At 37.4% G+C, this 576,716-nt stretch overlaps 2 protein-coding genes across 2 annotated transcripts; one reads left to right on the top strand and one right to left on the bottom strand.

The window, feature by feature from the left end:
• Positions 1-152,646: 152,646 nt before the first annotated feature.
• Positions 152,647-519,600, bottom strand: LOC124166446 (zwei Ig domain protein zig-8-like). Its single transcript, XM_046543976.1, has 6 exons — positions 519,531-519,600; positions 512,780-512,949; positions 383,791-384,001; positions 194,080-194,207; positions 157,635-157,803; positions 152,647-155,202 (listed from the first exon to the last, which is right to left on the bottom strand). Exons 1-6 carry the CDS (start codon positions 519,598-519,600, stop codon positions 155,000-155,002), a joined length of 951 nt encoding a protein of 316 aa, XP_046399932.1. The 3' UTR covers positions 152,647-154,999.
• A 4,742-nt stretch (positions 519,601-524,342) lies between these two features.
• LOC124166444 (piggyBac transposable element-derived protein 4-like) lies at positions 524,343-527,234 on the top strand. Its single transcript, XM_046543975.1, has 3 exons — positions 524,343-524,376; positions 524,490-526,108; positions 527,141-527,234. The coding sequence occupies exons 2-3, from the start codon at positions 524,490-524,492 to the stop codon at positions 527,232-527,234; spliced, it is 1,713 nt and encodes a 570-aa protein (XP_046399931.1). The 5' UTR covers positions 524,343-524,376.
• The last annotated feature ends 49,482 nt before the right edge of the window (positions 527,235-576,716 follow it).

The following is a 576,716-nucleotide window of genomic DNA, read 5'->3' as shown; positions in this document are numbered from 1 at the left end:
TACTCTTGGTGTGGTTATTTTAAATTAACAGCTCGCAGGTACGTTGAGGAAGCTTTTAACAAGCTGCATGATGCATTGAAGGTCAAAATACGACCAGTTGATACATGGTCAAAGATAGACAAGGGTCTACTTAATACACTCTTAAAATTTCTTGTTGATGGCAGGAGTTCTATGAGAAAGAAATGGATTTTAATACGGCAAAAAGAGGCACCTGTATTGTGGACCAAACTGTCGAAAATCTATCCAGTGTGGTGTAATCACATATAATTCAAATTAACTTTCAATATCACTTATCCATCTCTCTACGCTTAGTACTCTCTTTCCGTGCGACTTATTTCATGAAATTTTGAGGAATTTCAATGCCTTAAACGTGCAAAAGAGCCAACATTTCTAAAGCATTTAGCATGTGATGAGCGATTGAGCTAACGTCTCACGCTCTCTTTGGGTACTTTTAAAGTGAATACAAAACATTATTCGTGCATTGATACATCGGTAATTTTAATATGCAGTAATGAAAGCACGCGTCAAATCCGAATTTTCCTGGTAAACCCAATCTTTTATCTCGTTTAATGGCAATATCTGTCGAAAAATGAACAATTTATGAATCTGAGTACGATAAAAAAGTAGTCAAAATGTCATTGATACTTCGAAAAGGTATGCTAAAATTTTATAAGGATCTTTAATTTTAAATGAAAATATCTTTTCTGCCTTTCAATGTTTACATACAATGCCATTTTCTTCCTTAGAAGATCTTAACCAGAACGACTTCCGACCTCCTACTTTTCTTCGTCACAATGAAAAGTCTTCTTCGTGATCATCAATCGCTTTTAGATTCTTTCATTATATTTTATCCAGGTAATTCGGCAGGTGATGTATTTCAGGCCATCTGTAAGTGTTCGCTGAGCGTTCATAAAACTGAACACACTGAATATTTCAACTCCTCTATATTACCGATGAGATGGAAAGCAGAACACCAGAAGAAAGGTTTAAGGAGATATTTTGAAATTCGTAATAGTGATGAATGCAACAGTAGAGTCATTTTTAGGGAAAAGGCCCCAGGAGTCCGTCCATTATTTTTACTGCTAGGATTTCTCGCATTTTTTTCTTCACTTTTAAAACCACAATTCACTGTTATTTCAAAATTCTATGCTCGATGAAATGCTTACTTACTAATACCTACTAAATCTGCTTAAAATTGAGTAGTGTTATTTTTATGTTTTGAAAGACAAGGTAAAATAAATGCCTTCATTTTACTGAAAATTTTGAGAACTGATTTGAAAATCTCAGTCACTGACAAGTATTTTAGTACATGAGGGTCATGAATTGTAAGTACTAGAGGATTAATATAATTTTATCTTTGCATGATGATGTAGAATTTTACTAATTGAGTCAGTGTAAATTATATCACATTTTGACCAGAAATTCTATCCTATATCTATACTCTATATAATTATGTCTAATAACGTAGTTAATCTGTAATCATTCCATTTGTTCGATTGAAAAGTTTTCAATGTAAAATTTCTGGCATTATTGAAGAGTATGGAGATGTACCTGAACTCGCTGTTTACTATTAAATCCTTCCTTTCTTTGATTTTATTGGTTTGGTGATGAAAACACCGGCTACTATGTTTTGCGGAGAATTTGTACTTTATTAAGAGTGATATGTCCTTAGAATATTCTGCTATAGGCTAGTTTTTGACTGATTAATATCTAGAAGTGGCGCATCTTCTAAATGGATTGGTGAATATGATTTGTAGAAGCCATCGGCTAACGGTACCAATTTTTGAGTTTATTTTTAGCGAAATGGATATATTAAAATGGGAAAAATAGGCATGCATAGATCGGAGTCAGTCATATGCCTCAAGTAAGACAGAGTGCTATTTTGGTAAATATCATTTGAAAAATCCGATCCTCATTCATTGAATAAAATATTCATTTTATTCAATATTCATCGTTGGAGTTGATATTTACGTTTGAATTGACATGCATGATCTCTACCAGCAAAGTGCTTCGGTTAATGAGTGTTATTCAAAATTCTAATGATACGTAGAGGTACATCCTTACGAGGAGGTCCTTATAATTCCTCACCGTATCGAATCTACTCCATGTTTAATAAACTCGCGAGCGGGCAAATTGCGATTCGGGGTACTTTAGTAATGAGCGTCAAAATGGTAAATTGAAATACTGCTGCTCTCCAAATTTATCTGTACCTTGGGGCATTTCTCTGTAATCCCATTAATGAATGTTAAATCTTGAGGTTCAGGTCATATTAATCTATAAATATCCTCTGTGACGACGTTTTGGAAATCTTATATCCATTTTCAAAGTTTTTATGTAGTTGTTTAGTGTACAAGTGATGTTTATTGAACCAAGATTATTTAACTACTAAATTAAACAATATGATGCGTAGGTACTTAAAAGGATGTAACTTAGCGTATTGGTAGAATCTTTAATATGTTATTGTTTAGTAAACTAAACAGCGGCATATAAAATCCTTAGAAGTGAAAAATAGCTTGTTAAACGTTGGAACATATATTTTTTCATATAAGAGGGCAAAGCTCAAAATTCAAATTTTATAAAATTTAAAACAAGATTTCAAGAACAAAAGAAATTTATCGTTATCCTTCTTTTTCAGCAGTTCTTTGTTCGTGATTCGCTCCGCCAATTTACAAATTTTCGCTCCACATACATATGTAGAATTTTCCGTGAAATACGTTGAAATACCTATTAAATATTGTTTATTCTCATTTGGAAATTAAAAAATAAACATTTAAATGTGTTTGGAAAATTGATAATATATTTATGTAACTCCGACCACACATCGTTGTTCCCATTGGAATTTTTATATTGTTGTATTACTTCGATGATGATTTTTTTCAAATTCAGGAAACTAGAAAAACATGCAAACTCCATTTCCTTATTCAAATGTAACGCATCCGTTTATTTTCTCGAGTGCTAAATGAGGGACGTTGACGTAAAATGTCATCACGATTTTTTTCGACGAGAGGAAAAGATAAGTCCCAATAACAAAGACAGAGTGGAGCATCAAAACGTCGGCTATGAAAACCCTGACCCGGTGGAGAAACTGCGAAGAACAATTGTAACTTGTACCCCCGGAAAGCTTACGATCCTTACGCGTCGACTTGTGTCGACTGTCGCGAGTCGACACAAGTCGACGCGTGAGTCGCATGAATGGAAAGCACCCATTGGAATTTTTATATTGTTGTATTACTTCGATGATGAATTTGTTTTAAATTCAGGAAACTAGAAAAACATGCACACTCCATTTCCTTATTCAAATGTAACGCATCCGTTTATTTTCTCGAGTGCTAAATAAGGGACATTGACGTAAAATGTCATCACGATTTTTTTCGACGAGAGACAAAAATAAGACCAAAGAGTGGAGCATCAAAACGTAGGCTATGAAAACCCTGTCCCGGTGGACAACCTGCGAAGAACAATTGTAACTTGTTCCCTCGGAAAGCTTACGATCCTTATCCAAGATGAAGAGTCACTCCAACGTTTTAACCAGCGATGCAAATAGAAACTAAGCGAAAGTCAAAACCAGTAAAATTTCATTATCTTCGTTCCCGGGAGAAAAATGTGGAAACAAAACGAATTGGATTTAAACCCGAGGAGCTAAACTCAGGGTTGAAACGAAATCGGAGTCAAAACTAATTCGGGTCGAAACTAAACTAAAACTCTGGGACGAAACGAAACGTAGATAATTTCTCGCCCTGGAGGAACCACGTGCTTCTCCTTCGAACGGTTTAGTTTCGACCCACACGCTGAGTACGAAGTATGGTTGCATAAATTAAGGGTTCGGCCTACCGCCATTAGATGCATGAGACACTCATATTTTTACTACCAATAGGAGAACGGTGAACGCAAACTGAACATTCGTTTTTTATGCTCGATATTTTAATCTCTCTACACGTATGTCAAGCGTATTGGGTTGAAGCTATTCCCTCATATACCCTACACTCAACTTCTGGGATCGAAACCTCACTATGAACAGCGGAGTTTCCATTAATTTAGTTTCGTTCCTAGGAGTAAAGTTTCGTCACGAGTCGAAATTAAACTCCTTAGTTATTGTAATTTCGTGAGAGAACGAAAATAAACCTAGGCCTCGTATTTTCGTTTCCTTCCGAGTCGAAACAAAATATTTTCGTTTCGTTTGATTGGCCATCCCTGGTTTTAACAGGAGCTGAGTCGACAAAACGCTGCATTGAACTCCACATTCGAATAAAGTCAACGTTACAGTCGGGCAAAACGATTCAATGAATTAGACGTACTATTTGAGACGGCATATCATTCGTAAACTAAACCAAAAGAGCATCAGCTTGGCAAGGCCCCCAGCGTGGAACCGCACGCACTCCGCTAGGTGGGGCTGGATTTTTATATTTCATTCGCGGAGCCACAGTTGGAAGCTCAAAAGGTAATATTCGAGAAGTGCAAAGAGACGGTCTGGGAAATGAATAATGCATAGCAGGGAAACGTTTTTTTAAAGTATGACCTCGTAAACCTTAGGGCACAAATTATTCATTGTCATATTTTTTCTCTCTCCAAAGTGAATAAAAATACTCGTAAAAAGCTCAGACGACCGCGACTCACATAACCAGCGACATTATCAAGATTAACTCGACGCTAGGAATGCTGGTGCGGGAGTAAAATATTACCTATCAAGATTTCATAAAAATATACATTTCGGAGAGAGAAGCCACATTAGGACGGGCCCTGAAGATTAATCTGGTTCATTAAATTATTATTAAGCCCTCTCTCATTCAGGATACCTTTCAAATTTTTGCCACTATTTTACCTATACATAGTGTTAGACAGTTCATAATTTAAACTACATCTATAACTCAAAGCTAACCAAATCAGCTTCTAACACCCAATTCTTATTTCAATTAAAATTTCAAACACAACACTCATAGTATATTGTGGGTTAATGGGGTAGAACCATGTCCTACTCTATATTCGAATGTGAACGAAATACTTTCATTTCAATAAAAAAAATATGCAAAGCAAAGATCAAAGCAAAAATATACAGTTTTAAGGAATAACATTCCCTTTAAATATTCAAATGAATATAATGCATACGGTGAGAGAAGACTCGGTACAACGGTAACTAAATTATTACTTGGAAAGGTCGAAGTACTTCAAAGCATATTCATAGTCTTAGGCTGAGGTAGAAAAAAAGATATCGTCATATTATCAGTCCATAATTAGTATATGAGTAATTATAACTCTTATATTTTACATTCAAATTTCTGAAGGGGACGACTACACTATAATTTACATGAACCTCACGACGAACAATGTGCATGGGACCGTTAATATGCCTTAACTACAGTTTTTTCTTGTAATTGTTTCAGTAACTGCGAAAACTATACAAAATCTGTTTAACTAATAGGATTAAAATTTTTAAACTAATTTTTATGCTATTTATATAAATGAAAAATTTGAACTCTCGGAACTATGCGTTTAGGAAACTTATCTTTTCAGAGTTCACTATTTTCTGCAGGAGAGTTGGCTTCTTACATCTATTACTATCAATTACAAAATTATGCCACTCATACTATGCTACTTAACTAAAAATACAAGCACGTAACAATGAATTTTAATATAACTTAGTACATTCCCGGAATCAAGTTTGCAAAAATGTCTCTGACACCCATCGATTGTAAACAGATGCTCTCAAAAAGTACCGAAGTTGAACAACTAATTCCGAACTCGAGTGAGAGCAAATAAAAATCTGCGGACTGACATCAAAAGGGTAGAAATTTTCGCGGATAAAATCTCTCAACAAATCTGCGATGCTTTTGAGTATCCCCATGCTACCCTTCCATCTGCCATATTACACCCATCTCTCGACTGGAGAAACTTCTTCAAAGTAATAATCATAACTTTCCCCTTATCGCCCTTCGTCGTCCCATAGAAACAGCTTCTCCTAAAGGCCCAACAATATTTCTTCTTTTTATCATAATTCTCATTTTCCCATCCGCTAAAGGGAGACGCTTCTAACTCAAGCCTTAAAACCGCACTTCCAATCTTAAAAAAAAATCATTTCGGCACCGTCAAAACTTGGGATCAAACAAATGCTGGTTAAAATCCTCACAGAGAGGGAAAAAATAATAATTTAAATATGCTCGAATAGAAAGGATCTGCAAATTTCAGAGGGAAGACAGGAAAAAAATCATACCATTCCGCAAACCTCCCAGATGATATGCAAATTAATCTTTTTCGCTCTTTTATTTTGAGGACGATTTCTCGAGATAATACTATCGGTCGTATTGGCTTCTTGATATGCTTATATTCCCATAAATCTCAGAAGCAGACCACAGAGAATTTCAGACACTACTCCAAAAGAAAATAATGACATAATTTGGATTAAAATTTCAATGATGTCGGTACACATTCTAAGGATTTAGGCATCAGTTCCACAATCCACTGATATTAACAGCGAATACACTGCCACCATTCCCCGCACCTTTACTGTTTGAAATTCCATTTAAGAGGCTAAAAATACCTTTCCATGTACCTATAGAAATAGTAATAATATAAAGAACAATTAAGCCAGTATAACAAGCATCATTGGATAAAAAGGTGGTCTCAAATCCACATACGATGATGACTCAATCCATAGTGTTTCAAATATTTTTGTAGCGTCTACCAGAAATGATGATAATAACTAGAATATTTAAGCCTGTATAACCAAAATCACTGGGAAGAAAAGTGAATAAAACATGAAACGATTGCAATAAAACATGAAAATATAACGCATTACAACTATTAAACTACTGATAAATACCCAGGGTTTATTCATTCTTTAATTGATTGGTCGCATAAAACTCGAAGATTTGTTCTATTTATAATTTGTCGACCTCGAAATGAAAATTTCACGGAAAAGAATGTTGAAGATGGGAAAATAAAACGCGGATATCCTGATTTTTTTATTAAATACATGATACATATTATGGACTGATTTGATTGAAAAATAAAGATATATTAACCCACGGAAAACTCCTAAATGTTCTAAAAAGCTTTTGGTAATCCTAAAAACATGGTGAATCGCCTTAAAAATCAGAAGAAAGTCAAGCTTTTGATTAAAGGAGCAAGGAAATGCGGTTATACATCAAGCTATCACATGATATGAGTGGGACAAGGGAAATTATAGACGTTGAAAGAGGAATAATGGAAAGTTAAAAGAGGTTTCACAGAGAGGATGATTTTGATAAAGAACCCCTCAGTAAGGAGATAAGGAAACGATTAGCTAGGGTTCTCTGGCGCGAAACGCGGCAAAGCTATTGTGCACAAACGCTGTGTTTAAAGGAGATGAAAAGAACATTGCTTGTGGGATCCTTTGAATGGATTGATGAGTGTGAATAAAATAAATAGAGGGAAGTAGGCGGAAAGGCTGCCAGATATGGTTGGATGAGACGGAAATTCTAGAAAGGAAGACGGGGAACATAGGTAATGAACTTGTAATTGAAAGAGAATGACTATTAGGCCGGCCCTTATTTTTCAGAATTACGAAAAGTTATGTTTTCCTGGTCTCAAAATGATCCAAATGAGGTTTATATTCACGTGTTAAAATTTGGTTACTTTAAAATAACGGCAACCCGTGCCCCAAGGGCCCTAAGTACTAAGGACCCTCGATTGAGTGTTTTGGGGTCAAAAAAGTGCTACTCCTATGTAAAACGTAAAAGTAAAGCCCTAAGGGCCAATTTTCTGTTTGTTTTTGAACTATCTCTAAGCGTTTAGGAGATATCGTCCGTCGTAATGCAATCCCCCCCCCCAGGGCGCCACCCCGCACCGCGGCACCGCTGTGGTATGGCCCGCACCACTTACTACAGACTTCCCCTCAACCCCCTCCCCTCCCTCGGCAAAGACTATGCTCCTGGTGACAAGATGTACATGCTGGTGGTACTGTATTGAATAGGTTGTTCCTCTTGTGTCATGATTAATGTTGTTAAAGCCTATAATGTCAACGCCGTCCTATGTACTTGGTACCGACCCCTTAAACCTTGAATTTTTGCCGCCATATGGCAGCGAATCAATCCAGCAGGCTTTGTTCCAAAGTGCTCTTTATGTACAATATGTTATAAGCATGTGATACAATTGTGACTGTGACTTATAAAGGAATGAAGGGAATGAGCAGCGCTTCCAGGACTCCAACAGTAGATCAAAATATATCAAGAAAGAAGAAACGAGGTAGTCAGTTCACGGATGTAGATCTTTGTGGAGAGATAGTTCTTGTGCATAGTATGCAAAGGATAGATGGTGCTAATTTTTGTAGGATGTAAGGAGAAAAGTGGTGAAATAAATACTTTATCATGCACTTGAAGTTCATTTAAAGACTAGACCAACAAGAAAAAGGCTTGTAATCAAGACTAAATCCAGGCATTGAACTGGTTGGAAAAGAAAGTGAAAATATACTCGGCTCAAATTTACCTACAGTGAGAGAAGTACTGTGTGTTTTCTCTATGACCTAATGGGTTCGAAATTTGTAAGACTTAGTGCGAAAAAAAAACCGTGAGAAATGCGTCTAATCCATGGTACAAAACTAGAATTCCTCTTATTACGGAAAATAAGGCGATTGAAAAGCTAGAAAAATGACGCAAAGAATAGATGAACGTGCAGCGACATAAAGAGAGCGCGAACTACAGTGGAGATGAAGAGAAGAGAATCTTTTGTAACAAAACTTGATGATTTGTTTGACTTTGCGAGGAGCGGTACCATTGAATTTTTGACGCACGAGGAGGAAAGTGTAGGTAATCTCTGGGATAAATGTGCTTGGGCTGAAGAAATAAAGTTCTTACATAAATAAAGAGGAGAACGAAATGCAGTTATTGGTGGAATAGGATTCAATATATTCAAGAAGAAAGGAAAAGATGTGGTTCTCCACTCCTTGAGCTGCATTAGCTTCCAACAGTGAACCGCAGTTCCTAAAAAGACTTGTTAATTACGAAAGTGTTAGCCTGGACATAGCGAAAGCAGCACAAAAGAGGTTTTCAAACCACTTGTGGTACATGAGTGAGGAGTTGGTAGGCTGTCATTCTTTGAAGGATTCATTTCTAGGTGTGAAAAGAAAAACGTGATACGCCGTATGTGGTCATTTGAAGGAAAATATGATCCATCGAAGAAGGCATTCTATATACATAAAGACATGACTAAGGTATCTATGCCAAATTTTGTCACTACTAATTCGAAAAAGCTATTTAATGCATTGTAAATATGCATTGCATTCTTTGATGTCCACATTCCTGAATGGGATGAACATACAAGAACGATTTGCAAATTATTCGGGGTCATCAAGTGGGAAATGATAGTGCAGAGGGAGGGGTGAAACAAATTCAAGATTTTTAGACAGTCGCGTTGAAGGAAGAGGGCTTTCAAAATTTATTACCAAGTGTGACTTTTCATCGCAATACAACCCTTACGTGCGGAAAGCACTTTAATTGCCAAATATGAGATGTCAGTGAAAAATTAGAAATACAATGAAAATGTATTTTATTTTGGTTAATGTACCGAAATTCATGGACAGAGTGAAAATAAATTGAACTCTTGGATTGGAAGTATTGTTCTGGCAATTAAATTATTTATAACGTAAGCACATTTCTTCAGAGACTAGATCTTGCCAGTGGGAGCAAAGACTTTGTAGAGGGAGGAGAGGGGGTGGAGAGGAAGTCTCTTGTAAGTGGTGCGGGCCGTACCTCGGCGGCGCCGCGGTGCGGGGTGGCGCCCTGGGGGGGATTGCATTACGACGGACGATATCTCCTAAACGCTTAGAGATAGTTCAAAAACAAACAGAAAATTGGCCCTTAGGGCTTTACTTTTACGTTTTACATAGGAGTAGCACTTTTTGACCCCAAAACACTCAATTGAGGGTCCTTAGTACTTAGGGCCCTTGGGGCACGGGTTGCCGTTATTTTAAAGTAACCAAATTTTAACACGTGAATATAAACCTCATTTGGATCATTTTGAGACCAGGAAAACATAACTTTTCGCAATTCTGAAAAATAAGGGCCGGCCTAATGACTATTCAAAATATCGAGGATTCTGGAATGTTTTGGTGCTTTGTTTTGCCACTTGTTTTCACGAAAGCATTTTCAATGCAATGCAATATCTGTAATCCTAACTAGCGGTAATACGAAACGGTAAAATAATTAAAAAATGTTGACGGGTAATTCATTTTGCTAAGTCTATCATCACTGTGAAACAAAATCATATGCAGTAGATGACCTTCATTGTAAGTACTTACGCACATACGTCCAGGATAAGAAAAAAAGGCTAACAACAGTTACCGATATATTGAATGCATATTAATGCATGTAATACCGTCTACTAAATATTATCTAAACGATAAAGTAATGTATTAAAATCATGTACTGAAGAATTCTTGAAGATACAAATTAAAGAAATAATCCTATAGATTCAAATGCCAACAACGACAAGCACAAGTGCTTGCCAATAGTAAAGCGAATACGATGATTCTACTTCAAGCCTTAGCTTGACTTCCGAGACATCAGAAGACGTTTTATCGCAATTGCTCGTTTACTAACAATATTATCCGTTTAATCTCGCGGCTTATACAACAGCCACCGATCACATCCACTGGATTTCCGATGGTGGGTCGACCTCTAGACGAGGAGATTAGCTGCATTATATGCGAGATTACGCGTCGAATATGTAGCCGTGAGCAAAAAACGAGTTGAATAACGAATCTGTTTCCAACCTTCGTGGCAATATCAATATATTTATAAGGGCAATAAAAATTAAATGTCTAACTCTGTGATTCCTACCGAAGTTTTGTTTTCCTATATGAGGATATGAAGGACATATATTTTTGTAATTAATAGAATTTCCAATTAATGATACTTAAATCTCATTAAAAACGCAAAAAGGGTTCACAAAAATTAAATAATAATTACATGCATCATAGTGACAGTAATGGGTACCTTCTAAATAACAAGAATCCTCATTTGCACCACTATCATTATAATGATGCATTAATAAAAGTTTCATATAATTATCGCCAGCATCACATTGAAAATATTTGAAAATTGATTTCGAAGCTTAAGTTAATACATGATTCGTAGCAAATCATAGACGTACTAATGAAATCACCTATAATCCTTATTTTCACCATTATGATACGAATAATTTATTTTTGAATTTGTTTGTATTATCCGCATGGGATAACTTGCAAATAATACGCACAAGTTTTTAGCCATTACAGATGCAATTACAAAACTCAAACTCCCGAAAACGACAACAAATATGCACGGTGCAATGAGCACAAGGACTGGTTTCATTAAGTGAATACTGCACTAAATACTGGAGCTTTATCAGCCCACTAGTATAGTAAGATTTTGCCAGCGGAGTTTAAAGGCTCATTCAGCCCTAAATAAAGCGTAGAGTGGAATGGGGACCAAACGTCCTTTATCGCACCCCATTTAACATCAATAAATCTTTCCCTTCGAGGCGTGAGTTATTTTTCGCCATTGGGCCATGAAATATTACCAGAATTAATTAACGATCCATTATATATTGGTTCGTTTCTTCAGAATTCCAAATGCCTTATTTTAACTTACCCCATAATTAAATATCCTAAAACACACCTTACCATACCTATGCGGCCACTCAAACCCCATTACGTTTTTTGGCCTCACCAATAGCCATCCGTTTCAGTCGTGTATCAGATCTGATGTCAAGTTGAACCTTTGCGTATCCTTTTGAACTTGATCTCCGTATTCATGGACGCCCCACTGTTGTCGTCTACCTCTGCGGAAGATTTTTCTCCTACTACCATCCGTGAGGAATCAAGCTTCCGTAGAGTAGGTAAATACTGCAATAGGAGGCTTCACTAAATAGTACTAGCAATCATAATGTGAACTCCGTCCCCGCAACGACATTTAATGCAAATAATTTCGTGATCCTGGGGGAGCACGAAAAAAATTAATCCTGAAATTCCCGATCCATCTACAGAGTACGTGACACAGTTTTAATGATTAAATTAAGTTAAATTAACCGTTCAGTGACTATACAGTATAACTATACCCTAAATTATGTTAATTTTGTATATTTAAAAAAATATTTTTCTTTCCCTTTGATATTTTCTGCATTTGAGCTCAAACACTTTTTAGTTACTTAGGCAACGAATGATATTTTTTTTTAATCTTTAAATTGTTTTTGTAAACTATCATTTTTACTGGTTGGGTAATTCGGTTGTGTGCATAGCTGTTGGCGGGAAGAAATGAAACTTGTTTGTTATATGACTGCAGTGATAAAAGTTGAAGGCAATACATTTTGTTACATTGTAACTTTAATAACGCCAATTTTCTACTTGATGGAACCTTTTGTACTCGTGTTTTTATATCATATTAGTCGATGTACTATTAAAATTGCAAAATATGAAATATTCCTGACATTTCGCACAAAATCAATGTAAAAACCGTAAATGTAGCCCAAAATGTATTCATAAATTATGAAAAAACAAGATATTACATATATAATAAAGAGCCATCGAGTTTATTTACAGGAAAGACTAAAATACAATATATAATTTATGAATTGTGAATGGAGTACCTGAAATACCCAACACAATCGTTCGCGTAAGTTTTCTATGTACAGTCACGGAAGGGTTTAAGTAAATTGTAGCAGGAAAACAAAAGAGATGCTAGATCAAGTAAAAGCAAGAGATAATTAAAATTTTTTGAATGGATCTTAAATTTATAATTAAAAACTTGTTCTTTTTAACATTTTTTCTCAGCTCACTACCTTACATAAATATATATTACCGATTATGAGAGTTTACTGGAAATAGAACGGAGTATTTAGTAAGCCTGAGAGTTATCCCCACGAATTAGATTCGCCAAAAAATACCTTTTTAAAGGATTTACAATGCTCATGTAATCTTAATAATTTAACAAATACTCCTATTAACCCAGTAGGAAAGTCCTAAATTTACGTTTTATTGATTTCGATTAGCTTTTATACGACCGTAGAGATGAATCATCCCCAGACTCCGCCAAAAGCACTGTGTCTTTGCAGAAAAAAAATTTAAAGACCCACCTTAGTCTTGCACGGCACACAGTTGTATCCCAACATCTGGAATTACGTAATTGTGAAAGATAAATTACTTAACAACTTAGTGCATTTGTCTTCTTCAAATCTAGTTGTAACTTCAATCTTAATATTCCTGCCTAATATCAAGGAAAACATGTTTGCTCTTTGTGTGGGTAGACGTGTTATCCTAATTTATGAAGACCCTAACCGGAATTAATCTTTTTCGGAGTGTCAAGTATCAAACCTGGGAAAACGTGAAAAGGGAGATTTTGGCCCCGCAGAGAATTTAATTTTCATACCGTAGAGAGAAAGGGGTAGAGTGGAGGTTGGATCAAACTCAAAAAGGTTTCTGTTTCCGACTAGGAGGCTTTCCCATTTCACCTTTCATCTTCCACCCACCAAGTGGCGTGCTCCTTAAAAACATCTCGTCCCCACTTGCTCCCTCTCCCAACCATTTTAGTGCCTACGAATTACTTTCACCCTTTCGTAGCCAAGAACCGAAAGTTATTTAAGGATGCATTCCATCCGTGCTCATTGAGAGTAATATACTTCAAGCTAGCGAAAGAGACCCGTTGGCTTTTAAACGGGCTGTGAAGGATTAAATATGGGATTTAGATGCGTAGGAAGATTTTCGGGTTGATCGCCGCGTCGTTTCAACTTCATGACGACAGTTTCGCCGGCGTTGCAGCTAGCGTCTTCAGGCACGAAGTGTTTGATGCAGGTTTTTGCCCGTCTTATATAGGCATTGGTTATAAAGGCCAACCCGAAAACCTTGCTACGCATGCTGCACCACCCCGCGAAAGTCTCCATCAACATGGGATTTATATATTGAATTTAAAAAATGTGGTTTCCTGTTGGCTGTTTATTCAGATAAAAGCAGTTTCTCTCTTTTTACGTGTTTCAAATGTATTTTTACGCTTCGTTGCTACGGTCAATATGCATTTTTAACAGTAAGAAAAAATGATATATTTGGAAAAAATTAATTACTTACTAAATATTTAATTACTGGAAACATTTTTCCGTTTACTGATGTAGATTCTCAGCCATATACTTGAATGTAAGTTACTAAAATAAGAAATAGGAAAAACGTCTGTGCAAAATGCAATACATTTAAAGAAAATCACACAGTCTTATGGTTCTTTTTTTTTATACATGTTACATCATTAAAATGGAGCGATGAATTTATCTTAAATGCAAGTTATTTGGAAAACTAAGCGATAAGGCGCCTGTTCTTCGCTTTAATCTCGAGTTTTATGCCATTGCCCTCGTTCTCCTACTCAAATTTGGAATTTATTTGTCGCTAGTATCGCTATCTAACTCAGTTCATGGGAAGTATCTCGGTGTTTGAACTGTGACAAAGTTGCAGCATAAAACTACGGTGGCACGGTTTCCCATAGCTACAATGGCAAATTGTTTACGGAGGCATTAAAGATCTCCGGAGTGCTAATGCCGACTTAAAGTGAAAAGATATTTGCACTCTGCGCGATAGCGTGCTAGTAAGGGTTATTTCGCGGCTTTCTCTCCTCCCGCACTCATCTTGATGTGATATCTCTTCTCTTTCGCGACGCCTGACTTTGAAATTCGCTTTTCATTTGAGAGAGGGAGAGAGAGAAGGTATAGAAACTGTGGAATTGTCAAATGGGGCCGCCATCAACCCCGCGAAGCGTCTTTTCCCCGCTCCCCTTAATGGTGTTTTCACTTCCAGGCCCATTTTACGATTGAAAGTGCCTACGACCTTGGAAGCTTCGCAGCTTCAGCTTGCCGAAGCGAAAGTAGGAGGATATCATTCCAGCAGTTCTCCGCCTCCTCTCCATTACAGAATCGCAGGGTATCCGCTAAAACTAGGAGTTAATACGTTTGGTTATAGGTTTCCTCATTGCCTTTTTTTTATCGTCTTCGGTGTTGCTAGTCTGTAAGAGACAGGATCACGTTTCGTGCTTTGCTAGGCGGATAGAGTCATGTTCTCTCGGTTTAGGCCGCCAAATCTATAAAGAGGATTCGGGATTGGTCAACAAGATTTCATAGATAAGTCTCAGGCCTATCCCTTCACGAAACTTCACTTTTGTTCCTTCCTGGGGGGTATTTTAATCCGCTTTTGGAAAATGCCTAAAGACTGGTGATTTTGACCGGCGATCCATATACTCTCAACATTTGTAAGAGAGTTTTTCTACTGGCGATAAGTGACATTGAAAATATATTACAAATGAATTAGACAAATTACTATCTCACTTTGTGTAAAATTTCTGTCAGTCCCATTTTCAACCATATACCTGAATGTAAGTAATTGAAAGAAGATCAAGATCATTAATCTTAAGTCTCTAATGTATCGCTAGGCGTGTTAAATGTAAGTAGATTGTAATTTACACACAGATTTTAAACAACCTCAATCGATTTTTACGAATTAGCATCGTATAATTAAGTATATATGGGAATTTCGGATTACAACTTCGTTGGCAGCGTGAGTGGTGAACTTTGTAAAACATGCCGATTTACCTGCGAGATTTGTGACGGCAATTTGTAAATCTTGAATGAAAAACCCTTCTTTTAAACATTCGTGTGAGTTATATACGTTTTGGCCATGACGTCTATTCAGAACGGAATATGCTTTCAGATCAGTAACCATTTCGATGACTTTTTCCGTACAATGAAAAAAATACCTATTTCACACTTAAAGTCACAATTATATTAAACATTTTTGCAATATTACATGTTACAATGTTACGATTTCTGTATCCTGTGCTGTTGCTGGTATAACTGGTCTGAGTCAAATGATAATTTCATGTTCAATCTCGTACGTTTTATGAATAACTTCTCACCAATGTGTGTGTGACTGCTTACAGGAGCACTTATTTACACAACATTGAAAATGATGGGCTTCAGTTCTTATTTTCCGATAGATAATAAAGCTAAAACAAAAAACTGGGGAAAACGAATAAAAACACGGAGTCGGCATACAAAAACGCTAACATTAGGGCCAGATGGTCCACAATTAATAATCTTAAACTATACATTAAACTGCCCAAATTAAATTCCTCAACTTCAATCTGGGGGTTAAATCCAGGATCAAGTACGGTGTAATTAACTGAATGTTTAATTTAAGAACCAAGAAATGAACGATCGATTCACCAAAAGTATGAATCAAATACTTCTCATGCAATACGCTGCATCGTATTGAGACTCAGTTCATTAGAATGTCCTACTCAAGTATTTGGTGCATATAAAAGCATAAAATGAATGTTATCGACTACGAAAAGTATTTAGCTCGTGCATAAATTTATTCATATTTATTTGGCCTGTAAAATTTATTTTCATCAGGCGATATGAAGTGCCAATGTATCACGCTTGAAACGGTAACATTTGAACATGAAGATGGCCTGACGGTTGAAACGTATAGTTTAATACCCATTTAAGTATAATTATGTATTAAACTGTAATTGAACTTTCTTCTATCAAATATATTTTCAACGATTGTTTATTTTCGCGTCTGTGGCCCACATTATCAAAGGAAACTAACCCATCTGATTGAAATTCGTTCAAAAGAACTTGTAAAATTTCTCTGGTTCCTGATATTGCATTTAAAAAATCATCATTTATAACATTTTTTTCACCCTTTCCTTGTGGTCAACATACAGTTTGAGTTGTGATATTGGCTTTGATGGGTGATTTTATAGTTCATCAATTATTTTTTGCTGATGGGATGTGTATCCAAAGGGTGAGATCAGAAGATCCTGAATCTTCCGTGCGTGTATCTCTCTATTGATGTTACTTTAATCTCTGTGAGTTGAAACCATCAATTATAATGAATGATGGAGAGTAAAAGTCCCGAATAAAAACATTGGGAGTTCTCACTTCCCTTCAAACCATTATGGATGTCGAAGTAGGGTGTAGGAAAAAGTTTTCAGGTACTTGAGCTCTGAAGATTACCGGCAGTCAATTACGATGGGATTCTTTTCAAGGTTATAGCTGGGGATGACCATGGAAGATTGCTGAAAATGTAAGCTTCGGTCGAGCCATTGAACTTGGATTTTTTTTCAAATACTTTTAGTGGTTTTAATAGAAACTACACAACTTTTGTTATTCAACTTTTTTTTAACCTTTCAATACGGTGCTGATCTAAAAAATGATATGGTTAAAGAGCTTGAAAAAGTTGAGTATAAAAATGTAGATACACTTATGTAACCACAGTGTTTGTTTCGATTTTACATGTTTTATCTTCAAGGCTTATGGAGTTGAAGAATATGAAAAACGACTTTTATAAGTGTAGCCATAGGATGAGAAATTGTATTGTTATTTTTTCAAAATTTGGGGCTTTTGTTGATTTGAAAATCACTCATCCGTTGTGCTGTATCTGTATTTCATTTTCCAACCGTGAGAATTTTTCTTAACCACGATCCCAGCTTAAAATTGTTGCTATTTAACAGAAAAAAATCAACTTCAGCAATAAGAAACTATTCATTAAATAATGTGATGTTTGCCTGTTTTTTTACTTTTTGTTCTGAAGCCTTCTCGTGCTTTAGACTAGTTTACTAGAAAAAATTCATTAACTCTTGATTAACTTTATGGTAGTTCATTATATGTTTTCGTGTATATCACATAATTACTTATGCCCATTCTTTTTACAGAGCGCGACCCGGGTTTCAATGAATTATCATCATCTTCAGGCGCATATTATGATTTTGTTTATCTTATTATTGTTACATAGTTACTTTATTTATTTTAAAACGGACGTCAGAATAGGGGAAAAGCTAGGAATAGGGGAATAGGAGAAAGGATAGGGGAAAAAATAACCGTTGGCTGAAGCAATTTGTTATTTGTTTTGTCATTACCACTAAACAAATTGCTTCAGCCAACAGTTATTCTCAACATTTAATAGACGAACTGATTATAAAATAATAGAGAAGATTGGCAATCGACCAAATGTTTTCGGCGGTCGAGGATAAAAAGAAGCAGTGGTGCACAGTGACGTACCTCGATGCACTTTCTCTGAAAATGGCTCATCATTTACCAAAGGACAAATTCCGCATGGCTTTTAAACCTTATATGTACCACTCTGAGCAGACTGGTTGTTGAATGTACCTAAGGATCAGATAGACGTATTGGATAGATTTGGAGTATATTCATTGAAATGCAGCGATCGCAATGGTGTATGCGTGGGGCGGACAGAAAGACGATTTGAGATCAGTAAGAAAGAACATTTAAGTGTTTACAAAAATAACAAAGATGAAAAAATTATTTTTTCTATACACTTAATATGCAATTGCCATAGCCATAGGAGAGATTTTAAAATTAATATTTTAAAATTTTGCAATGACCGCTATGATTTGAATCCTAGGGAGCAGTTAGAAACTTTAAAAATTATTGAAAGTCAGGACAGTACTGTTATAAATAAATATCTTTACCCATCCTTTTCCCCTATTCTGGCGTCCGTTTTAAAATTCATCAAGTAACTAGGTTACAATTATAAGATAAAAAATCATAATAAGCGCTTAAAGATAATGATAATTCATTGAAACCCGGGTCGCGCCCTGTTAAAAGAAGTGGCATAAGTAATTGTGTGACCAACGAAACGTTGCTTTTGCGCTCTTAAACATATACGAGCGACTGTTTTCAAATAATCCTCTGTTGAGTTCGACCTATGTATTGAATGCAGGATGTTCTCGACTACCTATGTGCCGGAGAAATAATGCATGCGTAAAACTCTCTATTCGATGCGGTATTCCGCATTGCTCAGGATACAGATTTAAAGGTCCTTTTATATGCCTCATTAACGCAAGCCCGAGTAATATCCGATAATTGGGGTGTACATTATAAAACGGGACAGATATCAATTGTTTCACGGTCATAAGCAGATTTTCCTAAGTTGGTGTACATCCAATGGAAGTATGCATCGCTATACCTGTTCAACAGTTAAGTAGGCATGGAAATATGGGTCACAATTCCGTTGTTATAAATGAAAGGGCACTTTATTGGTATCATTGACATCAGTAGCTTGAAATTAACAATACGCTGAATTTCATAATCTTTCTTTTTGTTCCATGTTCTCTATAATTTTGACTTGGAAGTGCTTTTTCGTGCTCAAAATATTTACTATAATTACTATTCCATGTATGTATTTGACATAAAGGAAATCCTTTCCAAATTAAAAATATAAGGTGCGGTGTCAAGACTTTGTCCTTACCTCCATTCTTGAAATGTGTGAGGGATAAGCGAAATATATATATCTATTTTGAGAGAAATATTCTTTGTCCATATTGATTGATACGATGTAACGAATTACTGAAAAGATGACCTACAACAGCATATTTCATGAAAGTGAAGCCCCGTAAACAACACTAGGCTCTTGGTTCAAAATGAAAATATCGCATACTAATTGCGATATCAATTTAAGATGATTTAAGTATTTTTTATATTTAAAATATTTTTTGACTTAATAAATTTTTCTCTTGATCGACAAAATTATCAACCTCGCTACTCCGCTATAGAACGATTGACAAGTTTCCTCTTTCATAAAACAACTTAACAATATCTAGGCGTCGTTTTTGGGCCTCATTGTTTAAGGTTCAAAATAAAAATTTATTGAAGCTGGACGTCATTAAATTGCTTAAGAAAGTGGAAGATTAAAATTATTCCGTTGTTCATTATGAAGCATTTGCACTATATAGAATTAAGTACCTTCAGTAATTTTCTTGGTACTGGTTAAGTTCAATGAATATATTTAATTTTCTCTATTAACGAATATCCTAAGGCAAGTGAAGATATTTTGAGTTTTTTTGAACCAGAAAAAGCTCTTCATTTAACTCGGTAGTTGAGCGAAGTTTTAGGAGTTTAAAATATTTTTCAAAATGAACTAGATGACTCGAATACAGATGTTAATTTTAGTTTCTTATGAAGCAATTATTCTTAAGTGGGTATAGTTTTACAGGCTCTTCAGTAAACTGATGGAATATTTTCCAGAAGCTGCTCGCAAAAATCCGTAATTAAACTAAGAATTGTCCATCATTAATCGTGTGCGAGTATACTGCGTAGGACTTGGAATTCATGGTTGAATAAATATAGTTACCCGAAAATATTTATCAGTGCTGTAGCAATTCATTCGGTAAAATATTGACATTTCCAACGTTACAATCATCATTAAAAGTAATTATTTCCTATTTTTTCCTAGTTCCAAAATGCAGAATTTCCCTTAAATAATAACACAAGAGTGTTGGAAGCGCTCAAGGTTTTACCGAATAAATATTTAATAAATAGACAATGTTTTCAATACGTATTCATTCAGCCATGAACGAAGAAATGCTCTAGAAAGTGTCTCCTAATTTTGGAATTCGATCTGACAGTGGAAATATGGACCCGGTGGTCATCTTGCGAACGCTTTGCGCTTTTCTCATCGGCACACCTGGAAAACCTCTTCTTTTTATATCTTTGAAAATCATCTTGCTTCCCCAATGGTTTCTGTTTTGTATCTTTTATTCCCTAAATATTTTATATCCTACCATCTTTTAGCCCTTTCTAGTCTCATTTTTATGTATACATATAAATAGGTATGGGGAGGTTGGTAGCTTACTGTCAGTGCCAAAGGTATAAAGAATGGAGTTTGAACGCTTAAAAAAACCGTAACCCTTTAATCTTTCTTCATGATCCTGGTACCGTTACTTGGTATGGTATTTTGAGGAGGCTACCGAGAGCTTAGTTAATTTGCGCCATTAGGGAATGGTTGGTAAGGAAGCGTGGAGAGAAACCTGGCGACGGCATTAGCCTAACCTTACCGTAAGGCACCAAGAGGACCACGGCTTAACGTCCCATCCGACGGACAGAACGTTGCGCTTGAAATGTTCTCCACATAGAATCCAATCAGCAATCTAAAAATTCTCTGCCATCGCCGGGATTTGAACCCGAGCCCACGGGGTGGGAAACCAATATTCTAGCCACCACATGAACACGATCCCCGTATATTACTTTTCTTGTAATATTGATTAATTAAATGAATAAGGTTGTAATTTCTTACCCTTCTAGGTTAACATGTATTTGTTCATAAACGAAAAATATTCCGTCTTTTCAAGCCTATCTAAGTAAACCTCAACTTTAAACATTGGTCAAAGTTAATCGAGAATTACTAACCTTGTAAAATTTATATATTCCATGGAGTAGGGCTATTTTCGGCATAATTATTAAGTTTCGTACGTCTCCCGTAATTTAAATATTGTTAATCTAATATTGTGAAACAATATTTTTTAAACAACGGTGCCCGTCCGAGGTTAATTTTGACACTACCGTAATCTTCCGTATCATCGGACATACATTATCAATTGTATATAAATATCCATTGATGCATAGCCGGGTTTTTAGTTTGTGCACAAATATCTATATTTACCTAGAAGGGTAACGATATTTCAACCTTATTAATCGACGTGCTGTATAATAAGCGAACTAATGATACTAATATCGTGAAAATAGCTTAAATGTATGGTTTTTATAAGTGTGTACAAACTCGAGTCTCTGCACTTTAGGTACGGACAGTAGATCGTGTAACTACTGTGGAAGGCTATTGGAATTAAATCCCTGTTTAACCCTCCGGACACCACCAAAATGAAAATCATTCAAGCTTGAAGTACCCATGGGAAAGCAACTGGCCCTATACCCTGAAATGGTGATTATCGGAGACCTGTGACTATGAATGGGATGAGTCCTACTCTTACCTATTTGAACCAACCTTAGGTTGAATCGCAAAGTGAAGTTAGGCATATGGGTGTTTTATGGTATTAGTATTTCACCCTAAAAGTAGGGAAATCTACCGGGTTTAAATCATACTTGATTAATCGTCATCGATGAAAAGGGTTCTATCTCATAATTCAATTAATGCAATTTTGTAGGCAATACATAAAATATTCAAGTAACTTCCGAGAGTTATAAGACCCGTTTTTAACGTGTAACTTATGTCTAAGTATTCATCTCTGTAACTTTGATCCTTAACTACGCCATTCAACTAATACCGTACCACAAAATTCATTTGATGACTAAAAATGGCGTTTAACTTAAGGTATTATTTGTTGTGTATTCATAATGCAAATGTTAGTGAATGTCGCTAGCGAATTGAGTAAAATTTAGAAATCAATAGAAAAAATTAGTTTCTTTATATTTTGGAGGTAATTGAAAGTTAGAAGTTTTTAATTAGTTATAAATACGAAAATGGGTTAAGCGAAAATTGTATGTAATGTATTTTAGATTTTTTCATTCCGCTATTCTCTGTGTGACTTTAGGAAGGCAAACACTCCATTCAATTCCATTATTACTCCTTGAAGATGGATTTATTCTGATGTCTGAAGCGATATGATGTCCGGTCACACATTAACATCTTTTGACTATAATGGTCATCCATCCATCACATTCCATCGCGGTGCTTTAAAGGCGACATTTATTCCTTCGCCTCCGCTGGCACACGTCACAAAAACATTCATTCCAACTTTTCATTAGCCAATCGACTATATTTTCCCCTCCAGCGTTGCCACACCAGAAGCGAGTAAGTGTGCTCGGAACAAATTAATAGGAATCTCACACGTCTTTCCGGTGATAGCCTCTACGGTTCAAAAAATATCGTATCGACCCGCCGCAAACTAGGGCTCAATGGCTGCCCGGGGCTGTGAAACGATTTGAGTTTTTTTAATGATTTTTTTTTCAATTCGGAAATCTAATCAAATTAACTTGTTCACTGGGTCTTTCGTCCTCTTCTCACACTTCGTATAAACGTCCTTCCATATCGAGTTGCCATCAAACTCCTAGAGTGAAAATTGGGGGAGGAAAGAGCTCGGGAAAAAATATTAGGATGGCTGTGGAAAAGATTTGGGTCATTTTTTCCAATGGAGTCGTGCATTCAGTTCAATCGCAATTCATTAAGAGAATTCGGTAGATGGAGGGAAAGTTGAGTGACGGGAAAAAAATTAATCTTCCTCATTCAACAATTCTTTCGTGAGTATTAAATTGGAAAAGGCTTAAGTTTCCGCCCTCTGTTAATCACACTGAATGACTACAGTGCACTTTGTAGGCAGTGATGCACACGGGCAAAGTAATATATTACACCAAGGATAAAGTTCGCCATGAAAGAGTATTTGGCTTAACTGGGATTCGAACCCAGATCTCCCATTTGCCTTCATCAGGTCCTATCAGATCCCATCCTGCAGTCCGCTATGAGGAGATGGCTTAGTGGTGTAATTAGCTTACACGCCTGACCGACAATCGGAAGATCCGGATTCGAATCCCGATTAAGCCAAATCATTTTTCATGGTGAACTTCATCCTTGGTTTATAGAAGTTTGACATCTAGCTGATTTTCTCGTTCAGTGAGATTTACTCATTGAGGTCAGGAGTCGTTCCCAAATATTGTCAACTACGCGGACCTATAAATAGCTGAGACGAGGTGATACGCGGAGGAGTCAGTGATGTCATCAAATCTATGAATGAACAATAGCCAACGAGGTTTGATGAAAAAGTAGTCGATTTCCTTTCTTGTGTCGGTGATTTCCATACATGCTTGGTTCATTCACTCGTTCAGTCAAAATCTTTGACAGAGGGAAGGAATTGCTACATTGAACTCAGAGGTTACAACTAAAATCAGCTGTAACCTCTGAGTTTTGGAAACTAAACCGATGACCTTGAAATTTTGTGCATAGTTACAGAACGTATCAGCAAAAATAAGTAACATAGTATGATTTAACTCTTTCCCGGCGAACAACATGTAAAAACTCCATGGATACCACGGGGGTAAGATTATATAAGAGCGCCGACGTTTAGGATCTTTAATTTTGGGATCGTTTAACTGAAGAGGCTATTGAAATAAGACTGGAGAATAAAAATGTCAACAGAGACACCGGATATTCGATCAGCAGCTCTTGGAACAGAATTCTTAAAAGAATTATGCTTGCCAGAGCTATGTCTACGCTGGTCCACAGTCCTCCACGACAACAATCGGGACTCGACCAATCCAGCTCCTCCTAATGCTGAGCTTCAACGGTCAGTTCAAATTTTCTGTCAGTAGCCGTGAGCATGGGTAGCGAGTCGGTACCCGAAACGTGGGCGCCCTTATATAGTCTTATCCGTGCGGTATCCCGAGAAGAGTTTTTACAAGTAACAAAGTGATCGACGCTTCCGAGAAGGGGATGGTTTCAACCCGGGATTGGAGATTATTTCTCAAAATGTTCCCTAAAATGCATTGAGGACTAAATATTAGGTGTAAATGAGTTTATTTTGGCAAATAAATAGTATTAAAGTTGTTCAAGAATGAAAGCCTAGAAATTTCATGGAAAAAGCCACGTTTTCGAACGGTATAAATGTAAAAATAAGTTAAAAAAAAAACGCTTTTTCAAAAACAGTATAAAATGCACTAAAAAGTTAGCTTTTCATCAGCTGAAGAATAAAGCATGGGTGCAGATTCCGTTTAAGATATAAATATTGTGTGCAAATCCTCACTCACCTATCTGGCTCTCTCATACTAATGTCTAATAGAGCTACGCTTTATTCTACGAGTCACGAACAGCTTCTTTTTTCTGCACTTTAGATTGTTTTTTGGAAGTGTGTGTACTTAAAAAATATTCTTTTGTCGTGTAAATGTTACAATGCTAACAAAACCCCGATGTAATAGACCTATAATTGCAAATAAAAAAGTGTAATGCACTATAGGGACATCGATGGCGTAGCAATATAGGAAAAACCAAAGACATTCCCAGACTCAAATTTTTGGAAAATGGTTTTTCTTCCGCTCAAAACAAATTGACCAAAATATCGAAAAGATTTAACTCCACATAACTTTACCGCAATACGACCCTATATTCATTAAGCACGGCCACTTCCTTGTTATTCCGCGACCTTTGACCCCACCCAATGATGCCGATTAATACCGACTCATACCGACCGTATCACCTCGTCTCAGCTATTTCTAGGTCCCGAGCTGTTGACATTTTTTGGGAACGACTCCTTTCCTCAATGAAAAACTCTGCATGAACGAGTAAATTAGCCATATATCAAATTTACATACACCAAGGATAAAGTTCACCATGAAAAATTGCTTGCCTTAAAAAAATTCGAATCCGGATGTTTTTCCGATTTTCAGTTAGGCGTGTTAGCTAATAACACCGCAAATGAGAACTGACATAAAGCGCTAAGGTATAATAAGATTTTGGAAAACATTCGAGGATGGCTGGAGAAAGAACTGGGTCATTTTTTTCAATTCTCCTTTCCTACTCCAAAAAAATGATTCAGTTGGCCGAGGAAAAAGATGACGCGTGAAATTTAATTCCCCGAATGGCTGGCTTTTCGCAATGTCCCTTTCTTTTTTTATTATATCGAGGGAGAGAAAAGGAAGGAACGAGGTTGGAATGGGCGATTGGGGAATTTGACGCGGAAAGTGGGAATTGGGTGATCGTCGATCCGGGAACTGCGGTTAGTCGGCTGTCAGCGCCCCCCACCCGAATTGGGTGGGGCTAAAGGTCGCGGAATAACAGGGAAGGCGGCGATGTCGAATGAACACGGGGTCACATTGGTGGTGAAGTTATGTGGAGTTAACTCTTTTCGATATTTTGGTCCATTTGTTTTGAGCGGAAATTAAACCATGATCCGAGAATTTTTGTCCCGAAAAATATTTGGTTTTAATTACTATATTACCACTCCCTCGACCTCCCTATACGTAATTACACTTTTTGATTTGCACTTTTTCGCCTATTACATCGGGGTTTATTAAGAATTTTAACATTTAAACGTGCACACATAATGCAAGGTATACAAAAATGAGTTACGGCGAGAAATACTTCCTCTCGCCGCCATTATGTCATAAGTTTAAAGTTAAAAAAAGACGCGAATGGTGCCTCCTAATTTTCTTGAGTTGGAGACTTAATGAGAGGTTTAGTTCGTCAATTCGTTCAGGGATGAATAGCGGGAAAAATTGGAGGTAAATAATCGAGAGGCAGGTTCTTTTGATATATCGATCGCTTTATTTTTCGAGATAACGAAACCATTCACTCAGCACAAGGCTAGATGAACCATATACGTTACTAATTAATGACGAGGGTAATTCGATACCCGTTTAAGCATAGTGTGAGGTATACTTGTAAAATTTTTATACATAACCACTAGGGATGTGCGAGTAATACTTTTCGATCTCGAATCGAGTCTAGTTTGGTTTTCTGATATGAGTTTATTGATCAGGCAATGCAGCAATGCATTCTCCAACATACCCTATTACCATTTATCCAATCTCCTTGTGAACTTTCTATTCTGAATGATTCGTTTGATGTAAAAAGGGAAAGATAATGAGGAAGGTTGATGGTTATTTTCCGTATTAGGGGATGAATGAAAATCAATGTGTCGGGAAACAGTTCCATAATCACAATTGAAATGATTTAACCTCTAGTGATATGTCGTCAATTTAATTAGTGCATAATTTATATATCCAAACTGCTAGGAAGAGCCCTGAGTAAAGGCATTTGCAAAATTTTAATAGAGATTATATACGTATATGAATTGTGTAATATTTGATCCTTTCAAATTCTCATGCAGGAAATCCAACGAGAAAAAGTATGATCTACATGCTCAGGCATCAGGCAGCAGATTATGACGTCTCCATTTTACAGTATTGCCTGCAAAAATTCTTCACTTCGAGCTTGTATGACCGGGAAAGTATTTTCAACTAAAAATGATATGTTTGAATGCCTTGGGAATTTATTAAAATTAATGTCAGCGAATATTATGGGCCTTGAATTTACATGGAATATAAGAGGACGAAGCGAAAGAACTATAGAACTTAGCTTTGTGGACCAAATATTTTTTCTTTATTTCTCATTGCACGTAATCAACCTAGGTAGCTCTTGTTTCGAGAAGTAACGAAACGGAACAAAGATTATAAACGGAAAATAACATCGGAATTACGTAGTACTCAGAAAGGCTAAAAGATGGCATTATTTGAGACGTCAAACGCCGCGAATAACTAGCATTGTCCTCAAAAACCTCAAAGTTACATATGTTCATAGAAATAATGACATTTAAACTTTTTCCATTGGCATTTGAGCAAATCAAGTGGGGCAAAATATTAAAGTATCCCATAAGAAAGTATGAGTGATTCGGCGCTCCACTCCGAATACGCCGCCGATTTGAAAGACCGCCGTGGCTGACGTTAAGATATTCGACGCCCACATTCTGGTTGACTGCTATGTGTACAGCAAGATGAAACTCCCAGGCCAAGACATTAGAACGACTTATCGACTTCAAAAATAGTATTACTACAGGAGTTTCATGATAGCGCCTCCAGTCGTCAGATTTCTGAACATACTGGCCTCGAAAGCTCTGTAACTGAAACGAATTGGTTCGACATTCGTATTCAATTGAAAGAACTTGAGTCCAGCACCAACTACTCGACTCAGCTTGAATTTTTGAGTACTCGCACATCCCTAATAAACAACCTTTATAACGTTCCTTTCTACTCTGGATGAAAGAATTTTGAGTCTGGGAACATCTTTGATTTTCCGAATTTTACCACGTCCTCGATATCGCTATAATAATTAACATTTTTTGCTCCGTATAGTGGTATATTAGTGGTTTTATTAGCTGAGTTATTCCAGGCGGCATCATTTAACGACTGGGTTGCAATTTACTAAAGTATCATCGGAAACTATTCAGAGGACAGTTTAGTAAAATACAGCCAAAATCGACCGACGGTATTAGCTCTATAAAAGGTCTGTTTGTTACGACATATTACCATTGAGGATCTAAGTATTTTCACTTCCAAAAGACGTAACAACGAGTTTTTTTGTTACCAGTGCCTGCAAATTGCGACGCTTTTTGTGAAAGCTAATGGCTCCTACATTAAAATGATCTTAACCTTAAAAAAATTCTGTTTGGCTTTAACTTCTCTTTTCGACAGCACCTTCTCTTGTCTCTGTTATACTATTCTGACATGTTTAGTGAAATATAGGGCAAGAATTGTTTTGGAATAGGGGTCGCCAAATTGCAAGGAAGGCGGCATTGTCGAATGAATATTGGCTCATATTGGTGGTGAAGTTATGTGGAGTGAACTCTCTTCAAGTTTTCGGTTGGTTAATTCGGTTTGTGAGGAAATGAAACCATGGATATTAACTTAAACAAAATAAGCTTTATATGAGATCTAAAAATAATTTAAGAATAATATGGTTTTGTATGCATTATCTGTAATGTGGAGTGAACTCTAAAGGACTTTTTGAGAGGCAATGAAACCATGATAAGAACTTAAAAAAAACGTAATGTAAACGATGATAATAATTTAATAACAATTTGGTGCTTTTCGGGTTTTCAAATTGAAGTATTAGCTCTCGGGTCTTATACCGGGTGAGTTGCTCCATTATCATCGACGTTTCGGCCGGCGACTCTTTGGCCGACAAAAAGAATGCTGGGATGCCAAGGGTTGGACTTATATGCCTCATACACGAAGGTCATTTAATTAATACCGCCCCTTATTTTTTATCAGAGCATATTTATTAATTAGAGCCAGACGTTGGTGACAATATGTATCAACATGCCTTGTCCACATTCTATTTTTCTACGCAGTCCCCATTACGTTCTATGGCTAAATACCAACATTTTGGGGGAGTCTGTATTCCACGGTGGTGAAAGCTCTTGTCTTGTAAGTCGAGCGTGGCTGATCATGGAGCTCTATTTCTGCATCCCCTGAGGCTGTAACTGTCTATACCCATAGTCCAACTGTACTCCTACTAGCTATCACCATGCACTGCACACAAATGTTCATGGATGTTCACCATGGTTTCTTATTCTGCACACAAGAATGCAATAATAGCACGCTGATTTTTAATTGAGTCGTATGTAGAAGCAATTTTGCCGCTGTACTACGGTTCTTCTATCTGCTGGAACGGTACCAAACTTCACCAGTGCGGAGAACAAATATCAAATATGAAGTACCAGCAAGGAAATTGATCTCTGTCTCTCAATGGCTATAAAAAAAATGTGTTTCAAATGGGCCATAAAAGGTACACATGGCATCGAAATAACCCTTATGACTACTAGTGACGAAGGCGAGTTAGGATGGGAATCATTAAGGGAGCGTAGAACAAAATATAAGCTATATTCACTTACGAAAGTCGGAGAAGATTTTTTTCTCAGACGACGTGAAAAGTATTCTTCGTTTACCGTCTTCTATGGTAGACGTGACTACAAAAAGAAAATAAAAGGAAATGTACTTCAAAACAGATAGATTTAAATTTAATTCTTTCCTCGTACTTATTTTTTTCTGAAAAATGTACCCGTTTTTTTCGCGTAAAATCAAGTTGCCCAACTTTATGCACTTAGTATTCCTGTATTTTTCGTTCCAATAACTTAGAGTTTAGATATAAGTAAGCCAAATCTATAATTAAAAGTTTGCAGAAAATGACAATTTTTAATACTACAAAAATTGAAGGATTTGTTTTAAACAACGCTAAATTCGATTATGATCGAACTATTTTACCCCTTCCTCGAAGTCGCTATAATTATTTACGCTTTTTGCTTAACATTTCGGTATACCAGAGCCAAGTCGAAGGGATAAATTGGATAATTGGCAATTTTCTGCTCTAGTTAATGCAAATCAAAACTGTCATTATTGGAAGCAATGGAAAATGGCATCATTAGCTGAGTTATTCCAGGTTGAATCATTTAACGACTGGATTGCAATTTGCTGAAGTATCATTGGGATCTATTCAGAGGATAGGTTTGCAACATACGGCCACAATTGACCGATGGTATTAGCTCTATATAAGGTCTTGTTTATTGCGATGTGGTGCTGTTAGAAATCTGAGAAGTTCCACTTCCAAAAGATATGTATTGACTTTATTGTTACCAGTGCCTGCATATAACGATTATTTTTCTGAAAGCTAACGGCTCCTATATTAGAATGATCTCAATATACTTCTGAAATGTTCTGGTCGTTTATAACTGGTGTTATCGGCAACACATTCTCTTGTTCTTGTGGTATTATTCTTCTGACAGGGATAGTATGTAAATTATCAGGCAAGACTTGCATATTTCGACGATTGGGCAAACATTTGAGGTTTTATTCGAATCCAAGGCATCGTGCATAATATTGAATCCCAATACAATATTTAGTCTGATAATGTGGTACACAAGAAAAAAAGGACGTTATTGGATTACTAGTTTCATTAGGATATTGGAATAAGCGAGTGTAAATCACTTTCGTTGTACAAGCACTAAATGAATTTCTTAACACTTGGGAGGACTCTTAATTATCATTTTCACTGTCCTCCTTTAATCTGTGCAAGCACGTTTATATTCGAGACGAGATTTTGAAATACTACGGCGGTGGTTGATAAAAGCGCAGCGCATAACAATATAAGAGCTAATTTAATGCTTGCGAGTACATATGGTCAGTGATAGCTTTAAGTTTGATTATTAATAAGTAGAAAATCTCCGAGTTAACTCCTTACTTTTCCCATACATTCATTTGGATCCCAATTTCCTACTTTTGCAAGCTTTCCTTGAAGAAAACATAGGGTTGACTGAATTATAGTGTTTTCAGTTCATACCATTATCACTTTCGGTGAAGTAGCATAAAATTTTTATCCCTGATAAGTTTACACATTGCGCAGTAGAAATCATCTTTAAACAGAAACACATGAAGTCTCATACGTTTCACCTCATATTGGCATTGCTATGTTGGAATACGGAGCAGTATGTATTCATGCAGCCTCGAGGACATATAACATTTGAGTAGGTACACGTGTACTTGGACGCATTTCATCATCTCTGAGAACTTTAAATTGAGTTTTTTTTTCGAAAACTGGTACTCCAAGTATAAAAAAGATAATCATTACATTACGGAGGAGCGTAATTGATGAAGAGCAGTACTCGATGTTAGAGTGAAATGAATCAATGGCTGTAATAGTTCCATTTTGACCGACCAAATCGTAGGAAAATGACGCGGGAGTTTGATTAAAGCGCGTTCTCTTGACGTATCGGGCCGAACTGACCGCACAGAAACGAATTGTATTTTTTTCATATTATTCATAAGTATTTGTTTTTTCATTTTTTTTAAACTTTCATCCATTTCGCCTGAAAAATCTCTGCCCGCGTTCCCTTGAGGTGGACACGTTTTGTTACGCCCGGAATAGCAATAAAAGTACTGGAAATATATACGCCGACCAATTATAAACGCATGCATAGTCCCTGCCATGGATCAGTAGTTGAGATTCGAAGCGAAATCGCTCCAAAAAGTCGAGTCCGGAGTCGAGTTACGGAGAGACCGTTTATTTACCGGTGATATTTTGTTAGTTTGTGCCGCCTGAATCACTCGTGAAGGAGAGAGAATTGTAGCTACGCTATCGTTAATCTAGAGGGTAGAAATATGAGTGCTGTCATGAAAATAAAAGGTCCTCGAACTTTTATGAAATGGATCGGACGACCACAAAGCATGAAGGCTGCACTGTCTGAGAATCGAAATGAAAATAAAAGTTTGTGGGATATTTTTTCCTGTTATGTTTTTATTCAATAGTAGCCAACGAAATTCCAAATCTATCGTAAATCAAGACTTACTTGAAAACTAAATAACGATGCTTTTGATTTACTTTCGGGAATTTATAGCTGTTATCGATATACGCCCGAGTATGCAATAGCTACAGCATGTGATGAGATCTCGCGGGTAAAAACTGCACGACGAAAAGTCATTGGTTGATATCGGGATTCGCACTCGGTTCTCACAAATTTGCGCCGAGTTTCCTGCCATTTAAACTACATGACTCCTTCTTCAGCAGGGTTTGTTGACTTTAGATCGTATGATGACTTATCCTGCCATGCATAGAATGCCACAGAGCATAATGTTTGTGTGCATAGCATGGAAACTGTGATTCCAAATCAGTGGAAACAAAAAAAATGAACTTAGAACTCTAATTTTCATATTTCAATCCTGCCTCGTGAGCAGAAGTAAAATTCATTGCATTGCCATGAGGAAATACTCCCCTAGGCTAGGAATTCAACCACGGAAATTTGCTTTCCCGGGCCTCATTGCAGACCACTACCCTATCCAGGTTCTTGATATATCATGATAATTGTACCGAGACTCATTGTACTGGATGTTTGGTACAAGGTTTAAGGCTATTTGTTCGTGGTTACGTTCCTCGTAGAGGATATTTTTTTCTAATGACAATTCATGTGAAATTGAACTCAAGATCGGTCATCATTACTTATAAAATCTGTGCGAACAAGCAAGCGGCTTCTCTTTCCGTAGCCACCCGCTATTGCACGGAAACTGCAAAAATTCCACAGAGGATAAAGTTTTTATGCCAACCTGGCTTCAAATATGGATCTACGAAACTAACGCCACTTGATCTAATTATATGGCCGGGAAACTACGGAAAGATGCGTTGCTGGATTTCCTTGAATAATTCAATACGGTCACCATAAATAATAAATCTAAAAAAAATTATTTCCATAATTAATGAATATCTTATGAATCCATTTTATATTGGTTGAAGTTTTCGCGGGTTATCACGATAAAATTGATTCATGACTATATACTGTATGGTTGTACAAGGAAATTTCCCCTTCAGTGGGGTCGAAACGTCGCACAGTGGGCTAGAATCGAAAAAAGCTGGCCAAAACCTCAAAAACGATCTTTTTGAGCTAGTAAGTTGAAACTTCGCAAGCATATTCTGAAGTAAATTGTGCATAAATTGCTAGATTATTTCTCTCCTATGCCTTCGCGTTAATAATATATTTGAGGCTAAAGCAGAACAAATTTAGCGAAAAACGACCACCTTCCATTTGTTCTGAAAATTGCCAACTTTGTCTTCGTGCAGTGGTTTTATGAAAAGTTTCACTGACAAAAATGTTAAACCATCTTAATTAACACTTCTTTTTCTTGCATTTTGAGGGTTTCCAAAGTTTTTTTTTTCATCATTATCCATAGATTTATTACAAAAGGGCGGAGCTACTATAATTATGCCACTCTGTGGTTCCGGAATCTTAAACAATACACACCCATCACTTCAGGTTTCTCTCCATCCATCCTTTCCTACCCTTCTTTTCACGCGCAGATGACCTAATCCGCCGATAAGCACCTCATAATGTGTTTTCATATGTTTAAAAAAATTATGATTCAACTATTCTGTGCTTCGCCCGTTCTGCCCCATGGAATAATAAAATTGGCCATGCTGTCAATCCTGCTGCCGCTTGTGTCGATTCTCCAGCCACTGGACGAGCAGAATTTTACACGCATCCATGTCCCGGGTGGGAATAACCCTCTGGCGGGACTCGAACCCGTGATCTCTGGATGAGTAGGGGGAGACTTAGTAAGCGATTTAGTGGTCAACAAGGCAGGGTATTTTTTCTTTTTAGAAATATATATTCCTGGTCAGAATAGTGCAAAGGTATTCTGCATACCTTATTATCACTCCCGCGCAAATCCAAACATTCCTTTTAACTCTCACTTCAAATCATTTTCAGTAATTGATGTCATTTAGCCTGACTTTTGCCGGCAAATGTTTACTTAGGTTTCAGCTCCTTAACGAAAAAAGGTAAGACCAAACTGTAGCCGAATAATACACAAAAATCAAACTACTCAAAGTGAGGTGGCAAAATAAAAATGCTGTTGGAGGCTAATCCGAAAATTGATCGGCTAGAATCGATTTTGCTCGATTTTTTCAAAATAAAAAGTTGATTTAGATGTGATCAATAATCCACTGTCATTGTGGTAGGATTTCTTTTGCATTTTCACACCGGAGCCATGAGTTTAGGCTTCCCGATCCGTTACAGATCGATTCCTGGCGTTTTGACGCCGCCGGCAGCGGTAGTCGAGAGGGCGCATACAGGAATTCCCGTCCGTCCTGGCGGTCACTTCGATTTGCCATTAAGCAGCACCCCGCCGCTGACTGCTACCACCTCCCGACCCATCCCTCCTCGGCCACTCTCCGCCCGAGATGCAAGGCCGGTGAGCCGGAACATTAGTGGTTGCCACGCCGTGTCGCAGGCTAGTTGACCTTCTAATACACTTGACTGCGGTGGCTCCGGGAATGGACGTCGATACCCGAAGCTCTCCGCTTCTAATTTCAAGTCTTGCAGAGGGGGAGGGAGGAGGGGATGGTGTTCCCTAATGAATGATCCTTCCCTTCCTTCCCCCCCACAATACAGAGGGCCAGAGTCCAGCAGAATATTGATTGGGCGACAACCGTCGCGTTGCCTCTGGACGCGATCGGACACACACACGGCCGTCGATGGAAGATGCTTGATGGATGGCCGAGCAGATGTCCGTTCGACGCCTGCGTTGATTGCGAGTGTGTATGAGACAGCCCCGGGGCGGAGCCGGGTTCATGCACCAGCGATACGGCTCTAACGGACGATCCGCTGCAGGAGATTAATGCCTTCCGACCTCCCTCACCACGGCGATTAAGAGGTGAACAAGGCAAGGTGTAGGGTTGTCCTCGAGGACTATTGGCTTTGAACGGGGTCTGTGGCACCCTGGGCGGGTTTTGGAAGCTTTTGGAAGGAGTGATAGGGCGGAGACTGTGCTGGAATGTATTTCATTGATCGTGATTGGCAGTGTATAGAACAAAGGGTTTATTCCATTTCCATCGTGCTGTGTCAAAAAATGTTTTGGCATGGTTAATTGGATAAATAATGTGAAGAATTCTCATGATCACCACCGAGTTGGGAGCTGCATTAATGGCAACCTTCCGATTTCCGTCCTCAGGACTATGAATGTCGTGCGAGAATTGACCTGCTTCAAAAATTCAGGTCAAATTGACATTCACTGTGGACAATGGTCGAGTCGGAAGCATTAATGCAGTCCCTAACCCTTAAGCGATCCTGAGAACTCTTCACGCCCATACCGTATACTTTCATTACATAAAAGGTGCATATTTAATTTTTTCCTGATAATAGTACTCTTGCATCCTTCTGCAAAAATGCTACCGCTCAGTAAAAAATCCTGTATTTGTGCTATAGCTTTAATTTACCCGATATTTGTACCGTTATGCGAGTGTTTACGACCTCTGCGGGATCATACAACCTCCATGGGTTGAAAATTTGTCCCACTTTTATAAATACCACTATATTACACTATTCAGTTGCAAAAACTTTTGAATGCCACGAGCCACTCTTCAGAACACCGGTGATATAGAATTGCTGTTAAAACTTCTGATCCTCCGACTGCATGACAGAGTGTTTGCAAGAGGCGGTATGCATAAGATCTTGGATTGTCTCCGTTATCTTAGCTTAGAAGCATCTTCACCAGTTATCAATCCTGAGATCGGTAAGATGCAGTGGCGAAGTGAGGGGGGGTTTTGGGGGATAAAACCCCCCCAAAGCTCAGAGAAATGTTTAAGTTTCATCTTTTTTACTTAATTGGATTGATATTACTAATAGAATTGTGTAATTATTAATAAAATATCCCTCAGAAAGCCGTAAAACTCACCATTTTGAAGCATTTATATTATAATTCCGTAATTTATTAATCTCGCATCTACCGCTTATCCTGATGGGTATTCCATACCCCCACACACTCCGGTATTAGTTGCACCTAAACCCACCCCAGCCTTAATTCCTAGCTGCGCCTCTGGTTAGATGCACCTCTTTACTTAACTCTTTTACTAACTAATATTTAATCCCTATTTAATTCTTCACAACATTCCCTGCTCAAAATTCTCACCCAAGACCTACGTCTCCATTTTACCCGTCCATCTGTCCTTATTTTTTATCAGACTACCGTGTCTCACGATTTGGCCGATTAATCTGTCCTGTCTCCCAACCAAGGTTTTCAAAAGAACTTTCTCCCATTAAATTCTTTAGAGAAATTTCAGATCACTCTCACGATATATCCATTTGACTAATAATTATTAATATTATAATAGGATGGGATTTGTTTATATTAACCCGGCAGTCCACATGCCGCTTAGGGAGATTCAATCTTCACATTTCTTTCTCCGAAATGTAAGCAATCATGACCAATTGTCAAATTTGTTAAGTAAGCCTTTCTTAATTTTATGACTTCAGCCATTGAAATAGTATTCAGTAAAAATAATGAAAAAGGGAATATTCAGAAAGGGCAAAAAGATTAACGGTGGCGGGTATCACGTTAGTTTCACAACGTATTTGACCCAAATGGTAGCGGAAGTTTGAATTAGCCTGCAGCTTACACTAAAAGGCGACTAGTACGGCAAGTAAAGCGGCAGTAATTTAAAATCTACCGCATTACAAGTAAGCATTCGCTACATCTACTCACTGACCCATATTCGATAGATACGGTATTCCGTACTCTGGAGTATCATACGAAAGACTAAAAGTAAAAAATCTGCACTTGCCGACGGACCATGCGCTTCACTTGCTGTTATAATCCCCTATCAGACACGCCAAGTTAGTTCTATAATGGGATCCATAAAAGCATCGGTAATACAAAAATAGGTGAGATGGATAATCCGTATTAAGAGGGAAATATTATACTCCAGATCGGCATATGGTCATCGACTGGTATTGCGGATTGCTGCTAAAATGAATAGGGAACAAGCCTTGAGTGGTCTTCAGCAATATCCATTTATCTGGGTCTATATAACAAAGAGATAATACCTATCAGGCATACAGAAAGAATAAATTCAGTATGACTGAGAACAGGCATTAGTATAATTGTCAATTTCATGTTTACTACGCGGATAAGAATCCTATGCGTTGTACACAGCTCTAAATTCGGACTTATCTCTATACACAATCCGCACACGGATCAGTGTAAAGAAGACGGTTGTATAGAAATAAAATATGGCGCCAGAATATCGAACTATTTATTTAGATACACACCTTACAATAAATATAGCAACAGCTATGGACGCCGTGATAGTAAACATATCTTTTTTTAATTCATAGACAATAAAAGGGATTTGAAAATCAATTTGCACTTCCATCGAAATCGATTGTAACCCTCTGACTATTGATTACATATATATCGACTTTTGGTTTTGAATAAATCGAGCATAATCGATTCTAGCCGATCAATTTTCGGATTATAGCCTCCTACAGCATTTTTATTTTGCCTCCTCGCTTTGCGTAGTTTGATTTTTATGTATACTTCGGCTACAGTTTGGTATTACCTTTTTTCGTTAAGGAGCTGAAACCCGAGTATTTGCCGGCAAAAGTGAGGCTAAATAACAGCAATTGGTGAAAATTATTTGAAGTGAGCGTGAAAAGGAATGTTTGGATTTGCGCAGGAGTGATAATGAGGTATGCAGAATACCTTTGTACTCTTCTGACCACTAATAGATGTTTCTAAAATGAAAAACTACCCTGCCTTGTTGACCACTAAATCGCTCACTAAGAATGGGTAGTGACATCTCAAGTGTGGAACATCGGAGATTCATAGTACTTGTGGGAATCATAAGGATTTTTATAGGTGCACAAGAAGCTGAAATCCAATTTTTTTTAGGTTCTCCCAATCGGATAAAATGAAACCCCATGGCCTGCAATTAATGCCAAATTTCATTCATTCGCCGCTGGCACAACTTTGTGGAAAACATAAACATTCAATGTTTATTTACCCCAACCTATTTGAAAACTTTCTGTGTCATTCTGAAGTGCATTACTCCATAGCAGTTGCACCCTTGAGTAAGGCTACCCAGAGGTTTAACTCCAATTGATGACATATCCATTTTATTTTGCCTACGTATAATAATATGGCATCTAGTAATAACATGAAAATCATTGGAGCTTTCTTCGGATTTTTAAATTGGTGATAGTTAAATGTTTTTATGATTCAATTTGGCTGCTGTTTTCAGAGTAATGTAAAAACTATTTATCTGATTCGACATAATGTTATTTGCTCATGGCCACTTAGCGATGGATAGCATAATAATTTAAAGGCTAGAATGGTGTTAATGCGGGAAACTCAATGCAGTAGCTAAGGCAACGCCATAAATTCCAGGGGCCGCATCGTACGTTGCGCTATCACCATAACTAAGCCTCTACCGCACTGTGCGTCACGGCCGTATTAACCTGTTGTAGATCGTGCTAGGGCCAATTCAAATAGTATGACCCCTTATCGCTCCCCTCTCATTATCGGTGGTGAAAAACTCTGATGCAGGTCAGTTGTTATCTTTATATTTAGTCAACGGTCAAGAAATGGAGTTGATGGTTGGTGAATTAACTCTGTGGAAGTTATACATGATAAAATAAAATCACTTTGTACTCTCTACACAATGTTTAATGTTTTGCGACCGGTTTCGACGTGTTCTACGTCATTTTCAAGCTAGACTACCATCTCCAAACAAGCCAAAGTTCATTTTACACTGCAAGGTTTTGGGAATGTATGAAGGTATTTTCTTCATCAGAGCATTTCGAAGATATTGGAAATTGTCAAATAACCAATAATATTACCTAAGTTCCTGTAGCGCCTGTCAATTTTTTCGCTCTATATAGTCTGCTACCGCCTTTCCGTAACTTTTCCCTCAATATTATGCTAGGTCCTCTCTTGGTATTGAAATATTTATTACTGCCACGTTCTCAATCGCAGAACACTCTTCACAAACATTATTAATGGCAGATATAGATCACGAGCTGAATTCTAAGGCAATCTAAAAACCTTTTTTGGATTTTTTTCCTACCAATTAAATTTGGCATTTGAATTCCGTCTATCTTCGAACAAATTCACTTTTTTCAACTGGTAGATGAACAATAACTTCAAATAAATTTTATCAATTATTTTCGTGGAGATAACAAGTTATGATGATGTAAAGAGCGTGGATGTATATAATTTAGAAGATATCCACGGTTTTCTAATTGATTTATTAATGCCCATTAAGCAATGCTCTTTAAAATCAGTCTTTGACTTGAAAAAACATCAAGACCTCCTTGGCAACAATATAAAATACAATGGCAAAACCTAGGGTCCCCACAGGAGTTTTTAAAGAGACCATGTAGTTCGTTCGTGATTACTTTTATGAACCTATAGCATTTTTGTCTGCCAAATTTTAATGATAAAAAAATATATATATTCTAATAATATTTTCTTTTAATGTAGGTTAAATTATTTTAAGCCTTAGGTCAGTGCTCACAGCTTTAAAAATCAAAATAAGGTAGCAGCTTTTGCTCTTTTTGATTCCTAATCAACGAATGGGTCATTAACGTTGTGCTGGTACCCTTAGGTCCTGATTCACTGCGTCATTCACTCGTTGGAATTTCACGAATCCAAAAGCCTTTTTCATTTTTTGGTGCTCATTTTACTCATTTCATACTAGTTGTTTTTAGCTACTTTTTAGAACACGATGCTTATTCATCATCCCTGCCCAGCGGGCAACAAATTTATGCATGAAAATACTTTTGGTTTGCAATTAAATCGTCAAAAATTCATCTCGATTATTGTGTAATTTCTTTAATTTATATGATTGTGTTACTTCTGTTCAAAATTTAATTCTTGAGGGTGAGGCGCTTTAAATCATTATAATTAGTTAGGGTTGTCATAATAATAGCAAAAGTCATTTTGGTATTACTGAGGTTAATATAGATTTTTAGTTATTTCTTATTTTTCATAAACTGTAAATTTTAACGATAGCTGGGAAGTGTGCAATGATGATTATTAACGTAAACGTCTCAATTTATTGTCTACGTACAGTCTAAAATTTACTTGGCCAGTTCTATTCATTAAGAAAAATTTTATCAATCAATGGATTCAACAATTCTGCATAAATATTTTCATATTCCAAATTGTTATGCGCAAGCCTACCATTGACTGTGGATAACTTAGAAGTTTACATACCTGATTCAAATAATGAAATAAATCGTTAACTTATTAGATTACGCCTCCAAGGAAGGACCAAAACTCAAAACAAATTCTCATTCTATTTTGGTTTAATTTTTTTCTATCCACAGATAAATCTTCCAGCAATTATCCACGTATTATCAATGCATTTTTACAGCTGTTATAATGAGCAGTGGATTTGGAGCGTGACATTTTATTCTCCTTATGCTTTACTCTGTCGCAGTATATACCTTTTTTGCTACCTCACACACGATTGTATGTATTTCGGTAGTGTTTTGTACCTTATGATGACATTTTACATTATGAGGACTTGAGGAAATAATTGTCGCACAGAATAAATGATGTTGAATTACTAATTGTTTGCTCTTCAATCTCAATTGTTCGTAGAACACTAACTTTCGCTTTCTTACCAGCGACCATGAAACAACCATCGAAAAGAATAAAAGTTGAAGGAAATTTTAGTCCCTGTAGAAACGAGTTCGATGATTTAGAGATGGGAATCGAATTGCGAGTATTAAAGATCGAGGGAAGAGGGTGAGAGTAGAATGGGGCGTGAAGTTGAAGTTGAACGTTCCGCGAATTGCATTTTGGGGTAAAATGGGGCAGTGGGGAGACGGTGGCGCCGCCACTACACCCCGGCGAGTGACGAAAGAAATGGGTTTAGGAGGTAAAGGGAAGTGTATGTGCAGGAAAAAAGGAGGTAGGTATAAAAATCGAGAGTGAGAAGACGCTGAATGGTTTTGGGAAGAGAAAGTGTTGAGGGAATCGAGAAAGAGAGGCATAGGTTAAAAGAGAGAGAGAGGAGAATAAGACGAAGAGGGAATGAGAAAGGGAACACTCTCTCTCACAGGACGGCATTAGTAGTTGAGTGGGTCGGAGTAGGTGAAGTGAGTTGGGAGAAGGTACAGATAAGATGGAACTGTAATTGAATGAAAGGGGGGAACGGTCTATAACGGCTGGGCGGGAAGAAGGGAAAAAGTAAGTAGGAGGTGGCGGTAGTGGACGTAGGTGAGAAAAGTGGGTGGAGTCGATGAGTTTTTAAAGGAAAGAGAAGGGGGAATGAGGTGATGGGGGTAGTTTCTGTGGGGTTTGTGCGGGAGAGAGGGCCTAAGGCGAAGATGGTGGTTATGTCCAAGGGTGTGTGGCAAGGGGTGTTGGAGTAAATGGAGGTGGATGGGATAACTGCTTGGTGGACGGTCGTGTGAGTAGTGAGAGACTGGAAATGAGTGGTTCCCGAGATGATTCGGTCCTTCGGAAGAATCCCGCTTTTGGGTCGAAAAGAATCGCCTCTACTTGGTGGGACAAATTGATGTAATTTAGGAAAAGTTTTGACGAATTGAAGACAACAGTTTGTGTGCAGCATCTGGTACTTTTCTGAAATATTCGCTTCCATAATTTTTCTCGGATCATACGTAGACAAAAGAACGACGGCGCAAATGGACGTCTTGACCCGTTAGACGACCTGAGAAAACCTAATACCCTCTAACAGTGCGTGAACGTCGCCCTCCATCCTTAAGTTGGTTACATTCGATAAGAATTCTGAGCTAAGCCATAAAAATGAAATAACACATTTGCATTTTTCCTTAAAGCATTGACAAAATATGATCTCACTTAGACCTTCAGCCTAAATGAGATATGGTGGAGTTCATGCTAAACATGGCTCTGAGGTTAATTCTAACTCTAATGCAGGTTTATGGTACTCGTTCCTATGCCTTAGCCATTTTCTCTGGGTCGTTGAGGATATCCTGAAACTTCAACAGGCTTGGAATTCTGGTTCCATGTGCCAGTTGCCATAGACTTTGCTAATTGACCATTTCATACCCTTAAATTAAGCATCTAAATCACAATCACTGTACAAGTGGGCCTTTTTCTTTCCCAAGGTTCTTAGAGGAAATAATTTTGGTTGCTACTCGGGAATTTATACCTTTGACCCTTCCATCAGCATCCATTTTCTCTACCCACTAAGATACCACTGCCTTGAATGGATATCTACTATATTTTCTGTTGAAGAGGTAGTAGATAATTATTCAATTATTTCCGGGAAGAGCATTGAAAAAAAACGAAATTTGAAGTGCACTGTAGAATTCATCATGCTGCAAACAGAGTAAGACACAAAAGGAACGGATCCTTGAACTCAATCTTTTCAAGACAGGAAGGAACGATTTCGGAAAAGAAGCGAAAGGACAGCCCGTCACCACTGGGGTGGGAGAAGGTAGCTCGGGAAAATAGGTTTGCGAATAGGGTTTTTAGAGGCAGGGGAAAGGGGTCGGGGGTTGAAAGAGTTTTAGCACCGTGGGAAGAAAAAGCGTCGCTGGACGAGAGCGAAAAAAAAGAGTTCACCTTTTTCTCGCTGGGAGGCGGTGCGGACGCAGTGTTAACGCCCTTTTTTCGCGAGCAATGTCATTTTGACGGTGGAGTGTAGACTTGGGGGAGGTTTTGCGATGGGAAAAGTTTCCTCCGTTCTTCTTTAGAGGGTTTTGAAAGTTAAAAACCTCCTTCGAAGCCAATCTCTTCCTCTTAAACCTCACCTTACCCTCTCACCTCCGAAGAGAAAGGGAAAATGCGATCGAGTTATGTTATGAAAATCGCTGGCTTCTATATCTTGGTAATGAGATGATTGTTGGATAGATGGTTTTCATCGTTTTTTCATCTTTATCTTGCGGAAAATTTTATAATACCCCCGTCAAATCCGTTACCTCTTTGTGTCAATGCAGCCGATTTTATTTTTATTAAAAGCCTTATTATTATGTTACACTTTTTGATGACTATATATATTATTATGTTGTATTCTATTTATTTGTACGTCTATAAAATTGGCTTATGTATAAAATCCGAAGATTCAACCATGATGGAGTGGAATTTTTCATTAGGTACAATTGTGGAAAATTGCAAGTACTTATTTCAATATTTCCTTATGTGTTGTAGGACCAATACAATGATTGATTAGCTTCCTTGACTCCCTGTTTTCTCTTAAAATTGAGCTGTTATGGATTCAATGACTTCAACAATTTATCATTTCAGTAATTTCTATTATATTATAGGTATATTAATCAATTCATCAAAAGGAACTTAGATCTTCGGTTTGTCAATACTAACCATACTAAAGACAAGAATATTTGCCCAAGACGACTGAATATATATTTCTGTAAGAATAGGGACGCCGACTTATGAAAAATATTGGGGGGGGCCCAAACCGGGGATCATGCCCCGGGAAATTTTATAAGTAGTGAGTTTTGAGTTTTTTAAGCATTTAAGAAGAATCATATGATAATCATTAGACCCCTGATAATTCGAATATCGATATCTGGACACACCGGGGAAAATCGGCAAGCCTGACACATTTTTTCCTCTCACCCATAACGAATTTTTGAGGAGAATTTTTTTGCCTTTATTAAAAAATTTTCTTTTTATGCTTGCGATTCTGAATCATTTTTGTGAATTTATATTTGTTAAAACAGTTGTGTTGAAAGCTATGAAATTTCAAAGCTTATACTTATCGACTTAACTTTTGAAACGGGTACGGTTTTAAAGTTGATTAAGCTCGCTTATTTTTATTTACTCTTTTTGTTTATCATTTGATGATTGTTAAGTATTTAATAAATAAAATTATTAAAACATTAGTTGATGGTACTGGAGGAGAAAAAACAAGTGAAGACGTTGGGCGAAAGACAACCTCTAACTTTTAAGTGAGCACGAAGGGGAAATTTATTAAGGTATCATCCATCAAATTCCGGAAATAAAATGTAATTTTCGGACCATTTTTGCTCCTAATTTTACAAATAAATATAATTTTAGGCGTAGGTATTTTATTGATATTAATTCTAATGGTAAAATGGATTTTTACCACCTAAGGTGCTGGAGTTCGAATTTTTCCACTTAAATAGTAATTAACAAACTTTTTATCAAGCGTGCGTAGATAGCCTCTCAAATTCTTTCAGAAGTTTATTGATTAAGTTCTGCCACCATGCGAATGATGAAGAATGAAAATGCTCCGGAATAGGTCTTCACTTTGACTAGGTCAAGATGCTTTACTAGCGAGATGATGAATCGCGCGAGTATATTAAGACCATGGAAATATGAAAGGAATGTGAGGAAGGGCTCCAGAGCTTTAAATGAAAACATGGTTACGTCGTGTTTTTCAGATATTACATTTACTTGCGTGGTTGAGGTGGAAATGCTGCAATTCAATATGCCTTTATTCAGAGTAACCCTAAATGAAGCTGAGTCAATTTTCCTAAAAGTGCTGAAGTATATTCCTTTCATTTCTCCGCTTTGCTTTCGGTATTGCTTATGATTGTCTTGGGCAATCGATATGATGGAGTTTAGAGATATATTCCTTCCAAATTCTATCGGCATCTTCTGACTTATGTCCCCAAGTAACATTTAGTTTATTTGGTGCTTGATATGCTGACAGTTAAGTTTTTGTTGAATGTGAATAGTACTGTTGATTTTCATAAATTTCGTAGAAATCAAAGCATTTTATCAGCCGTGAATATTTTTTCCGCAATTTATTCCATGTGAGAGGGGTGATTAAATGCTCAAAAAATCGAAGAAGACCTGCTATTTAAGGTTGAAGTGACTTAACACACTCAATGCTGTAAATAAATTATCAAAACACACCGCCACGTGGAACTATTTTTTTCGATAATATCATAGGCAGTGTGGAGACAAAAATTCTGCTATAAACAAAAGACGCATATGCAATCACTGCAGAAGGCAATGAGACGCTGATCATAATTTCAGGGTATAGCAAAGACGTGGAGACAGATGGCGGGCTAAAAACATAAGGAGACCGGTTCGTTGAATTCTAGGCATCTCTGGTTAGTTTTTCTTTTCAATATTTTGTCCCTCTATATAATTTAAATTTATAGAATTATAAACATTTATAATATTTTCTCCAAATCTCGTGTAAACTAATTGATGACCCAATAATTTCTATACTAGAGCTTCCATTGTCGATCTATTGATAGATACGTCGTAGGCTTGTACGATCATTTATGTAGCGGACGAATATTGAATTCAGGAGCACGTTGATGACGATTTTACGCCATGTATTTTTAACCCCCTATCAAAATGAGAGTGACCCGGAATGTTCGAACATCGAAGCTAAAGTGGCCAAACCTCGCCGCTGAAAATTTCGAGCGCTCTTGTTTAGCAGAGTTATCGGCACGGGAACCTCTCCAAACAGTGCGGAAACGAGGTGAGATGAAATGAAGGGTCAGTCGAGATGATGAGAAGCGATGAGTTCTTGTTTTAAGAGGGTTTTTCTGAGGGTGAGGGAAGGGCTGGAGAGAGAATGGAAGAGGCAGTGGATGATCAGGAAGGGATGGAGTTTTGAAAGATAATGGGCGCAGGGTGAGAGGGAAGGTATGGCCGTAATACGAATCGGTTTGTACCGCGGTCAGATGAGAGAGAGAGAGAAATTGCAGCTTGAATACATACTGTTATTCCCCACTTCTAGAAATATACGTGAGGATGTGTTTATCAAATGCGCTGAATGATAACTGGCTGCAGTCGAGACGTAAATGGGTCAAATGGGAAGGGGGAAATATTCTTAGCTTTTTATAGTTGATATTACCGACCTGTGTGTTACAATGCATAGGTTCCGATGTAAATTCTAAACATATAAATGTTATGCAGCCAAGAGAGAGCATAACGAAGGAAAAATTAGTACCTATTCTCTCGTTTTTATTTGCATAAGATTGTATTTCTCAGTAATGATTTCCTCCTCAAATTATTCGAGGATAGAATTTTGATGACGGCGCGAAATGTTTAGGCATACTTCAATAAAATAAAACTGTTAACATGTTAATAGGGAATTAATGATTACAATTATTGGTTGCAAAAATAATACTTAATTGCCTATTTACCAGGAGAGAGAAGTAGTTGACGATAAGGGAGAAATCATGTTTTTGTGAGATGGAGGAAGCGTGAACTCCTTTTGAGTAGGAAGTTTTACTTTCTTCACTTTAGGTCTCTAGTAACAGTGGTTGTAGCGGTATGAGTAATCTACCCTGGTGGGGCTCCAATACGCGAATATCTACCATCTGTTTGGCAAGCGAGGAATTTTACCTGCCGACACCTCACCAGTAACCGAGAGAAAAATAAATTTTGGTGAGAGCTGTGTGCACCCTATGAGAAAATTAAAAAGATTAAAATGAGAAATGAGAAAAAAGATTAAAAAGAGAAATGAGCTACCCCAATATAAACAAATTCAACATTAGGAAGGGATCAAATGGGAAGGCTGAATATCATGAGTTTTTTTTAGTGGAGACGACTTCGGTGTTACCCTATTTTTCCGATTTTAAGGAGGTACAATTTTCAATAGAATAGCTCAGACAAAGAGGGCTTTCTACAAAAAGAAGAATCTTGTTACAGCTAAGCATATAAGTTTAGAAGTAAGAAAAAAATATGTCGTGATGGTATGCAGTAACTATTTTCACCTAAGTATTGTGACTCCATAACGTTGGCGAAATTATGTCTATGTAGAAAGCTCATAGTCGTATAGAACATTATCTATTGCCATGATTTTATTCTTCTTCAGTAGTGTTATAACCTTAAGGTAAGTACTTTATTTGACGTAAACGTAGTGATTTAATACAATGCTAAATTAGAAGCATTTAATTTCAATCTAAAGCACATGTCTTGTTTTACTATTTTTCCGTTTCTAACAACTAGACGAGAAGTCCTTGCTAGAATATACCTAGGGCGCTAAATATTATTTATGGCCTTTTGTTACCCATGCATGAATTTCAAAGGCCACATTTCTGCTTCCTTGCGCTTCAAAAGAAAGAATTGTTTTATATTTTTCTAAGCGCTTCCGCCTTAGAGGGACTTTTCACACAAATAAACAATACACCGAAGTATATTGGTTAAATAAACGATGCGTGAGAATTTATAAGCAATTTTGTCGAAGATGAAAACTAATCACCTTCACTGCATGTAAACTTTAAATGTATCAGGGCAAGGTTTCCGCAACAATTTTGAATTAGTTACGATATATTTTGCTCAGACTTCTAATTATTCCGGTTGAATAAATTTTCCTTCAGAAAATGACAAACGAATAATCCTATTTGAGGAAAAAGGACCGCGTGGTAAGAAATTCACGAAATATTCATATTCATCTTCATAATCACTCGTCAAAAATCGTCATATTGGCATGATACAGCAGTCCAATCAGTTATCAACTAATATTTTCTCCCCTTCGTATTCCTCCACATCATCGCTTGTTCGATATATTTTTTTCGAAGTCGTCTTTACCCGTAATTGCCATCTACTTCTTCGTAGACGATTATATTCCTTAAGCCATCGTGCCTCAAGGGACGGCCGATTTGTTATTAATATTATCGATTTTTCATTATTTTCATTCAAAATTAATATTATCAGCTAAATTTTACCTTAGAAATTTAGGCGAAGGTCCAACTTTTAAACAAAATATGATATAACTCCAGTGGTAGTATAAAGTTACAAACTTTTTTCAATTCTCACGTAACATGCTTTAGGCAAAATCCCCAAAAAAATCCATTCCTCCCTTGTTATAGTCCAAGGAAAATGACATGCACGCGTAGAAACCACTCGGGGTTTTACCATTGTATGACTACTTGGAGTATAGTAGTTATATATTCCTTGGAGTATGTAACGACTCTTGCTCAACAAGCACTAAACGCATGCCTTTTCGTAAAGGAAAATTTGGTCAACCGGAATAATAAAAATTAACAGTCCTAGCAAAAATTGCTACTACATAGTACATCTAAGATAAATTTTTCGTTACTACACGAACATTGGTAAAAGGAGACAATGGATTATATTACATGTAATATATTTGCGCACGACGTGGTTTGTTGTATGCTGCAGCATTACTTAATCCATTGAGCTCTAAAATAGGTTAATTGGTATTCTAGTAAGTGGAAGGGGATGTTGCGTGTCGTTGAGTGATATTATTGAGGGCATTGGGAGAAGTGTTTTAGATGATTAGACCGGAGGGGGAGTTAAGGATCATGGGTTAGCGTTAATCGTTACCTTCACGCCAAAACTTCAGTTGGTGTATTATTATAAATGAAATAAAAAGATTTAAAAAATAACTTTTTCCAAAAAGGTAAAAAATACTCTATAAAGTAATAAGTAAGCTATTCATCAGTCGAAGAATAAAGCATAGATGCTGAATAGGTTTATCATAAATGATTGTAGAAGAGCCTGATAGATGTGTTAGAAGTGTACGCAATATTATATCTAAACCTAGTGAGCTTCCACAATGTATTCTCCGAGGGATGAAAACCTTATTTTTCACTTTTTAGTGCAATTTCTGCTCTCATTAGAAAAAGGCGTTTTTTTAAACCTTATTTTATTTTTATTTTCAGCTTTTTTGTAGAGAATTATGTAATCGATTAAAGAGGTGTTAAAGAAATTACTGGAAAAAACGCATGACGTTAGTCATGCATTGAGGAAATTGAAAACTATTTGACAATATGGGATCTTAGTTACTTTATTAGAGCACAAAAGAGAAAATTTTCAGATGCTTGACTGCTACTGTATTGACATCAGAAGAAAATAAGTGTGCAAAATTTCAAGCCGATCCGATTCAAGTTGGGTTAAAAATCAATGGAAAGATTCAATTGATGAAACGGACAAAAAAATCGAAGCAAGTTAAAAAATAACGTGTGAAAAAGGCGATTTTTCGGTTTCATCTGCCATAATGTATGTAAAATCTTTCCACAAAGTTATGCAAAAAATGATTTCCTCTATACTATGTAGGTCAGTTGAGAAGATTTGCAATGCGGTTCTCTCTGCGAGATACGTCTCAAGTAGATATCAACTCGCCTCGCAGCAGTGGGCTTGGAGAGCATCCGGGGAGTAAGTTCCACAGCCGTTGTGGTACCATGGTACCATGTGGTACCATGGTGAGCTGTTTTGCTTACTTTGCAATTTCTTACAATTTTAGCAAAAGAAAAATATAAATAGAAAAAATTGAAAAATTATCAAATTTTTGGATAAAACTTTATAATTTAGGCTTAAAAAGTATCTAGAAGATAATACTTGATGAAATTGATTTTTTTATACTCCATGAGGATTGCAAACTACCATCTTCAAGCCAACACGTTACGAAGCCAAAACCAAAAGTGTAGATCGATAGAAAAAACAATTTTTTTGTACTCTTCAATGAAAATTACTTCCACAAAGTCACGGAAGATATTATTTCGAGTATGCTATGCATTGAGAGCTTGGTAGCGTACTGTGAGCTTGGCTGCATAAAGCTTGCGTAGCGTAGAGCTTGGCTGTTGGCTAAGTATCTAGGCTAGTTTTTCAGAACACATCCAAGCAAAAATCCTCGGAGTGCGAGGTAGCCAAGGGAAAGGAACTTGCTCTCATTCCCTTAATGTGTGGCATTTACTTGTCTGTAGCACAGTTCGGAGTGAGCTCTACCCTTACCTATCCAAATCAGCATTTGGGTTGAAGCGTTGAGTGATACCACATATTTACTCTTCATTTACGAACAGTATGCCTCTCGAATACTTGATCGCAGGTTGCATTTATCGCAAGTCGGCGATGATATGCACAGATATTTAATCACCTGCAAGCATAAATCTAGCCTATATCGATATTTTGCCGGCTAACGTAGATTCGCTTGATGGAGTTAAGGTACCTTCAGTTTCAATACTTTTTACGTAAGATGCTTCATTATAAATATTTAGAGAACATTACTGTTTATAAATTTAAGCAATATTGATTTAAAAAAATCGCTGCTGACAATAATTTCGTAATATGAACATGTTACACAACATGCAAGCGACTCCATGGCATTTACAAGAAGAAATTTTAGGATTTTTTCCAGATAACTGTGGCCTTAGCATAGGGTGGTCGTAAGTCGTAAGGGATGTTCGGGGTGAGATTAAAAGATTCGCGCAAATTTGCTCACTGCCAGTTATATCTCTAGCAGCTATCGATTCGTCTTGGAATCGTGCAAAGGAGACATGATAAAATTCCACGCGGCAGGAGCAGTGGAGGGGTATCGGTTTCCTAATGGCAGCGGCAGTTGTGTAGGTGTAGTGGATGCAATCAGTCGTGTCTTTTGGCCCGCCCCACTCCCACTCTCTCTACACGGAACTAATTGGATCACTGGACTCGCCTTGACCCCACCCCTCCACGCTAGTAATCACTGGTTTGGAGAGGGAGGGGAATTGGATGGGAAGACTCGAGGTGGTTAGTCCCTGCAGGCATCGGTGGCAAAAGGTGCCGGAGAGTGTAGGCACGGGATGGAAGGCGGCGGTTTTCTGTGCATCACCAGAGAGAGAAATAAGAATGATGCTCTCAGTAGACACACCAATAAGTGGGATAAATGGAAGGAATGTCTTTCATGTACTGTACACGAACTTTTATTGGGATCCATCATGCTAAACAATTTTGAAAAAGGATATATAATAAATTACCACTATAGGGTAGTTTCCTTCATCAAAGAAAACGAAAGGCATTGATTGCGATTCGTTACCCACCATAAGTGTTTTCATAATACAGTGGACCTTGGTTATAACGGCATCGGCTGTAACGTCAACTCGGGTTTAATGTCACATTTTACACAGACCAGCCAAAATTGAACATTTCATGTTGTACGTAAACCCGTTTATATCGTCGACAAATATTGCGACGCTCGGGTATAGCGTCAAAAATTTTGCGTTTCTTAGGTTGCAAAAGTGCTTCACCGCTTCAACACTCAGCGCGCTTCAAGACGTTTGTTGCACAACGGAGAGAATTTATATTTCTGAAAGGACCGTTCAAAAGAAGATCACAGATTTATTTCGCCAGTAAAGTAAGGTTTTTATTAGGCTATAAAATATTTAATTGTGAATATCAGTTTTTATTAACGTTTTTTATTATATATATTCCAATGTACGAGTAGATAGTAAACAGTGTTGTATATAGCAGAACATTTGCGTCTTTACTTTGTCCTTTCACTCAGATTAAAGGCTGCTTTTTTTATAACGTCACCTGGATATAACGTTAAAAATCTTCTGGTCCCTTTGATGACGTTATAACCAAGTTCCACTGAATACAAATTATTTGGTTTTAGAAATCTCAGTTTAGACGAATGGCAATGGTCACTTTTACCGCATTTGAAAAAGGCCAGATTGGCGCCCATGCGATGCCACTCCACGTGACGCCACAGGGACCTAGTTTCTATACGAGAAGATAGGAGTTTTACATCGTCTGAGATTACCAATGCATGCATGAGGCACAGAGGTCAAGGAAACATGTCTTGGTAATCACCTATTAAAACTGCCTAAGGTCGGAAAGTTTTCTTCGTTTGATAGGGTATTAATAATCCTTTTTGAAGCCAAGCGCTACCTGCTAGCAGCCTGCATCGTATCAGCGCTCAAAGCCTCGCCCCAAGGTCATCTCACTTTGTGACAGCGGGGACCATAATGACGGTACACGGGGTTTTCCCAGCATTCATACTTAGCCGTCGCGTTTTCGCGTGCTTGAAAATTTTCACTTTTCATTTAATCGCGAAAAATGGATATCGTCATTAAAAAATCTAAAAGCGTGAAATACGTACTCCAGGAGTAATAATCTATCGATTTAGCCAATAAAAAAATAATAGGAAACCACCCTATGGGTGAAAGTGAATCAGCAGTTTGGTGGTTTTTTGCCAGTGTTGCGCCCCGATTAGACTTGCAACTCGTAAATTCAATCAAAAAGACGAAGATTTGGGGAGCGGCTTGACTTGACCGAGCCATAAACTTCTTTCTTGAAATCCACCCCTAGAGGTCGAAAAGGTTAACTTTAGGCTCAACAGACGATAGAGTGCGAATAATTCACTATGAGTGTTTTTTCTCGTTGAACTGGTACTTTTATTTCTATATATTATGCTTAATATTTTTGAAGTTGCATAGTATTAACTACTGCCGCTATTGAGCGGGTAGATATTTAAATATTTCGGCAGCACATTAGAGGAAAACGGATACAGCAGTAAGGACATCAGGAAGGGAATTACGTTTGCAACGGAGGCGTTAATGAAGGAGCTTATGAGAAGATCGTTATGTAAGAGCTTATAGAAAAGACTAGTGAAGAGTCTGATCTATAGTATAGTTAACGGTGCTGTAACATGGGCACTTAGGATAGAGCGAGTGCTATGCTGTGAGGGAATGTTGAAAACCGTGTTATAGGGTAGAATGTTGTGTAAAAAAGGGAGGGGAAGGAAGAGAGAATGATTGATTTTTGATAGAATGGAAAGGAGTAGGCCTTATTGCGAGTTTAAGAGGGAAGTGCATAATGGAAGGGAAGATTGCTATAATGCTTCTTTTATAATCCTTGGAAACCTACCGTATTCGGTAAAATACTTTAATTATAAAGCTGTGCGTATACTTATATTAGGATCTCATATGCTTAAATATTTTTGAAACAGGGTAAAATTAACCACAGCAGTATTAGCGTGTAAATTTTATAACTTTAGCCTCATATGATCGGTATAATCGCTTAAGGGAACGTGATATCAACAATTTATTACACCCATTCCTTTCAGCCATCGCTATGTTTTATGAAGCATGTGAAGCCTGTGAATGGTTTACTGTTCTTTATTTTTTTGCTTCAAAGTGAATCGTGCTGACACTATTCTTTGAAAGAAAAAATGGGTTGAATAAAAAATTGTTTTACTTAATTTGTTGTTATTGGGATGACTCCTTTCTCCTTTATTTATATCTCCTTATATATTTATTTATTCTTATATTCTCATATTTCACCAAGCTTAATTTTTTCCCCATTCACTCATACGGTGATGTCAGGGCAAAGTCCTTGCCTGCCGAGCTGAAGGTCACGGATTCCAGTCTTCCAGATTCCTGGATATGTTCCTCATGTGAGTTCCTGAATGTCCATTGCTATTCTTTGAATTCACCTTTTGCAAAGGCCTTTCAGTGCTGTTTTGTGCTGTGCTGTGACCTTTTCGGAGGTGGTGAAGTTGAGTAAACGCCGAAATTAAATTAAAATAAAAAACAGCGAATTACGTACGAAAATTCCATTAGCCAGTACCCTTGGGGTCATTAAAAAATGAACGTACTGATGGCGTGGCATACTCACTCGGTTGATGTACATATGGGAGTCGAGAGTTTGTTAGGTCGCACCGCACTTATAAGTGAAAAATCCTTTTTTTCGAGGCAAGCTTTTCTGTGTTTCCCACTGGGTTTGCAGGCTTGCTTCCTTGCCAGAACGGAATTGGGCTGAGGTTCACGTGCGACGGACTGTACATGAAGTACCCTCCCCGCAACTGTAATGAAGACATTGTCATCATGCAGAAAATATCACCTCTCTCGGCGTTTTAAACTCCAACCTTAACCCTGCGTAGGACGCTTCCAGCTCACTGCGCCCTACGTAGGGTTATAGAGCTCAAAAGCAGTATTCAAGCCTGAAAACGAGCCTTACAATATTACTACGAGCAGGTATGTAAGGCTTACCTCCGACTTCACCGCGCTAAAAGCTTTTTATTGCTACGCAATGAAAAATACTAGCTTCATTCCACACAAAAATGTAATACCACGCATTGGTGGATTAAGGGGGGGGGGAAGGAAGAAAATAAATGCATGTATGACGGTTATATGATTTCACTGCCAGGAGGACGACAATACATAAAATAAGTAAATAGGGCTGGGAATCCAAGTCAGTCTCCATGAAATCGGAAAACGAAATAACTCCTAATACAAGGTAATGGAAATACCCAAAACCCAAATTTTTTTAAGAGCCTGGGGGAGGGGGGCACGTGCCCCCCCCTCAGACTTTTAAAAAATAAAGGAGATTTATGATAATTTATAAACATTTCCATAGGAATAAATTTCATATCAAAATTAAGAGCATTTTTCGTTGAGTAACTGTTGCATTTAGTTTTTAAACCAAATATGAGAAAATCGTTTGCCTGTGAGACCATGGTGCCCCCGCAGAAATAAATCCTGGATCCGTCCTTGATAACGCGGGCTCGGGCTACTTATTTTGCATGATATCAATTGAATCCTGGGGGTTACCTATTCAATATTTCCGAGTTTGGGCTCAATTTCGGATGACTTCATATAATCATCGTATATCATATCATATAGATAGTATTTGACATTCCATCATGATATTACATTTCATAGCTAAACCCTAAAGCTAGTACACTTCAATGTGTCCGTATGTTCCTGTGATATAATGGATCTGTGTTTCCTTAATGATTTTTAGATCATTGCATGCTTTTTGCCGACGTGGAACAGAATTAAATATATATTTCTGTTGATGAGCATGATTTCATGTAGTTTCTGACCCTTGTATGTAAAATGTTAAGTGATAGCAGACAAATAAATTATCCATCTTTACATTATTTTCCAATAAACAATTTTTATATGTAAGTATAATTATAATTAGTTGTATGGAAAATACTTCCCTTGCCGTGTGTTAGGAGTCCTGACGTTTTCCGATTTCATGGAGGCTGACTTGGATTCAAAGCCCCTTTTTACTTATTTTATGTATTATCGTCCTCCAGGAAGTGGGATCATATAACCACCATACATGCATTTATTTCCATATTTTCGGTATGACATGCATCCGTTAAAAGTTTGGAAAAGAAGTGCGTGCAGTGAAAATAACTGGAAATATGCACTCGTGCATTATATATGGTGTATTTATATTGTCTGTGAATCATTACGTATTATCGATACCTCCACTGCAAAAATATTCAGCAATCCACCGCCGATTTAAACTCACTCATCTAGTAGCCCAAAATTACAAATGCTCTCAGCTGACAATATCAGAAACATGAACGCTCACTTCCAATTCTCTAAACTTTGTAGGTGAGCGTTTATGCTCCTGATACTGCCAGCTGAGCGCATTTGTAATTCCGTACTGTTGAGCTACTAAATGAGCCGATTTGATTCGGTGGACGATTATAGATTGTTTGTGCAGTGGTGCTATCGTTATATTTGTAATTATATTGTCGGCGGGCTTTAATAGAAAGGCAGAAGACCAGTCAATGCTATTATTTTTCGAGTTCGACGCTCGCAGTCGCGGTACTGCGACCATATAATTTAAAATGTAAAGGAAAAGTGGCTGCAAATCAACCAAGATCTGAGGTCAACATTGAAACTCAAACCTCAGCAGTTTCGTGTGAAATGAAAAAAGTTAGTAAATAAATTAGTAATGGATAGTTATATTTTGAAATAATGTTACATCTCCGTCTTTAGTTTTTAATGTGATGAAATTGAAATTTCAATTGTAGCAAAAATACTTATAGACAAAATTTATTGACGTAGGCAGCCAACCAGACCCGTCAAATGATCTCAGATGTTGACGTATCAATCTTGTCCACGTGCAAAAATGCCAGAAATAGCTCTTTTCGACATTTGCTCTGGGATCGTGGCTCTTTATCCCACTATCATCATGCATATGGTCCCAGTCCATTGACTCATCCATACTGTGGACATTTTTACCTGTTTCGGCAGATAAGAACGTGTTGCGCACTTTCCTGAGCGCGAGGGTCCAAACTTCGGGTAGTTCTGCTATGGCAACGACAATAGGTAGTCTCCCGGATCTAAAGTTGGTATAAATAGTTACGTATGTCTGGTAACTATAGAGGACACCCATGTTGATTTGCTGTGGGAAAAAAATTGTTTGTTAGCTGGTCGAGGAATGTATAAGATATAGCTGACTTAACCGAAAACAAAGTGTTCCAGCTCATTGATTAAACCTATCTCATAAGAATATCATTTTATAATATTTCTTGGAGATTAGGTCAATGTAAAACAAGTTATAGCCAACGTTTCGATTTAATTTAAATCATCATCAGGGCTATGAAAGAAAAAACATAATAAAAATCAAAATTAATGGTAACTAGGTGTGGCAACACCTTAGTAACATAACATCAATAAATATGTACAAAGTTAAGAGGTATGTCAAATTTTTTTGTGTATTCTATTCTGTTCTTATATGTATATATATGTGCATACTTTAAATTATATAACTGTATAAAAAACGCGATCGTAACATTTTTATGTAAAAATATTGTATAACGTTGTCATCTTTGTATTTTATATTGTTCATGTTTTTTCTTTCATAGCCCTGAGGATGATTTAAAAAAAATCGAAACGTTGGCTATAACTTGTTTTACATTGACCTAAACTCCAAGAAATATTATAAAATGTATTAAACAAGGTCAAGAATAGAAGAGGAAAAAATAATAATAATAATAATTGTATAAGAATATCATGTACTCGTAAGTAAATGGGGTCACACGAGGGAAAAGAAGCCCATTCCTTTAATTTAGTCCTCACGTTCCCGAGAATTTTTTTTTTCAAAATAAACAATCATATGCATTTCATTCGCAGAAAAGAGACGTACAGATAAGTTGACTATTATTAGAAGCCTTTTTGGCATAAAATGCGGGGAATACGGATGCGACTCAATCTAGGTCCATTTGATACTTCCACCCTCAATTCCACCCCCTAGTTGTCTCCTCCCACCCTTCCAACCCCTTCCAAATTTATTACGCCCCCCTGAGTATGCGTGACCTCACCACCGAGTCTACCACGGTCAAGGGAGACGCCCGAACCATGCACTTCGTTTGTTTACCCGTCATCCCGCGCTCCTCCCGCACCCTCCCAGCATGCACCACTCTCGGAGTGGCCTCCTCTTTTATTTCCTCTATCAGACCTCTCCCCATCCGAATTTCTACGACCTTGAAAGCCGTCTCTAAAGGTAAGTGCCGAAAGCCGTTAAAAAAATATAAAAAAAGAAGAAAAATGAAATGCGCGTACTGAGCCTCACTCAGGATTTAACAAAGTTATTAATTTCTCGGGGGAAAGAGGAACTTTACTTATAATAAAAAAATAGTAATTATATTAATGATAATTGTTTAGACATTAAACAATTTGCATTTGTAGTAGTATTTTTAGTAGAAATAAGGAAGATGTATGATAAGTGATTTAATTTACGTACAGAAATAGTTAACATAAAAAAGAAAATACACAAATCCTGTTTATATAGCTACAAATTTGTCATTTCTTTCGGACAAAGAAATTTAGTGAGGTTCTAAGATGATATTCTCCGTGTCCCTATGCAAGATATCTATTCTTAATCGTTCAAACAATACCTCGCCTAGCTCGGCGTATGAGTCTCTGACAGCTCCCAGCCTGATTGAAGTAATATCTCAATGCTCTCTGTTCGTTCGTAGTTTTTGACCAATTTCAGTTGAACACTTACAAGGAACACTAAGTCTTTTCACTTGGCTGCCCTTCTCTACAACGAATAAATAAAAATACCTTCGATCCATGATGATGATCCATGCTTCAACAAATTTTCGTCGTCTTCTGGCCCTATTCCGGTATCATAACTCTTAAAAATGTCCACATTCTCCTTGCAAGAGCCCTAGATAGGCGTATGGCGGGTCGTGTAAGAATACCACCAATTAACGTGAGAGAGAATATAGAAAAATAAGGGAAAAACAACTACATTGCATTACTCTGCCGTAAGAAGAGAAATTTTCTATCGCTCAAAGGCACTCAAATTTGTTACTCCATAAAATTGTAATACTGAAACGTCGAAATTACTAAAATTAATGCAATCACGCAAGTTCTTTCACTTTTAAAACAGGATTTATGGTCAAAATTCATAAACTCAGCCTTTCTTCCTTTATTTTATCCTGTCACCCTCTGGCTATTTAGATTTTATTGCTTGCAACTTAATGTAATTTTTTTGATTTTTGTTTTAAATTTACAAGCACAATTATTGTCTCTAGAATCATATCGTTCAATACAGAACACTAATGGCGATAAAAGTAAATTAATACCTTCAAACTAGAAGTAGGTTCTGAAACCAAGGATGAGTAATTACAGTTTTCTCGTGGAGTGTAAATTGATACGATATTTTAATTGCTGACGGCGGTATAACGAATTTCCAATGGGTTATTTCTAATAAGGTAACACACGTACCTTCGCGGTTGGCTCAGGTATTCATACTTATAATTACTATAATTAAAAGTGCTCATTGTACATAATAAAATTACCCCTGGGCTGTATTTTTTTGTGAAGTACATAAAGATTTCTCTCTCTCATATGGCGTTAACTTAGTTCCGCGAGAACCTTCACGGTTCACTCACGAAGGAGGAAAGTAATAGGCCTAGATATCCACGTGTATCTGCTTGATTCCCATCGAATTGAATTGGAGCAGTGGTACGACCGATACCGTTGGATGCTCCCATGGAGCTCAATGGGATGTGATTCCACAGGGCTAGATCTTTGGTCCTTCAAGCTTCAAATCCCTTGATGCGCAATCCACTGCCGCCGAGAGTAAATTCATCAAACAAGGAGGGAGATCCTCAGCTGCTAGGGCATAACCGCGGCATGCACGTGTGCCATTTGACCTCCCATTGCACGGTGAGTGGCGCGCGTGTCCCAGCGTCGACCAATCAAATGGCGCAATCAGTAATCAAATCTCGGGGAGGTATTTTCCTCGCGAGCTCCCACGGAGCCCAGTCAACAATGCTCCAATTCATTCCCTCACGACTGCGTCGATCATATCGCAAGCTGCAAATCTGAACATCGAGCTAACCACGGCCGTCTGGATCGCAATCAAACCATCTGTCAAGCATACCGGTTTAGAAATTGTGCAGTGGCGAAGATAGATTATAATCGGGGAGGGGGTAACGAGATCGACGTGAGAATAGGATAAGGAAAAAAGTAATAGTTACTATTTGATATTACATGGATAAAAGAAATTCCTTCGTATACTCATAGCGCTTGTATTTTAGGTTTTCTGAAATTAAACCCTCCATTTATAATTCCAAAGTGCTCCCTTAATTTATTTGTAAAATATATTTAATATTTAGAAATAAGGCCCAAAGTATAGTGCATTAACGATTTTTAAATGGCTAGGAAGTACGATAGCTCTGACAGTGGGCAAACAACTTTAAAGTCGCTAAACTTCCTCCTTTACGGAAGGACAAACGATATTTGTTAATTACAAAGTTTCGTTAAAAAGACAGGTTTTGATGATAGTTTATAAGTAACCTCACACCGCTAACCGTTCATACCCGAAAATATAATCGGAGGTGGGGGAGGAGGAAAGAGAGCCCCTATCCGCCTTACATTCACCCATGAAAAAGTGTCACCATCAGATACGTCTGAAGTCGAAGCAGAATCTTTATGTATTCAGAAAATTATAATCAGGATTCAACAAGCAGAAGAGTAGCTTCATTTTAATTTCCCGTCATTTAATGTTTCACACCAGCGTAGTCCTTCTAATACACGTCTTTAATAATTTGTTCAGTTCATCGCATCCATCGCATTGCCGCTTTTCCCTTGCACTTGCACTTTAACGGTTGCGTTCATCACACTTTTAATTTCAAATTAACAAATTGTAATGCTGTAGGTCCTTTCCCCCCGACTTTAATTGAGTTTTTGAGTAGCTTGAGACTGTGAATGCCCCAGATAGGAAATGTTGGCGAAAAGTTTTCCAACCTAAGGTCACTGATGTTCGCCCTGTCGAGAACAAGAACTCTTTCCATCTTTTGGTGACACAAAATGAGGGAAAACTCCTCAAAGACGGATGATACTCGAATTGATTTATTATTTCATACATTGGGTGTATTTTCTCTCCCTTCTTAGATTGATAGACTATTTATTCATTCATTCAAATGTTATGCTGCCACCCGGCAACTGCCTACTTGGGGCAATATGTAATTATAAAAAATAATTGAATGAAATTAATAAATAGTGAAGACAAACGCAAAACCAAATAGAACAATCAACTAAGCAATACATTTGAAAAAAGCTCATAAACGAGTTGTACAAACCAATATTCTGTAATGACTTCCCTTACAATTGACAGGAAAAAAATTGACGGATTAGCTTCGATTGTGGACGAGGTCGGAACACCACACCAGTTGCAATGTAAGAGATAGAGATATGGGTGGCACTGGGAAGTTGTACAATCCACTAATTTAATGCCATGCGTGTGACTTCAGACGCTTATTTTGTCCAGCATCCTCCTTTATTTGTTAAAAATTCTTTTCGCCTGTCGTGCAACTTTCCCTTTTTCCTCTCTCCTCAACAATTCCTCCTCACCTCTCATCAATGACGCCCTATCAATATCAAAATCAAAAATTTAACAGGAAACGTTGCACAAGTTATGAAAGAAATAACGCCTCACTTGTGATATATAACAAAAAAAGTTTCCTGGAGGGGGTGACGGGGTACTTTAATAAGTGCCTCAAATTATGACGCAATATCTGTGAATTTATTCTGAACGAATCCTTTTATTGAATTACGATATTGGGTATGCTTTAACGACCTCCTCTTTACTGTAATGTGCTCCCAATAGAAATCTTGAAATCTTATGCGCAGTTGGAAGGTGTTAAGTTTTGGATTTTGGAAGTGGAAGAAAAGGATCTAATTCCTTACCAATTTGTGGTTGTTTATTGCTCATGACTCAACTCTATTCCTCTATTCCTTCTTCAGGCCACCCATTTCTTTAATTTGATGCTGTAATCCAAGGGAACGGGAAGTTGGACTTACTTAATTACGCGATCCGAGCTAGCAACGAGGGCTTGGATGTGCCTACGTGTATACCACGAGCACACCAGACACGTCTAACTCGATCCGTCCACTTGAGTCATTGCCGCTGGAATTCTCAATCAATTCGCTGCCTCGTGTGGGAAGCGAGATTAAAAAAAAGAAAATGATGCTGTTTTTGAACGACTGGAGAAGGGGATATCTTCTTCTATTTCGTGAGTACGCGGATTCAGCTCTCTCAACGAGCTTTCCGCTACTCACGACTTAGTTTACGCTTCGAGGGCTGAATGTGAATACAGAGTAACTTCACGCACACAAAAATCGATGCCAGAGAAAAGCAAAAATACTTCGTATAAGTCTTACATTTAAATGATGTGAATATGAAAAGCTTACTGGGTAAAGCGGCTGGATGCTGATGCTGGGGTCGCGGACTTAAATGAAGAGTCAACCCTTCGGACGACCCATATTGATATCCTCTAAGTGAGTCGTGTCCCAGGGTAAGACACTGACCTCCTAACCTGAATAGGTGTTTTCATACGGCTGTCACTCTCTTTGAGGTGATCTTTACCCTGGTCTGTCCAAACCAACCTTCGAGTTGAATTAATTTGTGAGCGGACGTTAAAAATGGCATTGAAGGTTGCTCGGGTGCTCTACCGGGTAATCTCCTCCATGAAGGCCGACGCTTCGGGGCACGAGTCGCATTCCATCATCAGGGCTGAATATCGTGGCTTCAAGTTCAAGTTCAAAAATAGTTTACTTCACGAGCCAATATAACATTTTCATAAATTTTGAGACAACAATAACAACATAACAATGGCTCGTGAAGCTGTTATAGGCATGCGCCTCTTCAGCGTTACTGGGGATTTGTCACCGGTACGGGAGTGGTGTTGTCCCGGAATTTGCCCTAAGGAGGTGGGAAACCCGTAAAACCACCGTCAGGCCACCACGGTTCAATAAACTATGTACAAAAACTCAACACAGTAGTCACCAACGTTCCAAGGTAGATAACGTTAGTGACTTAACAATAATGTATACTCTGAATAAATAAATAATAAATAAATAAAATAAATAAATAAATAATTAAAAAATAAATAATAAATTAAATAAATATATCGTGGCTTGGAAAGTGGTCGCTTTATATACCGGTGCTGGGTCTCGTGTTCCCTCTGATTGGTCCCTGGTTTTGGTCGGACGTTATCTTCGTAGGACGGGTTTACAGTTATTGCTAAGGGTGTAACCGCCATCTCTATTGATAATGTTTTCCGATAGCCGGGTTTCTATTGCCTCCTTCGTAATTCTTTCCCAATATTTCTTCTCTCGGGATTTGACCTTCATATCCCTCTACTCATAAACCTACCATTATCGCTCATTATAGGGTACTTAAATGCATAATGACCCCCCCATGACCATGAAGGAGGATATTATCTTGAATATTGTGGAAGAATATTGATTCCATCTGAGGATGGAAAGTTCCGAATTTAGGAAAGGCATAAAAAGATTCATGTAAAAAGGTGCAGTTAATGATTTTAACTGAGCATTATACTTAAGACGCGATACATTTGTTTTTTTTTTAGAAATTTCAGAAACTTGAGAGTTATTGATTAGAATAAAATGGATCCAAAAAGGGACTTCGGGAAAATGATTACGATGGCGTATCTTTTTGTAAGGAAAAGACTTCAACAAGAATTAATGAATAGAATGCGGTAAAAAGAGTTAGCGATGGGTCTTGAGAATTATAAAAAAAAACATTTCTCATGTGGAATCCGGATTCGGTCAAAATATTCATCCCATTAGTAATACTTGTCAATCTTCATCTTTTAAAAAACCTCCCAGTCCGCATTATTTCTCGCTGTTTTTTATTGTCAGCATTGTTATTCCCTGAACTCATTAAATGTATTTTTTTAGAAGTGGAAATGATACCGTCAGTAATTCAAAATATTCTATGACTTTGCCCATAGAAACGGCAGAAAGGACATGTTAAGAATTTCATGAAATTTCCTTCGCTTCTTTGACTTATGTTAAGTTCACCTAGTGGCACAAATTATTAATTTGGTCATTAGTTGGAGAAGAAAGGTCGAAATTGTGCCAGCGCAGCGTTGCAGGCTCAATGATGTCTTCAATAAATGGCCTAGATGGTAAAGTATGATGTTCTTTTGCAGGAAAAAGTAATATGATTGCTACTCTCGCATGACTTGACATGGATACACGGCTTTGAATTTGGAAAAAAAGCTATTATTACCATCGAAGTGCTAACATGCAGACACCACCATGCATTCACAAGCTCCAATCACTCCGTCATCCCGGATGCGTTTTCCTATCCGAGCCATTCATATTGCAGAAAGCTTACTCAGCCGTTCAGTTCACGATGCATTTCGTTATTTTCCATTCCTGGGTATCCAATCCCTACAAATGATTATTATTTAAAATGCACTCCGAACTCTACCTTCGCATCGTGGACAAATTTATCTGACAGCATGTTGCCTCCCGTCAAACATAATTATCTTGTTAAGTTGAATAACTAAACTAATCAATTGATGAAATTACTGTTTTTGATGAGGGAAAAGCAAAATTATGTCAATTATCATCACCATAATTATTAAATCAAGACCGAACTCGGTGTATGCATTAATATTCTCATTTTCAATAATATAAATTTTGTAATTAACCACCTTAATTATACATAAAACTACGTCGTCATGTAAAATGCATAATTTTTTAATTAATGTAAGCTGCCCTAATAGCTTTATTTAAAAGTTTTAACGCATTATTCATCAATTATAGGTTCTCTCTACATTTAATTCGATCGAGAGAAAATTTTCAAAAATTAAAAACTGTTTGATAATGTTAAAAAAATACCTAAGTTATGCGGTATAAGGTACTATATATATTCAGCGGAGAGGTCAACGGTATTTACACTGCGTCAATCCGTGTTGACAACAGTTTCGCCGCAATTCAGCTGGCTTCTTCAGGTCGCTGAATCTTCGCCACGCCGCGAAAACCTACACAAGAAATCATACACAGTTCAAGGCATTAATTTCATATAGCAATGAATTTATATCTGACATGTCGAAATTTGGATCCACTTCAAATAATTATTTCATTAAATTATGTATTCTTAGCTTTTATTACCATCCAAGTATTCTCATGTAGACGCCATTATGCATTCGCAAGCTCCTATCTCTCCGTCATCGCAGTTACGTTTCGCTATCCGAGCCATTCATATTGCAGAAAGCTTATTCAACCGATCAGTTCCCGATACATGTCGTTATTTTCCATTACGAATCATGAAATCCCTAAAAATGATAATTGAGAATAAGATAATGATTATTTTTATTTAAAAGTACCTCAGCCGCGATTGTCTCGGAATATTGAGAGTCTGATAGTAAAGACTATATGAGCCAGTTATGTATTGGGTAGAGCGATCGTCTCGTAATCGCGGTGTCCAGGCTTCAAACCCTGAGTGAAACCTTCGGAGTCCTCCAAATAAAATCCCCTTGCTGCGAGGTGATTCCAGAAAAGGAATTGATCTCGCATCCTCGAGGTGAATGGTTCAGATGCCTTTGGCTTAGTCTGGGACGAGCTCTATCCTTACCATACAAAATCAACCCTCGTGTTAAATTACTTCGGGGGTGAGTGATAGATTATTTTAAAAAAACGCTGGACTTTAAGTCGTTATGCAGAGGAAGTACTGCAGTAATTCATATTGAAATGAGAATAACGGAGAAATGTTTTCTTTACGCCTATATAATTATCTTTTTATCTACTCGATGAATGACACCTTAGTGCCAAAACGCGTCGTGCCAATGAAAATTTTGCAGGAGTTTAAGAAGGTTGTTTATTTTCATTAAGTATGAATTTTCACCAAATGAAAGCCGAAACTATCAATATCTTCGAAAATGACTTTCTTGAAGCTACTCTGAAAAACATCTATTCTTAATCATCTTCTCTGAAGTACCTACATGTATTCAAATCACATGCATCAAGCGCTTTAGGTCTTGCGCTTTGTTTAATTCATGTAAAAGAAAAGCTACACCTTCTGGTCGGTAGTGCCAGTTTTTGACGAGTCGCGCTGCTTTCCTTTTTACTTTATTGAGCAAGGGCGTACCCAGGATCAAAACTGGGGGGGGGGGAAGCCATGGTTGTTCAAGGTGTAGGTAAGGTTTAAGCATGAAAAAGTTGAATGAAATCAACATTTTAAGGAAACGGTAACAGCTCTATATTAGTTTTTAAAATTATTTGCTTGAAAAAATATTATTTTCCTTAAAGACATTTACGGTTTTTGCTTCCAGGGGGGGCAGCTGCCCCCTCCTGCCCCTTGCTGGGTACGCACATGTCATTGAGGTATTATATTTTTGATGCTAATGTATGTAAAGCACAAGTTTTGTACGTGAAAGCATGACAGAATGAAAATAATATAAATAAATTGATTAGGTAAACAGCAAGAGAAAATCAGGTGCCTCATTTGAGTCCCTTGAAATCAAAATAAATTGCTTTTGCGCCGTTTTTTTGGTTTATTTCCCCTTTCGGCGAAGGAAGGCATTCTTGAGGCAAGGAGGAAACCAACCAAATCGCATCTAATTGGTTTGTGTTGAGCGGGAGCATCTGGAGGATTTTGAGGCTTTCTAGTCGGAGCCACATTCATGAATACAGCCATGGGAAAGTGGGCGTCTTAAAGTGCCAATAGACATGGAGTAATCCCTCTTTCGCCAAGGCCGCTCGACAGAAAATTCGCCTCCATTCGTCTCTTGTCTTTCTCCGAACAAAAAAACACGACCAGCCCAATCCTTATCCCGTTTCTTTCCGCATTGATTTTTCCTTCTTACCAATAAGAGGACGACTTTTGCCGTCTTACGGAATTATTTCGGAGAATATGTAGGCGACTAAGGGTATTCTAAGCGTATCTTAAAGTATTTGTAGCAGCATAGGCTGAAGTCAAGTGATGAACTCGGGCTCAAGTGATCTCTTATTTAAGCAAAACTGTTGCAAAAAAATTTAACCAAAAGAAAACATATTTATAAATGAAATGTGAGTGCAATTTTGCACCTCAACACAATAAAAACCTCAAAAATGTTTTTCAATAGGCACGGGGATCCCTTGATAAATCCGTGACTTTTTGAATTTCCTACATTCTTGCTGATATAAAAACAACAATACTCCCGTTAGTTACCATCAATTAGTAAACAGCTGTGAAATTTTAAGCTAGTTCCGTCGGAAAGAAGTGAATTTTGCGTGCTTACTAAATGCAATTCTTTTCGCAATGAAACTGCCACTGAGACCAAGGAAACACATTGTACAATCTAGGGAAACTCTGCAGCATCAATATCAATGGTGAAGAAGTGGTTCACTGAGTTACGCTGTGGTTGTACCAGTTCAAGTGACGTCGAACGTCCAGGACGCCCGAAAGAGGTCGTCACCCTAGAAATCGTGGATAAAACTCATAGAATAGATACTTTGGGATCAAAGAATGAGTGTGTGAGATGACTGATTATGTAGGCATCTCAAATAAGTGAATATATCACATTTTACATATTTATATCAAATATTTGGACATGAAAAAACTATTTACGCGATAGATGCCGCGATTGCTCACCCTCGAGCATAAGCACTATCGTATGACCACTTCAAAGGAGTGATTGGCGATGTTTAGTTGCAATATGAGCGAGTTTTTGCGCCATTTCATAACCTTGGATGAAAAATGGATCCATCACATCACACCAGAAGCCAAAGAGCAATTAAGACCATTGATTTCTTAGGGTGAACGTGCACCAAAGAAGGCTGAGATGGCTATTCTGGCAACGGGGTCACGGCCACAGTTTTATGGGATGCACGCGGTGTCATTTTAATCAAATGCATTGTAAAGGGTAAAGCGATCATCGGAGAATATTATTCGGAACTTTTGGGCAGATTCGATGTCAATTTGAAGGAAGAAAGTCAAGAAGGTAAATCAAGAAGAATATAGTTCTGTTTCATCTAGATGATGCTAGGGTGCTCACGCGTGTAATCATCATAGCAAATATCCATAAATTAGGCAAGGAACTACTACCCCATCATGCTTATTCTACATATTTAGCCCCTCCTGACTACTTTCTGTTTCAAGACACGAAGAAATAGCTAAAGGGTCAGAGATATGGGTCGAATCAAAAGGTTATATCACTGAAACGAACGCTTACTTTTGAGGGCCGAAAGGTATTATTTAGAAGGAATAAAGTATATGGAAAAATGTAAGACTAACAGTATCGCGCTAAAAACAGACTATGTAGAAAAATATTACATCATTTTTACCGACAAAATATATTATATCCAAAAAGTCACGGACTTATCAAACCACCCTCGTATTTAAAATAGCCAACTTGACTAGTTGCAACCCTGCTTCCAACTTTTGCACACTGAAATGTTGACTACATTTTTGACTTAATATTCAAAGTAATATGCAACCTAAGGGGAAAATGTAAGACGTATTTTAAAGCCGGAATATATTTGGGCATTTGCGAAGAAGGTGCAGTGGTTTTCCTTTCGCGATGTTGGCACCAGAGATTCCCAGCCACCTTGTCAGTTTCAGGCAGTTTTTCGCAAACATCCTTCTTATTTTATCGACTTTCCCGTCTATATTTAGAATTTTCACAATATTAACCTTCTAATGAGTGCCATCTCAATAACGTCTTGTCTCAAACAGCTTTCCTAGATCGAAAAAACGTATTTCTCCATAAGATCCCATGTTAAATTTTCCTGATTTTATCGTCAAATACAGTGTGTCCCAAAAAGAATGACCCGATTTTAACTTGTAATAATATTGGAACACCATGTCTATATTTCTCACTCCTACAAATGATAGAATACAAAATATCAATTTAATATACCTATCATGTAAGCAAATGAAAATCAGAATGAAATATTCTTTCTTAATATTTTCATCGAACAAAAGGAAAATTTCAGTTTCAGTTGGGTACAGATCATGTCATTTAAGTTTTTCACTTCAGTAGAACAAAATGGCCCTAATATTTTTTTTCTATATAGAAATTGAATTTTCATTGCTGCAAGGAAGAGAACCTCCTCTTCCGTCTTCCAGAATTATTTCGGCCGATATGAAGGCGACTAAAAGTCATTCAAGTGAACCCTTTCGTGGTTCGATAGACCTACTATTTTGAATATCTCAAAAATTTCTCCACAATATAATGAAGTTATCCTCGGCTCTCTGCACAGAAATTAGTGGGAACCGCATTGCGTATATAAGGGAGGTATAAATATTCTGCTAGGTATGTCCAAAATAAGGAGAAATTATTGAGCAAAAAAAGCCTTGGTCAGTTATAAAACAAAAGCATTTTCATTGTCATTTAAATGAATTTTTTTGTAGTAACTTTACGCGTAAACGCGTTTCAACGTCATATTTTAGCGTGAAAAAATTAGAAGTGTTTTACCTTCTGCAGAATTCAAATTGTTAGTGATAAAAAAATTGGCAGATAATAGAATCCTATGCTGTTGAATATAAACAGGCAAATTCACAGTAAGCATGGCATATTTCTTTAGAACCAATTTCCATGTCACCGTCCTGAAACCACGACGGTGGAATAACATACCCTTACACGCATCTGAAAATTTGACTTTGGCAAAGAACAATAAAATCCAATTAATTATATGCTGCCTAATGTGAAAAATTACGACACTAAAAGCATTTAAAACTATCACAAGAAATGAATAATATAAAGAAAGATTTGGAAAAGAAACTTTAAGTTTTGTTCTCATTCCCTAACATGTGAACTAAAATAATTTGCGATATGAGTTTCATGAACCCAGTTTTCGCGGGTTGAGGTTGAAGAACCTCGTAGTGGACAAAGTTATCACCGCCTTATTCGTTTTTGTCTTATTCGTTTCTTGTGATAAGTTTGAGCGCTTAAATTAACGCAATTTTTTCTCATTAGACATCGTATAAGTAACTAGGCTTTCTTCTCCTAAGCCAAAATAGATTTGTCACTCGATAATGAAAATCCTAAGGAGCTTAGTGCCTCCCGTTACGTTCTTCCGCTTCGAGGCTTCAACCTTGAGGCCAGGGTATGAAAAAAATCATTTTTTTCTTCCGCAGGTACAGCCAGATTATTCCTCCAATCGTCGAGTCATTCGTTTTTTTTTCACGATATCGAAGAAATCAATTGGTTTTCCATTCCGCCACAATCTTCCGAAAATTTTCTCGCCGAGCCGAAGGAGCATTAAGTGTTCCAAATTGATTGATTGGTGAACATGATTGCATTATTCTTTCAGAAACTTGCTGAAATCCTCTCCTGGGCTTTAACTTAATTTTCTCCGTCTATTTAAAAAAACTATATTCGCGTATTTTTTATTGCACCGACATTTTTTTTAGTTTTACGTCCTCTCATACTGCTATAATCTTTTTTCTCATTTGAATTCATTCTGGATTCCAGGTGCATGTATGGAACATTTTACTATATTCCAGGCGATTTAGACATTTTTAATTTAATTAATACTATATTCATTTACTTGCTCATTGGTTCAAACGGAAGGTTGTTTTGGATAGGTAAGGGTATAGCTCAATTTATAATAAACCACAAGCCTGCAGAATTCCCGCATTAAGGAAAGCGGAGGAGTTGTTTTCCCTGTGCCACCTTGATCTTCAATATACGTTTCGAGCCTTTTATGGCTTTTTTGTGATTAGAGGTTTATGTCTGGGGGCTTTTGTATTCTGTCTAAGTATTCTGAACAATTTTATGTGGTTTTAGTTTTATACAAATACTCCCAAACTTCTTTATAATATTATGGTAATGTTAACTACGAAGCATATCCTAAAATCTTCGTGGGAAAATTCATATGGAAGTCACTAGTGAGGAATATGACTAAGGTTAGTCTGCTTGTGATTATCGTTTCGCCGAATTATTAGGATTGGGAAATAAGAAAATATCTCATTTACATTTACTACTTGTAAAATAATATCCAGAATAGGCAATATTTATAAATTATTTAAGTTATAAAATATTTTTATTAAATGATGAAAATTTAAATTGAGGGCCAATCATCATCTAACCTATCAGGCCACTTCACTCCTCGATACTATATGAAAACGCGAAATTAAATCTATTATTTCAAGAGATTCTTCACTAGATGGAAGCTGTTAGAGAATATTAAAAGCATATATCTTTATTTCTTTTAATATCCTGAAAGGGAGGGTGGGGACAGGCATTGCAACGTCATCGTGACGTAAAACAGTGAATTTGAATAGCCGTATATTAATACATGTCAATTACTGCATGATAGAATTCTTTACGAGTGTAATTATCTCATGCCAATAAACCAATGACCGCACTTTGTTCTAGAGTATATGAATTAGACAGATCATGATATCATATTACCTTTTCGTTCGATAAGTACCAGGGGGAGACCCAAAGAGGATTTCTAAATTATGATGAAGGTGGTGAGTAGAAATTATAATGAATGTTACTAAATGATAGTACATAACTTCATTGAATACATAAAGAAGATTTGCTTCTTTCTTCTATTTTTCTACATGTCATTGAAGTAAATTCCTTCTCGTAAAAAATCATTGTAACAAATTCATCATCTCTTCAATATCTATATGCTATAAAAATATCCATATGAATCCAAATTGCGAAGAGTTCGATCAAAAACTGGTATTTCTATGTTTTTTTGCAGTGTTTACGCGCTTTCTGTATTTTTTACTAATTAACATATAGTTTACTGTAGTTCATTGTATTTCGTAAATTCGTTATGTTGTGATATTAAGTATATATTGAGTGTTACAGTAGAACGTGCTCTTAACGCTATTTTGTATTTGAATTGAATAATTTAGAGAATCTGTCAGACTCATAGAAATCCTTTTTATTTTTTTAGTCACTCAGAAAAAAATTCCTGTTCTTTAAAAGTTTAGTTTCATATTGCAACCTACGTACCATGCGCCCGTTTTACTTGAAAGTGGAAATACTGATTATATCTAATCTAGCCAATTGGCAGGTAAAATCTTAGTGAGTAACAAGCGGCATACAAAAAGCATAAGACCTTCCATAGCGACCAAAACAAGGCCGAAGGCCTCTTTTGGGGGGTCTGGGCAAATATACTTATGCTGAGCAAAAGCGAGTGTATAACATATTGTCACGTAGCTATATAGAGCCTCATCAAATATACTTAATCATATTGAATATTATGGAGGCTTTTCAATTGATGAAAAAGTAATGTAGAAATTCTACTCAAATCTAAAAACTTTCAGGAACCCATTTTATTTTCTGAATCGATTTTTACACCACTAAAAACAATATTACATTGATGCATTGCGTCTGGGTTTTATTATTTCACAATAAACGTTTGAAGACATTGAAGCCGTAGCTAGGAGCAACTTACCAGGTCGAGAATTGAACCCGCGACCTTCGGTTTGGCATGCGAGTTCTTTGCCCCTCTACCACTGAAGTCAACAATTTATATCAGGAGGGGTTGGTAAACTACAATTATTTTACTAATTAGTAAAATAAAGTAAAGTACGCGTATTCTAAAAGTAGGCGTTTAAACGCATGATTTCAACGTGGAAAAATTTTAATTCCCACTCCAGAGAATCTGCGATGTACACTTTCGAAATTTATGATTTGGTGATAAATAATTTATTGTTAAATAAATTGGGCGATCAAAGATTCAAGCATATTCGTATCGAAACTGGAAAATTTACATTAATTTCTTTCTTTTTTCGGAACCAATTTCCATTCATGCACCATAGTGAAACCGCGAAGGCGGAATAACATTATTTTCCTCCTTTCTCCGGCCTTCCTTTCCTTCCCTCGAGAAAAGCAAGAGGGGACGCACAGTGGTCCGGATCGCGAAAAAGTTGGACAAAAATCAGATTTTGGTTGGATGTCTTTAAAAATTGCTCTCTATATGTTTTTTGGCGAGCTATTTTTATTTCTGCAGTTATTTTTACGAAAAAACTTTTATTTCATGCAATATCGTGGAACTTTGACTTATTAACGGGCTAATTGTAACGCTGACTGCATAGATAAACGGTAATCATGATAAAATATGAAAATAAATGATAATTAGTTAGAATGAGTTAATGATCTTTCAAAGTACTCAATAAACAAAAAAACGGCTAAAAGTAGGGTTGTTGGGTGCATTGACTAACGTTAAAAAGGTGCGATTTCCAGATTTCGTGAGATTCTTCTGTATGGACTAAAAGTAATTATTAAATAAGTATCAAAATAGTATTTATGTAACTCTTTTATTCTCATAAAAGCATGGATAATTCCTCAGAAATTTACAATTATGTATTATTCAGCATCAGATTCTTCTGAATCCCACCCCTCCTCCTCTTCGCATTCGCTCGAAGAATTTTGAGATTCTTGCAGGACCAAGAGATCACGAACCTCCTGCGGAAGATCTTTAAGGCCCCGGCCCCGGAAGATCTTTAAGGATCTTTAAGATTTTGATTGCGAACTAGCTCGCCATCTTCTCTCGTAGGAATAAAAAAATTTCATGTTTAAAAAATTATTAAGCTCGAGTTTTGCCTCCTCATCTCCGTGTAATCTGAAACAACTCTCCAGATATGCATTTAAATTCCTTTTTCGAGCATCCATGGTTTTCTCTTTTTTCTCCAGTATTTTTTCGTGCAGTTTTCGCCGCGTAATGCCCATGACATTGTTGACAGTCAACAATATAAAACACAGGTTTACAAAAAGCTACACAACAGTCTTCTTTCTAAAAAGGTTAAATATCAAATAGAAGGGAAAATATGGAAAATTAGAGCGCTGCCTCGTCTCAGACCAATTAAAAAAAACGAAAACAAGAAACGGAAATAAATTAAACATAGTATACCTGCTCAATAATCCTTATTTATGTGGTTGTCAGGAACTAATAAATAACTTAATCACAATTTTTTAGTTATCACAACACTATAACTTCTTTTCGAGATCACTGTAAATCACAAAAACTGTAGCCAAAATAGGACTTCGCAATTAGTGATGGGTGTGTTCACATCGACAGAAAAGTTGAAACTGAAGGGTACCAAAATGTTTCGACCGAAATTTGGATGGGGTTAAAAAGAGAAGTAATCTTTACCCATGGAAATGTGGGTATTCCCCAGGATAACTGGTTGGGGTAAGGTTGGACCCCGTAAAGAAAATGTGAAATGTTTGGATTTTGTGCGAAAATGCATACTAGCGGCGGACCTGCAATAAAACCCGTCCAAAAGGAAGCGGGTGGAGGGTAAAGACCTCATCTATTAACACGTGCAGCTTCACTTACAGGTCAGACCGCCCCTAGAAAAGCAATAACCTCAAGTTGGGTGGTGCGCCAAGTGGCAAAATAGCAAGATGACAAAAGATGGCAAAATGTCCCGACTAAAGACCCCTTCCCACTTCCCTGAGGTCCGACACGTGTTCGGGTAACGGGTCTCCTTCGGATTGAAAGAAAGGGAGACAGTTGTGGGTTTTCCCGGTAGCAGTGCATGTAGCCTGTCGTATTTACTTAAATCTATTACCAAATCGCGCTTGAAATCGTTCTGAGAAGCGATCGGAAAAAATATTTTATCTCCTCTCCCAGCGTCCCAACTGCGCTTAACCTAATTCAAATTGTTCCGAAATTATTCTATTGGTCCATATACAGATAAAATTTGGATGATTACAAAGTATAAAATATGTTTTAAAATGCTAAAATTCTTATTTTTGTGATTCTGGCCCATGAAACATTGGGAGACACAATTTACCATGTGCCTACACTGCGCTGATGCTAGCGTGTCGACGTTCACGTCTACTACGGCTAGGCATATAAATCGTTGTCATTCGCAAACTCGCACAGATTTGCAGCTGATTTCTTTACTAATATCTTTATGATACTGTATTTTACTGTCACAAATAGCCGAATCCGCGCAAATCGACGTCACTTTTTTTATAACTCAACATTTATGCGATTTTTTCCGAAAAAAATTACTCCCCTTCAAATAATTCTACAGCAATCATCAACATCTCTAAAAGGTTGAAATATATATATTATAACAGTAAAATGTCTATATTACTATAGTGCAAAGTTAGTTTACGAATATAATTGGCGGCGTAAAGCCAAAAATAAATCTAAAATGCGTAATTTTCGAAAAAACGGAAAAATCAAGTTTCCTTAGAAATAGTGCTACTTTGACGCAATATATCTAAGCTAGCAATTTTTTTTATAAAAAAGTAAGCATGAAAGGCGATACCCCAGACATATTACTGCATAACTTGTATAGTCTAAGCGAGTTTGAAGAAAGTCGAAAAAATGATTTTTGTCCACCTTTTTCCGAATCCGGACCACTGTGGGACGTGCCTATGTCGCTGAATCTGCTCATTATTCAAAATCGGATAACACGGAATTGACGTGTGTGAGTATCTCTACAGCAGTGCCGCGGCGTGGATAAAAAATACACTCCTTCCGGAGATGTTTTATTATCCACCACTTTCCATCGCCATGCTTTGCTTTCCACTCTTCGATTCTGTCCTTCAGTCTTTGATTTATCCATTATTTTCCTCTTTCCTTCTGCAATATGCATCCAGAATCTCCTCCACTCTTGAAAATGCGAATTCTTTCAGAAAAAGAATTGAGCCTCGCAAAAATCCACTACTCCATACTAATGATTTATTATAATCAACACGTTTCGCTGCCCTATAGAATTATCAGGACTCTTACATAGTTGCAATTGCTAGGAGAATTTGTTTTGAATTATTCGTCAAGAATGATTGAGAAATTATTATTAGTAATATAATTTATTGGCCTCAGGTTATTACATAAGATTAGAATGTAGTTTTTAAACAGTTCAAAACTTAGCTTTCAGTTTAAGCTCGTAGTACCTATAATAATTATTTTACATTAGTAACGAAGGAAAATATACAAAAATAAGGCAGAACTCATGTGTACGATGTAACAGCGTTGAAATGGCCACCTGGGTTGGGTTTGTTAGGAATAAATATATTTTTTTCTAAATTTTCGAAGGAATGATGACTATTTGTGGTTTTAGGAGGTTTATTTCATGTTTATGAGGCAGCAGTGGTTGATTATATTAAAAAAATTGTAGATTGATAATGTGGTACACATAGAAAGCTTGATTCAGCTGTATTAACGACATTAGACAATGTTGTTCTATTGGGATATAAGTCACTTAGGTATTGCGGTTTTTAAGATTGGATTGCATGAATCAGGCCATTTTAAAATGTCTTATTGTTTTAATTTCCATCACAAATAGCTGCTTTAAGTTAGGCCGTTTTATATTGATCTTTCTGCAAATTATATATGAGTTAAGAGCGGAAAAAATAATGAGGAGACAAGTTGATTTCGTGCATGGTTAGGTAGTAAATGAAAAAAAGGTTTCATGTTCTATTTTCATGAGTATAGATGGCGTCCTTAAATAAGATTGATTAAAAGATGGGTTCACTAAGGATGGTTTTGTTACAGCATTAAAAAAATGAGGTAATATCTTTGGGTTGCAGTAAAATATTCAAGTTAAAATCTTTGCTTACTTCCAATAAGAAATCAAACGCAGGTATATTTCAGAAACAAAAAATTGTGTTTCGACCACCAGGTGGGAGCATTTGCGTTTATGTCCGTTTTCACTAACCATCGTCCTTCCCTCACCGTTTCATCGGCCAATCAACCCTTAAGTATACACATTTGGGAAAGATTGTTTGGTTTGCAAGAATTAATTTTCCCCCCTGCCATCGAACCTCGCTTCCGAAAAATTGGATAAGTTTCCCCGTGCCCACCTGATCCCAAGACACATTACAACACAATCGCGATGAAAATTGCGAAGCGTATCCTCCAACCTTTTCGGGGAAATTTGTAATCGAACTCACTTGAGAGGAATATTATTAAGTCCCGACTTGCCTACATTATATTCACCAACTGGCGCTTTCCGCTTCGTCGAATGATTATTATTGGCAAATACGAAAATGTATGATTAAAATGTGTTACAAGAGTATATCGCACACGTCATCATGACATAAGTAATTTGTTCTTTGTCGATTTTGAATTATTTAATTGAAAAAATGTGTTATTTCAAGTAATTAAAATGTAAGAATGATTAATAATAAATACATAATGTAGAACTAAACATACGCTTACCATTTCAACGCGAGTTACTTCAGGTAGCCAGAGATACATGAATTTGGACTTCGATAAGGTAATCATCTGTTCATATCAAGTATCGAGTTTTCATTTTCTCAAGCAGAAGAATAACAACGTACTTTATTATCTGCTTGGTACAATCTGATAATGGTGATGTAGAATTACATAATATAAAGATATCATAAAAACCCTAGGATGGGCAGTATCAGAACACACAATAAAGAATAGAAACTCACACTCACTAAATAACTAAATTTTCGGTGGCATTACCACCTTCCTCGGAGTTAGGTAAAAGACTGTAGGTAGAGGGTAAAGGATAGCTGAGGGAAGGGGAAATAGAGGGGAGGTAAGGTCCAAAGAGGGGGGGAAAAGAAGTGGGTTGAGGCAATTAAGGGATTAGCGGTGGATGTTTAAGCCGGGAGGAAGAAATGCTTTGAATAGCCAAATGTAGCTTAATTCAATAGAATTAAGTTTGAGTGGGTGGTCTGTGGGGGGAAGGGAGGCTAAAACTGAAACATTGTAGCAATCATTGAATTGACGCTGATGAGTGGCCGCATGTTTCGCCACTGGGAAGGATGCAAAGTCAGAGGAAGAGCATGATGCTCTGTGGTTATTAATTCTAAGGTTAAGGGGAGTTGAGGATTTGCCTATATAAAAGAAGGGACAGTGCTTGCATTGAATAAGGTAAACTACATTTTTTGAGGTACAGGAGGCCGCAGGAGGTGGTGGTAGGTAGGAGACGAGATGACTGGGGATAGAAGGAGGGGTAAAAATTGGGCAGGTCTTACATCTAGGACGACCGCAGGGCGAAGGTGTGCTAATGGGAGTAGTGGGTGACTTCTGTAAGGGGTTAGTAGAACGGAATAAATTTAAAAGGTTTGCAGGTCGTCTGAATGTGACAGTAGGGGGTTTGGCGAAAAGATTGGCCGTCGACTTATTGTTTTTTAGAATAGGGAAGAGGTCTTTAAGGATAGATTGCAGGGATTGTATTCCAGGAAAGTAAGTGGTGCAGAGGGAAAGGTCTCGTGGTTTGTTTCTATTGCACGGTTCTGGGGGGCATTTGTGTTTGAGAATTTTTTTACGTAGGAGGGACTCTGGGTAGCCTCTCTGGAGGAGGGAACGGTGAAGGTTGTGAAGAAAATTATTTAAGGCATCAGGATTATTACAGATACGGTGGCCTCGAATGGAAAGGGAATAGGGAAGGGAGCGTTTAGTATGGGAAGGATGACAACTGCTGAAATGAAGGTACTGCTGCTTATTCGTGGGTTTTACATGGACAGAGGTGAGAAATTTGTTGTTGACAAGAGAGATATTGACATCAAGGAAGGTAATCTGGGAATTAGAAATGGTTGAGGTGAAAGAAAGAGAGAATGAGGAATTGAGAGTAGCAATAAAATTTTCGAGGGAATCATTACCATGTGGCCATAGGAGGAAAATGTCATCAATAAATCTGAGCCAAAGGAGGGGTTTCAATGGATATTGGGAAAGGAAAATTTGTTCAAAGTGGCCTAGGTAGAGGTTTGCGTAGGAGGGACTGAATCTACTACCCATTGAGCAACCTTTGATCTGTAAATAATGCTTATTATTAAATGAGAACGAATTGTGCGTTAGGACGATATTAGTTAGGTCTAAGAGGAAGTCAGTGCTAGGGGTATGAGGAGTTGGGCGTTGGGAAAGGAAGTGGCGGAGGGAGGAAAGACCTTCAGAATGAGGAATTGATGTGTAAAGAGAAGTGACATCTATGGTGGCCATGGTAATTTGGGTGTCAGGAGGAATTTGGGTGGATTGGAGACGGTCTAGGAAGTTATATGTGTCTTTGATATGGGATGGTAGAGACAAAACTAGTGGCTGGAGGTAATAGTCAATGAAAGCGGATATTCTTTCCGTAGATAGATATTCCTCTTATATTGTACATTGACTGAGGGCAAATTTTGGAAAAAGAATGGACAGCCATCTGAAATGATCAGTGAAAAAGGAGTGGTTTTAAGGCACATGACTACGATATATTATGAGTGATGAACGCTCACTTAAATTTTTAAACAAACTTTAACCCTTCTTCCTTGGAATAACTTTTGATTAGTGGTGCTAGTATTTAAAAAGATATATCATTCGTTGATACAAATTGATTGATATAAGTTGAATAGAATTGATGGTTTGTTATGTGAACCGCAAAACAGCCTATTTCTATGCCATCTTGACTAATGACTGACGCTCTTGTTGAATAATATTTATTATATAAGGAGGTACACGTATTATTATATATCTTTGATTAATTTAACCTTTAGGATTATTTATTTAATGTTTCAATCACGGAATCCGATTCCTTGTGTAGGCTTTCGCGGTGTGGTGAGGATTCGGCAGACTGGTTTTCGGGGTTACTACCGCGTAGATTCATCTCTGCAGACGACAGTATCGCCAGCATTTAAGTTCATTGACCTGAAGAAGCCTGCTGCAATGCCGGCGAAACTATCGTCTTCAGAGATGAATCTACGCGGTAGTAACCCCGAAAACCAGTCTGCTGAACGGAATCCGATTGAAACTATGGAGAAATATTGAATACTTTCCCAAGGTATATAGCATATTTGCGATTTTATCCCTCAAAAAGTCGCTCTTATCAACGGAAGAATCACATTATTAATCATACTTCAGTTTAAATTGTGCCTTTCCACATTATTTCAAGCCGTTATTATGCCTTTATTGGAAGACATTCAGAATATTCAGAATATTCAGAATATACGCATATTCACGAATGTATCATAAAAATGAAACTAAATTCAGGCATTGTATCTCGTTTTCCAAAATGGATATTTTTCTGGATGACTTGAAGGAAGTGATTTATATAATTTTTGATTGTGCATTCCAGCAACGCAAGACGTCGTTCTTTAGAATCGATATCTAATTAAATTTAGCCCCTGCAGGAAATAACTGGGAAAACAAGTTGATTATATTACACGTGCGGAATAAATTGATTATTTAAGTACATGATGCACTAAACATTAGCAGATGATTAGATTACTAAGAATTGATAATGATTCGACCAATTAGCTTTGCAAGCTGATATATATCACTTGATACCATAGGCGTTATGTATAAATATTGCTGACCAATATTATCAAATAGATTCTTCATTTCCTGGTGTTTGATAGTTAATTTAATCTAGGCATTTTATTCAACGTGTTAAAAATGAACACAATGAAAGATGAGTACTTTAATGAATTCAACATGTGCCTCCCTTCATTATTTCGGGTTACCTCCAAGCTTATACATTCTCAATTTTCCTGCAGAAATAATTTTGTTTTGTTAATGTATCTTGCACCTACAATAAATTTGAACTTAGTATTCTGTGAAAAAATATTTTTTTTGCCAAGGGGCCGGTTATAACAACAACAAACAGGTCTTGATCGGAGATTAACCCCTTTTCTTTGACGGTTGTTTAAGCTAACCTTGTTCTGCTTACTCTAATGAGGCTAACCAGAGATCAAAAGACCAGCCACATTGGCCTTATGTTTGGCCGATCAATGCCACAGTCGACCGAGATGGCAAAAATCTAGTTGATAATTGAAATTCTCCTGAAGAAGAATTAGAATATTATTTAGCTTAACCTACCTCTCATCCAACGAAAATCGTTGGAAATACACCCACATTCGAAGAACATATTAATGTTTTTATTTCCCTGATGTCAATTCTGTGTTAGCCAGGAATTGATATTATCTGCATAAACTTGAAGAAAGATAAAGATTCTTCACCATGATCTTCACCATGGAAATGGAAATTCGTTTGAATCTCGCGAGATTCGCCGGGGCAAGCAGCGAATATCACCTCGTAACCATCGTCCATCGTGATGCTTACAGTGTATACATTTCAACCAGGTTCCCCCTGTAGTATTAAGTTCAAGGATTACTTTGGTATTTCGTATTTGCAAAACTTTGATTTCAATTTAAAATGCAAATTGAAATTTTTATTAAACGTGGACATAGAGTGGATTCTTTGATTAGAACGTAGGTATTTCTTAGACTTCAGGATACCTTTTAGTCTATAGAATACGCTATTCGAATCTTGGATTCCTGCTTTTATTTATACTTCATTCGATGCTTCTTCCGATGCTATTGTACCAAAATATTCGAGCTCGCTAACTTTCTTATAGATGTCATAACTTATTTTTATCTCTGTGACATCTGGTGTGCGGTGTCTCCCTATGACCATGTATTTTTTTGGAATTGGCTTACAATCAGGCCAAATTTCTTGGTTTCAATTAGCAGTGCATGTCTTATAATCTGAAGCTCCTTTCACACCAAAGTCTTGGGCAGGACGGACTTCTCCTATACGATACGCATTAAAGGAGACTGTCCATTGAAGCAGACTTATATGTAAACGCATGACGTACCACAGTGTATCTCACACGTCCTTCCCCTGAGCGCGGTATCACCTTTCACCCTTCACTATCGTTGGGATCCATATTTCCAGCCTGTAAGATCCCCCAGAGTTCCCACGGATCGACAGATCCATTTATTCAGATAAATGGCCATGCGGGAGCACTATGTATGTACCTACTCAGCTTGGACTCGCAGTCCGAGCCTCCCTTTCGACCGTTGCTTGGTCTGAATCCACCGAGAAGATGGAGTGCTGACCACAGTGAAAGAAGACTCCTCCTCCTTTTTGCTAAGTGTTCGGGTGGTGTCAACCTCTCCTCCATCCGCGAGGATATCTTCACGATTCGGGGAGAGTCTCCCATTGACGTTGTTGGTGCGAGATGGTCCGTGGGTTGGCATCGGGAGAGAAGTAAAGGTTTTTTTAGAATCGTATAGGGATTTTCTGTGGAGGCGGCAGCTGGACTTTTTCCCACGGTTTCTTTGAGAGAGGTGGGGAAAATACTTGGAGGGCAGGGGTGAAGTGGATGGTGATAGCACTGGGGGTTGGGAGAAGGAAGGAATTGCGGACCTATCCATATTCTCCGATCCAGAAAAGTTTTGATCGAAATGGACCACAAACTTTCAACCCCAATCCCTCATTCCTCAGTGATTTTACCCGAAGGTTGGTTAGGTTAGGTGAAGGTTGAGCTCGTCCTTGACCAAGCCATAGGCGTGTGAATATCACAAAAAGTACCGTAAATGAAAATATAAACTTCGTTGTATTCCACCACTTTATTTTAAGGTACCTAAGGTCCTCAGTTGCCCTGAGGATGATGCCCCTGATGGACATCGAAACGTCGGCGGAGAAGGATTTTATTACCCGGTGGAAAGCCCGAGAACTTTTCATCCAACACCTACGCCGGGAAAATACCCGATTATATTTTACCTACCACTAGTTTTTACCAGGGATGGCAAGTGAGACGAAACGAAAATGTTTAATTTCGACCCGGAGGGAAATAAAAATACGAGACCTGGGTTTAGATTCGTTCCCGCACTAAATTAAAATCACCAGGGAGTTTAATTTCGACCCGCGACGAAACATTACTCCCGGGAACGGAACGAAATTAATCGAAACTCCGCTACTCATAGTTAAGTATCGATCCAAAAAGTTGAGTGGAAGGTATAAGAGAGAATAGTTTCGATCCATTACATTTGACATGCGTGCAGAAAGGTTAAATCATTGAGCTTAATAATCGAATAGCGAGTTTGCGTTCACCGTTCTTTGTTAGTGGTAAAAATACGAGTGCCTCTTGCATCCAATGGAGGTAGGCCGAAACTCCACTTCATTCAACCATACTTAGTACTCGGTGTGTGGGTCGAAACTAAACTGTTTGAAGGTGAAGCACGTGGCCCCTCCGGTGCGAAACGTTATCTGCGTTTCGTATCGCCCCTAGAGTTTTAGTAAGTCTCGACCCGATGCAGTTTTGACTCCGATTTCGTTTCTAGCCTGAGTTTTTCTCCACGGGTTTAGTTCCATTACTTTTCGTTTCTAAATTACACTCCCGGGCAGGGGCGCAGCTAAGAATTAAGGCTTGGGGGGGGGTTCAGGCGCAACTAATACTGGGTGATTGGGGTATTGCATACCTGCCAGGGTTAGCGGGAGGTGCGGTGGCCTTCCGCCGGAAAAAAATAAGATAAATGGTTCAAAATGGTGATTTTTACGGCCTTCTGAGGGATATTTTATTAATCCTCACATTATTCCATAAGCAATATTAATCCCATCAAGTAAAATAGATTAAACTTAAAAATTTCTGTGAGCTCTGGGGGGGTTTTATCCCCCAAACCCCCCCTCGCTGCGCCACTGCTCCCGTGAACGAAACTATTGATATCTACTGGTTTTGACTTTCGTTTCTTTTCATTTGCCATTTGCCATCCCTGGTTTTTACGCATAGGCGTCATCTGAAAATAAAATTGTTGGAATGTAACACAGCATTCCTTTTCATTTACGATAAAATGAAATTCCACAAGGTTTAGCCTGAGACCATAGGTACGCACCAAAATTATTTTAAAAATTATTTAACTGTAAAGAGAATTGTTGCTTATTTTGATATTTATCTTTAAATGTGAGCACAGGGATTTATCTTTCCGATGTCTGAAAGAAAGATTTTAATACTAAATCTCCATTTTGAAATATTTCATGCTTCTTTAATTCACTCAATCAGCTTCAGTCAATTATTGTTCATGGGAAAATATTCTTGTAATAATCGATCCGGAAAATATCTCATTTTATCATTTCTGTTGAACCTGGAAATAAAGTTCCTTCCTTCTTTCAAGCTAAAATATTGGCGAGTCATATACTTATCTCTTGGTGCAGTATCATATTTCTTGATGGCATATTAAGTATAGGATATGTTTGGGAATGGTGCTGGGTTCAAATCTGCGGAATAGCATTTGTACGTTAAAAACAAGTCTCCTATTACTGTGGCTTAAGTATAATCAAAGATCACTGACTGAGGAATGATATTAGGGTCCCAAGTCCTTATATATATCCCTCACATTAATGTAACATTTTGAGTCAAAAACATTTGAATTTTTTTCGAATTTATATTTGAAAATCAGTCGACTACAGCCTCAATATCTGAACTTCGTATATGATGAGAATGCAACTGATGAGGATTAGTTTTAAGTATTCACTGGAACCTAGGTCGTAATGCCTCACGCATCATTTTCCGACATGGAGATAATGTAGTGATGATTAATACGTATAACTATAGTGTACGGTATAATCTATGCGTTCTTTGCCTACTTAAATCATCGCTGTGGAAAATTGCTTGCATGCCTTTAAACTAAAATGCTGAAGTGTAATTTCATATCTACTAGGCCTTAAGGACATACGAGGAATCTAAACATTTGTCAGCAATTGCCAAGGCTACTTTTTGACAGAGTGCTCATTCATGCAACTGCATCTCACGTTGTCTTTTTCATCCTGAATCTTAACCAGATAGCCTTTGCCCCTCGCCTGGATTTGTCTTATAGTATTTGTAAGCGCAGTTTATGTCGCTGGGAAAGTAAGCTTTTAGTCTTATAGGTTTTATATTTATTGCGGCAAAATTGATGCTGAGCTTTATAAATGGACGGCTGATATTTTTTTATACATAGCCAATTCCTTGAACAGTATTCATTCTTTAATTGTAAAGAGGAAGAGGGACGATTTTCCTAAGCAGCAGTGAAATCAAGTATGACCCGCAATTTTGCCTGTATAGAAAGGAACATGGCATAAGAAATGGACTAACCACGTTGCTACCTCTTCAGCAAGGAGCTGACCTGCTAAATCCGGTCCAGTCCTAAAATTCAATCTCCTAAGCAGTGCTTAGGGACGTCTTTAGAATGGAGCCCCTATCGTACCCCTTGAAGTTGGACGCTATTTAACTTGGAATCCTCCTTGGTCATTAGGGTGTAGTTAGCTATAGGGGCTACTGAGGGCAATTACCTCCCACCGGAGTTAAAGATCCTACACCATGACCTAGGCGTAGAGTGACTGTTGCAAAGTGCTTTGCTAATCAATCTTTCTCCCCAGCGTTTTCGCTACTATTTTAATGCAAATAAAATCAGTAAATTCGGCCTCATTAGTTAATTTACATCATAGAAATGCTATTTTGCTGAGAAAGTGCAACTTATATAAATAATGATCAAAATTATATCTCTATGCATACATTCAAATTTTGGCAGTGGAATACCATATATATACTGCTTTACAGATGAGCATACTTTTACGGAGATACAACGGGATATTTGCGTATTGTATGCTGTAATTATGTGAGAATATTTCCAAGCAGCTGAAGTCATTTTTCAATTTCCACTCATTAATCCTTCAGTTTCGACTTAAGTTTCATTTAATTGACCATCAATGAAAAAGTTAATGACAAATTTTATGTAAATATAGATTTAAATCTTTCGAATTTTTGCATCAGTTGATTATATATTTTTAAAAAGTTGTCCCTATTTTTATATATAATGGAAAGAATTATATAGGTTTAAAACTCTCTATTTGTGATAAATGTTTACAGTTAATCCCTAAGGTTCCATATCGATGGCTAAGTTCTAACAACATGTGTCTAAAAAAAGCAACTTTTCAGGAGAGCAAAAAAATTATTAATTTATTGTACTTTTACAATGAAATTAAAAACCAAAAGTTAGTAAAACTGAAAAAAAAAACATTTATTTGAAAACTAATATTTGTTTTTTGCTTGTATTTTATTTTTTTAGTGCCATTACACTTTGGTTAAGAAGTCTCAAACCGGACGAATTTGAGATACACGTTGTTAGAACTTAGCCATCGATTATACAAAGACAAAACCTATCTTGTGTTTATTCAGGATTTTTATCACATTAATTATCTTTAACTATTATCCTATTATAAAGTATTCCCTGTTAAATTTCACCTTGAAAATATAAGTGCATTTTCGAATGACTAAATTGGTATAAAAAATAAAAAACGTACTTCTCTTTGAAGAAAAATTGCGGCTGGGATTTCGTGCAGAGGAATGCGACATAACTTACAGTGATAGCGAAAGATCGCATAAGTTTTACTTGACCTGTCGTACTTTGTCTTAATTTCCGATATATTTATTTAATAATTGAAAACAGGTTATTTTATCACCCTGGAATATTTGCTGGTATTGATCAGGATATGAAGGAAATATCCCTATCAAGATGCATGTGTATCTCAGATTTAATAAATTTTACCCAGAGTCTAGGTATATAGATGAAATACGTGAGATGTAATTAATTCGTAACTGCAGGGTTTATCCGTATGACCTGTACGTTTGAGGAGTATATCACTAGTTTAAATTAAGTAATTGATGAAGCATACGATTTTTACCCAAAACCTGCACCGAGGTAAAAGTTAGAGATGAAATTAATTTTTGCTTATAGTTCCCTGTCTCGGGCGTGACTTCATGGTATCGACTTAACAAAATGAATTGTAAAAGAATTTATAATTCCACATAAATTTAATACTATACGACCGAGCTTTCGAAGTGACACGTTATCACCAGAATAACCAATTGATGACGTGCCATTTCGAAACCTAGGTCGTATACTATTAAATTTATGTGGAATTAAAAGTTTTTTTTTACATTTCTTTACTCTAATTTCAGGGTTTATCTTAATTCTCTAAACATTTGAAGGGTGCGAATCAGTTCAAAATTAGTATTTGGCAACAAAATCATGGAAAAACAGAAATGGTCTTACGGGACCGTCTAGTCCTCGAAAGTCGGCCGGAACCGATTGGCGTTTGGAGCATGTTTCGAGCAAACATTAACAACATTTACCCTCCCATCCGAGTGGTGCTCTACCGTACCATTTCGAGTAGTACAACTGCATTGTCTCTCATTTCCTCGGCTGTGGAGCATTAGCGCCTGGTCGACACCACAAACCCTAGAAATTACACTCTGGGGCCATTGTGTCATTGCTTTGCGGCGTCGGAGCTCAGGCAGCAGGATATTATTTCAAGCGGGAAGCCCATCGCCCGGTCCTTGCGAATGGATCTGTGTGTCTTGCACTTCTGTGGGCCATGCCTACCCTTCATGTATTCAACTCTGTGTTCACAGGACCAGCGGTCGTAGTTAAGGGTTCTGAAGAATTGCTCGCATTAGAAGGCCCGAATGCAAAAGCACTACCAAATTTCTAGCCTAAATTCGAAATAGCTCAGTATTATGAAAAGCCCTCGATTGTTTATGTAAAGTGAGGGTGAGTTAGCCTTAAGTCTAAGATTTTTAAAGGAAAACTATCTGAGAAATATGATAACTCAAAATAGCATAATATGTAAAATGAAAAAAAACTTTGTAAGGTTCACTCATATATTTGAGAAAGCACGGCGTGGATTTCATGACATGATAACAGCCTAACTATGTAACCATGCCATGAAACCCGGGTCGTACTTTATCAAATATGAGAGAGGACCTTAAAAAAATTATTTTTTCAATTTCCGTAATATAAAGGTTTCACAAAGCTAGCCTGAAATAATCATAGAATAGAATATACATTTATTTGTCCTCTGGGTATCACCCTTGGAGCGAAACACATTTTAAGTGATTAGATCACCAATACGCTCATTGGATACATGAAAAACAGGCAGAAGTAGTTACCAAATTGCAATATGATGCAGAAATAAAAAGGAACAGTGGTGTTACGCCAAAATTAGCAGTACCTGAACACACTCTCACTAACTTTTTTCTGATTGAAATATTACTCTGTGTGTTTTTATTACAAGTTACGCCTGCATATTTTCAAATGAATTTTCAATTTGGTTACGAATGTATAAATTAGAAATTTTGTGGCACCAAAATTGATTAAAGTGTCATTTGACTATTTCATCTTTTCCTAACTAATGCCAGAATGGGGCGGCGTTCCGGCATCTTGACACAACTGATAACGAGATAGTTGAGAAACGAGGGTTCATATTTAAAATCATACGTAATATAACAGTTGTATTTTTTTAATCAAACTTTAAATTTGCGATGCATTGAGTAGAGCCACGTGTAATTTATATTTTAATCTATGATTGGAGCCCTAATATTTTAATACTCAGGTAGAGAATCCAAAAATTTAGATACCATAACAAGAAATAATTACTGGTACGGAGTTGTTCGTGGAATTGGATACATGTAAAATAAACCAAGCATTTATTGTGAATAATCCTATGTGAGCCCTATCCAAATTTCACCTGTATACTTACATTGGTGAAGGAGATAGGGCGTGTATTTCTTACGGGGACTTATTACAAAAAGATATAAATTCATATCGATATATCTTCACTAGGAAACGTTAATCATCTAAATAAATCATGTGCATGCATAATTCCTTCTTTTCCTAACATATTGAAAAAAATTTTATCCCCATAACTATGTTAATAGGTCTGAAAAAGGGCTCCATCGAATGCACACTTGGATCGATAATAACTTCGGCTCTAATCAATCGATCCTTTTTATTTAATATTTGTGTAAGATGTCATTTGAGTGACTTCCAGACTTTATAATTATGTTCTTAAACATTTCCCTGCGATAATTAGGAATTCTCTCTCTAAAGTTCTCTATATCTCTCTTAGATGGAAGAGCTTGAGTAGATATTTTCTTCGGTAACATAAAACCTAACTTGGGGAACACATGTGAAATATTTTTGCGGTCTAAAATCACACTCTAAGCTTTATATAACCATGTAAACCCATGAAAGTTATTTTCTGAATTCATGTTAGCGTTGCCTATTTTCAGGTGATAGATAGATTCAGGCCTCTTTAGATGATACCATTTTAACATCTTAAATTATCCTTTATTCGTGCTCGTTATGATTTTCTTTATTTCCTTATCTGGTGATCGCTCGTTTGATAATGGTAGTGAAAATAATGATTTCCGCTGGTAGGCTTGAGCTTGAGGTGTTTCAAAGATTCAACAATTTTAATTTCACTTTGCACTGTCTCATGCACAGGAAGTTGGCTGTTTTTATTAATTCACTAGCTTTCAAGCACTTTACCAAAAAGGGCTATGTTATCGAAGTATTACACTTCAGTCCTTTATTTAGTATGCTCTGAGACATTTATCAGTAATTAACATATTTATTCACTTACTATTCAAAAGCAGCTGAATTAAGCCTTTACGTTTAATACCATACTTAATATTTGAAGCGCTAAAAGATACCTTTATTAATTTTTGTTACTGGAATATCTCCAGCTGTAGTGAAGCAAATCTGTGTTATGCTTTTGAGACAGCGCCTTCATTCTTCTTTGCAACTGATGATTCTGACAGTTCGATATATTATAGGTGTACAAACTGCATTAATGTTAATTATTTGTTTTGTGGTCAGTGTTTTTCGATTAAAACAGTAAGCCATATAAAATATCTGGGTATTTATATCGATGAAAGCAGCAGCTGGTATTATTCTCTGCAACTAAACTCTTTACTTTTGAGAAGGTAAGTCGAACTCGGTGACCCTTAAGCGGTTTTTTTTCCCAGTGTGTTACCTATATTCTAATCAAATACCTGTAATTCTTTGTATCTATCGAAATTTATGGTTGGAATAAATTTATTATTATTACGATTATTATTGTTTTATTATTATTATTATATTCACAAAAAAAGAATATTGAGATAGATCCAAGGAAAGATAGGCAGACGAACTTGTTTTGAAAATGGTAGGAAGTCTGTAAGAGCGTCATCTCTTGGTAACAGAAAGACAAAATTTAGGCCGGCTTGGTTGACAGATATTACGAAAGTTAAGAAAGTGTAAAGTATGGTAGAATTTCATTAGAATTGTAGGTAACACTTAAGGTGGTGTATATGAAAAAAATGACATAAATTAAAAAACAAACAAGATTATTTAAGAATCGATTCATTTCTCTACAAAAAAACAGCTCAAATGAAAGAGCTGACATTGAAAAAAATCTATGTTAGATAATTTTTATTTGATAAGTCCAAATTGGTGATAACTGTGATATCGTATTAGCTTAGTTACAACAAGTAAATCTTTGCAAAAAAGGCATGTTAACATTCTTGTCTTTTCTTTTTGATTTATGTAGTTACAATTTAAAACTTTTTATTTTATTATAAAAAACTGCTATATTCATTAATGCCTTCATGTAAAAATTTATTGTAATGATATTCATTCATAGCCCTAAAAAAGATGTAAAAAATATTTTGAAACGTTGGCAAATAATTTTGCATATCATTCTCAGACCTTTACTCAGAGACATTAATCACAATTCAGAAATATTTTAAGAATTTTATTCGTGTGGTAAGGTGTGCCAATTAAAGGGTAAACATTATTTTAGTGCGAGAAGAATCACGGAGGCGAGGAACACTGACTTGGACTACTGAGATTAAGAAATTAATTATCTGCAGGTATTTGGTATTTGCAGGTAATATTGGGGTTAAAGTAACATTCTGGTTAAAAGGATTTTCACAGGAAAGGACATTCAAGAATTATTCAAGTGAATAGGACCTCTAATGCTCTAACTTCCATAATTTCAAAATATCGTGCAAAATGAGAAACATATACAAAATAGGAGATAATGACACATGAAAAACTTTATGAAAGAGAATAACAGGCTATATTAGCATGTTTAAGGTACCTTCATTACACCGCTTTGCTCGTGATTCTTATGATTCTAACAAAGATAAAAAATATTTCGAATCTGGATCTGGATTGGTTTTCCTTTGTCCGTAAGGAAAGCTTCAGTTTATTCCACAATTTCGGCCTTTCAACATGTCTTTCAGATTTGCGGTCTTTACACAAGATATTATCGTTCTCTTAAAAAAAATAATATATATTTTGTGAAGGTACCATTAGGTTCAAAGTAGCGTTACCGAGAAATCGAAGTGATTAAAAAAGACAGACCAAATCTTATATTTCCTGGGTCCACTCACCTCAAGATCCATGCTTTCTTTTCCTTTTCCAATCTTTTCTTTCTTATTCCTTTCAGCCCTGTAAGGATTACTTACCTCTCCTCCTGAAACGACGGACTCCTTAGGAAGGATGTTCGTTGGTCTCCCCATAAGAAGGATCAATCTTCTTTTCCCAATAAGCTGGAATGTATGAAGCGATTGATTTGCGGATTATTTGACCACCGGTGTCAGGAATTAAATCATCTGGCGATCGATTTGGTGTAAACCCGCATCACTCCACTTCAACCGGTATTTTCAAGATAAATCCTCGGAATATCCTTAGACGTAACTTTGAACTTGTATTTGAACTTGGTCTGCCCTACGGGTGAATAGCCTGAGTTCAACTATGTACAAGACATCATTCACTGGGAAACGACGAGATCGTACCTAACGTTGAACGCTTCCCCTTTCATTCAAATAGTCTAGGCAGATAAACGTAAAGTACCTATCACTCACTTATCAAGAGCTTCAACTTTTTCGTGGGAAAGTATACTCAACTTTAAGAAGGTAAGAAGAGATAGCGATGTACTATATATCTAGGTGGGTACATCATCATCATTAATCAACAATCCTATGATTTGTTTGACGCAGCTCTCCATTCCCATCTCCCATCCGCTAGCCTTTTTATAGCTACGTATTTCTTTTCTTTTACTTCCTTTATAACATCTCCTTCATAACAAGTAACTCATTCGGAACCGTCCTTTACCCTTCATCCACTCCACTTGTCCTTCTACTATTGCATTCATCAGGCCATCATGTCTCGTAATGTGGCCAACTAAGTTGTCCCGTCTTCTGCTTAGGGTTTTTAGGAGACTTCTCTTTTCTCCCACTCTTCTTAGCAGTGCCTCGTTACTTACACGGTCGATCCCATTTTTCTTCATCATTATTCGGTAACACCACATTTCGAATGCTTCCACTCTTGACTTCTCTGCTACTACCAACGTCCAAGCCTCTCTACCTTAGAGAAACATGCTCCATATGTAGCATTTGATTAATTGTTTCCTCACTACTATGATTTAATTGTAGTTTCCGTTTTGTGATATTGGTGCCAGAGATCCCGGCGGCCATCTTGCCAGTTTCAGGCAGTTTTCTCACAAATATCTTTCTTTCTTCATCATGAACTTATACTCTCCGGTACATATTTAGATTCGTCACAAAATTTTACCAATTATCAAGGCCGTCTCATCAACGTCTTATTACAAACAGTTTCTCTACCTAGATAAAGTGTAGTTCTCCATAAGAACCCATGTTTAATTATCTTATTTTACCGCCAAATATCTCAAAAACGGCACTTCACATCAAATTATTGCTACTTTTACCGAGGCGCCCTAACTACCTTAAATGATTGTCGTGGTAAACTAGGTTAGCCGAAACAGCTTGTTAGCCGCCTGCGACGCGTCAAATAATGATATTCTGGAAATGTGGCCAGCGTAGACCACGAAACTTCATATTGAAAACAGTTTGACGCGGCTAAAACGGAAAATATGGAGAGAACTACTTTAATCGCTGATAACTAACTAAATTAATAAATGTATAATTCAAGTTGTGTAATATACATGAAGACGATGATTATGACTATATTCTTTTCATACATTTTAATCTGCTTTCATCAAACAAGAAACGTTATAAGAGGGTGTTATAATTTGAGCATTTCATCTTTGAACGAGAAACGTCGTGAAAAGCTTTTCAAAGACGAAATGGAAAATGGTTCTGCTATCCTCTTGATAGCGTCTCCCGTTCGCTTGGGTGATCAATTAAACGTTTAAGAAATTAAGTTCCATCAGAAATTGCGGTTTGTATTCGAGAGTAATTTGGAAGTGATCATTTTCCTCTCCTTTTGAATTTCTTGCTGTGATTTTAAATCTCGCCGAGACGACAAGACGACAGCGTTTCGGTATCCTCCTAAATTACTTCCTGGTTCGTATTTAATTAAATTGGTATTTCATCTTTTCCGTGTCTCGTTTATTGATGCGATATGTGTGGCAATTCTTACTGATTGGAAGAGACAGGATATAATACACACAGTCTAATAAATGACTCATACCTTTCCTCTGTGTAAGAATATAATATTCTAGCCATGAGGTATTTATTTATTTGTTACTTTTAGCTAACTCTTTATAACAGTAGTGGTGAACTAATTGAGCCCAGAGCTTAAAAATTTCGATTCATATACAATTTACTGATTCCTAGTCCAAACAAAGAATTATAGATACAATCATCAATCAAGTTGGGGCCGAAAATATTTTGCTCACTACCACCAGAATCGACTAAATAAGTAGTACTTAAAATAAAGTTTATAAAATCAAAAAGGAATTTTAAGATTGTGCAAGTCTAGAATTGAAATAGGGATAATAATCTTGGGAGTGGCGAATGAATTCTTTTATTTGGAAAGCAAAAAAAAAAAAACTAGTGTTGGAAGAATCGAGAAAGTAATGACCGCTAAAACAGATCATCCTAAGCGAATACTCCTCTTAAAAAACTTTTATACTTACAACGGGAAATTTAGACATTGAAGTAAGGAAAACATTATCAGAACCATTAGCCATTCAATATGTGTTACCACAGGTTAATGACAAAAAATAAAAGGGTAATTGCCAGTGGAAGCAATAAGGAAGTTATAAGGAGAGAAGGGGAGAAGAAAAGCCTCGCAAAAACCTTAATAAGAAGGAGATATATCCATACCTTGAGGCATGATGACCTGATGATGACAATCGTCGAGGGAGCAGTGGGTGAAAAGAATGGACAAAAAACCTCGAATAAAATATTTGGAGCAAATAAAGACGGAAGTGAAAGAGAATGAACATTTAGATGTGGTAAGTGTAACCGAAAGGAGAATTGAGTGGATAGCTGCACTAAACCAATCTTAGGATTGTTGACGAGAGATGATGTTGACTGCTTGTGTCTGTGGCCATTATCTTTTAGGTCAAAGACTAGCTGTTCAATTAATATACTTCTGGTTCATAGTAATTATTTCCTTGGGAAAAGGAACGAGAATAGAAATGAAGTTTGGTATCTAGAAAAAGCTATGGATACCAGATTAATCGAATTGCTCCCTTATCTTATTTAATTGCCATTAGTGATTGTTATCCCATACAATAAATTCAACGGCCTCATCCCTTTCGCTGATCGGTCGATGACGTATCGAACTCATGAGTAGCGTTTCACCACGTCTGAACTAATCCTCGGTCTTGCGCATGTGCCTACGGTGGTTCAAAGTTGATTACATTCTTGCTAGCGATCCCGTTCCTCTGTGAAGTTTCCTGATTGAGTTAATGAGACACAACTCTAATTACGTCACCAACTGATAAAAAATGGTCAACCGTGACTTTTTTATATCAGTTTAAGCTTATGAGACAATGGATGAATTCTTATTATTTTTTGTCAATTCTTCGCTTCCATATACTGGATACTTTTTATGAGTTACGATTACGCGCTTGAGTTAAGGACACCAATATCGTCAAAGAATGAATTTTTTTCTCTTTGAATCTTCTTGGTAATCCCAGATAATGACTTCCGGGTTAATGCTGTAAGATATTCGTTGCCTCAGTGCGTAAAAAGAAGAACTACGTTTAAAATCAAGGAATTCAATCTCAGGACTCAAGGAATTAGTCTAAACACGGTCTGAGATGTGAAATCTAAGATAAGTTTGACGTATCGCGCACAAGAACCATTTTACGTAACGACATTGGCTGTTGGCATCATGTAGCACAAGACGAACTCTATCATATTTCAATTTTGAATGTTTATAAATTAAGCGGAAATGACCGCAATATTATAAACATATGTTAAAGTCGCAAAGTGTTATTTGCTATTTTGTTCCGGCAAAAAATATTTTTCAACTTAATTAAACTAAATTTGAGCCGTTAAAATTATAATATTTTTAATAAAAAAATTAATGCCCGCGATGGTTTAGTGGTAACACCAATATATAATATCGACGTGAACATAATCCATGAAATTATAAATGCAATTTCTCAGTGGATCTTTTATTATGTTTCCTGTCACCAAGTTCCACCAAGTATAGCTATCCAGCCTTAATTTTATCCGCTACTTAAGCTATTTTTTAGTAAAGCGAAAATAATGGTTGAGCAACTTTTTTTATCCCAGCGGAGGGAGAGAATTTTCAAACGTTGTTCCATTCTTGCTTGAGTACTTTGTGGAGGGCACTTTGTCTAGGAACAGCACTCCAACCGTCGGATGGCACGTTAAGCCTTGGCCCCCTTGGCGCCTTTCGTTAAGGACAGGCCAATTCCGACGCCGAGTTTCTCTCCACCCTTCCTCAGCTATTCTTCCAAGTGGCGCAACCACTTCCTGGCTGATTTAGGGGTTGAAGGCCCTGAAAAGGACCATAATGGCTCTCGGCGGCCGCGGCGGGTGCCTGGGCCGGCATTCCGGGAGTTGCCGGGAAGAGAATAGACGAGATGCTCGGCGGGAGTGATCCCACGTTGTCCCCGTTGTGCGTCACCAATGCTGGCATAGGTGGTGGTCCGTTGTCCGTATTCGTTGTCCAAGTGTAGCAGGTGTCGTAGTCCGGGAGAGAAAATCCAATAAGGCAGGTGTCGCAAGTTGTCTCGGTAGGTAGTCCTCTGATTAAGCAATGGGTTTCCAAACCGGTAAGGTCATTGGCCTAAGCTGTCGGTCACCTCCTCCAAATAAAAAGTCATACCATAAATGCAGAGCCACGTAAAAACCAGTCTTAGAATAACCATCAGACAGTGATGATCCCATTTTCGAGGTGAATATCGATATATGGAGGGATTAATAACATATTAGTGCAAGTCAAAAATCATAGTTTTCATAAAGCTTAATATAAACTTGCAAAGAAGTTGGAACTATGCTGTGGGCTACTAGTATGTGCTGCAGCCTGGTGGTCTCAAGTGTAACTATAATTGGCACTAATGTCTTTCTTGGTAGGTTGACAATTTGGGACCGGTTGTTATTGATATATCAAAATCAGCAAAAATCTACTCACACCAATATGTTTCTCAGCACTCCATATGCTCACATTCCCATGAGAAGGAATACAGTGACACCTCGAGGTAAGAGTGCAAGATATTTGAGATGTGGGCCGTCGAGCGAGCGAAATTTCTCTTTAAAATACGAGCAAAGTTTGAGATACGAAGAATGGCCGAATGTAGTACTGCACGCGGCGAAAAAGGCAAAAGCCAGTGAAGAGAAAAGCTTAGATGTCTTAAAACATCATACAGTATTATTTACGTTAGGTTTAAGTTGCATTAAAGTCACCAAAATGCAAATTCACTGTGTGTAATCAGTTTTTTTCTTTACCTCCTCTTTTATTTCGTTTTTATACTGTACTTGTGATTTACAAATACATTTTTCTTATTAAAACATACGTAACAAATAAAATTGAAAGCATTTTTGGGGATGGAAGGGATTAGAGGCATTTTAATTTATATCAATGGGGAAAATTGCTTAGAGATGCAAGATAATTGACGTACAAGCAACGTCAAGGAACGAATCAAACTCAAATCACGAGGTATCACTGTTACCTTCAGTTCTCAGCAGAACTTAGTGGAATTACTTTTCGTGTATGACTTATCATAATTTCTCTCCTCTCCTATTTCCACTCCGTTAGATTCGTCTCTTAGTATCCATGCAAGGGGTCACCTTAGGAGATCATTCAATCCATCTTGACCTACCATCCCTCCCTCCCCCATTCACCCGCTCTCTCTTCATTACCATTGTGCCCCTCCGGGCTAATTAATCACTTCGAGGACCGAGGAATTGGTGTGCGAGAGTTTTCACCCGCTGGAAGGAAGTTACGCTGCTCAGACATCTCTCCTATTTGCTATGCTTTCCTCAGCGAGCCCTCTAGAACATCTACTTGAACTACCCATATTCCAAGGGCATTGGACATGGCTTATGTTTTTATGCCTCATAGGTTACAGAAAATATTCAACTACATATTTAAACGTCAGATAATATAACCATTCCGGATTCTATTCGGCAACGATGAAACCTAAGAGATAAATTTTATGGGTTAAATAAATTAATACTTTATCCCAAAAATTCAAAACAACACTATAAAAATGCAAGTTTACAAATTGAAATTGCACGATTTATGGTAATGTTGGTAATATTTTGATGGTTCATATGTTGCAGAAAATATTCAGATATTAAAACGGCAGATGCATAAATACATTAATACGGATTATATTTGGCTAAGATTAAATCTGATATATAAATTTTATATGTGATATACTTTAAAAGAAAAATTGTATCCCAAAAAAATGGAGCAACTGCATAAATACGGGTTTTGCAATGTAAAGTGCATAAATCATAGTAATACATATGTTTAAACCTATTCATGTACCTGCCAGTTGTTGGAAAATGGTTTTAAACATTTATTAAATCTTGTTATCATGAAAGTGACATTTTTCTTTTCTCAGTCCGACGTCCTTACCAAGAGTAAAAGAGGAGAAATATGCTATCACCTCTAAGGTTCGTTACGAAGAGTGGTGGATTGACATAGCTGTGATGTAATGAAGAACAGGGGAAACTCACATGGAAGAACAGGGGAACATGGAAGAACAGGAAACATGGAAGAACAGGGGAACAGGGATTTGGAAAATGATCGAAGGTAAAATCTAATTAGGTAGCATAAATAACTAGGAACGAAGTATGAGTCCTTTTTTTATTCACTTCAAGTGTATGTATTTGATTGAACTCAACTTCTTATGGAGGTCGGTTCTCGACTCCGAAATCATAAAAACACATTTTTCATCTATTTTTTAAATTTTTTTTTTTGCATCGTGGACGATATATCATGTTTTAAAGCAAATTTAAGGTAAAGAGAATCTGAATATTTTAATGCATATATTTTATAACTTAAGACTTTTTCCACCCATTTCAGCAGACAACGTGGCCATTTTCACGATACTTGTTTTATTTAATTTCAATGACTACATTTATTGGCTAATTACTCGGAAATTAATTATATTAAGTGACAACCAAAATTTTTGTTCTTATGATGATTTTAGAGGTATAATGAACGTTGAATCAGGTTTTTATTGATACCAACATGTATATTTTATTAAAAATCACCATTTTTCTGTTGCCACAAACAGGAGTTATTCACTAATAAAGAATTTAAGTACCATTTATGTCGGGTTAGATTCAGCATGAATTAATTTCAGGCTTTAGAGAGTTAAATTCAATAAATGAATTGTAAAATTACTTAAATCAAAACTTAAAATTTGCATATAAACAATATTAAAAAAAAATTAATCCTATATTCACCTTTTTATGAGATATTTTCACAACTGTGAGATTCATAATAAATACTTTCGGCAAATATTATTTTTAAAGGCTTTGCATTCATAACCACGTACATCGAGAATAAAAACAGCATAAATATATTTATCTACAAAGAATTTGAGTTATTTAATCCTCATCCTGTACTAGTTAACAATATTTCTAGCTTTTTGATTTGACGGTAACAACTTCAATTGCCTTCCTTTGATAATTATTAATTCAATTGTGATAGCTAATGAATAAACTTGGAGGAAAGTAAAGTTATTATATTTGTCATAATTTAATGGGCAAAACGACTTTTACATCAATTTTAGTCGGAAAAAATATACGGAAAATTTGTCACAAACCACTTTTTTGTTTTCATCAAAATTTATGCTAACACTAATCTGAATTCGGTCGTCAAAAATGACATACCTCCGTGAAATTTACAACATGTTTACATTCAAAATTAATCAATTTCGGCAATAAACGCCTCAAACAATTGATTACGATTAGAAGAGCTTGTAAAAAATAATTTCAGGAAAATATTGCAGAATATTTAGTATAGGAGGCTTTCGGGAAGACTTTTTCATGAAAAAATGATAATTTTATGAAAAATATTGCAGAATATTTGGAAAAAACCAATACTTTTCTAGTTTATGTCAAAATATATGTTAGCACTAATCCGTCTTCGGTCATCCAAAATTATATCCTCACGTACAAATTACAAAGATTTTACATTCAAAATTAATCAATTACGGCAATGAACGCTTTAAGCAATTGCTTACAACTTAAATAATTTTTTAATGATTCCGTGAAAATTAATTCTATTTATTTCCTCAAGTCAATTTCCATGATAGCAGTAGAATCAGGAGGAATGCGTTATGGCCTCAAAGGCTCGTTTCAGAGAGTGTTGGACGAGCATAAGCTGGGATGAGAAGGAAGGGGTGGTAGTAGTTGGCAAGGGGTCTTAAGTACACCTTAAAGGGTTCCAGTCCTCCTATCTCGGGCGTGTCTGTGACCCGCCGGGCGGGTGACGCTCCTCCGGCTCCTTGGGTATTATCCTGTACGGGTTATTAATTACCTCCAGAGCCTTAGCGCGCAGCTCCCTCTACCCCTTCTCCTTGGTCAGTCGTTTTGTGCGACTTGGGTCAACGCTGTTCAAAGGGCAAAAAAAAAAATATTTCTCCCGCATATGTCCCTCAAGATGTTTGCCGCCGGAAATGAGTTCATTCGCCATAGTGAGACCTTTCCTGGATCCTGCTCCTCGTTCGCTTTCGAGTATTATTGTCCTTTCCAAAACCATTGTCGTAACCAGCGGGAGAAAATGGAGTATCGTGTGTGTTTGCTCATATTTTCTTCTTTTGGTGACGTCGGTTGATGCATTGACCTTGTGAATGGAACGTATGCGGAAATATATGATTGATCGAATCATGAACAATAGAGTATTTGCTCACTTTTGGGAGACTCCGTCAGGAATATTAGTAGCAGCACAGAATGCATTAAAACGACTGTGAAGATCATTTTAACGCAGGTAAGTGCTGTATTTCAACTATTAATTAAAGTGGTGTACAAGTTGGCGTCACGAGGCGATAAACCAATGACTGGACTTATGGGAACCAGTGTCAACGAAGCGAAAACAATTCGAGTCAAAAGTTTACACTAAAATATTAGGTGCGAGTTGCTGAATATGACTCCTTGACAATTATAGTGTATTAGTCTTTTTGAAAACCATTTTTGCATGAAGCGCAAACAAGAGAGTAAAGATATCATAATTCATTGCTCTCTCTGAAGTGGTATTCTTTTTCTCTTGCAATGATCCTGTGGATAAAAGGTCGCGGAAAATGTAATGAATTTCATATTTAACAAATTACTCACTTAATTCACTGGCAACACAAAAGTTTTAAACCTAATAGGGTGTACTTTTTTTGCTTAATGATTCAAATTTTTACTCAAATCCTCGAGAGTTAAACCGGCTATATGATAATTTTTTCGCCGATATGAACTACCTCGTATATCACCCCTACTTCTCTTTTAATTATAAGTACCTGCGTATTTTTTCCGCGATAGAGAAAACCTTGATCTGAAATTCGGTAGTGCAGGTAGTTTCTGCAGGATAAATACTCAAAAACCCTACTACTTACTTGGGAAGTAAATTGAAAAAATCGTGAAGGCTAAAGCTAGGGATATTTGGATATGAAGCAAATTTAAGTTTTTGATCAAACCAAAACTCTAAGATAGTGTCATAAAATAGTGCTAAGATATATCTAATAGGATTTGCCGATGATAGGAGAAAAAATCTAATGGGATTTGCTGGCTAGAATATTACGTCTTTTCGTTTTCAACGGATCTTAGAGAAAGTAGTTAAAAATATTTTTATATTACATCAAGAGAGAGCCTCTATGACAAATTGCGTTTCTGTGTGCCGTGATACTATGCTTGAACTTTCATCATATTACAGGACACATAAAATAGTGGCAGCAATATCTTTCCTGCGTAGATGCCTGCGTATTCTCCCTATCGAAAACGGCTTGGACTGGAATTCGACATAAAAAGTCGTTTTTACTGAATAAAGACTTCCAAAAACCCCTATTACTTGGCGAAAAAAGGATAATGAAATGAAATTTAAGGCATAACTTTAAATAAGTGTCCACAAGATCTCACTGAAGGATTTTGTATGAAAAATATACATTTTTTGTCATATTTTACCTCGAAATTTAGGAATGGCCAGTAGCAAAACAGATAAAACACTGACTCAAAATCTCAAGGGATTAAGCAGCTAGAAGATCATCTTTTACTTGGTATTGACGGATACAAGAGAAAGGAGATGGAGACTTTTTTCTTATATTCCAGAAAAAAGGAGCTAACGTATATTCCTTCTATATCAAACTACATTTATAGGCTCCGTAAGATGCTCGAAATTCCCGATATCCCTCCTATGTCTTTTACGTATTTTTCTCGTGACGGAAAACAGCTTGATCTAGAATTCGGCATCCCTTGTGGCACCCCCCTAAAAGCATGTAAAAACCCTCGTCTCTTACCCCATCGCCGATCGATCTGGCGGCTTCGAGTCGTTCGCAGACCTCAAGCATCCTTACCTGTTTCCCCCAAATCCTCCCGCGGGACATAAAATATTCTGTCAACTCGAACGCCCTCCCGTCTTTTCCGGTTTTTTCAAATTTCCCTCTTCCCCCGCCTGGGTGTATGTATATGTATCCCTGACGGTCGCTTTCGCTTTGCCAGCTTCCGAGTTTGAGTACAAAGGGAGCGTGCCGTTTCTTCAAGTTCCCCCTTGACTTGTCCGCTGAGACCGGTCCAAGTTTCCCTGCCCTCGTCAGATAAAATAAAAACGTCTACCGCATTCCTTCTGGTCGGAGAAAGTTCTGAATTGTTTTGTTATCCAGTTTTCAATCGGCTGTATTCTTCACGTACCATATCGAGTACGTTCTAAAGATTAAAAAATATGCCAATAGGACTGGCATTGACTTCGTAATGTTCCACACAGCTTTTATCAACTTTGAGTGAATGATTTAGTAAGTGCCCTAACGGGTTGGATTAAATGAACGTTGAGTGTAAAATAAATACGCATTCATTGCTCTCATAAGCATAACTACTAATTTGAGTAATAACTACCAACGACTACTGCTACCACTCTCATGAACGTAGCTACTAATTTAACTATTCACTAATTTCTGCCAAGAACGGTTGGCTCATCAATAGAAACGCTAGTATTTTAATGTAACTTCTTTCTCATTTTGTTATAACTTTCTTATGGTTCTGCGTAGATAAATTATTATTAGAGTATTTATTGATAACATAATTTAAAATGAGAATAATTGGCATTAAACTTCACGTCGTGGTACGTAATTAATATTTGCGGTGTACGGGAGCACGTCGCAAGTTTTTACGACACAAGTTGATCACTGATGACTTCTGATTGAGTTCCAATCGCTATGAAGCGAAGAATAGAAATTATACAATAGATATATATTTACGAAATAGATAATTTTGTGAAATTCGCGATCTCATATGGAACACAGTCCGTGTTGGGGCTGCGGCTTGGATCCGTCGTCGGTGCCAGGTTCACGGCTGTCATTAGGTCAATTTGGACAGAAGTAGGTTAAGAGCCAAAAAAGAGTTGACGGTATATCAACTGAACCTTGTGTGTAAAAACGCTTAGCCTACTGAAGATGCTTTTTTTCTACAAGTTTTCCTGGCTTATCCATTGAGACATGATGAGATTTGTCAAGGTTACTCAACCCGGCTCAGCTACGCCTAAGGTTGGTTTATTTCCTGGTCAAGTGAGAATTCAATACAAATATTACTTTACTTATGAATTTTAACTATGTGCTGTGACTATGTAAAAAAATTTCGATCGCGCCAACAATTCTCTCTAAAGCGAATTTGTCACTTCTGAAAATTTAGGGTCAAGACGTAAAAATTAATCGTGAAATAATGAGTATGCACCCTAGTGCTTATTAATTTTGGAAGATTAACGGTCTTATCAGCGTCTGAGTCATTCATTGTACTAATTTTCAGCGTCAGAAGCTCACTGGTATTATTAAAGATAGGTTAAACAATATGGAGTGTCTGATGTGGTAGTGATGACAAAAATTGGATAAATATTATGTAATTGACGTCTTTGGAGTGAATTCAGGCTACCAATTCATTATTTAATGATAATAATGACTTTAATTAAAAACAATAATTAAGGCGACCCGAGTTACGAAGTAAGACTTCCATATCAATTAAATCCACTACCGTCACCGTCGTTTTATACCATTAGAATTGATAAAAACTTCTTACCTCCTTTTTATTGGTAATCATCCGCTTTCTTCCTTGAACGGGGTAGAAATATTCGTACTAGAACACCGCTGAACAAAATAGTACTCTCTCCATGTCTACTCGTGCGGAATATGCAAACATGAACTACTCCATCATAAATACATTTTTAAAACTAGCTATTATATTTCTATGAGACGGTTTTATCGAATAGACTAAATAAAAAATTCTTTGGGAATTCCAAAGATAACCGAGAATCGCTGGTTATCAGGAGAGAGTCTTTCGTAGAAACGTACTGCGTAACAGCGATGTCATCAGGAATGCATGGATCAATTATTTAACTTCGGTTTTTGCGTGTGTATTTCTGCACACATTTTGCGGATCAACTTACGAGGCATGGCACCATTGATATCCTATAATTAGTTATTTTTCCGTTTTTGATGGCGCCCTGGGGTAGAATATTTACTGCAAATTACAATTTGCAAATAGAAACTAGGGATGCGGGAAAATGCTATATTTTTGTGCATATTTTACTAATTCCTGCATCAGTTAATGAGACAGGTGTCTAAATTTCCTCATTAATGTCACTTAGGGTGGGCTATTTTTAGTTTGGTATCCGGAAAGTCGCGAATATTGCAGTCGTTTGATGCCTTCCAGAAATTTTTGTCCCAGAAAGGAAAAGAGATATTTTTCCTTCCCGGAATATGGATTCTCAGGATGACTCACGTTGACGCTGCTTCGGCCCGATAAAGAAGAGGTTTCAGTGCAAAGGAAATATTTTTAGTTTTTCTGTTTGCATCCTCCTTTGCCTCTACATTCTAACCATTTTATTAGAGCGTTTGGTCATTAAAATGTTTGCCAATTAATGAAAACCTTAGATACTGGTTAAAGGAAGTGTAGTGAGGTACCAGAATGACCCCTTGCGATAGAAATATGGGATTATTTGTTAAAAATAGATAATTCTAACAATACTGTTAAGTTTTCATTTAACCATTGAAAAAACGGTAATATTTCGTCATTTCTTAACATCCAGTTAACTAAAGATGGAAGTAACTTTACATTATTATGCAACCTATAGAATACTGTTATTACATTACTATTAACATAGACAGTAGAGATCGGCCTTTGGAATAGAATTCTTTCTTGATTACGTAACATAATTAAATCGCTTTGTAAACTTTGGTTGCTCTTTTATTAATGACCATACCCCTAGGTGAAGCGTGAATTTTCTATAGGGGAGGTATTGTTGTTTAAACTGTATTTAGCATAAATGAACTCTCTTCCAGTGAAATTGAAATAATTTAAGTACCCTCCGCAATTATTAATACTCCTTCTATTGTCTTTTTAACATTGGATATCCGCAAAACACGTACTTATTAGCCTATTCTGCGTGATTGTGCCACGAGCGCGACGTGAAATACCAAATGTATGGCATACAAACTCGAAAATTGTGCCTCATAAAAGTGATGTAAGTTCAAATAATGAGTGACAACGATAAGCATAATGAATGCAGCATAAAACAGTGCTTCATCACCATGGGACATCAACAATCCTAGGATTGGTTTAATGCAACTCTCCATATCGTTATCCTATCCACTAATGACGTATTTCTTCTTCCTTTCTGATTACTTGTCCTTTTTCTCTTCCATCAGTTCTTCTACGATTGTTTTCATCATGTCTCATAATGTAGCCAATTAAATTCTTCATTAAGCTGTTCCTCTTTACTTACCCGGTTTTATCCTCACCATCCTTCGGTAGAACCACATTTTAAATGCTTCCACTCTTGACTTCTCCGTTGCTGACAACGTCCAAGTCTCGCTCAGATAGAGAAAAATGCTCCATACTTAGATTCGAATGTATTCTTTCCTCACTTCTCTAATTGTATTTTCAGCTTTAAATAGATTCTTTTTTTGTGGTTACCCCTAATCTTTCGTTATATTCTACTAACTATTTCTCTATTTCTTCATCCATCGTTGGTTAATCGGCTTCATAGATTTTTCTACACTCTCTCCCTTGTTCAAGACTTTATTTTCCTATTTTTTGTTTGTCCTAACCTCCTCTATTTAGCTGCATGCCAATATCTTAGCCATCGACAAGCGGTTAAAATTCAATTCTGGTTTGCCTAATCCAGAATCCGTACCCATTCTGGTTTTGTATGACCACAGAATTTAAACCCATGCACGCTTTTCACCACACGCGCATGCTTCATTCCAATATGGCGTCACAAAATGGTCATACCTTGAGCGCAAGATCAATCTCTGGGATCTGGCATTCCTGAAGTCTGGGGACTGCGGCAATCCAGGAGCTAGGGTATAGTGAGGGGCTGTGAGCATGAGGAGAGGAAGGGTAAGGGTCGCTGTGAGGGTCCATGGGTTGATGGAGACCAAGTGGACGAGGGTTAATTAGCTAGACGGAGATGGAAAGGCGAGTGGGCGACTCATTTGCGATGGCCAAACCTTCTTCCCGATCCCCTCCTAATACCCCCATCTCCGATCCTGTTCTACTCCCCCCCCCCCCCCCAATCCCTGTGTTCACGTCTCCATCGCTATGGTAGTGGTGAACAGTTTGATTGATTCATTCTTTATCGGTCTCAATAAGGAACGAATCATTTGATCCTTTTCTTTTTGAGACCAGATAACACCGTTTTCAATGCCTCTTTGAATACGACATTTTGGTCTTTTTATTCAATCATCACTGCCTTAACCTTGTAGATTATCATCATTCTATTAGGGGTTATTTCAAATTAGTAATAATCCATGCAAATTTTATTTAACCCACTAGATTTCTAAGTTCACCGTGTCATTCTCAAGGGTGAACCTTAAAAAAGTGGGAAAATAACGAAGTCTTTATTATTCCCGTTAATATTTCTACCTTTTTTAATGCATCAGTTTCAGCTTCCTTTGGACATTAATCAACTGGTACACATTCCCCAGAAATTCTGGGTTGCTGGACTCATCTCTTTTGTCCAGCAAAAGAAACGAGTACCAAAAGTCGTTCTTTTTGCGCTTGCTTAGGGCCGTATTCCATAACGTTACTCAAGTCAGGATCCAGGCTCAAACTCAACTCCGTTGCTCTATTTGTATTACGAGTCCCATTGCTTGTTCAGAGGGCACGGTAGATAAGTTCGAACTCGAATTGAATAACCAAGTTCAAAAATATCCTTCATCGTCGCTTCACCATTTTACATGAAATATTTCTCGTGAAAATTCTTTCACGTGTGATATTGTACTGTGATAATTTTATTCTTGATTGGTGAGAGACCACGACTAACAACTTTTAAGGCAAAGGATTTTTTTACCACTGATTATTTCCATAATTACTCTTGCTCAAGTGAGTTTAGTAACAATCAGTGACGAAGGAACAAGCTGAAACTCAAGTCTAAGATCTGAACTACTGAGGTGAAGCAAGGACTTGAGTTTGGCTCCGGAGTACGGCCCGAAGTCTTCAATTTCCCTTTGTATACGAAATTTAGGCCTTTGTTAATGCTTTTTACGGAAAAGTTAAATAACTAGGGACAGGAATTTACCCATGGGAAGTATCTGGTCCTGAATGTGTGGACGTTTCACGCCCGTGGCTTCATAAGGGGTGAGCTTTACCCTAGCCTATAAGTTCTATGTAGTGTTTCTAGTCTTTCATCGTTAAATTTCAATTAAAGTGTAGGACGCAGATAAAAAAAAACATTTTTATCCCCGTTAAAAGAGAGTGAAGGTAAAACCAATGATTTTCCACTAAGTACCATAGTTGGAAGCGTAATCGGCCCTTTTTTGTTCATTATATACATTTAAGACCTCTGCTCTCGAATTAGCAGTAAAATAGTGATCACTACGACTGTGAAATTCTATCATCGGATTTAAACAACGTTCTTTTGCGGGGCCAAGTGGAAACTCGCATTCAATCTTTGCAAACGCATGTCGGTGCATTTTTTGCAGGGTTTGGAAGATTTATGGATGAGAAAGTAAAAGGAAGGTGCTATTTTGCACTCGTCTGACCGCATCTCGCAGAATAAAGTAATCCACGAAATGAAAAAAACACAAAGGAATGCTACGCGGTTCGTCAAAAACTGCTACGGGTGTACAGACAGCGTTACCCAGATGTTAAGCAAATTAGGCTGGGAGACGCTGGAGACTCGGAGGCTGCGCGCTAAGCTTAGATTACTTGACCAATTGAGAATGGATATCTTTAAGAGCGACACGGAGAACGTAATACTAGAGCCCCACTATATTTCCCGGTCCGACAGAAGAGATAAATTAAGAGACATGTTTTGCCAAACGGAAAGATATGGGAATTCGTTTTTTCCACCGAACCATAAAGTTTAATACATGTTAGTCGTAATTTTGTTAGAGTATTTCCTTATTATGTGTAAATGGCTGGTGTATTATACCCCCTGCCTTACAGCTTGCGGAGTAGTATGTAGATATACAATTTACAAAGTAGTATGTAGATGGCCAGATATCCTGGCTCTTTTTCCCGCTGGGGACGGTCATCAGTTATGAGCTCAGCGACGAGGAATGAGACGAGGTTTAGAAGGGCCGGGTGGGTGGCGAAGAACTGACCACTGGGTGATCCGCACGTAATTAGCACTAACTGTGAAATTAGCAAAAAAAGACTCCAACAGAGTAGCGTGGTAAATATCTGAAACCTGTTCTATAAATGAAAGCGTATGGATCACGAAAGCTCCAGCCCCTTATTCGAATTATTTTAATGTTTTACCTATAAATATCATCGCTATATTGGAGCATTCAAATGAATTCTTAGCGTAGCTTGGATTCATATTTTATCCCAATATTTTTTAGGGAATTTAGCGGATATATAGAATATAAATTTATCCCAGAAAATTAAAAATATGCCACAATCTTGTGGACATTTTTTTAAAGAGAAATTATTAATAGAATTGGGAGACAAACTCATCTATGATATCTACTTTTTACCGAGTTTTTCAATTTGCTTCGATAAAAAAAGCAGCAAAACGAGGAAATTTAGTGGCCTTTACTTTGGGATTCGTTTTTTTAACGAAACTACCAGGAACGATACATTTGTAGCATACACTTAGCCAACGCCACCTAAAGTAAAACTTAAGTAAGTTTCACTTTAGGTAGCGTTGACTTAGTGTGGCACGTAGTTTATTCCTTCGCCTCTAAGAGAACGTTGTAGTTCATTAGACCCACACAAGAGGCGCGCCAGTATCGGCCTCGCCTGCGAGTCTACGTACCTGGGACTAATTGGACCCGGAAGGAATGAAAGCTCCCCATAATGTTTCCTTTTTAATCCCCTCCCATTCCCTCCATGATTTACAGAGGCTAGCCCTTTGCGCACTTCATGAAAGATCCTGGTTCTTGGTCTTTGAAAAAAGTCTCTAATTCCCGCTCATCCTTACGACCACTCCCATTAGGGTTCCTTTCTGAATTCTAAGCCCCGTACCTACACCCGATGGAATCAACCCAACGGCCTCTTTCCCTCGTGACATTCGCTTCCTTATAAGTGAAATGATACGCGTCTAAATTTTTGTGTGTAGACAGCCGGATACAGGGGCGTATATAATGAGTAAGCCCAGGTAATCAGGGCCTCTCCAAAATCATGAAAGTAGATTCATAAGTACCGAAGTCTGACTTGGTTTACTGAATCATGCGCAATGGCATTGCCGCAGAATACGTATTTACTTTTAATCATCGTCATCATCTCGCAAAAAAATCCAAAGATTGATGTGACGCAGCTCTGGGCTCAATTCTCCTAGCAGCATTTGTATTTATGCCCGAGTATTTCTTCCCTTCAATGGATATGATACGAGTCTATATTTGTTAATGTAGGTAGCTGAATACACGGACGTAAGTAATGGGTAAGTTCAGGACGTCAGGGCCACCTCCGGATTCATGAAAATAGATTTTTAAGTATCCACGTCTGAAATAATTTCATGAATCATGGACGATGGCATTCATCGACATATATATAATACCCCGCAAGCCACCTAAAAGGCGTATGGCCAGGACACCAGCCGTTTACAAATAAAATTGAAATGCTCTAACGAAGTTGGGACTGGCGTTTATTAGAGTCTTTTATGGTCCGGGGGAAAAACGAATTCCCATATCTTTCCATTCGGAAAAACATCTTTCTTAATTTATCGCTTCCATCGGACCTGGAAGTATAGTGTGGCTCTAATATTATGCTCTCCGTGTCGCTCTTAAAGATATCCATTCACAATTGTTCAAGCAATCTAAGCCTAGCACTCAGCCTCCAAGTCTCCAGCGGCTCCCAGCCTAATTCGCTTTAAATCTGGGTAACGCGGTCTTTACGTCCGTAGCAGTTTATGACAAAACGCGCAGCATTCCTGTGTATTATATTCAGTTCACAGCTTAAGTCTTTCTGCGCCGGATCCCATACGCTCGCTGTATATTCAAGGTGCGGTCGGACAAGTGCGAAATAGCACCTTTCTTTTACTTTCTCATCCGAATATCTTCCCACAATACGCTTGACAAATCCTAATTTCATCAGGGCTATGCCGCAAACATTCCTTATATGTGTTCCCCACATGAGGTTCGAGGTTATCGTAACTCCTCGGTACTTCACTTCGTCTGTTGACTTTATGTTAATACCATCCACAGCATAAACATGGTTATAGTTGGACGAATTCCGCAAGATAAGTACCGATATGCATTTGCTCAGATTAAGTTCGAGACCCCACTCTTTGCTCCACAAATGAACGCTGTTAAAGTCCGATGATAGAATTTCATAGAGTGATCACTAATTTTGCGATAGATGACAGCGTCATCAGCAAATAAACGTATTTATTACTAATGCGGGAGCAGAGATCATTAATGTATATAATGAACAAAAGGGGGCCGATTGCACTTCCTTGGGGAACACCTTAACTTTTCCTACATCATAGCTAATTCCGTCAAGAACTACTTTTTGTTCACGATCACTGGAAAAGTCGGGTATCCAGTTTACCACTGTTTTGTTTAATCCGCATGACTGTAATTTGTATAAAAGTTTGTTCTCATGTACCGTGTCAAAAGCTTTCTTAAAATCTAGAAATAATGCGTCAACTTGTCTTTTCGATTCTCCAGATTTTAGAACATCGTGAAGAAATAGGGCGAGCTGCGTTTCGCATGATCTACCTTTTAGGAATCCGTGCTAACAGTCATGGAGGAAGTTACGACTGCTCAAGAAAGTCATGATATCGCTAACGACGATATGCTCAGGTATCTTACCTTTAATCGATGTGAAATTGGACGTTAGTTGCTTGTGTCATGTCTGTTGCCCTTTTTGAATATGGGTGTAATGCTTGCAATTTTCCAGTCAAGCGGTGACTTTCCTTCGGATAGTGACTTCTTGAATATTATCTCCAAGTAAGGTACGATCTGTGGAGCTAACTCCTTGAGGACACGCGTGGGTTTTCCTTCCGGACCCGGAGATTTACTATTCTTAATCGATTGTAGTTGTGTAGTTATCCCATAACGTTGTATAGATGGCTAGATATTTCTTCCATCGATTCTCACTATATGTGATGCCTAGAGTATCATCATTAGTGTACACTTTCGAAGTGGGAATTTAACGTGTTAGCTATGTCGATAAGGTGAAATGTTTACCATCTTTATCAAATAATGAATCTACGGTTGAATGTTTTCCTTGAAGCTCTCTCGCGTACGGCCAAAAGGATTTCGGATTTTCTTGGAATAATTACTTATCGAGTACTTTTTTCTTGAACTTTCGCATTGCAGTTCGCATTCATATCTTGGTTATTGAGCGTTGTGCAGCGTAACTTTCTTTAGCTTCAAGTTCCTTCGATTTATTACATAACGTAATGGACTCTCTCTACACGTTGTATAGTTTTCTGTTTCTTAAGTTCCCTTTTGACAGCGTAGTTGTAGCAGCGTGGTTCCTTATTATCACATTTCAGTTTTTGCGGAATATTTTCTTGATTCCTTGGCGCAGAATTTCTAAGAAGTGTTTCCACGTTACATCTGTACTTTTGTCCTCCGATTGGCAGAATACGTTGTTACTTCCAATCGTTATCATCAATACTAGTCAACAATCTTCAGATTGGCGCATCTAGGTTTCCGGGTTTTCCTTTCCGTCGATTGATCTTCGTGACTACAGTTTCACCGGTGTTATAGTGGGTATCTTCAGGTTTGATATTCACTTCAGACCTGATTACACCTGCTGCAACGCTGGTGAGACTGTCAACTCGAAGACGTTTCGAGTCGGAGGAGAAAACGTCAATCTTACACTGCCGACTAAACAATCCCGCGGAAACCTCCATCTACAATTTGTGTATTTGAGCAGCAAATCTTAATTTTGGCTTGGCGCAGCCCTCCGCTAGGGTGCCTTGTTTTGCCAGTTATTTTTAGGAGTGAATCGTAATACCCGGCAAAAGTTGCGTATCCGAATGGGTATCACAAATATTCTTGACATTTCCAGCCATGATATCGACGTTTTTAACCAAAAATGTCTCTTTTTTGCGTCATACATTGCGTGCATAGCGTAAAATAAAACAACCTGTCGCGGATTGCCTAGTAGGGTGCCTCGTTTTGCCACTTTTTTTTAGGAGCGAATCGTAATACCCGGCAAAAGTTGCGTACCCGGGTGGGTATTACAAATATGATTTTTTTTCAAAATCGGTTAATATCTTCTGTTCGCCATTTTGTCTTGAAATTTCGAAATTTTTAACGAAAAACGTAAAAAATGAAAATAATTCAAATTTGGTTTTAGCGAGCACTCATTTTTTCCATTTGTGTATAGCAGTGGTCTTTCCTTGATATTTTAGACCAAATACGTCAGCTCTATTCCTTTTAATTATCGAGAAAATGACCTTTTATCGTGTCCCCGAAAGCAGTTTTATGGGTAGGCAACCCGCAGTACACATTCTCATTTTACTCTATGCATGCGAAAAATGACGAGAAAAGGAGATGTTTTTTAGTCAAAAATGTGTAAATCATGTCTGAAGTTGTCAAGGGTAGTCACTAGGAAGATTTTATGCTCTTTTATGCCATCGCCGACCAATTTTACCATATTTTCGAGTGAGGAGATATCACTGGAGATGGAAATTATTATTCGGGATTCATTATGACGGTTTTATGTCCCTCGACGGTCAAATTCACCTCCCCTGCGGTCAGTAAAGGAATTTAATATAGTATGATCAAGCAAATGTAGAGCTCCTCGCTCACCTATCCAGAGAAGCTAGCCATGTGACCCAAATCCAATCACGTGGAGGTGGCTGCACCTTGGGCTCCTCCGCCTCTTCTACCCTACCAACCAGCCAATGTTATGCAGGCCAGTTTATTTGTTCTGAATCGTCACCGTCCGGAAATATTGTGAAAAATTGAGATTTCCATAAATATTTTGGCAGAACTTGCCGTGAAATCAAAGTGGATCTGATAACAACATCCTTGGCGTTATTGCCGCATGCATGGGAAGCCACTTCGGAGACTAACTTCACTGTCCGTTCCACTGCCACTGTGTAGTGGAGATATACGGCAAATGACTATTCTGGCGAAGTATTATCAGGAAGTGACAGTTTTTGAACGATTTCTTCATTTGTTGTATTCCTCACAACTGGTAACACGATAATAGAAACAAAGAAACATCGGTGCTTTCCCAATGAATCATTTCTCCATAATCCATGGCTTCAAAAATGAAATGGGGAACAATTTTGCGCATGATGCCATGATTTAAAAAACTTACTTTGTGATCTATAGCTCTAAGAATTTTAATTTGTGCCTCCGTCAGTCGACGATCACTAATGACTACGAGAAGAATATTTACTGGGAGTGCGGGAAACACTTTTGTTTTGATGGATGAATGAACTAATGCTTGGTGCTTCCTTGGCGATATCTATGAATGGTATCACAGACGTGACGATCATCATCGGCGAACGAAGATTGAGTCCTAATCCAACATTTCATCACTACGTGACCTTTTATATAAATGTTACTATTTCGAAGAGTTTATTGTTAGGTTTCTTATTCTAAATGTATAACCTAAGAACTATGTTAGCTGTGGTCAACCAAGGGGCTTTATTTAGTTTCCCAGGAATCATATTGACTAGCCCTTCTGGAAATATTCCAGACGCAATGGCTTGGGGTATCTCGACTGAATACTTCAGTTCCTTATTAAGGTTTCAAATTTCTTCTGGGCTTTCGTTTGGCAAGTCACAAATTATGAGATGAAATGACAGCACTGGAAGCTTTTCACATTCAGGCAGTTTTGAAATTATGTTTGCTGTGTATTAATACGGGCTGAAAAAATGCGCGGTCAATGTAGGCGGAAAGAAGTTGAAACGGCAACTCAATGAAATGCAGATGGCAAATAGCCCATTGCATAGGTTTTCCCGATATTTCTTCCAATTTTCGCAGGAGACCACCCTTCCAATCCGCATTGGTGATCGTCTCGTCATAGCCAAGAACTATATTGCTTAACGTTATGTCGCAATATTGCTCTTGAACTATAATTCCAGCTTTTAAACCTGCGTTAAGTACAGTAGATTTAATGTTTGCTGCAACCCCCACTTACGCTATATCTCTGGTGAATTATGGCAGTCTTAGTCAAGTCTAATTTGACTATGGACTTTCTTTCTCTTGGTTTGGTGAATGCCACATCGTTAGCGCACTACCCGTCACGGTTTTCCTCATCAACTTGAGTATCCTCTAAGTATTCACTATCATTCCAAAATGACAACTGTTGAATCAGATGATTTGAGTTTAAGCCTCTCATTTATGATTACGTTCAGCCCTTTCTTGCATTTTTTTAACGTAAGAATGCCAATAGTTGTAATTTGGATTATTCTTGGACCTCGCTGTTCCACAAGGAACCGGTACTCTAGGATAGAAACTTTTTTCTTATGACAGACACGATTGGGAAAGTTGGCACATTTGCAGAAGTCTATACATATAAAAAGGTTTCGTCGCCTCCTTAGTAAAAGACTTTTATAAGTCATCCTATGTTTTCTGAAATACCGTTTTACTCTATAGGATTTAATTGTCCAAATTGTTTTCATCATGTAGCGTGAGATGAGTTGAAGTACTCTGGTTTACGTAACTACTAAAATAGACGCTTTTTTCCAAACGGCACATACCTTGGCAGAAACTTCAGTGATATATATCTTCTTACACGAAAATATGGTCAATATAGTCGGCAATGGCATTAGAGAGCATACACTCTCCCTAGTGACTACCCTTGACAACGTCAGACATGATTTACACGTTTTTGACTGAAAAACATCTCCTTTTCTCGTCATTTTTCGCATGCATAGAGTAAAATGAGAATGTGTACTGCGGGTTGCCTACCCATAAAACTGCTTTCGGGGACACGATAAAAGGTTATTTTCTCGATAACTAAAAGGAATAGAGCTGACGTATTTGGTCTAAAATATCAAGGAAAGACCACTGCTATACACAAATGGAAAAAATGAGTGCTCGCTAAAACCAAATTTGAATTATTTTCATTTTTTACGTTTTTCGTTAAAAATTTCGAAATTTCAAGACAAAATGGCGAACAGAAGATATTAACCGATTTTGAAAAAAAAATCATATCTGTATTACCCACCCGGGTACGCAACTTTTGCCGGGTATTACGATTCGCTCCTAAAAAAAAGTGGCAAAACGAGGCACCCTATTCGTGGTTCCAGCCAACTACACGCCAACTACCGGGCGAAAGTAGAATCACTGGTCCGGGTATACTTTTGCGCACGGCTCATTCAGAAAAGGTTCTTCTGAGGAGAAGTAGTGTCGTTTGCTTGCTATGGAGAATATTCCGATGACTTTTTCTCCAAGAAAAGGGAAATCTAACAAGAATTGCTGTGTGCCACAGTGTTCTTCCAAGGCCTGTAGGGACACCGTAGTTCGATTTCGCGAATTTCCAAAGCCAGGCGATGTTTTCTATCGCAGGAATGATTGGGGTGAGATGGAGAAGGTCGATCGACGGAATTTGTGGATCCACTGGCTGAAAATCGGGAAAAAGGTGACGAAGAGCATGCTGGTGTGTTCTTTGCACTTCATAAAGAACGATTATATATTACCGGGTACGTATACATTTTTCTCTTTCACTTTTTTTCTCTTAATTTGTTTCAACGTGGCTGAGATCACGTTGTGAAGTCGATGCGAATGTTAACCTCCTTGTAGTTATCAATGTTTTAACGTGTTCTTTCTCAATAGATTTTCCAGCAAGACATCGATTTTTGAAGAGATCTGCTGTCCTGTCTATGAATTTACCAATATCGTCGATAGAAAAATCTCCAGTTTGAGTACACAGACGGCATGGACGACGACGAGAGCCAATTTAGGTAGGTATTTCAAAGGAATGTATTATTTAATCTTGTAGTTTTCAGCCGTATATTAAAAATCAAAATTCATTGATTAGCAACCATAGTTAAGGCTGAAACTAATGCGAGCATAGGTGGGCCAACTGTCTAACTGGGTAGTAACAAGGAAGTGGTTATTAGCTGTTTTGGTTATAGAGTGCTGAACTTGCTATCTTTCTCGTATTTAGTGGTTGTGGTAGTATATTGGGACACTACATAAGTTTTGATTTTTTCGAATGAATTGTGGTTTGGAAGTGCAGCCTTATTTTTTTACAGATGTTTAAAAACGTTGCCGAAAAATAAAAGTGCATACATCATGCAAAAGGTTGCATTATATCAGCGTGATGTGATGCAGCTATTGAAAAAAATGTATATGGATTTGAAATCTTGCAGTCCACCACCATATTTAGATATTTTAGGTTTACAACTAGAGGCATGTAATTTAGATAAATATGGGAACAGTCAATCTTGAGTTATTGCGTGAGTAACACTAGAGAAATTGTTAGAAAAAATAGCAAATTATGGTATTTATGGTTATTCAAAAATAAAGTTTCCACTAAGGCCATACACTTGGTTGTTTACCTATTGGCCAAATTTCTATGGCATCAACTTATCGGATTGAAAAAATGTCTTCATATATTATATTATCGTTTTATCTCTTATAGTTTGGATAAAGATCAGTTTACATATTACTGTAGAGAACTAAATCTTCAGTCGTTTCTTTGGTCCATCTTAGCTAAGTATTACCAAATTCAGCACTGAAAGATGGTTAGCATTTCATGTGTCTCACAGTAACAAACTCAGTTCTACTTACAAATGATGATCATTGAAAGCTTTTATTAATTTTATGGAATTTATACTTAAAAGTCCCTAATGCGTCATTTACCTTAAACAATGAGGAAGTGGATCAGGAAATTTTTCGTTTTGGCCTCATCTTTTTAGTTGTCTCAATTGCCCGAATTCATAGAGATTCGGAAAGAGTTTTAATGAGGACATTTGTCATTTACGATTCTTCTGTGAGGGATCTTTTCCGTGTTATTGTTTTTTACCAATGCCAAGTACTGTTTTGAATCATTGTAATCTGGTTATTTTTTTACTTAGATCCAAAGTGGAGGGTTTGTGGAGGCAGTTGCTGAGTGCGATGAGGCCGATATCCACCAGATTATTGCGAGCTCCAATGATGAGCCCACTAAAGATTCTTCGATGGAAACTCAAGAGGTTGCAGCTGCTGAGGCCCTGATATCCATTGGAAATGGAGATGTTAGGGGTGTACAATGTAGTATTGGCACTCAATGTGTGAATGAGACAAGGGATTTTGGGTGCCAGGTAACTAGTGGTGACTTTCACTCGACGGTGGCTGATATGATCGGCAGTGAGAGGAACCTATACACGATGACTGGCCTCCATTCCTTTCTGCAATTGGTCAGTTTCGTTACTTTGTTTTCGGAACTTCAGCCTGACAACATGAGGTACTTCTTAAACAACAAGTGCAAAACAATTTTATCGCTCATGAAAATGAAGCTAAACTTATCCTTTGCCGTGCTGGCACATATTTTACACATTGTATGGCAGTATATAATAATATTTTTCATTCCATGGCTTCATCATGTACTTGTATCACATTCTTCCATATCAAGTGTAATTTTATTTGTTTTTGCATTGTTTTGCCTTCCTTAAAAAGGGGATGAATGACATTAGTTCCATGGTGTAACTCGGCTGTTATTGAAGTCTAAATCTAGTTTGAACATTGTTAATCAGCCCAGATAATACCATCGTATAATTGTGGGGAGTTACACCACTTGGACATATTTTACTTATTGTATTGCACTGTATTATATATTTTTTCATTCTGCCTTCATTAATGTACCACAAACTTCCATATCAAGTGTATTTTTTTGCATTATTTTGCCATCCTTATAAAGAAGAATAAATATCATTAATTCCATTTTGCAAACTGGCTGTTATTAAAATCTAAATCTAGTTTGAACATTGTAAATCATCCAAGATATGACTACAACTGTTGGATATTACACTACTTGGGCATATTTTACTTATTGTATTGCTTTGTACTATATTTTTTTTATTCCATGGTTTCATAATGCACTTAAACCACGTACTTCCGCATCAAGTGTACCATGAATGATAATGTTGTCAATGCTAATCATGTCATTTGTGTATTATCTTTGTATACATCTCCCATTTGATGTCTCCGACTTCTTTGGAAAACATATATCGACTGATATAAATTTTGTTATCTTGTTTCATTTAACTCCTTCAAGACCCCAGTTGCTTGCTGTCCATGTCACCAAGGTTACCTCTTTCGCATGTTAGAATGTATTTCTTATGTTCTATATGTAGCTTACTGTGAATGAAATCTTTTCACTCCATACTCCTTTTGAGGGAAGAAGGTACGTATTCCATGCAGGGACAATGGGAGTACATAAAATATATGAATTTCTTTTTATCTGCGCATATTTTCTGAGAAACAGATGCCATTATGGAAAAGCATTGGTCTAACCTTTGGGGGTATAATTGGTCTTAGCTAAAGGGGCTGCTGGTATCTCATGGGTCTGGGGAGGGAGGGGATAAATCCGCCTATGAGTCAGTATGTGGTTGTATTGCTGTCATATATGATGAATTGATGATTTCATACAGGTAGGTTAGTTCTATACATTTTTCAATTTTAATCCTTAATCTAAGTATTTACATGTATAATTGCAGTCATATACGACCAGTGAATTGTTTAGGTAATACCTAACTAACTAATTATCTTTCGGCTTGATTATAGTTTTTAATCGAAGCTGTAACTCCATTTATTATTTTTATTCGAGGCATAGGATAGAGAATTGAAGGATATGTACCAGAGAAAGAGGTCAGTGTAGCCCAAAAAGGTCGTGGTCTATGGTTAAAACAGCTCCTCTTTAAGGTACCTGACAAAAAAGTTTTCTCCATTCAGTTATATCCCAACAAAAACAATTTTAATGTAAATTTAATTTATTTTGAAATTAGTAAGAAGCTTGAAATTTCTCCTTTATGACTGCTTATTTGTTAAATTTCTTTTTTCTTGCATTTTTTGCATTATTATTCATGAATACTAAAGGTTAAATTAATGTAGCATAAAATGATTAACCATTAATAGCTACTAATGTAACTGGGTTGTCTACGAATGGTTTCTACCTATTTCTAAACAATTCCCGCTTTGCGAGAACAATCAAACTTCCGGATCTCGATTTTTTCATCAATTGTTAGGCTAATGAGACCGTTTATTGAAGCGGTTCCTTGGTAAGGCCACTTGTTTGAAGAACAAGAGCCATTATTTTTAATTCACAGCCATTTCCTTGGTGAAGCCCCATAGTGATCACCAAACCCGCGTTTCAAACGCTCTCCCCTTCAAAGATATTTCGTTGGCTGCAATTTCCACCCAAATATCGCACAATTTCTTAGTAGGTCACAAAAACCTTGCTACTCATGTTCCCTAGAATACAATTTAGTCCGAAAACGAAGAACGGTGCCGATATGCGCAATCGAATCCACAGCAGTAAGGAGAATCACGGAGATTGCAATTGAAATATGTTGTTATTCGCGAGAAGTATACCCGGACTGACGGCCATTTTGGATTATGACGTCAGCGACGACAGCGCCGCTAGTGGTGATTTGGTTTCCGAATTGCCTACCCCACAAAAGTGCTTTCGGGTACACGATAAAATGTCATTTTCTCGATAATTAACATCAATATAGCTGAAGTATTCGTTCTTAAATATCAATAAAAATTCAAACTTATTCCCCATTGCAAAAAAGAGAGCTCGCTCAAACAAAATTTGAATTATTTACATTCATAACACTTTTCGTTAGAAAAATCGAAATCTTAAGGCAAAATGGCGAACAGAAGAAATTAACCGATTTAGAAAAAAAGTCATATTTGTAATACCAATCTGGATACGCAACTTTCGCCGGGTATTGCGATTCGCTTCTAAAAAAATGACAAAACGAGGCACCCTACCCTCTTCTCTATTCTCCTATCAGATGTATTTATCACATCTATATATTTATAAATTATTTCACATCCGTCATTACCTGCTCCATATATTTTATTCGGGGTCTTCCTTGTCCAATCTTCCCAACTACTTGTTCCTCGATGGTTATTTGTATCAAACAATGTGTGTCTAATATACAATGGTCATCAAGAAATGTTCCATCAAGTTGTTCCTTCTTCTTCTAAGTGCTTTCGTAAGGCTTCTCTTCAGTCCTGCTCTTCTTTGGACTTCGTCATTGCTCACACAGTCGATTGCTCATTTGATCGTCATCATTATTATGTGACACCACATTTGGAATGCCTCCACCCTTGCTTTCTTCGCTGCTGCGTCAGCTTCCATGCTACTCTGCCATAGTGAAGAATACATATGCAGTTAGTTATGATAAATTACTTTTGCTTACGTGGAAACGTATAGTTGGGATGAAATTTTATACTTTATTTCCAAGTTTATATTTTTTCCTTGTCTGGGCTATTCTATTGATTTCTGTGTTGCTTACCCATTTCTGGTTATTCCGCTTCTTTTTTTTTTCAAACGAAAAATTTCTGTTTTCCTATTGGTCGTTGAGTTGGAAATTGTTAGTCGAGTTGGTAGATGAGACACGGATTACCTTATTCTGGTGGTTACTTTAAGAATTTTTATTTCTCAATTTGAACATTTGACTTTCTTTTCATATATCTCTTTGTGTGTTCTCAGAAATATTGGATACTTCATAAGCATACTCTAAATTTGAGTTCTTAGCTAGATAGTTAGTTAGTTTGACTCTTAGGAATTGCTTCTTTAATTCCATGCTTAAATTTCCTCCTGTGGCCATGTTCTTCTTTTCGTAGAACTTTTGCCTAGCCTGAACTATTCTACGACTCCAATGGATAAAATATTACTCTTATACATAAAGCTACAAAATTAATATCATTAGGTGAATATAAGGGAGGGGTCGGAGAGGGCCCGCCCATTCCTTCCGAACAATAGAATATCTATAGGACATCAGCTGCATATGCTGGTATTGCTGGTGTTAAGGAATAAATTTACCTGTATTGTGAAAATAATTACGACCAGCACTTATAAAATTTGATGAATAATTAAGTAGTGATATTTTCTGGACTTACTGCTTTTTTCAATAATTCAAAATATTTAATTTCGAAGAATGTTTTAAACAACAGATATGACTGGTCGGATAATATCAGACACTGTATTAACTCTAAAAAAGATGTATCTGGATTTGGAGCATGCCATTTTTCGATTGATAATCTTAGTTACACGGTTGTTAAAGTTACTGTTGTTACAAAGTTAAAGTTACTCCATTCTTACTGTTGCGACCGGTTGCTGTCGTACGACACCTTTTAAAAAATTAGCTTTAGCTGTACGGCTTGGTTTAAACCAGTCCAAGCCTACAGTTATGACCTATACTGGTATTGATTTCAATTACGTGTTATTCGATGTTTATTTAAGCACGTTTTACACGTATCAGCATATTTGGCTCTGTATATTGAATAAATTAACTGGAGTTTCGTGTTATTCGTTTCCACGGCTTGTAATTAAAAACCTGTTCATTTTAAACTGTCAGAGGGTATTACTGGAACTGACTAATAGATTAATTATTATACCATTAATAATTAAAAGTAAATTCTGTTATCAAAATTGGCAATTCGGAGGGTTTGCCAAATTTATGGTGGGAATTGTTGAAAGAAACAATCAATACCTGTTTCTTAGTTCAACATACTTCGCGCAAGCGTCTTCTGAAGGCGTGTGCTGGTAGGAGTTAGAGCACAAGCCAATTAACCTTCTATGAGATTTAAATATTAAGGTGTGACTAAGTAAGGTGACTGTGGTCTAGCATTCATTACAGCTATAAATTATTCGGAAAAAAAACAAAATTATATGAGGGGATGAAAACCCAACGGATACAAGTGATATTTTTCTCAACAGAGTTAGGATAAGTTTATTGTTAGAAGATATACACAAAAACTTGGTTTCCAAGGATATAAGTGGGTCTCTGTTTTGTGCTGACATGAAGTGGATAACCAAATGCACTACTAAATATCTCATTGATCTGGTTTCTTTTATTTACCTAATTGCTTCATATAACTCTGTAAAGAGAAAAGAAATCACTTGTACCTCTTGGCTTCTCACCCACTCATATCATTTTGTTCGTCCTAATGACTTTCATATTTTAACGTTTTTATTTGGAGCTGTAAATATAGTGAGGCCCTCAGATAATGCTTTTTTAGTCGCTTTGAAGATATCTGCTCTAATTACCTAAAGCAATCTAGGGCTACATCGAAGCCTACGAGTTCTAAGCGGCTCCCGACCTAAATTGTGTAAAAACTGCGTGATGCTCTCTAGCCGCTCGTAACAGTTTTTTTGGAGATACGCGCAGCTTTCTTTTGTAATACATACATATAATTCATGGATAAAATATGTCCGCCCCTAATCTTTTATGCTGCCGCATTATTAAGATGCACTCTGACGAGTGAAAATTGACATTTCTCTTTTACTCGTTTATTTGAAAGCCTTCCTTGTACGCGCTTCATGAAACCTCTTTAAGTTTTCGTATATTTTGTGTCTGGAGCTATAGTTCAGTCCTAAGAGGACTTCCCTGTCTCTTTGTTGCATCAGATTAATTTTTTAAGTAATCATTCATTATGACTTGAAAACAGACTTCATCTCGAAATTCCGTTCTGGTATATCAGTCCTTTGCTTCCCATACTTTGCTCCTATTTTCGTTGCAGTCAGACCCCTTTTGCACTCAATTTGTGAAGTGATTATAGCTTAATTTCCGAATGGACTTGACCTTATTCATAAAATTTAATATTCCTGTATGAGCCTTGCTCTGAGCACTCCGTATATGATGAAAGGGAATTCTGTGGAAGGCAATTTAGATGAAAATGGCCTTTAAGAGCCATCCTTTGAGTTAGACTATATCCTATGGAGGAAGAAATACATTGATAGATGATGTTGGTGTAATTAAACGGGGCAGCTATACTCAAAATGACTTTTAATTCTACCCGTATGTCATCCTTACTATACTGTCATGATGGTACAAAAGGTATTAGATGTAGCCTACTTTGTAAGTAAGTCCGATGTGAGTGGATGACTACCAACCGGAGTTGCGCACCTTACGACATAGGTGACAATAATCGTGCAAACATTATTTGAATTCTAAGATGTCTTGATGTACGGTCAGGTAAGTTCCGAGTTACATCGCCGAGGTGAATTTCGGACTGAACTCACAGAGCTAAATAAGTCTAAACAACCAAGTCTGAAATTCATCTTAGGGGAAGATAGGTTGGTAGTGTAACTAGTATCATAACTGATCGCCAATTAGGAAAACCGTGTTCTAATGCCGGCATTGTTCTTTGCTGAATTTTACCGTTGGTTATATTTACACTTCTGCGAGCAGTATTTTGGGATCGAATGCATTAAAGGTACACAATTTTTTATCCACTTGTATTCATTTTTGGAGAATCGTACCTACGCACAGTGTCTTATTCTCATTACACCTGAATTTTCGTTGGCCTTGCCGCAAACTTCCTCACTTGAAGACATTGGATTCGCGGCTGACGCCATGAGTAGGACACATTAATTTTTAAATACACCTCTATTATTGCAAAAATGGCCATTTTTTCACTTTAAACATATTCTGAATACATACCAATGAATTAATTCATAATTTCAATACACATATCCGTATATTAAAAGTCAACTTAATTCTCATTATCAGCGCTGCATTCGAAGCTTAAAATCAAATGTGGTTTCACCTAACTAATAACTCGGTTAGGCTTTGAGGAAGATGCTTGGTATTCTGATTTTAAGCCATATTCTTAAAAATTCAATGCATAGGCAAAAATTGAAGAATTGAATTGGGAGACTTTTCCAACGAAACGTCGACCCACACCATGGAGACCCTGACACGGTTGGAAACCCGAGAAGATTTCATCCGTGCTATTCACCGGGAAAAACTCAGATTCTTCATTATCAGTATTATTTCTTCCTGATGGTGATAATAGTAAACCTCTCTTTAGCATTAACTAGGTATCTTCATTGCACTCAGTTCACATTTTCTTATTTCTCGCTCATGATAATTGTCATGTTGAGTAATAATAGTTATTCATATTTTTAATCAAAATATATTTAAATACTTCTACACAAAAGTAAAAAAAATCAGTTGATTGCGTTGGCGATGAACAGCAGTTCTAATCATTATCTATCGCGCACAATGAAAAATACTTCGAAGGTGCTATGCAAGAAGAAGTGTGATTCCTCATTTTTGGTGTAGAAGTGAAGAAAACGCTTTTTTGAGAGTTTCATAGTTTCTGTGAAGGTCTCGTTACGAAATTAAGATTTCCCTAACTGTGCCCTAAGAACTCCCGAACTGTGCCCGAAGAAAAATCCCTTGGGATATTCGGGTAATTACATTCTCTTTTTGTTTTTTTATTCATCTGCCTTCAATATTGTACACGTAAGCCATTAATCACAAGTATTGACTTATATTCAATCATTTATCAATAACAACTGTAAAAAATGTTGTTCATTTCGTATCTAGGTCATTCTAGCTCAATCCAACAATTTGTTTTCCTTAAGGTCTCACAAAAATTTTGGTATGGGTCCTTTTTAACTAAGATTCAATTAATTGAGGCAGTTTATGCTACCAAATAATTGATTCGTTGAGAAAGCAAGGCTCTTCTATTCATCAACATAGTATATCCCTTCTTCGGTCTGTTTCATAGCGTTTTCTGAATCTTTATCCTCTTCTTGCTGTATCCCAACCGAGAAATTCTGGTGATGCCCTCGCTCTTCGGCTAAGCTTCAATTTTTCCCTTCTGACAGCATTTTCTTATTTTTTTAATGGCCAACTAGGAAGGCCGTGCCTACACCATTAGCCAGCGTAATCAAAGATAGTACGTGCTCTCCGTGAAGTCAACTTATACTTTTTTCTTTAAAAGACTTCGTTATGTAATTTTTTTCATCCATTTCAATGAGAGGAAATTGGTTTCTTTTTCTCGGGGCCGTCGAGTGATTTCGCGGCCCTTGCTCGAGCGATGTTCTGACGGTCCGATCCACTCAGAGTCCTCATCTCACGGTTGCTTTTTGCCCGCAGGAGATGAAAAGCTGCCTTGGCGAACGTAATTTGAAGATCGACAGCAAGGGAAAGAAAAAGGAGTAGGTCAGGGACAAAATCAATCGTGACTTTTTTCCAGAGGGGATAGATGGGAATATGGCAGAAATTGAGAGTTAGAAGAGGAGGAAGTGCATCAGATAAGTGTACTTATAGAATATGTTAGAGGGTGTACGAAAAATTGGCTTCATGTGGTGATGACATGATAAATTTAATAAGTTTTCTCGATTAGATAGGCTTCAATTGGTGGGTGAAAAGGAGTTATTGAAGATGAGAGGCCATTTTAATCCTCCAGTTGAAATTTATTGATATCATGCACCGGGGAAATTGTAATGTTTTTAAATGTTAATAAAGGACAAATTTACGGTCGTTACCGGTATTTTGAAACTGAAAAAATCGAACTTTACCGAGAGAGGCGTAATTATGGTGGCGGATGAGGGGCTGCTTCGCCCCACCCCCCCAAAGCCTCAGATAAATTAAAAAAATATTAAAAAATCTTTTACGGATTTTATATATAATAACAGCATCTGCTTAAAGTTAAATATTAAGTGCCGAAATGATATAAAATGCGTTTTCAGGCATTTTATTTTTCAAAATATTTCCTGAACTCTCCGTTTCCTGGGGTGATAGCCCCCATTAACCCCCCTCATCCCCTACCAAAGTATATTCCTAGTTACGTCACTGGTACCGAATACCGCATCATAAATTTAGACCATTACAATAGCTGACGAGGAAATAGCAAAGGAGAGGCCTAGTGCTGAAGGTTAAATAGACAGTTGCGATGAGAAAAGAGAAGATGAACCGAGTAATAGATAGGGAGCTGTGGAGCTCCATATGCCAGAGATTTTATTTAATTAGATAAAAGACGAATACCTTACTCATAACTTAGAAATATAATACGGTGACAAATTGAGCTTAAAGTACTTTTAATAAGACCAGGAAATTAACACAAGAACAATACCACTATTTTATTGCTTATATCTTCTCTGATCAGCTTTACCATTAATCCTTGATTCTCAGCTGCAGTTTTCCGCTTTCCATTATAATATCTTAATTTATTTACTCATCTAATTTTATTTTCTCATCTTATACCCATGCTGTTTTCTTTATTTGGAACTTTGGCCCTCAAAAGAAATGTGTGACACGCGTAAATTTCTCTAAATAATTGTTAAAGCCATTTCATCTAAACTTTGGTTATATTCTTGGTAAACTACATATGTATTTTAATATTAGTCTGAAAATTTCTTGTCTACTTGAATAAATAGAGTCAAAAAGAGAGTAACTCACGGGTAAAAGATAAGACTTGAGGAATTCGTAGGAAGATCTCGGGGGATCTAATTTGGCCAAGCTAAAGGGAGTGTTTATGCATACAGGGAATAACTCCGCAAACGTTGAATTTTGCGCTGGTTTTTGGAGAAAGGGAGTTATTTAAGATAAGAGGTCCTTGTGAATCCCCCAGGTATTAGAGTGGGTGTGTGCAAAATGAGAGGCTTACTTATTCGAACAGGAAAATTTACTTAAATGGGGTCGACTTACTAGTTATAGTGGATTATTAGAATAATTGAGACTGTGTGGGTAGAAGAAAATATATACGTTTATTTATAATGGAATGCAAAGGTCGAAATGAAGATGAATGGAATGACTTACTACTTCTTCTTCTTCTTAAATAAAAACGTCATGGATCATGCCTTATATATTTTATTTACATTATTGACTTGTATATTTTCGGCTTCTTCATATTTTCTTATTTTCCGCATTGTCTTTTCGCATTCATTGCTCATACTGTAACCTTCGATTTTACTTTCTGCCTATTTTCAGCTATAAGTTACACGATTGTGTTTATAATGCCTTTAAGGCCAGAAACCTTCACGGTAATTTAGCGAGGTGAATTTGATAAAGCCTGTTCGTTGATCAATTTGGCAGTACCTATGCTTAAATACTGTTAGCATAATAAAAAAAATAAGAGGTATCAAATAGAAAGAATCTTTTGTCCTATTAAAATTTATCCTTTAACATAGCCACCCAAGTATTCATTTTTATCCGTGAGTTGGTTTTACGCATCGATCACAGGGAATTAAAATAAATAATACACTTGAACAATGATATTTGAATGGAGAATACATCGTGTCAAAAACCGGGTTCTCTCAATAAAATTTACTTTGATATACACACAGTTATTTCCTTCCTCCATAACGCTGGGTGGGTTCCAAAGTTCCGTAGTGTGAAGTCTTCTCTCCAGTATTAGCCGGTAATGAGGGCTAAACAAAGCCATTTCGAGTACCCTACACATCACCCCTAAGTGTGCAACGGAGGGTGTTCTTTAGGGGTTCTAATTTTATTGAGTGCCCATTGAGGAAAAAAAGTAAATTAAAAGTAAAGGCTGCTCGGTAAATAGGGAAGTCTTTTGTCTGCACATCCTCGCCCATGCCTTCATAGCTGTTACGGAGTGCTCATTAGCAATTCACACAATGGTTTTGGGTAATGAAGCAGGTAATCCATGCACGTTACAGAGTAGTTTCCTACTTGACGCTTCCGCCTTTAATGGCGTGCCCGTAATTCTGAGTTTAATGCACTCGTAAAATTCACGCATTACAAGCAATATTTTGAGAAACAATATTTTTTGCCGGTATCTTTTCTAATGAAATTTCGTTTTTTTTTACTATTTTTCATATTTCGATCATGCTAGGTTTTTATTAGGAAAACAACTTTTGAGGAATTAGTGGATATATCATTATTAGTCATCATAGCTTCTTGACAAGTGATTCAATATGTCAAATATTGCCAACGGCGAAATATTAGTCAGAAGAGCCTTTATGGCTTAACTTAGGAATTTTAAGGCTAGGAGACAACTTACAAACCTTGCACCTATGTGTACGAATGTATTTATTTGCGTCCGAAGTATTTTATCTACGAAATAATATTTTTCTAGCCGTTTACATGTTCTAAGACGGCTAATTTGAGAATCTTGGAGCCGCGATAAGGTAGAAGACGTGAACGGTATGAAGGAGCATTTTATAAACTTAAAAGTTTAAACTGAACAATCATTGCGGGAATTCTTCAAAATATCTCCTCCGTAACAGTTTTTCCATACTTCGAGGCTACACTCGCGCAACGTTTCTCATCTGAGTTCATATCTGTCCTGATGCTGATGCGCGAGTCCACCTGGATGCAAACAACAAAATTCAACAGATGCTGGAGCGTCTGTTGAATTGGCTGTGGAGTACTTGAGATTAAAGTACGCAAGAACGTATTTATTTATGTATTTAGTATTTTGTCTTCGAATTACTAATTTTTTTAAATTATTTCAGGCTTTTTTCTAGAATCTTATATACAGTCATTTCTTATATCTTTGATGGAATACATAGATATAAGAAGTGGATACCTTTTATCTTCGGCATAATATTTAAGATATGACTTGAATGCATGGGAGTTAAAAAAAAAACTTCTAAAAGTATGAGCAATACGAGAAACAGAGGATATTCAGAGAGTGATTAAATTTTTAATACGAAAAAGTAATGAAAAGTCTGCAGATATATCTCATTACGCCATAACGTATAGGCGTACTATATAATGCTGACTTTATATTTTATTTACACTTCACCCAGAAGAGAGCCTACTAAAGTTAGTGTTTGTACTAATTAAAGATGCTTCACTTCGTTTCTGACTCTTTGAATGCTTAGGATTCTGGTATGCTTTAACTTATAAGTTCCTTTGTTCATAGCCAATTAACTTTTCTACTTATCTTTCGCCGATGCTTTTGGACATTATTGGTTAAACTTTCACTCAATGCACGATTTTGAGACACGCTTTTCCATTTAAAATCCACAGCATAGGTACCATAAGATTCATTTTATAAGGCTCTTATTTGCATCATTAAATTGAGGATGAAAATATGTGAAATCCTATCATTTGGACGTAGGAATTTCTTCAAATAAACTTCTACCACAATGGTGGAATATAGCGGATACAATACGAGTAAAAAATGTATTTTATCCTTAATAATATTAAAAACTTACAAAAAAATTACTGAAAATCATTCTGCCAAAAATCAATCAAGACTACCATTACGCTTTTCATTCGAATAAAATTTAAAGAAAAATATAAATTGATGCCCCAAATTTTGGCGAGTTTAACTTCGCCATCAGAATCCCAGTTAATTTGCACGATTCATTTCCATGCCAAAAAATTGAGATTGCGACGAGTATTTCACTTCTTTATCATGGAGTGCTCTTTTTCTCGTGAAGTTTCAGGATTTTTTTTAACTGGATGGCGAAGCTGGTAAGAAGCACAATATTTCATTTCATTCTAAATGTTTTTCTCTGGTCTGGTGAAACAGACTATAAGCTGATTACGTCGTAGTTTTTATGACAGAAATATTTTTTAAGACAAAGCCATTGAAAATATTTACGCCATGCCACAAAATTACTCTCTCTATTAATTTATTTCGGAAAAATTGTGGTTCATGGACATTCAATTCTTTAGGCGCAGCACGAATCCCTTCAAAGTTGAACACTTGGCCTTCGGCCACCTTTTTTCACCGCTAAGTCATGAGGTATGTAGTGAGCAATATTTATACCAATCAGCGTAGCAAGTAACTGTATCTGTGAAATAATTAGTGATGAATTTCGGTATTGTTTGAAAAGAGAGGGAGTAATAATTGGTTTGAGCTTCCAATGGAAAAACATTTGGGAATAAAGCAAAACATAGAACCGAATTCTACATACTCGGAAAATTAGTTTGTCAAGCAATCGAAAAATGTACGGCATATCCTCAATTAGTTATCTAAAAAAGGTAGTATTTTGTTTATAATACGCATAAAAGAGTATCAGGAAAAATATTTAAAGAATAATAATAGTTAAATATTTCAAATAACCAATCTTTTCTTACATCTTTAGTAAGTGGTGTTCGGGTTGCCTGCTCGCGAAATTTTCCGATTATTCTCACGGATAGCAAATCCATATAATAAATTAAATATATTTAAAAGTTTATTAGTGTAAAGATGAAATTCATCAATGGTTACAACCTAATTAACCTTAACTACAGATTAGAGTTAGTTTCCAAATTCCACCTGAATTTTCATTACATTTAACTCTGAAGGGTTCTGGCGGCATGGCAGTAGTTATTATTATCATCCGATTTAAAAATCATTTGGATCTGATACCCCGACAACAGGTTGCAGGATATCAGGACTTTTCCGCAAAGACAAAATTTGATCTTAAAAAAAAACTTTTTTCGGGCTACCCAATTGCTTATTTTAAAAATGCAATGTTTTGGGGTGTTCAATAAGAAAAACACTGCGATACACCATGCGGTAGAGAAATTATTAGATGCGATTTTTTGGAGAAAGCAATTCAAGATTTTTTCCCGTGATAGGAGTATAATGTAGCAATCAATGCCAATTACATCCCAATTGTGGATGGATGTAAAGGCAGTACTACGATATAATGAAAATTTATGCGGCAATTTTTGCATAAGGAAGCCGAAAAATATTTTTATACCTGTAAAACATTTGTGGTCACCATAAAGGCTTCTTAAGTATTAAAATAATCTGCTTTGCCTATCTATTCTCAGCACTTTAATAATGACGTGTTTAACAGGGCATGTAGATTATGACTGTGTTCAATGCATGTTAGATGTGATAAAGAAGACAGTCGTATCGCTAAAAAAAAGGTGACTAATACAGGTAAAACACAATGGATTATAACGTTGAGTGTAAAGAGGAAGTTATTGTACTCAGTCATCAAAATAATTTAAGACAAAGGAACTAATTGAACAAAAGTAATTCATTTTAATGCATAATGCATATGCATATTTCAAAGTCATCTTAAATCGCAAGTAAACTAATTAAACATTCTCCCTCAAAATTTCCAATATTATACTTCCATCTTTCTGATTTTAGCCAAGAGAATTATTCATATGTTCAACTGGAGATAAAGTTTGACTCATAATTGTGTAAGAAAGAATTCGATGTTGATATTTTTGTGACAGTGAAAAACGAGTTTTATTCATAATAAGGAAGGTGATTGAGATAATTTGAACTAGATTTTAACTTTGTGGACCGTAATGAGAAAGTTACACTGTTGATTTATGAGAATATTTAAAACCACCTTTGGATATCGGGGTCAAAAACTATTTTAAAGTTTTTGCACGTATTCAAAGTCCATTAAAAAACGAAATATTTTTATAAAAATGAATGGAGCCGAAAATATATTTTTATAATTTATAACTTATTCAAGGTCATCAGAGGAAGTTCCTAAGTATAAAATTAATTTGATTTGACAAATAAATTTAGACTGTCCGGTCATTATTTTAAGGGTGTTAACTTATGTATTGTTATATTATTCATCGTTCCTTCATCTCTTAACCCATTCATTTCTGATTGAACACAGTGGCTACGAGTAACCGAAGTGTATTAGAAGATAATTAATGATTTAATTCTCCTTCTAGAGTGGCCATGAATACGTAAGTGCTACTTTAGTATTTCTTTGTTACGCTACCTCTGATATTTCCAACTTTTACGAAGAAAAGTATTGATATTTTCAAGAGAATAAAATACACGATACACTGGTGGCTAAGGGGTGATTTGATAAAAAAATATTTTGGTGGGGAAAATAAGAGGTTTTATCCCGGTCGAAGGAAAAGGAAGGAACAAGATATGCCGGAGAACTTGAGAGGATGATGTCGAAATGAAATAAAATATTTTTCCCCCAATCTCCCGCAGAGAAGTCGGCTATTATTGAGGCGGATCCGCCGCGCGTTAGAGCCTCTTTTGAGACGTCTTAATCAATAGGAATTCTGCGAAATGAACGCGCGCTGAGCTGAGTGGGTGTGGAACGCTGAGAAGAAGAAACGAAGCTGAACGGGGGGAATGGGCCGCAGTCGATGTCGATAAGGACAGCCCAAGGCTGAGAAGGGGTTGGGGGCGTTATTCTTTGCACGAGATAAGGGCTGTATATAAAAGGTTCGAAGGAATTAGAGCAGCTCTCGAGGGGATGGGAAAAGGAAACTGGGTGAGGCGGTGGAAAAGGATTTTTTTGGGGTTGTCGGATGCCAGGCGTGGTTGAGTCGGAGAAGATTCGTTAAAAACCCTGAGGGTGAAATCTTGAAGATTTGCCGTTCACAGACAGTGAGCTATCGAAAACTGTGTTCCCCACGAATTTATTTCTGCCTCGAATGTCGTTTGTCGGGATCCCTCAAATTGTTGTTTGCCTTTTGGAAATGTTTGTTAATGAAATGTTCATAATAGAATGAGGATGCTCTTGAAATATTTACTAGAATTAGTTTCAGTGTAAACAGGAATTCTTATTCTAAATTAAAAAAATGCTGACGCTTTGGGAGCTTAAGTTCGTTGCACTTAAATTACTTTAATTAGTCTGCAATTTTGGTTTCGAAGCTCACCTCTCACAACTGGAGGAAATAAAACAATTTTTATTCCTATACATGAGACTCAAAATTTCTGGGTACGCCTCATATATTCATCCGGGCGTCTTAAATGATGTAGGATTGTTGGATTCCTTAGAGAACTATTTGTAACTATTCAATCGTCACGCGTTTTACTCCGGCAACTTTTGAGGAATAACATGAGAAATATTTCATTACATTTACATCACATTCATACATTTGAATTAAATTAACGGTGATGCTAATCCTACGTAAAGATCCACAGTTATGTAAATGTTTAGGATGAGATATATATAACGGTGAATCTAGAAGACTCGCCGTTCACAGTCAGTGAGCTATCGAAAACCGTCTCCCTTACAAATTATTTTCTCCGTTGAATGTCGTTTGCCAAGCTTCCACAAATATATGTTTGCCTTTTAGAAATGCCTGTGCCAGTTAATAAAATGAGAATCCGCGTGAAACGCCGACTGGAATTAGTTTTAGTATAAAAAGAAATTCTTATTCCAAATAAAAATGTCCACAATAAATCTCCTTCTTGTTATTTTCTTGTTTGTTAAAGGGTATCGAGAAAATTAACAAATTCGGAATTCAGTGTGATTACAATCATATTTTTCATTTCTCCATATCTATGCCATTAAAGAGTTTAAGATACGCAATTAAATAGTTGAAAAAATAATCTCTGAAGCTCGACCCCATGTATTTTTCTTTTTTTTCGATATCAGATCTTTTTAAATAAAATTAGTGACACCCAAGCTATCAACAGGTATTCTTATATATCGTTCACAGCCTGTGAGTTATATGAATAAAATATGTTTCGCACCAATTTTGCTATATCTCCAATATAATTTTTATGATATCCGTCGTATTAAGTAATTTACAAAAAATTAACGCCTACTTAAATACATAGAAATTTTCTGTGAAGCCTGGCCCTAATTTTATGAGTCAATGCCATACGTAGATAGAGTGGGTTCAGGATTTATCTGGTGCACTTTCTACGTAGACACATTTTAATGAAAAACTGCACTGGTGCACTTTCTGCATCGGCACATTGTAAAGAAAAACTGCCAATTTCTTTCAGCAAAAGAGTTATTGATGGCAGATAACATTAAATCAAAATATATACATTTTCACCAGAAAAAGAAGCCTATTGGAAGTGGCTTAGGTACTTTCGGAAAATACTAGTTCTTTATTTAAATATTATTTTTATGTCAGTGTATACATTCATCATCCCAAATAACCAGTTATTTGAGTTTTGAACCATTCATTAGTATTATTAATTTTCACAGTTAGTCATTAAATTGAGATAGTCATCTTAAATTGAATGCCTAGTTTTTCCTAATTCTTTGATTGCTCCTTCTATATGTGTGTTTCACCTTTTTTTTTTTTGAGAAGATGGCATCTGTCATAAAAAAAGCTTTGCTTCGCTTATCTTTAGTTTTTTGTTAGTATTACTGGATGAGTTTGCTTTTCTAATAGGCTGAGGATTATTTATTTGTGATTGTAGCTTATGTTTTAAAAGCGTAAATAAGGAAACTTCGGCTTGAGTGCGTAAATAAGAATATTATATATCTGCTTCCTTGTTTGTAGCAATGCATAAAAAATGCCGCGTAATTAGTGACATGTTCCCGGCAGGCCGTATTTGTAAGTAAATAAAAAAAGCTGTTTTCCTTACCGTACTTTCCTTACCGCTCACTTTTTTTATGCTAAGGACATCCTCCTAGTTTATAGAGAAGTGTTTTCTCTTCCAGGAACACGTCTTTCCTTTTATACTTATGATTATCTTAGGTAAGCTTGAATCGAATCAATGCGTACCTAAGTCAATCTAGAGAATCAACTTCTTAGTATCCTGCCGCTAAGAATTGAAGGAAATCACACAATTATTTCCTTGCATGAGACTCTAAATTTTTTGGGTACGCCTCATATTGTCTTCGGGGCGTCTTTAATGATGTGCCTTTCCTTACAGAACTTATTTTAACTGACCAAAAGTCACGTATTTGTTTCTGGCAGCTTTGGAGGCATAAAATGAGAGCTTTCTCTTTTCAATCAATAGGTAGGTTTGGGGCATTATAATAGGTAGGTACGCCTTCTTCAATAGATCTCTCTTATATTTATTGTTCCTGCCGTACCTAGAAACGAAGTGAGGCTCTAAGGTGATTTACTCCATGTAACTCGCTGAAATAACCTGTTCACAATAGTTCAAGCAATGTAAGCCTGGAATGACTGAAGAAATATTTTGATGTATGTAATGTATTCCCAGCAAATGGCTTTTACATCTCCTTGTTTCGGATGGGATTTCGTTTAATAGAATTTGTTTTCGGATATCCGCCAAAGCAGATCAATGGAAAGCGTTTTGGAGTAGATTCGGAATGGAATTGGTTATCATGGATTTCCTCTGGATGCTGGATGAAACTCGAGTGTAGTGAGGCTTAGAAAGAACTATGGGAGAAGAAAAACAAGGAAGAATGGAATTCTCGAGAGAATGTAATGCGAACTTTTATTTTTACCGGCTCTTCTCCGAATCTTTCCGTTCTACCATTTGAGGAAGTCAACCATTAACTTATCCCAAATGCACTGTCTCTTTTCAATCGTTTTCGGTCGTTATTTTCTTTCACCCAGTTCCTCCTTCATAGTTTCAGCACACCACTTGATCAAGAATGTGATTGATTTGATGCTTACTCCCATAATAATAATCTTTGTTCTAAAGTATTTCAACCCTGAGATTGGTATGTGACCTGTCGTTCTCCCAAGTCCAAAGACTATATATTCTTGGAGTGCAACTTATCCAAAGTGAATAACAGGAAGGTGTTATTTCCCAAAAAAAGACATCACCTTTAGGGTGATAATTCACAATATTGGAATTAAAGTTGGCGTTAAATTTGAATAAAAATAATAATAATGTAAATAAGAAATAATTTCTTATTTTCACTCTCTCACGGATTTAGCTTAATGGCTGATATTCATTAAACCTGGTAGAGCTCGTGATAAACTAAACTCATGCGTAACGTAAAATAAATAATGTACTTTAAACTACTTCGTTTCTCCCTGTAATTTACCTATCCACAGTGTCATGTAGAAATCTTACCTTTGTGTTGTCCTTCCCAATATCAGCACCTATATATACCAGCTCACATCCTGAATCACTGAGTAGGTTAGGCTTACTTAGTAATTGATTACAACTTTGATTATTTTTATTGGAAAATTTCGCCAGAATATATAAAAAATAAACATTTCTCATTTTAAATTGTCCTTGAAATTTCAACTTAATAATAAATCTAATTTCACCAAAATTTTTACGAATTCCTTGGTCTAGGTGATGGCGGGGTAAAGTCCTAGCCTGCCTCACAAAGGGTCGCAGGCTTAAGTTCCACCTGGGTAGGTTGCCCCTATCTATAGCTATTAATTTATCGAAACTAGAAGATCGAGTGCGTTTGATTCTTAAGCTAAAAAAAACATTGCAAAAGGCCAATGGTTATGTTTCCGGTGGTAAAGGAATAAATAAATGAATATATGGACAAAATTACCAACGGTGGCGGTAGGGTAAAGTCCTCGCCTGCCAATCCGTAGGTCGCGGGTTCGAATCCCGCCTGGGTCGGTGGTCATCCAGGGCATGGATTTTTGTGATGTTCTATTGATAATGTTGCAACCCACGCTATAAAGGCCATTTTGTGCTGTTTGCGGGGAAGTGAGAAATAAATAAATAAATAAAACGGAACAATTTATGTTATATGAGCGCAAATGTTAAACCTGGAGACATTCATTTCAAATAAACAAAACACTATCTGTATTTTTTACGAAATAAATTCACTTTCGTTGTGGATGTAACGGCGATGCTGTGCTGCAGACATTCGCTAATTAAATTCACTGCTGTTTCTATCAATGGAAATTACCTGTTTTTGGTGCATCGAGTGCGCCGTGCCCTCATTGAGGGAAAAGGGTGGAGCGTCCTGAGCGGACTTTCGAAAGGACGAGCAAAAACATGGGTGCCTGTGCCAAGGGCAATCCAAGTAAGAGCAGCGAGTGAAAGGAAGCAGCAGGCATGCAAGTGGGAGGGAAACGTACGAGCGGAAAAAAAGAGTGAAAGTGAACGGAGAAAGGAGTAGGTGTGTTGGAGAGGTCATAGGTGAATGCTGTTGAACCGTTTCAATCTTAAAAAAGAACCAATAATAGCCGGAATCGACGTCGAGTGTCATGAGTAAAATTTATTCGCCTTCAACAATGATGCCGAGGGTTTAAAAATGAATGGCGGCAGTATCCTTATGACGAATAATGATCACTTTATCTCAGCTCTGAACTGACCCGTTACAAAGTTATTACCCTTTGAAAATTGCTGAGTCAGGCCTCCGAGTAAAAAATGAAAAATGACATAATTGCTAATAACTAAGGAACCATGGCCCATAAAGCAATGGTTAGTGTTTTATTTTGAAGAAAATTCATTTATGCACATTTTGACGTAACTTTCAATTATTTTGAAATAATAATAAACAATTAGGACTTGTTTAAACAATAAAAATTTGACAATATTTAGCAATTTATTATGAAAAAAGGCCACCTTTTATTTGCTTTAAAATTTCTGAGTGGGTAGTTTAAATGTTCTTCTTTCAATAAAAAAAATAAAAAAAGGTAGTATTTTTATACTTTTTGAATGAGAAACTTAAACTTTGTTTTTCCACAGATTTATTTTGGTTAAGGTAAATGACGGTAACCACGATCATGAGAAAAAAAGATACAGTGTCCGGCGTGATACGGTGGAAATCTTTGTTATTCAGCTTATTAAAAACACTTGTCTGCTTCCACAGTCTTTTATTTTCACCGACCATGGTTACGGCAACTTGATAATGGCACAAGTTGCCGAAACAATGGCTGGTGAAAATAAAAGAGTACGAGCGTGATGCGCCTTTGCTCTTTTCAATGCAGGTCCACAGAGGGATAGGCGCGATAGGGTTTCTAATTTTAAAATGTAGAAAAAATAAGGCAGGGTCTTATGTAAAAATTTTATTGGAATGTTCAAGTACAAATTGAGGTCAGAGGACCTCTTTAAACACAACATTGGAAGTAATTACACTATCCTCTGTTAAACGCACATGATGACTCATACTTGCGTTTCAACAGGAGACTTGAATGTGGAATCAGCCGCATTTTGATAAAAGTTATCTAAAGAATGCGAGATATTGTTGCAAATGAACAAATGTGTCAGTTTGTGCGCCGTTAACGTCAGGAATATTTAACGTTTTTTTATGCTGTTTTTAAATTATTTAAAAACCAATTTTAGGAAACAATAGCAATATTTAGGAAGTAATATATGCCGTCGCATGTTCTCTGATAAATTCTTTGCATTTTGGTACCTCATTTGTAGAGTTTGGTTGCGTATAAGTTGAGATAAAGGTATCTATACAGTAGAAATAATATAGAAGATGGTAACAGACAAGTGTTTTTAATTAGCTGACGATCATGAGTGTCGACGACACTATAAAAACAAATTTTAAGTTGTTCAAATTTTCTTTTAATTCCACAAATTATTTCCGGAAAGCACCAACTTCATGAATAACGGGGTTCAAACGCATTCTTATGTTTGTTAAAATAAACGTAGTGATATGAATCATGCATCAAATTAATGAGAAATTCATACAGTTTTATATGAAAGCCTGCAAGTGTTCAATGTGGGCACGCGTAAAGACGAATTGCGATTTCTTCCCAAAAGTTGATAAGAGCGTCTTGAGTATCTGTTGCAAGCTCTTTCCAGCCAATGGTGGCGAAAAAATTTGGTGCGCATGCGCATTGCTGCCAACAAACAAAGCTATGTAAGTTTGTCTTTCTTTTTTTGAATAATTTATGTGTTTAATTTATTTATAATTTATGAGTTAAGTGTACTAAATACTATTTAGCATTTTAACCTCAATATTAATTTTGAAATACCCGATACAGATGCACAAAAATAGGGTCCATCTGCTTCCAATTATTTTTTCAAAGTCAGATCAGTCATAAAATTAAAATCACCGTGAAAATTAATGAAAATGTTTTGCAACATTTAGGTACTTCGTTGAACCTCTTTACGACATAATCGCCGTTCCGACTCAGACTTGTTCGTAGTGTGTTATTTTCCCATATCCACACCATATAACATACTTGCCCGTGGTCTCAGCCAGCTCTTTACGCCGTCTTAAGCCGATCTGTGCTAAAATTCAGTCCCTTTATACAGTTTTCGTGTGAGCAAAGAGACGAAAATCAGAGGGAGACAAATCCTAAGTATAAAAATTCTTCCAAAATCACAAGATCCGCTTGCTGAGCAAGATCATCTGTTGACACTTACAGTCTTTCCTAACCCCCTGCATCATTAACGTGTCTACGTCTTGTTTCAAAGATCCGGAGTCATTACGCACATTTCTGTCGGTATGGTATTCGGAGGAGGCGACCGACAGCTGAGGTCATATGCGCCATGAGGAAGGGTACGGAGGAAAGGTTGGAGAGATACCCGGCGTCGGCATTAGCATGCTCTTAACGAAAGGCGCCAAGGGGACCACGGTTTAACGTCCCATAAGACGGACGGAGTGTTGCGCTTGAAATGTCCTCTGCACAACACTCAAGCAGGGCTCTGGTAATCTTTGAAAGTTCTCTGCCACTGCCGGGATTTGAACCCGAGACCGCCGGGTGGGAAGCCAACACTCTAGCCACCACACCAACCCGATCCCCGCACAATGCTGTCATTCATGAAAGTGCCACCGTATACATTACTCACTCGTTGATGAATTCCGTCATCAATGCAAACATTAGGATAAAGAAATCAAACTACACCACACACACAGCTGGTGGGAGGTACTGTTTTAGTAGATATGTTAAATGTGCTCATTGCGCGCTTGGAGCGAATAATGTTTACATTAAGTATTCCTAGAAATACTGCGCTACGTATTTGCGCAGAGATTTATTGTTTTTTTGGTTGTGATTCTAATTTCGCGACCAATGAGACCTTGAAAAAATAAACCACGAATATCAAAATTATTTTTGGGCAAAAATATTGCAAAACTGAAGATGTACGCTAAAAAAATGACCTGCAATATTTTTTATTTATCTCTATATCACTCAAAAATTTTCATCGTTTCCGTAGACCTTTTTGTGGGCGTTTTGCTGCTGTGGGTTTTTTCGCTGAAGGATATTGAACCCTTATCCTCATGTTTTTTCCCGCAAACAGATCTTTGTTACACAAAATTTTCACACATATTTGTTTTTTTTTTTTGACATTTCAAAAATAGTGTATATTGTATATCTTTTGTATTGTAAAGGTTTATATACCATTTTTTAATATGTTTGCATTGACGCTATCGAGGGGTTGGTTGGAAGAGGGGAATTCTTAGTCAGTCTCAACCTCGCCCGAATAAAGGCATATCATTATTATTATTAGACCTGGTATGGATCACCCACGCAAATTAAGGGCGGGTTTAATGAAATCAAAGGTATCAGGTGAGGTTTCATGGGCAATGGATAATAATTTAAAGTAAACCGAAAATGTGTTGTTCCCCACTTCAATAAATTTACCATACTTCTAGTGTTGGCACTTAATAGTTTCATCTTCAGGTACTTAGATGGCTTATTTACGTTCCGAAGCTCGTTGTACGGTGAATTTGGTTGTGCAGAAATATATTCGATTTTAATTCACATGCATGCATGGCTAATTTCCTGTCGTTATACAGTTATTAGCTAAAATACATGTTACCGCTTCATCAAGTGGAAATCTATCAAAAATCCGCTGCTCTGCAGTTTTCATTTCGTAACCTTTGCCGAAATGCATAGTTGAAGGACAACATTAGATCGGAATTTGAAATTTTAGTAAAGAAACCTCTTTAAAAATTCAACTTTGGCTTCTCAACGCAGGAGGCTAAAAAGAGGGAGTGAGTCCTTTCACGAAGAGCAACCCGAAGATTATCATGTCTGATGAGCCCAAGATCGCTGATCATACAAATGCTGAACGGAGCTCATCAGAAAATACCTCGTCGTCATTTTGGAATTTTAGTAAAGAAACCTCTTTGGAACTGAAAATTTGGCTGATCAAATGAAACGCTAGTGAGGTCTGCGTTTTTTTTATTTGTACGTCTTTTTTAGGCATAATCAACCAACCCGGTCAAAAATTTATAAAAACTATAAATATTTGAAAGGAACCTCTACGGATTGTTTACGTTCATTGGAAATGAAACTACAATTGAAATTTGCAAGGGAGAAAGTGAAAGGAGTCGGAATATTTCAGACATCATAGAGGAATGCAGTGAAACTAAGGCCTATTTTAATGCTTACGGAAATAAGGCTATTGAGCAGTCGTGATATACACTCAGGCATTTGCTAAAACGCGTTCAAACAATTCAGCGAGAGGTTAAAATTTTGCACATATGTTTTGCCTCCGCAAAATTTACCGAAAAACATAAAAGGATGATATCTGAAAAATAGTTTGAACAATAGAAGAATTAGTGAAGACATCTTGGTGAAAGTTCCAGAGAGGCTGCTCGAATGAATAACTTGTTTGCTCAATTATTAGCTTGTACTTTGGTAGTATTTCATCATTCCTCCGTAAACAGAGCATATTACAAAGCGATAATTTAAATACCAAAAGTTAATATCATCAAAAACTTTGAAAAATTTAATACTCAAAGCAACCTGCACACCTAAATCATTGCTATAGGCAGTCAAAATGAACAAATATACAATTCAAGTCAAAGAGAGAATACTTTAGTGGAGAAATGGGAGGTTTTTTTTAGTATTTTACATTGGGATGCAGTGGAACCGTTTTAATTATTTAAAATATTAATGACAAAAATGCATAAGTCATGGTAGAAAACTTTCCTGTGTGGTGAAAATATAAAATAAAATTATAGGAGTATTGGAATATGAATGTAAAATTGTTTTATCATTGAAATTTACTGTTTTAAAAGCTTTCTGATAAATATTATTTTGAGATATACAAGGCCAAAGGATGAGGTGAATAACCAATACCGCTCCCTTTCATAATGGAAGATTGGACGTTTTCATTGCCACAGTTTAAGGGGAAAAAGTGAAATCTTTAGAAATCTTGTCCCTGACAGAAATGAGAATCAGCACCTTCAGACCGAGAATGAGACGGCTCGAATAGTTATGGCCGAAGGTCTGCTTTAGGTTTGAATGGAGTTTTATTTTTCTTTAAGCTACTAAGAAACTTCGATGAATCTCTAAGTTACTATGCATGAGAATCATTTTTAAATTTATCAACTTGTGCAATGAAAAGAGAATATCAGCTATACCTCTTTGAATATTAAATATTTATGTCAGGGTATTTGTTCCAGTTGCACCTAAATTCATCTCGAGCTCATGAACTATAACCTTACAAGCAATAGTCTCACGAAATAATTTAGTGCAGCTCTGCTTAGTTCATAGCACAACGCAAGTTTCTAGCACGCTACGAAAGACAACAGTTTAGTCATGACTTTTTATGACGTATTGAAGCCCAAAATTAAATCGATTAAAACTCTTTAACTCCATCCATGCCCTGTTTTCCGGATAAACTCTTTGGTTGGATAATATACCCATTTGCGAGTGTCCAGAATTTACTTTAACAAAGCTGGAAATTTTTCGATTTCCCGCGATGAGCTTAATTGATACCGCGGAATGTAATTTTGCCAAACATGTTGAACTGTTACAATATACTTGGTTCGAGTCATAGCTACAAAGATGCTAACAATTAGTAATGGAGACAATTGGTAAGAGTAAATAATTTGATCTATTAATTTCATCATAGCAGTCGTCGCAAAGAGAGATTTTAATCCTAAAGCCACTGATCCAGCATTTAAGCCTTATCTCAAACGCACTTTATTGCATACATTTTATGCCAAGGAATGTTAATATTTGCAGGAATAGAGTAAAAAATAACTTAGAGAGGTTTTTTAAGATTAAGGCATTCGCAGCCCTCAGTGGGTACGTAATTTTTTAGTAAGCGAAAAAAGAATTAATAGTGTTCAGTCGATTAGCTAAAGATTACCCAGAGATGGATTATATTTTCGTGCGCGGTCGCCATTGTGTAATGTAACAATGAATCCATTTTAACTGTGCTAAAATTAATCCATTATCCATAATGTCTCTACTTAATCATGATGTGTATATTTCTCGGAATATAGGTATACATCTGAAGTTGATATTGTTATAATTGTTCTGTGTATGTATTCAAACTCACCTTATCGTGTCTCTTAAGGGTAAGCAAAAATCCGATTTTATGAGGCGCTCTCATATAATCTTACCCGCGCGTTATCCCGAGAAAAGTTTTTACATGTTGTTCGCCGGGAAAGTGTTAAATCTTACATAAAAATCCGATTGATTGTGGAAACGAGTTTACTTTGTGGAAATTCATTGTTTCAAGATATGAACAGCCGTGTTAAATTTCCATACTTATTATTTATCTAAACCTGTTTTAACGTTAATGCATACGTCATTTTACCCCACCTACCCCTTCCGACAATATTATATATCAGCTAGCTGCTCGTTTTTTAGACATCTCTTGAAAATGACGTATGTATAAAAGTTGAAACTGGTTGAAATAAATAAATCAGTGTGGAAAACTAATAGGGCTTTTTCTGTCTTCGTACCAAGCAATGTTAATCTTTAATATATAAAAGGATTGTGAGAAAGAGAAAAGATTCCATGGGATAGTCTGAGAGGCAGACGTCCTTATCCCTCCCTGATTTCTCTCTCAGACACAGAGATTGAAAGGTATTCAGGGGATGAGGAATAAGGTGAAGTGGCACATCGAATTCTACGAGATTGAAAAGGGGAGGAAGAGAAAGGGTTGATTGGTGAAGGGGGAGCGTTGGGGGATGATATATAAAGGGAGGCCCTTGATGAGGCATTAATCCGAGCCATGAAGCACCACCTCTTGTCCTCTCACACACCCTTGATCTTTAGTTACGCCGCCGGGGGTCAATGTCTTCTTCGTCTGCTGGGGAAGTTTTTACTCTTTTACTCTGATTCCATGGAGTGCATGTTTTTTTCGAGGTCTTAAATCTTTATCCTACATTTCGCCTACACTTTTCCACCCTCTCTTCCACTGTACCATAAAGTGGGGTTACTTGAAACGGCGGGTTAACTTGAAATGATATGGTACTACTTTCGTGTTTAGTTTAGTAACATTTGCCAGTGTACAAATGAGTACTGTGTGCTCTTGCAGTGGATGATTTTTTTGACTCTAGAATACTGCTAAGATTACGCTGAAACGAGACCTTTAAAAATAGGTAAGTGTCAAGTTTTCCCATCATTTCATGTTACTCCGGTTGACGGTACTTTACCTTTGTTTACCCTCCTATGCATCCAAGGTTCCTATGCTTGATTTTTTGTCTATTAATTCCAAAATTTCACCGATTCCTATTCTCATTAAGAGTTTCTATGTAAAAGCGATCACTTAGTGGTGCTCGAGTGCCACTAAATGGACATGCTTGCATGTTAAATTAAATACACGGTTGCATTTTTAAAATACCGAGTAAAATCCTTTTGCCTGCAAGCAGCAACTAAGTAGGGAACATTATCCTTTTAGTTACGCTGCCGGGGGTGAATGTCTTATTTGCCTGCTGGGGAAGATGACCGATTCTCCTCTGATTCCGTCGAGCACATGGTTTTTGCGAACTCTGAGATCTTTTTCATAGATTTTGCCAACGATTTTTCTACTTTTCTGTTATTCTTTCTCTTTTTAAAACTACGTTACATCCACGATTCTTATCCTTGATTTTTTGTCTATCAGTTTCAAAATTTTACTGAATCCTATTCCTATGCTAATGTATGCTATGAATTCTAATGTAAAGTTAATCACTTGATGGTGCTCGGAGGTCATTAAATGGTCAGACTTGCATGTGCAGTATCAAATATTTGAAATATCTCGTCAAATCCTTTCGCTTGTAAGCTGTAAGCAGTGTAGTTTATCCCTTTCGTTGCGCTATTGGACTCGACATCTTTTTCGTCTTTGGGGGAATTTGGTCGCCATTTTCCTCCACTTCCATCTGACTTCCATCTTGTTTTTTCGATCTCTGAGAACTTTCTTCTCTATCGCCTACGCTTTATTTATCCTCTCTATCTTTTAGTATAGTCTTTCTTTTACTTTCGTATGCTTCCACGATTCTTATGCTTGTTTTTCGTCCATTAATTCCTAACATTTACCGAATCCTATTTTTATTTAGATTGCCTTTGTAAAGTTAATCACTTAGTGGTACTTGAAGGTTATCAAATGTTCGTACTTTCATGTTCAATTAAATACATGATTAAACTTAAAAAATACCGATTAAAATCCTTTTGCTTGTAAGCAAGAAGAAAGTTTCCTCATTTATCATATTAGTAACGCTGGCGGCGCTCAATGTCTTCTTTATATGTTGCAGATGTTGGACAGGATTTTCCTCTGATTCCATCGAGTATATTGTTTCTTCGAGCCCTGAAATACTTGTCATATATTTTGCCTAAGTTTTTTCTACCCCTCTGATGTACTTTGTCCATTTTTAACCTCATATACATCCACGGTTCCTATGTTTGATTTTTATTCTACCAATTCCAAACTTTTACCAAATCCTATTCACACGAAGAGTGCCTACGTAAAGTTGATTATTTGGTGGTGGTCGAAGGTCATCAAGGGGTCATACTTGAATTTCCATGTAAACATGTGATCACATTGTAAATATAATGAGTAAAATCCTTTTCCGTGCAAGTTGTTAGTAAGTTGACTATTTTATCCTATTAATTACGCTGGTGGGATCAATTTATTCCACGTCTGGGAGGAAGATGGTCATCATATTCCTCTGATTTTATCAAGGGTTTGGTTTATTCGAGCTCTGAGAGACCTTAAATTTTTTTATCTCTCTCCTGTTCTTCCTCCTTTTTTTTACCTCTTATTCTACCCTTTCTATGCTTGAATTATTTCAAGCGATTCAAAATATATACCTTTTCCGATTCTTTCGGTTCCGATGCTGTTTTTAAAAAGTAATATATTGTTCACTACACAGCGACAGAGAATTACTCAGTAAAGTTATTCCTTCGCAAAATTGGGTGATAAAGGTGATTTTTTCAATTTAAATGACACGTGGGGCTCCACGATGAAGTCGAGATCTGAGATTATTGTCCTCATTAGACAGCAGAAGGACGAAATATTGAAGACTGCCCGGAGAAATAAATCGCAGCCTCTATGGATTTAGGACGCCCAAATGTTGTATAATATACTTGAGTATGTACTGAGAGCTGAAGGTGAATTTATTCGATAGATTGAAACAACTGTCGCATCATCATCTAAATCATCTAAATCTTCGGAGAAAATATATCGTATAAAAAAATGTACATTTTAACATTGGTCACCATGTTGGCAGAATCTTTGTTTCTTTTAATCATACGTATATTTTTCCCATTAATCCTCACATTTATTTGTTTGAGGTACTTCAACATGTCCTTCACATATCTGGGAACTGGTTAGCGTTTATAAATAAAATATCGGCTCTAAGACAACATTTCGTCTACTTTAAATTGCTATTGTGATGTTTGAAACGGCTTAAATAAAGAAGTTAGAATTGCTTACAATGAAATGTACATGAAAAATAAGCAGCCGAACCAATGATATTGAACTTGTTGAAATAAATGACACCAGTGTCTTTTTTCTACGCTGTAAATTCCAAGTCCATATAGGTTGCATGAATATTGAAAAGAGTGGTCAAGAGATAAGATACTAGGAAGTTTTTTCGTTTTTTTTTTATTTCTTCCAACTCCTCCAAGGGTTTCGTCCATTCAATTCTCTCTTGTCTTCTCCTCCTTATCATATTCATACTCCTCTTATTTTCTTCCCTCCCCAGAGCTGGATTTTCCTTCGTAGATATCTCGAGATGATATCTGCTCCTGTCCATATCCGCTGATCCTATCCTCTTTCCCTTGTCTTACACAGTCTGGTCTCTTTTTTCTCTCTCTGCGCAGTATTCCATTGCCTCGGAAGAGCGCTTGCCTCTTGAGAGAATCCCTGTTATCACCGATATTCGCCCCTTTCGCTTTCGTGTTCCGAGCCGAGTTCGTGTGATGGTTTGGTGGGGAAGTGGATTGTCCCTTCTCGAAATTTCATGGCTCTGTGCACCGCCCCTTATCTTACTGGATGGCATTCTGTTCCTAGTATATCTCTAGCAAAACGCGGCAGATTTCTTACCCGTGTGCATTTCTTCACGTTTGTTTGGTAAAATTCCCAGTCAAAATATTGATAGTTTACATACAGATATAAAACATTGAACGCTATCCGAATGGAAATTACATTACATTCCAAACTCAATCACTGATAAATAATCAAAGCCGCCAAAAATATATTAACATATGTGGTTGTTAGAGAAAAAAATCCTTTCCCTAGTTTTCCCCTTTGTGTCCCACACAGCACGATCATTCCCTTGAATAAGTGACTAGCTGTCAGTCACGAAACGTCAGGGCAAAGTCTGATGTACAACGCGGCACACACCCGCATGGCACTTTTTAATCATGATGAGCAACAAAAGCTTAAATCAAGAAATACCAGGCAGAGTGGTTCATTTTATATTCTCTTAGTTCGAAAATTAAACTTAGGCTGCTAAATTATTATTCATGCATTTTTATATGTAATATTTTAGAGATGAAAGAACAAAACACACTTATTACCTCGCCACTTTTATCATGAAAATACAGGCACAAATTTTATGATTACTTAAGTGCATTTGCTCTTGAGAAATGATGTACTTATAAGACCCTTAAAGATCATTTTTGTTCAATATATACGAGTGATTATTCAATAAAATACTCGCATGAACCAACGATTGCCGTACGTCACCATGAGTTGCGGATATCTATAACACGATAACAATCATCGAAATTGAACATTAATAATAATTCCTGTTTCTCATGAATATTTAGTTTTTTCCTAGTTAACTCCGCTAAACTAATTCTATAATTCTAGCAGGTCCGGCTGGACCGAACATTACCAAATACAATCCGAAGATTAGTGTGACGCAGCTCTTCTATCAGTTCTACTAAGTTATATATCACAGTAAGCAAGTAGTTTTTTTCATATCCTTCATTGCCTGCTCAATATGTTTCATCTTCGTTTTACCATTCATTTCGCTCATTTTTTGTTATGCAATGGGGATGGATAAGCAATAAAACATGATAAAATGAAAATAGAGGCGATGAGAAATATGCCTGCTCGGCTATTTCTTTGTCACGTACGGCTCCAATGAAGAAAATGGACGATCACTGCAATATTTACCCTTTAAGGCACTAGATAAAGTAAGAGAGACAATGTGCAAAATGATAGGGTTGCCCGGGACCATTCAAGTTATTTATTCACGATATTCAAGATTTTCGAATGACTAAGTAACAGAGAGGTGCTATTTCGCTCTTGACTGGCCACACCTTGAGTATACAGCAAGGATAAGGGATCTCACGCAGAAATAATAATTTATCCGTGAACTCAGTCAAATGCAAAGATAAGCTTCTTGAATCTTCAAGAACTACTACGGACATAAAGAAAGCGTTAGCCAGAAGTTAAACGAATGACGCTGGTAGCGGCTAGAGACTCGGAGGCTGCACGCCAGACTTAAGGCCGTATCACACTAGCGACTGCGGCCGGCGCTGCGGCTGCGACCGCGACTGCGACTGGCCCGTCGACCAATCAGAGCGAGGCAGTCGACGCATCGACTGCGACTCCGAAGAATAGCCGACCGGCTATTCTTCTGAGTCACAGTCGCAGTCGCAGCCAATCAGAGAGCTCCATTTCAATCTCGCGCGCTTGCGGCAGACGTGTTTGTTTGTTTTGGTTACCGTAGCGAGGGAAGTTCAAGAAGGTTATAAGATAACGCTGAGATAATTTCGGATTTTTAAAGTGAAGGTGGGAGCCCAGTATATTGGATATTGCACCCGAGTACACAGGTGAATGAAAATGAAGTACGTTTTAACATATTTTAGGAACAATTTCAACAATTGCTGCTCTCTATCTATTCTTTGGGCTTTCGTAAACAAACATGTCACAAGTAGGAACGTTCATACGTGCGCATGCGCGATCGTAGCGTCGGCCGCAATGTGTGATGGGGTGCAGTCGCAGCCGCAGCCGAAATCGCGGTCGCAGCGGCGGTCGCAGTCGCTAGTGTGATACGGCCTTTAGATTGTTTGGGCCACTGAGAATAGATATCTTTTAGAGCGACACGGAGAACATCACATTAGAACTACTCTAAATTTTTACAGGACCGTCAGAAACGATAAATTAAGGAATATATTTCGCCGAACGGATAGGTATAAGAATTCTTTTTTTCTCCAGGACAGTAAAGGACTTTAATTTAGTGCTATGTGGAACTTCCTTGAATCTTTCCCTTTTTTCCAAACACCCCCGCTGCAAACCCATTGAGGTAGCTTGCGGGTTGGTATATTAGATGTAAATTTTGTTGTAAGCAGAAATGACATAATAACGGACTCTATGGACAGTCAGAGATTGGTGACCGGCGCAGTCGACCTTTAGGTCTATTCATAAATTAGATGGAAAAAATATGAGTACGACAATTTTATCTCTCCTCTTCTTCCTCTATATCAATATTGGGTAGTAAACTTAGATTATTGCAGACGACGACGTAGTTCACATGGAAATCCGTTACAGTAAAGATTGGAATGAACTAACGAGCGACCTTAATACAATCCAAGCATGGTACGATGCGTGATGGTTAAAGTTAAATTTGATAAAATACGTTGAAATGAAATTTTGATGAAAGCAACTCCCCAGAATATCGTTATTTCATTCAGGGTTCCCTAATAAGAGACTGTGGGATCGATTAACTTTCTCAAATTTAGACTAACTTTTGCTATCGCGAAATAAACATATTCGGGAACGGTAAATTACAGGTCAAGCTAATATTTAATTGGAATTTTTTCATATGAATACTAGGAAAGTGCGGCGATAAAACGAGATAAATGAGGTAAATCTTCAAACCGCCTTTGGAATACGCTGTCAGTGTTTGGGATCCCATTAAATAGGATTAAAAACACAGCTGGAACGTGTAAAGAGAAAAGAGGCCAGGTACGTGAAAAGCCGTTACAATGGTCTTGTTAGTGTAACTGACCTCTTAGATAAACTCGCATGATAATCACTGTGTAACCTTACTCTGAAAACTAGATGGAATCCATTATGTGAATTCCAGAGCAGTTTATTTTCCGACGAAGTTAGCCAAATCTCACGGACGCTAGCATACTTCGGTAGATCAGATCATACAAAAATAAAATAAAAAAAATGACCTTAGAACAGATAAATTTAGAATGTATTGGCGTTTCTTCCGCCTTCGATAAGAGACAATAACGGCACCATTAAAACTAAAAAAAAGGCTAGTTGACTAGTTTCTTACTTATGTATTCCTTAATGCATATTTTGAATTTTCCTATAACATCTAACAGTATGTTTTGCATGCTATAACTTCATTGGTTGATTGCCTCATTAGCAATATAGAGATTAATCCCATAGCCTATTTTTCAGTTTTAGCATGCATGTTGTGTAGTGCCTGTTCGTGGAAGTAAACTTTCATCCCCTGGGATGGTGCTGTGAATGATGTATGTTAGTGATGGTTGCATATAGGTGAGGGTTCGACCCCTGCGAACAACCCTGTATGTAGCTTTCAGGGTAATATGTAGATGTAGGAATTAAGTAGCAAGGTAGCGTAGCTACCCCAACTTAATCCGCAATCAATCGAGGAAGTGGTTCGCACCATAGTCCAAGTATATCGAGGCGAATGAATCCTGCTGGAGTGAGAGGGGTTCGCTGAATGCGTTGGCAGTCTCACGGTTCGCCCGTGTGCCCAAGTGGTCGTTTGAAGATGAGTAGACGAGGCGAGGGTGAGAGGAGTGGTTTTGAAAAGGCCCTATCGGAGCCATTGAGTCGGGCCCTGAGAGTTTAATTAGCGGAGTGAATGACAGAGATTTGGGGAGAGATATTAAAGAGTGAAGATTGGACGGGGTAAGGTGGTGAGTGAATGGAAGGGCATCTTTCGTCGTACGCTGCGGGCGAGGGGCGATGGACGGGTATGGTTAGTTTCATACGCTTGGCACGGCTGGCTCGGTATCTGTGATTTGATGCTTGGACTTGCGTATCGTCCTTTTAACCGTTAAATCACCCGTGTGTATCGAGTGAAATAATAGTGAAAGATGATGCATGCTTCTTGCTCAATTTGTCTCCTTTGATAAAAACTGCAAATGGTAATTTCCACACTTTAGCTATAAAACTATACTTTCATATGAAACTTCACGTTCTATGTCATTTTTAAGGTAGGTTTTCAACAAAGGATGTTAAAACCATGTTGGTAGTTTTTATATTAAATGGTGCAGATTGCCATTTGTAGTTTTTAATCATTGAAGTCTCACATTTCCACCAAGTGAATCCTGAAACGATTTTAGGCGTTGTCTTCTTTGGTTACAAACAGAATTAATCCTTGACGAGCTTATTTGATGGAATTTCTCATTTATTTTTTTATTCTAATGCCACCGAAAACAGGTCTGTATGACCTTTTATATCGAGGTTTTTCAGCATGTTAACAATTTTAACGTGCATAAAAAACTTGTCCTGGATAGGGGTAACCTACCCAGGCGGGACTCGCACCCGCGTACTTTATTTTGGCAGGCGAGACTTTTACCCTGCCACCTCCGAGGTCGGCATGAAATAGTTTATAAAATGATGTCGTATTCCCACAGTTTCATTCTCTCTAACCGGTTCCAATGCTATTGCGTCATTAACTATTCAAGGGGTTATAACATCGACGACTACCATTCTCACATATATATGTACCCTGAACCAGATGAAGGTAGAGGATTGACGCGAAGAGGTTGGGGAGGAAAGCATGTTTAATATGCTCTTAAACAGTGGCGCCGACTCCATGGGGCCTAAGGGGGCACAAGCCCCTCAAAAATTTGTTATGGATGAGAGGAAAAAATGTGTCAGGCTTGTCGATTTTCCCCGGAGTGCTAAGATATCGAGATTCGAGTTATCAGGGTTCCGATGTTGATCATATGACTCTTCTAAAATGCTTAAAAAACTTAAAAATCATACTTATAAAATTTCCCGGGGCAAGATCCTCGGTTAGGGCCCCCCAATATATTTTGTTAGTCGGTATCGCTGCTCTTAAAGGAACTATACGCTCATACCTCCCTCTCCAGACTTTTTCCCTCAATCCACTCCCTTCATCTGGTTCAGGGTATAAATATGTGAGACTGGTGGCCCTTGGTATTTCTACCTCTTGAAAATGACTCAATAGCGTTGAAACCGGTAGAAAAGAATAGAACTGTAAACGAATGAGGCTTATATGTGATCAGATTTCCCATAACAAAGAATAAAAGTGCATGCACTATTCATGCTTGAACAATAAATATAAAAATGATACATGACATAATTTTATTGGCAATTAGAAGGAAAAATATTGCACGCAAAATTATATGATGAGAGTATATGGTAATAATCAGCGGGAAGAGAAATATCACACATAAATTTACAATACCATTATATATTATAATAATGAATTAGATTTTTTCGTCGAAAGTTGTGTGTAACTTACATCCTCCGTTAGTAAAACTTGTTGCCTTCACTTGAACCATCTGCTTAACTAATCGAACAAAATTTCTTTTTGCAAAATTTCGAAGTTTAATGTCGATCTTTCGTACCCAATTGGCATTATTCACTTGTTTTCTTTCGTATAAACTTCACATATATATATATAATGCCTTTCAGATAAAATTGTACTTCTATGTAATTTTACATGTTCTTTATAAATTAGCGTTTTTCTGCGGGCTATGACTTATTTAATTAGATTCCTTTGAACGTTCATTCTCTCCATTTATATGTTATCCGAATATCTCCATCATGGTTCATCAACTTTGTGTGTAGTCTGTTATCATAGCGATACTGTAAATATTCACTTAAACCAATGTACCACATTACTCACTGGCTAACAATGAGTGCGTAAGCTTTGTTCTTTAAGAGTTAATCGATAATAATTTTATGGGTAGTTACAGAGCGTGAATACCGTCTGATTTTAATCTATCGCCTCATCAACAACAGTTCTTGGAAATTTCATTAGAATTGTAGCTCCGGTTGAATGCGGTAGACCGGTCGAGTTTGATTAGATCGGGCGTTCCGGGTACATTAAATCAGACACTGTTTTCTCTCACGAGAAATTAGATCGACGATCGCATAGGCCCTCAAGAGAAACACGACACCAGCAATTCATCAATTCAACGGACGCCTTTCCCGTTTGAATTACGAGAAGCATAAATGCCGGCGTAATTCAAACACGCACGTCACACTTTGGGCGGCCCAGTAATGTGCCTAATTGAATGGATAATCCATAGAACGAAGAGGAATGCTCGCTGAATTAAAAGTAGGAACCCTTCATGATGGAAGTTTGATCCTCTCTAATGGGAGACATTATGCACCAAAGAGTGGTCTGGTCCCTCGGCTAATTAGATGGAATTCGGAACAGCAAAGGAGATGTTTTAGCCTTCCGCTATGATCCCTGCGGATTGATATCCCCATACACCCTTGAGTTATTTTTCCGGCTTACCCTCCAGGCCCTTTTGTTTCCCGAAGCTCAACTTCCAATCTCGGTTTTGATACCCTTAATCGTAAATTATCGTTCCGCCAATTTATACATCTATCATTTTGACTGGCTTCCTGAAACGTTATTGGAAACGCGCGTCGCAGATTGAAAACGATTGGTTTTCATGTATGAGCTTCGAGCCGCAGTCCTGAAATTGATCGCTTCCCTTATTCGTGTTTTCGTTCGGGATACGTGCCGAAGGCGAAATTATTTTTCAATATATGAGTGAACGATATTGCAAATTTATTCTAAAAATTGGAAGAGTAAGGAATATTTTGATTCTGAAGCCCACATGTGGAAGCACAGTACTCTTCGCTCAGTCTGATTTTAGAATGATTCTGAGGAACACTCAAGTGAATAGCTATGATGTAATAATTGAATTTTCTGGTATATTTAATAGACTGAATTTGTGAGAAATTCGAGTTTGGCACTTCTGTAGTGACTGTATTATATCATTAACAGTTTATCTTAATCCACATACTACCCCACAAGCCGCCTAAAAAGGCGTGTGGCAGGGGACACCATAGGACAACAGCCATCTACGCATAAAAAGCGAATTCTCAAACAAAATTACGACTAGCATATATTAAAGCCCTTTATAGTTCGGGGGAAAAACGAATTCTCATATCTATCCGTTCGTTTAAATATCTATCTTACTTTTTCGCTTCAGTCGGACTTGGGGCTCGAAATGTTATCTTCTCCGTATCACCCTTAAAGATATCTATTTTTAATTGCTCAGGCAATCTAAGCCTAAGTCTCCAGCGGCTCCCATCCTTATTCGCTTAACATCCGGGTAACGCTGTCTGTAAGCCCGTAGCAGTTTTAACGTACCAAGCAGCCATCCTTTGTCTTTTCACGCAGCATTTTACCTGGGATCAGGTAGTTATGGTGGCTTAGTTCTTCCCCGCCATTTGTGTCATTACGTTTTCAATGTATTTATCCGAGACCTACCATTGGCGTGTGTGCTATCCACTTCAACCCCAACGACTGTCTTCATTAGGCCATAATTCCACATGATTTGGTCTGTTGAGTCATTCAGTCTCTTTCTCAAGGTGTTCTTCTTACTTTTCATCTTATGTTCATATCACTTCCTCTTTACCGTTATAAGTTTGCATAACATTTAATGTATTTCAATAGAAGGGCAGTACATAAATTAACACGTTTAAGTGTGCACTCGTTTTGCAAAAAAAATAATTCGGGTAATGTTGTCCAAAAAATCTTATGAACACTCATTTCCGTTGCTTGCGGCCCTAAAATTGTATTTATTAAAAGTCCTAAAATTGTTTCATCCCAGAAAGAGCAATATCTCGAGTGTACCTGATAAATATTATTTAAGGAGTAAGTCATTTGTTGTAACAAACAGACCAAGATTAACATTATATAAAAAAGTCTTTCTTTACATGAGGCCGTAGATATTTAATTTACTGCCCGCTATAGTTAAAAAAATACATCCCTAAATAAAATGCTAAGACTTGCCAAAGACTGGCTTTTCTCTCAAGGAATAATTGAAAATTTATTTAGACGACATTTCTTTAGAACACTTATGCAATATTTACTGCATTATTTTGTTTCATACATTTTTGTTATTTGATGGTGGCTTAATTCTGGTCTTACTACCTTGGAGACCACGTAAAGCTCCTTCTATGTGTTATCTTTGTTATTCAGCTGTAAAATCAAAATGTAGAAGTAAATAAATTATTATCATGATAGATAAACTTTTATGATTCATCTTTACATAACAATGTAAAATTCATTCACACGATTCGTGTAACAATTTCACCACATTTTATTATTCTCTCCGTACCTTAGATGCGTGCATCCCAATCTACTTGAGTAAATATCCACTTGAGGAAATGAATTAGCATGAATGAAAGATATTCACTCTTTTAAGTAAAATGTGCAGTGTACTTTACTCGATGGAAGTTTATAAAGAAAAGAAAGGGGGAAAAAAGTTTCATTCATAATGCTGAATCACTGATTTCCAATGAGTAAATGCGAATTTATTTTCCATAATTGATTGTACAGAACATTTAGGGTCCACCGTTTTTAGTAGAATATGAACATTTTTACAATCCAGTCATTTTCGTCTTTAAGAATAATATTTTTCGTCATTGCACCGCTAAGATGCGTCGGATGGGTTTGTATTCACTTCTGACCACCAACCGTTGCTGAAATAATGTTTCGAGGACGGCAAAACTCAAATACATGGAAACAAATCACACTTTGTTCGCCCTCTGTGTACACTTTTTTTTTGAATCATGATCACCAAAATTCTTCTTTAAAATACACAGACTTTTTGTATGAAACTTGAATATTTACTAAAGTCTGTATTTCTCGTGCAATTTAAGTTTTAAAAACATGTTTGGATAACAACACTGACGGGATAATGGCAATATTTTCCAACATGTAACATGAGATTTTAATTCTCCAGTCAAACCAGTTCGCATTTTTTATGACACAGCAAGAAATTTACTCGTCAATTTACTCCAATTTTTTGACATCTTACAAGGGTCGCTAACTTCTCCTTAGATCGTATCTGAGAAAAGAATATTCGCTTTGAATAATGTGACATCTATGAACCTCTGCTTTTTCGATTTTCTTAATTCACCTCGAAGTCACTCGATTGTTAAAAATCTCATTTTCACGGGAACTTTTTTTAGGTACACGTAAGACTCCCGTTTGGGTCATGAGCTTCGTAAAACCTCTCAAAAATCGATTTTAATTACTATAATCGATTATTCACAAATTCTTGCTCATCGATATCAGCATTTACATCGATTTTCCGATACTTAATCTTCGACTACGATCATTCAACCTTACATCACTCGCTCCATAATTAAGCGCTCTCACATTTGCATTTTAGCGTAATCATTCCCTATTTTCTGCACTCAAACATTTCACGCACAATTTAACCAAAAGTGACCCCAGCACAATTTGGCAAGCACAGCTGTACATCAGTCACACTCTTTACTCCACAAATTTCACTCGCACTTCGAATTATTCCAATCGTAACCCTTGCTTCCGTAAAAAATATTCCTTTCAGCTACTGAGGGACGAAATTGATTCAGTTTTATATCGAAGTACTTGTGCCTTCTTCTTTTTTTTATCTAAGCTTCCGTTGAATATTCACGGAAGCACAAAAAGTGTATGCCAATCATGAGTTCTGTTTTATTTTCTCATCAGAAGAATCAGTAGTGTAGCTGTATCAAGAGTTCTCATCAAAATTTCACCTTACAAAGATGATTCTTTGATGTCAGCTGCTGTAGAAAAGGTTTTTGAGCAACCGTAAAGTAATATTATTTGGAACCCATTTGAACTTGCTTGATATCAGATTGATCGAATTTGTCACCTTCACAATTTCAAATCCTCTTTTATTTACAAAGTCCAGTTGCTTTCACCTAGCAGGTCTCGTGGGCTCATGATCATCGAATATTTTCCGAATAATCTTACGTTATCATATCGGGGAAGAGCACCGTTTTAAACACTCGTATTGATTTAAACTGTGAGAGGTGACTTTGAAGTGCTGTATGTCTCAAATAATAACTGAAGACTATCTGGTTTACTTCCAATTTATAGTTGGTACATGCAAATAAATACGTTCAATGGCTTTCCGTCATCTTCTGGCACTGTAGTTTTATGCCTATGGTAATTTACCGGAAGATAAAGGAAAATCCCACAATGTATCCATAACATGCAACTCTAAAATATTGGATGTTTCTAGGATAATCTTCCTTCATTACTCGTATTGAAATTTCTTCCACAGCTTTGACCTTCATGACGATCAAGCATAGCAGAACTCATCCCATTCTCAGAAAGCCCCGTAAGTTGCTACTCATTCGACTACTTACATGTTCGTACTGCCCACATCTTTACGGGCTATTCTTTTCGACCACTTCCCCGTAATATGGCACTCCTCTCGAAGAGGGAATCTCATCTATACGGGGGAAATGCACCTGTTAAAAAAACACACGCGTTCCAATCCCCTCTATACGTGGCACTGCATCGAAGAAGTCTCCAACGACTTCAATGAGAAAGGTCGTTGTAGAAGTTTGCGACCCGTTCAACCTCTTTACACATTCTTCCATCCTGTTGGGCGTTGCACTACCCTTAAGTAAAACTTTCACAGATACGTAGGCTAGACCGCAACGATACAGCGTCCCAGAAATTCAAGCGTTCCGGCTATGCTGCAGGTTCTTGAAAACCGGGACCCATTCCACATGTCCGCATTGTCTATTTCCTTTCGGGCTGTTCCTGTAGATCAGTCCCCTGTTGATATGTACGGCAGCCAGCCGAGCAGTAGTCAGCGGGCGCCCGGGGCCGGACGCTACATGGATAGCGAGGGGACCCAGGGTAAGAGAAGGTGTGCCGACGCGACGGCACCAGCCGCCGTCAGCGCGAGAACCCCCCTCCGCGTCCTGTCGACTAGTGGCACCAAATGTGGTGACAACCCGAGCACCAGTAGCGACCATGGAGGGAATGGTGCTGGTCTGGCGCCTCCGCCGTGGTGCATGGCTGCCGGGTGCTCTCCTGGAGAATTATGTGATAAAAGACATGCGTCATTGAAAATGTTAGCGGTAAATTCGTCAATGAATACATCTGAAGTAAATAGAGATTAAATATACAAAACTTTTTCCAAAAACTGCTGATTAGGTTTATTAGGATTTAGTGCAGAAGAGCCTGGTATGTGAGTAAGGATTGGCACCCACGTTTAATCTCCGAGTAATGAATAGCTTATTTTTTTTGCTAGTTATGCATTGCATATTGTTTTCGGAAAAAGAATGTTTCTTATATTTTATGTTTTCTTCTTTTCAGTAAGAACATGAATGTGGATTTAAATTGTTCTTTAACAGCTTGTGAACAATATTTTAAGGTTTAATGAGAAAAGTCACCGGGGTTGGAATCTTAATCTTCCGTTTGTTTGACTGACGATTTAGCCGTTGCGCCAGATGACATCTGCTAAACTGATGAAGAAAGAAATCACTAATACTTCCCTTGAAGCCATCAAGTTAAATGTTAATTGTCAAAAATTGTGGCTCATATTGCTTCTGAGGGCATGTAGTGTAAGAAGCATAATCATTTGATTCTGACCTGTACTGAAAATTTCAAGCCGATCCGAAACTGGGAAGTGGGTTGAAATCAATTCCAAGATTCCATCGATGAAACACAAAAAAACTAAGCAAGTTAAGAAAAAGCATATAAAAAGTGTCTTAAATCGATTGCTTATCATTTGAGAGAGGCTGGTGTTATCAGATACTTGGCCAGAACTTTGTACCAGGGGGAGCTAGGGTGGAATGTTGCTTGGATAGACTGATATTTTGTGATATAGCGTTTTATTAATATTTTAAGCACTGATATTTATTTTTTAGTCGTTGAATGAAAACATGCAGTTGGAGTTATGGCAGTCACATTGGCAACTGATCGGCATTACTCCATCAGTACTCTACATTTTTTATTCTATGATTCAGAAACCCAAAAAATAATAAGGAAAACAAATAAAGCTGGTAGCGTGTAGCAAAGAACTTCAATAAAAATCATAAGAAAACGGCTGCTATTGCTGAAAGAAAAACACAAAAAGAGACGCAAAAGAAAATGAGCAGGAAACTCTTTGAATCTGACTCAGACACTTCTATTGATGAGAAAAAATTTGTGAAAACGAATCAGAAAGAGAGTTTCTTTCAACGGAAATGGGCAAACAAACCTCTTTCTATTGCAAAGACACCGGAAAAGATGTTCTAGATGGAACACTCCTTAAGGGTATTTATGTGACATGTGCTCCGGAATGTAAAATTAACTTAAGCTTCTAAAATCTCATCAGCTTATCTAAGTATATTGGCAGTGCCCTTAAAATTTTCAGCCCTTTTTTACCATGGAAAGAAATTTTTTTTAAATCATTGACTTCATATTATGTCCATACTTCCATTGAACGTTTTGTAATTTCTTAAATGCAGAATTATTTAATATAATAAACATAAATATTTCAGTTTAACGTTCCTCTGCCATCGAAAATCCTCATATTTCTTATTTTACAAAAGAATTAGTAGAACATGACATTACCGACTGCCATTACCCTAGGGTAGGAGCAACACCGGTCAAAGCTTATTTTGCAGTATTTTTAATTTTATCAACAGCTAAGATTAATTAGGGCTCAATTGAAGTCTGAAATAGGTAAAATATACCATAAGTAAGCGATTCCACACGATTGCGTTCCAAATTTATAGCAAAGTGAAGTTTTATAACCATTTTCCCTTAGGTGACTGTAATTACCCCAGTTCCCTAATTTTAGAGGCTAAGAGGAGGGGTAATAAGCTCTTATAAAAAAAATTTTTTTTAAAAACCAGCCTTTATATTTAGATTACAGGGGATGAGCAACGTTTATATATGACACAAAGCAAAAAAACTCAGTGACCCCGAAAAATCAAAAGTGACGTATTAAAAAAGTCACTATATTTATTAAATTTTCAGTGAATGGTAAGCCCCCTATGTTTCAAAATGCCACCCCTATGCTTTTAAATGCCTACCCCTATGTTAAAAATGCCACCCCCCTATGTTAAAAATGCCACCCCGTACGTTTTATGTAACGGTAAAACAATATTCAAACATTTACAAAACCTTACAATTGTTAATAAATATATGAAGATCATAATTAGCTGTTGTACAGTTTTCACAAATTAAATGTATATGTGAATAAATGAGAAAATTGTAAAGATTCGTGTAGTGTGTACAAAAATGAATATAAATGTTTTGGGGGGCTATAGGTTGACTGGGGGGTGGTTAAAGGAGGGTTGGAGAGAAAAAGTTATATTTTCATGTATTGTCATCGGAAATGAAGAAGTGTGCAAAATTTCAGCGTTTTTGCTTCACAGGAAGTGAGTCAAATTTCAGTTACAAGATTTGTACCAGACAAACAAACAGACAGGTTGGTGAGTTGATATAAAGGCTGGAAAAAAGCTCCCACAGACCATTGAGGATGTGTACTCTGATACTGGCTTCGTTGGCGTTGGATGGCGTGCACGTGTAGAGCCCCGAGTCGGTTGGGATGGCCTTTTGGATGAGCAGCCGACTGGTGGTCGTGGGGCCCTTTTCCGTCACCAGGCTGATACCACCGCGTGGAGAGTCGAAGTTTATCTCCTACAAAATAAAGCATAAAAATCTATGTTTAGGAATAAAATTAGGTACTAATTACCTTATGTTTAACATAAAAAGCATTAAGACTGGTGTATATAAAAATAGTTATTATTATTTTTTACCGTAAATTATCCTTTATTAGCAATAACATAACTTAAATTCGCCTAAAGGTATATATAATATACATACGTAACGAAATTCGTGTTGAATAAATCATTAATCTTAGCTTAGATTCGAAACCCGTTTCTCCTGACTGCCGGTCAGATATGCTACCAGTCTCACCATCTTCTTCCAAATCGAGTTCCAGGCTTTGCATCCGTTTACATGATTGCGTAAAAATTTATTTGTTTTATTCAGTGCTTTTTATTAAGTTGGCCTCAAATTATCTGAAATTAGCGATACCTAATTACTTCAACTTTCTCAAATTTTCAATAAATTACCTCATTATAAATTGTTTTATAGCTTTTAGGAAGCCAATATTCCCTTCCCTCGATGGATCGCAAGAGCCTTACATCTAATACTGTAAACTCTTGTAAAATTGCTATAGGAATTAAGGACTCTGATTGGCGCAATGGTCCAAGCAGTGACCCGGAATGTCTTTGGTCCGTAGTTAGATCTTCAGTCATGGGAATTTTTTCTCAAGAAAATAGATGAGAATTTCACCACCGTTTACGTGGCAGAATTGAAATATACCGTTAGGCGCAGCGTTAGCCCTAGAACTGGGCTAACTCTCAGTGATGGCTTCTTTGAGGCCCATATTTCCTTGCGTTGCCATCCTTGATAGATCATTTGGGCCCAACGCCTAGAATCGTTGAACCTCGGTCAAAGTTCCTTGGGAATTATGCCTGATCCGTGGTCCGATTCAAACGTATTTTCAGTTTGGAAAACATGGCGCATGTTCAAAATGCTAAAAGTTTTCCTTTTCAAAATTTCAATGAATGAATTTCTCATTTATATATATTATACCTGCAAAATAGGGCGACACAAACTTAAACAAGTTATGAGCTCAATGTTCAGAGAACCTATCTCTTACCTCCATGCACGGGCAAAAAAACAGTCGTGAAACATACATTTTGCTTCAATTAAAATTTTTAGTGCCCACTGTTTTACAAACGAATCTAAAGAAAATGCATCTAACATATAAAGTGCAAAAATTTACATGTTATGTTATAATTTTCAACATAATAATGCTGATTTTTGCCATTTAAATAAGTTTCTCACTCCCAGTTTAGTTGGAAAACATTCCTTCTTACTCCATTGATCAGTGTCGTCATTTCATTTTATTTTCCCAATAGTCATAAGAATTTAGTATTTGATAATACGGGAGACATTTGAGTGATCATTAAAAAAAATTAGTTCAGCTATGAGAAATAAGTACACGCGATACCCGATTGTGGTATCCAGTTCAGAAAGACATAATCCATAAAATAAATAAAATACAATGGAAAGCTGTGTAGTTCGTCAAAAACTGCTACAGGCGAAAAAAAAACGTTGCACAGATTTTACGTGAATTATATTGAGAGCCGCCAGAAGCTCGAAGGCTACATACAAAGCTTAGATTGTTTGAGTAATTAAGAATAAATACCTTCCAGAGTGACAGGAAAACATAATCTAAGAGCTCCCAATATTTATAGTTCTCACAGAAATGATAAATAAACGGAGAAATATTACCAAACCGAAGCGAAGTATAGGAATTCGTTTTACCTCCGAATGATAGAGGACTTCAATAAATGCTAATGGTTACTCATTGCGCGCCTCTTCTTCTATTTGTTTTTTTTTAACCACCACTTAGCTGTCCCAACAGCCAAGAGCGTACACAAGGTCAAAACTAGAGGAGGGGAAGCCGTGATCGTTCAAGTTAACACACAGAATAGGTTGAGGAAACCAATATTTCAAGGAAATAATAACATCGCTTTATTAATTTTTGAAATTATTTACTCGAAAAAAATATTTTAATTTTAATTACATGTTTTACACTAATATACCTAACGTTTCTTGGATATAAATGTATCCTTTCTTTTTGAATTAAATTAACTTTTGTTTCTGGGGGGAAGCTACCCCTGCTGCCCCTTCCTGGGTACGCCAATGTAAACGCCCCTCATTGAGACGGCCTGCGAGGAAAAGGGAAGGTATCAATAAAATTTCGTTCACAAAGTCTTTACAGCCTGATAATGGTGGAACTCGTTTGGTAAAATGCTATTGGCAATATCTTTCACAAGGAAGCTGTTTTTTTTGTGACTATCTGACGATTTAAAAAAATTATCAACCCATAGAGACCTTTGGAATGGAGGATCAATAAATAAAATAAGTATTACACAGATACAAAAAATAAAAAAGTATTCACGATGAACGAATGATTTTTTTTACCAGCTTCCAATGCAAAATTTGAAAACGTTTTTGGGTTGATGAACGTTTAGAATGATTCACATCCAGTCTCAAATACGCTCAAATGATGATCCTCAGTGGTAGCCTGCGTAAATAAAACGTTTTCAGGTGCACAAGGGAGCAGTTTTTACTTTTCGCTGTGTTTTTCATTGCACATGAGTAAATATAGGGGTCGGTCCTTTGTGTCATAGTTTATTGCCTGCAATAGAAGGGACATACAATGGGATTCAGGAAGTTGAAATGCAAGTCATGAATTTCGACTTCAATTTTTTTATCCTTTGGATTATTTGAACGCTCTTCGACTTTTTTTTCACAACTATCACCTGCTTTAATCGTTTTTTTTTTTCTATTTCTGGGATCAAAATATCTCCTGCCAATCACCGTGATTTTTTATATTAAGGTAGGTCATTTTTATCGTCTTATTTTCTGTATTTGGGATAAAATTTAATAATCAATGCCCAGCATATTTTCAATATTTTGCTCTTTTTCATTTGAAGCATAAACATTTAAAAATTTTACCGTTATATTTGACCGTTTTTTTGGGTGTTTCGTATTTAAATTTTTATTTACTCACTAACTTTATATTTTTCATGTTGAATTATAATTTGCAGCTTTTTATTCTAAATAAAATATTCTCATAAAAAATTATACTTCCAGGGAAAACGCCTTTCGGTTTGAGCAGGGTTTGAACGGGTGGCACAAGCAAACATGTAGTTTTCAATGCCAATAATGATTCAAAAATGTATCCAATGGTTAAATTAACGTCTGGAAATGAAATAAATTTTACTTTAGGGGAATGATATTTTATTAATAGTCTTGAGGCAATATTTTTCAACCTATCTTGTGGTTAAAATTGGGATAAACTTACACGCATAATACTTAAGCCACTCCTGAAAAAATTTTTCTATTTCTTTGGCTATTGTCATTATTCAGTCTCTGACTTATATTTTTTATGTTCTCTTCATGTAGATAGTATTTTATAGTGCTGGTGTTGAAGTCGTACTTTATTTTAATATTGACATGGATCTTTATGGCACGTTTGGCGTCTTAGCGAAATTAAAGTTTTCATTCCACACTATGGAGTTAAAATACGGAGCTTTCTAATCCTTTCGTACATTTTAAAAATTGCACCGTATTTTTTTAGCAGATAGTAAAAATCCGTTTGCATTCCAGCGTCCTCGGTGTCATCCATTTCGTCATATCCGGAATATAAGTAGAATTTGAAGAGTAGGCATACGAACTAAATCCATTGTCAAGAGGCATTTTCATTCGTATGATTTGAAAGCTTTTATAAATTAATTAACTGATATATGTAGTTGTGTCCTGTCATTGATGAGTGCATCGGATTTCGCATTTGAAAACCCAATTTTACTCATTTCGCTGCCATGTAAAATTGCTTAAAAATTACGGCTTTTGAATGCCATCTGTTATTTCGAGTGCACTTATGATATCCGTGGTCATTCGGGGAGCGAACACAAAGGGATTAATTTCGAACAATGCATGCCAACGATATTAAAATGCTCGGTGGAAAAATGTGTTTCAAAAGGGAGCGATTCTGCATGCGGCCATTTTTTTTCGATTCACACAAATGAATAGCGCCCTTGTTCCCACAAAAGGAACGGTATTCACCCGAAAGAATCATTAGCATAGCAACAAGAAATGAGATAAATTTTGAATCGCGAGCGAAATATTTGCGAAGCGCACGTAGGAACATCGATGGAGGAAAATTTAGGAATTCTAATCATCTCATCGTGTAGACTCTAATACTGCAAATAAAATCGTTATATTCCCAAAAACCATATTAAAAACAAATTGCAGCGTAGGTTTTACCAATGCATGCAACATATTATGCATGCTTAAACAGCACATTAGCATTCTAACTATGATACACCAGATCATATAGTATCCTATTTTGTTTTAAGTAAATTTATTAAAATGTTATATATAATTCTATGTACAACATTAGCCTGCAAAAGAAATAGCATTTATTTATTATTTGACTTGAATGAGTGATTTACTCTTCAAATCTGTGTATTGTTTAACTTCGCGTACAGTTTTCGAGTTTCATATCAATTTGCCATGTGGAGGAAAGGATTTTCAATTTTTTAGGGTTATATACTGCTTGATATCCTTATGAAAAAGGTATCTTCACTTCTACTGGTGGCCATATTTAATGAAATTAAATAACTGCTAGTCATTATGAAAAAGTAGTTCATTTTTCCCAAAACATGGAATTGTGGGCATTTTGATGTTACTTTTGGTTCTGGCCTCAATGCTAGCGTTACAATGGTGAATTAGCACCTTGAAAGCTAAGAGAACTTGTACTTAGATATATATTTCTTTGTTATACTAAAATTCACCTGATAAGAGTGTATAGATAACAGGTAAATCTGGTAAGTTATCTAGGATAATAGCATATGTTTTCGTTCTTTATGCGAAATATTTTCTTATTTCATTCATATAACGTTTTAATATCATTAGTAATTTACTATTATTTACCTGGCATGATTTAAAGCTTATTGGCGATCTTTTACTAAATGTAGGAGTTTCCATAATTCTGAGATGTAATATTTATTCACATTTCACTTCAATTCTATGTTCATCTCACTGCAATATTTAGATTGGTATACCGCGTATTATGCGGCGCATACCTCTATTTTTACCTTTCCAAAGACATTTCATTTTACTCTCCTGTGATCTTTTATTCATCTATTTATTTTTTATTCTTCACCACCCCCGAAAACAGCACAGTAAGGCACATAAAAAAAATTCAACTAACAACAATAGACGAACACTCACACCATCGTAGTAGTTTTTGACGAATAACGCCGCATTCCTTGGTATGTCATTAAGTTCACGGTGGATTAAGTCTTTCTACACTATATCTCATACGCTGTATATTCAAGGCTGCGGCCGGATAAGGGCAAAATAGCACATCTCTTTTACTTATTTGTTCGAAAATCTTTCCCCAGCACGCTTGACAAGTTCTTCAGATCTCTGTCACAAATATTTCATGTATTTGCTCCCCTCGATCGGTTCACATTAGAATAAGACCTGGTCTGATTTCCGACGAAGATGTTCTCATTAGCGTCAAACAACGCGGTGGAAACCTAAAAATAATATCAGCATTTAAAACTCGCTTCTATCAGCATTTAAAAATCGCCTTTGCATGACTAGTAAAGTTAGGGAGGGGGGCTAATCTCCGCCGCCCATGAGGTGAGGAAGCGGGGTTATCCCGTGTATCTAACACAAGTACTAATCTATTTGTCTCCCTTAAGAGATTTCGCCTTCGGATCTCTTAATTATATGACCTAGGTTATCAGAATGTCTTATGGCATAACCTATCCATCAGTCCTTCCCTGGTACATAGTACTCCATACTCCGCTCTCTTCACCTATTTTTACACACTTTGCCTCGTTCCTCACCCTATCCACCATTTCATTTTCAACACACGCGAGTAAAAGAGAGTTTATTCTACTCCTCATTCGTTACGGTTAATGCACTAGTTTATAAAAATACCACACGTCTGACACGCGCAACTTTGGGGAAGGTGTGGGGTTCATCACTGATCCCTTGATTTGCCATCCTCGACGGACCGCGGGGGCCTGGTTATGACCCATTAGCCTTGGTATATTTTCGTGTGATTCAAGGAAATTGAATATCGTAGTGATCAGAAACATGGCAGTGGCACGAGGAGCTTATGGTCGATGGTTCGAATCCCGGAGAATATTTACCCGTGGCACTTATTGCGAATTTCATCACCGCTTTACCATAATATATGCTTGACTTACAGATACCGTACTATACAGGGTGTCCCATTTATCTTGACCACCCGAAATAACTTTTTGTCCAGATGCAAATTCAAAAATGTGTCAAGCAAATGTTCATTATCCGTCAATGGGACATTAATCAGCATAATTGCCTTCCTTGTAGCTTTGTTATTTACAAAGATATGAACAGCGGTATGTCTTTTTTATATGGTACCCTATATTTTTTATCTGGCAATTCATTTCCTCTCCTAAAGACTTATTCAGAAATGTAGCACAGTGGACCATTAACATAAACAGAACGTTATGAAAACATAAGAAACTCGTCCACTTCCTGGAGTTAGCAGTAAACAAATGACAAGCAAGTGAAAACGTAACACAAAAGTCACTTTGAGCCCGGGACCACAACCGCGTCCACGTCTAGGGTGCTATATAAAAAAGACATACCGCTGTTCATATCTTTGTAAATAACAAAGCTACAAGGAAGGCAATTATGCTGATTAATGTCCCCCTGACGGCTAATGAACATTTGCTTGACACATTTTTGTATTTGCATCTGGACAAAAAGTTATTTCGGGTGGTCAAGGTAAATGGGACACCCTGTATACTAATACTTTGTACAATAATGACGAAAATTCAGAGTCTAAGTTCATTCATCGATTCGTCATGAGCGTGGGTTATCCATCTAGTTGGATTTACCAAGAACAAAGAGGTACTTTTAGCTCATTTCATTTAACCGTGATTTTATTCCTCACTTTAACATCCCAGATAGAATCCCCTTTGTGGATTGAAGCGGTAGTAATCTGAATTGGTCATTAATTTGCTTCGGTTCTCGGTACTCTTTGTCATCCCTTTGAAATACGGCTTTCAAATAAAAAAAACACTTTGCGAACTACCGCTGTTCTAAGCACCTTCCCGAACTCGTATATATTGGCGCTAAGAGGTCGCGAAATGATTTCCCCCTGTGAATTCCACTGCGTCATTCACTTGATGAAGTGCTTTTAGCTTTTCCAAATCCAAAAGGAATTCTCAAAGGTCAATTTAATTCCTAGGAAATTTTAAGTGTATGTATGCAGTTGTGTGGGAAATCACCATGCTGACCGAGTGGCATTTGCAACAATTGAAATCCGAGTCCGTAGGGATTGAGTGTGTTACCTTTTTCCGTCCGATGGATGGTGCTGAGGTGCTACTGGAGAGGTAGAGTTCATCCCTGTCCCATTTGACGGCTAAATGGAGTCCGATGGAGTGATTTGTGAGCCGTCTCCTCTTTCCAAGCGAAACGGGACCCAGGGAGTTATGGGCGAGTGATTTCAGCCACCTTCCGGCTTCCGAACGTTTTCTCGATTCCTTCCGGGAATACTATTCCACCATTTTGCTCTCCGTCTCCTACTTATATCAGGTTCGCCAATCTATCCTGTCAAGTCCTCTCTTTTATGAGCGTTATGCAATATGAATGAAGGTCACTTTTATAGAATCTTTTTCTGAATTTAGGCCAACTTCAAAGCGAAATAAAATTTCCAAGCAGAAACATGAAAAGTACCTCAATAGGAGGGTTTCCTATAATTTTTTATTGCCTAAATCGAAAGATTATTACTCCTGGAGTACGCATTTCACGCTCTTTTCAAATGACGATATCTATTTTTCGCGATCAAACGAAATGTGAAAAATTTCATGCGCGCGAAAACGCGACGGCTAAGTAGGAATGATGGGAAAAGTCCATGTGACGTATGTCTGGTTCCCACTGCCGCCTTGTGAGGTAACCTTGAGGCGAGGCTTGAGCGCTGATACGACACAGGCTGCTAGCAGGTTGCAGAGTACCCTGCTAGCAGGTAGTGCTTGGCTTAAATATGGATTATTACTACCTTATCAAACGAAGGAAACTTTCCGACCTTAGACAATTTTAATAAGTGATTATTAAGAGATGTTTCCCTGAGCTCTGTGACTCATGCATGCATTGATAATCTCAGACGATGTAAAACTCATATCCTCTCGAGTAGAAACTACGTCCATGTAACGTCACGTGGAGTGGAATCGCATTGGCGCCAATCTGGCCTTTTTCAAATGAGGTTAAAATTGACCATTGACATTCGTTTAAACATGGTTAGGTATCTAAAACCAAATAATTTGTGTATTATGAAAACCCTAACGGTGGGTAACGAATAGCAATTAATGCATTTCGTTTTCTTTGATGAAGGAAACTACCCTATTAATGTATTGTAATTAGAGAGGTATAAGATTTTCTTGTCAATTACTGTAATTTCCCCAATAATATTGTTCATTGATTAAGCTATTTTCGCCTTTAACGAGGCAGAAATTTGCTTCGGAGGGACCTTGGGCAGGGGCGGTCAAGCTAGGTCGGCTGGTCGGCAATCGCCAAGGCCCCCGAACAGGGCCCCCCCACAACGCTCGCGACTATCGTGAAGCGTTGATAGGAGTTATTTAAAAAGTCAGATTAGTTGAACCAAAATTTTTCTGCAATGATGAAATGCGAAGTTTTCATTGGTTGCATTAGTTTTAGCATACCCTGTGTAAAAATATTCCACAAAAAAATAATAAATAAAATTAAGGTGTCAGAAGATAAAAGAGAATCTGAGAACATAAGTCAGATCCCATGAGAAAATGAGGATTTCATTTTTACTGGTTATTTAACAAGATAAAAAGATCCGTTTACATTATTAATTAGACTGGTCTAAGTTAGTAGAAATTTTTATTGTCTGATAGATTTTTTCCCGATGTCAACGCAAAAAAACTCGGCATTTAAAAGGCACTTAATTCATCAAAATTTAATAAATACACAAAAATTATACTAATAAGACTACAAAAGAATGATGAAAATCAAATGGATCGACCGAGTTAGTAACGAGGAAGTCCTAAGAGGAGTAGGAGAGAAGAGAAGCCTAATGAAAACCTTAATAAGAAGACGGAACAACATTATAGGCCACATCTTGAGACATGATGGCCTGATGAAGACAATCGTCGAAGGGCAAGTGGAAGGCAAGAATGGAATAGGAAGACCTCGAACGAAATATATGGAACAAGTAAAGAGAGATGTGAAAGAGAAGAAATAAGTAGGTGTGAAAAGATTAACTGATAGGAGAATAGAGTGGAGAGCTGCGTCAAACCAATCCTAGGATTGTTGACCAATGATGATGAATAAAACTAATTCTCTTATCTGTTTGCTCATTTTCCATTGGTCTTTATTCAATGAACAGGCACGAATGGCTTCCTTGAATAGCCCGTGAATAGTGATTGGTCGAATCTTGATCTTATCATGGCAAAATAATCTTTACAGTAAGCCGCCGAATCCATGCTAAAACCTTTTTATCGTGTACATTAGAATATTTTCCTTCACTCTCTTATGAGGCATTACTAACATGACTGGTGCTTATTGCTTATCTGACATGTGCATCGAAAATGAGCTGGTGGAGCAGACAACATAGAAAGATAATAATAGTCAATTAGTTGAATTATTGAAAATAAATACTTTGCAGGAAACCGTTCAATCTCAAGCAATTGATTTAATGCGGTCTAGTGCGAAACCAAAAAAGTAAATTGAATCTGAGAGCATATGTTTTCTGTAAACGTTTTGCGCCGTGTTCCATGTAAACCTATATTCACTGCTAAATTACTTGTAAGCAATCGAATATTTTTTTAACTTAAAGGGATATTATGTTTACTGAGAACTAAGAGCTCATCGATTACCTCTGTATTTATTCTGTGGAAATTAATACCATTGAAATTTCCGGTATGTTTCCTCATCATTAGCCAACAATCCTAAGATTGGTTTGACGCAGCTCTCCATTTCTCTCTTCTATCCTCCGACCTTTTCATAGCGACGTATTTCTCTCTTTTACATCCTTTGTAACCTGTCCTATGTAACTCATTTAGGGCCGTCCCTTGCCCTTCTACCCTTCCATTTCTCCTTCTACGATTGATTTCATCAGGCTTTTATGCCTCGTAATGTGGCCAAATAATTAAGCCCGTTTTCTGTTAGGGTTTTTAGGAGACTGCTTTTTTCTTCTATTTTTTTGGTACTCCCTCATTACTTACTTGGTAGATCCATTTTACCTATATCATTCTTTGGTTGTGTATGTATTCTATATTTGTACCACCAAATATGGCAAATTTTGAATGGAAAATGATTTTTGGGAGCCAACCTTTGGCACGCTTGTCTATTTTTATTTATAGTACCCCCAAAACCATGGAGGATGCAGCTTAGAGTTAGTGAGTAAAAATATAGACCTCCTGAATAAAAGTGATCGCAGATTTCTCAATATTATGAAGATATAATTATTCAGTATGCCTCAATTCCTGACTAATTTTACCCGAGGTAGAAACTACAAACCAAGCTAGGCATGATTAACAGCAGAGAAATCGAGCCCCACTTGAATGAACAAGGATGCACAGCGGAGGGTGCCTGCCTCAGCAAATGCATATTTTATCAGCCGCAAAAATTCTCGGTAGTTTTTTCTTATTTCATTGAGGGGTCGTAGTCGCTTGTCAGACGGTGGTCGGGGCCTCGAGGTGTTTTCGGTCGATTTCGGCCGCACAAGCCTTGAGTCACGATACGTTCAGCCCTTGGTGGTCTAAAGATGTGTCCGAGTCGACTTCAGCGAGGTTGAAGTCAAAGAGGCATGCCTCCGTTGAGCATATGGAAGAGGAGGGGGTCGGGATTGAGTCGAGGTATTTTCTGGAGTGGGTGGGAAGAACTTCATTCTGCGTGTGTTGTGCGTGCGGTAAACATGTTCGCGAACGAATTTTCACCTGTATTCCGTGAAGTGTAGTGATAATTCTGCCTATTTTTCCGTTACCGTAACTTATTACTTGAACACAAGGAGTATATTTTCGTTTCCCGGTTGTGATAACTTTATCCTCGGACTTTCGTTTGTGCTGGAGCATATCAAACAGCTGTGTAAGGAGCAACCCATCCCCGGTTACGGCACATCTAAGCTGAGGTAAGTGTACTTTGGAGTATCTTTCGGGCTGTTTCATCCTTTGTTCTTAATGCCGTTAGTCAATTGCATGTGTTGTAGATGATAGGGCTTGTTGAGAATTAATGCCGTAGCTGTTAACGTGTTTTAATGGTAACGTGTAAAATTTTGTGACAGCGTTTATTGTGGAAGTTTTCCGCCTATCTCAAAGTGCTATAACTATGTTGATTTTCCTTTATATACTGACGCCATGTAAGCCAATTCATTAGGGAGACTTCATGAATTACTTTGTGGCTTTGAGAAAATTGAAATGTAGTGTGAAACGAACTTTATCCTTCCCTAATAACCAGAGGTATTATTTGTGCAAAACATTTGGCTATTGTATCATCAATACTATCTAGCGATCTGATCGTTGGATTATTCTTCCTCATAGAATATTCCTCCAAGATCGTCAGAACATTAATGGCTTTGCCTGGTTTCGCTGTTTAGTAGGGCCCTCTTCGCTTCTATAGCGTTAAGGTGTTTTCCCTCGTCCCGTCCCTTCTGCACCTTTCCTCTCCCAGAGGCGTCGTCGGGCTCCAATATTGGCGGCGCCTCTTTCCTTTTCCCTTCCTCTCCTCCCCCTCGCCGGGTGATCGGGCGAATAAGCCACTGGCTTGGTTCCCGGCCCCGAAGCGTTGTACCCTCGAAGGGTTCGCCCTGAACCCTCATACTCTTGTATCATCAATACTATCTGCTGAAGCTGATTACATGTATTGCAGACAGTACATTCGCTGTAGTGAAACCATGGATTACTTGAGTAGTTTTGAGCGGCCATTTAGCACCTGCGTTTAGCGTTGCAGTAGATACGTGAATTCTTTCTTTTATCTTAATTCTGCGAGCTCTCAATGCGTTGGTTTCACTTGTACTTTTTAAACCCTATAGTGTATTCCCATTTTTGCATATCTTGAAATCTGTTTCGGTTATAAAGGTCTGGTTACACGATACATTAACACGTACGGGCTAATTTCTAAATGTAAGAACGCGATAATAAACGCCAAAATGCACCGTGTAACCACCCAACTTGTGCGAATGCCTGCACATAAAATAGAACCTGTTCTATAAGACATGGTCTCCGGCACGGCGCAGTGGCGGATACAGAAAAAACTCAAGGGGGGGCCGCAACATATCTTGAGTTGTCTTTACTTTTATCGTAATAAAAGATGATCAAGTCACAGGCAAAGTATATGAAAATTTTATTTAAAGTGATTATAAACATGTAAAATACAATGCCATCTTATGATATAAAAAATTTACAATTGTGGTTTTGCAATGTTCGGCAATACGGGCGGACCCGCAAGGGGGGGGGGGCGCGCGCCCCCCATCTGTATCCGCCACTGGCACGGCGTTACTTTGTGGAACTGCTTCATATTCATGCCGTACTATTTAAAATAAAGTGTGGAATAGAACAAGTATTTTTACTTTATGAACCTGTTCTAATTTGGTTCATGCATGTGTACATGTTCCGTTCCGGTCCACCAAAACCATTCACGCAGGCGTACATTACTTGTGCGAGTTAATGTACCGTGTAACCAGGCCTTAAGAAGCGTATCTTAAATTGCGTTAAATAGAACACTCAATACGCGGTATGTGAATTGATATTGGTTTGTGATGCATGATCATGTGTGTTGTTTGTGATGTGGATCTTATGGATTAGTTGGTGATGTGATCATATGTTGGATTATTACATTCGGCATCGGATCTGATTGAAGTTAATTACGTGTAATACTGGTCGTAGCCCTGGTGAAATGTAATCTCGGAGCTGCTGACGCGTTTTGTGCTGGCGTTCAATATTTTAGCTCGGGTTGCGGACTGTGAATATCCTTGCCGAAGTGTGATCTCGCTACAGATCCCTCAATTGCCATACCCTGAATCCGCTGTCCCAGGGATAGCACATCTTTGTGATGCATTTATATTGTAATTTCAGCGTTTTGTAACTACCGAAATGGCAATTAAATCGAAACTTCAAACGCGTATATGGTGAAAGGGCTCCATATTAATAATGAAAGACTCTTTGTATCTATCACAAGCATATAAAAATTTCTATTTAATTACCGGTTTCGGCTATTACACCATTATCAAACACTTGATTGGTCTAGCAAATACTTGGCTATTAAACCAGTATCAAATCAAGTATTTGATAATGGTTTAATAGCCGAGTCCGGTAATAAAATAGAAATTGTTATAAACTTGTGGAAGAAGCAAAGTGTCTTTCATTATTAATACTGAAATGGCAATGCGCAACACAACTTATCAAAAATAGGTAATATTGTTGTATCCACATTGTTAACTCCAAACTTAATTTAATGCTATCTACCCCACATTTCGGCCGCTCAGTGGCATTTTCTATGCAATTTCTTGCAAGAGATTTCTATATTTGAAAGACGAGGTAAGCGTTGATAAGAATTTACTGTATGTTTACCCTATATCATTAACTAAAAATTTCCAGAGTACGGCATGAGTCATAGGAGGATTTAAGGGGAAGGGGTTCGTTCCATCTTCCCTCCCCCGAGACGCTTAATATGTTGATATAATTTTTACGGGTTTTTATAGACTGTTGTCCCTACATTCTTTTTTTATTACGGGGCACTGGATCATTTAAGATCTCATCATTTAAGTTCTGAGCCCAAGTGAAGAAGACCGATTTGCCGGTGATTGGGCATTTGCTATTCAGCGCACAAAAAAACCATCGCCCTGGTGGGAAAGGGGGTCGAGACCTGCCTTTATTGTATATTTAATTGAATAATATTTTTTTAATTAATAGAAAAATTTGTACAGTAATTGTTGCATATTATTTTTAGTTTCAAATATAAGAAGAACTTTTGCCTGTAAGACCTTTTGCCCCCAGAAAAAAATCCTGGATCCGCCCTTGGCACGAGTGTCAAGCCATTTAGCGTCACCCAATAAATTATGGCATATCCGCAAGGGAGAGATTTGTCATCTCAATATCGTTTACCGTTTCTTTGTTAAATGTATCTCACCAGAAGCCATTCCCATACATCTGCCGTGTGAAGATTGCTTTCATGAAACCACTGTCTCATCATACTACGCTGGAATTTTTTCCGTCCTTGTGACTTTTACTCGCCAATCTAACCATAGTTCGCTGGTTCGAGTACCGCCTGGGTATCTAGGGCAGGGGCGGATCCAGGATTTCTTTCTGGGTGGGGGGGGGGGGGGCACAAGCAAGGCCGTATCCAAGATTTTGCTCTGGGGGGGGGGGGCAAGGATACCCCGTAATACATCTACATCTACATATAAAACCCTGCGAGCCACCTCTAGGGTGTTTGGCAGGGGGTGAAAAATCACCAATATGCAGCATGCAAGAGGACCGCCACATGCACACCACACGGTCATAGAAATATTACGCACACGTAATACAAAACGAACACAATGATAACTGGACCGTATTAAAATCTTGCATATTTTTTAAGGGTCTGGGGGGGGGGGGGGGGCACGTGCCCCCGTCGGGCATTCTCTGAAAATTCTCTAGCACCTTTGAGATTTGAACCCGAGCTCATGGGGTGGGAAGCCAATACTCAAGCCACCACACCAACCCGATCCCCCTTTTAATGATACATTGATGAAGTACCTGAGAATTTGCGGTTAAGTTAGCCTACAAAAAAATTAATATAGCAGATTAAAATGGTTGGCCGTTGGTGTATAGACGTTCATGCTATGATTCGTGTTTTACTCAATTTGATGTTGATAACTGAAAATGAGCTTTAGAAGTTTGACGCAGTGCATGTCCTCATTAGCGATGTCATTTTCTCGCTATTTCATTTTTACGCTTTGATGAATACTTACACAGCGTCGGGTGCGGGCAGCGATTTCGCTCAATGGAATATCCCGAGTCGTTCGAGTGAAATAGGTCACGAGGCTGGCCTATTTGCTATCTTTGGGAAAACGTGGATGCGATCGAGTCACTAGGGTAAGGGAAAAACGGGCTAGTTCTAGCGGCGCAGTACGTGCCAGCAAAGGCCTTGGCAGAGCTTTCGTTCGAAGCTTGGGCTGATTACTTTCTTATGCGTGAGAAATACCTTCAGGTTTTCATTTATATATTCGTTCCCATGCCGCAATACCCACTTGTACAGCTACAAAATATGAATAAATAAATCAAAACTTAAGAACAAATACAATGCACAGTAATCATCATTAGTTAACAATTCTAAGTTCGATTTGACTTGGATGTCTATCCCTCTCTCTTATCCGCTAATCTTTTCAAAGCCAACCATCAAATCTCTTTACATCCTTTATAATCTGATTTACTATGTAACTTATTCATAACTCGTTTGTTTTCATCAGGCTATCATGTCTCATTATATGGCCAACTACGGTGACTCCTCTTTTCTTTAAGGTTTTTAGAAGACTACTCTTTTCTCCGGTTCTTTTTTGCTATTACTGATTACTTATTGTTAGTCGGAATAACATTAAAAATACTCAAGCAATATGCGCAATTGTGCATAGATGGGGGAATGCCATGAGGAAAGTCAAATAAAATAGAAGATAGTTAGTTATCTTCTGGAAAATATGACATTAAAACATTGGCGAATGCGCCTGAAGAAAGAAGAAAGGAATCAGTATTATCAGGTTACGAGTTCAAAGGGAAAATACTTGAGGGGCCAAGTGAGAGCTTAACTATGGATAATATCGGATGGATTTTATCTGCTCCGATCATATACGTTAACAGATACCACCCTTACACACCTTATCATCGAGGCAGTTCGTCCAAGCATCAACCACAACTACTGGCCTTATGTTGACCATATCTTTGCCTGAGTAGTCCATTCAGGAAATGCTTTCCGACTTCTACACAGGAATCGCATGTAGCCCCGAACAAGCTTCTCATGACTCCTTATCAAAATTCTCTTGATGCTGGGGCCTACATTTTGGATTAGCATTGTTATAACCTGTTTACATAATCGAAGTTTATGATTGAGCAAAGGTCTTCGGCGAACGATTTTATGATTCATGTATCTCCCAAATGGTTTGCAATTTATAAAATCGTTTCAGGCTTGACTTGGTGGAAATACGATATATCCATGATAAAATATGCATAAAAATTTTAATTTTCAAACTTATATATACTTGAGCACAACTAGAATGCTGAGTCATCATCATTAGTCAACGAATCTACGAATGATTTGACGCAGCTGTATATGCATCTATCCTATCCGTTAATCCTTTCATAGCACGCATTAAATCTCTTTTACATCCTGCATAACCTGTTCTATGTAACCCATTCATAACTACTTTGTTTTCATCAGACCATCACGTCTCACTATGTGGCAAACTAAGTTTCCATTATGGTTTTTAGCAGACCTCAGTTTACTCCCGTTCTTTTTACTCTTTCACGTTTCTCACTTTGAAGATGACATAGAGCTAGTGAATGATGATCGGTAGTGGAGTTCTATATTAAAGTGTGAAAATTATCATCTTCATTTGTATTTTTTCATAATTTTTACAAATGGAAACTAATTTCTGGTGTTCAAAGTATTACACACATGTAAATTCCATACTCATTTTTATCTTAACCGACCCGATTTTCGACAGCTAAGGCCACATTCTAGATTAAATCATCAAACGCGACCTCTAACCTCACATTACATAATGGTAAATTGAATGAAATGGCTTTGAGATACCGAAATCCGTAAAAGATAATCCCTAATTAAGAAGTCATTCTTCAAATCGAATGAGTTTGATATGATTTTTGGCAATTCTTTGCTCATGGTCTTTGTCTTCGCCTGCCAAGTTGAAAGAAGGTCGTGGACTCGAGTCCCACGTGGGTAATTCGCCCCTTCCTACGGCAAGGCTGCTTATGATCGACCTACGATATTACTTGTTAGATTCCTCCGCTGTAAAGGCTTTGAATGCGCTGTTTTCGGAGCGGTGAAGATTAGCAGATAACCTGTAAAAGCTGTTGAAAGGCAAAGACATACTCGGAAGAACGACGAAAATCTTACATATTTGGGTTAGGTAGGGTTAGATGTATAAGGATAAGCCAAGTTTACTGAATTTAAAACCTGTAATATTATATTCTTGACAGAACTAATCTCTCCCATATAATTAAATTTAGATGTGCGAGTTTACTTCTCATCCCCAGCTTTTACCTTTCATTCAACATCCCATTTTTTCATTCCTGTTCTCAAAAGCGTTTCTGTTTTTTATCTTTCTTTCACCGTCACTGACGTTTGCTCTGTGTTTATTTTTTTACCGCTGACTTAGATAATATTTTTCTCGCTTTAGGTTTGTTATAAAAGCAAAATGAATGTGTTGTAGTGATTCTTACAAATATACTCCCCATTCTAACTTCCTCTACTTCATTTGGCTAGCTTAGCAACCTAAATGAGCGCAGTAGGAATTATTGCGCGTCACAAATAACCATTCATTTCGTAACTTAAAACTTAACTCAAACGTAAAAATAAAACATTTATATTCTCTCATATTTTTCAACTTTTCCAAAAATGGTGTTTTTTAGTGCACTCATGAGAATTACCTACTAGGAAATTTCTTCAAGCAATTTTATCATATGTTTCATGCAGTTTAATATTCTTTCTTAATATTGCTTTCTTAATATTTGCGTTTTGGGTGAGAAACGTTTTCTTACAAGGTATAAAAACTAGGAAAAAGAGTATAAACTCCATGGGAATGGTTATACATCCGATTTTCTTACAGTTAACCTTTGAAAAAGGAAGCTAGGCTTGGCTTATCTGATTGAATTCACCCCCATTTTCAAATCTTCTAAAAAAACACCTTAGGTACATTCCCTCTTCAATGAGATTCGACAAATAATGCGGATTTTATTTTAGCGAAAGTGGCTTAAAATCGATTTTTCAATATCGAGAGGGATTGAGTGAAAGCAAAGACAGAGGCGTCGTCTGTTTAATGGGATAATAAGCTTGCGATCACCAGCGGAGAAGAACGGATGCTTCAAATCCACTTTATCTACATCCCATGCCTTCGACGCTCGCATAATTCTTTTCCTCTCTTCCATTTCATAAAAACTTCGAAACTGTAAGTGGAAAGTCTATCTCGGCTATGCAGTTACAAACTCGTTCTTTGCTTGATATTTTCGTGCCTTTTGCTTTGAAATTTCTGCTTTAACATGTTACACCTTTGGATGTGAAAAATATGTTTGGCTATTTAGAATTATAGAAATGCGGCATGGACAATGACAGCTGCGAATAAATCAAGGTTGGAGGCTTTTGAAATGTGGATCAAGGTAGAATGATGAAGATCAAATGGATCGATGGAGTAAGTAATGAGGAAGTCTTAAGAAGAGAAGGAGAGAAGAGAAGCCTCATAAAAGCATCGATATGTAGACAGAACAATCTTTTGGGGCCATATTTTGAGACATGATAGCCTGATGAAGAAAATCGTCGAGGGACAAGTAGATGGCCAGAACGGAAAAAGAAGAACTCGAATAAAATATATGGAACAAGTAAAGAAGGATGTGAAAGAGAAGAAATACGTAGCTGTGATGGCCTGATGAAAACATATGAATTATGAAAGAGTTACATAGAACACGTTATAAAGGATGTAAAAGAGATTTAATACGCCGCTATTAAAAGACTGGCTGCTAGGAGAACTGAGTTGAGAGTAGGGTCAAACCAATCTTAGAATTGTTGGCCAATGATGGTGACATATAATTATGATCAGAAAATAGTGATGATTCTCATTATTTTTTTATTGCCTAAATCGAAAGATTATTACTCCTGGAGCACACATTTCACACTTTTAGATTTTTAAATGAATATATCTATTTTCCGCGATTAAATGAAAAGTGAAAAATTTCAAGTGCACGAAATCGCGACGGCTAAGTATGAATGCTGGGAAAACTCCGAGTAGCGTCGTTCTGGTTCCCGCTGCCGCAAGTGAGGTGACCTTGGGGCGAGGCTTTGAGCGCTGATACAACGCAGGATGCTAGCAGGTAGCAGAGTACCCTGCTAGCTGGTAGCGCTTGGCTTAAATAAAGATTATTAATACCTTATCAAACGAAGAAAACTTTCCGACCTTGGGCAGTTTTAATAGGTGATTATTAAGACATGAGCTCTATGCCTCATGCATGCATTGGTAATCTCAGACGATGTAAAACTCCTATCTACCTGCATAGCATCTAGGTCCCTGTGACGTCACGTGGAGTGGCATCGCATGGACTCCGATCGGGCCTTTTTCCAATGAGGTTAAAATTGACCATTAACATTCGTTTAAACTGGGATTTCTAAAACCAAATTATTCGTACATTATGAATACAGTAATGGTGGGTAACGAATCGCAATCGATGCCTATCGTTTTCTTTGATGAAGGAAACTACCCTATTAATAGGGATATTTTTTCCTGAAGTTTGAAATTAAAGTTAAGGCTTATGGTCGAATAAGGTTTACTCGGGTTTCCAATCGGGTAAGAGTGTCCATTTTCTCAACATTTCGTAATGTGACACCATGTCTGAGTGCCTTCTTCCGTGCCGGTCAAAAATAATTCTAATACGGGCAGAAACCCTAATCTTTTTCTAGGGTAATGAGAATTATTCAAGGAGTGTTAAAGTTTGTTGAAGATGCCCTTTAAGCCGTAGAGTGTATTTCAATGCGTATCCCTTTACAGCATTTGGCAGGACGAAAAACCCATTTTTTCGTAACTATGAGAAAAAAGCTTATCGCTGTTTTACAAATCCAAACTGTGATGGACTTGGACGAATTTCATCCTTGGCTTATGAAAGCACTTTCATGAACTGAGATATGATAAAAATGAATTATTTTGCTTCATATGGGGGTCATTAGCATTACAAGCATTGGTATAGTAAAAGCTTAAAGCGTCAATTCATGTGGATTGTATAGTAATGCATAGCCGTCGGTAGGTAATTTTTGCCTGCAAATCTTCTGAGATTTATTATTTAAATGTTAGCTCACAATAATTTTAATTAATATTTTTTTCAATAAAAATCCCTCATTATCCTTTTATTTCCCATTATTTAATGCATCGTTTTTGCGAAAATATATCCTTTATAATGTAAACTTAGTCTCTTGAGTAGAATTCTTGCGATTACTCATTAGTCATTACCCAATTACACTGACTCATCTTTTGATCATTAATCCAGATGCTTACGTAAATGAGTTATGCATTCTTATCCCGTTTTTTCACGTTTAAATAGCACATTTCGTCCATTGTAATTAATGTCGTTGTATGTGTGAATGAGCTACAAATCGAACATTACCCCCTGTTGTTTTGAAGTCGAAGACGTCGCGACGCTGCTGGGTCATATTTAAATGATTCTGTAGAAGGGTGAATTATCATACCTTCACATTGGTTAGACTTGGTGGAGGCAAAATTTTTCTTTCACTGATTTTTTAACCTTGGCCCACTTTATTTGCATATTTCTTATTAGTTTCCCAAATCAAATTTTTATACCTATTGATTTTTGGACAAAATAGGGTTGTAAGCCGCAGTCTCCGCAACCCATAAATTCACTCTTTCACTCGAGCACTTAAATATGGCACAGCTGCGCCACGGGACTTCGGCTTTAATAGATATTCGGCGTAATATTCTATCTGGACCGAATTGACTCCATTATGGCTCGCCCATTCATTATGATGAGAGCTGTGAAAGAAAGATTCCGTTACCTTGAAAGTCGAGTGAAAAATAAAGCAAAGAATTCGTAGTAATGCTTGACAGCCGCGCCACGTGAGGAAAAAACCAAAATCAAGATGCTGTAGAGATTCTAGTCGAATCAGAAGCCTTATAGGCGGGGAAACCTTAAGTACGAGCTGGCTGAAAGACATTCAATAATGTGGGAGTAATTTAATCAATTTCTAGAGGTTGAAATGGGTGAGTTATTTGACGGTGTGGTGGGAATTTTTTTATTTGAAAAATTCTCCTGTATGATTGTTCTCTGTCAAGTCTCTCCCGAAATCAATTTGGGACACAAACAATACCGTCTGGCTTTCTAGAGCTACTCAATTAACTTTGAATGAATTCGAAAATAGGTAAAAGGGAAGTAACTCGTAGAATGTAATCTCATCTCAAATGGCTGTTTGTTATATATTGATGAGCATGGGCGAATGATGATAAATTGTACCGTTTATGCTTTCTACCCGAGAAATCAAGAAATCCAAGTGATTTCTACTGATATTCTGGTACAACTGTATTGCATTATGTTTTTCAGCTCCACAATTATTTTAATATAATACATCTTAAGGTATCATTAGTTTTAGTTAATATGAGGAGTTTTTTTATCAGCTGATATTGGACAGTAATTAGCCAAAATAACACGAAGATGCACTCTCTGCCACTTCCTCTGCTTATTTCCTCTCAGTGAATAAATGTGCTTACAATTAGAAATAAATGTGTGAACGCATATCATCATTATTTTAATAAATTTAGTAATTTTAAAAAATTCCGTAATAATTACTTACTAAGTCAACTATGTCTATAGTGTAGATGCTAAGAATGATTACTTTACAAAATAAAAAATATAATTACTTCGGATTCGAACCCTCCTAAATTTTAGCGCCACCAATGCGCGTGAGACAAACGTGCTGAGCAACGGAGCCGCATCTATGTATGTGTATTTAGTCCAAATATGAATCCAAAGAGAGGAAAAAACCCGTCAAGGAGCCCGAAAGAAAACACTCCCACGACCTAATCTGTGTGTGAACGTGAGTATCCTCAGTGCATTCGATTCCCAAGGGCTTTTGCGCCTGGAGTTTGACCCCTGTCCCTCTAGCCCGGTCGCCCCTACGTCCGTCCTCGTCGGCTTTTGGTGGTGTAAGAGCGAGGGATGCAGGTTACCTCATATGCCAACCTTCCAATCTTTTACCGACCCGACCATATTAGTTACGTGGGGCTCGTGGGTGTCTGCACATATACTATTGGAAACGATAGTACAATACATTTTCTAGTTGCTTGGTGTTTTACGATCTCACATAAAAGACGTTTTTTATCCAAAAGGTACCACAGATGTAATTATCTAGCATAACTATATTTCTTTATTATGTGTCTATTCTCCAAATACCTAAATATTAACTCACAGGTATCTTCAATTTTAGTTTCTTTTCTAGATGTCTATTTTACCATGCAAAATGTTTCATCCGCAGTTGAGTATGAAGACTAGAATATCTAAATTTAAGTTCACGTTATGTCAACCATTAAGTACTCAATCATGCCCAGGTGTGAACTGAGTATGAGCCACCATGCTGTCAGAGAGGGTGAGATGGAAAGCTGTTTGAAGCAGAAGAGATTTCGCAGTCAGGTGGGAAACTGTGTCAAATGAAGCGCAAAGCGAACGGTTTTGAAGCTCAAAAGGGGGGAGGAGTGGTGAGAAGCCTTTTAAAAAGACCGGGCTCTGTGTGGAGGGGCGGCTCCAATCAAGACGAGAAGTCTTAGGCGCTGAAGGTGTGTGTAAGGCGTAGGAGAAGATCAAAGGTAGAAGCTGCGGCAGTGGAAGGCGTTGGGGTTTTAAGGTGGGGTTCTGTGTTGGACCCCCTTTAAGGGAGACCGTGTGGGAGTTTAAAAGGCGTCAAGGACGAGGGTACAGGAGGCGTCAAATGCCGCGGGTAAAGATTTAACCGCACAGCGTCGGTTTTGGAGTAGGCGTCAGGGATCCACGAAAGGGGTTGCGGAAGAATATTGGCTGGCGAGCGAGGAAGAGAGAGGGGGAGGTATCTCGAAACATGGACCCTGGGCGCATTAAGGAGAGAAAACTGGAGTCAGTAGGACGTCGCGAGAGGGTGAGAAAATGGATGGGCAAGGAGGTTGGAGGAAGGAAGGATTAGTGAGGAGTGTGTTGGGTTGGAAAGTTCAAAAGGGCTTGGAGGCAATGCTGCCGTAGCTTGACGGAAAGTTGGGTGAACGGAGGTGGTTTTAGTCTCCGCAAAACGTCGTTTTTCCTCTCTGCCACGATGCTGGTTATGTGGTGGACTGCTGAGGAAACGGAACCTTGAACACATGTTGGGCCGAGAGATGTATTGGTATAAGTTTGCTGATTTTGCGATATCCATTGCTACTCTGCTACTATCCCTCATACACTCAAAAGTAGTTTAAATCTGTCTAGAAATATAATTATACGAGTCATAGTTATATTTGTGACCACCAGGTAGCAGCTCTAGGCACAGTTCCAACTTCTTGGCGAATTGTTATTTAATTATTGAAAAATTAAGATCTTTAACTTTCACCAATATGCTTCAAGTCTTCCACGTAGTTCTCAGCTATTAGCGCGGGCTTTGCTTCCATATTTTCGTTTGTAAATTTCCGTTGGCATTTAAGAGGATCCCTCGATTTGGCAAGTAAAACTGAGCTTAATTAACGAGATATTTCAGAAGTAAGAAATCGGAATACATCCGATAACTTTATCCTTGATGGATCCGATTGGATAATTATAATGAAAGCGTTAGTTCGCATATTATTCCTGAAGTTAAATATTCTAAAGCCATGATATTGCATAATCAGAATTAAGGTATAAGGATAAGTTAACGTTCACTTACTCCCAGGGCCATGTATGTCCTAGTTGACATTTAGCCAAACCAATATTTTCATCCATTTCTTTCAGTCCGTTGCTTCCTGTTCTGAAGCCCCCCTCCATTAACCCGCTCCAAATAAGATTGTAGTTGGTACCACCGTCTCTTTCTTGAACGTCTCTAGTCTTCCTCTCTATTTATCCCTTTCCCTCTGTCTTCGTCCATAAAAGTTTTCTTTTAGAACCTCCTTTATCATACTTCCGTCTTCTTTTTGCAGCACATGGACAAACCGTTTTATTCTTCTGCCCTCAATTTCATCAACGACATCACTCCTACTGCAGAGTTCTCTGATATCCTTATTCAATTTTATTGTCCAAAGATTAAAGGATTTAAAAAAAATTAACTTTTGTTATTAAAATTGCTAATTTTTCCAACTATCCTTACCATTGAAGTTAAGGATCTCAAAGCTGACCTCGAGGTTAGGCTCCTGCGCTGTCACCTTGAGCATCATGGGATTATAATCGACGTATTACAGGTAATAGTTAAGCATATTGATTTTAATACTTAATCATGCACATTTTTAAGCCGATGCGATTGACCGCAGTGTTTGAATAAAGTGCGTGGTGCAACCGGTGTACATTTGAGTGGGAGGAGTTCTTTGGCGAGTCTGAGGGGAGGATGAAAAGGGAAAACTTGAATACAGGATTGGTGAAAGGAAGAAGGTTTGGGAGATACGGAGAGAGGAGGAATAAAGGCTCAGCTTTGCATTTCCTTCTTCCTTCTCGCCTTTGCATGAATAGCCCTGGAGCTAAGTTGTGGCTGCAAAAGGCAAGGCCCAAGGAATAAGAGAAGAATTCCGAGGCAGGGGAAGTCCCAGGGTCTCTTCGAAAGGAAGCGACAAGGTTGAAGGTGTGAGTAGGGCTGGGAGTGGCAAGGGAAGGTGTGAGGGATATTAAAAAAGTAAATACGAATCCTAAAAGCGGAGCCAAGGTCGAAATAAACCCGTTTCTATCTATAGTAGAGGGTGAAAGAGTGGTGAAGTTTAACCACGCCTGGCATATGAAGGGACTGTGGTCAGTGATTCAATGTAGAAAAAAGTTTGGTTAGGAAATCAGTACTCATAAATTCGATTGTGATAGAAACTTTCTCCAATTCCGCGATTGACAGTGGCAAGTAATTTAAAAAGCGGTTTCCTTATGAATTTATTAAAAAATAATTAATTGAATTAAAGCTATGTCAAAATCATTTTTAAGTATATGGTTTCTGAAAAGTAGGAGAGTAAATCTCAATTTAACTTAACCTCATTTAAAGGGCCACTTGCGCTGTTATTGTTTTTCATTTCTCCTGAGGTGTGGTCGATTTAAATAGGTTTTTAACTTCAAACTTTCAGAGTTCATGGAATCAGACTATTTTTGACACTCTCTGTATCTCAAATTCGTCAATTTTGAGCCTAGTATTTCATCAAAGTTACTGCAATTTTTTGTTCCTGATAAATGTAAGCACAGATCTACTGAATAAAATATAAAAATTTAAAGGGTTTGGCGCATTTTAAATAAAGTATTGCGGCGCAAAATGTTCCCTGGGGTCTTTCCTAAATACCCTGAAATATTCGATATGACTGCCTTAGTTTGAAATAAACATTCAGGGGCTAGGATAAAATATCGGCAAAGCAGAAGTATTCAAATCTTTTAAGAAGTCGATGGGTGATAAGAGAAATTCCAGCTTACTCTCCTAAAGCAGTAGCGTGATGTGTATGAGGTCTATTCCAAAAAAAGCAGAACATTTGATTTTAAATCTTTATTATTAGATTTTCAGATTATTCGCCCTTTTCCCTTCAAACAACTCCCCACCCTTATTCCAGCACTTTTCCCAGCGATCTTGCCTCTCCACAAAATAGTCCTGGGTAATATAAGCTTTGATGCTTTTCCGGCGTATTATTTGGGTAAACATTTATCGGGATTGCAACCGAGCTAGAAACTCCACATGTGCCCACGTTTTGTGCACCGAATCGTGGCTTATGTTGAGGGTTGCTGAATGCCGCTATATTTGTTTTTTGGTTGCTATTTCACATTGCAATATCACATCGGAGCTCGAAACGTCGGAAGAAACGGAGATTTTAATCCGGTAGGAATCGCGAGAGAAGTTTTCCCAAAGTCCTGGATAACTTCGTTTGAGATGGCCTTCAAGGTCTTTTAAAGGCATCAACAGTTTTATTACGGCATCATTTCATCACTAATTTTAATTTCGGAAATAAATAAAAAGTCGCAAGGTACCACATGTGGCGAGTAGAAATGAAGAGGGAGGCCATTAACTTGGTTTTTGGCTCAAAACTGACGAATTGTCAACGCAGAATGTGCTAGTGCACTGTTGTGGTATAGGAACCATGAGTTGTCTTGCCAAAAATCTGTAACCGTAGTAACATGTAGTAACACGCTTACCCTGATTCACTGTTACACCTTGGGGCAAGAATTCAAAATGTACAATGCCGTTGAAATCAAAGAAAAGAGATGGCATCACTTTGTCGTTGTCTCGGTACTGATGTGCTATCAAGGACTGTGGATATCTTTTGTAAATCTGCTGTGCGATTCCAATTTTTCACTGCCGCGGTCGTATTTGTATCGGTTTCCAAAAATCCCCGCTGTGTGCTACATGGTCCACTTTTTTCCTCTATTCGGCAGTAGATTGTTTTGCAATAGCGGGTAATAGCATTGAAATGTTGCTGAAAAAGTTGTTGAAAATTTTTCACTGCCGCGGCCGTATTGGTCGTATTTGTATCGGTTTCCAAAAATCCCCGCGGAGCAGCGCTTTGTGCTACATGGTCCACTTTTTTCCTCTATTCGGCAGTAGATTTTTTTGCAATAGCGGGGAATAGCATTGAAAAGGTATTAGTTTAAAATATCCAGTTTTTGGCGTAATTCAGTGGAAATCGTTTTTATTTAACATTTTGTAAGCACTCGTCTATTTCCACACTTCGATATTTTACCTTGAAAATGGCAATATGCACCGAAACCTAGGTCGTGAAAAATATGGAAGTGTAAATTAGTAGCAGTAGTCGTATAGGAGTGCTTTCATTGATAAGTTTGATATATCATATCGTCAAGAATATATATTTCACTTGATTAAAAGTTACTTCCCTTTGAAACTCGGATCGCTTTGCCCGTCAGCGACGCGAATGGCGACTATGTAAACTCATTTAAATGCGCGGTGGGTGACAGAACACAATTAGAACCCGACTTGCGGATTTTCTTCTGCAATATTCGTGCTTATATTTTAAGAAACCTACGATTGGAGGTGAGGAAACCCTGGGCTGCCTTGAATGAAAGCGACGAGGTAAGAAATGGGTATGTGGGAGTTGGAAGCTTAAGAAGTGGAGATGGTACACGTGCTATAAGGGAAAAAAAATTAAAAGACGCTTTAAAAGTGGAGCCAAGGTCGAATAATTCTCTTCTTTTCATCTTTAAGGGAGATTCTGGAGACGTGGGTGGTGATGTAGGCGTGACAGGGAGAGATTTGTTTATTTATTCATTTGCAATAAATCCAAAAACAGTACATGAGACCTTTCACATTGGATTTTTAAACAAATGGTTAAATAATAAAGTGTAATAAGAAACAACAACAAATAAAACGTGATTAAATACACTCAGATATCAAGTAATGCTTCACTTCTATGAACGCCTCCTTCGCTCATTTGTTATTTGGGAAGGGCGGAGAAAGAAAATAGGGATTTAAAGAGGAAGTTTCCTGATGGCGGTCGTAAATAATGAAATTGATGATGTTATATCAACAGAAGGAGCTTTGATGGAATTGTAGGTAAGAGGTAGCGGGTAGGTAAGGGATCTCTGGGTCACAGATAAACGGTAGAGAGGTAGATGGAAAAGAGATGAGTTCTATTTTTTACGGGAAGGGACACGGAGGGAGAACATTGGCATTGATTGACAACATTGACATTGATTGATTCCCAATGTAATGAACGATAATGTGATAGGTATACATAAAAATAAAAATCTGGAGATATACCAATGAATCAATTGCGTGGACGATGTAAGGTCATTGATTTTCCCAGCGTATCTGGTGTAGAAAAGATTATTGGGTTACCCACCGGGTAATTGGCTGCATATCTCTCTTTTTTGGAAATGTGTACAGGAAAGCCTGATAGGCGAGTAAGGATTATCACGCAATAGTATACTCTAAACCTAATCAGTACCCACGCTTCATTATTCGAGTCATGAAAAGTTCATTTCTTTACTTTTTAGTCCATTTTATACGGAAAAAGGAAAAAGCGTGCTTGTTTTATCTTTTATTACTTTACGTTTACTAACTAATTTTAGACGTGAATATCGCAATCGATTAAACCATAGCTATTAAAGAAATTTCTTCCTAAAACTGTATAGCTATCGCCTTCTTAGGAGAAAATTTAAAACTTTTTCCATTTGGAAATTTATCTAATTAATTAGGGCAAAATTGGAAAAAAATTCAAATACTTCATTATTGAATATATTATTATCACCAGAAGCAAGAAAATGTGTCAAATATCAAGCCTATCCGAGAATGGGAAGTGGGTTAAAAAGCCATTACCAGCTTCCATAAATGAACCAGACGGATGAAATAAGTTAAGAACAAGCGCGTAAATACTTCCACATATGGTAATGGTTTCCTATTGTACTGGTTTTTGATTAGCGAGAGACTATTTGTAAAAAGAGATTAGAAAATATTTATTTTTCTTAATAGGACTATTGAACCAAAATTACTTCAGTTCGAGTGAGTTGAATTGAAGTTAGTTTCGAAATACGGACTTCAAATCAAACCTAACTTGAGTCTGAGATCTGAACCACCTAGTTAAAGTGAGTGAGCACTAAGGATTGAATCAAATTTTGGATTACGGCCCTTAATATTTGACTTGGATCTCTTTAAAAGTGGTCACTTCACTGGGGCTCGATGAGGATATCGCCTTATCTGGCATTTAGCCCCCTGTGGTCACGCCAGTCCTACCTTAGGCCAGAACATGAGCCCGAGGTGTAAGAAGACAACCTTGCCGAGCCAGAGTGATCACTTGGATACGGCTGAGAGTGTCAACACGTTAGCGCCCAACTTGACTTGGCCACCGCCGCATGGGGCAGGCCGACCAACCACTCCATCTTACCCTCGGTGTTTGCTGGGGATGAAGGCAGGTGGGCTGGACACGGTGCCACCCAGATGCCCATTGAAAGCATTTTCATGAGGATAACTCGGCTTCGCTTGATGCTTTAGACAAAGGAGACCGCCTAGTTGCATCCTCTTAAAGGCTGATTTCTGTTGCCACTTCCGACACATTTTAATCGGTTTTCAAAAATGTCGACGGCGCGGTGATAGTGTAATGCAATCCACTTTTTCTATATTCTGCAATATAATGTTTGTCATTGCTAGGAATTAACTGGTAATTAATGATAAGGTACCTATTCCTTACACGTCTCATCTTCAGAATCGCTCGTAATTTTTCACTCAATCAGGAGAACGCACAGTGGTCTGAAATCGGAAAAGCCGGACAAAAGTCCAAAATGTTATTTTTTGAGATACAGACTTAAAACTTAGCATACTCATAAATAATAGCTGATTATAGAATTGTGCGCCATTTTACATACATTTTATCCGTTACTGAGATACAGCAGCTCAAACATGACCAATTTTTAAAAAACGCGCGCGATCTCGTTTTTCTCCGAAAATCTTTGAACTTAGGCAGGTGGTGCTGCAGTTGCATGATTTTTATGGAATAAAAACACAATATTCCTTAGATCAGATGCTTTGGCTATGCTGTTCATGAATTTTTAAGATTTTGGTTCACATCTGCATGGTTTTACAACACAAAATGGCGTGCCCATTTTTCGAGTAAAATTTTAAATAAAGTAGACATTATCTTTTGTTTACGAAATATGGTAATCGGGAAATTTACATCACAGTATGAAGTAGATATTTTTTAAGAATACTGCGAAGAAATCTTGGAAAAAAGTTTGCGACCAAGGAAATTAGAGCGATTTTTCGATCGCGCGTCAAGTCTGAGCTACGCGACGCGCGACCCTGAGGCTCGGTAACATCGGTCGATTTTTCAAGTTTTTTCAGAATTAATTCCTGAAAATCGTCATTTGAAGCATGGCACATAGTTAACATTGACCTAAAACACTTACCAGGATAATGGATCTATCGACTCGACCGTTTAACGCATTACTCTAGTGAAGATGGTAAGGATTAGTTTTTTGTCCGAACCATTCTACGTTTAAGAAGTATGCTTCGGATATTGAAGTATTGTTAAGTGATTAAGTCGGCATGCGAAAGAGCAAGAGAAATAAAACTGTTTCTGGGAAAGGTAACAACCTATACTCTTTGTCCCTACCCTCCCTTTTCAATCCTCGCCGAGGAGGGTCGCGCGGAAGGGGGCCTTTTATGACCACGCAATGCCTTTAACGGTATTTAACGGGTCCTTCCACCAGTGTTTTTAATATCGACCTAGGGCATTTTAAACTATATTCACTACGGAAGTTAAATTTTCCAGCAGCTTGCCGCACCACCTACAATAAATGGGTGTACTACCAAGTGATTTAAATACTTTGCCTACAACGCGTTTAGTTTTTACACATAAAATAGGGTGTAAGTGAAAAAATTTCGCAAATTTTTCCGTAGTTAATGATTTTGGACATAATCCTTGTATTGAAGGATAAAACGGTGGCCCAATATTCAAAGTATTTGGTACGATGGATTAAAATTCATCAATAGAACGCTATTGATAAAATTACGTGTCATGTGGATAAAACGTTAAATTTTACAAATTTTGTTTAAAGGTACAATAATAAAACACGCAGACCCCGTTTACATTTACCAAGTCAGCTTGGGCCAATACGGGTAATCAGGAGAGCGTAGATTGTACTCATTTTATGTGCATCGGTCATAAACATTCGTTTTATTTGTTGTACATCTTCAAAGAAACTATTGGGTGTCAATTTCAAGGGAGGAGAGCCAATTAACAAAAGTGTTTCATGCAAGGCTTTTCATGAGATCAGGGGTAGGCTTAATAAGGGGTAGGCTTAAAGCCAAGAGGGAGGAAGGGGGATGTTGTTGGGAAAGAGATGAAGGAGGGGTCCATCAGGGACAGCATTTTGGGGGCGATATTGGCATTGGGATACAGGTCAAGTAGAAATACTTAGCTGTGAAAATTCATCACGTCGTGTCGTTTAAAATGCATAAACTAAGTAAAATCGAATATCCTAATTTTCACAATTTCAAAATTTAATTAGTAACTTTCATCGTAAGTTTGCAACATTTTCGGGTTAAAATCATTCGTGCGACCAGTTTGAACAAGGTGGTTAGTGAATTGATTTATGAATAATATGATTCGCGTCCTCCATGTTTCACACTGAGTTTGTGCTCCTTTAGAATTCTTTTCCCGTTTGCCTCATGTGCACGCCTATTCAATTACAACAGCTGAGCACTTACGCTCCACTTTTACTTAACGCGTCCACTGGGTCATTCGAGATACAAAGCAATACCTTGAATGTGAACCACAGCGAGTGCAAATCATATTTCAATCAATGCACCACCAGCAAAATAATTCCTAAAACGATCAAAATAGGATATTTACTCTAATACGACTGTAATATACGAGAATGGAGGAAAAAAATTGAAAAAAGTTTTATCACCTCTTCAATTGATCTCGTTGCGAACCATTTAGATGGGAAAAATGATTTCTGTATGGAAAATTCACCAATTACGCACCAATTAGTGTGATTCGGTGGGTCGTTATTCTCAAAATCGCATGATTTCTTGATATCGCTGAGAAGTCACCTATTATTGGAAAAGTAAAAGGGACAAAGTAAACCCAGAGAGTAAATAATGAAAACCTTCGGAAATTTCCCTATCGATGGCAACGAATGTTAGAGGTGGTATCCAAAACTTAAGTCGACCCCTATCCCTTGGATCAAATTGCTGTCCTATCCCTCAGAAACCAACGGCCATGAGAGCAAACAATCGAAGCCATGAGATCCGACTTCCAGCCGTCCCTGCGGAGGTTTTTCGGCCCCCTCCCCGACCTCAGAAGATGCCCTCCAAGCAGCCCTCGGCAATATCGGGTTGGCAAAAGGGAGAATGTTGATTGCTTTTCGTTTCGCTTGTTGTGCTTTGGATGTCTTGGGACTAAATACGGTCGCGCAGTTGCTTTCTGTAGCTGATCTGGGTTCAGAGTGGCTTAAGGAGCACAACTGGATTGAAGGCTACGAATATGATGAACATTTTCGTTATCCCGGCTCTTTACACCGTGATTCTGTTTTTAGGCGCCGACATTTTAAATTTTTATTGCTCCAAGCCTTTACGCCCGGAGTATGTTATCAACTTATTTATTTTCCAAATTTTAACTTTTTATCAAGCCAGCGTCAAGTTTTAATTAAATTATTTATTTATTGGTGGGCGTCTGGAGAGTGGTTCCCGTGTAGCTTACCTAATCCTAGGGTTGAGAGGAATCGAGGAGCCCCCTGAATTATTATTTTATTACGATCACTTTGTTCTGGTCGATCCAATCTTTTATATTTTGTTTCGTTAGCATTCCGGATAGAAATTCAAAATGAAAATGGCTTTATAGTTTCAATAGAAAATACTTTCGGCCAACCGGAATGTCAAAACCTGATCGCTCATGACGGGGAAATAATGTTTTAATTTCCGCTAATTCGACTCCTCGCTATTGAATTTTACTAAAATCAATTCTTTTTCTCATAGAAACGGCGAGCAGGACTGGGTATCAAGAAAGAAGAATGACAAAACATGAAGAAAATGTAATTTAATTGTAAAATATCAAATTTGAACAATGTATAATTACAACTAACAATAGAAAATGTGCATCAAAAGCAAACATTGTATCAAATTGGCATGTACTTATGAGTTCATATGCATAAACATTTTAATCTCATCTTCTTTAAAATTTTGTAAGCCTAAGATGGCATGAACATTCATTGCTTTGAGACGTTTTCTTCAACTTAATACTCAATAACTTCCAATACTCAATTTCCCGAATTTCGAACTCATAAAACTTAAGAACCACTAGATGAAGACTACGGCTATGATGTAGTGCCCCATCTTGTTTAAGTTTTGGAAATTTTTGAGTACGATTTTTTGAGACAGTATGAATATTGACTATTCTAGTCTGATGTGTTTTCGACGAAACCCATCATTCAAATACTGAATTTTCCCGAATTTTGACCTGATACTGCGTCAAGGATTCCCAAATTTCATTGAAAATCAACATATTTTCTTTTAAATACATAGTGCTTTCACAACAAAACGTCCGAGATTAGAAACAGTTAATAGGATTTTCCTCAGTATTACAGAATGAAGGAAATGAGATGAAAAATTCACTTCTATAAAAACGAATGGAATAAATGTGTCTAAAATGAATGCACGATATCTCACTAGTTTACGATATATGTTTTGTTAGGGCTATTATTAACCCTTTTATTAAAGGAGATATTAATGATAATTTCCCACAAATACTTATATTTGTCGCATACGACCGGTTTCAATACATTTTGAATTTTTGTCAGAGGTATTGTAAAAAGTAGTTATACCGGTATTTTTAGAAAAATTATAGAATTTGTTAAAATTTACCGCATGAGTCAATTGACTAAGCTTTTAAAATGCCTCTATGATAAGCCTGAGACAACTTTCATCAATTAATTGGAGTCCAAACATAGAAAAGCAGATGATTTAATTCTGCTAATGAATCCCCTCAAGAGTGTCGTTATAGGGATCCATGCTCGTGGGTGATCCTCGGCGGTCTGGTAGGGGTTTAGGTCAGGGATCAGGGTTTTGACTCCATCCCCTCCTCGGAAGGATGTGTACGCTGGAGGTCGTGGGTTAATCCCCCGGGCGGTCGATCTGCGATAATTTGCGGCTCAACCACCTTCGAGAGGGTTGCGAAAGGACCTCCAGCCTGCAGAGGGTGAGGTCAATGCAAATGTCCCTCTACCATTGGTCTCCCATCCGTGCGGTAGGGTCTGCCAAGGACCCTTCACCATTGAGGATGCCGAATGGGGCGGTGGGTTTGACGTACCACCCTCGAATCAGGCACAGTGGCTTATGGCAAGGATTGTGAACGATGCCTTACACTGATCGGATTGCATGGAACCATTACCACGTACCGTAAATCTCGCTTGTAATACAGGGCTGGCCAAAATACAGGCCGAAGAGTATTTGAAATAAAAAATACTGCACCAAATGTATTCGAAATAAAAAAAAAACGCTCAATATTTATATAGAATACAAAATACCGCTCCAAATGTCTTTGAAGTGCAAAATACAAAATATCTTTGACTTGGGTGTTAACAAACTACAAAATAGCATTTTAAATACCTTTTAAAATATAAAATACATACGTATAGAAACTAAGAGATATTGAAAACTATAACATAATAATAATTCCTTTTGATATGTAGTGGATACTTGCAAACATGAAGATAACGATTCTTACGAAAACGAAGTAATTTCTGCAGCATAAGGGAATGAGGGGCAAGAGCACGCATTTTACAGATAAATATAAAAATTATGCATTCAAACAGCAATTTTTATTTACGGTAAAGTATCATAAGAATTATCATGTGAAAGTAGCAAAGAATTATTATGAACGGGTAGGAAAGTACTTTATTTAATACCTACTTTCTACTCTATGCACCATTCTCGCACCACCAGGTTGTATCGAGACAAATTACGTTTCTTCTCATAAATTCTTTTCCTCGAGTCCATTTAAAGAAGTGTACTCAGGGCAATCTCAAAATGAATGAGGAACACTGTAGCATGGAAATTGTATCAGCGCTTACACGATTTCTGAACCAATTCACGTGAAACAGAATCTTGAGGGCTATACAGTTATTTTTTTAACTTCAGCTAAAATTCGTAAGACGTCACAGATTTAGCCAATAGGGGTATTGTTAGTAAGTTCAGTACGTAAATTACGCCTTAAGAGCACCCTAAAATGCGCCTCATCAAATATAAATTATCAGATTGTCAAACTTCATGTATAATATATAAACCAAGGATGTAGTTGGCCATGAAAAAATATTTGGCTTAGCGAAGACGGGATTCAAACCAGGATCTCCCGATCGTCGGTCATATATTCTAGCCAAATACACCATCAAGCCATCTTTTTGGAGCAAACTTCGGGATGGATTTTACCGAACAAGGTGCTGACGTCACAATTCCACCCTCTCCGTGGCACGTGCGACGGAGGTCGTGCTTGTCAAATCACCGTCAGATAAAACCAGCAGTGCTGTCAAATATAATAAATGCATTAAATAATCATACATACGCGTTAGAGAATACGTAAGTTCTGTAGCAGCTGGTATAGAAATTGATGAATTGTCTCTGCGTAAACTTCTTAGTGGCATATTCAATAGAAAGTATAGAATGTCATCATCGGGATTTGAAAAATATTGCTAAATTTCAGACTTTTAAATGCGTTTTATTCGTTGGTATGCATAATACAGCCACATGTCTCTCTTGAGAGCATTAGACCACATCCAAAAACATTGCATGCGCATTAGCGGCGTAAAAACTCAAAGTAAAACTTTGAAATTCTTATGAGTTCCCCGTACACCCAGAAAATAAACATGAAGATATCTAAAAATAAGGTTAAGAGTTGAGGTCCTTATTGGCGGTTTGTAGACGGCTAACTGGGCAAACACTTCAACGGAAAAAACTGTAAAGTATGTGGAATATTGTGCTCAGATCCACCAATAATTGATTTTATAGTGTGTAAAGAATGTAAAACATGGAGGAAAGAACCTTGCACCACATATTCTGGAAAGGGAACGGTCACACGCGAAAACTGTGACTAAGACTCTTGCCCCATTAGGGGATGACACTTGCCCCACATGAGGGGCAAGATTCCTATTTTATTTTTCTCTATACATATTGATGAATCAACGGCAGTTATTTTTTTTGCAGAGGTGGAACAAGCATTGTAGTAAATGTAACAGTGAACAAAATGTGTAAAAATAAAAATTGTTGTTTGAATGCATAATTTTTATATTTGTCTGTGAAATGCGTGCTCTTGCCCCTCATTCCCTTATGCTGCAGAAATTACTTCGTTTTCGTAAGAATCGTTATCTTCATGTTTGCAAGTATCCACTACATATCAAAAGGAATTATTATTATGTTATAGTTTTCAAGATCTCTTAGTTTCTATAAGTATGTATTTTGTATTTTAAAAGGTATTTAAAATGCTATTTTGTAGTTTGTTAATATGAGCATATACGGAAAGATAGAAAAAGAACTTTACTTAATAACGGGTCGATAGTCACTTGACTTCATCAAGTGGGTTTTGGAAGAGGGTGGTAACATGTTTGTGCCACGTGTGTTCGAGTATTTGGTCCATAACTTTCTTAAAAAGCGAAAAAAAACACAATGTCGTTTAAATGGGCGGAAAAGACGGACAAAACGCTCATTCGCCCTCAACAATACTTGAGGTCGTCTTAGTAACCACGATGATATAAGCGTTGAGAGAACGTTTTGAATTGAAGAATTACGTAATGGAGAGAAATATAAAATTAATGACTCATGAACTTGTGAAATATCGCAGATTTTTCGTATTTTATTCCTCACCCTAGGATTGTAGCTCCTCCATTTCTGATTATGAGGGTTTGAACCCAACAAACTACTACCCCACTACGTGTCTTCAGCCCTGCAAAGGGACAAATTCCTTACCTTCCGATTGTGGCTCCAAATCATGGCTGGCGGTGGTTCGGGCGCGAACCTCACGAGGCAGGTTAGGTTGATGGTGCTGCCCTTGTTGATGAAGAGGTCAGCGCTGCCCAGGATCTCCGTGATTGGCTCTTGTGTTCGCGACGGACGATGCGAGACAGGCGCAGGGGTCGACGACCCAACATGGAAAGGAAGAAGAGAATAGATGACGTCAGAAGGCAATGCAGTTTAACACTTTGTGTGCCATGGACGTAATATTACGTCTTTCTATTAAATTTGCTTAGTGTGCGTGAAGCCGTAATATTTCGCCCGTGGTACTTTTCCAGTTTACTGATTAGTGGTTCTGTTTTTTCAAAAATCAACTGTTCGATAAAAAAAGAGTTGACTTTATGTCTTGAGGACGAAAAGTCCTCTGTAGCTACCGGCATCCTCATCAAGGCCACCTTGAGTGAAAAGAACCGTTCGTCGAGGGTGCATTGACCCTTTTTGTCATCCAGGATTTATAATGCTTTGCTTGGAAAAATGCTTTTTTATGATTTGCATGCTTTAAATAGTTCAAATTGAGAGTAATAAAAAAACTATTATGCAGGTTATGGCGGTACATCATATTTTGCAACTTTTTTTATTAAAAAAAACAGTCGGTTTTCATTGTTAAATTATATACTTAAAAATTAGCAATAAATGTTATTCAACTCATTCATAAAGAAGAGAAAAGTCCATTTTTACTGAAATACACATCGATATAAATATCTTTTTGATGCTAATGTTTTAAAAGATGTACGAATTTAGTAAAAATGGCTGTATTTTTCAGTAGGGCTTTAAAATTAGCAGCCGGAACTCAGTGTTAAAGCTGAGGAGATTATGCTTCGAGGAACCACGAAATTGAAAATGAAATCGAGCTGTATGTGAACTTAATTCTTCCACCTTATTGCAACCGTCCAAAATGTCAACATTGGTATATATTATTCCTCCTCAATTCTACCACAGTTTGTGCTTTAGAGTGTCAGATTTCAATGAAACTTTCTGTATGGGTCCACATCCTTGTTAAAATAAATGGCCCACGAGTGTGTTGTGAAAATAATTATGCGTATTATACGACTTTTACCCAAAAAACGTGACTTAGATCATTTTATTCCTCCGTGTATCACGCTTTCAAGTTGTCGTATTAGCATGAGATATGGATTATTTTACGGCTTAGAGTTTTGCGTTAGACATGATGTCTTAATAATTTTTTACATGGTTTTTCATAATTTATCTATATTTAAATGTTTGAAAAGTCGTTTTTTTATTTTTCACAAACAATCTATCTCGTAACTGGCCAAAACTTTTATTTTATAACCTAAACATATTGATCTTTCTATCCCGAAAATAAATTTTGGTAGTAACGTAAAGTGGATGTTCATGATACACTTTAACATTTTCATTTTTTTCTCTCACACGGCCTTCAAGCTCCATATTGGAAAAACATACCGCCAGCTTAGAATGTAAGTCAGTGAATGTGTTAACTGCTCTAGACCATAGTTATATGACCTATAGGTTTATGTATGGAACACCACCGCCGCCCTTCATTTTTAACAATATTATTTACAATATGATTTGACCTTACTGAACCTTATGCGAGAGCTGCACTGAAGATTTGGATTGGACAAGCATCTAGTACAACTTATTTTCAAATTTATTCATGACATTATAGCTAAGCAAAATATTATTCATTTTTTTTGTAAAGGAGAGAAATTTAAACAATTAAAAAAATATTTATTAGTAATATAGTTCTGCCGAAAATTTTAAAACGCTTTGCCTCTGATCGGAGGGTCATGAATTATGATCCAGGGTTATGCGAGTAGAAAAAAATCCTCGTTTTAGGACGTGGCCGAGGGAATGGAATTGTCCCCTATACCTTGAATGTATGAAATTCCTAAGGCTGAAAAAAGAGGATCATTAAGTTGGCCTATGACTACGCTGTCAAACAACGCTAATTTAAATGAGTTTGCAAAAGTCGTTATTCCCTTCGCTGACGGACAAATTGACTCAAGTTTCGCGGGAAAATAAGGCATAATTAGGGATTTAAATCAAAATTTATATGCATGATAATGATATATATCAAATTCTTAGCATTTCAGTGCTATTCCTTGCATTCGCAAATACCTTGATAAAAATATTGGAAAAAAGTGGATCGCATTGCACTCATCACCACGCCGCGGACATTCTTGAAAACCGATTAAAATGCGACCGCAGTGGCAACAGAAATGAGCCTTTTATGGGATAGAATTGGGCCGCCTCTATGCAGTCCCGTTGGTTTGAGCATTCGAGTTTTGGTAGGTAGGCTGTTGGCCTTACATACTCACGTCGCGTCGCCGTGATTCATTCAGTGGACGATACGCGGCGATGGTGAACAGCCGTTAGCGAGACAAGTCGGTGGAATAAGGGGATAGTCAAGCAAGGAAGGCAATTGGGGTAAAAATGCTTGGTGGCATACACTCAAACACGAATATTACAAAAGAGGATCATCAAGTCGGCACAAAAATGTGTTGTCACCAACCGCGCATTTAAATGGGTTACCTAAGTCGCCACTCGCGTCGCTGACGGACAAATTGATTCGAGTTTCACGGGGAAATGGGGCATATTTAGGGGTATTAACCGAAAGGGCATAGCCGGATAAAGAGGGTGAAAAGTCCCCCCTCCCGGATTTTTCCCGTACTTGGGGTATGCGATTTGGGATCAAATAGGACAAACCTCCCCATATTTCCAGCCCGCTATGTGCCCACGAGGGCCGGCTAGATCGAAAATACGATTTTCACTCTTTTTTAAATATCTCGGTCAAGAATGCATATTTTTTAATGCGGTTTGCGGCATTAGAAACCTTATTTAATGGCACATATTTTCAATTTTTTTCAAGAACTTCGGGCCGGAAAAGAAGATATGGCGTCGATTTGAAAATTTCTAATGCAAGTTTTCATAAAATTTTCTTGAGAGGGCCAAAAAGAAAAAACGTTTTGTGGAAGTGTTTTTTAATACCTTTCGGCTGGCGTATTGAAAATATAACTTTTAGGTGGTGGAACATCGCGAAAAATGCGATTGAAAATATGCGAATTTGGCCATTTTGCTCTACGCTCTGACCTTAACACCCATTTTTAGTTATTATAGTATTGTACCGATTAAGGTGCTCACCACAGAGACAGAATGGTATTGATACTGGTTCCAAAAATGCATTCAGGGCCCTTGAAAACGCCCGAGTAAGCTAAAAAGAATTCCCTGCTTCCAACCCCTCCGTCATTCCTTTCAATGAGAATTTATTGAACTTCCTCAATGTCCTTATCAGATATAAATTCATTGAAATTACCTCACCAATGCTAAACTATGTGGATATCATTATAACTTTATGATAGCTGTTTGCTGAAATGAAAAAAATATGGGTTTCAACTTTTTCCCAGTTGGCATACAAATAAAAAAAATCTGTTGAACAGTAACTAGCCGAAAAGATGAATTTTCACCATACAATTTTATATTGACTCCAGGATGTCAATGAAAATCGCTCTTGAAAGGTTATTCGTCATCCTCTGAATATTCATTGATGCATGTTATTACGTTGTCCGTCAAAACAAATGCTAGTTTAAATCTTATTTAATATTACTTAATATAATCAAGGTCTTGCGATTTTATCTTTGTACTTCCCGTAGGATAAATAATAAATTGTTGCTGCTATATGAGCGCAACACCCTATTCTTCTATTCCATTACCACAGTCACAGAAATATCTCATTATGCTGCCCCATACGATGCCATTCGCAGTAATTATATTCTAAATAAAAATTATAGTTCCTTATATTTTAATGATATTTTTCCTTAATACTAACAATACCTACCCGTCTTAATTTAGCCACGAAATCACAATTTATTCAATTCTTTAGTCGTTAACTGAGCTCGCATGCCTTTCAGCGTCGGCATCAGCACGCTTAACTCTAAATCATCTTTTAAATATGACACAACATCCCGAAATCCTCTATCCAGAATCAAAATGTCACCTTTTTTCATGAAATTATTACTGGATATGCCGATTGCTAGATTGATTTTAGAGAATCGGCATCATTTTGATTGGCCAAAAAGGGTCCGGGCATAACAATCACAACCCATCAAGGGTAAAAATAGGGAATGGTTTACAAAGAGGAGCTAGTACTGTTCATGTTTCCGGTTTGGAGTTTAAAAAGAAAAACTATCAGCCCTTGAGTGACTGACCTAATATTCGAATATCTCGCCGACGTTAACACACTAAGTAACTGTGTTAATTAGTCCCATGACAAACCAGTAAAAGTTCGCGGACAATCAGTTCTCTAGAAAAAGGAAGTCACTAAGTTTCGCCGTCAAACTGCGGTTAGATAAATATTCGACTATGTCCACAAATAGACAAATTTTAGAAACATGCAAGGAAATACTTATGCAGTAGATACGGAAAGTGGGAATTTCATTGGTAAAAACCGCTTATCATGTAGATAACCTTTACAGACCACATTTTTGAAAGAAATGATCAACCTCCACCCCCTTCAATCTAGCTTACACGGGAACAGGATGGAGGTAATTTGTAGCAGTATATCCACAAATGAAACAACACTTGCGCGTAGATACAACGCGGGGAAAACTCAAATCGAGCTCATTTTCTTAATCTAAATTCTCACATTCCGGCAGTTTTCAAGGGCCCTGAAGCCATTTTCGGCACCAGTATCAATACAATTCTGTCCCTGTGGTGAGCACCTTAATCGGTACAATACTATAATAACTAAAAATGGGTGTTATGGAGGGTCAGAGCGTAGAGCCAAATGGCCAAAATCGCATATTTTCAATCGCATTTTTCGCGATGTTCCACCACCTAAAAGTTATATTTTCAATACGCCAGCCGAAAGGTATTAAAAAACACTTCCACAAAACGTTTTTTCTTTTTGGCCCTCTCAAGAAAATTTTATGAAAACTTGCATTAGAAATTTTCAAATCGACGCCATATCTTCTTTTCCGGCCCGAAGTTCTTGAAAAAAATTGAAAATATGTGCCATTAAATAAGGTTTCTAATGCCGCAAACCGCATTAAAAAATATGCATTCTTGACCGAGATATTTAAAAAAGAGTGAAAATCGTATTTTCGATCTAGCCGGCCCTCGTGGGCACATAGCGGGCTGGAAATATGGGGAGGTTTGTCCTATTTGATCCCAAATTGCATACCCCAAGTACGGGAAAAATCCGGGAGGGGGGACTTTTCACCCTCTTTATCCGGCTATGCCCTTTATGCACATAATCATGTGCTCTATCAAGTTTATTTCTTTTTAATGCTATTCCTCGCAACGTCAAAGTGTGCTGCAAAGTATTGGAAAAAAGTGGATCGCATTGCACTCATCACCGCGCCGCGGATATTTTTGAAAACCGATTAAAATGCGGCCGAAGTGGTAACAGAAATCAACCTTCAATGGGATGGAATTGGACCTCCTCTTTGCAGTCCCCTTGCACTCAAGTTTGTATGTACTTCCACAATAAATTTAAAGAAAATTTCTCGATTTTTATGTCGTTTCTTTCCTCGATCTTTATAAAAAAAGCAGGCGTTTAGGACTTGCAGCGGCAAAATGAAGGCAATACTAAACATTCTCATGCCAATACCCACTACTGTAAAATTTAACGTGTCCGTTTTGAACTGATTAGAACTTTAATTTCTTATCGATATTGATGTCCTGTCCAAATAAGTTCCAAACAAAATTTTCTGCAGTAAAGACATATAGATATGTACGAGGTGAGTGTTCATGGTGTTTAGCCTTATGCATCATTGCTTGGCTTTTATTCCCCCTTAGTAGTTATTACTTTATTGGAGGATGCGGTTATGCCTTTGAATAGGAGAAACGTTATATAGGTAACACTCTTACTTCACTGCTCTCTTCATATACTTCCATATTCAATGCATGTCCCTGTCAAAATAACTCTACAGGAGACATCATACGTAATTACGCGGAACGCAGGACTCTATAGCTTGTCATATTCATAAAGGTTCGAGGAACGGAATGTCTCGTTAATGCACGTTGTCTCGTAATATCATGACCATTCATAGAGAATCACTCTCTAGCATTCACGCGACAGAGTGATTCATCACGTCTCCTCGTCCATTACATTATGATGTGACGTGCACCCTGCTTATCGGAATGGACGAACGCATTCAGATGTCATCTGTCTCATTTGAATGAATAAAAAAATAATTGGCATGATATAACCTAGTACACGAGTATCTGTAATTAATATCCATCGCGTTTTGTCTTGAAATTTCAATTTCATCGATGTGGAGTAGGAATAAGTCAACTCGCTCGAGTGTCATTATTTTACGCGTGTACCGGTGTATAAATAATAATAATAGTAATAATAAGATAAAATTCAAAATAAAACGCAACAAAACAATAGCAAAAGTAATAATTTTTTAGTAATAGCATTACCACATTTCTTTTCAAGGTAAGAAAAAATTTATTTTTCTCCTTCTATTACTGTGTAACAACTAAATAGGATGTAAATTAACTTAATGTAACGCTAATTTCCTCATAACTACCATAGTTAACCAAAACAAGGTTTATCCGCAACGCTAGGAAGGGAAAAATTAAAGATGCTCATTATCGTTAGAAGTGAAGCATTATTGTATGTACTAATTAATCACTGATAAAAGACAAATACCTTGAAAGATATCATCCCTTGGCCTGATATGTAAGTTTACGCATAATTCCAGTATTTGGGATAGTATTACCATTTATGACTGCGTTTAGGAATAATTTGAAACACTTTTAATTCAATTTTACGTTACACTTTCAATTTAAATTTACATTCATGAATGCATTCAATATTCATATTTCTAATAGTTTGCTCTTGTGCTACAATTTTATAGCGCAAACTGTTCTCCTTTTTGGAATAAAAGGGACCGAGTTAAGATGGAAAAAATGTAATGGTAGCGTGCGTGATTTGAGTAGAAATCCTTCACAACAATAGGTAACTTGCTTTTATTTACCCTTTAGCGCTTTACTTAGCGGTATGTATTATGGTATTTAAAGGCAACCAACAGCTAAGCTCATAAGTAGCCAAATTTTAAGTCGCCAAGGATTAGGGGAGCATGTCTCAACGTCCTATCCGACGGAAGGAGTGCTGTACATGAGGTTCTACTCACTAAGCGTAAGTAGGGAATGGACAGTCACTGAAAAATCTCTACCACTGACGGGATATGAACTAGGAACTGCTGGGTGGGAAGCTAAAGCTCTATCTACCACACAAACGCTATCCCCTTTTAGCTTTAGAAAATGGTGATGTGTTTTGATGAATTTATAAGTAGAAAATAAAGGCAAACACTTGCGGGTGTGATAAGCGAAGCCTTATCAGAAATATTTAAAATAGGATACCTGCTTGTCTCTTCGCTATGCGTTTCAATACACTGCTCGAATTGCAACCAAAGTTAGTACTTAAGTGAGTGGCGCAGCGAGGGGGGGGGGGGTTGGGGGATAAACCCCCCCCCCCCCCCCCCCATAGCTCAGAGAAATTTTAAAGTTTAATCCATTTTACTTAATTGGATTGATATTACTAATATAATAGTGTAAGAATGAATAAAATATCCCTCAGAAAGCCGTAAAACTCACCATTTTGAACCATTTATCTTTAAAATTACGCAATTTATTAATTTCGCACCTACCGCCTATCCTGGTGGGTATACTATACCCCCACACATCCCGGTATTAGTTACTTCTAAACCCCCCCAGCCTTAATTCCTAGCTGCGCCCCTGCGTAGGTGTATCTCATGCTCCCAGACCCCGTGGAGCTACTTCCGGTAGCTTCCGACGCGTCCTTTGCGTAGTTTTCTCACTATTAAAAGTGCGCTCAGCGCCACCTAACACCCATTCCTCGCCCTGTGCTTACTCCCTCTACTTCCGATTACATCCCCATTCATTCTGCCATGTCTGCATCTTTGAGTGCGCTGTGGACGATTTAGTGACATCCAGTTACGATACTGCCTTTTCTCACAACCTCAACGTTCACAAATAAATTGCCCACGAATAACTGTCCGTTCTACCAACCTTGTAATTCCGTCAAATCATGTTTCTTCTTACGTTCCTTCCAGTGACGTCATGACAAAATTAGCCGTGCTAGAATGCAGTTTCCTTAACTTTTTTCAAAGTGAAATATTACTCGGTGTGTTTTTTATTACAAGTTATTATTTACATATATTTTACATTTTTTGGTTCTGGTTACGAATGTATATATTAGAAATTCTGAAGCAGCAAAATTGTTAGAAGTGTTTTTTGACTATTGTTTCTTTTGTTAACCAGTGTCGGAACGGCTTTCCAGCTCGTTCCCGCACCATGACAACACTGACTGCACTCGTAAAAACCATGCATACTTTTTACGATGGCGAATGCCTTGTAACGAATGGTGTTCACACGGACAATTGTATGCTTTCATTTAAAACAGTTTCATTGCTCTTTCATTTGATGCATAATTTATAGCAGTAAAAATGTGTGCAACAAATAGGAGAAAGCGTTAAAAGCAAGCCATTCATTTTGAAGCATTCAGTACCATATTTCGTATTGTGCACTATTTCCTAAAATGAGGCAGATCATTTACAATTTTTCCAACATTCTCGACGATTGAAAGCTACAAAAGCGGCTAATAATGAATAAAAACTTACAAACAGGCGTCGGTCTGATGATTTGTTCATTTGCCTACAAATCCTATGCGACCATGGATTCCAAGTTTCCCCTTCTCTGGGTGCTATCCTTTTCGAGCCGGGTGACCTGATATGTAAGCCCTGAACGGCCATGTTGAGACTGTGTCTGTTGATGAGCCGTGAAATCGTTACTTCCTCATGCTTCAAATTATCTCGGCGTTGTGAGTGCATGGCAAATATTGGGGCCGGCTTACTTTGCCGAAAAGGATCCTGTTCAAATATCCCCGGTGAAAGTTAATTAGGAGGTATTACACACAGTTAGGTAACTTGGAAATCTCCAAACAATAGTCAAAGGGTACATCTACGTCTACGTAATACCTCACCTTACGCCTCATTAGGCGTGTGGCGGGGTTGTTAGAATAACAGCCGTTTGCATGTAAAAATGAAAAGCTCTAATAAAATTACGCTTAGCATTTCTGAAAGTCCTTCTTTTTTCAGGGGGAATACTAATTCCCATACTTATCCGTTCGGCAAAATATCTCTTAATGCATCGTTTTTGTCGAACTTGGAAATATCGCGGGGTTCAAATATGATGTTCTTGTGACACTCATAAATATGTCTATTCTCAATTACTCCAACAATATAAGGTTTGAGAGTCCAAAGCCGTTCCCAGCCTAATTCGTCTAACATCTGTGTACAGCTTTCTGTACGCATTGTTTACGAATCGCGCACCTTTCCTTTGTATCTTATCCAGTTCACGGAGTAAGTCTTTATGAACCGAATTCCAAATACTAGCTGCAAATGTAGGGCGTGGCCGGACGAGTGCGAAATGGTATTTCTCTTTTACTTTCTCATTCGAAAATCTTACCACAATACACTTGATGAATCCTAGCTTCTTTAAAATACGTATATGAGATTTTTTTCCTAATTACTGACGGGGGACCCGCCTAAAAGTTTCCAATGGGTCTAAAAAATGGTATTACCGAAATTCAGTTAAATATGATGAATCAAAGTAATGGCCACGGGATATGATTCCGTATCAGTATGATGTGGCTTGGCCTTGCCTCACTGTGGATTAAGTTTTCCCTAGAAATTAAGGAAATTTCTCGTAGAAACTTAATTACTATGTTACTTAATACGGAATTTGTTATAATTAAGTATTCTTCAAATCAAATTTTAAAATAGCTGATAGATGTTGCGGTATTTAGTATAATCAGCCGCCGTTTCATTGAGTGTTGCATACCATCGCAGTACTCAAAATGGCAAAGCCAAAAAAATCTCAAATTTTGTTTGCAACCGCTTTTCAGAATGCTTATTTTCCTTTTAATCATTTCATGATTAATAAACAGTACATTAATCGGTGTTTTAAAATAATCCTCCACTCATATTATTTGCGTAGCAGTAGTTTTTTTTTGTTTATTTAGGGCATCGACAACAGTGAGGTGACTTCGAATAACATCATACAATGTGCCCACACTTTGGGCTTCATATTCATTTGACGTGGTAGATTTTCGGCACACTATTAATTTTAATATGGTACACTATTTACTTAGTAGCTATCGAGGGTAACTATTAGGTTGTTTACATCACGAATCGTATATGTCGGTGATTTTCGACCAAATTTGAGAAATCGTCTTTATTTGAAAGCAAAACGATAACTCCTAGCCATTTGGTAACAGATGTTACACTTCATGTATTTCAATTTTGTACTCTAGACCTTTAAGATAGCGTTTTCGCTACATACGTCGCATGTCCATGATTAATGGCTCGCTGTGAAGGTCCTGAATAGAAGAGGTTAATTGGTAACGGTTTTACAATATGAAATTTGAACAATAAAATTAATTCGATAAAAAAATTCAAATTTACAAATCAAATTTTGACGAAGTAGCCGCCCATCAGATTTCCCTAATTTTCTTCGTGCTGTAAATACAAACCTACTCTACAAATGTAAAATAAGTTTGGTGTCGCCAATATTTTCTGTGCATTGGCCATTGCGAACAGTAAGCACTAAGCAGGCTTCCCACTTATAATCAGTTGCGTATACCATTTTCTTCTAAGCAGATCTAGAATGCATGAATATAGACCAATTATTTTTTGCAATTTCTTCAGCGTAGGAAAGTCAATGAATTTAATAGGGACAAAAAATAAGCTGTGAAACATCACACCGATAGACCTTAATTAGCAATGAAAATGAATTCATAGATAATTGTACCGACATCTACTATTTTCTGATGTGCGTGCTACAGACACCCTTCCGGTGCTTTGGGATTTACATCTAGCATGCTTTCTTGTTGGCCTAATTTTTGTTGATAGAATAATGGGAGTGTTACTCCTCATTTACGTCTAGGGCACAAATTGTTAAATTCCACGCAGTTTTCTATCAACTAACTAATGAAGCCTCAAGTTTAAAAGCTATCCTTTATTTTTGAATAGATAAGTGTGTTCAATTCGGTCGATATGTTTTCAAATTAAATTAATTCAACGTGACAATGTTTCATTTTCATACTTTGACGGGATAGCTACTTTTCAACTGCTCTGCATTATTCATGCTATACATTGCTGGTGATGTGTACGACCTTTTATTTTCTCAGCAGCTGCAGGCGAAACCGCACGTTACACATAATAAATGAAAGTGCACTTCGTGTATCGACTTTTCAAGGATACATTTAGCTCACACTTTTTACTGCCTCAATATTTTCGAACACGATAATCATGATGGCGATATTGTACTCATCGAAACATGACGTGAAAATTTCAAAGTATGACGTTTGTAGCATAAACTATTCTGTTATTACTGCGAGCGATAAACCTCGTGGGAAAATAAAGAACATATTGTGCGATCTAGTTGGTCTTCGTTAGAGGGCTTTTCGAGTTCATAGTCAATAAAATGTTTTTTGGTACCATAGTTATCGGTAAACAGGGCTAATTTTGCCGTTTAGGTTTGTAGCGATAGTAAAAAATCAAGGGGTAGAGGTGTTCTTGAAAAGTCTCTTTCTCGGAATAGTTCATTTGGAGGGGTACTTTGAACACCGTATTACCAACATATTTCCCGGGGTTTCAGCCCACTTACTATTCCCGTCCTGTTGAAGCCTTAATGGCATCAGCAAGCGACGGTATCGCAAGATATAGCAAGTCCGAATACTTTTGGTTCATGGCGTTCTATTTACCTTTATAATAATATATAATACTCAGAATACTCATTATACTGAGTACATTATGGTTTTTGAATTTACCAAACAAATAATTGTAAAATGCTGTTAAAATGCTGCTATAACAATGCTGATTATTTATCAATTAGTTTTCTCAACATTTCTTTCCGTTGGTTAACTTCAACTTAAGCTTGTCAGAACACGTCACGGCAATTATTAAAGGTAGTTCATTCCATCATCTCAGGATTAACTTAGTAGAAGTTCTTTCCGAATCACGAATCCAATTACAAGCTGATTCAAAGGGAGTTGCAGGTGTAATGACACCCATCCAAATGTTATGAAAATTTTTAATTTTTTTTACTTACATAGTTTTTGTATCTTTTAAAGGAATAAAGGGCGTGTACATGCAAATTCATGGCTACCAGTCCCAAACGCGAGAGAAGCATATTTATTTTAAACGTCAAGTTAGCTATTTATTTCTGCTGTTTCTGTCTAAAATTGTTAAAAATCATCTGTAATTAAATATGAAAATAAATTTTAGACTCCAAAATCCGTAAAAGAATGGCCATATTAAAAAAACTTTGCACGGGATATGGCCCCTCCCTCTCGAGATGTATTCCATACTCCTCAGACCCAGATCATGACCCCCCTCTCTCCAAAGTTATTGCTGACTCCGCCCCTGAATCCAAAAGCAGTAGCGTTACCGGTTGAGATTAGAAAACGTACACACGCCCTTACGTGTTACGGGTTGACGACTGGTGTTTGTTTGCATTAAAATTTAGCGATGGCCTCAAATTATAGTAACTCCAGGCGTAAGATTATGTCGACTTCATTCAAAATGGCATTACTTAGGGACATTATGAGCAAGTAGATGGACAAAAAAAAATTGCCAGCGCCAGGATATTTTTTTTCAAAGCAGCCAATTATTCAAACATAAACCATAGATAGAGGAAATAATAATCGCTTAATTTGAAATTCGTGGACTCTATATGCACCAAAAATTTCTTCTACACTGGCTATATGGAAAAATTTAGCTGTATTAAACGTGCAAAACTTTCATGGTTAAAGTCACAAATTGGATAAATGATATGTGGAAAAAATATAAATTTTCTGCAAATTACGTGGAAAAATATCTATACCATTCATATCCTCTAAAAAAACAAGTAATAATTATTGTAGTTTCTTAGGTCTCAGTCTTCTTTAATCATAGGAACAAAGCTACATTTTAGTAATCTCATCTCTAAATCAAGGTCCACACCACGTGACATTTGGAGTATCCCTGGCAATTAAAGCAGGGCAGAATAGATGCGGAGTTTAATTGATGAATCCCATCCGTATGCATCGCAGGGGATAAAAGTTAGGTGTGAATGGGAATGAATGGTTTTGGGAGGCTCTATATGTGAGACAGGATAAATGGCTTTATTTCTTTTTCGTGCAACCCAGAGAATGAGAAGTGTAAATCGTCGCCATTTAAATTTACTACTCCGTTATTTTTCTTGCAACAGCCATTTAATAGAGATTTTTAGTTCTCATAATCCATAGTCACACCTAAAACCAATACTGTGCTTTCCAAGGAACTATGTCGTTTTTATTTGCTTAAACATCAAACGTAGACAAAAAATTGAAAAAAAATAGCATGATTTTTCCACCTAAATTTAAATTTAGTAGCCTTTTACTTTGATAAAAGTAATAAAAGTAAGCATGGCTATTTGGTTCTAAATAATGCTCACCCATAAGCGGTTTACTAGGAAGAGGAATGATTTTAATAATTTGTAGTGATCCCAGGACTTGTTCATGCGAGTATAAGATAAGTTTATATAAATAATCATAAATTCATACCAACTATTATGATAGCACTTGGTACAAAATCGGCAAAATATATTTGGCATGGTAAAATGAATACTTTAAATTAAACTTAACCACAATTGGCACAAAAATAAACAAATTTCATGTAACGTCGTGAATTCTTAAATAAATTGTATGAACAGTTTTAATGTCACACGAAGTATGACCATACAATTCCTTAAATCTGAAAAATAACACCTACAGAACTGCGGATGAAATACTATCAGTTCAAATCAGGAGTGCGAAGGTACTATCTAGAATTCCCATCTCCGAATCGAGTTCAGACTGCGAGAAATTTTCGAAAATCTCTCGCACCACATCACAATGGGTACGGAGTCGAATTGAGGAATTGTGGACGCATTCAACCCATGCGATGGATTGGAGGCAGAGAGGTTAGGGGAAGGAGGATGGAGAGTGGGGAAATATATAGTCTGCACGTGAAACGCCAATAATTGACTTAATTTCTTCTCGTTATGGTATAGTATTCAGATGAGGCGATATATATCTAAGGTCATATACGCCATAAATAAGGGTGGAAAGAAACCTGGCGTCGGAATTACCCTGCTCCTATTGCAAGGCGCCAAGGGTACCACGGATCAACGTCCCATCCGACGGGAAGGGTGCTTTATATGAAGTGCCCTCCTTTCAAAGCCTAAGCTCTCAAGTAGGGACTGGGCTTTTTGTGAAAAATCTCTGCCGCTGCCGGGATTTGAACCAGGGTGAAAGGCGTGTCAAGCCAAAACTAGAGCCACAAGACCAACCGAATCCTTTTTTCTTCTCGGTAACTCCCAATAAATTGCAAGTATAACATCCACTGTGTTACCTATGGGATACATTAAAAAAGAAAACAATATTTATTTTTATTTTCTCATCATTTGCAGGAAATTTATAGCTTAAAGTGGTACATTTTAAGAAGTACCAAGGTGAAGGAACGCCATTCAGGAGCAAATATTCGGTTTAATTTATGCCCCTAATCCCCAGAAGTCACTACAATGTTCAGCACTGTTAATGAGATATTTAAAAAATGTATTTCTTGCGAAAAATCCACTAAGAAAAGAATCATTCGCCTATACCGGGATTCGAACCCGGATCCCCCGATTTCCGGTCGAGTGCTTTAGCTTTCCGGAATCCGGAAATCGAGAGATCCGGGTTCAAGTCCCAGTCAAGGCGAATGATTTTTTCTTTGAGGATTTTCGCACAATTTGTGCATTGCGGGTGACTTCGTTAATTTATCACTGTGGCTAGCCCCTGTATACTTAGAAAATCAAAATATTTCAGCTACGGTAAGGAGTATGCATGGGTATAGTTTCTTAACTGCCATAGCTTCCCTGTCCTTGCAGCGAGGTCTGGCAGCGAGGAATTCTCGAAAATCTTTCGCAATTACGTCAGAGCAGGAAGATATTATCCATGATTCTTCTACTGGTTTCTATAATTGATCTTGTTTGAGAACTTTGTTACTTATACTCTAGGAGAAGTTTTATGGTAAAATTGGGGTGGTTTTCACAGGAGTTAGTTTTCAACATCTCCTTGAAACTTATGGTATTTTTCACTATATTTTTTTTAATGTGTGTAGTTCCTCTTTTATATTCAATCGTGTTTGTCGTAATTTTTTGAAAGTAGATATGTTATGTTCGTGAAATTATTTTTTCGTTTTCAAAAACTACGAAATGACATCCCTATTAGTGTTATGACTTTTTTAGTTGCATCAGCTCAGGATCATGTTTCAACCTAGCAAAATTCGGAATTCTCTAGTAATTTCGTCATAGAGCAGTGGAGACGAAGTTCAATGAGACCGCATTCAGTTCATTCGATGTATTTCATGCAGAAAGAGTAACGGGGCAGTATGAATGTGGTTTGAGGAGGAATTTGGATCTATATGCGCAATGGTTAATATGTCCTAATTTCTTCTTCGTACACCCTACATGAGCCTCTTACATAATTTATCACTGGCTACACATTAAATTTATCCGAAATTCTCATTTTATAACCATAAATTTAATCAATAATTTCATTCAACTTAATTATACTCGAGCTTTGAGAGAGTATCTACGATATGATTGCGCAATCTCACCCATTTTCATATTGTTTCAGATAATTACAATAGAACATTTTCGTCTAACCTTAATTGTTCAATGTCCTTAAAAATCAAGAGCATTAAATGAAATGTAGAAAAGCTTGGATACCCAAGAAAAGTTATTTTTATACTTATTTACTGCAAAGTGTGTCAAAAAATGTTTGCGTTGCAGTAGCTCAGTTACTAAGGAGTTGTATATGACAAAAAATGCTTAAAATTGTCTCCCCTACCACATCCTTAAGTATTGCCTGAAACACCCTAACGGCCGCTAAACACGGTGAATGATCATGCTAATGATCATGCTGAATTATCACGTGATCATTCACAAGATGATGCGGGCAAAATAGAACATGTTCTAATTTTTACTGAATGGTCATGCGTATGGCAGTTCATTTGCGAATTTTTCCGTTACACACGGCGAATTATTTCATTCGCATGATCATTCTGTATGATCATTCGTATGATCATTCACCGTGTATAGTAGCTTTTACACCTTTTATATGCCATGAACTATGTCAACTGAAGTATCTTACATTCATGATATTATACTTTGCATTTAAAAGTGAATTAGAAGAGTACTAAATAACATCCTCATTAATATTAGACTGTTTTAGAAGTATCATTTCCAGATCAAGTTCCAGCGTACCAACATGGAATTCTCTTGCAATTTCGCCAGAAAGCAGTATAGACGGAGTTCGGCGAGGTACCGTGGCCGCATTAACTTCATTCGATGGATGGCAGGCAGAAAGAGTACGGAGGGGACAGCACGGATACCGTGTGGGGAGAAATGGATGGATGTGGACGCGATACGGGATGCGCTCACTGGATGATGATTGGAGGGGTAAAATAGAGGAGGGATTGTAGCCTTCCCATAATTCCCGTCATTTGATTGCCGCAGCCAGGCAACGCAATCACGCGCCACGTCGTGCAGAAAACATTCCTCATTTGCATCCGCGCGTAACTCACCGAAGAGGCGAGATGCAGGCGCCAGATTGTATCTGCCTTTAAGCGTACCACCCCACACCAACTCAAACACCAAACACCAGGGCATTAGACGTCCTGTTGCCGCTAAACTTCGCCACTAGCCGTGGACGGTCTCATATCCCATCAACTGATGGATCTATGAGGGAACATCATGATCATACTCGAATTTTTGATTTAACATCTTTATTTTTTGGAAAAAAAGCGAGTGTAGAATGCACTGTATGAAAAAGACGACTTTGTACGCAGTCATGCGCACGGGTCTTAATTAACACACACCAAAGGTGAAGTTCGCTGTTGAAAAAATATTTGTCATAGCAGGGATTCGAACCCCGGCGATCGGGAAATCCGGGTTCGAATCCATACCAAGCCAAATATTTTTTTCACAATAAACTTCATCCTTGGTGTATATGATGAATTTTCAGATGTTTCTCCGGCGAATTATGTGCAGAATGACATTTTGAGAACCTAATAGGTCGAATCTTAGGCAGGAATCTAACCGTTGGTGACTTGGGGATCTATATCTGTTGTAGAGACAAACCGCGATAAATCTGCTGAGGAGACCAGTAGCCCATGTGCACCTATCCTTTGGTACTATAATTTTTCAATATACTTAGCTACATTTAATGATGTCTTCCAGTAACCAAGGATAAATTTAACTCCTAGTAACATGTAAACGAAGTATATACCTGATTTATTGAAGAATATGCTTTCTTGATGCGCGCAAAATTACAGAAAAAAAAGGATATGCAACCCGTACAACCCCAAAAAAACCCTCCCCCAGAACATATTTCTGGCTACATGCTTGCTGCTAACGTCTACCTTTGTGCGGCCTCATGTCTCATTACAGATGGATCAAATATCAAACATCGTGATTATGCTCATTATGGTTTTTTCATTTAAGCTATTATTCTTATGAAAGTAAAGAAAAATTAATTTTGGAATGCACAAGCATTCTGCCTGGGTTCTCTACCCGGTAAAGTTTTTCCATGGTCGATGTTTCGATGCTCGACTCTGGCAGATGAAACCTGATTAATTCTCTGATGACAATGCTGGAGTCCAGTACCAAGATATCGGCTATGGAAAACCTGATATGCTGGAGAACCCAATAAACATTCCTGCACATTATTCGCTGGAACAGGCTTCTTAATTCCATTTTTGGACATTGATTTGAAGCCTCAACCCCTCAATTACTTAGCACTGGTTATAGACGTCATTTTACTGCTACACATAGTATAACTAGCTCTATACAGCCTCAAATTCTATAAACTTATGCACGTTGTATCGAACATTATGACGCACACAACATGGCAAAGCATGAAACAAGTTGACTTGTACGCAGTCATGCATGCGGGTACAAACAGGGCAGGAGTTATGCTATAGGCACCTCTCCATCAAGTGCCCCTCCTAACTTGAGTCCCTCCTCACCCACCCCGATTTTTATGATATGGCATAGCCACTTGCATGAGGTAAGGTTCGGAAAAAAAGGAATAAACAGATATATGGCTGACATCCTAAGTTAATGCTTCAATTTTTACGTAGGGAAAACATAGACAATTCAATTTAAAAAAACAGCTTGGAGTAAAACTACATGAAACAGTTTAACTCTGCACATTTAAAGCCCTAGCAAAGAGGGCACCTGCAGGCAGACGGAACCCACATAATAAGTCTGCTGATGGTGGTACCCTTCGAGGCACTTCCAGTACAGATCATTGCTGGTTGCCTAACAGAAGGCGCCCCTTGGACTTAAATGCCCCTAGGCATGTGCATATTTTGCATTATGTTAAATACGGCCCTGGGTGTAAATGTACACCAAGAATTGAATTTGCCATAAAAATATTTGAATTAGCATATATTCAACCCCTCTCTCCCACTAACTACATAGTTAACCCATCAAACAAGATGATGACGCCTCAGGTCCAAAATGTGGCACCATAGCACTATGGCTTTGTACATGTGGCAGGAGATGATCCAGAATTTTTTTCTGGGAGGAGGGCACAAGGGTCAGACAGGTCTTCTTCTATTTGAGATTAAAAACAAAATAAAACAATTACTGCCGAAAATATTTTATTTATTTTGATATGATAGCTATTGACATGAAATTAAATGGTTGAAGCTCTGTAATACACAAAATAAAATGAGGTTATGATATCCGAATAAAAAATATTGTCTGTATATTAAGCATCTGGGGGGCACGTGCCCCCGTGCTCAAATCCCCCTATATCCACCTATCCGTGGTATAACTGGTTAGCATACAGGTATCCATGGGCGGATCCAGGATTTCTTTCTGGGAGGGGCACAAGCACGGCTGTATCCAGGATTTTGTTCAGGGGGGGAGGGCACAAGGATACCTCGTTATACAAAATGAACGAAATGAGAATGGGACCGTATTAAAAATCTAGCATATTTTTAAGGGTCTGGGGGGGGCAAGTGCCCCCCCCCCCTGGATCCGCCTATGCAGGTATCCCTCACTTAGTAATATTGATTTGTTCTTGGATAGTGGTATTATGCAAATTTCCTCTTAAAATTACACTTTTTGCACAATAGACTGTCATTTTATCAAATTCCTGTTAAGCAAGCATTAATAGTACTTGAATAAAGTCGGGAGATCAAATTTGGCTAACACAAATATTTCTCATGGATAATTTCCCCTTTGGTGTGCACTTATCATTATATTTTTGCTTATTTTCACAGAATGGTATCCTAGTAGGTTTTGCACTTGGCTTTTGACTAATGGGCCCTGGGTTCTAATATCAGGTGAAGCCTTTGCATCCTCAAAAACTCAACGCTTGAAATGCAAGATGGTCTAGGGAAGAAGCTGGCCTACCTAACTTGAATGTGTGAATTTCCCTTGCCTATAGCTTAGCATGTAGTGCATTCTAACCTCTCCTATCCCAGGCAACATTGGCTTGAATGAGTGAGTGAACGAGCAATTTTTATGGTAAAAAGGTTGGGCAAAATATTTGAAAAAAAACTATCTCTCTGAAAAGTTTCTTCTGATAGTTTTATAATAGTAAAAATGGGAAAGATTTACTGATAGATGAGGTAGTGCAATTGATTTATCAAATATATAATTGCCTCTTCATCTAGCTAAGAGTAGGGTAGGAGTCCTTATCAGACAGTAATCCATGATCATTATGTGCAGATGCAACATTAACTTTGACTTCTGCAAACCTTACAACTGGTTGCCCAATGAATCAGACAGTGACAATTGTTGACAATGAATTTTTTTATATGCGTTCTTTTTCGGTTCAGAGGTCACATCACTACTGCTCAAATGGTCTTTTTAAATTAGGTACCTACTATTGTAATGTAAATATTTAATGTGCAAGATACTTAGCTATTCAACCTAAAAAGTTATTGTGCCACCCAAGTTATACTTAAGATCTTAATTAACTAAAACTTGAAATTGTCCGAGTATATAATTTAAACCGTCAACAACATTTACCTGCATCTTGATTTTGAAAAATATTTCTCAGCATTGTATTGAAAATGAGCTTGAAATTCAGGGATAAGGTGTCATTGGCCATATAAAACATGTGCCTTGAAAATTTCAGGTGATGCAGTAATTTATATACAAGTAATTTCATTGGAAAAGGAAACATGCTACTATTGGATGAATGGAATTCAACAGTTCAAAATCACTAAACATAAATTGCAAGGAGGTTCAGCATCAATAAATGTCAAATCAAATGCATAGAAACAATTATAATGTCATATTAATATGCCAATATAAGAAGCGAGTTTTTTTACTCTATAAAAATGTTTTTATAAGAAGTTAGCATGATTTAATGGTAGGTAGATTTTCTTCTGTGCTTGCTTTTTTTAAAATAGTAATTAGTAGGTACTTCTAGCTTGATAAAAATTTGCAGGGATAACTGTCTCTGAGGTGAACTATTTTTTTAATTCTACCCATTACCGGTTGCAGCAAAGTCCTATTACTCGCGGGGTTAAGTTTCAGTGATGTGATCTTTCATAGAAAAACTGGCAAATTGAGTAGCAGTGGCACTAGGCAAGGCAGCTATAAGAGGGTAGGACCACAACAACGGTACATTTGGCTCTTCAAAATGTACTGTCATAACATGCGTGGAAATGCTAAAATGGCATTGCTGTTTTGTCATTGACTGAAAATTTACGAGTCCCAACTGCTGCAAGATAGCATTAATGACTGAAGTAATTCCCAACCAAGCGGTCTACAGTCAGGATGATTACCAAACTGCAAAGCAGTAATAGACCATAGGGAATCAGTAAATGGCCCTGGGGGTAATTCTGGCTTCTAGTAGACGCAGTAGCCATGGGAAATGAGGGATTACATCCTCGGATGTTGATTAGGGATGTCCAGGGAGCTTAACATGATTTATTAGAGGAGAAAATGCCCCACATTTTGATCCTTCGTGCCCATTTTGCTCTGAGTTCATGCTTACCAGAGTTAAGCTTAAGGATTTTGATGGCGGAGATATACATAGCGTGGCTGATAACTCCAACAACTTAGTTGCAAAGCTTTTAATTACAGTAGTATGCTTATCACCAGAACATTTTGTGAATAAGATCATTCAATGTAATTTTTTCCCTTTTAAAATCCATGTATCAGTTTTAATGATTTTTGGTTATTATTTTATTTTGGCCTTGACTCTCAAAGCTCTGTCTTATCTGCCCTCAATATGCATTTATGTTTATGACTACACATTAATACACACAGTATACCTAATAGAATTTCTTATACATCTATCCTTTTACACATCAGAATTATTAAATTTTTGCCAAAATTGGATCAAATGACATAATTTAATTGTAAAAAATAATGAAACATAGATTAATTAATTGCGAACAAATGAATTAAAAATGAAGCAAAAACATGGCATGAGCATATGAACGTTACACGTGTCCGTCTGATGATTGAAACGTTCACCCACAGTCTCATTGGTCCATTTTTTATAAGGACAGGCTAAAGCTGATATTTGAGTTTCCTCCACCCTTCCTTTTCTTGCTTTTACCTTCTGGTACAAATGACATAAACTGTCCGTCTTCTACTCAAAATACCATGGCATACTTGCAGTGGAATAGCCAGGATGTTCTTTTGGGGGGGTCCAAAAGCAGGGGTGAAAATTTTTGAAAAACAGGGTACATAATAGAGACTTTTAGGCTAATTTTAACGCCTTTCATTATCAAAATTAATTCATTTATTGAATAAATATATTGTAAATTCATGATTTTTCAATATTTTGTTTTCTTTTATGAAGGAAAATAATTGCATTTTTATATTTTGGGGGAGTCCAGACCAGTATAACACCTCCACCATTACTATAGCAGTCTTTCAGAGAATAGACTTCCAGTCACAAAATGATGCACTACACACTGCTGTAAACTTTGGCCAGGACTGTACTGCGATCAGTTCATCAGAAGTTAGATGATAAGTTAAACTATGGTCTCTCAGCTGTGTATCATTATGAGTAGCTCATACCTAATGTCAGGTTTCTCTCCCACAAGGGCACATTGAGGTCGTCACTTTCAGTAGTGCCTTTGAGACGTGTAATACCTGAAGGTGAATATCAGGTATGCATACAGAAAATTCAGGCTTTTAGATATTCATCAGTTATTTTTAAACATTTTGTTATGAACTGATGGAATAAAAGCTTTTATTATTGAGCCACCTTAAAGATTGTCATATTTTCAATTATTCTAGATAGGAATTAGAGGTGAGGTTAAAATATCACACTTTTTCCAAATTTTTGAAAACTTTATTCCCAATATTGTCTGGCAAAGAGGAGACATCGGAATTCATGAAAGAGGACTCAAGCTATACAAAGTCTTCAACTCAATTATGCAATCTTATCTTCTGTGTTTATGTTAGCATACATATTGAATATCCTTGTTGAATTTGTTGAAGCCTGATTTAGGCAATTTTTAACCTTTAGCAAATCAGTGTAACAAAAGGAGTGCAGGATTTCCTGTATCAAGCCTTACCAGCTGGTATTGAAAGAAGGGGAATGAGTAGTGCAAACTCTTCTTAGTGATTGTGAGATCAGGGATTGAGAATATACTTTCCAAATTAAACCCCACCCTAAAATGTGCCCACTCTCAAGAAAATCCAATTTGGTCTGCACCCCCGAGAGTTTTTTTTTGTAAATATAGGTCTGAGCTGTAGAATTCATGCTCTCATCCTATGATCACTATTACTATCCTACACTATTATTTCTCAAGAGTAATTTGATGTGTTTTGATCTTGCAGAACTGCTTTAAGCCCCAATGAGATGTAGGAGGTTCTGAAACATACTAGTGGCACATCACTTAGGAACACTATTAGCTCTGGGAGAGTTATTGCCTTTCCGCTTATTAGTCAGGAGAATGTATCAGTTTGTTATGGTTCTTGACACAGTGGAAGATCTAAGATCGACCAATGTTTCAAGTTGTTGATGTATGACAAAGTACTCACTGTCCAATTACTGTAATCTTCCCTGCCTCCATGTAGGTCTGCCATGGGTTAAAAAAATATGATGAAATGGATTATCCTGACTTACAGATGTTCAAGCACCATGGGATATAGGTTTGAGTTTATAAACATTTTTTTTACTGGAACTGGAGAGAGAAAAATTGAAAAATTAGTACTTTCCTTACAGTAGTTGAATAGTTTTCCCAAAGCAATCAAAAAGCTTAGTTTACCTGGTGCTTATCAAATGTGAGGTATTATTTTGTCAGGTAATAAATGCTCTCAAAAACAGCCATATCGATGGCTAAGTTTTAACAATGCGTATCTCAAAATTTGGTGGGTCTAAGTTAATACTGCTAATACTGTAAATAAAAAATAAAATTCCAGCAAAGCACTACTATTTGTTTGCAAATTTTGCTTCTTCATCAGTTTTTTATGTATTATTGGTTTTTAATTTCAATTAAAATTATATACAATTAATAAAATAAATCATTGTTTTGCTCTCCTGAAAAGTTGCTATTTTTGAGATGCCTGTTGTTGGAACTTAGCCATCGATATGTATTTGAAACATTGAAATTCTCTATGCATGCTAAGATATTTAGGCTTATTCTATATTATTTTATGTATGTTTGTATGCTAAGATATTTAGTTTTACCTATACGATTTTCCACTAGATTCTTTTTTAAGCTATAGCTATGGCCGTAGGAGTTAACTATGTATATGGCTATAGGAATGATTGTAAATTCAACACACCATGCTGATTGGAATTTACATCCATCCTGATGCATGTGTATCCTCTCCAGTTCCTAATCTGCTAATCTTTGCACAACTTGATGACAGCGCTTAACTTTGTGAGGAGTGTTCCTAGAGGTGTTTAATCAGCTATTTGGAAGTAATTAATTTGCACTCTTCAACATTCATATTTTCTGATGCTCTGGGAGTAATTTTGTTGCTGTATTCTTGAGTGATAAGTGCATCTCGAATTCTGTTTTTAAGGAGAAAAATTTCATGTGATGAGTAGGGTATGATAATTGAATTCATTTACAGTAGAAAACTTACCTTTAATTTATGGATATCTAAAATCCCTTATCCATAATACTTACTTGTTGTACATTTTAATTAATGCACTGTGATAATGGAATTAATTGTATAGTTTCAATTTCTGTTGCCAGTCCTTTATGACAAATTTACTTGCCTTTTTATGTGCCATTTGTCAAGGTAATTTTTGAATGAATAACTTGTCAGATACCTTTTAAATACCTAGTAGCTGTGCATAGCAGTATTTGCAGGTGAAGTGACACCACGTATAATGCTGAATTGCATCATTACTTCATTATGTCACTTAACCAGATTTGAGTTTATTCCCCTTTTTCAATGGTGCATTTTCCTCTAGGACTATTTGGCTGATTATTCTCTTTGCTTGCTTCATCGCATTGTTCTAGGCTACCAAGGTGACAAAACTCCTTCCCTGCCACAAGTTATTGGATTTCTGCATTCCTTTCAGCACCATGTCATGTTCTGCTGACTAATGTTTGAATTTTGTTCATATTGATTTTCAATTTAAACCCAGCAAAATGTACTTTCCATATTACATAATTTGAATCATCTCCAGATTTCCTCTCTGTCTCTGCGGTGATGCCTAAATATTTCATTGCAACATGCTTTTTGTTTCTCTGTGGATATTCACTCTTAGTGTTTTCTTTTTGTATTCACGGATAATGGCCATCGACAGAGGCATAGCCTGGAATTTTGTAAGGGGGAGGGGGAAGGGAGTGTAAAACCAAAGGGGAAAATTTTTGAAAAACATGTTACCAAGCAGAGGGTTCTAAACTAACTTTAACACTTGTTTTTCTTTTCTGTTCTGTTTAAAACTTCATTTTTCTAAGAAATCTTTAGTAAATTCATTATTTTAAAATATTTTGTTTTCTTTTATGAAGCAAACTTACTGTGTTTTCATAATTTGGGGAGGAGGGTGTTCCAGACCCCCTGGATCCCCTTGCTATGCCACCAGTCCTCAAATTTGGAACAATACCATTGCCTTTTTTCTTTCGGCCAGAACCCTGCACTTTTATTGGTGTTTTCTTAGAAACGGGTGATAGAGTAAAATTCACGCTTCATTTAAATGTAGCAGAATAAGATGATGAGACTTAGTAGTGCAGCTTGTAGAGGGAAAATTACCTTCTTCATTTAAAATCCTCCTACGTTGGGTCCAAATGTGTCCTTATTTTTTCTTATGCAGTCTCTTGATGTTAATGTGGCTGTTAAAAAACATTCTCAGTAAAATGATTCCTTAATCCAAGTGAGTTACAATTCCTAGGTTAATTATGAATCTTACACTACTGGTTATATATTTAATTATCTGTTGTACACATTTGAAGTCATTTAGAAAAACATTTATCTGGAAGGGGGAAATAGGGATGTAAGGGAAATAGGGATTAAATTTGCGCAAGTAGGAACTTAGGTTTGGAGCATGCTTCTCCTTGGCATTGACAGAATGAAGGAAGACATTAACAATGGCAGCAGTAGAGAAGTCAGGTTGAAGAGGGTTGGAAAAATTAAAAATCTGGTATTACTTAAGATTATGAAGATCCAATACATTGGTTAAATAAGTAACGAGGAGCCCTTGTGAAAAATTGGCTGTGGAAGTGAGTCTAACTCCTAAACTGCAGTCTCTTAACAAAGCCATGGTAACGGCGTATTACAACTGATTACTGAACGGTCATCTACATCCACATAATTCCCTGCGAGCCACCTCTTGGGTGTTTGGCAGAGGGTGGAAATCACCTGCATGCAGCATGCAAGATGATTCCCACATGCACACCACGGACATGAAAATGTTACACAAACTAGCAAATTATATTTTCACATTCAAGCAAAGGCAAAACATGCCAACTACGCATGAAGGCAATCTGCCTATGAAGCTTGTAAAGGGTCACCACACTGTAAAAGTGTTCGCTCTACAGTGGTGGCGACCAGGGACGCATTCAGGATTTTTTTCTGGGTCACTAGGGTCTGGTAGGCAGATGATTTTCTCATACTTGAGATAAAAAACAATCTACAACAATTACTGAACGAAATATTGTCTTTATTGTAATATGAAAGTTATTACTTTGAAATGAAATGGCTGGGGCCCCTTAATAGGCAAAACAAATCGAACGTAATGATAACCTTAAAAAATATTTTTTCCATTTTTTTAAGCGTCTGGGAGTTACATGCCCCTGTCCCACCCTAAATCCGCCTATAGCGGCGAACGTTCACAATTTGACTTGGCCGCTGACTTCAACAGGCTGTAGATTTATGTAGATGTAATGTGATGCTCTTTTGGCCGGAACCTGGTGTTGTTTGCTCCGAGAGCCATGCATGGAGATGAAACGGTGCGTTGTTGATCGTGAAATTTTGACATCGCTTCGATCTAAACGCGCGCGCTATGCGTGGGTTGGGCCTGTTATTCATGCGTCTGCTCCCTGGCTTGCGTCATATCCGTCAACTATTTTTTTTATAGGACGGCCCCACCCCTCCTGTTTACTGCGCTGGTCACTCATCCCTTCAATCCGTCCATTTTTCATTCGACACAAATTCCTCCAGACGGCGATCCCTCTATGTTTCCTAAAGCCGGATTCGCACCATTATTTTTTTTTCGTCTCTTCCAAGTGATAGCTCCAATGATGGCGGAATCTCCAACAATAGTTCACGGGATGGAAATCTCATCTATTGCTGGTAACATCTGTTAGCCAATCAGAATGTACGACCGCTAACAGCGATTCACTGGACTCGCCGAAATGCCATTTGCAAACGCATCTTCGGCGCGGCAATTACATCGTTAGTGAAATTTATCCATCAAATAGGGTAGTTTCCTTCATCAAAGAAAACGAAATGCACCGATTGCGATTCCTTACCCCCATTAGTGTATTCGTAATATACAAATTATTTGGTTTTAGAAAAGGCCAGATTGGCGCCCGTGCGATTCCACTCCACGTGACGTCACAGGGACCTAGTTTCTGTACGAGTAGATAGGAGTTTTACATTGCCTGAGATAACAAATACATGCATGAGAGCTCAGGGAAACATCTCTTAATAATCACAAATTAAAAATACCTAAGTTCGAAAAGTTTCCTTCGTTTGATAGGGGAATAAAAATCCTTATTTAAGCCAAGCGCTACCTGCTAGCAGCCTGTGTCGTATCAGCGCTCAGGCCTCGCCCCAAGGTCACCGCACACGCAGATAGCTGGAACCAGAAATACGTCACACGGACTTTTCCCATCATTCCTACTTAGCCGTCGCGTTTTCGCGCCCTTGAAGTTTTTCACTTTTTGTTTAATCGCGAAAAATAGATATCGTCATTCGAAAATCTAAGAGCGTGAAATGCGCACTCCAGGAGTAATAATCTTTCGATTTAGGCAATAAAAAATAAAGGGAAACCACCCTATTTTTCTATTTCCCTGTCGAATTAATTTTCTGAGCATTTTCCGATTAAAGTTCATTTTGTTGTTTTTAATTTAAAAACCATTTTAGCATACATATATCGGTTGAAACTACGTGAAACTGAGTGACTTTTTATTTTTCGGCGGTGGCAAAATTCATTCAGTTTGCTCAGGAGGAACTCGGGAGTGTCCTGGAAGATATTTGGACAAAGCTCAGATGGATAAAATAAATGTTCCCCCTCAGCCTTCCTATACTCGGGATATTCCCAGATAAATCTACTAGCCTTCGTTAATTAACTTTGTTTGCGTTCAATTACCATGAATTTACTTTTGAATTGCGGGTTGATCCAGATGGGCGGATTTAGGGGGCATCATTGGGGCACGTACCGCTCCAGACGCTAAAAAAATGGACAGAATTATTTATACAGTTATCATTACGTTAGTTTTGTTTTGTGTATTACAGAGCCTCAGCCTTTTAATTTCATATTAATTAATTTTGTATTAAAATAAAGAGAATATTTAGTACAGTAATTATTTTGTCTCGTTTTTAATCTGAATTAGGAGGAGAAGAGATACCTATGAGATCCTTGTGCCCCTCCCCCCCAAGAAAAAAATCCTGGATTCACCTCTTGTCAACGGTACTGCATACTTAAATTTTTGATGGGTTTGGGAAAGGAATCTGCACGACGCTCTACAAAGAATGAAACCATTGTCTTTTAATCCGTTCCATATTAATTAGGGATGGTCGGATCGGATACCTCGGATCCAAATATCCACGGATATTGCCCTTCATCGGATACATCGGATCCAAAGTCGCGGAAGATATCGGATCTGGATCCGAAATTTTAAATAATAGCTTCAGTGAATGCAACGCCCCATAAGGGTGTAAAGAGTTCCCATTCTATCTTAGAATGCGCCGTCGCATGCGATTCTTGTCCTACTCATGAACCGTTTTGTTTGAGAGCTCTCGCAGAGGTTACGTAGGAGAATTTCATCTGTGGAAAATAAAAAAGGCAAAATACGACTGGCACATAGTGTGACTCTTCCCAAGTGATTGAACACTCATCGAGGGGATCTCAGCGTCAGGAATTGAAAATGCATTTGGATCCGAAAATATCCGATCCGAAAGATCCGGCTCCGAAAATCAAAGATACGATCCGAATCCGGATCCGAAAAAATCCCGGATCCGTCCATCCCTAGCATTAATAATTTAAGCTTTTCATTCATTGCTGATCAACATGAGATACTCTATTGTAACAGTCAATATGTTTACATCTACATCTATGACACCCTGCGACCCAACTCTAAGGGATTTGGCAGGGGGTAACTAATCACCGGCATACAGCATACAAGAGGATTCTTTATACTCACAGCACGCGGACATAAAATATTACTCATAATAACAAAATACATATCCACGTTCATGCGAAGGCAAAAATTTCCAACGTTTATTAATTCGTATTATAAATACATAAAAGGTTAGAAGAATGATATGTGATGCACGTGCAATTAGTCGTCCCAGCGAGTGACTCCATTAATTTTACTGATCGAATCACCATTGCTATACTTAGCAGTATGAGGAAAGAATGGAATTTGAAATTTCTCTGCTTTTCGATCAGTTTCCTTTATTTTCTCCTCGTGATTACGTCACATCGAATACCGTCATAATACCACGGTAAGGGAAGAATATTTTCCACTTCGCAGTGGCGTAACTATAGATGTGGGGTAGATTCCCCCCACAAAGCCTCAGAGGAAAAAAAATATTTAAAACTACTGTCTAGTTTCAACGTATGTTAACTGCATCTCCTAGAAGTTGAATTATAAGTGCCATAATGGTGTACAATATATTTCCATGCATGTCTTTTTCAGAAAATTTACCGGAACCCATTGCCAGAGGGGGATCTCTCTCCCTAGGCCCTCTATCCCACCAAAAGCATATTCCTAGTTACGCCACTGCCACCTCTAATGAGAATGAATCTTCTCCAAACTTACCAACTAAATTTATCCTGTACTTTACGATATTGTAAAGATTCCCATACTAACTCTCCTAACGTACTGGGAACGCTTCACTTTCTATCGACAAAACTCATCAAATCTAGCCACCCTGCGCAGTATTCTATTGATTTCAGATATCAGTCTGACACCATAAGGGCCCCACATGCTAGCAACATACTCAAATGGAGACCGGACTAAAGTCAGGCAGCTATGCTAGTTTTTTAGCGTGGTACTCTCATGCATTGCACGACAATGTTTTTTTTTCTCGATGGAACAGTGTGTAGTATAATTTTTCTCCAGTATTTTTCCTAATTAGTAGTTTTCGCAAAGCACTTGACATAAATGTTGTGGCTGTTTCAGAGGCAGGTTGCTGCCCCCTCTTAATTTTTGGAAAAATTGAAAATATAATAATCTTTAAGGTAATCTTTCTATCGACAAAACTCATCAAATCTAGCCGCCCTGCGCAGTATTCTATTGATTTCAGATATCAGTCCGACATCATATGGGCGCCAGACATAAGTCCTATAACTCCAATATGTCTTTATTTCTCTGGCAAGAGTAACAATAAATGGGTTGTTGAAGAATTCTAAAAGCTTGTCAGTCATCAGACGATTATCGCTAGGGGGTATTGCATACCACCCATGCGCTGCGGAAAGTATTGGGCCGACCAGCGCGGCGCCCCCTACGAAATTAACGACTTTAATCCGATCCTGCATTGTCGCAATTCACGCATGATCCCTTATCATGGCAACCGTTAAAATCGCAACATTTACGAGCAGTTCTACTCAATAAACATCTGTGGAATGATTTTTTGTCAATTTCACCTTCTGAAACCGATACAGTTTTCAGTCACCTGAGCTGCAATATCGCCATGAAAATAGGTCACAGGCTAGGTTGAACATCATTTCTCAGGTAGAACGTCATAATTTCTTCCGCCACACAATTTATAATGCACCTAAGGCCTTAAAGAGATGTGGGGTAACATTTTCTCGGTCTCCAAGAAAATCGATTACCTTTCAAATACCACGTTATTCTAAGGCCTAATCATATCAACGGAGGAAATAATAATGTAAGCTGTTGCCTTTTGTATACATGGATTCATTTAGTTACTTGAGTGAGTGATTTTCGGTATGTTTTTTCTTATCTTACCGTCTGAGAAAAAGTTATCTTGAAAAAGAAATTCCTTTTTGCATTTATTCTCAGCATTTTTCCTATGCAATCAATATTTATTCAACAATACTGAAAAGTTTTAATTTTTCCATGTCTGAGATATCTAGTTCAGCAATCCGTTCTTTCTTTTTCATTTTTATGAACTCAAGAAGAATTACTTAACCTGCTAATAGGTGAAGATATAATTAATTTTAATATTTTAAAGAGGAATAAAAAATAAATCAATGCATAGGCGATTATGGTAATCAATATATTAAACATATATGCACTTAACGTGGGTCAAACTTACAGTAAAACTTATGAAGTGGTGTTCGCTATCGCTCTCCAATTTTATTCTTACATGGCTAATATGCCATGAAAATATCAAGCCTTTCTCGATAATATGTGTCACTTAAAGTACTTTTTCTCTTGACCATTGCATGTCCACAGCAAATTTGCCAGCGGATAATTTTCGTAACGGCAGTGCCACAATTTCCTCGAAAGGAAAAAAAATGAAAACACGTGTGAACCTTTCTTCGCATATTCGACCTCGTGATGATAATACTCACGCGAATTCTAGTACTAGAGTCGTTTATTACCGATGCACATTTTCAGTCGATAAAATCTTTACAGCCACGCGGCGCCTTTTCTACTGCCTCGGGAATAATTTAACAGTACACTTTTAACGTAGTATTGGGGGAAATTACTACCGTTAGCGGCCGTAAAATCATGAAAATGAGAATTGACACCAAGCAAATGTCTGTGGTAATATTTTGCTGCAATTGCACCTTCAAAATAAGTTCAACAGATTCAGGCTTCAATTGGTGGAAGTTAGACATATTTAAATAAATTAAAGATCGTAGCAGTTTTCCACATAATTTAACCCCACTCCATTTTTAACGACACTCGGCCTCTCTTTTTACCCTACCCCCTCCCTTTTTCACTTTTCTCAACCCCCCGTTTTTCTGTGGTTCTACTCACGTGTCTTCATTTCACAGTTATGACTAGAGTCCTCCTTCCAACGTGGGTTCCCCACATCCCGTAGTTGTATCTTTTCCCACTGACTCTACTCTCTACGCCTGTTCCCATCCCCTTCTTCAAAGATGTCAAATCCTCCCCAACCCCCTTTCTCAAGGGTATAAAGGTGATTTTCAAATGTTTTGCAGTGTCTTGTACCAAATGATGGCTCAGTGAGCCGAAAGGCGTTGTACGAAGTAAAATTTCGTGGAAAAGTGCTACGATCTTTTATTTATTTAAATATGCACCTTCTAAAGCTCATTTGGTTTCCCATCAAACAAGTCAACGATGCGATCTCCATTGCCATCATACGAGGTCTCCGGCTATATTGAATATCTCTCGGATAAAACTCTTCATTACTACCGTCACATAATTCATTACACCTTAATGTATGGAGAGGGAACTATACAAAATCGAGGCCTTGGATGATGGAATCGGAGACGTACTACTGCAGGAAAAAATATCTCTGCAGAGTTTACGCTAACAACAGTGGCGCCGACTCCATGGGGCCTGAGAGGGCCCGAGCCCCCCCAAAAATTCGTTACAGATGTGAGGAAAGAATGTGTAAGGCAAGGAATGAGTGTCCAGATATTCGAGTGATCAGGGTTCTAATGCTGATCATATGACTCTTCTAAAATGCTTAAAAACTTAAAATTCACTACTTATAAAATTTACCGGGGCAAGGTCCCCGGTTTGAGCCCCCCCAATATTTTTTGCAAGTCGGCACCCTTGGCTAACAATATCTGTCAGCGAGAATATTGGTTTCCTCTCTAAAAGCATTTTAGTTGTAAAAACTCCTAGCATCACTTCGATTAATAAAAACAAGATCAACATGTAAAATCTTCCTCACGTGCTGCGATTCAAATACCATAAAAACTAATATTTCACTTCTCATCAGTCTTGCACTTAACGTGCCTTACACATTTCCGCTCTTATGTGTTTTGAACCACTGAATATTTTGATGAAGCCGCAAGAACATCTAAAATATCTCCCACACCACTGATCGCTAATTTCATACTTATACACCAGCTAGCCCTCAAGTGATGCCCCGATATTCCAAGCAAGCGTCACTTCTCTTCTGCACGACACCGAATCTTTCACACAACTGTCCGATCCTAGCCCTGTCCCATTGTTTCATTAGCTACTCACGCTTTCAAGCTTATTGGCCCCAACTGCACTTAGAAACAGATGTCGGTAAAATATGCCAACGGTGATTTAAACACATTGCATTGTCCTCTCGTTGCCGTGCAAGTTGGAGATGAAAAATTCCTTGCTTGCCTGCCCTCACTGTTATTTGTGCTAGTCAGCCGAGTGGTAGCGCATGAGTTAATGGACATATCCTATTTAACTCAAATGATAAAATTTTGCCGCATATTTTCTCTCGACCCTTTATTCTCCTCTCTATATGCGCCATTTATCTTGCATTCCGTCAAGGTCGACATATTCACTCACCTGTCGCCTTGTTCGGGCTAAGCCGCGAGTTTTCAGACTCCAGCTTACCAAGCACCAGGCCATTTTCATCGTTAATTCTTCTGTCACACTGTTTATAGTTCCCTGCGAGAATATCGCGATATTTTCGGAGCATTTTTGATGATGACCATCGAGTCGCTGCTCGAAACGTCGACAGCAATGGCCCAACTCACCCGGTGGAAGACGCAAGAGCATTTCTTTCAAGAATGGACGTAGTTTTACCTGAGAGATGTGACGAGCGTGTGCCCTTCGTTGCTCGACGAATTTCCAAACATTTTTGAAACTCGTTTCAAACAGTAGTTAACATTTGTTCGTTATTTGACATTGCTTCATTAATCCTGTTAATGGTTTAGGACGAAAATGATTTGCCTATAAAAAAGCAATGATTTTGATGTACAAAAAGAAAAAATCGCCAATACCATATCAAAAATTAACCTACTATATTTCTATGATAAGGGTGGTTTCCTATTTTTTTTGATTGCCTAAGTCGAAATATTATTACTCCTGGAGTACGTATTTCACGTTCTTAGATTTTTAAATGATGAAATCTATTTTTCGCAATTAAAAGAAAAGTGAACATTTTCAAGCGCGTGAAAACGAGACGGCTAAATATGAGTGCTGGGAAAAGTCCGTGTGACGTCGTTCTAGTTCCAGCTGCCGCCGTGTGAGGCCACCTTGGTGCAAGGCTATGAGCGCCGATACGATGATGCTGGCTGCTAGCAGGTAGCTTAGTGCCCTGCTAGTAGGTAGCGCTTAGCTTAAATAAGGATTATTAATAACCTGTCAAACGAAGGAAACTTTCCGACCATAGGCAATTTTAATAGGTGATTATTAGGAAATGTTTCCCTGAGCCCTGTGCCACATGCATGCATTAGTAATCTCAGACGATGTAAAACTCCTGACTACTCATACAAAATCTAGGTCCCTGTGACGTAACGTGGAGTGGCATCCCATAGGCGCCAATCTGGCCTTTTTCAAATGAGGTTAAAATTGACCATTAACATTCGTCTAAACTGGAATTTATAAAAGCAAATAATTTGTGTATTATGAATACACTAATGGTGGGTAACGAATCGCAATCAATGTCTTTCTTTTTCTTTGATGAAGGAAACTACCGTATTACTGAGGCCGCACCATTATTTTATGATAACCTTATATACTATATCTCTCTCTTCTTACCAACTGAACGTTTAGTGTACTTTTCCACAGAAAAGTCCAATCTTTTGATGAGTGAGAGCATCAGTGATATTTCGGTAATATTTTCTCTTCCCAGAACATTTGAATAAAAGGGAAAACGTTCAACGTTACGTTTAAGGACTTACCGAGGATTTATCTTTCTTATTACGGAGGTTTTTTGGCGGATATTGTTTGCTTGGAGGAGTAATGTAAAGCGCGAAGTCGCTCGCTTATTCAAACACCCTTTTATTATAGGACGCTTCCCTCGTCTCCTCCGTAACACGCGCTTTCGTTCGCATAGGAATATTTTATCCCCGTTCATATCCTCACCTAAGCACAATTTTTGGACCTCTCGCGCGGGTTGCTGTTTCGCAGTTTTTTTTATCTCAACCCCATCCTTAGAGCGCAAGCCTTTAACATCTTTTTTTCTTCCTCCCACTAACCCCCGAGTTCTCCACACAGAGCCCTCCCAGATCCAGAGATCCGTTGTTAACTTCCTCCCCTCTACGGACAAAGCCATGGCAACCATGGAAACATTTCGCTTCAATCATCACCGTGGCAACCTAGCGCTCTCCGGCTCAAAAATCCTGCCACGCGCCAGAATTTTGACCCCTTCCAACTGTTTGCTTTTAGCAAGAGGCTATTTTTGAAGGGCAATAAATCATTGATAAGAGGGCAATAGTGTTTCTTGAGGTTGCAGTAATGAGTATTTTATACATCCATTGCATACATTCGCTGTAGCTGTGTGATATTTAGTTCTCCGGTAATTTATCATAGTTTGTGTCCCCATGACCTGTCTCTGTTAATTTTCGTACTTAAGCGGGTTCATAAGTTCCAAGGTTTATGCATGCCAAAAATGTATCGTAATGTAAATATATTTGGCTAGGACAGAACATGAATATATTAGTCACCGGGTAGGTATGCTAAACATTCATCATCATCGGTCAACAGCCATAGGATTGGTTTGTCGCAGCCCTTCTCTCGATTCTGCTTGCTAGTAATATTTTCATGTTATTGTATTTGTTTATATTTATATCCTTTATAATTCAATATGTTTTCCTGATGCGAGACCTTCCATTGACGTTCTTTCTGTTCACTGGTCCGTCAGTTATTGTTTTCATCGCGTCATTTTTTTTATTGTGTGGGATATTGAAGTGGTGTGATGGAGAAAAATAAATCGATAATGTTCTCATTTCGGGACGAAAGAACTTATGGTTCCAGCTGTACCAAATGACCAGCAGAGCACCTGAATCATTTACGAGATACTAGCTGGATAATGTCAATTTGCGTGAAATTAACGCTTTAGCTATACGTGATTTTGTATGATTTCATTCATTTTATCGAACTATGGCTGAAAATAAAACGATTCGCTCTGATGATGATGGCAGAGAAGGCTATCGAAACGTTGGCAGCAATGTCCATCCTGACCCGGCTGATTTCCCGAGAAGAGTTCATAACCACATACAATAATTCCTTAGGTATTTTCCTATCTAAAAAAATTCATATTGTCATTAGTGGTCTGAGCGTACTGGCGGACAGTTACGATGAAATATAGAAACACTTCGCCTCCAGCCCTCAATATTTCTGGATAGCGCACGATGCTGTCCAGGGATAAATATAATTATTTTAGCAACTACAAGAACTGAAACTGTAAGTATTTCGATCATAAAAATCAAATAATGTGATAGACTGTATGACAGAATTTTTTTTTCACGATTGTAGCATACTGACTTAATTATACTGTAATGCACGTTTTTGAATGTTCTCAGTATTTCTATTAGCATTGTTTTGCATGTTCTTGCTTTACAGAAAGATTGCCTTCACACGTAGGCTACAGATTAGTCCAAAAGCATGTTTCATATGCAGCATACATGTTGCGTAGTGTGGGTAGGAAAACCATCTTCCGAATACTTATAGCCATCTTTCGAATTTCGGTTTATTTTGAAACCTACATCAGGGTACATGTAATTTTTATTGTTGGACCATCAATAAACATTCCATATAGCCCTAATGAAGGTTTAAAAATTAAATTAAATGTTGGAAAATTTTTCAATTTTTTCAAAACCTTTACTTACTCCATGATACCGATTCAATATTGCATATAGAGGTCAGAATAAGGAAAAATGCTATTTATTCTACAATATATATTATTTTGCGAAATTTTTTCGATTTTTATATACTTCCTTGTTTCCTGATACTCCTACCAAAAAGAGCTATGCACTATTAAATTTTTTTCCCTTCAATAACCTCTGCGATGCCGGCATATCTTCTTCTTTTCTACCCGGTCCTTGTCCTACCCATATGGTAGGGGGCGTAGCAGACTCGTGTACCACTACACCCCATCCCAACCCACCCTAATCCTCCGCCATAAAAAAAACATACCTTACCCCAACATGTTCCATGGAGGGCTCGACCCATAAACTCTTTTACCACGCCACCGAGAAATAATAAAAAAGAATTCAACCTGTTAAAACATACGATCCTCTCTCCCTGCTTCGAAACCGCCAAAACTTTTGGGTCGCTTTCTCCCCCATATCCACGGATTCTCCCGAATGTAGTCAAACCCACATAACTCAAATTCCAGGTGCTACCAACACCGGATTGTTGACTCGCTTTTGGAAATGGGGATAAAAGATATAGTTGGAAGTGACTCTGATTCTCGCGTTAGGGCTGGATTTATAACGATTTATTCTTTCTCCACATGCGGCCTAACTATCGCTTATTACCAGCCCTCCCACACTTTGATGGATAAATAACTCGATATTTGAAAAAAAAAAAGGTGAGTGAGGTTTGTTTTATTTGTTTCATAAAATCGTGGAAGCGGGAGTTCCATTCGATAGTTTCAACTTCCGTCAAATCAAAATCCAATGATTTCGGGTGATTGAAGTTTTTAGCTAAAGAATGTTATTTTTTATTTACGTAGCCTCTATAATATGTAAGTTCTTTTCTTCCGGGAAAATTCTTTTGTTATTAATTCCTATATTCAGGCCTATTTTGTCACGCATAGTTTTTTTGGGGCGATGGTGGCCGTGTGGTTAGAATGTTGGTTGTTGATCAAAGAGTACCCGGTTCATATCCCGGATGAAACCGTTGCGTTCTCATCCCTAACAAATATCTTATTACGTTAGTTGGCTTTCGGAACTGTCCCCTAATTCTGAATTTGTTAAGTTCACTCGATTGTTGAATTGAGCAAAACCAGTGTGGAAGTCTTGGTTTGGCAAATGGATTAAAATGATCCATGTGTTGAAAATGTGTGAGTGGAGAGTGAAACGATAAGAATGGTGATTGGTGAAATAGGCAACCGAGATATTCTTGTATTAGTGGGAAAGGAAATAGGCATCATGTTTTGATTAGGAGTGGTGTGACGAACATAATAGGGCTTTTCGTTAGAAAAACCTGTGCATGCCCTCATGAAAAGTGCGGGGTTGCCATCAAGGATATTTCTTCAAATAATAATTTGTTTTATACAGCTATATAGGTAGAAAAAAATAATGCAACCTGGCACGGCCCTTCCTTTCTGCCCCATCATGAAGTAGTTCCATCATGCTTCGCCTGGCACTACTGAAGTAACAGACCAATTTGCTCGGTTAACAAATTGGTCTGTTAAAATTTTTATTAGTTACTATTGATTTCTGTGTCAGTTACTTGGATATTCACGTTAAAAATTTGTAAAAAATAATTTTGAGCAGAAACACAGCATACTGTCTCTAGAAGAATAATAATAATATCGTGATGATCTGGTTCTACTAGTGGAGAACTTTTGAATGCTTTTACTGGTTGATATTCCGCTGGGGGAATTAATTTTTAGACGTCATGGTTTGATACAGCAGATCTCAATACTAAATGATAACTTTTATGCATTTATAAATCAATTTTGTTTTTTTTTTTAAGTGTTCTTCATTTAATCATTTCAGATCTATTGCCAGCCGACGATGATGCTGTCACGGTTCACCCTAAGGCGTTCATTTAACGGCGCCAGCCTCACCTAAAGGTATATAGAATTTTCACTATTTTCAAGGTATCAAAGTACGCAGCTAAATGTTATTTACGTATCACAAGTTGATTAAAACCTTCTCTATTCTAAATATATCAGATATCAAAACTCTTTCTGCCTTAAGGGCACGCTATTTTCATTGTTATTGGTGGGTTAGGTGGGTAACAGACAATCTTCCGTATATTTTACAAGGATTTGTAATCACAGAGCTATTGTAACCATGGAATAACAATGTGGGGTACATCCAACCCCACTCGTCTTACTAACGAAAATGACTTCTCACTATAAATTTCCTTAAATCGTACGGTTTATTATTCCTAACTTTCCTCCTAAGCTACAGGTTGTCGTATATGTACATACTATTCGAGTAAATATTTTCGCCCAGAATCTAACAAATTGCCGAAAATGTTGTGAACAATTTCACAATTTTACATTTCAAAGGTAAAACGTCCATTTCTGCCCACTGGAGTCGAATCATCGCAGAGTGGACTAAAATTGAAAATAGCAGGCCTTACCCACAACGTTTTTATTGAACTAGGAAGTAGAAATATCATAGGAACATTTTCAATCAAATTCTGCATATCTTCCCAGATAAATTTCTTCCCGTTGTTAAACAATACATTTGAGATTAAAGTTGAACAAATTTCGCGAAAAACGACCAACCTCGATTTTTCTGATAAATTCCTAATTTTGCCTCTTGCTTAGTTCCATTAATTCCTTTGTGGTAAAAATTATTGCACCATTTTACTCTTTAGGTATCCGTCTTACATACGGCGGTTTTCGGAAGATTTTGATTTAATTCTAATCATAGATACACAAAATTAAGAAGCCTGTTTTCATCCACTTTTTTACATACAGGTAGAGAGAAAGTTTATTATTTCCGCCGAGTTCCTCAAAGTGACTGATAGACGAAAAGGATAAAGAAAACGAAGATATTAGTTTGTAACAGAAGAGAAGTCAACACTAAAATTAAAATAGGGAAGCACACACTGGTGAAGGTGGATGAATTCTGATATTTGGGAGGCAGTATCAAAATCGACGGGAAAATCAAGAGCGAAATTATCAGCAGAATAGCCCAATCGGAGAAAGCATTCCACCAAAAGAGAGACCTGTTTACAGCGGAAAACTTAAACATGGAAGTAAAGAAACAATTTATAAGAACCTACACTTGCAGTATGCTTCTATACGGAAGGCACGGAAAATGGCAGCCGCGGATGAATCCAGGGTAATACATTGAATACAGAAGAATGATGAGGATGAAATGGATCGACGGAGTTAGTAATGAGGAAGTCATAAGAAGAGTAAGTGAGAAGCCTCATGAAAACCTTAATAAGAAGGCAGAACAACCTTATAGGCCATATCTTGATACATGATGGCCTGATGAAGACAATAATCGAGGGACAATGGATGGCAAGAACGGAAAAGGAAGACCTCGAACAAAATATATGAAACAGGTAAAGATGTGAAAAGACGTAATACGTAGATGTGAAAAAATATCTTATAGCAGAATTGAGTGGAGAGCTGAATCAAATCCTAGGATTGTTGACGGGAGAGGATGATGGTACCTTACCGCAATTTTCTAAAGAATACTGTTTGTGACTGCTTCATCATTAGCATATAGTCAGGGAAATTTTAAAATTCGGGCTGGGTGTCGGAAATGGAAAGTTGTTATGAAACGTGATTATTGAAACTCCCAACTTCAATATTTCCATGAGAAGTGTAAACATTAGTAAAAGAAACACCTTTTAATTGATTTTATTTAAATCCTTATGGTCTCAAATTCTTTTTGAGTCTTAAATTGATAGGGAATAAATTAAAAATCGATGTAAACCAGGCTGAAGCAATTCCTCCCGTCGGAATAAGCCTATCACTAGAGGCACCAATTAGTAAGCGATAGCAAGATCTCAGCGTCAACTTTTGTGATTACATATTAAGATATAAACTGAATGAATTTGTTAATTATATTCTTACAAGATATATTGCATGCTTTATTGCAATCATCGGCACGATTTTTGCTGAAATTAGCTGAGGTATTAATTGCTACACGCAAAAACTAGGTATCCCTGTTGGTCCATTTTTTGAGTGTGTCCACGTGCTTATTCGGTCTGTTGCCCCATGTTGCGTGACCGGGAATCCCAAGGATAAGTGACCAGCTATGCCAACCAAACGTCGAACAACAGACCGTGTACACTGGACACACCCAAAAAACATCATCAACAGCTACAATGACCGGCGAGAGCTCCAACGAAGATAAAATTGGTGTCTCTTCCTTCCAGCGATCTAATATAGACAGGGAAAACTGCTCGTAAGAAGTGACGTGATACGGGAAATCTACATTTCAATCTTGGTCGCACGAGCGGAGGCCTTTCCTAGAGGCTCTTGTTGATATTTACTCGTCCGCGTTTTAAAGTGCGATGTAGTCATTCCAAGTGAAGCGAGTGGAGTGCGAGAAGGTTCCACGTGGCGGAATTTCTCCGTTTCCGAAAAGAAAGAAAAAATGAAATTAATTGCCTGACGGTTGGCCTCGGAGCGTAGCGTGTGTGTACACACACAACCGCTCAGCCGTTTCGCCTCCGCTGCGGGCGGAAGGTCGTGCCTCGTGCCTCGAGATCCCTGCGGTACGGCGGCGGTCGATATCTCTCTCTCTCGAGGTTTTTGCGATAAAGGGAAACTGCCACTGCCGACGTCATTTGCCGTTTTGCGTTCGTTTGCAAGGGGTATGGAGGATGTATGGTATTTGGAGTAGGCGACCGACTGATGCGGTTATTCGAGCGATGAGGAGAGGAAGTTCGAAGAGAAACCCGGCGTCGGCAGGAGCCTGCTCTTATCATTAGGCGCCAAAGTGACCACGGCTTAACGAAGTGCGCTCCATAATGCACTCAAGGAGGTACTGGGCAGCAGTGGCGCAGCGAGGGGGGGGGGTTTTGGGGGTTAAACCCCCCCCCCCCCAGAGCTCAAATAAATTTTTAAGTCCACTCCATTTTACTTATTTAGATTAATATCACTTATAGAATAATGAAGGGATTATAGGTTCCCCTGGCTGGTATTCCATACCCCCTAGCTCCCCAGCATTAGGTGAGCCTAAAACCCCCCCTAGCCTTAATTCCTAGCTGTGCCCCTGCTGGGCAGAGTTTTGTGTAAGTTACCTCCACTCCAAACTCCAGCAGAGGGAGTGGGAGGATGATTTGGGGACACGCTTGGTTGGCGGAACGGGGTAGAATTGACTTCGTTTCTTCCTGTAATGGTATTTGGAGGAGGTGACCGAGAGCTGAGGTTATTTGTGCCATGAGGGAAGGGCTGGTGGAGATATACGTGGCATTAGCCTGCTCTCATCGTATGACGCCAAGGGGACCACGGTTTTACGTCCCATTCGACGGACGGACTGCTGTACTTTGTGTCCTCCGTAATGCACTCAGGGGAAACTGGACAGAGTTCTGTGCAAGTTTTCTTCACACGGAACTCCAAAAGAAGTAGTAAAAGGTTGGACATAAATTCTGTATAAATGACGTGACGAATAAAATATAAACTCCATGGGTTAGAAGGATGATTTGGGGAGATATCTGGGGCCTGATTCTGGTTATTTGTGGCTGTGGCCAACGCGATTTGTCGAAAAGATTGGCGAACGGAGACTGAATTCATATTTTCATTTTCATTCGCCAGCTATTTCACCAGAAAAGCTTCACTTCGTCCCTCTGGCAATGAAAAAGTTATTCTCGTTCTGTCTGGCGAGCATATAGCGAATGTAAACATTCACCAAGAGCAAATTTCGCTAGCGACGACAGTGAAGTTGCTCTAGCGGCTTGGGAAAGAATTGAAGAGAGACCGACTCGTGATTTAATTACAGCCGTACACCATTATTATGCTATGTATGATCTTAGGTTTTCCCGGCGTATCAGTTGCAGAAAAGTTTCTCGGGTTTTCCACCGGTTGATGTCGTCCATGTCTCCCGACGTTTCGATCCGCGACTTGCTGATCATCCTCAGGGGATCTTCCGAATGCCGTTCTTCAAAAAATTTCAGTATGTATACACTCCATCCGAGTTCAGGTGTAACCTGATTGGTTCACGCTTGTTGAGGTTTTCCCGCCATTTTTGTCGTATATAATAGACTTCATTATGAACGGCATTCGGAAGATCCCCTGAGGATGATCAGCAAGTCGCGGATCGAAACGTCGGGAGACATGGACGACATCAACCGGTGGAAAACCCGAGAAACTTTTCTGCAATTATTATGCTATATTTGTATCACAATGAGTTAAATTGTTTTTCAAATGCTTGACATATAACCTGTGTGTTGTTTTACTCGTCTTGTTGTTATACGTGATTAAATAGATGGGATTTAAAGTGGGTTTGCATTTAAATGAACCGCGAAGCTTTTCTCTGGTAAGCGTATTGTGTTATCGTGAGAGTGCTGTTATTCTGAGCATATGTATAAATGTGTTCGATTGAATGGGAAAACTTTTTGTTTCGGTTCTTATCCTCGTGAACGTTTCATTGAAAAAAATAAGAAAGAGACTGACCGAAGTTTTATTATGCAAGAGCATGTCGTATTTATTTGAAGCAGTGGTGTAGTGGATAGCATGGCTATATACCAACCTTAAGTTCATTAGGTCGACTCCTGCTCCTGAGAATATTTGACTGCATTACTTGACTACTCTTCCCTAAAATCTTATTCTTGCCTTACACAAGTTCTTTAGCGTACGATAAGCTGCTTGTCACTTTTTTCCGTAATAAAACCATAGGAAACAGATAGCTCTACTATTTTGTGCCATCTGGGTTAAGTTAAAATAGAAAATATAAACCCATAAGTTTCACCGGAGTGACTTTTGGACTCATTGTTTGCATCTACAAAAAAGATAAAAAAAACAAAGGGAATGGTTTTATGTTCAACTACGGAAAACAACTAATGATTAAACAATGTCGTAAAACACTACTTTATGTGGCAATTTGATAGCCCCACGCAATAAACGAAATATGGCATGACATATTTAAGAAATATGATTTTAACTTACGAACGTGCTTCGCGCTCTTCAATTGCTTCGGACTGCGGAGGCAGTGTGTTCATAACTGAAATTATCTTGTGCCCATTGACTTATGCGTAATTCGTCATTGCTTACGTCACAGTATTTCTCCAGGAGAACGAAGATACCCGAACTGAAGCGAAAAGCAGGGCAAAAAAAAACGAGAATAATCGCAGAGCAAATTTTCGCTTCGCTTCGAGTTGGCCTGGTGAAGCGAAGACCGAGGAGAAAGGAGAAAGAGAATCACCGCCCTGGTCTACGTGTGGAACGGGTAGAATTGATATAATATTTTCTCTTTATGGTATGTGGAGGAGGCGACAGATAGCTAAGGTTATTCTTGTCATGGGGGGTGGAAGGTTGGAGAGAAACCCGGCGTCGCAAATTAGCCTGCTCTTATCGTATGGCGCCAAAGGGATTACGGCTTGACGTCCTATCCCCCAGACGGACTGCTGTTCTTGAAGTGCCCTCCAAAATGCATTCAAGTAGGTACTGGCCAGAGTTGTTTTAATTTCCCTTCATTCAGAGCTCTTGCAGAAAGAGTAGGCTGCAGCTAGTGGCGTAGCCAGGAATTCCGTTCGGGGGGAGGAGGGTCTAAAAAGAGAGGAGAAATAAAAAAAACCGGGTGCTATGTAATGGGTTTTAAACTAATGTTACACTTTTCATAATCGAAAAAACTTTTGTTCAAGAAATATTTTGTAAAGTCATGATTTTTCAATATTTTGTTTTCTTTTATGAAGGAAAATAACGGCGTTTTTACATTTTAGGGGGGTGTCCGGTTCCCCCGGCCCACCCCCTTGGCTACGCCACTGGTTGCAGCGGGGTGATTTAGGCAGTGGTGCCGACACCATAGGGCCTGAGGGGGCCCGAGTCCCCTCAAAAATTCGTTATGGGTGTGAGGAAAAAATGTGTCAGGCTTGTCAATTTTCCTCGGAGTGTCCAGATATCAAGATTCCAGTTATAAGGGTTCTAATGTTGATCATATGACTCTTCTAAAATGCTTAAAAAAACTCAAAACTCACTACCTATAAAATTTCCCGGGGCAAGATGCCCGGTTTGGGCCCCCCAAATATTTTTTGTAAGTCGGCATCCCTGGATTTGGGGAGATATATTTGGTCTAGGTACCCGTGAAACTGGTAAAATCGATTTCATTTCTTATCACAATGGAATTTGGAGAAGGGGACCGTTGACTAAGGTTATTCGTATCATAAGGGAAGGAATAGTGGCGAGACACCTGGAGTGGGCATTAGTCAGCTCTTATCGATAGGTATCAAGGGAATTACGGCTTAACGTCCCATCCAAGGGACGGGCTGCTGAACCTATCTCTGGTCCATATGATGTATATTCCCATATGATGTATTATTAGTTTTTAAAGCACCGGTATTGGCGTATTAAGTCGCCTTCGTACGTGCAATTTCTTGGAAAACCTTTCCATAATGCTAAAACAATTGAAAGAAAAGTCTTCTTTGTAATGTTAAAAGTAAATTACTCATGTAATTTTTAATCGCCCACGTCAGCCTAACAATCGAGGTAATTACTCTTGGAATAATTACCACATGTTATTGAGATATTTTACGCCTAGAAGAATTATTTTAATTCACTCGAAATCCAAATAAACAGTTCAGGTAGTTTCGCGTAGTACAATTGATTGAAATTCTCTCCGTAGAATAACCTATGTTCAGGGTTTTTTTTCGGACTGATTGAGTTCGTTTCATCATTTTTGTTTGCGTATTTTTTACTTGAAAATTTTTCGTTTCCTCTGACTTTGCATTGGTTTTACTGTGTTTTACAGTCCAGGTGAGCGCGGCTTCTCTGTTCATTTTTTGCTCCACGTCTACGCTCTTAAATCAAGTGTGCCCGACGAATGCAAAAGGACTTTAACCCATTGAGTACGTTTGCCGCGGTGTTGCGAGAAATCCACTTCACTTCTTTTGTGGCGGCGTCGATTCCTTTTTTTTAAAGTCCTCTTCGTGACTCTACGTTTTTTTTTAACCATCGAAGGGTTTTCCTATTCAAATTCAACTTGAAAGTTTATTGGTAGGTACTTATCGCATTCGACAGTTTCACCTGGACGTTTCGAAAACCCGGAAATAGGAGTAAGCGAATTCTCTCACTACACAGGCTTAAAATTTGTAGAAAAGCATTGGTACGACTTGAGTTCATGGCAGAAATGTTTAAATGCGATGAATCTGAATGCTAAAACTTGCTTTTTTTGCACATTTGAAGTTAGGGATTTTGTTGTTAGAGGGTTAAAATAGCCTCTGTGAGGGAACTATCTATTTTAGCAAGTCAGGACATAAAGTGAATAACTAAAACCCGTATTTACCGTTGACGAATTCAATACAACAACGCCATTTCGAACATCGAAACAAAGTATTTTTATCGCATTTCACTGCCGGTGTTTCTCTTGTTTAGAAGGAAGTCATTTTAACACGATGAACCTGTAGCTGATAATTGAAAATGGCTAAAACTAAGGAGTAAAGGGAATTATTTTCTGAAGGCGGTCTAAGTAGGTCCTAGCTATAGGCGGAAAACGAACGGATATAAAAGATTTGTAGTATGTGTAATTTAATATCAACTTCTGTAATATAAGCGGTGGTGGGTCAGTTGGTGAAAAAGAGGAAGGGGTAAAACACGTTGCTTTTGTTCTCGAGTAACTTGATATTTCCTTTGGACGCTAATGATCGATGTGCCTGTAACATGAATCTCGCAAGAAACTTGATATCGGGTGACCGGGGCGCTTTAAGTTGTCTCCGAGAGGAGAAAAGGTTCCAAGGGATTGCCCAAGGTATTAAATGAGCTGTTGGGAGGCGGATAGCGGATTTTGGGAAATCGACGTAGTTACCGACCCACTACGCCGAGATTCCGCAATGGTAGTTCCATCTCTCGAGGAAGATTCGCATCATGTGCCTTTTATATTTCGGAGCTGTTAGGTGTTCAAATGAATCGTTCAATTAGTCATTCCTTACTCGAGGCAAAACGCGATTGCACGTTTGAAATGAGTCGTGCCTAAGTGAGCGCACCGTACGCGGTCATTTCCAAATCTTACTACACGTGTTTTTATGAAACGTGTATTTTTATATAATTATGACGTCATCCGGAATTACATAATAACCCCCAGCTAAGCATAAATGCGTGGAAAGGAATTGCCAAGCCAAATTAAACAATCAGATTAATTTTGTACCACAATGTTCCATTGAGCAATGCCGTAAGATAGGGAACGGCATTGAGGTGGCACCAGTCCCTACTGTAGAAGCATGATCTATGCAGCTACTTTTTATTCAACTTCCCATTGCCGGATCGCCTTCACCTCTCGTATACTTGCATGCTTCCGATGACTGATAGATTATCGTTGACATTTCCAGTGATTTCTACTATTTACCTATTTGTATTGCTATTGGAAATTTCAAATTAAATTATAAAGTTAAGTATCAGTTTTCGAATAAAATCTTTTTCAATGTATTTCATTTGATAATTGTTTTCATTTCCCATAGTAATATTGACGCTGGAGGGTCTAAATTTATGTTATTAGCAGCGGCGTATCTAGGGAGTTGGTCCAGGGGGTCCGGACCCCCAACCCCCTAGATAAATAAAAGCACAATTACTTTACTTCATAAAAGATAACAAGGTACGGCAAAATAATGATTTTACAAAAGATTTTTTTGAAAAAGATCTCTTTTTTTCTCTTTCTTTATCGATTATGAAAAACGTTAAAATTACTTTAAAATCCTCTACTAAGTACCCTGTTTTTCAAAAATTTCCCCCCCTGGTTTTGGACCCCAATTCGAACAAAATTTCTGGCTACTACACTTGTTGTAAGGTATAGTTGGCTATTATTTATATGTACTTACTCAGATGGTGAAGTAGCTAAAACTATCTACATTCTTTGCGAGATCTTCCAATGCAATGGGGTATAACTTAGAGCCAAACTTTGAGTTATAGGTAATAACTCTTATGCAGAGGTGTAAATAATTTCTCTCTAATTCTTCGATGATCGTCGGGCTTAATTTGAACATTTTCTATCTGCTGGATAAATTTTTTTAAACCAAGGTAGTTTTACCTTCTGAGGAATCTGCGAATTAGCGTTCGTAGTAGGGAGCCCGAATTCTGCCACCTGACGTCCCTGCCGCATTGTGTCTCTGTGATCTTAACCTGGCAAATACATTTTCACATGAAAATTCATTTTTTGGCACTTTATTGGACCGTTATAGCTTTGAAGATTTTCCACCATCGCAGAGTAAGAATTTCGGTTCTTTATGGCAAAAAGACGTCCTATTAAGTCTTACTTTATTCCACTCCAGTGTCACCGTCCTTTAAAGATTCTCAGCGCTAAATCCAACGTTTTTCAGAATCTCATAACCCTTCCTTCAGCGATTCCTTTAAGGGCTTCATCTTCTCAATCCCTTATGATTTACGCGTGGACTGTCTCATAAAGTTACTCACGTTGGGAGGCACATAACACTGGTTATTTATGCTTGCTAAAGCCATTAAAAGTAATATCAATTTGTTATTTACGTGTTTTTCATAAGCTTCTGATGCAATTAGCATTTTCGCTTCAAAAAATTAAAAAGTGACTATTGGGCGTTGTCTCACTGTCTTACGGTTGAGAAGAATTATGATAGACAAAACTTTTCCTCACATTTTGTGAATAGGTTGTATGGATTTTTTATGAACTTGAATTTATATTCAGTTGCGCATTTATTTTACGGGTTTCAATCCACGAAACTGTGTTTTCTTGCACCAACAAATTTTTTAGCGTCTTCAAGTCGCAGCATCCGTGTCCATTAACAGCTTTTCTGTGAAGTGACTTTGTATATTCCAGTCGTGAACGACTTACTTTTTAGAAGTAAATATTATGATGTAGTTGATAAATATATTGATTTGAGTCGTGAGAGGAATGTTGAGTTCCGTTCTTCTATATGACCTTTTCCAGGGACGCCGACTTACTAAAAATATTGGGGGGGCCCAAACCGGGGATATACCCCGGGAAAGTTTATAAGTAGTGAGTTTTAAGTTTTTTAAGCATTTTAAAAGAGTCATATGATCAAAATGAGAACCCTGATAACACAAACCTCGATATCTGGACACTCCTGGGAAAATCGACAAGCTTGGCACATTTTTTCCTCACACCCATAACGAATTTTTGAGGGGGCTTGGGCCCCCTCAGGCCCCATGGAGTCGGCGCCACTGACCTTTGCATGAGGTAGGTTAATTTGTCGCTACGTGTGCCATTACTTTCATCAAGTTTTCACGAAGGGTACCGATTGAGATTGCATGGCATATCCGGTTTTTTCATCGTGAACAAGGGCTGTGAAGATTTCTAGCGTTTCACATCGGGTAAGATCATCTCTCTTTCAATTTTTCGACGAGCGACTCTTCCGTCGTCCTCAGGGATTCAGGAATCCGATGCCATTCCGTTCTAACATCGGGTGTATGCACAATTTATCGCGGGTAAGATTGGTTGCTCTCCCAAGGTCTATGATTGGTTGTGGATCCCCTAGGACTTTCAGGAGGTCTACTCGAATTACTAGGTAGACGATATCATGAGAGGAAGATGAAAGAAAAAGACTGCAAAATAGTGAGCTTTTAGATATCGTTCTTTCCTAGTAATATATAGAAACAGATGTGCCATCAACTTAATTAATCGCTGCACGCCCTCGGTTGACCGAATTTTTTAATGGTTTCCCTTTTTCCGGCTTTGGTTTGTTGATCCTCGTTTTCCTTTACGGCATACAACTAGTTCCATGCAACAGCATGGATTTCTGTCCACTTTATAATATGTAATACTTTTTGGGTAGTTGGCGTCAACTTGTATGGAGCAATGTATGATCGGTGAGAGTTCTTTCCAGAATCTTATTTCCAAAATGAACGGGCATTCAATTTTTATGCCGTTCAGCGGAGATCCTTTCTAGTAGTTTTTTCTGGCTTAGAAGACTTTTTACTGCATAAATGCAAGTTATTTTAACTGAAATATGAGGTAGAAATCCTGGGCATTTGAGTAAATTTATGTGGCGAAAATAATTGTACTTTTATCACCTTTGCGGAGGTTCTACCAGTTTGTCTCCTTGCAGGCTTTGATCTTTTCATGTTGCATAGATGAATTATTAACGTATTTCTCCGCAATCTGAGGTATAAATCGCAAGCTATATGCTATTCTCAATTAGAGTACGTATATAAGTAGCCCTTGAGTACCTAACTTATCAAACAGCATTGAGCAGGAGAAACTGAGGATTAGCTTAAGTGCATATCTCAGAAAGTTTCTTATCCCTCTTGGGCGAAGATATGGACGGAGTGTAATGGCCGGAGTTGAGCGTCGTCTATTAGCAGTGGGAAGCATATGAGAGTATTCTAGGAGGTTAAGCGGTTGCGATTACGAGATCAGCATCTCTCAGCCGCAAGAAAGATCCCGCGGGGTCGTGTACTGGGGAGGTTGGTGGCCGTGGTAATGACATGGGTTTCGCAAGAATGGCCTTAGTGGCTTCGTTTCTCATTATGATCCCATTTCCCGTACACGGAATGGTCAATTATCGCTTATATTCCTGTAATGAAACGAGGAATGAATATGACCATTTCAAGGAATGGCTTTCGAGTTTTTCAGTGAATATTTCGGCTGTTAGGAACTTAGGATGCATTACCGATTTTTATGCAACTTGTATTTGTAAGGGTTTCATAAATATGTTTAACCGATTCAGGCCAGACATATTTGACACATTGAAATGAAAGTTAGTTGCACTTTTTCACAATTATATAATGCAGACGACGCGTTTTGGCTCACGGATATACATTTGGTTAAATACAAAGTGTTTTATAAATATACGCGGACTTTTTGTTTGTTTTATCAATCGCTAGGTATATATTTTGATAAAGACCATTATTTGGTTTATAATTTGATAATGACCACAGCTTTCACTATGATTCAATAACTTTCACGTTCACCTTTGACTGCCTACGGGTAATGCTTAACTAGGATAGTATGTTTTTATGATGAATCTAATCGTGATTAACAGCCTAAAAACTTATTTTCAAAAGCTGCATAAAAAAGTATTATAAAAATCAAAAGCAACTAAGAGGGGCTTTTTTCTCCGGCAATAGCTTAGTAAGCACGCTCTCCGTCTCATGCGCCACAGTGTGGAGTTAAGACGTCAAAATCTTGTTCGGCAAACGGAGTCTGAGAGTTGCACTAGTAGAATTAGTAGCTTGGTGATATAATTGGTGGCATATCTGACCGGCAATCGGGAGATCCGAGTTCGAATCCTGTTTCAGCCAATTTATTTTTTCGTGGAAGATTTCATCTTGGTGTACCTAAAAATTTCAACAACGTTCTAACTTTGGTAAAAGTTGAAATAACTCGTTATGGTGGGTGCATGGCATACAGAGGAAAGGGAGGATCATAGTGGAGCGGTAGGGATGTTTACATTCATGATGTAGAGCGAAGAATGTTAAGTAATAGGGGAAGGTAGATTAATTGCTAAATCAAAGAATAAAAGTGGATTGGCTTCTCTCTGAATTGAAGAGGGAAGTTCAAAGTAAGAGAGGAGACAGGACTGGGTGATAGTGCACTTCTCAATATATCATGTATATGTATCATTCATGCATGGAGGCCAAGGCCTCCATGTGGGATCTATTTTGGAAAAATCCCTTACAGGACGCTCAGAAGATAAAATCACTATCCCATGATTTTTAGTTTAATTTTTATACCTTAAAATTAGTCATGCTGGTGTCTGCTTACCATTCATTCAGGACAAGTAAGTAATTGAGTATGTTAGCATTACTATTTAGTTCTTATTCTTCTAATTTGCGGCGATATGTGCGCTAAACTATAAACTTCTCAATATTTATCAAGGTGATTCATAATTTTGACCTGCCTTTGTACAGTGAAACTGGAGTACTAATTTTATATAGTGAAAATATCCGAATGCCTATTGAACTTGTAAAAATTAAATAACTCTGAAGCCGGTTTTTCGATTGAATTGCCTTTCTGAAACTAGCCCTTGGCGAATAAACACATTTTCTCCTCCCAGATTTTGCTTACCTGTACATTAATTTTGATTTTTATTTGTAGGTAGCAGATATTTACCTAAAATAATCCCATTAAAGTTTCACGAAGGTGTGCAGGTTTATGACCTCTTTACCTTCCCCTTTACGATGAGCTTGGATATATTAGTGACGGTTGAAGTAGCCTATTTTTTCTCTGGAATTGATGTTTCTAATTAAAAATTCCTGTTTCATAAGCTTTTAGAAAAAATACAGCGGTTGGAAAAAATTGGTGACCCGGAATGAATGCCAGGCACGGTGTCAAGTGTTGTGACTCGAAGACGGAAATAAAAAAAAAGCCTAGGAGTTAACGGCAGAGCCGTAAGAAATGATAGAGTCGTCTAGACAGGAAGCCAGACTCAATTTCCTCGATTTCATTGCCAGCTTAGAGGATTTTTCTTGAGACCTAACGTTGTGCCATGTTTTGAATTTTTATTTTATCATAAACGTTTTTTACAATGGAGCATTGAAGTACAACCGATACTTTGCGGTATTTGCGCGTATTTACTAACAACTGTCGTCTTACTGAGCCTCCGATGAGCAATTCATATCTTTCTCGGCACTGGAATAAGAATTAATATTTTATATCGGTGTTGTTGCAGTGTAGGTATCATAGGCAGGTATCGGTTGGTGCTTGAGGCATGCGTTTCAAGAATGGGAATCAATCGAAATTACATCTTTTGTGAAGATATTTGATTATTAAATTGAGCATAATAATGTGTATTTTGGCATTGGATATTAACTATGTCCGTATAACTATTCTAATCTAACTCATGAAGTTCTATAATGAAGACAACTTTGGGAAGAGTCAGAATTCTTTCCCCAAAAATTTAAACCTATTTATTATAATCAATTTTCTAGTATTATAGAAGATTATTCCGTCAAATTACCGCTGAACCGTACTCTTTTAACAACTAATCAACCGAATAAATTCAGCATTACATGAATGATTATTAGCTAACAATTATTTCATCCAGTATTATGAAAATAGTTACTATGGATATTCTACATTACTTCAAGATAGTAAATAAATAATTTCACAATAAAAATGATGGAAATTAGCGGTATTCACTTTCATTCTACCTATGAAGCTCGTCCTCCCTTAACAGTTCACAATAAGTACTATTGCCTTTAGTTACATTAAAAAAAAAACAAATCCTCCCTAATCTTGCTTATCTAACATTTCTCGCCGTATGACAGCTTTTAGCTCGAGAAGTTTTCTCTCCTCTAACCACGTGCAGCACTTCGTCCTTCATCTCCTTCACCTTTAGCTTCAATATTTTCAATTACTTCCATAATTCATCACAGTGAAATATATTATTTTAAAGCTTTCACGATATATTTGTCAATGGGAATGCCTAGTTATTATGCCTATTTTATCAGTAATCTATTTTTTTCCTACGTCCTCATTTTTTTACCTTTTGCAAACACTGCCAACGTAATGTCTTTCTCACGCGTTACTGCACCATAAAATACGCATTTAAATTGAGACCAACTCGTTTCTCACCTTAGTTCTCATATTTTCACCCTCAATAGCTTCACCGTTTTCCCTCGAAATCCCGCTAAGAGGCAATTTCCTCGTGAGCAGCCCCTTAAAAACCGAAACTTTCCACCGCATTTCCATCTTGAAGATTTATTGAAGACCGTCAGGGCATGTCGCCATGGCAACATCTGGACTGCTTTCCTTAACGACGAAGGGGCGATGGCGGTGAAAACAATGTTCTCACTCACGCTGTTTTTATCTGTTGAAAGAGTTTCGGAAGATGTCTCGCTAAATGTTTTACTATTTCCTTATCATGCCATGAAAATCATTCGATCCTCTAATCACGGAATAGACCTTTAATAGTTGGGTGCTCACTGCTCAATACTCTTTAACTTTTGCGGTTCTACTTGGATGTTACTGCGATAAAGAAAAATAAAATCCGCTTTAATTATTTACCGTGGTTGAGAGGCGTTTAAAATAGATGCCGATGAGCGTAAAAGGATTGAAAAATAATGGAGATACTAAGGGAATATGAAACCTATCACGAAAATAGAGAACATTATTAGGAAAGTTGCGTATATAAGGGAATAATTTGGTGAGGGTGAAGGAAAGTGAATTCACTGCTTTATAAGGCGACAAGATGCATTTTTGTTAATTTTGTCTTCGTTTCATGTACACTTCTATCAACTTGATGAGTAAAATTGATTCACTTGTATTGAAAAAAACCACAGAGTAACATTCCACTTCTAAAAAAATACGGAAAGTGCGTTCTGGCACTGCTTATTTTGACATGACGTCACTGAGTGCAGTATTAGTAGTAAGTGTAGTTTATGCATGTTTTGCATCCTCGCATTTTTGCAATCAATTTAATATGGACGCCTACTGTCTGTAAGTAAGATTCAAGTATGATAGAAGTGAAAGTAAAAGGAATTTGAAAAGGTGATTTCAACTTTCCTCAATCAAAAACTATACTATGGGTGAAGATTTAATACTCCTTTCAATGCTGATAGCAAATTGATTTGCGTAACTATTTTAAAAGTATATGCACCAAGGATGAAGTTTACCGTTTATATAAATTGGGACCAGGACGCGTGGTTGCGTACCAAGTCACTGTTTTCACTAAGTGCTCTGGTATTTTTAATTAATAACTTCAATTGATCGTGTGAGCGGACCACCTAAATATGTTGAAAATCGCAAGTTTTCTGGGCGTAAATGGGTTGAAAAATTTTTTCCCATCCTTACACTTGCATTTTCGCCCCTTTCTTTTCTTTAACCTGACCCATCAGTCTATCCACTGCTGCTCCAGCGCAGTATCTCTATTGAGTCTTCCTTTGTTGGCTTGATTTAGTCTTCACCCTGCCTACGCTGGGAAAGCAGGAGTGTGAGGTTTAGAGAGAGGCTTTCAACGGCTCGCAATCTCACTCACGGCCGTCCCGTGTCCGCGCACCCTACAAATGAGATTTCGTCTCCCGAGGCAGGCGCCTCCGTTAGCACATACCTACCACCCCAACGGAGTGGCGTTTCCTCTCTGGCTATACGCTGCTGAAAGAGATCTGTTTATAAAGAGAACGCTTGCTCTACCAGTCCTCTTCATGTGTATCGAGTATCGAGATTTTTACCTAGTGATTTGCGTCAACGGCTGGTAGCGACATTTTGGAGAAATACTTTCCCTTTTTGATGGACCACAAAAGATTTTGACGTGTTACTCGATAAGTTACTTGTCATGATACTTGTCATTTGGAAATCCCCACGGTATCCATGTGGTTACGGGCCATTCTGAGAAAACAGTTTGATGAATGCATCCCAAAAATATATAAAAAGGATAAATTTAGTTGTAGAATGTACATTTTGGAAAGAGTTATTTGTTGTTTTTGCGTTTAATTTTATGTTAAATGCAAAAAGGGGAGTCTATTAATAGTCATCATCCCCAACACTCATGAATCAGCTCTCCACTCAATTCTCCGATAGGCTAATCAATCAGTACCTGCATAATTATACAGTTCTTCTATTGTAAGAAGACGAAGTTGGTAATATAACCGATCGTCCGCGAAGAATGACTCATCTCTTAACAAAATAATGTCTTTCTACCACATATATTATTTAATCTTGATAGTTTGAAAGTAACAGTGGCATTTATTCTGTTCCAGTGTCCTTGGTCAGCCTGCACGTGAAGAAACTGAAGACTACAAGTTTTAGCGTCGGGGCCAGTTTATAGGGACATTGACGTGACTTAAGGGACTGTGGGGATATATTTATGGGTAACGCGTTTAGTTTTTAAGGGAAATGGTAGTTACAAACCTCTAAGTGCTAAGCATATGGCTGGATCCCCAATGGTGGAGGCCAAACTGCTATGTCGAGTCGAAAAATTAGTAATGAGGAAAAGCCCTTGAAAACTAAGGGTACTCGATGGTTGCTTCGGTGACTGAGAGGAAGTTACTATGTGCCTCGGCTGAATGCATACGGTGCATTTTGGACTACTTCTACCGAGGGAAATTCAGTTGATGTTTAGCCTGGGGGATTAAGGGAGCGGTGGGGATAGTTTTAGATGCTATTGGTCTAGGTTTAAGGTACAGGGCAGGGAATAGACTGGTTTAGGTATTTAAATTCTCAGTGTCAAGCTTCTGGTTGGATCCCCAATGGTAGAAACCAAACTACATGGCCGAGTTGGAAAATTAGTCACGAGAAAAAACCCTTGCAATGTAAGGGGACTCGATGGTCACAAAAGTGACTGAGAGAAAGTTACTATATGCCTTGGCTAAATGCATACGGTGCATTTTGGACTACTTCTACCGAGGGAAATCCAATCTGCTATTAGCCTGAGAAAATATGGGACATTGAGGGATTGTTCAAGTAATGGATGGGAAGTTGTTTGAGGATGAGAGGACAGTTTTAGGGATGATTTGGATTATTTTTAGTGAATAGGGGAAGGGTTTCCAGTTGTTGTTTAGTCTGGGAAATGGAGTGGATGGATCCCCGAAGATGGAGTAAGCCAACTGAGAAAGCACCGAGTTGAAAATCTGAGTAATGGGAACAACCCTTTCAATGTGGAAGGTACTCGAGGGTTGCAAAAGCAACTAAGAGGTAGTTACTCGAATGCCTCGGTGAAATGCATACGGTGCATATATTTTCCCGTTTTTGGCAAATGACTTCCATCGAGGGAAATCCATCTGCTAGCGACTCGTGGGAGCTCGGTGCTTTAGGTGACGGTCATGCTTGTTTGAGGGGTAGTAGGGATAGCTAACTTTGGATTAATATGGTTCTATGGGCTACGAGAGAGTTTTTGGGACTAAAAGAGAAAAGAAAACGACTGCTTTGGGTAATTGGAGGAAGTTGGAAAACCAAGGACGCTATTTTGGTAAGTTACTTTTTTTCTCTCTTCTATTGGAAAAAAATTCCTTATGAGTGCCAATATTGTATTCATATTAAATGGTTATTTTTTATGGGTGCAGCGCGCTGCAACGTTTTCTCTGATTTACCCTACTAGGTTCCATTTGCGTATTGCTATGATATAAATTAGTGTGAATCAATTTTGAGATGTTGAGGGTAAAGAACACTCTCAAGTAATATTTTTTCCAGTTCAAAGGGAAAAAATCGAAAATAAATCATCGAGTTAAAATTAAATTTATTCACATCTGAAGTCAACCTTATAAAAATGTACCCTGTGTACACTCAATGGAGGGAAGTGTTAGGCACGTTAGCCGATGCTCTTTTTGAATTAGAAATGTAAATTTATATTAATTAAAAGGACTAAAAAAGTAATATGAGATGCATTATAAACGACAGATATAATTTATTATAGAAGGAGAGAAAAAGATACAGTCGCGGTCATTAGCGCAAAATGTGTCTGACCTGGGTACTAAGGGGATTAAGTTAGAAATTGAGTAGGCTGCAGAAGTAAGAATTAACAACAGCCAGGCTGCTGCAATAAGGAAGCCAAAGGTTTATTTACGTTGCATGTGTTAAGTTGTGTCATGCATAATATCTTGACTTTCAAATGAAAGGCAGCTTACATTTTTCTTCTTTAACTTCGACTGGAATATCTTATATTCCTAGAATAATAATCGTCGTATGTGTTTTAGTAATTCACCGTATTACACGACGCAATTTAGACTGCGCCTTCGTAAGCTCGTCAGATTGTGCAAGTACGTTCCTCATGTAAAACAGCCTAAAAGTGGCATCATAACGATTTTCCAGTCCCCTTACAAACCTGATCTTGCCCTCGCAGAATTTTTTCCCTTCGCAAATGTGAAAACCGACCTCAGAGTACTCCTACGCAGTATATTAGAGATTATAAGATTTTTTTGTCGATGCCTGTTATAAATTTCTAGGAATCAATTTATTTTCATTACCTGGAGTACGCATTCTGTAGCCACTGCGGAAGGCTTGGGCTAGGAATTGGAAGGAAGTAGTTAGAAGGAGATGCAACAGCGAAGGCGTTGAAGGCTGCAGGTACAGGAGGTTGTAGTGTTACGTAGGCTATTTTGGGATGATAAACCAAGTATGACAAATATATTTTTTCAACTAGAGTATAAATGCTATTTTGAAAAAAAAACGATAGAAACTTTATTGTACGGTGAGAAAAATAATTTGCAATTACATTTCTTACTTCCTTATTCTTATTAACATTCCAATTGAAGTCATATCACGTCAGTTTCAAGATAGTTACGAAACCTTCGGCTCATATTGCTTGAAATAGCATAGGTTTAAAAGTATAAGCATTTAATTTCGAACTTTCTGCGTACTTTTTTCACTTTCCAATAATTAGTTACGGGAGGAAAAACTTAAATATTTTTTCATCGGAAAATAACGTGTAAATAACGTGAAAACACCTGAGGTACTTGGATATTTGAATATCGAATGAACAGAAAAATAATCCAAACAATCGAATAATATCGATCAAAAAGATTTCTGGAAGTGGCCGTATATGCTCAGGTGTATCATACTAAATAACAGTCAAATGTTTTTAAACGATCAGGTAACTTACTTATAAATATTTTTAACTGAACTTAATAATGAAATTTCTATTTGAAAATTCAGGTGAAACAATTGCTTGCTTCCGGGAACGCCTATTTTTTATGATATAGTGTAGCGAAAGATTGATTGTTTTAAGTACCGCACACAATATTGCATGAGCTGATGAGGGAGGATCGTTACTTTAGAATGTTAAGAGAAGGCTGGTGGGGGATCTGATTGTAAAGTGTTGCACTTCCCAGTACGAAAGAGTGGACGCTGAGGGAGGAGTAGTAGGAATTGAGTTGAACGTAGGTTATTGATATATGTTGATATGGAAGAGTATGACGAATGTGAAGTAGATGAAGAGGAAATGGAAGTGCTAGACATGGTTGGTGAGGAGAGAAAACTTCTAGATAAGATACGGAGGAGATATTGAATATGGGTAGGACGAGCACTAAGCGGGGAAGGGTGTGAGATGAGGTTTAGAGCTAGAATATAAAATAGTAGACTTTAATGTTGCTTGAAGGGCGACTTTCCATCTGAGAGGAGACCGTCGACTACCCATCTAATTAATTCCTATGGTGTCTAAGTTGTTGTAATAATTTGAAAGCACTACCTTCCATTTTATCCTCAAAGTATTCAAGTTCTGGAAAAAAACTATTGTGCAGTTTAAAAAGCATCGATTTATCGCTCTTTTGAGTACTTTTTAATGACCATGAGATGAGCACTTTTAAAGTGTTTTCTCATAAAAATTTTCATGTATTAAGTTAAGTAGAAAGTTTGGTCGGTTGCTGTCGCTTGCTTACCCTTGATAGCACATACGGCGATAATCAACAAAGAAAAACGGCTCTCCACTCAGAATATGTTGGAAAATTATTACGGTATCTCTTGCGTATTTGTTCCCGGAATTCTTGGACTTCCACCCGAATTCCCTGTTTCCCTGGGTTTTTAATCCCTAGCTGGTTGATAGCCCAAGCAGTAGGAGGTGGTTTGTGCTACGCGAATAGCCTGGGTCGGAGTTTCCATGCGTCCGACGATATTCGCGCCGTGTTGAACTCCTTCGGCTCCGATGATTTTTATGGCCGCGATGGTTGTAGCCCGGTGGGTGGAACGTGTACGTTTGTTTTTTCATTCTGTTTCCATGAATGGATAACTAAATTTCGTATATCCGGAGGAAAAGGAGGAAATAGAAATAAAAAAATAGCTGGGATGCTCCCCAACTGGTCGAAAATGTGATGTTTCTTTTTTTTAAGGCAGAACGATTTCATTCCAATAATCGCCTTTCTTTTTTTAATTTTTTTTTTATTCTCTCGAGCCGGTTTGTGAGTCGGCGAGGCGTCGTGTTGTATTTGATGGAAACTATATTGGGTTACTTGATGAGGAGGGAATGTATTTCCGCAGTCTGCAGCGGTCCCTGCGATGGTGTTGTGGCCAGCTAATCCTTCCAAATAAGTGGCTCTCTCGATATTCAATATATATCTTTCCACCCTGCTGCCCTTCGGATCGTTTGGAAACGATATTTGTAACGGCTAATTTCTTCACAGGACGATTATCACACGGTTTCAAATCGTGACAAAAATTGCTGTTATTATTCTAGAGATTTGCTTGAATACGCCTGCACAAAAACTTCATGTCAGTTGTATGCTGTTTATTTTCCAGGTTCAAGAGCAATAGCCATTATAGTGGTTCCTACAATCTTTCAGTATTCCGAAACATTTTTAGTGGAATGGTTTCCAGAATATGGCGCGTTTTCGTCCTGGCCCATAGTAGATAGTTTCGAGATATGAAGTGAAACACTTTGCACTTTATACATAAAAATTTATTAAACTACAGTCGACATGTTTCGCTGCACTGCAGCATTATCAAGACTAAACCAAGAAATTAACCATACCAATATAATTACAAAAATGCACACTCGCAAACATTTGAGAAATTGGGGGTGGAAAGGAGGGTTGGGAATTTTAGATAGTATATAATTTTTTTATTTTATAATATTATTTTATAGTTTTATAAGTTTATAATTTTAGATAGTTTCGCCGGCATTGTAGACGACATACTCAGATCAAAGAATTACTAGTGGTTTAGCTGTTGAAGCTATCCAAAAAACAATAATTTCACTCGAGACCAAGGCTACCCAATCAGCAACGTTTGGAAGAGGGTATTGACCAATCAGCGTCCGGCAGGCAGCGGGACAGAGCCATATAAGGCGGCCAAAAACGAGAACTTCTCACCTTCGACCTGAAGACGGGAGCAGGATGGCTCTCGAATCTGTTGTCATCCAAAAACAACCAACGCGGCTGAGGAACCCGAAAATCAGCACTGACCACGGCTAGTTTTGCACACTAGTTTTGATTCTGGGTATGCCCATGTAAGTGCGTGTGTCTCGCCTATCTCCTTCCCTATCGCCTAGTGTACGACTCTCTACTTTGAATGACGATAAACTTGACTGAGGATTATATTTTATTTTTCGTCATTGGGCCTAATCATTTTCCGTGTGTGTCTGCCAAACGACTAATGCTGTACTCGTTTATTGAAATATTCTTGTCTCTTTGATGTTCCTGCGGCAAAATTCTCGATTTAGAAATGGATAAAATTGCAACAAGTGCTCATCGGAATAATTTGTATCTTGGGTGATTAGCGCTAGAAGCCGCTGGTTTACGCTACTATCACTTGAATGTAGAAGTGAGGAAGTTTTAAGTAGTCGCGTAATGCCATCTCATTTCGGCCTATTTTCATGAATAAAAAATTAACGAATATAGACTTTGCATTTTTCTGTGTAAATTGATCATCATGACTAACTTTCTATACAAACGAAAGTCAAGCTGTATCTACCTCTACCATCACAATTCTATCCCGTCTTTATTAATATGGACAAACTCGACCATCACTTGGTTGAAATCTCGGTATATGACTACAAAAGCATACTGGCTACTTTTCCACAGTAATTTGTATATGCCCAACCGCTTTCAGGACTAAAATGGTATTCTATAGGCACTCCATAATCAGGAATCATATTCGCAGGAAATAAATTTCCTTTTTAGGTAGCAGATTATCATCAGGAATTATCTAAAACAACAAATTTAGGTACAAACTACTTGGTGAATAACAGGGTTATTATTACATCCTGTAGAGATAATATGAACTATTATCTTCAGCCACGAATTAAGTTACTAGTTGATACAATTATTTGGATGTAATGGAGGCTTATTATGAGTCTCCTGTGTCCAATACACCTGACTTAAAGACTAAAAAGTCCTTTTTAAGAAGTACGTCCTTAGTATATGTTTAAGCATTTTTACTGTGTTCAGAACTATATTCCGATATGTTGCTAGTGAAGCAAAATTACCATCCGATGAAATATAGGAGGTTAACTGATCAGTTAATCTTTCTTTTTTGAAGGTCACATATTTTTAAGGATTGAAGTATTATGCCGCAAGCATTATTCGGAGAGAATAATACGGATACTTGCATTCGTAAAAACTATCTTGATGCATTACACGAGGTCCGAAAAATCCAAGTGCAAAAATGCTTCGTGTTCCTCGACCGTATTCTTAGTCGGTGGGGAAAATGTATTTATATCTCAGAAAAAGAAATGCTCACATCCTTTTAGCGTCTCCACAGAAACCTCATCTGAATTGAAACGGTTTTCCATTCTCCATGAATTCTTTTTTAAAAGACGGATATTGAAGTCTGCGAGATATAATATGCCTCAGTTCTCAAGATTTTTGAGGCAAAATACGAATTATGTTTTTCTTGGAAGCTGTTACCTTGGAAATATTCCATCTTTCGTTGTGATGTCTTTTTTAAATGAAAATCATAAAATCGAGATTTTTCTAATATAGCGCTTATTCCTTAGAAATCATCCTACCAAAGTGTTTGTATTTTCATTAAAACCATTTTCTTCTATCTTTCCGTCCACACTGCATGTCTAAAACGTTCAGAGATTTTTGATTCAAATTAACGACTAAAAAATGCATGTATGACGTTGTAGCGGTGCATACTTACTTAAAATCTAAATCCTAACAGTAATAAACAGGCTCAAATCCGAAATGACTTCTACACGGTACCAGACGCTTGCTAGATTACACATAATCCGTCGGTCATCGTATTATCCATAGACTCCCCTTTATCTTTACAGTCAGAATGGAAATAAAACTAAATTGACCTATAAGCCAAAGCTAATCTAATCGAAGTATCTTTTTTCTTATGGACTTCTTTTAATTCAGCGTTTTTAACTGTGGCTATGATTTGGCTTCATGCATGATAAAAACAAAGCAATAAGTATCCATAATTTTTGACATATTTTGCAATATTGATAAAAAAACGTGAATGATTACTGTTTTACCTTTAGTGAATTAAAATTTATTTTTATTCCTTTTTGTGTTAACAGTATAGGTACGATTATTTTTTCTGTTTAGTAACAAATCGATTTAGTGCGTAATTTATTCTTTCTCGACAGAATCTAGCATAAAAAAATAGTTATTTTGATGGGGAGGGATATAAGAGACTAATTTGGTTGTGAGACAGCAGAAGCATAAGCTACAGTTGAATCCATTTTAATAATAGCGCAGGAGCATGAAAATGTCTCTTTATATTATGATTGATAAATGACGCCACACACCGCTCTTCATACTGAAGCATTTAAAATCAGATTTTAAGCAGTGATGAACGGCCTCATGTCCGGGAATGACTTATTCTGCTTGGTACCAGGCGCTTTCAAGGTTTAACATAATCCCTCGACCCTCGTATTATCCCCTTTATGTTCGCATTCTGGGGCGGGGAGAAAACCTCCCCCTAAAGGTCAACTAGGACCGAAGAGGTCGTTCCGCCGTCTCTTATCAAGGGTTGATCCTGTCCACTGTACGTATAATACTTGAAAAGGGACTTAATGCTTGGGGTAATTCGAGTTTGTTTTCACGGGTAATAATTTTCACCCAACGGAAACAGAGGCAAATATTTGAGTGGCGCGCGTGGGCACTTGGGAGATGTGATGAAATTCGCTTAGCGTGAGAAGGGTTAGCGGATCAGGTAGTGAGGTTTCAGCGGCGGGTAGGGTTTATAAAGCGAACATGATGGTCGCTCTTGGCTGTAGACGAGTTGAGACAATATTTTTGAGTCCGGGCAGTCTCTATTATCGGGGCTGTTCTTGGTTCGGGTCTTCGGCCTCAATTACTGCCATGGCATTTAAGCGAGGATCTTTTCGAGGTGTCTTAACTGCATTTAACCACGCCATTTAAGCAGCCAGCATATCAGTATTCATAGATTTATTGTATTCGAAACTATTTATTTTTTAATTTAAGTATACCGGGGCAAGCCACGGTGAAAACTTAACGGTGTCACCCGCAATGCACAAATAGTGCGAAAATTATGCAGAGAAAAAAATCACTCGTTTTTATTGGGATTCGACCCAAATTTCGAACGAGTGCTTTAACCTTCGCGTCTGGCTGCCTGTCTGTTTTCGAAAAATACTTGACGAATCAATTAAATGCGTATTTTATTCTCTCTCTATAGAATTTCAAATTACAAAAATAAAGTTATTTTTTATGGGGAGGGATATAAGAGACTAAATTAGTATTTAGCAGACTGGTTTTCGGGGTTGCTACCGGGTAGATTCATCTCTGCAGACATGGAGTCTACAGAGATGAATCTACGCGGTAGTAACCCCGAAAACCAGTGTGCTGAATCCTCACCACACCGCGAAAGCCTACACAAGGACTAATTTGGTAGTATTACAGCAGATGCATAAGGAACGGTTGTATCCATGTTAATTAAAGCACAGAACCATGAAAATGTCTTCTATAAAAATATCAAATTCCTAGTTCATGAATGAATTTGAAATTTTTGATTAATGATGGTCTAGTGGTGATTAATAGAGTGATCAATGGTGAGTTGAATTAATTTGTGTTGAAATTTTTGGAAGCGTGGCGGCCAAGTAGATAGAACGCTTGGCTCACCACTTGGCGACTATTGAGCTTAATGCCGTCACCGGGTTTCTCTCCACCATTCCCTACTTACCCTTCCCTTTAGTACGAATGACCTTAGCTGTTGGATGCCTCCTTCAAATACCGTTTCTCCTGAAAGGAGTTGAAATAATACCATCGTTTGAATTGTTTCATATAATATTCATTCAAATTCATTGCACATAGGGCACGTCAGAGTCGAATGAGGGATAGGAACGATGCGTCACCAATGAAATGGTAAGGAATTTCTTTTTTATGTTGTCGACGCACGTTTGATCTCCCAATTTCTCGCTACCCCCGCGAGTTCTAGTTTTTATTCTACTCGCAACACGGCTCACCTCGTTGGTGATCACCGCGGTGTTAGTTGTTGCGGGAGATTTCATCCCGATGCTCTTTTGCTAATTTAAGTTTCTCGTGACGCGGTAAGCTTTTTCCTCCACTCCAACCAGTGCGGTCGCTTCGAAACCAAGTCTCGCCACTTTTTTTCAGCAGTATCGAAACTTTCTTGAACCTCGCTGGAAATAAATTTGGAGGAAAATATTTCGTTTGCTGCAGAATGAAATCTAGAGCTCGTCCGAGGTGATGCAAGGAATCCTTGGATTGTTGTCTCTCGCATATTTTGTTCTATCATATTTTTTTCTAATTCTTATTACATTACATTCCTGAAATAAACACCAGGGGAAAAAATGAAAAAAAAAATAGCTTGGCTTAGAGAAAATTCGAACCCGCATCTCTCCATTGCCGGTCAGGTATGCTAACAACTACAGCACCAAGCCATCTTTTTCCGAGGTGAATGTCATATTGAGTTTACCGTACAAGGTTTTGACGACTTTAATCCACGATATGGCACAGTAAACGGAAGGCGTGCTTAGTAAGCCAACGCCTGATAGAGAAAACCCGCTCTACGAATACCTTAACTCGCTCTTCTTGAAAATCAGGGAAAATCCGTGGCATAGTATTGAAAATAGCTCTTCTTTTGCTACAAAAATAACTATTAGAAACAGTATTAACGTAAATAATGATCTTATTCATCTCAAATTATACACGTCGTTGTTGTCTCTCTGATTGATCTTGTCCTGTAACTAATCAACAACTCTTGACCCTTGACAACCCTTTTCTTTTAATTTAAATTAGCAATTAATTAATTAAGTATCTTCAACTCATAGTTACTAACTACTGATGTCTGGGTAATCAGCGCGCGTTCAGACTACATGGTCTAGGCTACATACCTCATGCATTTAGTGCAAATCTTCCCCAAGAGATGGAATAACCAACGGGAGAAGCACTGCGTCGTAGGATATTAACTACCGTAATTACGTTGCGTATTCCCTAAAATCGGCCATCCCCTCCCCTCCATCCTCGGTCCCCCCCCCTCTAAAAGCCGTTTTACACGGGGCACATCATTGCGTAATCTGACGTATGAACGAAGGCGAAATCAAAATTGCGTCGTGTAAAGCGGTGAAAAGCTGGAATACATGCAACAATGCGTGGATGCGAGACGGAAAAATAGCACCTGCTCTAATTCCGAGCTCGCATTCTCGCATTTTCAAAAATTTATTTCCAATAGATGTGGAAGTAACTATCGGAAGAAGCTGTGCTACGATGTGTGTTAAACATGCGGTATTAATGGAATTAATGGTATCGCAGCAGCAACTTTTTACACGGAAAGCTGTATGTCTACAGCGTTGAGCACTGAATTTCGTTTGTTCGGTTTTTTAACAAGTAACTTGCTACTCGCGCGCTCCACAGACGAAGAAATTTCGTGAGTGAATTCTTCATTGTGAGTTCTGTGGAAAGCAGAAACGCATTCGTCTGCGCAATGATAATTGCACGCAAGATTGCAAAAGGAATGCATTGCTTACCTGCGCAATGACGTGCCCCGTGTAAAAACGGCCTTCAAGTTTTCCCACTTTTCGAGACCATCCAACAGGCCCCAGACACCTCAGACCATGCAGGGTTCACGTTATCGCGCAGGATTCGCTTTACAAAGTTCATAAAAATTAAGCTGCGAAAGAAAGTATCAAATTACGCGAGAATAGTAGAATCGTATTTCATCCCTCCTCCTCTCTCGCCTTTTTCAGCCTAAATACTTCGGCACTCCCCGTTTCAAGAGGCCAACTCCTGAATGTGTCACTTACTCGACCCAAGATTGACTGGCAGTGACTTTCGGCAGTTGGTATTGTACCTTTATCAGATTGAATTATTAGTAATATGCATATAATTATGAAAAGAATGAGACCAAACATGACGAATTTCTGATATTAACCCCTTCCACTTCGATTAATTTTCAGGATATCGTGCTCCTATTCTCCATTTATTTTTCTGTGGTTCTTTTACAAATGATAGGTACTGAAATGATATTTTTTAAATTTGTAATCGACGTAGAACCGCGAAATAAAATGTGATTATTAAACAGGGAGAGCATAGCTATCGCCACTCGAATAAAATCATTTTAATCCTTCCAATGCATCATGTTTCATGAAAAATGAATTATTGATGTATACTATGAATGCTTTAACATTGTTAAGCTTTCAAAATAATTAAATTGCTCCCCTAAATAGTGCTAAACTTATGAAAATCCGATGACGACATACACTCGTCATTGCACGGTTTGGCATCGCAAGTTCATGACGAGATAGACTCGTCATTACAGCGTAAGGGGTTAATAAAGTATGTAAAATGAGAAAATAGCTGCACCATGAAAAATTATGTACGGAAGTGGAAAGCTTGGAGCTCCTTCGCTCACTGGTTTTGATCAGCAGTTTCAAGTTACCTGAGAACAAAAGGTATTTTTTTCTTTCGTAGTCACTCTCATCTCTCCCCTTCTCTACAGAAGGACTTTAATCGTGCGACCTTCATTTCTGTTCCCCTATTTTTGAACCAGGCTACTCGCATGAGTCACATGGGCTCGTGGGCGGCTTTAGCGGGAGGGGTCACTGGGTCATGATCCCACCAAATTTTATAAATAAAATAATTTTTATAAGTTGAACAGAAAATACATAGGCGTAGGCGAATACATAGTCGTAGGTATGCGGGAAGTTTGAGTTGCATTTATCATAGAACGTAGCACTCCCTACAAAATATTTTACACTGGAGAACGCCCCTCTATCGTGGGGAGGGGGGAATTTCATACTTCCCGGACCCAGGTCCAGTGGCGACGACTCCATGGGGCCTGAAAGGACACGAGCCACCTAAAAAAAAATCGATATCGGTGGAAGGAAAAGATGTGTCAGTCATGTAGATTTTCTTTGGAATGTCAAATCATTGAGAGTCTAGGTTTCTGGGTTCTAATGTTGATTATATGACTCCTCTAAAATGCTAAAAAAAAGTTCAAAACTCGCTAATTATAGAATTTCCCGGAGTAAGACCCCAAGTATTTACCCCCCAATATTTTATTTCAGTCGGCACCCCTGCACAAGTCATGACCCCCCCCCAAACTGGATAGCTGAATCTGTCCCCGCATGGGCTACCACGGCACGGATCTCGGTGGCAACCGAGTTTTTGTGAACGGAGTTTGTGAATTGATCGCATGTTTGTATCACTTAGTAACAACGGAGCAATAAATCCCGTAATTAATGGGTTTACAAGTGCTCCGTTGGTAACGAAGGAAATTTTCGGATGTTGAGGGTGCGATTGAGTGCTCTTTGTTGAAAACACGTTGTCGAACTTCTCAAGAAGTTCGTTTCCACAAGAATCCACAGTTATAGATACGTCCATAAATATCTCTCAAGTCATCGGAGTTCGATGCAATTCTGAATGTTCAGTAACAGCCTTCTACCTTCCAAGCTATTGTATCCATTCTTGCTTGGAGATTCTTAGAAATTGGTGACTCTGAAGTGATTTTGTCATAAAATATGGTTTATTTATAAAAAAATCTAACCTCGGTTATTGAGTTTCCGCTGCATAATAACTCGGGTTGGTGTAAATAGAATTCGGAACCATTTAAGGTGAAGATTCGTACCAATTACTTTTTCTTAAGAGGGCGTACGCCTTTCTCTCATTTGGTCTTTTTGGTACTAATAGCTTACTTTAAATGTACGCTAAGAACTATAAATTTTAAGGATAATTAAGAGTGAACCCTACATAACATTTTCCTGTATCTTTAATGTACAACAAAAGTAATACAACTGAGAGAATAAAAGTCAACTTTCTTAGGAGAGATGCCGTGGAACAGCATAACTAATGATAAACGAAGATAACGCCCGCAGTTTATTAACATAGAACTACACGTGTTTAAAATGTTATTCAATCATCCTTGGGTATTAATAGAAACTAACAAAAATGTCCATTTCTAACAGAAAAATACATACATTAAAAAATAAAGAGGGAAAAGAGGGTTTACGGGTCAGAAGAAATAATGTTGTGGGGGAGGAAATAGGAAAGGGGCGGTTGAAACAAGGAGGGGTATGTAGGGGTTGTTAAAGAAGGGGCTCAGAAACAAAGTTGAGATGCATCATGAAATCAACCAAAAAACTCCGGACTTGCGTCATGTCAGAAAGTAAAAGGTGAGAAAGTGGAGTTACAACAGTACTGTATTACGTCGAGAATAGCGGAGTGACAAACTCATTTTGGTTCAGTAAGTCAAATTTTTTCCGTTTCTTTTTCACAATTTTAATCTATTTTCTTGGAATTGAATGATTCTTGCGTCAAAATTGTATAAAAAATGGTCTTGTTCCATCGGGAGCTTTGCAAAATAGAACTTTTGGTCATGGTTCTCGAAGCACTTTTTGTGTTCCGACACACGAGTGCAGAAGTTTCATCCAGTTTGGCCGACATGCACTCCCTCACACGGGTCACATTTGATTTCATAAACGCCACGCTGACACATAGAGTCGAGAGAGTCCTTGATACTGCTGATTTTTTTTTTTACAAGTTATAGATACTAACTCTATACTTATATCTCGGAAAAGATTTGGCTGCTTGGTATGGAATTTTACACAAATATGGAAGTCTTAACCATTTTTGCTTCTATTAATTAAAAATTTAGTCAATAAATCATTGAATAAGAAAACGAATACACTGGCCATTAAACAAATTTTCTTTTTAAAAATGTTTAAATTAACTTTTTGAAAGTATTTATTAAAGTCCTTTGTTGTTCGTAGGAAATAAGATCTCACATACCTATCTGTTCGGCTGTCGCTCTTAATTTATCGTTCCAGTCGATCCTGGAAATATCGTGAGTTTATAATACGGCGTTCTCCGTGTCGCTCTTAAAGATTATTTTTTGCTCAAGTAATAGAAGAAGCAAGGTATTTTTGAACAGAAAGGTGATTGATACTACTTTCCCTCGTTTCTCCTCGTTTTAATAGAGTTAAATTGATTTCAACGGGAATTAAAAATATGTGTGGTGGTTCAGCAGTGCTACATTTCACCTTACGTAATTGTTTCACGAAGTTGAAGGTTAGATGATGCTAAAAAGCTGTGAGTGCCTTGTTTGGAAGCATCTCTTTGTATAAAATGATAATTTTAACAAGCCAAACATGTTAATGCATGGTGATAGAGATAAAATGTGTCCTCACAGGTCTGTAATGCGCTTGATTTTTATCTGGTATCAATTTTATGATTATTTGATAAAATGTAATGCTTCTCACACCGTAAAATCTGTATGTGGACCTCATAGCTTCCCTAAAGAAAAATATATAACAAGATATGCTTTCTGAAAAACGTTTGGGGAAATAACAGAAATTGTGTCTCGCCCTTTTCAAATCAAATTTCCGGCCCAGGTTCGATGCATGTGGTACACTTGACCCTGTCTTCCGCTTCTTATTTTTTCGTAAGGGACTTCACCTGTTATTCCCTTTCCCAAGTTCCCCAAACCCGTCCGATAGGTGGCTCACAAGCTCTTTGTGTTGTGCTGTGTGTATGTGTGTGCAGAAACCCCATCGAAGCGTACAACTCCTGTGCCTTCCTGCCAAAATCACATCGGAATGTTTTGATGGCATCTTCATCCGATTTTCACGTTGACGGAGGAGAGGAGAAACCCCTTCCTACCACCCCCCAGAACGAACTCATCAAAACTTTTCCATTTGGAAACAACAGTTTTCCTCCAAATTCAATATCCCATCTCACGTACGAAATCGGAGAGCCGTTTTCCGCTTCCACCTCTTGTGATTTTTCTCAGCATCCGCTACCCGTTGCTACGCAACCGTCCAGCCACGTTGAGCGTTATAATAATGCCCGCCCCATACACCAATTCTTCTCCGTCCCTCATATCTCCTTCCGTTCAAATATTTTCCACCCCATATTAATTTGTGCGCCCTGATGGGATCAGATATCTTGGCTGGCACATATATCAAGGTCTATTTGATACCGTTGGGGACGGATTCAGCATCAGATTTGGGAGGGGTGGGGGGGTGTGGGTTATAAACTAGGGTCGGGGAGTACGGAATACCCCCTCGCAAGATAGGGTTCTCCTGTGTAATTGTATTTAATATACCAATTTTTTTAAACGCATTTTTGGACCTAAAATTTCTTTTTTATTCTTAACCACCGATGAAATTGAACAATTTAAGGCATTTAAGAAGTTTAACATTGGAGAAGAATTAAATAGCCTGCAAAAAATATCAAATTAATAAAAATAGAGAATGTATTTGATAAAATTTGGGAGGAGTCATGACCCCTGTGTCAACCCCCAAAAATTCGCCATTGGATACAGCATAGCCTCAATTTGACGGTCTCCAATGGAGTGACTCCCCCCGTCTGTGCGACAGAAGAGGGTTTTCCGGGCCTAAATACTTCTATAGGATGTAGCTCTCAACTGTATCACCTTCGGTTACACGGAATGCCCAGTTGTACGACGCAAAAAGCCTTACCACGGTAAACTATCTTCCCGTTCATCAACTTTAGGTGTGTGACGCTGTGTGTGATGCTGGCATGAATGCCGCGTTTACGGTGTGCTGCCTCTAATCTCGTTTAAGTCAGTAGTCTTCAATCAAGGAATTTTATACAGCCTATCCTAACCCATATGCTCTAATTAAAGCTAATAATCATACTTAATTATGTTTTAAAGTTACTGCTAAGCGGGAGAATATACTTATTCTACCAAAAATAGGGAACTGAGGTTTATTTCCTGTATGTATGCCAAGTAAGAACCCAAACCACATTTATTTCATTTAATTTGTGTTTGTAAGGAATGCCTATTTGTTTCCAAAACTGCAAAATAGATTTCACCATTTCTTTAATTTATATTTTTATTATGTAGATTTGTTTAAAACCCCAAACTATAAAGAGTTGATTAATATCGTTTGTTTTTTGAGTTTTTATTGTAATTAATTGTAAATAGACTTCGAAAGCAATACGTCACACTTGCATGGCGATCTCACTTTTAAGACGCTATTTTTTCGGATAAGGAGCGTGATACAATTGACAATACCCTCTGTTGTGCCAAACTTTCATCTTCTTTAACGTTAAAATCTCATCTTCCCAATAATACTCTTGTCATTTGATTTATTAACTGTCGTCAATTGGATGCAATTCTCACTTTTGACTTGTAGAATAATAAAGCAACTTATCATAACTATACCTAATAACTAACATAACTAATAATAACTAACATGAATCCTCGTTAACTGTTCGCAAATCGACATTAGTTAATAGCTGCTGTAGAGATAGAACTATAGCTCAATGGAATGAATATGTTAGTTTTTATCTTTCGAAATTCCATCATAATAATCAATATACCATCGTAAAAAATATTTCATGCTCGACTCAGGCGGATTAATCATGTCTCGATATTTCAGAATTTCCCTCCATAAATATTTGTCGTTAGCCTCTTGTATATGGCTACACCTGACTTTACAGAATCCGAATTAATAATTTTGCTCGTAGTTATTTGAAAAAATGCTATTTGAAGTCATATTCTGCCAACGAGTAAAATTTAAGAAGATTGAGTTTTGATCTAAATGGTGTGTTCGTTTTTAAGTTCTCTCATGAATCGTTAGCACGCCTAATTCAGGGACAACTTTCTCACACGCCTTGGTTGCTGAAATTGGTATTTTTACATGTATATTACAATTATGGGCAAATGCAAAATAGGGAAGAACATTAACTTTTTTTTTTAGCGAAAAACCTCTGCTCTCGCTCTCCTTCAAATTCATCTCAATTTCAGGCTACATTTTTGTCTTTGCATGGCGATCCCTTCGCGTGTGCTAACAGATAAAGCCACCGCGAGGCAGTTTTTATATCAATATTAAGTGAAAAGATTAATTCCTTGCGATTAATGTTACTTTCAACTCTCTGCTTCCACTTGTAGAGCGTTATCAAGCTATTAATATATGGAAATTTCCGGCTGGTAAATGTCTCTTTAGTTTTGCAGTTATTTTTTCCCTCTGATTTATGATTTCTCATTCAATGCAAGTAATTAGCATAATATCATATTTTATTTGACGCGGAAACAGTTTGTTCCGAGGTTTATAATTCTCTCCTGACATCTTTATGCCCTTTTTACTGTTTTTCCTATGCACCTGGTAGTGTAAATTAATTAGATACGTACAAAAGGTCTTTCGGGATGTTTGATGAAAGTTTTTTTGAGTAGTTGTCGAGGAAAAAGCAAATTTGATGTTATGAATCGTATTTTTATTTCAGAATTTTGAGCGGATTATATGACTATGGGCTGTAAGAGCGTATACCGCGAGAAATGAGATGTTTTGTGTCTTGTTTTACAAACTTTGAAAATCAGTATCAGAATACTAATAAGTAAGGATGTTTATTTTATAGTGGTGGCTCAAGAAAGCGAGTATTATGTTGGAGTATTATTGTAATTGAATACTGGAAATTGATCGTTCAGTATATCGACGTATTAGATAATGGAAATAACGTCTTTTTTACTTTTTGCACAATAAAATGCTTAGTTTTAGGAATCGTGTTCTTCTTCGAGTTTGATTTTTGGTCGTATTCCTCAAATTAATTCAGGGCCCAGGGACTGCTTTAGTTATTTACATAACACTGCGGAGAAAAACGCCAAATTTTCAGCTTTCACTCGGGAAAAATACCGATCCGATTAATTTCGAGTTTTTTCAAGGTGGGTGACCGTCTTACTTTCCTCTACTTGTTCTCACACAATATTTATGGGTATGATTTAAAGGTAATGTTTGAAAAAATACCTGCGCACTTAACATTTTTCGGTTGCGCAAATATTTCTCGATTAAAAGTAAACGCTACACTTGCGAGTGGAAAGGTATTTTGAGTTCGGCACCCGTCATTGTGGGCACACCCTTCAATTTTCAGGGCCCGAAAGTTAACCTTTCATTTACGCAGCGTATCTTTTTATATCTATTTTCATTTTATATTTCGGCTTCTTTTTTTCTTTCTTCCTCACCCACGTGTATCGCCTTCCGTACCCTTTTTCAACCACTCCACCATTTTATTTTCTTTCCCTTTCTCACGCCATTCTCATTTTATAGGAGTTAGTCACGTCATCGACTCCAATGGGACTCCTCCCTACGCCTCACTTCGTTTACTTTGGGTCTTAGCCTGCGTTCACCCCTGCGTTTTACCTCGTCATCGACGTCGCAAAGAAGCCATTAATCAACTTCTATCTGTATCGGTCAGGATAATTTTTTCCAGTCCTTCCATTCAACTGATTACACGTTATTGTTCTGATTCTTATTTCACTGGTTCGATTTTAGGTATTACAGTCGCACGGTTGTATTAGGGGGTAGCTAGTACTTGCTTTATAGTTATCCGGTTGTGGGAAGTACCTTTACATAACTCTGTCTTTTATACTTAATACATTTAAATGTGTACATAGAGGTTATTCACAGAGAATGCATAAGTCAGGGAATTCGATTGAGCATGGGTCGTACTCTGCCAGGCAAAATGAAGAAAGCTCGTGTGATTTCCCGGTGAATCATTTGCGTTAACATCTCTCGTGCCTCTCGTACTCCGTCAAGAAAAATTACAAACTATTAATGAAATTTTATCGCTGTTCTAATCATAACAGGTGGTACTGACTTGGCGTAGTTACTTATTCATTGGCATAATTTCAATATTGGAGCATATTTCGGTTTGCTGATGGCATTTCGATGCCCTGAATTTTTTCAGCAGCTACGCATTTAGCGTAAAATTTATCTTCATTATATTCCGCGCAGAGTGGCGTTACCTCCTAAACAGTAGCATTAGCTATGAAACTGATGGTTCCCAACCTTTTAGTCCTCCTCTATATGTATACATAATTAGTATTGTACCCCCAAAAATGTAACGTGCACATTTTATCACATAATTTAACTACGAGTAGGTGGCACTTTGAGCTATAAATAATTGTATAAATAGAAAATTTGTTTTAAATACCCCACATAAAATGGGGTAGCCGGAAATTTGGCTCGGGGAGTCCAAAACCTGGGGGGGAAAACTTTCACAAATTCATGATTTTTCGATATTTTGTTGCCTTTAATGAAGGAAAGATTTTTTTTATATTTTGAAGGGGCCTGAACCCCCCGGACGACCCCCATCCCTACATAATTGTCCGTATAACATGCACAAATACTTCCTGTTTAAGAGATACATAGTTCCTGGCGTCCGCCATTACCGATTATTTTCCGCGTGCCGACTGGTTCATCGGGTAATCTCAAGAGGTTGGGAACCGCTTTGTGAGGATTAAAAAAACATGTTTACCTTGAAATAGTCTTTGATTATTTGAAAATTATCTTGAAGTAGTCGTGGAAATGCAACTTTTGGCCGCATTCATGAATTCTTCCACTATTACAGCAGGTTTTGCTTTCTCAATAGCTATTTCCAAAGCCTCTCGCCAATTTTGCGTATAATGCATACTATTCAAGGTACCTTTTTCTTGATGAAAGATTCCACGATTCAACTAGCGTGTTGTGGAGAGGTTATTGAATGGAAAATTGAAAGAAAAGCGTTACTTTCCACTCGTCCGGCCGAACCTTGAATATACCGCCAACATAAAGGAACAGCTTTCACATGAATTAAGGAGAGAGCAGCTATAGACTCAGAGGTTGCGTGTTAGACTGAAGTTGCTTGTCCTGGTAAGAACCGCTATCTTCCGTAGCGGCACTGATACATCATATTCGAATCTCACTATGCTTCTGGGATCGACGGAAAGTATATAGGGCAATCGGAAAAATAATGTAATGGTTCCGGACACATTTTAAACGAAAAATAAATTACTTACAGTTTAGGTTTTTATTTTTCGAATTAGTCATCTGAAACAGTTACATTTACTTAATCCATGAAATTATATATGAGCGCTCCTACTAGCTCCACAAGAGATAAAACTGGCGTAGAAAATATTCTACTCCCAATGAAAGGCAACAAGGGAATTGCGGCTTAACGTCCCATCCGACGGACGGAGAGCTGCGCTTGAAGTGCCGTCTTCAAGGTACTCAATCAGGGATCGGGCAGCCTCTGAAAAATCACTGCCACCATATCCCTACACTCTTTCTATACAGGGGCGGATCCAGGATTTTTTCTGGGGGTGGGCACAAGCAAGGCCGTGTCCAGGAATTTGTTCTGGGGGGGGCGGGGCACAAGGATACGTCGTAATACAAAACGAACGCAATGATAATGGGACTTCATTAAAATCTTCCATATTTTTAAGATTCGAGGGAGGGGGCGCGTGCCCCCCCCTCTAGATCCGCCTATGTTTCTATGAATGACTGAAACTGCGTAGATATATTGGCTATATTTATTTTACTCTTGAAATCTTGTTTTAATTTTTATAAATATGAAAGTTTTTGGTTTACTTCTTTTTTACATAAAATTTATTGCAATAAAATGCATAAAATTTTTATATTCGGACTTTTGGAAATCATTTTTCATTTTCAAGACTTTTTATATGAAAATATGGAAGATGTAATGAATGCATAAGCTGATCAACCATTAAAAATTTATTTTACAGTTCCTAAATAAATATCCAAATGTATATATTTTAATTAATACATTTAAAATTATAAAATGAGGCTTGGCAGATTTTTGTTATATACCTTTTTTCGCTTTATTCTGATATATTACCTTCCATTAGTTGGTTTAACCAATATGCTTTTCTTGAATGGTGCTTGAAACTAACGCTTTGACATTGGTAGAATCTGTTAGTTTGACATCAAAGGTGATATTTCTCCTCTTATGCCGTCGTTCACACCTGCTCTTAACGTTTCACAAGTCATACCCGCCCCATTGACTTTGCTGAGGGCCTCAAGAGGCACCCCACGGAGTAAACCTTCACCCATAGGCCCCCCCGTTCCTCCCTCCATATTCCCAACACCTTCCTAACGCGACACCTCACGCAATACTTGGTGCGCCATATAGCACAGTTGGTGGGTAAGCCGACCACCTCCCTGCTGAGCCGATCCAAGTTCGGTATTATCACAGTCAAATGGCAATATAGCCTCAAGCCGCGCGTATAAGTTGACGTTGATTTTTTATAGCAGTAGCTCAAATACAAAATCTCGCTGATACTATCAACTCAACAATGCATAAAGCCCACCGTAATATCAAGTTACGCGTTGCAAAGACCTCACTACGTAGTTCCACGTGGAGTTCATATCCTTCTAAATCCTTGATCGTTTAAATGAATTCCTACAGCCATGCATTCTGTAAAATATTCCTCTTATTTTATCGTATCAGTTGGCCCAAGGAGCATAGTTAGATTCTTAGATGATGATGATGATATCGCAGCGCCATTTTTGTAAAAGGTGTATATCGCAAATTGGTCGCTATTATCAGCTTTTGAACTAACGCGTAGCTCATCCTGTATTACTATTCACTTCATGGGGAAAACCTTTTTGCGGCGGATCCCTATTGATATCAATTGTGTGAAAATGTAATACAAATGCTGGCTTTCGGTAAATCTCTCATCTATATTTATATGTAAAAAATGACGTTTGTTTGTTCGTTCGTTATGCGTTTACATGCGGCTGCACGGACTGCGACGAAAGTTAGTAATTAGGTGCATGTCATGATCTCCAGGGCCGGATTTCCCCAAAGTTACGCTATAGGCATCTCTCCATTGAGCGCCCTTCCCCGATTTTTATGATGAGGCATAGCTGTGGCGTAACTATGGGGGGGGGGGCGGAAGGGGCTAGTTCCCCCCCAAAAGCCTCAGTGAAATTTAAAAGTTATTTAAAACTATTATTTGGTTTTGTCATGTAATAATTGTATCTGCTTAAAGTTAAATCTCTAGTGCCAAAATGATATAAAATGTATTTCCAGGCATGTCATTTTTTTTATTTTCCCGGACCCCGTTGCCTGGGGGTTGCCACCCCAGACCATCCCATACCCCCCCAGAGCCTATCCCTAGTTACGCTACTGAGTCGTAGCCACTCGCATGAGGTAAGGTGCGGAAAAAAAGAATAAACAGATGTATGGCTGATAGAATAAGTTGATGCTTGAATTTTTACGCAAGGAAAACTTAGAAAATTCAACTAAAGAAAAACAGTTTGGAGTAAAACTAGATGAAACCGTTTAACTTTTATGCAACTGTAACACTTTATGAATACCCTTTCCAAAAATAATGACTAGCCTTAAATCTTACAACAAAAAAGAAGAGTGACTAAAAAAAACATTACGTATTGCTGTAACTGAATGAACTGCCGCCCTTGAAGGCGCCCCTTCGACTGCGATGCCCCTAGGTACGTGCCTACTTTGCCTTACGGTAAATCCGGCCCTGATGATCTAGAACCCCGTAATGCAGCTTTTAGATGCGTTTTACGCATCCTCTGCGTCGTTTTCTCATTAGTGTTTGTTACGCCACGTCATACAACTTCTACGTTTGGACATCCTGTCGGATAGGACCTTTTGACACGGTCAGAGGGAAAACATCAAACTCCGGGCATGTGGCCATGTATTCCAAGTTTCAAGTTAAACACTTTTTTGCATTTTCCATCGGAATTCCGTAATTGTAACATAACAGTTTTCAAGAACTATAAATTCTAAGAAATGGGCGCCAAATTATCCACGAACGCAGCCATGCCTGACCGACTTGACTCACATAGTGGAGTTAAAGAAGGTAGAACCCAACTTCAGCATAAGTGTGACGGAGACAATACTGCAAACTGTATCTATAGAGATGGTTTCATTAATTGAATTCATAACTCTTCAATGCTGATCCTCCCTATTTAAAATAAATGGAAATGAGAATAAATGGAATGTCCTGCATTCATTTTTGCGCTGCGGAAATTTTTGGAAACCGCCTATAAAGTGACCCAAGTGTTAGAAGAAATTAACCTTATACGGGATGAACTGGGGCCCCCACTATGTATTTTCCTGGACATTTACTTCCGCACTCTCCTTTGTTTGCGACCGAAACAAATTGCATCTATAAGACTGTCATTTTCACCTGCTGTTAATGTTTTAAATTGCTCCCGTTAACTTTCGTGAGGGCACTGGTCACCCCATGGGGTTCCTCCCTATCGGCCTTGCCCTCAACTCACGCAAAGGTCTTGCGGGGTAAGTCTGCGATTGGTGGATATGGCATAGGGCCGCCCGATGTGAGCCGATCGAAGCTCGGGAATTATTTACGAGGGCCACTTGTTCGTGGCTTGTTGAATGAGGGTTCCGTCTCCCTCCTATCCTCGCGAAAGTAAATGGAAAGAACTTTTTATTAGGTTCCCTCAATAAATACTAGGCGTTAGGTCGTAAATATTAATCTTGTGGAAATAAGATCGGGAACTTTATGGAGTGAGGAGAAGTCCCCTCAATGAATTTTTACCCTCACTCTTTTCCTTCGAATTCCCGGAAGGTCTCGTCTGACCTTCATCTACAGCTACGTCGAAGAGATACCGTGCAAGCCACCACCAGGATGTGTGGCATGGGGTGATGCCACACCAGGCATGCAGAATTGCAGCACTTATCCTGGCCTTAACCTATTTCCTACCAGAAAACGTTCACCTTGCGATTGTGATTATATTTAGGTACGTTGCTCCTTGGGTTAACTTAAGTAATCCGGTGAAATATTTTGGTGATACATTCTTCAAAATGGCCCGCAGCCATCTAGCTTCACGTGGTGGTAACAAGGTAAAAATCTAATGTTGTTCAATGGCTACGAATGACCTCGATAGAGAGAATGAATCTTCAGGGCAAGCATAATTTTTGACGAAAAGTAAAATAACCAATACAATGCCTTTCACTCTTTGCTTCTATGATACATGTATGTTTTTTACGGACAGTAGGTGTTAATTTTGAATTTCCGTTTCGCACCCGTCATTGGGCGTATTTCGACCGGCTTCAAAAATGAAGTAATAAGTGGTTTAATTTGTTGCAAGCTATAATAGAATATTTTTGACAGTTAGATAGCAAAAAGGAATTCGAGCTGTCTTCAAGAGCCTCAAATGCTCAGAGTGGTATGACGTAGCCATATGGCTACGGTGGGCGGAAATGGTGTACTTAGAAACGCGGTCGTTCGCCGGACTCAGGCAAAGCCCTCAACAAAGTGGCGCGCAGGCGGACCAGAAATTAGGAGATGCTACGGACACAAAATTATACCACGCAAGTAAAACTGCTAGTTAGTGACAGAAAAGCTTAGAGTTAGCGTCAAAAGTGATTAGTGCATGAGCTATAACACGTTTTAACGCGTTTAAACGTGTTAATTTTCCCCATTAAGCGTAGTGAGTAGAAAGAGTTTTATTTACTTTAATTCACCATGTAGTTCCTTCACATCTCGACTGATGCAGTTAGAGTGTGCCTGTAATATGCCCTGCCAATTTTAACCAACACATCAAATCGATGCATACCCTTTAAAGAGCTGTTAAACTTGTCGGTTATTGGAGTTCATCTTTTAGTATCACAGTTTGGGTCGAAAAGCTAACTGCGACGGTGGAGTTACAAGATTTTATTACATTTTAAAATGCCTTCAAGTGTGTAAAAATGTATTGGAGCAAGTCACTTATTTCTGCATACGATGGCGATTTTTCGTTTTAATCCTTTTTCGAGTGTATGAAGCCGCTTCTGACGATGAATACTGTAACCATATACGAGAGAGTAACTTAGCAGCAAATCGAAGTATCCTTCTCATTTTACACTGCTATGACCCCACATTCTACATTTTTAAAGGTTTTATATTTTTTGGTACTACTAGACTCCAAGGTATAAAATATTTTACCAGCATGTGAGATAAGTTCTGCCAACATTCTTGAGCTTTCAACGTGTTGCAGTGAGTGAGCTACATCCAAGTTGAAAATTCAATCTTACCTCATATATTTTTGAACGACTGTACATTACTTATTTTAAAAAAATTACTTATCCCTCCCTCTATCTAAATTTTGAAATTGTAACTGATTCCACCTTGTTAATTTGCTTTATTTCAACTACCAACCTATTATGCTGGTAGCCGTGGTAGATCCCTCATTATCTAGGTGTTATAGTAAAAACCAATCGGTATGTGTTCTTATAAACGTTACAACTCGTATGAAAAAATGATTTGATGGTAGTTTACCTAAGAAATCATTTCTGAACCCCTTTTGTAGTTTGATTGAAATGAGAAATGATATTCTGTCCACTGATAATATTTTCTAGGGAATGTCATAGAAACACGGTTAGTATTTAAAAGTAAAAATGCGTAAAGCAAAATGAAATTATTGAATTCTAAATGCTCCATATTTGAATGTTAATTTTTTCACCTAACTTTATTACTTAAATGCACACCTTAGAATGTATCATAGCAAGGGGAGATCATGTTTTTAAATATATTACTAATCTAATATTCAACATATATTAATTAAGCTACGGTTAATGAACATTTCGTAACCAAGTGTCATTAAGGTTCCTTTATTTTAGTTGTCTACTTATTCTCCTTGTTATCCATCTATCGATTTAACGGGAACTATCGCTGCTTTTTGGGCAGATCAATACCGTGATTATGTCAGCTTTACACCCAGCGCACGACTGTTGGACTGGAGACTACTTCTAGAAAAAGCTTAAATAAAAAAAACACCCCTCACTAATCACCCAGCAGTCCCCGACTTCCTGAGAGCAACTGTATTCCGTATCTCTCGTTGGGACGGCAGAGTTCGGCCATTGTTGGACCGATCCTTAGCAACCTGCTGAGCCCGAGAGTTGCAGGAACTTGTCTTCCGCCCGTATGTAGTTGGAGGCAGTTTCTTGGGTAATTAGGAAAGCGTGAACTATGTGGAGCCAATGCAATGCATGTGACAGCAAGAAGTAGGTACCTAAGGTCGGAGAAGACGCAGTAGACTGTGAAGTAACCCCAAGCAACTATTACGAAGAGGCCGAGCTCCGCTTGGCGTACGCTATCAGTGCACATTCCGCTGCAACTTCGAAGCAAGATTTTTTTCTGCTTTTGACCTTCTCCGATGAAGGACTATCCGTATACATTGGCATTGCATTCCAGCCTGCTCTTCCACCTATACAGGTCGGAGTAAAGAGGATGGACTTCGCCAAAATACCCGTGTCATGATGCTAGAATGGCTAAAATCTGGGTTAATTACAGGTTTGTAGGCCGAGAGATGCTCTTCGTTAATCCTATGCAATGCCATCAGAACGATCTGTAAATGAAACCTAATCTTTTCTTAGGCACGACGCTTATATGGAACCTAACACTACTGTTAATAAATACGGCTGCATATGCTTGAGCGTACAGCTTAATGTTGACTGTCATCTGTACCCATTATAATCACAAATATCAATGGCAAGAGATAGTTATGGATTGTTATTTTTTTCATTTTATCCGTTTTCTAATTTATACATCTCAAATGTATCTGATATTTACATTTTGCACTTGCTGATATTTCGGTGTTGGTTCTTTTCTCAAGTGCATGAAATCCCTTTTAAATGAAGTAACCATGTAGGAAAAGAGTGACTTTGCGGCAAATCGAAGTATGGTTCAAAATTTATGCTTTGATGCTCATTCTACATTTTTATAGGTTTAGACTTTTTTCAAAAAATATCCACACTTGGAAGTTATTTATTATCCATGGACTGAAATTGACCACGCTATGGAATATTGACACAAAATCTATGTGTTTATTTTCGGAAATATTAGCATTTTTCGCACCAATGTTATATCCCATTTTTTGTGAAAAATATTTCTCTTTCGTTCAGTAGAGAGAGCGATTATTAGTGATTCTTATATATTTTGCGTTGCCAATGCAGTTAATAAACTCTTAACATTTCATCGATGACGGAATGGTTGTTGGAGTATTTGCCGAATAAAATCACATAAGTATACGAGAACCCTACTATATTTCCAGGCTCGGCAGAAAAAAATAATTAAGAGAGATATTTGGCCGAAAGTATATTTAGAGAAATCCCTTTTTCCTCTGAACAATAAGGGGTTTTAATAATTTCTAGTAGGAACTTCGCTAGAGAATTTACTTATTATTTGTTTAAGGCTGGTGTCCTAACACCCCCCACTTTCCCCCTGCTTTCGGGGTGATATTTTGATATATTTTTAGCAGACTACCTTTTGAAAAATTTTCAGGTACCACTTACTGATTTTGGAGTGAAAAATTGTCTAATTGAAAGAAAAAAAATTATAAGCTTTCGTATGGTCGTTCTACATACTGCTCTTTCTACTGCCATAGAAATTATACATTGATATCATTGAAGTTTTCCCTATCCGTGGGTTTGATTCCCTTTATTTATTTAAAAAAATATTTAAAAAACCTTTAGAAAAGTCATCGAATGAAGCCATGCGATCAGGGAAGTAATGCATATGGCTGATTGTGGTCCCTAGGGATTTCGGGATTAAAGCACGTTATAACTGGTGTAAGCGCGATTATTAAAATAGAGGATCCTCAAGTCGGCCGCATAATGTGCTATCGACGATCGCGTATTTAAAGTGTTTTCAAAATTCTCCACTCTCGTCGCTGACGGACAAATTGATCCGAGTTTCTTGGAGAAATAACGTATAGTTAGCGGGTTTATACCGAAATTTTCATTCATGATGATGTTGTTTTCATAACTTATCGCGCTGCGGACATTTTTGAAAGTCGATTTAAATGCGATTGAAGTGGCTGCAAAAATCACCCTTCTATGGGATGAGCCTCCTCTATGCAGTCCCATGGAGTAAAGGTTAGAACGAGTGATTTTACCTTTTGTATTCAAATTTTTTATTACAATTATCTTTGTAGTCTTTACTTAAGCTATACTTCAATTCTCTGTACAATGACTGCGGTTGTTTGTTTGAAATAATAGTCGAAATTTTATCGTAACCTTTGATGATTTTAAGACACACCGTCCAGGATCAAATGTCAGTGTACTCAAAGAATCTATTTTTATGCTTGTCTATGCTATTAGTTGGTCAGTTACATGTTGATAAATAGAGCTACTCACATAAAATGTTAAATATTTTGAAGCAGTTGATTAATTCGCATCTTTATTAGTCACAGCATACGTCAATTTTTAAAAGTTTTCTTCAGTTTCTCTCTTTTATTAGCGGAACGCCCGAGATTTTCTTAGCTTTTCCATGTTATGACAAGAAGAGTATTAAGAAAAACACGATAGCATCTCCAGTTTTTCCTACAATCTTGAATTTTCTTGGTGGACCTGATGTGAAGAGTTCCTATCCCCATCTATCAAGCGTGAGACAAATGCTTGTCAAATTATCTTGATTTATTACCTTGTTTGTTTAAATCGCTCCTGCACGGCCTGCTTTCCGCAATGACTTGAGTTAATTTTTTCCCACGTGCCTTCGCTTTATCACGGGAGAACATTCCATCAAAGTTAGTCATACCACGAAGGTAGTTTTTACCGTTTCCCTGGTTTCATAATTGTATCAAGAATGATGGTGAATGACGTTGATTTGGGAATAATAAATCCCAGAATTTCCCCTGGCCTTCTTTCATAAATAGAGAGTTATCATGCGAAATCCTTGTTCTTTCTTAGGATATCACAAACAGTGTAATTATGGTGCATGTGATTGATAGTTTCACCGTAAAACTTACGGCTAAAAAAATTTAAACAATAATTAATTATTAATCATTTTTGCGCTATTAGATGACCAATTTTTTAAAATTCCTGTTGTATAAATCATCATTGAATTTTAATGTAATGAATTGAGTGTATTTAGTATGTTCTATTCGATTAGCAATGGATAAATGAGGCTTTTTTCCAATGCCTCTCCATTCAATGTAGGTACCTACATAGACGTTTAGCAATTTCGAGAAGATTTTTACTTTTTTTAATGAAGAATTTCACGGTCGTATTGACGTAAAGAAGTTGTGTTTTTAGGTTCGGAAAATTGGGAAATTTGAATTTATTCTCTATTTTTCTTTTCTTTCCCCACGGCGTAGAAATAAGGCTCGGTACACCAAGTATTGGAGAAGTAAGTGACAAAAGCGTGGGTCAAACCGCGCAATGGGGTCGTTCACTTACACCTGAGAAGACTCTGCGTTAATAACATTACGTAGGTGTAATAGGAGGACAAGTACGTGACGTCATCATCTTTTCTGCCGTTGATTTATGCCGCAAAACCTCGAGAACCAAATTACGGAACAAACAAAAGCATAAAAAACCGTAAATTTCTTTAGTCTATATTATTCGAGCTCCATTAAAACCGGCAATGGAATAAAATAGGCACTACCTTATACATGAGGATCGATACATAGGCCAACGAATAAATTCTTTAAGGATTTTAATCGCAAACAGTTGCATGCTAGTTCCGTATTAAAATATGTTATCAGCCTAATCTCTATTCAAAATAAATTGATGAGAGATCATATGCCTGAGGTAAACGTATACCGCTATCAATTTGTCCCTAAATCATAGCATATTGTTTATATTATTTAGCTCTTTGATAATTAACCAAAAGATATGGTAGTATAATTGTTGTTTTTCCATCCCTTTCAATTATCTCATATCCGAATGTTCTTTTTTAATTATTTTCCTTGTCTTCTGCTACAAGGAGGAAGAAAATGTGAATGCATTCGTATATGCGTTTTAATTGTGGCGTTAAGTCCAGGAGTGTAGTTCACTGCTTAAAAACGCTGTTTAATTATAGGTCAAATATTCAAATATAACCCGTAGGATTTAAGGCATTAAATATTAAATAACCTTAATATATTCAAGCTAATAAGATGAATATTGTCATAGTAGGCGAATTCAAATTTTACCGCTGCCTCAAAAAAATATGAAACTGGCAGTCCTTTTTTCCGTGATATACCCTGGATGAATCAAGGACTAAAATATATAGGCATTTCTCCTCTTGCTTTCCTGTTTTCTTGCCGAGAACTGGGACTGATCGCCTGTATTTCAAGCGCTCTCAATTCGTCCGAAAAATATAAAGGGAAGAGTGAAATCCTGTCCTTGACAGCGCGGGTGGAAATATTTGATGCATTTCGGTAGCTCTTCGCTCCAGGCGGAAGCCATTTTTATCCCCGTCGCCGACAGCAGAAGGGGGACTGTGAAGTAAAGCGGAATGGGAGAGAAACAGTGACTCGCTTATTATATTATTTTTCCCCCCGTATCTTATAATGCCCGCATGGAAACCATTTTACATCGGATTTTAATTAAAATTTAAAGCAATAATTAAGATAAAATTTATTACTTGCCGGTCTAGGTTGCGACGGGGTACAGTTCAGGCCTGTGTTACTTAAGGTCACGGGTTCGAGTCCGGCTTGGGTTGGTTACCTCTAACCAGGGCATGGTTGTTTGTGGTCATGCATTGTTATTTGTTGTATCCCCCGATCGAAGGCTAAAGAGTGCTGTTATCGGGTTGATGAATATAATAATAATAATATAACTTTATTTCACTCATTTGCAATAATTACATCACAACAGAAAACCATTTCAGAATGGTGGATTATATAGGTACCCCTTGTGAAATCGTTTTGGGGATACTATATTACACTGTTTATGCAGGACTGGTGCTATGAGTACGTGACAAATAAATTCATATCGTTGAATTCACTGATTTTTTTCTTATCGTTTGCATTCAATTGTGATATTCCAGTTATGTACATGCACACGATACTAATACATATGAGAACTTACATTTAGAAACGAATAACAATGACATACATACGTGTAATATATAAATAAATAAAATAGAAAAATTATCATACTCTTGTTTAGATTGCCCAAATCTATCTCGTTTAGGACTAAAATTAAATGATATATTGACTAATAAATTATTTTTACTTCAGATGTAGCGAATATAGTATTCGTTAGTGAGGACGTTCGTTGATGTGAAGTTTTTGTTTGTGAGGCGGTTTGTTGATGTGGAGGTTTTGTTTGTGAGGTTTGTTGATGTTAAATGATGATTTGATGATAAAACACAGCTGTGGGCATAAAAATATCTTTGTATCTCCCGGATGGGCAATATCAAGCTGATTTCTTTTAAAGAAACTCTAATAAAATCATCTTAGAGCATCATTGGGCTCCTAGATCCTACAAAAACGATAATATGAGGAAGGTTTTAGCAAATGATTAGCGGAACGAATTCCTTCTCCTCCGAATAACGTAGAACCTTGATAACTTCAAGTTCGAACTAGGGCTATCTTACCTCTCTCACCTTTTTTCATCAGATCGTGTCCGAACAACCCCTGTCACTCTCCTACCTAGGTGGCTAGTGGGATAAAATTTTTATTTATATGAATTTGAGCACTTTTTACAATTTTTTCCTAGAAACTTTTTACAAACTAAAAATCTTATCTGATACCTAAAATGAGCATTTGTGGATTAAGAAAAAAAATTAGCATTATAGAATGGGGCCGACATTAAGCTACTTTCTTGTTTGTTTTTTTGATCTGCACGCACACTCGGTTTCAAATATTATAATCTCGGTTATTCTCTCCAATTAAAATCATGAATAGAATTTTTACTGCGTGATTTTTTCATTTTTATAAATGAGCTTTCTCGTCCAGAGATCCTTTTTGATTGATATAAATGTGGAGGTGCATTGAAGCCGCGTTTCCAAGAGTCGTTGCTCTAACAAAGGGGCAACTTCACCTCAATGGAATAATCCTCTGCATAGTATTTTTTTATGAATCTAGGCTTGTGTATTCCATCATTTTACTTAATTTTTGAAAAAAAATAATAAAAATTGCGTAAAATAAAAGAAGTTTCGAGGGCAAAATTAATTTAAGTTGACAGTTGTTGCGGCAAAAAGAGGTACCTAATAAGTAAAAGAAGTCAGTAAGAGAAGAGAGAGATGGTGGAATACGGAGTTTTGGTACCGTTTTAGTGTTCGCATTAGCTCAATGCTGTAAATAAGGGCTAATTATGTGAGAATATCAATACGTCCATCATTACACTGTAATTGCACAACAGTTAGCGACTATACCAATCATTTCCTCGTATTTGATGGTCCTGTCTTCATTGATACGGCTTCGTCGGCTTGACGGTAGAGTTTTGGGCTAGTTATGCACGTCCCTAGGTCGTCGCGTTCTTCATTGACATCTGGGAGGGAGGAAAGGTAACAGCTTTTCAAGGATTAATTGAAGTACCCAATGTCGACTACCTTCCGAAAACACTTTTTCATTCGTTATTATACAATCTTCTTTCACTTGTTGGCGTTGTAGAAATTGTTATGTTAATGACTGTACTGTATTCCGGATAACAACGCTGCCAAGAACGAATCTCAAAAATCTGCTTCTTAATAAAATATACGGATCGAGACTAAAGGCAGGATCAGTTTTTATCAACTCATATTTTTCAAAATTACTGCAGATATTTTATTTGTCGGGTACGTAATCTAAACTCGCACGAATTTTATGAATAAGTAATTAAATCTGATTAGAATGGAATGATTTTCTTCTGATGATATATGGGCATAAAATTCGGTGCTTCCCTCGAACACCGTCGATAAAATAAAGCGATTTTTTTCGTTACAACTTCGATAAAAGGTTCTTAGTTTATTTTATCAATTAAATTTAGTGTAAAAAGTGTAGGTAGAATTCGAAAGGAAAACTACGATTCAATTACTTTTTCTTGTCTCTTTACGTTTTTTTAAAAGTTTTACTCACCTAATCCGTAGTGCACATCATTTCTGTTCCGACAAGCGGTGTTATTTTCTCCATGCTCCGCAGTCGACCTCGCTTTATCCAGCTCCGCCTATCGGCGCTGCTGTGTGGGTGTGGGTGCGGTCGATATGGACCTCAGAGGGAGCTGAGCACTCCCCCATTCTCTCGCTATCATCTCATCCCGCTCGCGACCTTTCTCGTATCTACAACTTCCATCTCTCACATTCGGGTTTGTGAACTGTGATCTAAAGTGTTGGCGATAACTTCTTGTCAATATTCTGCACTTCCGTCAACGCTTTGCTTTCCTCATCCTTTCACAGTAGTGTGTTCGCGAGGGTCAGATCAGATGTTCGTCTATTGAGGCGTATATCAGATTCTTTTTTTTTGCGCAAAAATAATTATTTTTTAGTGTCAAACGTTAAATGTGCTCTTGGTATGTACCGTGAGTTTGAATACACTGTAGGCACAAACAAAAGTGAAAGTTTTTACGTAGACAGGTGTGTAAAATATTATGGTACAGCACGAAAATGTGATATTAGTATATTCTTGAAGTAAGATCTGATGATTTCCCGGCAAGTATAGTCAAATAGAAGGTTATTCTGGCTTCCGGCCGGGCGGTCTCTCTCCCTTCTACCGACGATTCAGAATTCGAGTCTTGTTCTATCTTCAGCCTTTGATTAGTATATTATTAGTTTACAAATGCCACTGGTGTCATAAAAATATGGAATCTATGACAATAGTATTGAAAGCAAAAGGGATACAGATTTTTCAGCCGTTTCTGTGGGACAACCCACTATTATTCATTAAAGAAAAGGGTGAACTGCTATTGATTTGTAATGTAAACTATGCTTCAGGTTAGTTTGTCCTTCATACATACTACGCCATTAATTCGGTATCATAGATATTAAAAAATGAATATAATGTAGCGAGGAGAACATTTTTCACTGTCTAATTTGCTATTAATGGCACTCTGGTATTAGCATTCTTCATTTACACCAACGCTTTGCTTTCCTCACACTTTTGCAAGGGTATGTCGCAAAAATGTTGGGTCCAAATTCGGACCCAAAGACTGGAGCTGGAACGCGTCCGAAACTTTCGTCCGCCAAAAATTAGTCGATGCGGAATTAACCCGGAAAACAATCATCAATATCATCATCGCGGAAGCCTCCGTAATAATTAAACTCATTGTTTTTTAACAAGCCTTACGCAATGAAGCATAGCTTAAGGTTATTACAGTGAAAAACGTACTTTGAACAATCTCACGTTACGGCCTCTTTACACGGTATATTAACACGCACGGGTTAATGTCTAAATGTATGAACGCGAGAATAAATGCCGAAATGCACCGTGTAACCACCCAACTTGTGCGAATGCATGCACAAAAAATAGAACCTGTTCTAATTAGGTTCATGCATTCGTACACGTTCCATTCTACAATAATCATTCATGCAAACAGACATTAACTCGTACGTGATAATGTATCATGTAAAAAAGCCTTTAGACATGCGGCAGGGGGTCGAGGTTAGTCTCACGATATCTCACTAAGGAGGAAGGGGGGTCCAAAAATTGCCTAAATCACCCCACGGAATAAATGGGCGCCCCCTGATACGAAAATGCGAAACCCCATTGAATGTGTTCATTAATTATCGATTGCATTCTTAATATCAGCTTCTCACATACACCAAAAATATGTTCAATGCATGTTTTTGATCATCGTATTTCTTTGCCGTATGTTTCTATTTCATGCATCGCGATTCGTAAGGACCCAGGGGACTATGAGAGTCCCTGTTGTGGTAATATGTAATTAAAAATATTGTCTGTTTTTTGAGCGGCTGGGAGGGACGTGCCCCATGCCTCCCTAAATCCGCCTATGCCCGTGGGTAAACTCTTCTGGGGATTCCAACCGGGTTAAATTATCCACAGTAGCCAACGTTTCGAGCCTCGAGTCGGGGCTCATTCTCAAGGCGGCTGAATGTATAGCAAATTCAACAGCTCTGAGGATGAGCCCCGAGTTTGAGCTTTAAACGTTGGCTTAAATGGATAATGTAACCCGGTGGGAATCCCGTGAAGAGTTTAACCACAATATTCACCGGTAAAGTATCAAATCATATTTAATATAATTGCCTGTTGATAAATCGATATTATTTTTACCATTCCATTTCTCGGACTTGAGAACGATGTCAGTGAGAAAGACTGTAAACTCGCACCTTACGTAATATAATTTTATCTCTTTCAACTGATGAAAGCGGACATACCTGCGCGAGGTGTCCTATACAAGGAGATGGTTCCACCCAAATGTGCATATGTAAGAAACACATCTGTAGCTTAGTTCGCGGTGACATCTTGGCTTTTTGTTAGCAATATGGTGGAATAAGAGTGTAGCCTCGTGGAATAATAATAGATGGCGCGCTAAATCTGTAGAATCAGAGAGTTTTTAAGCCAAAATAGCGGTGAAAATGTACTTACAATGTTAGATAGATGGTCGTCAATTGTCTACGAATTTATAGGTTTGTATATGGAAGTGCAGCTCACCGTTCTGGATCCCATATGCAAGGATGTGAGATGAGGTGCAATTACACTTACCTGCAACAAAAAAAGCATAAAATTACATTTTTAAAACATTTGACCTCATACTGCTTACATACACCTAAATCAAAACAATTTGTATTATGAAAAATGTTGAACGAGTAAGCAATCGTCACATTGTTAAAACCTTAAAATCTCATTGATAATTTGAAGGTCCCCCCCAAACATTTATTGATTTATAATGTTAACTGCTGCTTCGCATAAAGCTAGGAGGTGCTAGTATAACTAGCGAAACACCGCGTAGAGAACGATAGAACGTTTTTTGCTGTTCAGAGCGCAATAAACCATGGGGCTCGATGAAGAATGTAGGGGTAGGGGAGTATAATTTTGAAAGAAAATTCAAACTATCGTATCGATAATGTTTGTTCAGGCGTTATAAATGGCCTGCTAGCTTTGATACGATGGTGTGATGTCAATCCGCTACTTGAACCTTAATAAAAATATATTTCACTTAAAGGAGCAAGGTCTATGCGGTGGAACTATTCCATGTGTTCTAATGAGTGAAATTCAATTTTATATATTTTTTAAACAAATGAATTAGATGAACAGTTTCGATACATACTATTATAAAGCGAATGGTACTGTGTATCATGCATTCTATTCATCATACACAGTATCGAATCTAGCCGTATCAGTAAACCTTTTTGGGCAAGAGAAATGAATTCGAATGCTCCTAATATATTTCACGAACGATGAAGATCTCTGTGAGAGTTTATCGTCTAAGGTTGGATGTGTAGAGGGTTTTCTTGAATCCTCTTCGTATAGAACTGGAGTTGAATGCAGCTGAGTGATTTTTGATGTCATGCCGTGTGTATTTGCACCAATGGAGTAAAAGCGTGATCTTTGCGCGATCGAAAAAGTTTCTCCCCAGGGATACTCGGCTCAAATGGCTCTCTTGTCGCCTTCCCCCTCCTCTTGGAATTTCCTTGGCGCTGTGTGACTAGGATGCCTGTCGTTGATGATAATTTACTTCGTGCCACCTGAAGTGAGAGAGTGACGATTTAAGAGGGTTTTTCCTTTGTTGCTAAATGTTGGGAGAACTTCCCGCGTCTTATTTTTGAACGGGATCTTGGCTTTTATTGAAAATTTGCATCCACTAAGTACCTTCCTTGTTCAATGGGTGCGTTCTTTACGTTTAAAAGGCTTTTCGGCAACTCAGGAACGTTATCAACGCGCCCTACTTTCAATGGCGAGAACGACACGTGGCTTTTTGCATCCTTATTTCCTCATCTACGTTGCATTTTTTTTTTCTTGTCATTGAGGAGTTTCCATAGCAACTGATCAACGCAAAAGACGCACTTTTCGCATTGACTGAAAAAAAATTAGCTTTCATGGATGACTTCCATTCATTTCCATATTCATCGCAAGTCAGCAGTCCAAAAATTGGCTTGGCGTATACATCCTTTCACCCATTAGATGACCTCACTATATTTTTTAGTTCTTCTCTTTCGTAACCTTAATAGTGTGTCGTATATAATTCATTCAAGGCCCTCGTTTGACTTTCTTTTCGTCCGCTTTTGTATTCTTCATGCCATTATGACTCTTGATGTGGCTGATTTAGTTGTCCCGTCTTATTCTTCCTCATCATTACTGGTCAACAATCCCAAGATTGGTTTGTCGCAGCTATCATTTCAATTCCCCTACCACGAACTCCTTTGAAATCTACGTATTTATTCTCTTTCACATCCTATATTACCTGTTCTCCATACCAGGATTTTTTTCGAGGTCTTTTTTTCCGTTCATGCCGTACATTTGGCCTTCAGCTTTTGTATTCCGCCCTTATTATCCTTAAATATGCCTCTTGATATGGACCATTAAGTAGTTCCAAATTCCTCTCAGCGTCTTTGGGTGACTTCTCTTTTCTCTATCTTCTAAGAACTTTCTTAACATTTTTTTTTCTTCTCAGCACCTTCTCATTGCTCACTCGTTCGAAATTTTCATCGTCCCACAACATTATTATTGAGCAATTCAGTACTTTTTTTTTGAGGAAAAAACCTTGTGCATATTTGGCCATTATATTACCTTCATTACCTAAGAGTAACCTAACAGGTTAACCTAATAGAGAATACAGAAAATTTGGAATGTTGCATGATTTATTTTTACCTATATTTTATTTAAGATCTTTATTGTTCGGGGGAAAACGTATTTAGTAGGTACGAATGAAGTATCATTACGGCAAATATCTCTCTTCTTGTGACGTTGCTGTTTCACTAGGAAATTTTGTAATAAGACGGAAACTGCCTTTGACTCATACTTAATATTCCTTTTAATAATTGATAGTGCGGTTCCAAATATATAACCGAAAATTTCCCGCGGCATATGTTTGAATGGTAAAATGCTCTGTGTGGAGTGCTGTGTCATATGGACGCGGAACGTGGGCCTTGGGAAGAAGAAATAGGGATACAACGAACGCTTTTGAGATGTGGGTGTGGAGAAGGCTGAAGAGAGTGAAGTGGGTGGATAAAGTGAAGAATGAGGAGGTGCTGGAAAGAATTGGGGAGGACGTATCAAGTGAAAGGTAGAATACCAGTTGATGATGATGTGTGAAACCGATAGATGTCCTAATTAATTGCTTAAGCTGATAGACCTAGCCGCCGAATTTCTGTCAGCGGATCCTATATTCATTATCTTAAGCCAGCAATCCTAAGATTGGTTTGATGTAGCTCTCCATTCCGTTCTTCTGTCTACCAACCTTTCCATAGTGATGTATTTATTTTCTTTTACATTCTTTATAACCTTCGTGTTATTTATTCTGAGCCATCCCTTGCCCCTCTTCCTTACACCTGTCCTTCAACGATTATCTTCATCAGGCTATTGTGTTTCATGTTGTGGCTGACTTAGTTGTCACTTCGTTTTTTTCGGTTTTTAGAGGACTTCTCTTTTCTCCCGCTCTTCTCAGCACTTACTCTTTGTTTACTCGATGGATTTATTTTAACTTCATCATTCTTCGGAAGCACCACATTTCGAATGCTTTTACTCTGGACTGTTATGCTGCTGTTTACGTCCAAGATTCGCTCTCATGAATGAAAATAGACCATATGTTATATCTGATGAGTTGCTTTCGTATTTATACTTTTGTATTCTCCTGTGTATGCAGATTCCTTCTTAGTATTTGCTATTATAGTGAATGTTACTTTCTCATTTCGTCCATTTGTGACTCGACTTCCAACGTAGCTGAAGTCATTCACCCCTTCAAGCTTTTGTTATCCAAGAAAAATTGTTTTACTTGTGTCCTTTCTAAATTAAGGTACTCAAATTTTTTACCAACTCAATGCATAAGTTTTGGGTGATCTTTTTTCATGCATAATAGGGTGCGTCATTATCATGAATCTAACATGATATGAGGAGGATTATTTCAGCGTATTTTTGCTATTATCTTCAATATTTAAATGGTAAATATTTAATATCCTTGTATGTGTAGAACATTTAGTTTTTGCTTGTGGTCAACAGTTACCTTTAGGTGACCAGCGTAACAGCCTATGTAAAGTTTTTGAATTTTTAATACAAATCCCAAAAAATGTTTTTATGCTTACCTTAAAAAATCTAAAAATTCCCACACCTAGTAGTGGGCTTTATGCTACCATTCGATATTGAATGAATATTAGTTTTTTATTTTATCATTTAAATTTTTATCCCTGAACTATTGTGACTCATGTATATATACAGCGAATTTTTTCGTTTCTCTAAATCATATTTTGAGCGAAAAAGAAAGCTTTTGACTATAAAATGGGATTAAATTGTCTTTTTTTCCCCTTTCGGTGTTTTAATGTAAAAAGTTACTGAAATGTGGATGAAATTTTGAACTAAATGAACTTTTGGGCGAAAAAGAAAGCTCACGGTTATAAAATGTGATTAAAATGTCTCCTTCCTCCCCTTGTGTTTTTTTATGAAAGAGAACAGTAGTGTGGGATTTGGGTGGGTTGAGAGGGGAAATATCTTGACGTATGCTCCAAGGAGTTACATATTTTTTTGTGAATGGTCGTCATCAGACGTGTTTGCTAGCCATCTCTCCCTTTCTGTTTCCCTCCGTGCAATTCGGGAACATCAAGTCGCTCAATCCCTTAACCCTCCCGGGATTTTATTCCCCTTTCCTTTTCCAAACGACTTCACTCCCCTCTTCTCTCTTCGCGTCCTACCCTGGCCGCCTTTTTCCTCCCTCTTTCGCGCACTCGGAAAATTCGTCACTTGCCATTTCGTACCTCGCCTCCCATAAATTTGTGATAAGGGGATTGTGCTGTGGCACTGCAATGGCAATTCAGTTGAAGTCGTAAATCTAAAGGACAGGGGGTTCAGCCTTAGAAATTCCGCGAAAAACTTCAATAAATTCTGGTTCTAATTATTTTTCTAGTGTGTAGGTTTTAGCATCTAAGTAACTCCATGTCGGATTGAATCTCCCGTAATCCTTACGTACCCCGCGTAAAATTCAAGGCATAATGGGGTATCCATTAGGGTGCTCCGGAAAAAGTCAAGTTAAAAATTCAGTGTCGCCATAGCGCGGAAAAGTTGCGATACGTTAGTAGGTCAATGACTTCACGTCCCATCCTGCAGATGGAATGCTGCAATTGAAGAACCCTCCATATATTACGACGGGAGGGATCAGGGAGACTATGGTACATCACTGCAACCATCGGTATTATAACCAGAGATGGCAATAGAAACTAAAGAAACTCAAAACCAGTAATATTTCAATAGTTTCGTTCCCGGGAGCGAAATGTAGAAACGAAAGGAAATGTATTTAAACTCGGGGTAGAAAGGAAATCCGAGTCAAAACTACATCGGGTCGAAACTAAACTAAAACTCTGGGACGAAACGAAACGTAGATAATGTTTCGCACCGGTGGGACCACGTGCTTCACCTTCGAACAGTTATGTTTCGACCCACACACCGAGTACGAAGTATGGTTGACTGAAAAAGCGGTTCGGTCTACCGCCATTAGTTTCATGGGGCACTCATATTTTTACCACCAACAGAATAACGGTGAACGCAAACTGGCCATTCGGTTTTCAAGTTCGATGCTTTCATCTCTCTACACGCATGTCAAACGTAATGGGTCGCAACTATATACCTCTTATCCCCCTCCACTCAACTTTTGGGATCAAAACGTAACTATGAACAGCAAAGTTTCACTTAATTTAGTTTCGTTTCTGGGAGTAAAGTTTCGTCCCTGGTCGAAACTAAACTCCTTTGTGATGTTAATTTCGTGCGGGAGCGAAAATAAACCTAGACCTCGTATTTTCGTTTCCCTCCGGGTCGAAACAAAATGTTTTCGTTCCGTTTCACTTGCCAACCCTGATTATAAACCGTGCCCAAAGGTTTCCTTCCCTGTGCTCAGTTGTCAAAATTGATCGGGGTACTTATATACATGTGTGGGAAGTAGAATTCTGCTTCATTTACCCTGGTCAACTTTCGGAATTATCACGAATATTGGCTTCATACATTAATTTAATTCTCTTGAGGCTGTTTTTGGAATGCAGCTAAGTTGTTGGCTGGTGAAACTGATGCAAAAATCCAATAGCCCGACGGCATTCCGAAAGGATATTTATACAACTATAGATGCTCGAATTTTAAAGTAATTCATCGTCCGTTTATGACGCCAGTCGCTTAATAGTTGCAAATTATTTTATTACGTTTATAATGTTGGTAATATAAATGTGTTGATAGATGTTTTAAGTGCATGTTTGCGAAGCGAGAAGTGAAAAAGTTTCTGTTTTCGTTGATTTCCTTCCTTGCATTCCGCCATAAGAGCGAAAAACTGAACAAGTGAATGACGTGATGTCATGGAATTGGGGCACGTGACGTCACGGCACCGATCGGTTGCCGGTTTCAGTGTGGTAGGGGAAACCTTCGATCTTTGCTGTTCAGCACGAAACAGAAAGGTGGGAAACAAAAGTGAATCTTGCTGCGTTGGGTTGCCTCAGAGGTGCTCTAACCGAATGTTCATGACGTCATAATCAAGCGGACGAAAAAATGAAAAAGGGAGGCTTCTTTTCATCCATCGCTTACGATCATCGATATTCTGATGACAACGCAATATTGAACAATTAGAAATTTGGAATTTTGTTCCATTAAGCTATTATTTACTCACTTGATTTTTCAAGGTAATCATTTCGATAACCATCATATTAAAGTGAATGCTGGCGATGATGAAAAAATATGAAATAATATGGTGTACAATTTTCTTTCCATTTAATTTGTTGCCACATCAAAAATGTGTTGCAACACTATTATAAATGGGATTTGTACGAATGGAATGTAAAAATATACTGGATTTTCACGTAAAAAGTATACTGAAGATAACTGTTCTTTCATCAATATTATTATCTTGCTTTCCTTAAGTTCATGTTATCCGGTGAAAATTTCTGTGCATTATACTCTTGCACTATATATTAAATATAAGAGTATTCTTTTTTTATCATTATCATGATCGGATAATTTTTAGTGATGTACTATGGGTTGATTTATTTCTATTCCCCATCCTGTAATAGCATATTTTTCATGGTGAATCATATGTTGTTATTTAGTTGACAGATGGTATTCATGATATTTATCAACTGAATGGCCATAAATGACCTCAGGCCGGACTATCTTCTTTTCTTTCTTATCTCCCACGTGGACTGTGCTGGCATTCCGTTACGTTTTTGATTGACATTGCTGAAATTGACTCCGTTAGCTTAAAAGGTTATCCCGAATATACTGTGCCAACAAGTCGCACGGTATGTTCCCTGGATGGAAGCTGGGAGTCAAATGAAATTAAAAGTTGAATGAGGAAAATTCCGGGCCGCTATTATCATTTCGATTTCAGTTCGTTGGGTCGCACGCTTCGCGAGTCTCTTTTTTTCCAATCATCCCCGCAAGCCCTGATTATTGTTTCAAATCCTTATCCCTGGATATGGTTTGTCTTGCCTTAAAATTGTCCTTAATTTGGAGAATAATGCAACGCAAAACTTTATGCCTATTTGCTTGCATCCTTTTATTATCCTCCACTTGTATTTCAGTCCTCTGTTGATTTCGGAAAATATATCGCAGGTAATGAATGACCTCAGCCCGAGCTAATATCTTCCTTACTACTTCGTGGACGAGGTTTTCCTCTCCAAGTATAATAAGTAGAAATTTTGGATGTAAGGAATGATGGCCAAATCTCCTTAGATACGTATTTGTACTCGCAGTTTATGTTTCCATGTGCAGTAGTTGCGTTGAAGTTCTGGGAGGATTTGAATTCTATATATAATACTCGCTATGCTCGCTGGGGGGGCTCTGCCCCCCCTAGGCCCCCCCGAAAAAGGCCTACGGCCTGTTATGCTCGTTGTGGGAGGTCTTACACTTTTTGTTTGCTACTTGTTACTTAAGGATCGTTTACTTTAAAGCTGGCTAGCTTAGGTATAAGCGATATTTCCACTTTCACGTAAAACGAGCGCATGGTACGTAGGCTACAACATGAATGTAAATATTTATAAAGAGAAAAGTTTTTCTGAGGGGCTAAAAAAGTAAAATAAATTTCTACGAGTTTCTTTAACTTATTCAATTCAAATACAAAAAACGTTGAGACCACGTTCCACTGCAACACCCAATGCATACGTAATATCATAGCATAACGACTTTACGAATTACAATGAAAAACACGTTTATTAATTATTTTCCACAAAACTCAACCAAATTCTTGATATACGAATAAGATGTGACAGCTGTTCCCCTTCGTAAGCGAATTACGTAGGGACTGAATATCAATATCTAGAACAAATGCGCCGTAGCATGAATTGGGGCTAGAATGACGAATTTTATCGAAATATTAATGATCCTGATCGCGAATGATTTCACTTCAGTAATACCTCTATTTAAAGTTTTAATGAATCGGGATACACAAATATCTCAGCTTTAATATCCAACGCAATGCGCAATAAATCTGGTGAGTAACGGATCACAGCCTTTGGTGTACAAGGCATTGTGAATGTCAAGATTTCGATAATTTTCACAGTTGAATAACTTAGTCACTCAAGGAAACGTGATTTTCGCAAGACAAATAATTGAATAAGAAATACCTTTATTTGCACTTATCTTCCATATTGTATTATTCACTGCCTATTCACTCCTGCAGCTCACGGATAACATTGTACATTAAAAAGGAAATTAACGGAAAAAAGAACGTGAACAAAAATAAAAAGTTATCACCATCACAAAACACGATAATAAAATCATTTTTACCAACCTATATTATGTAAGACTTGTTTAAAAGTCTTTCTACTACAATCGTGTATCGCCAACAAGATACGAACTATAGTGAACAGCACGAATCATATTTCTAATATGGCATTTAGAGCACTTGTTAACTTTGAAATTAATAACCACCACACTCTCGATGTAATATACCAAAAACAACAACTAATTTCTTACCTTACATTTCTCCGCTTTTGATTTGAATGCGCTTTGATTTAAACAGATGTTTGTTCTTGCGGAAAGAAGACGCAAAGAAATAGAGGTAAATTTTTACAAAAGGTACAATCCGGATTTCGCCTTCAAACCTTCACTTTCCTGTAGTGTTTTTGCCTCCTGATTAACGTGGTGACATTCATTCCTGGCGGAAATCAATAGTTTTCGAGATATTTTAACTTTTATGGATAGCGATTTTCGGGTTCTGCGCATGCGCGCCCATATTGGAATGGCGGTAAATTAGTTTCACGGAACATGTTTGAAATTGTAAACAAGAGAAAAATATCCCTAGTGATGGTCCAATACATAACAAAGTGGGGGGTGGAAGTGGATAAATCACTTTCTGGGCACATGTACGGGCTGGTCAACTAGAAAAAAATATCCTTCGAGCTGGTCCAGTTGGTAAAGCGGGTAAATCACTTTCTGGGCACATGTACGGGCTGGTCAACTAGAAAAAAATATCCTTCGAGCTGGTCCAGTTGGTAAAGTGGGTAAATCACTTTCCGGGCACATGTACGACTTGGTCAACTAGAAAAAAATATCCTTCGAGCTGGTCCAGTTGGTAAAGCGGGTAAATCACTTAGTTTAAATTGGGCGGCATGGTAATGTTTGCGCATGCGCAGAAGGTGAAGTGCGTAAAGTAAAGGGTGAGTAAGTGAAGATCGTAAATGGCCGCGCATGCGCAGAACCCGAAAATCGCTTCCATAAAAGTTAAAATATCTCGAAAACTATTGATTTCCGCCAGGAATGAATGTCACCACGTTAATCAGGAGGCAAAAACACTACAGGAAAGTGAAGGTTTGAAGGCGAAATCCGGATTGTACCTTTTGTAAAATAATACCGAAATAGACACTTCAATTATTACTTTCTTAATTTCCTTCCTTATATTTATCAGTTTTTCGTTTCATTTCCTTTATCTTCTTTCCCAATTTAGCTCCTCTTGTTTGCATAAACAAATATGTTGCTATGATTGTCCGTTTGTATGACTGCCGCGCCGCCATTGGAATTTGGTGGCCATTTTTTGAACTAATCCCTATACTCACTTTTAATTGAATAGACGGATAAATAATTGTAAATTTAGTGTTTTCATAATTTTTCCTGGGGTTTCAGACAATTTAAGAGGGGGTCTTCATTAGACTTTTTGCCGTATCTCGTCTCGTTCACCCCAAACATTTGTATACGTGAATGAATGAATGAATGAGTGGTCGTTAAGGGGCTTCATGTTATATAGATTCATGTTATATAGATAATTCTAATTCTAATAATTCTATAAGTTCATAATTTTGCAAAATTTACATTCTTCATATCAGCACAATCGATGCAGTTGAATAAAAAAGTTAACATTGAATTTTTTTCAACGACTAAATTTATTTAAATGACGAAACTATTTACGCGAACACCATTATTAGTATTCACTGAAAGGAAAGGGGCTGTGGTTGTACTTGGGTGCTTTTGCAGCTAATGATGGCCAAATCTCCGTTGAGCATAATTCCCACTCGTTGGTTGCATCAGTCGAATCCCAGTTCCACATTTCAAAAAAAAATTTTTCACTTCCCCCAAAAAAAGTATACTTCGCCCCCAATTCCATTTCTCATAAATCTCTCCCTTGCATCGATCTCTTGCAGTATTTTACCACCATCCTCAGTAGTCTTATTTATCCCGTCACTAGCCGACGTTACCGAAGGAGACAAAGGGAAAAAACGAGAAAATGTTCATAAATAATAAAATTTGGGGTCAGATGTCTTTCATCTCCTCTCTAATGATTATTTTCTCATTGCGTAGGGCGAGGCTTAGGGTCCCGAATTTAATCTTCAAATGCCCTTTGTCGTTAATCGGATCGTCGGACGTAATTATTTTTCCGTGGAACGCAGTGAGGACATCTTTCGCGAGAGATCTTTTTCGCTTTGTCGTCCATGAAACTCATTTCCCACCTTATTGCCACCTCCGAAAGTTCAGTAGATACTATATTGGAGCCGCCTATAAGATGGCTTAACCCTGATAGTCGTTAATGGCTGTGCCATTAATAGATCTGGCCACAGTGAGCTACTTATATGGAAAGAGAAGGTTATGATCCATAATTTTTGAAGCAATTTTTTCGTCGTCGGAGTAAGTAGTTTTTTGTGAAAAAAAGAAATTGAATATAACGATTTTACGTAAAGAATATGCATTTGATACAATTTTGAAATTGCAGATTAATGCATCGTTCTGCGATTGACTCCTATTGAGGTTCAGTTGTTATATTAGCCCATCTTCCTGCTATCCGAACGCATAAGCCGACACAACAGAATACCCGAAATATGAACTCGACAACTTGTGTTACAGAAACCTGGATTATAACCACAGCTACCATTGCTAACTTTCGGTTTGCAAATATGCAGTTGCTTTCTTCATCATCCTGCGTCGGCAGCAGGGTGGTTCATTGACCACAAAATTGCTCCCTTACGCTGCCATTCTCTTGCAAGTGTAAAACAGTATTGCTCTAAAGTTGCCTTGCACATTTCATGAGTTGGTGTCTTTGTAATACTGTCATTTACTCGTTCACAGAGAACTGCTCTTATAAGGAAAATCAAAGTCATCAGAAGACCTCCTATTTAAATCCCTCATTTCTTTCTCCGCACTTTCTAAATTACAAATGAGCGGATGATGCGTTCATACAAGTGAAGTAATACGTGATATCTGAGTGTATTGAATTCGTGTTTTGTTATTGTTCCTGTTTCTTGTCACAATTCATTATCTAACCATTTTTTTACAAATCCAATGTAAAATTTCTTCTGCACTGTTTTTGGGTGTAATACTTTGCGTCCCATGGACGTAATATTACGTCCTGTTAATCTTTCTGAAGAATGTCATGGACGTAATATTACATATTTCTATTTTATTGACTTTGTTTGCGTGAAGCCATAATAGCTCGCCCGTAAAACTTTCCCAGTTTACTACTTAGTGGTTCTGTTATTTCAAAAATCAACCCCTCGATGGAAAAAAGAGTTCACTTTATGTCATGAGGACGAAAGTTCCTCTGTAGCTACCGGCACCCATATCTTAGCCCACTTCATGTGAAAATTCTTTGGGGGAAAGGACCGTTCGTTGAGGGTGCAGTGACCCTTTTTGTTATCCGGAATTTTGAATGCCTTGCTTGGAACAATGATTTTTTTTACGATTTTCTTGGTTTAAAGAGTTCAAATTGAGCGTAATAAAAATAAATATGCAATTTATGGCTGTACATCATTTGTTACAACTTTTTTATTTTTCAAAACCAGTAGTTTTTCATTGTTAAATTATGTGTTTAGAAGTTAGCTATAAATTTTATTAAACTCATTCATTAACAAGAGAAAAGTTCATTTTTATTGGAATACATATCGTTATAAATATAGTTTTGATGCTAATGTGTTAAAAAATGTATGAATTTGGTAAAAATGGCTGGAATTTTCAGTAGCGATTTTAAATTAGTGACCGGGACTTAAAGTGTTAATGAAATTAAATAAAAAAACCTTTCCAAAGGATGTAAACTCAACCAACGGAGGACGATACATGGATCATTAGGAGGAGGGAGGCCACTCTTTGTTATATCGGAGCCGCTAGAGACTTGGAGGCTGCACGCTCTGCTTAGATTGCTCGAGTAATCCAGAATAGATTTCTCGAGCGACTCGGAGAACATCAACTAAGAATCCAACTACATTTCTGGGTCCGGCAGAAACGATAAATTAAGAGAAGTATTTCGCAGAACGAATAGATAGAGAAATTATTTTTACCCGAAAATTAAAGGACTTGAATAATTGCTAGTCGTAATTTCGCTAGGGAATATCCTCATTGTTTGTAAACGGCTGATATCCCTAGTCCCCCGCCACGCACCTATTGAGGTAGCATGCGAATTAGCAGATGTAGATCTTGAGGCTCGAATGTATTTATTTCATTCCACTGCCAAACGAGGGAAAGTTTTGCGAGTTTTGGATAAGCTTTGGAGAGTTGTAATACTGAATCAAATGATGTCGATGGCTGTGGCTTTGTCCGGGAAAAGCTCTTTCCTCACCAATTCAATAGAGTGGTTTTCTATTTTTTTATTGCCTAAATCGAAGGATTATTACTCCTGAAGTTCGTATTTCACGCTTTTAGATTTTAAAATGACGATGTATATTTTTCACGACTAAATGAAAAGTGAAAATTTTCAAGCGCGCGAAAACGCGACGGCTAAGTATGAATGCTAGGAAAAGCCCGTGTGACAATATTCTGATTCCAGCCGCCGCCGTGTGAGGCCTCCTTGGTTCAAGGCTATTAACACCGATACGATGCAGGCTGCTATCAGGTAGCGCTTGGCTTAAATAATGATTATTAATGCCTTATCAAACGAAGAAAACTTTCCGACCTTAGCCAGTTTTAATAGGTATTTATTAAGACATATTTCCCTGAGCTCTGTGCCTCATGCATGCATTGGTAATCTCAGACGATGCAAAACTTCTGACTGATCTAATAGAATCTAGGTCCCTATGACGTCACGTGGATTGGCATCGCAAGGGCACCAATCCGGCCCTTTTCAAATGAGGAGAAAATTGACCATAAACATTCGTCTTAACTGGGATTTATAAAACCAAATAATTTTTATATTATGAATACGCTAATGGTGGGTAACGAATCGAAATAAATGCCTTTTTTTCTTCGATAAGGAAACTACCCTATCCTATCCCCAGAAAAAATCTCTGTGCGAACCATTCTGGATGATGTAGTGCATTTTTTATACACCATGCCGGCTAAGTACGCATAGCGTTAGTCATTGCACAGTTCTTAATCAAATAGTATGATTTTTTCCCTTACATTTTCAAACACACGCTGTTCAGGTATTTTCGATTTGACTGCCGAATACCAGAGCGAATGTTTCCGCTGAGACATTGAAGGATGGAGTGAGCATTTCCTACCATTTCGTGCGACAAAGCTAACGAAACGCGGGCAGGGGAAGAGACAACACGATTGATTGCAGTGGCGCGACAGCGCTCGGGGTATTTCCTTTTTTCATCCATCTATCCGCCTGAAAAAAGGTCTCTTTTTAATATTTCACTCCGTGGAAACTGCAAGCGCTCATACGCGCAGGGCGTTGCCTGGAGGCAAATGCGACATTGGCTCTGGTGTTTGAGAGCTGAAGCTACGTGGTATTATTGCGAGCAGGTGCGTCGGCACCTTTGCTTTGTTTCTGCATCTTCTCACAGAACGAACGACAGATGTGGATGTCACTGCAGCTGCGACTCGTAAAGTTCAGCATAGTTTGCATTTTTGTTTTCATGAAGGTTATTCAACGACGTACGCATAGAAATCAGAACGTCGGAGGTGGTAATTATTGGGACGACGCGACGGTCGTAGGAATTTTAGGTTACCTCATTAAAGCCTCTCGGGTAACTTCACGGCTGACTTCATCTCCTTCGACATTTCTACACATGTCTTGTCGTCCTTAGAGACTGAGTGTCGTACCTAGAAACTCTGATCTTGTGTACTTTCATATACATCTACATCTACACACTACCCCGCAAGCCTCCTAAAAGGCGTGTGGCAAAGGGTGTTATGACACCAGCCATTAGGTCTCCTCCTGGCGTGGAGCCAGCCTCTGATTGGAAGGTAACACGCAACCCACAAAGTTCTGCTGAAGTATATAGGACCAGACATTCTAGGCACTACACTCAGACCCTGAGGACGACAACAGTTAATTGTGGAAACGTCGGAGGAGATGGAGCAACTGACCCACGAAGTTACCCGAGAGGCCTTCATGAGTATAATCTACTGAGAAAACCTGAAAAACTTTGATTTAGGTAAGGTTAGAGCTATGTTCGTATTGAGTACTGCTGTGAATGGATCTCCTTCTTGTGTCTAAATTAAAATGTCAAAATATTCATCACTGTTATACTGAATTTTTCCTTAACTACCTACTACATTTTTATAGCTAAAGCGCTTTTTTCAAATCGTACGCCCATTATAATTTGGAAATTCCGTTATTGACAAATTTGAAAGAATTCGCTCCAGAAGGTTGACTCCATTGATGTAAAATACAATTTTTGTGCATAGGGATTTGAAAAATAAAAACTCCTATTCTTAAATTGTCACTTCATAGCCGAATACAGTGGCTTTGTAATTCAACCAAAATCTTTTGGCTCTAAGAGAATGAATCTATCCCGCCCAACCGGGAAAATAAATTGTTTTGCCCATGTAATCGCTGATTTTAAACTTAAGCTATTATTTTAAAAAATTTAAGAGCATAGATTATTATGTTTTCGTAAGTAACCCTTTTTCAAATTAAGAAATTTTAACTTCTGATAAAATTTGACGGTCAAAATTGCATTTTAATTTCCTTTAATATGTCACATTTCTCTATTAATTTCAGAGGCTTCAACGAAATTCAGTGAAGTTTTTTGAGAAATACTGTGAACCATAGCCAGAGAACACAGGCGTACTTTTGAAATGTGTAGGTAGAACATTTTCTTAGTTTTTGTTTGACCCTCTCACTAATTATTTTCCTGCTATGGTGTGTGCGATACTTAGTGCGAGGCACGCGAGTTTTGGTGTGAGGCACGTGAAAAATTATATTTCAGCTGTATGTTTTGAACAATTGTTGAGTGTGAAAGTTTTCATCAATTGATTTTCTTGTGAAAATGCTCATTCCGAAGGCTGAAACGTGCAATATTTCATGGACAAAAGTGGAATGCTAGATACCGTCTCTGTCTGAATTTCCCGATAATGGAAAGGATGGACAAATATAGTGTTTAAATTAATAAAAGATCGTAGCACTTTTCCACAAGATTTTTTAATGCGTATAACGCGTTTCGGCTCACTGAGCCATCATATGGCGCGTTGTACGCATTGAAAAATCTTGTGGAAAAGTGCTAAGATCTTTTATTTGTTTAAATATGTCTAACTTCCACCAAATACGAGGGGAAATGAAAAACTCGTTATACCTCACCACCGGACAGTCAGATTCAATAAATCATTCATTGTTACTGCATGCCGCGAATGGAACAATATTGACCTACCACTACGTAAATCATCATCACTCGCCTCCTTCAAAACGGCACTACACGTAAAACTTCTTCGAGAACAACAGCGAGACATGTAACATCGCGGGAACAGTACGAAAGATTCATCAATTATCTCATCCGGCTTCATCTAATTTTCCTTATCTTTACAGGTACTGGGTGACATTTTCCATGTAATTTATTGTATTTCTATACTCAGGTTTACATTAGCTTTCTCAGTAGGTTTTCGCAGGTTTTTCACGCCCCCCTTCTTGTGTGGGCGTTTTCCTGCAGTGGGTTTTTTCCAATAAGGACGACAGTCAATATCCTTAGGTTTTTCCCACGTTCACTAACATCTTTTTACACTTGGTCAATAGTAACTTTGTTAAATTATAATGCTAATTGTTGATTGAAAATGGAACTTCCACTTATTTTTATGTAATTTCTCTGCATGTAATTTCATGAGCAACTTGACAATGTATTTAACTGCATATATTTAATGTTTGACGAGGGGTTAGATGGAAGATGGGACTTTCTAGTCCCAATCTCGCCCAATAAAGACGTATTATTATTATTATTATTATTATTATTGAAGCCTGAATCTGTTGAACCTAAATATAGTGTGCCCATAATATATAAAAGTTATAAAAGTATAATTTCACACATAAATATATTACATTTTTATGTTTTTTTAATGGTTTATTGGAAGGAGAAGAGGCATTGCCCTTTATCTAAATGAAATGATGTGTAATGGAGAGAATGAATAAGTACTGTAGCAGTTAAAATTTTATGTCTCGCAGGTTGAAGAGTGAGTTGAACGACCTTTTTTCACCCCTTTTTTGAAACTTAACATTTAAATAACTCAGTGCTTGGGCGTATATGAAAATAATTCAATGAAGAGTGTGTGCTTCTGGATTTTCACGGAGGATAAAAATTATTTTTGTACAGAATAAATATAATTTAGAGCAAGGGATAAGTGAGTATATCTACCTATGCGTGCACAAGGTTGGCATATGTTAGATGATGTTTTACCATGTGAATCTTTGTTTTCGGAGACCAGAATAAAAATGTGTATGTACACAAGAATACTAAAAAATAAAATAACATTCTTTTGACGATACGTTGCTAGGAGGGAGGGGTTTTGGGAGCTTCAGTCCCTCCCCCCTGAACTTTTTACCTTGTATTGACTTCCTGCCATACATTCCCTTGGGAGACAACTAGTTCAGGGACATGCACTCTCTGACTTTCTCTAAATTATTAAAATTTGCGTACTGAAATCGAGTTGAAATAGAGTTCGGTCGCATATCCAAAGTTTTAATCAAAATCGTATAACACTATCTGCTACCGCTAGTGCCCTAAAGTTAAGGTTCAGAATATCTTGTATGATGTTGGGCACGATATGGTGGAAGTTCTTAATATTATTAAAATAAGACATTGCAATAATATTAAAGTACAGAAACACTCTTAAGTAGGCCGAGCCTTACTAACTATGGCAATATCGGTAAATACCAAAGATAAACATACATTTCAGCACTGGCAAAAAAAATTGTATAGGTTATATTATGAAATTCATGATTTTATGATTCTTGTGATTTGAGAACAAAATATCAATTTAGGCAGCCTGACGAAAAATTGTCACGATTTGCCACCCGCATACTTACCCAAGCACCCAGCAAGTAAAAATAAAATTGCTCCAATCGGTCTGAAAATTGGTTTCTATCATCATCATAGTGACACATCACTTCATTTAAATTCGAACTATTTTGAATAATCGATTATTTTACGCCCACGTGCCTCCAATAATGTGAGACATAGAGGCAATTAGAAACACTTCGGTGATTAAATATTTAGTGCCTCGACAACTTTTCTAATGATTTCAGACAATTTTTAAGGAGACAATTTTATAACTTTTTTCCGTGTCTCGTCTCGTTCACCCCAAACATTTATATCAATTAGCCAGTGAGTCAGTTATTGGTTAGCAGTGAATTTTATGGTGTATAGAGAAACGGGCTCATTTCTATTTAATTATCAGCTGGAACCAGCGTATTTACCGCGAAGTTTCTTGGCTTCTCACTAAAGAAGGTGTAGAACAAATATTGTTATAAAATATTGATGTAAACGAATTATAAATACTATTTTAGTTGTTTCATTATGTACTCACTTAAGCTGTGTTAGTATAGATTATCAATGTAACACAACATGAGCTACACTATATGTAAAGCATAATGTATTATTATTTTGGATGGTAGCCTCAAACAGGTTATCCGTCGTGGCTACCTAACAATTACTCAATTTTGCTATTTTCATGTAATTTATGTGTGGAGCAATAAAATTATTTATTATTATTATTATAAGTAAGTTTATTTATAGACCGAGGTTCAAACAAAAGAAGAAATCTAGTTCCTAATCACCGATTGAGGAGACCGATTACCTTACGTAACGTCTGGAGTGGTATTAAGCGAGTGACAATGGCCTTGAAACTTATTACATAAACAGCAACGATTATTAGAGTAATTGTCTTCTCACACAGAGACAATCACAGGACCAGGATGGAGAGGGACAAAATCAGATGTAACCCAATTGTTTTCCTTCCCCCTTGCACCACCTTATTCCCGGAAAACTTTAATATTTTTCCCTGTTTTACGAGAAGTCACAATGACGCCGTATTGATTCCAGAGATAACTTATAATTAACTTTTGACATTATTTATGCATGATTAAATAACTTATATAATAATTTATCGATTTATAGGGGAAAGCATACTGTATCTTTCTGTGCAACGGGAATTATTTTTTAACGGCACAACACTGAATCGATCCATGTTCAATTCAGTCTCTACAGAGAGAAGTTGGCCAACAACTATTCCGCTGATTTTCCCCTGTCGGTGCTATCTTTCTCCTCGATTACGTTTCTCCAGGGAATTACACCTCGATACAACTCTTTCGGCCTTTCACCATTGCATGTATGTCTATGTGTGATATTTCCCTAAGCGCAACGCTTTTGTCTAAGAAAATTCGTTTGGGGATTTGAGGTTTTGCGGCGATATATAAAAAAATGCGGCGATCCTTATCAGCGGAACAGGAAAAAATTCCCCAATGAATGAATACAAATAAAAATCCTTTTTCAAACGAAAACCAGAAATTGCATCATAGCTTCCCCTGAATAAAAGAAAAGGGGACGACGTAATCAGCGGGGGACATCGATGACGGAATTCTGGCATGAACAAATCTTTCGCTCTCAAATCGGATCTTGATTAATGTACACTCTTCATTCCCGCTTTGTCATCGCTGGAATTGCCTCCGCTGGGGAAAGCTCAATTATTAAGTCCTCGAAATGGATCGGGCGTCGTCATGAAACATATACGATATGCATCAATTGTGTTACTTTTTTGAAGCCACGAACTCCTTATTTACTTACCTTAAGCTATATAGGCGTATTAAATTCCATTGTATATACGTTAATAAAGAATTTAATCCATTAGCGCGATTTTAAATATTGGATAGCAACATCTGCATTACTATAAGCGAAGCTGTCTCAAATTTTCGTGGATGGAAGTGTGTCCGCACGAAGGAGAAATTTGAGTTGTAAATATGAATAATGGGAAGGAGCCGAAGAGAACGAAAATTGGATTTTTATATTTCAAATTTTTCGTCATAAGAGTTGGATGTTGAGTAATCTCAGGTGCTCCCAATATAGTGTTAAGACCGTCTTTGAATCCAGGCAAAAGTTCATTTCAAACCCTACATTTGCTGAGGATACTCATCTCTTTGGTAATTTGTTTTCTTGATGCAATCATATGGCCATCAGGTGCAATTAGTTAATGATATGCAATGGTTAGATGTATGTGGCTGTTTTTAGGACTAATAAATGAATCTCAATGTGGTGGTATCATTAGCAAAGGTAAGTTTTTGTGGCATTTTATTCAAAGTGTACTCCGTTCAAACCGCAGGAGTGTGGCTGATTAATCTTCCTCGGCGTTGTTAGGAGTGAACGGTGAATTTGAACGTCAAAAATTTATTGATTCAAATCGCATCTCGTAACGATTTCCATTCATTATTGCAGTTTGAGTCGGAACGATATAATGTAACAGAATTTAAGAGATAGCCAATTATTGTCCATTCCCGTTTTTTCATTGCTAAAAATTACTTCGTGATTGATACAAATATTTGGGTCGCGAAATGGAATGGGCATCGTGAGAATAAAATTATCCCTATGCGAGAAATTTGTCTACTTATATACGGGTCTGAGATCCGCGAGTTATAAGAATCCGAATGCTATTAGCCACTGTCACATCTGAGTCCTAATTTAAAATTATCCAAAATTTAAGGCTAAAATTGAAAAAGAAAAAACACCTTTGGAGAAGGATTGACTGAAATGAAGCCCTTTTCGGTGGTAGCCAATTATTATTATAAATTCCATGATTGCATTTTGCAAAGGTATAACTTCACATGTTGCCTTTTGGAAGCCGAGTTTCTTGCAAAATGATAACTTTTTCAAATGTCACTACTTGAATAATGTGTTCATGATCCTTTAAATGGAAATGATTCGTATAATGAAGACTAAAATATTGTTACATGCACATCATAATTGACTTAAATAATTTCAGCACGCCTTTTATCAAAAAATCTTATTTACCTCGGTTTTTGAATAAAATGAAAGAGAAAAAATAAGTGTTGGAGCATTCCTTGAAGCTACTAGGAGGGTTTTTTTCCTTATCTTTTCCAATAAATTTATGTCATTTCTGAGAGTTACGTTTGATGAATTGTATTCTTGGATAATTGATATCTTATCCTTGTTTTAGTGGCACAAATAATGTGGTATATCGTTTAGTTAAAGTTTAGCGTTCTATTTCAGATTGCATGCTCAATGATTGATTTTAATGGTAAAGAAGTGCCGTGAGAATCTCGTTGTTATGACTTCTGAAACAGAGAGCCCATATAAATTTTGGGTGGTATATCTTGGAGTAGTTGGAATAAGCGACGAAAAGGCTGTTTTTCATCCGGCTTGTCATAAAATTTTGCTGCAGGGTACAAGTTTTCAGTACCAAAATCCTTTTCTTTCCTTGAAAATTATTAATTTTGAGAAAAATCTTTTGTTATCTAAAATTATTGAAACAATTCGTTCAACGACTGATGAGTGTGTTGATATCCACGGGCTAACTTTGTCAGTCTTTACATTTTTTCGCAATTTTTGTAAAATATTATCAGGTATCTTTCTAAAATTAAAATTTTTGCATGGAAATATTTTATTCTTTAAATCCCGAGGGTCCGATGAACTCAGTACATCTTTTGAGTTCTTTTACCAAACGATTAAAATCAGAACGGAATATTGCTAGTCCTTTGCACGCCTCTCTAATCCTTCATCGTTTGAGGGATAATGCCAGATGTGCTAAAATTCGGACCCCTGACCGAATGGCGAAGAAAACAAAGAATAATTGGAGATTACTACGGTTGGACCGTAAAGCCTTAGAGATTCGAACACGAGACTGCAGTAGCCATCTCATTAAAGGTGCCATTGCATAAATGGATGTTTTTTCTTCTGGTTTTCAAAGCTATAGAGTCCCTACCCTGTTCCCTCCAATCTCCAATGCACCAACTCCATCGCACTGCGATTAGGAAGGCGGAAGAAAATACTCGGTTGAAGTAAGCTGAAGGTAATCCTTTCCTTGAGACTGGAACCCACGCTTTAATGAACATCAGGAAGAGATTATATGCATTGACCCCGAGACAAGTTCGATGACCTCGGGAAGAAATATAGGATGCAAATACTCGCTTTAAAAGTCTTGAAGGGGAAGTATTACTTCCGCTCTGCTGGCCGTTTTTCGTGGAGTATTACCTTTATTAGCAACTAACGCAAACACGTCAGAGTTTCAGGGTATTTAAAGTGGACCGAGTTGTAATTTTATTTATCCCAAATTTGTTGAAAAGCCTATTATAAAGTTTTATATAGGACTTGCAGACCAGCTGGAATTGCTCGCGAAGGATAGTACCCAGAGAAGTGAGGAACTTGGAACTTTGAATTCATGTTCACAACATGATTTTTAGGTGAAAGAACAAAGCTGGTATGATTAAGTTATACATATTGAAAAGCAAAATAATGGAAATAGACAATTTCCGTATACCGAACACGGGATCAGTTTATACCCCGCTACACAAAATGGATCCTTATGTGTGTCCGTACGTGCGTAGACCATAAAAGACATGCGAATGTATACCCCAGCAAACAGGTTTGTACCCAAAGGGTTAATAGTTAAGGGTAGGGTTCTCAGTAATGTTTCCCCATTGAGCATATCAAGAGGTGTGCCTACCAAGCAGGATTTTCAATCACAGTAGTTTTATGACGTAGCATAACAAACGCTAATGTGATAGCAAATAACGCGTCGGACATAATCAGTAGGTAATAGAAGTAACGGCCTTGGGAGCATGAGATTCACCTATGCAATAGCTTGGATTGCAATCCCTCAAGCCGTATGAAAATGCACTTCGGGCAGACAAATAGATATCCTCTTTATGTACATAGATTTCTCATCCGTAGAAAGATGGTTCTTTTTACGCCGGAGATTACATTGCGGGTATTTAGCGCAATTGGAATCACCTCTGTAGGATTAGCGTCCTCCAGCGTAATCAAATTATCTCGAATGGTGAGCAGGGAGGAAACTGGAGTGCAATTTGAAATCTAATGCGAGTCATGAACAATTTTCCGTTGAAACGTAATATCTTTGCCTCATTTTCTGCCTATCCAAAATATCAAGTGGTCTTGGCGAAAGACCTTTCTTGGACCTCGTTATTTTTCTTATTACCACATAATCTGGCGTTATTGAGTGAGGCGCGTTTTAGCGAAAAGGGTTGTGGTAATGATATAGGTGCTATTAGATCTCACGCTGGAAGAGTTATCATGGTGGTATCGTAACGGTTTGAAAAAATAATGGAAATGTACCGTTTTTTTGTTAGTTAATTGTATTTTTTAGTCCATAGTCAGTAAAATGAGCTCTAATTCAGTGACGCCAGACCAGCGACCACGGTTTAAGAACATTACTTCATCATCCATGTGTAACAATCGTTTTATTTGCTATGGATATCATTCATTCCGTGAAAGTCTATGCTGGTACGCTTTAATTTATTAAACTTGTTGTTTGTATCTATTTTGGATCGTTATAGACCGGATTAACCGCATATTTATCGTCAAGTCCTATATAAATTTTGTTTTTTTACTCAAACAATGGCTTAGTTTGAACGGTTATAATTTAAATAATTATGTCCATGGAAGTTGAAAAAATCATAAATTCAAACAAAAAATTTCTCTAAAAATAAAATAAAATATTATTTCGTATCACCAAGGTAGGAGGGCACAGAATCATAGCAGATGGGCCAGCAATAAACATCGAATAATCTTAAGTAAAAATGTTCGGAGGAATGTAGTGATGAGTTTATCATTATCTGAGTGAGAGATGAAAATTGTTGTAAAAATGATATGCAGCATAGGAATCTAGCGTTGGTTACTTGACAACACCTATCAAACCGATCTTATTTGGAATACTTTCACTCAAGCCAAATATATGCCCAAAGTTTGCTTTACCTATCGCGTCAGATCGGAAAGTACTTTCCAGTGGTTCATTAATAAAATGTGATTTTACTGAAAACGATGTTGCTTCCACGACCATATTTTCCTCGGCGTTGCCCAACTGCCGTTACCTAATGATGCTGTGGGCTTATTTAATACCTTATGATCAATATGAGCCAGAGCAATTTTTGTCTTCTGCACATTAGATCAAGACTTGAATGACAAGATAGATTAAATTACATAGATCATGTGATGCAACTTATGTGTCTTTCTTGTGTGACAACGATGATAGCGTTAGTTTTCGTGTTGTTTATTTCAATTGTAAATTTAGTCATATTAAATTATCCTTTACTAGAATTTAAACCGTTAAATAATAGTATATACGGGTTGGAGAAATTCCAGAATACGAGGGAATTTATTTCTGAATATAGTTTGCAAATGTTTTCCATTTCTAAATATGGTACTGAATAATCAAGGTATAATTATGGAATAGACAGCGGTGTACCATTGCGGATGTCACCTGCAAGTGCAGAGAAAAAAGCTCACAGAGCTACTAGTAAAAAGATGGATAAGAGGAAGCAGTGGTTGCTCAATCGGTTGAAAACCTGACTCGAATTTGGGGCCTCCGGCCTCCCATCACGGAATAGGCAATGATTAAAACCTACGGAAAACCCCATGTTCAATGGAACTTCTCCCCATATTCTATGGAACTTCTCCTCATATTCTATGGAACTTCTCCCCATATTCTATGGAACTTCTCCCCATATTCTATGGAACCTTATGGTTTAGTATTTTCACTTATGCTAGGAATCTACGAGTCGTCGATTAATTTTACGTAAGTATCGATTATCGATGGCAGAAATCGCTCGCCTGACAGTCGTTTCGACCTGGCCGATTCCTTTCCTTTCCGTAGAGCGGAGAAAAAAAGATCTAAACTTCTTCTTTTACTCGTCTTTCTCCACGTTCTCCATAAGGGTGAGGCCACTTTCTCTTCGTGGAGTACGATAAGAACGCAATTTCCGAAAAAATAACAGTCGTGACCACTTTGCGGAAGCACTAAGGGCAGCAGTTCGCCCATGAACTCCCACTACACGCGTATTGCTGACGTCATTCCGATCTTTCCTTTCCTGAATCTTCCTCCACACAAATGTCACCGTGGGTGAAGGTAACAGTCAACCTCCTCGTAAAACGATTTCCCCTGGTAGCCATAAATACCGTCCCGTGAGACGTTTTCAATATCATAGTACCCACTAAAAACCTAATATTGATGTAATGCAGCCCTCTATTTCTCGTTTTCCCAATAATTCCAACTGCCGAATGAATAAATGCAACCTTTACAAATAGAATTATCACAAAAAGCGCATACATTTGGTAAAGTTGGTAATGCGCATTTAACGTTGAACAATGTTTAAAGTTGAGTTTTACTTAGAAAGGCATAAAACCGTTAATGTTTTTGCTATGTACTAATATCTGTAGTTAAATGGCAGAGTAAAAAAATCAACCATATTAATGAAAGAGCAATATAAAAAAAAAGCAAAGGTGCCAATATCATGAAAACATAGCTTTAAAGGGCTTATAAAAGCGATTAAACCAGAGTCTCCAAACTTTTGGTGCAGAAAGTAGTGCATTTTTCTTATAAGTTAAATTGAAATTTCATAGCCATCTGTATGGTTTGTAGCATCAGATATGATTTTACGTGAAATGATTGTTCTCAGCTAGGGAATTATTAATTTGCTGAGTAAATTACGCGATCGGCTTTTACACTTCAGATGCCCTCTAAGCTGTGGTCTATATATGAACATAGAGACTTAGTGTTTCGGAACTTGTTCCATAATACCCTTGTGATTAGTAAGGAATTTCAGGCGTCCCCATTGACCTTATAATTCCCTACAATCCTGATGAAAGCTCTCTTTTGTGGTTCCTCTTCTATGTAACATTTCTCATCGTTCGACGGCAAATACCGAATATTGCAAGTTTTCTCTTAGTGGAACGGGAAAAATGTACTTTACACCGTATTTTCCTGGAAATTGTTTTACTCCTTGGGTAAAGTGACGTTAATTCTCTCGAAAAATATTAAATTCACTGCAATGAAAGTTTTCTTAAATGTACCCAGTTGGTTTGGAAGCGCACCTCTTAATAATAAATACCTCTTAGTTAGGTGCCCAGAATATTTTCGCAATTTGTGAAGATATTCCAATATTATATATTAGTAAGTATTCCTAAACGTTAAGTTTCTCTTGGAAGATAAGTACCAATAGTTTATGATAACAGCAAGAATTATTTGTTGTACCCGGCAAGTGTGAGGGCGTTGGAGGTAGTTGGAAGAAGTTCTAAGTAAAATACGGCGATATGCTGAAATATAAAGAGCCATCGCTTTGATGCCGGAGTAAAAATATATAACTCTGTGAATTCGAAGAAGATATTTTACGGTGTTGCATATAAAACCATTATATCAAAAAAATATTTTTTTTATTAAAAAAAATCGAAGTATTGCGGAGACGATATATTCTTAAAGAGAATTTCATTGCAATGAGGTAACTTTTTAATCTCGCTAGAATTCTCTTCAAAGTTCGTGGTGCTAATATTTGAGCATTTGTATTTTTGGTTGCTCTTTAAAAGATGAAATATCACAAATTATCTAAGTTTTCGGGTAAATTATTTGGTTATTTTACGTTTCCGTGAAAATTGTTGCCAAAACTTTTTTCAACGATTGTTTCTAGAAAGAAATAAAGGATATGAACAGACTTTCTTGTTATAGCCGGCCTCGGTGGCGGTTGGGTTAAGTCCTCGCCTGCCAAACCGTAGGCTGTGGATAGGTAGGTGATCCTTATCCAGGGAATGGGTGTTTTTTGTTTTACTTTTTTAATGCTGGAAACCCTCATTGTAGAAAAGCCGTTATGTGCTGTTTACGGGGAAGTTGTTAATAAATAATTCAAAATAAAATATTGCCCACCTCATGCTTTAGTACGCTCAGCATACACGTAGTTTAGCATTAGAATTGGCTTTTATATTTTTGTTTACAATTTAACCGCCCTACAAGGGATAATTTAAATAGCGACCTTAAACAGTTTGCCTGAGTTGAGGTTCAATTTTCTTTGCAAGTTCTAATCTTAGCAGAATCTTGTCACGATTCTCGCTTAATATTTCTCCTCCATAAATGAAGAGTTCTGTTTAGGAGGAGAGGTAAAGATTTAGCTCAAAATAGTTTTCGTATTATTTTTTGACTCAGTCCCGTTTGATTTATTCGTCTGTTATGATTTTCTCTTGTGATAAATTCAGAGCACTCTTACATTAGTGGGACACAATGGCACGTGGGGTAATTCTGTTTTCATCAAAAATAAGGTACGACACAAAACTGGAATATTTGTGTGAACTGCGCTTCGAGCAGAATGATGAATTGTATTTATATGGAGAGGAGAGATCGCGATAAAGTGGTTTATGTCGCTTCGTATGTTGATGGATGAACGCATCAATCGCCGATGCCAAGTTCATGGGGCAAGTGGAAAAGGAATTTCTGTCAAAAGCCAAAGCAGCAAAAATACGGTAAACACGACGAGTCAAGGGTGGTGCCATGAATGTGGACGCTTTCGTTGAGACATAAGTGCTTCCATGCTGCCCTTTAGGATCGGTAACAATAAACACAGAAAACCCCAAAATATGGAAATAAATTGTTGGCAGCAGTATTTTAATATAGTCCTACGAGGTGTGTGAGAAAAGTAATGAGACTGGAAATACTGAGGGAGAACTAGCAATGTTGTGTTAACCGTCCTGTAATGGACCGATCTTTTCATCTCTTCCACTTCCTCAGTGCAAGGTTCAACTCCATACAGCTAACAAATTATTTTTTATAGCGCCATCAGTGAAGTTGTGTTTTTGTTGTATGTTACAAAAAATGGAGCATAGGAAGTGTAGAGTAACGTTGTGTGACAAGTTTGTCTGTATATTACAAATTTGTGCGATAACATGTTCAGGTCGGCTCAAATAGAAAGAAATAAAAGTGAAAGTCACAATGTTTGTATGTCTCGTATGTGATTACAATATAATAGTGCTTTATTATTAATCATAATCAAAGATCTAGAACCCTAAGATTGGTTTGGTACAGCTCTCCACTCAATTCTTCTATCAGCTTATCTTTTCACAACCATGCATTTCTTCTATTTCATATCCTTCTTTACGTGTTCCATATAAATCTTTCAAGGTTTTTCCGTTCTTACCATCTACTTGCCCCCGACAATTGTCGCCATCATGCTATCATGCCTGATGTAATGGCCTACAAGGTTTTTTGTCTTCTTATCTATGTGTTCATGAAGCTTCTCTTCTTTCCTACTCGTCTTAAGACTACCTCTTTACTTCCTTGGTCGATCTATTTGATTTCGTATTACTTATAATATAGTAGCATGTAATAACAATTATTTCGTTGTCCAGTAGCAATAGAAATTCACAATAAATGATCAACTGGCATCGCAGCATCTTATCCGAGGGGGTTATATCCATCGAAAGCTAAGTAAGGTTGAAGACTGTTACCATTGGTAGCCAGTGGGAAGACCTAGATGTGGTCAGAAGTTGGCAATAGTACTGAATGCGGCAAGGGTATGAAAAAGGCTCGGAAAGGATCGCGTGGTCTTGCATCTAACTTATATTTACTCATTCTATTCAGTGCATTCCGAATATTTTCAATTAAAACTGAACTTCTGACGTGTTCCCTTACCGCATCTTCCCCGGACCTATTCTTATGAAATCCGAATGCTTGCAGGTGCATTTTATCACAAATATTACGAAAGAGGATACACAAGTTGGCCTCTAAAAATGTTTTTATCCACCGCGCATTTAAATGAGTTTACAAAAGCCATTCTCGTTTCTGACGGAAAAAAGTTATCCAAGTTTCACGAGAAAAGAAGGTCTATAAAGGCTTTTCATTGGAATTTATGTACAAGATGATGCTATCTATAAAATTCATTACTTTTCAAAGCTATTCGTCGTCATTTCAAACATCATATGGCTAAATATTGGTAAAACACTGGATCGCATTGCACTCGTCTCCGCGCCGCGGACATTTTAGGCAACCAATTGAAGTGCAACCTTAGTGGCAACAGAAACCAACTTCCTTTGGGATGGAATTCGTCCTCCATTATGTAGTCCCCTTGCATTTGATCTCAAGGGCTCTTGGACGTGGCTGTTATGAGAAGAAAATTGAAAAAAATAAGAAATTTTGAAGAAAAATTTATATCCGTGTGAAGATAACATTAAGAATAATTTTTTATATGGAGCGACAGAAAGTTTGACTAGTAATAATAAAGAATTTTTCGTTAAAAGATAGCATATATAGTCTTCAAAAATTCACAAAGGAAATGAAATGAGTTGGCAGAATAGCTATGCTGTTGTTGTGGTTTGAAAAATATCTCTTGGCGATTTCACAGTTAGCTTGCATGAAAGGTCCACGAAAAACATATCTGCACCGTGGAAATTCTTGGCAACCAATTGGAGTGCGACCGAACTGGCAAAAGAAACCAACTGTCTTTGGGATGGAATTGGGCCTCCTATATGCATTTCCCTTGCATTTTTATCTTAAGTGCTCTAGGACGGGACTGTTATGAAAAGGAAACTGAAAAAAATTAATAAATTTAAAACAAAAATGTATGTCCGTCTGAAGACAACATTAAGAATAAATTTGATATGGTGCGGCAGATAGTTTGGATAGTACTAATAAAAAATTTCTCTTCAAAAGATAGCCTCTAGTCTTTGAATTGAAATGAGTTAGGAGAAAACCGATGATATTATTACGTTATGGTTTGAGAAATATTTCTGACGAGTTCATAGTTAGCTTTTATGTAAAGTCTACGAAAAACATAAATACTTTATTATGGATATATATAATATTAACTCATAGGCGAGGTAGCTGTATAGATTTTCATCTCCACAAGTACTCGAAAAAGAACTGCTGTAGACGCACCAACGTTTGGGCCGTTCTTCGTATTGAGTACAAAATTACGAGCGATTCGGAAGATGAGAAATAGAAGGAAAACGTACCTTATCGTTAATAATCAGTACCCAAAGTCCCAATCCTTCAATTTCTTTATTCCTTTGTTGATGAATGCCTCATTAGTCACTGATGTATTGAGGCATTGTAATTGTTTTCGTATGCAAAGTAATTGTTCTTCATTCATTATATGTTCTAAACGAATTATTAATTGAATTAGTTTTTCTGTATCAATGAGTGAATTATATCATATACCTTTTCGGTAGTATATTGCGGAAAAAGATTTACTGCCGCGGTATATTATTACATTTTATGTAACTAGGAATTTTGTATCTTCCGAAATTACGAGTGGCCTTTCAGGACGGTCTCCGACGAACAAGCTTCTTCTATGATTTTATTTGTTCGCTCCATCTGTACGTCGCGTTGGGACTTTCACTTTCATTTCTTTCTAATTGAGTTGACCTGCACATGTTATCGCTTTTAACATCCGCGATCTGTTGTGTTAGTGAGGTTACAAGATGCCCCTATTAATAGCTGGAAAATAATAATGCTGGGCTGATTTTCGCTTGGAAAGTTAGTCACATTGACGTTGCTTTAGAGAAAAGTCCTGGAGGCAGCTGAAACAAATTGGGCATTATTTTCCTCTTTTAAAAATATTGCAGAGCTTTAAAAACGCTAGTAATTTTAATATAACATGTAATTTATCTTCGAGATTTAAGCAAAATATGTAAGTTACATTTGTACTTGCTTTTAGAATCATTATTTTTTTATAACTTGTAATTTTACTTTTGCGTTTAAGAGATAATCATGTTAGTTACAGCTGTACTTGCCTTTTTATTGTCCTAAGCCGTAATGATAATATAAAGCTATTTTGTAAAAGCCGTAGTATTTTCAAAATTCCTATCTGATAAGTCTTGGGAATGCCTGAGAAAAAGACCAGTCATTTTTATTCTACATGTAATTTATCCTGATAAATTAAGCAAAAATCATATTAGATACATTTAAACGTGATTTTAGAATCAATATTTTATAGCATTTTCCATGACCTTTAGTTAGTAGGAACCGTATTATTGTAAGACTAATTAGTACCGAATAAATTTTTTTTCGTATAATCGCAGCAATTCCGTTCATGCACTGGTCGGCATTTTTTTCTTAAAACGGAATTCGGAATAGTAGGTCGCTCTGTCCTTTTCCGGATAAGGGTTCGCGGTTATACCAAAGCAATGGCTTATTTACTGTTAGAATAGCTCTCGGGTGATCGCCAACCGACTTTTATGCTCCTTCTTTCCCGCCCTTTTCCGCCGCATAAAAAGGGCGGGATTTTTCGCGATCAATTGGGCTTAGAAAGGCGTAAATACGGCGAAAGCTCCCTACGGCGGTGGAAGCCTACATTGTGAGGATTGGTGATAGGGAGGCCGAGCAAGGTGTGCCGGTGATGTATGGGAAGGTTTGGGATCTGGAAAGATAGGGGTAAAGAGAGATGGCTAAGTGACGCGAAGAGAGGTTAAAGGGGTCGCGGAGACCCTGGGATATTTCACGACATCCCTTTTGCTTCCAGGACTCGAGATCGGAGGAGAGTTAGGGCTATCTTTTCGGCCCAGAAGAAGAGGCCGAGTAAGAACGTACCCAAGGTCCTTTGCTGCACTTTTATCCGCCATTCGCTACTAACATGTAGTTTTTCAATGATAGAACATGAACTACAAATAGTAGTTTCGATACTTTACTATGAAACTCCGCTACAGACCATGGTAAAGATTCTATTTTCCATACCATACTATTTTCAAGGTCTTTTGGGTTTGGCTCTGTGGTTTTTCAAAATATTGCTACGTGATTCGTGATCGAAGTATATCTAATGGGCTATCGTAAATATACACAAACATGAAATAAGCAGTTAAATAAATAAAATGGAATGTTTTAGCTATTAGTTAAGGGTAAATGAAATCACAGAAAGCCAATTTAAGTCGCTTTGAAAAGGGCCTCTTGCTCGTAATTCAGACAGGTTGTGATAAACATGCATTGAAATGAAATAAGTAGCTTCAGAAATTGAAAAATATTTCGGGGGAACTAATTGAGGTACATAAAAATAAATACGTCTTACTTCTTGACCAATTTTTCACTATGGCCGATGAGGATGATTATGAGAATGTTTATGGCTGAAGTTAAATCTGTAGATAATAATCATGCGTAGTATCCATGGGAATGGGTAACGAGACGGAACCAGAAAGGTCATCTGCCTTAATTTCTCTTACCCGCGCGCAAACCCTAGCGAAGTATATTCAAAGGATTATCTTATGTAAACAGGGGCGGATCCAGGATTTTTTTCTTTGGGGCACTAGGGTATGACAGGAAAAAATCTTCTAATTCTTGGGATTAAAAACAATATAACACAATTTCTGTACGTACCTACTATTCTCTTTATTTTAAGGAGAAAGTTACAAATGTGAAATTAAATGATTGAGGCTTCGTAATAAAGTAGAAAAAACGAACCTAATGAAAGCCATATGAAAAATTTTGTATAATTTTTAAGCGTCTGGGGGGGGGGGACTTGCCAACTTGCCCCCCCTAAATGTGTGTGAATATAATTTTAAAAATAATGGTTTTAAAGAAAATAATTTAAAATTACACTTATGCATTCTAAATCTAGACATTACACATTTCACGAATAAATATGAAAAACAGATTTACACATCACACATCCGAATATTTTATTTTTTGTTGCTCAAATTGTGTTAGTTTTGAGTTTTCTTGCCTGTCTCATGATGTTTTAGCCACCCAATATATTGGTTACTGGAAATATTTAAGGAATTTATTAGTGATGGGTCGATTCCAAAATTTTATCGATTCCAATCCCGATTCCGATTCTGACATTTCGATTCCGATTCTACCGATACCGATTCCATCGATTCTGATGCCATAGGCTCCAAGAAAAATATGACTTAATTCCAGGAAACAAGAAAACCACTTTAAAAAATATTACTCTGTAAAAGAGTCAGTTGACAAAAGCATCTTACATATCATCACTATGTAATTAAAATATAATAGCTAAATTTCAAAACAGAAAATACCTGAAAAGTGGTGTTACATGATAGGTATTACTTTAAAATATTGCCACTCATAATATGTCGACCATATATATGTATCCAAACTACAAGGGAGAGCCCTGAGTACCGAAATTTTCATAGCTGTAATAAAGATTACATACTACATATATGAATCATGTAATATTTGGCCCTTTCAAATTCTCAAGCAGAAAAACCAATTATTCTACATGCTCAGCCAGCAGGTTTTGACGTCTCCATGTTACAGTATTACTGCCTGCAGATAATTGCCTTTTGCTACACACTTGTGTGATTGGACAAGTACTTTCCTACCAAAATTGCAAGACTATGGAGACTTTGGAATTTTTATTAAAAATTATATAAACGATTTTTTGGATCTTGAATCTTCATGGAATTCAAGTGGACGAAGCGAACGAACTATAGAACTAAACTTTAGTTTTGTAGAGCCAAAAAAATTCTATAGTTCTCACGTCATTTAATCAACCTTAAAATCTCTTGCTTTTTTTAAGTTCAAGAAAGAAACTAAACGCTACAAATGAATATCACATCGGACGGACGCAGTAATAAAAAAGGCTAAAAGAGCCTTGTGGTGTGAAAACTCCCCCTTCCGCACGACTCACCTCGACTAAGGTGGAAAGGGAAAAAGGGTATCGGTTGTTTTCTTTCACGGAAACAGTTCATTTTTCTCTCTCTTAAGCATGCTGACTTAATCTCTTCACTTTACTTCAATACCCGAGGCATATTTCTTATGCGTGGGATAGTTTCGAAAATTATCCAATCCTTAGTATTTTCACTCGAGTAATGCGCTAAATGTTCCAGTCGATCTATACATAATCCTTTTTAACATCCTCAGTTTAGTGTTTTAAGTCAATGAAGACGATTATCCATGCTTTTAATGACAATTTTCAAGACTAATGTTTTTAAAAACTTGAAAAATCGGCCTCAGTTACCGAGCCTTAGAGTTCCGCGGCGTGTAGCTGAGCCTTGACGCGCCATTGAAAAATCGCTCTTATTTCCTTCGTCGCAGACTTTTTTTTTCCTTGATTTCTAAATAGTACTCTTTAGAAATCTCTACTATATATTGTGGTTCAAATTTTCCGAGTTATATGTTTCGTAAACGAAAGATAATGTCAAATTTCACGTGAAAAACGGGTCGGCCATTTTGCGTTGTGAACCAGACAGATGAGAGCCAAAATCTTCAAAAGTCATTGAAAATACAGGAAAAGCACCAGGTCCAGGAATATTTTGTTTTCTTATTCCATAAAACTCATACCAACGCAAAACCACCTGGATAAATTCAAAGATTTTTTTAGGAAAAACGATATCTCGCGTGGCATTGAAAAATTGGTCATGTTTGGGCCACTGTATCTCACTAAAGAGTCGTATGTATGTAAAATGGCATATAAATCTATATCTGGTAATGGTTTATGAGTATTTACGCCACGTTTCAAGTCTCTATCCCCAAAAAGGTCATTTTGGACTTTATTCCAGCTTTTTCCGATTTCGGACCAGTGCGCGCCGGGTAGGAAGACGATCGGCCGCCGCGGCTGCCGTAAAGGTATTCGGCGCCCATCTCGACAACTATAGTGTATTCGGCAAGCTGAAACTACCAGACCAAGGCATTAGAATGACTTATCAGCTTTAAAAACTGCATTATTACATGAGTTTCATGATAGCGCTTCCTGCCGGCAGATTGCAGGACCTACTAGCCTCGAAAGCTCTGTAACCTTGCTCTGCTACTCGACTCGACATTCGTAATGCTACTCGAAACGCTCGAGTCGAGTACCAACTACTCGATCGACTTTAATTTTCGAGTACTTGCACATCCCTAGAAGATGTGTTGTCATTACGATTACGTGGCCCGAAAATTCAAATGACTGTTGGAAACGCGGTCGTATATTTTGTTGTTTGAAGTACTACTGGAATCGGAATCGATTTTTCACCTTGGCAAGTACTCGTTTTCGATTCCGGTTCTTGGTCAAGAATCGAGGAATCGAAGAATCGAGGAATCGAACCGACCCATCACTAGAATTTATAAAATTCGGGGCTTTATAGGTAGGCTTGTTGGGATGCGAAGGAAGAGATCTTAGAGGAAGGTGTGAGGGATAGATGATGAGGAGAGGCAAGTAGCCAAGGTATGAGACTGAGGTGACTCGAGAACGATGAAAAATGCTGAAGAATATATTTCGCCATGAGAGAGAAGCGAGAGGTGGAGAGTAATGGATTTTGCCTTATTAAAGCGTTTTTATTTATTTATTATTCCATTTTATTCCGGTCCCCTCTTAACAAAGAGATCTTATGTTAATTCCTCTTGCATTTCTCTTGAGATTCTTAAATTTTCTCTATTCTATTCTATTCTCTATTCTCTAAATCTATTAAACGTTTATCTTCTTTTTTGCCCACTCATGTTTTTCTCATATTGTGCATTTCCCTTCCACTTTGTTTCACTGAAATATTTGGGCATTTTTCCTAATTGGTGGTCCCAATTTAAGGGTTGTAATTAAACCCACTACAGTCAATTTTATTTATTTTTTTACTAAGCGAAGTAGATTCATGGCAAATCCCTTTGCAGCAAAGTTTCCCATACATCTGTGTGCGCATGCCATTATTTTTCGTGTGTGCACTTTGACCTTGTGGTTAACTGGATGAGGATGAACTTTAATGTGTGGTCTCTCTCCAAGGACTACTCATTTTCTCCTCCTTAGCCCACCGAGTATGGCGTCTTGTCGGGCGGTTATAATGAAAATTGCTGTAGCTTGGAGGAAATTGCTCTCGCGGGAAATGCTATCTGTTGGGGTCTTTTTGCTAAATTGAATCCGGTGAGAGCCACGCACGTGGTGGGTGCAAATACGTTCACGAATTTTCCACGAGTCAAAGTTGATCGAATAGGAACATCGAAATTATCGGAAAGTTTATTTTTTGCCATCTTCGAAATATTTCAAATTATGTTCTGCTCAACAGATTATTGATAGCTGGAGGGTAAACCATTTTGTGCAAATAATGAAATTCTAAGAGGAGGTAAATAAAAGTACCTTTCGCTTTATCTGAAAAAATAGGTGAGTCCTTACTCGATATTTAAGTAAATTGCATTGATGTTCCAAACTACTATCGAAGGAGAAAAGGTAGATCGGCGAATTTTTAAGCATTCATATGAACTCCTTCCGAAGCTCCATAAGGTTCTGTAATATATATTTTTGCTAATTATATATTTGACTGCAACAATAATTCATAAAAATTGGTTAAATGTAATCGTTTAGCTACTGCGGCCAGTCAGCTTTAACTTCAGCGTTCTACTTCTTTTGCCCCGATAGTAGCTCTTTATGAGCGGTATAACTAAACTATAGGTTAAAAATAAAATAAGAATATGTAACATTTTAAATTAATTCTGTAGTATGGGTGATCTCAGGTAGGTGCTATTTTTTAGAGGCGATTTTTAGTTTTATTATGCCTAATTTATGTTAAATTTGACTCCAATATGAGATGGTTAGTTCCATGTGGAGTTCTTTATGATAATATATAAATTGTTTCTTTTTTTTTTGGAAATGACGGTTTTTGCGAGAGGTATGCCTGAGTATTTTTCTTCCACTAACCTTTAACGATGTTGTAATAATTGAAAATATTTCAGAAAAACTGGAAAATTAATTTTCCAATCATATTTATAATCCATTCAATAGTCACTGGCTCTTCTTTTTGGAACTTCGCATTGTTATTAAAATGTTTGCCATAAATGACGTACCGCACAATTGTCATGATCGACTCACCTAGGATAATGATGTAATGAGTACTGAGACTGGTCAAGCTACTAACGGTGAAAAAATACATACTTGCCCGTTGCATTTTAATTTATTCGTTATTAAAATATGTATAAAGAGAAATGTTTTTTTCTACATCAGAGATCTTTACGTGTTTGTTTTTGTATAATTTCAAGCCATTACTGAAATTAAGGTATATTAATGTTGTTCAAGTTATGTTCAGGGTCCGTTTGAGGCTTTAGTTACCCGTAAAACGGCGTTCCAACCTAAAATCCTACGGGACTTCAACCTAATGATTTGCATTATTCATACGGAGTTTCGCCTTGAATGAATCATAATGCTGGTTGAATGAATATTTCATCATGCTTGAAAATATTTAATGAAAGCTTATGAAAGTAAAATTGGTGTCTTCCTCGTTGGTTTAAATTTTTAATGAATAAATAAGTCTTCATTATATTGAATTCCTAGACGCAAACCTTTATTTTTCAATTATTTCCTTTTAATTCCTCTATAACTGTTTCATAAGCTGAAGGATAGGATTCTTTAATGGAAAAAAATGAGAGCGCGGTAATATTCCTGGCAGAGAGCATGCACCTGACCGGTTTAGTAAACGCACCATTTTCATGTTAACCGCTCTCTTTAGGGAGTGCGTGCCAAAACCTGTTGGGTAATTCATATTACGTGTAATGTTACAACTGTCTTATCTGTCCATTCAGGTCTAAATTCTACAAACTGAAGCCGAAAGAAGTGAAAATGACTCCGGTTTTCTGTTAACTGTGTTGTGCAATGATTGAAATGTTAGCCTTGATCGTACTATCTTCGCTTTTCGTGAGTTCAATGAGCAGATATCGATTCTAGCGAGTGAATGGAGATGAAATTTCCCAATGTTTGCCTCTTAAAATTCATTATTTGCCCAAGTAATGTACCTCGGATATCGGGCTAAACATGGCGTGTTTGTATGATCTTGAGGAGTTGGTAATTAAAGTATCCTTGTTGTCTCGGTTAAAAACCGTGTCAGATGTGTGCCGGCACAGAAATATTTAAGTTAGGATCGTTGGAAATTTTGACAGTGTTTTTATAAACTCGATGTGTTGTCAGTCACCTTGTCCGGGTCAAATCTTGCAACTTAATTTTAACCCACTTTCCGATTAGCTTACAAGGTGGAAACTTCAGCATAACTGGAAACCAGATTAAAATGCTATATTTAAACAATTTATTATGATCGGAACAGTATTTCGATTTTATTCAGAATTTAAAATTAAATTCGGAGATGGGTTCAAAAGATTTCCACCGAAATCCCATGGCGGTGCTTTGATCATTAAAAGAAATATTATATCATAACAAATTTGTTTACATAAGTATGTATTGACAACTTGCCTTGGAATAACCTGATTTTTTCATAAAAAAATAATTTTATATTGCTACTTCGTATTTAACGTGAACCGGCCTTCCAATATTAGAACAAATCAAACCTTCGCGTTGTAGCAGTATACAGTAGTGGTTGAAAACAGAAATATGGTAGAGTTTGAGTGTGGGGTCTCTTTTATCCCCTGGGCGGCTTGAGATTAACGACGAATTTGTAGATGGATGGAGCCATACCACGTATATAAGCACTCTTTGTTAATAATATCTTCTGGCGTGCAAAAACTGCACCAAAAGAACCGATTGTTTCTTATACAATGATGCTGAAAATATTTGAAATGATACTTTCCGTAATCACTAATGCAGTTACATTTTCTTTTATATACAGTATTTTCAAACCGGGAGTTCTTCGAATTCCACTAACACTTTTCATTTAATATCTGTTTACGTACATTTTTTACCTGTTGGCAGTATTTCCAAGTTTTGTTAATTTATTTTAGCACAGAATACAGTTTACAGCAGTTTCTTTGACCCTTTAGAATACAATTTCTCTAGCAGTTCGTCCTCATTCCAATGCCGTATTGGAATCTGCCTCTATTTGTTATCACCTACGGACCTCGCAATTTGAATTTTTTTGTGTAATTTTTTTCCTGAATTTTTGATGCCAAGTATTATGGGCATGTATCACAGGTGGATGGATGCCAGAGTCCCCTAGCGTGGAATATGGAAGCATTAGGCATCGCGCGGCCGTTTAGGCAGGGCTATTAGAGTGAGTCCCACGCCGCGCCTTGCTGAGAAGCGGTCGCGCCAATTAGTGGAGTTTGGAAACTAATCCGAGATCAACTCTCCTCGGTAATATTATTCCGTGAGCGGCTTCATTAAGTGCAACGGAGGCTTAAGGGGGTTTCTCACGGGGGTGGGAAGGGATTTAAAGGAGGATATGTGAAGGGGGAGGAGGGGTCTTAAAGGTGGGGATGTGAATCTCAAGTGGAAGTTCTTGTGGGGAGGTCCGGAATTTCGTATGAGAACGGTCGGTGGTGGGGAACTGTGTGTTGGGAGGACTGGATGAAGACGTTTTGGAGCACGATGGAGCGGACTGAAGTGAGTATTGCGGATATCCATACCCGCCCTGCATATTACCCCCGAGGTTTATCCCTTGCGGAAGAGGGTGTGTACCTCAAGGCAGTGACAGTGCACCCAAAGCCTTCTCGGTGTGGGAAAACGTAGAGAGATTTGGGCATAAGCGTAAGATAAGCATGTATTTTCTCACGTTTTTTACTTATAAAATATTCAAAGTGAAGAGATAGCATACATAGGAAAGGATTAACTGATAAGAGAGTTCGATGGAGGTTTGAGTCAAACGAATCCTAAGCTTGCTGACTCAATGGTGATGAATACGGGGAAAGCCTTTCCTGCCGAAATAGTCTTGAATCAGCACGGTGAGGAACCTGTAAGTTTTCGATTTTCAAGGCCTTGATTGCATTTTCACGCGCCACGTTTTTCCGAAGATCGGTGGAACAATTAATGACAAGATAATTAATTTTACGATGAAAATATTGCAAAATTCCATTTTCGTTTGCTCTAGAGAATAAAAAATGATACTTATGTACATTTAGCGCACACAAAAAGCGATGTTATTTCGACGAGGCTCATATTTTATTCATTACTTAACACTTGAAACGCAACTTAAATTAGACGTAAAGGGATAGATAAAAAGATTGCTATATTGCGCTCAACATGAATAACCTACCTTGTGGTAGCTTTTAGCATTCGTATTGGAGAAATCATAAATACCCAAATTCCCCAGAATAATGAAAATTCGTCGATCAAGTGCCAATGGAAATCTGGTTGTGGAATGCCTTGGAGGGGACACTCGTAGAAGCTAAGCCTTTTCTGGCAATGATATACGCTTCATAATATGCATATGAAAACTATTTACATACGGTGATTGGTACTTGAAAACTGGTATTAACCTGGTAAAGTTTTCATTTATATATTTAATTTTCACATTTTGTCATGTTCGGTGGGCAAGTGAAGATTATTTTGTACTTGAAAAACACACGGAGATAAGGTTATCTTTATTTTGACACGCTAAAAATAAGAATCTATATAATATGACTAATAAAAATTAAAAAAAAAATACTTTGTATATGTTTTACCCTTGTTTTATTCCACCATTTAAATTTTTATTCTAATTCCTCCATTTAAAAACTTAAGAATGAACTGACATTATATTTGATCTAATGCCATCTAGTCATTTACAGTATCTCTCTTGACTTCAAATATATGTTCAATGTATTACTTGTTTCTGTGGACTTCCACACCTACAGGTAATGTGACATATCCTGTCATATGTGACATTTGTGGGCCTCAATATCAAGAGGAACGTCATTCCAATTGTTTGCAAAATTAACGTTACACTTTACTAAAAACAGTGAACACTTACATAGAAAAGTGCCAATCACAACATGTTTCATTTAACATATCAATATTTAATATAGTGATAAGGTATTCTATTATCTCTCTTGTACAACGTAAAAATAGGAAATGAAATGGTCTAATGAAGGGAATAGTCTGGGACCTCTTAGCATTTCAATCTGGCCCTGAATATCTTCCATCATCAGCGCCACGATATATTTCAAATGATATGTTAGCATAGAGACTCTTCAATGGAGAGTCTCCATGTCATTTTTAAGGCTAAAAGTAATAAAAAATTTTACCTTCACTCTCGCATTTTTAACGTTGCGGGTTATTTCAATGTACCTACACTATAACTGAAGAATTGAAATCAGAATTAAATTTCACATTTAAGCTTTATATCACCGTGTTTTTTAAGGAGTGGGACTGCAGAAAACTTGCCCTCGTTTTTCCCAAACCACTTAATTCATGTCCAAGAAGTGGAATCAGGCAGTAAGTATATATGTATTTGTGTGGGTGTCCAACTCCGTCCGCTGTTGTTCCGAAAAAGTTATCCTTGCGTATATTGTTCGTTTCGGACTCATAAAAGGCATATTCGCATTATCATAAGTGTTTGGCTTGGGAGAAGATGAAGAATCGGAAGATGTTATCTTTGGAAGGATGAGTTGAAGGAAAAGGGGGTTAGGTTGAATATGAGCGAGTCTCATTTGAAAGCAATTTGTGAGTCCCAACCAACTTTCGTGGAGTGCCCCTAGGAAGAACTTTTTAATGCTTAGAGAGAGAGGAAAAAAACGGAGAAGATGGGACAATTGGTCTGAAGTACAGCGTAGGGTACCGCATCAGTGGCTCAGAGTGCAGATTTGGATGCTGCAAGCAAAACAAAAAAAAATAAAAATAAAAAATCTTTTCTCCTCATCTTAATTTGAAATAACGGAAAGTTGAGATTACTTTTTGTTCCTCCCAGATATGCCAGCATGCAAACACTTTTCAAATAAAGCGTTGAGGGTAGTTTTGATGAAACATATTATTATGGCATGATGTGGTTTTTATTTTAATCGTTTAAAAAAGTTTTCCTTCCAGGAAAAACCTTTGCGAGCCAAAGCAGCCCTTTAACATCAGTGATTTTGCTTGAGTCAGTAATGTATTAACAGCATGAGCTGAAGCACTCATTTTTTCCAAGTGTTTAGCTGCACTAAATTGTCTCCTGATGTGTGCCTTGGCAAAATGTCCTCCTTGGTAAAGCTCTGATATGTTTATAGATTGATCTGCCTATAGTTACGGAAAACTTTTTTAATGTCAAATGTTATTAAGAGGTCACGTTTAGTTATTTCTTTTTATTTTCGAATAAATCCAAGGGCAATAGCTTATTAAATATTATCAATGTTTAACATCAATTTTATCTTTAATACAATTTTTTGGACTCAATTTGTTGAGAAACTCACGTTTTTTTAGTCTTGCGTAGAAAATGATTACTATGCATAAATTATCGCTTTCACGACATCCACAATATTTTTGAGTTCATCGAAGAACATCAGTGATAGAAATAGTCGTCACCCATTATTCTTGATTTTTATATTCATAGAATTCCTATTAAAAATCAAATTTCTCAAGTTATACCTGTTGAAATTCTCTGGCAGTTGAAAGATATACATAGCAATATTTTTCTTTACTTGACATATAATATAACGAATAATTTTGTGATTTGAATTTAAAGACAGTATTTAACGCCCATTACGATGCAAATTCAAGGAATAAATGTTCCAAAATGATTCATAGTTTTTTTCAATAGGTGGGAGTAACGAAGTACTGTTGTCTATTGGGATCTGTGAACAGGCATTCCTATTCTCCTATGGGCATAGCATCTACATCACCAGAATGACTTCATTGCATTTCTCTCTTAGTGCATTCCTCTGCCTCTTTTAAGGCAATTTTTATAGCAATAAATTATTTATTTCGGTTCCATATAACGCTATTTATATCGTGTATATTTTCCTTCTCTTATACTTCTATCGTGTTGACTTAAATTTTATTCCCAGTTTTTTTTACTGTAGAAGAAATGTTATTTACTCTGCTTAAACTCTTGTAGTTTTTTCACGACAAATACAATCAAATTAATGATAATATTGTGAGTAACAAATATAATGGAACAATAATTTCTCAACAGTGTTCCCGATGTTCATTATTTTTGCTCTTACCGATTTTTCCGAGAAAAACCATAGCCTTAGGTTTTTTCTCTGTATAACCACTCTCTGCCAAACTTAAATGTTAACACAAACATTTAAAAATATATTTACTGATACGTTATGATTCAATGAGTGTAGTTTCATACACATATTGAAGTACGTATTATGTAGACGCTTCGTCTCTTTATTTTTTAGTACCGTAGCATATTTTCTATTCCTAAGTCAATAGGGTAAACTACCCAGTTATTGGCACTTTAAGGACCTTGACGAAGAAAATTAACTCTTGTGACCGTTGTATCACAGCTTCAGTTTATTTATAACTTGCCTTAGATCTGAGAGACATATTGCTTTAGTATTCCCATGTGAGCGATTTATATTATGCATACAACTATTTACTAAAAATAATTGTTTAAAAAGTCCAATAATCCCAGTTATTGGCACCCTTTATCCAGTTATTGGCACACTGTTTTCCAGTTATTGGCACAACAGATTTTCATGCACTGCTTAGCATATTTTCTTTTAAGTTATAATATATTAAATAAATATAGCCTTTTTCAGCTACTGAATCGATCATTATCTTACCTGTAAGTATATTAAAACAGTGAGAGGTGGTAAAATATCTATAATGAAAATCCAATGATGTGACTTTAAAATTTTACGTTTTAATGATTTTACGCTCAAAACAAATTATTTTTCGACTGGAAAAGTAAAAATTTACATGTTTATTATGTATTTAGATTAATATTTGTTTTGTCTCTTCCAAATATCTATAAATCACTTTGGGAAGTGCTGACACTGCTTCTTAACGCTCTCTTCTTTTGCTTAGTCCACCTACAATTTAGTGAAATAAATATCCATGTCTAAAGAGGTCGATAGAGACTACTACAGTTTTAAGGCAGACACCGGACAGATTTTAACCAATATCAGTAGATTCCGTTTCATAGGTCCACCGATTACTTGGGGCAGCCGCTTAATAGGGGCAGATCTTGACTGTATTGGGCCATGAGTCGGCGACATAGACTCTATACTCGCGACGAAATTAAAATTTTTTGTTTTCAGAATACTATTTTTTTATATTGTCCTCATATGATTTACTCTTAAATTTCACAAATGTTCCTATTCTTGCCCTATTTTGAAAGCTGTTGTTGTTATATTATCCGCGAGAGGATCGGACTTTTCTGTAATAGGACTTAGTGAAAGACATTCATTCAACGTCGCCCGAGGCAGTGAAAAATATTTTTAGCAAAAATGTTTTAAATCTTAAAAATGATAATAAATTAACTAAACTAAGTGATTTATTAATCAAATTAATAGTTAAATAAACCTATGTTGCATTATAAACATTCTTTACCCTTCTCTCTACCATTTAAAAGTTTTTTATGCCCATATACAAGAGAGCTCGCCTAATTGGGGCAGCCGCTTAGGTGGGGCAAAGTGCACGAGTCCCGATATGTCCCAACTAACCGGAATATACTGTATTTTTGTCACCCTCGCAAGAGGTTCTAGGATCGAACAGTGCGAAGGACCCCATTTTCGTCGCGGCAGTCGGTATATTAGGCTCCCAATGAGACCGCAGCCCTCTTCGGTGACCTCCATCTACGGGTGAAAGGATGGAAGGGCCGCTGTCCTGCAAACTCTCTCGAAGCAAGCAGCGAGACGAAAATAACCCTACCTGACCGGAGAACCATTCCAATCCGTTCTCGCATGCTTCTGACCGTAAATGGGACCTTGGAGAAAGCGGAAGCTCGCCAACACAATTAGGTTGGAAATCGATGCTTTATCCCACCTTTTTCTTCCCAATCTCCCTTGCGACCCTTCCATAGATTGGCTTGGGTTCTTAGACTGCCCTTGACGCAGAATAGACCGGTAAAAACTTCAGTGAACAATGTAAGCATACCAGGACTAGCCACGGTGATATCTTTACGGAGTCACCCGCAATGCACAAATTGTACTACGAAAATCCACTTTTAAAAGATCGTAAACTATGTCAGGTTCACTATTATATTAATACGGGGACGACCCAGGTTTCGTAGCGTCGTTATATCTTCAGGTGGACTACGTTACGAAACCCGGGTCGTAACCCATATCAATATTATAGCGAATCTGACAAAGTTTTACTCCTTAATTTCCAATATGGAGAGGTTTCACAAAGTCTGAAGTTATCAGTTATAGAAAAAAAGCATTCGCCTCGACCAGGATTCGAACCCAGTCCCCCGATTTCCGGTCGAGCGCTTTACGAGAATGATGCCTCAGAAGCTTAACTGGCTAAAGCACTTGACCGCAAATCGGGGGACCCGGGTTCGAATCCTGGTCAAGACGAATGATTTTTTCTTTGTGGATTTTTCGCACAATTTGAGCATTACGGGGGTCTCTGTAAAGATATCACCGTGGCTTGTCCCGGTGTACTTAAATAAGTCAAGAGTGACCGTCTCTATGTGGCCAAAGTTTGGTATTTGCTCTCCGTTTCTGGCGCTGGGCGCATGATTTGGACTGCTTGATATGCTCAGCAATCTATTCTACCTTGTTCCGTATAGTCCTCCAACTTTCACAGGGTATAGTGACGCCTCGGTAGCTTAATTGAGTAAAGTACTCGACCGGATATTTGGGGATCCGGGATCGAATCCCTGTCAAGGCGAATCATATTTTTCTCTGTGGATTTTTCGCACAATGCAGTGAACATAATCATTCATTTTTTTATTTAAGAACTTGTCATCACGAAGGTTACTTTACAATTATGGTGGAAAAAACATGCAATGAGTCCTCCAAGTCCGATTTTATTCACACGTTTAATATATTTAATGGGGGTCAAATTAGTTTTCATCTTTTACGTAATAGTGTATTTCTGGGAACCGCAGCTTTTATGTGCCGCTGCTATTGTTAAAAGAGTTAACAATATACTATTTGGTTTTTATGTTTTATTTTCCTCAGTGTCATCGTAAATTGGGCAACATGTAATCCTAAATACATTTATAAAACATTGATTTTATTTTCAAGATGTGAAGAACTTAGCCACAAATTCGAACAGCGACATCACTTGGCGTTCCTTAATGTGGCACCATCTGGTCCTGTAAGAGAAGTGTTCCTTCAATCATAGCTGTGACCGTGTATCAATCGTGCAATGTGATGAAGTGCTTTTTACAATGGTTAATACCTCAATAGCTTGCTATGAATTAAATAAATTTGCGCTTTTCTCAAATAGTTACTATTCCAAGTCGACTTACGCCTCTTTAAATGTTACCTCGAGTTTACAGATCCAAAGTTACGCCAACTAAAGCAAAACTAAGTTGTTATGAACGAGGCCAAAGTGTGCCCTGCCTGCGCTGGGGGTTGAGTTTGTTTCATTAATATTTTTCCGCTGAGCGTGCCCGCCAAATGACGCACTTCTTCCCCTTGCTCGCGTTGGCGTGCGCGTGGCGAATATAAAAAACGGTCGTGTGTTTGAGCCGGAAAGTTATCACTGGAATTAATCTGGCCTCCTCCTCTCTTCTCGTAAAACGAAGAAAAATACGAAAGTTTTCCGGGAATAAAGTAAGAGTGGGAATGGGTGTAAGAGCAATTGGGGTGCATCTGCTTTTATTCCCCTCCTCCCCTGTCTTGTGATTAAGTGATAAATGGTTCTGTGTGTGAGAAGACGATTACTCGAGTAATTGTTGCTGCTGGTGCCATAAGATTCATGAGCTCTTGCTAATCGCTTACTGCCTCTTCAGGCATTATGTCAGGTACTCAGTCTTCCCGGCTGGTAATATGGCCCATGAACACTTCATGGCACAGATTTTCGTTAAAATCAGTGCACAGAAAATCTTAGTACTCGGTAAATACGTTGGTTCCGGTCGAAAATTAAGTGAAATGAGCCTAAACGAAAGTTAAATTAAAATAACAGTTATTCGGCTTCCTTATAATTTTTGATCGGGTGATCGCGGATGTTGAGGTAGTACATTTAAAATTGGGGTGAAGATAATTTTAAAATGCATTGAAAAATTAAAGAAGTGAAAAACATAACTATGCTACGCATCGACAAATTGCAGGTATTGCTTTGTAACCCTGTATTTTCTATCCAAAACCAGTTTTCTTCGAAAAATATCGTATTTGCCTCAAAGTATTGATTGAAGTCTACGGAAAATGTGCGGGTTTTTCCTTCAGTTAATTTGTGATTGACGAAAATGTTAGTCAAAAATTTAATACTGGATATACTCCGTGGGCTTGTACCCTATCCATTAGAGCATGCATACCCCAATGATTCATTAAATGGAAATTGACAAATCTGTCATTGATTTGCGTTAATCTACGGAGGGATTTTTATTTGGTTTAATATGGAATATAAGAAAGTTGAGCAAGAGAAGGAAAGAAACGGTAAAAAAGTTTAAAAAATTACTCTACTGCATGTATTTGAATTCCAATTTCAAACTTTGAGACCTCTGGTTTTGACGTTTAGCCAATTACTGAAAGATAATAATGTTTTTGTATTAAAGATTTTGTAGTGAAGAGTGGCTCTCTTTTCATAGTCATCGTGTTTCTTTTAAAAACGTGCTCGTTTTGGATTGACAACAGAATTTTCTAATGATTGATCAATTAGTCCACTCGGTATACTATAACTTAGGGCTGGATGGCAATACTTGGTAGAACTTGGTAACAGGAAGCTTAATAAAAGATACACTGCTGTATTTTTCACAGAAGTTTAATTAACCGACCCAGGTTTCGAAATTACACTACGTCATTTTCAAAGGTTTCACCTGGGACGGTTAAGTAAACTTCTGTGGAACATGCAACAGTGTATCTTGTATTATGCTTCAAATAAACTTAAATCTTTAAAAATTAATGTACTGCGCAGTTTTTGATGGCACACAAATCATTTTCAAGGTTTTTAGTTTCCCCTGATGGGGTCCACTTATCCCAAAAATCGCAATTTATGTATATAAATCAGTGAATTGAAGGGAAAGATAGATATTAAAAAAACAGTCTTCCTTATTCATACACTCTCCCTTAGAATAAAAGTGAAGAAATATTGAAGTTTCCTCACAATTTTCATGAGTTGATGACGTCATTGGATATTTGGCTCACTAACGCGATCACTCCAACCGTGACGAGAAGAATCGCTCACCAGAGTGCTACTGATATAGAACCAAGTGAGACGGATGCGCAATGCTAACGAGTAGTGGAGAAGCAATTAGCCGTGTGGCAAGAGTTAGTGACGTCACGAACTAATCCATGAAAGGCTTAAGCCGGTCTATTATTAGGTGCGGGTAGCTTTAGAAGTTGACTACGGATCTAATAATATAAAAACTACCGGCCTTTAAATTTTAAACCTGTGTGGGCAATATTAAAGATTTGGGTATATTACAGAAGTCCAGAGAGGGTATTAATTTACCGCTTAAAGTCTACCCACTACAGTAACATCAAGAACTGCATTCAATAATGATTTAAAAATTTCCGAACTTTTTTCAAGCGTAAAGTCGTATCTTCGTTAAATTTATCCTTTAATAACTATACCTTTCATATTTTATTTTACGCATTAACAATAAAATTTGACAATTTTTGTATACGAATCAACATCCGCGCCTAAAATGGATTTTAAGTTTAGATTCTGCTAGTCCCAAAAGTGTATTTTTTATGTCGTGCTGCACCTTAAGTTTCTGCATGATGTTTTCTTATTTGTCTTACTTCTTCTGGAGAATTAATTGAAATTGAATTAAAAGTCTAGGTGCGGGTAGCTTTAGAAGTTGACTACGGATCTAATAATATAAAAACTACCGGCCTTTAAATTTTAAACCTGTGTGGGCAATATTAAAGATTTGGGTATATTACAGAAGTCCAGAAAGGGTATTAATTTACCGCTTAAAGTCTACCCACTACAGTAACATCAAGAACTGCATTCGATAATGATTTAAAAATTTCCGAGCTTTTTGCAAGCGTTAAGTCTTATCTTAGATGAATTTATCCTTTAATTACTATACCTTCCATATTTTATTGTACGCATTGATAATAAAATATGACAATTTTTGTATACGAATAAACAATCCCCGCCTAAAATGGATTTTAAGTTTAGATTATGGTAGTCCCAATAGTGGCTTTTTTATGTCGTGCTGCACCTTAAGTTTCTGAATGATGTTTTCTTATTTGTCTCACTTCTTCTGACAGGGGCATTTGGCAGGAGGGGAAAGGAGATTAACGTAAGTCAAAAGAGAGCCTAGCGCGGATGAATGAGTTGGTAGATTTTGAAATATGGTTTGTAGTCACGTATAGGTCTAACATTCTGAATCCAATAGCGAGGTGGAATGGTTTCACGCTGGCACGGTGACAAAAATGCCGATCATTGTTCACCGAGTCCTCCTCACATCAGGAGATCTCTTTCTTCGTGTGAAATTTGCGCGGTCTTGACTGAAAAATGAGATTATATCGTGATTTCAGCCTCACTACCTGATTGTCTGTGAGACAATTCTTGAAAAGAGCTTTTGTTACCGCATGTATTATTGCAATCTGGGAAGTTGTACGGCAAGAGGTTGATATGTCGAATTTTTTATTGCAATCTTATTGTTTGAAGCAAATCCGTAACCGCAATTCAGGAGCAGAATTAGGTGGATATAAGAAAAAGACGAAATTAGGGTGAAAAAACCCATCTTACCTATTCAGCCTTTCCGTCGCTGAAGCTAAAACAAGAAAAAAGTTTTCTTACCTTCCCACTTTTCATGAGATGGTGATGTGGTTGGAGCTATGGTTCATATACTCGTTCATTGTGAAATTGTGGGAAGGAACCGCACAAATGAGTGTAAGCAAACGTAAACTATATGAGGTCCATGATTGGGGAGTAGGGAGAAGTGGTCCCCCGCTCGACATGAGTTTGTGACGTCATCAATTATTTTTGCATAAGATTCTAGTTGTTCGAATGCAAAACTATGGATCGAAAACGGGAAAAGTAACTTCTGTTTTTTTCTCAAGCCAAAATTGACGGTGCAAAAGAAACTAAAAAGTGTAATCGAAAATAAAATATTTTATCTCACTTATCTGAAAATGGGTCTAGACAGTCAATTTTGCGTGGAAAACTGCTGGAGATGTAGGCCATGGATAAAAAGTGTAAAATTTATCTCTCTTCACACATCAAACTCCATAGAAATACAAGAAAATTGCTGAAACTACCTTAAAAATCAACAATCGCCCTCATAGGCAGTGTAATCTTATTTTGAAAAGAAAAGGATGCTTCGAAAATTTTATCGGTTCCTCCTCCACTGGTTGAGCAAATTTGAACTTGTCTAGGAAATAAATGAGATATGAAATGGCTGCATGCAGTTTCAAACCGTGAGAGAGGTCATTGTGTTTTTAAGGAAAAATAAATACCTATGCATTATTGCCTGTTTGATATTGACTGATTTTATATGAGTGCCTGATAGCACTGTTTGATCATACTCCACAGAGGATTGCTCATATATTATTTAAGTCTTCGGTTTGTTCCGTTTGTTACGGTTCATTGACTTGCTACTTTATTGTGGTATTATTCACATAAATGCAAATGGCCATGCATGCAAATACGAATGAAACAACTGAACGCCGGAAGTAGGCATTCCAATAACGGGATTTATTTAGTTATAGTTCCGGGAATCCCTTCCGTATTTGCTGAAACCAATACACACTACGTACCTATTGATCCGATTTGCATATCCTCCCTAATACCTTTAATGCGGAGCCATTTTCACGTCAAATTTACATTGCGATATTGTGACATGGATAATAACGAGTGAATCTGGAATGACCGTACTTCATGGGTACGGGTAATATCTCCCGGTTGCAAATAGGAACTTAACTCTTCTGAATTGAATCGAACTATTTGCACCGTTATTTACAACTTGATATCCGTATCCGAGTGTTATCTCTTTGGCTTCCGTGAGCACATACACGGTTTAATCAACGACATAAAAGGATTAGTAGACGCGATAATGATTTTATTTGCATTTAAATGCAAGGCGGTTCTCATTTATTCCAAATTTATTTCTAGCTTTGGAAATAATTTAACGTGGATCTTTGATGAGGAACATTCCATGCAGAATTTTGAACAGACAGGCTAAGTTATACCCCTATTGGCTAAACTTTCCGTGATAGGAATTTAAAATCTAGCGTATAATTTTCACACAAATTACCGTATCCTTTAAATAATTTTTTGGAAAAACCGGTTCAATTTTTTTGGCAACTTAGTCCTTGTTCTGTGAAAGTTTCATTTTGATTCAATACTTTCTGATAAGCATTCTGTAATTATCATTGAATACGGGCGATAAATCTCATTCTTGGTTCTTGTTGAACCGAGAAAATTTAGTTTCTAGTTAAACATAAAACTATCAAAATTACGAATTTAAGTATACCGGGACTAGCCACGGTGATAACTTTTACGGGAGTCACCCGCAACGCACAATTGTGCGAAAAATCCACAGAGAAAAAAATCATTCGCCTTGACCGGGATTCGAACCCGGATCCCTCGATTTCCGGCCGAGTGCTTTAGCCAGTTAAGCTACGATTAAAATTGCATTTATTTTCAAGATGGATGTACAGAGTTATTTCAAAGTTCATTTGGTTATTTTTCAAGACCAAAAAAAAAACATTAAAAAAAAAAACATTAGAACAATTAGAACATTTTGAAGAGTGCTGTTGACTTTCGGTAGTCTATTGCTCAAGGTCCTCTCCGCATACAGCTGTCACTGCCCTGGTGTGCTCCCACATCAAAGAGTACGCCGAGCAATCAGGGCGACGTCCAGTCACTTCACTCACTCCCTCGCCTTCAAGAGTCGCAGGAGCCAGGGTCGTGTAGACGGTGGAGCGCCGCGGAGGGGAAGGTTGCTGAGCAGCATTGAGAGACCCCCGCCCACATCCCCACCATGCAGTCTTAGATAAACAAATTTGGATATCAATGTGGAAAGGATTTTGTTTTTATAGGAAGGGAAAAGTCGAAAATTGAGGGAAATAAGCCTATCGTCACTATCTGGACCGGCACCGAAAGTGTCCCAAGTTCTGAGGATTCTCCTTAAGACTAGCCATTCCATAGGGGGTTCATTGCAGCCAAGAATATGATGGCTGTTGGTGTCCTCTTGCCCACACAGTGGGCAGTTTGGGGATGCGGCAAGACGCATACGGTGGAGGTGTTGTCTTATAGGCAACAGGTCGGCTATCACGCAGTACATCGTACTAATGAGTCTAGCATCTTTCCCACTATCAGCCCAGTTCCGCCACGAATTAGACGGTGGACGAGTAAAGTGCGGGTATTTAATTCCCAATGCTCTCTCGTAAATAATTTTCGTAGTAAATGATTCCCCCGCACGAAGAATTTCGACTAACTTTTTAATGTTTGTAGAGGCTTTTCGGAAAGTAATGAGATTATCAGCTTTTGCCCATGCATTTTTCATTAAGGTTTTCCTCGGATTGTCCGATCCCGCGAGAATTCGTATGTGTGTCTTCGCTAGCAGTATATCGCATTTTAACGCTACGTCCGTCAAGTTTAGCCCTCCGCGATCAAACGGACCGTAGAGCTGCGAGCGGGAGACCTTCCGCATATGTTTATACCAAATCATAGCGTTCGTAGATTTTACTATGATGGCATGAGTCTTGTTGGGGAGGGGCCAAACGTGAGCCATATACCATATCTTGGGCGTTATTACCTGCTCAACTGCGCGGACACGGCCCGTGAGAGGCAGCGAGCTGAGTGTGTACATTCCCACTCCTTGACGTACGGCCCGCTCCACCACTTCCCAGTTTCGAGTGAGCATATCTTCTGGATTAGCGCCCCACCATAGGCCTAATATCTTCACAAATGGAGACACCTCCGCCCAGGGTGCTGGCAATACTGGTCGTGGCCCGCTGATATGGAGGAATTTTGATTTTTTCTCATTGATGATTAACCCGCCGGATTGATATCTTTGAATTATCTCTTTTGCAGTCACCAGCTGCTCGTCTGAATTTACAAATATGCTGATGTCATCAGCATATAGAATAGCTGTATGACGAAAACCTCCACACGTGATGCCTATGTTCGCTGCTTCTAGTGTGCGAATGACCGGGTCCATCGCAATGGCGAATAATAGCATAGATAGCGGACAACCCTGTCTCACGGAATTCCTTATTTCAACAACGGGGGTGAGGGCATTGTTTATTTTAATTCTGGCATTCACGTTTGAATATAGGGTGCTGATGAACCCAATGAATTTATCAGGAAAGAGCATGCGTTTCATTATTTCAATAATATATGGAACGCGAACAAAATCAAAGGCCTTCTTGAGGTCTACAGCAAGTATGGAGCAAGGGTCTTTTTCCATTTCGGATGCGGATAGAATTATGTCTCGGATGAGTAAGGTGGCATCTATTATGTTTCGTTGCCTTGAGATGGCAAATTGTAACGGAGACAAAACATGGTCCGTAACTTCGATCATGCGGTTTTTAAGCACATGCGCCAATATTTTATAGTCGCTGTTGAGGAGCGCTATCGGCCTGTAGTCGAGGAATGATTTTGGGCGCCCCGACTTTGGAAGGAGGCTAATGACGGCGCATCTTTGGCTCGGAGTCAAAGTTCCATCAGTCAATGACTGATTGAGAACATTTTTTAATGTTTTCCCAAGTATATTCCAAAAAGTTACATAGAATTCAAAGGGTAATCCATCCATGCCTGGCGCTTTTCCTTTTGGTAGCGATTTTATTACGGCATCGAGCTCCTCCTCAGCGATGCCGCCGGTGAGTGTGTCTTGCGCTTCGAGCGGGAGGGTTGGAAGATTTGGCAAAGGGGGCATGTCCGCCTCACTCCAAGGGGGGTAGCGTTGGAAGGTGTTCGTGAGGTGTGCGGTGGCTTCCCGGAGAAGGCCATCTTTGTTGTTTGAGAGGCGAGGCGAGTGTGTCTGGGTTTGTTGTAATCTTACAGTGCGTTGGAGGTCAGCAAGTGTAAGGGGACCCCATGTGTCGGGGTTTAATTCCCGCTGCCAGCACCGTGGGGCATATTTTCTTAGTTCTAAATTAAAAATAGCTGTTTTCAATGACGTAGCAAGTTTTTGAAAGGTAGCATGTTTTTCTGGTGCTTGCATCAGGTCATTCAATGCACTTCTATAAAAAAAAAGTGTGAAATTGATCTCCTTCGACCTTTGCCTCTGTAGTTTCTTTATGTAACTCGCTATTTTAGGTTTGAAGACCTTTTCCCACCAATTCGTGATGTCTGTCATGGGGCGGATGGAGGATATTAGGCCTGTGATTCGATCTCCAATGGCTAATCGAATGTTTTCTTCCCCAAGGATGCCTACATCCATTCTCCAATATGGAGAGGGGGGATGCCGCGCAGTACAAGGCGTATCAGTGAGGTTAAGGTCGAGCACTAGAGCGCAGTGATCCGAGGTGCTTACAGGTAGAGTTTGGATGGAAATGAATAGGGGTTTGATGGAAGAGGATAGGAAGAAATAGTCAATTCGAGTGCGAGACTTGCGTCCTGCTCTCGTGAAAGGGGCGGGGCGGGCGTCGGGAAGGAGAGAGGCGTCAGAGGCACGCGTGCTTTGGATGAGCCGCGCGAGAGAGTGGCTCGGCCGGTAAGTGATTTTTTCGCGGTTCGTGTCCGAGTCTTCGCGTCTGTATATCGAATTAAAATCTCCCCCCATTACAGCCTTCCCAGTGAAGGTTGTTAAGTATGACAGTAGATCGTCTTCGAAAAAACGGTCACGTGCATGTCTATTTCCTTCCCCGGATGGGGCATAAACATTGATAAAATGGGTTCCTGCGGCAACGAGTGATAAAATACGTCCTGAGGGGTGACGCCGAATGTGGTGACAGGAGATATTATTGTGGACAAGTGTGACAATACCTAGGTTAGTCCCTAGGTTATTAGAAAATATCTGAAAGTTTGGGTCCGGCCAGACAAAATCAAAAGTCGTCTCCTGCAGCAAGACGATATCAGGCTTCAAATTTTGAATAAAGGACGAGAGGAGTTTTACTTTGATCGGGTTTGAAATCCTGGCAATATTTAAAGTCAGATAGCGCATGGTGGTTGTGAGGCGGGGTGTTACTTACTCTCTTTATTTTTTTCACTTGTGTCGCCCTGGCGCCGTGGTTTCCGACGGCCTGCTTCCCCTCGCCGTTTCCCAGGTCGCCTGGGGCTCTTCGGTGCCGATGTCTCTTGTCTAAACTGCGCCCCATCCAAGGTCTCCTCATCCGCACTCGTCTCCGACGCTGTCTCGGAGACAGGGATGAAGAAACGGCTTCTGGTGACGCTTGGTCTCAGCTCGGGTGGGCAAAACAGGGAGGAGTCAGAGTTCGCATGTTGGTGCTCAGTGGACATGTCTTCAGGCGTAGGGGACAAGGAGTAGGATGTCGAAGGTGGTATTGGAAGAGAAAGGGTTTCTATGGTCGGGTTGTCGCTGATTGGGGAGAGTGAAACAGAAATGTTGATTTCCGAATCCTCAGGTGTGAGAGTCAGGGTATCAATGTCCTGTGATGCCGCAGGCTGGCTAGCGGTCTTCTCCTCCATTGTCCGGAATAGGTCCTCGCTGATGATCGTGACTTGGGGGAGTTCGGAGGCCACAATTACGCCACTATTTTCCGTCATGGCGTCTTCTTCCCGTTCGTGCTGCGTTACCGGCTTGGGAGAGCCAGGGGGGCAGTCGACTGCGGCGGGAGGGGGTGTCGAAGTGTGGGAGGGGGAAATGTCGGCCACAGCTGCAGGAGGGGGTGTCGAGGTCTCGGGGGCGTCCTGCAATGCCGAGCAAGCCTCACGCGCTTGTCGCTTCCGATCCGGGGATCCATGGTCCGATTCGGACTGTCTGGTCCAATGGGGCCTCGTGGGTAAGGCCGGAAATTCGTCTCTCGGTGCGGTCTCAAGTGCGATAAGGCCTCGTGCTGCCTCTTCCAAGGACTTTTCATCCAGAAACTGTGCAGAGGAGAGTGGGGCAGCCATTGCCTCTGCGTAACTTCTTCCGCTGGTGTTCCGTGGGCAGTTTTTCCTCTCGTGGCCGACTTGACCGCATCTTGCGCACGTACGCTTCTGTCCCTCGTATATTATGAGAGCACGTTGTCCGGAAACCTTAATAAAAGAAGGTATGTTGCTGTCTATCACCATGCGGGCTAATCTCGTACCTGTGTAGAACCTTTGCATGCGGTGGCTTCCCCATGTACTCTCCCAAATTCTTTGAACCTTTCCATATTGGGATAATTCCTTCGATATCTCCATCAATCCAATCTCAAAGGGGAGACCAATGATTTTTACTTGGACAGGTGTTCCGGCTGTGCTCTCAATGGAGCACTTAGTTCTCTCGTTTCCTCTTGATGGAAAGGGTAGACGTCTCGGTCCATCTTCCATGATTATCTGCATTCTTTCTTCGGTATGTAGTTTCACAAAAACCATTCTTCTGTTAAAACCAAATTGAATTCCATAGATATCTTCATCCACGAGGCCCAGCGTTTCCGTTAAGAAAATGTAGACCTCCAGTGGTGAGGGAAAATCGTCCTTTTCCTCCGTCGTGAGAAGAAGGGTGCTTCGTCGTTCAGTCGCCATGGTTGGGACTGGGCGCCTGAGCGGGGGCCGAAGCCGAAGGAGTGCCGGCGAACGAGGTCTCGCTCGCCGGTCGAGCTTTCGCGTTCCCGTTAAACAAGAGCTCGGTAGAAACACGTCCGTCTACGAAGGCTACCGAGGCGTCATTCTTCCCTGTGGAAATTTGTGGACTATACCGGACAAGGTGGTATGGACTGCTGAGCATATTATGCGACGAGCAGTCCAAATCGTGCGCACGGCGCCACAGCCGGAGAGTAAAGTCCGAACTTTGAACACATATAGGTGTTCTCTCTTTGACGAATTTAAGTATACCGGGACTAGCCACGGTGATAACTTTTACGGGAGTCACCCGCAATGCACAATTGTGCGAAAAATCCACAGAGAAAAAATCATTCGCCTTGACCTTGCGGGTGACTCCCGTAAAAGTTATCACCGTGGCTAGTCCCGGTATACTTAAATTCGTCAAAGAGAGAACACCTATATGTGTTCAAAGTTCGGACTTTACTCTCCGGCTGTGGCGCCGTGCGCACGATTTGGACTGCTCGTCGCATAATATGCTCAGCAGTCCCTACCACCTTGTCCGATATAGTCCACAAATTTCCACAGGGAAGAATGACGCCTCGGTAGCTTAACTGGCTAAAGCACTCGGCCGGAAATCGAGGGATCCGGGTTCGAATCTCGGTCAAGGCGAATGATTTTTTCTCTGTGGATTTTTCGCACTATCAAAATTAGTAGGGGAAATATGTTAGAGAATTTGTGACATGAAGTGAAGCATTCTTGTTCTTAGGTGAGTAGTTGCGAACGCTAATGAAGTCGTCGCCATGAAGACTTGAAGGGCTAGAAAGAATGACGATTGATTGAAAAATTTCGCTAGTCCGTCGGATTGAAAGAAGCGCCACAAACTAAACGATTATTTGGTAAAGTCTTAGTTAAAAAATAACCGCTTACAGTGGTTTCCCCCCATTTTGATGATTGCGACATGCCACGTTCCTTTCCTGTCATAAATTGTCGATGCACGCTACGAAGCAAACTCTAATATGGGACTATCCATTTTTTGTGTACTCCATCTTTGAATTTTGATGCATTGGAACAGCAGCTATGAAGATAATTTCTGTGACCTACTAATACGTACCATTATAAATTGCTTTGAGTATTTCAGTCTACATATTACTTCATTTTTATTCTGAAATGGAGGCTTTCTGAAAAATGACACATAAAGAACGGTTGTTATTTTTGAATCTGTGGAATAACCTGGGAATGCTAGAGCTATTGTTGAAGTAGTATGCTTAACTCGGAGTCCTTATTCACACGTTAATGTGACCTACTTACATTAGCTCAAAGTAAAAGTTTGATGACGGAAATTAAATAACACTCTAATAGTATGTCATGAAATTCTTATTAATTGCTGCCCTAAATTAAAAATAAGTCAATAAGCATAATTAAAAATATATGATTATTTTTATAGCAATAATTGCTCATATTATCTATATTAAATTTTTTCGGATCATTAATTTCTATATTAGATTAGGAAAAATCTTGGTTTCAAAGTTTTATATGATCCGTCAATTTCGTGAAAATGTGTGTTAACGCTTAAACGTTTAAAGGCATGTATGTTACTGGGAGACGCAGTTTCTTTAGCACAAAAAAACTTGCATTTTATAAAATGAACGGAATTTATGAAACGGATCACCTAAAATTTTACCAATGGCCGCGGGAATTAAGATACGAGAAACCAGAGTTCCAAACGATAACAATATGGTTGGGGATACTTTATTCGGGAATGGAGAAATCCGGGGATATTTGAAAAATAGGCCTTTTATATAAAATCCATCGAGAAACGTGGGAATGCTCGAATATTGCTGGAGCATTATGCCAGACGCCCCCGCATGGGAAAACATTAAAAAAATGGCTGGTCTCCATGGAAATGCGACGGAGTGGCATCGTAAAAAATTAATTTCGCAAGTGAAACCCTGGGATCGCTGCCCATAGAGAGTTTTACGGTTCTTTCTTCGTCATTTTTTTTATTTTCATGGCGAATGTCTTTCTGCATTTAGTGAAGTTTAACGACCCGAGATGCTCCTTTGCCCTTTTAACCTTTGTGTGCTCGGATATATGCGGGCAAGCCCTCTCTCTGAGGAAATGTAAGGTTTGTTGGGCGGCAGTATTCCTTTGTGTCGGGAGCGAAAACATACCTACCTTTGGTACTTGTGGGAAGGTATTTAGCGGATGGATTGAGTGTGGGACTGCAGATTTTTATCGACTGCAATTTCGTGACTTAGGAAAATTGAAAAGATTTGAGGATATAAGCGATGTCTCTTGGGAGATTATACATTCGTACTTAAATCGGCGTGCTTAAGGTAGGTATTTAGTTAGGCTCCTCAAAATCTCTCTCTAAATGGAAGTAATCTGCTGTAGGTACTCATTGCCCGTTTCTGCTTTCGTATCCGCATCTCCATAATGAATAATATTACCGAACAGTAATCGTAGAAAATTATTATCGAGTATATGTGCTGAAAACAGTGACATAGCAAGGGGGGAGGTACGGACCCCCCTCTGTAATATAAAGACACATTCCTTCATATAAGAAAATTAAAACACTGAAAAATATTGAATTTATAAAAGATTAATGGTATAAATGAAGTATTTTCGATTATAAAAGTGTTAAAATTAGTAAATAACATTATACAACATTTAGTTCCCTGTTTCTGGTACGTTTTCCCCCTGGGTTTTGGTCTCCTTCCCCTACACCGAAAAAAAATCCTAGCTGCTCCACTGGCTGAAAAATGCCAAAGTAGACAATGGCCGAATAATAAAATGTCAGAATTTGTCTCTGTTACCAAATAGTGTTTTGATGTAGGACAAATAAGGTAAATGTGTTCTCAAAACTTTTTCAAGCAAACGTGCTTTCTGCATAATTATACCTAAGCCTGATCACCAAGGTTACTAGTTACCATGTGTTTCTCAATTTAGTTATTGATACTAAAACGATAATTGAGGCAGACACTTGTTCGGGACGAATCTCCCAGAATGGAACCCAATAGTGGAATTTTTCACAGCTTTCCCTTGTTAAGTACTAGACTGGCAGTTAGTCTTCACTGGTGGGAGTAAAAGCACCGACCTTTGAGTACAGTCATTTATCGGTTGACACTAGTATGGGAACACAAATTTTTATTGAGTGCAATTGCGTCAAACTACAAAATTTAAAACATTTAAGGATAGAATCACCTCCGGAGACAAATGCATGCAAGCTTATGTAACTCTGGCGTTTAGTTACGACTCCGACAGGTACTCTCCAAACGAGTGTAATCGCACAAGGTACCCGTTATATTCCCTGACCCGATATTTCAGTCCTTTTATAGGCTATTTACCCAAACATCATACTAGTAAACTGCATGTCTAAGTTATAACTCGATATATATCTCCACCTAGGTAGTTATTAACCAAATATTTTGGCAATTTCTATAGCCAGAAAGTTTTCAAAAGCTAAGTTACAAAAATAAAAAGTAGCAAAAAACAGTGGTATATATTCTTCGTACAAAGTAATTACGAAACAGCTAAAAATAATATCTTAGATCATATCCTACGTTTGTCCTCTCGGCCCGTACCTCATTCCCCCTTTTTCAGCTGAAACACTGCTTCGGTAGGTCGCAGTTTTAATATTTTTGGATGCCTAGTGATTATTCTTCATCTTCTGATTTTTAATAATTATCGCAGAAGTGATAAATAGAATTGCAACGTTATTTTCTGTGTCAATAGACACGACGGTTAGGGAAATAACGTTTTCAAACTTTTCAGTATCTTAAAAAAATTATGGAAATTCAATTTTGAATATTTTTCATTCAATTAAAAACCTTGACAATGATGTTTCATTATTCAATTTAAAATGACGATACATAACGAAGAAAATTTTCTGCAATAGATTAAAAAGTTAAAAAAACTATGCATAAGGTATTTGTCAATATCTAAGAAATATAAAATTAAATTCTTTATCAGTTAAAGGCAATATCAGTTAAAGGCAAAGGCAAAAAGGTATCATTTAAATTATTTCAATTGCTGCTAATTAGCATATTATGCCAAGTTTGTTGATGTAGTGAGAAATCAGTTCCTGCTCGTATTTCTACTGGCGTAAAATTCGACGTATGCCATTAAATAAACTCTGCATAGGTTATTAAGTTTTTTTTTAATTTTTCCATGTCGGTGCATCTAACTGAACACGACTTATTCTCTCACCTCTGGAATTATAACCTCCCCTTTAAATCCAGGCACTAAGTCCATAAAACAGCTTTTTTAGCTACCCATAGCCCTTACCTTTAATTCTACTAACAGATATACAATGACTTAATCGTTTTGTTAGAAACTCATAATAATTGAAAAAAGTAGTGGGAAATGAAAGGCTTGCAATTAAAGTGATAAATAAAGTTTAATATGTTGCGTGCGTGCGTGAGAAAAACAACTCTAATATATTGAACTGACCATCATTAGCGTACCCTAATTAATAATGGCTAATCATGTAAAAAGAGTTTCAGCTGACGGTGGGCTCGTATCTAAGTTGCTCGCGCCCCCGAGTACTGTGCGTTGGCTTTCGCGCATTTGGCAGGGGATTTTTGGATTCCCTCTTTTCACCGTGTTAACTGTAAATTCCTGGCCAGCCCTCTCCTGTCCAACAGCCTAACGCTCTTCAGTGCCGCTTCATCAATCCCCAAACCTCCCCTCACGGTACCTTGTCTTCCACATTGCATTTTCCAGCCGTGTTTCGATTCTGGCGCTTGACGCATGTGTGTCCTGGCATCGAAAGAGAGAGAGAATGGAAAGCCGTCGTTGAAATTTATGGCTCTTACAGGATTTTGGAACCTTCTGGTCTCCTCTCCATATCTCCGATAAATGAAGGTATGTGTTAAAAAAAAGTAGGCCATCTATCAGTTTCGAAAAGTTGAAAAAAAAAAAGATAAATGAATATGACCACTTTTTCGATACCATTTTCCAGTTTGGATACGATTTAGATATTACCTTATGAGTCGACGTATCGGTTACTTGTGCTTGAATTCTCTGGGACACTGTTTCGAAACATTTTCGGAGGGACTAGATTTTACAATAAACAAGGTTTCATAGAGACAAAGACTCAAAACGTATTCTTTTCCCATGGTTCGTTAAGTAATATTTTGTTTTCATAGCATTATGAACCAACCGTTGCAACGGTTGGAACGACGCAAGTCAATGGAAAAAAACACGACGCGTTACTTAATGTTTTTTTGTAGACTATATCATTTCATATTAAAATACAGAGTGAAGGTACTAAAAATGTGGATGATTCATGACTTTTATGCCAAATTTGTATGCTATAAATATCAATGTCAGAACATAAAAGTCGTTGAAAATAACGCCACGCGTAGGGTGGTTTTCATTGACATGCATGATTAGACATCAGTTTAAAGCAATCATATTAAAGATACTGGGAATCCGATACAACAACTCTCAATTGGTACGGAACGAATGGAAGAGATGTTAAGATTAACCTAGTTAGAAAGAGAAGTTGCTGTAGATGGTGCATATGCAAGGGAAATGCTAAGTAGAATTCAGCAATAGAAGATTCCCTTTAACTCAAAGAGAAAACCTCCGAGAAATCATTAATCAATTCATCACAATGGTGTTCTTGAAAACATGTGATTTTAATGTAGTTATGTATCGATGCTGGACGTTGACTGCTGGAAGAGAAGATAGTTGAGGACCGGGTGCGTGTGAAAAGTGGTGGTACCCTGGGATGGTGAAGATCGGCCGGCTAGTAACTTATATCGAGACGTTGGGAAGGAATAGTTAATAAAACCTTTTAAGAGTAAAATAATCGGACTATTTATTTTCCGCAAACAACCTCAGGGCTGGCATCTTGAAAGGGAGACAAGGGAGAAAGGGAAAGTAGCATTTTTACATGGTTAGGTTTTGTTTTTTTCTCGATTTGTGTGGTAAAGTGAACCTCATATCAGATGGTCGACCATTCGACTTTAATGTCCATCCTTTTTCACCTGCGACTTTTCGTGGTCACTCTACCACTTCTTACAATTTTAATGGAACCCTATGACGCAATGCTGTAACTCCCTCTGTTGTTGAGCTGATAATTCACGAAATAGTAAAATTAAAAGTGCTCCGATCTATTTGAAAAATGGATACTCGGCGTGCTGTGTGGTGTAGATTCGAAAGATGGCACTTTTGAAAAATTGATTTTGTTCCTACCAAAAAGTAGAAGTAAAGAGACAGTTGCCAACACTTTCATGTAGAGAAAATTTAGTGTTCCAACAGGTTTTCAAAGGGGTTTCAGACGATTTCAGAGTGGCCGATTCCATAACTTTATGTCGCATTTCGTCTCGTTCATCCTAAACATTTGTATGAATCAATCAGTCAGTCAGTGGTCGGAAGTCGGTTCATTATATATATATAATAATTAATTTTTACATCAGAATGCAAATAAGATATTGTGCTAGCTTTTGATTTGCAGAAGTAATTTTCGGCGGTTTTGAAATGGAAAGCCCTTACGGAATGTTATAATGCTAGTCGAAGAAGAATGTTGAGATTAAGAAGCGAGCTTTCTTTCGAATATGCATGGAGAAAACGTTCCTTCCTTTTTTCTACAGTTCTTCCCTAATGTCATAAAAAGCTTGTTTTAGGCTGATTTAAATACGCCTAGTTATTTTTCACCGTGGAAAACAGCAGTGACCATAACTTTCTGTGTAACAGTTTAAACTATCATTCATATCGGGAAACGCTGAAGAGTGTTAAAACAAAATTTAAAATGTAAACCTTCACTTGAAATTAGTCTTTTTGCACTTCAAAACATTATTACTTAATTGACTCTATGTGCAAGATAATTGTTCGCTTCAATTGCAAAGAAATTGTGAGTTTTGCCACTTCTCTGTCACGGATTTCCAATCGTCTGTCATTGCCTTTCACTTTAGTCTGATTTCACGAATAATTGCGCTGCAATACTAATTTAATTCGTTGCGACTATCCTCATATTTAATTCTGTCTAAAAATATATTTCTCTTTCATAAATAAATTTTTTGACAGAATTAAATCATGTGTTATTGATTTTTAAGTGCCTAAATAAACATCATGTAGTACGTAGATAGTTACCATTGAGGAGCGTTTACTACTTTAGATTGGTAGCTAAAACGGATGGTATTTTCAACCTCGTCAAAAGATTAAGTATCTTGTGTTGAAAATATCATATCGGCTGTTGAATACCACATCCAACATAAGCCTTAAACGGCAAATTTTGAAGTGAAAAATTTCCTTATGGGGCTTGGTGGCAAATCTCTCTTGCTGGTATTTGATTTTCTCTACCTGCCCTACATATAACTTTCATATTTATTAGTGGGTTCTCAGAATTATATGATAAGAAGGGTCTTTTAATTTACTTCAGGAGAGAAACGCAATGGTTTCGCAAAAATTGATGGAAATGTCATGACTTGATTTCTGTTACTGCGAATAATATTATTGCATACCATTCTTAGAGTCCTTGGCTCGCGGACTCGAGTCCCGTCTGAGTTGTTTTTTTTACCACTAAGGACGTAATAGGGTAGTTTTCTTCATAAAAGAAAACGAAATGTATTGATTACGATTCCCTACCCACCATTAGTGTATTCATAATATACAAATTATTTGGTTTTAGAAATCGCAGTTTAGACGAATGGCAATGGTCAATTTTAACTGCATTTGAAAAAGGCCAGATTGGCGCCCATGTGATGCCACTCCACGTGACGTCACAGGGACCTAGTTTCCAAACGAGTAGATAGGAGTTTTACATCGCTTGAGATTACCAATGCATGCATGAGGCACAGAGCTCAGGGGAACATGTCTTAATAATCACCTATTAAATCTGCCTAAGGTTGGAAAGTTTCCTTCGTTTGATAGGGTAATAATAATCCTTATTTAAGCCAAGCGCTACCTGCTAGCAGCCTAAATCGTATCAGCGCTCAAAGCCTCGCCCCAAAGTCACCTCACACGTCAACAGCGGGTACCAGAATGATATCACACGGCGTTTTCCCAGCATTCATACTTATCCTTCACGTTTTCGCGCGCTTGAAAATTTTCACTTTTCATTTAATCGCTAAAAATAGATATCGTCATTAAAAAATCTAAAAACATCAAATATATATTGCAGGAGTAATAATATTTCGATTTAGGCCATAAAAAAATAATAGGAAACCACCCTATTCCACTGGTACAGACCCTGGAAACCCTTAACGCATGCTATGGCAGGTAGGATTCCAGAAATAGGAACGGGCCAGGTATAGATGAGATTAGATAATGAAGGTTCTATATTTGACGCCTTTGCTAAAGTTTGTTATTTTGCCTGATTATATTTAATGTGTCATTGTATTTTTCATAGCTATTATATTGTATTTGAGTAATTACTAATGAAAATTCTGTAACGATTTGCATTTTTTACTATAATGTAGTGCTAAGATATTTGTATGCAGCTGAAGAGAAGAAGCCAAAACTAATATTATAACAGGGAAGCACTCACTGGTTGAGGTGGATGAATTCTGTTATTTGGGAAGCAGGATCACTAGGGATGCGAGAAGCAAGAAGTAAATCATCAGCAGAATAGCCCAAGCAAAGATAGCATTCCACCAAAAGAGAGACCTGCTAACAGCGGGAAGCTTAAATATGGTAGTAAGGAATCAATTTATAAGATCCTGGATATGGAGTATGCTCCTATATGGAAGTGAACCATGGACAATGACAGCAGCGGAGAAAGCAAGGCTAGAGACCTTCGAAATGTGGTGTAATAGAAGAATGGTGAGGATCTAATGGATCGACCGAGTTAGTAATGAGGAAGTCCTAAGAAGAGTAGGAGAGAAAAGAAGATTCATGAAAACCTTAATAAGAAGACAGAACAACCTCATTATCGTTAAAAATAGATTGGAATGTTATTACCAGGCTTATCTTGGGTCTTTACTATAGTTGACAAATGTCTTTTGAATTTTTATTACTAAGTCGAAATAAAGATATTGTTTTTTTTTCACCCTTGTCGTGAGTCTCTTTGAATCGGTTATTTGATTGTTGATTTAAGACGTCCAGAATTCTGGATAAAAAAACTCGGGTCATATAGGTTCCTATCATATATATCCAGTGATATTTACTGGAATGAATTAGTTCTTCCCTGGTAAAGGTATAAAGCTTTACCAAATACGCCAACACGCTCTAAATTTACTTGGATTTTCGTTTTGCTTTTCCATGAAGCTCATTCAAATTTATTCGTGTTCTCAGTAACTTTGTTAGGTCCTCTCTCGAGTCTCATGTAAGCACACGTGCGTAGAAAACTCTACGTAGAACTGGTGAGCAGAAAACTCAATATTTTATTCAGAAGTGGTAAAACCGTGGAGAAGTTGTAAATTATGCAGACAACACGACAGAAAAAAATATCAAATTCGGGTGACACCCTCCGGTCACATATAGGCCCTAAAGTTTGAAAAAGTATGAAAAAAACTTCATCAAAATATCGGACTTCAGTACCTTCATTAACAATATAGAGATCAGTTCTGTAGGACGAGTTCAACTAGCATTTAAAAAACTCTGTTTTCCTTTTTTGTAAAAGTAAGTTAATGCTCAGCGTAACTTCGTATGCTCATTATAGTAAACTGTCGGTGGTGTAACACTATCCACCACGTGCCTGCTGATGTGCCTTTTCAAAATCGACTCCATTCTATCGTCACCACCCTTGTAAATCTATCAATTTCCATCTGTAAATACACGAATTCCTCCTTATTTCCGTTCCTGCGTGGAACATTATGAATTAACACACCTGTGGCTTAATCTTTTATGAGCTCTACCTTCACCTGTCTAAACCAACCTAAAGTTTGAATAATTTATTTTAGTGTTTGGGCGAGGTGTCTTTGGAAAAAATATCTCTCTTTTTTAATTTTTGGTTTTGCTGATTCAATGATACTAATTGGAACAATACCCTCGCATTTAATAAGATTCATTGGATTTCCGGGTCGAAAAGTATTATTTGACGATGTAATTTTGAAGGATACTGCTACTCCTAATAGAGCTTAGTCTGGGTCGAGCTCTACCCTCAAATATTAATATTGTTTCGAGCCTTCAGGCTGAATCACTGGGAGGATGTTTGACTTAATTTTTATTTGTTAGAACGCTTTCATTACACCAATATTTCAACAAAATATAAGAATTTATACGCAATAGCTTATACAAGGTCAGTGGTACTCCTGGTATTGTACTTTATGCATTTGGTGCATTTTCAGAGAATATTGTTAAGGTCTCATGCACTGCATTGTGGCCTTGGTATCTCTAGAACGAAGGCAAATAGAATGTGATTGGTTTGATTTGAGCGGAAAGTTTAGACGGGTTCCAAAATATACAAATTCCCTCTCCTACAGGCCGGCCTGCTGACCTCTTTATCCAAAAGCGACCCCGATAACATACTCTCCCCTACCCTCTAACAACTCCCACTTTGAATTCAGGCCTTTAAATCTCTTTTTTTGCGTTCAGCCGTGGAACATTATAACGTCCATTTGGCAAGAGGCTGTGGGGCCTCCCGTACTATGAATGTGTGTATTTCACACGACTGTGGCTTAGTCCGTGATGTACTCTACCTTCACCTGTCTTAGCACAACCTTAGTAACCTACATTTTGAACCACTTAGTGAATATGTGACTGAGGTTTTCTTAGAAAAAGTCCCTCTATACTTATATTTTGGGAATATCCAATCCAATTAAACTAATTGGATAAATACTCTTGTCATTAATCAGATTTAATTGTTTCCCATTTTTAAAACTATAACCTGACAATGCATTTGCTAAGGTTACCGATAACCTCTCGTACACTTACGTGGCTTAGTTTGTGCTGAGCTATAACCTCATAAATCGTAACCGGCCTTCAAATTGAATCACTCGATGATTTTGTGGCTTAAATTTTATTTGAAAGAATGCCTTCTCTTCAATAATTCAAAAATATATTTGAATTAATTTAAAACTTCTTACTCACGGTCAATGCTATTCCTGTTCTAGTACTTTATGCATCCGATATATTTCCAGAGGATATCTTTAAGATCTCTCTCGCAATGCCTTGTGGATTTAGGATCTCTTGGACGAAGGTAGTATGAGTGGAATATAAGTAGTTTGATATGAGCTGAAAGTTTCGACGGGTGCCAAAATATATAGATTCCTTCTCCCGTGGCCGGTCTACTTGTCCAAAAACGACCCCATATCATTCTCTCTCCCCTACTCTCTTACAAAATCCTCTTTGAATTCAGGCCTTAAACTCTCTTTTTATTCTTCCATCTGTGGAACATTTAGATGTCCATTTGGCAAGAAGCCGTGGGACCTCCCGTAATATGAATGTGTGTATTTCACACGCCTATGGCTTCGTCTGGGATGCGCTCAACCCTTACCTGCCCAAAACTACCTGCAAGTTGAACCATGGAGTGAGTATGTGCGGGAAGTTTAGTAAGAAGTAATCACTTTCTTCTTTAACTTTCGGAATAGCCAATCAAATTATACTACTATTATAAATAGCCTCGTAATTAAAGAGGCAGTGGTTACCTGGTTCGAAAACTATTATCTCACAATATTATTTCTATGGATATCGTTAAACTCACTTGTACCCTTACTACTTTTGTAGCTAAGTATGGGTTCATCTCTACTCTCAACTACCGTGACACGACCGTACCGTAACCTAGTTTTAACAAACTAACAATAACAAAAGTATTGAAGTAATACCCAGGTAAGGTAACTCATGGTCAATGCCTTTCCCGTTATATTACTTCAAGCATCCAATGTACTTTTAGGGGATATTGATAAATTATCGTTCCTTTTCTAGCATCTGAAGCATCTCTTCGGGGAAGGTTATGTGAGTGGAATATGAATGGTTTGATTTCAGCTGAAAGTTTAGACGGATGCCAAAATATATACATTTCCTCACCAACTCGCCGGCCTACTGATCCCCTTGTCCAAAAGCGACCCTCATATCGTCCTCTCCCCTATTCTCTCACAACTCTTTTTTTTTCGTTCATCCGTGGAACATTATGATGTCCATTTGGCAAGAGGCTGTGGGAAATGGCGAGGTTTCGGAATCCGTGTTGCGGGCCGGCGGAAAATTCATAATTTTCCCGGCGGCTGCGGCGGCTGGTAGAATATGTTCGGGGACCGCGCGTTCATTCAATTTAAGTGCCTGGCGATTTGGCAAACAACTCTCCGGGCATGGCCACGGAAAAGTGCCCTTGAATGGGTGTGGTCGGATGGCTGACTAAGTGATCGATTCGGATTGAAAATTGGGACAATGGGAATTGAAGGGATGACTTGGAGCAGTGACCATATGAAATATAATATTTTCCGAATGTAGTCGGTTACATCTGGTTACTCCCATTCATTGGCTTAACTAGTACTTGGCTTTAGGGGTATGGGTTACATTGAATAGTGTACAAAACATATTTCTCTATTACGCATTTTGGAAAAAAATCTGGCAGTAAAAATCATATTTTTAAGGCAAATACAGTCCAATGCACTTATTAACCTTAATATTGCAATTTATAAACTAGGTAACTTTTTGATAACTCCGAAATTTTTGGAACAGAATGTAATTTATGTAATAGATTACTTGAATAAATGGTTTGTATATGCTAACACAGAAAAAAGTGTAATAAAGAAACTGATATAGCTCGTTTAAGCAAAATGTATGGTAATCTAATTGATCAAATTGAAATAAAAGTAGAAATATAAATTTAATATTGTTACTTGACGACTAACAAATAAACTAGACAGCTACATAAGGAATATGTTCACATCAAATTTCAAAAACTTGTTTTAAATTTTTTGATCTCTTTGTTAGAAGTTTTTTTTGGATATTTGTTGCAATTTATAATTAATTTTCAATATTTCACGGTTAAATAGTGTACCTCTCGTATTCTTTTATTCATTGTATAATTGCCATTATTAGCATATAAAAATTTGTCCTAATTTTATACCATAAGGCTTGTCAGAAGGTTCCGTTTATTCTGTACATTGACACATTAGAATCATAACATTTATATTAAATTGCAAGTTTCAGCTCAATGAGCAAAAAAAACAGCAATAATATTGTACAAAAATGTTTAGGATGAAACCAAAATAGGAGAATTTAATACAATTTGTAAATTTCAGATAAATAGAGGAAGTTACTAGTTTACAGTTTCACTAATAAATCATTCTTTCACTTTTCTTTTAATTTCGGCCAACGATTTTAGATTACATAGAACCTAAGTCATGCAGTTTAAGGTATGAAGTGCACCATAGTTCAGCAACCTTTTACCATATTGTAAAGACACGTTTTCAACAAAGGACTGTTACGTTTATCCATAGAATTTCTTTTGTTACATTGAATTTTATGCTCTTTTTTGAAATAGTTCTTGATAATAATAGACCAATTAAGCATTTATTCACAGCCAACACATCATATTTAGTGCATAGTAATTTTGGTCATTGGTATTTGACGCCATTACCTAGGCAATTCTTCATCCAATAACCCTTAAAAATGGAAAATAAATATCAAAATCGTCGGCATATACGTTTTTTACGGCCATCAGTAACAGTAAGTTCCCTTCACACAGAATATCAGCCACCTCTGATCATTTTTCATACCCGCCAGGATGTGAACCCAGTTGAAAGTTGGGTAGCCAATGCACGAGCTGAGAAACAGAAAGGCGACATCCAAATAGCAGTTGTTTTCGGTAGGTGAGGGGCAACACAAATCCAGTAGTTGGACGATTTTTCGTGAAATGAGTCCGAATATGTATCCTGAACTATATGCATATGTATTCGGATGTACACACATTTATTTTTATATGCACTATATGCATATAAAAATAAATGTGTGTACATCCGAAATTATTACACTTCCACAACTTTTAATATCTCATACATCTTGGCTAATTATATGAAAAAGTGATAAGCACAATAAATGAAAAGTGGTCATGTACTTAGACTTAATTTAAAAGTGCAAAAAAATATCAAATAAAAACGCTTTAACAAGTGGGTTCAAAATTTAAAAGGAAATAAATAATGAATATTAATGTGACATACCATTTACGTAGTTGTTTACTTTGTTAGTTGCTATGCTGCATAGATCTATTTGGTAAATATATGTTTTTTTTACCAAGGAGGAGGTTTTTACCCGATCAATGTTGTTGTGACTAGCATTCAAGCCTGGATATTAAACATTTATTTGCTGAACTTTAAAATTCTTTTCGGAATTTTACACTGGCAATAATGAAGGCAATAAAAGATCGGCCAAATGAAAGTTCGGAGAGGGGATGGGAGAGAGGCTGTCATCCCTTTTTCCCCAACATAATTACGCCAATAATCTAAATGAAAGTTATTGATAGCCATGATGAGATATTTCCAATAATCCGAACTACACTCAATGAACAGTTGCACCGTTGTAACGAATAATAACATTACGAAGAGCAACTATCATTTCTCATAGGAAATAATTAAGAATGTCTTATGAGTACTACTTCGCTTTGAAATCATTATTTTGATACTGAAGCTCAGGAAGTATGTAGCGGCGCGTAAACGTTGCTTTACAACAGAAAATATTCAAGGAGTGCTTAGAAGTATTTTGCAATGCACTTTGTCGTCATTTCAGGAAGGCTCCTGGTCCACCGGTAAAAGTCACCCGGTTATTCAAGATCCGCATTTAGATCGCTATTCTGTATTTTAGAATTTGAGCTCTAGTCCATTTTACTCCCATATCCTAGATTGCTAAGGGTTTTCATATGTACATTACCCAATGGAGACGGCAACCACTCTATATAAGCACCTTCTTATAACATATAATCTCTTACCCCATGAGCGACGCCTTTGTGCGTGGATATTTTTCCCTCTCCCTCTCGATTTGGAATTCCCTACCGTGCCCGCCATCCCCGATATTATTTTTTCACCCTGGCCTGCTCTCTGTGACCCACGCTGCTGATTTACGACCCACTTCTTGCAGTCTTCACCCCTGATAAAAAAAAGGACCCTGTGAACTGAAATTTCCCTTCAAGCATCCTGGTTGTTTAATTAAGGGTGTTTTCGTTCAAATCAGCTAATTGGAATTTTCCTCGCTCTCCTTTCATATTCCTCTCCCCGATGGAAGGGATGGGCAGAAGCCAATGCGAAGACCCCTCTTGTAGGTAATTAAAATGCTCGTAAGTAAGCATAAAGCAAAGACGGTTTCCCTTACGATATGTTTACCAGCATGTTATGCCGTGAAAAGACACCACTAGACTAATTTTTCTAACATAATATCATATCTAACTTAACTTTGATGCATTTACAGGTTGGAGAAAAGTTGCATCACTCAATTTTAGCTCCAGATATCTTAAGCCAGTAGAAATCAATATTTGTAATTATTTTTAGGTCAAACACGCACTAATATTTAACTACAGAAAATTTAAGCTAAGCACTTTCATTGGCCACGCATATGGCCTGGATTCTCTGGACAAAGGCAAACGCAGGCAGAGAAATCGAAGTCATGAGTTTTCCAGAGCATCTGCCAACTGGGCAAACTCGCAACCAATCGGAGCGTAGGGTCAAAGTTTCTGTTGCTTAAAGTTGTGAGTTGACTGCCTAAATATAATATCAGTAATTTTTTTCCAAATGGCACCAGCTATACAGAATTCAAATTTTTTGGCACAATTTTCCTCCACCATGTTGAACAAACAAGGAAAAACTTCAAGCCAATCTTCTTGTAGACCGATTCGATCGATGGGTTTTTATTCCTCATAGGAAAATCCTCTAGGATTGGTAGAAAATTAATTGCTTATGCTTGGTTTCGCTATTAGTAGGGCCCCCTTCGCTTCTATAGCATTGGGGTGTTTTTCCCTCGTCCCCTCCCATCCGCTCCTATCCTTTCCCAGAGGCGTCGGCGGGCTCCCATCGCGGCGGCGCCCCTTTCCTGTTTCCTTCCTCTCCAGCCCCTCCCCGGGTGATCGGACGTATAAGCCACGGGCTTGGGTCCCGGCCCCGGTGCGTTGTATCCTTAAGAGGGTTCACCTAGAACCCTCATAGTCTCTGTAGACCCCTCTTTTTCCATGTCCACAACATCCTGCAATCCCTGGTTTTACTATTTTTTTATGCATAACACAATAATATTTTGACCAGTTTTTTCAATATAGCAAGCATTTTTACATTGAGTGTAACAACAACCAAGAGGCAGTTCACAATTTCCTTTCACTCCCGACTAAGGCAAAGACGTGATATTTTCATTTTCAGGGTAATTGGGCCTGCTCTTGTTACTAGGCCACTTCGTTCTTAGAGCACTTTGTATTGGAAGTGTCCAAAGGCTTTCCCCAAGATTTGAGGCAGGAATCCTTCTGTCAGCAGTCAAGCGCTCTACACATTTAATTGGAAAAAAATTCAAAATTTTGTATGCTGATTAAAAAAAATCATTTTTCACCCTAAATTTCAATTTTATTAATATCCTTCTGCCCCAAAGAAATTCATTCTAGTTTTACAAACATAATGCTCCCTTTTTAATACCGTAATTTCCATGATAAACAATGTAAAAATTTGGTTTTAAATACAAGTTTCAAAAATAATGTAGGTATCATAGAAACCCCTTTTTTACTCCAACGATCGATGAGGTACCACTGGTAAACTATGTACTAGATTTAACATGAAAATGGGTTATCTTTTCCTTTAACTCCTCACAATTATTCCGATTTAGCAATAGTAGTAGTTTACAACTTGAACTATCATCGCGAAAATTTTAGGTTGTTAACAGTTAACTTTATCTCAAGCATTAACACTTTTCCCTTATTTTTCCTAGGTGCTAAGGAATTTTTACTTTTGAAGCATATACAAAAGGCTGACGATTGTCTTCTTAGTTCATCTTGTAAATTTGTAGTTGATAGAATTAGTTTTTTCTCCAACGAAACCGTTTCATGTTCTTTACAGGATTGATATTACTATTCCTTTACTGGCTTACAAACTTTTCATTAATTTTGCACATCGAATACAGTTATGCAAGATGTGTACATTTAACAAAAACTGTGTAAAGACATATTGACTTCAAGCTATACATTACATGTACAATTTTTACTCAAGTATTAACTGGAATACCTGTATGAGAAAAAAATTATTTATAGAAATTTTGTTGGGGCAGCGACGAGAGAGAACAGCGAATACGACCGAGCGAATGATAGGGATACTTCCACTTCAGAGCTTTTCGTTCAAATGAGCTAATTGGAATTTCCTGTACCTAAGTCTTTTTCGCCTTTTTGTCGTAAGCAAGGGCTGAAGGTCAAAGCTAAGGGCCTCTTGTAAGGAATTAGAAGGTTCCTTGGCACGAGGCATGGAAAGATGCTTCTACGATCTTTGAGAACATGTTTAAGTGTGCGAGACGGCGAAAGACGAGAGCTATGAAGGCAATAGATCACAGAAGTATTCATGCTTTAAGTAGAGGTATTGAAGTGGCTCTTTTAAGAAGAAAAAGCAGCGATTAAGTTGAAATGAATACCAGCTTACAATGCCTGGAAGAACTCTTCTTTTGCCTTAGTGGACTGAATCGATTGCTCTGAATATTTCCTATGAATAGTGCAAAGATATTCATAATTAATTTTAAGGCTTTATATACTGTTCATTATCTGTATACATTGTATACAATTGCTTAAAACCATATTATGATGAGCATTACTCATATTTCACCCTACGGACTTCACAGCAAAATTTTGATCCCTCGGGTAGGGTTTCATTCGCATTTTAAGGAAAGCATAAATGTTTCCCTTAGAGAAACTTATTTTATAGAACATTTTATCATATTCGGTTTGGATACTTATCCATCATCGTCAGCCCTGAAAATGTTGGGAAATTCTCCTAACGAAACGTCGGTCTACAGATTGCAGACCCTAATCGAGTTCAAATCCCGAGAAGAATTTAAGCTGTTTTTCAATATTTTTTTTCCAAGATTTTCAGTGTTTTATAATTTTGTATTAGCCTCAGATTTTGTTCAAGATTATTCATATCCCTCGTTATGACTATATTGAAGCTGTAAGATAAAGGTACCTCTTTATAAGTCACCCTAATTGGCCAGCTAATTGCCTTATTTTTCTTTTTGGATGAATATATATTCATTCCTACTCAGCGTTCTGGGGATAAATTATGCTGCCATTCATTTTTTTTCAATTCCTTCCAAAGCTTTTCCAGGAGGCCCTTAGATCTCGTACTAGAACGAAACTTTGAACTCTATCCCTTTTCAGTATGCAATGCATACTATGTATGTACTATGGGTCTGAAAGTTTTCCCGATCAACATACTGGCGCTACCGTCACCTAGTGCGCAATTTCAGCTTCTTCTATCGTGTTGTATTATTCTTTGTTGACCATACGACAACGGAAATAAACACAGCCTCTTGTGTGAGTATTTGACAAAAGGCTTACGTAATGTAGTTAGTTTACTTACCCAAACTCGTATCAGACAAAACCATTTGTTTACCAGAAAACACACGCTTGACGTCTCTCGCGGCCGTCATGATAGTCATTCCATGACCTGGTTTACTTAGTAAGGTATTTGGTAACACCAGTATTTGTTCACTTTTTACTAAAAGTATCGGCTACTGATATTGCACTTATGGATATTATTTTATTTTATTTTATTTTATTTTACTTATCCTAATACGGTGGTCGACGGTGATAACGGCCAAGATCATATCACATTGTGGTGTTAAGATTTCAATTTTACTTGGCATAAAATTTTAGAATAAATAACATAATAGAGAAAACGGAAAATATTCCACTAACCGTTGTATTTCTACTCCATTTTCAGATGAACATTTTGATTTATCCATTGTATTTAAAGTACTGTACCAGTAAACAGAATCGTACTGTGAGTAAATCAGTTAACAGAATCGTTGGAAAAAGTCGGTTTAGTTAGCTTAATCAACGCTAAACGCGGCACAATTGAATGTTCCATACTTCCCATTTTTATTGGAGCCATCTCCACGTTGATGATCGACAACAATTCTCTTTTGTGTACAGCTTGATAGATGGTGCAATTCATTAAACCCCATGCACAGTAAAACTATTTGAGTGCAGGAATTATTTTCAAGATCAAAATATTTTCGATAATAAACTCAAAACCACTTTTCTTCGTTAAGTATATACTTAAAGAATGCATAAGTTACAGTTGTCAAGTGATTCGTTCATACGTTAGGATATTTTATTTAATGACAAGCCGGAGATGAAATCTTTTTGGAATGTATGCACGGAATACTTCGGTGCCGGTTTGAATGCATGTTTAAAATAGAAAGAAAAGAACTTGAGCCATTACGTTATTAAGTATGACCTGCTCACGTGGAAATGTACTCACACGTCTTCCAATACATTAACAACACTCCGCGTTGGAATTAAAAATAAAAATTACGGGATTTAATATTTCACACTCCTAATTACTTTATGGACGATACTATCAGGATATAATGGTTTGCCATCGCAAATAGGGAAGTATTGTATCCGAGAACCATCTTGTTGATTTTTATCTCTAATACAGTGATAGGAAAGTTAAGCATTGATGGACATATTCTGGGACGACGCCGCTGCTTTTTCAGATATTTTTTTCGGGTATCGAATGACGTGAATCTATGAAGGATGGTTTTAGCTGAAGAAGGTAATGGTCAAGGCAATCAGTAATAAATTCAATGGGAGTAGTTTTGTACGATATTTTTGAAGGAAAATGATCGTATCGAAATAGCTCTTGGATCGCAAAATGTATCGCTTGATGAGTCATTTGTTGCTCGCGGAATAAGTTATAACGCGTTGGGAATGAGCAGTTACCGCAGAAGTGAGCCGTTACTCTCGCGCTGCAGGCGATCACTTATTGAACTTACGAGCAATGCCCGCTACAGCTAAATAAATGACGTCATCCGCATCTGTCCCCAAATTCAGAAACGTAGAATAACCCTCGACGTATACCTGCGTTGAAATTGCGCAACTTTATAAGTAAGCGTCTTTGCTAAGATGACAGATATGAAATGAGGTACAGCGATATTTTAGTCTCTGTGCCGGAAGCCACCGCAAGTTCACCAGTTTTATACTTCTAATACTTTATTATCGATTTCATGGTTACCGTGAGCTTCACAAATAAATAGGTGGTAAAATTATTTTACAATTTGTTACAAATGTGGTGCCGTATAAGTGTAGCTAAAAATCGCCGATCTGTGGAATCGATATGGATAATCTCTTGGGAAGTTAATGGAATGCTATGTTAAAATTTTATTGCATGTAAAAGTGAAACTAGATCCATTTTAAAATTTGAAATTAAATTACGAAAATTATTGCTTAAGGTAATTGATACATTAATTTTGAAATACCAGCAAAGCACTTTAAGCAATTTGTTGTAGGAATTGAGATAACTTTTAATCCGCTCCGAAAGTTGACTATAGAGGACAATTCCTTAAAAAAAAGAAATAGCGAGTGTTGGACGAACTGATTTTAACACTTTCTATAGTAGACTTAGTTTTAGGTAGCATTTCGACAGGCAAAAACTATAAAATTAGTGAAGAGTTACGTGGCTTCTGTTGAAGTTGTTTCGGGTTTTCCACCGGGTGAGGCTCTCCGTCTCTACCGACGTTTCGATGGCCTTGTCGTCTATCATCACCGGGGCTTGATGACGATGGACGACACGGCCATCGAAACGTTGGCAGAGATGGAAAGGCTTACCCGGTGGGAAACCCGAAAAAACTTCGACATCATCATACGCCGGGAAATCCTCAAATCAGGTTTCTTTTGCACCTCGAGTGAGTTGCTCTTCCTGGGTGATATCATATTTGATCGTGTTCACTCGAAGAGAGGGGAATGAGCGTCTGGACCCTTTTCTAGTTTCAAGGTCTTGAGGTGCGTGACATAAAAATGTTATGGGGTCATCAGGGAAGTTATTCCATATTTACGAATTACGAATAATGTCCATATCTTATAAAGTTTCTTCAACCATTTTTATCCATTGTCGACGAGTCAAATTCATATTAATAGGAAACAAACAGTCGTTGTAATTTACCACAGTCATTTATTCAAAAAGACATCACTTGGTAATTACGTATTTATGTTGAAACCGGTTGAGCAAATAAATAAGTATGGAAAATTACTATGTCTGTTTTTTCCTTATTTCTTGTCATTGATTGAGCCCAATACAGGTATTGTTCAGAGCTTTCATAAGTGACCATCAGCGGTGCGCCAGTAGCGGCTCTATTTTAAGGCTCATCTCCGCGAGAATGGTTCATTAATGATTATTTTTGATCATGCTGTTGTTAACAGTTAGAATGCTCGATGTATGGACCGATATGTGCTGTTTTCGGAGCACTTGGCAATAAAATAAACGAATGAAGTATAAATAAATATTTCTACCGTGCCGTAATTATTACCTTGAGCAATGACTGAAAAATTACTTTTGTGTACTTACAGAGTCCATTACTTTTGTGCATCATTTCTCTGTGAACCTTCGCCTTTTGTACTGTAAAACTAATGCCCCGACTAAAAATTAAACCTATACCAGAAGTTTGCCTCTTTTTCTTTTAAAAGATATTCGGTTTTTCTTTGCTTTTGGCGTTTTATTTTTCGTTAGCAACTAGCGGAATAATTTTAATTATATTTCGGTATTCTCAAAAAATATACCTACGGTTTTCCACCACTTTTCTGAACTGGAACCTTCTTTCTGCTCATTGATATCGCTGATGGTACGGAAAGGATAACGAGTGACCCTATTAATAATGAATCCACGGGGAAAGAAAATTCAAATTTAACGTAGATATGTGCACTTTTTGTTTGATTTTTCTTCGGTCAGTGCAACTGGTTGCAATTTCCCGAAATTAATTCAGCGTGTGTTGATTAATTTTCCATGCCCTTATTTTTCGGTCCAATTAAAAAATCCACTTTGGTGATCCTAGGACACTCGGATCTTGTTTAATTTGATTAAAAATTAATACATCATAAATACTGCAAAACTTATCATTTGATGCATAAGCCCGAAAAAAGCTAAGGTAAAAAATGATTGTGAGTACCCTTGATCCGCACCAGGTCACCCGTAGCGGTGTGCTAAAAATTTGCTTCTAATATTAACCTCATTATTATTTCACCATTTGGAACAGAACTCATTAAAATTAACTTTATTTTGGCCTAGATATTCATGAAACGATGTAATAACTTATTTTGTTAAAAATATTTCAGGTTCTAAGTAGTTTAAGTTGTGAATATTTTATTTAGGGATTCAGGGTAATCGTTCCACAACAGTTGTAAATATTCTCTTTAGTATGCATTATATTTTGCAGTATACCACGTTTAAATAATTTCTCAATCTCTGTTCTATTTTCGACTTCAAATCTGTTAAAATATATCCATGGGTAACAAATCTGGCTTACCTTTAAGAGAGATGGAGGGAACTGTGGAAGGAATCAGGAGAATGGGAAGGAAAAGGCTGAAGTTAATTGACAATTTAAAGATGGGAAAATATAGAGATTTCCAAGAAATGGCTGGAATCAGGAAAGAATGGAGACAGCGTTGGCGCAAGGGATCTGACGAAAGGCAGAACACCAGGTGACGAAATCTACTGAAAGCAGAACACTTAACGCACAATTTGTGTGTATTATAGGTGCAGGGGTGCGTGGTAGAGTAGTTGGTGGAGCGTTTTTGGCTGTTGTTCAGGGGTCTAGAGTTCAAATCGTACGCTTGGTAATTTGCAAATCAATGAAAGTGGATGCCAATTGTTGTATGAACTCACTATTATCTGGAAATAGGGAGGTAAAGATGACAAAACTTTCTACAGAACTGGTTTTCTCAGTTTCCTAGGAAAATCTTGTGGATTAAGTACCTGGTGAAACTACATGGATGTTTTTGTGGGATAAAAATGTTATCCACCATTAAAAGGCCTTTTTCATTTTTTTTCAAGTAATTTCAAATAGTTTTGAGCTGAGTTTGCATTCCGTCAGCCGCCCTCAATACGGCCGTACGCGACTTATTTAGCCTCCTTCGGATTGAAGCATTCAATATTTCCTCGTTTTTGAGAGCTCCATACCTGGCTCCAATCCGAAACTCTTCTCATTATCCCTCTAACGATCATAATATTTTTGCGTACATTTACACTTTCTTAGATCAAAAAGTCGTGCTTAAGAGGACACGTTGGGAAGTCGAACATCTTAACAATGAGTTGACCACCCATTCAAAAACCTTCAGTATATAATTTCATGAGCAATTGAGGACTTTAATTGCAATTCAGCTGTCTTTTACGATGACGGATATTTGTCTGCTTTTCGGGTTGCATACTGCACGAAAAAGAAAAATGAGAACGATAGTATTTATCATTGTTTCACTTTATACCGTAGCTTTATGCTACGCAAGGCAATAATTTATGCTTTATAATATAATAAAAGAAGAAAAAGTGGAGCTATAACTGTCTGTTTTCTTGGCTGTAATGGCAATTTATAAGTTGGACAGTTACATTTTAATGAAAGTTTCACAGATTATTTATAGCCAGCATAATATTTTACTCAACAAATAGCCGCGGACAAAGTAGTGGTATACATATATGCAGTGTTAATCGGCAGTCAGCGCATGTTAATAATCAATGCGAGCAGAGAACCTGTTCATATACCGAACAAGGCGAATGATCATAACGATTTTCGCAATTCGACATGCCCCTCGTGTTTGAGATATCCGAACCTTCACGTCACTTCTCTGCATCCAGTTGTCGCTCAGTACCTTCGTGCTTATATTAGCACTTTCTTAAAATAAAAGATAAAAAAGGTCTTTATTTGGGGGACGAACTTGGGAGTCAGACATTCTTTTAAAGACTTGCTCACACCTCGGGGCACTTCCAACATCCCGGGACGTTCCTTTTTTTCTTTCTCTTCTTCCCTTCCTTTCACTCAGTTCCTCGCTCGCCTCCAGGGGAATTCCGAGGAGGGCAGCTCGCGTGATGATGGCATAAAGTTTTCCAACAGTCTCCTCCCACTCCACTGAGAAAGGCAACCTTTCACCCCACGAACGAATAAACATACCGAAGGGCCTAAAAATTCTCCCATCTCCTCGGCGCGAGTCTTTATTTCCCGTGACGGTGTTTTCTTCCTCACTGCGTGGGGGACACAAACACACAACATGAAAAATACTCGTGGTGAAGCCCTGAAGAAGCTAGCGAGGCTCCTCTAGCGTGGTGTGGGGAAGTTTTGCGGGTAAAAAGTGAGAGAAAGGTGCTACCTCTCACACACCAGGCCGTACCTTGATTATGCGGCGAGCATATGGGATTAGTTATGGAGAAATCGGTTTCGATTAAAATCTAAAATTGAGTTTTAAACGTAAAAAAATCGAGGAAATTGAGATCGAGAAACAATCCGAACAGAGACACACAAAATGAGAAGTATTTGTGACAGTGGTATGAAGAATCTAGCTAGGCTCGTCTTGCATGTTGTGGGGGAGTTTTGCGTGTAAAAAAGTCAAATAGAGGTGCTATTTCACACTATTCAGGTCGTAATTTAATCATGCGGCAAGCATATAGGATTAGCTATAGAAAAATCTATTTCGATAAAATAAAAATGCAATAAATGAAAATCGCGGAAATCGAGATCGATGTATGATATTCGCATTTCAACCCATACTTGATTTTTATTTTTAACTTTGGTCTAGGCCATCGTTTCATGTCAGCAGCGTCACTAACGACCAACGATAATGTCATCCACATCATCTTTCCTCTAAGACCGATAAAATTGAAAAGGAACGTCCTCGATCATCAAGAAAGCATCTCATTAAAATGATGTTTGTTAACAATTTTAGCGAAGTCAAATGGTCCCAAATGTTAAATTTGCGTGCATTTGTAAATTTTTACTACAATTACCTAATTGAAGCATGCATGTTCTATATCGAAATTACATTTTTTTTACTACTCAAATGTTTATGGTGATTTTTTTCAAATGAATGTTTTTGTACATTCTGTTTTAAAGGAACCGTAATTTTTTTCGATGCATTAATTTTTTATTCAAAATTTCGATTTATATTGAAAACTCAAGCTTTTCCATTCGATTAAAAATCGATTACTCGAAAAATCCGAACTTCTTTCCAAAACTACATGCGATCCGTCACAAAAAGATATGATTCTTGAGCTTAGTATAATTCAAATGTAAGTTGCACGCATGAACTGCCACTAGCAAACAGAGAAGTTTCATACCCTAAACCCGATTTTTGGATGGTCTCTGTCAGAGACTCGGAGGCTACATGCTAGGCTTATGTTGCTGGAGTAACTATGCACTATCTTTTTAAGTGAAGAATAAATATTTGTCTTAAATCCTTTCTATCTTTCGTGGAGGCCATCCCTACAATGATGCTCAGAATTATCCCGGATTGTTGACTACAATGACGAACATCCCTCAAAAACTGATATGAGCGAACGGAGAGTGTTTACTAGATTTTATATTGATTAGGAGGGAGCCTCTAGAGAATCGGAGGCTACCTCATAGGCTTAGATTGCTCGCTGCTGTACATAAATGACATCTTTCTGATGGAGACGATTTTGCATCATCTGAAAACCTCAGAATTCAGGGGTCGACAAACTTCTGAGACTAAGGATCCAAAAGTTATATAGCCAGCGTTCAACAAGCTGCGTTGATACATTTATAGTGTGTATATTTTGACCATAATTTAATTTATTTACTATAGGGACTCTTCAACCTTTTTACTCCCTTTATCCATAGATTTTATCCTGTTTGAAGTGTTATTTCTTATAAGTTAAAAAAAAAGTTTTGAAAATAAAATATCATAATTATTACTTTCTGTGCAAGGAACTGAAAGGTCGCATTTTGAAATCGTAAGAGCCGCAAACTTGAAACTGCAGACTAAACATGAAAAAACTACATGCGCCTCGCCAGCCCAACCCCTAGTCTCGGTAATGATTTCATGAGGAAAAGATTTGCCGAATTCGTTCTGAGAGATAATTGACTTCATTAAAGGCTGGGTAGTGTTCAGCTGTCATTTTTCGTCAATGCTTACCTTTTTTCTCATCTAGCGGCTGGCATTCTAAAACTAAGCCAAACGGTGCGGCGGCTTGCGGGGTAGCATTCAAGTGTATTCTTGAAACTCCTTTCCGTCTCGCAACATGGCGACGAACTCTTAGAATATTCGCCTCTCCCCTCATATCGCTCTGATAACGGCCTCTTCGTTCTTATTCCAACGCGACTTTTGTTTGCAGAGGATGCTATCTTTCCCTCTTGATAGGGTTTGCACACTGTTGTTTCTTCCTGCCTGAGTTTTCTTTTTTATCCAGGTGCTCATGTATCAGCATCTCATATATTTTCTTAAAAGTATAAGAAGAGATAAAGTAGGTGTTTGCAAACTCAAAAGCGAGGAAAGGTGGAGTAGGGATGTTGTTTCACTCCTCCGGCGGGAAAAAGTTTTTGCGAAGCGCTATGGAATTTGTTTGCTAGTCGTTCTGCTCTTGGCTATCAACAATAGTATTTACCGCAAGTGGATTCCCGTGGAATATTTAAACCAGGGAAGTATCTGATGCACTAAACAAAATTCTTCAATTCTTCATCTTCACCACCCTAATGGTAGAAGAAAGCTGAAATCATTACTTATGTTAAACGATTTAAGATTTTCCTGGTGAATTCTTCTGACAAATATTTCTCGGGTATGCATCCAGGTTAAAGCTTTTATGTAAGCCGACGTTTCGGAAGACAACTTGTCTTCCATCCTCAAGGCTGTGTTACTTTATCGAAGTTCAATTTCACTTCACTTACTTTCAGTGTGAAATTGAACTTCGATAAAGTAACACAGCCTTGAGGATGGAAGACAAGTCGTCTTCCGAAACGTCGGCTTACATAAAAGCTTTAACCTGGATGCAAACCCGAGAAATATTTGTCAGAATTATTTATGTTCAATCTGTTTGTAGCGTACTTCATACTTTATTGGTTTGGGAAGTTATTCACAAAATAAAACTGGAACAACCATTTCAGACATGACGGTAGAATCTAACCTCACGTGCGAATATGCTATTAGTTTTTGCCTCTGTTTTTAAATGCCCACAATTGACGTATAAAATGGTTTCAGGGTTGATTTTGTAGTAGTTAGATATTTCCATGATAAAAGAACCCAAATGGTAATTTACACACGTTTAATTCAAAACTCAGTAACCGACCATGGTTTCAATTCATTGTGTCATTTTCAAGGTGATACAAACAGCACTCTCTCTTTGCATTTATTCCCAGGCTAAGGTAGGAGGTGGTGGCGTGTGGAATTGGTGTGAGGGGAAACAGTTTGGGTGAACAAATGAATTAAGGCCGATAACAGAAAGCTTAAAACAAGTGAAGCGTGAGTGAAGGTCAAGGTTTTGGAGTCATGGGGATGCTTAACATTAACAAAAGGGAGTCAGTACAAAATAAAACATCATTGCAAAGTCCATCCCGGCTATTGGCATTTTCGAATTTTTCCATAAGTCTAATTTCAGCCCTTAGTCATTACAACTCGCTGTACAATAACAATTCAATATGCCTCTAAGTCTTACCTTGGCTTGGGTATAAATACTGAGACACTGCTGGTTTCATCTCCTTGAAAATGACACAATATGTTGAAACCATGGCCGGGTGTTGAGTTTAGAATTAAAAGTGTGGAAAATACCATTTGCGTGTTCTTTTATCATGGAATATGATAGTTTTTTTTGGCAATGATTGAAATACTTAAAGATGAAAGATATATTCTAGAAAAAACTAATTTTTGTACCTGGAACAGTGAAGATTCCCTCAGGCAAGGTGGTATGTTACATCCTTAGGTTATTTCTCGTAAAAAACTAGCAAGTTTTTTGGATTTAACTTTTTCCCTAGTTCTTGCTGTTTTTCTTCAGAGAATATGCGCTCAGTTCTGGCCTCTTACTTTCCCAGATCCCTCTAAAGCAAGTTTTTTCGGCATCTCATGTTCATTTTTCTATTATAAATGTAGAAGAAAATATAACACATGTCAACTCTTAAGCGGGAAAATTTCGAAAGAGAATGCTTTTTCCTTTCTTCGGTGAAAAAGTTTTCTGTGTACCTCGAGGAATTTAATTTATAAACACCTACTCAGATATCCGCAAAATTGTTCTTGACATTATTATATTCCCTTTGTATTCTGTTGCGGACGTATCATAACTCTAAAGGTATTTTAGTTTTTGTGCTTCTTATCATAATGCTGGAAGGAAACTGTAGTCCTTTTTGTGCTTTACTACTTAATGGAGAGAGAGGTGCTTTCGTAGTTCATCGAAGAATCTTTAATGAACAAAATACTGAAATAAAATACGTAATTATCTTTTTACGAATGCTGATTTTATGTCTGCCACTTTGGCCAGGGAAACTTAACAAAAATAGTTTCCAGGGTATTCAATTGGTACTTCTTTATGGCATATTGTTTCATACGGCATATATGAATTCAATTTCATCATACGTACTCCAATTACTATATCTAAAGCCTACTTCTTTGTATGACATGTTTTAATGAATTTTATTGTTTCTTTAAGCTCCTTTACTTTGCAATGACACCAAATATTTCAGTCGAGAATTATGTATGCAATGGAACAGACTAAATCGGTAAAAGTGAACAGCATCGGATTGCTTATGATTGAACAGATAACAGCTTATATCCGGTGAAAAACAAAATTGTCCGAGATTAAACTAAAATTAGAGATTGTAGAATGTGTAGAAACATAGAGATTTGTCTTGGACGGGAGTCCTCTCCTTCCATTCTCATTCTTTGACGCTTGCATGGACTTCATTTGTGTTTTTTTGGATTAATTTGTCCTCATTCTGTTGTTAATAGGCACCTTCATTTTCCAATTTTAGTTGCGCCTCATCGAAGTTTTCCTGTTAAGGGTGTATTTTTGGAAGCGAAACGCGAAATAGGAGAGTTACCGACGTATGATAGCATGTTGTAAATAATCTACAATCTTGTGGATTATTTTCTTTGAGCACGACTGTAAATGCATTGATAAATTATAGTGAAAAACACAATCTTCAAATAGAGAGTTGTATTATATTTGATCTAGTTGCATTATGGCAAACCTAGTAGTTAGTTAAAAATTTCTTCACGCGATATTTAATTTGTCATTCACTACCAGTTTTAATACTGCGTTTTGTATTTTATTTTTTATTAGCTAAATATGATTCAAAATATATTGAAACCGTCAATGAGATAAAATTAAATTTTTAATACAAAATTACCCTTAATTTTAATACGCATGCATTCAACTGTAGGTCGTAATGAATGTGAGCATTATCATTCTTGCAAATGAAAAATGACAAACAATTGTCGTAGGGGAAGGTTTTCGGATGGGAAAATGGATAAGCATTTGCATGTAATTGGATTTTGTAGAAATTTTTTAGTTAATTTCTTTCAAGCAAAAGTGAAAATGCAAGGATACATTAGAAGAAAAACCATACCTAATCTACAAATAACGATGATATGCTAAATGACTGTTTGTATTACCATTATTGCTGATGAGAATCATCCAAAGTAAACATACATGCGTGACTAAACAGTTATTATTAAAAGCTCACGGATGAATCCATTTGTGTTTTGCTTTTATTTGACATCATATTTTAACTCGTTACAGCGGAACGTCCATTCGGAGATTTTTTTCTATCGCGTTGAAATCGGGATCATCAATCGTGCACACTTCAAAGGTATTGGAACTGGGGCAATTAAATCACGCTGATGATGAACAGTCAAAGCAAAAAAAAAGTTGTGTCATGGAAATATAAAGGCCAATCACCTCGTGATATAAAGAATAAATCATTGAAAAGCTCGCCAAGTTTCCTAGACCTTTTGCGTCAGTAAGTCAATGATCCGATGGTTTCGGACGCATGCATGTTGTGGAGGATATAAACTTATCGATACCGACTGTTCTCTCTCGTTTCCATAGTTTATTCTTTTTTTTTACATTTCGAATACCGTTCACAAGGAAATTAATATATCTATTGCAGTGCATACTTTTCGGGTTTTGACGAAGAACCTGCATATTTAAATGCTTATTCGTGTAGACGCTATAATTGCATTGTAATTTCACTACGAAGGTGGAGAAAATCCATTCAGACCAAGGAAAGTATTCCAATTCACTACAACTGGGTCAATTTATTCGCCCTGATAGTGAAATGTCAAAGCAAAAGGGTTGTGTAGTGGAATTTTTAGGGCCAATCGCCTAGTCATTTAAAAAATAAATTATCATAATTAACGTGGGCAACAAGGTTGGTTGACTAAAAAAAGTCAATCATTCGAAAAATACCAAGATTTTTTTAAAACGTAAGATCACTGTTATCCTTGATAATTTAATTTAAATGCGTTTATCTTATTGCACGTGCTTAATCAGTTTCTGGGACCAACCTTCTTAATATATCGCAAATGTTTTCCAAAAGTCGGGATTAGTTCTTTAAAATTATCTCCTCTACTCTGGTTCTGGCATTCACCGGGGCTTCCGAATATGTTACGTTGATGGCGCTGCAAGCAGCAGGTGCTGATGTTCGTCACGAGTACTCGAGCTTCTCATAAACGGAGCTAGTTCTTAATCCGGAAACCAAGTTGGGCCGTTATCTCGCCTGTCTCCACCTCCTCGGGTGTCTAGTATGTACCCACTGCACGAACGGAAATTTTCTAAGTGGAGTGTCTGCCCCCGGTGCCTCGTTTACATTAGTATCAACTTACCATGTTAATTCGAAGCTGCAAGGCTTAGAGCCGTGTCACCCAGCCCGGGATTTTACCAGCGAGAAAACGCTCAGGATGTTTACGGATACGGAGAAAAACATTTGCCACCTGCATCCTTTGCTAACTGCGGTGAACGGCTTTTTTTTCTTCTCCTTGAATGATGCACTTCCGTGCAATCTTGTTTTTCGCTTAACTCCGTTGCATACTTGTGTTTCGCTTATCCTGCGTTTCAAATCGTTTCCTTAATCGTGGATGGGGAAGATTCCCATCCATTTGAACCAGTTCAAGGTCTACGCTGTGAGTATGCTTACCTCTCTGCATTAGGTTTTCTTCGTCATCACACGTTCTACGCTGCGTTCTCCTATCAGCTAGACTAATCATGCCTATTTACGCATCTCACCCTTTAATAACCTTTTTTTTTAGATCTTTATAGGATTATGTACATTTTGAGATCTTTTTCCCGAACTTAATTTCCAAAATTTGTATGAAAAGCTTCATTTCATTTTATTTTAAAAAAATTATCACTCTTCTATGCTGGAACCTGTGGGATACTAGAACTTAAAGAACTGGTATATAACCATTTGATCTTCACCGATATGATGAGAAGTATAAGTGATATTTCATCATGGGTAAAAAGGTAGAATAAAGCTGCATTTCAAATTAGCAATATTTTAGAGAACATTTGATTCTATTTTAGAGAACAGGCGAAAGAAATTCATTCGCTTCTACTACCCTCAACTTTTCTCGCCAACCTTCCAGTTGAATCTCTGAGTGATAGCCATACCAATATTTTGAGATATTTCCGTGGAATAAATTTCAATTTCCTATGATCATCAACCAAAGTTCAAAGGAAAAATTAAATTATCAAAATTAGCCGCTAATATTAGTCACAAATTCTATGATTTATCCCATGGTGAAAGCACTGCTCACTAGTACGAGTCTCCCAGCAGATAATTTTTTTCACTTGCGTAGTTAATTCCTTTCATATCCTTCATTCCATGCTTCTTTTATTGTATCCGAGACCGTTCTTCTCGTCCATTTGCTCATAATTGATTTCATTTAAGAAGCTATTGCGCCTCATGGAGTGGCAGGTTTGGTTGTGCCGGACATTTCATAATTTAAAAAAAGTGAACTGTATTGTAAAAGATAATTGGTCGAGAGCACTGAGTGACCTACACCTTATAGGTTATAGACTCCACCTTCCGCATGCGTCAAGCGTCTTGAAGTTCACGGTGCTACCCGTAGCACGGTACATCGGCGAGTGAGGCCGGGTTCGTAGCCTCATGAACCAAGGAAAGCATTAGATAGCCACAAAAATTTTCGAATGGTGTCTGGATAAGTAGCAAATCCCTCTCGCCCTCTTTAGGTCATGCATAGAAAATCCACTTAAGGCGCGAATTTAAACACGTGCTTTAAGCTGTTATAATAAAATTAGTGGGCAATGCGATATTCTTGCTTATCATACAATATTGCAAGTTGGTATGAGTTCCTTAGAGTAAACCTATTCATGTAAGATATGAGAAATAAATGGCCATTTTTTAAGTAACAAGGTATGAAATACCATTATAGAGTGTTATAATTTCCGTGAAAGAACATCCTAGTAGTTTCATCATAGCATAATTCCGAGCGGCCCCACATAAGGGTTGCATATCCTTTCCACCGGCCTGCTAGACATCGTGTCTTCCAAAGCCTCCTCACTCATCCATATTTTCCGCTCTTTTCCCCGGAAGAGTTAGAGGAGGGAAGTAGCTGTTCCGAGTGCTAAAGCATTAGCCTACTTTTACGAGAGATCCAGCAAGCGGCGGCCACTCAGCCAGCTCGCTTTCCCCGGAGGCTGAGGCCCCATCTCCCGAGTGCTTTACCTTTACACCGTCGCGCTCGCGAATAAGGGAAGATGGGGGTGGAGATACTTCCAGGGGGGCACGGTTAGGCTGTGTAACCGTGCAGGTGGCGTGAGGTGGGGATATCCTTGAAGGAAGGAGGAGAGGTCTCCAAGATTATGAGGGAGAGGGAGCTGCTGAGGTGAAGGAAGGAGTGCACGGGATGAAATTAGAAAAAGTCGGAAAGATGTTTAAGTAGCGAGACTTAAAAAGGGTTGGAGGGAGAGAGGTAGTGTTTCAGACCGCAGACGAGTATCCTGTTGAAAACTGCCACGAGAACCATCTTATGGTATTCCATATTTAAAACTCTTTACCCCGTAACCTTCTCCTATGGTCCAGGCATCTGGGAGTTTTTGAAATTGTGATCTAGAGATGGTTTTTTTGTTGCCTACAAGTATTTTTGCCAGCTGGTCACAGAATTTGAGCTTTTCTGACAAAATTTGAATCTGTCGGAGAATTTTTTTTATGAAAATACTAAAAATTATCGACCTTTTCTATACGCTTTTTCTTAACTGGCTTCATCAGTCTGTTTCATCGATGGAATCTTGCAAATAATTTAAATTCCATTTCCCACAGTCGAATCGACTTTAATTTTTACGCACAAGGTTTATTTTGATTACAATGCAATATTCTATTTTCATGTATTAGAAATTTTGTTCCATTGTGTTCGAATTAATTACATAAATTTCCTAATCGAAAAAAGTTTTTATATTTTCTCAATAGATAACGATTGCATGAATCACCACTGAAAGGTAGAAAATAACAACAAATGAATTAGACAAATAACATTTTATTCAGAAACAGTGTAAAATGCACTATAAACTATAAAAATATCCTTTTTATCTCTTAGTATAAATCTTAAATCGTAAAGTGCTGATTAGGTATAGGTATTAATATTGAGACCCAATCCTTTCTCATCTATAAGACGTTTCTAGTTAACTAATTAGCATCCAAGCTTAGTTCTCTGAGAGATGAAAAGCATATTGTTAACAGAAGATTAAATTTCATTTATTTATTTTTACTCTAACTCTTTGTAATCGGCTATGATGGTGGAGAAGAACATGTTGCAAAGGAAATGGCCTTGAATTAATAAAAAGTTTGGTTTTAAACACCCCTAAATTTTTCCCCACTGAAAATTTATCCCAAGTGTTCAAGTCTTCGCCTAAAAGCTGTTCCCTATTGACTGGCCTGCTATCACTGTATCCCGCCCAAATATTTAAAACCTCAAGTGCCCTCTTTCCGCAATTCCCTCTATCTCGTTCCCTTCCTATGACGTCAGACCAGGAGCGGCGGCTAGACTGCACGCGCCCGGAATGGATGACACTCTTGACCAAGATTAGCGTAATTGCAGTAAATAAGCAAGCTGCCGGGATAGGAGCAGGAAGGTGCTTCAATTTATTTCACCACGTTTGGCGGTGGAGGCAGGCGCGTCGGTTGAAGTTGCCCGTGCTGGATCCCTCCCCTGCAAGATACCACGAGCCCTTGTGACCCTGTTTTCCGTCAGGTTATTTGACTTAACTCATCGCAAGGCAACACGATACGTGTTTACTAGACACTTTCATCGTATTCCCGATGAAACGAAGGCCTCCTTTAACGGTTTCTGAAACTTATAAGTTTCAATTCAAAAGCGATAGCCTTCGGACTTTTCGTCCTCAAAATGCGAGGTGACCAGGAAAAAGGGACTGGCCCCTGAGTGTTTGATTTTGACACGCCAATTAGGCCATATTTAGGTTGAGCTCTACCCTCACATATCGAAAACAACCTTCGGGTTGAATCACCGTATGATTATGTGACTTCGTGGAATGAAAATCTGTAACATAAAAATTAAGAATACTGAATTCAATTCCATCTTGCTCTTTTGAATTAACCGAGCCATTTATCCACTCATTAAATGACCATCCTAAACGTTATGTAATATCTTACAACCATTGTTATTATTTAACGCTCGGTTATCATTATAATCAAGCCTGATTTACTGTCATGAACAGCATATTTGAATTTTGATTTATTCATTAATTTGTTCCCATCGATTTAATGTTCAGTTATAATCTCACTTTTCATCAGTGTGAATCAATTCTTAGCACACCAGTTATTTTTAAAGTTTTTCCTACGAACTTATTCGATGCATAATACTTTACTTCAACATATAAATATGTTATTTTGCCTGAAATTAAGGACGTGAAGGTAATTTTATCCTACATATTATCACTAAGGGTCTGTGAAAAAGGTAAAAAAATTAAGTAAAAATTTGAAGGTGCCATACCAGTAAAGAACTGCCCAACCATTACTATCTAATGTACCTCTTGTTATCCCTTGAGTGTCCTTGTGTTGCATTTCTAATTAACGAGTTAATGTCGTTGAAGATACGAACGGTTAGTTTCCATGGTAATATTTTTGAGCTTTATGACCTCCTTAACTTCTAACATATTGAACGTTTATGCTATTCCGCGCCATTATCTTAGATATGCTCTGGCTAAACAGCCACTATGACTCATGTTTGCTCAAAATGTGATAGATAGTGATTTTAGTATGTGTAACTGATAAAATCAATTGTTTGCGGTTTATCTTCAAGTAACTTGCTTTAGGTGAAATGAATAATATGATAACTTCCACGCAGCTATCAATTACCAAATAAATATGTCAGAAATAGATAATACACTTCTATTTTTTACACTTGATGATAGATGCTCCAGCTGATCTCGTGAGAGACTCTGTCGTTTAGTTTCCATCGGTTCGAATTAAATTAGGCCTCGAAGTTTCTGGAAAGGGAGTACACAGGTTGGATATTTATAAATGTTTTTTTCTCAACTTGCTGTACCTGTTTGTCTGTTTAATCGATGAAATCATGTAATTTATTTTTTTTACACTTCCAATTATCGGTTTTGCTTGAAATTTTCAATACCGGTTACAACCAGCTTACAATGCATTATTACACTTCATTCACTTCGTAGGTCACAATTTTGACAGTTAACATATGAAGTGATTGTTCAGCTTCAGAGTAAGAGTCAGGAATTTCAATCTTTAGCAAATATTTGGCGAAGGTTTTCTTACAAGTTTTAATTGTTGTGAAGAAATTGAATTTACACGCCTTGCCTATTTTTAAGCTTTACTTATTGGCTCCTTATATGAAGGAGTTTTTGGTAGCCACACTTTAATTAGATTAGGAAAATAACCTTAAAATCGATTAAAAATTAATTAAAATTCATATTTATATTCTTTATCAAACGAAGAAAATAATAATAATATAGAAAAAATCATACCGAAAAAAATATGAAGTGCCCTAAATATTACAAAATAAGTTTTTATCACTCGTAGAATTAAGCCCGAGTTTCAATCCTTATTCACCTATCAGGCTTGTCTACACTCATTTAAAATGAATCAATATAGCATTATTTTTTAATCTCTTTTACCGCATCTTTCTAACAACGAGCCACGGTAAACCCCGCAAATACTGAAAAAATTGGACCCAGATTTTTTTTTTTGACTTGACGAAACTGATGAATTGGCGGAAAATATTCCGGTATAAACGTTTATCACCAATGCTCGAAGGAAATATTCTTGCCAGGGATTGGCTCAGTTGCAGTATATATGTCGCCACTGTTTACGTTCTAATTTCTCTCGCCACGACCGCTGACAAGAGCGTACTTTGGCTAAACTGCCCTTGTTAAGCTAACCTCTTGAGCTCTTCCTCCCAGTTTCGAATTACCTGCTTGCTGCTTGTGCTGGAGGTCTTGCTAACTCTCTCGCACACCCATCGTCAGATGGTCTAGCTTAACTCTTCACTTGGTCCACAATTCCATTATTTTGCTGCTTGAGAGTTGCCTTGGTTGTAATTATAGTGAGACCAATGATACAAAGTTTTGCTTGCGCCATCGCCGAATTCCATCCAAAGGAAATATTTCATCTAAAGTAATCCTGTGGCTAAGAAAGTAATTCTAAGAAATATTGTTGAAAATCACCCGGGCTGCGAATATCTTACCTACGTTTCCATTTTTTCACGTAAAGTAATAGAAGATAGAGTGCTGGAGGTGTCGCTGAAGTAGACAATAGCTTAGAAAAACTTTGACCAGCAAAAAATTAATAAAATATTTTTTATAAATTAACCTTTTCATTATCTGTCCAATACGACGAAGCTGAAAAGTATTGCCTATAACATTGCTCTATAAAAACCAATCAGAAGTTCCTCTAGTAGGAAGATGGCAGCATAGCCGGTAGTAGTCCTGTCCGACGATCGGGATATCCGACTTCAAATCCCAGCTGAGACAAATTATTTTTTATGGTGAGTTACACTCTTGGAAGATGGAATGTTCATGTTTGCATTTGATATTAGATTCAATCACGCTGTGATTCAACTCGAACATTTATCTGAGGCTTTTGGGGGAGCTCCATCCTCTCTTCCCTACCATAGTTACGTCGCGTCGCGTCGCTGGAAGTATTAAAAACTTAGTAGTTTTCTACGTTTTTATGACCCCAACTAGTTTTTCAGCATACAATGACGTTATATAATTGTACCCTTGTGAATGGCTCAGTAAGTGTTGAAATGGGTTAAGATACATAAAAATTGTGTCGGAAATTATTCAGTCTTCACGACATCCGTTAATCACCATAGCCGAAACCTAATGCATAAGTTTCCTTACACTTTGTCCTTTTGGAGGCGGGTTATTATACCTAGGAAATAATGACCCCACTATGGATGGAAAATGAAAAAATATGAGAAATCCATCCCCGCTGTAAGTCATGGTCTGTAGGAAGATGCAAAATTACTCCTTTCTTCTCGAATTGAACGCAGGGATAAGTAAGACCCTCAGTCGGGCGAGTAGAGTAGTCTCCTTTTTCTTCTTGGACGAGCAGGTGTAGTTTCAAGAAGGGAAGGGGGGAGAGGGAAGAAGAAAAATAAATAAGTGTGTCTGGCCAAGGAGAAGGAGACAAAGCGAGAGCCCTCTGGCGAGAGAAGAATGAACTGTGGCTCCATGAGCGAAGGATGTGCTTTCGGTGGGAATTTGGTGAGGCAGAGCTCTTTTCCGATTGGAAGAGCATATCCTCGGGAGATTCTGGACACACGTGACCTACCTTTGGCGAAAAATCGATAACTACAGTGATAATACCTAGGAGCAGGATTAAATTTGCAGGGATGCTTACTTCATTCGTTGGGTAACTCCGCTATATACTGTACTGTAAATATAGTGGCACGTTTTTTTACAAAACTGACGTTCCAACTCATAATTTGAGTATGCCACTCTTTGCTTTTTATAGTATGGTATGGTATGATATTTGGAGGAGACGACCGACAGCTGAGGTCATTTTCGCCATGAGGTTAGGGTATGGAAGGAAGAGTGGAGGAAAACCCGGCTTCGGCATTAGACTGCTCTGAACGAAAGGCGCCAAGGGGACCACGGCTTAACGTCCAATTCGACGTACGGAGTGTTACGCTTGAAATGTCCTCCACACAACACTCAAGAAGGGATCGGGCAGTCTCTGAAAATTCTCTGCCACTGCCGGGACTTGAACCCGGGCCCACCGGGTGGGAAGCCAACACTCTAGCCACCACACCAACCCGATCCCCCGCTTTTCATAGTTGATGCAAAAAGTCGGATTTTATGACGAGGCCGAAGAAAATGAATTGTAAGGGCCTCGTATTAATTTTATATTTGGCATTTTATGCTTTTGGCTTTTTTGTGCTATATGTTATCACCCGACCCCATGGTTGACTTTTAACTCGTTTAACAATAATTAAAAAAGTACCATTATTATCCGTTGATTTGATTTGTTTTTTAAATTGCCTTATTTCAATTTTTTGCATAATTTTAAATCTCTCATTATGAAAAGAAACCATCATCCCCCTAAATGCGTATCTAAAAATCTTTGTGGTCCCGATAATTTATCGTATCTGAACTTTTAACTTCGCTGTGAAACTTCATGGACGAGTTATGTTTATATGGTCGTATACTACATTTTTTTACCCCTCGAAAAAGGTTGATACATATATCGTTCACTATACGCTAACATCTTATTGTTCACAGGAAAACAATATTCGAATCACTATGGAGTAATGCTGTCATTGAGAGGAAAAATTTAAGGGCCAAAAATGCCATAACAGTAATTACCTCTCCTTACAAATCTCTTAGTCCTCAGTTTGAAATCATCGTCTTTGTACTCCGTGTCATCGCCGAAACTAAATTATTGCTTGGAATTTTTAAAATGTTATTTATTAGATATTTTTTTAATTAGGCTGTAAAATCGCATTGCTATTTTTTATTCTTTTTAAGGATTCAATTATTTGTAAACAGAGTGCTTCAAAGAGATTTTGGTGCTCATAGAATCTAAAAACTTTTTCTGTTCCTTTAATTCAACAAATATGAACTTTTCAATTCGATTTACAACTTCACCGACGATTTTTATTTTCGTGATCATTCACAATCATTTTTTTATTTTTTTTAACCCTCGAAAAGGGGTGATGCATAAAATGTTCACAATACGCTACGAGTGCAATATTTTTTTGGTAAGCAACGGCTGCTTTTGCAATCTCTGTTCGAATACACTTTCTGTCACCATGGCTGCAATAATATTGAATGAATTTAAGGCTACGAGGCTGCTACCTGATGTATCAATGGAAACCGACTAAGCATACTTTTATTAATCAGCTTTGCTATCCTATGTTTAAAAAAGACGCTCGTCAGACTAGAATTCCCAGCGCGATTATAATTTGTTTCCACAGGGATGTGACGATGGTGCAGTGGTTATTCCTGAAAGCTCCTATCGTCATCAATCATTGTCGTTCTTGAGGCAAGATTGTATTAAATTAGCATATTGTGCGTTGTAAAATAGTGCCTCGAATCACTTCAGTTTTTTACGCGTTGATAAATCTTTGGGAAAGTCGAAATTGTGGAGTATGAGTGAAAAACTTAATTTTTGTATTTTAGTGTGGAGTGGTTAGTGTCATTTTCTCTTCATTTTTAATACAAAGCGTTTCCATTCCATTGGTTGTACATTGTATCATTTGGTGACCTCATTCATAACTTATGCTCTCATTTTAAAATTACCACACATAATGAGTAGACCTTATTCAACATTTTTTTGTTAATCAAATGTAAAAAAATATGCATCTGAGAAAATTTTGAGGCACAAGTTTCATTTTTGAGGTACAAGAAAACGGCAAACTGGCTTCTACTTCATATTTGCTAAATGTTTCAAGATTGTAGAATAAATTATTAGGGAGTAATATGCCACAGAAAAGAGTAGTAGCGCGTCCCTCTAAGGAAATCCGAGAACTTGGAAACGATGCAATATCCTTTTTGTTTGATTTTTTCTTTTCCTTCTCTTCATTTTCAACTTTTCACTGTGAATATTTTTTTCTCTGTTGAGGTCACATTATGCCTTTGATGTTTTATTTTAGGCTCCTATTTTATTTGATGCTCATACTTATGGTATCCTACTGTGAGTTAATTTTTTGCTCATAATTCTTTCAATTGCTTGATTTATTTAATTTTATCGTGAATTTTTTTTTGCTGCCACCGTTGCTCTTATTCCGTTAGCATTGTTTATGAAAAATAATGCTGGATTTATGTATTTTTTTAGACTAGGTGTCAACTAGTAAGAGCGCTGGAAACACGTTTGAGTCTTTGGTGAAATGTCAGGATATGATTGTCTCTGTGTAAGAGCACTGCATACGGCGCGTGTTGAGTGAGCCTTTTGAGTTTAATAAGTGAATAAAAAAAATGTTTTAAGTGATTGTTCGGGAGCTTATTCTCCCCACTCTTTTGTGACTTTTATTTTTGCCTTTCTGCCTACAGGGCATATGTTTTTTTAGTTTTGGTAGGGCTCATGAACAAGAAAAGAAGATATTATTTCCATTTCCATGAGGAGTTTCCAGAGTTATTATTCTGCAGTAAAGGTGGGGAAGGTTTATAAAAATGTGAAGTGTTGCAAGCTGTGGATTTCCATCAGCCACTGTACTCTTACACCTCCCTTCTCCGCTCTCCACTGAGGAATGCAAGAGGCAAAGAAATATCTAGGATGGAAGCAAGGGAGAAGGCTTTTTAGATGGCTCTGCCTCCTTTCTTTTGAGGTGTTTGGATTCAAGAGACAGCGAAAACAAGAAAGCAATTGCATTATTATAGTCTTAGTCCAAAAATTTGGGGAAACTACAGTTCTTGCGAAGGCTTTCGCGGTGAGTAGAAGATACGATCATGATATTTGTGCTTCCACTGGGCTGCTTAATGGCTGGTTATGACAGCTTCGCCGAGCCATCCGCCAGCATCTTCAGATCAGAAGTATAGTGCAGTAATACATATATATAATAGAAATGTATGCCAAAGTGGTGATAGTTGCAGTCGTTTCACAGTCTGGCTATTTTTTATTCGTCGTATTTGAGTTAAAGATTAAGCCTCTCCTGGATTTCCAGCGAAACTGCCGTCACCTGACATTTAGCTACGCGGTTTTTTGTTCGAAAACCTTGTTCGCATTAACGAAAGTTCCAAAAAAAAAAACAAATATTTTGCTGAGGAAAAAGTCTTGATAGTTCTGGTAGTGGAAAATCTGGGGCGGATAAATGGAAGTGGAATCCAAAATGCAGCAAAGACACTACGTACCCAAAACAAAGCTAGCTGTAAATAGCCTTAGAAAAGCTACGGTATTTATAGTAGGTGAAAGTAATTTCACGAAATGGAGTTTTCACGAACGCCTTTTACGTGAAAAATATTTCAAGTTTGCAAAAGCACTTTGTATTAAATGGATTGAGTGACAATATTAGTAGATACCAATCAAGTGTGCTAATGAAAGCCATTCAAAGTACAGCGTTACAGTATGTTAGGTGAGTTAGGATGGGAATATTTACCGTAGAGTAGAGAAGCAAATAATTGGCTAAATTTCCTCAGACGTTGGAGACGATTTAATCCTAAGTGAATAATATCCTTGGTTTGCCGTCGTAGTATGGTGGACGTGACCAAGGGAAAAAAATACAGGTAATAGACTGTAAAGGGAGAGTGAAAAAGTCATTCTTCACTCGTACTATATAGGATATAAACGGTGTCTTTATTAATTAGATAACACTCGCAAGGACCAATCATTACATGTTTATCCCTCTCAATTGTTTTAACCTTACATTGACTCATCATAGGAATTTCCTATCGTTGGCAAGTTTTTCGTTTGCATGAATGTGGACGTATTATTTTTGCATGTGTAATATTTATATGACCGAGATTTGTGCATTTGGGGATCCTCTTGCATGCTGCATGCTGGTGATTGATCACCCCTGCCAAACACCCTATAGGTGGCTCGCAGGGTATTAGGTAGATGTATTAAAAATGCTGGTCATAATTCATACCCACGGGAAAATCTCTGGAAATGATATTTTCAAATGTTTGTACTACTTCTTTCGTGTATTTTTATTATCTCTTGGTCTCGTCTCTTACATCCCGTATACAATTCTTAAGTATGCGGAAGGAAAGGTAGTTTCTTGGTAGGGATGAAAGGGATGAAGATACGGATTCCTTTCTTTAGAGGTGTTTCTTTCTCTGGCGTCAAAATTCCGTGATGAAAAATAAGAAAAAGATGTATTTAAAAGAGATATGTAGTGTGGGTAAGGATGGAAATATTCCATTTTGAGTCACGCTCATTCAGTAGGCACAATTCACGTGCATTTGTTCGTCTTACTATTCAAGGGAATCTCGTGAAATTAGCGGGTCACGTGACGGAACGAGGTTGGAAATATTATGCTGTTTTTTTCCATGCGAATATTTTTTAATGATATTTTTCTCCTCGTCTTTCCATGTTCTATGGAATTTCCTCATCCACCAAAGAAATCCAAGGCGATGGTACACAGTTCCTGGAACGCAAGAGGGCCATTGTGGGAGGGACTTCGCACTGCGGAGATGAACCTCTTCTAAAGGTAGGACATTTCTCTATATTAACTTTTACTTTAGGGATTAATCAAAGTGAAGTAGGCACTTATCAACAGAGGAAAGGGCTGGTTCGTACAACTACTTCCCTCTAACCCGGCAGGTTTCCGAAGTCAGGTCAATAGCGGAGGCTTTATATTTCAAGCTTAACCTTATCGTTTCCGGCGCCGAAATAGCGTTATGTCTTAACTTTAAATATAGGACAACAATTTTGGTTTCTAGTGACATAAATGATTCTGACTCAGACTTATGAATTTTTTATCTGAACCCAAATTATCCCAATTTATGTAATTTTGGGTGAAATCTTAAATGCCCTGATTAGAGTTCGTAAAGTCAGTCGTATTTCCTTATCATAGCCAATTTAAAAATGACTAGGAAATTTCATCGTTGTTACTTGCATGCTCACTGTCTTCATTAATTAAATTCATTCTTTAACATCTTAAGAGGTGTTTCTTTCTCTTACGTCAAAAACCGTGATTAAATATAAAAATATATGTACTTAAACGAGAAATGTGAATGAATAGTAAATAACATATTATTATTAATTATCATTAACTTATTTACTTTGTGATCAGCCAAAACAGCAAACACAGTGAAATAATCACCCCATTTCTTATTCTCGTTCTTCTATCATCAGCATGAGGAAACCCCTTAAGTGAATTATCCTGTGATAATTAACTACTTATTTTTCTGAAATTAGTAATTACTTTTGCTGCAAATATCAAGTAATACGTTTTATATTGTAATAAATTGCGTTTACTATATCTATCAAAATGCGCTCAACAATCCCTTCCAATGTGAGAGAAAAAAAGTTTATTCTTTTAACCCTCTTAGCGCTTAGGGGTAATATATTTTCAATTTATCGCAGTTGTGACGCATGCAATCTCAATGTGTATTTAAAAAAATAATGCTCGCATTTATTGCAAAGGCATTTTTTTCTGCATGAGGCTTGCGCAGTGCTCATTCAATCTTGTACTGATGTATTCAGGCTATTCAACGTCGATTTGTTTTCCGCAGATTCGGGTCTTCGTCTTAAGATGAAAGCCCATATCGGCCGCAAATAGTCACAGTTAGTATAGAGTGATGAAAAGTACTTAAAAAACTAAAATGACGCGACAGTAATTCACATACTCAGTGAGTAAACAAAATATTGAACAATCATGAATGTACAAAAAATAATTTGACAAATGAAGTTTTTTCGATTAAGAAAAGTGCTTTAATTAGTTAAAACCGTCAATTTATTTCCCTGTTTTTCAAAACTTTTCCTAGTTTTTGGCCCTCCTCGTACAAAATTCCTGGCCACTGGCCACAGGTTGTGAATATCACACATTTCGGGCCAGTTATATTTGCCAGGGCTTCTTTTACTTCATAGCAGTGGCGGATCTATGGGTGCTATGTGGCTGAGTGGGCTATGGCCCCCCTCTTGGATATCCAATTTACTCTAGATATAATTGTTATTTTATTCGAACCCCCACTACTGCTGGGAGGTAAACCTGTACTTAATCCCCTCCCTTGTCCCAATCCTGGATCCTCCACTGCTTCAAAGGATAATTTTCTGGAAATTTCGAAGGCTTTATTGAAGAATTTACCGGAGAAGGATATACGATATAAGCTCGGGAACGTTCGAAAGCCCTCATCATCATAAGCTACAGTAGTAATAATGCAATAATCATCAAAACCATGTAAGACATTTGGAGCATTTTGCTGTGCTGTGGCAAATTCGTCACAAAGTAACCTTTCGATATTTTCACTAATATTATCTTCCGCAGGCAGGTGCTGCTTTATTAATCTTTCCACTTACCGACTACGTTGAGGTGCACGAAGTGTCCGATGGGCGGCGTGGTGCTTATCTGGCACTCGTAGATCCCGGAGTCCTTCCTCTGCGGATATCTGATCCTCAGCGCCCAGTCCTCTGTGTGTGGGGAGTGCAGGGCCTCGAACCGCTGGTCACTCGTGTACGTGTACCTCCCCACTGTCAGCAGGTGGATATCCCTATGCCTCACCCAGGAAACCTGCAACAATAAGTGAAAATCAAAACTTACTACCACTCGTCCATTAGAGGGCACCTCATTTGGGCAAAACAATTTGTAACGGACATCATTGCTCTCAAAACCATCATTTTTCATTTTTTCCGCTCTGGTCGCGCGAATATTGCGAGGTAAGCATGAAATTTTGAACAATCTCTCTGTTTTGCTGTCTTTATTCTTTATTCTCCTCGCTTGATCACTTTAACTGCAGTATGACGGTAAAGTAAGGGTATTTATCACACCATCTGAAAAAATCTCAGAATTTACCCATAAAATTTTACCTATACTTTGTCAGCGCGGACATGATGGTATCAAATGTAGTGATGAAAATATCACCATTTCAGCCCAGCTGTTGAGAAATGATGTGCGCCCAAATGAAGGACGTATTAATTTCATGCACAAAATACTGTTATCATTGGAATGTTTTCCAAATCTCCTCCGAGAGTTAACTCGTAAATCACATCGGAAATAGATTGTGCGATGAGTGTATTCCTCTCTTGTTGGATATATGTCCGCATTTTGACCAAATGTGCATTGACAATACATTAGTCTGATCCCTGTCCGATGTTACGGTGCCACTTTGAAGAGTTGTCTCGAATATAAGCATGGGGAAAGGGTGCTTTTTGCTATGTGTGCATTGCTAGTTCAATAAATATGCGCGGTAGATAATGACACCAGTTAGGTCCGTAATCAAATCGTTTTCAACGTTATTTCTTACGATTAGCCAGTAACCAAAGTAATCACTTATTTTATCATGAATTCTGCACAATGTACATTTGTGATTCTTCGCTTTAAGTTACCTGAAGACAATCTTCCATGATATACCCTATTGGTTACTCTGTGATTGTGAAGAAATGGTTATTTAGAATTCGGTTAACAGTGTGCGAATATCAATTCGCACTTCAGTGCTTTCAGTAATATTTAACCCCAAAGTAGACAAATTTCTATGTATGACGCTTTCTTTAAAGTTAGTTCCAGAATTAAATCCAGTACCATTTTTGTTTCAACTCACAGAAATGCACACCCAGATTGTGCGTTACCATTTCATGCACAAAAGGTAAGGTAAATGGAATGTCATGGCTAATGATCGCATGCAAAGAGAAAGATTTGGTCGAAAATCTTTCGGGAAAAGGATGGAGCTATTGGTGATCCCTCATTTGTTCAAAATCTGCCCATATTGAGCCGGTTTCAGGAAGATGGAAGTAAGATGGCTGCTGGCGCGGTGACCCGGTTAAGGGTCGCGTAAATAATCCCGAATACAAACACAGATGGCGTTGATATATTTGTATCTGAATGCGTGACGCTGGCTAAACTTTAGGTTATTTGTTTAAGTTACATAGTGTATCTTGCTCATCTAAACTATCACAGGTATTTAAAATATCCAAAAATATTCAATAAGTTTGTTACAAATCGCAATACACTTTCAATTTGATTTTTCAATGTTTTCATGCATCTTCACTTGCTAATGATAAGTTAAGATCAAGCTTGTATTTCCCAAATGTTTGGTAAAATTACTAGAAGTAATTTTTTTACAATGGAGGCACAAGTGCTGAAGACTATATTATTTATTCAATTTAAAATTTCGTAACGTAAGTTCTAAACGAGTAACATGTTATAAAATCAGACCCGTGACGTAGGAGTTATACGTCTCCTTACTCGGAGAGTTTTATCGATCAATCACGGAAGAAAAGCATGGAACGTTAAGTAGGCTCACTTTTTTTTGTCAAACATCCACATTTTTGCCGTCCATGAGTATAAGAAAGATCGCCTCCCTGTCTGTTGGAGCGTTGATAGCTTAAGCCTGTTATCCAATCGTTTTCATCGTATTTTTTTATATTATCAAGCAACCATAACAGTGCGGCTCCATTCACGAACGTGAACAATGTATCATTGAAAATGTAATGGAAATAGCATTCATGCGTCATATTTCTCTATATTTATTTATATTTTTCTATGTGCCTTCGTATGGTTTCGTACATGCTATATCTGCGCAAGTAGTTATTGAGCGTTCCCCATTAAATATCATGAGTTTTCCCGATTTTCCCATTTTTGATTCCGAAGTCGGATTGTTTTCATACCCCAGAAGTGGATCAAAGATAAAGTTTTGAATACAAAGAGTTGTTTCCGGTTAAATCTGATGGAATTCAATTACATATTAGTAAATTAAAAGTGTCTAGGAATTTTCCTCAAATACTTCATTTTCACTTCGCATCTGGTTCAAATATATTTTTGGGTCTGATTTGCATATATGTGCGACCTGACGTGAAGGGAATACAACACTACTACTAAGTCTAACCGTTAAAAGTTAATAAATGATCGAAGCTTTTGCTAACCAATGATTTACAATAAACTTATTTTTTGAATAGATTCCGCGTATTTTTATCACTTTTTTTTACGTAAACCCCTCTCTTAGTGGTGTCTTCTTCAGTGTGATGGCTGTGAATTTAATTGTTGCGGTAACGGGTATATCTTTTTAGGGTTTAAATTTTGAAAGCAAGGGCATCCACGTTTTGTTGAGCTACGGGCCCTGATTTTAGTTTTTTATATCCCGGTGATTTCGGAATTCAATTGCCTCCTCGACTAGATGGAACTTAAGAGTTTCTTTCTTTAGCTAAATTTTTGCTTTCTATGTCAAACCGATGACCTTAACAAGATGTTCAACGATCAATGTATCTCAGTCTGATAGCTTGTATGTGATATCCTATTTTGGTTTAAAGTGTTTATATGGTGATGAATTTGCAAGGAATATTTATTTTTGATTCTGCATAATTACTGACAATTTTGCTCCTAAATTTACCCACTTCATGAATTCTAAACGGTGGTCCAACGGAGACGTGTAAAGGTGATTGATGTTCACTAAGAGATGTGGAGGAGAGTTCGATCGAAAATCACTTTTCAAATGGTTCGAACGATTAGTGAAGCCCTCATTTGTTGAACAGTTGTCCACATTTACCGCGTCTGAGGATGGAAGCAAGATCACTGTTTGGCCAGTGACACCATTAAGGTTCGCTTACGGTGAACTTGCGAATCAAAACACGCCATAGGTAGGTACATCTCTACTCGAACGCATGGCTCTAGTTTGGCGAGTCCGCGCGCGGTATTGAGCTGGTTCGATATTTGTATCCACGGCCCGCCTGCAATCTGAACCGAAGGACCCTACATGCTTCCAATAGCGCGATGGATAATTTGCTCTTCCCTAATCTCTTCTCTTGCCGACGTCCGTTGCGTCAACATCGGCTACGCGGGGTAGACTGCCCGTGCCAAATGCTGCTACTGCTGCCCCCTGGCAAATGTTTGAACTAGGATCATTGAAACTGGCCGGCAGGCTGGCTGGCTGTCCGGGTTCTCTCGCTCCACGCCTGTGTTCACCGGAGGAAATCGCCGGTGGAGTCTCCGTGGGTCCTTGTTCGCCCGAGTTATTGTCCAATCCGAAGCGTGAGGACGCCGAACCGTAGCGGTGCTTTGTCGTTTGAAGTTTACTGAGGACCCTTTTGAATTCTGACTGAGGACTCTTTTAACTTTTCTTGAACGTATGGTAAAACGGAACCTACGTGTTACAGAGTAATGGCCAAGGAGACTACATATATGAGGCCCCTTTCCGTCTCGCAAAAGCTTGATTCACATCTTCACTTTCGTATATTTTGAATGGGATTTCAGAAATGCCTTCATCACGTTGATGATTGCAGAGCGATCCATTATTCTTATTATTAGGGTGTTTGCAACCCAATCGATACCAATGGAAAGCTATGAATTTAATACATTGCTTCATAGGGATTGAACATTTTGGTAAACGGCCCTAATTAAAGTTTATTTCTACATGTAATTCGGATCGATTTCGCAGGCAGGGATGCTAATGGCTAGTTAGGTGAATCCATTAAATCCGTGGTTCTTGACAACACAATTGGTCGCCAAATAGAGAATTCTATCGATTAATATTTGTGTTGAACGCGTTCCAAATTCAAAATGAGTCATTGTAAATATGTTTTTGCACGTGAATTTCATTAGATGTAATATTAGCATTTGACAGACTATTTGTCAGAAGAAATTGAATAATCTCATTTAGATGAGAGGATATTCTAGAACAGAAGCTGGATGGCATTTCATAGGTGTGACCCGCATTTTAGGGAAACTAGGTAACGTTGGTCAAAAATAACTGATATCAGACTTTTCAATAATAATATCAAAATTTTCCAGGGATTTTTTTATTTTATAAATCGTAGTTTTATGGCATAATGGATTAATGAGTACTCGCAAAATCGTATTGTTATTATTTTTTGGCAAAATATGATTGGCAACTGATACTTGTGCGGGTCGCATGATTCGTTGGCCGCAAAGTGATTGTGATTTTTTTATAAAAAGCAAGTAACTGACGCTTAGCTACTGGTTGTTCTTTAGCTTACGTAAACAATCAATACTTTGTGGGATCCTACTGCTGAATTATTTACTTTTATCAGTTTACAAAAGTATTAATTGATAATTACTTATGGCAGATGCTTTAACGATGTTTCAGTTGTCGATGCTTGGTGGTTATATTTCATATCTGTAGAATAACTCAGATAAGTTTGGTTTGTGATTGACTAATAAATTACATAATTTTTTAAGAATACGTAATAGTGTCCAAAACGTTCTTGACGATCGTTTTGATTCACAGTAATGTAATCTACATGGTGCTGAGACAATAGTCAGTTAGCTTAGTGCAACTCCGTGATTGAAATCATATTGGAACTTTTTTTATCATTCCTAAAATTCATTTCCTGTATTTCGCTGTTTTCTATATTATGTTTGGGATTCTTATCAAATATCTTAAGCTCTTGTGTTTAATCAGATTTTAAGGTGTCTTAAATTTTAGTAGAATATTTTAATGTTCCCCGTAATTAATGAGGATTGTTCACTGGAAAGAGTAGGGAGAGGGCTGTTGCATATCCAAGATTTAACATGAGGAAGAGAAATTTATTCGGAGATTTGGGGACTCTACCCGGGGTACTGGGCGTTTATTGAGAAATCTTACTCGTTTCTGATGCCTCTTTAAAAGGATAAAGGGGGAGTAACCCGGAAACACCTCCCCGTGGCCACGCCACTAGGAGCAGGGTGGTGATTATGTTGAATTTGCTGAAGCACTGAATAAGTGGTCAATTGGGATTTATTAGCCATTCCTTAATCTTACTTCTGGTAAACATATTGGAATAATTGTATCGTAATATTCATAAGACCTTTGTTTCATTACTTATTTACTCATAGACCATTGCTTGTAGGTAATAGTTGTATAAACCTCCGTTGTTATTGCCTGTTAATGTGTTTCAAATTTACGCCGGGTTTCTTTACATATAGGCCCCAGTTATTAACCCACTTCCGCCCACCGTAGCCATATGGCTTTATACTACCATTCTGAGCACATGAGACTCTCGAAGAAAGCTAGAACTCCTTTTTAAAGTCGAATTGCCATAGACATGCTGTTACAATCTTAAAATTACTTAATCCCCTTATTAGTTTACTTTTGAAGCCGGGAAAAATAAGCCCACTGGCGGAAAGAAACGGGTAAAAAACGGAAGTTTAATATGGACGCCCATTGTCTGCATACTACATGCAAGTCTCATAAAAGTGAACAGGATAAGACATTGTGTAAATTGTTTTAACTTATCTCTATCAAAAAATATGCTTTTCCTGAAGAATCATCCTTTCAATGAAGGTCATCGTTAGCACATGTCATTCGGAAGGAATGAGGTGATATATTACCAAAATATTTCTCTGGATTACTTAAGATGACTATATTAAAATTGATTGTTTGAGGCGCAACTTTGTGAAAGCGATTCATTATTAAATTTAGAAAGAAGAACTTTGTGCTTTAACATGAATATTTATTCACACATTTTCACGACCATGATTTCGACGTTAGGCGTCATCATCACGTGAACTCTACAAAGGTCCATCACATTCATTTATACCAGGCCTTGAGGGGGAGGGAGGAAGGTAATTAGGTTGAACGGATTGGTCAACAGAGATGGTCAGCATAGAAGACTAAATTACCTTCGTAACTAAATATCGTCACAATTGCAAGCATAACGTTTTCTGAACGATATGGATTAAATTGGCACATGAATAGTTTTTACAATTGTTAATCCTGGACAATGAAATGTACTTGGCACGGAACTAGTTTTCTATTTTATTTATATTAAGATGTACGTATCTTATTTCAATCCTTGCTGGCTCAAATTTGTAGAATATTTTTGCGATCACGAAAGTAATGATGAATTATTTATTCTCTCCGAGGCTTTTTTTGAATCGACCAGTTTCAACATTTTCAATGAGTAATTGTCAAGGTTTGCGTTGAGCAAAAGTTGTATGGGTAATGATCACGACGTTATTGCTCCCATTGTAATTAAGGACCTTGTAAATGTATGGAGCACAAAATACTCTAGTTCATTCCTACTAATTGAACTTCCTCTAGGTAATTAAAGTCATTGATTTTGCATTTATGCACGGTGGATTGTTTTTTATATCTGAAACCGCTAGAGGGCCCCTTCGACTTACTTAGTCTCAAGGTATTTTCTAGAGAATAAGAACCGGGTAGATTTTTTGTCATTATTTTGTCGTATATTCTTTACAAAGGCCCGTTGTCACTCAGGGCGGCCGTTGTATGATGAAGACCATTTTACTCATTCCACCCATCTTGTGAGGAAGATTCGCATTTCTTTTTTACATCATAGGCGTGTAGTACCCGCGGATGTATGCCGGAAATTGATGAGTCCTCGTGTTCCGATGGATGTTATTTCCTCATTAAGAAGCCTTCCGTCTTAACTCTAAAGGAACGGAGACTTAGAGTGGAGCCGAGGAGTGACTGAAGGAGGCTTTCATGGTACTAGCAGTTTGGTGGAGAAGGGGATGTAATTTCGTGGGGGGGGGGAGATTTTAAAAGGGGTGGCACGTGAGACGCTCGCAAGTAGGAAGGGTATGAAATGGTTTCAAGTGGGAAGAACTCATTTTCCAGGCAAGTCCTAAGAGTATCCGGGCGGATTTCTGAGAAACGCAGGCTCAACCGTATATGTATCGCGAGTCTTGTGAAGGATGGGCAATAGTGGGGTTTAATAGGGCTTGCCATTTCGGTGAAATACGTCACGCTCGAAGAAGTAATAAAAGCAACTGGTCGCCTATATTGCGTGATATAATGTGTACTTATATGGCTGATACTAATTTTCTTAGTTGTCATGCTATAAATAAGAGATAAAAAATAAAGATAATATGTTTTACCGGGTACTAATTGCTCAATTACGCAATAAAACTACTTTGTAGTACAAAATAATCCTTGGAATAGTCTGCAATTATTGAAAATTCTGATGTTTGTTATTTACGAGCAACGTTGCTTAGCTTCCTTAAAGTACTGATAATAAATACTACGAATTTCTACAATTAGGCTATAAATGCGCGCAAAAACACCTGTACAGTTTGGCAGTGAAGAGATCTTGGGTCTCACTACGGGTAGTATCATCCATAAGTATATCCTTCCCACGTTCGAATGTGCAACTCGCCCATCGTATCAAGGATTCCTGATTTGGATTCTTCTCATTAGATTTTTATTGGAATAAATGTTGTACCAAATCCCTGAAGATGATGGGCAAGTTGCACAAGGAAACGTCGGAAAGAGATATGGAGAACGTTACCCGGTGTGAGACCAAAAAATAGCGCTGTATCATATAAGAATTTCCATAAAATAAATATTCCCCTGAACTGGGAATTGAACCGCGAACTTTTGGTTTTTCGGGTCACTACACTTCGCCAACCAGGTTCCCGTTTTTTCACAGAAATTTTACCTAGACTCATGGTACTAAAAGTTAGAGTGCAGTTTTATACGCAAATTAAAAATTTAACATGAATATGTAAATAACAACTTCCCTTATTTAACTCTTTCCTTCGTCAAACTGTCAAAAATGAAGCCAAGGAAGTTACCAAGGAGACGCATGAATATTTTCCGAGGCCTTGTGCTTCACGAAACAAGTATTCATTCCCCTTCTTACGGGCTGTGATAAATTGACGAACCGTGATTCTTCATCAAGCGAAAAACCTTTAAGTTCTGCCGGGTAAAACTCTTTTGAGGACGATGCGCTCAGTAGGTCGTGAACACCTTGCCAAGACTGTTGCATAAAAAGGTAGGGGAGGGGAGGAGGAGGAGAAGGAGAAGTATTTCACATTATTTTTTGCGCTGTAATACCTATATCCACTCGAAACTGCTACACTGAAATGAGCACAGGCTTTTTTTGTATCAGCGGCCATAAGTAAAAAAAAATCGTTCCCATTTTATTTTTAACCATCAAGCTATCTGCCGCATACGCCACCTCCCTTATACACAACACGATGCTATCATACCATGCAAGGATACAACTCTGTATAAACTTATATTTTCTCACTTCCAACCCTCTCAGTATCACACTCAGATTTTTTTTCCATCCGTTCTTTTCCGCATCCAAGGCCTCGATAAGGCTTAGTTCCTCCGCGGGACAACGCGAGGCAGTAAACAATAGAAGAACGACGAAAAGGTATGACGCGGGGAGACATTTTCCAAGGAGAGTAACCATGGCATGCTCCTAGCAACCATCTCAATTTTTTACAAACTTTTTCTTAACTTGCTTCGTCTGTTTCACCACTGGGTTCTTGTGATTTATTTTAAACTGGCATTCTTATAATGACAACACAATATTTCATTATCATGCACATTAAATTTTGTTTCAATATGTTGTAATTTATTAACTGAATTATCACATGGAATAATAGTATTAATGTATTAAATTGGAGTTAACACATATAATAATTATAAAGAAAATAGATTTGATATTTATATTTTTAAATAGATTTTGTGAAATCATGAGCTTGACTTAAATTCACAATTGCAGTTATTTATTATTTTTGAAATACAAAAAATTATTTGAGTAATTTTTGTTACATTATATTCTGTTACTATAATTTTGATGTCCTCTAAATCGAAAGCATGTTTTTCTCATTATCCTGATTTATTTATAAGCCGATCTGAGCCCTATTTTCAATTGATATATTATGTTGGGAATATTTTTTTCAAATCGACATATCTGTCCCATTTAGCCGTTATCCTAGTCGTGCAATGATAGCGATGAATAATAAATGTTGGTGCAATGGTAGCGATGAATAAGAAAGGGGATAATTATTTTATGTGCAAGCAATGCTAAAATGGCAAAAACTCAGACCACGCGATAGGCATGATAACGTTTTCCTACGATAATCTTTGTTTTATATTATTTTGATTGGCAATCATATTTTCAATTAATGCAATAATTAGCGAGAGTTATATCTCGATTTCGATGAAATTCATTTAGAAGTGTATCACTATCAAACACTCTCCTTTAGTAAACTGAACAAGGTGTTTGGCATGATCCCTGGCGTTGTCGTTTGGCGCTGAAATGGCAAAATCCAAAATAACGTGGCCCGTGACGTGTCTCTGATGAGCTGAATTGCGCTGCAGCGTTTGTTTACTCAATATTTATTTCAATTAGAGAAATATTAGAATTTTATCAATTAATTTACCTCTGTTTCATTGACTCACAATTTCTATTCACGATAGTGGTATTATAAGTTTCGTATTGCGAGTACCTTTTTACTTAATCATCAGTATTTTTCCCCAGCATGCAAGAATTATTCTATCTATAGCAATAACCCCATCTTCCACAAAAGGAATTCCCTTGAGGCCCCGCTAGTTTTTATATTAAGCGTCAGAGAGCGCGGAAAATCGTAAAAATATCCTTCGTCGAGGTGTAAAGGAGGACGCGCGCTTCGCGTCGTATAAAACCCTGAGGCGAAGATATTACTCACCTCTTCCTCCCGGTATCTCCTAATACCACTAGACACTTACCCTTCTCTGCCTAAGGAAGCACATACCGGAGGCTTAAGCCCTAGCAATCACCCTGTGACGTCTTTTGCACTCGCAATACCTGCCCGCCTTCCTCAGAAATCCAGTTGGAAACTCTTACGGGCTTACCCGGGATATGAGTCCTACCTACTTCGACTGGGTACAGATCCCTATGGGTAGAGCGTTTCTTTAGGCCATCATCACATTATCCCTTTTCGTATTTAACTGTGTAGCTGAGGCGCCAAATATTTTCAAAATGCCCTAGCAAGGAAGATTGCGCCATTGTCGTCAACGGAATCTTGCGTAAACAATGGAGATTAAATTTAAAATAGTCATAGTAACTCAAAATTTGTAAGATTCGTTTAACGAACTCTACAAACCGCTTCCCTATCCACTAGCGTTTTTATAGTGTCGTATTTATATTTTACATCCATAAAAGCCTGTCCTATGAAACTCATTCGGGGCAGTTTCTTGTCATCCTTCCCGTCCAGGTTTACTTATGCCAATAAAGGAGGAATAAAAGGGACTCTATTTTAGCGAATTACGTGAAATACAACTTTGTTTTATGGTATTGTTGTGCCACAGGTTGCATATCTCCAGGACTATTAGTAGTGACTGCTTTCTATTAAAGATATCATGAAAACTAAGGTACATTGAACGCTTGAGTAAACACACGTTCATCACCATCATCATAAGCCAATAACTCAAAGATTATTTTGATGCAGCTCTAATTCTACTCTCCTATCCACTAGCTTTTTTTTGCATACTTTATAACCTGTTACATATAATTCATTCCGGGCCGTCTATTGCTCTTCTTCCTATCCACCTGTCCTTCGTCGATTTTCTTCACCAGGCTATCATGTTTCATGATGTGGCCAACCAAGTTTTCCCGTCGTCTTACTAGGGCCGTAAGGATAATTCTCTCTTATCCCACCCTCATTGCAATTCCTCATCACTACATCCATTTTATCTTCATCATTCTTCGGTTGCACCACTTTTCGAACACTTTCTCTCTCGATTTCTCATGATTTAACGTCCAATCCTCGCTCCAATACGGAGACATGCTCGATATATATTACCTATTGAATTGTTTCCTTTGTTCAATAAAAATTAAACTGCTTCCTTTAGAACTATAAAATTCCACTAAAACCGTGCTTTATTCTCATAGAGTGCTTCAAATATTCCTTTTTTATTCTAGCCATCGTTTTTATGAGTTATATGGTTCTAAAAGCTATATAGGGTAGTGCAGAAATATCAAAAACTTTCAGCAGGGCTCTCTTAAAAAAATAAAAGGTTAAAACTTTGTTCACTATCTAACAATTTTATGAAATCCGGGTTCAATACTTTAAATAGCCAAGTGAATCTAGCAAAGTTATATTCTTTTATTTTCTATAAAGGAAAGGTTTCTCGTATTTAAGCCTGAAATTTTGTCTTGTAGAAAAAAATACTATTGTGTTTACTGTACTGATTTACTTATACATATAGTTAATACTGCTTTCCAACGTCATGCTATTTAGAGTAAACCCGGGATTTCTTTTTCAGAACGTGTAAACAACACTGCATCCAGCTTACAAGGAAATAGCACGAGAGCAATATTATTTTCAGCTGTTTTCCTTGTTCTTCTATACTTTCCGTTCTTTGAATTCAATCGGCGGTGTTGTGTCTCTTGTGGGCGGTGCGGTGAGCTTTGGTCGGGAGCCTGTGTCCACTTCGGACGGGACATTTCCTGCTAGTAATCCTTTGGCCCTTAGACAACATCCCCCACTAGCACGGGACACGAAAGCAGACGGATTAAGCTCTCGGGGCCTCTCAACCACCACGTTCACCAACCCTCATCGCCTATTCTCTGTCATCTTTATCGCTACGGTCCTGTCTGCGCCTCCCTTTACTGCACATTGACGTGTATTTTATCGATCCATTTCACTCATTCTTATCATCGTAATGCTATAATAAGATAACTCATTATTTTAAATCCCTGTGATTCTGTATGATATCAGATCAAATTTAGACGAGTTAACACGGTGAAAATAGATTGTCATAAGATAAAATCAGCTTTAGTAATTTTCCACACTATTTTATTAGCTCAAACGATGTCAATGTTTACATGTTATTATCAAGAACTGTCTGAGTTAAGAGCAGCTAGCGTGGTATGTGTGTTGCTGGGAGTAGTAGGTAGGTTAAAACATAGAAGTAGGAATGGGGATTTTTGGTCGAGAACTCATTTACGTTACAGAGGTCATTGGACAAGGTTTTGTTCTCGTGTCTTCTTTCTCTTTACCTTCCTCCAATTAATTACACTTCTGACATACATTTCCAAACATACATAATAAAGGATTATCATTTTAAAAGTTTTTGCTGTTTTGAACATGGTTATAATGAAAAAAAACTTGCAGTTTATATTTATATTTTTCGATAATTTCGTTTCAAATATTTTTTTTACTTCATTAGTTCATTAAAATATTTGCGCCCTTTGTCGCTTGGCAGGAGAAACACCCGGCGTGGCGTCGACATTAGTTCGATTCTAATGAAAGGTGCCATAGAAACCACGGTATTACGTCCCATCCTGCGGACGGAATACTGTACTAGAAGTGCCCTTCTCAGGACACTTAAGCAGTGATAAGGTAGTCTCCGAAAAATATCCTCAAACCTATCTCTTGTATACTATTTAGTTCTTCCTTATTATCAAGAGTATTATAGGAGTACGCATCTTAATAGATTACCTTAGAATTGCTATGTTAAACATGTATATATGTATTACCAAATTTTAGCCTCTATCATATGCTCCACAGAATCGTGTCTTGTGACATGGCCTATTCACCGTATCCTTGCTTGAAGCACGGATCACTTTCGTTAAACATCATCTCTTTTTTTTAAACTTCCATATTATTATTAATTTATAAGGTTGTGAATATTAATAGATTTTCTTTCAAATCCCTATTTATCATAAACACATTTTATTGAGGAAAATGCTTATAATTTCTTTGGAGTGTATGCTGTATAGTTCGTACATCTTTGTCCCCAGAAAACGGCATTTAGAGTAGTAAGAGGTACTCAATAATTTGGTACGTAACCGCTGTTTCTCGTCTATTAATATTGAATTCATTCCCCACATGCCTTATTTTTGATGGAAAATTTCCATAGCCTTGAAAGTTTCTTTAGAAATAACGAGAAATATAATCACGGAGGTTTAAATCTATTTTTACCTAGCGATGATCGAAAAATAATAATTGGCATTTTTTTCCTCATAGCAAGTGAGGGACCACCTCTTTCCTCGTAATCAATAGAGTTTTTCAAAGTGCTGAAAATGAGTTTCCCGAATCTCTATATTCATTCCGGTGTCTCTTCTCCTGTCCCTCTTATTAACTTTCAAAGTCTTCACAATATCCAATCAATTTTTCAAATTTATTTAAAAAAATTAATAAAAACATAGAACAACTTGGTTGATTATTTTAAGATAATAATAGCAATTCTAATTCCCAAAAATGTTTCGATATTAATGGTTTTAGGCTTAAGTCTTGTGGAGTGAAGCTAAAAATTACAGAACACGCACTTTTCTGATGAGAACCTGGTATTAATGAAAAATTGATGAGTTTGAGACTGAGGAGAGTTAAGTTTTTTTATACGAGAGGACCTTTACATTTTGAGGAAAGGATATCTTCAAAGGATGCCATTATTCATCCTGATTGGTTTGTATTTTTATGTGTATTCGGATCGGGAGAATTGTATTTATGTTCAATTAAGGGGCAATATTGGAATTGCTGAGTTCATGTGCATTGTGCCTGACAGGCACTGATAAAAAAATCATTAACTGTCAGCATGGCTCAGTGGTACACTGTTTAAGTGTATAGCACCGTTATAAGTGCAGTTGAACACTTAAATATTTTCTTATGTGCTATGCATATTCCAATTTACCTACCATCATACGGCCCCGGACCGTTCCAGCAAGGTGCGATTTAACATGCTCGTTAGGCAATTAGTGTTATTATATGTATTGTATTTTAGTATGTGCTTTCTGTAAGATCAGTGTTATTTATTTTGCCAACTTATTTAGCTAATAATGCCTTTATTTTGCTTTATTTCGCCATTATTTTGTTCAACTATTCTAAATAATCCACCACTGTTCCGTCGGAATAAATGCAAAAAGCAAAAGGCTGCACTGAGCATGCCAAAACAAGCAGCTACTATAATCACCAAGGGTCTGTGCAGCCTAGTGGCACAGAGAAATGAAAAAAACTCCCGTTGTGATAGACTTCAATGCCTGACGTTATCTAGATACTATAAAATCACTTCCCATCACTGACTGACTGATTTATGCAAAATATTTGGGGTGAACGAGACGAGATACGGAAAATATCATAGAATCGATCCCCTCTTTAGTTATCTGAAACTATAAGTAGATTGTAGAAACACGAAATTTTCTATTTCATACCTATGACAGCATTGCCAACAGCCTCTATGCGCTTGGGGAATTTGGGGTTAACAAGACTAGAAACAACAGATTATCATATGAAGGTATGAGAAGACAAGGAGCACAATTTATTTGTTTTCCGAACAAAATTAGGCCAAAAAAATGGGTAGAGAAAACTAGCGAGATGAAGTATATGTGCAATTGATTGTCCATCTAGTTCATTATCGATGTCAGAAAGAACAGAGACTCACTTTTAACCGTTGGCCTCCAAGTTATTGTATATTTCTTCTTTAAATTTCTGTCCCTAAATCTGTTTAAAAATAAAATCAATAGATTCCCTTGCTTTCTCACCCCACCATGTCAATCTGAACAGATAACCTCATATTAGTCTATTGGACTGTCCACATAACTGGAAAACGCTTAATAACAGAGCTAGAACTCGTGCAAAGAAGAGCTGCCAGGTACGTGAAAGGTCGTTACGATAGTCGTGTCAGAGTAACTGACCTCTTAGATAAACTGCGATGGCAATCTCTGTCAGATCGTAGATTGAAAAATAGACAAAACGTGATCTCTACATTTCTTCAGGGTTTTCTTCCGCGTCAGCTTGTTTATAGACAACAGTTTCGCTGGCAGCATTGCCAGATATGTCATATAGGGAATCGTCGGCAGTCATTAAGGTAGTAAAAATTACCATTACCACGGATATTGCAAAAGAGGATCCTCGAGTCGGCCTCCAAATGTGTTGTTAACCACCGTGCATTTAAATGGGTTTACAGAAGTCTCCACTCGCGTCGTTGACGGGCAAATTGATGCGAGTTTCCCGGAGAAATAAGCTTTAATTTGCTGTTTTAACCGAAACTTACATTCATGATGACGTGATCTATCAAAGTTCAATGCTATTCCTCGCAATTTCAAACATTACATTGAAAAATATTGGAAAAAAGTGGATCGCATTGCACTCATCACCGCGACACAGACATTTTTGAAAGTCGATTAAAATGCGACCGAAGTGGGAACAGAAATCAGCCTTCTTTGGAAGGAATTGGGTCTTCTTTATGCAGACCCGTTGACTTTTACAATAGAGGTTTACCTAGACGCCTAACGTATTTGTTTTCATTCACCGCGTATTAAAATTGGTTTCCAAAATTCGCCACTCTCGTCGCTGACGGCAGATCGATCCTAATTTAACGGAAAAATGAACTAAAACTGGGGCTGCTAACCGGAAAATATGTTCATGATGATGTGATTTATAAATTTCATAACTTTCTAAAAATATTCCTAAGGATTTTAAATACAAAGTTGCAAATATTGAAAAAAAAAATGGATCAACCTGTGTCCATCGGCACGCAGTGGACTTATTTTTTTAAAGTCGATCAAAATACACTCTTAGGGGCAACATTTATCAACCTTCTACGGGACGAACTGTGGGCTTCTCTACATTGCCCCGTGAGAATCAGGCATGAAAATGTCAGCTGCCTTGAATGTTTCGTGTTAAGTGCGACGCATTTGTGAATTTTCCGGTGTCGTTGGCAACGTTTCACGTATTCTCGTCCAAGTCGAGACGGGAAAAAGGCCTTGTGGCGTGCGATCGTTTTGTCATTTCAAAGGGCACGTTTTCGCATTCCAATTGTACTCGGCTCCATTGAGTGGTCATGTAAGGTGAGCAGCAAAAAAGGCCCTATGGTCAAATGAGACTTTAGATCAAGTGTATGGACCCTGTATATTTGACGATCCCTGATACGAGGCAATCCTAAAACCGCATCTTCTGACAAGTTTCCACGGTTTCATAACTCTCGGCACTTCCCCGGCATATTAATAAAAAAATCGCCACTTAAAGGAGATTAAAAAATTAAGGATAGATTAGTAGTAGCTATCTAATTCTACATACTGTACTATAGGCCGCCTCAATAGACGTGTGGCAGGAGGTGTTAGGATATCTGCCGTTAACAGATAAAATGGATATGCTGTTACAAATTTACGTCTAGCATTATGTAATCAAGTCCTTAATTTCGTGGGAAAAAAATTCTTATACCTATTCGTTCGGAAAAATATCCATACTGCACCAGGAATGGGAATCATTGAAAGAGGAAACTCATTCTGTTCTCTTCTGCAATTTAGCCTCCATAATTCATGCTGAGTGCACTCTGCAAACACTCGGTAGATGTATTTATTCAATCATTGATGACTTTGTTTTAGTTCTAAGGAAATAAAATTATCATATTTTTCTTTGATTTCATGTCATTTTAAAAAGGTCAAAAAATGAAAAACGGCTTCATCGAATCGTAACCTTATGCTCGCAGATAAAAAAATTAGGCGGAAGTTCTTTGAACAAGTTTTATGTAGTTTAATTTCGTATGTCTGTATTGTTTCACTGGGTTCGCGAGAGTTTTTAACGAAAAGTGTAGAAAAGTGACCTTTGGTTGGGAAAGGGAACAGCTCGACCTGAAGTGAATTTCTCCTATTTAAGACGCAAATTTGTAGTCGAAATTTTTGCTAAATCTTTTTCCTGTATTTTATTACCTGTCTATTGATATAGGACTGAGCCAAGCATTGCATCTTGATATCATCTTTTGTAAGTCTACGGAAGTAATATTTTTTAATGTTATCGGTTCAAGAAGAGTTATTATTCTTTTATATTGAATCATTAAAATTCTTTCGTCTAAATGTCAAGAACTTTTTATCACAAGCTTGTGGTTAGGTGGTTTCAGCGTTTTTTAACTTAGGCTATACCCTACCGCTGCCCAAAAATTACCTCTACCCGATTTTTTCCACTGAAAACCTCGTTTGACTGCACCTCTGAACCGAAATTACTACTCAGTGGTCGATTCAGCCGTTTTTGTCGGGATGCGATGTCAGAAGCCGTGGCCAGTCACACGCGGAGCCTGGTGACCCAATGCCACTCTTTATAACGTTCGGAGCTGGAATTGAAATGCAAAATTTATCCAACTAGCCTCCTCCGTTTCTCTTCCTCGCTTTGGCGGAGTAGGGAGCATGTGTCGGCAAACACAGCTCTGTAATTCGCTTCTTGCCCTGTCCCGAAATTCGGGTTATGCTACAGCCCAATTTTACTACCTACTACCTGTCACGAATCCGTCCTTTAACCGTGCGGTTTTTTGGGAAGATTTGGCGTTGCTACGCGTTTGGCTTAAAAGTGGCCACAAAACCCATTTCAGTTATCTTCGCCCCCTAATTATTATTCGTGATGAGAGGTGTTTATTGATGTTGGTTCTGGGTCAAATTTAGTCGAAATATGGCCGAGTGACATTAGATGTGAACGCTGTATAGTTAGCCTTTTTCCGTAACTCTTTAGCTGCAACGGCTGTGTAGCAAGTGTATTTCACAGTGTGGGGCAAATTTTCGGAATAGGCGTTATCTTCTGAGGGGTGAAGAAGGAAGGAAAGTAGAGGATTATCTATGTTAAAACAAGTAATTAATGAATAAAAAATTCTCATTATTACCAATGGTTTTGCGCAAAAAATACTTAGTTTGGTAGAAAAAATAAGAAGAAACATATAACGATCGCAAAAGGACAATGTACTCTGATTCTAGATGGGTGGCAGCCCATCTTGGTTAGAGAGGAGATTATTTTTTTTTCCTCGCCATTTCTACTTTGATTTGTCATCAAACACTTAAGAGATGCATGTGTATTTAACCAATTTTACTGAGATTGGCGTATACAATTTCAACGGAAGTGGCAGTCCTCGCTCGTGACGATGGTATTTGTCCTCTAAGGGCCGAAATTAGGGAGCAATGTTTAATAGGTTTAGTAATATTATAGACGAAGAAATAGTTTGAGCCTCAAGGGCTTACAAATTTAGGGATATTAGATAAAGAGATAGTGTATCTTGAAACTAGTTTGTAAATATACTTCCGTATGTGCTGACGGGCGTTATAATTAAGAAGAATTCCGTGGGATAACTCGTTTATTTCAAAGAGCGGAAAACAGCGTAACAATCTCGCACTGTGCAACACGACAAACTCCCCGCTCCGCCGTCAGCCTGCCGTATTTATACTCGTCGGCCGACCCACCGCTCCGACGCGACGTCAGCCCGCCGTACTCATACACGCCGGCCGACACCCCGGGATGAAGATCACCCTGTTCGACCGCCAGAGCTCGAACCCGCCACACCGTATGGCCAGAGGGTAGCTGAGTGGTTTATTTTTTTCATGTGGCGGCTTTACTATGAGTTCGCACGGCTGATACCACAAATCTACTTTGAATAATCTTTAACACATAATTTTATTCGATTTTTGGCGTTGATTGATAGGTAGAGTCCCGGAATTTTCGCGAATATCAATTATAAGTATAGTACACTCCAGCATTATTAGTGACCATAGTTATAAAATAACGTAAAAGCTATGGCTATGGGTAGACGTAACATATCCATGTAGTATATATCATAACCATGTAAACACAAATCGTTAAATTAGGCTCTTAGATTTCGCATTTGTTATATAACCGAATATCGCACAAAGACACTGTATGGGATGAAAGTGCGTAAATTGTTCTCTTTATGGGTCACCCGTGGCAGCTACATCACATATAACTGAAAGAATTGTTTACAGCTGGTTTAATTTGGCAGGGGAAAGTTTTACGTTCGTTTGAATTGGATGTTGCCACGAAGTCGTTATACCACCGCTTACTAATTCGATTGCAGTTATTTATGTATAGAATGTCGCTTTTGTGTCCAATGGCGCCGACACATTGCAGAATGTTAGTTATAGGGTCACCTAATTCACTTTAAACAATTTCATTGCATTGATATAAAGGGTAACTAGTTAGTCACGGGCAATAGGTAAATAATAACTACCTAAAGTCTACGAGACACCCAGTGGGAGAAATTTTCGAAATAATCAAATAACGATTAGCCATTTCCCATTATTCACTTAAGCCCTCTGGATCAATGCGTGAATCCCCTACACCATCTGGAAATTTCCTGTTTCTTTTTCATCAGCATCTCTCACCAAGAAAACATCCTCTGTGCGTCTGGACTTCATTTATTAATTGGTCATTTTTTTATTAATCTCTCCACTTGGTTCTTGTAACAATCTTCCAATACATATTTCTGCAATTTATGCTGGGTAGTTTCAGTTTTATTTAGAATCCGTGTCTCATATCCCTATTTTAGCACACCCCACACAAAGTTTGCCGAGTGTTTCTCTTAAATTATCCCCACGATAGGCATTCCTTGCCAACCTGATACTTAGAATGTTATCCAGTGACTAAAGCTATAAAAGAGTTTGTAATAATTTACAGCTTCCTCGACAAGTAGACTAGATTTATCTCCCCTTACTAAGCCTATTATGTATATTTGTTATCTTTCCAATTATATTTCTTTGAATTTGGATGATTTTTATTTTCTTCGTGATAATCGTTTTAATATAATGCCATTTGTTATAAAATTATCACAAGAGATCATACATATTAACTGTAATAGCTTCTAATTGTAATCAGTTCATCTACTCACAAATTCGTCATCTTTAGGCATTACAACTGGCGAATGACATTCGTTAATATCCTGAAGGTTGTTGTATGGTGCAGTAATTAAAGTATATACGACATTTCTGATATTATCATATCATACGTTATATATCGCATCATTATGTAAGTACCATAATAACTCGTTTCATTTCACTGATTTAATCCGTTAGAATTTCAAGCATTCGACGCAATTCCGAGTTTTTATTAGACCTACGTATCATGCAAAACGAACGCGGTGAATTTGTTTGCTTTGCTCTTGAATTTTTAAACCTTCTCCATACCATTTTAAAACCCATTTTACATAACTTCACTTGAGATCGCATACACTAGCTCTCTCATGAGCTGATAACACTTCAGCTGAGGATGAAAAGAATAGAACAAAAAATAAAAACTCCTCTGCCCAGATAGGTGAGCGAAAAATATCCTAGTGACGTGGACGAGAAGAATTTTCCTCGCGTCTCCTGCTCAAGGGAATAATGCCATACGCGCATTGAATCCATTAATTTTTCACGCCATTTGAATAAAGAGGTCAAGCTACCGGAAACACGTCGCCCCCGAGTCACCATGGAGATCCCTCACGAAAATGGGCTTATCGTATTTCATTTTTTTTTATTTGCGAGACCCTTCATCCCCATTTCATCTTTTCTTCTTCGACTGAAGGGATGACTTTGGTCGTTAAAGGAAAATCATTTGAAAACCTCGCGTATAGAAGAACGGAGGTCAAGAGTAACAAGGTGCTCTGCGATTAAGGATATGAGTTTACGGCAGATTTAATTTCCTTCCTTCTCTGGTAATTGCGTCACTAATAAACGTTTGGGTTTGAGACTAAACTTTCATGCGTCATTTTAATTACTATCCAGCACTGAGTACATACCAAGCGCCATAATTTGGTAACTGCATACTATTCATCCATCTATGCTTAGCTCGGTGGAAGGTTTTGGTCATCATAACCTACAAGATCCATAGTAGGCTTCCTTAATTTCGGAAAGTGGCGTTTTAAATTGCGACTTGAATCGGAAAAAAAATCAAGCCACTCTTGACACATTATTACGAAATATAACAATGTTTTCCTTATAGCCATGAAATGTGGGTATAGAGCGAGAAAAATAGAGGAGGAGCTAGGTCTGGCGAGGAGTAGATCCTACGGAGACAAAAGAATCGGGATAGAGCATTTATTAAGCGAGGAGGGGATGGTGAAATGATTATTAAAGGTTAACAAGTGAGGGGGTCTGCAAAAACACTTCATCCGTTAGATGGGACGGTAAGCCGTGGTCCCCTAGGCGCCTTTCGTTAAGAGCAGGCTAATTTCGACGCCGGGTTTCTCTCCATCCTTCCTTTCTTAGCCTTTCTTCATGGCAAAAATGAACTCGGCTGTCGGTTCCCTCCTCCAAGTACCATGCCATACCTGGATTCCAACTAAACGAAATATTTAAGATACACGGTATTTCAAATAGTGTAGGGGAGACTCTTCAGGAAAATTTTCGTAATGCTTAACCCTAATACGGGCAACATATTTTTCTGACGTAATCGGGCAAGGTGATTCCAATGGACTCTTTTAAATTTTGCTTTTAATTTAAACTATTAAACAGTGAAAAATATTACTTTTCACATCAATTTGTACATATTGTGCACCTTAGAATCATATAACATAAAATTGATTGTTATTTGTTTAAGAAAAGTTTTACATTACTTATTAATTTCATACATAGTCAAACAGCGAGTACAGTGGACTCTTTTGACTAATTGTTTCTGTTTTCACTGCATAAAACACCAAATATTTATCGTTACAAGTACATAGTGGTAATTTTACATTATTTTGACAATTCAAACCATACATTTGTAAAATGCACATTACTTTTTACATTTCGTGCAAACAGACTCACCTTGCCCGGATTTGTGGGAATTCAGGGGGAAAAAATCTTTCTAAGTTACTTTGATTCCGAAAGAAGTTTGAATTACTCTAATTTATAGGAAATATACCATTAGAAGAAGTAAAAAATTTACAACATGCTGAAATTTCAATAACATAATAATATTCTCAAAAATGTTATGCGATGAGTCCAAGAGACTCACCTTGCCCGTATTAGGGTTAATGCTACGTAAAGTCGTGGAATACTTAAATGTTACTTTTACTTTATTTACAACGATCAATATCTCATTTTCCAATGTTTGTTTTAATTTCAAATTTTTTCCCAATATTTTTATATTCCTATCTTCTAAATGTGTTTTCTTTAAACTACATTCGTTTGGAATGCAATATTTACGATGGAAGCAGTTTCTTTATGCTCACTTATTTCTCTAAGTCATCTCAAACCTAATTCAACTATAGAAACGGTTTGTCTGCAAAAATATTATTGACCAATCCTCATCGTTTTTCAATGTGCGTATATTAATATGCATAGGCGCGAGGTTTTTCAAACAAGCATTATTATTGTAATAAATGAGGGTAGGCCATCTCTGAATCAGTAATTTTTAACCCTTTCAAACATATTGTGAAGTAATACTTGGAAAAATATTATGAAGGTTTATGTTCGGTGAATATGACCATATCTGATTTGTAAAAAAAGAATTTATCAGATTTATCTGATTTTGATATTACTTTATTACTTTCAGCAACTTTTAATGGTGTCTGCAGCAGCATAAATCGCCCATTAAGTATCGTGGTCACTTGTAATGTTTGTTTATAAATTTGCTTGGGTGGAGTGCAAAGTAAAGCAGACGACAAAGCAGGCGTTATATTTTCAGCAAGAGAAAATATCAGGATCCCATTAACACTTTGAAAATTCAATTATAACCAATCTGTTCCATGAATTTTGTTTCGCCTTCAATGAGTTTATCTACCTGTTATCGGGCCACGTTCATTTGCTTTATAGAGGAATTTTATTCTAGAATGTAATCAAATATGGCCATATCTGCTAGCGATATTAGTGCAAATAGAAGCGAGCTTCATAAACACATCAATTTATGTACGGAGGAGAGTATAATTGTTAGTTCTCTTTGTTGGTGTGTTCAAAAGACTGATTATAGTTTGACCAAATGCGGCTTGCTAGAACTCTGAATTCAATTAAAGGCGTTTTGAAGCCATGATAACATTTTTAATCGAACGAGTTATACTGTTTCACATGTTTTGTAGTTACTGTGGAACGGTTAATGCAAATTTTGGTATAAGATCGGGTGGAAAGCTCCATCAATATTCTTACAGGACGTACGGGGTAACAATGACGGACTTTGTAGAAATAATTTATATCGTGCTTTTCGAGTTGTTTGCATCTTCGCTACTTTGCACTTCCTAATTCATTATTTCATGAAGAAGCAGTCATTTTGAAAAGCATTAAATCGGGATTTTGATGATCAAGGGGAGAATTTTCAAGCGGCTATCGTTTGCTCACAAGAGGTAAATGCCGTATAAGTACCTTTTTTGAAAAGATTCGTTGTTATTTACTAACCAATTACGAAAAATATTTTTTTAATTTTAGCTTCATGACATATGGTTGTAATCTTAGGTACGGTTATGAATATAATAAATCGAATATTTCCGAACACTAAGGATAAAATCTCCACATTATTTCTAAATAGTTGATTAGATCTAAGAAGTAAAGCATAATGGAACTGATTTCTCTAATTTGGTCGTTGGGCATCTTATTTTTGAGAAAAAAATGCCCTCCATGAATAAATGTTTTTCCTTTTAGCGCTCAGATTTGCCGCCATGATTATTCTTTTGGTAGGTATTTCTACCTGCTGGTTTCTGAACGATTTCTCACGTGAGTGATGGTATCGTATTTTAAGCCACACAGTAATTAAATATGATTAATGATCCCCGCAGTCATTAACTCGGATGCCGATGTTTTTTTTTACCCAGCCGATGATCAATCTAATCAATCCAAATCTCAAGGCAGCGTGCTTAATTACTCAAAATCCTCTTAGGATGATCAGAAAATCAATACCGCAAGGGATGAAAAGAAGAATTATGGCCACAATATTTCTCTCGGAGGCCGTTTGTTGTATCCCAACTGATTAGGTGCTTCGTATTGATGAGTGTAACGACGCAGACGGCGCGGTCTGCCGCTCACCATTCATTCCCATCACCAGGAAAATGTTGTGCGCAGAAACTCCATCGTGGAAGTACAATAACATACATACATTTCTATAAGTATGATTTATCCTTCAAATATATCAACCAGATGGTGTTGATAAGGATACTGAAGGCGTTTACTGCCTTGGCGTATATGTCAGCAGCCTACCATGACATTACTCTGGTTCGTTACTTTGTTTGGGTTTGAATGCTTTCCAGTGTTATCTCACAACATAAATAAATGGATACGTTGAGGTATTTTAAAAGCACACTTTTTCCAAACACAGCTGATTAGGCTCATTAGAAATTTGAGCCTGATAGGTGAGTGAGGATTGCTACTCACGCTTCTTCCTCCGAGAAGTTAATTTTTTTATAATTAGTGCATTTTAAACTGTTTTCAGAAAAAAGCGATTTTGGTATTTTAATTTTTGTAGTGAGAATGATAATGTTTATTTTATTATTTTTTTCATAATTTTGTGTAAGTGGGCCATTCACGTTAAGTGCAAAATAGAAAAACTTTAAACGATGCAGGACGCATAAAGTCAACTTTTAAAAAATATTTAACAATTTTTAAGAAAAATGATCGTCTATTTCAGGATTTGAACCTGTAATTTTGTGTTTGGTAAACGGTCGCGTAACCGTTGCACCAGATGACACATGTTAGTATGAACGAAAATACTAAAACTTAACCTGAAGCTGAGCGAATTTTAATTGTAAAAATATGACTCATGCTGTCCATGCAGACTCAAAAAAAAATTATTTTCTGATCTTAATATGTAATGAAAATTTGAATCCTATCCGGAAAGATATATGATTCAAAATTACATTAGATTACAGATACAATTAATTACATTACAAGAAACAAACATACGAATCAAGTTAAGAAAAAGCATATCAATATACCTCTCTCTAGAAGTCTCTAGTAGGCATATTTTTTGGATGGAAATGAGTCAGCATTTTAGTGGTGCTACAGTATGATGCCGTTTTGAAGTTTTAAAAGTCAAAACATACGAGGAAAAGTGACTCACAAGATTCGAATTACTGAAGATTAAATTCTAAGAACTGGATGTGACGCTGTTTGATTTGAAGTTTCTTCGTGAAAAGAGGAGTCGATGCTGGAATATAGGGATACTTCAGTAAGGAAAATCTATTGAACAAAATTCTTCTTGGAAGATGGTTAAAAATATTCGATGTAGAACGTAAGAATTTTCTATCGGAGCATCAAGATTGCATTGACCTCGGTGGAATCATATGTTGATGATGCGAAGTGTACAATAACGGAATTTAAATCATTATTGGTGGAAGTTGATCTTTATATATATTTGTCCTGTAAGTGCACCAAGATGTTCCAACAGTTCTCGTTATACTAGAACATTTTCTTTTTTGCTGTGGTATGCCTATTTTTATCTGTTCAGACCCCATTAGCCATGAATGGCCTCGTGTCATCTAAAGATGTTCTTAACGGAAACATCTTACTGCTATGCGATACAGAATAGGATTTTGGTGTATTCGCAGCAAAAATCCCTGAAGTAGGTCACGTAAATTTTGAAATATACAAGCAGAAGCTCTTAAGCTCGAGTAAGCGTCTTATGCATAGGTGCACGTCTCAAGAGTACTCTGCCTTTTTGCACGAATGAACCACTTTCAAGTGAGGTTATCGGTTCACAACCTTGAAGCATTTTATCTCTGCTATCGCATCAGGGCTGCGTAGCACGCAAAATTATGCACGGGCCTTATGCACACTTGGTGGTATCCTTTATGGTGTAACACAGCCAGTAAAATTCTATTAATCCATGACTTAAATTGATTTACGATGAGGTAAGCCTTAAATTAATATAACAATATTATTTATATTTGAACCTTCGGAAAACTAAATGCCTCTTAACATATTCAAGTAGGTAGTTTTGAAGGAATAATAGAAAAAATTCTGCAATCGATAAAGTTAATTAACATTATGTTGACATTCAAATGCAGGAATAAAATGAAATTTACTCCCATTGTATTTAAATGTTCTTAATAATTCTCGTTATTATTAGCCTTCACTCTGAAATCAACTTAAAATCATAAGCCTACGATAATTTTATAAATGGTTTAGAGAAATTTCCTGAATATCATTTTCAGCGAAAGTTGGAGAAATTAGTATACGTATTATAATACCTACATAATACTTTTTCTCGCAAAGCGGCCTAGAGGTATGATTCAATGTGAATGAGAAACCTTACGGAAATGTTCCTCAAAATTTGATACTATGGGTCTAGCCACTGTGGAACTAAGGTCGAATGACCCAGTAATTAAATTAAGTTACATTAGATACTCAATCGAATTTAATTATTGGGTTTACACGGAAAGCTTCCATACTAAAGATGGTTTTTTTTTAAATTATGCACTTTTAAAAGTTCAGAGAGGTGGAATAATTCCCCCTTGAATGACGGTTATGAATACTTATCACCAATTCCAAAATAAAATCCTTGAATTGTTTTTGGAACATGCCAATTTTTGTTTCAAACGTACTATTTTTGGCCTTTGTGTTTATTTTATTAAAGCCTTGCGTGACTATCGTGACTGTAACAATCCTTATCGCACTATCCTACTCCAAACTACCAATTGGTGATGGAATCACTTAGTCCCTCTTTGAAACTTATTCAGTCTGATGCCATGGATTATCTTAATGTTCATGAGGTGCTTTGGATGCTAGAGTCATTCAAACAATAGCCGTGAGTGATTATAGAGCCTCTTACTATGCTTATTGTATACTTCTACTAAAATATAACAACGGGCCTTGGAAAACACTAATTTGGCTCTTTTAACGCATCCAGTCTGGGGTGTCCAAATATCTAAACACTAACGTGTAATTTAATATATTTTGAATTGCAAAGAAATAATAGGTTTGACCATAAACGTAACATGATATGCTTCCTAACACATGTTACGACTGACAATAATGTTCCCCACATCAACGAGGACTAAAAACGTTGCACTATGTACATGTTCACCTAGGTAACCCGTTGATTTTATTTTCGAACTTTTCAGGAGGTTGTTTCCGGTTGCTTGAACGCAGTTAGGTGTATAACGCTAAAGATCATGAGAAAGCTCCGTATGATTCTTACAGGCAATATTTTAATTCATAGACCAATAGTTAGCAACGTATCTGCTATTTACATGATCGAAGGGTATGACGTCTATGACGCTATGTTTAACTCCATTGTTTGGCGAAGTCCCTCACTATTTGGAGTACCTCAAATTGTGATGTTGGAAGCTAAAATTAACCTCTAATACGCATCTACTCTGGAAGGATCGAATATATCAGCATTAATGAGGAGTTCTGGTTACTGTAGTGATGAAAAATAACGGTTGCAGCTTCTTGGTAACTCACGATAGAGTCCGTTTCGGCTTTAAAATCGGGGACGAGGGATCTAGCCAACAGAGAAGCTGAGCTGAGTGCGAAAAACAAAAGAGAAATGTTATCCTTGCACCAGTTCTGCTTCGGTGGGGAGACGTGACTGATTCCGGGCGTGATAAGAGAGGCTATTTCATGCGTGCACGACCGTGATACGCGGACATGTATCCTGTGAGATCGACTTGACGGTGCGGCGCTGTGTAAAAGGGGTCACAGGGTGAGCAGGAAATGTGTTGGGGAGACGGTACACCGGCCGGAGGGTTCTAGCTTTACGCTGATAAAATGAAGTAGACGAGATTTTCATCCATCTTTATCTCCAGGTACAGCTATTTTAGAGGTTGCGTCGTAGCCATTCATCCCTAAGCCAGCTTCACAATGTGCAACGGATGATGAAACAGTCCATAGAATCTGGAATGTAAATTTTGTTCGTTCGAATGGAGTATTGATTAGGCCATGACTAGTTGAAAATTTTTATCATTGATATGTAATGAGACCTCGTGAACCTTATGTAACGCATAGCGGTAAATTATTGTTTTAAAAAGAAATTGATGTCAATTTCGTAACCATATAGCGTTGAGCTGGATAAATTTTGCTTTTTTCATCGAATATTATTACTTACTTATTAATATTTTCTATCATAATATATCGTATTGCAGCACATCTACCTATTTAAAAAGCTACTGTTTGCTACCCACAGTCTTTTAATCCCTCTTTGTGGCTCGTGACCAATTAACATATATCTCGTGAGTACTTGTGTATTAATGCTTAATTTTGATCTACTGTGGGTACTTACCCAAAGTTACAAATACCCAATTTTTAAGTAGTATTTACCCTGATTGCAATGCGACTGTGATTTATTGTTATTTATCCTTATCAATTCAACCGATATATTTCCAGGTATTTCGTATTTAACCCTTTCATTGCGTAACATATTCTCAGAGTTGTTTCACATTGGCGGAGAATTTTTTTTCACTGCATTCACTTTGTTTTTCGAAAATATTAAAACAATTTCAATAAAAAAGGGATTTTAATATTAATTTGACAATTTATTAAACAATTTGTTAATGGCATCACAGTGATGCCATCCGCACCTGTGTGATAAATGCTCCGGATATCTATGCAACCCGTTACACAAACATTAGAAACGACGGACAACATATTTTTGCATAGCAACTTAGAAGCTTGAAATAATTTCTGAAATGATGGCGGAATTGAATTATAAAATAAGATAAATAATTTTTCAGATGTCATCCACTATCCATGCATCAAATTTTGGGGAAATAAAAGTTTTCCAATTTTAATTTTCACATCTAAATTTTTAAATTTACTAGTAACTTAGATTTGGATGCAAACATATGAAAGTTATTTTATATTTTTGCCATTTTCTTTTGCGTTAATGCTGAAAATATTAACTAATAATTGTGAAATTCTTTGAAAAAAGGGTTCAAACACAGCCCTGGAACATCTGCACATCATACACCATCAGAGGTATACTGATTCGCCACTTTAGTCGTTTTAAGGACGTGAGGAGGATTATTTCTTCTGTTTGTCCTTAGAGTTTCAGTGGTGTGTCTTTTTGAGTAACTCAATAGATATTTGAACAGATTATTATAATTTTTATGATGATTATAATTTTCCATGTATAAACTCAGTAGAGTAGCCACGGGAGGGGGGGTTATGGGTAACAACCCCCGTTGAGGTGCCAAAAACGGGTAAAATGGCCCCCGCACCCTCCAGAAGGGCCCTCAAACCTCCGGCAAAAACCCCCCATTTCAAAATCGTGGCTACGCGACTGTATAAACTGTGCCCACTGAGGAGAAATCTATTGATTAATTTTCGCTCTACTTTGTTTGCATGTCCCCTGCCTCCAACATCAGGATCTTTCGCCCCAGTGTAAATTATAGCATCTTGCACGAAGCCATTAGGCTCAGAAAGCATATATATAATGTTATGCCGCGTTTGTAACGCCAAAGCATCATGGACTAATGAAGCAGAGTTCTTTAAACGTGTAATGAATTTCTTTCATTCTTTGAGTGAATAATTTCAAAAGGGGTCGAATTTTATGCAAGGGGTCTCTTGGTATCGGATCATCTACTCCAGGGTTCCTACCAAACTGCATGCAACGGAAAATTAGTTGAAATCGGTCTCGGGAAAAAGTGCTGTGAAGGAGGGAAAAATCGAAGTTATTTTCCTACCTTTTCCAATAATCTGGAATGGATGGCCATCTTACAATACTTCATACAATCATACATTAGGTATATCGAACCAAAAATGTCTTCCATACCCCACGAGTAAGATTCCTACCCTCGGTTATCCTTGAAGAACCTCATGTTGAGAGGCATTGGCAATATGGACCAAAGCCTTTCAGACGACAATATTTCCTCCAGCTCCACATACTTGTATCCTCAACGTAAACCTCAGTTAACACCTATAAAATATACTACAATAAAATTCATTACACTTACAAAATGCACAAGACTGATGAGGTTGCTCTTTTGCACTCAGAAAGAGATGTAAGCGTTAAAGTTTAGAACCGACGTACAAGAAATATCTAAACGTGAATGCTCCAGATAAAACGGCAACGTTTAATAATCCAAAAATAATTGTTTCTTTGCGCATAGAAATTTTGCTGACTTTCTTTTCTGATTATAATAGCTCTATTCAGTCGAAGTAAAATATATGAATTGCTTCAAAGTTAAAAAAAAAAACCTTCGCGGAGAAGACCCAATGCAGTGTTCCATGCATACACTTGAGTAAATTGTGCCAGAGGTAGTTTTATTGCGAGGAGATATTCTAAGCCTAGTTGACCAAAGGCTGATACATAAACGGTCTTTGGGGTTTGAAAATAGGAATAAAGTTAAAAATGAAGATGTCTCCCATATTCCACGTAAGTGGCTAAATATATGTAAAATACCAAAATGTCCAATGGAAAAAGGCCATACGGTAATATTAGAAAAATAATCTCTATAGAGGAGTGAAAATGCACGCAATCGAAAGATGTCCGAAGGAGAGACTGTACTAATAACGAGAGTCGCAAAAACTGAGAAGGAAGAGCTGACTTTTTCTACGACATGCACACAACAGAATAATTGCATGGATTTCTAAATAGAATGGCAAAAATACTTCTAAAAATAGAGATAACAGGCGACTTGTAGTCTATACCGCGGTGACTGAAAACGCCTTTTTTATTTGAGCCCCGAAATTCGATCATTTTTTCCCCAAGGATTTCCCCAGTTCTAATTTCTCCTTCAAATTGGAAAAAATATAATAGTTTCCCTACAACCTTCATTATATCCCGTGAATAACGAATTGGTGGTCGTAATTATTCCCACCTAGTAACTTTAACTAACTCATACGAAATAAATGAGAAAAAGTCGAAAACTCTATTTCTTCTTCCGTAGCCAATATAATCAGACCCCTATTGAAAGGATCGTTCAGAAAATTACTGGCAAATATATTATGGAAGAATGTTAGGAGTTATAACGGCATTATGTAAATATTAAGTTTAAACATTAATAAAAACAGCAACAGATTATTCAACTGTGTTTAGCGTGTGTAGGTATAGTGTCCGTAATTTGAAATACGAAAATATTTTTCGTCAATGAGATGAAAGGAAATATTGTTTGAAAAATTTTAATAGGATTAAAACGAAAATAATAACCTTCAAAAGTGGCAACACTTAGTACAAATATTCAGAAAAGCAAAGAAAATATCACATTTAAATTTTTTTGTAATGGCGAAAAATCTTACAAATAAAAAAGTACTCCATAAATGTAAAAAAAATTTACTCAAAAAATATAAACTATTTTTCAAAAACGGAAGGCATATGCATGTAGCCTAATCCATTTTGTGTGCGGGAAACCATCATGAGAGTAGATAGAACAGAGCGGAGGAGCGTAGGGAGCGATTGAAGGACATAGGCCGGCGTGGCATCAATGTGATGCCACCCGCCCGTTGGCAGGACCTACGCTGGGCATCAATGCTATGCCATCCGCACTCAAAGGGTTAAATTGAAGCTGGTAGAGTCAGGATAAAGACGCCTGAGAAGTAACAACTTAAATCTCAGAGGAGTTTTACAAAAATGAGATCAAGGAGCCTGTGTTCGGGTGGTAAGAGTAGAACGTCCGAGGTTTGGAAAAGAGATGGACGGGAGGGACGTAATTTCCTCGAGTTTTTTTTTTTAAGGGTGGAGGTTACGCCGGAGACGAAGTTCCTAGGAAATGGCGTGAGTAACAAGTAAGAATACCCAGATAGAGATTTACCCTTTGGCTGTAGATCGCGTTGCCATATAACCAGTTACTTACGTCAACTAAGCAACAAATGGAAATACTGGTAGGAATACTTATGATTAATTGCCGAAATTCAATAATATATATTTTTGGAATATTCAGAGGGAGAGTGTTTGTGAAATTTATTTCATTCAAAAAGATGATAAAAACTAATATATGTGCTAATCTATGACCTTTTTTAATTTTTATCAACCCAAAAAACTTCCGTTCTGTTGAAATTAAATTTCATCACCCTCACTTAGGGGTACGTACCCCGACTATGGGTGTTATATTTTTATAAAAATATTGAGAAAGGGAAATTATCCGGTTGATGAGTTTCCCAACACCTTAGGTATAATGTGGTTACATGTGAATCTATGCATTGATTGTGAACCATGAACCTAATTACCCTGCTACTTATAACGGTGATGTACTGCATAAGGTTAATAATAATCGTGTATAGTGAAGGGTATATAACTTCTGAAATATCCTGCTATGAATCCTGAATTTATGTACCCTGTATTAAAAAATCATAGGATAATAGAAGCTCTCTTTACCATTGGAGCAAGAGGATGTTATGAGAGCAGGATTTTATCCATGAATGATCATTTTTCGACATGTTAGTCCATTTGAATTTGAAGTCATTCTCAGCTTCTATCTTCCTGGTTTTTAACCAATTTTGTCCATGAGGAGACTCGTTCATCTTTTGTTTCCTTTATTCAGGGTATTTGCACATGCCTTGTTTTATATGATTGAATTGAAACCACAGCTACATTACGTGTACCTCAAAATATAAGGGTAAGGGAACCCTTTGGAGAACAAATTACTCTTTCTCTACTGGATGCATTTTGTAATACCTCTAGATGAATTATCATTCATTCATAACTTAACGCTGGCTAGTTGCAATTTTTAGGTCGTGTGTCGTACTTCTGTTAATATTTTATTGAATCTCAAGTAAAAAAGTTCACATAATAGGAAATGCAGAGGTACAGTGTTAACATTTTGAGATTGAGGGAAATGTTGATAAGGGCCTACTCCAGATATCTTGAAAATAAAAAAGTTCACACATTAGGAAATGCAGAGTTACAGTGTAAAAATGTTGAGATTGAGGGAAATGTTGATAAGGGCCCACTCCAGATATCTTGAAAATTTTAAGACAATGCCGAGTACTTTGGAAAGGTATTACTTGACCGAAAACAACAGTTGAGGGGAGGAAATGCGTTCCGTTAAGATGAAGTAGGATTTTTTTTAAGGGCGCAGTGTTCTTTGGAGAGGAAAGTCGAAGTAAATGGGGTGAGAGACACCAGGGGTGGACAATTAAGCGTGGGCTGTTGATGACACCAACCGTAGTGAAGTCAAGAAGGGGTCGCCCATGGGCCGGTTATCTTAAGGGCGCGACGCCTCGTTTCGCAAGATGAACACGCTAGGGAGACGGTCCACCTTCGGGTGAGGCAAGCACGCCATACAATACAAACCCATGTGGAAGGTGCCCCCGTAAAACACGACGAGCCTCGAGCGCCCTTGTTTATTCGCGCCTTTCAAAAGTGTAATCTTTTCCTTCCTCCAGACGCGATCTCCTTATCTTCTCGGCCGTTTCTCCACTTCATTATCGCCGAGGTGACGCCATTGTATCCCGTAAAGTTTTTGCCCTGCTTTCAGATCAGTGAAAACTCAAGGAAGTGCAGTACATTCCGGTTCATTGGGACATATCGGGACTTGTACACTTTGCCCCACTTAAGCAGCTGCCCCAATTAGGAGAACTCTCTTGTATATGGGCATAAAAAACTTTGAAATGGTAAAAAGAAGGCTAAAGAATGTTTATAATGAAACATAAGTTTATCAAACTATTAAACTGATTAATTAATCAGCGAGTTTAGTTAATTTATTATATTTTTTAAGGATTATAACATTTTTGTTAAAAATATTGTTCACAGCCTCGGACGACGCTGAATGTCTTTTACTAAGGCCTATTAAAGAAAAGTGCTATCCTCTTGCGGATAGTATAAAAACAAGAGATTTCAAAATAGAGCAAGAATGGGAACATTTGTGAAAAATAAAAGTTAATCAAAGGAGGAAAATAAAAAAAAATAGTATTCTGAAAATAAAAAATTTTAATTTCGTCGCGAGTATAGAGTCTATGTCGCCGACTCATGGCCCAATAAAGCGGCATGCTGTCCCAATTAAGCGGAGAATAATCTGGGATATTCCTATATTGGGTTCTGGTCTTCAAGATCTGTCCCAATTAAGTGGCTGCCCCAAGTAACCGGTGGACCCATTAAACGCAATATACTGTAAATGTATTTATTTGAGTAGTATAGATGCCTTGGTTCTTTATTAGAATGGATATTGGTAGTAAAACTTCAGTTTTGACCTTGATATTTAGTAGCGCGGCTGACAAAATGATCCTATCTATCGTCAATTTTTTTTCTGAGACGTTGCAAAACTCAATATTCCAGTAGTTCTATTTCTCAAGTTCATTACCTATGGCTGGGGTAAGTACTTCAATGTGGATATTATTATATAATTTTCAAAGAGACGGGAACTTGTTAGGATTGAACACTAAAAATCAGAAAATGAGTAATAGATTAGCTGATACATTAATTTTTCACCATCCCTCTAAAAGAGAATATATTTAGCGAATTATTTCCACCTTCTGAATATTCTCGAAGTAAGTGTAAGGGAATTTCCGCTATATATATCTTGAGAATGCTCTCTAGGTAGTTCTATCAATTTCGACTTATTTGAAGTTAATTCCTGAGTACTTTGAAACGCGATCAGAAGCTCAAGCGTAAATCTTCATCCGGATCTTCTTACCTATTACTCACGCCATATCCCAGGAACTTCTCCGCCGACGTAGCCTGCGCCCTTAAAAAAAATCGTGATGACGGTATGTTCTCTACCGTCCATTGCACCTTCAAACCTCGGTCGTTCAACTCTTGTCACCCGACCACAGGCTCATTGTTCTCGTTTTTGTGAAACTCACTTCATTTTGTCTTTGACTGCTTAGGCCATTATAACACCTTTCCAAACAAATATAATTTTGAGGGAAAATTCTTATACAAAAAACAAAATAATGCATATTTTTGACATGGTTTCTTGCATTTTTAGACTTCAAAAAATATAAAAGATGGCTGTTAATGTAATCAAATTGGTCTTTACTTTTTCACGAAAGCCGTTTTAAATTCACATTAGTGGCCATTGGTAATACTAACATAGACTTGGTTCTGCGAACTTTGGATCTTTAATCTGCGGTGTGGCCCGAAATCTTAAGATCCGTGTTTCGATTCCCGCTCCAGAGGAATTTTTATCCCATGGCCGTGAACATGACTTCGTCCGTCGTTTACGTGTCTTTGAATTATTATACTACAATTATAATTCTTTTAAAAAATAATCTATAATTAAATTTTCATATTTTGGAAGCAGGGTATACGTTATTAATTTTTTGGTTGGTGACAAGGTCTTAAGAACTTGGAGATCACGTGTATCTTCCGTTTTGGTATTTTAGCACTTTTTAAAACTACGCTGGGGTGAATTTATTATTCTTATTGTTGATAAGGCTCTATTATTTATGCCATACCTATTTCAAGGTCATAAATAGTAATTGAGACTGAAAGGCTGAGATTTGGGATTTAGACAATACATCTTTTGTAATTTTCTGGTGGAACGAATTCGCTCTATTGACCTTGGACATCTTCTAAAGCTCACGTTTTGGTATCATAGAAATGTTTATAACAATTTTGGAGTAAATAAAATATTACTCTTCTTAATACGGCTCTACTCTTTATGGCCTAATTATTTTTAGCTCATACAGCACGTATTAAAGAGGTCACTATGCACGGAAGATGTCACTAAAAGAGACCGGTTTGGCGGGGATGATGGGTTCACTGAGTGAATGTATTTATTATCGGAAATGCGTACAGGAATGGAAATGAACGACCTGGTTGACTCGTAAGGAGTTGATGAACGGATGAAAACGTGATTTAGTGAGTGTGTGTACTTTTGAGCCAAAGGGAGTGTTTGCTTGATCGAAGTGATTACGGCACGGAATAGGCTCCATCTGCTTCGGTTGACGTTCGACTTAACAAGGGGGATGGAGTTAGTGCGCACAAATCTTTTCTTTTGTTTTGCCGAGGAGACAAGCACGAGCGATTCGTAGCTTAAATGGCGTGCAAGCGAAGCGTCTGGAACAGCAGTGACGACCGGATAAGGTCGTTAATGAGTGCGGAGTAAGGAAAGGCAATTGACCGGATCGATCATTTTGCCATCGTCTCGAATCTTCCACCAAAGTATTAGTCAGCAATTCATGGCCGTCTTTGACGCGTAGTTTTTATTTTCTCGGGCTGTAAATTGTTTATTTTTCGTAAGAAATGTCAGAATTTTAAGGATTAAGAATGATAATTAAGATATGAACAAACAAATAATGAAGGAGGCCGATGCAGTGGGTGAACATTGATACCAAATACTAATTTTACTTCCATATATACACAATGCTACATTCCTATTCATTGTTTGTATATTGCTTCAATACAATGACACTCTGGAGAGTTCTGTAGATTTCATTGCCTTGGCCGGTAAACATGTAATTTTATGTGTTATATTCTCCATAAAGGATGGTTTACATGAATAATAAGTATTATATTTACTAAAAAAGTTTGGTTATATTTGTTTATATCTTTACTATGATCAAAATGTCATGAGCAAAAGTATTACAAAGTAGATGCAGATGGTGAAAATCTATACTTCATGCTAATTCTACTTCAACAACTACATATGGTGCATTGCTGTTTTACAATAATAATGCTCTTTAATGTTTAAGATAAAGTATTCCGGGGACAATGACATGTTAAAGGTGCTTCATGACTTAAGCCGTCTCCTAAACCAAAGTGATACTATTATCTATTTTTAAAGTCTTAAATCAGTCCCAGATAACACTGTTATGCAAAATAATAGTTCAAAAAATGCCCTGCTGCAATTTAGGGTGTTTCTGGATAATTTTGGGTCGCTGAATCCGAAAATGACCTCCGCTTTTTTCTATCACCCTTTCATCACCATTTCAAAGATGAAAATCAGTAAGTGCGACTGCCAAGACACTTAAAGACACGTTAAAACGTGTCCAAGCGTGTCAAAACATGTAGTGAGTAACTTTTACAGTGTATTTCCCAATTTTTCCCAATGTATTTGCAATGTATTTCCCAACGTTTTCCAATGTATTTTATGGAAAGATCTCAGCTCTTAAATTAAAAGTAAAGAGGACAACGAAGTCAAATCATTAGCTCCCAAGCGCTGTTACAATAATATTTTGACAAATCTGATTTGTGTTCAGATTTTTTTTGGCAGATCGTTATACCACTTCCTAGATCGTTATACCACTTCTTATATTTTATGATATATTAATCCCTTACAAAATATGGGGGTGAACAGTGTATTCATCCCTTATAAACTTCTCCATTAGCTACCATATCATATGTCGTAAAAAAGAAGAAAAATGATTATTTTAATGTTTTTTAAAGCTTATTTTCGATTTTCACCCCCTAAATCTTTTCAACCCCAGTGAATTTTGTCTCTCACTTGACCCTAATATCCTTAAAACTTCAGTTTTTTTTCAATCAGAAGCAGATAACATTAGTAAAAGTCCCTTATAAAGCGATAAGTTTAGATAAGGGGTTGTTTTCCCCAATTTAGGGGTTGCGTAAAAATGGAGGGTGATAGAAAAAAACAGAGGTCATTTTCGGATTCAGCGGATTCGGATCCGGATTAGCTAGAAGCACCCGAAATTGTAGCTGGGCATTTTTTGAACGATTATTTTGCAGAGCAGTGTTATCTGGGACTGATTTAAGACTTTAAAAATAGATAATAGTAGCTGTAGCTGGGCATTTTTTTTCAGAACCGTGTAAGCAAAATAGGTGCCGATAATTTAAAAAAGTGGGTGAAGGTTACTGTGGGTTCTGGTGTTTAGATCTCAATGTGCATTTTTACCTCAGATATTTTCGTTGATACACAAAATGAATCGATTTCAATGGATCGAACTCAATTTTATGATGCTCATCTATTTTCTTATGTCTCATCAACTATTTACCTTATTGAATAAATTAATCTTCCAATCTATTTATTTATAAATTGTATTTTCTTGTAAGTAAAAATTTAAAAAATAATGAATGTATACGTAATACGATGGCCTTTGAAGAAAAAATATGCACCTTTAATTATTATAGGGTTAAGATTAAAATTTGGCAATTTTAAGCCATTTTCAATTTTCATCATTGATAAATTTTGTGTTTGATATCCCTAATTACGAATTGGAAAGGAATAAAATGCAATGTTTAGTCAACGTTTTTCGCTCGTAACTTTCATGCCTTTTACAATATTGCAGTCTAAAGCCTTTAAGCCCGGAATCAAAATGTTTTCGTCAACTTGTTCATTAATTAAGTATTTACCTTATTTTTGTCCGCGCTTTGACGTTCGTACTAATTATTTATGCATACCGCGAGTTTGTTTGCACATCTAGATTATATTTGCTATAATAAGGATAAGCTAAATTCTCGGGAAGAAGAATTTAATATGGTAATTAATAATGCCTGGCTTTGTGATGAATCATTAATATTCATTTCATGAAGTTTAATTTTTGGAAATTACCGGCGGTCAATTTCGTTTAGTAGGTCCGGGTTCAAACGTATTTCTGATATTGCACATCTACTATCTTCTTTTGATGTGATTATTAATACTTTATACTTGTCCTAATTCCGGCATACAGCTTTATCTCTGCTAGTGAAACTTGTTCTTCATTGTTTTTATCATATCCAGTTGTCTAATAAATTATATTTTAGTAGATAATCTACCTGATCATGTTACTGTGTTTGCGTTGTTACGACACGTTGTGCATTGTCGCAGTGAAACATTGGGCGGTGCGAAAAGTTATACTTAATTCCTTCTATTATTTGGATTACGCTTGCTAGGTGATTTAGGTGTAGGTTTGCGTTTAGTAAGTGGTAAGCGAGCGATTGTGACATTTGGAACGCTGTCTTCCGATTTTAAACCTAAGGCTGCCAAGTTTAATACTTATTAAGGACTTGATTAGACTCCTGTGCTTCTTATATTAAACTTCCTTTCTACCCTGTCGTACAACTATGTAATTCTTTTAGCTATCTTAATCTCCTTTGTGTTGTTGACCTATTTATATAGTCCCTCCCAAACCGTTGTATCATTAATTGCCTTTAGAAAATAGCGGATTTGGCAGATAAAGTAACGGATTGATTACGCAAGGTTTTCTTTCGTATGGATAATAGTGCCTCGAATTGAAACCTTAGATAAAACTGTCTCATTTCCGCAGAAATTCTAAGGTATACCTATCCGACATTACATCTACGGTGTAATGGTAGATAATTCGCCATGATGAATTTGAAGGTGTATTTAAACAAGTTAGCATCAGGTTGTGCAATATTGGGTACCATTTATTTGCTTTTCTAGCATCATAAAACGTTGCCTATGAAAGAAATAGAAGACGCACCTCTGCAGCCAGCGATTATTTTCCCGGCGAATTATTTTTTATAAATTGAGCATCATCATCATCATTAGTCAACAATCCTAAGATTGGTTTGACGCAGCTCTCCATTTCTCTCTCCTATCCACTAATCTTTTCATAGCTACATATTTCTTCTCTTTTACATCCTTTTGCACCTGTCCTATATAACTCATTCGGGGCCGTCCCTTGCCCTTTTTCCCTTCCACTAGTCCTTCAACGGTTGTCTTCATCAGACCATCGTGCCTCAAAATGTGGCCAAATAAGTTCTTCTTCTGCATAAGGTTTTTAGGAGGTTTCTGTTTTCTCCCACTCTTCTTAGCACTTCCTCGTTACTCACACGGTCAATCCATTTTATCTTCATCATTATTCGGTAGCACCACATTTCGAATGCTTCCACTCTTGACTTCTCTGCTGCTGTCAACGTCCAAGTCTCGCTTCCATAGAGAAACATACTCCATATGTAGCATCTGATGAATTGTTTCCTTACTTCTATGCTGGTATTTTCAGCTGTAAGAAGATTCTTCTTTTTGTAGAAAGCCCGCTTAGCCTGCGCTATTCTACTGAGCATAGATTTTGTAATTTATACGGTTAGTTGAGTCAAAATTTGCATCCATCTCAGATATAAAGGTCTACCACAATATTACCTTCGATGAAACATTTATGTACCCGAGTTAAACGCCAATGCTGAGTAATGCCGTGTCCCAAAAATTTATAGAATATATGACCAGTTATCAAAACGTTTAATGCCATGAGAAAATAAAATTCTCAATGAAGTAGGAGTGTATTTAAACCGAATTGCTGAAATCATTTTCACTAGGCCTAGCCATGATCATTCAGCAAGCAAATGGGATCCAGCAAAAAACAGACTCAACCCTTGCACTCGATGGAAAGCAAAGAATAGTTGTGTGATTCGTAAAAAAAACTATTTCAAGCCAATACGCCAGCGATGGAGGAAGCAAGAAAGAAATAGTAGAATAGCTCAGGTGAAGAGGGCTTTCTACAAAAAGAAAAATATTCGTACAGTTGAGAATAAAAGCATAGACGTAAGGAAAAAATTCATCAAATGCTGCATATGGAGTATGTTTCTCTATGGAAGCGAGGCTTGGACGTTGACAGCAGCAGAGAAGTCAAGAGTGGAGGCGCTCGAAATTTGGTGCTACCGAAGAGTGATGATTGACCGTCTAAGTTACAAGGAAGTGCTAATAAGAGTGGGAGAAAAGTGAAAACTTCTAAAAATCTTTAGCAAAAGACGGAGCAACTTAGTTGAAGGGGGAAAGGGCAATGGAAGGCCTGAAATGAGTTACATAGGACAGGTTATAAAGGTTGTAAAGGAGAAGAAATGGGTCGCTATGAAAAGGTTAGCGGATAGGAGAGAGGAATGGAGAGCTGCGTCAAACCAATGTTAAGATTATTGGCTAATGATGATGATGACGATATAATTTCAAGATGAATTAAGCCGAGAGCCGCTGGAGACTCGAAAGCTACATAATAGGCTTTCATTACTTGACCTTTAAAGAATAGATACCTTTCAGAGCGACTTGGGAATCGTCATTTTGAACCTTACCTTAATTCTCGGTCCGACAGAAAAGATGAAATGGGGAGAGATTTTATCCAAGGGTTAGGTATAGGAATTTGTTTATCCGCCGGACAAAAACTGGCTTAAATAAATTCAAGGCGGTACTGGAGCATTTCCTTACTTTTTGTAAACAGCTGGTGTCCCAAAGTTCCATGCCACACGCGCCTAATAGACGGCTGAGGGGTAGCATGCAATTTATTTGTTATGAATTTCTGCATGGTACTTTTCTTGTTTTTTTTTTGCCGTGACGTAGTGCCTTTAATTTTCCATTAAGAGGGTTGTTCCTTTTGCATTGAGCAGTACTAAAATGGCATCGATTTTTAAATGGTTGGGAAATACATGATATGCCAGGGAAGTTCAAATTGGAACTGGAGTTCATGGATATTTCAGAAAAATCACGTTTTTCGCCAGGGAAAAAAACCTTAGGAGCAGCTTGAGGGTGAAAGCTGTGATTGAGCACGCAAGGTATTGCTGCATTACAGCAGCCAGTTGGACGGTTTGTTGCCATTGGTTAGATGACACAGGACAATGCCGAGTTAGCGCTAATTAAGAGTAATTCTGCAACAAAATTGTTTTGCCACGACTTATTACCTTTATCACAGCTAATCCACATCATTCCATAGTACAGCTAACTAAATTTTACCATAAAATATTTTAATATGACCGCTTTTCGGCTCATATTAGGCCAGGGAATTAAGAATAAGTGGATCGGAATTCAGGGAAAAGTCAAGGGAACTGTCGATGGAAAGTTGTCATAAGTTATCTATAAATTTGAGGTTGATTTTTAAGTTAGGGTGAATAAGTAGTTTGCCCAGCATCACAAACAAAACGCAAGCACTCATAGCAGAAGAAATGAGAACTTTTTTTTTAAATACAAACGGTTATTTCGGGAACCATTTTATTAATCAAAGCACTTTAGAGGACTAACGAGTTTAGCGAAGGATTCATCGGAATTCAATTCCATATTCCAGCAATTTTTTTTAGTAAACTCCGTACTTATCAAGAATTTTCTGCAGGTAATAGTTCAATCCTAGCAATGGCCTCGCCTATCGTTCTCCTCGTGTCTCTTTAAAGTCGTTTTCTTAACCCCCAAGGTTTTTTCCGGGTTTAAGACTGTCGTAAGCACTTATGGAGCCTGAACCGTTACTTTTGACAGGTAAATAATTAGACTAAATTTTCAATATTCCATTTTATATCAATGAAAATATTTTCATGGATTATACCCTATTGATTTTCTATTTCACACATGCTCGTTTTAGGGATATAAAAAGGATAGTTAGATAAAGAATTGTATATCCATTGTATTCCTTGATATGGAGAATAAATAAAGTATTTAACGGCTAGAAATTGGTTTCCAGGTTGGAATATTTATGATATCAGAATGGTTGTCTCCACCTAACCTCGCCTGAGTATGATAGCCGAGTTAGCCATTGAAACATCGGATGCAGAAGACCTAACGCTGTTGGAGATTCGAAAAGAATTCATCTCAAGAATTATAAACGATTTAAATTTCTCCTGGTGAATACTATCAATGAATTTTTCTCGGTTTCTCAGACAGGTTAATTCTTTAGTATAAGCCGACGTTTCGAGAGACGACTTGTTTCCCATCTTCAAGGCCGTATTACCCTTTGGAAGCCAAATTTCACAAAAAGAACTGTTACGACCATTTAGCGAAGTCAATAATACGGCTCAGGTGTCGTCCGATTGGCTTTAGGTCTTTTGAAACTCTTCGTGTTCTTCCCTTATGTTTTTTATACACCTGATTACAGGTCTCCATGTATTGCTACGATGAAAACCGATGTCCCAATTGAAATTTTTGGGATTGAGGTGGATCTCTCCAAACGTCGACTTATACGAAAGAATTAACCTGGCTGAGAACCAAAGAATAATTCATCTCCAGAATTCTTTCCTTTTTGTTGACTACTTTTTTTGAATAAGGATATTAATAAGTTAAGATATTGGGTAATTTTCCTTAAAGTCAAGATCAGTAATGCGGGGTCGTTAGTACTACAATGTAACGTCATTATAGACTTCTTCAATTTTTCGTAGGCTCATCTTAATCTGTTGCTATGACAGGCCCCAGAAAGAGCGCAGAAGGGGTAACATTGCTATTACATGGCGGAATTTAGTACAAAGGATTTCATGCGTTTTAGGATTTTTACAGTTACTTTCTGTCCGCAATATCTCGGTAGTAAGACCCTTAGGTTGCTATAGCAACAACATTTATCTCCTTAAACTCCATTTACATCACGACGTGATATTCATACGCTATCTGATGGTGATACTTTTGGTACCATCCCTTGCAGGGCAATGAAGATTTTCGGGGTTTACACCCGGTAAGGCCCTCGATAACTTCTTCCGACGTTTCGATGTGCCGCTCGCCCATTGTCCTCTGGTATTCGGGAATCCAATGGAACCAAGGATTTCTGAATCCCTGAGGAAGATTGGTGAGTTCTACGTTGAAACGTCGAAAGGAGATATGGAGGACCTTACTCGGAACGAAACCCGAGAAGCCTTCCCTACCGTTGTTCGCCGGGAAAAAAACCGGAATTCACATCATCCCTTGCAAGTCTTGCAAATAGGCACTGAGTCTCTAGTAGTTTCCAGTCTAAAGATAATGCAAAATTCTTAAAAGATTTGATAAGAGGGACTGTCCACCATATTTCAGAAATCCTTATTTTTTTGCGTAGTGCTTTAAATGTCGTAAAGACCTCTACTTTGGGGATGGTTAGGGTTTATAGATTCCGTTCCCGATTTTCATTCATGGTAAGTCATGCATAAAGGTTCCATTCCGGCTGCTACGGAAGAATAACGGGGCAGATTTTCATTTATGGGCGAATTTGCTCTGCTGAAGGGTTCGGCTTTGGGACAGAGTCACTCCGTGAAGATTTTTGGGGGAACTCCCGGGTTTTATGAATATATTTTATGCCATTTGCTTTTACGTTGCTCGCGATGGATTATATTGGGGGCATGTAATAGCCTTTTTCATATGATTTATATAGCTTCCGGCCTTCATTCTTGCCAACTTCTTATATTTAAGGCGTTTTTAGTGGCATAGTTCAACAATTCCTCTCTTTACTAAGCAGTCCTTGTCGTAGTGGCACATACATATGCTCTGAGCTCCATAAGTTTAAATTATCATAGTTAAAGCATTAATATTTCCTCAATAAATAAAAATGTAAACAAAAATATTCAACAAAGCCAATTTGAAAGTAATTAACTAATCTGCTATGGATGAAAAGGAATAAATGATACTATGTATAGTTATTCATGGGGATCCGCTCTGAAATATATATGTTTTTGGCATGTTTTACTCAAAACCGGTCGGACAAATATGTTTTACGGTGAATTACATGCTAATGATGGTCACTATGCTGTATATACGAAGGTCACAAGACCTCTTTGCTCAAAACTACGGCTTCTCCTCGGTGTGAACCACTGTGTATTGCGCGGAAACGTCGCCCTCTAGTACCACATTCGTCGAGTTTGCTTCGGTAGATACTAGGACCGCGGAATAGGACCCTTGGCCAAGGCTATGCGGCTGGGAGTATGGGAGCCCGACCCGGGCGCAAGGCATAAATAATTGCTCTGACAACACCAGCGCGGGGCCTGTCGTCCCCAGGCCGAAATTGAATCTCCGCTCTGGATTCAATAGATTACGGGGTCCCCAACCGTCCACGGATGTGTGTTAGCCACGGTCTATCATTTTCCGTTTGTTGAATTTGCCGCTCCGTGTTTTCGTCCAGGTCCAGGATTTTTATGCCTCCACAAACCGCGTGTAAATGCGTCAGAAAAGGACGCGTTCATAAACAGGAAGTAGCTTGAAAACATGGAAACTTGGGAAAGAGGATGAGAAAAGACTGGAGGCGTTCGAGATATGAGTCAAGAGGAGAATAAATTAGGTGAAGTGGACGGAGAACTCATTAAATATGTAAAGAATTTATGATCAGGAATAGATTGGCCAGTCGGTGAAGGCTTGCAGGCGATGGTGGATGCGTTATAAAAATGCTGCGAGAAATATGGCATGAAGATAAGAGGACAAAAGAGGACAAAACTCATTAGGTTTTCTAAAGCATCGTGAGCTTAGAGTGAGTGGCCCAAGTGGAAAACAATTGGGTTAACTAAGGAGACATTCATAAAAAGGAAGGAACTCGAGAGAAGATTCGTTATGTTGGAGTTTAATGATGAGGTTAGTGAAGAGTCTGATCTTGAGTAAATCGTTTTACGGAGGGATATTTAGGAAAGAGGATGAGAAAAGATTTGAAGAATTCCAGATATGTGTCTGGAGGAGAATGGAGAAGGTTGACGGATTGAAGAAGAAATCATGAAGTGCTGAACATGGTGGGTGAGGAGAGGAAGATTCTAGATGAGATACGGATTAGACAGGAGGTATGGATGGACCGAGTACTGAGCAAGGGCGGGATACTAAAAACAATTTTAGAAGGTAGTATATTGATTTAATGAGAGAGAAAACGGAGGAAAATTGAATTTATAGATAGAAGGAAAGCAAGTAGAGGGAGAAGAAGCCACCAGAATATTTTTAAAATTATCCTTGGAAACCCACCCCAATCGGTAGACTATTTCAACAATAATTATAATAATTGCCGACCTCACATTCAATGTAAATAACCACGCTTTTCGACTTCTGGGCTTGCAACCAAGGATGAAACTAGAAAAATATTCGATATCAACTCATCATCATACAACTCTCTACTACCTTACCGCATCTAGGGTAGATCGCTACTGTCATTAAGGAAGCATAGGCCTCTACCTCATAAATTGGCTTAATGCCCTCTAAAGACGAAATTTCAACAATGTATTCAACAATTTATCGTCAAATCCAGGCTGTTCAAAAGGTGACTGAATATGCGTCTATCACGATGTCAAAAACGCACATTTATGTAAATCTATCAAATACACATTCATTATTTAATAAAAAAAACTGCAAATAACCTAAGGTCGATATTTTGTGAAACCCTTTATCAGGTATCTTACTGAAGAATGAACGTTTGTATGGCCCACAGATATTTATAGATTATTGAAAGTAAGAGATTTTTAAGAATGAAAAAAAAAATCAAATCTAAAATACGTTTTTTTTATAGCTATGCCATATGAAAATATCAATTTTTTTCCCTTTCCTGAAGACCTCATCATATTAAGATTCGTAGACTCGGCCTTTTGTTTGTAGGACAGGAGAGAAATCAACAAAAATCTGACGTGACGGAAACCCGAATGATGGAAGATGATACCAGACATCACGGAAGACTGTAGTTTTAAGATGTATAAATAACTCTTGAGCTTCCAATAATTTTCGATTTCAAGTAAGAATTTCAAGAAAAAATTATCATTTTTTACTTTTAGTTTACTCCAATTTAATCAAGTAGGTATACGTATAGTAAAGCTGGTATTATTTTGATAATACTTAAATTATGTGATATTTCATTGACAATTCACTATCCAGATAAGTTTATACGCATTTTCAAAGTTGGAAATTGTCTTGAAGCCATTTAAGGTTATTGAAATGTCACTATATTCAGTCATTTTAAGCATCATGAATATAAACAATTTTACTCTCTACTAGTTTATTTTCGGGGCCACCTCTCACGACAAGGTTTAGCAAGCAAGATGTTTGAACCCATTATTTTTTGGCCATATCAAACTGTCTTCCTTATTATCCTTATTTTACAATATGGAAATCATGATGTGAAACAATAGTGCTCCATAAGTTGGACTAAGTCGTGTACTTTCTGCGTGTTTGTTCGTGCAATTTTATTAATTCTTTGCATCGTAATCATGCCGTGAAAATTCGAACAAAAGAAAACTTAAATCTATTTCGTCTGACCATTGGGTCACGCAATTCTTTGAATTTTGGAAGCCCTTTTCATTATCATTCGTAAAGCATGAGTAACGTCTATCTTACTTCATCTTTTTTCCACATAATTTATTCCATTCTCAATTAGGCCTTTTCGGACGGGTTGCAAACATTCACGGGACTCAGTGTTCTCTGATGCTAGTTAGATCTCTCTCCCCGTCTGACTTCCGAACACTCTGCTGGACGTTTCGCCTGTGTCCAGGCTACAATTGTGTTTGGGGCGGGAACACGGCTAGTACATTAGGCAGTCCTTCGGAAACCAGCCCCTGGCCGCGCTGCTTTCGGGGGAGAGAATTCATTGGCCGAATTCAACCCTCTTAACTACGTTGGCTCGGCCTTTTTTTCCTCCTCTTGCCTCTTTCTAATTGTCGCTGCTCGAAAGCCTTGATTCATGTTTTAGAGCCTCGTTTGAGGTGAATAATCATTAAGGGTCAATTAATCAATTGAAGGAAAATTTACTAATTCATGTCCCTAGAGAATAGGCTAAGAATGCCAGGAACTGAATATTGGGAGAACGAATGAATTTCGATGTTTTTGATTGCGAAGTTTCTTGGCATAGAGTATTATTCATTTATCATTTATTTATAGTTTTTATTTTATAAATATTTATTTCTTTCTTTTCGTTATAAACAATGAAAACTATCCTTAATAAATATATCGATTTATAAAAATACAAGGAAAACGTTTATGCGAAAATAAAGTCAACACATGCGTTTCATCATGCTTTTCAAATTTCATCTTAGACCACAAAATTCTTTTTGCAATATATTCTAGTTTAACGAGTTCGCGTTAGACACTTTCTTGCGTCGTTCACGTAATATTAGCGTAAATGTGTAACGAAAGTTGTAAGGTGTTTCAGTTTGACATTGCTTACTACTCTGGACAGAGGAAATCCACTTTTATCAAACTAAATTATAGCCATCGACTCGCAACACTGCGGGAAAGGGGGTTGGGTAATTCAAATAGCCGTATTCAAACCTCCTATCTATACATGAGCTGACTCTTTCTTTATTACATCTCTCTCTATTAGTTGCTACTGAAAAGCATTGTATCATAGTTTATTGGTCTAGTCCGATTTATTTGTTGTATGATTGCGAACATTCTTAATAAATTTCATTTTAAAAATAGTTTCCACCATCCGTCATTCGCTGGTCGGTCGTTCACACAGAAGTAGTATCGCAATGTTCATTGTGTTTTTTAATAACCTGCAAATACTGTTTTAATTTTTGGTGAAGTTGCAACCCTTGGGTTGACTCGGGTTTCCGTTGATTTTAAGAGGCTATTATTTTTTAACTAGGTCATTTGCTAGCCCAGGTAATTGAAAATGTGCTATATCAGAAGCAATTCTAGAAGTCTTGGTGTCGTAACATTTGAGCCAAATGAGGGGTTTCCATTAACCCTATCAATAAGCATGTTATCGATAATTTTGCTCATATAACGCCCATTAAATTGGGTCGCTTGTTAATTTTCTTGAAAAGACTGAAACCATTGGAATGATGCCAAACCCTGCATCTAATTGTCTTCAGTGGGATAGGGGAAATATTTTGGAGGTCACTAGTGAATTTAAAACTTGTTGAAGGTTTAAGAGACCATGAAATCAGTATAGACTTACTTTTGGGAATTTCTACGTGCTGAAAAATCAATAATCTTTTCTAATCTCGTTATGGCGTCTTCCCTCATGATATAAGTGTTTCCAATTGAAGATTCCAATTGCGAGAATCCATAATTAATCCCTTGGTTGTACTTGTAACTTCATTACCTATCGATTATCTTTTTGGTGTTACCATGACGATGAAAGAGTTCTACGTGGATGCGTAGTCTTATATTTCATTTACATAACAATCGCCAAAAACTATAGATATTTGGAGTATTACAGTGAATTATTAGATAATTAAGCTGACATTACTGTCTTCTGAGGAACCTTGCTTATGGACTGAGGAGGTAGATGGTGGAGGAAGCGATCAGATGAAGATAATACTAGCAGATTTTAAATAAATCCGTTGGTGATGACCCACTGATTAATCCCAGCCCTCATTGTTAGCAAGTCACAGCCATCCCTTATTTCTCGCATACAAGCCGGCACAGCCACCAGACCATCATTCCAAACCATAAGCTGAACCATATTCCGGGCTTTCGACTCAACCTCCCATCAGCGGTCTCTCCTATCATTTTTCTCATACCTTCCCAAGTCATTACCTTCACCCTAGAGGCTATCCCCTTAGCGATTCTGGGGCCTGAAGCGTTTACTAGCAGTTCAATTAATTCATTTAATTGAAAATATTCCATTTTGAATGAACTAAAATATTTATATTGAATGTGTTCTATGGATCTTTAATTTCACACATGCTGGTTATTTTTTTCATCCCTATAAATAGGGATGAAAGAAGTACAATGACACTAGTGATAGTTTCAATATTGCATCATACGGAATTGAGAAAAAAACAGGATTATTCAGCGATATAAAAAATATAAGCTGATTTTCAGGCCGAAATACTTCTTAAATGTTCGATACTGATGAAATTATTTACAGTGAGTTGTTACCTAACTATACCAATCATACATTCTCTCCACGAACCTTACTTGTGGGCTCAAGACTTAAAAGGTATATGATGGAGGAAACGATAGAGGTAAAGCGTTGAGATTTAACCTTCATAGAAACGAGTGCACGATATATTGGCTTGAGGGTAGACCGAATTTATTATCTTAATAAGTTAATATACATGGTTTTATTCCTAATCCAATGTTTTAATATATTTTTGACAACAAATAACTCCTTTTAAGAAAAACCTTATATTGATACCTAAAAATTTCATATTCTATTTTTTGATAAAAGGCTACAAAATTCTTAAATATACCTACTCTGGCACTTTTCGATAGTACCACTAAATTTCGGTGGCACAAAGAGGGTTAAGGTAGAGCTATTGATAAGGACTTTGTGGTCCGGACGCTCAATGTTACGGAACACAGGCGTCCTTCATTCAGACTCACATGCTGGTGCCAGAACTACACCCGGACCATGCTGCCACTTTCGCCAAGCACTCATGCGCACCTAGGCCTTAACCGCCTCCTCGTTTCAGCATATAAATACTGTTAAACCCAAATCCAATCATTCATTAATCGACAGACTCACTCACTCATTCATACAAATTTTTGAGATAAACAAGATGAGATTTGACAAAAATCCATAGAATCAACCCCTCAAAAATTTTCTGAAACCCCATAAAAATTTTCAAATTGTATTTTAATACCTACTCATACGTGAGTGTCCGGATATATTAGGTAATTTGCTCACCCTCGTAAATACAAACTCATTGAATAGCCTCTTTATGTTTTTCTTCGGTGAGTTACGCATTTAATTCGATTCGAAGTTAAGTTTCTTATTATAAAAATTTGTGCCATTTCTATTTTCAGCATTCCAATGATTTTTATTGTCGTTATATATGTTTATGAAGCCATGAAAAAAAGTATTCCTTATATGCTACGTTGAATATTCAATGCATACTTCTTCGTTTGTTTGAATGATAAGAACAGGGAAATAGGTGAAGTGGTTTTTGACTGGTTCCCGGGCCGAAATATTTCTGAAAAGATTGAGACTGATGTAGTGTTGATTGACATTGAAATGTTACTTGAATAAACTAATAATGTAATATTCCCAAGAACATTACCAGTGGACTAATAATGTAGATAATAGAGAAAGTGATCAGATAAATGTGAGGCGTTGAGATTTAAGGTAGAGTTATTGGTGAGGACCTGAAGACTAACCCGGGCCCTCGTTCTTTCGAATGGCAGCATTGTGTTTTATACACTTTTAACACGTACGTTTATAATTTATGGGAATAGTGCCATTGAATATTGCTGAAAAAATCGAATCGTCCAAGTCTTTTTTAACAGTGCATAACTGGGTCCACTACAACACTAGCCCTCGTAGATAACAACTGAATGGAAGAGCAAATTTACGGTTTATCGGTGAGTTATGCGTCAAATTTTATTCTTAGTTTGCGCAATATTACATGTATTTTTGTTATTTTCATTTATAGCATTTAAATTATCTTTTGCAATCGACAATATGTTAATGATATTATGAAAATAATTATCCATGAAATATTCCATTGAATTTTGATTTCACTTATGTTCTTTTGTTGGTGTGGTAGAAGAACAATGAGAGACGCAGTTATTTCATTGATTTCTGGACCAAAATCATTGACGCTGAGGAAGAAATTTTTGACTAGTCCCCGCGCCGAATCATTGACCCTTATTACAAGCAACTCTTCAATTTTCTGCGATCTGGGCGCCCGGGTATGCAGGCAAGGCTTAAGATAGGGTCTTTTGTGAGTCTCGGTCGAATAATCCGGGCGCTCATTGTTTCGTAGTCACAGCCATCCCTTATTTCTCGCATGCTAGCCCAGCATTGCCGCTGGACTATCCTGCCAAACCCTACCGTCGAATTCGCGTCGGGACCTTCGCCTCAACCGCCGCCTCTCCTATCATTCTGCCCGTGCCTTCCCAAGTCATTATCTCCACCCCAGAGGTTTCTCCCCTTGTACATACTCTCTGGAGCACTTTGGGAGCCCTGAGCGTTTTCCAGGGTTCACAGGGTTTCGCGGCGCTGACCCTGGCGTCGCTTAATCCTGGCTCACGCCCGGTTGGACCCGTTAAGCATCCCGCCATGAAACCCCTCTTCTTCTGCTTCTCCCTGTACCCCCAACGCCTTCCAATCTGCTGCCTTTTTATACCTCCCGTGTTTCGCTCCAACGCATCGTTCCATCCCTTTCAGCGTCAGGATCGTTCGTCCCTTCCTTCATCTTCATTGCCTTCTTCCTCAACCAAATCTTCCTTTCCATTGACGCCTGAACTTATTTAGTCTCGATTTTTTTAGATTCTTAATATCGAAGCCAACTTTAACGATTTTCTTTAAAAGGGAAATTATATAGAGGGAAATTATATAGAGGGAAATTATATATGTCATATGATAAAAACGATATGCAGTAAAGCATTCACAAAATAACTTTCAGTCAAATATGTTTTTATAACCTTATAAAAATGATGCCTTGGAACTTTTTCTGAAAAAATTAAATGGTTTACATAAAAAAGTATTTTTGTTTTTAGCAACTACGCCTCTACTTTAGATAAGACTAGGATCGACTTTAATTAGTCTCTAGTACATTTTGTCAATGTAAGTGGAGATTCCACTAGAGAAAGAGCATGAATGTTTTTTTCTTTCAAAAGTAATAATAATATTATGTTGACATTGTTTAGTGCCTTATCGAGAAATCGATCGAGAAATCGAGATTATTCGAGAAATTAGAATAATTTTTTCTAAATTCAAGATTTATTTCTGTTTCATTCCGCCAGTGTTTCGCTCCAACGCATCGCTTCATCTCCTTCAACGTCAGTATCTTTCGTTCATTCCTTCATCTTCATAGCCTTCTTCCTTAACCAAAGCTTCCTTTCCATTGACGCCTGAACTTACTTAAGAGTCTCGATTTTTTTAGATTCATAATATCGACGACACCTTTTACGTTTTTGAGATCGATTTTTTTTTAAAAGGGAAATAAATTAGAGACTGAACCTGAGAAAAGTAATAGCGGACATCATTTTATATCACAAAAGCGATATTCAGTAATACATTTAGAATATAAATATTCAGTAAAATATATAAAAAGTGTTTTTATAACCTTATGGCAATGTCGTCTAGGGAAATGGTTGAATTTGAATTTAAAAAAAAATCGAATGATCCGCGTAAAACAATATTTTTTAATAGTAATTCCTCCACTTTCGATAAGATAAGGATCGACTTTAATTAGACATCAGTGCATTTTTTCTATGTAAGCTGGGATCCCGCAAGAAACGGAGCATGAATGTTATTTCTTGAATAAGTAATAATAATATTCTTTTGACATTTTTCAGTGACCTTTATCGGGATTATAAAACGAAGATTTATTTCTATAAATTTCTTAAAATTTAAGATTTTAATCTGTTTATTTCCGCCAGAATTTCACTCCAATGCATTGCTCCATCCCTTTCAGCGTCAGGATCGTTCGTCCCTAAGCAATTGACATTGTTTAGTGCCCTTTATCGAGAAATTAGAATAAATATTTCTAAATTCAAGAGTTATTTCTGTTTCATTCCGCCAGTGTTTCGCTCCATCGCATCGCTCCATCACTTTCAGCGTCAGGATCATCCCTTGCTTCATCTTCATTGCCTTCTTCCCTAACCAAATCTACCTTTCCATTGACGCCTGAACTTATTTAAGAGTCTCGATTTTTTTTAGATTCATAGTATCGAACGTTTTTTTAGATCGATTTTTTCTGAAAAGGGAAATATGTAGGGGCTGGGCCTGTTAAAAGTAATAGCGGCCATCAATTTTATATCATGAAAAAGATATGAAGTAATGCTTTTACAAAATAATTTTCAGCCAAATATGTTTGTATAACATAATGAAAATGATACCTTGGAAATTTTTCTGAAAGAAATCGAATGGTCCACCTAAAAGGAGTGTTTTTGTTTTTAGCAACTACGCCTCCGATTTCGATGAGACTAGGATCGACTTTAATAGGCCTCACTACATTTTGTCTATGTAAGCGGGGATCCCATTGAGAAAGAGCATGAATGTTATTTTATTGCATATGTAATAATATTATTATGTTGACGTAGTTTAGTGCCCTTTATCGAGAAATTAGAATAAATATTTCTAAATTCAAGAGTTATTTCTGTTTCATTCCGCCAGTGTTTCGCTCCAATGCATCGCTCCATCCCTTTCAGCGTCAGGATCGTTCGTCCCTTCCTTCATCTTCATTGCCTTCTTCCTTAACGAAATCTTCCTTTCCATTGACGCCTGAACTTATTTAGAGTCTCGATTTTTTTCTGATACATAATATCGAAGCCACCTTTAACGTTTTTCTTCAAAAGGGAAATTATATGGAGGCGTGGCCTGTGTCATTTGATAAAAACGATATGCAGTGATGCATACACAAAATAATATTCAGCCAAATATGTTTTTTTTAACATAATGAAAATGATACCTTGGAACTTTTTCTGAAAAAAATGAAATGGCCTACATAAAAAAAGTATTTTTTAAAACAACAATGCCTCCACTTTCGATAAGACTAGGATCGACTTGAATTAGTCTCTAATGCATTTTGTCTATGTAAGTTGGGATCCCACTAGAGAATGAGCATAAACGTTATTTTCATGCATAAGTAATAAGAATATTATGTTGACATTGTCTAGTGCCCTTTATCGAGAAATTAGAATAATTTTTTTCTAAATTCAAGATTTATTTCTGTTTCCATCCCCCAGTGTTTCGCTCCAGCGCATCGCTCTATCCCTTTCAGCGTCAGGATCGTTCGTCCCTTCCTTCATTTTCATTGCCTTCTTCCTCAACCAAATCTTCCTTTCCATTGACGCCTGATTTTAACTTATTTAGTCTCATTTTTTTAAGATTCATAATATCGAAGCCACCTTGAACATTTTTGATATCGATCTATATAAAAAGGAAGTTATCTAGTGGCTCAGCCTTTTAAAAGTAACAGTGGCCATCAATTTTATACCATAAAAACGATAAAATTATAAATTTACAATATAAATATTCAGTCAAATTCATATAAGTGTGTTTTATAACCTTATGGCAATGATACCTTGGTAAAATTTTCTGAAAAAAAAAAATGGAATGGTCCACCTAAAAAAAGTGTCTTTTTTATGGGGATGCCTTCACTTTCGATAAAATCAGGATCAACTATGCTTAGGCCCGAGTACATTTTACGCGGCTATCCCACTTTAAACAGAGTATGAATTGTATTTTCTTGAATAAGTAATAAGAAAATTCTATTGACATTGTTTAGTGCCTTTTATCGAGAAATTAGAGAAAAGTTTTCCAAATTTAAGATTATATTTCTGTTTCATTCCGCCAGTTTCTATCTTTGCATAAATACAATAGGCATCAGTGCGTTTACAATTTAAATATTCAGTAAAGTATATACAGACGTACTTTTATAATGTTATGGCAATAACGTCTTTGAAAGTTGCCGGAAAAAAACGAATCCTCCACGATTTTTTTAACAGTGATGCATCCACTTTCGGTAAGCGTAGGATTTACTTTAATTAGGCCCTAGCATACTTTAAATATGTATCAGGGGATACCACTAGAAACTGAGTATCAATGATTTATTCTTGAATAAGTAATAATCTATAATATTATCTTGATATATCATAAATATCGATGAATAATATAATCTTGGCATTGTATAGTGCACCTTATGGAAGGATGTGAATAAATTAATCTTAAATCGAGATTTTTCGGTTTTATTCAACCCGTTGTTCATGTCAACGCATCGTTCCATGCTTTTCAGAGTAATGATCGCCCGTCCGTTCCTTCATCTTCGTTACCCGATTCTTTAACCAAATCGTCACCGCTTCCTCCCAATTGACGCTAGTACTTATTTTAGAGTCGCGACTTTTTTTTGATATTCATATCGATGGTATCTTCAACTTTTTCTTGATAGTTTTTTTATTAACATCTAGTGGAGAAAAAGCTTTTTCTGTGTTTAACTATGGATTTGAAAAGTTATAGCGACAATTATTTTTCTTTTTTAAATAAAACACTGCGCAAGTTGCATAAAAATGTGCATGTTCTATAAATATGCAGTAATTAACGTACAATAGCATTTTTTTAATCTAGTGCCATAAGACCTTGAAAAAGATAATAAGTAATCGAAATTTTCTCTGAAACAAGATAATCTCTAACATATATATTTAACTCCTAAGGCTAGGGCACGATACTCGTTGACTGCTACCAAGAATATTTTTGTAATTAAATGGGGATTTCCTGCTGCACGGTAGTCTGGATATTATATTGTTTAGTAACTAGTATCAATAATGCTCTTTTTGCATAGCAGTGTACTCGTTATGGAGATTTGTATGGGCTATTCCAAATATTTCCTGAAACTCGATAAGGTTGTGTATAAATGTTGCATGGAAGTAATTCTGGCTGTGATAAAAATTGACTCAATAATCTAAATATTTCGTCGAAGATAAACCAGCCCCAAGGGTCTAAATACATTAATGCATGATAATTTATACGGAGAAATAATAACAATATATGCTGATACCATGTGTAAAGTTAGAATGAAAGTGTGCTAGAAAACGATGTAAAAAGAAACCGTGAAAGATGATTTACCATAGCTTCAACACTATAATGAACAGTTTGTGATTATCGCACTAATGCATGAAGTATATTCCTAAAGGTATATGATAATAGAAAACCCTTATACTCCATCTTTAGTTGAGTTGAGAAAGATATATTGCAAGTGAAAGCTCCGTAAATATAAGGGACTTTTTTGTTCCTTATTATTTTTTAATATCACTAAATTATCTGGAGGGGAAGGTATCGTAAATTGCCGAAAGAATGTTATTTTTAGATTTTGATTCACAGGTGATCCATCAAGACGGGAGAAGTTCATGGGTGCCCATTTATTCAATCGTTTTTATGTTTTTAATATACATCAGCAGATTTGTGATATTTTTTATCACAAGGTTTTATGTGATCCCTATGTTTCTTTCTCAGTCCTCTGATCTTATATTTATACTCACTTCTCCGGTCTTTCAGTTTTATAATATGATCTTCTTACAGTAACATGAGATTGTGGTATAAAGCTAGGGTAAAAATTAGTTTGGAAAAGCCAGAAGTGTTGCGTAGTATTAGCTGTAAAATGTAAATGTAAAATGTTGTGTAGCAACCGCCCAGCAGAGCCAAGTTAACCTATCTCCAAAGTGTCTGTAACAGCAAATGGTGAGAATTTCATTGTAAACTTTATATATTTATGAATTAATGTCAAAAATTTAAATTTTTATCGGAAAGGTGTTGTGACGCATTGGATATTTCCCTAGCCTAATCGGAGGGCCCTGAGTTCAAATCTTATTAGAGTCTTTTGACCAAATCTTATTAATAATCATTTTGAAGCTCAACGTTTGCTAGGAAGGATCTGGGCCTTCTACCCTGAAAATATCAAATGCACTCGCCTGTGGTTTTATTTTGGCGAAGTTTAACCCCATTCTTTCCATACTAATTATTCCATACCGTAGCTTTGAGCAGTCACAGTGTGTTTATTTTGAAAATTTTCACCATTGAGCCTATGCTTGTAAAAAGGATCGTCTTTTGAATTAAAATTTTCCGTGTAAAAAGAGGATCCCTTCTCGATTTTATATTTTATATTTCTTATACATATAACATTTTATAATAATAAACGTGATTAACATTTTACAGAATCCAAGCACATATATGCTTTAGCCAGGGCATAAATGAGGAAGGCTTGGATGAAAAATATAGTTTATTTAAAGTCGAGTGAGCTCTTAATGAGCATATTCATATCTCCTTTGAATAAAGTAAAAATAAAAATAAATTCTTCGGACAGGGTACAAAAATACATTTTGGAATCTTAAAATATTGACTTATTAAAAATTAGAGCTCTTCAAGTTCTAACTTTCACTCACGATGATTTCAAGATATACGAGGTGTGTAAATAAAGTAGTGAGACTGGCAACATCGCTTTCGATCTGGCAACGCTGGAGACGCGTGGCCGTGAGTAGCGTCAGGTGCACGTGTGATGCGCCTCCAGTATGAATCTGAACTCGCCACAGTCATTTGTTTGTCCGTAGCGTTGGTTTTCGTGAAACGGTTTTTTCTTGTTTGTTTTAAAAATGAGTGACCTCAAAGTTGAGCAACGGTGTGCAATCAAATTTTGCTTCAGACTTGGACACAATGCAACCGAAACTTTTGAAAAACTTCGGGAGGCCTATGGAGAACGTGTTTTATCAAGGGCACAGGTTTTTCGGTGGTTTAAGGAATTTTCAGAAGGAAGAGAGTCGATTGAAGATGAACCACGAAGCGGAAGGCCTTCAAGTGCAAACACCGATGAAAATGTCAACAGAGTACGGAATCTTGTGCGTTCAGATCGACGGTTGACAGTCAGAATGATCGGGGAACAGTTGAATTTGAATCACACCTCCGTTCATCACATTTGACCAATGAATTGGAGATGAGAAAAATTTGTGCGAAAATGGTTCCGAAAAACCTTTCCCAAGACCAAGAGGATCTCAGAAAGGGAAGGAGTCTTGACTTTTTGGGTTCAATTGAAAATGATCCCCGTTTTCTTGAACGTGTCATTACTGGTGACGAGTCATGGGTGTTTGAGTACGACCCAGAAAAGAAACGTCAGAGCATGGAGTGGCACACTGCGACTTCTCCAAGGCCCAAGAAAGCACGCATGAGCAAGTCGAAAATCAAATGCATGCTGATTTGTTTTTTTGATAGCCACGGAATCGTCCACAAAGAGTTTGTGCCACAAGACCAAACGGTTAATCAGCACTTCTACCGTGAGGTCCTTGAAAGACTTCGAAAAAGAGTCCTTCGTGTGCGACCAAACATCAAAGACAAGTGGGTGTTGCATCACGACAACGCGCCCTGTCACACTGCCATCTCAATAAACGAGTTTTTGGCCAGTAAAAACATTCCTGTTGCTCCTCAGCCTCCTTATTCACCAGACTTGAGTCCTTGTGACTTTTTCCTCTTCCCGAGATTGAAAAATCACCTCAAGGGAACTAATTTCGGGAACTACAAAACATACAAACTGCTGTAACCGACCAGCTGAAGGCCATTCCAGAATCCGAGTTCCAGCAATGCTACAATGATTGGAAGGACCGTCTCCAGCGCTGTGTGGCTTCCGAAGGGAACTATTTTGAAGGTGACAATATCACATTGTAATTATATTTGAATAGAAAATTTAAAAAAAATCAGTCTCACTACTTTTTTTACACACCTCGTATGTAGCCTTGTGAGGACCATGATTTTGGGTGTATGTACAATCTACACGCGTATTACTTCACAGGCGTTGCACATTCATCAATATATCATCGATACTCTTCATACAGTTAGAATTAATTCCCAAAATTTGCCGATTCGTAGTAATTTTTTCTTATAAAGAATGACAATTTAATAATTTATTTTTCCATAATCTCATTCCTGTTTACCTCTCTGATTTATTCGTGGAATTCTGCCTCAATTTTTCGCAAAAATGTATTTACGTTTTACGACTCTAGTTACTGCATATTGCGTTCTCTATAGGCCATCCATTTTTTAATCTCTCCCAGTATTCTTCCAGGAAATTAATAAATTCGACCCCTAACGAAGGCTGACGCAAGTGCAAAACTGTTTTTCATACGAACCCAACGAGACATACGAACACAACCGTTGCTCAACGAGAAGGAATTTTCTTACTAATTGAATCGTATATCATTGCGATTGTCACTTTGCGATCACTGCCTTGACTTACGTAAGATATACGACGTACTGAGTTCAATAGTCACCCTCGAGTTTAATGGAAGTCATCAATTAAGTATCCATAGCCAAAGTTCTTTTTGCACCTTCTTGACATTCTGAAAAAATATTGAATTTTTTGAGGATTTAGCGGTTTAGTAGCGAGCAGTAGCAATTTATTGGGCTTCTATACATCACGATAAAATCTTTTAAATTTTTTTCCCATTTGCTCCGTCACTTTGCTTTTTGACCCAACGCCTTGTTGGCTCTCTAGTACGAGACTGTTGGTTCGATTTTATCATACTTTTTATCATGTCTGTATTTTGTTATTATATTTTTTTTCCCTATCTTCCAATTTTTTATGATAATTTCTTTCAGCCTTATGTTTGGATCCGCAATGATTTACCCTTGCCACCGTTTTAATTAAAAGAAATTACAGCCAAATTGGATTTTATCCAGTTTAAAAGGTTGATATAGCTATTAAATTTGGTCTTGTATAAATATTAAAGTATCATTAAGATACTTTTATTTTCAAGGTAAAGAAAATAACAAATAGTAGAAAAAGTTTTATTTTGTTTGTTTGCTCATAATTATCCTTTTATAAACCAATGCATAACTTGATTACTAAAATGATGATTTGCTTTAATTTTCCATAAATTATTCTGCGTTTACAGCTGTAAATACTTAATAAAAACTTACTTGATGCAATATTTGATGTATGGATCATTAGAATCCCACACAGTCATGTTTACGGGGATATAATAAATCGAGGCTTACCGAGAAACGGCTGGATTGGTTGGTACAACTAATTTAATTGAAAATTTATATATTTTCATTCTTTAATGCTCTCGACTGCCACGTTAAAATCTGCTACAAGCGAGTAGAGAGGTTTACATCTTTTCGATGCTTAGGGCCGGTAGCTGATGGAGACTCAGTGATTATACGCAACATTCTTTGATTCCATTAAGATATGTCATGGCATGAAGAGATTATCCTCTTGTGACAGTGACTCGGATTAGTGGAGCGTTTACTTAGAGCCTCACTAAGAACCTCCAAGTACATATTACTTGACTGCATAGATATGATGACTTTCCGTCAAGAAAAAAATGATTTACATGTAAATGTTATGAACTCCTCCACTGTGGTGAGTAAATCTCTCTATCTTAAGGAATATCCGTACTTAAATACAATCGGTCGTCACATCCATTCGGAACGAACATTTGATTGCTGTTGTAAAGTTAAAGATTACGATTGAAACTTTAGATAGAACAGAAGAGCAATCTTTCAGAGTTACAAGGAGAACACCAACTGAAAACTGCATCTCCCAAAGCACACTAGAATACGAGAACCGCTATGTATTTCTGAAGTATGTAAATAAGGGTATGAGATACTTTGCCGAACGAATTGGCAAGGAAATTTAATTTCACCCAGGAAATTAGGGAATCGGGTTGGTGTGGTGGCTAGAGTGTTGGCTTCCCACCCCGCAGGATCGGGTTCAAATCCCGGCAGTGGCAGAGAATTTTCAGAGACTACCCGATCCCTGCTTGAGTGTTGTGTGGAGGACATTTCAAGCGTAACACTCCATCCGTCGGATGGGACGTTAAGCCGTGGTCCCCTTGGCACCTTAAGTTAAGAGCAGGCTAATGCCAACGCCGGGTTTCTCTCCACCCTTCCTTCCTTACCCTACCTTCATGGCGCAAATGACCTTAGCTCTCGGTCTCCTCCTCCAAATACCATACCATTCCCAGGAAATTAAAGGATAAATGCTAAAATGAAGGAATCAAATTTTTGTATCAGAGCACAATTTTTTTCTTCTCTCTTTTTCACACAGGTTAAAAGTTAAATGCTGGTGTCCTCACACCTCCGTCCATTCGCATAATTAGGGGTGTATCGGGGCTGTATCCAATTAAAACATTACGTCTTCTGTCAGCATCGTACTGCAAAAGGATTACATTAGGGAAACTTAAAAAACTTAATGTAATGGATGTTTGTCACTGTTAAATGTTATCAGCCCCGATGTAAAGGCCGAACAGTGCTGTTTTCGGTGGTGTATGAAATAAATAAATAAAATAAAAATAAATTAAGGAAGCTGTGAGGGAATTAATCTTTCACAGTTTGGTGACAAAAAATGGCTTACGTAAACAGGGATAGCTGATACCAATCTCTTCCACACATGGTTGATTAGTATTAATTCAGTGACCTGAAAGTTGAACTCCCAGTTGCGCGGATGTAGCTGAGAGAAATCAATGCCCAAAATTTCTCATAGAGTTCATGGTGTAAATTACCTCTCACATTTGTGATTCAAAACATTCCATTCATGCATAGACACCCAATTTTTGTGATAAATTCGGCGTGCGCAGAAAATCGCTCCATCGCGCGACAGAGGGGAGCTACGTATTCGATTACTTCCTCCCAAACACCTTAAAGGTCGGCGTTCGTTCAAAATGAACAGAGCATGTTTATAATTGGAGTGCCGTGGGCTGAGATAGAGAAAGGTATCGGATAACTTTGAAAGTTTTTCGGCGGCGTAGGAAATTAAGGCATCGCCCGGCGGGTGGTTTAATTTAGGAGCAGCATCGAATCGTATTCTCTCGAATTTCCTGCGGGTAAAGTTTCAACGGAGGGCCCTGGTTGGCCAATTTTAGTTTTGTACAGTTCCCTGGATAACAAAATCCAGTGCTTAGCTTCTTCCCCTAATGATTTTATTCGCTTAGCATAATTTTTGAATTTCGCATCAAGACTGCTACTTTGGAAAGCGTTGCTGCTTTGGAAGTTTCACCATTTGGATTTTATTAACCGAACTGCTACACCGTGGCCTAAATAAATTAGTTCTGGAGGTAGTGTTGGTTACATAATTAAGAGCAGAAAACCTAATTTTTGCTTGGGGGATTCTGGCCATGGCGGGGAAATAAATATCTCCAAAGCGTAATTTTGGGTAAATTTTTCCGTTCATCCCTAATTATTTCATCCTTAGTTAATACAATCATCAACGTGAACGTGATAATATAACGTTAGCGAGGCTTATCAATTTTATCTTTCAACTCTACTCCTTAAGGTACCTATGATATATTTTTATAAACGCGGGCTCTGTTTATTACTTGCATGTAATTCTAACTAAATCACCTTTAAAATAATCTTTTCTTGATCCAGCCTCTAAATTTGAATATTGATGTACTCCGAGGATGTAATTTGAACATGTAATGATTTAATTGCTAAGCCGGGATTCTAACTTGGTTTGGTATGCTACCAGCTACAACACTAATCCAATTTCTTTCAAGGTGAATATCAGTATTGACTTAAAACTAAAGATTTTTTATTTTTTTCTACATGACATCATTATGTATATGAACAGTGATAGTAAATAAATTACATGTTATTTGAAAATGGTAGTCCATTTAATTCACGTACTTACAGTTTTTCATCACATAAATCACATGTCCTAGTGTGAAGCATACGAGCGAATCCTGCAAATATTTTTCTTAGTTTCCTTATCAGAGTTAATGAGAAAAAAAGTATTTCATTGCTGCTCATATCAGTATATTTTTCTTATCAAGCAATAATGTATTTCATTTAGTTAATGAATATTCGTAAGTATGAAGCTATTGCATGGATTGCACGAAGACATTTCATGATTGTATTCACTTACATCAATCTGCATATTGGTGAAATCGACCAAAAAAAAACGCGATAATAATTATTATATGTTTTTCTTTATATCCGCAGTGTGATGATTAATTTTTGTTAGGTAATATGTATACATGCTAAACGAAGTACATCATGGGTGGAATGAAAATTCTTACAATTTATTTAGGAGCAGTTTTCGCTCCACTTCGTATTTACTCCATAGCCTATAGAGGTTTTCATATTAAAGGTAACTCAACGCTTACTTTCTGTGGTTAGTCTTAGAATTTCCAAGTGGTGGAAATGATAGAAACTTTATAGATGATATGCGTCAGGATATCATGCGTAGAAAAAAACACGACCAGCCTAGTGGGAGCGACGTGTCCTCTTAAGCCCATATGATTACGCGCCGGCTCGCACCACCGCCTTTCCTAATCATCCGCTTTCACACGCAGCACATTCGAGGGACGAGGGCTGATTCGATATCCTTCCGCCACTTCCACTAGGTTGGAACTCAATGGTGGGTCCGACCGAAGGCAACTTAAATACCTTGCGAGAGGACGCTATAGGCTCTACGTAAGGATCAGTGACTTTGTAAAGAGGTCAGGTTCTTGGAATAGAAAATCTGGGCTTACCTCGTAACATAACCAATACAAATACCGTAGTTTAGTTATTGGTAAATAACCCATTTCACGCTAGAAGATGGAATGTCCCCTCTGCCTCAGAATTTTACTCGGAAATTTTGCAATCTTTTTAAAATTGCATTTTTTATGTACTATATTCACATTAACTTCCTTTTTATGACTCTATGCTAAAACCAGAACTCAATATCAAAAATGTACCTCATAGCAAGAGGTAAGTGTGTTTATCGCTAACGAAGATATATATCTAAAATTTAAACACTCCCAGTGATATGAGAAGTGATTTTTGGTGCTTTTACGGGTTATTTACCCGTTGAACGAGTATTTGGTATTAGAATGAAAATGCTTTTGGCCTTGAGATATTCTTTTCAAGGTTACCACAGCGTTATGTCAATTTGGCTTTATATTGAATTTGTAATGGTAAATTTGCAATTCGATACCTCTATACCTTCACGCCCGCAGGCAGAAAAAGTATTTTGGGAGCGGGGAAAATTTGGAGAGGAAGTACAAGGAGTTCATTTTGAGGAGGTACACGAACAATCCTACCTATCAAATGTTTGGAGTTGTTTTGAATTTCCCTGTTTGCCTGTATTTAACGTAGCATTGATCTTAACTTGATTTTAATGAAATATGAATCGATCATATATAAGTCGTATAACATCTTTATAAAGTTTGAGATATTTGACGTCAATTTACAGTGCCATTACGTCACCGAGAAATTGGACATGGTAGTAGTGGAGTGTTATTGGTGTTGTAAAGTTTCTATTTTGATTTTTCTCATGACTTATGAAGTATTACTTCACTAAATTACAATTGAACATTAGTTTTGACGAAAAACTATTGAATGCATCACATGAGTACGAAACAGGAAATAAGCTATTATTACTGGACAGTTATTTATGCGCAGATGTTAGTGTCACGTATTTTTTTCAAATTGCTGAGAATGTCTCAACATGGCACGGTATCAAATCATGCAACAGATGAAAAACGGGTAAATTATTGACGCATAGACAAATCAAGGCCAGTATTATTTAAAACATAGTTCTTTAATCTGTAAAAGTGGACTTTTGGACAGACAATTTGGCTTTGTCTTTTTTTTCGGCAGCAATTTTGAGACGGGATAAATTAGTCGTTTGAATAAATTCATACATGTAGAACCGAAATTTTTGGGTGATTTTTCAGGACACTACCATTCGAGTGAAAGGAGGCAAACGGGCATCCTATTATGTCATCGTGCTGGGTTGGCATTTACATACAGGGGAAACTACTCAAATCTCCGACCGAGATTTCTCTCCAACATGCCCCTGGGGGAAAACAGGAATAGAGAGACCAAGGGTTTTAAACGTGGGAAAAAAGGTTGCATGCAAATGTATGTGGGTATGTATTTGTTCCACAACATATGTTTCAAGTCTTCATGGAGTGGGTTGAGACCAGTTAACATTTCTCGGCACATGGGTTGTGGGAATCCCTTCTTGATATTTTGGATAGGGGTTCCGGAGAATGGGGATATCAGAAGGGTTCTACGATGCCGTGGAGGATAGGGTTGGGACGGGAATAGTGTCTGCTTGTGTAGGGAGCGGGAAAGGGTGTTTGGTACCAAAGGGAAAATAAGGGCACAATCCCTGGAAACAAAAGCTCTGCGCTGACAATGCGACGCTTACCGACTTGCTCCAAGGAAATTGAGTCTCCCTCTGCAGTTATTCGTTTGGGCTAACACCACGTTTGGGGAACAACGTGTTAACGCATGTTACTACATGCTTTCAAGGCTGTTTGCGCGTGTTCAGAACTCGTAAGAGCGCAAAATAAAAGCGATTGAAACGTTATTAAGTTTTTAGAGTGGATATTTATGTAGAAGCACTGAGAACAAAATAAGAAACGCCTTTTCTAACGAAACTGTAGCGCTAAACGAAAGGAACTTGTATTATCGAATTATGAGCACAAATCACTAACTAATGGCGATAGTTCCATGAAATTTGGATAGTAAATTGAGGTCTCATACGCAAAGTTAGGTAGGATTTTTTTCTTTAAGTATGTATCATTTTGACCTCGTTAATATGATCATATATTCTCCAAAATATGAAATAATAGACTCTAAAAGGATGAGGTTAAGCAATCAAATTATTAAATATCCTACTTTGAATACCTAAGGCTGATAACACTTATTAAATTCGTCCTACTTCCGTACGTTGTTGATTTTTCCTTACATTTTATTTGGGGTTTTAATTAATATACTCGTGTGTAATATTTTAAGTGAGACTTGACCAGTTAGAAGGTTAACTACGATCGACAATTCTGTTTTTAATGTCAGAAATATGGTTTGAATGCAGTATCCATTGTTTTTTATTTTTCGTTTCGATGTTTGATATTTTTTTCAATTTGGTAAATACGTTTGAAACAAATTGACTTCGATATTTTCATTCTTTGATTTTTTCACACAAGATCATGCTGCTAATGAATTATTTCAACTTTTTTTATGATATCTTTCTTATACAGCTACAAACGGCAAATTAAAATTCTCTATTTAAGTGTCCGATTCGACGTTGGTGATATTTTTGAATCCTATTCGCTCATTTATAAAGTGACAATTGGAGAAGTAGATCGTAAAATAAGACGTAATCCCCATTGATATGGCGCGTCATTATTCGTATTTTGATCCACTGTTGAAAAGCTCTTGAAATAATTAGCTTAGTTACCCGCTGAAGTGTTCACCCATCAAACAATAATGGAAAGAGGAGTCGAGTGAAGAAGAAACGGATGACATAATTTAGACAGAAAGTACAAGTCATCTTTAAAAGGGTGAAATGATTAGAAAATGGGTCAAATCCCGGTTAGTTGCGGTTAATAGAAGGAAAACAGTGAGAGGTTAGTAACAAAAAAAAATGGTCACGAGTTTCATGTTAAAATTAATTCAAACGCGGAATGCTGGCGTGCACAGAAACAAAATATAACTACCAACAACGGAGGTACTCGGCTGTGTCTGCAGAACCACTCCGAAATTGTTTTATCTGGATGCGAGAGAATAGACGAGGTTGTAAATTGAATAATTGGACAAACAATGGCTTTTCTGCACATCAGGAAGTGAGTCCGTGAGTGTTTCCACTGAAGAAGCCCCAAACATTGGGACCAGGCAGGTATATTTAGTACGAGCCAATTTAGAAACGGGGAAATATCGCCCTTGAATGGATGAAGCGAATTATGTAGCGCGATTTTTCGTTGAATAATATGGGACGTAAGAGGAATTTTGGAAAACAATGTAACAAAAGGGACCTGCTGCCCAGATTTTAAATTAGAGGAAGAAGGCAAGAAAAAAATCTATGCCATTTGTATTTCGTGTTTTAATTCGGACTATAAATGATGCGATTGATTCAATGATGTTCAGTATATAATGTAATGATAATTAATTCGATGCAAAAAAAAGGAAAAAACTGACAAAAAATCTGAAATCTGATCGATAATATGCAGCCTGTCCTGTCGTTCAAAAGTTATATCAGCATCATTACGATTGCAAATAATTATTGACGTGATATTTATGTTGATCAAGTTTACACAATAGTTAATTTCACTCCTCGAAAAAAAGCTGTACAAAAAACATCGTTCATAACAATCTGAAATGGAAATTTCGAACGGATGATTCATATTTCCGAATTTTTTTGTTTGTAAATAAAATTGTTTTCAACATGGTCGCTAAGATAATTTTACATTTTTGCATTTGCAACTCGCACCCTTGAAGCGATGCCAACGATTCATGATCAATAGGATGAGTTGGTATCAATGCTGGAAGCTTAGTTATCTATCGTAAACAGCAAATAAACATACCCCTGATATTGAGTAAAAAACAAGCTTTTAGAATATTTGAATAGTACAAAATTACTTTACAAATATGTTCGAGCCGTTAATCTATTTTTTTCCGTTAAATATATTAATTTCTTAATTCTATTGGAGAAATTTTAGGACTGTATGAACTGGGTTCCGAATATCCTTACATATTTCAGGGCACCTATCATTTAAACTTGCCTTCTTTGTGTCAATGCCAACAAAGTACCTTCCTCTAATGTATAGTCATATGCCATTCCTAATGGGCATATTTTTTTTAAAACAACCAATATCATCGTTTGCTAGGAGGGACATGGTAGAATTTGGCGCTCAGTGATCGCATCAGAAATACTGATAATGTGACATGCAGAATGTTTCTTATGAAAGGATCAAAACTTTTTTCATTAGCTCTGAATCCGACTAACTTTCCTCATTTTTGCCGGGATTTTATACGATGCTCAAACTTGCGTCTATCGTATTATTTCCTCTCTCATGACACGAAAGATAACCTTGCTAATATAGTTACGCATAGGATTTGCCTTGTAGGACTTGGATTTTGGGTCAAAGTTTGAAGAAAAATTTTTATACCATTCTTGGGAATTCTATTTTCGAAGTCTTTTCTGTGGGACGCAGAATCCTATCGATGGTGGTTTCTGCTTTTTTCTTGTGTTATGTCTGCTAATTCAAACTGCTTAACTAGAGCGTGTTTGTAGGGTATTAGAAGTTATCTATTTAAAAGCTACGGTTACTTACTGATTATTGGCTCAACATTAATAGTAAAATTTTTGATTGTGAAGAGGAAAAAAGGAATATGAAATAAAGAGGAAAATAGACACAGGACATCATTCATTTGTTAAAACATTTGTCTTAACAAACATAATTAGTATATTATGGTAGATGTTATTTTTTGTGATATAAAAAGACTTTTAAATGATATGATATTTTATTTCCGTAATTTATTTTACTTATTCCATTTCATTACAAGGTCAAATCATACATGTTAAAGACCTATGACGGACCACATACCTCCAAGTCAAACGTGCATAGAAAATATATCCAACTACTGCAGCAACTTTCTTTATCCATTATTCTTATATTCTACTATGTGGACGTGATAAAATAAACATCATATTTCTTGCTGCCATACTTTATTGCTAATGAAAAGCAATTTATATTTTTAAAGTTGATTGGTCCCTTATTAGAAGACAAGCAGGAAATAAAATGTTTGGGAAGGGTGGTATCATAGACGATTTCCTTATACCGTACATGGGTTCAGCTTGTTCCCCACTCTACAATATTGATGGTTATGTGTGACCGTACGTAGACCAAATCGTATTGTAAAATCATGCCACAGCAAAAAAGTTTACACAAATAGAAAACTTGAGGCATAGCTCAGGCATATTTTACTTGGAGTTAAGTGGTCGGTAATTGGCCTCCTTTGAATATATTGATAGATAAAATCATAAAGACCATGGTTATCAGTAAAGACAAAGACGGACTTGATTAAGTCGTAGACTATTCCTACGGAAAACTAAACCACTAAAAATGTAATGGATTGCATTTTAACATACGTGTTTTGGAATGATAGCATGCATGAAATAAAATATGTAAAATTAATTACGGAAAAAAAATTTCGCAATCATTTCAAATTTTTATTATATTGCAATAAATAATTTCAGGTATAAAACATTCATAAGCGGAAATGGGGTTACGGGGGCACTTCCCCCCCCCCCCCCAGACACTTAAAAAATAGACGACGTGTTTAGTATAAATAGAAATACATTCTACATTTTAATATTAAAATTATAAATACTTGCATTGTATGGCAATAATATTAAAATTTAGAGCATTTTTCGTAGAGTAGTTGTAGTATGTAATTTTTAATCCCAATTATGAGTCAACCGTTTGCCTGTCAGACCATAGGCCCCCCTCTCAGAAAAAAATCCTGGATCCTCCCCTGAAAACACTAAAAATGTTGGTTAAATTATGCCATATACCTATTTTCCTGTTCACTTTTTTCCCATGGTAAATTGTCTACTGGTAATAAAATAAACGATATTTTAAAGATATTTCCCAAAACTAATTCTATCAATCCCTTTATGATGTTTAGGTGTTCGTGAAATGCCGCGTAAACATAATCTCACATTAGAGAAACAATGGTAGTTTGATCGGTAAAATTAACTTCATTCTATTCGAATTTAGGTTTTCTCTTCTACGTCCACCTTTTCTGAGAAGAGCTGTTGGAGCCGTTGAGGAAAGAAAGAAAAAGGAGTCCAGGGATGGAACGATGATTTGGCCTCGCGAGAATGCAATTTGACCTTTAACGTCTTTATGTCCTGACTTTTCCATCATGCCGACTGTTAACTCCACCATCCCCCTTCTGGTACCAAAATCTCTCGCTTATTTTTTTCCGCCAATCTTCCTCTTTCCCAGAACCTTATCGCTTCAACGGCAAAAGGGGTATGGGTACTACCAATACAAAAATTAGCCCCGATAAGTTCACAGCATGAATCCATCTCCACCATCGAAAGAGTTTGGTTGCAGTCTTGGGGGGTTCTACTCCTACACTATAACTACAAAATATTATCTGCAGAATATTGAATAGAAATTTATAGCATATAGAATAGTTTGTATATCTGTCTCATAGATGGAGTCTTTAAGTTAGTTTATAACCCACTTTCTTATGCCAAATCGGTTTGAAATTTTCCATACCTGCTTGTTTATGATGACAACAAAATATTAAATAATCAGACATATAAAATTTCGTTCTTTAACTGGTTTGGGATTTCAGTTGTGAAGTAACGACTTCTTTCTTGCCATTGGGATAGACCACACATGGATTTTTTTACCATAACTATTTTTATAATGTCTCGAGAGGGATTTATTTAACCTTTTACTAGGATGCTTGAAGTATTACAAGGATGCTATAGGATCACTAGGATAAGTGAAGAGTATAAATTCCCATTATGATTGAGAAAAAGTAAGTATCGGGATTTCTGGGTAACTCTACGAAATTTGTTTTTTTAATTAGTTTTGATTAGCGACGATGCAAATATATCATGTAATCAGGGGCAAACTCAGGATTTTTTCCTGGAGCGAGGCACTAGGGTCTGACAGGTGAATGATCTTATCATATTTGATATTAAAGATTAGATACAGCAATTAATGCACGAAATATTATATTTATATTGGTATGAAAGTTTTTTATAGGAAATTAAATGACTTGATGTGATGTGATGATTAATGATGTTTCTCCGTAGTACACAAAACAAAACGAACGTAACTATGACCGTATGAAAAATGTTGTCTATTTTTTAAGCGGGAGCCACCTACATCCACCTCTGCGTGTAAACCCGTAATGATATATTTCTCAAGTAAGAGCATAAACCTGAAGGTTGGCTTTAATGGTGAGGCTACAGCTCTCTTCGCACCAAGGTACATATACCTATGTGAATATCACTCCATAAAGGTGGACATTTGTATTTATTTCCAGGCCACCTCTCACTTTAAGGATTTTTGTTTAGGGCTGCTCTAAGACTCAACACGCTATATTTTGACCTAAGAATATTCCATCCGTAGCCAAGTGATTCACCAATTCCTCCACTATAACCGCCCCTTCCTGTTCTAGTAAAAATATTAATACACGTATTTGAAATTTCAAACCGATAATTTATAACTACGTCCATTATCGGCAGGATTTTACAGGGTTTATTCTTCCCTGAATTTGATGGCCAGTAACATTATACTGCATATTTCATTTTACAACCTCCAAGAAAGTGCAATTTTGTGTACACATGATGCTTTGGAATGGCGGGCCTTTCCTAGGACTAAGCATCTGTGAATTTCATTTTTATTATGAATCTAATCACCTTGTGCGTAAATTTGTACATCACTAAAGCAGGATTGGTTGCTAGCAAAGCTAATGCAGCCAATCCTTGCGAAGACGTATCACTCCCCCTTGATATTCGTACTCTAAATTTTCCCTTATTTTAAACTTATCTTAACCTAAAATTATCACCATGGAATAGCTGTGAAATTATAAAATGCAGCCTTTAAAAAGTTCTCTGCATCTCAAATCTGAAACTCTTTCCATTAAGGAAGTTTAAGCTGAGCTTTAAATATGTGTTTTAAGGACTATATTTTCTATTGTGAGATAGAGACAAGTTTTTACAATGGTCTATTCTATATGACCTAGGGTTTCAATATTATTTCATGAGTTCGAAACAAGGAATTAAAAATACAGATCGAGGAGTATTTTTCTTGCTTATAAATATCTTGCATATTATTCCTCTCCACCGTTCGCCAATGTTTTGTCTCGATTGGTCCCGTGCCTGGAGACGATGCGCGGGTTATTCCCAAGTTCAGGGCGTTTCTGTAAGTAAATAAATTTTCCTCTTTCTTTTGAGCTCATGCTTCATCTGTCATCGCGGTATATCTTCCATATTTTTTTTTCGTAACTCAAGGCAATTCCCATATTTTTCTCATTATTTTCCTATTCCCAAATTCCTTTTACAATCCACGACGGAGACTAATACACGAGCTAGCAAATTTAGTGGAGAATAGAAATATCAAAAATCATTAATGCTTTTGGAAAAGCCCGTTGAAATATCATTATTTCCTCCTGACTTCCTTCAGCTGAGGAGAAATCAACAAAAGGCTTTTCCATCAGTCCGAATGCAAACATTACCTACACCTACAAGGTACCGTGAAAGCCACCACCAGGGAGCGTGGCACGGTGTGACTCCTCACTACGCATGCAGCGCTCATCCTAGCCTTAATCAGACTCTCGTTCGTGGGACACAGCACTCAGGACGATGACAACGTGGTCAGACCAGAAAATTATTGATGTAAAAACATACTTTTCTTGAGAAGCCTTGCAATGATTTCTTTAAAACCGAAACATTTATTTTTCATATGGCTGATATGGAATATTTTGTTGAAATGATATTTTTATCAGAGCAGATCATTATATTTATTTTCTTTTATTTGTTCTTAGTAGTTATCCTTAAGCATAATAAGCATGCATTTATTCATTCTCGGATTTTCGGTTGTGTTTTCTCGGCTCCGCCATATTTTTTCCGAGAGGTTTGCCACCCTGTGGTAATACCCCCTTCCCCCGAACACTTTCTTTTTTTATACTCAGCTCAGTCTTGACTCTCTTCTGCAAGGGCACGCATTTTATTCACTCCATCAACTCAAGAAGAGAGAGACCTTCCCCGCTCTCTTCCATTAAGGCGGAGGAGAAAAAAAGCACCGCCTCTCGTTCCTTCCTTGCTTGCTTTCTTGCCGCTGCCTCTTCCCACTTTCATTCCCCCCCCCCACCCTGTTACCCATCTCTCCGCGTCTTGAGCCTTCTTCCCCCGGCCATGAAAAGTGGTCCGTCGGCGCTGAAGAAATTCACGCGAGGAAGTGGGAAATTGCGCACAAAGGGGCCGATGGCATCTTGATGCCTCTCTCTCCATATCTTTCTTTCACATTCACCCCTCCTTTATTCTAATGCCTTCTACGGCTTGTTTGCCCCTTCTCCGACCCCCCCCCCCCTCCGTTTGCTTCAACAGGAGGCTTTTTCATTTGTCCAAGTGCAAAAATTACTTACGTTTGGAGGAAAAGATATTGTTTGTTATTAAATACAGTCTTCCTAACGCCAACGCCAAGTAAAATATAAGGAGAAAGCAGTATCATATTTCTATACTATGTAGTACTGAGGATGGATGATTGCCAATGGACGATTGCTTTCGAAGCAAACAAGATAAGTTTTCTAATGTTGATTCAATAAAATTGTAAACTCCATGGTATTAAAATTAAAATAAACGTAAAATTAACGTGAGTTATTTTCATTGATGCCAAATATTTTACGAAATAGGTGAGAGGTGATTAGTTTCTTTCATCAAGGCATTCCACCTCCAGTTACATATATGCTTTAGCGAATTCACTACTACTTCGTCTACATCTACAAGGTACCGTAAAAGTCACCATCAGGATGTGTGGCACGGGGTTATTACTCACCAGGCATGCAGAACTCTTCCTACTCTTAATTAGAAACGCGCCGGACATAGGCAATGGTACTGGCCACCGAATTTAACAAGACCCATAACATAAACAGAGACTATTGATACCCAATCAGCAAATTGTGGAAGAGAGTGGTGAATAATCAGCTTTAAGCGGAAAGACGACCAGTCCCATATAAGGCGACAAACAATCCAGGCGTCTCACCATCGACCTGAAGACGAAAGCGGGAAGGTTTCCTTCGAAACTATTATCACCCAAAAACATAAGAACGCGGCTGGATAAACTGAATCTTGCACTAATCATAAGCATATCTGCGGGAACTAATACCTAGATCATCTCAAGTCGACTACTTAGAGGGCATGCGCGTGGAACTATTGACAAAGGTATAAGCTAAACGGCGTTTTCGCAGCTTTGGCGCAGGGTCTGTAGGTCGTTTGCGTCTCCTGCCTGCTTGCCGCGAACGGATCAAGGTATGCATTCCTTGTGCCTTTTGTCGGGAATAAAATAATCCGTAGAATATAAACAACTTCTGGGGAACAACTAAGGCCGATTAATTATTTTAAACCAAAGTAACACATATCCTTTGGTGATCCTCCATGTCCAATGAATCATGGGTCATTTATGCACCGTGAAGTAGACCATCTGAGGATTTGAGGATTAAAAGCGAAAATCCTCTACCATTCAAACCGCGGCATTGTGATCATGTTTGTTAGCTCGGGAGAAGAGCGAAGCTTGTTACTATCTGTTCCGCTTACAGAACCAGGACGGTGGTAACTTTGAATTGCTCCAAGGAAAACTGTAACTTCTCAAAAAGACTAAACCATACACGTTTTTAGCGCAATAATTCAAAGCATCAGAATGAAAAAATTTTACCAAAACATCGCTGAAACAGCATAAGCTTTCTTGCATACTTATTATACTTATAATAGATCCCTAAGTACTGTTAGAAACCCACACGAAATACCAAGCACAAAATATACGATTGAAGCACGGCGTTCATTACATTGGATAGCATTGAAGATAAAATTACAGCTATAAATCATTTAAAGCATAATAATGACTTTATTCCGTAAAAGGGTGGGCTAGACAAAGGTAAGTACACTAACTCACCGTTCCTTGATGACTATGCATATATCTTTGTCCCTGTCGTTACTATCTCGTTCTGTAGAGATACACCATACTCTTGAACTGTTGCGAACGTCTTTTCGGCCCTCCAAGTGCTAAATTCAAATTAGAAATGGAAATTGTAATTACCTGAACACTACCTTGCCAATTGCTATTTAGAGCGAGACATGCTGCCCATTTTATTCTAATGGCGGACTTCAATAAAGTTTAACTTCCATATATTGTCAAACGTAAAATTTTATATATCAATTCAATTTCTAGTACAATATTTATGTACTAGGGATAACTTAATAAAAAATATTTATGGGGGAATTGTACGCAATAATTCAGCCGTATAAAGTTCAAAGTATTCTAAAGAATTCCATAAGTCCCATGTCAGAGTTTGAGAAACATATGAAATTCGTATACAGTCGTTTCAAGGGTTACTTGGTGGAAGTGCAATATATCCATGACAAAAACTGCAAATGGTAATTTCTACACTTTGACCCTGCGTTAGAGCGGTGGGGTTGTTAGACACCCCAAGATTATATTTTTGCTCAATGGTAGCACTGATAAACCTCACATACAGAGCACCCGCCTAAATATATTTAAATTTTATGATTCCATTTCTCTTTTATCCATTTTCATGATCTGAGTGCCAAAATATATAGTTTTCCTGTTGCGGTGTTCAAACACCCCACTGCACTAACGAAGGTATGGAAATACAACATTGCTTTTTTATATTTTTTTATAATGTTTCTCATATTGACATTTCGTACGCACTTATTTATGACGTAACCGTGGAATATATATATATAGAAGATTTTATGCTTTAACTCTGAAATTAAATGAACTTCGGGTGATGCTTATTATGCCACCTATATTCTATTTTTGAAGCGAAGGTTGATTTCATCGTGCGAAAGTTTCTTTGAATTGCCAGCTGAATTGCTTTGTAGTTTTGAGACAATATTTTGCAAAAATAATTGATTACTGGAATTGGGAAGTATTTGAAGAGCTAACCGAAGCAAAGGTCCAAGCACAGAGAAGTCAAGCACTGACCAAGAAGTGACTGAGGGTGTCCACACCCTCCAACGCAGCAACGGTGTAACAAAAGTACACCGGATCAATCCAGGGTCAATATAAAACTTAACTACCGGCCATTGTGTCTACATTCTATGTCATTTTCAAGGTGAAAATTGTATAAAATGTCGAAACCATTAAAGATGAAGGTTAACCTTTCTATGGCATTGTCAAGGTAAACAGACCAATCACACGGCATGAACGAGTGAACCTCACTGATAGCCACACGTGAAGCTTCACATATGTAACGCACTCAACTGGCCACTCAAATCAGTTCGGTGTCCGGTTGCATTGCTTGGATGCCCACCTCGTCTAACAAGAACCTTAAATAGGACAGCAATCAAATATTTATCGCCCACGATCATTTGGAGGAAGAAGCACGATTAATATGACGCATACCTTTCGCTTGACCTCTCGCTCTCCGGTAAGCAATTTCAATCTTCTCTTCAAACCATGCCGTCGTCTGGGAGTTTTCAGGGAAAATGAATTAGACCCTGGTCAACCTTCTCCTGTACATAATATTTGAACATATTTGGGTGATTTATTTGATTTGGTGACGAGTGCTGGCACCCCACCCAGCAGGTCGGGGTTCAAACCCCGGTAGTGGCTGAATTTTTTCACGGAATGCCCAAACCCTGTTTGGGAGCTTCGTGGAGTTGTTTTTGAGATATTTGCATTTAAATGATATAGAATGTCGAAACCATGGTCGGTAGTTGAGTTTTGAACTAGACTGTGGAAATTACTATTTGTACTTTTTATCACATAAAGTACGCCACATAAGTAAATTCATAAAAGAATTTTTTTTTTCAAAGAAGTGGTTCACATATTTAAATCAATTAACAGTTGTAAAAAAACAGACATTGAAAATATTAGTAAATTTATTTTTATTTAAATAATGAAAATTAATGGTAACTAGGCTTGGTAATAGCTTATTAACGTAATATCAATAAATATGTTCAATGCTAAGGTATGTCAAAATTTTTTGTGTATTCTGTTCTTATTTATATATATTAAAAAAATATATTATCGTAAAAGAACTATCGTAACATTTATTTATGTAAAAACATTGAGTATCATTGTATTCTATATTGTTTTCATGTTTTCACTCATAGCCCTGATGATAGTTTAAAAGAAAATGAAACGTTGGCTACAACTTTTTTGCATCATATATACTGGACCGATACTCCAAGAACTAATTAACCATTTGTAAGAAAATTTACAAATTATCCCCACCAATAGGTACGCAAATCAAGGTGCACTAGTTTATAACAGATGCAAATCTAAATTCGGATGCTCTGGTGTGTAAATTACGTAGGATGCCTACGGCAAGAGGGTTCTCATGAGAGTCACCCGGGATATTTGAAATTAATGTCCGCACGACTCGCAGCTCTTTCGTAAGCAAGAGTCGTCCTCGCCTACTTGTAAGGGAGCAATTTTCTTCCCCTTAAGATGGTGGATGACTTCTTTGTGTCCGGAATAATTCAGCTTAGCCGGAAATCTAATGCGGACGGCACGTTGGCACTTAATCACGTGAGGATAACGACAGCGATGCGGCAGACGTGTCAAGTTAAGGGATATATATTTGCTTACGCGGCACCTAGCTCGTTTGTAGGATAAGAAAGCATTAGAATTGTTAATACGCCTCTAGTGGCATCAATTGTATGTAGGTAAGTGGGCTCCTCATTGCTGTCCAGTTTAACCCTCATATGGATTCGCTGCGCCTTAGCGGCGCTCGTGGTTTTAAAAGCGGTGTAAAAAGTTGCCTTTCCTATGGATCATTTTGAAATTTTCAGTATTCTATTTTTTCTTCGTTCTTCGTCTACCTATATAATTTTGTTTGAATACTGTTGATAGTTTAAATTTTATTGGTTTATAATGAAATAGTTACGCCGTTGGATTTACAGCGTCTCTGCGGCGCCGAGAATTTTCTCGTCGCTGCGTCGGGGACTGCACTCTCCATGATAATGCCAAAGCGATTATGTTTCGTATGAAATGCTATAGTCTATTTATAATCATATCATTTAATTTTGTAAACCTTATAAACCAAATGATATTGATTAACAAAAGTAAAATATTACAACACCAATTTTTATTTCTCTTTTAGTTAATAGTCATAATGTTTGCCTCGTTGTAATGTTCATTGACAAAACTTCATCTCTTTGCAAGAATTATTCATAGAAACTCATGGCTAGTCAAGGTGTTTTTTTCCATGACCTCCAACTTAGTTTTGCTTGGGCACCTTCTCCGCTCAGCGTCCACGTACCTGTCGTGGTGATAGTCACCTTTGGGAAAACGCTCTTCATCTGAGAGTCTCCTCCAATTTTTGTACGATTTAATTTACACAATGCCATCGAATTGATTTTTGACGTCTATTATCACTTGCTTTGTCCGTTTTCTTCACAACCATATTCTTGTTTTTGGGTCAAGCAATAAAAATTATATTTATGTTATATTGTGAACGTCCTCTTCAAAATTTGCGCTTATCACTTTTGCAAAGCTCACCGCAATATTTCCTCGAACGTTAAAAATTTAAGATGTGAGAAACAATTGAATATTGAGAAGTGATCATTGGATTCCAAAGACAAAAAGAGCTGAGTAAAAATTCGTGAAGTAAACATTTATGGCTTTCATTTTCAACGAAGCTTAGTAGAAAAATAAAAATATTATTTTATATCCGTACTGTCATTTTTAACAATATTATCTAAATGACTGTAACAAGTTCATACACACTAGTGACAATCAATAGGTTGTGCAGGATCAACTGTTGCGTGAATTAAGGCTAGCATGCAAGAAATTCATCAATATAGTTCGCAAATTAGTTGGTATCCTTGTTCTCATAATTGCTGCGACCCCTGTTTTCATTAGTACCAGATAGGAGTAGTTCATCATCGTATATACCCTTTGTGGGATCTAGCAGGTGTTGACCAATAAAATTTGAGCTTTTAAAGTACTGCAGTTCATCATCTTTTATTTCTTAGAATCTATTTATCTATAAATTAATATTTTATTTTTTATTATCTTGTTTTTCAGCATCTTTTTATCGTGCCAAAGGTAGCATTCGTTCACAAAGCCTCACTTTGCATTATAATGATTAACCTATACAAAAGTACTGTAAGTTTTAGCATTTGGTGATTCAGGCAAGGACGGTTTCAAGCATTTGATCCTTGTCTTGGAATTTGGTCCCTGAAGTCTTGTACTTTTTAGCCTGTAATTCGTATTACCGTTTGATTCTGGCAATAGCCTTTTATTCAATTATTAATTATTATGGATAACAGACAAAAAACTAAGCATTCATTTTCCTAAATATATGTGGAGAGAATAGTATCAGGATAATCTGATTGATGCCCAACGTATCGGTTAACTTTGAGTTACCGAAAAATTTCCACAAACACTTATGTTATGTTGTATTTCATTTTACTACCGGTTTCAATATATTTTGTATGACCTCAGCTGGAACTTATACTTGAAAATGTGAATTTTTTATTATCACTTGAATGTATTACGATGTTTTTGCAATGTGAAGCATTTGTGGAAAATTGTCTGACTTTTAAATTTCTGATAGGTTTTTAAGAATGCGTTATACTTTGTAATTAATGTCTGTTTTATTGATATTTTACTCTTCTGTCTACCAACTGTTTAATGAATATACTAGACTTTCTCCAAAGTAAACCTTAAAACTCACTGTGCAAGTGCGTTCTCGAATAAGATGAACGTTAACCTATTGTGTTAGGAGAACGGAAATTTCGTCGCTGTATTTCGATTCACGGCTTTAAGAATGGCACTCCTCTTTTGTTCATCTTTTGGGGAGTCGAGAGTGGAAGAGTGATGGAGAAAAAAACTGTGGAAAGGAAAGGGTTTTTGATCGAGGCCCTCTCACTCTGGGAAAGAAAAAGGAAGTTATGGAAAGGAAATTTTGAAGACGCCGTGCTCTTTTTCCGAAAGGAAAGGAGAAAAATTATATGTTTCGGACAATTCCTATTGTTTTCCCACTTGTACCATCACGAAAAGTTTTGGTACCCATGGGACCCTTCTCTGTCGATAATCGTGGCCAGTAAATTTTTGAGCTGCTATCACGACAGCCAATATGCATATACACACTCAGCTTTAGTGCTCAGACATATGTCTTCCGATAGCTGACTTCAATTGAAAGCCCTCCATCGTAGTCCGTACAGACCATTTTCATTTTATTTCTTCTATTTTATATCATTTTATAGCCATATCTTGTCCGACACATTGGGCTACAATAGGAAAAATTGGCTGCATAATGTCCCACCGAAAACAAAGGCAATAAGAGAAATATCGGTAGCTTGCTTGTTGTCGCCCTTAGTTGCTCGACAAATATCCAATTGATAATCAACATATGTCCAAATGTTTGTTCATATTTCTTTGTTATTGGTTGACATTTCTTCATTAATCCGGGCCATGAAGAATATTGGACGCGAATATTTTGCATATAAAATGTTTTAGATGTCCACCAACAATAAAACTCTAAACATTTACCTACTAACTACAAATACAGATTAAAAGAAAGAGACAAGAGCATAAACACATTACGATTGGCTGCGGTGGCGTTGAGATGGAATATTGATCTAATATACCTACATGGAAAATTGTAGAAAATTCGATTCAGCACTGTATATACAATATGTCCTAAGGATCGAGTAAGTGTGGTGGCTAGAGTGTTGGCTTCCCGCCCTGTATGCTCGCTTTGAAATCCCGTCCGTGCTATAGAATTTTCAAAGAATTCCCGATCCCTGCTTGACTGCTATGTGGAGGATATTACAAGCGCAACGTACTATCCGTCGGATGTGACGTTAAGTCGTGGTCTCATCGGTTCCTTTCATTAAATAGCAGGCCGGCGCCGGGTTTTTTTCCATCCTCCTCCACACTCCTCCCTCATAGTGCAAATAATCTCTGTCGGTCAGCTCCTCTACCAACGATTTGATCGATGGATTTTTCTCATTTTTAGGAAAAATACCGAAATCGTTGGCACATTAATGGCTTTGCCTGGTTTTTCTAATAGTAGGGCCCTCTTCGCTTTTATAGCGTTGGGGTGTTTTTCCCTCTCCCGTTCCTTCCGCACCTTTCCTCTCACAGAGGTGCCGTCGGGCTCCTATCGCGGCGGCGCCTCTTTCCTTTTCCCTTCCTCTCCTTCCCCTTCCCGGGTGATCGGGCGTATAACCCACTGGCTCGGTTCCCAGCCCCGGTGTGTTGTATCCTCGAAGGGCTCCCCTGAGCCCTCATACGTTGTCGGCCTCCTCCTCCAAACGCTAAACCATTCGTCCTGGATTCGAGTCCCAGACAAGCCGCATTTTTTCTCTCTGAATTCTAGCTTTTTCCATCTACCGCAGCACCGTTGCCCTCGTCCTTTTTCTATTTTCGCCTGTTTTTCTGCTATATATATACACATCGCACATACTTTGGTAGGATTTGTGTGGGTGGAAAGCAAGAAAGAGCAGCGGGTGGTTAAGTGAGGGGGGACGGAAGGAGGAGTTAGGGGAAGGGTCTGAAGGTAGGGTAGGGGATTCGGAAATAGAATTGACCCTGACGGGAAGTGGACTATGGAGTCGTGCTGGGTCTCTCCCGTCCATTTCTCCATCTGTGTTCCCTCTCGTCCTTCCCGTTTCCATTTATCCTTTATGTTCAACCTCTGCCTCCATCTCCTCCTCCCAGAATCAAAGCCCTGCTTAAAGAGAGAGGATAGGACAAGTTTCTCCCGCTAGACCAGACGTGTATTTCCTATTTTCGTGACGTGCTACTTGTTTACAAAAGAACGTTAATATATTTCATTCTGATCTTAAGTATGTAAATAATTATCAATCTCAGAAAAAGTAGTGGAAATGAAAACATACAAAATTATAATGCATTCGGCATTTGTGGATTCATCACAAAACAAAAAAAATACCACTTTAGCATTTTTGCGGACTTATAATTTTATTTCTTTCTAAGAGTCAATCCCCGTAAATTACTGAAACAATATGACCCGGTGTCCCATTAATTAAAAGATTTAGTACTTTTTTTGTCAGAGTACTGTATCATTTTTATTTATAGTAAATTTTCATGCAAGGATTCCTAAGAAAATGGTTTCACTTCTGCTTTACATCCACTTCGGATTTTACTATCCTTGTTATTATTTTATCCTCGTGCTCCTCTTTTATACCGTTTGATTCTTTCCCGAAGTAAAATTAAGTTTCGTAAAATTGTCTATTTAGCATCATTTTGTAATTTGGTGTATATATTCATTTCAGTTTTATGTAGCCCTGTGTGCGTATGATATAAAGTGACCTCTGATCGACTTGTCGTATACGTATTTCTTTTTATTCGTGACTTTTTGCTCGTTTTAAACTTCCTATATTATCATCAAATGTTCGGGTTGCACATGCGACATTCCTCCTCATACGTCATTCGTATGGTTTTGATGAAAATTTATGTGTGGATCTAAATACGTCTCTAACTTAATACTCCGTGGAAGCTGGAAAGAGAGAGTCTATTTTTTTAAAATAGAGTCGGAAATAGAAATTACGCCTACAATACGCGTAAGTTAACTTTTCATATTCAGAATTACATGCAGACAAATTTTGAATCAGTATGTTGTGAAAATTTCAGGATTTCGGCATTAGATTTTGATCTGTGATTGAAGTGAGAGGCTAGAAATTTGCTTCAGGCAGGGCCTGAGTGGTATTTGGGAGTTTTGACTATTCTCACGCATCGGAAAACCATGAGTTACTTTAAATAACATATCAAATTTATTTCAATATGCTTTACTTTAGAGCCATCCTTTTTTTCACCACAACAGCCATATTAATTGAGGGTTGATCTCTAAAAGACCTTTGTTCCCGAAGTCCACCTGATTTTTCGAAAATTTATAAAGTTTTAATTTCAAATGGTCCTGAGATCTTTTCGCCCCTTAATTTTACCATAAACATCAATGGTATGAAAATATGCGCAATTTTCTCATTCCATCTACTCAAACGGCAGTTGTTAATATTTCCTTTTTTGAGCAAATTTTGAACGGACACCCTGAGTACACAACTTTTAATAGTTATGGGAAAGTCACGAGGACAAGTTCTCCTGGTCTAGTTGTGTCCCGAGGGATTCTCCTGGTTATGTGCCTGGTGTAATTCGCCCTTAAATGTATTGGTCGAGCGGGAGTGATGTATCTCTTTAATTCCTACTATTGATCAAGGATATCTACCACAAGAACTTCTTCATCTCATGGCCTCGTGGTCGATCCTGAATAGGTTTTATTCCCTGGCTCTGCTATTTCGTGCTTCGCAGTCAACGATAGCCTTCCCTCTACAAAGGGCTGGAATGTATACTGTCTCTCATCTCAGCTTGTCCATATCTCTGAGATTCTTTTGTGTGCGTTACTGGTGTTTTGATTGCTCGTTCTGAGTTACATCCAATTCAGGATTTTATTCCATTTCCTCCATTTCTCGTTCACTACGTCTGATCTGTTTTTCCAAGAGAGAAATTGTTGTGGAAATAAAATGACAGGCGCATGCACTCCTCTCATGATAGCAAACCTTGCAGAAATCTTACTAGTGGCATAGTTTATATTGATTGCATGTTCGTGATTGATTGAAATCAATGATTCTATTCTTGAAGTCTGAAGCATGCGTTATGTTTTTGGTTCGGTCGTTATGATGGCTAGAACGTTCGACTTAGGCCTGAAAAAGAATAATTTATTCAGGGTGAAGACTTCAGATAGTAGTATAGACATAATTATGAATCATAAAGCAAATAAACCCAATTCTCATAAAGTAAGCAATGAACTAATGTTTATTTAGTGGGCGTGTTCAGTCATAATGGCAGAAGAACGGACAAACTGTTGTTACATGATGCTTTGATCTGTCCCACAGTTGGCGATAGCAACCTGACTACTGCGCACTCTGTATTCCATTATTAGGAGAATACGGTCTTTTAACCCAGAATTGTCTCATGTAAGAGATACACCCTTTGTCCATCAATACAGCTGATACTTCGATTGATCAATCTGGATTTTGATTGTTTGGACTCTCTACCGTCTTCTCCGTCCATTGTTCTTTCCGTCTGATCTTTGTCTTGATGCAAGATGTACGTCGAATCACAAGAATTTTAAGCGCACGATTTCATCTTGATTGTCAAACAAGAAGCTTGAATTTTATGAATATTTTTTATTGATTGCAAGGTGATTTTTATTGTATAAAAATGATACTTTGCTATAATACAATATAGTGAAAAAGTTTTCCTTTCGTTGTTTTTATTCCTTACGGGCAAATTCAGCATGATCAGCATATTATGAGATTCTGCCAAATACTGCAATAACTATGAAATAAGCCTTATTGAAATTAGTTTTGTAAAATAAATATAGGTCATCGACAATATTTATTAACTTTTATAGTCCCAAAACAGGCACATGTATGCAATGAAATTTAAATATGTTTGTGTGTATAGGGAATAAACACCTCATAAACAGTACCATCACTCAACACATTATTATTTTATTTTCCTCAATCCTGAGGAAGGTTTTATCAGGATTTTCCATTGTTTCAAGACTATTTCTCTTCATCAATGTATTTAATCATAGTTTTTCTCTTTACCCTGTCTTTGTTGCATATTTTATGTCTTAAGGACGTTGTATTTCTAAAGTATAGTTGAAGAACTGTTATGAGTTTATAAAAAGTGCAATTAATTTGGGCAACTTCGTAAAAAGAATGAAGGTCAAACTTTGAATAACTGTATTAAAATTCCTTGTTTTCACTTTCACATGGCGAATGCAAAAACTCCTTAATTTTTTAAATATTTCGCTGGTAGTTTGCATAGGGAACAGTTGTCACAGCGCAGTTTCATCTGCTAGCATTTCATACCTTTTATTTGTTACTGCAAATTTGATGCTTGCCCAGTCTCCTGTCCTCCGTGGTTCATTCTTGAAGGACCTACACTCTTGTACCCCTGCATTATCTTGTAACTGAGACTTCTTTTTGACCTTCCATGTTGCTACTGCTTTGATTGTCCGTCCTGCGATTTGGTAGACCCCGGATTTCCATCAATTTTCTCTGTCTCTTGTTCATTCAGTCTTGATCTTTTTCCCCCAAGGAGGGAGGATGTCGGCAAGATATGGAATAACAGGCGGATGTCAATTGATGGATCATCTTGATGTCCTTTCTCTGCGATTTGCATATTTGCGGTGAAGGGCGTTTCGGATATGAGAATGGTCCATCTTCCATAAAATGCTTGTATCCCTTTGCTTGAGCGTCCCTTTCAAGTTCTTCCTCTCTTTGTGGGGTTCCTTTTTTCATTTGAAATGTATCTCTTTTTGTGCCGCAAATACGAGAATAATGCTCTGAATGTATCTTCTACTTTTTTATTTTAGTGGTCGATAAGATCATAGAACGTGGGAAAAATATGGTGGCTGGCCAAAAACAGGTTTTTATGCGTGTTTTAAGCCCGAAAACGTATCGTTACATTGGGTGGTGAGTATTTTTCAAACTTATTCACCATATTCATTACCTATTCCAGAAATTTTTGTCTTCAATGCTTTTAGGTCCAATATATTCATTACATTATATTATATTATATTATATTATATTATATTATATTATATTATATTATATTATATTATATTATATTATATTATATTATATTATATTATATTATATTATATTATATTATATTATATTATATTATATCATATCATATTATATTATATTATATTATATTATATTATATTATATTATATTATATTATACTATATTATATTATATCATATTATATCATATTATATAATATTATATTCTATTATATTATTTTATTTTATCACGTATACGATTTTGTCATGTATTTGTGTTATAACCAATTTTTAGCCTGTACTCTTTGGTTTGATTGTTAACGCTTACATTCCATGTTTGTTACCGAGTCACTGAAAATTGGTAGAAATGCTTTTTGTTAGTAATTGCTTCAATAAATAAATGTGACCGAGAATTTAATTCTTAGGTTGGTTGCCTGTTCTGAAAAAATATTCATTACTGAAAAATGTGATAGGAACACCTCAATTTTAAATAGAGATTATACAAAATGGAGTATCATGGAGGGTCATATCGTTCCAGTAGTTGCAGCTATTACAAGGGAGAAGTTCCGGAAATACTTATGCGGTAGGAATTGTAGTATTTGATTATGCCAGATGGGATGGGAGATATGTGCAAATTTTCGAACCGTTGATGTTTATGGTGGAGAAAATTATAGAGAAATCTCAGTCACAGCCATTTGGTACAGATTAAATCTATGCATTTGATTTCAGATACTCATTTCAACAAATAAGTACGTGTACATATTAATATTTTTATAATGATAAACGTATATATTAACACTATTTATGCATAGTTATCCCTGATTATGAAAAAAAACCTCGGGTTGAATACGATTTAAAGGATTTTTAACTTAATAAATCTTTTCTCCATCTAAGCCTGCTTCAACCTTCTTGCTAAAAATAACTTAATTTGAGTTTTCAAAAGTTCCCATCAAGAAGACTAGCTTTGGAAGTATTTATTTGTTAGTTCCCCGCTCCACTGTAGTTTTAGTACCTTGGGCTATCCGTTTAGCTGAGATTTGCTCGCTTTTTGTTGTTTTAGTAGTCCCACGCAAGATGTCCTAGTCCCTTTGAATGGGGTTCATTAGTGTTGCCATGGCGTATCCATAACTGCGGTCCCCGGACATCCGAGACCTTGGAGCCATTCAGTCCGTGCCACCGAGGTATACCCTCTATGCCCTCCTTGTCTGTGTGTCGGGTCGAGTGCCTTGCTGCGGCCTCTTTCCCTACGCTTTCTCGACTCGAATAGCGGCTCCGCCTCAAACCCCATTGTACTCTTGGCTTCTCCTGCGGATCCTCTCCGGTGAGGCTCCTTATCGATTTTTGGGCATACGATTGTGTTTTTGGAGGAACATGTCCCAAACACATAAGAGCAGTGGCGTAACTAGCTCCTCCAAGCCCCTTGCGCATTCATTGTTTTTAGTTTCACTTTTTTAAATATGAACGTTAGATGACAGTAAAGAGTAACCCGAAGCTACTCTGACTTTTGTCTTGCATGGTGGGTTGAGGCGGATATTTGTACCTGACAGGGGAATTCCGTCTGGTAGAGAAGTAAATATCACTTAGTTATGCTAGCGTAAAATAAGGAAATCTTAAGGAGCATGACAGAAATTCTGATAAAAGAAACCCAAGATGTTGTACTGAAAATGAATGACGATATGATGAAATTTATGTCCTTCGCTCGATACTGTGATAAATCTAAAAATATAACAAGATTACAACTTGAAATCATTGGTGTGACAATAAGCTCAAATAATACCGAATCTTACGTGATGAAAAGCAGAACAGTTTAGTCATTAGAAGTATGTATGTCCTGGACAAAACTGCAGACTTCAAAAACTTTACTCATCGGAACCAATGTTAGAAAAGAAAGCCATAATCAACCTATCCTTCTATAAGGAGCTTATTAATGGTTTAAAGAACGGAAAAGAAGGAAATTGTCTTTGAAAGAAGTGCTAAAGAAAGTTTTTCGACCAACAAGAGAGAATGGAACCGGGAGAATAAGACACAACAGGGAACTCGGGGATCTTTTCGCCTCGCCAGATGGAGTAGCTTAAGCTAAGAGCCGCAGATTGCGATGGGCAGGGCACATAATACGAAGAAAGCGAGAGGCCCTAGTAAAAAACGTCCGGGCAAAAAACCCTGATGGAAGACGACCCCTAGGAAGACCAAGAAAAAGATAGAAGGATTAGGTGCGGATTGATACAGGTGAAATGGGAGTCAACGAGGAGGATACAAAAGTTAGAAAGAGTTGGAGGCAGACAGTTGGCTAGGCTAAATACTATTTAGGGTGTAAATGGCCATGGGAGCGAGTGAGCGGGATTAACATTTCGGTGAAAAAGGGGTTAAAGGTGTTGTTTTGTCTCTGGATGCCATAAGGGGCGTGGAACTGCTAAGAAAAAGGACAAACATTCCAGAGTGAAGGCTTAAATTTGTTGTAAAATTAAGAAACTAGTAGTCATCCACGCTTACTGTAGGGTAACACATTATCTTCTTTGGTGATATTTTTATGTATGTGCATTTTTTGAATTTCATTTTTTGAGGGATTATTTAAAAGTAAATATCTATATGATGCTGAGGCCGTCTATTTTAGCCAGTTGAAGGGAGTACAATGTGTTTTAGTCCGCTTGCGATTGATACATTTCCATATGACACAGCCATAATTTATCTACTAGCTAGCCATATTTATATTACGAAACTCATTAAGTGTACATAGAATTTGTCTCTTAGTAGCCTCACATGGACTGGTAGCGCCTCTCCGCTGCCGGCTTCAGCAAAGTTATCATGGCAAAGTGTGGAGTCTACAATACTTAATTTTTTACAAAGATTGGGGTTTATATGGGGGAATAAATGGAATAGCGCCGTCCACCAGACCTAAAAAATGAAAGCCATTACAACAGTACTCCTTTGAAAGGCAGTAATTATGTATGACAGGGGTGAAAAGCCAAAAGGTACGAGTGATTTCTTTCCTAAACAGAGTTAGGTACAGTAATTGTTAGAATAGATATACAAAAACTTGGTGGCCTAGGGATGCGAGTGAGTCTGTGCTTTGTTTTGAGATGAAGTAGAAAATCAGGTGCACTACTAAATATCCAGGTTACTCTATTGTTTTCTTTATCTGATTTCTGAACGTAACTCTGTTTAGAAAATAGAATCCGTTGTACCCCTTGGCTTCTCACGCCTTCATATGTTTCAGCATTTATTTGGCCTCTATAATTAATTATAATGGGTTACATGCTGTAGCCGCTACAGTGTAGTGGGTATGAAATGTAGCTAAGATTTTCACAAATGCATTTACTCTCCGTACAATAATTTCGTCTATTTTTTCCGGTGTGATGTCATTCAATTAGACCCACCCTCGACAAAGCCAAATCTCAGTTACGTCATTAATGGGGGCAGTATTTATCGTCTTACCCTTTGTCTTAGGATTCCGTCAAAATTTTAAGAAGATAAATGATCCCCGTTTTTCCTTCTTCTAGAGCCATTTTCAATTTAATACTCATGAAAACCTCAACTTTCTCCTTTTATCATCATCAACAGCTATTTAGTTAGTTAGTAACACAATATTAATTATTATTTAAGTTATCAAAATTGATATGTTGCTAAGATCTGTACTACCTTAGTCACCAAGTCATCAACAAACATTGAAGAAAGGTTTTTCGTAATTCTAGCCTTTTTTGTTGATTAACAATCAAATTTGTTTTGTTTTTTTAAATATAATTTTAAAAGAAATTGTGATTGCAATTTATTTTGCTTGAGTGTCAAAATTATGCACTCATTTTCATTTCAAGCTCTGGTGAAGGCAACATTTTTTCAAGAGTGGTAATCCAAAATACTAATTACTAATACTAAAATACTAGGGGTAAAGCAAAGGAAAAAAATATATAAAAACTGGCGAAATAAACTGTGTTTGTTATGAAAAACAAACTAAAATTACCTTAATTTTTTCAACGTTGTACGTACGAAAGCTTAAAATAAGGTTTGACTTTTTGCTTGGACTTACGTAGAGTCCTATGCGTAAACAAAAGGCAGAGGGAAATAAAAGAGAGCGCAGAGAGGAAGGATATACAATATAACTAATGAATATTCATGAACTGTCTCTTTGGTTTGCCACCTTTTTCTTTGTCTTTTTTTGCATTTAAACGAGAGTTTACATTTTCGCTCTATCCCCTTAGCTGAACTTTCTATTGAATTTCCCGTGATTCATGAATGCCAGATCGCGGATGGCATTTTCTTTGACGTCCGCTCGGTTTTTCTCTCAAGCTTTCGTGTTTTTATTTTAGTTCGACACCATGGAGTTTGTGCAAAGTTATTTTGTGGTAGTCATTCTCACCGAGTGGGCTTTGTGTTCAGGAATCGAACCCACAACCCTTTCGTACAGGATCATGTTCCGTAACTAAGAAAAAGCATCCACTGTGAATTTCCAGCGTTGCACGTTGACTTATTTAACTTTTTCCCGAGGATGTCACTGTTATTATCAAATATTAGAGTTACTTTTCGGGACTTGAGCAATATTTTGTTGCACTAGAAGTACTCCTGCTTATTATGTATTTTACCTGTATCTCTAGATCCGACATAAACGGTAAATTAAGGGAAAGACATTTTTACGAACAGGTACGCATGGGAATAGGTTATCCCTCCGAACAATAAATGACATTAATAAGTGAATAATGTTAGTATATTAATGACTTTTATAAGTGATCGGTGAGACCAGGGTCAGTAGTGACGTATGTCTAACGCACATCTTCTTTGTTCTTTAACGGCTAGTATCCTAACATCTCCCGCCATACGCCTATTGACGCGGCCTGCAGGTTAGTATGTTGATGTGTAGATATAATTAGCGTTAGCATGACGTCATAGTGATAAACATTCGTTTACGTTAAATAGTCTTCATGACTATACAAACTAATCGGGTGTCAAGGTGAAGGGAAATGCTTTTGCGATATAAATTAATTTGAATATAAAATTAATTCATTAAATGCATCGTAATGCTGATGAATCGGATATTTACTACGGAAATTAAATGAGTGTTTACGTTTTTATCAAGTTAAAACTAGTGATATGTGATGAGAACGACAAGCGTTTTACAATCTAGTTAACCTGTAACGTAGTTAAACATTCATGAATAATAAAATTTTGTTACCAAACCAGCATGTGCCCGTGAAGTACCTCAAATGGACCTTGTAACGAAGAATAATTCTTTATTTATCAATGATATTATCAGTAGATAATGCCGAAGCTCCATAAGGATTAATTATTTAAGCATGACCTTGCAACATTATACCATTATCTGTCGTGCTAGAAACGCGTACAGAAACAGTACCGCTACGTGCTACACCAATACTCACCAGAAGCAACCAGGTTACAGTACAAAAACGATTTTGCGCATTTGTGTGTGTGTAGTATTTTTTACGTTAGCAGAAGTTAGAAATTGAATATTCACAATTTCCTACGAAAATATTATTCACAAGTTAGTTAATTTTTTAACATATGTTAATTTATTTCATTTCTTCCGTATTTACTTTATTTTTTTATAGTGCAGGCACAGTTTTCTTTTCACAGTTTTATTTCAAATAAGATTAACATATTCAAAAAAGTAAGTTATTTAAACTTGAATCAATTTAAAGAGATGGAATAAGCTGACCGAAAAGCCGCTCGATGAGGCAGTATGAATGTAGTATGAGAAGTTTATGGACGGAAAAGACGTCAAAAAATTGGATTAATTTTGAAAGGTTGAGTGGCATACGAAGGGATCTAATTCACATTCGGTATGTTTATGCCTATGTAGACTAAAGTATGGAGTTAATGGTAATAAGTAATAGATATAGATTGTGGTACATTTTACATGGGCTACTTGAATTTAGAACTATGTGCGCCATTTTAATAAGTAGATATTTAAATATTACAATATCGAAGTTTTTTTAGGCGATGTCCCGCGTTTATTATTTATCTTACTATATTTTCTCGCACAACAGTGGATTGTACTGCTGCTGACAGGAATAATATGGAATCAGATGCTAGTGATTGTGTTGGAAGATTCAAATTTCGTAGTCGAAACACATGCTAGTAGCTTGGCAAGAACCCATTGAATAACCATGATTTTTGATCCCTCATTTCTATTTATTATTTCCATGTAGCTTGGCGAGAATCGTTAGAGTAAACATAAGAAGCATGGTTTTTGAAGCATGATTTAATATTTAACATTTTCATTTCAGGGAAAATTGGTGATTGACTTATTCTGTCAATCGTATGCTTGAATTTAAGTTTTGAGAACGATATCTGATTTTTATTTCCACTGGATCTTCATTTATTTAACCCTGAAGAAGAGAAATCAGCATTTGACCCCATTTTAATGCTTTACTGTATGCTCTATCTTCTCCCATATATCTTGTGTGGGCATCTGCCAAGTCACAACAAAGAGAGAATTCCATTTTTATACTTTCCTTGACAAATAGGGCCAACTTTATTTTTGGTTTCAATATTGGTTTAAGGATAATTTAAGCTGTTTTAATGTCGATATTGAAAGATTTGATTTTGAAGAAAGGAAAGTTAATGAAATCAAGATTTGCCGGCTTCGGTTGCGGCGGGGTAAAGTCATCGCCTGCCAAACCGAAATTGGCCCTATTTGTCGAGTCCCGCCTGGGTAAGTTACCCTTTCCCAGGGCATGGATGTTTGTGATTATTAAATGTTATCAACCCCGATGTAAAGGCCGAACAGTGCTGTTTACGGTGGTGTGTGAAATAAATTAACAAAATAAAAATTACTCAGAAATTAAAATAACTGACTCTGACTCACACGGTGGTGGAAATCCTGCATTTGGTAATATTCTCGTTAGAAAAGTTAGATTTATGCATGACCAAGGATCGTGTGGTTCATATTGAAGGCTCGACAGTTTTTCCGTTCTCTTTTGGGGGGTAGCGGAGTCATGGAGGAAGAAAGAAGCATTAGGGAAAGGGTGGGGTTGATATGGGTCAGATCCGGAAAAAACAGGAAGCACGTCGGAAATGAGCATACTCTCTCCAACCCTGCTTAGGGTGACCGATTTGAGGGTTAGGCCGAATCCAGACTTAAAGCCGCCCAGACGCTGAAAGTTAGTGGTCAGACTCTAAATTGGTAGCAGTGTTTATTACTATAGGGGTTCGAGGGTAGAAGGCATGGGATTGGTACTCATGCATCATGATTAAAATGGCATTTAAAAGCAAATAGCGTTGTGTCACCTGGCGGAACTATGTGGAATGTATGATTCATGTTTAACCAATGAGAAAATAAAACTTGATAACCGTCCACAGGATGGTGCATTACACGAATGTGGTTAGAGTAAAATGCAAGCCATAGGAATTTCTACGGCTCCTAAAAGCGCAAATATTTCTACAAAGAAAAATATTGGGCCTGTTGGAGAAGTAAACGAAAAGATGACTTCATATAAATACAGAAAGAGATTATGAGTATCAAAAAAACAGTCACCCATCAAAGTATAACATCCATTTTTTTAATTCTCTGTATATTCCTCTCTTAAAAGCCTCATGTATTTATTTTCAGAAATATTTGCGCATCAGAATGCTTCTGGATAAATATTTGAAACATTTTAATTTCATTTGTGTGATGGTTTTCGACAGAGGGTCTTTAACTGATTTGCGGTAAGTCAGAATCATAACTATTTGCTCATATTTTATTCACTGCAAGAGTTTTTTGCATAGTTGATTTTATATTTTTCACGTTAAAAGGGAGGAAGACACATTTAATTGCTCAAATGTGACGGAAAATAGGACATTTATTTGACAGAAATGCGTATGAGTTAAACTAGCTCATCCCCGTCAATCTAGGTAGGATGAAACTTAAATCCTCTTAGTGTTATAAGTAAAAATTGGATCACGTTAAGTATTTTGCGAATCACTTTATCATTTCCTCCATCCTAGATTAAATCCTCCCATTCTCGATAATATTGCTGAAATTCAATCGGATATGGAAAATTTTTTAATTTAATGGCGAAATTCGACGTTGACTAATTATGATGATAAGGCTAACGATGCGATGAGTCATAACCGTGGACAATTAACGCACAGATGAGGAAATGTTTTGTAATTATAGGCTCAAAACATTAAAAAATAAGTGTGTTCAACTGCAGCTATATCCTTTCCTCTCTGTGGCGCTCGCCAGATTTGCAAAGAATGTTTTTTTTTTCCTCCATTTGCACTTCGTTATCATGATTCTGTTACAATGGCCGCGATGGAACAAAGCATTTTTCACACGGAACATTTTTGGAAAATGTAAATGAAATAAAAGTTCCCAGCTCGTTCGTGTGGTACAGGATGTCACCTTGCGCGCGCGCATGCTTCATTTTCACGTTACAGAATTCTTTTTATTTTTTCTACTTAGGTGTTATTTTTGGGTGATTATAACATACCATTACTTATGTGGAAAATTTTTCAAGTTTCCTACCTGGTGTGGTTATGGGTAATTTCTCCCAACGTTTCAACGGTAAAGTCTTTCATCGTCGTCAGGGTATAATATTCACGATATTGTTTTTCTAATTTTGCAAACTAGAATATTACCAAGTGCAGGATTTCCACCACCATGTTTGTAAGAGTCAGTAATTTTTATTTCTGATTTATCTTGATTGCATTAACTTTCCAATCTGTTATACAAAAATCAAATCTTTTAATGGCAGCATAGCAACAGCTTAAAAAAGCCTAAATAATACCGTAAAGATAATAACCCTGAAGGTGTTTGCAGACTCAGCCGTTGAAACGTTTGTAGAAATTACCAAATATGACACCCGCTGGGAAGCCTGAGAAATCTGAGAAATTTCACATCAAATTAAACGCCAAGAAAAACTAAAATTCCACACAATGCCGTAAGAATTTAAGTTTTTTTTAACTTTTAGTTCTGTAAATGTAAAATAATGAAAAGGTAACAGGTAAAATTCTTCGTAGTAATTTCATCCATCTAGTTTATTGCTCTTCAAGGTTATGGCAGTTCCTAAATTTAAAATTTTATTTTGCAGCACAAACTGTCATTTCATGTATTATTACAGTTAAAATTAACTTACTTTTTTGTTCTCATTAACCAAATAAGAGTAAAATGTAAGTTTTACGATATAACAGGGTAAATCATGTGGTTTACTACATTAAAGTGTTATAAATATTTAAAATATAAGCCCTCCTGAGCCACTGCCGCGTACTTGGAGATGCTTGCAAAGAAAAAAATAGTAATTAGGAGTAGAAAAACGCATTTAATGTGGTAAATTATTTGTATTAAGGTCTCCAAGCCGCTCTCTCGTGTCTTTGAATGCTGCGCTCACCCAACGTTGTCGCGGATCGTGAAAGTGAGAGCGTTGAGAAGGAAAGTGAATGTTGCATAGGAAAAAAAAACGATAGCATTTGGTGTGAGAAGAAATTAAGGATTTTTATTCTCGCAAAAACACAGTTAATGTGGTACAACTGATATTTTCTCTAATTATGAGTATACTGCAAATTAATTACATACTTGTTATCATTTTAATATATATAAGGAATCATAAATAAAACACACTTAAAAAAACATATATAAAAAAATAAGGAAGGAAAATCGATTTCAATAAGTTATAAGTGATTTTCAAGTAGTAGGTTCTTACAATTTTTTTTCATTCCATAATAGCGGGTACGATTTGATGTCCTAACTGGTAAATAGTAGAGTAATTTAAATATGGCTTTTCTTGGCATTTTGTCACCAAAATTTTAAGTGAAAGACCTTCAAAAATGGATAATATTCGAAGGAACGCAAGGTTAGATACATGTATCTGATCCTTCATTGCTGTTCTGGATCATATTTAACCCCGCCTCGTAGAATTCTCGGTGGAGAGAAGTGGTTCGTGGTGAAGTGATATTCTTCTTTGCGGGTAGAGGAAAGCCTTTCCTTCTCCTTCAGTGAGTGCCCGTGGAGCGAAAGGGGCGACGCGTACGCTGTCGTTCTGCGGTGTGGACCCAACAGCAGCATCTTAACGCTTGACTCCTTCCTCCTCCTCCCAAGGCAGATGGTATCTGCGGTCTCCAAGCCACTCTCTCGTGTCTTTGAATGCTGCGCTCACCCAACGTTGTCGCGGATCGTGAAAATGAGAGCGTAGAGAAGGAAAGTGAATTTTGCATAGAAAAAAAAACGCTAGCATTTGGGGTGAGAAGAAATTAAGTATTTGTATTGAAATTGGAAAAATTTCCGGCCTAAAATATCCTTACATAATGTCTTGATCTTTCAATGACTATGAATTAGCGGTAGATATTTCTATTCACGGATATAGGGCGGATCAACGGAGGAAGTACTAAGAAGAATGGGAGAAAGAGAAGTCTTCTGAAAACCTTGAAGAGAAGACGCGAAAACTTAGTTGGCTACGTTATGATACATAATTGCTTGATGAAAACAATCGTAAAGTAACAAGTGGAAGGGAAAAACGGCAAGGGATGACCTTGAATGAGTTGCATAGAACAGATTATAAGGGGTGTAACACAGATGAAATACGCAGCAAACCCTACTGGATACGAGAGAGAAATGGCGAGCTGCGTCAAGCAAATCTTAGGATTGTTGACGGATGATGATGAACAAAGCACTGCTATACAGGGGCGCAGCTAAGAATTTAGGTTAGGGGGGGATTTAGGCGCAACTAATACTTAGAGGTATGGAGGTATTGCATACCCGTCAGGGTAAGCAAGAGTTGCGTGGTTCCTCCTCCAGAAAAATTTTAAAACTAATGGTTCAAGGTGGCGAGTTTTACGGCTTTCTGAGGGACATTTGATTAATCCTAACACTATTCTGAAAGTAATACTGATCCAATTATGTAAAATGGATTAAACTTTCTCTGAGCTCTGGCGGGGGGGGGTTTATCCACCAAAACCCCCCCTCGCTGCGCCACTGCTGTTACATAACTATGTTATATAAATTTTTACAATGAAATGCAGTTTAAAAATTTTATGAATTTAATTCATAACATATGAAATGTTATCTAACGGAGTTACATGTTTTCCATCCATTTTCGATAAAGACAAAAAGGTTGTAATCTAATTTGGACGACTGAAAATGTGATATCACTTTGCTATAAAACTGTAGTAATTAACCGTTGTCTTATAGCATTTTTACATGGTGTAAATAAATCATTCAGTGACTACTATTTACTAGAAGATATCTTCGTGGATAGTTGTGCGTACATGTTAGCTTGTGAATAAAGAGTTATACATACCACGGATGAAACTCGCCATCTAAAAAAAAAACATTTGATTTCGCCGGTGTTCGAACCAAGATCTTCAAATTGGCGGTCAGGTATGCTACCAGTTACACCTCCAAGCCATCTTCTTCAAAAGTGAATCTCAGGCTTGGTTTTATTTAAGAAGCAGTTGACGTATCAAGTCCACACCGTGGCACATGAGGAGGAGGCCGTGATAATTAAGCCTCTATCAGAGAAAAAACCCCTCTCATTGTTTGTCTATTGCTCTGCAACTATGTTAATAAAGATATCAAGGAAACTCATAAATACATAGTTTTTCAGCTCTCAGATAGCTATGCTTTTCGCAACCTTTCATTTCTCCCTATTCGATTCCTGTTTTTTTATCTACCCGAGGTTCATCACCTCCGTATGATTCCATTATCTATCTTAGATACTTGTCTCTCGGTCAATCTCTGGGGACATTTTCATCAATTTTTCCTTCCATTATGTTTCCCACGCAACTACTATCTCTCATTACGTGGCCAATCAACTGTTTCTTTAAAAAAGCCTTAAAAATCCATTATATGTACCTTACCTTAGCAATGTACTTGTCCACCTCTGGCTTGTTTGTTTTTTATATGGATGTCCATGGGTATTAGGTTAATAAGATACCTTTTTCAAACGTTTTTCTTTTATTTTTTTACTATTCGCAGGGCTGTAGGTCAACATTTGGCAGGAAATTGTATGAATCTAAGGTATCTCTTTTCCACAAATCTTGTATCAAATTTCAGTCAGAGTGTATTTGCAACCTAATGTATTATGTGTACAATGTGATAGTAATGGTATTACTTTTTGATTAAGAGATTTTCAATGCATATGATAGGATTATCAAGTGATGACGTAATGTATATACATTTCCTTAAGGGTGAATGGCGATATTTTGTGAAAACCTATGATAAGTAACATTATCATCGACAGCAGTATGCTAAGTCCTCAAATCACTGGATCTTGCAAAAGTTTTCTTTTTATTATGCTACCATAAAATCCTTATAAGGTTACTTTACTTTAGGGTTAGTGCTTGTCCTCATTGTTGCTCCAATTTAGTTTATACCATGGGTTTTTGGTAAAAAAATTACCACTTATATCCTATGAATTCATTATCTTCCTTCGCAATGGCTTGATTTATATATCCATTAATGCTAATATTTTTTAAGTTTTCTTTTTATTTTTATTCCAATTTTTATTTTGCAATCTTGCAATAATGCTGTACCCATGTAACAAATTCTTACGCAATATGCCTCTTAAAATTATATAGATATTATTGAATAAAATATGAGGTATAGAAGCTGTCCCCTCATATGATTCTTTATATGTAGCCTTGAAGTTGGAATTCAAGTCAATCCGATACTTGGGAGAATAATGGTTTTTTATTCTCCCTAACAGACCATCTACACTCAATAATTTTTATTAAATATATCTTACGAACGCACATAGTTACATTTTTCCAATTGAAACAAAGAGAAAGTAAATAGATATACTGCGTATATGATTGTTAGATAATACAAGCACTAAGTTGCATAGCCAGTAATTATCCCTGAAATAATATTGGATGGTAACATTTTTTATGGTGATGAGTGCGCGTTGTTGTTTTACTCGCCATGTGGTAATCAAGACGTGATACTTAAGAAAAACACCTATTTATTCGCAATAAATTATTGCGAAAACATTTTTTCAAACGCATTCCGGTTACGTCAATTTTTCTTGTATTCCTTCGCATTTATAAATAGCTTTCATTATTCCATTGGAGTGTGACTCAGTGGTGTAGCTGATGTAGGGGTTCGAGGTCGCTCTCTGCATATCCGCCTCTCTAGACCTCTGCTCTGATGGATGCCAACATCCCTCGCATCCGTCAGACTAATGCGCCGTCTCGCGGGGTTCGTACCCACTCGGATGTGGCCGACTCTGCGGTCGTCTCCTACTGCGACCGCGCCTCGTCTTATGTCCGTCCGTCTACGCTTCCTCTAGACACAGATTGTGAAAGCGACGGAAAACGAAACTGTGAAGAAGACCTTATTTATTAGGAAGAATATTCTGCGAAGGCATGTTGGAGGGTAAATTGAGCAGCGTCATATGTGAATGATTGAATCACATATATTACGTTAGATGATTCTAAATTCCGCCGCTAAAATTGTTATCGCTCCGTGCGCATTGATATTAGATTTCAAAATCTCCACTCGCAGCGCTACCACAATTCAATTTTCACTTGTCATGAGAATATACACAGGAGTCATTCGTAAGTGAACCACTAAATGATATAAACCACTCAGTTAACTCATGCGAGACTGTTGTCAAGTTAAAAAGAACACTTCCACGACGGTTAATGGCAAAAGTCACTCACGAGATATTGCTACCTAGTGGCGCCATCTTAAAGAAATTGAGCGAAACGGTAATAGATATAGGATGCGTTCCGAAAGTAATGCATTTATTTTTTTTAAAGTAATTCATTGAAAATATTTGCAAAAGCACTTCTAGTTATTCAAAGTACTGTCCAAGGGTCTATACGCATTATTTTCCGGTGACTCTGCCATGCACGTTACGGTTCTTCGGCCTCCTTTCCCTTGTATTAAACTTTGAAAAATTTACGATTACAATTTGCCAAATTTTTTATTCTACTAAATTCTAAAATGCGCTTATGAATGCCTTTTTTGAAGGAGGGAAATCAGTTTCAGTAAGCATTTAAAGAATTAATTCTAAAATGTAGCAAGTCTACTTGCCAGGAGGAGTTCAATTTGATGTGGTGGCCGGAGTTTTGGATAGATAAGCGTTCGTTGATGCTGGATGAGGAACGGATAAAAAATACATGAACGGGCCAAAGGTTTTATATCTTTACGCCAGTCTTGCAAGTCCAAGATTTTTGCACACGGGCCTTGAGAAGAGAGAGGACAAACTGAAGGAGATAGGAAGAAGGCGCCGCTGCAATTAAGGTACACGACTATGCCTACTAGGTAATGATAATAATTATTGTCATTTCGTCTTTGCTTATCAACCTGATTTAGGATTATACAGTCCTTTCTCATAATTGAGTTAATCGAAACGTACACCCATCCAACGCACATGCCCTGGATGGGAGATAGCCCATCCAGACAGGATTAGAACCCGTGACCTCTGGATTATCAGGCAAGGAACTTACTGCGCCGCCTCCGAGGCCGATAAAAATTTGTCTTTCCATGGAATCGTACCCAGGTCACCCGTGGCATGGTATGCAGCCGCGCTCCTTCACGCTATCGGCCACTACGGTAGTAAAGGAACTAGGGGAATTAGGAGAAGATTTAGGATCCCACGCCATCATTTGGTCGACGGGGGCTAACGCTAGAGAAACCAAAGTAACTCGTCCTAGAGAAACGGCAGAGAGAATCTTGTGATGATAATCATCTCGAGATTTTCCACTTGATTGTCGGAGGAGCAATCGACGTGGAAATGTTCAGAGCTTTGTTGGGAGGGAGTTGTTAAGCTTTCCACTTTCCCGTTGGCTAGGCTCTTCTGTGGTCAGGCTGTGTTGGCGAATAAGTGAAAGGGGTCTGGAGCAAGTGTGGGCTCAAAAGTTGTGGCTACTGTTGGGAAGCGAAATGTCGCGTGGTAGAGGACTCTGGTGGATTTTATGATGGTTGGAGTTACATTGAAGTGTTCGAGCGGCTGTTCTGGCGGGTTTGCGGCGTTTATATTTTGCGGAAGGGCCGCGGGTTTTGTACGGATATTAGGAGCTTAAAACTCTTGAGGCTATAGGGTGCTTCTCCGTCTGTTCGCTCGACAAACAGGCTAACATCCTGTGCCAAAGGAACACGTGTCGCTTGAGCTGAAACAGTGACTACTATTGTGTTTCGGTTTTACCCTACATAAGAATGTGGTGAATTTTAATATCCGGTAAATATTGCCTGTTTTAAGGTTTCATTAAATTTTCAATGTTTAAAACGTGATTTAATTTGTGAATTGATTAGAATATTCTCTCATAGTTTATTTTCTCGTTTTTTTTAAATTTTGATTAAAAATGTCAAATTTCTGCTTAGTTTATATTCTTTCCGCACAATTTTTGGTGAATGAGTGCTGTTTTTAAAAATTATTGACAATTATTATCTCAATATCCCAGTTAATGAAGCAATTTATTGTCGATTAGATTGCTTCGTACAGTGTTCCACGAAAAAATCAATACATGCAATAGGAATACCGCTACGTGCATGCATCATTTTCTGCGGGAAATGACCCAGAAAAGATATTTTTTTTAGTCAAAGACGTAGAGGCTGCAGCAGAAAACTGTTGAGATAAATCAACGACGAGGGGAAGTTACTAAATTAGTTAATAAAATTCCTCTATTTCTGTTTGACCAATTGCTATTGATTTTCATGCTTCTTCATATTTCAGGACGGAGTGTATGATAATGAAATAGAGTGAGGGTTTTTTTCAAGGTTATAGTAGACTGAAAAGCCTGACGTTGTAATGTAATAATGCAGGCTCGTTGCAGCCTTATATTGTGTTGTAAACTGGTTAAAATCTTTAAGATGGTACGATGTTAGCCTATTCTAGGAAAAGGTCACCTTTGGCTAGTATAAGTCACATGCAAATAGATAATATTTCCCCCGAGTTGTGGTGCTATGGATGTGAGGAAAGAGAAAATATTTTTTCTTGTGGTAAACCTTAGCCAAATACTTCCAAAATAGATGGCATTTGCTGGTTCCATCCTCGTTACTGAATGGTATTTCGACATTTCAAGTGGTTAATGAATGGATCTCGTTGATTCAGTGGTAGTGATATAAAATTCAAATAATAAATCTATTGTTTACGACGAATTTCCGCAAAGTAACCGGAGAGTTTTTTTTTCTGTCTTAGATGATTGGAGGTGTTGAAATCAATACTTACTTCATGGCTGTCAAAGTGAAACTGAAATTGAGTCACACATCTAGTTATGAAAAATTTAAAAGGTATAATTTGTTTTTATGTATGCGTTAATATATTTCATTCTTCACTGCTTGTAGATCTTTTAGCCTAAGGGAACATATTGATGCATATAGCGTTTGAAAGAGTCCATAAATATCTGTTCGCAACAACCTGTATTTATTGGTATTTATGTGAATATTTCGAAATGTATTTGCTATCAAAATGAATTACAACATTTTTGTATGGTTAAAAATGTGGAAGATGAATAAAAGGTTGACCTTCAGCATCAATTATAGGTACACTAGCTATTTTTTGATTGGCATAAATGAAGAAAATTGCCTGTGAAAGGATAATAAATTAAAGTTATTCTCCAATCAGTGGTCATTTCAATGCCCGTTTTCTTTCCCAGGAAGCACAAGGCCGAATAAAGAACGCGACGAAGAAGAAAATAAAGAAAAACTTTAAACAGAACAAGCACTAAATACCGTACAATAATACCATATTAATGCATTATAATTATAATAAAATATCTATCAAACAATTATCATACAAAAATTTATTCAATTTCCGGAGAAAAAGTGAAGCTTACACAAAATAAAATTAGCAAACAATCAACATGGGATTAAACACCGGTCCGAAATATCGGCACCTTGACCATTTTAGGGTTAAACAAGTAGGAAACGGTAAGAGTAATTGCTTATTTATTATTTAATGTACCCATTGTCTAAATAGAATCATCATATCCTACTTAAATCTTTTATTTCTATTTTTTTTGCAAAGACTTTGTAACCAATCCTGGAAAGTATCTTTTTACACGACCGTTCTAATTTTTCGTGCAAGCGATTAAAAACAGAAATCTTGAAAAAAAGGTACATTTGGTCTGCAAACAACTCCTGCGATTTCCCCTTCCATTCTTTTCCTTCAGTCCACTCTCACATGGACTCTAGCATTATACCTTCCTCAAAGGCTTGTGTTTGTTTTCGTGGCCTCCCAATTCGCTGGCCTTGCTTCCCCCTCCTGGACTAGCCATTAAGTTTTTTTTTGGAAACTCGAGAGTTGGGGAAAATATATGGTCCTGAGTTACGTTGGAAAAAAATAGATTCCCGCTGTATTTTTATCCGTTAGGAACGTTCTCTGACCAAAGGCTAGGTACACACATACTGAATAAAATAGGAAACTGAGAGAAGTGAAACGATAAGCAAGCTGGTTATTCAAAAATCACGAAGACGATAATCCTATTTGCAATTCTATTAAGATTCTTTTTGTTTCTACTGATTTAATGCTAAGGCGTTTTTTCTTAAAACTTCCACGCTCGTACGTTTTCGGACTCTCTGTTGTGGACTACAAATTTCTAACTATTAATTATTTCGTTTTTTTTCGTATTTTTAGAAGGACTACTTCCTTCAAGCTGTGTGCCAATTATTTTCATGTCTATATGTTTAAATTTTGCTCATTGGTTTTTGTCACTTTATATTCCTACCTCACTCAGAAGGCATGATTAAAACTTGTTCAAACCAAGAGTTGAACCGTATACATGAAAAATATGATTGCTTATGTGGTAGTTTATTGTAAGACGAATTTTGTATTTTGAGCGAGATATCAGATACAATTTGATGTTCAGAGATTATAAGCATAGTACTTATTTTCAGGTGAGTGTGCCATCCGCTGTCATTTTAGAATGAAAACTACACGGAAGACTTGGTTGCGTGTGTCTTCCTCGTAATGGAATATTACCAGCAACTTTTGATTTACTAAAATATTCCATTTCATAGCATTGGAAACACGAAGAATTGAGTCCTAGGAACCATTTTATGCAGTGTGTAAATATAGCTAATATTAGTGATAAGTTTTCATTGAAATCAGTGAGATTGCAAGCGGAAAAAATGATTACTTGAGGTCATTAATGTACTCTCCTATACTTTAGAAATATGTACTGTAAAATTGGTATAGGTATTGTAGACAGTGATAAAGTAGAATAGCGTTGTCAGTTTTTTTCCAGTAAGCTTGTCCATAAGATATTTTTTTCCGTCCTTCAAATTCCTACAAGAAGAACTTTCATGTGTATATTCAGTGATAACCAAAACGAATTGTCTTACACGTGTTCATTCCTGTCACTAGATATTTCCTTTCAAGTGTGTGAACTTATCGGGGAACTTCTGTAATTGACTATATCTCCGATTGCACAAAAGCACTGTGCCTAAAATTTCCTCATTTCTTGAAATTTTCCTCATCAGGCAATCTTCGCATCGTAATACAACGCTTTTAATTCTGTGGTGGTTGTAATAGAAGTAGTATTGGCTCCCCGAGGGCTTTTGGAAATGGGTTTCGAACAAATTGGAGAGATTGGAGACAGTGAATTTGGAAGGTTTCCGGTGGCCCAAGAGATTGAGGGGGTTAATAGCATGAAGAAGGTATTTTTCGCGGAACCTTTTTCTTGATTCGCCGCAATGTCGGAAAACAGATGCCCTCAGGGTTTAGAGTGCGGTCTCTTACCCTGCCTATCTTTTCGGGGAAACGAGTAGAGGATAAAACTTTGAAAATGTTTTTTACTATCGTGAATGGGGAATCTAATGGAAATATCAAAGCGTGGTGATGAAAAGGGAGAAAGTGGGATCATTAACGAGGCAAATATGGTGTGATGTGAAATGAAATGGTACCACTAAGTAATAGGTGTCGAAAGGGACATTTTGAAGCTTTATTTTTGAAAGTTATCGCCTTTTGATGAGAGATCTTCGGTGACTACCGATAAGAAGGGAAATTCGAAAGCCACCAAGTTTCATTTTGCATGTGTAGAAATTTGCGTGGAAATAACACTGGACGGCAAAAAATAATTTTTTCTCGAGACCTGATACCATTCCTGCTGATTCTTACGTAAAATAACCTCCTGAATCCGAATATAACATACATTTTCCTCCATCACCCACCATTTTCTAGGGGCAGCCTACCCTCTTATTTTCATCACTTTTGCAATAATTTGTAGGAAAGAAAAGTATTATATTAACATTTATATTTCTAACTAGGTTTTTGAGGGGTGAAAAGTTCTAAAGCATGATAATTAATGGTAAGGATGTAGATTTGGGGGGATTATTATCCGTTAATGATTAAAAAAACGTATTTAAAATTATCAACCTTTCCTTTTTTTCACAATTTTTTCATTTATTTTCTTCATTTTTCAGCTTACATTTCATGTTCCCCTACCCGAAATATCCCCGAATGATGGAAAAATATATCAGCAGCTCATGTTAGCAATAATAAAAATATTTAAGAACGCGGCATAGAAAAAAAATGAAAATGTGTCCCAACAGTTCGGAAGGTACGCTACCATGCTGGCACCCATAATACCACACGCGCATCAAAAAAGAGAAAAAAATGTGAAAAACAGTGAATAGGATAAGTAATATGGTATTGGATTTCCCCTTATACACTGAGAAGTTTTTCATACAAAAACCAGCATAAGGCCTAATATACATGCCAACATGCCCGCATTCAACTTCTCTGAAAATCTCCTCTCCTTTGGTGATATCTTCATGGAACCGTTCCCTATTTTAATTTGAAACTGCTCCATAATATTCTATGAAAAGGTCCAGGTGTGATTGTAGGAAATACATTTTTAGTGATATGTTACACCCCATGACCTAACTCGCTGACAGCAATTCCTTGACATGGGCGACATAATCATCACAAAGTTCTAACACACGTTTAAGAATCCAAGGTACCTAAGCTCAATTTTCTTTATGATTCAGGTGTTCCATAAACGTCGAATCTTGGAAAAGTTTCCTATTCTGGGGGCCCACGAGTTTCTTCCTTGGTTTTAGCCTCACTAAAACGAAGACTTTAAGTTAAAAATTGAAATTAATCTCCTGTCTTGTCGATTGCCTTCACAAAATATTTCATCTGTCCTAGTTTGATGTGCAATAGCGGCAAGAGAATATTTTCTGTTGGAACCAGGGAAACATGAGCGACATTTTTATATCCATGAGTGAAGCTTTCTCGCAGAGGCCAGTTCCGTAAGATGCAATGTTTTTCTCGGGCGCGGCTGTTATATTCAGTTAAGTAGCAGCAATGGTAGTTTGACCAAGTGTTTCGTCAAATTACTGTAACAAGTGATACAGCAAACACTTGGAGCTAAATCCAAGCCCTGACCGCCAATTTGGCAGCCTAAGTAAAATTTAGAAGCAGTATTTTAAGAATTAAAGAAAGAGGTTATTGTTGCGATGTTTAAGTCAATTCACCGCAACCATAGCTGAAGCGATGAGGATGATTTTTACACACGCGTCACATATTTACACATTAAATCACCGTAATGATCACAACTTAAGCCCACATACTGACATCCGCTTGGAAAAAGTCGGAGTAAAACTACTTCTACTGTTTTGCGCAATTTAAACTACTTTGAAAATAGGATCCTTGTCCAGAACACCGATAGAGTTGGACGATCACTACAGGTATACCGAGGGAAGGTAGTGACAACTTCAATATACATAATTGATTTGAGAGGCTGATATTTTTTGGAACTCCATGATTAAGGAGAAGGAACACTTTTTAACTCCAATGAGAATATGAAAAGCTCAATCTTCATATTATTCGTATGATTAGAAAGTATTGATTTTCCTTTTTAAGCTGTGAAAGCAAGAGAATTGCCGTCCAAGCCTGAGCGGGACAGACGGGAGAGGCCAGCGTAGTAAAATGAATCTTCCGAGCTATTGCTACATATTTTAATTATTGTTTCTATGTTGTGCAGCAAAATATTTAATTATTACTGATGTTTCTTGTTGTAATATATTTTTATCGCTCGGGGGAGGATGATGTGAAATGGAAGTAGGAAATTGTTTTAAAAATACGTGAAAATTTGCGAAACAAAATGCAAAATTGATCATTTTTAATGCGTATTTACAGAATTTACGGAGACTAATTCCCCCCATATTTACCTCTTTACCATAAAGATTAATTGTTTAGGATTTTGCTCCCCTCAAAACCCCTAGAAAACATTTAAACGCTAAAATAATCCTTTTTATTCCTCCAAAAGAGCGAAAAGTGATAAAAATTGGAGGGGGGAGCTCCCCCGAAAATGGTGGGTGATGGGGAAAAATGGAGTTCGTACTCAGATTCAGGAGGTCATTTTATATTGATGTCAGGGCCGATTTTCATGCCGTCCAGTGTAATCTGGAATTGCCAATCTACGAGGGAATTGAAAAATTCTTCACCAACGGCGTTTCGCCAACAGTATTTTGCGGCCTTTGACGGTGATAGAGATAAAATATTAATATATATTTCGTCTTTATTTAACTTGAAAAATTAGGAGTGTAAGTCCTCTTTATTTGAAACGCTGGAAGATCACTCTCATCGAAGGTATATGCACAGAGTATGGTGTTAAGGTTCGCATGATTCCCGATCTTTTTCTCCGAGGCGTTCACCCTTCGTTTAGAACTTAATCCATCTAATTTACTTTAAAAAAATATTCCTGGGGGAAACAAAAAATCGCTAAAAATAAGAAAGAACGACCATGCTCAAGATACGGACAACCTATCCAGGCGAGACAGGACCTAGTTACCTCGTAATTAGCAGGCAAGGACTTGCCCGGCTACAAACTAAAGATTCTGTTCCTAAATTATTAACTCGGTAACGCCTGAATTAAAAAGTTTCTGCGATTTTTGTGGTAATCATATGTTTTAACCCTCCCTACCTACCTGGGGTCTTTTTTGACCCCAGCTCATAGAAAAATGTGAATAACTTTTTAACTTTTACAGTTTAATTCATATTATTTTAGGAATGCTCCTATAAAACAAGTTTACATCAATTCCATTTTTCATTTTCAAAGCATTTGCATCAAGAATCCCAAAAAAAAAATAATTTCTGGCTTGGGGTCAATTCTGACCCCAGGTAGGGCATGTGGAACTAAAATCTCCCCGATCGTGATTCAACACCTGGAGGTTATTATCATCGTCTTTCATAAATAATTGAACAAATGTTTGCTTTTTTGATGACTCTGTCATGTAAGGAATAAATATTAGCATTTAAATCATAAAATGAGTAACATATTGAATGTTAAAATTATTAGAAGGGAAGAACATCGTAGAAGATCGCCATGGATTTTTTGGATGTATTTCCTTCGCATGTGATACCGAATTTGATATAATGGTAATATACACCGTCGTATTGAAAAAGCTTTATTACCACTTAGGGAAATGAATAGAGGATTAGCTAACCAAAAGCAAAATCTATTCCATACCAGCAGTGTCAAATGATTGAACTTGGAGACTAACTCATAAGCAGTCAATCATGTTCACCTCACCCCATCTCATAAAAACAGCTGAATAATACCAAGTGATTGCTAGCAAACTACGTTTTCAGTTTGCTCTGCAGCTTCCAACCCAAATATTATCAGCGCAGAGCTAATTATTCGCCATCAGGGTGTTTTCTTTGTAATCAGCACGGCCTAGTCAATGTTTTCTCCGGGCGTCGTAATATTCGTCCACTGAAATAAGCTCAGCTGATACAGAGAGATAACTTGTGGTCGCTCCTCTGATGATTGTAGAAGCCCTCATTGCTCTGCAACTTTGAATCTAACTGTTATCTTCGCAGAGCTGATTCTTCATCAACAGTGTGCTTTCTTTGTAACCAGCAATCTCTCTCAATTGTTCTCTCCACTCGTATCTTGACTTACTTACAATTAGTAGTAGTATTCGGCCTCTGATATGAGCTCGGCATATACAGTGAGAATCGTCACTTGTGGTCACGCCTCCGTCGACTGCAGAAGTCATAGCTAACCTTTGTATCCGGCTCAAGAGTATCTCCCACATTCGAATTATTAGCGGACCGGTAAGTGTTTCTTTGTAAACCATAGTACTACCTACCAACTACTTCAGTACTAATTTTATTTCCTTTACGGGAAATTGTTCTGATTCATATATTTACTAGGTTATATGAAGTTTTTGAAGCCTCTCGTAGTTCCACTTTCCTTTTTTTTCAGCTCCCGTGAGGAAATAATCACAATATTTTTGTGAGGGTTTTGAAGGAATCGATGTGTTTTAAATATTGCATCTAGTGGATTTAAGAGCAAAGCAAAAAAAATCACTTTGTCAACGGCATATGCATTTGTTGAATGGTTAGTGTTGTTTTATTTGCCAAGTGCGATGTAATTGCAACTCCTACTTATTAGGGTGTATTCTTATGCATATCTCCTCTTGTCGAATGTAGGATTGGGTTATACAGGAATAATTCCTAATTATGGCAGCCTATAGAGTCAAATTTGCTCCTGGATACAGCGAGAACGAAGCTCTTACCGATTTATTTGGCTCAGATGAAGAAGACATTCCAAATGAGAGTGATGGAAGTGAAGCAGAGGAAGACAACATGGAGGTGGAAATAGAAGACCAAGAGGAGGATGAGGAAATACAAGATGAATATGTCAAAGACGATTCACGGTTCATGGTGAGTAAAGATGAAAAAATAAAATGGGATACTGTGGAGCCAAAGACGCCTGGAAAAATACTCTCCAGGAATATTATCAGGCAGGACGCAGGTTTCCCAGGACATATTCAGTGTGTGGAAAAATCTGAATTTTTTCGATGCTTTATAACTGATTTAATGGTTAAAAATATTTGTCAATACACTAATCAACGGGCAAATCAAATCAAGGATAGGAAAAGCTTACGCAAATGGAAGAACCTCGATTCCATTGAGTTTTTAGCTTTTCTTGGCCTGTGTATCACATACGGTGTTCAGAAAAAGCGAGGAAAACCTTTGAACGAATTTTGGTCAGATGAATTTGGATTTCCAATTTTTAAAGCAACTATGTCAAGAAGTCGCTTTGAAAATATTCTAAGCTGTTTAAGATTTGATAATAAAGAAACTCGGGAAGCACGCAAAAGGGAAACAAAAAACAAGGCAGAAGCTGTGTCAGAAATGATGAACTTATTTTCTAGTGCATGTAAAAGTTCATTCATTCCGGGTCCGAATATCACTGTTGATGAACATTTATGTACTTTTAGAGGAAGGTGTGCTTTTAAAGTATATATTCCCTCGAAACCAGGAAAATACGGCATTAAAATTTGGATGGCTGTGGATTGCGAAAATATGTACATTGTAAATTTGCAAATCTACGCAGGTAAACATGGAGATATGCGTGAAATACAGCAAGGGAAGCGGGTAGTAATGGATCTGGTGAGTCACTTGAGTGGGTCTGGTCGAAACATCACCACAGATAATTTTTTTACAAGTTTTGATCTTGGCCAAGATTTATTAAAATTATCCCTAACACTCGTGGGTACAATGCGAAAATATCGCAGGGAATTGCCACCAATAATGCTCCCATCAAAAAACAGGGAGATTAATTCCTCAAATTTTGCATTTTCCCATAACACACTTTTGACTTCTTATGTCCCCAGCAAAGGAAAATCAGTGGTATTATTGTCTACTCAACATAAGGCATTTGAAATATGTTCCTCTGAAAAGAAAAAACCAGAAGTAATTCTCTATTACAACTCAACAAAATTTGGTGTGGATACTGTGGATCAAATGGATCGACAGTATTCTGTAAAAAGAGGGACTAGACGATGGCCATTGACTATCTTCTTTGATATCGTGGACCTTGCAGGTATAAATGCATATCAAATGTATTTGAGAAAATACCCCTCTTTCCGCGGAAAAAATTCTAGGCGGCGGTTCCTTTTAGAATTAGCAAAAGAATTGATAACGCCTGAAATTCATCGTCGAATAGGAAAAACCGGTTGCCAAACAAAAAGAATTCAGACTGCCATAAAAAATGCTGGGATTGGCAACATTCTGCCAGAAAATGAAATCGAAATTATGTCCAAAAATAAGCGTGGTAGATGTTGCATATGCCCACGTAAGAGTGACAAAAAAACCAATACTCATTGTAATATTTGCAATAGATATGTGTGTAGTAATCATGTTCAAAAGAGAAGCATCTGTATGCAATGTGACAGTAATGGTAGTGGAGATGAAGATTCAGATTAAAATTTGCCACAAATATTTTGAGTCATCAGAATTTGTTAAAATATTTTATTTTTATTACAATTTCTTTGTAAATTGTAATAACAAAGTTTTAAAATTACAGTGCAAATGTTAACTTTTAAAAATATGCATTCAGATAATCAAACTATGTACTTAAATATGTAGTTCTATTGTGTCCTCATTCAATTCTAAAAATTGTAATATTTTTAATTTTTTGTAAAATATCCAATGTATATATTGGAGTGGGATTTTTTGTTAATTGACCTGTTATGTGTTCAAATAAAATACTCATTAATATAAGTCATTGGAGTATTATTTTTCATTAAAAAAAATAATATCCACGATGGGGTCAAAAAAGACCCCAAGTAGGTAGGACGTAATTTTTTTAGTAACAGGTGGCGAGGGTTAATATGAATGAAATTCTGAGTCATTCAGTGCAAATTTTATTCTTTTATCTCTAATAGTTACCGATATACAGCCTGGTACCACATGGTACCGCTAGGCGTTTAAGGGGTCAAAAAATCGAAAATTGAAAAACTTTTCGGAAATCACATTTTTAAGCCAAAAACGTTATATATTTATTACTTTCCGGAAAATACATTCATTTTCATCCAAAATTACGCTCAAATATCGATAATATTCAATTAATTATTAAATATTATTGTATATAAAATAGGATTTATATATAATGGACGTAGAAATCAAGAATAACATGATTTTAGTGTTCCACTCAGTCGTTGCCGCACATGGAAATGAACAAAGCAGTCACTGCATTGCATTTCTAGCATTCTGTTCTTATTCTACTGGTTCAGTTTTCAGTAGCACACTATCCCCGCTTGGGCTTGGAGTTTATTTGTTGGTTGTGCCCGTCGAACCTATCAGGGGCATTGGAAAGAAGATAGGCCGCTGTCAGTTGAATGCAATCTTTGAAACATGAATCAATTACAAATCTATTTCTTTAGCCAAGTACCCCATTCCAGTCGCACTTCAAGTAAATTGAGCACGTCCTTGGTATTTTAGGGGGTCCTTGTATCCAGCTGTGATTATACTACTGGCCATCGGAACTCAAGCTGAGTTATGATTTTCACGATTTCCGCATCAGCACCCATGCGTTAGGCGTCATTGCATCCAGAATCCAAGTAAAAATGGGCCACGAACATTTTGTTGTCCCCACACTATCGTTCCCAATTCCTTTTTCGTAGGCTTTCACATTCCTGAGTTTTACGAAGTAGCTATCTGAGCTATTGATGCACCAAATTTTCTAGCCAAACCTAATTAGCCTCCCCCGCATGAATTGCTAACAGCCATGTCTTCCAAAAGAGAACATTATCGACTCTTTGAAACTCGAGGACTGCTTTTCTCTGAAATATCAGCCGAATATTTCTTTTGCCATGCCCATAAAAGGGCGCATTTTCCATATCTTATATGATTTATCCATAGCGGTGTAATCACCGCAATGAATAAACCTACGAAGTTGTAGAAATCTGTTACGTCTCATTGTGTAATAAACAAGATTATTTCTGGCGTTTAGTGCTGCCTCACAATAGTGCCTTTTACTGGGAGTCGTTTTATGCCACCTTATAAAAAGAATTGCAACAAATATTTTCAGTACCCCATGTGTTATATTTGGGTCATAACAGTTGCAGAATTGTTCACACCTATTCGACTCTAACACTTAGTGTGTAAGGACATTTTCGTAAAAGAACAGTTCAAATATTCCAGTTGGGGATACCTCATGAAACAGTGAGTTGGTAATCAGGATTACGAGAAATCCTTTCGTTCTTTACGATCTCTTCATCATCAAAAACGCGTCCTTCCTCCCTATTTTTGTACCTTTTGGGTGCTTTACGGCTCTATTCAGTTTCACTGCACTTTTGAAAAATGTTCAGACATTTCTTGAGATAAACTGAGCTGACTGTCCACCTTTTCGAACAACAACTTCAAATTCGAGCATAATTGGCGTCCACTCGATATTCCATTTTCCTAAGTCAGAAGGAAGGTATTCATCCTCTCTTTGCAGCAGCACATGCTATATTATAAGCAGTATGTGTAAGTTATTTCGGATTTACAAGCACATGAAAGTGTGAAAAGTATCGGAGTGTGATTGAGATACGTTAGACAAAAATTTGAATTCCGCTGCTCTTGACGAAGTGATGCCTGTCGCGTGGTCGTCTCTCGCCGCCAGCCGTCATTGAATTTTCCCCGAAGCAAGCCCCCTTATTCCCCATCATATCCCCTTCCTCAGAGTACACAAATACTCTTCCTATTCATGTTTTTCTAAATTGATTCAGGTATGCAATTATACCTCCCACTCCTTGAGCCCTCGTGAGGGTACGAGATTATAAAAAAATGCGGACAATTTAGGGCCTTATGTACTTGGATGACGTCCTTATAACAAAATAAATTAATTTATGTACACATTTAATACGCTGTTATAACATTTAAATAACGCAAAATTTATAATATCAATGATGAAAAATAAATAATTGTGAAATAAATAACTGTTAGATAACGAAAACAACAGAAATATTCGTATTTACGCTTTCCGCCAAAACATGGTAGTGCAAGCGCCTAGCGGTACCATATGGTACCACCAAAATGTTTTGCATCATAACATCCCAAATATTAGGCTTGCATACAAAAACAATGCTTAATATGAAATGTACCTGCTATAACAATCATAATTACGTAAAAACATCTTCATATTATGAGTACATAAGACGCAAGTAAAGAATATCGAAATGCTTGCACTAAAAATTCCGTTTTTTTCGCATAGCTGAAAATTCTCAATTTTCAAACGGCTCTAAATACGTTAATTTCAGCTTTAAAAAAGCAAACTTTTCGGGAAAATGTAAATAAAAACATTCTTATTATGTTTAAGCTCTCAAAAACCCAAATAAATTACAATAAGTGACTAAAAAGTTACGTTTAGCATTGCGCTACCGGCTGGTACCATATGGTACCGCTAGGCGTTAACGGGTTAATAATTTTTTGTGGATTTTTCCATTTATTTGCCTACAAACCCCAAATTCGGATTTAGGAGCTCAAAATAAATATAAGTAAGAAAAATCAAAACTACTACAACGATTTATTTCGAAACTTCTATTGGACATAAGGACTGGATTATCATGACATTTCCGTCTTCTGTGAATACGCAGGGATTTGGAAGTGCGTCCTGAAAAAAAATAGTTTGAATGTACGTCACGAAAGAAAATTACGGGAATCGAAGGTTACGAGAGTCCCGCCTGGGTAGGTTCTCCCCGTCCAGGGAATGAGTATCAGTGATTGTCCAGCGCTGCTGCATGATAAATTATATGTTACATGCTAAATTGGCCGTAATTGTTGTAAAATGCATTAAATGCGCTGTTTTATCGGTGGATGTTCCATGAAAGTGCTTTTCGTGTTCAAATTTTTACTGTAGGTCCTTATTATTTAGATATAATTAAATATTTTCGTGAATATTCACGATGAGATAAGGATGACCATTATTATATGAGGTCAGTGGTGGAAACATGGAGTGCGCGTGCCTCCAAATTGCGGGGCCGCCCGCATTGCCAAACATTGCAGAACCACAGTTGTGAATTTTACATATCATGAGATAGCACTGTCTGGTGTGATGTAATGTATAATCAGTCATCGGTTAAAATAAAACTTTACTAAAGTCTTAAACATTTCATGTGACTTCATTATTTGTTTTTCAATAAAAGTAAAGATAGCTCAAGATATCTTGTTATCCTTGGCACCCCCATACAGTCCTTGATACCTTGATATTTCACTTGTATGAAAATATAAGGAGAGAAAAGAGCTGACTTGAATTAAAATTGAGATGACGATTAATTTAGTTTGATTCGCATAAATAGTGAACTCATAATTATTTACTATGAAAATTTCTGGACTAGAATGTGAAATTTAAGCAAACGATACCTCTAAGTTACGGTAAAAATCTTGTTCTTGCGATAATAATACACCCTCTTACCAGTGTTGAAGGTATAATATTCAGGCAAGTGTATGCGTAAGATTTATGTATAATGCGTGTACGTCTTTTCGTGAGACGGTGGTCTGAGTATGTTGATAGCTGTTGATGAAGTGGTGGCGTAGGAAGCGGTGGAGGGATATTAAATACCTGCGGGGGGTTTAATCTTGAATATACTGGTGTGGTGGTGGCCGCGTGAGATCATTAATTAATCCACGTGAGTTAGTCGCTGAATAAGAAAGATTCACCGAAGCATGGTGAAGGAGTTATTGATGGTTCTAATGCGCACTTAATTAAGGTAATCAAGTCACTTGATAATTATCTCCGCAATGCAATAAAATTAACCATGAAATTAGCGTTACCGAAAATGCTGCTTACAATAGTGAGCTTTCGATTTATTAAGAAGTACCGGAAGTTATTGTCAGCTGGTACTGTGGCTCTTGACGGGTCTCAAAATTATTCCACGACCATTCAACGTGTGGAATCAATTTAAAAAGATACGAGTACGCAATATGCTGATCATTTGTTTTAGAACTATGTTAAATAACTTCAATTAATATTTCAATGATCGATTCATCTGAAAAGAAGCAAAAAAGGCGGGCTGATTACATGTGGAATGCGTTCGATCCATTAATAGCCCAAAAATTACATAGGTCAATCGCCATCGTTTACACCCAACTTCCTAATGGCAAAATGTCAAGGGATGACAAATGTTTTCAAACACATAGGCGGGTTGTATATATATTGGAAATTTGATCATCATTCTCACCCATCGTAACACCATACCATATATATGAATTATATTGACTTTCGAAACGTTCGAAATTATATTGACTAGCCTTTTCCGATTTTTAAATGTTTCGGATCTGAGACCGTGGTATAATTTCGCAACTTTACGCATTGGGCAAGTATGACCCTAAAAAAATTCATTTTCCAGCCCACCCTAAAAGTGCTTGTAGCAATAAATAATCAAATTCAATGTGAATTTAGGCCATTCTTGATCTTTAGGCCCCAGGTTAGCTTATCCTAGTTAGCTTAGCCATCCTAGTTAGCTTATTGGGAACCCTACTTATCCCGGCCCTACTTATCAATCAGTAAGATTCGCGGCAGATCAATGATTAAACCAGGCAGCGTAATGGGTGTAGGTAATTCAAGTAATTTCAGTATTCCGCACTAGGAATACAGGAAAAGAACAGTTGCCATAAGGCCTTCATTAAACGCTCTTAATAAACATCACATGTAGTGAGTATGAGTAGGTAAATCTCATAAACTTGAGCCGGTGAGGCCTTTCAATTGAATACGAAGTATTTTGAATGAAATTGGGTGATTTTTATATAGATTGTATCACTTTCCGGGAGGAATGTTGGAAATTGAGGACAAGAAATTACTGGAGATGTCGCAGATGCAATTGCGGAGTAGATTGAAGAAATATAAAGTGGAAGAGCAGGGAACGAGGAGGTACTGGAAATGGTGGGATCAGAGAAGGAAGTGAAAGACTAGTTACGGGGGTGACAGAGGGTTTGGGTGGAAGGAATTCTAAGCTGAAAAGGAATGCCGAAAACTATATGAAATTGAAAAACGATGGAGTCTTGATAATCTCATATCCGTAGAAGAAAGACTTGCTCTCGAAGTCGTGGCATGAACGATACTCATGGGATGGCTATAGCATTGCCGGCAGGCCCGTTACACTCCTTTCGAACTCTGCCTAATATGCGTAAGTGCCCGCCTGTGTTAATCGCGCTTAACGCTCCTAAAAGCGTTGCGCACCGAGTCAAGAGATGTTGGAGAGAGATTGCGTGTTAGGAAATGTTCTCATCTCTTCTTGGAAAGAGAGAGAGAATGAAATAGGGTATGGGTGATGACGATGCTGTTTAAAGAGATGCCTTGGGCGTCAAGATTAGGCTAAATAAGGAATTTTGGAAAAGATGGCCCAGATGAAAGCCGTGGAAGACACGGAGTGGAAGGAAAAAGATGGATACTCGTATAAATACGGGTGGGTTAACAGAGAGTATTAAGAAGGGAGCGTAATTAAGATATTAGGTCGAGGGGCATGTCCTTTGGCTCAAACTGGTACGAAGAAGAGATACACAGCGGAAAGGAGACCATATTCCTTTGATAAATTATACATTTTAGCTCTTCGGAGGCCTTTTAACAGTGGGAATGAAGCATGATGCGATTAATTACTCTTTTGATGCCTAAGTAACCGCGCAGAGTTAATGGTTGGTGTGATCTCGATAACTCTTTCGCCGAACTGCGAAAAAGGAGCGTCTTCATAATTTTAAATAATGCTTTTTCATTACCACTCAAATTGAGGGATTACGTTGGATGTTAGTGGCAAAGCTCCTTTTGAATACTGGAAGCTAAGCTTCGTACGCCATGAGATGCTTCGCATGATCGAAAAATATTTGGTATTTTAGTAAAATTTAGGTTCTTCTTATAGAATTAAACGAATATATATTTTCATAGTATATAAAGTTTTCAAATCATTTCCTTTCATTTTCCATTAGTTCTGGCACATCTTACTCCGTTAATACTGATTAAAGTACAGTGCGAGCAGTTAATGTACGTTTAATGAATACTTAATGAATAATAGGCTACTGGAAAAATAATGGTCACAGCTTTCAAAATCATTAGAGAAGAGGTGAATTTGAAATTCACTAAATGAGGAAGGCAATCATGAAAATTTTCCTTAGTATTTAACTTTTTTAAGAAATAGATGATGTCTTGCGAACAAATTTCTGCTGCAACAGGCTTACGGAAAACTGAGATGGTCACATGAATAAATGAAAGTAAAAGTAAGGGTATTTAAAGAAGGAATTGAGGGACAATTAAAGTAGCTTCCATTTATGTCCTGTAAATAGCTTCTCACATAACCCGTGAATTTCATTGGTTGTGTCAGTCAACGATGAAGAGGAGTTGGTTCGATTCAGGAAACATGAATAAAAGCAATTTCCGGGTCAAAAAATTAACAAAGAAAGAAGGTCTTGGAAGCTGTCAAGGGGTTAGTCCCTGATTGTTATTTATATCCGTGCTTTTTTATATCCCCTTCGATATTACTGGCATTCTTCGTTGGCCATGAAGCCAAAGTGTAAGGTTGCAAAATGTAAATAATTGTTATTTAATACATATGAATACAATATTTTCTTCGTGGTTTTTCTACATATTTTAGCAGCCCTCATCGGTATTGGCACCAAATTTACAAAAAAAATTAAATATAAAATCTATTTACGAATGTAGCGGGGGCTAATCACCACACGGCTTATATTTTCATTTTTATTCTAAATTTAAGAAGCTAGAATATTTTATTGGCTAGTATATAATTATGTAATGCTAGAAAATGTATGTTAATGGAACATAGAGAGTTATCACTGGAGGGTACTTCATAAATTTATCGAAACTATGCCCGTTAAAAAATCAGCTTTTTATTTCGGTTATTTCATGTCAATATGAATCGACCCTTCTCTCCCTTTTACCTCTCAGATATGGCTCGGAAAAGTAAATGTATATTTTTTCAACAAATAATAATAATGTATCGAAATATTCGCGAAAAAACAGAGGAATGAAGGGTATTTTTTAAATGGCGGTTTAGTCGAAAAATCAATGGTCGCATCCGAATTACTTATTTGGGATTCAATGTTTAGATTTAATTAAAATTATATTATTAATAGCAATTACATAGCAACGTTATTACATTTTGCAATTTTTATTTATTTTTTGAGTCGTTATGATTGCTTTGAAGGAGGACCAGCGCAGAGAGTGAACCTTTTCCTTTGAAAAGTACAAGAGTAAATAAAGGAAAATACATCAACATCTCTTCTCTAAAATTCCAGAAGATTCGAAATGAAGGGTATTTCTTCATCCAGAGGGTTCCCTTAGCCAGATTTTCCGCTAGATTCTACTAGACCATAGCATTAACTGGCGAGGACGTTGTGTCGCCGCCCTCTAAATAGGTGAGGATAGTCCTAAAATTGAAGTCAACAGTGGGACAATAAATATGCCAAGTTAGTTGTATAACTTCGTTCTTTTCCTTTTAAGCACTCACTCTGTAAATAAATCCAAAGGTTAGCTTAGTTGGTTAGGGTAGAACTTGACCCATACTGAGCCACTGGCTTGAATATTACACGCAAAGAGATGTTACTTTCCCTAGGTATCCGTGTCTCGTACACCAGAGATTTCTGCTATGGGTTCTGGCTTCAACCAGGATTTAAACTAGGGACCCCTCGCTCATTGGATCATGCTCTCTCAACGTAGTTTTACTATCATAACATTTTATATTAGCATTATTAGCATAAAATGATCCACAACTTCTGGTTGAATATGAAAATTATCCAAACTTGCTGGAAAATGAAGAAATATTTTCAGGCCTGACATGGTGAAAATGCGATATATCCATGGTAAATTATAAATAATAAATGTTATTTCCATGCCTAAATAAAAAACTACTTTACCCACCGGTTTCAATATTCAATTTCATTTTCAAGGTGATACAACAAGCACCCTCATGTATTTATACTTAAGTTAGGAGCTAGAGTATGAGGAGGGTGTGTATGGAAGTAGCGCAAAGGGAGTGGGTGAGGGAAATAGTGTGGGTGAACAAGCGAAGGGCGATGATGACATAGAACAGACAAAAAAGTGGGGTGTGGGTGAAGGTCAAGTTTTTTCGTCTTTACTTGCTACCAAAATTTTGTCCAGTTAGAAATTCTTAAACGTGATTAATTGGAGGTGATACTGGGGAAGTTCGGAGGTGATTGTGTGCTAAGTTTCGTCGGATATTCAATCGGGAATAGAGTAGGCCGTCCACTCGTTTAGTGGATCTTACGCTGGTCTGAAAGCCCTTTTATCCTCTCCTAAAAATCCTCATCAAATGACGCGGTTTCTACTTCGCCTAAATTAATCAAGTGCTTTCAATCTAGTCATTAAAAAAAATACCGGAGTGAGCAGTTTTCCCCATAATCTCGGGCATCAAACGAAAAAAAAAGACTTGAGCTGTGGGATTTCCGTATGCCGCGTCATTAAAATTGAAATGAATGCATAGAAAAAATCCGAAACACCAGGCATTTGATAAATTAGTCCCAGAAAGCCTGAGATGGGATTCAATAAATCATCAAATAATCTGCGGTGGTCAAATAAATCCCTTCGCTTTGAAATGTGGATACGCAGAAGGGGAGAAGAATGATTCTGTGGAAAATTCGTGGTCGAGTGAAAATCGACGTCCCTTCGGACAGATTATTATTTTGGGGTATTTTGTGCTTCGGGAATGAAATAGGCGGTGACATAATATAAATATGGTCCAGGGTATTATAAAAGATCGGAATGAAGCCCGGTGGATGACGGTGGTAAAAGAGATAAAAAAATTAATATTAAGGCATAAATCTTGCCAGTGGATTTAAAAATAAAAATTCGCATTAGATACAATTATGGGTTTCAAAGTAATTCATCGATTCGAATGTAAAAATAATGCACTGAATCATAACGCATATGTGATTTTAGTAGGTGGATCTAGTGGCCGAATTGAAAGGAGGAACATTGGTATTATTGTCCGGGCCTTATTTCGTAATGTTGTTATGAGAGTCTTTTGTAGCAAGTTTTTTCATTTAAAAAACTCGCTATTTTTTTAGTTATTTACGATTAAAACTTACAAGTTATATGAAAAAAACACACTTTTTTTGAGTATTTCACAAATAACGCGTTATACGAAAAAATGAATAAGCCAAAATGTAGCTTAGAGAAAATGAGAATCGATTTTTGAGCAAAGATCTAAATGGAGTACAAGGTGAGATATGGATGGTGGAAGGGGATTTATTTTTTTCAATAAGGTACATAAGTATCTGAAGTATCAGACGTCAATCGTCATAAATAGGACTGGTTTTACGTGTCCAATGACTAATATTTAAGCCGGAGTAGCTCTCACCGTTGCAGTAACGCGTCTGAAGTATCAGACGTCATTATGATGATTGACGTCTGAAGTATCAGACGTCAATCATCATAAATAGGACTGGTTTTACGTATCCAATGACTAATATTTAAGCCGGAGTAGCTCACACCGTTGCAGTGACCTGTTCCCGGTATATGTATCGAGATGAATGGTCAGACTGACCGGCCGATCAAAGGGAAGACCGATTTCCTCCTAATCCGACGAAAAATCTCTATCTCTTCATTTATTTATGCCATTCCTATTATTAATATATGATTTTATACTTAACGGAAGGATAGTATTTCTTAATTTTTCTCATTGTCATTTACCTGATTACATGCAGGAACCATATTCATAAATATTAATCTATATCTCATCTTTTGGATCGATTACGTGAAATTTCAAAAACTATTTACAACTTCTAGATGAAACATGAAAGTGAATAATAATTTAAAATAGGCATTATCAATAAGGAGGTATGTTATATGTGAAAATATTGAGCATAAGCTGCTTGAATGAGGGATACAAGAGGCTTGAGAACCGGTTTCGGGGGTTGGATAGGGGCTGAGCAAGAAAGTGTACGAGCTTGTTGTAAATTTTGGATGTAAGAGAGGAATAAGCAGTTCAAAAATCACATTTTTAGGAAATATGCCATAGTTTATTATTATTTATTTGCATTTATACACATTATTCTCACTGAACTGGTGTGTTTATACGAAGCCGTACTTGTAGAAACAACTTACTCTGTCATGTGATATTTACCAAGCCTCTCGCTGAGATGAAATTCATATTAATTTGCCAAGAGAGAAAATTCCTCTGGATCGGGAATCGAACCATGGACTCAAAGGCACTGCATTATCCAGGTTCCTTTTGGATTGAACGCTTGTGAACCTAACTCTTAAATTCCTTCACGTTGCCAGCTCTTGTAGCGGCGCGTTTAAGTCCTCGCTTGCCAAACCGAAAGTCGCTAGAGATCTACCTGGCTAGCGCTACCATTTCCAGGGCATAGATATTTGTGCATGTTTGTTAACTTTTTACAACAACACTTTGTCGTGCTTTTTTCGGTAGTATGGAAAAAGTTTCATACTATCTATAATTAAAATTTTAAAGCTTTGTGCTTTTTTAGGTGGTCATCATCATAACTGGTGAATAATCCTAAAATGGGTTTGACACAGATCGCCAGTCAATTCCCTATCATATAATCTTTTAACGCCTACATATTCCTTCTCTTCCACATCCTTCTTTACCAGTTCCACATATTTTGTTCGAGGTCTTCCATTTCCGTTCTTGCCATCTACTTGTACCTCGACGATTGTCTTCATCAGGCCCCCGTTTCTCAAGATACGGCCGATATGGTTGTTCCGTCCCTTATCAAGTGTTTCACTAGGCTTGTCCTCTCTCCTACTCTTCTTAGAACTTTCTCATCTGTATTACAGAAATTAGAAGATGTCAAACTATAAATATTCAATAATAATGCGATTGCGTTCAAATTCAAAGACATACGAATGATTACGCTCAGCAGGAAATGATAAAAGTGAGTAACGTAAAAGGGGTGTTAATGTAGGAGAAATATCAGGTCTTGAGGTGCGGAAAGGTTGAACATGCTCTTCGGGGGGCACGGAAAACAGAGGGTTTGAGAATCAGCTTGGGGAAGTTGAGAGGGTTGAAGGGTTGAGCAAGAGAAGGCACACGAAGGTTCTTGGTGTGGAGAGAGACGGAGTCATAAACTTGCAGATACGCCGCGCTGCGGGAACACTGTTTGTTTTGCTTTTCTTTTTTTTTATTTAAGAGTGGCGAGCTTTTTGGGTTGGGAATCGTGAGGCAGATCTGGCCCGGGGTTTTTATTTTTTGGTTGGAGATAGTGTGGCGTTACCTTGGGGTACGTGGGCTGTGAGGGAGATGGGAGGACAGCAAGCGATGGATGGTCGGCGGCCACTGGGAAGATGGTTGAGATAAAAGTCTTGTGCCTGGCGTCTTTGAAGGAAAAGTACACAAGGAGCCTTCTACCCTCATATTTTTGCCTCCTACTTCCTAGTTTGAGATTGATGATGAGTTCACAATATTATTCGGCCATATATTATTTTCGATTTATGTCTATTTTTGTTAACGCACCGTTTCTTAAATGAGCTTAGGCTTATGCATGGTAGAAATACCTGTTTTTCTACCCTTATACTTTTTGCCTCCTACTATGTAGTTATTCAAGTACGTTTCGTAATAATTCAATGCATGAGCTATTTGAGAGCGATGAATATTATTTTTTAACGCCTACGGTGAGGCGAGGAATGGGTGTTTCGTATCATTTTAAAGAGCGATTTTTGCATTTGTTTTTTCAATTGTTTATCTAGAGGTCAACACTACTTCGTTGAAAAATGGCAAACTACGATGTTTCAAAAGCCGGATGGCGTCAAGTTAAAAAAAACGTAAACATATTTATCTTTAGTAAAAATCGAAGGATTTAACGTGATGTATTACTATGCCCATTGCACGCAAATGTTAAACAGCCATCCCCTGAAAGAACATGCGATGACGATTATAAAAATCAGCAGGTGTAGTTCCAGGCGTTTCTAACGGAAAAATATGCTTTACACTCCCGTATTACCTGTTTTTTTTGCCATCATAAATTTAAATTTAATTCCTAGTTAGAGATACAAGTTTAGTGTCTAATATTTTCTTAGTATGAATTATTTTAGAGCTATACGCATTTTATATTCAACGCTCCTTAGAAAATCTCGCATTTATTGCAACCCCATGCCATATCATACCATTTTGTTGTCTTGGCTTTCAAATCAATATCTAGGAAATTCAAAGGAATATGAACGTTCAAATACAACAATGAATGAGGAAATTGAGTAATTACGTCTGAAGTGTGTTGTGCAGGAGAGAGTTTATCTACCCTCATCATTACCCGCTGCCTTCTGGCTGAGTTCCCAATATTTTGTTGCTATATATTTTATTTTCGAGTCTCTTCTATTATTGTAAGTATACCGTTTCCTATAAATGAGGGTGTTGATGCATCCAAGAAATAAATTGAATTTGTAATTCTGTTTATATGAATCGAAAAAACATCTTCATTTTTCCTAATTCTTTTGTGGACGACTTTTGTTGAGTTAAGGCAGAAAATATAATGTCACTGGCTAGGAAGAATATATTTAAAACTCATTTTTCGGTTGTCTCAGGCAATAATCAGCAGGAAAGGGAACAGGTATTATACAGGCGAGGACTAGGCTAAGATTAAAACGTTTTCGGAGATAGGTTTTCTTCTAACTTTAATTGGAATTACGCATGCCTCTTTTTGAGTACGTTTTTTTATCATCTGTAACCACTTCTATTGTGATGCTAGTTCTGAAGTCTTTTGATGATTACCAGTAAGTCGTAAGCTAAATATTGTATTTATTAATTTTTACGTGTTACAAAGAAAACTGGAAGTATTAAAATTAAAGAGAAGAACTTTGTGCTTTCACATAGTGATTAATGTGAAAGCACAGATGTCTCTTTTTTAATGTTAATAATGAATCGCTTTCACCAAGTTACGCCTCAAACAATCGAAATTGGCAGTCTTTATCCATAGCATCTGGATTCATTGCATGGAAAAAAATCACTACCATCAATCATTCGTTAATGGAAAATAATATTATATTTAAAAAGGCATTTAAAATCCTGATTTAATTTGCCTGTCAAATATATGTTAATGCTTGAAAATTTTTTTGCGAACATCTATATATACGAGTCTATGTCACTTTATGTAGCAAAAAACGGTAATTTTTTTAAGAGCAGCCTAAATTCACTTCATTTGTATTTTTTTCAGCGTTAACGTGATACAGTTTTAATTTCTCCAATTTGCCGAAATAGCATCTGACTGACATCAACAAATGTAATGCAAGAAAAAACATTGTTAATACCACCAATATGGATTGTTTTCATTTCATATTATTTCCGATTGTGATTAAATGGATGACTTTGATGAAATAGTGTTTGTTTTTTGTGTACTCAGCGGCATATATGATCAGACGGAATCATTAAATTGTATCTGATAGCCACCGATTTACGAGTAAGCATGTATTCATTAAATATGCGAATACACATTGAATGAAGGATTTATTTCAGTTTACTCCTGGTAATTCTATGAGTAATACCAATTCAGTTGATGTATACCTATGAATAAAAAGAACTAATGATGAGTTACTCGTTCTACCTCATTGGACGTTCCACTCTGAAAAACGAAAAATAAAATGCTATTTTTCAACGTTTTGGTGTTTGAAATACGTGTTGCTGTCGTCGAATTCAATTCGAGTGTTAGCTTTGCAGATCTAATAATTGGGATTTTATTTAGCCATTAGCTGCCTCTTTTAACGTCGACCGATGATACGATATGTGATCTGCGTCATTAAACCCCCAAGGGAAATTTTTTGACCATGTAAATTGAATGATTCCATGAAAATACTTCAATAGATGACTGGCTGTTGATTAATATTGAGCCTTCTCCATCATGGACGGCTTTAGGAGGGCTGGGTTTTGAAAACTGCTAAATCTACCATTTTAATAGGTCTTTGATCGTGTGTTGTTACATCGAAAACTTTTTTTACCAAAGAGGAGTGTGTGGCGTTTATTTGTATTTTTTCCAGCGCTCACGTGATGCAATTTTAATTTCATGAGAATAAGATAAAATGGTAAACTTCCACACAATTTTATTTACATTGTCATTGTCATTCGACACGTAGTGTCATTATCAACCTTGATAATGACACTAGGTGTCGAAACCGGGTCGGTACTTTGTAAATAAAATTGTGTGGAAGTTTACCATTTTATTTTATTCTCATTGATATAAAACATTTCCACCAGATATCGCCGGACACCCTGAATTATGTTCAATTTTAATTTCTCCAATTTGCCGAAATAGCATCCTACGGGCATCATCAACAAATATAATGCAAGAAAAAACATTGTTAATGTCACCACCGCAGTGACCCTAGTGTGATGATAGGTGGCAGGCAGAAAAATCTTATTGTTTCATACAATACTGGTAAAGAGATACATGCTGGTCTCCATTCCCTGAGGACGGGGATCGTAACGTACCTCGAAAAGGCCCCAATATGTAACTTTGTAACGCGGTTGAAAACCCGAGAGCACTTTTCCTGTTAATTCGCCGGGAAAGAACCAGATCATTACCCACCACGAGCCTCGCCTTCGCTGATAAAACAGCAATTTTAGGCGGAATCTTAAGAAACGGAAAAAGCTGCACAATTTGTTCAAAAATTCCATTAAGTTAAGTAAAAAAATCGTAACTTCATGCAAAGTAAAGGTACGCTGCATTACGCTCAATAAATAAGAAATCAATAAGAGCTGCACTGCAAAATTTAGAAGAAAAAAGGACTTGATGAATTACTCGAAGAATATCTGGTATATTTAAGAGCGACACGGAGAACATCATATTAGAGACCCAAAATATTACCAGATCCAACAGAAGAGATGAATTAAGAGAGATATTTTGCCGAAAGGATAGATGTGGGAATTCGTTTTTCCCCCGAATCAACTTGGAGGACTTGCTCATGATAAGGAAAAAAGGATAATAAATGCTAGTCGTAATTTTGTTTGAGCATATGCTCTTATATATAAACGGGTGTCTCCTAAAACCCCTTGCCACACTCCTTTCTAAGGGGGTTTGCGGGGTAGTATGTAGATGTAGATGGTAAAGGTGAGTCCGTTCCGAGTGCTCGGGGGATATGGTGGAGAGAGCTTGAAGAGTTAAATAAGGTATTGGCTCACCTAAAGAGAATGGGGAGGGTGGAGTTATGTTTTGGAAGGCAAGGGTGAGAACGAGCTGGGGTCAGGGTTCACACTGACAAATGGCTTTATTTGGCCGGCTCGTCGCGGCCCCTCCTCAACTTATCGCCGCCGCCATCCTCATCTACTTCCCCGCAAGGCCAATGCGTTAGTTCCATGGCTTTAGGCGCTATCTCCAACCACTGTTAAACTCTCTCAGTGCCACCTGCTTGGTGTAGTACTTAAATACCAAAATATACAGGATAACAGAAAAAAGTTTTCAATACTTTGAGAGGTGGTAGTACCAAAAAAAACAAGAAAAAAAGTCCAATTAACCTTGGTGCGGAAACGCATACCTTCTGCAACCCGCAGTACACTTTCATAACTCAGAAAGTATACGTTTCTTTTTAGTTTTTCTGGGTACTAAAACCTATCAAAGTATTGTATATGTATCTATTAATAAAATTTGCCACCCGCGAAAAAATTCTGTCACCTTATTTTTTCTTTTATAGACATGCGTTTTTTTTTCTCGTGCAATATTTGTTTGTAACTAAACAATTGATTAATAATTTTAATTATTCCTGGTGAATGATATTCACGAATTCGTTCTTGCGATTGACATGACATAAACACACTTAGCCAAAGTCTAAAACTCAATATCAAATTATCAGTATATAAAAGTATAGTGATATATTTCTACATTTTGATTTATCGCCTAGGCCACCCCTTCCACCGGTTTTATTTGCCTACTTGCAACTATCTCTCGATCATATAAGTGTGACCAAGAATATTAATACCAATTTTTAGCGAGAGGATAGCGCCCTCTATGAATGAAAGATTTTAAAGTAATCTCAGAATTCGCTTCCAGGCAATTGCCGTTAGAATTTGAAGTGAAGAAGTAATCATTAAATTATATGTATGAAGCGTAAATAACATGAAAATTAGGGTCCTCTAGCGATAAAGTAAGAAAAAATTGCCTTGAAAGCCCACTTTATCTAGAAAGATGAAGAGTTCTTCGACGCTCAAAAGAAGGAGTATTAAATTCTAGTGCTTTTTTTCAACATTGCATGACACAATTTGTGTTTACTTTTACCGATAACGACAGGTTTGTGATGAATAAAAAATATCATGAATAATGATAGTTCTCACTGAGATGCTATAACGTAGGATGCATTATAAGGAGTCAGAAATATCTTATAAGCTCCATACAAATTTAAGCGTGACACCGAGGAATCGATATTATATGAATAGTCATCAAGAGGACTAACCGACCACCGTGCTGTGTTAGAGACTTGCGGACCAATGATGAAGTCGCATACTCAACATTTTTTACACACAATCAAACAAAAGGATCAGGCTTACCGCTACATCACCAGTCACACTACACGGAATGAGGATTTTTTACACAAAAATTCTTACCAGGCTGCTAGAATCTTTGCAGTTCCTGAAGATACCATTGGTAAATTTTACACACCATGCTGATTACCTTGCCATGCAAGCTGAATTATAAGACCAGCCTGATAACGGAGTGTGGAAATGTTGGTAGATAGTTAACAAATATTTGGTGTGAAAAGCTTGAAACAAAAATAATTGAAGAGTGGTTTTAGACCGTTATTATCGATTTATTTAAAAAAAAATACGAGGGACAAACAACCTTAAAAGATCAGATCCATCCAAATGCAGCCAATTTCATTCGATTTGTTCCCTCATTTTTATTATCAATTATCTCAATCCTCTCAACAAAGGCGCTATTTCACACCATGCTTTTATTACCAAGAATACATACCGCAACATTTTTGTTGAAAGTATTAGTGACCTCCTTCCTAAAATCATGTCACAGTGTGTCCTGCTATAGTTTTTTTTTACATTTTCAGGTTCATGAGCAAGCCTTTCATCGAACAGCTACTTCAAAGGAAAAAGTCAATTGAAGGGACTTCCACTGACAGCAAAGCAGATGTCACTTCCACATTTTCCATTTCCCGAACATGAAAACATTCAATTCCAATAAATTGAGATTCAATTATTAGCATGAACAAGCAACAACAGCTCTGACTGACTGGAATATTTTTGCTTTAGAAAACTCCTAATAGCTCAGGAATTGAAAACCTTCCGATTGCCCTGGCAAAGTATGACTCTGCTTAAACAAAAGGTAGCCTTATTCCGAATAAAGCCTTCTTTGAAAACAATATAGCCCAACATAAAGCCTATCTTGCATGTGAATGCATTTTAGAGGTCACAGACCATGCGATTTAGCCTATCAGCATGATTATTTATCTATCATACCTGTATTGTTTGCCTGATCGTAATCTGATCGCATCAAAGTAATTTTATGATGCATTAAACATAGTAATTTTACTGCAGTTTCTTGAGAAAATTAAAAGACAAGAAAATTCAGTCCGGCCAAATTGAAGCTAACATATGAACCCGATTCACATGTTCCAAGCCTTACTCCAGGGCTACATTACAGATAAAACGGTTATGTAAGGGCATTGAATATCATCTAAAAGGTGAAAACACAATCATTGCCCAGAGAATCAAGCAACGGATCATTTGCCTTCCGGGCAAACACGTGCAAATCGCTGTGTCGAGGTCCCTTAATTTCAATGGAAAATTTAACTCTCAAGTATTACTTATCTCCTGCATTCTTATCATCAAAAGATCAACTTTGTTAGCAGAAAATTTTAACGAGGCAATATTACACAGCCAGTTCAATGATGTTTCCATTCTCTTCCCACAAAACCTCAGAGCACATATTAGCAGCCGGATTTCATTCTTGGCTTCAATGAAAACTCTGGTGATAGAATTTATAAAATAATTTTTGCGAATGATGATGTGAAGGCTAAGGTAAATACGGAAGTCTATATATAAGAGAATTCAAAATATTGCTAAAAGGAAATATTGTTAAAGTACTCCGTGGATGAAACGGTTGATTTGATAACAAATGGGGTAGTCGAATCATCAATTATCCCTTCCAAGATCATCGCATACATTCGAAAAGGAAGAATATAAATAAGGCAAAATATTACTTGCTGAAGTGATGTAGCCACGAAGTTTAAATCAAATAACGTTCAAAGCTTTGAAAATCTGTTTTTTCACCCTCATAATGACGCTGGCCGATAAATTTGCTTCTCTTTCTATTTACAAAAGTGTCACGAGACGAAATATTGGATTTAAGACATTAGGTAGTTTTTCAAAATGATTATAATGCTGCAACTTAAATATTGAATTATTGAAAAAAATTAGATAAATTAATTATTAAGGAATTATTCTCGGGATCTACACCAAGTTGATTCAGTTGGATTGGCCGAAGTTTAGGAAAACGACTTGTCTTCCATTGTCTAGGCGTGTTACTCTCTGAATTTCAGAATTCACACTGATTTCAGTTCAGATTTATTGCTAGGTTGAGGGTAAAATGAAAAGTTGGGTACTCACCGTTCGGTTTCCAAGGTTTTTGACTCTACAGTTGAGGTGTGCTGTTCGACCAACGAGCTCTGTCAAATTGCTCGGGACGGAAGTGTCGAAGTAAGGTCCTGTGCCCGGCGTCGGAAGTTCCTGCAAAAACTCCGTGCGGAACCTTCTCGAGCCGTAGAGGGAGCCCACACCTGCATTAGGAAGAAAATATTTAAGGTTAGCGAACAGGGATGGACAAAATTTCACACAGAACGACGCATGCAAGTTATGAGATTTCACATAGTAGATTTTAGCGGTCCCAAATCACCAAGTAAAACCTAAAATGTGAATTATGAGCTTCTTAAATCTGGGAATAAGTAAAAAATCAGAAAAAAAACGCTTAGTGGTCTTCGAAAACAAGATTCCAGGCCCTCTTCTTACCCCATTGTCCGATTAAGGCACCTTTATGATACGAAAATGCAGAGAAATGAGTGTCCTCTCCCAGATACCGACATTGCAGAAATTAAAAGCAGAAGATTAAGATGGCCTGGCCACATAAACAGGAAGGATTTAGACTCCATTGAGGATGGTAGCAAAAAATATTCCACGAGGTGGACGACCACTGGGGCGCCCATAGACTACATTGGGGAGATATACAGAGGCTCAGGGTTACACCGTAGCTGATGCTAGATAAAAATAGATGGTGAACAGCTATTGACGAGACCACAGGTCTTTTGGGGTTTGAGTGACTATAGAAAGATAGATAGATTTTAGCAGGAAAGGGTATGAGCTTCACTTATTTGTTAAAAACGCTTTGTAATAACTTTAAGCGTAAAACTAAGCATTTTTAACGTCACTCTTGAGAGAAAAGTCGAGGTAGGAGATAATCAAAGAACACCTGACGTTGACTCGGGATGTAAGAGTTTGAACCACGGTTGAGGAAAAGGATTTTTTCTTCCTGGAAATATCACATTAGAGTTATATCGTGCGCTTCGTAACGGCACTCCGTTAGCTAGTCCGTGGTCATATCCTTGAATAAGATATTGAGACGCTTTAGTCTGTGAAATGAGGTGTCTGGGGTGGTTGCATGCATTAATAATTTTTTTTGGCGTGACTTTTTTCCATCACGTTTTTCGTCGTGCTGACGTTCCACTCACATTAATAAGTATTATTTCGACTTAACATTTGCCAATTTATGCATTTCACTTAAAATACGTCGACAATCGATACAAATAGATAGCTTCCTCGAAGTTAGATGTAATCAATAGTTCATAAATGGATACACAAAATAATCTCTGCTTTCATCGTACGACGCCCTCTATATTAGTTTTTAAACCTCAAAATAAGTGTAATAAAGGTTATTTACTGAGTTCTTTTACCATAGGGTAGGTATCAATGAAAAAAGCAATTAGGTTTGTTAAATTTTACAAATTTTATAAAATTGTTTTGCCATAGAAAAGTTTCTTCAAAAGCTAAAATGCTAACTTAATTCGAACTAGCAACACAAATATAGCATTTCTCATTTATTTCAGATACTTGGAATAATTTAACTGCTTAAAACGTTCTTAATAGAAGGAATGGTGAAAGTAGCCTCTAGTTCACGTCGAGCTAAAATTCAGCGCAAAGGGCTTCAAATCCGTGGGTAATGTTTGTAATAGGATAGGATAGCCTTGGAAGCAGAGTTAGCCAATGCATTTAAATTCTCAAGCAACCAAACTGAAGTATCTTTTTACCTTTAAACTCAACGCTCGCGTAAAAATTTTCTAGAGCATCCTTTTCATAAAGTCTTTTAAATGCTTATAACTTTTAAAGGGAACGTTAAATATATGATCTTGAAAAGAATTTTAGTTGCAAAACATGAAGTACAACCAATATAAATCGGGTATTAAAGTCACGTTCATTATGGACGTTAAAATAGCAAATCGCGTTACGGCCACCAATGTTGGATTGAAAAGAATAATGGTAAATAGAAAAAGACACGAACGATCAAGTGAACGATCGAGGTTATTTTACTAGCATTCGATGAAGAAAAAGAGAACAATGCCATGCGCTGGAAAAGGCCCGAATTTTCATTCCGTCGAAATTCAACGGGAAAGACCTTCATCACGAGACACGAAAGGAGGAGGTTTGAGGCATTTCCACGACTCGTAATCGTTACGAATCGCCGGGGCTAAACAAAATCAACTCTGGCGGTTTGCTGAAAAAAAAAACTACACCGTTCCCTTCATTTTCTTTTCTTCCCCTTCTTTTCCTTTCAATACGGAATCGTTCGTAGTTTGACCTGGAGAATGGCAACTGGAGAAAAAAAAACCGTCCATTATTCTCATGGGGAAAGCGTGCTTCTTTGTTTCATCAATTTTTTTGAAAATGTTCTTTTTATTAATTTTCTATTTTTTAACAAATTTTTCATTTATTTCTCTCTCATTCCCTTCCTAAGTTCCCACATGGACCTTCATACAAAAAAAAACATTCCAGCAGGATGAATATACACATAGGTAGGTGCGGAGCGAGTGATATGAGCCCGAATCAAGGGCGATCAATCTACCGTGGGTATAGAGATGGAGAGATATAGGGACAAAGGGGTAGGGGGTATGGGGAGAAAAATACATGGAGACCTTTTTGAGGGAAGGAGAGAGGAGGGAAAATTGTGTTGCGTTGAAACGGTGTCGAGGCTGCATCCGAACGTCCCAGGAGAGGATGCTGGCTTGGCTGTTGGATGCAATCGGACGTGCTCTCAATCGAAGGGTGAGCGATGGTGAAGTATTGACGGGAGATGCGAGGATGGGACGAAGTCCGTGTCAAGATATCTAGTGTACGTGTGGTGGTCTCCGTGGCGTCGTGTCAACGAGCTGACGGCAGCTTCCCGGGTGATTGCAAGGAACCCTCACCAAATTGAAGGGGGGACGTTGTTTAATGACAAAAAATGAGCATCGAAACAAAATGTTTGGTGCTTTCTCCATGCAGCAATTGCCTCTCTTGAAATTCAACATATTTTTTCTACGATTCTGCTTTTTTTTGCTTTTTAGTTTTATTTTTAAAAATTGAAGAAAATTGTACTAGTACTTTTTGAGAGTGCATGACACTAGTTCCATTCAGGTTATTACTTAATTCTTTTTGCCTGCTTTTATCTAAAAAATTCAGACCACGAGGGTGCGTCTATTCCTAGGCATGATGATTATTGCTTGGCATAATAAAATAATCATCCATTCGTTTCTTAGAAAATGACTTTAAGTTTGTTCTAATACACCGTTAGTCTTACCGCACCAAATGGAAGAACGTAGAACGGAAATTGAGAAAATGTAAAGATTCAGACTGCTAGAGCGTACAGTTGCCAAAGATAGTGTAATAAGATTATTATAGTAAAATAATGTTCTTATACATGTTTTTTTTAGAAAAACACATCACGCATTTAATTCCACTTCTGAGTTCCCATGTGAGTATATTTTTTCCGACAAATTATTATTTGTAAGTTATTTTCCGATGTAAATTAATACACATTTTGACCTATTCTTTTGAATTAAATGACTATGGGAAGGTTAGTACTAGATGGCAATTATGAGTGGTACTTTCATGGCATCTGGGAGAGTAAATAGTTTAGTAAGATGAAACACAATTTTCCATACTTAAGAGTTAATGGGACAGTTAAATATATTGGTGCTAAGTGTGACGTTTGTAGAAACACCCTCTATGGCACCGTATCAACGAGCTGATGGATTGACTAAACTATAGTTCATGTAGTGATTTGTGTAGTCTAGTAATACATGCAGGGATTCATGTAGTGATTGCCTTTCTATGAGGTGCAACATATTTTTGCTCTACCTGATATACTGCGCTTTTTTGCTGCAATTACAGAATATAAATTTTTTGCAATCATCAAAGAAGCTCGAGGTCTTTTCCAGAATGCATGGTAACATTTTCGAAACATTTTTTGGTAGACGAGTTGTATACCGAATTATCAAATTATGACCTCAACTAATTGGTTTCTGGCTGTATGTTTACTTGTAGTATAGTTAAGAAACATATTCAAAACATATTTTTAGCTTCCTTTTGAAACTGACAAGGAAACTATTTTCATCAAATTCGTGGTAATAAAAAACTCACAAGCTTTAATACACTTTATGTTTATATAAAGAAGGGTAGAAGTAAGTAATGCATTCAAGCCGTTGAAGTCAGATTGAAACAGGCATAGCAGAATCAAGGAAACAGTAAAAGTTCTGAGGATGATTTTTAGCAGTTATTTGAAAATTCCACTCATTCCTAGCTCTTACGATTGATCTCATTTTACTATCTGTTCATCTATAAAATATATCATACAATTACTTCAAAAATATCACTCCTTCTGACTCTTAATAAAACCTCTATGCCTTCATTGTGTACATAAAATCGAGTTTTCAGTTCCTGTTAGAATTGAAGTACACCTAATGTTTTATGCATATAACTCACCTCTCCCAGTCGCCTTAACCTTTATTCAGGCGTGTTTCCTTTTGAGGTTTTCGTGGGTCCCCACTGTTCACCCTGCCTCAAAACACAACGCCAGCTCTTGACTCCGTGAAAATATGCGTGTATGCAAATGTCTATACACTAATCTCTGGTGTTAATTTTCCTGGAATTGCGTTGAGAGAATATACAGTGTGTTTCAGGAGGAATCTGCAATACTTCAGGAGGTGCTAGTGGAGAAAATTTCAGTCCTTCAAACATTAGACTGCGGGAACGTATTTAAACTTTTTATACCATACCTAGGGAAATTTTTTTTTTAAGTTTGATCATAGCTTGACAACGTACTTCAGTTTTACAAAATTTTTATTGCTTACCGGGTAGAGCCCAAATGTACTTTCCCTCACTCTGGGGATAGATAATGTGCAGTCTAAGGGTTTTACATGGGGTAGCAACTCCTTAGTTACTGAGCTATGGCAGCGGAAACATATTTTTTTGGATGAACTTTACAGATACCATGAAAACGGTTTGTCTTGGGTTCTCAGCCTTTGCAACATCTTATTATTTAATTATTATTCAATAGGATGAATTTTTAAAGACATTAAATAATTAAGGTTGGACGAAAATTTGTGATTATATTGGTCTGAAACAATTAATCTTTGATTTTAATTAAATCAGATATCTGAGCGAGTATAAACAATGTGATTCCGTAATCTCACCCATTTTTAATTAAAATTTTTCAGACAATAAAAATCGCACATTTTTGACCAACCTCATTTACTTAATTTTCTTAAAATCCAGAGTATTAAAAATGCCGGAAAGGCTTGAAACCAAAGAAAAACCGTTTTAATGGTAACAGTGGAGTTCATTCAAAAGATTGTTTGCGTTGCCGTAGCTCAGTAAGAAAGGATTTGCGACCCCATGTTTATGGAAAAAATGCTTGTAAGTGTATTTCCTACCACCTCCTGAAGTATTGCACATTCCTCTTGAAACACCCTGTATACACATATAGCTTCGGAGGGTGGGAGTATGAACGCAACAAATAAAAGTGTGTTAGTAAAACTTCTGTGGAAAATTGCTAGCAATAAGTGATTGTTTATCTCCCTTCATCTTTACAATATCCCATTAATGTGAGTCAACAACCATTTATTCTTACTGGGTTTCCGCTGATTGATAGAAATGAAAAACATATCAATGAATTTGGTTTGCCTTATCTCCTTTAGATAAGCTGTTTTTCTTCACTCGTGGCCAATTATAAATGTCCAGGTTTCTTTACTATCAACGGATAATTCCATCAGTTGTTTTGCTAAAGGAAAACCTACACAGACCCAGAATAATAATCAGGTCATTCCAACTTTGATTAAATTAATCACATTCAATTGCTCTCTCTCTCGTACAAGGTATGCTATTAATCAGTATTTCCCCGGAGAAATGGACAAGGAAATATTATTCAAGAGTCTTTCAATGCTGGATCACGATTCCTCCGCTTACGGAATGCATTTGGGCGAACTGTATTCTCAGAAGTGTTAATTAAGAGCAAATACACTTGCAAACGATCAAAGCAACATTCAATTACCATGAAAATCGTTTTCGCCAAAATATTGATAATACTAATGGATTTCCGTTGTTGATAGAATTTAGTTTTAAACTAATGCAACTCACAACTCACCCTAATTGCGACTTACTGCTTCACATGGGTTATATGAACTAAGAATTGTAGTCCGTTGCATATTAATATATGCAGCGATGTAGAGTATTGATGGAGACCCCTGGATGCACAGAATAAATATGGTGAAACATGCGTGAGGGGCAAGAGTAAGGAACGAAGGGGAGCGTGACGAGAATGGCCAACATAAAAAGCCTCACAAGTCATGGTACTAAAAATTCACTACCGGATCAGTTTAAAAACCTCAGAGTTAGGGCACCCGTTCTTCCTCAAGCTTGGAAACAGAGAATAAGATTCTCCTTAACCCATTTTCGGCCAGAAAACTTTCCGCTTACGATTTTGAAGGAATTTATGTTATTTGCTCTTACATTCTTCTTTTATAATCCATTGAAATTTTTTGATGATATACCAACTTTTCAATCAAGTTGATGAATTCAATTTCTTCTCTATAACCCTTAGCTATATCGCTAGTCTAGTTGGTAACGAGGTCAGAATCTAATTTTGTTAATTTTCTACTTGTGACATTGAATGAAAGAATGAATATTTGTGGAAAGCATATTTTTAAAACGCTATATAATCTTTGCAATGCATTTTTATAATATATCTTTAAGATATTTGCATGTTATTTGTTGACAGTAGGTGTTTATATTGAATACCCTGTTCATCAGTGGGTAGCGGAGAGTCATATCTTACTCATAGTGGGAGTGTTGGCAGCATCCACTGCGCAGTGCCACGATCTTTTGCGGGAGCTATAGTCTGCCATCGTCTTCAAGGTGATAAAACAGCTAGAAAATTCTCCGGTTACTTAAAGAGGTCAGTCAAGAGAAAAACATGGTCAGTTGGGCTCTGATTGTTCCGTTTTCCGACAAGTTCGTTACCTCTATCTTACGAGTTTTTTTTACGCGGCAGCTCAAAATTCCATTTGATACTCGAGTGAAGAAAATTGAAATCCATTTTTGCCGCAGTTGGCTTTGGAGCGTTAAGAAAAAAAAGTAGAGAGGATCGCGCGTGGCGGAAATGATGTTAGGGTGCGCACAGCGCTATGCGTTTCGAATCGATTTTCTCTCGCAACTTGGATCGAAGGCCGCTTCCTCTCCACAGCCAAGTCTCGTGCTAATCGTATTTCCCGCCTGTGATTCAAGTCTGCGGAACCGTGAGCGCGCGGAACGAACGCATGAGCGAGATTTGTGGTTACACCGTGAAGGTAGTAGGATTGGCGAACGCCATGCTTGGCATCAAGGGTACTCGGGGGAAAAATTGAATCATCTGCAGAGTTATTGCCACCTAGATGGAGTCCTAGATACGAATAAACAAAATAAATGCTCGATATGCGCATCGTGAAAAACGGCGGAATGAAAATGGAATTGATTTGTGCGGCAAGTCTCTCGTCAACTAAAATCCTAACGAATTTTTGTATGTTACTCTTATTGTTAGGGTTACTTGGTCGCGGAAGCTTTAAATAAAGCTTTCCTATTTTCCCGCTAGGTGCATAAATAGATTCAGCTTTTGAGTTAAACTACAAAGTGTGATTGATGGTTTTATCTTAGTTTGTTCATGTAGCATACTTTCGCCGTTTTCAATAGTTGAAGATTCCAGCTTTCTTCAAATCTCATTCTTTCACTTTTCATAAAAAAATGAGGTGGATGGCTTAGAGAGTTAAAAAACGTCGTATTTAAAACAATTTGGAGCACTTTCCTTTTGTTTGCAATGACGCTATCGGTGGCTATCAATCTCTACTAACTCTTAAACTACAATGGAATTATAATAACTTATAATGAATTATGATTCTTATATTAAATCATTTTATTTAATCCGAAATTAACACTGTCTCCCATGATATGATTATTTCATAATCACAAGAAGCCAGTTGATGCAGAAATAATGTTTTTTTTAACTCGCAAACCATTTTCCTTAGTAATTCAGGTATTTTTGAGACTTATTACATATAGACAGAATTAATTACAAATTTCACTGCATGCCTCTCTGACTTGATTAGTGTTGCTTAAGTCATGTCCAATTGGAAATTGCAAAATGGAATGAAACTGATCATATAATTAAGGTGCCATTAATTTCACCCGTGGGGTTTTGAGGGTTTTGCTTTTATCGCTTTCGTCTACAAGCAACAATTTCTATTTAATGCTATATTTTATTGCCCTATGTGGTTTTCTACTCCATCTGATCCATCACCCTGAAGACAATTTCTAGTTATACCATTATGTAAGGGTTATTATTAGCTAAAGTACTTCTGGTTGACTGCATGTGAATTTAACTTCACGCAAACTCTAAATTGCTCAGCAATAGACACCGTTGCCTGGAATACGTTACATATGCAACTACGGCAGGTAATATTTTCACTACATGTAGCGATTATTGGTTATTGTTTATATTTGTGATTGTAGTGGATAGTTGGTAAAAATTTCAACTCAAGTATCGTGTTCGCGATAATGTATACTTTCGACGCATTTCAGTATATCCAGGAATTCTCATGAATATGCTACTGCATCGTTTTTTTTGTGAATAGAGGTCTGGATCCAGCATCATGCTGTTATATCCCGATTTATTTAGCTGATTAAATTTTCACACTCTTTTTGATGCGTGTCTATTGTTTTGACCGATTGCATTCCCGATCTATGCATCCTCTTTGTTTGATGCCTGGCTATTCTTCATTCCGACCTTATTCAGTCTTATTCTCCTTTATTAGTAAATACGTAAGTCTCTGGAACTTTCCACTATGACCGCACTGTGCTGATTTTGCTAAACTAGTTATCTAGCAATATCTTTATGCATACTTTATCTAGCGATTCGATCGATGGATTTTTCTTCCTCACAGGAAAATCCACTAGGATCGCTAGAACATTAATTGCTTATGCTTGGTTTCGATAATAGTAGGGCCCCCTTCGCTTCTATAGCGTTGGGGTGTTTTTCCCTCGTCCCGTCCCTTCCGTACCTATCCCTTCCCAGATGCGTCGGCGGGCCCCCATCGCGGCGGCGCCTCTATCCTTTTTCCTTCCCTTTCTTTCCCTCCCCGGTTGTCTGGGCGTTTAAGCCACTGGCTTGGTTCCCGGCCCCGGTGCGATGTATCCTTCGAAGGGTTCACTAGAACTCTCAAACTCTTTTGTGCTGGTTTTGCTGATATTCGAGAATGCATTTCTGCTAATAGGTGCGTGTGCGCTTTTCAGGAAAGGATGGCGCACCAGTGGAAAGTTCTAGAACGCACGGAGGGGGAGCGATCGGATGCCGCGATGCCTTAAAAACTGCACGCATCATTCAGTTGAGGTCATTTTCGTCAAGAGTTGTAGTAGATGTAGCGGGCTCCCGAAGGTCCGTGGAAGGGAAGCTCTACGATTTACCTTGAGAAACCGAGGGAGGAGATCACTCTTACCCAAGGATCAACCGACTCATATATACTCCTAGCGGCAAACTCCGTATTATTCATTTCTCATCCAAACCGCCCCTGCGAGAGGACCACCTTCGTAGTCAGGAAACCCTCAGGGTCAGTCAAAGATCCTAGTCTGATCTGCCCCTTATCCAGCTGTCAAAGAAAGGACACGACAATACTATGAAAACTGGGTGCTACCTACCACGCGTCGTCAGGCGTGAAGGTTCTCTCATCGTCTATGTTGGCTACGGTTGGTGGAGTGATCGTTTTTTAAATTTATGCCTGGAAAGAAACCAACATGTACCTTCTTTGTCTCATTCGAACTCATTTGGAGTGCATATCGAGAATGAAATCAAGTCGCGGCTTACAAATCCTGGGAAATATGCTTCGCGTCGCATTATGTATCTCCCGTCACCTAGTTTCCTTAACACTGTGAAGAAAGCCTTTATGAGTGTTTTTAGTGATTGCAGAATATTGATTATTTTAGTAATCAAGCCATATGCTTAAGTTAACAGCGTGCAGTCCGGCAAACACTTTTGAGGAAAGTTATCCAGTTTCCGGTGTTTCCTTGTTCGGTGTTTTTAGCTTTAGTTTAGTCTAGAGTAGGTTTAAGGATTGAGGATATCTGATGAAATTTAAAAAGATTCCATTAAAATACAGCCAAAGGTACATTATGTCGAAATCGACGAGGATACGACAAGCAATGCATGTGAGGTGCATTGCTTTCAGAAACAATCTTTTAAAACAAGCATGCTCACGAAAATGAAAATCGGTTGAATCATCGTTACCTAAGAGTTTTGAATCATTTTGTATGCATTTGAAAATTTTGTTGCTTTGACTATCACCGCCTGCTGCGCGGTACTGAAACTGCAAACGCGTTAAAATATAATTGTAGTGACCGTGCCCTAGCCTCGTAGGTCCACCCAAGTAGAACTTGTGGCTATATTTAACCCTCCGCTACTCGCGTGGCGTCTGCTGGACGCCAACCAATATGTTTTTGTTTTTCTTCGGCCAAAGTGTGCGTATAATAGTTTCTCCTTCTAGGTACCTTACTCTTTTCGAATTGTCTGCCATTCAGTTAAATCATATCAGATAAATTTATAGCAGGGTGCCAGGCAAGGGTTTTTGAAATGTATTTGAGTCTGTCAGACGCCACGCGACTAGATTCGTTACAATTTAATAAATATTTTATTTTCAATCAATGCTCATTTCTTATATTTTATAATTGTTATTTAATGCTATTATTAATTATGATTATCTTTAATTTGTTGTAAATAAAAATGCAATTTTTTTCTCTTATTTATTTATGTGGTTTAAGCTCGCGTTTTTGTTTACTGCGGGAATATATCAAGGAATTACTGCTCTCGATTTCACCGGAGACAATCATTCGAAGGTCGTATTTCAGCCACCCATCCATTGTGGGTTTTTTGTGTGCAACTTAATTGCACAGCAATTGATTGCAATCTGGGGAGCGGCACGCCACGGCCTGCTGTTTCGGCATATGCCCAGCTGCTTTTTTTTCTATCCGCGTAGGTCCAACGCTTGTCTTTTCGTCGAGTCTCAATTATAACGTATCTTACCCTAGTCTATTCAGCACTGTGGATAGGCGCCGCGTCGCGAAACCATATCGGTGACGACTTTGCTTTCTTTTGAATTCGGCATATGCCCTGCTAATTTGTTTTCTATCTGCGTAGGTCCAACGCTTGCCTTTTCGTCGAGTCTCAATTTTAACGTATCTTATCAATGTCTATTCAGCACAGTGTGATAGACGCCGCCTCTAAAACCATTTCGGTGACGACTTTGTTTTCTTTTCAATCTGCAACCTTAGAGAAACTCTCCAACATATCTATGACAAGTTATCTTTTTCTTATCTATTTCTCGCAGCCGCAGAGATGCCACGTCGGGTCCCCACATATTGCGCTAATTTACTAACTTGTTTTCTTTTGGATATACAAATGTGCAACTCTTGTAGTTCCTCCGTATAAATACCCAAGTATCCCGCTATCGACCACTCATTCTTTGTCCGTTGGTGTATTGGTGCGTCAGAAAGGAACTTGTGACTGCAAGGAGCCCCTGAATTTTATCAGTAAAACGTGCGAGTAATTCCAGAGTGGTGCAGTGGAACAAGCTACACTTCATAGTGTTTCATTGTTCGAAAGTGTAAGTTTTATATTCCTTTATATTTATGCATATACATTTATGAAATTAATCACGCTGTAGATGGTTGTTCCCTATTATGATGTATCTCTTCTGGATTTACTTACGTCCCTTAGATGGAGAGAAAAAAACAGCTAAACCTAATGCGTGAGGAAGATCGTAGCTATCTGCAGCGTCTTCTGATGGAATCATCAGATTCAGAATTGTCTGCAGTAGATGATGAGAGCGAAGGTGAAGAAGATTCCTTAGAGGAACAATTGCAAAACACGGATACGGAGCAAGAAATTACTAGTGAGGAAGAAAGTGACCGAGAGGATGAAGAATCAGGTAAAGAATTTGTTTTTGGGAAAGACAAAACTACGAAGTGGGCTTTGCAAATACCAGTGGTGACTGTAAGGACTCGTCGTCATAATATTGTAAACCTGAATTCACGTGTGAAAGAAAGTGCTACAACCGCTAAGACTGTACTCGAGTGTTGGAGATGTTTTTTTACCGACAGTCTGCTTGCTATTATTTTGGAAAACACTAATAAATTCATTGAATCCCAAAAAGATCGTTACGATAGGGAAAGAGATTGTAAATTTACCGATTTGAGTGAACTGAAAGCTTTCTTTGGATTACTGTATATGGCAGGTTTCCTTAGAAATAGTAAGCTAAATACAAGTGATTTGTGGTCTACAGATGGAACTGGTGTTGAATTTTTTCGATTGGTGATGTCTCGTAAGCGCTTCCACTTTATTTTACAAAGCCTTCGGTTTGATGACAAAGCAACTAGAAGCGATAGGAAGCTATTAGATAAGCTTGCACCTGTTAGAGAGGTTTTTGATATATTTGTTCAAAATTGCCGTGAAAGTTATTCTTTGGGAGAATACGTAACTATTGATGAAATGCTATCAAAATTCAGAGGAAGATGTGCATTTAGGCAATACATCCCGAGTAAACCAGGAAAATATGGAATTAAGATATTTTCTCTAGCAGATTCTAAAACATTTTACACAGGGAACTTAGAAGTATACGTTGGGAAGCAGCCGGAAGGCCCATTTTACGTTAGTAACAGTGCCAATGATGTTGTAAAAAGGTTGGTTAGACCGATTGCTCACAGTGGTCGCAATATAACCGCCGATAATTGGTTTACCAGTTATGAGCTAGTTTTAGACCTACTCAAAGCTAACCTTACGTATGTAGGAACAGTAAGGAAGAATAAACGGCAGCTTCCACCCAGTTTTACATCCCCTGTCGGTCGAGAACCATTTACAACTCGTTTTGGATTTGATAGGCATTGCACATTGGTATCATACATACCAAAGCGACGAAAAAATGTAATTTTAATATCTTCAATGCATCATGATTCCACAATCGATGAAACAACAGGGAATTCGAATAAGCCAGAGATCGTGACATTTTACAATGCAACTAAATCTGGCGTTGATGTAGTTGATAAATTATGCGCGACTTACTCAGTAGCAAGAAACACCAAAAGGTGGCCGATGACTATATTTTATACCATGCTCAATGTGGCAGCAATAAATGCTCAGGTTATTTACCTTGTAAACAACAAAGAGAGTTCTCATGCAATTTTGAAAAGAAGGCATTTTATCAAAGTCCTTGCGCAAGAACTAACTAAAGAGCACCTGCAAAAACGTAGTCACGTGGTAAATTTACCGAGGGAATTGAGAAAAAGAACTTTAGCCATTAGTGAGAAAGACAAAGAAACTGAACATAATGAGTCAAGTACTTGCAGTTCCAAAAGTATTCGTAGGAAATCGGAGGAAAAAACGAAGGAGAAAAAAGAGAATTCTAGAAAGAGATGTTACATTTGCGACAGAAAAAAAAATCGAATGACAAAATATAGGTGCATTTCCTGTGATCATTATATATGTTTAGAGCATTCTGAATACGTTTGTATTGTTTGCAAGGATAAAAATATGTAATTGTTGCTGTGATGTGGTTTAATTGAGAGCAATGTATCAAAAATGTGCTTAGTTACTAAAAGATGGTTAAAATGTCTTAAATAAGTTAAAAACTATTGTATTTACAATGTTATAACTTGTAAAGGAGCAAATAAATAACATAAAAGTAGTGTGTTGCATTTAATTTTAATATTAACTATTATATTATAATGTACACTATTGGCGTCTAGCAGACGCCACGCGAGCATATTTGTCCCAAAATTTGACGCGAGTGCGGAAGGGTTAATACCTTATTTTTTTAATATTATCTAAATTAAATAAATGCTCTTTTTATCTTGCATGGGTATCCATTTTTAATGTCCTTTCCGGACAGTGGCTTTTGTTAACAGTATCAAGAGTGACGGAATAATCTTATATTAATGATTGTAAAGTTTCATGGAAATATTTGTGCGCTTTCGTACTTTTTTCTTCGCATTTATCTTTCCTATGATTAAGTTAATTGAGTAATTTTCTAATTAATTTGAAAAGAATTTCAGAGTTCACATTTCACTAATCTACTCTGAGACTCGGAGACTGTGTGCTAGGCTTACTTTGGATATAGAATTACGGCCAAAGCGACAGTAAAGACTCTTACAGAGCGACGCTAACAGCATTCTAGAATATATTTATGTTTCTAGGACTGACAGAAACAAACAATTGAGTTTGATGTTTATGCCGACTGGATGAATATAGGAATTCGTTTTCCCCTCTATCCATAAAAAAATGAACAAATGCCAGGTGGATCACAGAAGTTAACCAATCCTTTTTTTTATTTTTGTAAGTTTCATGTGTTATATTGCTTATTTTCTATTCAAAAGAACTTTGCTGTGCGTTGTTGGTAAAATGAGAGATGAAATGTGTAATAAAGAGGGGCAGTGCCAAATTGATTTGAAGGACGTTTGCATTATTTGAGGGATCCTAACGTCATAAAACATGATGGAATGTCCTTAATTTTGAAATTTCATGATACTTCTCCAATTACAATGTTCGCTTCCCCTTAAAATAGGCTTTATTTAACCGCTGGTTTCGTAGCACCTCTGCCGTATATCTAACGGGTTATCTCCCGGGGTTGTAAGCGAGTGTATAAATCTGTTTGGCCTACGCATTATATTTTACAACCTGATTCTGCGAGTTGAAAATATAGAATGTCTCGTCAAGATATTCTCACACCCATTTCTTTCATTTTAACATCAGTGAACTTTCCCAACTTCACTTACCTCTATTATTTTTTTGTAATTTTTCTCCTATTCGCTTGAGCGTTCTTTATCATTACGCAGCCGGGACAAAGAACAAAAATCCTCCGTCAAAAGAGCTCAGTCGAGCGCGAAATTGCTTTTTGAAGGTAAAATTGACCAGACATGGACACGACGAAGTATTGAACTGCCCATACCCTCAACCAGCAGCTGAACAGAAAAAGATCAGCTCCACAGTATGGTATCTTAGCTAGGTAACGAGAGTTTCTCTTTCCCTAGTTGTTGAAAAATAATTTCTGCATGCCTTAGAACTATTGTTTTTGGCATATCTGACATGGATTTAGAACAGTAAGTGACGACGTATTCGTCTGCAGTGTAACTCTACGGACGTAGACTATAAAATAACGCTGATCAGAAAAAGATACAAGTGCTCGATCTTGGTGTATGAGATACGTCGTAAAGATCAAATAAAATTTCTAGCGGGGAAAGGAGGACGTGTACGGAAAGATATTAAACAAAGGATCAGTGCGGCTTCATACGCTGACCAACTATCAGTTAAATGGCTAAATGGTAAGGCACGAATCGCATGTGATATGCTGTAAAGTCGTTTCTTGTCCAATTCCATTTTAATTTAATTTACTTGACATATTTTATTTAATTTCTTTCGTTATTTGCGTTTTTGATTGCATTAATTCATAATTTAATGTCTTTTTGCTAGGCTGATGTTTTAGATTTTTTATTGTGGCTTTAAAAGAACTTTGCTAGGTGCTGTTGGTAAAATGAGAGTTTAAGAGTTTTCGGTAGAAAAATCAAAACAAAGGGGTTACTTCGCACTAGTGCCTACGGAGGAACTTAACAATATGTAAAAGAAAGCTGCTTTAATGGAGAAAAACTACTACGAGCAAGTAGAAAGCGCTACACAGATTTAACACGAATTGAGCAGATAGACTTAGGATTGCACGTGCTAGACTCAAGTTGCCTGACGATTAGAAATCATTCAGAATGACGTAGAGAGCAGCATCTAAGAACATTACTGTCTTTCGAAGTCAATTAGAATTGGTAAAATAAGAGAAATTTTGCCGAACGTATAGGAATACGATTTCGTTTTTATCCTACTCAATCAAGAGCTTTAATAAATGACAGGTGGGATTCACAAAACAACTACATATCTCCAACGCGCACGTGAATTTTAAGATAGTGGTTATTGTTCAAAAAGCCACGCCACAAGCCTATTCAGGTGGATTTTGGGGTAGTGTATGATGTAGACCTCAAGTGATGCTCTGTCCTGTTGGTAAAATGAGTGTTTAAGAGGGAAGACTTGTAATAAAGAGGGGCAGTGCCAAATCGATTTCAAGGAATTTTATATTATTTGAGTTATCCTAACATCATAATGCTTAGTAGGCAGTCGTTAATTTTCAAAATTTCATGATATTTATCCAATGATAATGCTCGCTTCGCCTGTTTATTATCTCAATCTCTCGGCCGCCTTTTATTTTAGCTCCATCCGAGGCATATACATAGGGATAGTTGAAGGTCTTCCTCAAGAGATGTACTGCCCTGCATTTTCTCACGTTTAGTTATAGTCCCCATACCTGGCTCCACACATGAACGTTGTTTAGGTCCGATGATAGGTTTTAAAAGTCAGAGTGTTCTCTTTTTTCACGATATATTACAGTGTCATGACAAATCCTTGTATTTCCTTTATTAGCAAAGACTATATATTTATGATGAAAAAGGGGCTGATTACTCTTCCTTGTGGGACACAAAATGCCATTTTAGCTAAACTAGAGCTAATTCCGTCAATCTATTCCTAATGGTAAATGAGAGAATCCCGTATCCAGTTTACTATTTTTTTGCCTCAACCCGCATCATTGAAATTTGTAAAAAAATGTTTTTTATTCAATATGATCACTTAAAATTCTATGAAAAATGACGTCAAGTTGTTATTTTGAGCCAGCTGATTTGAGAACACCTTGAATAAATGTATAAAAAAATCAGTTAGAACGAATCAGCGATAATAGAACGCATCTCTCCGGTCGCGTTTTGCTCGTATTCATGACGTGTACACCTTCCAGAGTGTACGCAGTTATCTTCAAATAAAATAATATTGCATCGATGAAATTATTTTCAACATTTATTTGTAAGTTAAGAAGAAAAATTACACTTAGTTAGAAGTCAAAAATAGAAATATCGGTTTAATGCAGCACCTTCCTCCGTGCCTGCGTCGGCAAACGCCTTCATATTTGCATATGCATGCTTCGACTTACATCATATATGTCGCCGCAGGTGTGTTACCTCTGAACCGGCAATCCATGTTTACCAGAATCAGCCAGCTACCCATAAAATGATTATTTTGCACACCTATTTCTCTTGTATGGGTTGTGTGTGGTTTCTGTCTGCAGAAACTAAAATACTAAATGGTAAATTAGAGTAATTTGGAATTTATAAATTATTTTTCAAATTTTGTTTTCATTCTAAGTTTCAATGTATACTTTTCATTGCAATTAGAAGTATTAGTAGTATCATTTTTTAATTTTTAAAATATCTTTTCTCATTAAAAAAAAAAAATATTTATTTATAACCTGTTCTATGTATGCAATTCTGGGTCTTCCATCCATAGACAATTGGGAGACATACGTCCTTCTAACTGGAGTTAACTCGGCAGCCTGTTGGGATACTCGATCTCCAAAATAAATGCCTGGTTGTCCGAGCTCGGCTTGAAGTCAGCCGGCTGTGGGAATAATTCACATCACTTTCCGGTCTTCGGCGCGGTAAACGTGACTGACTTCTCTTCCCCGAAGGCACGTTCGCAGTTCCCGCGAGCCTCGAGGACACAGTTCAACGGTCGTCGCTTCGTCGGATCCCATGGGCTGTTCACAAGCCCTGAATCAAATTCCCTTTTCCAAATACGGCGTCATTCTCTGATAGCCTTTTCCCGAAGGGGTTGCGTAGCTGTCGAGCGGTCGATTCGGTATTTTGACCGATCTTTTCTCTTCGATTCCGATACCGTCGATACCTATGATACATAGGTATATGCTGCATTTATATGTCCCTGGAAGTAGCATCAAAAGCATTACGATGAGAGCTCGAGTAGAGTGAGGTCTTATTGGAGTATTATTACTTACTCGACGTATTATTGGAGTGGAAGTAGTCCAACTTTGAATACAGTAGAAAAAGCAACGGGTATGTCGTAAGCAGAATGTTGACTTAACTACGCAGGCAATCAATACAACTACATGAGCCTTGTTTAAAGCTTTCGCGGCTCATGATGATTAATTAAGAAGAGACATACGGGCGTAGTCTGTGTGGTATATCGGATTTTGTCCTGAAGTTTCGTGACCAACTGCTGATGACTTTTTTCAATGGAATGGTACCAATCACTTGAAGATAAAACAAACCAACAGCAAGGGAAATATGTTGCTTTTTAATCAATATAATTAGAGATTGATATTATTCTATTTGTTTGCTCTGAGGGATCAAGGATAAGTTAAAATTTATTTTAATATTTTATCATAAAGAAGAGGAGATGAAATTAATTACCTTTCGCAATCGTCACTTCTTTTTTTCTTCTCTGCCACTGTAAAGCCTACTGGCTCTCTTTTGACACTTCTGTGTTGATAACAAAAGGGAGAGGTCGGCCTTGAGGCTCTCCTATTGCGGTATGATTCAAAGTGTACACACCGCTTAGCGATAATAAATTATTGCTGACCAGCCTATTACTTTATATCCGTCTCATTCGCCTGTATTTTCCCCTTCCCGTCCTTCGAGACATGCCTTTTCCTAAGTTGGTATTCATTCTTCCACTCACCCCCTCACTGTCTCCCTATTCACTTGCCTTTCCGTCCCTCCCTCCCGCCCACGGAGTCAGCAGCCAGCGTGAAGTCACAAGGGGTACGCAGAGACGTCGAAGTAAAGTTGGTGCGGGGCAGTCATGGGCGAGATTTAAATGAGGAGACTCAATTGACTCTATCCACCGTTTGACTGCCTGTCATTTACTCATAATTTACTTCCTCTTCTTTTCACAGATTTTTCATTACCCCATCTTGTGTGGGTACTTTCCTGCGGTGGTTTTCTTCAACAAGGACGAAAGTTAATATCCGTAAAATTTACCAGGTTTATTTCACATATTTTTTACACTTGGGAAATGCATCTTCGTTCACTTTTCATTATTTGCGCACTTCTATGTGCTTTTGTTGCAATTTTACTTAATTTAATATCAAGATTAATCATACAAGTATTCCTATGCAAATATTTAATGTGCGATGAGGGTTAGATGGAAGATGGGACTCTCTGGTCCTAGTCTCACACAATAACGACGAATTATTATTATTATTTACTCAAATCCGTTCATTGTCTTCACTGGCGTTATAATACCACCATCGATATAAATAGACTGTAGCGTAGGTATTGTTTTGACCCAGATTCCCCGTCAGTTCTTCCAGCCTGTCTCTTTAAGCCTTTTTATTTTAAGTATAACCTTTACTATTATTTCTATAATCACGAGTTTAATATGTTTTATAGATGTATTCTTTTGCCGTTTTTTCTCTTTCTAAAATGATACAATGCTGTGTTACATTTTAATGCCCTCGAAGTATGACCCAAGCAAAGGCAAATTTAATTGTTACTTACCACCCATGGAAGCTCACACGTACAAGAGATATTCCAAATTTTCTTCTTAATTAACCTCTCCTTCTTCAACTTTACAAGTTCATGCATACCTTAATAGGTTGTTGTTCTTTAATATACTTATATGCTTATGAGAAGACGGTTGTGCTATTTGTGGAGAATTTTGGGGTATTTGAGAACGAACTCGTCAGAAAATTAGTCTGGAATTAAAAATTTAATGAGTAAAAATTAAAATTTAGAATTGGTTTCACGAGAAATATGTTAACTGTTAATAGATTTCGATATGATAGTTTCATTCTCAAAATTACTCTTAAATAGACGATATTTTACTTGGCTACATATTAGGACTCGATTACGACTGCTATTTTATAGTTCAATCTAGATGTTATTCAACTAATCAGTTGAAGAATATATAAATAGATCTTAGTTTTGATGGATAGATTGCTCGAAGAAATATGTTAACCGTTAAGAAATGTGGATAGAATAGTTAAATTTTTTAAATTACTCTTGAATAGACGATATTTTACTTAGATAGATATTAGGACTCCATTACGACTGCTATTATAGAGTTTGATCTAGATTTTATTCTATTTTTTAGTTGAAGAATATATGAATCGATCTTAGTTTCGATGCATAGATTGCTTGAACATTTGAATAGGCGTATCGTTCGAAAAAATAAAATATCGCGCTCAATCATAGCCTCTCGTTGCCCACCCCTGGAGCTCGTCCTATTGGTTGGTTGCGACGTGACGACCAAGCATAAACTCTGCGTCGTGGAGTGCGGATCGTAGTAGTGTTGAAGTCGCTCGCGGTGTCGTAAATTCACGGATGAGCCAATTGTACAGGCGTGCCGTCGCACAATCCAATCACCCCATGCGGTCTTTTGTCTTCATTTGTTTTCCATGGTTTGCGATGCCGTTGAACCGGCGCCGAACCGTTTTATAAATTGAAATCAGTAGCGAGAGTAAAAAGAGTTCGTGGCGTGTGGTGGTTACTCTGTGAGTTCTAATGGATTTTCGTGTAAATTTGTTCAACGTTACCGAAACCCGATTTCGCTCCATTTTCATCCAATCTTTTTTAATAAATAGATAGCGAGTGTTTATTTATAGTCTCATCATCATGGATCCTATATTAGGTTACGTGGTCCTATAAATTTGTTTTGATTTTTTAAAATTTTTTTCCTCAGCAGTGACATATTTCGGGGTGAACAACGTATTCTGTGCCGGGTTATGTGAAATGTCTACGAAATAACTTGGTCACATACGAAGGTAGAATTTATTCGCACAAAATATTGTAATACTATTTATGCATAATACAATAATAATGTGCTCTTAGTCTCTCGACTATCATTTAAATACAAAGGTATTAAATTGTACCAGATGATGGCTCAGTGAGCCGAAACGCGTTCTACGCAGTAAAAAATCTTGTGGAAAACTGCTGCGACCTTTTATTTATTTAAATATGCCTAACATCCACAAATTGAAGCCTGAATCTGTTGAACTTAGTAAATAGTAATCGTTTACATCTTGCGGTCAACTCAATTTGGTTTTTTTGCCCGCTACAAGCATGCATTGAAGACTGACCAGTTCAGTTTCTGCTTCCAATTGATTTTCATTTGGCACGCGACATAAATATGGAAAAATTGACTTTGCATGCGGTGACGCGCACGAGTGCAAAGTTATATGCACCAAAGGATGAAGTTTGCCATGAAAATTTATTTGACTCAGCCGGGACTCGAACCCGGATCTCCCTATTAATTCCGTGAAGTTTGTTCTGAAAAAATGGATTGATGATGTAACTGGCTAACACGCCTTATCGGCAAATGTGAAATGCAGGTTCGAATCCCGGCTAAGTCAAATAGTTTTTCATAGTGCACTTTTGCTGTATTTAAAAAAGCTCATTTTGCTCCATTATTATCCAACGTTTTTATCAAATCACTGGAGAATTTTTTTAAGTTCTCATCGAAAATCACATGTCCTTGAATGGTTAACTGAAAAATATCTCTATAAAGTATGTGCCCTGATTGTGTTTGTCGCGGGTTCGTGCGGAGGCCCCACTTAACTGTGATCCCAGAAAGGCAGCGGGCGACGAGGACTCGCAGCCGTGAGAGCGACACCGATTCGTGTATAACAGACCATGCCGACCGGCCGAGGATGGAATCAAGCTAGATCCTGGAAAAGTTACGGCAATAGAAAAATTGCCGCAGCCCGAAACGGTAGCAGAAATACGTCGATTTCTTGGCATCGTGGATTATCATCTCAAATATCTCCCTCACTTGGTGTAAGTTACCCAACCCTTGAGAGGTATGATGAGGGAAAAAGAGCCTTTGCCATGGACTACAACGCACATCAAAGCTTTTCAAGAAATCAAGAGAAGGTTAACTAGTGTCCCATCATTAGCCATGTACGAAACCAATCGACCGACAAGAGTATTGGCCGACTCATCTTCATATGGATTGGGAGCTGCACTAGAGCAGCAGCAGTCAGATGGTGAATGGAAAGCGGTATGTTTTGCGTAGCGGACTTTGTCAGATACCGAAAGACGCTACGCCCAATTGGAAAAGGAAGTATTAGCGCTCATCAGGGCTTGTGAGAAATTAGAAAATTATTTAGTAGGCAAGAAATTTCTTCTATGCACGAATCACAATCCACTCGTAGCACTATTGGGAACAAAACCCTTTAGCGAATTGTCCGCCCGAGTGCAGCGTTCCCGTAAGTGCCTCATGCGTTTTGACTATGAGATAATTTATGTTCCCGGAAAGAAATTGTGTACGCCAGATGCTCTCTCACGATCTCGATTCTCCAAAACTACAAAAGAGGGCGATATTCTCACCGATGAAGACGTGGAATTGTACGTGGAAGCTATGAAAGCAGAATCACTAATGAGTGACAAACTCCTGAAGAAAGTTTTGAAAGCTCAAAGCGAAGATGAAAAAACTCGACGAATAAGTTAGTACGTGAAAGAGGGCTGGCCGCGGAAAGATAAACTGCTATTGGAGGATACCAGCTTCTACCACGAACGAGCAAATCTTTCCCACCTTGACGGTCGGCTAGTAAGGGGAACAAGGGTTTACAACCCGGAACCATGGCGGAAAGAAATGTTGAGTCGTATCCACGCAGGTCATCTAGGTGTTTCAAAGGGCAGGGGGCGGATGCAGCAGTCAGTGTGGTGGCCAGGAGCAACTCATCAAATGCTGGAAATGATAAGCAAGTGCCCGGAATGTCTCGAACGTCCGCGTCGTCCATCGCGAGTAGAGCTGTTGAGACCGACGGAGACGCCAGCGCGGCCCTGGCAGATGGTAGGAATGGACATTTTCCACAGCCGAGGGCGTGAATACTTAGTCATCGTCGACAACCTTTCAAAATACCCGGAATTCCGAATGGAATGAAGCTAGATCCTGAAAATATTACGGCAATAGAAAAATTGCCGTAATTGGAAAATACGCGGGCAATGAACGTGATTACAAAAATAAAATACATATTCGCGATTCACGGAATCCCACAAGTTGTCCGAACGGACAATGGGCCTCCATTGGAGGAAGATAATTCCGAGAATTTTCGAACGAATACGGATTTGATATCGTAACTTGCAGCCCATACTACCCTAAGAATAATGGACTAACGGAAGTAGCGATGAAAACGGTAGAAAACATACTGGCAATAGAAAAAGACCCATGTATACCATGCTTCACCCTTGGAGTAGGGGTATTCCCCGGCGGTACTGCTAATGGGACATAAACTGAGAACAACTTTGCCATTTCATTTCATTTTTAGAAATATTTGGTGCTTTGCCGGCGAAGAGATTTCGTGAAGAGTTCTCGGTATCGCCTCCGGGTCAGGAACTCCATTTCAGCAGACGTTTCGATGTCCGACTTAGTCTTCATTCTCAGGGCTTTTATGACTCAACCGTCGCACAGTGGGCTAAAATAAAAAAAAGCTGGCCAAAAGTCGCTAGAGTCTAAGATATTAGTAAATTAACGAAACATTTTACAAATTGTGTATTGTAAATGTGCAATTTAACTTATTTAGGATTATGTAGGCCAAAATGTTGTTTAGAAGGGTGATAACAATTAAAATAGGCGAATGTGATGCGGGAAGCAAACTCTACAAGGGCACGCCTATCTTCTGCTCAGGAAATATCAAGGGAAAAATAGAATTTTTTCTACTGCTAACAGCGTTAAAGCTATCAAATAGTTTTGCATAAGGTAAATTTTGAGTCAAAAAGTCAACTTTTCTGGTATGTTTTACCCGATTTTTTCTAATCTTCTAATGTTCTAATCCTTGTGTCGGGCTTCCAATGCCTCTTCGGAAAGCTGCCCAATAGGAAGAATGTCATATTTCACGATTCCCGCTCCATGTATAAAAACTTTGTGAATAGTTCCCTCTCTATTTGCCAAGACGACACTATGTAAATCTTGACTAGTCACTGTCGTTGTATCCATAACTGAGCAACTACTCTGTGGACGTCCTTCGGCAATTCGACAAGGAATACTGAAAGGAAACTGACTTGGCTAGAAATGAGCGAGCCAATCGCTTAGACGGCTTATTTTGGGAAAATTAAATTTCTAGATTGGAAAAATTTGCACGTGTTCAAAGTAAAAGAACAAATCTGGGGACACAGGTGGGCAGCCGCCGAGTGAAAAGGGCTAGGAAAGCGCGCGAACCGTTAGGTTTATTACCGTTACCGTCCGCACGCGGCCTCCGCGCGAAGACCCAAGGGTAAAACCGTCAGATAAGGGTACATACCATAAAGTCACCGCAAATAATAAGTAGTTGAGTGCAATGAAACATAAATGTAAACCAGTGGCAGAGACCATGATAATTTATAATTTTAATATTGAAGAAATACTAGCTAATAATTTCACTCAAAAACTTGAATCAAAAAGACATTAAAAAATATCAGGTAATCAGTTCCATCGAAAACCGAACTATCATCATTCTTACATGGGTAGCAAAAAAAAATTGCGGACTACAACTAGGAATCATTTTAAAATTTTTGCTTAACTTCGAACTGCTTCTCGCTACAATGGAAAGTAAAATCTTTTTCGATAGATGCGACGAACACTTATTGAAGTCACAACGAAACGGAGGCGGGTGCAAGGAGGCTTTGGTTACCAGGAACAAGTAGGTAACTATATCCTCTTTTAAAGCGCTTCTGACGTTGAACAGATCAATCCAGTGTTATAGTGGATGTTCACTCGACACTCTCTGTAGGACAACTGATGGATGTGGTACGCAAAAACAACCGAAAAACCCTAACTAAGAATTACATTTGTCGGAACAAGTGGCGGTAAGGGTCGGCAAAAAGAGACAAAAAAGTCTAAAAAGCATAACATGGGATAGCTACCGATGAATTAGGGGAAATAGAAAAGAGTCATTACTGGTAAGGTTGTAAAACCAGCATTGTCGGGCCAGTAAGTACGGAGGGTCGCAAATCCTCAACCATTCGGCGTGGGCGCCTGTCGCTGCACGTGCATGACCTTCCTAAACCCCTCGACCGCAGCCTGCCCATGATGCTTTAGGGAAATCCGAAATTCTGAGAAAATCCTTTCAAATATATTTTAGCCATTACTCTGCCGAGGAACCTTCCAATGACCTAATCGTAGAATTGCCAGTCACCAATATAGCAAGAAATTGTTATTTGCGACAAGATGTTCGTTGAATTTAGCCATTTACAGTATAATGTGCAAAAACAATATGACAATTATTCATAAAATATGTATTCAAGTGACAAATGTCATTGGATTTTAGTATTCCGTAGTCTTTATGCACGGATATCATATCCTTTCTTCGCTTAGTCCAGCCGCCGTTTCGTGGCCGCCACAGTGGATCGTGCAGCCGGGGTGGATTCACAGAAATATGGTTGTTAAAATTAGGATCGCAAGTTATCGCAAAAACTGCATTCTGGACATTATTCTATATGCTTTTGTCTATCTCACAGTGCAAATAACTCCGTGTATTCTGATGTATATACAAACGATAATTGCCATTAAAAATGAAATTCATTGAAAAATCAACACAGTTTTTGAAAAATTATAAAAATATGAATTAACAAGTAAAATCAAACAAACACTGTCCATATTCATTTTATGAAGACCAATTTTATGGATAAAAATACATTGAAACCAATATTCGTAACAACGACACTGTAATGAAGCTACAAATTTAGCTATTTTCAACGGAAAAAATTTGGTCGATAAAATCACTCCGACATGCTTTACTTTAAACAGCTGTAAAAAATATATTAACGTATTCCATGCTCTGTATGGTATCCTATCTTATAGAGTACTAGCTGACCCGGCGAACTTCGTACCGCCTAACAATCAATGAACATACAGTTTACTTACACCATTTATAAATCAAGAGCGGCTGTATCGTTTTTAATCATGTTTAATTTATTATAATAAAATAAGGATACAAATTCAATGAAACTACGTAAATGAGTACCAAAATTGCTTGTCAGAAAGACATTTTCTTTATTGAATCTACATAGGGAGAATCGGAGCACGTTTACGCGGATTTTTTTCAACAAATTTTCTTACGTTTTAGCTTAAGAAATTTTGGGCATTGTGGTTTAATAAAGCAGTTCATGAAATAAAAATTATACGCATTCAGTTGTTGGCTATTTGCGTTATTAGCTGTAAAAAAATGTTTTTAGGTCCAAGTCTGTTGCATACACTTGGCCCATTCAGGGGGCAGGTTGACACGACCCCAGACCGACGCTTGACTGATGCTCAAAATCGTGCAAGAAAAGCCCCTATGAAGCAGCATTCGCATTAAATGACTTAAGGCGCGCCAGTTTTAGTACCTCAGTTTGGAAAAAAATGCACAGCGTAAACGTACTGCATGCGTAAACGCACCACGGTGAGCCCTACACATTCGGGTTTAATGTCTTGCGTCAAGCACCTTCTGAGAAACAACAGTTTTTGTTTTGTTATAAGGCGCAAGATGAAGCGGATGAAGCTAAATAAATATAGCGAAGCAAAGCAGTGACTCAGCGAGGGGAGATTTTGGGGGATAAACCCCCCCCCCGCCCCCCAAGAGCTTAGAGAATTTTTTTATGAAAGATTTTGTTATTAATATTAGGGGGACGGATGACTAACAAACAAAACATATTTAACTATTCACACAGCCACAAAACCCACTATTTTGAACCATTTATCTTAAAAAATGTCTGGGGGAAGTGCCCCCACACTTCCCGCTTACCTTAGCGAGTTTTCTATACCCTACAGACCCGTGGTATTAGCTGCGCCCAAAACCCCCTATCCTAGCTACGCACTTGAAGCGAAGGAAGAAATACAGGGGATGGTTTATCGACTCTCTAATCTACGGAATGAGGACTTCCTAACATTTGAATTTTCCTTTGAGTAAAGTTGCGTGAATCACATTCAACACCAATTTTTTTAATGATCAATCACGTTCCGTTGGATAGTTATGGTTGGTTTAGGCTTCGAAAGATCATGAACACAGAAACTACATTTTTCTGTAAATCGTGCCTTGGTAAGCCAGGTACGTCCAAGGACTTAAAATATTCAGATAGATAGTTGATGATTTCGTCTTCGTTTGTTACACATTTAAAAGATTCGAATCCATGCAGAGTACGAACTATTTGAATTTACCTCGTTTTAGTCATCCACATCTTCGTTCTTGCTCGCTAAATCAACCATCTTTGATTCTTTTGGTGATCAATCATATTCTGGAACTCTTTGTTGATGAGCTCACTGAAACTAATTTGCAATCATTCCAAGGAAATGAGTTAAAAATACTCGATTCCTCGACAGGAACACGGACATTACCGTTTGTCAACAATTGCTTGGAGATTTGTTTACAAACACGGTAGTGAAGTGTCAACTCGAGCTGGGCCACGGCTGGGCTTACAATCAGCTCGAATTAAATTTCAAAAATGTAATTTCAATTTAATTAATATTTTGAATATATTTAGTAATTAAAATGTTATATTGTTACTAAATTCAGTTATTAAAGTGGTAAAAACAATACAAATTATTTAATTTGTAGTTTTGACCGACTTATCAATTGTTGTGTTACTATAACTCCTAAAAGCATGTCCATAGGAAAGAGATGAATTTTTTTGTGAAATTATCCTTTTTTTAATGGCCTATATGTTAACCCCGCCTGAGACAAATCCAAAGACCCAAATCTCATTGAAATCGGTGCAGCCGTTCTCGAGTTATAAGTGTTCTAACTAACACGATTTTCGACTTTCTTTTATATATATAGATATGCTTAATAATGAATATCAACTGTTTTTTGTTGATTTGCGCTAACTTCATTTTTCGACTTTTGGCCAGCTTTTTTGGATTTTGGCCCACTGTGCGTCGTCACTCAAAGCCCTGAGGGCAACGGTGGAGTCAGTCATCGGAACGTCGCGACGGCAGAAATGCTATTCCTGACCTCGTGGCAAACCCGGGATGTCTTTACTAATTTCAAATTTACTTCGTGAAATTTCATCATAATGGACATAATGTGCTTTAATATATGCAAGATATGCATAAAGAAAGTAACTATGCTCTGTGTTTTCATTATTATGTCGTTGAATGAACAAAATTTTAAACATATCTATTGTTTCATATCTATAGGATCTTCTTTTCATGACCAGTAAAAAATCTTGCGGCTCGATTATTTGCTCGGTGAGTGACTTTGTCCCGAAAAAAGCTTGTTTATTAAAATCTATCAGACATCCTTTGTTTAATGATGCAACTTTGGATCCTTTTGATATTTTCACTGTTTCTATAGCGTGCAGTTCTTTACGAGACTTTATTGCTGCAAAGCACCCTACTGGAATTTATGGTGGTGGCCCGAACGCCGGGAATTCATTAAATAAAAGCATAAGCTAATGCCCAGCTATTTCTGGGTCAAATGCTTTTGTTCGAAAAAGTTCCTTTGAAAGCCGAAAGGGGGAAGCAGCCTTCGGGCGCATGCATAGGAGATTCGCAAAATATTTCCATTAGGTGATAATTAATTCCGCGCTTTCGAGCACGGGCGATCATTGGTGCATGCTAATTTGTGAGGTCATTATTCAAGTGTGTCATGCCTTTTTTATTTTAATTAGAATGCCATTAACGTTGTCGCCGTATGATGTCATGTCATTAGTCGATGATGATGATGATGACTTTTTATGGCAAAACGATGCTTTTTTGGGTGGAAGAGAAAAATTTACGGTCATCGCGAAATATAATCACGCCAGAGGATCCAAATCATTATGCAGCACACGAAATGAGAAATAGCCCCTCAATTTATTTGAATGCTTTCAATAAAAAAAAAAAAAAAACAAAAGCAAAAAAAAATCTTTACCATGCTCGTGATATACCGATATACCGTGCTGCTATTCGATGGTTTAAAGTTTTTTTTTCCTCCCAATTTCTTCATCACGCCCGGGTTGTAATCGCTTTTTCGTGTTTACTGAAAGATGTGGATCAGCCATTTGGGTAGTAAGCGCCGATGATGTATCCAGCCATAATCGCTCTTCCATTTAGATTTAACGACACATTTAATGCAGATCAACAATGGGTCTCTGGTGACCTTAAATTGACTTCGTCTTACGCCAGGCACAAAACTTAAATATGCGCTCGATACTTTCAAGAAATATTTTTACCATGTTCTTAAACGCGGAGTAATAATATATTGTCGTCCCGAAATATTTTTTCTATGCTTTTTTACAATTTATTGTAATTTTTACCATTGTGTACTTTTCGTAAACCCTAGATTTTTTTTTAATTGACCACCATGGTTCAAGACCCAACATAACGGGAAACAATTTAAACCATGATAATTTGATAATATCGTCATTTTAATGCACGTTCTGTCGTGTTGGGCTAACTTACCTACCTGCTACGATCATCATAAAATGTTCAACTTTGTGCTCACAAGAAACAAACGCCTCAATACCGATGATAAAATAACAAAGGTATTGAACGGGCAGGTATAAGAATTCGTTCTGCATTCCTACTATAAAGTACTATAAATGAATGCCCCAGCTGTTGTCAAATAGCTCAAATCCTGCGCCTTTATCATTTTAGGTTTTGTTTTCAGGTATAACCCTTGAAGGTCCACAAAGATTGCAGACATTAGATAGCATAAAAAATTAGTTTTTAGGCTAATATTAATGTGTGTATTCCAAAAACATTAAATGAAAGCGATATCTATAATGGTTTCTGAGATACAGCCTGGGACGTGAAATAATAACACTTCTCTCTCCTTTATTGTCCATAGGGGCATAGGTGTCCCATGACATAAAAACACTAATTTTCTGAAAATTAGAGCTAAAAATTCGTGCGTAGGTTTCCGCGGCGTTGTTCACGATGACTGCTAATTTTCGGGTTCTCCAGCCGCGTCTGTCGTTCATGGTTGACTACAGTTTCAGAAGCCATCCTGCTTCCGTCTTCAGGTCGAAGGTGAGAAGTTTTCATTTTTTGCCGTCTTATATAGCACTGGCCGATCTCCTCCTGTGCGCTGATTGGTCAATGAGTTGGTGTCACGTCAGCGTAGGAGAAAGGCGAGAGAGGAGATTAACTTCCCCTTCTTCTTCCTTAACTTCTCAAATCTCTTGGACTTCCTGAGAATCTCCTCCCCGTAGAGGATAGTGAAATTCGTGCGTAGGTTTCCGCGGCGTTGTTCACGATGACTGCTAATTTCCGGGTTCTCCAGCCGCGTCTGTCGTTTATGTTTGACTACAGTTTCAGAAGCCATCCTGCTTCCGTCTTCAGTCAGCTTCCGTCATTAAAGCTAAAAAGCATATGTTTTCGTACCAACCCCACAGACTAGGTGCACATAAAGGATGAACCAAAAGTCCTGATGTAATCGACCTTCTCATTGATTTATTGTAAACTATCAAATTTCCACTTCGTAAACAGGATTTCAAGTGAAAGTTCTTGACCATTTGGAAACTACAACATCTAAAGGATATCACAAAAAGAATTTAAAACTAGAATTCAATAGTATATCCGACACCTTCTCACATAATTTGGAGAGAATTAAAAGAATTTTGGGACATGTATATCAATTGGACCTTAAAGAGTAAACGGCTGATGTCCTAACGTATTGCGGCAGTAAACGCTATAGCAAGTGTGTTTAGGAAGACCGTAGGCAGTTAGTGTATTTATCGAGAGAGTTGGAGGGTGTAACACCATTCGTAGGGGTCGTGTAGTCTAGTTTTGCCTAGGCCTGTCTCTCTCAAATATTTCAATGTTGTGGACAGGCACGTAACCAGGGGAAGAGAGCATGGGTGGCATCAATAGTAGGGATACAAGGCATCACGGTCAATCGAACCACAGTACACAGTAAAACAGCCGAAACACGTTAGAATAATTGTGAAAAAGAGCAATTTTTTAAAATTTCCATATGATTAACTTCCACTATATCGCGCATGAGAGGTTGAACATTATGATTTATCTTATACATAAAAGTAATATAATTTCAATAAGAATAATGGATTCAGAAACACATAAACATGATTATATTTAACAAAGAATGTACAGTGTGTGGAATGTACAAAATATTCCACACATTCTATGCAGAGTATACATATTCTTTGCGAAATTTAACGTTTATTTATTTTTTAATCTCTCATGCCACCATTTCACGATGTGGGATCGCAAACCATTGGTTTAATACGAAAACAATTTGATATATTGAAACGGTCAAGCTGCATGTATTTCGTTCGTTTCCATGATTTTAAAATCTTGAAGAGGCCTTTTCGTGTGATAGCCATTTCCTGCACCCTCGTCCTTTGCCTGCTAAACCAAGGCCCTTCCCGGATGGAAACGTGGTACAAGGATGGAGTGGAAGAGAATGGAGATAAAACCCTTTCCTGGCCACCGAACGATCGTCTCCAACCCTTTTAACTACTTAATAATGGAGACACGGGGAGGGAGAACTAATCGACATGGAACTGCGTCCATTCTGGCCTGCCTCGGTCTAGAGCCGAGTATGGGAATAGGCGGATGAAAGGTTGAAAGGCAAAAGTTTTGGTGGAATGGAGGGGATTTGCTAGAAATGAGGGCTACGGGTCATTCAGTTGCTATGTTAGTGGCACATTCTTGCTGGTGAGAGTTTCACCTCTTGAGGCTGAATAATCAGTCCTCGCGACACCTAATTATAAAACCACTCTATGTGAATACGCACTGTCTAATTCTACACCTGCATACTAACCCGCGAGCCGCCTTAATAGGTATCTGGCGGGGAATATTAGGACAGCATCCGTCAAAAAAAGAAAGGGAATGCTCTAGCGAAGTTCCACCTAGTATTTGTTAAAGTCCTTTAGTTACTGAGTTACTGGGGGTAAAGGAATTCTCACTCCTGTTTGTTTGCTAAATATCTCTCGTATTTTATCGTTTGCCAGAACTCAAAATAGAGCAGATTATAATATGATGTTCTACGTGTCGCTATAAGAGGCATATTTATCCTTAATTGCTCAAGCAATCTTAGCCTGGTGTGTAGCCTCCGAGTATCCAGCAGTTTCCAGCTGAAATTTATTTAACATCTTCAAAACACTATCTGAACACCTTTAGCAGTTTTTGATGAATCTTCCAGCTCTCCTTAGTTTTTAATTAATTTCACGGATAAGCTATTCCTGTGTCAGAACCCATTTAAATATTCAAAATTCTCTTTATTTTTCATGCGAAAAATCTTCCCACAATACGATTGTCAAAACATAGCTTCTTCAAAGCTCTGCCACAAATACTTCTTATCTATGTTCTCTGAAAAAAACCGTAAGCCTCGCAACGAGATGATGGGCGCTTTACTCACGCTTCAACACTACTTCAGAAAAAATAAATTATCCCTCCTATACGGCTTAGTCTGTCAAAAAATGTTTTTAGTTAGCGACAATTCTTATTGGAGTCAAGCATACTTTTCAAATAGTATACCCGGCCAAAATGCGCATTCATCCCAGTATTTCGAATTCGAGTCAGTGAACAGTGTAATAAATTTAGCTTGGTTTATGTTTTTGGTAATAGAGCATGTTTAGTGCCTGATGTATATCTATGAGCTATATTTTACTGTGTAATTAGTTCAGCGCAAATGTAATCAAGGCATGAAACGGAGGTTTTACTTATACTAATATATTTAAATAATAATAATAATAAATAGAAGTAAAAAATTGAATTAATTAAAAGTGTCACATTCCAATATGTATGCAAATAATAGATAATCCAGCAACGTGAAATTGATTGATGCTTTGTGGAATGCATTTTTTATCTTTTCATTTATAACATGTTTGAAAATAGTTATTCATTTATGCTCAAAATTTTAAAATTATAATGATTAAAATTCATGTATAAGTGAAAAAAATGAATAAGGGTGTAGGAATACACTTTTATGCTAGTGATGCTGTTCAATATGGCGATGAGAACGTGAGATAATGGAATTGCTGAGTTTAGTAGGCATTTGTGGAAAGCAGTGGGAGAAGTTTAGGAGAACATAAAAGTTACTGAGTTAAAGTCACGTTGGCATACAATTTTGATGCATGTACTTGTGAAGCGTTGGATAAAAAATCTAAGTACCTACCCACTGTCTCACCTTAGTATATTTTGACAAACCCAACTTCGTCTCAACCTCGAGTTCTTTGCACGTGTCGAGATATCTGGACGTGTGCTGAGGGTTTTCTAGGTATATGGGTCAAGAGGGGATTCAAGTTTTTCATTTTGGGTTTTATGCAAGATACTGACCTCATCTCTCTAACGTTTTATAATCCGACGAGAGAATGGTAGAATTGGAGGGGCAAAAACAACTATAGAGTCATTTTGATGGCTCTTGCATTGCAAAAAAATTTTACTATTTCATTAACTCATGTTGTTCATAAAATATCCTAAGTTATCCGAAAAAAACTATATTGATGATTGAATAATGTAAGAAGCCAGTCATTGCAAATGAACTAAGTCGACTTTAATGAGTAATTTTAATAATGAATACGTGTGCTACATGACTCATCATCCAAAACCATTTTTACCATGAAGAACGATATGGGATGGTTGTCTGGTAAAAAAGCCTGATCATTGACCATACATCTCAAACATTTCCGATCACATTAGTCATTTGGTTTTTATGATCTGTTTTCGGAATATTTGTGTACCCATTTTTTATCTGTTAGTTGTAATTGGGAATTAACCATTCTTATTACTTAGCATAAGGATTTAATTTTTCCGATTCACCATCCAAGTTGGAATGTTTCTATTACAATATATTTTTGTAAAATATATGTTTTCACATTGTATAAGTAGTATCTACTCCTCAAAGATACTCAAAAGGACTAATGTGCTCTAGGAATCAGGGAATTAAACGTGAGAGGATTAAGCTATGAATGGTTCATTGCAGTGAATTATAAACCTGATTTTCGACGCGTTTTTTGAAATTACGCTTGCAATGAACCTGCTTGCATTATGAATGAGACGAGATAGACATTGGAATACCTACTGGATGAAGCTCAAGTTCTATCCAGAATATGAAATTTGAGATACAGTGACGTAACCAATGGAGACTCGTGGATGGAGGTGGATGTGTGTTAACAAAGCGTGCAAGTGTAAGAACTAGGGAGATGAGTTGACTTTTGCACTCAATTTTTGCTCGAGTACTTCTTTTGCCTCGAGTGTTCCTAGAACTAAATTTGAGGTACCCAACCACTTTCTGGCTATGCTCACGCTAAGCCCACTCCAAAACTCCTCTGATTTCGTTCCTCCGCACATGTCAAGGCACAACAGCTTTCCTTGAGACTTTTGGATGCAGTTGTAGTGGGTTGGTGGTCCCCATTTCATCCCTCCCACATCACGTGTATATATACTTTGCTTTTGGAGACTGCTAGGCGAGGCGAGAAAGTCCGAAGTGAGTCCTTCCGTGGCCAGCTACAAACGCTCTTGTCGCTGGACTCTCAGAAACGTTTCCTCTCGGTCCTAACCGCTCTCAAGTACACAATTCAAAGACTTCATCTTGCGTTTCATACCTCTCGAGTATAAAGTTTCTGGAAACATGACGTCTAGTTGCAGTGCCTTTGTGAGGCTTTAATTTCGTTGTTACATTTTTTCGGTCAGCTTATCCATAAGTTTTATGGACTGAAGTTGCTATGTTTTTTTATGGTATGTTTTTACCGCGATACAATACCTGCGAATACAATATATTGCAATCATTTCAACACAAAAATATTCCATATGAAATTTAGAATTGAATTTCAAGCAAGACGCTTGCAATATATTGTCACGAACCAACGTGAAAATGTCTGAACAATAAAAAGTTATAGTACCTTTTCACACGATTTATTCAATACGACCGGTTTCGTCGTTTTATTTTCAGAATGGATGTTCACAAGGTAAAGCCAGAAACAATCGAGTTTAGTGAAAATGTCTGATAACCATTGGTGGTAAAAGTTCACTGTTACCATTACTTCTTCTAAGATTGCCCACTCTGGCGACTACGTGACAAATGTAGAATAATGCAAAGAAATGCTGGAATAAATGAGTCATACAAATTGCTTCAGCTGAAACTTCACTTGCAATACATGCAATTATAACTGCTGTAATACACAAGGGGTGTCATATTTTGTACCCATCATAAGAAAGCTACAACATAAGGATGACTGAACATAATCTAGCAAATTACGTGGACGAGAGTACAGTAATCATAGATTACGAACAAATAATAATTACAACGAAAGTAACGTTTCCTCTTTCACCGTAAGTAGTAAATTATAAATAAAAATTAAATATATTAATTATTACAAGTGCGTAACCCAATTAATTTTACGATTACATACCAGCAGTGCTTATATCATATAATTGTGAACAATTTACCTCAGAGATAGTCTATTCTACGCTCCATTGGTCCTACTGATGGCAGGAGTGCAAACACAAATATTCCATATGAAATCTAGAATTGAATTTCAAGCAAGACGCTTCCAAACTTATAGTTGATGTTATTTTTAGCCTCAATATTACTAGTAGCCGTTTTAAATATATCAACAAGTATAAGACTTAAATATGTAAGCGGAAAAATATGTATAATTGACATTTTAAACCTTGTATCGAATACAAAGCGTTCTAAAATGTTCCTGAAGCGAACTAACAATAACCTCACTGAATATCTATAGCGCCGATTCGCTTTGAATTTAATGACAAAAGCAATATTTCTTGGGAGCATTCCTTTACTTTTCTACTTTGTAGATTGGAAAGCGAGGCGATCCAAAGCGGCGATGTAAAGCGATCCAAACTTGTTTATCTCTACCTAAAATGTCCGTGGTTCAATTAAAAATTCAATTACTAAATGTATCTATCATTCTTGCGTGATTAAAATATTTTCATTCCAAAATTCTCAGTTTTCTTGTTTTGTTTATAAATTTTTTCACTAGCTTTACCATTGCTACCATGATTCAGTATAATTTAGAATGTAATGTCGTTTCTTATGCATGAAAATGAATATATATTTGAGATCAATCGGTTAAAATTTCAAAATGCGTCCAGATAGATTTCTTACTGGATGATGACTGAGCAGACGAAGATATTTTTATGGATGTTACATAAGAACCACTGTTAATTTTTTTTATAAGGTCCCATAACGTGAAACGGACATTTTCATATACCTACGTTTCTTTGAACAAAAAAATTAAAGTTTTCCGTAGACCTGCTATTTTGAGAATGTTTTGGTGAGCTCAGATGGGGATCAACTTCTGTGACTGGCGTTTCTTTGCGGGACTTCTAGCAAATTGTATGCACGTGCCCAGAATTTTTCCTTGGAGAGTGACTGTATAAAAAATACGAGCTTCTTTCCCCATATCTTGTGGAAAGCCAAGTGTCACGTGAGTGTTATATTTCTGCCTTGCATCAGAATAGGAGCTTCGGAGCGATTTTTGAACTTCAAGGACGCATGTGACCCGTAAACGTCATTTATCCTCTCTTAGCATAACTCTTTTTTCCAATATGATAGGCGTGAAATGTTGAACTGTGATGATGACCAAAATCAGTTTTATGTGAAGAGATTTGTTTTAGGCTTAATCTGGTGAAATTATAAGTTGTAAGTAAATGAAAAGTACCTAGACGTTTTTGACAGATAATAAAATGTCACGGGACTACTAACAAGCGAGTCCACGTCCAAAGATAGTAGTGCGCTTTAAGCCTCATGATTATTCAATAAGTATTACCAGCAATTATTTTTTTTTTGGTATGTTGACTATAATACGGTTGAAAGCTTTTCAAATTAGGTATGAAGATTGGTTGGAAGCTTATAAATTATGTTATGAGGAATGCTGAAAATCAAATGAATTGATCGTCTGAGTAATCCGGACGTTCTAAGCAGAGTGGATGTGAATTACCTTGAAAACTTTGGGTAGAGGTCGGGACAATTTTATCACCCACATCATAAGTTAATAAGAATTGTCGTTCAAGGACAGGTGGAACGAAAGAACAGCAGGGGTAAAAAACCTATTCTTGACAAGTTGACGATCTGAAAGTTCATGGATAGTTATAATTGAAACAGCAGTAGTATTTTTCCACAATTTTTAAAATTATTTTTTAATGCTACTGCTCTTAAATATATTAAACATATGAATATGAGAAAGAATAAAAAAAGTGTGGAAAAATACTACTTGTGTTTCAATTATCACTGCAGAGGTAAGCTACGAATGAGATGTATGGATAAGGTGATGGAGAATGTGAAAAAGAAGAATTAAGTGGATTAGCCGAAATGAGAGTTGGGTGGAGAACTGCGTTCAACCCAACATAGGTTTGATAGCTATAGATGATGTTTTTTTATTTCATCTCATAGCCAATTTCAATTCATTTTCTAAATTTTCGATAAATATAAACAGGTATTTCATCTACAGATAATAAATGAAGTCTTGAAATCAGTCGTGAAGGTAAGTGGAAGTATTTGCAATAAATTGCTTATGAATTGATTTTACCAACAGGTTAATACGTTTATAAAATCATTCGTCCAGCCAATGTACAAGATTTGCAAGTTACAGTAATGGATCCTTGCAACTTGGTTGACAGTTATTGAAATAATCTGTATGCAGAGGGGGTAGCATTTGTCAACGAATGTAAGAGAACATCTTTTCAATTTCTCTGTCCATGAAGCTAATCCAAGAATACCGCATTGCATGTTCAATTCACTATCAAGCATAGATCAATACGGAAGACATTTATTTTGACTAAAGGAACAAATATGAGCAATCTTTGGGAATTCGAGACCACATTTCTCGATCTAAAATCACCATTTTTTTAAACCGGCTCTATTATGCTTAACCCATTAGTGCATTAAGTTATTTTTGTCAAATATTAATTTCACAAGTAATTATTCCGGCTAATAAGTTTCATTTCAACTCATTTGTGCAATTTTTAAAATTAACAGTTTAAATAATACAGCCCTTCCGATGTATCGGACTGTCAGTTTTCAGTGTTGATTACAGATTCAAAATAGTACGAAAACACTTGATAATATAAAAAATAAAAAGATCAACCTTTAGAAGAAAAATGAGATAAAAGTTGTCAACATACTGAGCAAAATACTACAGTAAAAAATAATTTACTTACCCCGTGCGGGTGACTGAAAATTCTTTCAATGCCATGTCTCACATAAATGCTTCTCAAGTCGATTAATTCAAGGAGTCAACTAAAATATTAGCGGGGCAGTGAAGACAGGCATCCATTTGAACTTAATAGAGTATTAAAATGTAGCACTAGTCAATTAGAGCCCAGAAAATAATTAAATACGCGCGTCCTATATATTGGACGCTGTGCACTGATAGGTTAAGCCAACCTCAAGTATTTCTTGAAAATTTCATGGCAAATATAAAAACTTTTTTAAAGTATTATACACTGGCTTTATGTTCAGGAATCGTAGGTTGTGCATTCACGTTAAAGCTGCGGTAATATAATGCGGCGAATGATAACAATTTTTTTATTTACACTTTTGCCAAGTTTTGCTGCACATATGCGGATTTACCGTCAGGGATGTGGGAGAGATTTTTTTAGAAATATTTCTACCGCTCATTTGTTATTCTATGGTGCGCGCGGTAATTACCTGCAGTTGTGTTAATGTGTGGCGGATCTCCATTCCTTAACAACGGATGCTGGAGCCCAGAGCTTATTCGGCTTTCATCGGTACCAAAGTTCGCAGTGGCATTAGCGTTTACAGCGTGTTTTTATTGTGCGGAAATTCCCTTGGTCAACGTAGGCGGGTAAAAATCTGCAGTTATTCTCATTGCTCTCTCTTGAAATTTCAGCCATATGCGTTTATGAAAACTCGTTTCTTTTCAGCATGACATCTGGGTTACAGTTTCGCTTTTTTATGACTTGAGCGAGATGATAACTTAATTAATAGCTTCTGGACGCTGGCCGCAAACTTAAACTCTGCTTGTGATGCTGAAAGCGGTCCAGTTTGTAATGTGCATAAGATTTCGTTCCCTCAGAAAAGTTTTGAATCTGATTTCCTGAGATTTTTTTAGCTTCCTGCTAAACCTTGGTTTTGCCCCTTTACATTTTTTTAGTTTCCCGTGGTGAAAAATGTCTTTCTGATATCGAAAAAAGGTTCCCAAATTTATTTGTAATTTTTATCAAATGTTCCCAAATTTATTTGTAATTTTTTATCAAATGTTCCCAAATTTATTTGTAATTTTCTACCAAGAAGGTAATTTTATAAATAAAAAATTATTTATTAAAAAGTTATTGATAAAATTACCTTCTTGGTAGAAAACTACAACTTCTTCTAACCCTATGATTCATAAAGCCTGTGAGTTTCTAGTTCCGAACGCTAAATAGTATTTGCTCAGTTGGATGGCAATAATCTCTAAAATCTTGAATGCATTGATGCCTGCGATAACACTTAACTGCTGTCGTGAGGTGATGATAGATCCCCAGGCTGGTAAATTTGTAATATACTCCCAGGATTATTTGGCAACATCGCTTAGCTACTTAGTAGCTTCAAGTCTGCTCACCCCCCATCCCACCAACTGGTTTTTGCCAGTCTATCTCCCCCTTGTGAAGTGTAAATATTGTGCAAAGTGATCAGGGGACTCGGTATGTCCTCGCGCCACTAGTTGGGTTATAGATGCCCCGTTTTTTTGCATTGAAGTAATTACCATTGTGAATTGAAGCGGTGTATGTTCCTTTTTTTAAATAATAATAATTGCCTTTATTTGCATATACAAACTTGGCCCTTTTAAGCCATATGGCTTGTCCTAAGGTTCCAGTTATTCAGTACAACATGTGGTACATTGAGAGCATAGCATTTATATTACAAGTTTCAACTTCAACTTTAGGGGCTTTTAAAAAAAGGTATGATGATTTAATAGATTTTGTACATTTCAGATTAAAATAAAGAAATTACAAGTTTACAATATCACTTATTAACCAATCTTTCACTTTTGCATTTTGTTATAATAATTTAATTAAAAGTTCCCGGGACCTGAAGGATGAGAAAATGAAATATGATTTTACGTTTTCACAAAAAATGCAACGTTTTTTCTAAAAAATGAAAAAATAAGTATTAAAAGTATCAAAATCTAATAATCTAAAACTGTTGTAAAAAATTTAAACTTTCAAAAATTCATTGTGGTTTTGATATGATATCAGAAACTATTAATAGATTAAGTAAATAGTTTGGGGATCTGGTATATCCCCACGCCAGTACCAACGTCTCAAAAAACCGCATAGTTAAGGGTTAAAGAGTATTTGACTCTCCATCGCTTCGTATTTATTTATAGGTGCAATTATATATTTAATACCATGGCATGTTTTCCAACTCGGAACATTCAGTAGGTGTGCGATTTACGCTTTACGTTTTTAGACTCATGAAAAACTGTACTATCAGCGGAAGTCACAGTTCGAAAGAAGCGAAATATGTTGGTATAATTTTTATTTTTTGATCCTTCAGGGGTGCTTTCTCGTTCAAAAGCGCTCTGAGAGCACGTACAATTTTTCCCAGCGGGCAAGTCAATGCTACAATTTTCCCAGCGGGCCAGGCAATGGGTTTCGTTTCCTTCGTGGAGCCTTAAGAGGTCAGTAAGCATCGTTCAGCAATTTTCAACTTTAAGCCCCGAGGCTGAGAACTTGACACGTTGCGTCCGTCGCTTGGGAGGTCGATCGTAAAAAACAAAATTCATTCAATGCTGTGCAAACATGTCAAGAAATCGGTAGCTCTGTGACCATGGCAAAGGTACATGATACAGAATTTGGCATTATTTTCTGTCACTCCTTGGTTTCTTTCTTAAATTTCATTCCGGAAATTCACTTATACTTGAGACACAGTTTCTGTATCCACCCGGTAAATTCTAGCAACATGTGTTCATAGAAATAGATCGTAAAATGTGATTATATTATGTTATTGTATTGTACTGAGGAGAAGAAAAAAATCTAATCATGTTTTCAGTTCTTACCTTGTTAAGTCAGGTCGGGATGTATACTACATGGAACATTTCTAGGGAAACGACATTAAAAACGAAATAAACCACGATATATCTAAAATCTTTGCCAATATTACCTATACCCACTCAACACGTCGAAGCTGTCTTCTAATATAGGCTAAAAATAATATCTAAATGCGCACAAGTCTCACAAATTCAGACTTGCGGACACTTATTTCCGGGCTGTTTAAAACTGACTACACTGATTATCAGTAGGCCATTAATACCATTAGTAGAAAAATTCTTGGTTTATTGATAGCAGGACCTCAATTTAACAACTCATTTTGACTTACGTATATTTAAGGCATTTAGTTAAATTCAAAGAAACTCTCTTGAGCGTCACAAGGTAGAAAAAACTTGTTACGAATTTGATAATACTTTGCATACTCCACAGATTTTTCAAATTTCCTTAGATTACAAAATCTGTGTTTTATCTAATTCAACATTTCAATAGATGTTTCAGTAGAGTTAAAGCAAAGAAATTTATTGTTACTGAAAGTCCCAAAGGTACTTGGTTTAGGTTCTGTTGTAAAAGTTCGCTTCTAGAGTGAGTATCGACTGTTTAAAATTACTGCGGGATTTCAACGGGGAATGGTCGGTGGGATTATCATCCGCATATCCCTTCCCTCTGAGGTTTCCTCTCGGCTCTCCGGTGCCTACCTTTCCTCGAGTGCTCTTCAGTCAATAGGCCGACCCCACTTGAAGCCGTCGATAACAGCCGCAAGTTGGGTGATATAAGCGCATAAAGAGACACTTCCGCGCTCTCATTCACCTAGTGGTGGTTCGCTCAGACTTGAAATTGCAATTTATTAAGATAATTCGGTTGATGGAGTGCGAAGATAAATTCTGACGAAAAAAAAACCTTAATTCAGCCATTTTCTCATAATTTGAAAATGAAAAAATGGATGCAAAACCTGCCGCCCTCTTTTCATGAAGTAGTGGCATCGTTTAAGTTCTGGTTCATTAATTCGTTCACAACGACCCGATGTTTGATGGAAAGAATCGTTTACACAACGTTGATGACAACGATCCACGTGAGACGGTTACGCTAGGCTGAGCAGTAGCAGAGAAGCGGTGAGCCGCTCAGGCAGGGGCAGTGACGTCATTTGCTTTTTCAGGGAAAGGAGTGAGCCCGCCGGTAATTATTTCGCCGTGGATAGCTCGAAATGCAGGAGACGGACCAGAAATAGGAAAAATATGGGTCTCTTTATTTTTTATGCTTTATTGCCATGTGCAATAGTAAAAATTGATGAACGGGTACACCGTCTTAAAATTTTTCATTTCTTAACCGAATCGACTAGATTTATCTGAAGGAAGTTTCGTAACGAAGTACAAAAACTGCAGAGCATAACTTATTACTATTCTTATATTTTGAAGATGGTAAAATAAATTAAGTCAATTTATAATTTTCAGTCCATTTGGTTAAATTCTATTTGAAAATATAAAAATTACGCACGAGCAACTTCAATTTGAACACGAACAAAGTATGAGGCGGAACACTAATGCCTACTGCAGATTAAAAGTGGCATTTTTTCTCTTGCATATTAAGTTCACCAAAATGTTGTGTATCAGCAACGGGAGAAAAATTTCCGATAGCAATTCCGCCTTGTTATTAACAATACCTATAATTGATGAACACACCAACATGTTAGTTTTTATGTGCATCTCAGTTATCATGGGACTTATCTAATTACATTCACTGGGAGTTTTGAGTTATTTCCTAGCATCGAAATACTCAAATGTTTTGATTTCCCATTTTTATTTTCATTTGATATAAAAGGTTGATGCATTTTTTGGAGGAGTCCAATAAATGCTTCGTATCGTCGCCCCAAAGCAAAGATTTTGGTTGATTTAGCTCACCTGGGTTTAAGTCTATGTGTAGGTGCTCTCATGTTTCCTCTTTTATGCAATTCATTTCTCGGTAACCAATGGGTAAGATACATTATTTATGATACCATACCATATATTATTGTTGAACAGTTAAAGTCCTCACCTGTCACTCAAAAGGTCGCAGGTTCGAGTCCCGTCAGGATAGGTTTCCGCTATCTATGCCATGATTGTTCTACCATGTATAATAATTAAATCTTTTAAACACTCCGATGCGAAATGGCCAGTATGTGCTGTATTAGGTGGTATGGGAATTAAAAAGAAATGCACTGAGTATGCTGACTAAAACATCAAAATGGCCAGGCGTAATAATAGAGTGTAGTAAATCATGAATAAAACACGCGTCTTTTTAGATTGACAGTTGGTATAACTTCATTTCCAAGTGAACAAATTAAACTATATTTCTACAGTATACTTACCATAACAATAAGTAAAAGTCATAAAATATGAAAAATTCAGAAAAAAATACTAGGAAAAATTATTCAAGGGGAACCTCTACTTACTTAACCGTCAAAACGATGGATAACCACTGATCCTTCTAATGTTGAATATCTGTCTCTTGTTGTTAGCTAACATTTGTGCAGATTGGATGAGTAACATTGATTAATGTGAAACTTGGTGTACCTGCCTACTAAGATTGAAATAGAACAGAGGCGATAGGGCTGGGAAATGCGTCTCTATCGATACTCGGCTGACCAAATGTCGATGCAGAACACGTTTCGGGTGGATGAAAAGAGGTCACGGGTGGACTCCCGGTGGTCCAAGTGGGTGAATTCGAACAGCGTCGATGTGTCTGGAGAGATTGGGTCTAGCTTTTTCCAAGACGCTACAAGTATACCCTAAGGGGATCAGGACACCGGAGTAGCCGTTGAGGCTTACTACTTACAGTCTTCGCTGAGCGCGACACACGAATGGTTGAAACGACGAACAGTTTAAACTCTGGCGAAGGAAATAATAAAAAGAGTGGATCCGTGACGAGAATAATCCCTCACGTGTAAAGTTCCTCGCGTTCTTTTCTAAACGCCAACTAAGGCTGTCAGGTTTAGCCCCGTCGGATGGGATGTGAAAATTTTTCCTTAATTCAATTTTGCAGTTATCTCAAACCTTAAGGAATATAACCCTCAGATACTCAAATCTGGAGTTTGCAATCGCAAGTAATCTGGTAAACACTGATAATTTTATAATTTATTGTTAATTTAATATATGTCCTTTTTTTCTCATTTAAACTTTACCGAACGCACAATAAGCTTTGCTGTACAACAATATTATGTATTTACTATTTGTTTGCATTAGTTGCTTGTTTGTTCTTCTTATTGGCTTATTTCATTTGCGTATAAACTCTCATCTCTGTTAATCTTATATATGTTAACCCTGATCATGAGTGTGATAAAAATACCAAGCTGTATACATATATGAGTTTGCGCTCTGAAGTACTTAATGCAGTTATTTTTCCGTAAACCCGGATTCATTTATTTTGATATACGCTAGGGATCATCCCTACTCAGTAACGTGCTTTATTCGGCCTCAGTAAGCGCATGAAAGTTTTTTTTTATTATTCATTAGATTAACAGCACTATTATACATATCACACTGCAATATGAAGGGCTTTCACTACGTTTGTAAGAGCCGTGGTAATTCCTCATCTTGGTAAAATATTCAATGAATCCTACCGCCGTTTTTTTAACTAAGTCAACATGTAGCACTAAGCGTTTGATATCCTTTGAATGTATTTATTATATGTTAGAGTGAGCGTATTTATTTTGAGTGGCAGAAAATATTGTTCGATTTTCTTCATATTTTAGCTTCCGTTGAATGTATATTACTACTAAAAAAAATTAATTTTTTCCCTCTTTTTTCGAGGCATACCTACATTCTGCTCAATCAGCTTCTCTCAAGAAATTATAGCATTTGAAAATGGTATTCTGCGGTATTTCAAAATAGAACTATAATGATGTTAATGCAAATTGCTTTAAAAAACTCATTATTTTTCATAAGTATTTTTAATTTCCAATCCCTTAAAATCGTTGAATTTCGTTCTGTATGATTTATATTGCCGGCGGTAAGGGGTAACCACAGATTAACATTGGATTATTACGTGGAAAATAAACTTCCAATCACACATTTTCACTGCGGATAATTTGGTATCAAATATACCAACCGCCACTCTTCGGCCAAGGTAAATTTTTGGCTTTATTACAACCAATCAAGGCTAGCCAGGAAGTAATTATGGAATATAAAATTTTAAAAATTCAATAATTTTATAGCTCCTATATATTGTTTTCAGTCCCATCCACGCATGCCTGAGGTGTTATTTTTTGTTTCTTGTAAATGATTTTTATTTATAATAATAGCAGCTAGAGAAAACATTAGGCTATGGCATCGAGAATTATTTTTTATTAAAAATAAAAATTTCTATTCCGCATGAGTTAATTATATTCTCAGTCCCCATCACGTGTAGTTCTAGAAAATGTAATTATCAGTTGAATTTACTGATCTCAATCAAAGGCGGTGATGGATACAAATTTTAATATTTCGTGGGATAGAAAAGCAAACCCTAGCACCGGGAAAAATACATATTTTGCCATGGCCGTGGCGTTACTAGCCTCATCAACAGAAACTCATCAGCTACGAAGCACTTCAAGTGCAGGTTAAGTGTGTGACCCAGCAATTACAAAACGTCACGATCGTACATTTTCCGAGAACAACATTAATTTTGAATGTTGAACTAGTGGATCTATACATACCCTTCAATAATTCCTAGATATTAAAATGTCTGTTTTCGGTAACGTAACAAAATGGAATATTTCTGTACTTAACGTCAGTATTTTATGTCCTCCAGTATTTTTATGACATTCACAGTAAATATTATTTTATTCCTTCTGTTAATATTGTGCTTGATTTTTTTATTTTGTAAAATTAATTCTTTTTAGCTTTTCTTGGAAAGCCGCCCTTCGTATAACCATTTCTCGATACTTATTTTTTATTTTACTGATTATGAAATTTTCCTTGGTACTTCCAATGATAGGTTTTGTACTGGGGAGAGGATGCTTACGTTTCACCCAATAGACGAATAGGATTCCTGGACAGGTTCTAATGAGTTCCGTCAACATAGTTGCTCACAGGCTAAACATTTTATAATTTGCCATGGACAATGTCCATAGGACATAACAAAAAGCCTTTCGCTTAATTAGAACCTTAACTATACGGCGAGGTTAATTTCATTGGTTTGAATTGTACGAGACCTAGGTCTGAAGATGATTGCTTGGAATCAAATGGGCGGATAGGATAAGAATGATAAATAAATTCATAGCTATGAGCTCTCTACATTCCAGGAAGGACTTGCTGGATATCCAACGTAATAATACCTGAGAAAATGCTCGAGGAACACAGAGTTGGAAAAAATTAAGGAAAATTCCTTCTAGGAAGAAGAGCTGGTAATAAGTACTTCGGGCATATGAAGAAGGAACTACATTAATAAACCTGATGGAAAAGAAGGTTGACAAAAAAATAAAGCAGGGGAAGGAAGGAGCACAGAATCAGTTGAACAACATACGCGCTTGAGGAAGACCCTGTGGAACAGCCATGTTCTGAGGTACAGTAATTATGTAAGAAATTTAGTGGACGGAATAATAGAGGGAAAGATTACCTGAAGAAGGCTATGAAATAAGAACGGAGAAAGGTGAGTGAGTGAAATAAATGACTTTGGAAAGGGAGAGGTAGAAGGTCGAGACTGATGCATGGATTGCTGTGCCACGATGACTTTTCTGCGAAAAACATCAGACTTGAATTCTGCTCCACATGACGCATGACCATCTGTGAGGCTATGAATGTTGCACCTTGACGTTTTAGGAGTTATTTTCACCCCTGCCGAAAGCAGGTTTGCTTTTTGTCCACATCAATCTGCAGCGTGATATTTTTTATAACCGTCATTTATTTTGCAATTTCATTTTATCCATTCGCTTATATCGTTCGAAAATTATAATTGGTCCCTGCAGCGAAATGCATTTGCCTTTCGTATTTTTATCTTTTCGAAAGTATTTTTTTTTTGCGGATATTTATTTTGAATAGTGGCGGCATGTTATGCATTTGGAGCAGCTTATCCAATGCTCAGGTTCCGCGTCGCCATTTATTTTGCCCGTTCTTCGTTGCTTATTTTTTAATTTATTATTTTTCCGGAACGGCAATCCGAGGCGAAATAATTTTGCCGGCTCGACCTCACTGAGCTGACGGATAAAAACCCACGCTTCGTAACCACCCCTGGGGGAGAGACCTCGTACTGTGACGGAGGTATGTTTCTGGGCTCCGCTGTGCCGGGTGCAACTCTTACCTAGATAACGTCAGTGCATCATCAGCCCGCAGTGGACCGCAAAAAAACGAGAAAAAATGGCAATAAAAAGCTACGTAGAGAAAGAGGAAAAATAAAAAAAAAACTCCCCTGCATTTTTCTCCAATTCGTTCCTTTTTTCCGCCACGCCACCGCTGTGAAATTATTTAGCCGACGAGTGGTGAGGATGAAGCTCATGGAGTGCGCGCTAGGTGGTGTGATTTGTTTTTTTTTTCAATGTTTTTCTTCCCTTTGCCGACGAGTGGCGTGCATTTCGGTGCGAGCTGAGGTAGGCTCTTCGAACAGCCGTCAATATGATGTGTTACTTTCGTACCTCGCCGAGAGAAAATCCTGGAAATGGAAAGGATGCGATGGAATAACTGGGATATGTAGAAAATCTGCCGCGCCCAAGCTCCTCTGTACGATGCATAGGTCAGTATTTTTCCTGGCAGTTTCTTTGGAATATGGCTCAACGAGATTTTGAATCATTTTATGAAAATATCCTCTTATTAGATTATCGCCAGATAGTGGATGATCATGGCTTAAAACTGAAAAATACTGGAAAAATCAACACCATTTGGTATCCCGCATTAGATTCGCATAAAGGTCTTATTTGTGGCTTATACTGCTCTGATAAACTGGGACAATGTTGACAATGAAGTAATTTTTTTCGTATCATGCCTAACTCAAACGTTTGAGTTCAATGCTGGTTTTGATGTATTTCACCATCATTCGCTTTATTTTCCCTAAAAAGTAGTGAGGATAAATTGTAATTAACTACAACGCGTATTTATGAATCTGCTTCATTCCTGAGTCCTTCATGTACCAAGCTTAGGCTTGATTCCATTCCTCGTATTGAAGTATCTGAAGCATTCATAAGTTCAATATATAGAAAAGTGAGAAAGATTCATTCATACATTTTTTCATATTTGTTCTTTGCAGCCGTAATCCTTGACAATGACTGATGACGCTGTGTATTGAAAATTTTCCTCAGAAAGTTTTAGTGATATAATGTGCATGTAATGGTAAATATTTATTCTATCTATAGAGAATCCTTCTGAATTGGCTTTTACCTTGAAAAAGTGGGCTCTAATCGCATTATGTTACGTTTAGTCCACCAATGGTTTTACTTGAATATTCTTGCTTCAAATGCAATAAATATATTTATGAAACTGATATGTGATGTTCCCTTGATAATATTTTCCCAAACGTCTATTGCAGATGATTGACGGAATAGATGAAATACTAATTATTTTCAGTAATGCCATAGATTTAATGGAAGATATATTCGCCAACGCTCACATCGGTGTTTAAGGTTTGTGTACGTAATTTCAACGTCTTCTTTTCTAAACTTATTTTTTGCAACAATATTCTGGATGTATATGACTGAGAGAGTTAAAAGTTCGAGAAAAACCATCGATATAATTAATTTAAAAAATGTTTACAAATGTCGAAATACCAATGAAATGTTATTATAATTTCACTAAAAATCAGTTTAAACTTACTTTTATCGAAAGAGGCGAATTCAATGTCAATAAAGTTTAATTGAAAATTTTTTTTGCATTTCTCAATAATGTTGCGTTTTCGCAACTTTGGCCGTAAATGGGTTAAACACCACTCACAACCATTCTTGCTATCTGCTCCAACATACTCTCCCCCATCCTAGCCTGAGCTGCGCTGCTTGCGTGGAAAATTCACCCTCCCACTCATATTTATTGCCTATATTTATGGGGGTAGGCAAGATCGATCTATTGAAAACTTCAAAATGGGCAAATGTTATTATATCCACTAAGTTTTAAATCTCATAAAACATTCATTTTCATGATACATTTAGTGGGCGATGGCAAGTGACCTGGAACTAATGTTAAGTCACGTCAGGTGCTTATAAGGTAGCTATAGAAGAAGTCCGCAAAACTGTAATGAAGTCTTATCTATTCAATGAATAATTTATTTTATTTTTATTTTTCACACCTTCGAAAACAGCACTTTTCGGTCTTTACAATTAACAACCAAAGTGCACAAACACCCATACCCATGGCTAAGGATAACATATCCAGGCAGGACTTGAACCCGCGACCTTTGGTTTGGCAGCTGAGGACTTCACCCTGACGCCACCGAGGCCGGCAAGTTTCCAAAAGAACTCTAAATTTCCAAAAAATATTAGCATCACGCTTATATTGGTGGAATTACTTTATAATGGCTATTCGTTAAAGAGATATATTCACATTACCTCCATTCCAACTTTCACTACCATAGTTTACACGTAATACCCCACCCCAACATCCCAGCTAGCTAAACAGCTAATTTGTGCACCCATGTTCCATTCCTACTACCGTATATACAGCACAGGGCATAGGCGTAACTATGGGGGGAATAAGAGGATAGATCCCCTCCCCGCAATGCCTCAGAGAAATTTAAAAAATTGTCTTGCCTTGTCTTGACGTATGATAACTACATCTGCGTAAACATAAATTTTTAGGTCCAAAATGATGTAAATTGTATTTCCAGGCATGTCATTTTTCATAAATTTTCCGCACCCCGTTGTCTGGGAGGGGGGTTGCCACCGCAGGCTATCTCGTCCTCCCGAAAGCATATTCCTAGTTACGCCACTGGTTCGTGTTAGTCATATAAAAATGGTGGAGTTTAAACAATTCGTAGGAAGATAGTAGGGATAGGGTGGCAGAGAATTTTCAGCCGCTGCCAGACCCCTGTTTGAGTGCCTTGAATAGGGTGCTGCCGGATGGAATGTTAGGACGTGGTCCCTTTGATGCTTTTCGATAAAAGTAGGCCAATGTCGAATCCAGGTTTTTCCCCCTGTCGAGCAACTAAGGTCGCACATTTTGAAATTTATTTATAAAGTAAAAAGCTATGAGAGACGAAAAAAATTGAAAAATAAAAAACTAAACATTTGTTTTCATTTAAACAATACTCAAAAACAGCTCCATTATTTTATGCATACTCTTTGTAGTATTTCCGTTTAAGTAGAAACCAATCTCCAGCCGCAGTTTCTCCTGAGTGAACTCCCTTTCCCATTGACACAACCTTGCTCCTCTGACGGCCTTGTCAAAGCACCGTCTCCCCGAGTTTCATACTCTTGTGACCTCACGTTCCACACCATTCACAACCATTCCTCTTCTCATTCTCATCTTTCTCAGTCCCTTCCTTTTCTTCTTTTTCATCGCACTTCTCGGAAGCCTTATTTAACCCCGAAGGAACATCCTCCCCTGTCGGATTAAGGAATCAAACGTCCAGGCGGGCCGCCAACCCGCCTTTCATTTCGTGGAAGGCGCTTCTTCCCGCAGGCATCGACGCATTGATAGAAAGGTTCCCTCCAACTTTATTGAACTTCATTCTTCTGTCGACGTGCTCACCAGTCGCTCGCCTTTACTCCCTTCAAGCCAAGAAGAGCGGCGGACTCCATATAACACAGACAGGCCGCCCAAAATGGCTTCCGCTTCCGAAAATTCGCACTTTTAACTCCTTTGACATCAAACAGAAAAACATCGCGTCAATAAAAGTGCACGTCTACCATCTACGCCTTGTACGTCTTTATAAAGTATGGCTGCCTGGACTAACTGGACACGAGATTCAAGTTAGATAAGCCGATTAAATATTTCAATGTATGCATAGATAAGAGTAAATGTAAAGTTTTAAATCTCAGGAGGATTGGCAATGGTTTTTATGATCATCCGCTGGGCTGTTGAAAAGTTACTCGGAAGGTATTTTATACCATGTCAGCCGGTAATAAAGGTAACATGAAACGTTATTTTTTTATTTTTTAAAATAAATAGCCTTTATTAGCATATACAAACTTGGTCCTTCTTAGCCATATGGCTTGTCAGAAGGTTCCATTTATCCTACATATTAGCAAAATTGAATGCATTTATATTACATTACAAGTTACAACTTCATATACAAAAAAATAACATGGCACAAAAAGTTTTAGGAGCTTAGGAGCCAAAATATGAGAATTTAATATAATTTGTACATTTCCGATAAAATTAAGGAAATTACAAGTTTACAGTTTTACTTTTTAACCATTTTTTCACTTTTCTTTTAACGTCGGCCAATGATTTTAGATTGCATACATCCTTTGGCTTACAATTTAAGGTATGAGGTCCAACATACTTCAGCAGCCTTTTACCATACATGTTATTATAAAGGTACGTTTTCAACAAAGGACTGCTACGTTTATCCATAAAATGTGTATTATAACATTTAATGTTTTGCTCTTATTTGAAATATTTCTCCATAATAATGAGCTAATTCAGCATTTTATTCACAGCTAATATATTATATTTAGTACACAGTGATTTAAGGTCAGAATTATAGCAATAGTTGAAACCGTCTGTATGAATATTCCTCAATATTCTCTTTTGGTTCTTTGCAATTACGTTTAACAAAGTATTTGACACCATTCCGCAGGCAGTGGATTCCATATCTTAATATGCTCTCCTCTGCTCCTCTGCTTGTTGCAAAATAAATCTTTAATTTTATGCTAATTGGTACTATGTCTTTTAACTTAAATATTTGATAAGCTACAATATTTGATAAGCTACTCAAAAAGAGTCAATTTTCAGGTCACCTGTTTCGCAAGATAAATAATTTTTCCTAAGAGTAACTATTCCCTTTATTAAGTTTTTTTATTCGTCCATATGAACGATGAAATTTTAATTATCAGATGTTACAGCTTAAATCTCGCCTGGAAGTCAATATTAAGCGAAAACCGGATCGGAAAATAATGCTGCGTTTTCGCAACTTTGGCCAAATTAGGTATCTATAAAAAGTTATGCAACCCGAATTACCACATATTGCCGTATCGTAGGAATATGCCGTTTTTACTCTCAGATATAATCCCACGCCTTAACGTGAGGTCACAAGTGTGACACTAGAGTGGCTGAGCTTTACAAAGGCCGTCAGAGGAACAAGGATCGACCAGAGGGGAAGGGAGTCGATAAGGGAGAAACCACATTTGAAGAATAGCTCCCATTTCAATCATTACTTGAGATAATTTTGCTTTTAGTGATAATAAAAAAGCTTTGAGAGAACGGAATTTAAAATTGTGAAACCCTTTGTTCCATAGTGGCAAACACTGCAATCCTTTCAACTTTGATAGTCTTATCGTTTTAATTGCTTAAGAACAATTAAAAAAATATATTCATTAGTTTGTGAAGATTGTTCGTTACAATATTGTTGCGTGCTATTTTTCCTTCGCCTTTCCTGCTTGATAATTTCATGATGTGGGAAAACTAACTTAATAGTGCTAACATAAACTGGACATGTAAGGGAAACGGTATTCCTTATTATAAAATGTAACCAGTAAAATGTCTTACAACTTAAATTTTGCTATGTTAAACACATTTCTTTAATGTTTTGGGTTATAATTGAAAATAAAGGTAAGCTTGAATTCATTTTCATTTCATTCATTTTCATTTCATTCATTCATTCATTTCATTCATTCATTTCATGAAAACTTCATATTTTGTTACCTGATGATGACTTCGAGTGAAACAATTGGAGCACGTGTTTTAAAGTTATGAAATTGAAGTAAATAGATGTTGCGATATCTTTGCTTAACTTTTTTATAAAGAGTAGACTTGAGTGCTCTACTGTTTTCCCTGAATTACAATTAAAATTAGTTATTGTTAACTAATTGCAAAATTAGAAATGATAATCTAGGATACAATATTCGGATACAGATGAGATAAAAATCTTGGGTGCTCTGTTGTCATTCGTTCTTCAAATCTTGAAGTTCACCGACTCTATTAGGGAAATACAAGACGCCCACACGTCATGGTTTGGTGGAAAGGGCAAGCAAGGACCGTGAAGGGTCGGTAGGCAACGCCTTCGCTTTGTGAATAGCGCAATATGAGATGTATTATGACACGCCGTGACGTGGAATATATGGGATCTCTTCGAATGAGAAACCCCGCGCCCGGCTGTTCGTTCGGCTCCCTCATGGGATTGACTGACGTTCGCGGTTGGTCCGCGCGTGAACTATTTGGGGCGCTGCGGTGGCCTTTTTATTCTCCCTGCGCGTGACAGACGGAAATGTAGGAAAGATCGAAGTTTTGCCGTTGCTTTTGCGGGGATATTTTGGAGATGGGAGTGACAAGCGGGCAGATTCTTGCCGAAAGTGAGGTTCGATTCCAGCAGAAATTCAGATTACCCATCATGTGTGTTTTATGATTTTCTTCCCTTTTCATACATGCATAAAGGAAGTTAAATGAGTTTGTGTTAGTTAATTTCTATGCTTAACACGTTGCGTACCGAGGTATTTAAATTCCTAGAAACGCCAATTCGGGGTGGTGTTGTTGAGATTGGAAATATGCCTTTGGTTTAAACATGGTTAAAAAGATAATGTTTAGAATATAACCTTACCCAATCAAACGTTATGAAACAACTGAAAACTTGCTAACGAATACGTATTGCACGCTTTAAAACAGTTTAGGCTGACGCATCTAAATGACGAGAATCTTCGTCATCCGTCCGGAACGTTCTGGAAAAATTGATGGGAATTCTCGCCATCGATACGCAACGTGTTAACGTGCATTAAAGTAAACGCTAAGTACGTATGATGACAAATATTTTATATTTTTATGTTGTTTGGAACGCAGGCTTTCGCAGCGAGATTCATTGATGTCGACAGCTTTCGGGAGCAGCTGCAGCGCAATGCGCATCTACTCCCGAAAGCCGTCAACATTTATGCTGCGTAAGCAAAATGAATAAGTTAACAAAGTCTACTAAACTCGCTGTTTGACTATATGTGAAGCTAATATGCAATATAAAACATTTGTTCGGTGTTTGGTTAAGCAAGAGTGGTTCCAAGTGAAAGCCATGTATTTTATGTAAAGTTATTCTTCAATGTAAAATAAATGCAAAATATTGTGAGAACTAACCTTTTTTGTTGGTAAATAGTTTAAATGAAAAGAATAAGTCATAAGAACCTAATAGACTTACATTTCCAGAAAAAAATGCTTCCCGTATTAGGCTAAAATACCCATTTTGACCGTATAATTTTAAGGTTCTCCTCTTTTAACGTGTCTAGTTCATTATCGTATCTTTTCCTTTCCTTTCAATTTACGGTCAGCCATGATAAAGCATTCAGTTTTTGTTTTATGTCGGCGTGTGTGAGTGAAAGTGCATGTTGGCACTCTGGTTGAGAGGCTGGGGTTTGAATACCGCGGTGAAACCCCTTCCAGAGCATGAATACACTATCTTCTAAGTTCCCTTTCATTCCCAATTGACGAACAAGTTCAGTATTTTCTTACCTTCTTAAATCAGTTTTTAAGTTACCGCAGTGAGAAGCGCTACACCTTGGTTCCGACTCTTCACTAGTCATCTGTCGTCTTACATAAGGACCATCTCATGTGTTCTTTCCATTTTATTTAGTCTCCTTTGACATTTTTAAATTGTGAAGAGTTTTCAAGTTTATACAGTTGTAATGTGGGTGCTAATATATTGCTTCTTAAATGATTTCGCTACAAAAAATATTTTGGAAGTGATGTTTTTTGGACAGGGGTGAATTTTGTGTGGTCAATTTGGGGAATAAAACCAAGATTGTATCCTTCAAAAATTTCGGAAGAGGAATCCCTAAATCGTGCCTAGGTTCTACTTTCCGCTTAAATATAATCTTTTTATGGCTGTGACCTATTTAATTTCAAGTATAATGCATGGGGAATAGTCGATTACTACGTAAAGCTTTCAACTGCAGGGTCCAAATATCATATATCTCACGCCAATGAGGGCAATTCGAGATTATCTCGAATCCGAGGCATGGGAGATGCTTCGCAATTGGAGCATATATTGAATACAATTGCATACCACAAGTTCTGGGGTAATAGAAGAGCACTGCTCAGAATCGTCCAAGAAGCCTTTTGATAGCTTCTTGATTTCCTGTGACGTACCTACTCTTCTCATGCCCAATTACTTTGTCGACGCTAGAAATTAATCTCAAACGTCCGCTGGAATCAAATGGGGTTTCGAACATCAAACTCCTTAAACAGCCTTAACCGGCTTTATACTATTACCTGTTTTTGCAAAAAAATTCAGTGGAATTCGTAATGCACTTTCTTTCTGCGGGGAAGGCTCTTAAGCTATGCCGGCTTTGCACTCGTGTAAAGGATAACTTCTCCGGGAATTAATTTAGATTCGTATTTGAGCGATGGAGTCTATTGTTAGTGAAACGACGTCTCAGCCTTTTGTTAACGTCTTTCCATGGAAGGAAGAAATAAAAAGAAACAGGATCAAAGAGTTTAATTTCATGACTCCTTCCTAGACAAGGATGGCTTTGACTTGCATAGAACTTCGAAAATCTAATGCCGTGCTAGTGAATAAATTTTCTTTTTACATTTTCACATTAAAAAGCGATAAATTATGTAAAAGAAAGGCCAAGAAATAGATTAGATTTCATTTTCCTCGATGTTTGAAAATTTACTCTTTTGATTATCGACTGAAGCTGAGAAAAGAAATTCACTATCCTTTCAATTTATGTGTGGAAAATCACGATTTTTATTGGGTTTCAAAACCAAAAAATGACTGAAGCTCTTGTGACATTTTTAGCACATAAATAAAATAAATGATTAAAAATTTTAAACAAAATCATGTTAGTTGCATGGAAGTAGGAATAGCGATGGCACATGTTATTCGAAAAAAAGTAAGAGAACAGTATAGGCTTTGAGGTTTCAGCATTCTTTCTTTGATATTCAGTTTTAATTTACTAGCTATTTCCCTTTAAATTTTCCTTCACGAACGTGTAGCTGTCGATCCATAATCTAATATATTTCACATATTGATTGTGTTTTGTTGAACACCTCTAAGTAAGAAAATAGATGCTAAATATTCAGAAACGACCTCTTAGGGGTATATGTAATCGTAATATGTAATCTGCTTAAAATAATTAGGCTTCCCCTTAAGTAGTGGATGTCTGGATTCTCTGTTGGAAGCTTACAACATTGTGATGTTTGAAACTCTGTTCTCATGTTACGGCCAAGGAATAACGCAAGGGAATATATAAAATCCAAGATTGTCCACACGCACCAAGTGGCGCCACTTTATTTATCGGGAAACTTATTCGGCCTATAGTACGTACATCGTTCAACTCTTCCAGTAGATAGAAAAAAAGAGTTAATGGCTTCATTTCCACGCTTTCACCTCTAAGTGTATCGGTGTGTTTGATAAATGCGTGCGACCATCCATGACGGCGGAGGGAGGACCGAACGAGCGATTGTCTATAAAAAAATACAATTCTCCAAGGATTGATGAAGCGAGGACCGTTTCAAGGGAGTGGGAAGGAGCCCTGAAAATGATTCAGGAAAAAAAAGAAGGGGAGGATGCCGAATTATTTTTTCCGACCAATCCAACGCCCTCTTTCGGGAGAAAAGTATAAGTCCGTCGCTCGCATTCAATCCATCATTTGCCACCAGAGAGAGTTAATCAATCACTTAAAAGGTCTTCCTTAATGATGGCGTAGCCGGGGAACACACTATCTGCCCTGGCGCCTCTTCAAACCCCCTCCACGTGATAATATGTCACTCGTTTGAGTCTCCAACAACCAACCCCTTCTTTTCCATCGCTTTCTCTTTTGTTCCTGGCGCAGACCGTTCGAACCGTCCCCATCCCACCGTTTCAACCCCTCACCGTGGTCCAACTACCCTCCGAAGGGCGTTCAGGGTGGTTCTTTTATTTTCAAACTCCGCGTCTACCCTTCTATCCACGGCTCTGCCCTAAAAATCTCCTCTCCCTATTAACGATAATGTGAATCTGTAAGTTGTAAATTAAAAATATAATGGATACAATTCAAAATTTACCCAGCATATGGTTATACGTAACTCGGGATTTCACTGGGTTAAATGCTCTATTTAAGCCAACCATTCGAGCTCCGATTCGGGGTCTATTTTCAGGGATGCCGAATCTCGTTTTGTTTTACCGGCAATTTTTTCCCACCGGCATTTACATTAAATTTACAAATCTTTTCTCGAATATATCTACTATTTTCAAATGATTTGTATCGTTAATTTCATAATTCATCTCGTAGTAACTTCATGTCTAGGATACGGTGGCGGACAGGACTAATTAGTCCGAGGTAACTCAGTTCGCTTTAAAAATACTGAAGTGCTCTTCTTCCTAAAGCCTTTGGTTATATTGATCTCTCTATTTATTTCATCTACCTACCTTTCCCTGTCCTTCACTCAATCTGTTTTCCTATACTCGGTTACCAGTTTTAATCTCAGCAGACATAGCGTGACTTAACTAAATCAGGTATTACTCTTCACTTTCAAAGGCGTCTGGAAGCGGTATCATAAGAAACATTTTTCCACAAACTATGAAGAGTGCATTCCTGTTTCATAATGAGGGTGATGGTCACACACTCTTTATTTTGCATTTTGTTTGTCTTCTTCTTATAATAATGGCGTTCTGCCTATTAGTTCACGAAATTATTGCAATTATTTTCTTGGATTTTCATGATTTTACTCACTCTTTGCTTACTTCTTGTGTATCTTGTGTCCGAGCAAAAGAATGGTGATTGTGTGGCTAAATTGGAAAGGCATGTGAGCGTTGAAGTTAACTTTCACAAAGTGCTAGCCTTAAGATATCAGTCAGGTGTATTCCAATTATTTTTTTTAATTGAAATATTTGAAAACCTTGAGATATTTTGACCAGATATTTTTATTTTATTTTTATTTTTTTAAATTGTGGTTTCATGCTATTTGCTGTAATTACCTTCATTGCACCGTGATTATTGAAATTTCCATGATAAATTTCGTACTTGCGCTGAGATCATAGTGACTAATATTATTATAATCGTATGACGGAGTACTAGCGGTAGTGTTTGGAGGAGGTGACCGTAAGTAGAGGTCAATTGCGCCATGGGGAAGGGTTTGGAAGGGCAGGAGTCGGCGCCAAGGGATCACGGCTTAACGTCCCATCCGACGGAGTGAGTTTTGCTATTGAAATATCCGCCACACGACATTCAGCCAGGGTTTGAGCTGTCTCTGGAACTTTTTGCCGTCGGTCGAGAACGTCGGGATTTGAACCCAAATTTACGGAGTGGGAAGCAATAGCCACCACACCGACTGGATCAACCCCCCTCTATTTAGGACATAATGACGATCATAGGTACAGAATTTACTTTATACATTAATTTAGTTCCTGATTCACGGTAAAAGGCACATTACTGACTTTACGTTGGTTCTTCCAGCATAAACAATGCACAACAAAAATAATCATTCAAATTCAAGTGTCGTCCCCTCATTCAAATGAATTGCCTTTAAAATGTCTTTTATATCTAGCGCCTCTTCATATAGGCCTCTCAATCTCTCCACATCTAATCCCTTTCCTTACCCCATATTGGCGTTCTATCGCCTCGCTTTCATCGAGCCCTCTCCCTCAGTTGACTCTCTTATCTCTTAGCGGATATCTAGTAACGTCAAACAGATTTACTCCCTTCGGTGGGTGTCCGGAGAATTTCAGCCTTCACGTGACGAACTGCCATTAGCTCCATATATATGTATGTTCTTCCCCTAAGAGACCGTGTTCCTTGGAAAAAGTTTTGCCCGCATTCCTTATCCCTCTTTCTTCAAGAGAGATTTGTGTCATAGAATGGTGCGAAGGAGATAGATTTCCATCTTTATCATTCTGGCGCCGTTATAGTCACTCTTTGCTTTTTTTCAATCCCTCTTGCCCAATTGTGGATGAATTTCTTTTATCAGCATTAAGACCCCCATAATTTTATGGCGTAATCGCTAAGCCGCGATTTTGTTTGGAAAACCCATTAATTTTATTGCATGTTCTTTTTATCTCTTAAAAAGGGGTGAGTATCTGGTGATATTCATCTTAAGCCGTAAGAGTTTGGAAACAGGTATCCTTAGCTTCATATTAATATTTTGAATAACAAGTTTTGGTGAAGTGATCTGATTAAATCAGCCGTAATACTGAGCTAAGTGTATAGAATGAATTAAGTTAACGGCGAGGTATCTCTCATTATTTGTCATATTTATAGCACCATAAATGGGTACTTTTCTGAGGACTTATTTTTGTAGCAATCGTTAGGTAATATTAAAAATTTTATGGCTGGTCAGACACGAAATTGATACCAGACACATAGATAACAGCATAAAATAAAATAAAAACGAGGTATATGACACTAATTGCCGTAAAACTGATTAAAAAACCCATTATATTTTTGTCTTCTTGTTGTGAATTTTTTTGGTAAAAGACCTTCAAATATCGAGAGCGAATTTTACTGTTATTTTACTGTGCTAAGGTGTAAGCACATTTTATCATGCTATAGTCCTCACCCATCTATGATCAACTGATGCATTTTGTGAAACACAGATACCATCAAATTCTAACGAGAGTAAAACATTTATACTGCCCCTAGATTTTATATTATTCATTTCATTTACTTTATATGTCCAAATCTTATTTTTCAATCGGGACAGGTATTTTTCAAATCAGTCTCCCGACCCTACTTGTTTTATCGCAATTTGCATGGGTCACTTCGCTTATTAGTTGCACAGAAACGGTCCAAAAGTCGTCTTGCTAATTTGTTAGAAGTTTCGACTGTAAGCACAAGTAAAGGACAAACTGCGATGGCTTGAAAAAAATTTTCTTTTTAAGTATGAAAATACCGGCGAGTGAAACACATTCACAGGTGCATAGTAATATTAAAATTTATATTCAAATGTTCTCCTATTTAATGGAGTTAGTTACGTTAGTAATAAAGGTGGCTTACGAAGGATTTCTTTTTTTTCCCTGTGATGAAGTTTGACAACCGAAAAGGCTAACTTTGGGCCACAAAAACGATCTTTCTAAGTATCACTTAAGTGTTCAATTTATCTCCACTTGCACGATGCGGAAGTAGTACAAGCGGAAGCTCTCAAGCAATGCCCGCCACTACACACTGCATCCTAGCTCATACCTAGTAAAACTCCGAGAGCTCGCACGGCTTAAAACTCAACGCGACAACGCCTCAACTTAGTTCCGCAGTTTGCTGTACACCTCGCTCGCTCGCAAGCATGCCGATTTGAAGCACGGTGAGATGCTCTTGATGTTCGGGAATGAAGTTTCGCCGCATAGCCGGCTTAGGTCGAGATTGCAAATGAGCCGGGCTCCTGTGATGCACATCCATTATTGGCAGGGTACCTATCCATGTAACTAATGCCTTACACGAGTTAAGGAAGATTCAATTTTTGCTGAACAAATCGACAGAAGTTGGTACTTTACGCACATGAGGCATTCTTCACTCGCAAGCCGCAAAATTGGGAACAAGATCAGCACCTGAATTTAAAACTACAATTTCCCATGAATATTGCCCAATAGTCCACTCTTACAGCGGACCAGACAATACAGGCTTTAATAGAAAAAGGAATCAAAATAAATTTGGATTAACGTCAAAATTAGCTACGAAGCGTTCATAGGGAAAATCTTTCCCTCGTTTGGGGTGGGGAGGCTCTGACTCCTCCAGACCCTCCCGAAAATTACCTTCGACCATCGCTAGTCATTTTGACGATTCTTACAATATATTTCTAGCGTTTGTTCGTTAAGGATCGATTTTTCGGTGATATCCAGGCAACTTAAATCGATTCCTTGTAATACGAAACCGTTCCTGCCTTCCAGGCTTTTTGACTGTTACAAGATACAGACTTGTGGCTACCACAACGACATTGGTGTAATTGACAACCGATTAAAGATTACATCATTAATAAATTTCAATTTGTGCGCCCTTAGTCACTTGACACGAGAGAAACTCGGCGTTGACTTTAGCTTGCTCCTGATGTTCCAATTTTCCACCCATTGGTTCTGTGTTCATATGCCGACGGTGGCAGATATATTTCAGAGGGTTCCCGACCCCTGTTTGAATGCGTTGAGGGGAATTTGACATCCTTTAACTTTAAGTTTGCCGGACCCGACCATGAGACATGAAGTGATGGTCTTCTTGGCGCTTTTTATTTGGAGTAGGCTAATGTTGACGCCAGGTTTCTCTCGTGTCGAGTGACTAAGGATCATATATCTAAAATTATTAATTATGTAAACAAAAATGTTGAAACTCCGCAACATTATTTTTTGATAATCCAATCTAACTTATTAACTTTCCACCCACAGAGATTTGAAGACATGTAAGCAAAGGAAGGAATTTGATTTGGGAAAAGGCGAATTGCAGTATGTCCATCTTAGGAATGTTTAACTAATTGAATAGTGGGTGGATAACTCGGTTTAATGCCTTAGAGATGCATTGCTGCCTAATGATTGACTTTTAACAATTAAAAAAGTAAAAATCTTATTTACAAAAATATAATATGTAAGAGCTTGTTGGTAGTTATTATAAATGCAAACTTATGAAATGTTTTTGCATACCATCGGAGTAAGCATTATCATTTTTACTCATTCAGCCTGCTCATGTTTCGTGTAAATCAGGCAAATAATCACTTCTCCGAGTAAATTAGGTATTGATTAAATTGTGACGCAAAATCGTGGAGGAAATCTGGCTTATAAGGCCTTGAAGTTACGATTTTTGAAACCCACGTCAACGGTGCTAATCAATTTGGGATTTGAGTCGTCGGATATTAAAATTAAGCCTGTCTGCTCATTCATTAAAGCCTTTTCTCTTCGTGTCATTTTTCTTATCATCTGTCCCTTCCTCTCACTGTCACATTTTTCAGTATGGCAACACATCTCTCATTCACCTTGCTTCTTATCTGTCAACTTCATTTCATTTTTGTCCTCCGTGGTAATCCAAAAGGGATTTCACCTATTATAATTAGCATTAGCACCTTTCAGCCCAGCGCTATATTTGATTCCGCGATTGGCACCCTATCGATCCAGCCCAATAAATATTTATTTAATTAAGACTCCTTCAAGAACGGTTTTGAGTAAAAACTGCATCACCACAGTGATCTTTTTAATATGACGGTTGAGCTTATGATGCTCTCTACGGTAATAAACATTTAATGTTTTAAAAATTAGAGTAAATGTTAACAGTATTCAAATAGACGCTGAGAACTAGTCATTATTCGAATGCTGACGTCAATTTAGCATCTGGGTGACTTAGATTAAGTGCCTATTTACTTTGTGTCATTGTCGAGGTTTTCGTTAACGTTACAGTTAAAACCTACATTGAAATAAATTTCAATTTTTTTCAAGTTTCATCTGGGCTGATGAAAATACAGGACAAATTTACCATTTATATTGTATTTCCTTACTATTATTTAAACGATCATATAAAAAAACACCTACTATAGCCTCACTTTCAACACAATTAATGAAGCAAAAATATTATTATTATATTTTACAGCAGCAAATATGAAAAAAATGCTAAAATTTGTATACTTCCATCTACAAGCTGATGAGAGAAAAAACTATCAAATTTAAGAACAGGAAATTGAATAAAAACTATTATTGTAATTTGAAAAAAAAAAACGTTGAAAATTTAAAACGAGTAAGAAATTTGGTGAAGCAAATATAGAAAAGAGCCAAGGCGATGAAAAAGAAGCGGAATCCCTTTATTTCCTACTGAGAATAATTAAAACTCAAATTAACCCTCATATGGATTTGCTGCGCCTTAGCGGCGCTCGTGGTTTTAAAAGTGGTGTAAAAATTTTCCATTCCCATGGATCATTTTGAAATTTTCAGTAGTCTATTTTTTCTGCTTTCTTCGTCTACGTACAAAATTTTGTATAACAAAATTTAATTGTTAAACAAAAGGAAAATATAACTATACTAATTTTGCTTTCTATTTTCGCTAAGAATTATAATGTTTGCCTCGGTATAATGTTCATTCACAAAACTTCATATTTTTACAAGAATTATTCGTACAAACTCATGGCTAAAGTTGTTTTTTCCTGGGCCTCCGACTTAGTTTTCCTAGGGCCGATTATTTCCTCCTCGCTACGTCAGGGACTGCACTCTGAACGCTAATGTCAAAGCAATTATGTTTCGTATGAAATGCTATAATCTATTTATAATCCTTTTATTAATTATTTATAACTTATCAAACAAGTGAAATTGTTTAACAAAAGGAAAATATTACAATACCAATTGTGCTTTTTCTTTTAGCTAAGAATCATTATGCTTGCCTCGTCATAATATTCATTGACAAAACTTCATCGTTTTGCAAGAATTATTCATAGAAACCCATGGCTAAGTTAGGTTGTTTTTCCATGGCTTCCGTCTTAGTTTTGCTTGGGCACCTTCTCCGCTCCGTGTCCACATACCTGCAGTGGTGTTAGTCACCTTTGAGTAAATCCCAGTGTTACTCTGTTTAGAATTACACCAATCAGCAATTCTAAAAAATTTTTAACACAATGCATTATCCGAAATCGTAGAATAATGCTTTCTCACCGTTGTGTGAATATCTCTCGTTGAATGAGCAACTGTACTTGCCAGGATATTCAGAGGTTTCACCGACTACCGTGAAGAACACATCGCACGGCTACTGTTATATGTCTTGTACCTCTCATTCGAAAATATTCCTTTGCGGCTACGGTGGTCTATACAAAATTAATGGCGTTTATATAATTATCGATGATGTGACAGTTTACCATTGGGGTGAAATCAAGATAACTACCCAACTAATTGTGTGATAGAAAATAATTTATTTTTCCTGACCATTAGTTCAGTATTTACATGGTAAAAATCGTTTCATGATGAATAGGAGAATAGACAATTTCCGTGAAGTGAAAATTTGAATATAATTCTCGTTTCTTTTTGTACTCAAATGCACAGATATTTTATTCATAGGGGTTTTTACTAAAGTGAAGGGGTGAGTGAGTAGGAGTAAGGAGAAGGAATGCCAGGTAAGTTGTTTAGAGGAGAAGGGGTGGTAGTGTGTCGACTGCCAAGGATCAGGGAATACCCAGATCGTTAGGCCAGGTAAGAGTAGAAAACCCTTATCGCAAAAAAGGTTGGGAGTGCAAGGAGACAATTAGATACAATAGCCTTCTTTTTCTTTATCCTTCCATCGCT

This window comes from Ischnura elegans, chromosome 10 (assembly GCF_921293095.1).
Source record: "Ischnura elegans chromosome 10, ioIscEleg1.1, whole genome shotgun sequence".
Classification (NCBI taxonomy): Eukaryota; Metazoa; Arthropoda; class Insecta; order Odonata; family Coenagrionidae; genus Ischnura; species Ischnura elegans.
This window is presented reverse-complemented; position numbering and strand designations above follow the sequence as displayed.

Bases quoted from the DNA above. Each gene is read 5' to 3' on its own strand.
- LOC124166446 (XM_046543976.1), bottom strand. From the start codon at position 519,600: ATGGCAGACTATAGCTCCCGCAAAAGATCGTGGCACTGCGCAGTGGAT. The intron at 384,002-512,779 runs GTGAGTACCCAA...TTATTGTTGCAG, and splicing joins AAAACCTTGGAAACCGAACG to GTTTCCTGGGTGAGGCATAG. The intron at 194,208-383,790 runs GTAAGTGGAAAG...CGCGAACACAAG, and splicing joins CGTGCACCTCAACGTAGTCG to AGCCAATCACGGAGATCCTG.
- LOC124166444 (XM_046543975.1), top strand. From the start codon at position 524,490: ATGGAGAGAAAAAAACAGCTAAACCTAATGCGTGAGGAAGATCGTAGC. The intron at 526,109-527,140 runs TTGCAGTTCCAA...TCTATTCAAAAG, and splicing joins GAACATAATGAGTCAAGTAC to AACTTTGCTGTGCGTTGTTG.